The sequence below is a fragment of the Balaenoptera ricei genome, chromosome 13 (genome assembly GCF_028023285.1).
Source record: "Balaenoptera ricei isolate mBalRic1 chromosome 13, mBalRic1.hap2, whole genome shotgun sequence".
NCBI classification, from domain to species: Eukaryota; Metazoa; Chordata; class Mammalia; order Artiodactyla; family Balaenopteridae; genus Balaenoptera; species Balaenoptera ricei.
Genome location: NC_082651.1, coordinates 1,102,221 through 1,531,062, shown reverse-complemented (window position 1 = coordinate 1,531,062; position 428,842 = coordinate 1,102,221). Strand labels below are relative to the sequence as shown.

General features: G+C 47.9%; 8 protein-coding genes, 1 long non-coding RNA gene and 1 pseudogene across 26 annotated transcripts; 7 read left to right on the top strand and 3 right to left on the bottom strand.

Annotated features, from left to right (window-relative positions):
- The first annotated feature begins 10,273 nt into the window (after positions 1–10,273).
- Positions 10,274–22,582, top strand: LOC132377295 (sulfotransferase 1C1-like; annotated as a pseudogene).
- Positions 22,583–25,821: 3,239 nt separating this feature from the next.
- LOC132377294 (actin nucleation-promoting factor WAS-like) lies at positions 25,822–51,288 on the bottom strand. Its single transcript, XM_059943470.1, has 4 exons — positions 51,233–51,288; positions 50,699–51,186; positions 29,978–30,090; positions 25,822–26,133 (listed from the first exon to the last, which is right to left on the bottom strand). Exons 1-4 carry the CDS (start codon positions 51,286–51,288, stop codon positions 26,080–26,082), a joined length of 711 nt encoding a protein of 236 aa, XP_059799453.1. The 3' UTR covers positions 25,822–26,079.
- On the top strand, positions 33,755–42,394 carry LOC132376634 (sulfotransferase 1C4). The gene is made up of 7 exons (XM_059942404.1): positions 33,755–33,917; positions 36,357–36,482; positions 36,975–37,072; positions 37,362–37,488; positions 37,705–37,799; positions 40,455–40,635; positions 41,502–42,394. Exons 1-7 carry the CDS (start codon positions 33,764–33,766, stop codon positions 41,615–41,617), a joined length of 897 nt encoding a protein of 298 aa, XP_059798387.1. The 5' UTR covers positions 33,755–33,763; the 3' UTR covers positions 41,618–42,394.
- GCC2 (GRIP and coiled-coil domain containing 2) lies at positions 51,220–96,607 on the top strand. Of its 3 annotated transcripts, none has more exons than XM_059942347.1 (23): positions 51,220–51,292; positions 51,406–51,462; positions 52,414–52,498; positions 53,625–53,692; positions 57,682–57,786; positions 58,561–61,017; positions 61,758–61,827; positions 64,347–64,447; positions 64,542–64,640; positions 68,258–68,377; positions 68,838–69,002; positions 69,298–69,402; positions 70,058–70,220; positions 73,261–73,361; positions 73,458–73,535; positions 74,267–74,404; positions 75,190–75,311; positions 76,669–76,845; positions 78,572–78,789; positions 80,256–80,450; positions 81,451–81,590; positions 83,098–83,299; positions 96,227–96,607. In XM_059942347.1, exons 1-23 carry the CDS (start codon positions 51,287–51,289, stop codon positions 96,310–96,312), a joined length of 5,058 nt encoding a protein of 1,685 aa, XP_059798330.1. In that variant the 5' UTR covers positions 51,220–51,286; the 3' UTR covers positions 96,313–96,607. The 3 variants fall into 3 exon arrangements, with proteins under 3 accessions (XP_059798330.1, XP_059798331.1, XP_059798333.1); XM_059942348.1 differs by lacking the exon at positions 96,227–96,607 and adding an exon at positions 84,363–85,754; XM_059942350.1 differs by lacking the exons at positions 83,098–83,299; positions 96,227–96,607 and having other exon boundaries at positions 78,572–78,793; positions 81,451–81,572.
- Positions 96,608–100,892: 4,285 nt separating this feature from the next.
- LIMS1 (LIM zinc finger domain containing 1) lies at positions 100,893–207,148 on the top strand. 7 transcript variants are annotated; one of them, XM_059943382.1, is made up of 11 exons: positions 100,893–101,006; positions 189,481–189,640; positions 196,398–196,464; positions 197,107–197,227; positions 197,587–197,736; positions 198,997–199,147; positions 199,584–199,676; positions 200,789–200,837; positions 201,989–202,064; positions 202,253–202,444; positions 204,451–204,537. In XM_059943382.1, exons 1-10 carry the CDS (start codon positions 100,975–100,977, stop codon positions 202,398–202,400), a joined length of 1,047 nt encoding a protein of 348 aa, XP_059799365.1. In that variant the 5' UTR covers positions 100,893–100,974; the 3' UTR covers positions 202,401–202,444; positions 204,451–204,537. The 7 variants fall into 7 exon arrangements, with proteins under 7 accessions (XP_059799365.1, XP_059799366.1, XP_059799362.1 ...); XM_059943383.1 differs by lacking the exon at positions 100,893–101,006 and adding an exon at positions 157,332–157,353; XM_059943379.1 differs by lacking the exon at positions 100,893–101,006 and adding an exon at positions 162,148–162,450.
- Positions 207,149–208,133: 985 nt separating this feature from the next.
- Positions 208,134–221,039, bottom strand: LOC132377223 (uncharacterized). 2 transcript variants are annotated; one of them, XR_009506585.1, is made up of 3 exons: positions 220,949–221,039; positions 218,776–219,009; positions 208,134–208,772 (listed from the first exon to the last, which is right to left on the bottom strand). It is a non-coding gene; the product is annotated as an uncharacterized LOC132377223 (long non-coding RNA). The 2 variants fall into 2 exon arrangements; XR_009506584.1 differs by having other exon boundaries at positions 218,776–219,013; positions 220,949–221,019.
- A 71-nt stretch (positions 221,040–221,110) lies between these two features.
- RGPD4 (RANBP2 like and GRIP domain containing 4) lies at positions 221,111–276,340 on the top strand. 4 transcript variants are annotated; one of them, XM_059943063.1, is made up of 30 exons: positions 221,111–221,280; positions 226,054–226,121; positions 227,428–227,539; positions 228,052–228,204; positions 232,126–232,356; positions 232,690–232,835; positions 234,730–234,922; positions 238,819–238,906; positions 241,037–241,246; positions 242,265–242,446; positions 242,533–242,708; positions 242,867–242,990; positions 243,686–243,847; positions 244,116–244,253; positions 244,330–244,476; positions 245,346–245,525; positions 245,613–245,696; positions 248,357–248,492; positions 251,763–251,857; positions 252,713–257,855; positions 258,577–258,654; positions 260,811–260,981; positions 261,583–261,675; positions 261,975–262,153; positions 269,065–269,269; positions 269,855–269,956; positions 273,246–273,391; positions 274,066–274,339; positions 274,645–274,796; positions 275,166–276,340. In XM_059943063.1, exons 1-30 carry the CDS (start codon positions 221,209–221,211, stop codon positions 275,469–275,471), a joined length of 9,546 nt encoding a protein of 3,181 aa, XP_059799046.1. In that variant the 5' UTR covers positions 221,111–221,208; the 3' UTR covers positions 275,472–276,340. The 4 variants fall into 4 exon arrangements, with proteins under 4 accessions (XP_059799046.1, XP_059799044.1, XP_059799045.1 ...); XM_059943061.1 differs by having other exon boundaries at positions 274,471–274,796; XM_059943062.1 differs by lacking the exon at positions 258,577–258,654 and having other exon boundaries at positions 274,471–274,796.
- A 1,027-nt stretch (positions 276,341–277,367) lies between these two features.
- CCDC138 (coiled-coil domain containing 138) lies at positions 277,368–337,712 on the top strand. 6 transcript variants are annotated; one of them, XM_059942435.1, is made up of 15 exons: positions 277,368–277,524; positions 277,972–278,029; positions 278,515–278,640; positions 280,964–281,086; positions 282,775–282,959; positions 288,175–288,333; positions 291,413–291,532; positions 294,558–294,635; positions 294,748–294,855; positions 297,304–297,468; positions 308,845–308,961; positions 318,402–318,594; positions 325,539–325,715; positions 334,042–334,180; positions 335,831–337,712. In XM_059942435.1, the coding sequence occupies exons 1-15, from the start codon at positions 277,432–277,434 to the stop codon at positions 335,994–335,996; spliced, it is 2,007 nt and encodes a 668-aa protein (XP_059798418.1). In that variant the 5' UTR covers positions 277,368–277,431; the 3' UTR covers positions 335,997–337,712. The 6 variants fall into 6 exon arrangements, with proteins under 6 accessions (XP_059798418.1, XP_059798417.1, XP_059798420.1 ...); XM_059942434.1 differs by having other exon boundaries at positions 277,369–277,524; positions 282,772–282,959; XM_059942436.1 differs by lacking the exon at positions 277,368–277,524 and adding an exon at positions 277,723–277,807 and having other exon boundaries at positions 282,772–282,959.
- A 3,479-nt stretch (positions 337,713–341,191) lies between these two features.
- Positions 341,192–367,438, bottom strand: EDAR (ectodysplasin A receptor). Its single transcript, XM_059942441.1, has 12 exons — positions 367,377–367,438; positions 362,069–362,137; positions 361,447–361,569; positions 360,888–361,069; positions 355,870–355,955; positions 348,511–348,597; positions 347,199–347,324; positions 347,038–347,112; positions 346,847–346,919; positions 345,983–346,127; positions 345,099–345,159; positions 341,192–343,682 (listed from the first exon to the last, which is right to left on the bottom strand). Exons 2-12 carry the CDS (start codon positions 362,117–362,119, stop codon positions 343,360–343,362), a joined length of 1,332 nt encoding a protein of 443 aa, XP_059798424.1. The 5' UTR covers positions 362,120–362,137; positions 367,377–367,438; the 3' UTR covers positions 341,192–343,359.
- Positions 351,588–353,462, top strand: LOC132376619 (adiponectin receptor protein 1-like). Its single transcript, XM_059942356.1, has one exon. The coding sequence runs from the start codon at positions 351,738–351,740 to the stop codon at positions 352,863–352,865; it is 1,128 nt and encodes a 375-aa protein (XP_059798339.1). The 5' UTR covers positions 351,588–351,737; the 3' UTR covers positions 352,866–353,462.
- Positions 367,439–428,842: the final 61,404 nt, after the last annotated feature.

Sequence of the window (428,842 nt, the reverse complement as noted above, 5' to 3'; positions counted from 1 at the left end):
TAGACACATATATAACTTGGTAGGCTTTTAATTTGATCAGTTTAACATATAATAATGTTACAGTTTATTTGGACAATTATAAATATGCTAATCTAATTTCATAATCCAATTCATAATCTAATTTCATAATCTAAAGGCATTGCTTCAAAATATGGAGAATCCAATAAATCTAAGAGATCTGATTCTGTATATTCAAAGCGAGTGTCCTGGGATTGACCTGCCCTCTCACCTCATTGTGGGAAGAACAGAATAGTGGCTACCAGGCTTCAAACCTCGTAGTTTGACCAACTGGGTTCAAACCTCGTAGTCTGACCAACTGGGTTCAAACCCCTGACCAGCTCTCAGCTCTGGAGGGTTACCTAAGCTCTCCAGGACTTCAATTCCTTACCTGTAAAATGGGTAATGATAGTACCTATCTGGGAGGACTGAGGGAAGGATTTTTAAATCTTTGTAATACAAGCAAGCACTTAGAAATAAATAAAAACAAACAGATTTTAGCAAATGTGCAAGGGTACACACAGTGTGTCCACAAGGACATTTTATGACAATAGAATTGCGTGAACACTCAGGCAGTTCAATTAAACTAGCAAAACAAAATAAAAAGGATTGGATTTCCCTGGTGGTCCAGTGGTTAAAACTCTGCGCTCCCAATGCAGGGGGCCAGGGTTCACTCCCTGGTCAGGGAAATAGATCCCACACTCCACAGCTAAAGACAGTGCAGCCAAATAAATAAATATTAAAAAACAAACAAAATCAGAAGGATTTGTTAAGCAATTGTCAATAAATGGAATCCTAAACAAACAAAATAAATATCATTGCATTCTTAACCTTTGACTTTTTTCTATCAGAGTATTATGTACACTCTAGACCAGGGATGGCCACCAGGCTTTATCTTTCAGCCCAGCCGTCCCCATCATTTTTGGCACCAGGGACCGGTTCCGTGGAAGACAATCCTTCTGCGGACCGGCGGGGCGGGGGCGGGGATGGTTTCAGGATGATTCAAGCGCATTACATGTATTGTGCACTTTATTTCTATTGTTATTACACTGTAACATATAATGAAATCATTATACGACTCACCATAATGCTGACAGGAGGTGGAGCTCAGGTGGTAACGCGAGCGATGGGGAGTGGCTGTAAATACAGAAGAATCGCTCGCCTGCGGCTCACCTCCTGCCGTGCGGCCCGGTTCCTAACAGGCCGCAGATCGGTACTGGTCTGCAGCCCGGGGGTGGAGGACCTCTGTTTTAGCCAACTCAGTGGGAAGTGACACTCTGGGAAGAGTTTAAAGGACTCCCAGGACACGTTTGGGCGTGTGGGGAACGCGTTCCCGGTCAGTTATCGAAGTCAGTCCAGGAGCAGGAGAAGCCGCTGCACGGGCCACAGAACCACTGCTCCTTGTCCTTGTAATTCCAAACTGGTTTGCCATGGCCAGGAAATAGGCAGCCACAGGCCGGGTTCCGGGAACTGAAGACCAAGTTCCGGGAAGACAGAGGGGAGGCAACGACCAGGACTCCCACTGGCCACTTCCTTCACCTCCTGCTTCCACCTGAGCCCTGAGGTGCAGCCCCATCCAGACCCACCTTAAGCAGGTCCTATTTCCAGGGAACTAAGGGGCAGGGCCAGAGCAGGAGCTGCTCCTCCTACGGGTACAGGTCTGGGGCTTCAGGACTCGAGAAGCCCCTGGAGGAAGAGCCTGCGGAAAGGAGTCTTCAGGGCCAACACACAGGAGCAGAGGTCAAGGTCGGTGAGCCCCCCAGCGGGGCTCCTTCCCCGGAATCAGCTCAGCCCCCCGGAGGGGAACAGAGCCAGAGGTGAGGAGGGGAAAGCGCCTGCCCTTGTTTCTGCTCACACGGGAAGAACATTGTCCTCCAAGACATGAGGGAGGAAAATTAACTCTTCTGCCCCTCATCCCAAACTTTCCTGGAGACACTGTCCCTGGTGCCAGGGTGGCCTTCCTGAACAAAGGGCACCCCCTTCCTGGGGGGTTCACTTGGGGCTCCTCCCTCCCTGCAGGGGGGCCTGGCCAGCCACCTCCACGGAGTAAGGCCCTCACAAAGCGTGTCCTCCAGGGAACATGGCGGGGCCTCCACGGCGGGGCCCAGACCACCCAGGAAGCCGGGCCCAGGCCCTCTGCCCAGGGTGTCACCCCGAACCGGGGTCCCTGCTTTCACTGGAAGTCGTTTTGGAAAGAGCAGACGGGAAAACTGACAGCAGATCAGAGCCCAGGCAGGCAGCCCGCAGAGCTGGGGTGGCCAAAGGGCTTCTCAGCCCTTCTTTTGGCTGCAGGAAAAGATTCCTTCCCCTCACTTGTCACCCCAAGACGGGCTCAGGTTGCGCAGCTACAGACACAGAAGGTCCAGCAGAGCCATTTGTGGGGGGCGGGCAGGACGACGGGCAGGAGGCGGGTCCCAGGACCCTCGAGCCTCCACCCAGGGAGAGGGACCTCCCGAGGCCTCAGCAGAGGAGGCTGACGTGGTGGTTTCACAACAGTGACAAAATCGGGCTCCCGCCCTGCGAGTCATCAGACCAGCACGGGGGGCGCCAGGTGAACAGGACAGGCCCCTGCAATCAGAAGCTAAAGCTCGTTCATTTCTAGATCTCCAGAGCAAAGTTTGCTCAAGTATCACTGTTTCTCTATGCCACTGAAATTGCTTTTTAGTAAACTGAATGTGTGTAGATTACCTTTTAATTTAAGAAAGAATTTGGTTATTAGGTAAATGTTTTTTCTTTTCTGACTCAGTGTAAATTTAAAAAGTTTGAAACGTATCCAAGGAGGTCTGTTCTGCCAACATACAGGATAAAGAGGTTTACGTAAGCCAAAAATAATAGATTAAGGAACTTCCGGATCCAATGACAAGACCAGATTACTTGAAAACCCTCCCAATACAAGCACCAAGAAATTCTAGATGCAGACAACAAAACAGTCCTTTAAATGTGGAGCCACTTGTGGAGTGGGCACAGGACACTCAAGAGGGCTGAGCCACAGGCCGGAGGGGCTGACCCCGCCCTGGGCAGTGGGTGCAGACGCCCACCTGGGTGTTTTAAGGCCTGTGAAAGTCAGGAGGGGAGATGGGGGCCCTGTCTGAGGGGATCTGGAGTTGGATGAGCTTGGCCTCTTCAAAGTGCCCTGGAGACCGCTTCCCTGGTGGCGCAGTGGTTGAGAATCTGCCTGCCAATGCAGGGGACACGGGTTCAAGCCCTGGTCTGGGAAGATCCCACATGCCGCGGAGCAACTGGGTCCATGAGCCATAACTACTGAGCCTGCGGTGTCTGGAGCCCGTGCTCCGCAACAAGAGAGGCCGCGATAGTGAGAGGCCCGTGCACCGCGATGAAGAGTGGCGCCCGCTTGCCGCAACTAGAGAAAGCCCTCGCACAGAAACGAAGACCCAACACAGCCAAAAATAAATATAAATAAATTAAAAAAAAAAAAAAAAAGTGCCCTGGAGAAAACGGGAGTCCGCGCAGGGAGGGGGTGAGGAAGCTTGGGATTTGGAACCCCAGGCCTGGGATGCAGGCCCAACTACACAACCCACTCGGTCCAGCGACCCCTCAAGGCACTAAGTTAATATGAAATTAAATCTCAGGTTAGTGGTACCCTGGGCCCCTGCCAGGGCATGTCCACAGCTTCTCCAGAGAGAGAAGAGCCCTCAGCAGGCCACACAGGATCTGACACGTGTCCCCACAGAAAACGAACTCGCAATCCAAATGGAAACCTCATTTAGAAAGAACCAACTGAAGGACAGACAGCACGGTAAGACACCCACCCCCGCCAGAACTGCAGGTAAAGGGAACACACAGCCGTCAGTATTGTAAAATACGGACCACGCATTGCCAGAAAGAGAACTCCGTGTTCGGAGAAGTCAACACCCTGCAGAGCATCTCTCAGCCTTGGCTGCGGGGTAGGCGAGGGGGCATCTGGGAAGCAGGGGGCGGGGGCCCCCCAGCACACCAGAAACCACAAGTTACCCATGACGCCGCCACAGCCCACATTCACGTTATCTCGGTAGTCAGGAAAACAAATGAGACTTTTGTTTTTCTCTTATACTTTTCTTTAGAAAATTTTAAAACTAAAACTTTTTAAATGGTTCAAAGAACACCTGTGAACGTTCTCCTGGATTCACCCACTAAGATTTTGCTGTACCTGCTCCCCCCTCCCTCCCTCCCTCTCTCCTCCCTCTTCCCCACACACGTGTATGTGTATGTACATCTACACACACCTCTATGTACCAGTGAACATGGACTAATTTAAAGAAGCATCAGAGTGTAAGTTGCAGTCACTGCGGCCCTTCATCCCTGCACAGTTCAGCCGGTATCTCCTAAGAAAAAGACAGTCATTTTCCCTATAAACACACGGTCTAGTCCAGCCTCCCCAGCTGTCCCCATAATGTCTTCCGGAGCTTTCTTTCCAGCCCAGAATCCTGGTGTGTTTTGCGCTGCATTTGGTTACGTCTCTTTAGCCTCTTGTAATCTGGAACAGTGCCCCCAGACCACACCATGTTGTTCTCCTTTGTCGTATATTTCCATGATATTGAATCTTTTGAAAAATTCAGGCCAGGTGTCTCATAGAACATCCCACACTCTGGTTTTATCCAATGATTTCTTCATGATTAAATTCAGGTTAAACATTGTTACTAGAAAACTGCACCTGTCACGTTGTCGATATCAGACCGTGAACCCACCGGGTGGTCCTGCCATTGGTTGCTAAGCGGCAGCACTTAGTCAAGGTGGTCTCCTGCACATCATTCCATACGAAAGCGCATTTTCCATCTATAATCTGTGGGCTGAGATTGTGAATAGCCTGTTTCTCTCCCCATTTTATCCAGTGCTGGTCAGCATCCACTGGTGATTTTTTTCTAATATTCCTTCCCCATTTATTAGCTGGCATTCTTCATAGAGATCAGCTGAGACTTCTAAAAAACAGTCACAGAGCCTGACAGGAGCCTGCCTTCAAAATGAGCAAAGAACTAGCACATATAAAGGGCTGTTGGTCGTGAGTGCAGGATGAGAAACTACAGAGCAACTTAGGAAAAGGCTAGCTGGAGCAGAACTAGCTGAGTCCCACCTGCAAAGATGTGAAGCTGGGATCGCCAGCGATGTAAAACATGTCCACTAAGATGTGTAAGGATAAAGTCATAAACCACGTTAAATAAGAAACAGACAAAAGATCTATGAGTAAAAATAATGACAACAGTTGAAGCTAAGAACGAGTTAAATAACAGACTCAATACAATTTATAAAATAGAGGCAGGCTGAAAAAAATTACATCGACTGTAGCCAGAGATGCAGAGCAAGGAAAGGCTAAGAGATCTGAGGACAGAAAGAGAAGGTCGAACAGAGCCAGCTGGAGTCCCAAGGAAAGAACAGAGAGAAAGGGAGAAAGAACTGAGCACGTTCCAAATCTATGAAACCCGTGATCCTTGAAATCAAAAAGTACAAGTTCCAAGAAAGATAAATAAAAATGAATGCAAGCTTAGATATCATCCTATAAATCTATAAACAACAAAGAAGAAATATTATTTTTAAAATTGGGGAAGAAACACATTTTACTTACAAATGAGCTATTTAAGAGAGCAAAATTTTCAATAACAAAAAAAGGTCAGAAAACAATGGGATAATTAGGCTGACAATAAAGGTCTAGGAAAATGTATACCTGGCAACACTATCTAATGGCTGTGTGGGTGCATCGATAAGTGAACGGATAAACAAAGTGTGGTATGCCCATACAATGGAAGAGCACTTCATTATAAATAAATAAATAAAAATAGAGTATCGATACATGCACCTACAGGGGTGAATCTCAAAATAATTATGACAAGCTGAGTCATGTGTGTGAAACGTATTCAGGTGGAGGATTATAAACAGGGCAGTAACATGACATTTATGTGAACTGCTCCTTGGGCCTTTCCCAGAATGTCATACAGTTGGAATCATTTAGTTCATAACCTTCTTTCAGATGGGCTTGTTTCCCTTGGTATAATACTCATCAAAGGTTCTCCATGTGTTTTCATGGCTTGACAGCTCATTTCTTTTGAGCACTGAGTAATAGTCCATTGTCTGGAGGGACCACAGTTTCTTCATCGATCCCCTATAAAGGCATCTTGGTTGATTCCAGGTTTGAGCACTTGTGAATGAAGTACCACGGACATCTGTGTGCAGGTTTCTGTTGTGGACGTAAGTTTAGCAACATGTGCTTCTGTGTCACCTGTGTCTCTGGTGAGGTGTATGTTCAGATCTTCTGCACATTTTTGATCATGTTGTTTGTTTTCTATTTGTTGAATTCTAGGAGTTCCCTGTACAGTTTGGATAGCAGCACTTTATCAGATATGCCTTTTGCAAATATTCTCCCCAAGTCTGTGGCTTGTCTTCTCGTTCTCTGACAATCATTATATTTTAATGCAGCATATTCGATACTGTCTATGCCTTCAGTTCACCAGATCTAGCTGGGTATATACTGAAAACTGAGCAAGATAAAAATAAAAATGTTGCCAGAAACACAAAGTAACAAAACATGCTAATGCATACTGTCATCCAAACAATAGCTTCTATTCATAAATATACTGAAGAAAAATTAGGAATCCATTTGGACTCTTAGAAAACGTTATTCATGAGTAAGTCAGGTTTTTCCATGTGAGTGTAGGCATCCCCAAGGCCACTGGAGCACAGAGTTACAGAAAGATAGCAAGCATGGAAACAGAATTACACAATATTGTTTGTTACTTTGTTCCCTGAAATCATCACTGTTTCAGCACTTTAAAATTATGAAAAAACTTCCTAGTTCCTTCCTAGTGGAGATGATTGTTTGTTTTATATTTGGGGGAGCAAGGTGAGGAATCAGCTTTAAATAAAACATCCTTGTTCTTTCTAGGTTATGCAGTTGAAATTGTTAGAAGAAAGAAATGAAAACTTCCAGGCTTCGATATGTCCAAATGTCAAAATCTTGCCTCTCAAGTCTTCGTCCTCACTATTCACTATCTACTTTTATAAGTTGGGAATTTTCCATAATAACAAAGTTAATTTTTTTAAATGGGTGCTTAAATACATTGAAATTTAGCAATGTGGCTTATTCCACTGAGCAGCCATGTGGAAAACATCTAAAAAAGCTACCTTTTATCAAAATTACTTTCAGGTGAATCAAAAATTTGAATATGTAAAATAAAATAATAAAACTATTAGAAGTAAATATAGGAGAATTTATTTCTTTTTGGAGATAAGAACGCTTTTCTGAGCAACACACAAAAGCCAAATTCCAAAAAGATTCATGAACATGACTAATAAAAAAAATCTTTTTTTCTGCACAGGAAAAAAATTACCACACAAAGTCAAAATATCAACTGGGAAAAATATTTCAACACATGACAATGAGCTCATTTTTTTAAATATATAAAGACCTCTTACAAATCAGTTATAAAAGACCATTAAACCAATAGAAAAATTGACAAAGAACTTATTAGAGGCAGTTCATGGAAAAGAAACACAAATGGTTTATGATATATGAAAAGATAGTCAACCTCAATCATAAAGAAATGAAAAATAAAATGTCAACATAATATGATTTTTCATTTATTAGAAGCCAGTTATTAAAATATATGTCATTAAGAAATATTTAAGTGAAAAAAATCAAGATGTAGAACAATCCATATAGTATGCCTCTACCTGTGTAAAAATAACTACGTGTCTATATACATGTATCTATATATACATATATATGCATATATGCTTAAATATGCATAGAACATTCTGGAATAACATTGTACAAACTGGTTACAGTAGTTGCTTCTATGGTGGGAGCCTGGAAGTCTCAAGTGAGGAGTAAACATAACTTTCCATCCTGTGTTCTTTTATGATGTTTAAATTTCTTTCTTTTTTTAAAATAAATTTATTTATTTTATTTATTTATTTTTGGCTGTGTTGGGTCTTCGTTGCTGTGTGCGGGCTTTCTCTAGTTGCGGCGAGCGGGGGCTACTCTTCATTGCGGTGCGCAGGCTTCTCATTGTGGTGGCTTCTCTTGTTGTGGAGCACGGGCTCTAGGCGCATGGGCTTCAGTAGTTGTGGCACTTGGGCTCAGTAGTTGTGGCTCACGGGCTCTAGAGCGCAGGCTCAGTAGCTGTGGCGCACGAGCTTAGTTGCTCTGCGGCATGTGGGATCTTCCCGGACCAGGGCTCGAACCCGTGTCCCCTGCATTGGCAGGCGGATTCTTAACCACTGCGCCACCAGGGAAGCCCAATAACTCATTTAACTTTAAAGACATAAGAAAGTTGTCCAGAACTTTCTCTTTTGCCTCAGGCTGCTCTGGACACCGCTCCAGTGGCCCTTTCTCCTCCCTCCCACCCCTTCCTCAGCTCTGCCCTCAGGGACCTTCACCCCTGGACAGTTTCACTCACTGTTAGTGTGGACGGATCGCCATGTTACAGGTGGAGAGAGGCTCCTAAAAAAGGGGTTGTCACTCTCGTTTTATTAACCCCAGACCGTTCCTTTGAAACAAAAGGGACGCAGAAGCCCAAAGAAGAAGACAGGTGATCTGAACCTGCTGGTGGGACCCAAGTCGGGTGAGAGGAGGGTGGGGCTGGAGGGGGGGTGGTCACGGCGTCAGGTGAGGCTTAATTCAACCGTGTGGAGGCCTGCTGGCACAACGACCGTGGAGAGGCTTCAGTGCAGCAGCCTGGGTCTCACACAAGCCCCCTGCCGGTGTGCAGCCCCGGGTCCACGTCCTGCCCCAATCCTCCAGCTGGGGAGGGAACCCCGACTGGCCTGGCATGTGGTCATTGGTCCCTTGGCAGATAACGTTGTCTCAGTTTCTTGAAGTCTTAAATTTATTATAGAAATGTAATAAAGTAAATCCAAGCACAGCATTCCTGTTTTTAAGTTTAAGAACAACCTTGGCGTATTTAGTAAGTTCGTCTCGCGTGCAAGAAACTTCGGCATGTTGGGTTATCTAACAGATGACCTTCTTGCAGCTAGAAGTCAATATGTTAGGAAGCAATTTATTATTTAGACTTGGGATTTTAGGTTGAAAGTTCAGACAATTTTACTTAGTTTATAAATGTTTAAGGGAATTTAAGAATCGCCATATTAGCTTAACTCACTAGATTTGTGAAACTTATTGAAGTAATTAGGACTTTTTTCTTGTTGTTATTGTTAGAGAACTGAGCAACTTAAAAACTAAAGTAGAACATATTAAATGAAATGCAATTTAAAGCACGCCGGGGAATTTTACTAACTAGGCTGATGCAGTCTTTCAGGTGGAGAACATTTACCCTGTTCTTCTACTCCCTGCACCCGTGAGGTTGGACGACGGGTCCAGCCTGAATTCTGAGTCGGGGCCCCTCCTCTGCAGAAGGAGGGGCAGCCTGGACCTGGAAGCCTGGCCCCCCCAGTGGACAACTGCTCATCTGATTCGACTTCAGGTTTGTGCTTGCTGAGACCCCTGTCCTCGGGGGCCCTTGCCCCGGTGCCCCGCTTGGCCGTCTGCCTCTGTCACTCAGGCTTCGGACAGGCCACCCTGATGAGCCAACCTGGGGGGTGATGCCGAAAGCACAGCTTCTCTGTGCACCGGCGCCAAATTAAGTCTCAGAGACACGGTTTTGGGTGAAGGAGAAAAGGAGAGCTTCATTACTTGGCCAGGCAAAGGGGGGACACAGCGGGCTCCTGCCTCGAAAAACTATGTGTCCCCACACATAGTGATGAGGAGCTTTATGACAGTACTTCCCAAGATGGGGTTGCTGACCAGACTGGGGTGTGTGCAGGGTCTCAGGTGGTCGGTCTCCTAATCCTGATGAGCTTCTCTGGTCCCTTTAATCTCGCCTCAGGTGGTCTCTAGGCTGCCCCTCCCTTCATTAGCAGCTGTTCGAATCTGCCCTTTGGAACTCAGGGAAGGTCATGGAGGCTGGAGTCTTGAAGTCTTGCCTATAAGAAACGGGGGACAAAAAGGCCTCCATGCCAGGGAGCCCCACAGGGCCCCGCTCGGTTTCAGGGGCACCACCGCCTCGCCTACCTCCCAGCTGCGCTTCCCTCCGGGCGTTTACCTCCCCCAGATCATGTTTGTTTCTTCGTCATCTTTACACCCCGAAACGAAGCTATTTAAAATGCTCAGGCTCCCACAGTTTTTACTTCTCTTCTCCTTAAACGTAACAATGAATTCCCAATGCATCTCTCCTAACTTTCTCAGGGAATCTTAAAAAAAAAAAAAAAAAGGAATGACTGTTCAAAGCTTTAGAAATGACACAAGCACCCCTTTCTTTTAAGCACCTGTGAAATAGGTCCACATAGAAAGATGTCCTCTGAGGAAATGAAAGATCTCTCCCTGGAGGAGAAATACCTGCAACCAGAAACCAGAGAAGTGAATGGAATCCTCCTGACCCAGATAATAAGAGACAACTGGGAGAAATCTGGAATTTCCAAGCCAAGCCTAATGACCTGCTCATTGTAACCCATGCAAAGGCAGGTAGTTTGGAGAAAGTGGTGGTGGGGAAGCCAGCTTCAGCAGAGCCGGGATACCTGGAGGGGCCCCCGATTTTAAAATCACAGGTTTTCACCACGGCCAGACCCTAGAACAATGAAAACCAGACTCACTTATGAGTTCCAACCCCCCAGGGGCCAAGAGCCTCCTTTTTATTTTGGTCCCTGATAGAGAAAGAGATGGGCAGACTCCCACGTGATCAAAGGACTGGATCAATTACAAAACTACTTGAAAGCACAGAGTCTGAGAAACAGCGCAGAGGTTCCTTCCGGGAAGCCTTGCCGCTCCCCGCGCTCCTCCCCTGGGCTCTCCCGGAAGCGGAGACAGAGCTGGAACTGAGTGGAAAAGTCCACTCAGCATCGGGTCCAAACCTGCACGAGGACTGTGGGAACGGGGTGGGGGGGAACACGTACCAGAATCCTATGAAATGGAGAGGAGCTTGTGGGGAAGTCAGGGTGGGAAGAGGCAGAGAAGCCAGGCTCGTGCAGGGTGGAGGAGTAGAGACCCCAGAGCCCAGAGGGCTGGATGGAAAGTCGGATGGAAGGTCTGAGGACGCTCCGAGTTACGTGCTCATTACTCCAAGCAGTGGGAGCGAGGGAGGTAACCAGTAACCAGTCTGGGGAAGTCTCTCGGTGGCCACGGGACTTCACAAGAGAAACCCTGGATGTTCAGAACCAGGAAGATTCCAGAAGAGCCCCTTCTCCGCAGTTCCTGATCACGCTGGCGTGTATTCTGTCCTCTCTGGCTCAGGACGCCCTCCTTAGCCTCTCTCTGCTCCCATCACACAGCACTGCCGCCCAGGCTTGGGCAGTAAACCAGGGTAGGGACCTCCTGCTTACTCCTGCCGGAAGCTTTCAGTTCCTCAAGAATCACCTTCTGTCTGGCTTGCACTTCTCCTGCTCAGATCTGAACTTAAATTGGTACTGCACCTCATCAGAAAGTTGTTCTCAGTTCACCTTGGAAATTATGCAGTCAACCCCCAGACCCTCCCAGCACTCTCTCTGCAGCCTCGTTGCCCCCTTCCCCCAGTACCTCTCAAACCCGCCGTGAGCCCTGCTTACGCTTCCCAACATGGGAGGTACGTCGGCCTCATCCTGGCCCCCAAGGTCCTCCTCCCTGGGGTGCTCTGGCTTCTTAATGCAGGTGGACACTCTCGTCCTGCTCTGACCCTTCCCTGCCAAGAGACCACCTCGGCTGAGCCCACCTACCCCTTCCACAGGGAGCTGCCCCTCCTCCTCTGAACTCCCATGGCCCTTTGCACATCCCTTATGGCTCTTACTGGAGACCGTTCACCTTTCAGTTATCTGTGTATTGTCTTACCTATCAGTGAGCACCAGGCTTGGCTAAGAGTCAGAGGCACCAAATGCCTTTGGTGTGAAGAGGAAAATGGACACGTGGTGGGCAGGGAGCACAGTCTAGCTCTTTGCCCACCCATGTGTCTATTTACACCCCTCTTCTGTATCAGTTAGGATTCAGTTTGGCTATATGCGTCAGAAAACTCAAAATAAAAAGTAGTCTGGAGGTTAAAAGTCCAGGTGAAATGAAATGGTGGCTGCACTGATCCTCAGAAACCCTGGGTCCTTCAAACTTTCCGCTCCACCATCTTCAGGCTTAGCTTTTGGTTTTATAGTCCAGTGTGACTGCTGGAGCTCCAGCCATCACATGCACATTCCAAACAGCAGCAAGGAGGTAGGAAGGGAGGAACAAGGTCATGTTCCTTCCCTTCAAAGACAGCTTCCCAAAATGTAATGACATGGCCACCTTTAGCATCAAGAAAGACTGAAAACTGCAACCTGTGAGCCTTGAGCTATATGTCCAGCTAAAAATTGAGGCTCTGTTACCTTGAGAAAGAAGAGAAGAATAGGTATGAACCAGGCAAGAAGCAGTCTCTGTCATATCTTATCTCCTCCAAAACGACTGGAAGCTTGTTGGGGCAGGGACAGCGTCTACTTCATCTTTGTGTTTCCGTACCTTCCTTTGAGTCAATATTCTTTCACTCAAGCTACATTTATTCGGTACAAAACCCTATGTGAGGTATGAGGTATGCGGGACAAAGGAGCAAAAGGACAGCCCCCGCTTCAGTAGAGCTCACGGTCTCACAAGAAGGCAGGTGTGTGTGAAGACCCGGACAGTGAGGACAGGGGACAGGCGCTCAGAGCAGAGGCCCGTCTTCCCTGAGTGTCCCTCAGAGGAGGTGATAAGCGAGCTGATTCCGCTCAACACAAGCAAATGTGAATTTTACTGAATATGTGCATAATCAAGGAAATCGAGTGAAGCTGTACAGTGAGTGGGTGGGACTGAGGAGAACTAACCCTTCCAGGCGCGACCTGGACCCAGGAGATTGTGGGCGTGATCCAGAACGGCAGGGACGTGCAGAAGAGCCAGCGGGCCAGGACCTTCGACCGGCGTCCTTTCATGGGGGGGCCCTCCCCCCGCCGCTCAACTCAGGCACGCGCCCGTGGGGACCCGCGGGCTGTAACCTGTGCTGGACTAGTGTGCAGGTGAAGGAGAGTTATCTCCACGGTCGGCCTTCTAGAAAATACTTCCAAAGGGAGCGGGGAAGGAGTTTGAGGACGGTTCAGGTCAACACACTCCCTTCGGCTGGGAAAAAAGACCCCTCAACCCGTCTCCTAAAATACATGATTGGGTGGCTTCAGACAGCGCATTCCTCCAGAGCAGGCACGAACGTCCAGCGCAGTGGAGGTGGGGTGAGGCCTGCTGGCCTCCAGCGAGCGGGAACTTCATTCCCTGTCACTGTGCTACCATCTCCTGGAGGAATGTCTTCTGCCGTATTTTATCTACAACCGGTCTGCCAGAGAATCAAGCTAAACTATATATGGTACCATTATTATCAACAAAGGACGTGCTTCACACCAGAGATACTAAGAAACAACGGCAGGCAGGTAGGCAGCACCCTTGAAGAGTTTGCAACCAATTAGGAATAAAGGACATGTTTTTACAGAGTAAATAGTAGCAAAGTGTAGCTTTGCAATAGGACACAAACCAGTGGTGAAAAGGCACAGACTTTGGAATCAAACAGCCCAGCTGCAGTTCTGGTTTGGATTCTTATCTGGGTGACCTTGAGCAAGTTATTAAACCTCTCAAAACCTAATCTTGCTTCACTTGTAAACTACTACCTGTTGAAAACCCATGATTGACTGGGCCAATTCTTCTAGCACCACTGGTTGAAAAACTTGTCTTTTCTCCCATCGAATTCCCATGGCCCCTTCACCAAAATCGAATAACCATACACGTATACCCATACTGGGTTTTCTTTTCTGTTCTTTTCCACTGTGTGTCCCTCTTTATGCCAACACCACACTTGTTGACAACGACCGTAGCTTTATGTGGTCTGACCGGTGACAGTGGGCCAGCCCCAGCCCGGGATGTACTTCACAGAGACATGACGTCAGGAGGCAGTTGACGGGCTTCAGCATCACTCGGCACCACTTAAGGTAGAAGAAGCTGAGCTCCGGGTCAGAACCCACGCCCGTGGGGCCGTGGCCGAGGCCCTCCTACCGGGGCCAGCGGCATCTGACACCCAGGCACCCGTGGAGCAGGGGCCCACCTGGCTGGCTCTGTCTCAGCACCGCTCCTGGGACGGGGCAGCCCCGGGGGGTCTGCTAGCAAGCCTGCAACCCGGGCTGTCAACTGGAAGAGCCAAAGGAGAGCGTGTGCGCCGGGCAGGCTGGGGGCCTCCTCTGGGGAGAGCAGTCTGATTCTGACCGAGGCCAAGCGTCCTTGCTCTGGAGCAGGGGGTCATCACCTCTTGTTTAAGGTGGGGCGGACACCTGACCTGAGTCACCAACAGTGACCCCTTGATTCCGGGGATCCTTTGTGACTGACGTCCACCAGGTGGAGGCCTCGTTTCCTCTCCCTGGGGTCCACAGTCCCGCCAGGGGATCCTGGGGCTGTAATTTCAATCTCCTGCAACGTGTTTGGTGCATTTGATTGAATTAATGAGGTTTCATAACCTGAATCGTGAGGCAGAGCCAGGGGCCTCAGCGTTTCGGCTGGTGCTGGGCCATCGTGTGGGCCGAGAAACCTGTGTAATCACGAGGGACCCAAGGGGTCCCCTTGGGTTCTCTGCTGCACGAGGGTCGCTCTGCACAGCCTTCCCTCGCTCGAGGCGCCAGCACACGGAGGACAGCCAGGCGGTCGGAAACCCTGACTGGTGGCGTGACATTCCCCTGGCGAGGATGTCAGAGGGGCGGGGTCTCTGCAAGTGCTAACAGGGAGGCTTGGAGAAGCCTGGCGGTTGGTGTGAGGGCTGGAGAGCTGAGGGCTGGGAATTCCGCAGTACTGGGGCCAGGGGTTAAATTTCTGTCCGTGTGGGACCATCTGTTGTTTAAAATGCTTGAGGAGCGTTTCTTTGAGTGGCCTGTCATTTGGGTCCCCTCTATGAGCCCACCGCCAGGGGCTGGGAGGTTGCGTGGAAACCCCACATGACTCCGTGCTCTGGACCCATGACCGCACACCTTAGAGGTGAAATGAGTACCTTGATCTGACTTTGTGGGGTCTGGTGGGCCAAAAGGGAGGAGCATCGACCTGTTTAAGAAGGAGGTGACGTGACGGGAAGCAGAGTTTCTGCAGGAGATCGTAGAGGTGCCCGTAATGGTGGCTGTGAACCGTGGCACCAGCAGAGGCTGGCAGCGGTCCCATAAATCAATCTGCCATAGGGAAGAGTATCCAGAGTTTTGGGGGGAACAATGGGGGCAGTGATCTGCCATCACCTTGGCTGTGTGCCCCATCAGTGGGCGCTGTCCGCCCCACCCTGCTAGGGGCGTGGCATCGCTGGAGGAAGAGTGGTCCAGGGCTGTCTGGGACCCTGGGAGGGGCTCACGGGGGCCTCGGAACAGGCTTGTGGTTTGGATAGGGAGTCCGCAGTGTCGTCACGATGTGTCTCTGGTGTCTGTTGTCCGAGACATGGCGGCCTCGGAACAGGCTTGTGGTTTGGATAGGAGTCCGCAGCGTCCTCACGACGTGTCCCTGGTGTTTGTTGGCCGAGACATGGGCGGCCTCGGAACAGGCTTGTGGTTTGGATAGGAGTCCGCAGCGTCCTCACGACGTGTCCCTGGTGTTTGTTGGCCGAGACATGGGCGGCCTCGGAACAGGCTTGTGGTTTGGATAGGAGTCCGCAGCGGCCTCACGACGTGTCCCTGGTGTTTGCTGGCGTGTGCCGAGACACGGGCGGCCACAATGGACGTGTCTGAGGTCTCCCGGTGGAGGCCCCCCAGGGAGGCTCTCCCTGAACCATGAAGTTATCCTTTTGCCACTGTCCAGACGACCGCCAACCCATCGGCTACTGCCCAGAGTCAGGAAAAATGCGCGCCCTTGGGGGTCTCATTTGTATGGCCTGTTGTATAGCCAAGGGCACTGCCCCCAATTCTGCCAGTCGGGCCGATCTGCTCGACCAGGGGTGCACCAGCAGGGTGACTCGGCCCAGCTGTCCAGCGGGCGGTCACTGGTGAAGAACACAAGGGGCTCCCCGAACTGCTCGAGGGGTCGGCCCTGGGGGGAGCCACCAGCTGCACCTCGATGTCGGTGGGCAAGGGGCTGAGCTCGGGGAAACCTCATCCCCCTGTAATCCGCAAAGCCCCTGACAACCTTGAGGTGCCGTTTCCGCTTTAACAGTGAGGCCTCGGCGGCCGTGCCGCGCCTCTGCGGGTTGAATCCCTGGCCCCAGCAGGATGGGGGCTTGCGTGCGGAACCGTGTGGGCTATGGACACCTCTGTCTCTAAAAGGGCCCAGCAGGCTGCCAGAGTTTGGCATTGTGGGGAGGCGCTTTTGGTCCAGAACCCACGGTCAGCCGGGTGGGCTGTACTCAGTCCAGAGACCCCTGGACTCAGGCACAGTCAGGCGGCCGGTGCTTCTGAGCCCAGAGGGACGAAGGGCCGGGCCCTCAGCTGGATGCTCCCCAGTGGGAAGAAGCCGATTTGCATGGAACTGCACAAACAGGCTTTAGTGGGATGGACAAGCGTGTTGTGTGTTGTCTCCCAAAGGTGAAGAGACCTAGCGTGTGCTGTGCCACAGTGGCAGGGGGCCCGCTGGCGGGGGTGGAGGGATCTCACGGCCCCCAGCGGACCACACCCAGCCCAGAAACTCCACAGAAGTGCCGTCCTTGAATCTCAGCGGGGAGCGGCCCACCCTCTCTGCTGCAGAGCGTGTATCACCGGGTGTAGGTCTTCCTAAGGGCATCCTCAGAGGCCTCCGGAGCAGAGCGGAGCGGAAGCCCGTCTATATGACGCCAGGGGCGGCAGTGGGCTGGCTGGGTGAGTTCAGATCTCATCTGCACAGGTTGTGTGCGGTGGTGGAGACCTTCAGGTAACCCACGGTGAAGGGAACTGGGTGCCCTCGAGAGTGAGAGCAAATAGGGGCTGCACGGCTTCTGTGATTGGGACCGAGCGTGTAAAACATTAGGTGGCCGGATCTGGGGCATCGTAGCAGGCGCCTGAGCCTCTGGGTGTCATCTGCCTGCTCCATAGTACGGGGACCGGGAGCCTTCAGGGCAGGAACCTCTGCACTTAAGTACTGAGAGTCGACTGTGCATCTCCACTTGGCGGCGGCCAGGTTCAGCGCTGGCGCCATTGGGCTATTGCGGGGTGACACGGTGGCCTAACGACCCGGAGGCAAGCGCGTCTCTAATGACGGGATGAACGGCCGCTGTCCCTGCTTCAGCCAGTGCCGTGGCGCATTTACTGTCCACACTGGAGAAGGCAGCTGGAGGCCCGCGTTTGGCAGCTCCCACGAGAAAGGCCAGGAATTGGGGTTATTTCACCAGGCGTGTCTCTGGGCGAGGGCACCTCCACCTGTAACAGGAAAAGAGGAGGCGCGGGAGCCACCTCCACTGGGGGCTGTTCCAGCTTGGCCGAGTCAGTTACCTCAGTGTGAGCCCCCCAAGGAGCAAAGCTGAGGCACAGTAGGATGTGAAGGGGGTTTATTTAGGGAAAACCCATGAGGAGGGAGGTGGAGCGAGACAAAGGAGGGTGGGGCGCCCCAGGACCACGTTCAGTGTCTGGAAATCGGTCCACCTCATGGACAAGCTTCCGGGAACAGTCATGCCTCTGCCTTCCATTTTTAAGTTTTTTGACTTATTTTGACACTTCCAAATTCAGATCCTATAAATGCAGAGTGCACTGAATGTACTAGTGTTTCTTATTGATGTCGGCTTCATCAGTGAGTCTGGAAATCAATGAAATACAGAATATACACCAAGTATCAACTTAGAGATTTGCAGTGAAAGGTGTAGCCATCCAGCAGAGTCAAATGCTTGTCTCAGCTGGACCGTACATCTCCCCTGTGGGCAGGCTACTTTGGAGACCCAGCTGTAGACCCTTCCACATTCTGGGCTGAGCCTTTTCCAGGGAAACCACATGGTCAAGGCTGTTTAGCCAAGACACTCTCTCCTGGGTGCAGGGCTCAGAAATGCAGTGCAAGTGGCTGCTTTTGAGTTTCTCTGCTCTGGTTTCCATGGCACTCCATCACTTCATCTTGTCCTTCTCCCATCTCCAAACAAGATGCCGTCGAATTGAACAGGTTTCCATATATCAACTGCTATCCCATCCCTGATTTGCTGCCCTGAGATTACACCGAGGTCACTGCAGCTTTGAAAACTTCTTGGTTTATTCCCACAGACCGATACCTTAATTTTGCTGCTCAAGAACCAACATGACTTCCTAATTATAGTGCAGATGCAAGGTCAGAAGACGCATTAACACTTGGTTTGTCATCAGATTAACAGCTTCTTTTTGTGAAACTGGGCCTTCTAAAAAATGTACAAATCTTGCAGGCAGCACCGCCTTTATCTGCTGAGAGCTGTCGATCATCTGAGAGTAGGAGGTGATGTGACAGAGCTTAGTCCGAGCTTTTCCTATTACGATAGAGCAGTGAGCTAAGTAGTGCCCAAAGACATCCACACCCCAGCCACCAAAACCCCTGCAAATGCACCTCACATGGTAGAGTGGGCTTTTCAGGTGTGATTCAGTAGAGGATCTCAAGATGGGAGATTATTTGGGTTCCCTGGGTGGCCCTCAGCATCAACACAAGGGTTCTGATGAGAGGGAGGCATGAAGGTCAAAGGAGGAAGGAGGAGAGGAGACACCTGCCACAGAGACTGGAGTGATTCCAGGGCGGAGTCCGGGCTGAGGAGCACAGGTGGCCTCAGGTTCCAGGAACCACAGGGAAGTACATCCTCCCTCGAGCCACCAGCAAGAGCTGGTCCTGCGACCAGCTGGAATTCGGCCCAGGGAGACCTGGCCTCCAGACCGTAGGAGGGTCAACCTCTTGTCGTGCTAAACCTCTACACTTGTGGTAATTTGCACAGCAGCAATAAGAGGCTCACACAGATGGATCCGCAGACTCAGAAGATGTAAGTGTGTGGCCTTCGCTCTCACCCGGACATCTGACTCCAGACCAGAGGCCTTTTCAACAGGCTCCCCATCCAGCCCGGGCTTCCCCTGTTCCAGCTACTCAGGCTTTGGTTTGCAAAAAAAAAAAAAAAAAGCAACAACCAACATAAGCATTGAGATACATGTTTCCTTAATCATAAGACCTTGCTGCTGTGCATCCTTTTTGGCTTCCTGAGCACGTTCGTAAACACTGGAGAGAAGTCCAGCAGGAGGAAAGGGGCAGAGAGCAGAGTCACGGCCGGGCTGGGCTCATGGGAGGAGCTGTGGGGGAAACGAAGCTGAGGCCGCAGGACCGGAGCTAATTCGCTCAGAGGAAAACACCACCTGGGTGACCGGCCTGGACTCATGCACGGTTCTAACGAGTACGTGCAACACGGGGAACAGGCACCCTGCCGAGGGTGCACACAGCCTGGGGAGCCGGTGGGCGGAAGTGGAGGCGTGCAGCAGGCCAGCAGCCGGACCACGGCTCTGCCACTCCCGGGAGGGGACAGGTCACCGGCAGCTCAAAAGGCAGACTTAGTGCCGTCCTGTGATCTTATCACGGATAACAGTCATCTGTGAGGCTGCGGTTCCTGGTGTGCGGATAAGGCAGAGGGTCCCCGCCCTGCAACCTGGTTACAGCCCCCGCTCAGTGAAAGCCAGGGGACCCCCCTCTCACACCCTGAGAAATGCCCCGTGGCCTCTCTGACCTCCAGGAGCATCAGAGCGAGGGTGGCTGCAGCACTTGTCACGCAAACCAGGACACTCTGAGAGAGAAGGGCAGGTTGTCACTGACTACGCTACGACCACAGCTGTAAACTGGAACCGCGCCGGGCAAACTGGAAGGAACAGTCACAGAAAATGCAAGTCTAGTCACTCAGACGGGATGGTCTAAGATTCTTCTAATCACACAGTAACTTTTCTGTCTTGTTTTCTCAGTGTCTCGATCCCCTTCCTGGCTGACTTCAGATCATCCATGTGGCCAGAAATGCCAAGGACTCTCTGGTGTCCTATTACCATTTCTCAAGAATGACTAGGATGGTGCCGGACCCTGGTCCCTGGGGGGAATATGCTGAGACATTCAAAGGGGAAAGGTGAGTAAGAGGAAATTGTGGCTCACGCCTCCCTGTTCCCTCAGCCGCGGACATCGGAGAGGCAGGGCTTTCGCTGACCAACTGTGTTGCTCAAGGTTCTGGGAGGATGCAGGTGGCACTCAGACAGGGTCACTGGCGAGGGTTTAGCTACGACACTATGTAGAAAGCTGTGGGCAGTGTACCGAACCCGACCGGCAATGGTACGGGACTCTGGGGTGTGGCAGATGGGGAGGGGAGGGTCCCTAGCAGGTGGGTTGGTAGGAGACAGTCAGCTACAGGGAGCCTGCAGGGAAATAAACACCATCGTCACCCTCCTGCCCCCCAGGTGGGACCCTGAGGACGGAGGAGCCCAGGGACACCGACCCCAGGGTCAACCCCGCAGCAGAAGGAGACGGAGGGTGGCTTTGGGGGCCGGCAGAGGACACCACGCACGTCGCTTCCTCCCATTCACCATCACAGTGGGGAAAGGGGCCCAAACATCCGGTCACTGTGATTCTTCAGAATGAATTCAAGGCTTCTTTTCACAATCAGCCTGTTAGGGAACAATATTTATCACAAAACGCTGGTCTGGGTACCATGCAGCGATGCAAGAGGAATACAGACCCTGCACCCCTGCCCTTGGGACAGTCTCTCACGGGGGAGCAAGTTCAAGGGTGGAAACATAAACCAGGGAATCCAGGGTACTTTTTATCATCTCTCTAAATATTAAAAATCCCTGTCTCTGCAAATAAGAATTCTGGTTATCTTTACTAAACGTCCTCTTTCATTTGAGACACCCATGCTCGCTTTATGAGCTTCAGGTTGATACGACGCCCCATCTCTCTCCTTCCCCTCAGTGCTGTGGGGCTCCTGGTACGAGCACGTGAAGGGATGGTGGGACACCAAGGACCGGCACCGCATCCTCTACCTCTTCTACGGGGACATGAGGGAGGTGAGGGGCGTGCGGCCACCGTCACTTCCCAGCAGGTCCTCCAGTGGAACCAACCAGTCAGGCCTGCAGGCGGGCCTGACCACACAAGGGCCCCCTCTCTCCCTGACACCCTTTCCAACTCAGCTTTACCCTCAAACGCTGCAACTACTTCTTAAAAAATCTTGTAACTTTCCTTCCATTCACAATTTCCAGAAGATCCTTCCGCTCAGGAAATATCACATGCCTTTATAACCTGATTGATCCTGGCACTTACGAACCATGTTTCTTCACCCACAAAACATGCGTCAGCTCTGTTTGTGTCTCGGGAAATTATGGTGACGATTTATGAGGTCACACTGTAAAGCGCCCAGCTTCCTCACCCAAGACCCACATCTCACACTGAAGTGCAGTCCACACAGCCGCCAGCAGGACTGGTCCCACGTGGGGACACAGGGCTGCTCTCTGCATTCACTGTTATTCAGGCATCACACAGTCACTCTCGTGACCCAGGAATCAGTGCCCTAGAATTACAAAGCTACCTCCTGGGCCGGCGCTGAGAGGTCCTCTGGAATCTAGTCAGACGCCACAGGTCCTCCTTCGGCACCTCTGTGATCAGAAAGAACCGGGCCACAGGACTCTCGTTTCTGGGTCAGCGTGAGATCCCTCGTTCACCCTCTTACTGACCTTCTGTTAAACTCTCGGCAGACCCTGTGCCGTCTCTACAGTCACTTTCCCTCCTCTGCGCCTCTGTGATCTCCTCCAAGGGATGGAGCCGCGCCTTCCCACGGAAGCCCGTGCCCTCCCTGCATGCCCGCGGGCAGCACGCTTCCTGGGCGGGCGTCGCAGGGCCGTGTTCATGTTTCTCTCCCCCCTTGCACGGTGGTCAGCCTCCTCGGGGCTGGGACGGCCCTCACCTTCATGTCCTGCGGCCCCGGGACCGTCCGGCGTTGTCCACAGCCATCCCTTGAGGAAGACACCTTGACTAAATTTGAGCTGATCCTTTAACTCATCCCTCCCCAAACACAGTCTGTCCAAACAGAATGTCATCCCCTAATGGAAAACTCCCAATTATTTGTTTTGTGTGACTGTTCTACGTACAGGATCCAAAGCCGGAAATTCTGAAGATGCTGAAGTTCCTGGAGAAAGACGTATCAGAGGAAGTTCTGAATAAAATCATCTATGACTCCTCCTTCGATGTAATGAAGCAAAACCCGATGGCCAGCTACAGCACCCTGCCCACCAGCATCATGGACCAACGCGTCTCCGCCTTCATGAGGAGAGGTGCGTGAGGCCCACACTCTCAGAGGCCAGGCGGGACTCTGGCCCATTTCCCGGTTTCTGGGTGACGTTTCGTGCTCCTGTGCCTGTTCTGTGGGTGACGCTGCCGGGAGGAGCAGACTCCCTTCCCCGCCCTGTGCCGGCCCCGAGCGGGCGGGCTCACCCACCATCCCCCACCACGCCGGACTCACTGAGGCTTCGCCTCGTCGCCGGGATGCCGGGGGCCTGGAAGAACTACTTCAGGTGCCTCAGAAGGAGGACTTGGGCAGGACTACGAGAGGAAGACGGCCGGGAGCACGCTGACCTTCCGCACAGCGTCTGAGCACTGGGGAGCCTGGCAGAGCCCCTCACTAGACGTTAGACGCTTGGGCCTCATGACCAGGACACTGAAAACTATGACTCCCTTCCCCCCTCCTGAGCTTCGCACACTGTCTGCAGATCCCATGCCACGTGATACACAAAATGCGATCACACCCTGGGTAGAAAGAAGTTTAAAATTAAATCACACGGTCGTTCACAGAGGCCCAGCCACATGCGATGCTGGAGCAAAATAAGCACACGACTTAACCCCCTAACTAGTGCACAGCGCCTGGCCTCCCAGGGTCAATGCTCGTGAAAAGAGAGAAAAGAGTCAGATCAGACCCTTGACACAAGAGGCACGTAAGACGCAAAGAGATGAGGACGGCGCCCCGGGGAGAATGTGAGAGGCACCAGGTCTTATCCCCCAGCGTCCAGAATGAGGGAGACTCGGGGCCGCGAGGCTCAGATGGTGGAACAGGGGATGGGGTCTGACGGAGACGGGGATGGTCTGAAGTCCAGAGACCAAAGTGCGAGGAGCACGGGGTAAAAGCAAGCCTGAAAGCCAGGGAGATTTCATATTCTGGGTAGACCTCTTCGAGAGAGAGGAAAAAAGCCTCAAATTAGCCCAAGAGAAATGAATTAGAGGAAAACACCCAGCACCATGTGCACATAAAGGACAAGGTGACCGTCGGGTCTCTGGGAGGAATCAATCCCACATTATGCTTCGTAAACAGACGCTCTAAGCAGGATTGTCAGGACGGCCAATTTGTTTAGCTGCATATGTAATGTTCTGATTCTTTGTTGTTGTTAAAACCTGCCTGAGAAAGTGCCCAGCCTCATTCACACAATTCGTGCAAAGGTCAGTGCTTTACTTTAAAAGAAAGTCAGGAAGGTTCCTTCTGTGGGATTGGCGCTTTCCTATGCCACCAGATCGTCTGGTACTGAAAATCACCTCCTCCTCCCAGGATCTATGTACGCCCTGTTTGCAGTCCTTGGTCGTTTACCTTCTAAGGCAAGCGTGCAAATCATTAACCACAGGACAGATAATCCCGTGTGGTGTTTGTGCCGACCACTGAGCTGCACCGAGGAAAGGGAGGGGGCGCTGAGCCTGTGAGATTAAACAGCAAATACATTTCCATCGCTGAACACCCACACCTAATGTCTGCAGTTCACCTCTGGGAGCTCCTAAAAATTCAGACAGCGAGCACATAACAGCTCCCGTCCTGCGCACAGTGTAGCCTGGGCATAGGCAAAGCTTGTCTTTCTTCTTTCATAAATTGTAAAATTCTTCTTGATTTCATTGTAAAAGTAAATTCCACTCATATTCTCAATAAATCTCAGGCACAGAAAATATGGATTTCTATCTTACAAAGCTCTGCTCTGTCCTTTTAAAAAATACTTGCAGTACTGTGAGGAAGAATTAATGGATTAATTCTTTATTTTTTAATTAATTAATTAATTTATTTTTGGCTGCGTTGGTTTTCACTGCTGTGTGCAGGCTTTTCTCTAATTGCGGCGAGCAGAGGCTACTTTTCGTTGTGGTGTGAGGGCTTCTCACTGCAGTGGCTTCTCTTGTTGCAGAGCACAGGCTCTAGGCGTGCAGGCTCAGTAGTTGTGGCTCGCGGGCTCTAGAGCGCAGGCTCAGTCGTTGTGGCGCACGGGCTTAGTTGCTCCGCAGCATGTGGAATCCTCCTGGACCAGGAATAGAACCCGTGTCCCCTGCATTGGCAGGTGGATTCTTAACCACTGCGCCACCAGGGAAGTCCCAGTGGATTAATTCTTAAACCTTTCTAGGCGTCTTCTCTCCCTCTCTCTCTTTTCACTCCGTGGAGTTAGAGCTTTACTGGAGGAATCTGGTGACCAGCTTTCTCCTCCTAAGAGGTTTACTTTTAGTTGGAAAACCCACCATCTCTTCCTCATCATCCTCATCCTCCCTTCTCTCTCCCTCCGTGGGTTGTTGATCTAGGGTCACAGGGGTTGGAAAACCATGGCCCGTGGGCCAAACCCAGTGTCTGGTATGGCTGGAAGATGAGAAGCCTGTTGTATTTTCAAAAGGTTGTTACAGAGACAACAGCACGGATGTGACCCACAGAGCCTGAAACCTCCACCATCTGGTCTCGTACAGAAGGGGGTTGCTGAGCCCTGGTCCAGGAGAAGCCCAGCCAGGTCCATCCTGTGGGCAGAGCCCCCGAGGCCCCATCAACCCAGCAAGGCCTGTGCTCCCCGTTACCCCACTCCTGTTCCGGACGGGGGACAGAAAACTAGCACAACCCCTCCCAGTACCCTCCGCTGTCCAGGTCCCAGGGAGATGGAAGTTGGTGGAACGTTGGGTCACCCCCAGCTTCCAGCCCAGCCAGAAGCTGCCACCAGCCTCAGGCTGCTCTTGGGAGACGTGGGGCCCCATTTGGGGTTGGTTCCCAGAGGCAGACCCTGAGCTGAGGACCACGTGCTCCCAAGAGAGACTCATGGTTCGGGGGGGGGGGGGGGGAAAGGGGGAGCAGGCTGGAGGGGCAGGAAGGGGTGGGGACTTAGCCCAGCTCAGCCCCACCTGATCCTCAGGGGCTCTGGGGAGGGCCCATCCTCGAGGCATCGGTCCTCCCTGGGGGGAGAGGTCAGCTCCCAGGCTCTCGTGCCCTCAGAGCATTGGGCAAAGCCGCCCAGCACCCAGGGCACCCTGCCTCTGAAGGAAGCCGCCCAGGCCCGTCAGAAGGAAGCACAGAGCTGGGACGCAGCAGCCTGGGGGCATCTGGGCAGAGCACCTGCGGGTCCCCGCGTTTCCAGAGCTCCAGTGGGGAATAGCCCCCTTCTGAGTCCCATGTGGAAAGCTCCCTACCAGGAACCCCGAGCTCTGTGTGCCTGAGAGCCTCATCCTGGAGTGGGAAGCTGGGTGGTCGGGAGGGTAGCGGGTGGGATGGGGCAGCAGCCGATGCTCATTGGGTGGATTTGCCAGCCCGGCACGGTGGGCTCTGCCCCGACCCCTGGCCCCTTACCCCACTCCATCCTGCTGCCGGACACGTGGCCTCTCAGGTGGGAGCACCCAGCACCTGCTCCCTGCAGGGCAGAGGGGAGGGGGCCCAGCCGGTGGGGCCCCGGGAGAGCACGTCCCCTACTCAGGGCACGAGTCCTGCTGTGCTCAGGGGAGCAGAGACTCAGGGTCAGGTCTGAACCGAGGGACTGAGACAGGGCAGCCAGAGAAGATGGAGCAGTCGGCCTGGGGAGGGCCCCGTGTGATCAGGCAGAAGCTCGCAGGCTTGGAGGACGGCCGGGGTGGGAGGATGGGAAGGGAGCAAACAGGAGGGTCTGGGGCAACACTTGAACCCCAGGGTACGAGACGGCGAAACTCCCAACAGAGCAGCTTCACTCAAACTAAAGGACGAAATATTGCTTTATTTTCTGAATGTATTAAATAGATCCTAGTTTCTGAAAGAAAGCTGAAAATATGAAAACACTTATACTTTTCCACCTGACATTGAATTTTATGAAACCTTTCACTGCGATAGAGGGACAGATGGGGGAGGGGATGTGTCACTGCTTTCCAGCGTATCGGGTCGCGTGGGTGTATCTTAACGCCTCCACACCACGAGAATTCACAATGAGGTTTGCCTGGCCCGCCAACCCCCAGCAGGATGTTTTGATTTTCAAAGATTTTCCTTAACAAACAGCCTTGGGGCGCTCAGGCTGGTGTGCAGTTACCTCCACGTTGATCTAAAACAGAAAAAAAATACTTCGAAATCGTGAAGCAATCTGAACACAAAGCTTCGCACTGGAAGCCTGTAGATTTACGATGAAAGCCCTTGGATGTCAGCGTTGTTTCTGGAAATTGTTGTAAGTGTCGGCCATCAGCAGGGCTGGGAGTCTCGGGTGCCCAGGATCTGACTCTGCTTCTCCTGCAAACCGTGAGAGGGTACAGCTCTGCTGACTAGTCCAAGGGCGTTTTGCGGGCTTTTTTCCCCCACTGGTGAATTCCACCAAACGTTTATTCTTTTTTAACTTTTTATTTTATATTAGAGTATAGTTGATTAATACATTTCTTATTGAGAGACTGGGCTTCATTATCAGAAGGAGATTGAAGACCACAGGCTGCCAACCTGTCTCAGCTTCTTCCAAGCTGGAGCCTGTGGACCTGGAATTCAACAGGAACATACACTCCCCTCTCTCCAAAACTCCGGATGGCGCCTCTGTGTGATCTGCTCCCACACCCAACCTTCTCCAGGACTGTTGTGTTTGCAGCTTCTGGGGAGGTGTTCTCACATGTGGTACCTCCAGCCCCTCAGTCTTGGAGATGGTAGAGCCGGAGTCCGACCCCTCCTGGTCCCCACCCCATCCTCACACACCATCTACTGCCCCTGATTTCCACCTGCTGTTCATGAAGGCACGACTTTCCTGGGCATTCTTCTCCTTGATTTCCCACAACTCAAATACTCTGATGTTATGAGGTAAAGCTAATACTTAAATAAAATGATGGAAAGCCAATACATGGTATGTTAGATGAAAAGTGGATACAAGAGGGAAGGAAATAGAGATATTTGTGTATAAATACACACTTATAACAAAGCAAGAAGGAAACTGTCATGATGATTACAACCCTTGTCTCTGCAACTGGTCACGGCGGGTTTCTATAACCACCTTCTCCCCCTACCCGTTCCGTCTCCCCTTCGCCCTCAGCAAGCAGCTCGGCTGCCGTGCTTCTGACCTGGTGGTGACTGAGGCCTCCATTCCTGAAGGGTCTGGGCCATCAGCCATCCTGCCTGGGTGGGGTTCTTGTCGGTTCCCGCTGACCTTGAGCACAGGGCGTGGTGACACCGAGACGCCCCACGGGGGTCTCCGTGATCCAGACTCGCTGGTCCTCACCTCCCGTGTGGATGGAGACACAGTCCAAATCCCCCTGGAGGTCAGGACAGGACCTCCCTTCTCTGCCTCTTGATTCTGAGGCGCAAGGAGCCCGGCGTGGCCGGTAAGTCTTAACTTCCAGTTCAATGGAGGCATTTGTGAGTCGTCTGGAGAAACCGTCCCTCCCTTCGGACTAACCCCTCTGGTAGTTCTGGCAGCAGCACTGCACACAGAGAAGGCAGATCGCACCAGTCCGTGTCTCTTCCACTGCGGACAAAACGCTGCCCCTTCCGTGGTGGACATGGTCCAGTGTACTCAGCCTGGTGTCCAGGGACACCGGGAGCAACCAGCCAATCACAGGGTACCCATCAGGCTGACAAAGATGTTAGGACGTGCTGTACACATGGTCACTCAGATCTTTGCTTCCTACAAGTGTTCATTAGACATACACAATGGTGATATTTTGCACATCTCTACTGGTTTATTGACAGTACATGCCATGGTCTAAAGTGCTCTCTTCACTACTGGAAATAGAATCACTAGTGTCTTTACATCTAATCAGATTAGAGAACCAATTCCAGAAACCCCCAAAGCTAATTCAGAAAATTCATCCTCAAGACTCTGTTCCTCTAGAACCACTCTTGGCACCAAAATCTGTATTAGTCAGGTTCTCCAGAGAAATAGAACCTATGTATATACAGAAGAACTGGCTCACTCTGTTACAGAGGCTAACAAGCCCAAAAGCTGCAGAGCTGATGTCCTGGTTTGAAGCTCTCAGGCAGGAGAATTTTTCTTACTTGGGGCGTGTCAGTCTTTTGTTCCAGTCAGGCCTTCAACTGATTGGATGAGGTCCACCCTGATGACAGAGGGCAATCTGCTTCACTCTGATTACCAGCTCAAATGTTAGTCTCACCCAGGAACGCCTCACAGGAACACCTAGAATATCATTTGGCCAAATGTCTGGGCGCCCCACAGCCCAGTTAACATGAAATCAACCATCACAAGCATGCAGGCTTCCACACTGAGGTCATGTGTTCTTACCAGCTCACCTCTAGCTTCCCCACGTAGTCACAAGCTGGGTCCAGGAAAGTCCACCTCTGCTGGTCCTCTAGTTTCTGCTTCAGTGGCACATACCCCTCACCTGGGCTCTTATGGCAACTTGCAGTTCCCTCCCAGCCTCTACTCGGGTTTCCCCAACCCACCCTACAGCCGACTTCATACTAGTCTTAGAAGGCAGCGTCAAGTATGTCATCCTCCTGTGCACACGCTTCAGCGGTCATCTGCTGACCATCAAACTCACCCCTCTCCTTGGCCTCCAAAGTTTATCTCCATTTCTCTTTCCCGCATGCTCTACACCAGTGCTCTCAGGATCCCTACATACTCTTAAAAATTATTGAGGACCCCCCACTAGATCTTGTCTGTGTGGGTTATGTCTATCAATGTTTTCAATATTAGAAACTAAAGCTGAGAAATTTTTAAAACGCAGGAACACACACACTCATTCCATCCTCCCATTGGTCATCAAAATACCGACATCATCACACACAATACAGCTCTGGACCCACCTACACTCCTGAGAGAGGGAGTGTGAAACAGGCAAACACCGTCTTATTACCATGGAAACAGTGTTGATGTTGCAGAACCCCTGAAAGAGGGATCACCAGGGATTCCCAGAGCACTTGGGAAATTGCTGCTCAAGTTAATATCAAACAGGACTGGTCTCCGGGCCCCAAACAGACTCACACCATCCCACCTCCTTGTCTTTATGAATCTGAGTCCTCTCTGCCCTGCCCTCCATCCCATGTCAGAGACTCTGCATTCTTTTCTGAAAGAGGAACTTAAATGTCATCCCTTTTGTGCACTTTTTCATGCTGGCCACCACCACTTGCATGTGCGTGTGTGTGTGTGTGTGTATGTCTGTGTGTCTGTGTCTCTGTGGTGTGGTGCTCCAAGGACAAAGGTGCTTCAAGGACAAAGGACGACCCTGTCTGAAAAAGTTTCAGCCTTTCACCATCTACCGGACTCTTAATCGCCCTCCCTGCCATGTTGCCGTGGTTACGAATTTCCTGAGTCCACCTGGGTGATGGGACCTGTCCCAAATAAGGAAAGGCATCTGCCCTGTCGCACTTTCACGCTGTAGAAGGAAGGTATATGTGCCTCGACCAATCAGTAAATGAAATTCTCATCTCGGACCATTCCTTTGTTTTCTGGCTATAAAAACTGATCAATAGCACATGTTTGGGCTCGACTCTCCCAGACTACTAGGAAGTCAGTCTGGCAGTGACCCTTCCCTCTAATAAATTCTATCTTCTTTACATTCTGCCTTGTGTCTGGAAATTCTTTTCCAACCTGCATTCAGACCACGACATGTGTGTGTCTGTGTGTCTGTCTGTGCATTTCCTTCCTCAGAATCTTCTAAGTATTTAGTTTATTGATAACTCCTTTCTGGTATTTGTGTCCGTCCATGATTGCCGTTCACGTTCACGTATTTACCTTGTTCCTTTGTCTTACACACCTGTTGTTTTCTCCATCCCAACGCTAATCTCCCCTCCTGCTATCCCACCCTGATTTTGCTTCGGGGAACGGCCCCTCCCCAAATGCATACAATTGCACCCTTCTCTGGCCAAAGGGTAAACACATGTCCCAAACTAGGCCAGTCAGATACTCTGCCTGGAATTTTAATTACAGCAGAAACTGACTTTATTCGGTGCTCACTTACCTTGAGAGAAGTGCCCTGAGGAGAGGCTGTCTTCCAGGTATGGCTCCTGGAGCTACTCCACTGCCTGTCCTCGCGCTTCTTCTTTCTTTCAGTTTTGTGACCTGTCCGGTATCCTATTAATAAAGCATTTTTGTGTCTCACTTGTGTCCGTTCTTGTTGCTTGCAACCAAGTAGCTCTAATAAGACACCCCCCGCCTCAGTATGTGTGTATAAACCCACACACGAGAGCAGGGCAAGTACAATCCTCCTCATCCTGTAAACCACCCCCCAACATCACACACACACACACACACACACACACTCACTACACAGAATAACCATACAAAGAATAAGTCGATATTACCTCCTATTCCAAAAGCAACGTTCCTTAAAAGGATTTATTATCATCACAATCAATTTAGTCTTAATGACATCATTCTCTGCGTGGGATGACATTTGAAGGTAACTGGGAACCCAAAACCGGAGGACAGGGCAGGATCTGATTCCTCCAATCATCAGAGTGGGTACTGGCAGTGGGGACCCAGAACTGATCAAAGTCCCAGCCCCAGGCAGCTCCCACCCCAGGGAAGAGATAACACCTACTCCGCAATGGCGTTGAAGCTCTGTCTGCCTGAGAGTCAGCGGGAAAGTCCGGGAAGACTCTCCCGCCTCCTTAAAGTATAATACAAGACAGCGGGTCGTTTGGAAATGAAGATACTGATGACAAACTGAAATCATAATGAGCGACCCCAGATCAGGCAGACAAACATGGAGCCGGGCGGCCTGGTCTCAGACACGTCCCTGCAGCAATGAGAACTTGAACTTTCTGAGACCTGCAACAACCCCAAGGCCACCAGCCTTTCCTAAAACACCTGCAGGCTGCCCACTTTGGTCTCAAGGCCGGTCCCCTGGTAACTGGGCAACAACGTCAGACCCCAACCAAGCCTGCTCAACCAGCTCCCTTAGTTCCAGCCAATCAGATCCTAACTACTGACAAACAGCGCAGGGAAGTAATTGTGGCCTCAGCTGGGTTTGCCTGTATAAGCTTCTCCCACTTCATCGTCCGTCAGAACACAATTCAGGTGCTTCTCAGCTCTGCGTCTCCCGGCTACAGTCCTAACAAACCCCAAATAAACGCCTCTGTGTTTCCATCAGGTCTCTGTTTCTGAAATTTGGGTAAACAACACTAAAAGCACTCAGGAAATGTAGGTCACCTGTGGGCACAAGCACTTCCTGGGCCCACACCCCGCCAGATTTCCAACCAAAGAATACCGTGGTGTACCTATGCCTGGTACTACGGAAGACTGGTTTATAACAAAGAAGAAGGGGGAGGAGGGGAAGGAGGGAAGGGAGGGAGGGAGGGAGGGAGGAAGGAAGGGAGGGAAGGAGGGAGAGAGGGAGGGAGGAAGGGAGGGAGGGAGGGAGGAAAGGAGGGAAGGAGGGAGGAAAGGAGGGAAGGAGGGAAGGAGGGAAGGAGGGAAGAGGAAAGCAAAGAAAAGAAAAACTTATACCCCCACGAGACCAATGTAAGTTGTTCTGGGCCCTTCGATCCACCCATGGAGGGAGTCAGAACCAGGCTCAGCCCAGGCACACAGAGATGGAGACGCACTCTCAGGTCACCTTGGGAACCGTTGCCAGGCATGGACGGTACTTCCCTTCATGCTGAGTCATGGGTGTGCTGTGCTCATGGGGTGCTGTGAAGGTCTGGGTGGGAAGCGGTTTAAGCAAGAAAGGAGACTCCTGCCAGCAGGAACAGCATCTGGGGCAGCTGGGGGCGGGAGAGGCGTCTCAGGGTGGTTCTCTGTCAACTCGCTTCCATGCTGACACTGAGCACCAGGGGTTAGCGCAGACCCCACAGGTCAAGGGCAAAGTCTTTCCCAAGACCCTCCCCAGATGCATCCACGAGTCATGGGGACCATCTGTGCTTCTGACCAACCAGCGCTAAGTGTGGAAGGTCCCCATGACGCCCATAGCGTCCATAATGGTGCTTTCAGGACTCACTGAAAGCGCTACACCTACAATTACAGTTTCATCATAGAGGATTCAGATCATGACAGCCAAATGGAAGAGGTGCTGGGGGCAAGGTCTGGGGCAGAGGGAGCAGAGCTGCCATGCCCTATCCCCTGTCCTCGTAGAGCCCGGGCACGGCACCCCCCTGCCCCGGCCCCTCACTGTGCTCACCGGCCGGGAAGCTGCACAGAGCCTCGGGGTCCGGGATTCGTGGGGTCTCATGTCACTGGTCACACGGCTGACCCCACTCTCCAAGCCCCTCTCCTCTCCCTGGAGGGGGCATGGGACGGAAAGGCCCAACCCTGTGATCACGTGCTTGATCTTCTGCCGTGGCGGCCCCTCCCCTGGAACTGTCTATGGGCCCAGCAGGTGTCACCTCGTTGGCACAAACTCAGGTGTGGTCTAAAGGGACTCAATGGTGAACAACCAAAGGCTCCAATCACTCAGGGACTTCCAAGAGCTTTTGAAACTCGGCATCGGGAACCAGAGACAAAGACCAGACGTGTTCTCGATTATATCACAAGGAGAAACAGGAAAGCTGGGCGGGTCTGGTCTTGTTTTCGAGGTGGTCAGCCGAGAAGGGTTGTGGTGGAAATAGGAGGGAAAAAAACCTCCGCTGGAGCCAGGAATGATTCCAAGGAAAGGCACAAGGAGGATAAATAAGCACCAGGGCTTTTAGGAAAACAAGGGGCTTACAGGGGATGTGGCACGAGCCTGGAGGTGAACTCCAGGAAGGAAGAAGCCAGAGGGTGTGTGTTCTGTAGCTCCCAAGTTTTTGCATCCACTTGGCTTCAAATAAGACAAACATGTTTTATTAGCTGTGGACAGACCCCGACTGATATGGACACTGAACAGCCTACAACAGGAAGAGAACCTTCCCTATTAGAGCCTCGTTTACTTTACTCTTAAAAATAACATCGCTGGGCTTCCCTGGTGGCGCAGTGGTTGAGGGTCTGCCTGCCAGTGCAGGGGACATGGGTTCGAGCCCTGGTCTGGGAAGATCCCACGTGCCGCGGAGCAGCTGGACCCATGAGCCACAACTGCTGAGCCTGCGCATCTGGAGCCTGTGCTCCGCAACAAGAGAGGCCGCGACAGTGAGAGGCCCGCACACCGCGATGAAGAATGGCCCCTGCTCGCCGCAACTAGAGAGCTCTTGTGCAGAAATGAAGACCCAACACAGCCAAAAATAATAAATAAATAAATAAATAAAAATTTTTTTATAAATAAATAAATAAATAAAATAACATTGCTGACCCCTTCGGCCATCTGTGCTGGGAGGTTCAATCTAGGCTGCCATTGTTAGCAGCACAGAAACTTCCCTCCAGCCTTTCGGTGTAGGCATTCTGCGTTGCAACCTGTAATCCCATGGGCAGATTCCCTGCAACTTCTTAATTAGCTTAAAATTCCCAGAAGAAACAATTAATGGAGATCTGTGAATTATTTTGTGAACACAGAGGAGAACTACAAGCGAGGTGGCACTGACTCTTGCTAACGGTACAGAACAGCAGGGCTGAATGCGCACAGGACCCTGGATGGCAGCCAGGAGCCAAGGGCTCGGCGGCTACATCACAGCCCCGCTGGGGCTGTGTAGGCCTTTGCGCTGCGTGCAAAGTCCTAAACAAGAGTCCCAGCTCCCTGGATGGGCTGGCTCCCCCCTCGACTGCCAGCCCAAGGCAGGGCCTGAGGTCTGAGCTCTGCCCTGTCTGTACGATGCCAAGAACGCAGCTCTGAGCTGACTGAGAGTAACACTCTCCTGCAGCAGAAATCTGATATCCAACGCTCTTGGCCTTGAACAAGATGGAGGATGTAAAATTTGACAGCATGGCGCGCCTGGCTGTGGACTACGTGGAGGGGATTCTGCAGCCCACGCCCACCTGTGACACCTGGGATCAGATCTGGAACTTCCAAGCCAGGCCTGATGATCTGCTCATTTCCACCTACCCGAAAGCAGGTAGGCAGGAGGGATGGGGGGAGACGCAGAGGAGGCTTAGGAAGAGAAGCGGGAAGGGTGCGTCAATAATGAGATAAACCAACCTGGATCTGAGTGGAAAGCTGTTTACTGGGCAGAGTGATACCGCCAAGACAAATCACAGGTAGTAACTGAAACCACACAAAAAATATTAAAATGACCTACACATCTTAAGAATTTAATTCTTTCTGTGATGTACCTGTTTTTTTACTTCCCTGAAAGAGAGTGAATCAAACAGCCCAAAACAAAGGGGCCAGACTTGCTGCCTCACTTGTTCCCAGCACAGGCCCTTATAGCAGAGCCAGACAGGGCACCCCTGCCTGATCTAGGGAAGAGGAGGGGCTTGGGCTCTGCAATGCTGAGCTTGTAAGTCTCCCAGCTCAGGGTCCCAGAAATACTCTCTTAATTTCCACCCTCCCTGGTGGTATGTTGTGAACCTAGTTTCTTATTTCAATAGTCAGTTTAACAAAGTCACTGAAGAAACAAGACAAACTTGAGCTCAGCCACTGCATCATAAAAATGCGGGGGCGAGCAGAGAAAAAGAGTTCTCTGCAGTTATTTGTGTACATCTACAGTTAAACCAAAAATACAGTATTCAACTCATACCCCGATTGCATAGACATTTGCTCTTTGCAAAGTCAAGCTCCATGTCAATAACTTCTGCTACATGCTCACACACACGTGCATGCACACACACACACTCACGCACACACGCTCCACCCCCTTTGCCTTCATCTGTAACAGTCTGACAAAAGGCTCTACAGGCAGACGGGGCCTTGGACTCACCCGTCCATCGGTTTCATATCGGCCCTGATTTTCTGATCTTACTCATCATAAGTCTGTCCAGAATTAAAATTTTCTAAATGTGAATTTCTGAAAGTACCCACTGGTGGGGATCACATCTCACTGCCTTAATTTCACCCACAACTCTTAATTTATTACCATAATTTCAGTACAATGCTTAATCGTTCATCTTTCCTCCACCTGCCAAATGTGAGCATTAAGATTCGGTTCATGTAGGGTTTTCATGGGTTAGGGGCGAGCAGGACTGTACAATCCAAACAACACACTCAAAAAGTGAAGCACTTGCCAGCTAAGGTGATATTTAGTCAATCACTCAAAACTCGTACACTAATAAAGGCTATATTGATCAGAGGGAAGAAGAAACAAGCTCAGATGATGGAATGGTTTACACCTAAATTTTTAGCAGAATAATAAATACTCTGTGACTGAGGCGAGACAAACACACTGTAGAACCGCTGACTGCTGGGGGACCATCTGACCCTGAACCTCCAGTCGCACTGGAGCCTGCCCCAGTGTTAGCCCGTGGCTGTCAATTCAGAATAAACACACAAAACGAGTACACTCGAACTTCCTTTGAGTCAATAGCTAAAGAAATATTGGTCCTGGATCCTGTAATGAAAGAGTTGGTGCCAGAAAATATTAGAAACCAACTCATCGAGGATACAAACTGCAGTTGCTCTCTTGTTTTCTAAGCTGTGCCCCCTGGTAGACCTAGAAGTGCTGAATTGGGAGCATGAGAAAGGGTCTCGTAACCAGAGTCGATCAGCCCAGACCCAGGACTCAGAGCTCAGTCTCCCAGCCTCCTCCTGCCACGGACTCAGTCAGGTGTCTGGTCAGTAGTCTTCAGCCAAGGCCGAAGGTCAGGTGGCAGCCCCACGCTGGTCAGGATGGGGCGGCCCGCAGGAGCTGAGCGGAGCTAGGAGACAGAGGCCCTTCTCGGGGGCAGCGGGGGCAGTGAGGGCGCAGCCTCTGGGTCGAGGTTCCAGGCGGCAAAATGAGGAGTGGCCTCTGCACATCTTCTATCAATCAGACCTCTACCTCCTTCCCTCAAATCCCAGAATGTAAATCAGATCTCAGGACATTTAGAATCTCAGCGGCAAAGGAGCCTAGGGGATGCACTTTTTAGCCTTTCAGGTAAAATAAAGGAAAGCGTGAAAATGGAGACTAAGCCCTAATCATTCATTCATTCGGCCAACATATAACAAGAGCCTCCTTCTGCGTAGCAACCACATGCTATGCACTTGGGAAACAGAGTCTGAAGACCACACCGTGATGACTCTCCACATCACAGGCTGGTGAGAAAGACGCTCGTTCTGCCTTTCTAAGGAACTATGCAGCTAACTCAATAGCATAACAATCCTAATTAATGGTTGTACAGAATAAAAAAAGAACTACATATTTATGAATCTAACGTCCACTCCAAATTGGAGTCTTTGTATAAAAATCCATATCATACCATATTATGATAACACAAGATATAAACAAAGAAGGATGGTTTCTGAATTCCATTATAAAGCTGGCTTTAAAGTGCACACAGCTGCTCTAACAAGTGTTTGGTCACATTCTAAGAACTGCAGTAGATAAAGCCTGTGTTTCCTCATCTTCCTGGGGAATAAGGAACAACCTGGACGCAGGAGATCGTGGACTTGATACAAAACGAGGGTGATATTGACAGAAGCCAGCGGGCGCCTACTCACAAGCGATTCCCTTTCATCGAGTGGAAAGTCCCGGGCATGGAATCTGGTGAGTACGGCACAGCTGCACTTGACCCCGGGCCTAGACACCCACCAGGGATTTTTACTATCCAGTAGCCCTCTCAGAATCCTAGGCATTCAAACAACCATCGATGGACTCCGTGACTATCTTTCTCACCGTCTGGCCATCGTTCTAACTCCAGACATTTTCTAATCAAGTTACTGTTTATGCAAAAGTAAGTTAAGTTTTGATTCTCCAATTAGAAATTAACTTCACTCCACAAGGATGAGCCTAGGTAAGATAATTTTATGGTGGAAGGGTTTGAATTTTTTAGGTTCTTCTTTATTTGGTTTATTGTTATGGTTAAAAACTGCTCTAGCCCAAAAAACCCATTCGTGGGCTACAAGTATTCTCTCAGATGAGATCCACAGAGAGTTACAGGCGGCCTGGAACTGTTCCTAACGTAGTAATAACAAAGCAGCAAGATTCTGAAGCAAATAGAGAAAAATAATGGGCAGTCATTGAAAATCAATTTTACAGGCTTGGAACAAGCTAATGCAATGCCCTCACCACGGATCCTGAAGACGCACCTTCCCATGCACTTGCTGCCACCATCCTTCCTGGAGAAAAACTGTAAGGTAAAGAGCCAAAGGAATTCAGAGTTGATCCCTTAGAAGGACCTCAGACTGGTCCTCAGTCAATTTCCTCTTAAAACACTTCGCTTGTTAAAAAAAAAAAAAAAAAAAAAGAGTCCACTTTGTCACATCATCAATATGCAAATTAATATGAATGCTTTCCACCTCCCACAAAAGCCAAATCACAGAAAGGCAGCATCAGAAAAATTCATCTGTATGGAATATACCCACCCTAACATAACTGCTGGTCTAATCCTGGTTTTGCTTCTTCCCTCCCTCCCTCTGCTCCCAGATAATCTACGTAGCAAGAAACCCCAAGGACAGCATGGTGTCTTATTACCACTTCCAAAGGATGAATAAAGGGCTTCCTGCTCCAGGAACCTGGGAAGAGTACTTTGAGAGTTTTCTGGCTGGAAACGGTGAGAGAACTCAGCTTTGTTCCCATCCTTTCTCAAAATCCTCAAATACTCTACAAAGAAGTCATCATTTCCTTAGAACAGCAGGGGCTCTGCCTTCTTCACGGGGAGGGAACCACCAGTGTGACCTTCTCCCTCTCTTCAGGACTCTCCTCCCGGGGGGTGCTTGTCAGCTGGGTTTCTGCGACTCACTGCCCTCTTTCTGATCCCGCCCTGCAGTGTGCTGGGGCTCCTGGTACGAGCACGTGAAGGGATGGTGGGACGCCAAGGACCAGCACCGCATCCTCTACCTCTTCTACGAGGACATGAAGAGGGTAAGAAGCAGGGCCGCCTAACGTGTTCCCCTCTGACCGTAAAACATTTCAGTCATAATGTGCAGACCCCATCAGGAACTCACGGATTGAACACGGAAGACGCTTCATTTCACCGGCTGCAGCTGTCCACACATCAAAGCACACCTGGGACGTCATGAGTTTCTGTATCACACAGTCTCACCTGAGCTTCCTGGAGCTCTGGGCTCTGGGACACCTTTTCCTTACAGGCAGAGGACGGCAAAATGAGGGATGTCTTTTTTTCTCCTTGTATGTAGATTTTTAAATTCCGTTTAGAAGGGGAAAAATATCTAGCATATTTTGGGTTTTTTTATTAGTACTTGAGGAACGTCATAGTTTCAAGAAACAGTTTAAGAGATTATGGTGCAGTGGGAAACACTAATGGGTTAGGGTCAAAATTCCTGAATCCCAGTTCTGGCTTTACTGCCTGCTGGCAATTATTCTTTGTGAAGATGCTTAGCATCTAGGAATTTAGTTTCCTTACATGCAGAAAGGAGATAGTAATATGCACTCCAAGAGCCGTTATAACGACTAAATGAGGTGGTGTCATGAGAGTATATTGTAAATGGTCATCTACCCAGTCCTTTCCGTGACTCCACTGAATACAGGGATCTATACAGAATTACAGCCTCTGTTCTCGAATTTATAACTGAAAGCCTGGTTCTCAAAAGGTACGTCACAGACAGCTGCATGTCCTCTCAGAGCCCATGCCAGGCCTGCTAGGTCAGACGTGCGGTTTTAAAAGATTCCTCGGGGATTCCTGTGCACATTAGTTTAGCTGCATTTCTCTTAGGTTCCACCACTACTGGGCTTTATCCAGTTGTGTCTACAAAATATCTGAAGAGTGAAAAACACAGCATCATTTTTCTGTTTTTCATTGAGATACAACTGACATGTAACATTATATTCGTTTCAGGTGTACAGGATAATGATTTGATATTTGTATGTACTGAGAAATTATCTCCATAATCAGTCAACATCTGTCACCACACATAGTGACAAAAATTTTCTTTCTTGTGGTGAGAACTTTTAAGATCTATTCTCGGTACAGTGTTATTTTACTGTACGGTACAATGTTATCAATTATACAATACAGTGTGATTATAGTCACCATGATGTACACTACATCCTAGGACTTATTTATCTTACAACTGGAATTCTGAACATTTTGACCCCCTTCACCCACTTCACCTCCCACCTCTGGCAACCACTGATCTGTTCTGTATGGTTTTTCTAAACAGGTAAGTTTCTAGGATTCCATTTCTAGGATGCTCAGAACCTGATTCAAGGGCTAGCAGGACAACCCATATACGCATCTGTATAAAATTCTCTCCCTTGTGTTTACTTGGTACAAAAGTGTGGAGACACCACAGAGAGCACCGAAAAACTAAACAACAGGAGAGCATACAAAAGGAGACTCTGGTCACATACACATATATGTACTGCTGCAGTTCAAGAGCTGTCTCATCACAGGATTCCAGATATAGACACTCAACTAAGGAATATTATGGCAGGGGTTATAAGAAAGGGTTTGCTCTTTTATGACTGGATGTGACAAACAGGGGCCATGATATCAGATGCTACTAAGCTAAGATCAGGGAAAGTCCATGTAGGTGACGCTTGCCCACATATCGTCAGAGCAGTGTCAAAGGAGGATGTTTCCCTGGGAACGGTGGATAGATCCCTGGGGTAGATCCTAATGCATTATGAATGCCAGGAAGAGACTTTACCGAAATGGGCAGTCTAAGCCAGCGCCCTCTTACATGTTTCTGCTATCATGCTCTGGACCATCACCTGCCTGTGGTCACTCAGAGCACGCCGTTCTCAGCACTCTTGCTGATTCCTAGTCTGTGTGAGGCCAACTAAATTAAGCACTTTTGACATCCAAGCTTCAAAGCAGGAGCCCATTTTAAAGCAGGAGACACAGTGGCGGGGATAAACGCTCCCACCGGCAACGCACCACTCCTCCCGGACACAGGGGCCTTCCCACACCGCAGCGCCCCTGGGCCGCGTCCCTCTGAGGAGGAAACAGTGGCGACAATGGGGCTGAAACCTTCTCAGAGACACCGAAGCACCCAGACCAGCTGGGCACTGCAGCTGCTGCCACGGGGCCTCTTGGGTGCAAAGAAGTCCCTCCCACCCTCGTGCCCCCCTCACCGGCACCACTGGGAAGGTCTGGGGCCACTTCTGTCCACATGAGAAGCAGGAGACGGGCCGCTGTGGCCGGGTCCCCGACGCTGCCACAACACCTGCTCTCAGCATCAGTCCAGTGGCTGTCCCCACGGGGCGTTTAGCTGGACGGGCTAGAGCAGGACATTTGGGCCTGACTCCGGACACATCCCTCCATGGCACGCGCCCTGTGCGCTGCACGTCACTGTGTGGTGAGTGTCTCACCGACACGCTCAGTTGACGCTTCCATGTTAGAACAAGAAGAGCGTAATGACTCCAATTGATACAGGCACCACATCAAAATGAGTCATTTCTGAAAAGCTGAGCATTTGTGAGACACGATTTTTTAAAATTTTAATTCATGACATGTTACTGATTACTAGCATTCATTCCAACAGTCTTTTAAAACTATTATTTATTGATATAAATTATCTTATATCAAGTCTTTTCTTTTGACTCTGATCATAGAACCCAAAGCATGAAATTCAGAAGCTGGCAGAATTTATTGGAAAGAGCCTAGACGATAAAGTTCTGGATAAAATTGTCCATTACAGTTCATTTGACGTCATGAAGCAGAACCCAATGGCAAACTACACGTCGATTCCAGCTGAATTCATGAACCACTCTATTTCTCCATTCATGAGAAAAGGTTTATATGTTTCCTTTTCACCATAATTTTAAAGGAACTGTCCAATATTTCAGAGTCTTTGGGGAGTTTCTTTTCTATAGATAAGAAAAATAAGATAAAAAATAATTGGTTCTGGGAAAAGAATTATTTAAGAAACCACAGATGAAATGAAATCAATGTTCAGCCACAACTGGAGAGTAAGGTTTGGTGTCTAAGTCCAACCCTTTATCTTCACCTTCCTTCTGGAGTTCTGGCTGATAAGGTGAAAATATACAGAATTAAGTCAGATGGAGCAAAGAATCCACTTTACAGAGGGCTCTAAGCTATCAGAGAGGTCCATTCACTCCAAAATACTCACTGACTGGAGTGGCTACTATGTGCCAGGCACCGTTCTGGGCAACGTTCAGAGCAGTGAACAAAACACACGAAAATTCAGGATAATAGTTGCTAGTAAGTACTATGGAGAAAAAGCAGTCTGGGAAAGGTAACAGGGATTGCACTTGGAGAACTGGAGGGGAATCTTCTTTTTTCTTCCCTCCTTTTTCAAAACCGCACGTTGAGTCCTTCCAGAAGCAGGCCCTGCCTGGTCTGCCTGCAGGATGCCAGCCACAGGCACAAGCACCGAGCGTGCTGTGACGGGCAGGAGGGAAAGACAAGAGAGCTCCTCAGACCTGCTGTTCACGCGGCCGTGTCACCTCCCGACCCACAAGCCAGACAGGCGATTCTGCCCCCTTCCAGGAGGAGACGCTGCCAGGCCAGCCAGAGAAATGTTTGCCCAACTCTGTCCCTCCCTGACGGGGAGTAGAAATTCTCACACAGAAGCGGGAGAACAGAGAAATGCAAATCCCCCCACGGTACTGACACCCACCACCCCTTGTCTGTTTCAGGGGCCGTGGGAGATTGGAAGAATCACTTCACTGTGGCCCAGAACGAGAGATTTGATGAAGATCACGAGAAGAAGATGGCAGACACCACTCTAACTTCCCACTTCCGATTCTCGTAAGGAAGAAAAAGAACCAGAGTCATCGGTGTGAAAGCTGATTACCCCGACCACGTGATACTGGATTCAGGTGGTCAGACTAGTGCTCCTTGTGTTTGCTTTTGTTCACCCTAAAACAAGTGACAGGGCTATCAGAGGTCAGGGCAAGGTGGAGGGTGGGCAGGGTGGCAGCGTGAAAACCATGGCCTCATTGCTAATCAGCATCACATGTCAGTTTTCCACAGATCGTGCGCTTGTTAACATATTAAAAATGCTTCGGTCATCACACAAAAACACGCTAAAATTTACAGATTAAGTTCAAGCCAATTTTTAGATGCAGCACTAAAATGTGTAAACAGTTATTTCTAGCAATTTCTTCGTAGCCAAGTAACCATCAGGTGACTCTGTTTCTAATTCACTCCAGTGCATCCACCCCAGCCTCTCGCCGCAGCCTCTACATTTAACGGGACTCGCCCCCCTCAGCCCAGCCGCGCTGCAAACTGTCCCGGTCTCCCATCTTAACCTCCCTCCCTCCAGCGCCTCTGTAATCCTGTTCTAATCCATCAGCAACACCTGTCGGTTTTACTTCCAGGAAGTCTCATCTCTACAGCCATCCCCCTGGTTCAGAAGCCTCTCCCTCTTGTCTATAAGCTACCTAACTCTTCTCTGTTCATCATACATCTGCCAAGCTTGTTTTCCCACAACAAGACTCATTACATTTCTCTTTAGCTCAGAATCCTTCAATGATTCTGAATGTTCACTGCCTAGAAGATAAATCCCAAGCTTTTTAGCCATCAATTCAAAGTCAGCTACAACCATATGACACGGTTGACTGACCTTGCAAACCACCTTCCAGCTGGATTTCATTCTGCCAACCACCCTCCTTGCCTCAGCGACGAGTCCCCGTGCTGGGCCCGAGCACATCTCACAGGTTCCCAGACGATGAGTTTCACTTTCACCCCACCTCCTCCTGACATTTCCTATCCTTCCTTCCTACCCATCCAAAACATAGACAACAAGTCCAATAACCAGCACAGGTCTCCCATCTTCCTACAGATACTGCAACCTGAAGGGACCAGCTGCTCTTCTGAAGTCCTTTACACTTAGCATAATTCTTCTGTGATTAAGATTAAAGTATATCATGCTCTCTCTTGGATGTCTATATTGTCTCTTTTGTGCATATTTAAACTTTCATTTATTTTTTCTCCAAGATAGAGACATTGCTAGATACTTCATTGCACACCAAATGGCAAACAATATGCTCAAAAATAAGTAACTTAAATACTATATCAGTTAAGGAAATCTAAAAAGCTAACTTTTTATATTCTAAGTAGTCCCTGGAACAGCTATCATCTTTAGCTGTGCTGTGTTAGCTACTAGCTGCGTGTGGCTATTTAAATTATTTAAAATTTGGAAAGATCCATGCACCCCAATGTTCACAGCAGCACATTTACAATAGCCAAGACATGGAAACAACCTAAATGTCCATTGATAGATGAATGGATAAATGAGATGCGGTACATATATACAATGGAATATTACTCAGACATAAAAAATGCAACCTTGTCATTTGTGACAACATGGATGGACCTAGAGGATTTTACACTAAGTGAAATAATCAAAGACAAATACCATATCATTACACTTACATGTGGAATCTAAAAAACAAAACAAACAAAACAGAAACTGACTCACAGGTACAGAATGTAATGTACAGCATAGGGAATATAGTCAATAGCACTGCAATAATTTTATATGGTAACAGATGGTTACTAGACTTATTGTGGTGATCAATCCTTAACGAATATAAATGTCAAATCACTATGTTGAACACTTGAATATTAATATAATATTGTATGTCAACTATACTTCAATTTAAAAAAGTAAAAAGAGGGCTTCCCTGGTGGTACAGTGGTTAAGAATCCGCCTGCCAATGCAGGTGACACGGGTTTGAGCCCTGGTCCGGGAAGATCCCACACGCCACGGAGCAACTAAGCCCGTGTGCCACAACTACTGAGCCTGTGCTCTAGTGCCTGCGAGCCACAACTACTGAGCCCGTGTGCCAGAACTACTGAAGCCCGCGCGCCTAGAACCCATGCTCCGCAGCAAGAGAAGCCACCGCAATGAGAAGCCCCCGCTCACCACAACTAAAGAAAGCCCGTGCGCAGCAACAAAGACCCAACACAGCCAAAAATAAATAATTAATAAATAAATAAATTTATTTTTTAAAAAATAATAAAACTTAAAAAAAAGAAAAAAACATCTGGGTATTTTCAAGTCTACAGCCGTGGGTTTACATAAATAATTTGTCTATATTGCTTTTAAAATAAATAATTACATTGTTAAATGTTTAGACTATTACACTGAAATATTGTCTAAATGAAAATAATAAACTGTTATTCACAAATTTTTTAAAAATTAAAAATAAGTTTAAAAGTCAAATATGTAGAGGCAGAGAGCAGAGTTGTGGCAACCAGGGGCTGGACGAGGGGGAAACTTGGAGATACTGGTCAAAGGGTACAAAGTTGCAGTCATGTAGGATAAGTCTAGAGATTTGGTGCACAGCATGACAACTATAGTTAATATGACTGAATACTGGAGATTGCTAAGAGAGTAGATTTCAGATACTCTCATCACACACACAAAAATTGTAAGTGTATGTGGAGATGTGTTAATTACCTGACTGTAGTAATCACTCTGCTATGTTTATGCATATCAAATCATGTACACCTTAAATATATACAATTACCGTTAGAAAATAAAATAAATTTTTTTTAATTAAAATGAAAATAAAACAGACCCTGTTATATAATATTGCTTTATTTTCTACATAACTCGTGTATCTATTAAATTAATGGTTTCCCTGCTTATGGTGTGTCTCTACCACTAATTCAGCGGGGAGACTTTTTCCGTCTTAATTACAGCTGTACTTCCCCCACCCAGTGCCCAGCAGAACGCTTGGTGCACAGAAGATGCTCTGCTAATGTGTGTGGACCGAATGAACCACTACACAGCAGTAGCCCCCATGTTTTCCTGTTCTAGCCCAACCCAATTAACCACCAGCGGCAGGATGTCCTCCTCGGTCTCTGAGCCGACGGGAAGTGCCAGGCTGACCTCCTTGCCCCCTCTATTGGCCAGTGGAGTTCGGAAACAACCTAGCGCACCACTGCTTTGAACCTGCAGTCTTAGCCCAGAAGAGCCACCCTGCCTAACGACCACGGTGCCTGGAACCTTCTCTTGTGCTTGAGTTACCCATGCTTAGTTTCTTTGCCAGTTATCTGGAAATAGGCAGAAAGGGACCAAACTTTACCTAACAGACCCTTGCCTGGATCATGTGCCTCCTCTGTGTCTGGGTCTTCAGATGATGCTAAAAAACACCACATTCAAAAGTAGCAGGAGCGCTTCGTGAGGCCACTGTCCTTCTGACACGTTAGAGGTGAATCCATCTAAACACAGCAGGCCCCTTATTTTGAACCCTACTCAAATTCAGTCCTATAATAATAGATAATCTGAAATGATCAGACCCAAAACTCAACATGCAGTTGTTAAAGAAATGAGACTATAGGTGTGATTTCTTATAAATTCCTTCAGCTTGACAAAACTCTCTGTGTCTGGTTTTATTTCATGCGAATAGAAACAAGAAGTCCTTAAGGGCTGTAAACAAGGTGCGCTGAGATATCTGCAGAATTCAAGGGATTAAAGATAATTATCTAACGGATAGGACTATACTTCTTCTGAGATCTTAACATGATTTTTTCAGTTTTCATAAAGGGATGTAAGGCTTACCAAGAGTAAAATTTGGTTTTGTTTGTTTTGGCCGCACCGTGTGCATACGATCTTAGTTCCCCGACCAGGGATCGAACCCATGCCCCCTGCATTGGGAGCACAGAGCCTTAACCACTGGACCACCAGGGAAGTCCCACTAAGAGTAAAATTTAGATACCAAGCAAAGGTCATTTGTTTGCGAAAAGTAATTGCATCTGGAGATCCAGCACACAACCAAATCTTTGGGAGAAGGGGTTTGCCCGCTGTTGCCTTGTTGAGTTTACTAAAAGGTGTACCAATTTAAATCAACAGATAGTGGGAGAAGTGGGACGAAGGGAACACGACAAGAATAAGGGTAGTGGACTGAGGCAAATCCTTTTAATTTTACCAGACCTACATTTAATTTTCATAATAAAGACACAGTGGTACTGTGAAAACAGAGAGTTGTTGTTTTTTAACTGCAGGTGCAGAGGGTTGATAGAGGGCATCCACATGAAACCTACATTTACCATGATACCTAATGGTCAAAGACTGAACACCGCTGCTCTTAGATCGGATCATGGCAAGAATGTGCACTCACACCCCTTTCAACATAGCACTGGGGGCCTCAGCCTATGCGGCGGGGAAAGAAATAATACATACAATGCATACTTTTGGAAAGGAAGAAATAAAACTGTCCCTCTTCTTAGATGACATGATTGTCTGTGTGAAAAATCCAGAGGAAAAACGTACAAAAAGCCTCATAAAACAAAAAAGTGAGTTCACAAGATACAAGGTGTTGAGAGGCAGTTCTGCTTGGATTTCTCACATTTCTGAGCATCTTTCAGGCAGCGGCAATTACGGTCTTTGATCTGGACTATCTTTTCAAAGACACTGGGGAGCTGAAACAAATGGTGTCAGCAACGAGGATATAGAGCTTTCCATGGATCGAAAAATCAGAAGTTCACTTGGTTAAGCCCTGAGCAGCCACCTCCCTGCTTAAATAAAGTGTAATTAATATAAAGCCTTGTTTACTGACATGGAGCTGCTCTGGCCCTCTGCTTCCCGGACCCCTCCCCCCACATCTGTCCCCTCTACCCAGATCCTTGAAAAAGAAAGATGATCAGGGTATGGGCAACGGTCTCGCTCCCTCCAAGATGGATATGAGTCTGTACGCATCCACGTGAACATGCTCAGGAACACCAAGAGCAAGGGGCTCAAGTTTCTACGACTCTGTTAGGTAAAGACACCCAAGTCACCAGCCTCCCCGGGCCCTGGTAAGGCAGGAGCGCCCACATTCTCCCGGCGGGGTCTGGACAGGGTTCACCAGGAGAAAGGAAGCCAAAGGGACCCTACGGGAGGGGCGCTTTCGGTTGATTCAATGTCCTACTGTCCCTACGTCTGAATGTTATGTGGGAACTGACACATCATACATCTGTGCTTCTCCATCCCCTGAGTGCCAGAGGGGATCGTCCCCGTAAGAAAGAGCCTCCTGTAAAAAGGGGGAGTGGGAGAAACCCCTTTGCCATTTGCTACCAGTGTGTGTGCGTGTGTGCGTGTGCGTGTGTGCATGTGTGCGTGTGTGTGTGTGTGTGTGTGTGCAGGGGCAGGGGATTTTGTGGCGATGCGTCTTACATCCAGACCACCCCGACCGAGATGACGGCTCTCAGCTGGCAGGTTAGAAGCCCCCATTTCAATGGCCCTGAAGGGGGACTCACCACGCCCTCCTAACAGGCAGCCTCCCCGGTGAAAGTCAGGGGCCTGACAACAAGTAAAGCTTCTGGAACTATGGCTCCAGACTGCCTTCTCTCTGCCCTACCCCCACCATCACCACCGTAGAGGCCAAAAGCCTTACTAGGGGAACTGGGGACGTTCTTCTTGGTCCTTTACGTTGGCTAGCCCATAAACTGGTACCACCTGAGTGTCGTGCAGAACGACAGGCTTCCCCTGAAGGTGTCCGGCAAGCTGTGGCACGCTGGCCACTCTGGTGGCTCTGCACGCCCAGTAAGCAGTTTGAGCCAGGAGTCGCTGTGACTGATGCCCGCTGACAGAGCCTCTGGGGAAGGGAGGAGCCCCACCTGCAAGTGCCCCTGGGGGTTTGCCCTCGGTGCCTCCCGGGATGGTTGCCGGCCGCGTCCCCCCTGAAGAGCAGCCATCAGCGTCTCGGGAGCCCCTGACTGACCCAGGTAGGCCTCGTGAACCTCCAGCCTGATACTCCCATTTTGGGGTGGCTCGACTCACAAAACCTTGCCTGTCGAGTGCAAATGGTGGATTCAAGAGCGGCGGCCTGGCCACGCAGGCATCTGGGCCCTACCTGCGAAAGCAGCAGCTACCTCTCCAGGGAAAGCTTTGCCCCCCGCTGAGCCAGGTGAGCCATTGCACTGGCTCACTGGAGCCCTCAATTCACAGACGCCCCTAAACGCTGAGCCTGCTTTGACTAAGCGAAAGCTCACTGATTTGCACTGGACTGCGGTGCCGGCCCTGCAACACCAAAGGCGGACACGGCCCCTCCACCCAGAGGCCGGAACCCAGGCCCCTCTCAGGGCTCTGGCCAGTGCCTGCCTCGGTGAACCTTGCTCTGTGCTTACTGACCCCTGGGCTTTGCCACTGGCCTAGCTACCGGGGCTGCCATTATGAAAACTAGAGTAGCATTGAAGACGCCCCCCTTGGGGCTGTGAGCCGTGGAAACAAATGATGACTGCTGACTGCACTTTCCGGGGCCGTCATGTGGATGTCCACAGAAAGGGCCCTTCTCTGATGGGACACTCGGGAACTAAACTGCTAGGTGGGCACGCGCTGCCCTGGTTGCTACCATCCTGCTGCCCGGATCCACCATCACATCAGACGTGACAACGCAGCCGCCGTCACAGGAAAGGCACAAAGTGAAGGGCTCCGCCTATGCAGAGGCTGCCACTGGGTTCCGGACTGGTGACTCCTGCCCAGAGCTGCTCTGGCCTCTCCTGGCAGACTGACCTCCGACCCCTCCCAGGCGTTCTATTGGTGGAGCCTCATCACCGACGACACTTTTTCAGGTTTTGGTGCTGCTGTTTCAGTCCAGTCAGCCAGCTGCAGTCACACCGTTGCAGCCCCTGAAACTAGAATTTGTCGTGTGTTTGGTTTTGCGGAGTTTGCAACCTGAACGTAGCATGACTTTTACCAAAAAAGCAGCTCGACGATGGCTGGCCGGGGGGTATTCCATGGCGCTCCCATGCTCCCTGCCTTCCGCAGGCATTTGATATTGTTAAGCACTGAAATGGCCTCTGTAAAAATCAACTCAAAAAGGGTTTGACTGCTTCCCTCACATCCTGGTCTGCACACCTTACCAACGCAGGTGGTCACTAAATGTGGCTATCCCCAGAAAGATGCCCTCTGCCACTTGCTGGGTAATCATCAGGAAGAACAGTTGGCAGTTCCTTAAAAAGTTAAACATGTACTTACCATAGAACCCAGCAATTTCCCCTCCTAGGTCTCTACCCTAGAGAAATAAAAACTTATGTCCACACAAAGCTCTGTACGTGAATGTTTACAGTGGCTCTATTCATAATTACCCCAACACTCGAAACGAACCCAAATGTCCTGCAGTTGGTGAATGGATAAATAATGGCACAACCGTACAGTGAATATCAGTTAGCGATGAAAGGCAACAAATTATTGACAAATGAGACAACCTGAACGAATCTCAAAGGCATTTTGCTGAGGAAAAGAAGCCTGTCTCAAAAGGTTTGTTTCCATTTATATGACATTCATGAATGACAAAGTGATAGTGATGAAGAATAGATGATGGTTGTCAGAGCTTAGGGACGGGAGGCGTGTCGGCCACGATGCAGTAGGATGAGGGTAATGGAACTATTCTGTGGACTGATTATGCCAGTGATTACAAGAGTCTGTACATGTATTAAAATTCAAAGAACTGTATGCCAAAAGGAAAGATAATATTACTGTACGTTAATTGAAAAAATAAAATAAAAGGTGGGGAAGACTTCAAAACTGCCAAATTTCTTATTCCTTTTTTAATTGAGATATAATTGACATATAACATTAGTTTCAGGTGTACAATATAATGATTTGATATTTGTATGTACTGCGAAATGATCATCACAGTAAGTCTAGTAAATATCCATCATTTCTTTCTTGTGATGAGAACTTTTAAGATCGACTCTCTTAGCAACTTTCAAGTATACAGTAAAGTATTATTAACTGTAGTCACCATGCTGCGCACAACATCCCCCGGACTTATTTGCTTCATAAATCAGAGTTTGTACTTCTCGACCCCCTTCACCCATTTTGCCCACTCCCACACCCTGCCTCTGCCACACCAATCTCTTCTCTGTATCTATGAGTTCGGTTGTTTGGGGGCTTTTTTTGGTTTTGTTTTATAAAATGTCAAAAATGTCCAAAATTTGACCAAAATTTTGGTCAAAATTTCGGTCCATTTTATAAAAGACAAAGAAAGGCTGTGGAAATGTTCCAGATTAAAGAAGCCTAAGCAGATGTGACAATTAAATGCAAAACCTGATTCTAGCCTGGATCCCATACTGGAAGGGAAAAAACAAATGCTATAACGTCCTTCATGTTAATAGATACAACAAAATCCCTGTAGTCTCAGTTCTAAGTTGCCTCAAAACCCAGAAGAAAATGACCAGTGATCTTAGGTTCTGTCCTGCTGATTGGTTTCTGTATCAATTAATTCATAGATTCAATTAAGTCTTCATGCAGTGCAATGCATGACTATATATACAAGGCAACGGACTAGATGGAGAGGGGGCAACAGAAAGTCCTCTTTTTCTCCAAAAGGTGCTCAAAGTCTCGAGTTTCACCAACACGACCTGCCAACGCATTTAGTCACTCTTCCTTAACGGTATTCACTGCCATGTAAACATTGAGAACTTTGGTGGCTTTCACGAATTACTCGTGATTTTTCCAAAAAGCTGTCTGAGACTATTTCTCTAGTCCCGAGGAAAGTCACTCATTTTACAACCCCGCCCAGTGTCCAGATTTACGGGCATTTTCCGAAGCCAGCTCACTGCAGGGGGATCCTTTCCCCAAACTGGCAAACTTCATCCCACAACCTGCGTCAGGGCGTGACAAGTGACAGCCAGTGCCAGGCTGGTGGCTCACGGAGCGGAGGGGAGGCACCGGCTGCGGCAGCACGTCTTCGCCCCGGACCATCCTGGCGCCGCCCGTCCCCACCGGGCGGGGGCCCCCAGGCCGCCTCCCTCCCCCGGCCAGCGTCCCCCCACTCGGGCCTGTTTCCTCAGTCCCGCTCAAAGAAAGAGCTACCGGCCACGAAAGGCAGGTGTCAGCACAGGTCCCCAACCCGCCCGTCCACCCGGAGCGGGGCTGGGCGCCGGGACTACTCACCGTCCAGGAGGAGGGCCGGCGTCCAGGCTGCCAGGCGGGACAGCGCTCCCGCTCTGCGGTCACCCACTCGCCTCAGGAGCAGCTGCGCCTCGTCCCCTCGGCCTCCTGCAGCCGCAGGGCACAGCCACGCGCCCGTTCCGAGGCTAAGGGCCTCTGGGGGAACTGAGGGGGGCTGAGGGGACAGCTGAGGGCACAGGAGGACAGGAGATAGGACAGGTGAGGGACAGGAGAGGGAACAGGAGATGGGACAGCTAAGGGGACAGGTGAGGGGACAGGAGACTAGGGCGGCCGCCTGAGCGCGCGCGGTCTCACAACGCCCGACCCTCCCAGGAGGGGCCGGGCCCCCCACTGCCCTGGTGGCGCGCCGGGCCCCGCCCACGGGCCCGCCCCTCCACGCCCCGCCCCATCGCGGGCCGGCCCGGGGGCGAGGCGGAGCGCGCGGGGAGCCACCTCCCGAGGCGGAAGCGGAAGCGCCGCCGGGCCGCGGCCTTGGAGACGCGGGGGCGGGGCCGGCGGAGAAGCGCGACCTTTGACCCGCGGCGGGGCTCCGTGGGAGGCGGCGGGCGGAAGTGCGGGCAGCGGGTGGCCATGGAGGTAACGCGTGATCCCGGGGGCCGAGGGACCACCGCCCCTCCCCGCCTGCCCTCCCCGCCCGCCGGGGTCCGCACAGCCGCATGTGACCGGCTGGCTTTCGTTGTGTTTTGCAGGAGCCTGTTCACGACGGGGTGGCCTCGCCGGCCGCTCCTGGGACCGGGAAATCCAAGGTGAAGAGACGCCGGAGCGGCGGGGTCCTGCCGGGAGGGGAGGGGGCTCCCTGGGGGACAGCTTTCCTCCGGGCTCTCGGCCTGAGCTGTCGCGGTCGCGCGTTTAGTCCCTCCTCTCGGAGCTCCCTGGTGTGAAGCTTGAGTTCGTCTCCTTGCCGCCCCGCTCAGCGCTGCTGAGAGATTCCGCAGTTTCCCAACGTTAGACGAAGCCGTCTGGTTTGTGAGGTCCGAGCGGTGGGCTGGCGTCCCGGGCTCGGCTCTGCTGGCGCCTCCGCTGATGTGAGCACAGGTCACCGCTGGGGCCCTGAAGGGGCGCCCAGGAGTTGGGGACTTGCCGCCGAGGTTTATTGTTTCAAGCTGACTTTGAGACACTCGCCCAAACACTCGGCTGCATTGAAGCTTCACGGTAACCGTGAGATAAATAACGTGGTTATCCCAGCTTTACGCCTAAGAAAACTGAGCCTGCAGGGGTTAAGGAACTTTCCCTGATTTTTAGGTAAAGCCTAAACGCACCCTGATTCATCTTACTGCTGTAATTAGGCTTACGTGTTTTCATGTGGCCAGAGACTCCTTTCAGCCTTGAATAGGACGAAGCAATTTTACAGATCTAAGGAACTTTACGTAGAATTAGTCCCAGTTCCCTAATTTTGCAATTAATCAAGATCTAAAAAGTGTCTTAACCTGTAACAAGGATATCTGTAACGTAAGGGGATACGTGCGATTTTCTCTACGTTTCATAGTAGTTGCCGAGCTAATAGTTATTGAGTGAAACTTGCATTTGCTAATCTTAAAAAAATGTGGTGTTTAAAAAAAAAAAAATGTGGTGTTTGGTTGACATAAAGATCTATTCAATAGGATGTTTTTTATTTTTAGGCAGACTTTATGTTTCTTTTTTGTGGTATAGTAGAAACATGAATTCTCGCAAATTGGTAACATCCCTGCCTCTTCCAGCTGGAAACATTGCCCAAGGAAGATCTTATCAAGTTTGCCAAGAAGCAGATGATGCTAATACAGAAAGCTAAATCAAGATGTACAGGTATTGGCTTGAAAATATTCATGTTGACCGCAATCTTGTTTAATCATGGTTACAACTGTTAGTTTTTTAATAGTACACTGGCTTGTTTTGTTTATCAGTGAATCCAATAATATTAGTGTAGTGGAATCTGTTATTACTTAACATTCTAAAGTTTGCTTCTGATATTTTTTATTATCTCATATCCCTAAACTGCAGTTACCTTTGAATTAATAAAGTCAGGGAGGAGGATTTTAAGAAACAGTTTGTTAAAGTTCAGCACTTTTTTTTTTCCTCATGTGGATCGTATATTCTTCTGAGTAAAGCATTTTTTTCTAGAGTTGCCAGTTGAAATGTTAGAGACATGAAGTTCTGAGCCCAAGGAAGTAAGAAGAGGCCCCAAGTAAAGTAGTAAAAGATTTCTATTCCTGGAATTTTGAAGTATATTTATTTACTGAAGCTGGTTGATTGCCTATTCAGTTTCCCTTTCTTTATATTCCAAAAAGACAAAGATATTAGTATCCTTTTTTAATATGTGTAGGTGAGCTCTTGAATTTTCAGTAACTTAACTGCCCAGCCTAAAAGCCAAGACTTATTTACTACTAGAAAAGGTCAAACTGTGTTTCTGGAGGTTGGATCAGCTTATGATAAGAGAGTAATTTATTTGGAAAGATGTTCTAGGCTCCAGACCTAGACATGAGTTGATGAAATAGATTAACATGTGTGTTTAATATGAGGTTAGTTGTTGCTTTAAGATTATGCAGTAAGAAGTTATTTACAGCTGAAATAATGTCTGGGATTTGCTTCAAAAATATCAGGATGCATAAGACAAGAGGGGAAGGAGGAAGTGAATACAGGTTGGGATGAAACAAGGTTGGTCATGTAGTAATTATTAAACCAAGATGTTGGAGCATAGAGATTAATCACACTATTCTCTCTGGGTTTTTTAATTCGTTTGGAGTTTTCCATAATAAAAAGGAAAATAAAAGGTAATGCTGGGTGAACTTAGTGCTTTCTCAAAATATCTGCTGCTTCTTAAATGTGTTCTAATTTATAGTGATTTTTTTTTAAGAGTGTACTTATCACTTGAGCCAGTAATTATTTTCTTCATTTCTGAACTAGTATCTTTTTTATTTTTTTAATTGTTTAGAATTGGAGAAAGAAATTGAAGAATTGAGATCGAAACCTGTTGCTGGAGAAACTGATGATATTATTAAGGTAATGAAACAGTTGTGCGTATTGCTTTAATTTTCATTTCTTTATTTAGAGGAGATGCCCGATGATTAATCGGATTTCCTTGTGGGCTGTCAGCCTGCTTGAGCGCTATCGGGCTCCCGAACCTTTTGTTCCACTTCCTCTCTGCCCTTGGTTACATGCTTCACCTTTCTGGTTGACTGTAAAAAGAGAGGTGAATGACCTCTGCGTCCCTTTCTGTTCTGAAGTGGTGTTCCTTTCTGTCCTTGTCATCCTTTACACACTCTGTAATTATGGTTATTGCTTCAGTCTCAGGCCTGCTCTTCCCTCTCCCCATCAGAAAACCCCGCCACGCTCAGGACTTTGATGATTCTCTCCATTCCCATGGTTCTTTGTTAAACACTTCATGTCTTACTTGCTAACCATACTTACCTTGATGACCCGTAACTGGGCTCTCTTTCTCTTTTACTTCTACATATTGTCGTCAGATGATAGAATGTTGTTTTTATATTGTTATCCCCTGTTTAAGGCCTTGAGTTGCTCATTCTTACTTATGTGCCCTTAAGGTAATTAAATGCTTTTCCTTCCCCCATTTGGCCTACCTTCTTTAAAGTTTCTTTGCTTCTCAAAGCTCTGCAGAAGTTTTTTTCCTTGCTTTTGCATATTTGTAATTTGAGTCATGGTATCTGTCTATTCTTTGATTATATGTTATCTTAGTCTCCCGACTTGTGAGCCATGCACAACTGAGGGACTCCCAGGAAGCTACTACCAGGAGTCTTTAAATCTCTGTGCATACCTTGCACTACCATTTTGTTCTTCATTGAGCTAAAACAGTGTATGAGTCCTGAATGGTGTGCACAGGTACCATTTGGATTCGTGATGTGCTGATTGGTTTAAGCATTACTGAATTCGTAATGGTTTTGTTTATTTGGTCACTATGTATTTCCTTAATTAGTGATAGCAAAAGCACAACTGCATGTAGTTAAAGAGCACTGACTGTGGAGCCAGACCGCCTGATTCAGATCTTCAGACCCCGCTGTGCCACACACCAGCTGCGTGGCCATGGCTAAGTTTCTTAACTTCTTTCTCTTCCTTCACCTGTAGACTAGGGATAATAATAAGACCTACTTTCATAGAGTTGTATTATGAGTTAGTACCTACAGTACGTAGAGCTGGATCTGTCACATAAGTACTCAATGGTTTTATTATTACCATATATTATTTGGGGGATATTTTCTACACACATGTATACATACATACATACATTCATGCACACCCACACTAAAAAGGAGGTTTTTGTATTTGAAAAGAGCACTCCAGAGATTCTGTTCTAATTTTGGATCAGTTAACTCTTAGCCCTTAAAATACTTTTCATGCTGTTGCATTTCGGAATATTCAAATATCTGTCCCTTATTTCCTCCTTATCAATGTATTCTCCCCTTCTGTCAAAACTACTCCTAAAAATTTAAGAGTAGAAAATTTCTCTCAGTTAGCTAACTTTACCTTTCAGGTTATTAATTTAATATTAAAGCATGTTATCCTGACCACTCAAGTCTCAGAAAGTAAAGGTTGGTAAAATTAAATGAGAATGAAATCTTTGGTTTCCAGTGTTAATGAGAAAATTACATTGGGGAGTGATTCAAGGAGCTGTGCATCAGTTATTCAGTTGCTGTAAGTAAGTTTTCTGTTTTAGGAAAATCATGTACTGCAATGTAATATGTCCTCTGCACCTCTGGAAAAGGGAGAAGACTTTCTTGCTATGTTTTATCTCTTCACTGGGAAAAGTACACTGGAAAAACATGGCTTTGAATATAGAATTTTCTGTCCTTCATAAAAATGTATGGCTTTTTACAAGTTCTAGTTATTAAAATTTCTGATAGTCATCTTCTAGTGCATTGAAATACATCTAAAGTTTTATTGCAAACCTGGCATATTTGACTTTTTAAAAAGAGGAATAAAAACCCATATTTTCCATGTCAAAATTTGAGGTGTATGGTATTACATTGAACTTATATGCTGCTTCCAAATGCAAGAGAAAGGTAAAAATTACATGTCAAGATGCGGAATTTCTAGAATGTATCACTCTTGTTGTTTTCTCTTTGCTGGAATCAAATTTGTATTTCCTAGGAAATAACTGTCCATTTTGTGCCTCTAGTCTTTAAGGATATTTATAGCTGCTTTCAGATAATGCCTTCTGTATATCTCCTAAAATTATTAATGTTTTCAGGCTTCCCCTGATAATATACCAAACAGAAGTTTACATTGCAATACTATATAATGTGAAAAAACTAATTTTAAAACTAAAATTGTTTTAACAAAAGCAATATATGCTCATGATTTAGAAATAGTACTAACAACTAAATAACTTATAATTCTAAATAGCTTATGGAAATTATCTCTCTATTTCTGAATAATATGCTTATACTGCTTTTCCTTGATTTATCCCTTGGTGGGACACTTAGCTATTAACTTCCTGTTATAACAGATGAAAATTTCGCTATCTTTCACAATGACTCCTACTTTCCAACTGGTCAAACACATCAAATAACCGTTTACATTTTTTTCTGGACACCTGCCTCCTAAAGCCTTCTGTCCTGTGCTAATTTGGTCTGGTTGTTCTCCAGGTCTGCTGTGGTTTTCCTGGAGTCGGCCTTTTGCCATGATTCAGGGAATTATACTGCTTTCCTGTGTTGGCCCCCCACCCTGTTTGCTGGGTCACAGGTCATTCACTTTCTTGGATAACCTCATTTTGGTAGAGCATGTCCTTCTCCAGCTTCCTAACAACAGATGCATAGGAGGAAAATTTTTGTCATCTTGTATTTAAAAGTGGCTTTATTCTACTCTCATGTTTGAATAATAGCTATAACTTGGTATAGAACTCTAAATATTTTCTACATCTGCTTTGTTTTTGTATTTTTGAACAACAGAGTTTTTCTTTATTATTTCACAAAAGAAGTTCAGAGGCAGTTCTGGAGTGATAGTTGACTAAGGTTTGTTTAGGATTTTATCTCGGTTTTAATGTTTAAGATTAACTTTATCTAAATTCACGTGAAATGGGTCTGTGATTTTCCTGTCTGTAAAGTCCTTGCATAATGTTATCAAGTTATGCCAATTGTGTAGAATAACTTGAGAATTCTTGCTTTTTGTTTTGTCTGAAAAAATTCATATGTAATTGGGATAATCTGTTCTTTGAAAGCTTGATAGAACTCACCTATAAAACTATCTATTCCTCCTGTTTTCTTTGGTGGACAATTTTAAATCACTAGTTTGATTTTTAAGTAGTAATAGTATTGATGATGCTTTTTAATTTTTTTTCTTGAGTTACATTTTTCTAGGAATTTTTTTCCATACCATTTTACTTTTCAGTATGATTGGCAGATTAATAATCATAATATTCTTCTTAACTGTATAATCTGTAATTTATATATAGATAGGTTCTCCTTTTATTCATAATATTGTTTGTGACTTCTGTCTTCTCTTGATCAGTCTTACAAGAAGTCTATTTTGTTAGCTTTTGTTTTTTCAAAGAACTGACTCTTGGCTCTTCTATTTTCCACTTCATTAACTTCCTTTCCTGCTTCATTTCTGCAAGAGGTAAACTTTCTCTGGGGGAGGGGGGACACTGGTGATTTCTTGCCCATTATTCTGAGCACGCCCCATTGAGATTGTCAGTCAATCCGATTTTTGAACCTGACTCTCCAGTTCCTGAGCATTTAGTTTGCTAATGAGTGTTTGCCAGCTTCTCATGTGTTTCCCAGCACGAGCCCTTAGGTTATAGCTTTCTTCTTCTTTCTAATTCACGTCCTCCACGTCCTCCACTTTCAGTTTTCCAAAGATATATTGAAATTTCTCATACCCTCATGTCTTTTCTCCTTTTTTCTTTGCTCTTATGTATATAGCTTTTTAAATATTCTTACTTTAGCATGGTTTGGAAAAGGTGAGGAGATAATTTTGCATGAAGTCAATCCACCATTTTTAACCTCAGGCAAACAAATCATCCTGTTCCAAAACAGGCATTGACCATACGTCTGGATGCTATTCTTTTGGAAAAAGCAGAGACTGAGCAACAGTGTGTTTCTTTGAAGAAGGAAAATATTAAAATGAAGCAAGAGGTTGAGGTAAAGCAACACTTTAATTTATTTTGCTTTTTATTAACTTATATAGTATAGCTATGCATTTTAGAGCCAAGACCTTAAAAAGCATCTGATCTGATTTTAACTGTAATATTTACAGACAAGGAAACAGATTGATATTTAAAAAGAAAAATAACTGAAATCACTCAACTACATAGAGCTAACATTTACTTGTTCCATTGTTTAATCTTCATTTTAGTTGTAATATCATTCTTTAGTAAAAATGGGAAAAAATACCTATTTTATGAAAAATTACCTATTTAAATAAGTTGATTGTCACACATACTCTAAATGTTATCGAAAGAAAGAAAGAAAGGAAGGAAGGAAGGAAGGAAGAAAAAGAAAGGAAAGAGAGGGAGGGAAGGAAAGGAAAGGAAAGGAAAGGAAAGGAAAAGTTGTCTGTTCAGTTCTAGGATATTCAAGTGTCTTTTGGGTCTGTGCTAATTTTCTCCCAAAAGCTATATTACTCTATTCAGGAGATATTCATTAAAGCCTATGACTTAATACAACTTACATAATTTATTACCATTTAAAGGAAAATTAAATTCAGAGATTTCCTAGCTTTTAGTTATTGCTTTGAGTAACCTATTTAGTACTGCTTAAGGTAGTCAGAGCTTCTAAGCAGAATTCTTGGAATCTCAGTATCGTATTTATGTACATTTCTGCTCATTTCTTATTTTTTGAGCCTATGTCTAATATTTTTCCTGAGGGCAGGGGTTTGTTTTGTCTTAAATAATTCTTGTGTGCTTACTTTTATAGGATTCTGTAACTAAGTTGGAAGATGTGCATAAGGAGTTTGAACAATCAGAAAGAAACTATGCAAAAGAAATGGAAAATTTGAAAAGTGAATTAATGGCAGTACATTCCAAATACAGTAACGATAAAGCTGGTTGGCAAAAGGAACTGGAGGAAGCAGCAAAAAAACAATTAGAGCTTTCAGAACAAATCAAATTTCAGAGTGATTCTGAAGATAATGTTAAAAAACTACAGGAAGAGATTCAGAAAATTAAGCCAGCCTTTGAGGAGCAAATTTTATGTCTGCAAAAGCAGTTAGAAGCTGCCACAAATGAAAAGGAGCAAGAAATTACTCATCTCCAAGGAGTCATTGAGGCTAATTCTCAGCAGTACCAAAAAGAAATTAATAGTTTGCAAGAAGAACTTTTACGGTTGAAATCTACACACCAAGAAGAGGTGAAAGAATTGAAGTGCCAAATTGAAGCATCTGCTAAAGAACACGAAGCAGAAGTAAATCATTTAAACCAGCTAAAGGAGAACTTAGTCAAACAGGGTGAGGCAAGTGAGAAGAACCTTCAGGAGAAATATGAATGTGAATTAGAAAACGCAGACCAGGAAAATCAAATGTGTTCTTTGCCCTTACAGGAAGATACTCGTGTAGAACAAGCAGTAAATGAAAAAGTCAAACACTTAGAAGATACCCTAAAAGAACTGAAGTCTCAACATAGCATCTTAAAAGACGAGTTAACTTACATGAATAATCTTAAATTAAAACTTGAAATTAATGCCCAGCATACAAAGGATGAGTTTTTTCACGAACGGGAAGATTTAGAGTTTAAAATTAATGAATTATTACTAGCTAAAGAAGAGCAGGGGTGTGTAATTGAAAAATTAAAATCTGAGCTAGAAGATTCAAATAAACAATTTTGCTGTACCGTAGAACAACATAACAAAGAAGTACAGAGTCTTAAGGAACAACATCAAAAAGAAATATCAGAACTAAATGAGGCATTTTTGTCAGGTTCAGAAAAAGAAAAATTAACATTGATGTTTGAAATACAGGGTGTTAAGGAACAGTGTGAAAACCTACAAAAAGAAAAGCAAGAAGCAATTTTAAATTATGAGAGTTTACGAGAGATTATGGAAATTTTACAAACAGAGTTGGGGGAATCTGCTGGAAAAATAAGTCAAGAGTTTGAATCAATGAAGCAACAGCAAGCATCTGATGTTAATGAACTTCAGCAGAAGCTCAGAACTGCATTTAATGAAAAAGATGCTCTTCTTGAAACTGTGAATCGTCTCCAGAGAGAAAATGAAAAGTTATTAACACAGCAACAATTTGTACCAGAACTTGAAAATACCATAAAGAACCTTCAAGAAAAGAATGAAGTGTATTTAGTTAGTCTCAGTCAGAGAGATACCATGTTACAAGAATTTGAAGCAAAGATAAGTTCTCTTACTGAGGAAAAAGATGATCTCATAAGTAAAATTAAAAGTTATCATGAAGAGGTGGAGACTGTCTATCACAAATGTGAAAGGGAAGAAAGGTTGATTGTAGGACCCAGGGAGAAAGTGGAGCAGACTACCCAGTACAGCAGTGAGCTAGAACAAAAGGTAAACGATTTAACAGCACGACTAGAAGAAACCTTAGAAGAAAAGGATCAAAAGGACCAAAAACTGGAAAAGCTTATGGCTCAGTTGAAAACTCTCTCTGAAGACCAGGAAGCAGTGTCATCTGAAGTGAAGTCTCTTCATGAGGAAAATAGTAGACTGAGTTCAGAAAAGAACCAGTTGAGCAGGGATTTGGAAGCTCTCCTGTCTCAAAAAGAAGGAGATTTTATGCTGAAGGAGCAGATTTCTGAATTAGAAAAGAAACTTCAGTTAACAGTTGAAGAAAGAGATAATTTAAATAAACTGTTGGAAAATGAGCAAGTTCAGAAGTTATTTCTCAAAACTCAGTTGTGTGGTTTTCTTGAACAAATGGAGTCAAAAGTTTCAGAAAAAAGTGAAGAACAAGATGTTGTAAATGTCCTACAAGCTGTAGGTGAATCCTTAGCTAAAATAAATGAAGAAAAACACAACTTGGTCTTCCAGTATGGTAAAAGGGTAGCAGAGTTAGAAAAAGAGATTAAGTTCCTCCAAGAAGAGAATGTGATTCAATGTGAGGAACTTAGGTCTTTACTAAGAGACCATGAGCTAGAGAAAGCTCTCTTAAGGAAAGAATTAGAAGAAACCGTCTTGGAAAAAGAGGCCCTGCAGTCTGATCTTCTAGAAATGAAGAATGCTAACGAACAAACAAGGCTTGAAAATCAGAATCTCCTAATTCAAGTTGATGAATTATCTCAAAAATTATGTAGCAAAAATGAAAACCATAATGAAGAAGAAAAATATTTTATAAAGGAACTTGAAAACCTAAGGCCATTACTAGAACAAAAAGAATCAGAATTGCAAGATGTGAGAGCAGAGTTGATATCGTTAAAGGTACTATTAATTTGCATTTTACTGATTTTAAAATAAATTCTTAGTTCTAGTCATAGACTCTAGAAAATATATATATTATTGCACTTTGAAGTCAGAAGTAAATTTTTAGCATTTAAGATCAAATGCATATTTCTGAAAGTACATTAAACATTTTCACATCACACTTTATCACAGTGAGCACTTTTTGGTTTTAGATCATTTTAGAATTTTGTTTTTATATAAGATTAGATGATTAGGGGGTTAAATGTTAAAACTGTATAATTAGTTACCAGCAAAGCTACAAGTAAACATGGAAAAATTTGAATTTCATCCTTGTGTGGTATGCATATTAACTTAAAGAGCACTGTTGAGCAAAAATGTAGACTAAAGTGGTATTTAATTTTAACCAAAAATTTAGGGTTTTTTCCCCAAATCATGACAGGATAAACTATAATCATCATTTAATCTTTTCCTTAATGCATTATGTATTTGATATCTGCTGGGTGGTTCGTCTTGGTCTTGGATATTGCTGTTTTTTATAGTAAAAAACATGACCTATACTATGTTTATAGTAAAAAAACATCATGCTACATGCATGATAAGGTCAGAATTACCTGGTCTATCAAGGTAAGAAAAAGACTGTTCACCAAATTGCTTTTTGTATGAATTCTCTTTGATAATGATTTTTTTCATGCTTAACATGACGGCCAGTACATCATGGGGAATGCAGTGATTGTCTTTGTTTTTCCTGTAAAATCTAGGATTCCTTAGAGAAATCACCTTCTGTAGAAAGTGATCAACCTTCAGTAAAAGAGTTTGAAGAAAAAATAGGTAACTATGGTTTTGCATATGTTGTCACAGTTAATTACACAGATTCTTTTTAGTGTTAGAATAGATTGGGAAGTATTGTCACCAATTAATGAGTTGTTAAAAACATGATGAGTAGCTCTCTCTTCCTGATGCCCCCACTCTTGCCCTGCTGCCATCTGCTTGCCTTCCCTTTCAAAGCTCTCATTTTCTATTGTTTAATCCAAAGGAGTGATGTGATTCCATTTATAAATGGTTCCATGATTGGTTTTGGATTTTTCATGCATTTAGCAACCTTATTTGAATGCCCAACTACCTAGGCACTGGTAATAGGAAGGGGGCTAAGATACACACCACACAGACCGTGTCTTCAAAGAACTCACTGCAAGAAGGGGCTGTTACTGCAGTACTTTGGAGTGTGGACAGGGTACGCTGGTGACAGTACAGGAAGACATGATTAACTGCTCGTTTTGAGTTAGGAAAAACATCACAGAATAGGCTGTACTTGTGTGTTGAAGAATGAGAAATTTGACACGAGGAGAAAGGTGCTGCAGCAGGAGGGAACAGCAGGTGCTTGAACGTTAACATCCATGACGTCCAGGAGCCTCCTAGGAAATTCTGGAGAGGCAGGAGTCTGAGCATGAGAGGGCTGGTGTGTGTTGTGCAGAAGAGCTGGGACTTCCCCATACCCATTTATTCCTCAGAGTAATGTTAGGAAGTAGCTCTTTTATTCCCATTTTAAGATGGAGAAACAAACTTAAAAAAGTGTTGTGTGATGTACCCATAATTCCTCAGTTGAATGCCCAGTGGGATTGGCGGGGGAGAGGGGACGGGTGGTTGAAAGAATTTGGAATGACCCACAGTTTTCTGTGATGGGTGACTGGGGAAGGTCGGGTTAGGGGAGAGCATGAGTTCAGTCTTAGGCAAATGAAACTTGATTACCACCCCAACTGGAGATGTCGAGTAGACTACTAACTGTGCAAATCCGGAGTTAATGGGGAGAGGGTTAGACCAGATAAAACTCCATGCTTAACACAGTGGGCATTAAAAGCCACGAGGTTGCGATCCCAAGGAAGTGAGCGTAGGAAAAAAGACGAGGCCCAGAGACAGTTCTCTGTCAAAAGTCAGAAAGATAGAAACAACCAAGGAGAATGAGAAGGAATAGCCGGTGAGGTAGAGCCCAGAGCATACGATGTCTTTGAAGCTAAGACAGATGAAGTACAGGTGGAGGAAGTGCTTGAGGAGGGAAGAAGGGTCACACTACCACTCAGAGCTAACCCAAGCCAAGCAGCATCCAGCTCATTGGCGACTTGATAACACTTGCCACGATGTACCGAAGCCAGAGCCTGGTTGAAGTAGGTTCAAGGGGAAAATGGGGGAAGAGAAACGTGAGGGCATGTATAGACCACGCCTAGAAGGAGTTTTGCTATAAAAGAAAGAAGACATGGGACAGTGTCCAGAGGGGAGATGTGCTCTTTTGCCTTTCTTTGTGTGATGTTTCACCTGTCCTATTATGACCCTCCCCTCCCCTCTTTAGCTGCTTCCACTCTTTGTTCCTGACCTTAATCTCTTGGTGATATTTTTCTTACTGCATGTTTGTAAACTGTTGGGAAGAAATCTGTTGGGGGGGGATTTGCTGCACACGAGGGGAGAATTGCTACACTGATGCCTGAGTAGGTGAGAATGTGCGAGATGACATGCAGAAGTGGCACACGTGGCCTGTGCTACGTGCACAGACAGTGCACCGGTCGCAGCCAGAGGAGGGCAGCATAAGTGAACACGGCTGTGAGCCCTGGATGAAGAAGCAGGGACAGAAATTCAGATCATAGCTGAAGTTAAGCAGAGATACCAAGAAGTAAGATCTGGAACACTGGCGTTTAAGTCGGGGAGATGGCTAGAGAGGTTACGGGAGAGATCCAGATTGGACATGTAAGCAGATTGCAAGTTCAGCTGTAAAAATCAGACCCACCAACCAAGAGGCATGTGCCTATGGATCATAAATGTTTAAGTGCATCTGATATCTCCTCTGCTTGATCCTGATGTGCACGTCACCACCTGAAAGCCTAGCATACCTGCGTCTCCAGGAGATCTTCTACTGTTAAAGGAGTCCTGCCAGCCTCTCCAGTTCCTAGACACTTATGAAATGGCTAAAAACAGTAGGCTGGGACTTCCCTGGCAGTCCAGTGGTTAACACTCCGCACTTCCACTGCAGGTGGCACGGGTTCTGTCCCTGGTCAGGGAGCTAAGATCCCATATGCCATGTGACATGGCCAAAAAAAAAAAAAAAACAGTAGGCTGTTGTGGAAGATTGAAGAAAATGAAAATTGTTTACACTGTTTGCCTCATTTAGAAAATAAGTAAGCTTTTACTTTAAAAACTAGATATTAATATTTTGCTTTTACTTTATTACTTTTAATCTCAGATTGCAGATTTTGTGTTCCAGATTAAAGATCCATTTCTAGGGCTAAAGTAAGTAAATAATGGGAGTATTTTCGCTATTTTCCTTTGAGTCTATAGATAATTGTTTCATTGTATGTTTTTAGCATATCTGGAAGAAGAATGCAAAGACAAAGAGGAGAAAATAGAGAAATTAAAACTAGTTGCTGTGAAGGCAAAGAAAGAACTAGGTTCTAGCAGAAAAGAGGTAAGGTGACTTAAAAAGGCAACGTTTAAGGAACTTACATGTTAGAAAATCAAGTTTGTCTCTACATAAAAAAACTATTGTATATTTAAAATAGGCCCAGACGCTACGGGAAGAACTTGAATCTGTTCGCTCAGAAAGGGATCAGGTGTCTACTTCCATGAGAGATCTCATTCAAGGAGCAGAAAGCTATAAGGTAAAAATAGTTACTTTAATAACAAGTTATATTTGTAACTTCTAAGTTAAGGAATGCACTAGGAATGTAAAACTCTTGTCCATAACATAATCACCTTGTATTTTTTAGTAAATCTTTTTTTCAATTTTTTTTGTGTAATGTATCATCCTAGTATCAGATTTTAAGTGGCTAAGCTTTAAATATGCCTTTAAGCTATTGTTTTTTAAAACTAAATTTCTGTTTTGGGATTTCCAAATAAAATCAGTAACAAAAAAGATGGCTATCGTTACTGTTATTATTTAATAGTCTTCTGGCCAAATGAATAAATGTGAAAGTTAGACATGTCTAACACGAAAGTGAAAACATTTGAAGGCAATATTGCTTGTCTACCTAAATAACATGAGAATCTATTATAAAAAATATAAGAATTAAAAATAAGAGAGTACCATTATATTTCTTTATGCATTCAAATATTTATACAGCCAGGCTAAGTACTGATTACTGGGGAGACGGCGGTCAACCAAGTAGACGGAGTTCCTGTCTGCTTGGGACTTAAATTCCAGTGGCAGACAAAAATCCAAGAAAATACTGTGTGGAAAAGTAAAGGCGGGTAGGGGGAGTAGAGTGGCCAGTAGTCAAGTGGGATTTGATGGAAAGAAGAAAATACCAAAGTAGTCCAAAAAAATGAAATTTCAGGAAGAACTTTAATGAGACTAAGTGAAAAGAGAAAATTGACATCTTGCTCTACCAGACACTAAAATTTATTATAAAACTACATAATGTGATACAGTTCTGATGCAAAAATAAGGCAGATTAATTGAACAGAAGACAGAGACTTCTGGGGACTTCCCTGGCGGTCCAGTGGTTAAGACTTTGCCTTCCAATGCAGGGGGTGTGGGTTCGATCCCTGGCCGGGGAGCTAAGATCCCACATGCCTTGGGGCCAAAAAACCAAAACAGAAGCAATATTGTAACAGATTCAGTAAAGACTTTAAAAATGGTCCACATCAAAAAATCTTAAAAAAAAAAAAAGAAGAAGACAGAGACTTGTGTATAAAAACAAGCATTTACAGGCCCCAGGCACTCTTCTAAGTGCTTTACATGTCTTATCACACCTGATATGTGTGTGATAAGTATGTTATTAACGTTGCTGATTCACCGGTAAGGAATCAGAGGCACGGAGGTCACAGAGCAAGTAACTAGTAGAGCTGGGGTTGGATTCAAGCAGTCTGGTTCCAGATCTGTTCTTTCACCAGCTAAGCTATGCAACTCCAGTAAGATTTGAAAACAGAGAAGCCAATGCAGAAGGAATCAGAAAACTACTTCAGGAAAATTTGGTTAGATTTTTACTTCATGCCACACACCAAAATAAATTCTGCAGTTTTGTCAAAAATGAAAGCGATTTTTTTAAAACCTAGAATAAAATACTTGATCATTCGAGCTCTGGATACAAAATACTTTTCTCAACTTAAAAGCAGTTAAAGAAGTTACAAGGGAAAAGACAAATTGAACTAGATAAAATATAAAATTGACATATGAAAATATGACAGGGGGTTAGTATCCTTAATATGTAAAGATATAAGTCCATTTTTTAAAAAACACTTCTTTGAAATTCATATATGGGGTTGTCTTTTATGAGCCATTAGGAGCTTGCTTCTTTACATTTTCAGAAGCCATATGATTTATTATCTCCTGCAAAGGTAGACCGGGTATAACAATTTATTTGTTTAAAATATGTATTTCAAAGGACTGGGAAAAAAAGAATAGAACATCCAAGAACTGTGGAACAGCTGCACAAAGCATAGCATATGCGTAATGAATGCCATAGGAGAAGAGAAAGAGCAACAGAAATATCTGACACGATAATGACTGAGAATTTACCCAAACTAAGGTCAGACGCCAAGTTACAGATCCAGTAAGCTCAGAGAACACCACACGGGGTACATACCAAAACAGTCATTTTCGAACTACAGAAAATCAAAGGTAAAGTCCTGAAAGAAGCCATAGGGGAAAAAATACCTTATTTATAGAAGAGCAAATATACGAATTACATCCAACTTCTCAGAAACCGTACAAAAAAGAAGCACGTGGAATGAGTTAAAGTGTTGAGAGAAAAAACCCACCGACCTAGAATTCTGTGCCCTGTAAAATTATCCTTCAAAAGTGAAGGAGCAGTAGAGTTTCTCAGATAAAAATTGAGGGACTTTGTTGCTGGTAAACATGCCTTTCAAGAAATGTTAAAAGTTCTTTAGAGAGAAGGAAAATGATAAAGGTCAGACCCAGAAGAGGCAACACAATATTTTTTGTTTTTTGTTTTTGGCCGTGCTGCGCATGTGGCATCTTAGTTCCCCGACCAGGGATCAAACCCAGGCCCCCTGCAGTGGAAACATGGAGTCTTAACCACTGGACCGCTAGGGAAGTCCCCAACACAATATTGAAGAAGAACAGAAGAACAAAGTGGGAGGATTATCCTACCCGACTTCAAGACTTACTATAAAGCTACAGCAGTCAAGACAGTGTGGGGTGATATTGGTAAAAGAATAAAGAAACAGAACAGTGGAGCAGAATAAAGCCTAGAAGCAGACCACAAATATAGTCAACTCATCTTTGACAATGGAGCAAAGATAATCTTCAACAAATGGTGCTGGAACAACTGGACATCCACATGCAAAAAAAATGAATCTGTCCACAGACCTTACACCTTCACAAAAATTAACTCAAAGTGGATCACAGACATAAGTGTAAAACACAAAACTATAAAACTCCTAGAAGATAACATAGGAAAAACATAGGTCATCTACACCCTCGACGACCTTGGGGAAGACTCCAAAGGCACAATCCATGAAGGAACTGATAAGCTGTACTTTCTTTGAAGGCCACTTTCAAGGAAAACTCAGAACCATTTTGTTAGTTATTTTGTACAGGGATTCATTTTTGTGCAGGAGAGCAGTCAGGAACAAGGCAAAAACAGGATTTATAAGAAGCGGGGAGAGGAAACACAAACTACAGGCAATCTGGAAACAGTGACTCTCATATATTTTGGAGGATAGCCCCACAGGCTGGCGTATAGCACAAAGGTCAGTCCCAGGATTCTGTCCTTGAGTAGGGGCCAACTAGGAATATCAAAGAAAAAAATTCAGTTGGTTTTAGAGTCTTTGGAAATTGATGAACGTTTTGCATCAATGGGTGAGACTGTATAAAATGTCTTCTTGTGTTCTTCGATTAGCACCTCTGCCTCACCTCAGGCCAGGCCCGAAACAACTCCCTCAGCAGAATTCTTTTGGTGGAGTTAACGGGATCAGGTTAAACTTTTTCTCCTCCCTCCTTAAATGTTGTATACATTTCAGAAGTTTATTTTTGATGACTAGGATCTATAACTGGGAGATGCTATATTGTATATACATTTTAAATCCTCTTCCCTTTAATAGATTTCCCCACCCATACTAAAAGTCGTCTGGATTATGCTAATTGTATTATATAACGCCATTGGGTATTCTGCCAAATGTTGAACCTAGGTAAATATTTCAGGCTTCCGGAATGAACTCATAAATCTTATATTAAGATGGCTCAGTAATACAGTCTGGCTGGTTGAATGTATGATAATACCCTAAAGTTAAATCCTTTTGTCTTTTGTTGAAGAATCTTGTATTGGAATATGATAAGCAGTCAGAGCAGTTGGATCTGGAGAAAGAACGGGCTAATAATTTTGAGCACCAAGTAGAAGACCTTACAAGACAACTAAGGAATATGGCTTTTCAGGTAACTTTAAACTGAGCAAATGCATACATGGAAATTGTAATAAGTATTTTTCAATTCTAATATTTTTTGCACAAAAAATTAAAATTAATACATAGTCAGAAACTTTATTTTCTTTTTCCCACTGTTGGGAGAAGAATATGACAGAAAACTAGCCACCATCCCGTCTTACTTATTGCTGTAATCTCAGTTCTTCTGGGTTTCTTGTTTTTGTTTTCATTTTTTCATTTTCGCCTTTTCCTCTGTCAGTGCTCCTGGTCTCTTGTAATGTTTGCCAAGTTAATATCAACAGTGACAGTGTTTTAAACTTACTCTTGATTTTACGTTTTCATTCTGTGGAATCGATTTTGAAATCTTCACTTTTTTATGCTATGCCAATATTCTCATTAATGTTGCATTTTATTCTTCCTCTCCTGTGTGTATTTTCTGCTTGTTTACAGTAGTGAATCATTTGTCATTCTAGTGTGAAAAATTAAACTCAGATAATGAAGACCTCCTGGCCCGTATTGGGACACTGCAGTCTAACACCCGGTTATTAGAAGTGCAGATTTTGGAAGTCCACAAAGCCAAGGCCATGGCAGACAAAGAGTTGGAAGCTGAAAAACTTAAGAAAGAGCAGAAAATAAAGGTAAAAACAGTTCTGTGGGATTAATTCATTTATACAGTGATATTTTTATCAAAGTATTTAAGTGAATGAAAGACTTGCTAATGAGTAGCGTTTGTTAATATAGCAAAGTTTATTAAATCCTTAATGTATGCCAACTATGAATTTGAGAATCCAAGTTATAATTTTTGGGTATGTTTTTTTTTAAGTATGGAACTTTCTGTACTTTATATGTCAGATTTATTTTATAGCCCCTTACAAATACTTTTTTTAATGCTGGTTGGCTTAGGGGTGGCGATGTTTTTATTTTTAATTTTAGGAGCATGCCAGTTCTGTAAACGAACTTGAAGAGCTTCAGCTACAACTGCAAAAGGAAAAGAAACAGCTTCAGAAAACCATGCAAGAATTAGAGCTGGTTAGAAAGGTAAAATGAAACACCAGACTCAAAACCGATACCTATATTCACATTCTTAAATTATTCTGTAAACATAGAAAAGAAATATTTGAAAAACAAGGTGATTTGTGGTGCTGAAATACTGCTTTATAGATTATTTGCCTCCAAATACTGAAAATTTAACTTCATTCTGAGTGCCCGTCTCTCCAGAAGAATCTAGGCTCACAAATTATTAGACTTGTTTGCTATTTTATTTTTCGTACGTGATGTTGCATGATAAATGTTGCATGATAAATGAAGATTTAATTAATGTCAAAAGCTGAAGTTTGTATTATGCTTAGAACTTTGGCTAATTTTTCTCTACTTTTTCAAAGATGAGGGCAAAAATAAAGGTACTGTAAGAGATGCTTAAATATGAATATTTATAAATAAGAGCCCCACAAGAGCAGATAGACCGATCGTAGTTAATGAAAACTATAATGAAATACAGTGAAACTGAAAAGTCAAATTATTACAAAAATACTTTATGAAATTACAAACTAGAATGTATCCAACTTGTAGTTTCTGCATTAATGTGTAAACTTCCTCTATAGAACCAGTGTGTTCCTGTGTCATCCTTTTAGAAATTCTGGAACAAACTTAACTCATCTAGTGTAACGTGGATCTTTTATTATAACACGTGCAGGATGCCCAACAAAGCACATTGATGAACATGGAGATCGCTGATTACGAACGTTTGTTGAAAGAACGGAATCAGAAGTTAGCTAATAAGAACAGCAAGATAGAAGATTTGGAACAAGAAATAAAAATCCAAAAACAGAAACAAGAAACCCTGCAGGAAGAAATGAGTGAGTAAAATGGAACCCACTTTAGCTCACGGTCACTGCCCCCAGCAGAAGTCGGGGTCGGTGCCGGGGGGGTGCTAGTTGTTGGTCTCACCAGCCCTTGGAGGCCAGGACATCCACACAGCAGGGACCGTGCCCGAGGACCAGAGAGGGGGCTGTGAAACCACTTCCTGTACCCTTGTGTGCAGTCCAGGTGGGTGCTTAATGCAGTCATTCCCGTAAACGTTTCTCAGGTGGTCCTGGGCCACCTTTTGCTGATTGTCAGCAGAGCGGGATAATGCAGTAGCGGCGAAATCTTTCTTTTTACGGTGATTATATTCCATTTTATCTGTTAAATATTTTCTAATGTAAGCATCTAGAGCTCTAAGTATCCCTTTAGGCACTCCTTCAGCTACAGCTAACAAATTGATATGTTGTATTTTTATTTTAGTTCAGCTGAAAATACTTTTTAATTTCCTTTGAATCTCTTCTTTGGCCCATGGGTTTTTTGTTTTGTTTTGTTTTGTTTTTGGCTGCATTGGGTCTTCGTTGCTGCACACGGGCTTCCTCTGGTTGCAGCGAGCGGGGGCTACTCTTGGTCGCGATGCATGGGCTTCTCGTTGCGGTGGCTTCTCTTGTGGAGCGCGGGCTCTAGGCGCGTGGGCTTCAGTAGTTGTGGCACGCGGGCTCAGTAGTTGTGGCTCGCAGGCTTAGTTGCTCCATGGCACGTGGGATCTTCCCGGACCAGGGCCTGAACCCGTGTCCCCTGCATCGGCAGGTGGATTCTTAACCACTGTGCCCCCAGGGAAGTCCTGGCCCATGGGTTTTTTAATCCCTAAGTAATTAACGGAACTTTCAGATATCTTTCTGTGAACGGTTTCTGTAACTCCTCACTGTGCACCTACCACGTCTTCCAGCTGCGTTCTTGTGCAAACTGGGTAGCAGGGCTCCAGGGCACACACGTTGCAAACATTTGGTTTTGCGAGTTAGTCAACTAGCTGAAAAAGAGTCTTGAACCTGGGAAAAACTAAAAAGAGCTGCTTATTCAAGAAGCCACCCCCTGTCACTGGTGAATACGTACAGGAATGAGAGGTTCAGGCAGCGGGTGCCAGGAGCTCAGGGGGGGAGCTTCTGCAGACAAGCGAGTGGAAGTCAGGGCTCGCGTTGGGCCTTGAGATTTGAAGAGAAGAAGCGGGGTGGGAAAGGGTGGTCCTTTCTGCAGCACAGTTACGAGCAAAAGTGAAAAGAAATAACGTAATTTTGGAAGTCTTAAGTAGTTGGAGGAAAAGGCTTGCCCTGCTAGGGAGAAGTGAAATGTAATTAGGAAGCTCTTCTCTATCCAGTTCAGAAAGGCCCTGAATACCAGAATGTACTCGGGCCCTTTTGAAGGGCAGCGGGGCAGATCAGTGAGCACAGTGTGGAGTCTTGGAAATGCTGCCAGCCTCGGGCAGCACAGGCCCTGGAAGGCTGAGCGGGGGAGCTGTGGACCCCCGGGGAGGAGGGTGAGGACACATCAGGACAGTGCCCATGCAAAACCCTCAGCCAGCTCACTCTGCCTGGGGCATGAGGAGCACACATCTTCTTAATCCCAGGCGCTCCAGCATCGGGCCCCCGTGGACCTTCTCAGCCTAACCCTCGTTATTCCCTCGGTGCAGAGGCCCTTCCTTCTTCCTGAAGCGCGACTCATGCTTTTCCACGACTGTGTCTGCCGCCATGCCCTCACCCTCCTACCCCTGTGCTCACCTTCTGGAATCCTTGCTAATCTTAAATGTTTGCTGTTCCAGGAAGTCTTCCTTGTCCCAAGCAGATATAACCTGGATATAACCTTTAGCCAACGTGGGCCCGCATGGCCTTTTGCATTTGTTTTAATAGTTATATTTTGCTTTACATTATCACACTATCCCAGACGGTATCCCCTAATTTCATTCTGTGTTCTCGGAGCTCATAATTCCTGGAGCACTCAAAGGCTTTGTATGTAATTTGTGCCTTGTACAATCTTTTCAGGACTGGGTAAATAGTTGCCAGGAAATAACTGATGATAACATATCATAAAGGCAAGTTAAGGTATTTTCTTACAGGACACCTGCTCTTGTTTACTGAGTGATACAGTCATTGCATGTGGATTTAACTTCATGCAGTTAGTCATTGCTGGTGGGGTCTTCTAGCAGCGGTCACATGGCCACGTTCGTGGCCTAGACTCAGCATCAGGCACACTTGTTCTGTAAAGGACCAGGTTGTAAATCTCGGGCCCCAAGGTCTCTGTCGGATGTTCTTTATTTGCTTCACAATGGCTGTGGCCAGGTTGGCCTGCTGGTGTGGTTGGTACTGTGGTCTGGACAGTGAATCCACTTATTCCCATTTGATGCTTGTTTCTTCTTTACCTCTGTTAGCATAAAAGTTTTTTGTTTTAATCATGTTTCAGTCTGTTCCTTAATGAACTATCTTTGTCCTACAAAACAATTAGTATCACAAACATAGATCAAGTCTGTGCCTCTAAGGTAATTGGAAACACACAGCACCTCTTTTGAGGTATTTCTTACAAATAAAGTCTTTATGTTTTAGATACACAGTAAGTATATGCCTTTATCTTAGAGATACGCGCTAAAATACATACAGACAAATGGATTTCAAGCGTGGGGGGCCCAGGGGGCACAGGAGTAAGTGAGAGTGTGGGTCTGGGGTTGCAGACGTTTGCTGTAAAGGGCCAGACAACACGCATTTTCAGCTTTGCAGGCCCTGTGGTCTCTTGCTGCGCTAAAGCAGCCGTAAACAGTATGTAAACAAACTGTTCACAGAAACAGGCAGCAACAGTGGCCTGTGAGCCTGACACCTATTCTGGGTGGAATGAGATTGGCCATGTGTTGGTGATCGTTAAAGGAGGTGATGGGTCCAGTGGGGTTTAGTGTGTTATTGTCACTAGTGTCATATATGTTTGAAATGGTCCGTAATAAAAATCTAAGACAAGTTCCTTTCAGAGATAGGCTAATACAAAGAAAAGACTTGTCATTTGTTCACTTAAATTCACTCATAAAACTGTTTCTCCTGAAATGATCTCTCCTACTAGCTTCACTGCAGGCTTCAGTACAACAGTATGAGGAAAAAAACACCAAAATCAAGCAGTTGCTTGTGAAAACCAAAAAAGAACTGGCAGATTCAAAGCAAGCGGTATGCGAATTTCTCAGTTTCATATTTCAGTCCTTATTCATAGAGTATTTATGAATAACTTCACTATTTAATTTAACCGAGTTTCTTGTTCTGCAGGAAACTGATCACTTAATACTCCAAGCGTCTTTAAAGGGCGAGCTGGAGGCAAGCCAGCAGCAAGTAGAAGTGTATAAAGTAAGATTCTTTTTACTCTTTAAGATTTTAAAAAATTTGCATGTGGAAGTAAGGTACCACTTTGGGATTTTTCTAAATATATATGTATATATTACACACATGTGCACGTGCGCGCACACACACACACACATACACTTTTCCCCCTAAATATTCTTCATCAACATTTTGAGGAAGGAGAAGCAGTGAGCCAAGTGTAGCTTATAACTGGGTTTACCATTGAGCATAAGCTTGGTTCTTTTCATGTATTTGAAAACCCGTAATACACTAAGAATATGGCAGCAGAAAATAAACATGGCCCCAAACCTACATCTGAACTTTCTAAATGATAGTACAGTCACAGGAATCTGTTCATAGAAAGGTTTTATATATTCATGTTACATTACATCTATTACGTTTATTTATTGTTTATATTTTTTTATATCCATTATGTTTATATATAATATCTTTAGGTATTTAATTAAACGTTGAACTGTAACATGTGGTCTGGAATTTTTTTCATGATTGATTGATTGATTGATTTTGATTCAAGGAAAACCAAGTTAATTTATTGTGAAAATGCTCTACTCATATTGGCTCCAGTCTTCCAATAATCATAAGTTAAAAATCCTACTATTTAATTACGTCCCTTAAATATAGTCCTCTCTCAAAACCCAAGTTGATGTTTAACGAAAGTCGGTTTAACCAGCAAAGATCTGATTCACCAGAGCCTGACCGAAAGCCTCTGCCCCCAGATTCAGCTGGCGGAAATGACGTCGGAGAAGCACAAAGCTCACCAGCACCTGAAGGCGTCCGCGGACCAGCAGCAGCGCACGCTGGGTGCCTACCAGCAGAGGGTGGCGGCCCTGCAGGAGGAGTGCCGCGCTGCCAGGGTGCGTCCTCCCCAGGGCGCGCGGCTCCCACCCGCTTGGCCCCTCCGACCCCAACCCCAGCCCAGCCCTGACTCTCACTTGCGTAACTTCTTTTTGCTAAAGGGAAGGACATGAGTACATACTCTTCCCATTTTAACCTGGTTTTGCAGTTTCTGTGTGGAAGAAAGGTTTTTTTTTTGTTAGTTTTTTCATTAGGAAGGTTACAGTTCTCTCTGAGGGCTAAGTGATTATAAAATCATATTCTGTTAGAACAGCCACTTTCTTTCTTCAACATACAGAACAGACCCCTGCAGTGGTTTTGTTACAGGTGCAGCTCTGTCTAAGCCACCTTGGCAAAGGGGCCTTGGAAGGTCACAGGTCACTTCAAGAAAGTCCAAGACCTAGAATTTAACTTTTCCCACTCTCTTTTGAAAACTGAAGTTCAAGTAGCTTAATTTCTTTGAATTTTTCTTATATTTATCATAAGTGAAAATTGTTCTAAAGTTCCAAAGGCAAATAGTGCTATTATAAAATTTATGGGCAGTAAATTAATCTACATGGGACGAAAACAGGTGGAAATGTACCTCTTGTCAGACAAAATTATGTCGTTCAAAAGCTTTAAAAAAGTGTAAGGCCAACAGAAGTACACTTTTTAGGGAAAGGTAACTGGGGGCTAAAACGTATCAGCCATTTTGCTTATTTTTAAAGAAAGGTCTTCATCTTAATTCATTAGTCTCCGAGAGAAAATAGGAGGATCACACAACCTAGAAAATGCAGTAAATTTCTCTCTCTCTGAACTGTTACAGGCAGAACAAGCTGCTGTCACCTCTGAATTTGAGAGCTACAAAGTCCGAGTTCACAACGTTCTAAAACAACAGAAAAATAAGTCTCTGTCTCAGACTGAGACCGACGGAGCCAAACAAGAAAGGTAAAGTCTGAGCTACAGGGAACCCCCCCCCCGGGGGTGGGAGATCCTGCCCTGATTGCTTTTGACCGTGGAGGTTTACACGTAGTCACCAATGAGAACAGAGCTGGCTTCACCGCACTGTTCACGCGGAGAGACGCGTGCAGGAGCCGTGGAGCCAGGTGGCGTCCGGCCCCCCGGGTCACACAGTCCAGCCCTGTCCGCCGGTTCCGGTCACAGCGTAAGGACAGATGTCACCGTTAGGTCAGGACCAGTTTTCCCACTTTTGAAAATATAGTAGGAGAATAAAAATGCTTCCTTGATGTACTGATTCACCATTAGTTAGTCTAAGCATAAGTTGATTACAAATATTTTACTTATTTCAAAAAGTTTTAAGTTAACTAAATTTTCATCTAGAATTAAATTTTTCTTCTTAAATTTATGACAATCTCAATTACATACTGTTTCAATAGTATATTATTTAATGCTCCTTAAAAACTAGCATACAGATCACTTTTGTGAGTTATTCAAAAATATACTAGGAATGAGAGATAAGTAGGGCATTCTACAGCATGTATGTTTTGTTTTTGTACGTAGAGACCTGCTGTTCAGAGCAATTTTATATCTGGCTCTTACTGTTCTCAGTAGGACTAAATATCCTGCAGTATTTGTGTGTTTATGCTTGTGTTACTTTTTAAGTATTTAATAAACAAGGGAACTGTAGGCCAAAAAATGCTGAGATATTTTTTTCTTTCGATAGCTCATCTTAAAGCTGAAGTTGAACATTGACACACTTACTATAAAAATACCACCACTTACAAGAGTCGATTTTGATCATTTCAGAATTTTGTGTTAAAATTATTTTAATGTAAATGTTTTAAGTTCCTTCTTCTTTCTTATATATTAGTTTTTTTAAAAAGAAATTAATAGTGTGTTATACCACTTGTGACAGAGTTATAGGTTTTAGCTGTTTTTCTCCAAAGACTTTCTTTCACTGTAACTTGGTGTAACATGCTGTTCCCAGGATGGTGAGCTTAGAACTGCATTTCTTTTTTTTTCAACTAATGACATAGTCCTGTAATATAGAATAGACTATTTTGATGCCATTTAATGGTCTACTCCATTTGAATGTGAAATTTGTAAATTCAGAGACTTTTGTAAGCGTGTAGTGTCTGCGATCTGAAGTCTGATTATAGCGTCTTTTATTTCACATTTAATCCTATTCTCTGAATTCTTGTGATCATTATATTTCCTTTAGAATCATCCATAATTGCAAAGAGTATGACATTGAAAGGATATATGATTAAAGTAAAATTTATTTGAAATCACAAAATCAGTTTTACATCTTTCAAAAAAATTTTTTTAACTATTTCTGTTTCAGAGAACATCTGGAAATGCTGATTGACCAACTAAAGATCGAATTACGAGACGCCCAAAATAACTTGCAGATCACCGTCTCTGAACTGCAGACCTTGCAGTCTGAACACGACGCGCTGCTAGAAAGGCACAGCAGGATGCTGCAGGAGACCGCGTCCAAGGAGACCGGGCTCCGAGAGGAGTAAGGCTGGTGGCGCCAGCAGGCGCGTGGGTGCCGGGCAGCAGAGCATGTGTCTGCTGCAGCTCCCGGCCTGGCGCTCCTGGGGAGGGTGCAGGCTGACGGTTGGAAATAGGTGTTTCCACAGGCTTGGTGACTTGCTGCTTCTACCTTAGAGCTCCCCCTTTTGATTGTTTCTGTACTTCGCTTTTCTAAGAGTAATGTTATCTGCTCACCCAGTGTTCTGGCTCCTGTGGCCTTCATGGCCAGATGCCTCTTTCCAGCCAGGTGTCAGAGGACAAGCACGTTTCTGTCTCTCTAGAGGAAGACATTCCGAAAGCTGCTGGCTGCGCTCCGTGTGCAGCTGCATCCTCGGCCTGTCGCCTCGCCGCACTTGTGTCAGTCAGCGCTCCCAGGAGTCGCTGGGGTGTCGGCAGAATAGACGGATTACTGTGAACGAGAAACTTTGAGCTCCCGGGACACAGCAGTTGGGTTCATGGAGCACCTTCCGTCCAGGGTGTGGGGATGCTCTGCAGAGCTCAGGTGTGCTCGTCTTACGAGTTGGAAGCACTTGGTTTGCTTGGCTTTTGGCCTTTCCACAGTGTGACTTAACCTGTGTTAATCATGTAACTCACAGTTCCAGGAAGACCCACCAGTCTTCTGACTGCCTGGCACCAGGTTTTCCATGAGATTAGCTTACACGGTGATGGTCACTTGCTATTTACGTCAGAAGTTTCCAGCACTTATTCTTTACTCTAGAAGGGTCGTTGCAACTATAGTGCTAACACAACTGAAGTGCAATTATTGCATGCTCCACATGTAGCCCTGTGTTCTGATAAACTATGAAGGAGGCTCCTCATCTGAACACACGCTGTACTTCCCCAGCTCAGGCCCCTTGTCTGAACTGGATGATGACCGGGGTGGTTTTGAGCTCGTGTGTCAGCAGTGAGCAGCAGCTTGAAGAGAGATCTTAGTTCCCTGCCCAGGAATTGAACCTGGGCTGCCTGGGTGAAAACCAGGAACCCTAACCGCTAGTCCCCCAGGGGCTGGAGGCTGGAAGCAGAGGCCTGGCTCTTATGTTCTTTGAAAACAAAAGAGTTTTACAAAAAGACCAAGGCTGTAATACAGGCACAGAGCTTATTAGAAGCCCAGCACACGTGGGGGGAGCACACGGAGAAGCGGTTTATTTACGACAGAAGCAGAGCAGAGCTACACACCCCGAGAAAGGCGTGGGCGTCCTTGCTGATGAGGAGTGCACTAAAGGGGTGATTTACATTGCTCATCTAGGGGCCATCTTCCGGGTCTGTCTTGTCCTCTGGCCAAGCATCTTGCTTCATTTCCCACATCTGATCTGACCCAGGGCCCTGCCCAATATGCGTGTGCATCTTTTAGCCAAGATGGACTTCAGTGTGAGGGTCTCTGGGAGATGGACAGCACGTATTATGGGATAGCGCCCCCTCCCTTTTTGACCCTCCCGAGAAGCTCTTCTGCACGTGCAGTCGGGGAGGTCTCCTTCACCTCAAGAATGGTAGATGCGGTCGTCGTATCTTTTTACCCCAGCAGCTTAGTTTCTCTCTGCTCTGCCATTAACCTTTTCGTTGAAGTGTCAGGGGGACACAAGCTCCAGTTGGCTCAGACCAGGGGCCCGTCTGTGTCCTGCCTCAGTTCCCCAGGTGCACGTGCGGTCCACGTCTCAGGCCAAGGCCATGTCTGGGGTGGAAGCTCTCACACGGTGCGGCCCTCTCCCCAGGCTGTGCGCCGTGCAGTCGGAGAACGCCGCGATGAAGTCTGAGCACGCGCAGACCGTGAGTCAGCTCTCGGCCCAGCACGAGGCCCTGCGTGGCAGCTTCCGAGACCAGGTGCTGCAGCTGCAGGAGGAGCACCGGCGGACGGTGGAGACGCTGCAGCAGCAGCTGACCAGGCTGGAGGCCCAGCTCTTCCAGCTCCGGAGCGAGCCGTCCACAAGAAGTATGTATGTATGCTCGGACACTGCCATCCCTGTCCTGTCCTGTGTGTCTGCGCTTCCCACAGTCCTGAGGAAGTAGGTGACTTACTGGGTGACCACCAGCGTCAGTGCTGCGGTCAGTGAATACTGGATCCGCTTACTGAGAGGAGACTTAGACATTGAACCCTCCTGTGGTACTTACAGCAGCCTCTGCACCCCTCAGGATACCGACCTTCACGTAATTGTGTTTTCCTCCGACTCACGGACACTCTGTCGGTCTCAAGACCTGTGTCCAGATTCCAGTGTCCACTGCATTCGTTTAGTGTTCTTCACTGCTAGTCTTCAAATACGTCTGTCTTTTAATCAGAAATTCCAGAAAGCGCTGAACTTGTAGGATCATTTGGCCAAACACAGCTTCTTCCCTTTCAAGTTTCTAATTAGTGGAGTTTGAGTTTAACCACACACACGACTTCCGTTCTGCTTCCTGGAAGAGATGGGAACCCGTCAGCCAAGTTGAGGCCACACTTCACTATTAACTATCCACTTTATACGTGTTACTGATTCCTTGTCACCAGGGCATTGGCAGCTGTGGTCACTCCTCAGGATCGAAACCTATGGCAGGAGTCATCAGAGGAAAGTAACCAGCCAGGGGGACACTGGAATCAGGAATTGGCAGTACCATAAGCAGTCAGCAAACTTTCAGGGAGGTGCTTCAGCAAAGGCAGCCGAAGGGCTAGTGTTTGAAAAGGGGGGCGGGAGAGGGAACTTCATGGAAAGGAGAATAAAGGAAACTTGAGAAGATCTGGTCAGAATTCTGGTCCCTAACGCAGCTCTGAAATCTTGGACCAAGCCATTTAATTTCTCTGACCTTGCGGTTTCTTGCGATTAATAAAGTAACGTGCTCGGAAGTACCTTATAAATCTCCCAGTTCCAGCCAGTGCTGCTTACCAGCAAGCAGGGGAGCCCGGCCCGGGCACCGTGATGAGGCAGCCTGCCCTGGATTCGGGGCTCTTCTTTGCTGGACGCCGCAAAAGGAGCGGGCAATGGCAGGAACCAGCAGGGTCAGAGGGTGAGGCCAGTGGCCAGCGAGAGCATCCTCGGAGCTGATCTCAGCAACAGGGTGGTGTCCCAGAGTTTGCAGTGCCGTAAACACCCAATCCTCAGAATCTGGTTGAAGGGGTCTTGCCCTTGTTTAGCAGCTGGCCAGGCCTCTGCATTGTGTCATCTAATGGTTTATCTTAACTCTGGTAGCAAGTACCACTTTTGCTGAATTGACTTAAGTGGTTAAAAGTTCAATAACTAAATTGTTAGAGCTGTTTCAGAAGTTCTTTCTTTCTACACCGTTTGCTTGTCTTCTGGTTTTTCAGATTCCCTACCATACCATTTGTCATCCCTAGAATCATTTTAACTTTACTGTGTATCTCTGTTGATGCTGAATCCATAATTTTGGACAATCTCTTACTCTTTAAAAAAAAAAAACATGTAACAGGCCCAGCTTCTTCCCAGCAACCTTTGAGGAGCCTTCGAGAAAGGAGAAGCACAGACCTCCCGCTGCTGGATATGCCGGCCACGACCCGGGAGGAGGGGGAGGGGATGGAGACCACGGACACCGAGTCCGTATCTTCCGCCGGCATCCACGCGCAGTCCTTAGAGCAGCTGCTCCGTTCTCCCGAAGCCAGACTCGGTACGCTTCCTGCTCCATTGTGCCTTTAGTTAATTCTGTTGTCCTATCCAGCTAATATTACTCTGATTTATAAATGCTTTTTTGAGCTCCTCTAATAAAATTTTTTTTTCAGTATTCCACCCTTTTTCAAATGGAAAACTTTCCTGCAGAATGAAACCAAAAAAAAAAAAATTTTTTTTTTTTAAACAAAATAAAAAGTTCCGCCCACAGCTTGAGCCAGAAATAGGTGGTTGGAAGTTCTGTGGTGGTGGTAGAAATAGGATAAATTTCTCTCACCCTTCTAAAAAAACTGACAGTTTCCGTTTGTTCCTCTTGATGAAGTGGTCATGCTAAACTTGCCTTATTAACTGTAGTAAAGTTTTGGACTGTTTTCTTCTTACCTATAATGCACATGAATGTTCCTAGTTCAGATGACTCTGTTCGTCATCTCGGAGGCTCCCGGATCTGGAGTGAGGACCAGTTGTGTCCTCAGCCCTAGACTGTGATTGGTCCCTTGTCCCCCAGCAAGAGTTAGTCCTCATACGCTGTGGCCACAGCTCCACAATCAGACTTGGCTTTGCCATTTTTGCCAAAATTACTTGTTGACTTTGAGCCTCTTCCCTCGTGTATTAGATTTGAGTAATAATACCGCTCCTTCCCTGGTAGAAAATCCTTGTGAGAGACCATGATTTAAGTGATCAGTAACTGCTGGTACTTCCTTCTTTATAAGTAAAGTGACACCAGCTCTCGGGACATTAACAGATGTAGGAGGATGAAACCAGTAAGTTGGTGCCTGCACGCTGGCCCAACAGCTTCCAGAACGAGCTCGTCGAGCCTGTGTCCAGGCAGGTGGCCCGCTCCACAGCAGAGTCCGTCTTACCTCTGTCACGTGCAGCCTTTTAACTGGGCCATGGGGGACGGAGAGCAGAGCAAAGTGTCAGTACTTGGGTATTTTCTTATTTGGAATCTTCGCCTGTGACCCCTCATTTTGGAAATTAATTGTTGGGGCAATTCCTTGCAGAGCCTCCTTCCTGGCATGCTGAATTCACCAAAGAAGAATTGGTTCAAAAGCTCAGTTCCACCACAAAAAGTGCCGACCACTTAAACGGGCTGCTTCGGGAAACAGAAGCCACCAACGCCATCCTTATGGAGCAGATTAAGGTGAGGGCGGGACGCCACCTCCAGGAAGCCCTCCACACATACACACACTCATGCGTCCATCACACCTTGATCCCTTACAACGTTACGTTCCTGAAATGGAGAAATATTCTTGGCTTTTATATCTTTTATGTAAAGACTATTTTAATTCCTACTTTTTCTAAGAAGCCCGAATTGCTTTAGAGATTAGACAGCTGTTCACAAGTCCTTGTTCCACGTTTGCTTGAGTAAAACTTGAACGGATGTGAGTCCCTAAATTCCAGACACGGACCATGGAGCACTTCCAATTAGTGGCAAAGTGGCATGGGAGGTTTTCCTGTTTAAAGTTGACTCTGTAAGCGTGTAGGAATCAGGCAATTGAGGATTACGCAGCTGTTTGCACCCGAACTCTCTAATACAGTCATGTTGTTCGTTGACCTCTTCTCACAAGCCAGGCCCTGCACTTTACATTATGTTATCGTATTTAATCCTCATCATCTGTGGGTGAGAACAAGCGGATCAGGGTGGAGAAAGTTCAAACTTGTGTCTGTCTGAAAAGCGCCTGCTTCTGCCCTGGACCTGCTTCTCCAAATAGATGGTCCTACCTCAGTGTAGGGCCAGAGGCTGTCCTTGTCAAATTATGTTTTTAATGCTGAGTTAATTCGGTTATTTGCAGTAAATTGTATATATCATGACATCCCACCTCTAACTATTTTAGTATGCATTTCTATAAAATATATAAAATAACGTTTTCCCATATTGTCAAAGCTTTATCACAGCTAAAAAATCATTAAGTAGCCCAGAACCTGAGTGAATATTCAGATGTTATGCTTCCACAGACTGACATTGTCCTATGATTTCTTAGACCTTAGTGTCACTTTTTTAAATGACCCTATGTTTGAGGACAGAGTTGGCCAACTTTCATGGACTAACCTGAAATGATAAGATGTAACCATGTATTTTTATTTGTTTCAACCCAGAAATCTTCCTCAAATATTCACCATCCTGCATCTTTTTCACATCGCCCTGTGCCCTCTTTTCTGTTAGTTTCTGATTGATATTCATTGTGAATTGTCTCTCTGTCCTGGACTCCACTTTTGTTTGGTCGCGTGCTATTCATGTTGAGGCGGCTCTGGCTGTGGACACCCTGCCTGCCTGCCGGGCGGGGGCGGGAGTGGGGATGGCGGTGGGTGCGGCCCACAGTCTGTCATCCCGGAGCCCTGAGCCCTGGCCCCCTTCGGCCGAGCGCGGAGGCGGCGCCGACCCGCGTTATCCCCCCGCCCCGGTCCCCGGTCTCGGCCCCGCTTCCCACCGTGCGCGGTGCTCCCTCTGTGGCCGGGCCCCTGGGCCCCGTCGCCCACGGCGCCTGCTTCCCGACTTCCAGGAGCCTCTTGATGCTTCTCATCTGCTCTTTGCTCCCGGCCTGGTCGCTCCTTTGTTGCCATTTTGGGGGCGTTTCGGGGGAGAGAAGAAGACCGCGTGCGTCCAGTCTGCCGTGTTAACCCGTCTGCACTCCTTTCTCTGACACCAGCTTCTGAAGAGTGAGATCCGGCGGCTGGAGAGGAACCAGGCGCGAGAGCAGTCGGCCGCCAACCTGGAGTACCTGAAGAACGTGCTGCTGCAGTTCGTCCTCCTGAAGCCGGGGAGCGAGCGGGCGCGGCTGCTGCCCGTCGTGGGCACGATGCTGCAGCTCAGCCCCGAGGAGAAGGCCAGGCTGGCCGCCGCCGCCCAAGGTGCGCGCGCCTGGGGCGCAGACCAGAGCTTTGAAACTCTGTCCGTTGGACGCGCTCTGCCGTGTGTGTCCCCATGAGTAGGGTTGAAAAGCTGGCTCTAACGTTTCAGGGCAGCCGTGGTGTGTTTGCGTCATTTTCACGCAGCGGGCAACGGGGCAGTGTCCAGTTCGATCTTCCAGTTCTTTGAAATTGGATTTGTGATCCTAGCGTTGAATTCTGCCCGCGAACACAGTTTCCTTTTGTGTCGTACTTTTTATCACGTGGTAGACGTCCTCACCCTACCCACCCCCCGGGAGTCGTTCCCCACGGGGCCGTGGGAGAGAGGTGTCCCAGTGGGGCTGCCGGGGGCCCAGGACCGTGCGTGGAGCGTACATTCCTACCTGCCTCTCGGACCTTCCGCTAGAAAGCTCTCCTTACACCCGAAGTGCATTGCGGAGAATTTCCAGCGGGGCGAATTCGTTGCTGAGAAGGCCGTTGTGGGCCTGTTACTCCTTCGAAGGCAGTGAGGCAGCGTGTCTCCTTTCTCTGGTTGCTCTTAGAGTCTTCTCTCTCCTTCTCTGGGGCAGTTGCACTTTTCTGTGAACAGGGGAAAACTTCCAGCCTCTGTGTGAGGAAGGACAACAGAAAGCGCCACCCTGGTCCCTACACGAGCAGCGTGCAGGGGGCACTGCTGGGCGGGGAAGGTTGGCGCTCTGCCGGCCGTGCACGTGTTCACACGCCTGCTCCCTGCGTGTCAGGTCCCAGCAGGTTCACAGACTGCGTGTGTCTTTCCTACTTGACGTATGACTTGTGATACGTCGGCTTTGCTCCCCCAGGAAGTGAGTCACACAGCATTTTTCTGTGCAGCGTCAGGACCTCAGCCCCTGGCTGACAAGACTGAGCCTTGCTTCTGTACACGTGCGCTCCCAGCCGGCCACGGCCCCCAGGGCTGCGTGCTGTTGCTCGGGATGCGTTCGGGGACTGTCTGAGACAGACAGGAAGTGCTGCAAGCGTAAGGTCAGACAGGTCTGTAGCATGGAAATGCCGTGTGAGAAGATTAACACGTTTGTTTTGCTCCCCACAGGTGAGGAGGAAAATGCTTCCCGTTCCTCCGGCTGGGCGTCCTATCTGCACAGCTGGTCTGGACTTCGATAGACCGAAGGGAAAAGCATTATTTATTAACCAAATAGAATCCACTCGGCAAAAAAGGTTCACGTACATGGCTGTCGTTCTTTTGTCCAGAAGCGTGTGTACGTAAGTCACGTCTCCGTGTGTGTCCATACGTGTGTCTGATAGGTTTAACTCCAGCAGGTGGAGTGTGGGAGGGGCTGCGGCCCAGGGACCCTGCCCCTCCCGCTGCTGCCAGACCCAGGGGCCACGAGGCCACCCCACTCCCTCCTCCGGACCCTCAGGCCACCTGTGTCGGGGCCGCACTGTGAATTCTGGAGTTAAACTAGATTTTGGTCCTGTACCAGCTGGAATTTAGGCTTTTAAAATAATGTTTGAAGACCATTTATCACAAGGTCAGACTTGCAGATAGATTGTTATTAGTGACAAATTATGAGAGAAAATTTGTGAGTTAAAGTGTGAAGGAAAATGCTTTATCAGTAACGCTGACGTCTTTATGACAGGAATGTAAAGTGAATGTGCTGCCGTTCGTTACGAGACTAAGTTAAAATGTGATTCATTTCGTTATTTCCTTTCAAATGAGCTGTTCTTTTTTCTCTGAAGTGTATTACCTCAAAACCTGTTCTGGGATCAGATCAGAAGCCCTGGTCGCCACGTTCCCGTGGGGGGGGCTGGGCCCTGGGGCCCTGCCCAGGCTCCTGCTGTGCTTCAGCTGCTTCCGCGCCAGGAGTCTGGCGGGACCCGGGCCGCGTCCCCAGATGACCATTCACCGGGGCGCCGGCTTGCGGCTGCACAATCTCCCGGCCCCAGCGGACAGGTCGCTGCGTGCTGCATGGGGCCCTGGGAGATCGCACAGCCCCCGAGAGCAGCTCTAGGTGCGGGTCATCTGCCTGGGCGCCTCTGAATATTCCATGGAGCCCATCAAACACGTGTCCTTAAATCATAAACGTGAGAATGCTAGTTGCAGAGTTTCTTTGTGAAAAAGTCGCCTCACAGTATGCTCTGGGAAGCTCTCTCAGCTTCCAGCTCATACTCTGATCTTCAGTCTCAGCTGGTGAACTGACTTTGTACTTTGGTGACTGGGAACTTTGGTTTCCAATTTAATTTAACTGAAATTTGCTGCTGACATGTTGAGTTTGTTCTTTAAACAAAAATCTCAATGTCTGTCTTTCCTCCTGTTTTAGAAGAACAGACCTACTAGTGAATGTATTAATGAAATGCATCTATTTCAGAGCTGACTTTAAAAGTTTAAGTTTAGTTTTTTCCTTTATAAGCTGTGAATATGAGTATGCCAGCAGTATGCGCTATAACTGTCACAGTATTTAAATAAATTTCACTGTCTCTGCAAGTCCAGGCCTCTTTGAAATCTATAACAACTTGTTTTGAAATATAGTCTCTACCTATGGACATAATAACAAAAGTGGCTTTTTGCAAGATAAAAAAATTTATTACTTTGATTACAAAAGGGGTATCCTTCCCTGGTTTCACCAATGAGAGGAAATGTCATGATTAATATTTCTATTAAACATGTTGCATTGTTATGCCTGCTAATCTTCTATTAGCCGAGGTCTCCTGGGCACTTTGAGTTGCTTTATGAAATGAATCTTGGGTTCCTTCTCTGCTGTCTTTACCAGTCGGGACCTCAGACCCTGGGTGCTTGGAGGAACGCAGGTCGCCCTTTGGGTCGGTGGTGCCTGCTGCATCTGACACCCACCTTCCGGCTGAAACTCGGGCCACCTTGGCCTTTCCATGGGCACCTCTCAAGTTCCGGCCTCGGTGGTGTGAGGGTTTCTTGTGCAGCGAGCTCTGCTTATGCTCCAGACAGCGTAAGTGGAGAATGACATTCCTTTAGGCAGAAGCGGAGTACTCACTAGCGGCGCCGGGTCCTTTACCCCACGTTAGCCAATGATGAATCCAAGAGTTCCCACGAAGATACAACAACGTTGCTGTTTGGTAAACAGAGCACACAGAAATGCTCACGTGTGACTAAATAGGAACGTGGTGGTGGCACTTGGTGCAAGACTGTTGTGTTTTGATTTGGTGTCTGAAAATCAGCTGTGGCTTTGGCATAAGCCCAGGAGGACAACCTGCTACAACTTTGAGGTGTCTTTGGGCTGATTTTCACCCGTGAGTGTTAAAAAGCATTTGGTTGTTTACGTATTTGGTTATATAGAGGAGGGAAATGTTTTTCTCCTGCATTCAAAATGTGATTACATGGGAAAAGAATCAAGTTCTGACATTCAAGTTGTTACTGTTTAAAAAAATAGGGCTTCCCTGGTGGCGCAGTGGTTGAGAATCTGCCTGCCAATGCAGGGGACATGGGTTCGAGCCCTGGTCTGGGAAGATCCCACATGCCGCAGAGCAACTAGGCCCGTGAGCCACAACTACTGAGCCTGCGCGTCTGGAGCTTGTGCTCTGCAACAAGAGAGGCCGTGATAGTGAGAGGCCCGCGCACCGCGATGAAGAGTGGCCCCCGCTCGCCGCAACTAGAGAAAGCCCTCGCACAGAAACGAAGACCCAACACAGCCAAAAATAAATAAATAAATATTTGGGGGCTTCCCTGGTGGCGCAGTGGTTGAGAGTCTGCCTGCCGGTGCAGGGGACATGGGTTCGAGCCCTGGTCTGGGAGGATCCCACATGCCGCGGAGCAACTGGGCCTGTGAGCCACGATTGCTGAGCCTGCGCGTCTGGAGCCTGTGCTCCGCAACAAGAGAGGCCGCGACAGTGAAAGGCCCGCGCACTGCGATGAAGAGTGGCCCCCGCTTGCCACAACTAGAGAAAGCCCTCGCACAGAAACGAGACCCAACACAGCCAAAAATGAATAAATAAATAAATAAATAAATAAATTTATTTTAAAAAAAAAAGAAAGGCTCCTGTGAGTCGAATGCTGAATATGGTGAGGAAACGTGATTTCAGGTTCAGTAATGCAGGTGACCACCTGGTTTCCTTGGAGGATGGGCCCACTCCCACCCACCTCTCCAGAGTCTGCCCTCACCCCTCCTCTCTGAGGACGGTCACCGCCCCTTCCTCCCACACACCATACAGATGCAGGGAGGCCCAGCCATAGTCACCTGGACCAGGTGCAGGGCCCTACCTGAGCCAAACCACCTAGATTCTCTCAGGGTGAGGACTTGGGGCCGAGAGTCAAGTCAGCATGTCTGTGCACCCAGAATTGAGACGTGTAGGCGCAGGAGCTCCGGATGCCCAGGAGGAACGGGGAAAGCCCACCAAAGCCCAGCGCCAAGGAGGCTAAGCTGACGCGCAGAGATCACGGAAACCTGGGCCAGGAGTTCTAGGGCCTTCCATTAACAATATGGAATGAGCTCGTGATATTAAAGTTCAAACAGAAGAAAAAAAATTGAACAAAAAGAAGCAGACATTCTAATCTAGGAAGCTCAGAACTTAATAGTCTCTGGTCTCTGAAAATAAAAGAAGTAGAAATTTTCAAAGAAATATTGCAAGAAAGCTTTGTGCAACTAAAAGACAAGTTCAAAATAAAGGGCTGATCAAAGATCCAGCAGAGACAGTCCCGACTTCCGACGGGTCGACTTAAGATTTTTTGACTTTCTGATGGTGCGAAAGCGATACCTATTCAGTAGCAACCGTACTTGGGGTTTTGAATTTGGCCCTTTTCCCCCAGGCTGGCGATACGTGGTCCGGCCCCTGCCGTGCTGCTGCGCAGTGGAGCCGTGGCTCCGAGTCACCCCGCGACCAGAGGGCGAACAGTCGGCACACTGACAACCATTCTGCTTTCACTTTCAGTAGAGAATTCAACAAGTTACATGAGACAGTAAACACTCTGTTATAAAACAGGCTTCGTGTTAGATGATTTTGCCCAACTGCAGGCTATCGCAAGTGTTCTGAGCACGTTTAAGGTGGGCTGGGCTGCGACGCTTGTGGGGTCAGGTGTACTAAACGCGTTTTCCACTTTCAGTGGGTTTAGTGGAACATAACCCCATGGTAAGTGGAGGAAGATCTGTACATGAAAGAAACAGGAATATCGATGTAAATTTTTAGGAGAAAAAGAGGCTCCTAAAAGGTTTCCAAAGAGAAAAAATACAAGTCACATACGCAGGACACAGGAGGGAAAGGGGAGCTGCATCAGACCTCTCGACAGCAGCACTGCACACCTCAAGGCACTGGAGAAATTCCTTCAAAATTCTGAGGAAACATGATTTCCAGCCTGGAATTCTGTAAGCACAAGCTCTCAGTTAAATGGAAAGAGAAAGACATTTTCAGATCCTTAAGAACTGAAAAAAAAAAAAAAAAAAAAAAAATTACTTCCCATGTCCTTTCTAAGGAACCTTTGAGAGAACCTGCTCCAGAGGGAGAAGAGCACGTAAAACAGCAGCCGCCGAGCAGAGACTCGACACAGGAGAGCACTGAGCCGGGTCCCCGGATGGTGGCTGGGCAGCGGCCAAGAGGCTGAGGACGAATAAACAAGGTTCCAGGTGCGGGTTCTCCTCGGAAAAAAAAAAGTGGAACTAATAGATTATTTGATGTAGCTAATGTGTAAACTTTTATTGAAAGATGTTGGAACTAATAAGGACCTATCATATAGCGCAGGGAACTCTTACTCAATACTCTGTAATGGCCTGTATGGGAAAAGAATCTAAAAAAGAGTAGATATATGTGTATGTATAACTGAGTCACTTTGCTGTACAGCAGAAACTAACGCAACATTGTAAATCGACTATACTCCAATTTAAAAAAAAATACAGTTTTACTGAAAAAAAAAGATGTTGGAAATGGAAGCATGAACACTGACAACATATTTGATATTAAGGAAATATTTTTAGCTTTTTTAGTTTTGATAATGTTTATGTTTAAAAAGAATTATTTTAAAAACATGCTGAAGTATTTATTGAAGTCACATTTGATCTAAATTAATATGGGAGGAGGGAAAAGTGGGTGAGAGTGTAAATGAAAGAGGATCAACAATAAATTCATGGTTTTCTCATGGCAAACATGTTCATTTTATGCATTCTTTTCCCACACACCTGAAGCACACAGTTTTCTCTTTTTTACATAATTTGTACATTGTGTTTTTTAAAAATATTGAGATATAATTTACCTACCATAAAACTCACTGTGTAGACTGTACAGCTGAATGGCTTCAGTATAGTCACAGGATTGTGAAACCATCCCCAATTTTCATCATTCCAGAAAGAAACTCCCTACCCGTTGTTAGCCTCTCCCCCAGTAACCCATCCCACCCTTGGCAACCACTAATCTGCCTTCTGTCTGTAGATTTGCTGATTTGTATAATTCCTGTTACATTGCAACTAACTCATTCCTTATTTTCCAATAAAAATAATAATCTCATGAGATTAAATGAAATGGTGCAGTCAGAGGCTGACTCAACACATTATCTGGGACATAGGACACATACAATAAATGTGGGACATAGGACACATACAATAAATGTTAGATGTTTTTATTTTCCACTTTCAATGTATAATTACAAACTAGTTTCAGCACATTCTTGTCACTGTCATTACCAAGAAGATTAACATTAATGTTATCCAGTGAAACCATTGTTTGTGGCTACAAATCTTTTCTGAGGGATGTACTAAATTCTAAATGCAAAAATTAAATATTTTTAAAATTAATATCAATGACATTTAGGTCGTTTCTGTTACTGCTTTCCTAATTAGCAAAAGCAATTTAAAATGTAGTTTATCCAAGATATTGCGATTTCTGCTAGCTGTGTTTCTTTTTTTTTGGTAACTTAGAAGAAAGCAGGTGTTTGGGTTTTGTTTGGCTTTTGATCAACTTTAAATGTTATGCTGTTTCTTAACTTGCTGCTGGCTAATATACAGGGTACGCTTTCCTAGGGGGGGCCCTTGAGAACTGGCCATGCCTTCTTGCTCCTTTTCTTACCCCAGTAGATTACCAGAAGGCCACACTCCCTGGAGAACACTTCTGTTTCGACTTCAGTCTTTACTCTTAGTAACTTCCCCGAGGAAGTGGATCTGTGCGTGAAGCCTGGTCTGCCTGGCTTCAGAGTATCTACATTATCCCGTGATGTATTTCCCAGTTGCTTTGTCTGAGCATAGGTATAAATGTGACTCACTGCACGGGGTGGGATGGGTAGTGGTTCATTAAGTCTAGTGGCGCAAAGATGGAAGAAAACCGAAGACACCACAGACTTTCAGTGAAAGGGATTCTTCTTAAAATTAAGAAAATTTATAAACATGAAAAACAATTAGTAAACAGACCTTGTGCCCATACTGTACCAGGTTCTAAAAAGAGCCACCCTTTGCTAAGAGCACTGCTTGTTATTCAGAATTTATTTCTTTCCATACCTTGTTTGTATACAAAAGCATGATTTTTATTACTTCTCTTATAACCAAAGTAGAGGCTAGAATTCAGACCTGTTCTGAGCAATGTAACAGATAGTTTATATTATTTATTTTAGTGCAGTTTAAGATTATAAGATACAGTTCCCAAAGAGTGAAATACCATTCTTCACAAAGTGTGGGTCTGTAGTGTCTGTAGAACAACGTATCCGTATACCTCTTACACTAAGCATAATTAGGAACTCTCTACATTTTATGGTATAGAGTGATCTCATTGTAAGCTGAAAACTCATGTTAACCACTGGACGTTGTCCAATGTTTAATTCTTATGATTCATTCTGAGTTTCTGACTGAGATCACTCTCTCTGGCCTTGTGCGTTTCTCCTGGGACCCATAAAATATGCAGCTAACTTAATTTCATGACTGCACTATTTCTGCTTCCTTTCCTGGAAAAGGAGGAATCATTCAGATCAGCTTTCAAACTGCCTTATATATGACGACTTTGAAATATTTTAGAATGAACTCCTTTGTTCTAGAACTTCTGTGTCTAATACAGTAGCCACTATTCATATGTGGATATTGAAAGACTGAAATGTAGTTATTCCAGACTGAGATATACTGTAAGTATAAAATACACATGAGATTTTAAAGGCATACGAAAAATAACTTGGTTGAGAAAAGTAGTAAAATAGACACAACTCTGGCAGGATTGACCAAGAGAAGCAGAGAGATGACACAACTTTATTAATAAACAGGGGACACATAATAGATAAAGTAGAATTTTAAAAGATATGAGAATAATATAAATAACAATTGTGAAACTTTAGAGATGAAATAAAACAATTTCTTTAAAATTTAAATTTACTCTGTATTACTCTGTGCGATGATTGTGTAGATTTTAAAAGCTTGAATAACCCTATAACTACAATAGAAATTGAAATGGTGTTTAAAATCTTCTCAAGAAGAAAACACAAAGTCCAAGTGGATTTGCAGGCATGTCCCACCAAATTTTCAAGTAACAATTGACCCAATTTCATACAGATTTATTCAGACAATAAAAAGGAAATATTCTCCAACTTACTCTATAAGGCCAGCATAAACCCTGATACCACAGATAAGATATAATTGGAAAGGAACATTGCAAGCCATTTCATAGTGAATATAGCTACAAAAATTCTAAACAAAATTTGATTAACAAATTGAATCCAACTGTGTATAAAAGAAGATAATACCTCATGACTAAGTTGGGTGGATCCTCAGTATGCAAGGGTGTTTTCATATTAGAAAATACATAAATATGTCTTATTACATTTACAGATGAAAAGAGAAAAGGCATTTGATCAAATTCAACATACACTGATATAAATTCTTAGTGAATTAAAAATAGGAGGAAAGAGTATCAATGAAAAATGAAGAGCAAATGTCATCCTAACTGGACACTGTTAGAATCATTCATTTTAAAATAAGGAAAAATAACGTGGCACTCACTAGGATTACTTCTACTTAACGTGGCACTGACAGCCCTGGATAGTGCAGTAAAATAAGAGAAATTCCAGACATATGATCTGGAAAAGAAGTAAAACATTATTTTCAGCTGATAAGATGGCTTACATTAAAAACAAAATCTACAGATAAATTATTAGAAAACTTAGGAGGGTTTGGCAAGTTGGCTGGTTATAAGATTAATATATGTAAAAGGTCAGTTTTGTTTTTATTGTACTGTTAGCAAACAACTGAGATACAGAGAAGACACCATTGTAAATCAGAGAATACCAAATACCTAGGAATAAATACAACAAAAGATATGGAACACCCCTAGACAGAAAGTCACAAAACTTATTAGAATATATTTTTAAAGACTGAAATAAATGGAGAAATGCATCATATTCATGAGTAGAAAGACTCAATATCATAAAGATGTCAGTTCTTCCCTAATCATAAATTCAGAGCAATTTCAAGCAAAATGTAATAGGATTTTTTTTTTTTTTCTTTCGTCTGCGTGGCACGCGGGATCTTAGTTCCCCAACCAGGGATTGAACCCGTGCCCCCTGCAGTGGGAGCTCAGAGTCTCAACCAGGAATTAGTTAGACTGGACCGCCAGGGAATTTCCTGCAATAGGATTTTTTATGGGACTTGATAAAATGATAGCAAACTGTATGTATTAAGAGGAACAGGCAACAGCCAGGGCACTTCTGAAAAACAAAACCAAGGACATGGGGCTGGCCCCATCAAATATTGCAATCATACGAAACCACAGTAACTAAGGCAGTACATGGATACAGTGTGGGTACAAGACACACTGACCAATGGACTAGAATAGTGAGCCAGGCCAGACCCACATGTACGTGCAACTCTGTTATTTCACACAACACACAAAATCAACTCAGAATGTGGTCCATACACACAATAGAATATTATTCAGCCTTAAAAAGGCAGGAAATTCCAGGGACTTCCCTGGTGGTCCAGTGGTTAAGACTCCACGCTTCCAACGCAGGGGGCACGGGTTTGATCCCCGGTCGGAGAGCTAGGATCCTACATCCATGCAGCACAGCCAAAAAATTTTTTTTTACTTTTAAAAATTAAAAAAAGAATGCAATTTTGACACAGGCTACAACGTGGGTGAACCTTGAGGACATTGTGGTGAGTGCAATAAGCCAGACACACAAGGAAAAATCCTACATGATCCCACTCATATGAGCTCCCTAGGGTCATCAGATTCACAGAGACAGAGAGTAGGGTGGTGGGGGCCAGGGGCGGCGGGGCGGGAGTCGTCGTTTGATGGAGACGGAGTTTCCATGGGGGAAGATGAAAAGAGTTGGGAGACGGACACTGCAGATGCTGCGCAACAGTGAGAATGTACTTGACACGTGTGAACTGTACACTTGAAAATGGCTGAGATGGTAAACCTTCTGTTAAGTGTATTTTATCACAACTAAAATTTAAGAACAACCCTAGATTGATTAAGGATTAAATGTCAACAACAGAACTTTACAACTCTTAGAATATAGAGAGGGATACCTTTTAAAACTTGGGGTACAGAAGCTTTCTTGAAAAAGATGCCTGAGACATTAACTATTAAAGAAAAAACTGATAAATTGTAGTAAGGTTGGGTTTTTTTGTTTGTTTCTCAGAAACACTTTAAAGAAAGTAAAAAGACAATTATAAACTGGGAGAAGATAGTCACAGTAAACATAACTGATAAAAGCACAATATTATGAACAAAAATCTCTTTCAAATAAATAAGAAAAGCGCACACACACACACACACACACGCACACACACAACCAAAACTTAGGCAAAAGATGAGCAGAGTCATCATAAAAGATGAATCACATACTGCCCACAAATACATGAGGAAATAGACAATCTCATTATTGACTGGGGAATTTTTTTTTTTATAAAGGATTTTTTTTTAATTAATTTATTTTTGGCTGTGTTGGCTCTTTGTTGCTGCACACGGGCTTTCTCTAGTTGCGGCGAGCGGGGGCTACTCTTCGTCGTGGTGCACAGGCTTCTCATTGCGGTGGCTTCTCGTTGCAGAGCACGGGCTCTAGGCACACAGGCTTCAGTAGTTGTGGCACACGGGCTCATTAGTTGTGGCTCGCGGGCTCTAGAGCGCAGGCTCAGTAGTTGTGGTGCATGGGCTTGGTAGTTGTGGCTTGTGGGCTCTAGAGCGCAGGCTCAGTAGTTGTGGCGCACGGGCTTAGTTGCTCTGCAGCATGTGGGATCTTCCTGAACTAGGGCTCGAACCCATGTGCCCTGCATTGGCAGGCAGGTTCTTAACCACTGTGCCACCAGGGAAGTGCCTGATTGGGGAACTGAAATACCATTTTACCCCCATTTTATTGGCAAAAGGAAAAAGTGACACCAAGTATCGGGGAGGATGTTTGCCTTCGAGATCAGTAGTTTGGAGCAAACACTTTAAAAAGTGGCTTGGCCTTATCTTCTACTCACTCCAAGATAAATATTTAAGAGAGATTCCAGCATATATACAACAGTAAACAGTCAGAATGTTCGCAGGAGAACACTTCACAATCGTAAAAACCTAGAATAACCCCAGAGCCCAGCAACAGTGGAATTAATTAATTGTGATATATTCACACAGTGGTCAAACAAATTAACTACAGCAACATGGAACAATATCAGTGAATCTTAGCAACATAATATTAACTGATAAAAAATAAGTTCCAATAGATTCTATATAGTGTATTCTCTGTATAAAGTTAAACCAAACTAAAATTTTAGTTGCTTGTTTGCAAATATGTGAGTGTATGTTCAAGAATTCATATAGATTCAATAAAACTATATAAAAAGAAAAGCAAGGAGACGGTAAACAAGGAATTCAGGATGAGAGCTGCCTTGGATGGAGCAAGGGAAGAGGATGGCTCCAGTGGGTAACCAAGTATTTATGTAAATTATTATGAAGGACCTAGCTTTTCTTTAAGTGTTTTCATGGGTTCTTACTACATTATTAAAAATAATCAACTTTGTAACAAAACGATGAACTGAAAGTGAGCCATTAATGGACCAAGGATGAAAGTGTGTCAGGAACTAAGTGTTATGATCAACCAGTTCCATGTCCCTAAAGTTTAAAACTTGAAAAATACAAGCAGTGTAAAGATCACCCCGAGGAAGCCGTTATTAACATTGTGTTTCATTCTTTGCCATGTTTTCCTCCATGAGTGATCACACACACACACACACACCCCCATCGCCTTCCTGACCAGCCTCTCCCCGGCCGTGACACTGTGGGACGTACGTCACCAGGGGACACACGAAGCCAGACTGGCTTCTGCTGGGACTGCACTGACCTCGTGGTGGCGGATGGCCCCGAGGGGGAGGGGGAGGGGCTGGTCCCTGTGTAGCTCAAAGGAGCAGAGTTTCAGGAACCTGTATAAAAGCCGAGCCTTCTTCACCTTTCAGCACCCTGTGCAATGTCCCCTGGCCCCGGGCTGTTTCTTCCACGTGAAATGGGGCGTTTTCAGGAGGCCGTAGGCTCGAGCCTGGGAGTCTTCGTCTAAGCGTCCACCCTGGTAGCAGGGAGGGGGGTAGCAAGCTGGTGTCCACCTGTAGGCGGCGTGGAGGTGGGTCTGCGGAGCTACAGTAGTGCCTGAAATAGAGGCTCGGGTGCAGGTGGTGCTTCAACACAGGGCAGAGCAAGAGACAGAGAGACCCACAGCCAAACAGCCCTCACGTAATGTAACACGTGGACATTTACAAACCACCATACGTATTCTCCAACAACATAAGCAAAAGAAAGGACGTACACCAAAACTGTGAGAATCCTTCCTTATAGTTGGGAGCAATGGGGAGGGAGAGCATGAGTGTGAAGGGAAAAAAAAAGGGAGAGAAATAATGAAAGAAAATTTAAGTTAAATTGATAAACAAGAGAATGGAAAGGATGTGAGAAGGGCCTTGCATTAATTACTAACAATAGTAGAATGATTAACAAGTCTTTCCCCCTAGGGTTGAAACCAATTAGGACTCTATTTTTTCACGTGCCTGTTCTTGCTTGCAGATCGGATCGTTTCATTCCCTTTACTCAGTGGTTCTCAAGGTGTGCTCCCCAGACGGCAGCCACAGCATCTCCAGGGAGCTGGTTAGAAATGCGAGTCTCAGCCCCACCCAGACCCCCTGCATCAGAACCGCAGGCCAGAGGCCCAGCAGGCAGGGTTTAACATGCACGCTGTGTGGTTCTGGTCTACACTCAAGTTTGGGAACCAGCGGTCCGTGGGACGTAGCAACAAGGATCCACTGGAGCCTGCAGAGAGCTGAGGTCAGATTAGAGAAGAAATTGGTGTGAGGACAGTGAGAGGAAACAAGTTATATATATATATATATATTTTTCAATTCTTTTCTATTATAGGTTATTACAAGATACTGAATATAGTTCCCTGTGCTATACGGTAAATCCTTGCTGTTTATCTACTTTATATATGGTAGCATGTATCTGTCAATCCGAGTGGCATTGGCAGTTTTTAAAAACTTCTCAGGTAATTCTAACAGCCAGGGCCGAGATCCATTGATCTATAAATAAATGGAATATACAGTGCAGCTGTTAAAAAGAATGAACTAGAGATATCCGTATTGAAGTAGAAGACTGTCCAGGATATATATTTTTAAAATATTAAGATGCAAAGTAGTATATATAGTGCCATTTAAGAAAACATACACAGTGGCTAAACGTATAGAAAACATCTGGGAAAACAGACACCAACCTGTTTTCAATTACTATCTCTGCAACATCAGATCACAGGTATTACAATATGCTGTCTCTTGATAAGTTACATGTTTATGTAATGTTTGAATTCCTGACTAGTAAACATTGTTGACAATTGTTATGCTTCTATGTAACTGGCATTGTTCTCAGTGCTTCTATTGTGTCTTTTTTTTCCCCTACTGATTCCCCAGTGCCTAGAACAGTGCCTGGCACCAATATTTGTTGAGAGGTGAATCTTATTTAATCCTCTAACAAACTTTTGAAGTAGGCCCTGTTATTATTTCCATTTTGAGGAGGAGGAGTCTGAAGCAGGGAGAAGGTAAACCACTCAGCAGGTGGCTGGGAGGATTTGAACCCGGATGTGCCTGAGCCCACACCCTTCCCTCTCCACCAGGACACATCACGTATGAGCAGAGCTTTTCTGCTACGGAGCCAGAAAAGAGATGAGTATATATCACCTGAGGAAGCAGGAAAAAGCTGTCTAACTAACCCACCATTTCTGGACAGATAAACACTGTTTTCCCTGTCCGCCTATTATATACTTGTCTATTGGAGATTCATGGAGGATGAAAAGAAAAGCCACATTAAATAAGTGTTTATTGTGAATACAACCTCTAAACTATTTCCAATCATATGCCTTTTGTGTGTAAATGTGTATCCACATGTGTATAACACATAAACTTACAAATACCAAATTTCATTTTTAAAAGCTGAGTAATGAGAGTCAAAACAAAAATGAATGAAGCAGTCTTGGAGACATCGTGCTTTCATCCCGAGAGACTCCAGGGAAAGATGGACAATAAGAAATACACTTTAACATTTAAGACCAAGAGACAATATTTTTTTCCGTCTTTGTGACAGGCGTTGGTCAACCACGGAAGCAGCTCGCCCAGATAACCATCCACAGACAGGATAACTATGATGAAATGCACTACTGCTTTAAAACCACCAATTAGAGACCCAGAGGTAGCCAGTTTTTAGCCAAGTGTCCTGAAGTGACAGCAAGATTAATAGATCACAAACTACAGCATGTTGGAAGCAAGCTACCATGAAAAGAAACCTGCTTTATAAAATATAACCACAACAACAATTAAGCAAAGCAATTGATATGAAAATTAATCTCTTACTTTTGGGAACATTTGGAATATATATGCAAAACAACCCCAACTTTTTATTCGAAAAGAAGTGGGAGATGAAATTTGTTGGGAGATGAGATATCAAGACAAGTACAAGTCTCTAAATATTTTTATTTTTTTCTTTAAATATTAATACATATTCTTTTCTGGAAAACAAAGAAATGTAGGAAAACATCACATAGACTGTTCTCCAAACAAATCAGAACTACTGTTGATATTTAAGCGTTTTTAACTAGTTGTAAATCACACACTGTATATAAAAATTTTAACTCATCCCATACAATTAACCACACTGCATATTTTCTCAAATTACTACTGTCTTATAACTTGAATTTTTAATGAATTTATAATACTCCATTAAGGAAATATATTTTGTGTGCATGTTCTCCCCTCTTTCTAATCCCTAGACCCTCTACAGATTCAACTTCTGTTACTAGTTTCTTGCATATCTGATATTTCCAGATATTTCTGAATATACAAGTGGTGAGTGTGTGTGTGTGTGTGTGTGTGTGTGTGTGTGTGCCTGTGGGTCGTGTCTCCCTTTTCTCTTCCCTCAAACGGCAGCATACTAAACAAACTTTTCTCCCTTTCATTATTTCCTTACTTAAAATATATTGCAGAGGTCATTCTTTATTACTACAAATCATCTGCCTTATTTTTTTTAAACTGTGGTAAAATATACATAACATAAAATTGACCTTAAACATTTTTAAGTGTGCAGTTCAGTAGCGTCAAGTATATTCGCATTGTTGTACAACCAACCTCCAGAGCTTTCTCATCTTTTTTTAAAAAATTTATTTATTTGTTTTTGGCCGCGCTGGGTCTTCGTTGCTGCGCGCGGGCTTTCTCTAGTTGAGGCAAGCGAGGGCTACTCTTGGTTGCGACGTGCAGGCTTCTCATTGCAGTGGCTTCTCTTTGTTGCGGAGCACGGGCTCTAGGGGCGCGGGCTTCAGTAGTTGCAGCGTGTGGGCTCAGTAGTTGTGGCTCATGGGCTTAGTTGCTCCACGGGAGGCGGGATCTTCCAGGACCAGGGCTCGAACCCGTGTTCCCTGCATTGGCAGGTGGATCCTTAACCACTGTGCCACCAGGGAAGTCCCAGAGCTTTTTCATCTTGCAAAACTGAAAGTGTACCTGTTAATCAAAACTCCTTACTTCCACCTCCCCCAGCTTCTGGCCCCCACCATCTATTTTCTGTCTCTATGAGTGTGACTCCTCTGGGGACCTCATATAAGTCGAATCACACAGTATTTGTACTTTTTTGTCTGACTTATTTCACTCAGCACAATGTCCTCAAGTTTCATCTGTGTTGTAGAATTTCCTTCCTTTTCCTTCCTTTTTTTAAATTTTATTTTATTTTATTTTATTTATTTATGGATTTGTTGTGTCTTCGTTTCTGTGCGAGGGCTTTCTCTAGTTGCGGCAAGTGGGGGCCACTCTTCATCATGGTGCGCGGGCCTCTCACTATCGCGGCCTCTCTTGTTGCAGAGCACAGGCTGCAGACACGCAGGCTCAGTAATTGTGGCTCACGGGCCTAGCTGCTCTGCGGCATGTGGGATCTTCCCAGACCAGGGCTCGAATCCGTGTCCCCTGCATTGGCAAGCAGATTCTCAACCACTGCACCACCAGGGAAACCCCTCTTCCTTTTTAAGGCTGAATAATATTCATTACATGGATGGACCACATTTTGTTTACCCATTTCTCCATCCATGGACCTGTTTCCACCTTTGGCATTTGTGAATAATGCTGGTGTACAAGTATCTCCTCTAGCCCCCGCTTTCAACTCTTTTGGATGAATACCCAGAAGTGGGATTGCTGGATCATATGGCAACTCCCTTTTTAGTTTTCTGAGGACCCTCCGTACTGTTCTCCACAGTGGCTGCACCAGTGTACATTCCGACCCGCAGTGCACCAGGGCCCCAGTTTCTCAACCAACACAACACCCTGCGCGTGTTTGCATTTCCCTGATGACCAGTGATGTTGAGCATCTTTTCATGTGCTTGTTGGCTATTCTTATTTTTTTAACATCTGTGTAGTATTATGTGTAGAAACCGTGATTTATTTAATTAATGTCCTGGTTAAACAAACTTCCTCAGTTACTTTTAAAAACAAACTGCATGGGCCCTCCCTGTACAAGCGTGTGGCCAGTTCTGTTCCGCTGCCGCACGCCGCCCACCCGCGCTGCAGTCCTCCGTAAGGAGCACCGCCACCCCTCGGGGCTCACCGGGTTCCCCGGAACGCTCCGCGAGAACCGTCCGTAAACGGGGTCTTCAGCGCTGCTGCAGCTCCGGCAGCGGCCCCACAGCGCGCACCGGGTCAGAGCGGAGCTGACTTCACATCAGCACCGACACCGCCCACCCACCCCGCCCGCGGGATTCAGGTGCGGGGACAGCGTAGCAGGACGGAGGGCAACCCGACCCCGCTCCCCGACCGGGCCGGGCCCTCAAGCCCAGGGACAGAGTCCGCCTCCGCTAGGGCGGGGCCTCGGCGCGCGGGGCGGGGCGGCCTGAAGGCGAGGGCAGAGCCAAGGCGGGGCGGGGCCGACATCGGGGCGGGGCCGACATCGGGGCGCGGCCGACATGGGGCGGTCCAGGGGACGAGGCCTATCTGGAGGCGGGGTCGACCTCCGAGCGGACGGTTTCGGGGACTGGGGCTGGAGGCTGGGCAGTTCCGGGAGCGGGGCCGACGCGGGCGGGGCCTAGCTGGAGGCGGGGCCGACATCCGGGCGGGCGGTTCCGGGAGTGGGGGGTGGGGCCTGCTGGGCGGGGCCGAGCCTAGGTGGGCGTGGCCTCCGCCCCCCGCCCCCGCCCCCGTCCCTTCCTGCCAGTCCCCTCAGCGAGGCGGAGCGGCGGCAGCGGCGGCAGCGGCGGGAGCGGCGCGGGTACGCGGTGCGGGTTCGCGTGGCCGCCGGAGATGCTGGGCGTGGCGGCAGGAATGACCAACAGGTAAGGCCGCGGCGGCCGTGAACCCGCAGCCGGAGCTGGAGCCACGTTGGCGGCGCTGCCGGCCCCTCCCCGTGCGCTGGCGGACGGGCCTGCAGAGCCGGCGGCCCGAGTGGACCGCGTCCCGGCCCGGCGCTCCGCCCGCCCGGCGCTCGCAGCCCGGCTCGTGTTGCGAGAGGCGTCCGTGAGGGCCGGGACGTCTCAGGGCTCGAGATTTACCGAATTAGAAACGAAACTGAGACTTTAAAGGACATTGACTCATTCATTAAACGTAAAATAAGTCTGTGATTTCAACATACATAATGCATGCTTTATGAAAATAGCATTTTCCTAAACAAAAAATTAGTGCGACGAGAGCCCTGCTCTTACATTTTGCATATCTCCTAAATGTCTGCATTTTCCTGCCTGCTCTTTCAGTCCATTGCGGTCCGTTTTGGTTGAAGTCTGAAGAAAATCTGCTCCTAACCAGACGTGTGGTTGGAAAAGGGAGCAGTAGTACTTTAATAGCTTTTCACGTAGTTGCGGTATTTTTCGTTATTACTCCAAAACTAGACAAGCTTAATGTTTCTTAAAAATTCGTTTGATGTGGAGTCTGAAGCCTTACCAAGGAGGTTTTCACTCTCCATGACATTGAAATTCACCGTCTGCCCTGCAGTTGGAAGGGGCTTGTGCCCCGTTGTAACATCACCCTCATTTGGAAAATGTTGATTCACTGAGTTAGGCAGCTCTTCCAAATGTTGACACATCTCTTTATACAGTATCACTAAATAACATTTCTTAACATCACCGCTGATCTCCTCAGAAACTCTCTTAAGTTTGAGAAGCTGTCAAGCTCCAGGTGGTGGATACAAGTTTTCAAACACTCTAATTTTCAGTTGAAAGTTTGATTTTTATTATTGATAGGAAACTCTTGTCAATTGTTTTCTTCAAAGTAACAGACTCACTTTGTTTAGTTTCAAGAAATGTCTGCCAAGTGCAAGTCTAAAAACCATAGTTCGTTATTCTTTCTGGTAAAAATGGTAGACCATGAAAAAAAGCATCTAATTCAGCCGGCACTGGATCACACTCGTGCTTTCCCTGCAGACAATCCTGTTACTGTGGTATGCGGCCCAAGTGCTTTGTTCATCACAAGAAACAGAGTACAAGGTCAAAGTTCGAGATTTAATAACAGTAATTTGTATTGCTTCATCAAGGACATTTTCTTGTTTTTAAAAAAATTTATTGAAAATTCAATCAATACAAAATTTAAAATATATGTAAGATATAAAGAATGACAATACAGTGGATACAGTATGAATTAAGAGTATAACCATTTCCTTTTAAGAGCCTTGATCACCTCCTGATCCCATCCCATTCCCATCCTGAACTTTCCCTTCGCAATCCCTTACTTTTTTGTGTGGTATTAAGCACATTCATAATGTTGTGTGGCCATCGCTGGCATCTGTCCATCTCCAGAGCTCTTTTTTCTTGCAAAACTGAAACTCTGTCCATTAAACAACTTCCCATTCCCCTCTCCCTCCAGCCCCTGGTCACCCCTGTTGTATTTTCTGTCTCTGATTTAGACTATTCCAGGTTCCTCATATAAGTAGAATCATCCAGTCTTTGTCTTTTTGTGACTGGCTTATTTCACTCAATATGGTGTCCTCAAGGTTCATCCATGGTGTAGCCTGTGTCAGAATTTCCTATCTTTTTAAGGCTGAATAATATTCCATTGTTTGTTTATACCATTCATTTGTTTATTCGTTCATCCTTCAATGGACATTTGGGTTGTTTCCACCTTTTGGCTACTGTGAATAACGCTGCTATGAACATGGGTGTACGTTTTTTAATAGAAACTTTTATTGAGAGAACTGTAGATTCACATGCAGTTGTAAGAAATAGTATAGAAAGATTCAGTGTATCCTTTACCCAGTTTCCCCCATTGATAACATTTTGCAGAATTGTAGTGCACAGTTTCAGCCACAATACTGATGGTCATACAATCCATTAATCTTATTCAGATTTCCCCAGTTTCACCTGTAGTCGTGTGTGTGGTGTGTAACTTTATCACGAGTGTGGGTGTGTGTACCCCCCGCGGTCCAGCTAGAGGACAGCTAGTGCCCTCGCCCCAAGGGTCCCTCCTGTTCCATTTTCCTCTGTGTTCTCCTCCGCCTGCTCATTAAACCACGCATCCATTCAGCATCTGTAAAATTTTGTTATTTCAGAAATACTGTATGAGTGGAATCACACCGTTCTTAACCTTTGGGGATTGCCTTTTAAACAAGTCAGCTTAATTCCCTGGAGACTCGTCTAGGCTGCTGTGTGTATTGTAGTTTCTCCCTTTACGGCTGAGTAGTCCTCCTCAGGGTGGGTGTATATAGGACAGCTTAACTGTCAAATGAGGGGCAAATGAAGGACATTTGGGCTGTTTCCGGTTTTGGCTATTAATAATAAGGACATATGGACGTTTGTGGACAGGTTTTTGGTGTCACCATAAGCATCCCTTTCTCTGGAATAATTGTCCAGGAGAGCAGTGGCCGGGTGCGTGGTGATAACATGTTTAGCTTTCTCAGGAGCATAGACTTTCCCAGAGTGGCTGGGACAACACCGCTTTCATCGGGGACACTGAGAAGGGAAAGGGGCGTTCTTTCCCTGCAGGTGCCTGGGGGTGAGGCGCTGGGTCCCATCACCGCTGCTGCCCCTGCCTTGATTGGTGCTGGGGGCTGGCATTGGGCCCACGGCTGCCTTTGCACCATCAGTGAAAGGGCCAGCACCACGCGGAGGGCTCGGCATCTTCCGGGAGCTTCTTCGCATTATTATGAAAACAGTTTTCATCCCCAGGCTTCTTGAAAAGGTCTGGGGACCCTCCAGGGTTTCGAGACCACCCTTTGAGAACCACTGTTAACATAATCAGAAATCATGAGGGAAATGCAGATATTTGGAATATTTAAAAAGGAATATCTACAAAGAGTTTTCTTAGAAATGTGTGTCAAATGCTTGTTGTAGTGAGTGCTTTCTAGTTGGAGGGAGTTTTAGTGGGACTTGATGAACCACTAGGGGAAAAGCAACTTTTGCCCTGAAGGATTTTTCCGGGCACGATGCCAGCGTGTTATGAAGAGGGATGGTGTCCTGGCAGTGAGGGTCTTCGTAGGTCTTCAGTGCTCTGTGCCTGTTTGTGCGCTGAGGAAATTGAGCTCTTAGTTTAAGGAAACTAATGAAAACTTGGTAGTAGGAAAGATGCCTCAGTTCTGGTTGCCGTGTGCCCTGAGGGCCTAGGACTGTCAGGACCGCTGTCTTGACTATTCATCGTCCCCCCTTTCCTTTGGGGTGACCCTGAACCACTCCTGGATGCTCTTTCTCCTGCTGGATGTGGGTGCAGTGAGTGGCCTTCCCTTTCCTCCCCGAGGGGACCTTCCTGCCCTCCTCAGGGTCCGGGGGCCTGCAGTGGGGAAGGCAGATCCAGGCCGGTGATGGAAGCACAGAGCTTTACCCCAGGAGCCTCTGTTTTCAGTAATCTTGTGTCTGTTCCTCAGAAGATCAAGTAAATAAACCTCAGCGTAGGTCACGTTCTCAATAGGGCTGCACTTAAATAGAAGGAAAAGCATCTCAAACTGCTGGTCGATTTTACATTTCTCGTTAATTGTGCTTTAAGCTGTGGTTTCCTGCCTACAGAAATGTCGTCTACATTACACGCTGGCCCGTGGCCAAGTTGTCTTCCAAAAACTTTAATTTTAAGATACTTGAGAAGCGAGAGCTGGGGTGCCCATTGCCACGTTCCGTGGACCCTCCAGCAGCTGTGGTTTTACCCCTTGTGCGACGGCCACTCATCTCTCGTTTCATCTCATCAGACGTTTGCACGCAGGAGCTCACAGGAGAGGGGGTCACGTTCCTGCATTCTTTTCACGTCGGAGCATACTTTTTGCCTTGATGCGTCCACAGGGACATTCTGTGTGCGGGTTGGGAGCTGCAGACACAGCCGGCCGTGGCCAGTGCATCCTGTGGGAGGGGAGGGGAGCGGAGGGTGGAGGGTGAGCTTGGGCTGGGACACGTAGGAGCGACGTAGCTCACCTGAGGTCACGTAGGGCCCCGTGCAGCAGTAAGAAAGAATTTAGAAAGATCCAGTGTATCCTTTACCCCGTTTCCCCATTGGTAACGTTTTGCAAAATTGTGATGCGCCATCCAAGCCACAGTATCGACGGTCACGCAGTCCCTCGATCTCACTCGGATTTCCCCGGTTTTACCTGCGGTCCTGACCCTGGGACATCCCCATAGGCTGCAGATGCCCAGGTGAGACCTTGTCTGATGTATCTGAGCCCCATGAACATGGTAATTCTGGAAATGTCTGGATGAAGTATTAGATGTTGCCCCAGAGCTAGTGTATCACAAAGGTCCCGGATGTCAACCTCTTTGAAGTGGATTCCTTTTGTGAAGCGCGTCCTTGGGGACTTGGGGTTCTGAGGCCCTCGTGCTGGTGATGGTGGTTCTTCGTCCCCCGGGGGCCTGGGTCTCCTCTTCACCCCGTGCGCTGTCCCCACAGGGCCAGCCTGAGAGGCCTTCCTGTTGGCGGGCTCCTCTGCTGGTGCATCTGTTAGGGGACAGGTCTGACCATCCGCTTAGACAGACCGTGAGGTATTTCTCACGGGGAGAGTGGTGGTCCTCGTGTCGTGTTTCGTGTGTCTGTTTCGACTCCTGAGGCCGGGCGTGTTGCCGTGCAGCACAGGGCCCGCCTGGGGGGGCGTGTGGGCACAGCTGGTGGTGGCACTGGGCCGTTGGTGGGTCCTTCTCCTTCTCCACGTGGTGGATGCGGCATGTGGTTCTCAGGTGCCAGGTGGGTGTGGCCGCGGAGATTCCCAGGCGGATGAGACATGGTCCCAGCTCATGAGAATCTTTCAGTTTGTTGTCATTCATGTCGGTTCCAGAGTCTCCTGAAACATCACGTCGGTCATGTCCCCCCTCTTTCCAGAATGTTGAGAAGACTTCCGATTGCCTGTCAAATAAGGGCCAAACTCCCGTGCCTGGAGTTCAGGCTGTTTGTCACCTTCCAGCGGGTCACAGGCCCCTTGGTTCTGAAAACATCCGGTGCTCTCCCATTGCAGGGCCTCTGTCAACGTGGCTCTCTTGGGCTGGAAAACCTTCCTCTCCTGTGTCTTGTCTGCAGTCGGGGCAGGATTGCCTCTGGCCCCTGGATACTGAGTTCCTGCAATGTAGACTGAGGTTGTGTGCTGGGGACTCAGGGCTCAGAGCTTGTGTCTTTCCTCCCAAAGCACTTTGGCTTCTTTTCGGGTAGTTATCAACTTCTGTTTTATATTATAGTTACGCATGTAGATATCTAATCTTCTCTGCCAAATTGTAGGCTCTGGAAGTAAAGGAACGTCTTCATCATGTTTGTTAGACGTCCAAGGAAAAACAAACGGGATTTAAATGAGCTTTATTTCTCCTTTTATTCCTTCATTCATTAGTGAATTGAAGAGTCCAGAGCCAGCTCTTCTGAGTGCCTGTGACAGTGCTTGAATAAACTCTCAGAACTTGGCGTAAGACGAGATGGCCTTCACATGTGGCTTAACTTAACTCTGCAGGCAGAGACCCAGCATCCACGGACCACTGGGAAGAAGTTCAAATGATGTCATCCCTGTTTAGATTATTTCATTTCATGGCTAGGCCGCTCTTTTGGAAACTTTCTTAGTAGTAACCGTCTTTTATTAATGACCTGCAATGACACAAGTACTTTAAAGGAGTTAAACATCTGTTTCACAAATCTGACACGGCTGCACTTTGAGGCAGGATTTTTATGCCCATTTTACAGATGAGGAAACAGCACAGGCGGTTGCGAAGTCCCCGCGTCACAGGGTCAGGGTGAGATGAGCCGAGGTCGATGCTGAGCTGTGTCCCCTCCCTGTGCCCCCTCCCCAGGTCTCTTCCCCGTGTCCCCTCCCGTTCAGGCGAGGCTGTGGCTCCCACTTCTCGCTTTCAAGGCGTCCTCTTCGTGTGGTTAATAGTTGCTCCCTGAGCACGGCAGCCGCGAGGGAGCTACATCATCTCACTGCCGGATGGTCCTTCTTTCTGAGCTTGGAGGGTCCCGGATCTCACTCTGGAGGCCCAGCAGAGAACGTATCAGGTGAGATCACGTTCTTCACTTAAATTTGGTGTCTTTGTGTGTGTGTGTTTGTTTTCATTTTGAGCTCCTTGCTGTGCCGCGCACGTAGTGGTGACCTTGACAAATCTGGGGACCGATGTTCCAGTTCAGTGCAGGTCGGTCCTGTGCTGTCGGCCGGGGTGTGTGTAGTTACGATGCAGTGTGGAGCTCGTTGTCTGTCTTGTATGGGGGTTATTTGTGTCCAGGTACCAGAGGAGAAGTTAAAAAAGTCTTTGCGAAATTAAAGGAGGAACTGATCATTTGTCACCAGTTATTATAGCTTTGCTGTCATTTATGTAAGACATGGGCCCCAGGCAGTGTCTCTTGAGCCCCTCAGGAGGTAGGGACGTGACAGCCTTCAACCGGGAGCCGGGTTTACTTGGCATGTCTTGGGGGAGAGTCAGGAACCCGGGAGAGCTGCTCCCGAAACGTGGGCTGCAGACCTCCCTGCATGGGGGTCATGCCAGTGCAGATTGGCCAGCCTCATCCCCTGCTTCTGGGGAAGAATGTCATGAAGTCTGTACTTTTAAACTTTTTTTATTTTTAATTTAAAAAAATTTTTAAATTTTTTGGCTGTGCTGTGCAGCATGTGGGATCTTAGTTCCCGGACCAGGGATCGAACCAGTGCCCCCTGCAGTGGCAGCGAGGAGTCTTAACCACTGGACCGCCAGGGAAGCCCCTAAACTTTTTTTAATGGAGAGTTCAGACATAAACACAAGTAGAATAATGTGTCCCCATGTCCTACCTTAGCTTCAGTCCTCACAGCCTGGCGTGACCTCACCTGTGACCGAGGCCCAGTCCTGTCCCTCTGCTCTGCCCTGTGTCGTATCCTAGAGATTTTGTTTATTTTATTTTATTTTTTGACCTCGCAGCATGTGGGATCTTAGTTCCCCGACCGGGGATCAAACCCGCGCCCCCAGCAGTGGAAGCAAGGATGCTTAACCACTGGACCGCCAGGGAAGTCCCTAGAGATTTTAATAGGTATCCTAAGATGGTAAGGATTCTTCTAGAAAAGATTTTTAAACATAACTACAACATCATTATCCCACCTGAAAAAGATTAGTACTATTTCCTGTATATCATCAACTACCCAGTTAGTGTTCAATTTTCGTTTAATCTCAGACATTCACTTTATAGTTTTTTCTGAATTGGGATCTAAATAAGGTTCATACCTTTTGAGAGCTTGATAAGTCTTTCAGTTTCTTTTAACATATAGGTACCCCTTCCATCTTTTTTTTTCCCCCTTCCTGTTCTTGTGATTCTTTTTGTTGAAGAAACGGGTTCCTTGTCTTGAAGAATTTCCTACAGTCTGGATTTGGCAGGTCACATCCTCTGGGCATAGTTTAACTTCTTTGTTCCCTATAAAGTGTATAAATTGATTGTTGGATCTAAAGAAGCAGTTCTCAAACTTCTTGGTCTCAGGACCACTTTCCACTCTTAAAAATTATTGAGGACCCTGAAGAGCTTCTTGATATTTGCTGTATTTGAAATTTAATCAACCTTTTGTATGTTAACATAAATATTTTGTGATTATTTTCCAAAGAAACAGAATAGTGAAGAGTGGAGTGGCTTTAAAATACTTTAGATGTAGAGAGAAGAGTGGCTTTAAAAATACTTTTTGGGCAGATCTCGTCAATGTCTTAATGGAAGACAGCTGGCTTTCATTCTTTTGTAATACTTCATGTCACGTAGCTTCTGGAAGACTTCACAGTGACCCGTGAGAGGAGAGTGAGCGAGGCAGTTGCCGTCTTAGTGTTGGTGTGAACGTGGCCTCGACCTGCACGTCTCCTTGGAAGCTGCGGCCCAGAAGCCTGAGTGGGCTCCCACACCCGTGACTGCGTGAGGGAAGGCGGTGGGTCCTCCCGTCAGGAGGCGAGGATGTCGGCAGCTGTGGATGATCAGGGCCCTCGATCAGACCTTTTCTCTAAAGGGCCACGTGGTAGATACTGTCACCTCGGCTCAGCTGTGCTGTTGTAGCGTGAAAGCCGCTGTAGACAGCATGTAAGTAAATGGGCACAGCTGCGTTCCAATGACCTTTTAACTACAGACACTGAAATTTGAATTTCATAGAATTTTCACATATCGCCAAGTATTAACCTTTAGATTTTTTCCCAGCATTCAAACTGTTAAGAAGCTGGGGAGTATGGAGCAGATGGACATTTTCCTATTCCTCCCACTAAGCACAATAAACGCTGGACATTATGTATAAAACAAGCGTAAGACTCTGAAATGTGGGGAATTCCCTGGCGGTCCAGTGGTTAAGACTCGGTGCTTTCAATGCCGTGGGCCTGGGTTTGATCCCTGGTCGGGGAACTAAGATCCCACAGGCTGCATGACGCGGCCAAAAAAAAAAGTTCTGAAATGTGGAGAGAAGAAGGCAAGCTGGCAGGGACCACGGGGCCTGATGAACAATGGGGTGATGAGTTGTCTGGTTTTTCTTTTTACCTTCTTATCCCCGTCTTATCCCAGACTCTGGCTGTCTAGAAATGCCAGTAGGTACAGACCAAAAACATGTCACAACGAAGACTGTTCTCTGTGGGACCAGGAAAGACAGTCTAACGAGAAGAAAAATGTTTAGACAGTAAATGCTCGACTTCAACCAAACACCCAGAAAAAACTGTGGCCTCACCCGCACTCACGGCAGAGAAAATAGACTGGGGAACAGAGCAAAGCCTTGGGAACCTGTGGGACCTTGGAATTCTGAAAGCAGAGAAGGAAGAGCATGGGGTGGAAAAGGCCCAGAGGAAATAATGGCTAAAGATTTCCCCAAATTGGCCAGAAATGTAAACCTACAGATTCAGGAGGCTGCACACACCACAAATAGGATAAACCCAAGAAAATTCAGGCCAAGACATATAATTAAGCTTCGAAAAACTAAAGACATTTAAAAAAAAAAAAAAAAAAACCTTGAAAGGGACTTCCCTGGTGGTCCAGTGGCTAAGAGTCTGCGCTCCCAATGCAGGGGGCCTGAGTTCCATCCCTGGTCAGGGAACTAGATCCCACATGCCGCAACTAAGAGTTCGCATGCCACAGCTAAAGATCTCGCGTGCCGCAACTAAGACCCAGTGTAGCCAAATAAATAAAGAGATAGATATTAAAGCAACAACAACAAAAACCAGCCTTGAAAGCAGCCAGAGGAAAATGACACCATTCGTTTATGGGAAGGAATTGGAAAGACAACAGGTTTTCATCAGAGACTATGGAGGTTAGAGGGACGCGGCACAGTGTTTTTGGTGTCGGACCCTCACATCTCCAGAAGGGGGGACTGAAAGGTCTTTATAAGGACCCTGCAGATCTCAGCTTCCTCTAAGCTTCTGTTAGAAACACAGGCTGGCTTCTCCAGATGCAGACCGTCTGGCTGAGAACTGCAGTTGTTTGGATTTGAAATTTTGCATGGAAAGGGTGGGAAGGTATGAAGCACCTCAGTGCCTCTGGAGCAGAGCTCAGGACTGGTCTTGGAGCCTGTGTCTGAGCTTGTCCGGGCTGTGTGTGTGCTAGCCTCGCATCACGGGGGAATGTTGACCATTGGTGATGACTTGGGCCTTAGTAACGACTGTCCTGAACCTCGTCTGTGTGTGCAGAGCTTTGGGGTTTATGAAACCTTTTGTCTCGTCCCCAGTCCCTACCTTTCCAGCCCCATTTGTGATTCATCCGCCCCTTCCTTCCCCCAGTTGCCCGGAAGAAATGTGTTCTGAGAGCTGTTTGAAATTAGGACACACCTTTTTCTTTTGTGTCTTCAGGTTTTTACGTATCCTGTTTCCCAACGTTTTGTGCCTTGTGAGGTGTTCCCAGTCCTCTGGGTTCGTTTCTGGAGTGATCTTTTCCATGCGGCCTTGGCAGTCCAGCCCTGTTGTTCCCCCTCCTCCCTCCCCAGCCCCCCGCCGGCCCCGTGCACCATGACCCCGATGGTATAAGACCTGCCACGTCGCTTGTGAGGGGTGACTCCCCAGAGCTCCACCCTACACCCCACTCCCTTCAGAGGTGGTTTTTCTCCGTTCAGCCTGTGTCCCAGGATCTAGCGACAACGCCTGGCGCCTCTTAGATGCTCAGTAAGTAGGTGAATGACGAATAAGAATAAATACGAACATGCTTGCTTTCGCATGAAGAATCAGAGATTTGGGAATTTGAAAGATGCGCTCAGGGTAGGAAGCTGACCCAGGAAGGAGCTGGAGCTTGAATTCTGGTGACTTGATTCCAGGGATGTTGGTTTTTCCAGCTGGAGCACCGGCCCACTGGCGCTCCTGTGCCCCTGCCAGCTCCACGTTACCGGGATGAAAAGAGCTGTGTGATCAGATGTTACCATGGGAAAGAGCCTGTGCTCAGACCCCAGCTTCGCGCTCACCCACTGGGGGTGGCCCGGCTCGCCTCTGCCTCGGGTGCGGAGCGAAGGGAATAGTGCTGGTCTCAGAGTTAGACCAGTTTCCACGTGTGAGACATCCAGAACGAACGGGGCCCCGCCCATCACGCACCCTCCCTGCTGGTTGTCAGGAAAGAGGGGGGAGTGGAGGTTTCCTGAACACGGGTGAACATGTGAGAACTCCGAGCTCACAGGCCTGGGGGCCACGTTTTGCGGACTTCCCACCTAGATGGTTAACTCCTTAGGGTTCGGCTGATGTTGTGATGCTGCAGTTGAAGGCATTTCCCGTCTTAGCTGCCGCACTTCTGAGAAGAGAAGCTTCCTCTTCCTCCGGGACTACTTGGTAACCCGGCGGAACCAGGTGTCGGATGATGCGCGCTGTCAGGCGACTCGGTCCAGGCCCCTCTCCGTGTCTGCTGCTGCCCCACGCTCAGCCCCTGAGCCTCGTGCTGGACGGGAGCCCTGCACTCGGACAAGCACGTGGTTGTGGTGCCTGTGATCTTTGTGCTCCTGTGCCGCGAGGGCTCGGCTGGGGCCAAGACCCGTGCTCTGAGCCGTGCGCCCTCGGTGGGGATGGGGCTCCTCCAGGAGCTCCTGAGCCCCCGAGCCTGCCCAGGAGGTTGACCCCGGCCAGGCGGTGGCCCTGCGGGCGGGGCTTCTGTGGGAATTGCCGGGCGTCCTGCCGTCTCCACCGGAGGACAGCGGGGGAGGGGCGGGATGCGGTGACGTCAGTCGAGGATGTCTCTCTCGAATCCTTGGAACGTGATGGGGAGATCACCAGCCGCGGCCTCGAGTGCCTGGACGCCCTCAAGGGCAGTCGTGCTGTCAGTCCTGGGCTTACAGAGGCAGATGCAGAAACACAAAAACGACCCCTGCTAATCAGTAATGAGCACATAATTAAAGAAGAGACCTCTGGCGTCTGGCTTATGCCTTCCTTCCAGCTTGGATTTATTCTTCAGAGGTTTGAATATAGGTTAAAATTGAGCCTGACTCCTCAGGCTTGAGCTGAATGCCTCTTTCTGATATTCTAATGGGAAATTTTACAACAAAATAAATATTCGTTCACTACTTTCAAATTTTCTCATCCGGAGAGTGTGTGGTAAAATGGTGTCCAAAACATCACAGTTTAAGGTCATTGCCCACATTAGAACACCCCAATTCCCTTGGGTCCTAACGGATTGCCGTCAGAACTGTTCTTTCTGTGGAGCACAGTGTAGATTTTGTCACCGTGAGACACGTGTCAGGGATTAGAGCGTAGTCTTCATTAGAATCTTGAGGTGGAGTAATTCATCCACCAAACGAGCAGCCTTTGTTTTTGGAGTGTGGGTAGTGATGTTTCTGTAAAAGCCAGGGATCCTTTGTGAACATGGCTGAGACTAGTTTTCTGTTTTCAAAAATGAGTCTAAGGGACTTCCCTGGTGGCACAGTGGTTAGGAGTCTGCCTGCCAATGCAGGGGACACAGGTTCGAGCCCTGGTCCAGGAAGATCATGCCGCGGAGCAACTAAGCCCGTGCGCCACAACTACTGAGTCTGCACTCTAGAGCCTGTGAGCCACAACTACTGACCCCCGTGCCACAACTACTGAAGCCCGCGCGCCTAGAGCCCGTGCTCCACAACAAGAGAAGCCACTGCAATGAAAAGGCCGCCCACCACAACAAAGAGTAGCCCCCGCTCGCCGCAACCAGAGAAAGCCCGCGTGCAGCAACGAAGACCCAACGCAGCCAAAAATAAATAAATTAAAAAAAAAAAATGAGTCTAAGATAGTAAGAGCTTCAGCTCCAACTAGAATCTGGAAAGTTCTGTTAGCACTTAGCCGGTTTCGGGTGATTGAATATATTTACATGATTGAGGATGATGAAAAAAATATGTTTAAAAAATTGTTAAAGATATATGTATAGGACACTAGGTTATCTGTTTTATAAGACAGACCAGAATTACAATGATGTAACTTTGAAGTGGGTGCCAGGCTAATGTCTGAGATAATTTAATGGTGGTTCTGGACTTAATGTATTTTTTTTTTTTTTTTTTTTTTTAATGCTGGCTTACTCGCGTCAGGAAATAAGAGCACTTTTTGTCTCTTGGGCATTTGCCAGATTTGCACAAAGCAGGAGGCATCTGCAGATGTCTGTTTAAGGCAGTTTCTTCATGCTTTTAACAGAATGTGTTAGCATGGGTACTTATGCACAGTTGTATGCAGGCTACGTGATTTTTTGCTTCCCTGGTTAGACCTGGGCTTTCCAGCCTTTGTCAGGTGCTTTCCCCTCTCTAGTGTTACTGGTGATGACAAAGGACATCAGTGAAGTTTAGAAAGCGGTGCTTAATTTTATTATATAGCTGTCTATTGAATTTGATAAAAGACAAAAAAGTTCTAGCGATTCCTCAAAATTTCAGAGGTCTGTTTTTTCCCACAAAGGTCATTTGAGGACCGTGAGACCAGACTTAAAAGAAGCGTTTTCCCAGCTTGAGCCCTTTTGATTTTTAAAATAAAGAAACACCCACATCTCTTTCTGATAATACGTTTGGTCATTTAGATGCTTTCTATGAAGGAAGTTGTGGTGATAGTTTCTGGAACGTGAAGGCTGCAGCAGACAGAGATTAAGTGGGTGATGGGAAAGCCAAGGATACAGGGCTTGGGAACTTTTTAGAAATGAAGCTTTGTTTTGCGCAGTCTGGGTTAATCATGCCTCCCAGGAGGAAGCATTGCTAGAGATTAGCTAAACAAATGGGATGAAAGTCAAAATTTGAGGTTGGATTTGTCAGATAAATTTTGATTAAAGGGCTTAAATTGTAAGAATGCAACATTGTCCCACAAAAAGCTGCTGATGCTTTTTGGAATACCTGTGTATCCCACGCCCAAGTGACAATGCAGAGGACACAGGAGGCACTCAGTAAGTGCTTGTCAAATGAATAAATAATGGTGTCGTATGTTTTATTTGGTATGTATGGGGTTTGGCTTAGTGAGGTAGAGCTCTTTAAATGTTGCCGTATAATAACACGTGAGTAAATGCTAATAAAGATGCCTTCAGTCAGCATTAAAATAGATTTGAAGGCTTATTTCAACTCCATGTAATTTCAGTAATTCTGTGCAGTATTTCAGTATTTCTTCTCTCCGTCGGGATTAGTGCAGGAACAGTTCTCGGACATGGGAAGATGCGGTTCTGCACCAGTGAGGCTTCCAGGTGAATGGGTGAAATCTTCTGGATCAAACATGAACATTTTTTCTTGTGAACTTTTTCAGTTTTCCATATTAATATATAGCTTCAATACCATTAATCAAAATTCCAGGTGGGAGTCTTCTGGTAAAATTGATAGAATTATCCTGACGTTTCTTTCTTTGGAGGAATAAAGGGGCAAGAATAACAGAAAGCTGGTTACTGCAGGGAAGAATGTGGGGGGTGGGACATGAGCCGTGTTGGCTGTTTACACATCATAGCTCATCACACAAGCTCTGTGATAACGAGGTTTTCAGGGGGAAAGAGGCAAATTATTCAATTAATGTCCCACATATGGTGAGATCATTTGTTAGCAGTTAGGGGGGAAAAACCAGTTTATAGCTTTATAGCCTTATATTACATTAGAAGAAATTCCAGATGGATAATATTTAATTGTTACTTATAAAATTCAGCCAGATAAATGCTAAAATAAAATAGAAATGTTTATTAAATTTTTCAGAATGAGAAGTACTTTTTTATTTTTTTTAATTAATTAATTTATTTTTGGCTGCGTTGGGTCTTCATTGCTGCGCGTGGGCTTTTCTCTAATTGAGGAGAGCGGGGTCTGCTCTTCGTTGTGGTGCGTGGGCTTCTCATTGCGGTGGCTTCTCTTGTTGCGGAGCACGGGCTCTAGGTGCGTGGGCTCGGTAGTTGTGGCTCGCGGGCTCTAGAGCGCAGGCTCAGTAGCTGTGGTGCACGGGCTTAGCTGCTCCGCGGCATGTGGGATCTTCCCGGACCGGGGCTCGAACACACGTCTCCTGAATTGGCAGGCGGATTCTTAACCACTGCGCCACCAGGGAAGCCCCAGCAGGTGGATTCTAACCAGGGAAGTCCTAGAATGAGAAGTACTTTTTAAATTCAGAAGTTTTAGGAACAAATTACAGAAGGAAAGACATTTGAATAAGAATAAATTAAATTTCTGAAAATTAAAAACAAAAAACAGACTGGGAAAAACACTTGCAACAAAAGCAACATCGAAAATATTAGTATTATGCGTTGATCAGAATATGAAAACCCTAGTACATGTGTAAGGGAAAGAACATGAACAGAGATACTATAACAAAATAGAAACAAAAGAGGAAATGTAATTAATGTACAAAAGTACAAAAAGTGTTCCAGCGTGATTAGTGATTCTTCAAAGAAATAAAATAGATATTATCAGTTGCCTACAATATTAGCAGATCTTATTAAAAACATACTTATCTTATATCACTGGTATGAGGGTATATTTGTAAAATTTGTTAGGAAAATAATTTGGCAGTATGTATCAAGTCTGAAATGATTTATAACTTGTAATCCAGAATATCCACTTCTGTAAATCAAACCCAAGAAAGTAATTGTAAATGTGAAGAGAATTTGATGTGAAAATATTTTGGCAGCATTATCTATACTACAGTTTGTCCTACAGTTTAATTCAATTCTGACACTATCCACCTAGAGTGTAAAATTAACCATTTTTGAGAGCACCATTCGGTGGTATTAAATACATTCATAATGTGCAACTGTCCCCACCATCCGTCTCCAGAACTTTCATCTTGTAAAACTGAACCTCTGTCCCCACTAAACATCAACTCCCCGTCCCCTCCCCCAGCCCCTGCCCCTGCCCCACCATCTACTTTCTGTCTCAGTGGATATCACACAGGATTTGTCCCTTTGTGTCTGGCTTATTTCACTCGGCACAATGTCCTCAAAGTCCATCCGTGTTGTAGCCTGTGTCAGAATTTCCTTCCTTTTTAAGGCTCAGCAATAATCCATGGTATGTGTAGACCCACCAGTACAAGGATGACTACAAGTGGCTTCCTTGTCTTGTTTCTGATCTTTTGGAGAATGCATTCATCTTTTGACCATTAAGTATATCTCTTTTATTCCTAGTTTTTGAAGGAGTGTTTTTTATCATGAAATGCTGCTGAAATCCTTTTTCTACGCCCATTGAGAGAATCGGGGATTTGGTTTTTGTCCTTTAGGCTGTAAATATGGTATATTACATTGATTGATTTTTGGATATTAAACCAAACTTGCATTCCTAGGGTAAATTCCACTTGATCATGGTGTAAAATCCTTTTTAGATGTTTGCAATGTTTTATTTTTTAGGTTTCCTTAGGTTTTCTTTTTTTTGTTTTTTGGGGGGTTTTTTTTTGAGGATTTTTGAGTCTGTGTTCATAATTGCTGTGTTCTGTAGTTTTCTTATTTTGTGTCTGGTTTTTGGTGTCAAGGTAGCACTGGCCTCATGCAGTGAGTTGGGATGTGATCAACGCCCGTTATGTCCACTGGCCATGAATTCACAGCTCCTGGCGTGTTCTTCTTGTTACGGTTCTTGGGAAGGGTCCGTCTCTGGTCTCAGGGGAAGCCGGGTGTCTTTTTCTGTGGCTTGCTTCTTTCTCTGGTCATTTTCCTTTGCACGTTTGAGGAAGACAGTTCTGTTTCTAGAGTGTGTGAGGTGAGCCCTCGTGGCAGGACTTGTGCCTCGTTTACAGCCGTGTCAGCCGTGCAGTGTGGACCCTTCCAGTTTGGGGCTTTCCTTTGGGAAAGTACCGTTTGTTGATGTCTGAAGTGCCCTCTTTGTTGGCCATAAAACACAGAAGGAATCGCTCCATGTTTGCAAAGGGACGCAGAGTACATGTGCTGATGGACCCCGTCCCCTTGTCAGGTCGTCTCTGAAGCTGAGTGACCCGTCCTGCTGTGCAGGGAAGTGCGTGGTTCTCCGTAGTCAGTCTGTCTGTCCACTGGGCTCTTTCGGTTACAGACAACAGAAAGCAACTCTGGCCAACCTAAGTCAAGAAAGTGGGTTATTGGAAAGGCTGTGAAATTGTAGATAAGAGGAAAACTGATTATTCATGTCTCGGAAAGAACCGGGGTATTAGTCACCCTGTCTTCAGATTGCCTCTCTTGGGATGAGTCCTTTCCGGCTTTCTCACCTGCTGTGTCATTGGGCTCAGGATCCCGGTGTCGGGAGCAGCGGGTCGGCCTGGCCTCAGTGGGCGGGTGTCCACCCGGGGGAGCAGGGCTTCCTCACTCGGTCTCACAGAAGGAGAACCAAGGCGTCAGCACTAGAAACGCGGGGTGGATCAGGGAAAACAAATGTTTTCTGCCTGGCTGTGGTCCATCCTTTTAAACACAAAGGTGATTCAGGTGCTGTTAATCTGAGCACCAGGTGCCCAGTGGGGTCTGCTGACGCAGGTGAGACGTATTCCTTTCAAAGGATTTCCTGTATGTTAAAGAGAGAGACCCAGAGAGACAGGAGAGCAAAGTCTGCAGCCTGGGACCGAGTAGAGGTGCAACAGGATGCCAGAGCAGGCGGGGGGCCCTTCAGCAGCCTGAACCCTGGGAGGGACTAGTTCTTACAGTAAACAGTATTCGAAGGAACAGTTCTCACTAAGAAATGTTTCCAAGCCACAGACTCCAGGGGGTGCTGGGTTGATACGGTGTTGATGTCTTTCGCTCCAGGCGGCCCTGGTGTCTGCGTTAGGGCTGGAGTTTATGGTTGATTTGTCACCGTTGAGTGTTTTGTGCAGCCGAGAGAGTGCTGGGTGGTGAGCTCCCAAGCCCCCCGGCAGCCAGCCTGACAGATACAGGACGAGGCTGTCAGATGCTGGGGGCGGGGGGGTGGGGGGAGGGCAGCAGCCTCAGCATCACCTGTGACCTAACCCCGCCCTGACCCACTGAATGAGATCCTCGGGGGATTCACGGACCTGTAAAAGTTTGAGACGTTGCAGAGTGGGCATTGTTGCTTGCCTGGCAGCATCCATTCCCTGTGTTCTTCTTAATAACAAAATGCAGGGGATTTTTGTTTTTTCAGTGCCCTTTGTAATAATGGTAGTAATGAACCTTCAGATGATGAAATGGTAGTCCTTGTTCCCCCCTGGCAGCCATCCTGCGACCATGAAGGGATCAGCCTTGAGACAAATCTGGCACGAAGTTGTCAGAACAGAGGATGGAAGGAACCTGGATTTGTGAGCTGCTGATCTGCCCTGGGCCTGGGTCTCTCCCAACCCCGATCTCCCAATTAAGTGTGATAAATTTCTCATAGTTTACACCAGTTTGACTTTGGGTGTTTTTTGTTCCTTGCAGCTGAAAGCATCCTAATGTATCCAGACGTGGAAATGGGTGCTGGACACACAAGGTGTTGTATGTGCCGATCCTCTGTAAAATACCTACTTTTTCAGATGGTTACAGGTTTTTCTCTTAGTCTTATGAATAATGCTTTTGCCCCCGGGTGATCATTAAATTGTTCAGTTGAAGGTTGGTGGAGAGAGGGGGAGTAAGAAGAACGAGAAGGCTGTCCTGAGAGGGGGCGAGCGCTGGGCTGCAGAGCCCCCCGGCTGGGGAGCTGATCCGTGCTTTGCCCTGATTTGGTGTTTGGAGCTCAGTTTTTCATTTGTAAAATGAAAAGAATAATAATGAAATGATGGAGGTGAAAACGCTTTGAAAACTGGACTCCTTTTTTTCCCCAGTTTATTTCTCATTTCTAATTGCTTTTGTTTTTTCCTTATGGTGCTAAAACATACATAATGTAAAGTTTACCATTTAACCATTTTTAAGTGTACAGTTCAGAACTGTTAAGTTCATCAGATTTTTTCAGCAGAAACCTTACAGGCCAGAAGGGAGTGGCTTGACGTATTTGAAGTGATGAAAGGAAAGACCTTCCAACCAAGAATTCTTTACTCAGCTTGGTTACCATTTGGATTTGTGGGAGAGATAAAGAGTTTTTCAGACAAGCAAGAGCTGAAGGAGTTCATCAACACTCCGCTGACCTTGTAAGAAATGTTAAAGGGACTTCTTTGAGCTGAGAAGAAAGGGCACCAACAACCTAAGTGTCCATCGACGGATGAATGGATAAAGAAGATGTGGTGTGTATGCAGTGGAATATTACTCAGCCATAAAAAAGAATGAAATAATGTCACTTGCAGCAACAAGGATGGATCTAGAAGGTGTCATGCTAAGTGAAATAAGTCACACAGAAAAACAAATGATCTCACTTATGTGGAATCTAAAAAAAAACAAAGGGCTTCCCTGGTGGTGCAGTGGTTGAGAATCTGCCTGCCAATGCAGGGGACACGGGTTCGAGCCCTGGTCTGGGAAGATCCCACATGCCGTGGAGCGACTGGGCCCGTGAGCCACAATTACTGAGCCTGCGCATCTGCAGCCTGTGCTCCGCAACAGGAGAGCCTGCGATAGTGAGAGGCCCGCGCACCACGATGAAGAGTGGCCCCCACTTGCCACAACTACAGAAAGCCCTCGCACAGAAACGAAGACTCAACACAGCCATAAATAAATAAATAAATAAATAAAAATTATTAAAAAAAAAAAAAGTTAAAAAAACAAAAAAACAAAAAACAAAAAACAAATGATCAAACAAAACAAAACGAAACTCACGGTTACAGAGAACAGATTGGTGGTTGCCAGAAGTGGGGAGGGAGGGTGGGCAAAATGGGTGAAGGGGGTCAAAAGGTACAGACTTGCACTTAGGAAACACGTAAGTCCGGGGGATGTCATGCACAGCATGGTGACTGTAGTTAATAATAGTGTTCTGTGTATTTGAACGCTGCTAAGAGAGTCGATCTTGAAAGTCCTCATCACAAGAAAGAAAATTTTGTAACTTTGTATGGTGATGGATGGTAACTAGATTTATTGTGGAGATCAATTCTCAGTGTAGACAAATGTCAAACCGCTATGTTGTAAACCTGAATCGAAAATAATGTTATATGTCAACTATACTACAACTAAAAAAACCCCCAAACGTGTGCAGCCATCACCACTATTTCCAGAACTTTTTTATCATCCCAAACAAACCCTGTCCCTGTTAAACGCTAACTCCTGTTCCCCTGCCTCTGGCCGCTGGGAGCTCTGTCCTACTTTCTGTCTGTACGAATCTGATGACTCTGGGGAACTCGTGTAAGTGGAGTCCCACAGGATCTGCCTTTTAGTGTCTGGTTTATGTCACTGAGCACGATGTCCTCCAGGCTCATCACGTCGTAGCAGGTGTCAGGATTTCCTTCCTTTTATGGCTGAACTACATTCTGCTGTGTGTATGGATCACATTTTGTTTATCCGTTTACCTGTTTTGGACACATGGGTTGCTTCCACTTTTTGGCTGTTGTGACTAATGCTGCTGTGAACATGGGTGTGCAAATGTCTGTTTGAGTCCCTGCTTTGAATTCTTTTGACTATATACTTAGGAGTGGAATTGCTGGATCATATGGTAATTCCGTGTTTAACTTTTTGAGGAATTGCCAAAGTGTTAAAAACTTGAGTCTTTTAAAAAAGGAGTTGTTGGGACTTCCCTGGTGGCGCAGTGGTTAAGAATCCACCTGCCAATGCAGGGAACAAGGGTTCGAGCCCTGGTCTGGGAAGATCCCACATGCTGCGGAACAACTAAGCCCGTGCACCACAACTAGTGAGCCTGTGCTCTAGAGCCCGCGAGCCACAACTACTGAACCCGTGTGCTGCAGCTACTGAAGCCCATGCGCCTCGAGCCCGTGCTCTGCAACAAGAGAAGCCACAGCAATGAGAAGCCCACGCACTGCAACAAAGACCCAAGGCAGCCAAAAATATAATATAAATAAATAAATAAATTCATTTTTTAAATTGAGTTGTTATTTATATTTAGAAACAGATTACAAGGTGAACCTATGCCTTTCTTCTTGGGACCATATTTTTTTCGTTGATTGCAAGGACTTACAGTTTTAACACGGGACTCATGAACTGACCTTTTTATAACACGCTGGACATACTGTCAGATTCATATATATTACCCTCTTTAATCAAAATTAGAGAATAGGCAGTTTCTGCAAGTTAAAGTTTCAAAGTTTGAAGTGTAAAATGCTTCATGAGATTTTTGATGTCAGGGTACCCAACTTTGTGTGTGTGTTTGAGAAAGAATTGATTTATTTCTTCCAGTAAACACGGCATCTTTATGACGCACGATAAACAAAGGGCTGAATGTCTAATGAAATAAAGACGTAAAATACAAGATCTTACTGCTCTATTAACACTTTCCAGCAAAGAGAGATGACCTTGGACCATTAGATGTTAACACTTTCCAGCAAAGAGAAATGACCTTGGACTGTTAGACACCTAAGACATTGCAGGTTCGGAGCAGGAGGAAGGTCATTGTGGGCATTCTTGCTGCAGCGTCCCTGATGTCTACTGGCAGGTAATCACAGATGTACAAGTGTTTACCCTTCCCTTCCTTGGATTGTAGGCTCCGTTCTAACAGCCCAGCAAAGCTTGCTCATGTTTTTATAATGCTCAATGCCTCTGTTGTTCTGGCTTTTCTCTTTTTTTTTTTTAATGTGACTTAGTCAAATTGGCTTAGTCTGCAGAATGTATTGGAGGCAAACATCCTTTGACATCAGCTGTGAGAAAACTTTTAAGAACACATTGAACGGTCCGTCGGAAAGGAGCACCGCAGCGGCCCCGCCAGGGTGCGTGACGCAGCACTTGGGTCCCGCCCTCGGGGGTGGTTGAGCTCACGTCTCCTCCTAGAAGCTGTTCTGTGTGGATTGACGTCCACACCCGTGCAGACCAGCCTCGGCTCAGAGCCTGCAGGTGACACCTGTCTGGAGGCTGTGCAGGTGGAGACTTGTGATGCTCCGGGCTGTTAAGGATGCCCGTCTGGACAACGTGGGCATTGGTCCTGAGAGTTTCTAAATGTCCTTAGCAGTGTTAAAGTGTCTGAAAATAACCACAGTGTGTTGTCCTCAGGTAGCTTGCTGCATGGCATCGAAGAAGCTTCTTTTGGTTTCTTAGTCTGTAAATATGAGTTGATTTTAATTGGCTGTGCTTGAGTAAGAAAATAAAACTTTCTAATTGTTGTCTTATAATCGACTATTAATAACTTCCCAAACCGTTACTTTTATTTTGCAGCACAGTGTTGGTTTGTATTCCATTAGAAATGACTGTGGAATTATGAAGGGGTGTGGTGACACTCTAGCCTCTGAAGAGGTATCCCAGTCTGCACACTTAAAATAATTTTGTCTTGACCTTTTAAAACAGCCTATTACCCTCCACCCTCAAATACAACCTCTGTGGAGTGGAACTTACTCTGTGGTATGGTTGGTGTGAGATCTGGAGTCCCCTTCAGCACTCTCTTGTGAGCGGTGTGTGCACACGTGTGTGTGTGTTACGATGTTTTCAGTGAGTTGGTCAACATTTAAACAAACAGGCAAACATTTATAACTGGTTTGGCACTAAATCAGCCTTGAGAGCCATTATCTGCAGGTCGTCTCTTCTGCACACCTTTATCCCAGGGCCCGCCCTAGGCGCTGGGGATCCCGCAGTGAGTGATGGAGCCCCTCCCTCCCCTCCCCCAGCGCCGTGGGGTTCCCACCTGGACGGTCCTGGCCTCTTCACTCCCTGCCCCAGCAGGAGGTGGGCGTGCGGGTTCACGGCGGGCCCCAGTGAATAAATGAGGGGGTCTGATGAGATCACAGTCACCGCGCACCTGGCTTGTGGCCCCCGACTCCTGACGGTCCCCTTCCTCCTCCTGGCTCCCCACCTGTCGGCTCAGACAGCAGCCAGAGCGATCTGGGTAAACCCTGAGTAACTTCCTGTCTGGTTCAGAGGCCTCCCGGGTGTCCCCTGGCCGTAGAGCAGCCCTGGTCTTCGCAGATGGCCGACAGCCGCCCCTGCCCCCGCCTGCGTTCCTGTGGCTCCTCCCACTCACTGGCCAGGCCCCGCCCAGAAGCTTTCATCAGCCGCCGCTCTGTCCACAGCTGGCTGCAGGGCCCACTCCGTCGCCCCTGTCAATGGCTGTGACCTCCTGTCCCTGATCCCTGACCTCCTTCCCAGGAGGAGGCGTGGGTGACAGTGCGTCGTCCGTCCGTCCGAGGGCCCGCTGTTGCCGTCAGGAGGGGCCTCTGGGGCTGCGGCCGACCCGCGGGTCTCAGGAAGGCATGGGCAGAGCTTCAGGAGGTGTGTGCAGGGTTGGGGCGTTGAGCTCTCTCCGGCCTGATCTGTCTACGCCCAGGGCTGCTCCGCACTGGACTGACCTCTGAAATGCTTCCAGCTCAGCCTGGGTGTTAACCAGCTCTTTTCCAGCTTAGCTGGGGAGAGAAGTAAGAAAATACATTGATTTAACCATGGGAATTCCCTGGCGGTCCAGTGGTTTGGACTCGGGGCTCACACCGCCCCCAAGTTCAGTCCCGGGTTGGGGAGCTAAGCTCCCAAAAGCCGCATGGTGCAGCCAAAAAAATAAAATAAACTGCATCATGAGGTGGAGTTAAAACTGCCTTGAAAGACAGCTGAGTATGGAAATGAGTGTCTGCGGGGGGCCTGGCCTTGTGTAAAGTTAGGCCTGGGATTAGATGGCCTTTCAACCAATGTTTGGAAACAGAGATTGCAAATGGAAAAGGTATCTTCCTTAATCCTGTCTGATCATTTAACTGACCTTTGGGACACTGTCCTTATGGCCTGTTTCCTGTGTTAGGACCCTCTTGTTTCCACGCTGTCACTTTTCTTCTCTCACTGCCAGCTCCGTCTCCTGTCTGTGAAGGAAAGTGAGTGTTTTAGGGTTTGTCGGGACTCCGTCACTTACTTCGGGGCCGGGACAGGTCAGGCCCCAAAGTAAGTGCTTCACTTTCCTCTTCGGCAAAGTGGGGATTACAGTCCTGCCGACTTTCCTTCCTGTGAGGGTTGGATGTGGATTCCTGGCGAACCTCCCGGAGTGTCCTTGGGGGGGTGAAGGCTGCCTTGATGGTGTGATGCAAGGGTGCAGCCCCGGAGGTGGGATCACCGTCCCGCTGCACACGTCTTCTGTGTCAGCCGTTCTTCTCTAGGCTTCAGATCAGCGTCTTGGGTCATACATTATTTATACCCTCATTTATAGAGATGAGGAGGCTGGCACTCAGCAGCTTGCCCCGGGCCACCCAGTGAGTGGCAGGGCTGACGGGGCTCAAACGTGGGTCTGTAAGGCTCTGACTCGTGCCGTTTCAAATACGTCGTGGGTTTTTTTAAATTGCGATAAAAACATGTAAAATTTACCATCGTAACCATTTTTAAGGGTACAGTTCAGTAGTGTTACGTATATTTACATTGTTGTGAATCAGATCTCCAGTTCCACGTTGTCATCCCGTGGAACTGAAACTGTACCCATTAAACAGCATCTCCCGTTTCCCGCCCCCCCCCCCCCATCCCTGGCAGTCATGCTCCTGCTTTCTCTGTCTATGGATCTCACTACTTGAGCACTCCTTTACCTCACGTAAGCAAAATCATACAGTATTTGTCCTTTGGTGACGGACTTATTTCACTGAGCATAGTGTCCTCAGAATTCATCCATTTTGAAGCATGTGTCAGAGTTTCTTTCCTTTTTAAGGCTGCATAGTGTTCCCTGAAGGGATAGGCGACATTTTATTTACCCATCATCTGTCCATAGATGTTTGTGTTGCTTTCACCTCTTGGCTATTGTGAATAATGCTGCTGTGAACATGGGACGTCAAATATCCCTCTGAGACCCTGCTTTCAGTTCTCCAGGATACACACCCAGAAGTGGGATTGCTGGATCATTTGGTAGTTCTGTTTTTTAATTTTTTGAGGAACTGCCGTACATTTTTCCGTAGCAGTTGCACATTTTACCATCCCACCAACAGCGCACAAGGCTGCTAGCTCTGTACATCCCCACCAACACTTGTTATTTTCTGTTTTGTTTTGTTTTGTAATAGCCATCCTAGTGGCTGCGAAGGGGGTATCTCATTATGGTTCTGATTTGCATTTCCCTGATGCTTAGTGATGTTGAACATCTTTTCATGTGTCTGTTGGCCATTTGTATGTCTTTTTTTGGAGAATTGTCTATTCTAAGTCTTTTGCCTAGTTTTTAGTTGGATTATGTAATTTTTTGTTGTTGTTAAGTTGTAGTTCTTTATATATTCTGAGTAGCCCCTTATCACATACATGATTTGCAAATATATTCTCCCATTCCTTAGGTTGACTTTTTAATGCTGTTGATTGTATCCTTTGATGCACAAAAGTTTTTAAGTTTGATATAGTCAAATTTGTCTATTTTTGCTTTTCTTGCCTGTGCTTTTGGTGTCATATTTGAGAATCCTGTCCAATCCAGCGTCATGCAGCTTTTCCCCTATGTTTTCTTCTAGTAGTTTTATAGTTTTGGGTTTTACTTTTAGGTCTTTAATTCACTTTGAGTTAATATTTGTATATAGTTCAAGGTAAGGGTCTGACTTTCTCCTTTTGTATATGGAGATCCAGTTTTCCCAGCATTATGTGTTGGAGAGATTCTTTTCCCATCGTGCTGTTTTTTTAAGGGTAGGAGAGAGAGAGTGATAAGGTGGGGAGATAGTTATTTGGGGGAAAAATAAAGCTCAAATATTTTTTAGCTCGTTTACTGCTGCATTCATGGAGAAAGGCATGTCTAAATCTTTGCCTGTGTGACATTTTTACAAGAATTATGGAGAAGTTGCTTCCTCAACTTAGAGTTCAACTGTTGTTTATATTTGTGTGGAGAAAAGTAAGTCAAGACATGACAGTAATACTATATTCTCTCTGGCCCTGAAGAGTTCCACTTTCCAGAAACCCAGGGTTTCTGGAAGCCAGAAGTGCTGGCAGGTTGGTGGAGGGGGGCAGGAGACCTTTTTAATGGCAGAGTAATGAGGCCCTGCACTCAGCAGGAGAGAAACAGAGCCCATGCCTCCAACAAGTTGTGTCCCTGTTCTGCACCGGCCTGGCTTGGAGCCTGAGCAGCGGCGTCTCGGGGGGGTGACCGTCCTGGAGGGCCTGGGCACAGACCCTGAGGAAAGGGGACCCACTGAGGTACCCAGCCGTGTGGCCCCGGCGGGGGTCGGGGGCACAGAGCCACTCCTCCCGCAGCTGAAGCGCTGGCCTCAGGCTACGCAGAGACGTGGGCTCCAGGAGAACTGGTCCACAGGGACTCTTGAGCAGCTACCTGGGGGACAGGTGTATCTCTCTCATTTGTGTCATATATATAAATATATATATGTTTTTCTACTAATGTGCTAACATTTCTCAAAGTTGCTAAACATTTCAAATGTCTGATTCTCTTGTTAAAATCTCTGGGCTATAAATAGGCTTATGGAAACCCTATTAGTATTTTTACCCCTGTCGTTTCTGCAGTAAGTGTTAAGCGTATGTGTGTATTATTTATTGTGAGGGATTTAAATGTTAGGCATCCTTCCCTCGGGTTACAATGCGGTACAGAAGACAAGATGTTTATAAGTAATAACAATAATAAGACAAAAGGTGGTCTTTTTAGATAGTCTTCGGAGGTTATCTGCAGGAAGAGAGAGGTCTTTTAAGGCTGGGGTGAAATATTATGTAGTTTATGGGTCTAGGCCCTCGACCACATTGCGTCTTGTGTGGAAGTAGCAGGACTTCTGTGGGTCCCATTGGGGCGGATGGTAACTGAGAAATGTTTTGAGCCACGTTTCATCCCTGTTCCACTATTCTGGATGTTCTCTTGGAGCTGTTTGCAAACAGTGTGGATACCCCCGAAAATAGACACGGACGGATGTAGTCACTCATCCCCACATGATTGACTCCAGGTGGGCAGTACAGTCCCACGGAAACGCTGTGATACCTTCCTCTGGGGTCGCATTCAGGAGGGACCAAAGCAGCCTCGCGTGATGTTCCGTAAACGCTCACCAGCCGGTGGTAAAAGAGAGTGATAACTGTTTTAGACAGTGAACCTCAAACATTTCATCTGCTCTGTCTTGGAAGACTCTCGCTGTTTAGTTTTTGCGCATTTAGCACATAATCCTGTATGATAAGAAGGTACACACAGAGAGGCGTGGGCTCAAGTCCTCATTTGGGGGAGCTGCTCCGGGGGTGGAGGGGCAGGCAGCCCAGAGACAGTCCTGCAAGTGGCCGACGGGGAAGGTCTCCCTCGGAGTCGTGTGTCCTTCGGGAGCTCGGCCAGATCTGATCAACAGCCTGCCTGTAGGTTAAGGATCGCTGACCCTTACATGCTAGAAAAGGTGGGTAAAGGGTGAAGTTCTCCCGGACAGTGTGAATTTAGTGCAGCGGTTGCAAAACTCTGATGAGACACAGACACACGAGCGGTGAGTGTGCTGCAGCCCATGTCTGCGCGCTGGCGGGGCTGCGCGTGGCCCGTCAGAGCTGCTGGGGACGGGGGGCTGGAGGAACCGCAGCCCGTTCATCCTGACCTGACTTCGGATCCATCTTCCGTGCCTTATGTCTCTCCTTCGCCTTGCAGGAATTTCCCTGTACTGGGGTGTAACTGGCGCACGTAAGCCGCGTACTGAGCTTCACACTGTCAGTTTTTCCTCATGACATCATCTCTGCCAACGGGGTGGTTCCGTGCAGCCCATCAGCCGCAAGGCCCCTCGGGTTCCTTTGTCATCCTCTCCCCCTGGGCCTCTGATTCCTTTGCCACTGCAGTCATAGGAGAATCTGAGAAACATTGTCTTAGGGAATTCTCTTATGTTCTGGAACCGGCCTGGACCCCCGAGGCAGCTCCTGGCCGAGCCTACGTCTCCGCCCGCCCCTCGTCCATCCTCTCTTGGCTTAGAACCCGGCCCGATCTGCAGTTCCGCACATGCAGTGCGAGCGAGCTTTGCTGGTTCTCTGCGGCTTCCTGGGCCCCGGCAGGTGGGCGTGACCAGTGCTCCCCAGACTGTAGTGAAGAGTGAGGCTTTTCTTTAAAAAAAAAAAAAAAAATTCTGGTCCATTGTTGACCGATGCTTCTGTGAAAGGCAATAAAAATGGGTTACTAGAAAAATGAAGTGAAAAAAAATCATACGAGTACGAATCTCAATTTTTTTCTTTTTAGATTGGGAAGATGTAAAATTTCTCTGTCAAATTAGTAACTTTTTACCTGTTCTCAACTTCTGCGCTGATCTCATTGTAGGTTGAAAAGAAAATCTCACAGTCACAGCTACACTGAGTAGTACTGTGATAGGCAACTCTGCTTTTCCTGTTTGTTTCACTGGGTAGAGTGATCTTTTGACCATGCTTTCAGAGTTTCCCACTTGGAGTGTTCAGCAGCTGTTGGCCAATTATCTTGACTTGGGAACTGAAAGGAAACTAACAATAGTTGAGTACTTACTGTGTGCCGGTCACTGTGCAAAACATTTTTATTTTTATGATGTTAGCTATGGGATTGTCATGTACAGCCTTTATTATGTTGAGGTATGTTCCCTCTGTACCCACTTTGTTGAGAGTTTTTTTTTCATGAATTGATGCTGAATTTTCTCAAAGGCTTTTCCTGCATCTATTGAGATGGTCATATGATTTTTATTCTTCATTTTGTTAACGTGCTGTATCACACTGATTGATTTCCTGATATTGAACCATTCTTACATCTCTGGAATAAAATTCTGCTTGATCACAGTGTATGATTCTCAGCGGAGGGGTGAATTAATTCACTTGAATTCACATGTTCAGTTAAATATGTCTGAAACCTCAGTCTGGGCCAGATATGTCCCAGTCTCTGGGGATACAGCAGGAAGTAGAGCAGATGAAACTCCCCATACTCAGGGGGCTTATGTCTTTGTTGTGGGGAGAGATCATAACCAAACAAATGAGACGCATTAGATGGTGATAAGTGATGGGTAGAGACGTAAGTTAGAGGAAGGTCTGGGGTGGGAGGTCAGGGAAGGTTTCACCGCCGTGACCTCTGAGCAAAGATACGAAGGGGCAGAGGAGAGACACCCCCCCCCCATGCCCACCATCAAAGCCAGCAGTGATGGTGGGGCTCCTGGAAGTTTTTGGGGAGCTCAGTGAGGTTAAAGACCTTTCTCCCAGGTAGTAGATGGCTGATCTGGGTTTGAACTCAAATTTGGCTTTTTTTTATCATGCTTTAAAGTCTTTATTCAGTCTCCATGCTCCTGGTTTAAAAGATGCCTGAATCCAAATACAGTGGAAATCCATTTGGGAGTGCAGTTTACGTGTGTCAAGGAATTAGGTTGAAAGTCTGCTCTCTTTGTGGACTTTGCTTTTGATTAGGTCTGGATATTTTCTAAGGCTTTGAATATCTTTTTCCTAAGGGTAGAAAATACATGAGTTTTGTGGTTGAATTTCCATTTTTAAGTGGATGAAATTTCTCTAGGGGCCATAGAGAGCTAGATAACATCAGGGAAGGACTTTTCACGGGAGAACAGATGATTAAAGCTCTGGAAACCTTTTGGTGTTGCTCTCGCACGAGCACTTGGCAGTGAAGGGCTGTGTAAGGCGCTCCCTGCTCACCACGACCCGTACTTAGCAGACGCCTCTCCTCTGCGTTGACAGGCGCCCTGGCTGGGGGCTCTTTTCCCTCTGGCCCCGCTCCCACTGCCCAGGACCCCCCTTCCGCACAGACCCTGTACCCGTCGTCCAGGCTGCTGAATCTTGGACTCCCCTCTGCCTGTCACTCAGCCCCAGATTGGGTTCGGGGGGGTTGTCACTCATGACTGTCAGGTGTAACTTTCTCACTTGAACTTGAACGCCACATGAAATTCCCATGGCGGGTATTCCCATACCTGTTTTACAGACGAGGAGTGTGACGTAATTTGTCCGAGGTGATCATCCCTGGATTGCTGCTATGCCGTCTCCCTTTTCAGCTACAGTTTGGACTTGAGCAAGCTTTTGTGGGTTGGTCATGATTTTATTAATGAAATTTATTATATGGCTCCTGTGGAAATTGCAAAATTGTAAACAGAATTGGCTTCAAATTTTTGATGCTTGAGTTGGGGACTACTTGAGTATCATTCAGTTTTTACAGCCTTGCTAATTTTTCTTAAAGACTTTATTTTTTAGTGGAGTTTTAGGGTCACAGCAAAGTTGAGGGGCAGATGCAGAGATTTCCCATACACCCCCTGTCCCCCCGCCCAGCCTCCCCTTGTTATCAACATCCCTCCCAGATGGTGCATTTATTATAATTGATGAACCTACATTGATAGATCATAGTTGCTAGTTTACGTTAGGGTTCACTCTTGGTGTTGTACATTCTGTGGGTTTTGAGAAAGTGTGTAATGACATGTATCCACTGTTATGGTCTCATGCAGAGTGTTTTTATTGCCCCCAAATCCTCTGTGCTTTGCCTCCTCATCCCTCCCCCACCCACCCCCATGCCTCCCTTTTTTTTTTTGATGTTGAAATGTAATAATTCGGGTAAGTGTGCTTCCACGTTTGGCGGGGGATACTCTTATTACTTTGGGAATTTATGTACTAGCTGCTGTCGGTAACTTTTCCTTGTTAACAGGCCCTAACACCCTTGGAGTTATCAGTCATGTGGAGTGACTTCTCACACTACTTTTTTCCTCACTAGTTTGTTTTATCATTTGTAACTTCCCCTCTGTGGTCGGGGGATGGGATTTTTAAACCCGGAGTGGTGTATTTTTTTATACATTTGCAAACATAGGATATGCTTACAAACGGGAACTAACCTTTCTTCAAACAGTGGGCAACAGAAGGCAGCAAGCTTGGCCCCGATGCCTGTGCGGCCAGGCCTGGCTCCCCACTCATGCCCACCCAGCATGGCTGCCTCTCCGTTCCCAGCCTTGTAGCCATCCCGACGCCCTCAGCTCTCCCCTTCTCTCCGCGGAGTTTGTCGGGGCCTTTGTTCCGCTGCGGCCTCATGGTCCTGCCGTCGTGGGGCTGAGGGTCTGGAAAGGACGCTGACCCGTGGGCGGGGCAGTGCAGCTGCGCCCTCTTGTGGTCCTTTTCCTCTTAGGCCCTCTTTCCTCTAAAGGATTGTATGTTTTGATCTGTAATGACTGTCCAGAAGTCAATCTGAGTCACCAGGGTTGTTTAGTCTTTCCTGAGAGTCAGGGGGGCTACTTGGATAATGTGGGATACAACATTCTTGAGTCTGTAGCCAAACCCAGCCCCAAAGAGGTGCCAACAGGACAGGAGAAGTTGCAGGGTAACACTGACAGGACACCTGCCTCAGGGGACAGAGGGACTGAACCGAGGCCAGTGTGACGCTTGTCTGCACTCGGTGGGGGAGGGGCAGGCAGAGCAGGGGACTTGGGGTGGAGGGGAGGCCTGCGACAGAGGGTCCCTCAGATACTCGATCAGCGCTTTTGCCGTTAGGTAGCTTGATGGCCTCAGAAATCCTCTGGGTCAGTAGTTCTCAGTGGGGCTAGAGCTGTTCCCTAAGGAGCCACTGGGAACTTGTGGGCATTTTTTGTTACCTTGATGGTTTGGGGCTCGTAGATGTGGAGTTGGCTAGGGCCAGGGTGGTGCCGGGGATGCTGGATGGGATCGGGGATGCTGGATGGGATCGGGGATGCTGGATGGGATCGGGGATGCTGGATGGGGCCAGGGATGCTGGATGGGGCCGGGGATGCTGGATGGTGCCGGGGATGCTGGATGGGGCCGGGGATGCTGGATGGGGCCGGGGATGCTGGATGGGATCGGGGATGCTGGATGGGATCGGGGATGCTGGATGGTGCCGGGGATGCTGGATGGTGCCGGGGATGCTGGATGGGATCGGGGATGCTGGATGGGATCGGGGATGCTGGATGGGATCGGGGATGCTGGATGGGATCGGGGATGCTGGATGGTGCCGGGGATGCTGGATGGTGCCGGGGATGCTGGATGGGATCGGGGATGCTGGATGGGATCGGGGATGCTGGATGGGATCGGGGATGCTGGATGGGGCCGGGGATGCTGGATGGGATCGGGGATGCTGGATGGGATCGGGGATGCTGGATGGGATCGGGGATGCTGGATGGGGCCGGGGATGCTGGATGGGATCGGGGATGCTGGATGGGATCGGGGATGCTGGATGGGATCGGGGATGCTGGATGGTGCCGGGGATGCTGGATGGTGCGGGGGATGCTGGATGGGATCGGGGATGCTGGATGGGATCGGGGATGCTGGATGGTGCCGGGGATGCTGGATGGTGCCGGGGATGCTGGATGGGCTCGGGGATGCTGGATGGGATCGGGGATGCTGGATGGGGTCGGGGATGCTGGATGGGGCCGGGGATGCTGGATGGTGCCGGGGATGCTGGATGGGCTCGGGGATGCTGGATGGGATCGGGGATGCTGGATGGTGCCGGGGATGCTGGATGGTGCGGGGGATGCTGGATGGGATCGGGGATGCTGGATGGGATCGGGGATGCTGGATGGTGCCGGGGATGCTGGATGGTGCCGGGGATGCTGGATGGGCTCGGGGATGCTGGATGGGATCGGGGATGCTGGATGGGGTCGGGGATGCTGGATGGGGCCGGGGATGCTGGATGGTGCCGGGGATGCTGGATGGGCTCGGGGATGCTGGATGGGATCGGGGATGCTGGATGGGATCGGGGATGCTGGATGGTGCCGGGGATGCTGGATGGTGCCGGGGATGCTGGATGGGATCGGGGATGCTGGATGGGGTCGGGGATGCTGGATGGGGCCGGGGATGCTGGATGGGGCCGGGGATGCTGGATGGTGCCGGGGATGCTGGATGGGATCGGGGATGCTGGATGGTGCCGGGGATGCTGGATGGGATCGGGGATGCTGGATGGGATCGGGGATGCTGGATGGGATCGGGGATGCTGGATGGGGCCGGGGATGCTGGATGGGATCGGGGATGCTGGATGGGATCGGGGATGCTGGATGGGGCCGGGGATGCTGGATGGGGCCGGGGATGCTGGATGGGATCGGGGATGCTGGATGGGATCGGGGATGCTGGATGGGGCCGGGGATGCTGGATGGGATCGGGGATGCTGGATGGGATCGGGGATGCTGGATGGGATCGGGGATGCTGGATGGGGCCGGGGATGCTGGATGGGGCCGGGGATGCTGGATGGTGCCGGGGATGCTGGATGGGGCCGGGGATGCTGGATGGGGCCGGGGATGCTGGATGGGATCGGGGATGCTGGATGGGATCGGGGATGCTGGATGGTGCCGGGGATGCTGGATGGTGCCGGGGATGCTGGATGGGATCGGGGATGCTGGATGGGATCGGGGATGCTGGATGGGATCGGGTATGCTGGATGGGATCGGGGATGCTGGATGGGATCGGGGATGCTGGATGGTGCCGGGGATGCTGGATGGTGCCGGGGATGCTGGATGGGATCGGGGATGCTGGATGGGATCGGGGATGCTGGATGGGATCGGGGATGCTGGATGGGGCCGGGGATGCTGGATGGGATCGGGGATGCTGGATGGGATCGGGGATGCTGGATGGGATCGGGGATGCTGGATGGGGCCGGGGATGCTGGATGAGATCGGGGATGCTGGATGGGATCGGGGATGCTGGATGGGATCGGGGATGCTGGATGGTGCCGGGGATGCTGGATGGTGCGGGGGATGCTGGATGGGATCGGGGATGCTGGATGGGATCGGGGATGCTGGATGGTGCCGGGGATGCTGGATGGGGCCGGGGATGCTGGATGGTGCCGGGGATGCTGGATGGGATCGGGGATGCTGGATGGTGCCGGGGATGCTGGATGGGATCGGGGATGCTGGATGGTGCCGGGGATGCTGGATGGGATCGGGGATGCTGGATGGGGCCGGGGATGCTGGATGGGATCGGGGATGCTGGATGGGATCGGGGATGCTGGATGGTGCCGGGGATGCTGGATGGTGCCGGGGATGCTGGATGGGCTCGGGGATGCTGGATGGGATCGGGGATGCTGGATGGGGTCGGGGATGCTGGATGGGGCCGGGGATGCTGGATGGTGCCGGGGATGCTGGATGGGCTCGGGGATGCTGGATGGGATCGGGGATGCTGGATGGGATCGGGGATGCTGGATGGGATCGGGGATGCTGGATGGGATCGGGGATGCTGGATGGTGCCGGGGATGCTGGATGGTGCCGGGGATGCTGGATGGGATCGGGGATGCTGGATGGGGTCGGGGATGCTGGATGGGGCCGGGGATGCTGGATGGGGCCGGGGATGCTGGATGGTGCCGGGGATGCTGGATGGGATCGGGGATGCTGGATGGTGCCGGGGATGCTGGATGGGATCGGGGATGCTGGATGGGATCGGGGATGCTGGATGGGATCGGGGATGCTGGATGGGATCGGGGATGCTGGATGGGGCCGGGGATGCTGGATGGGATCGGGGATGCTGGATGGGATCGGGGATGCTGGATGGGATCGGGGATGCTGGATGGGGCCGGGGATGCTGGATGGGATCGGGGATGCTGGATGGGGCCGGGGATGCTGGATGGGGCCGGGGATGCTGGATGGGATCGGGGATGCTGGATGGGGCCGGGGATGCTGGATGGGGCCGGGGATGCTGGATGGGATCGGGGATGCTGGATGGGGCCGGGGATGCTGGATGGGATCGGGGATGCTGGATGGGATCGGGGATGCTGGATGGGATCGGAGATGCTGGATGGTGCCGGGGATGCTGGATGGGATCGGGGATGCAGGATAAGGTCAGGGATGCTGGATGTCACAAAGTTTGCATCCACAGGACTGTGGTTCAAGTTAAAACAAAAAGGGGAAAAACGTTTTTATAATTCTCTGAGCAAAGCACATACTTTTATCTTAGATATGATCACAGAGTACTTTTACACAGCTTTAATTAACACTAAGTTTTCTAGGAATGCCCTGAGATTTGTAAATTGAGTGAAGCACAAAGTTTGCTTGGGATTTTACTTTAATCTTTACTCTCATAAGTGGTATTAATTTCTTTTTTATCCTATTTAGAAGCTCAAAGCCTTTAAGACATTGATTACAATCTATTGGAAAGGTTTTTGTTTTGTTTTGTTTTGTTTGTTTGTTTTTAAATGAGAGATGGCTGGTAAAGTCAATCAATATTTTTTCAGTGAAATAGAGCAGAGACCTCAGGGAAAGCTTATATATAGGGATGAATATGACAAATTTGGGGGGTTATAAATGTGATTCATAGTCAGGATTAAGAAGAGTATTTAAAGATGGAGAGATTCAGTAGCACTTGATAGATTGAGTAAAACAAGTTGGGTGAAATTACTCCAGAGTTTTTAAAAGGCAGAGAGGAAGAGACACGCAAGGACATGGAACGTGTTGTACACCAGATCCATGTGCGCTCAGGGGGTGCCCCGTGGAAGGCATTTAACCTGACTGCTTTCTGTCTGTGTGAGGCCTGTGAAGGAAAACAGAAGCTTGGCCGCGGACGGACGGAGAAGACGTCCCGTTCCTGGGCGCCCAGCCTGAGGCAGGGGTGACACGGAGCAGACGCTCCACCTGGTGGACGATGCTGGGCCTCGGCTGGGCCTCCCACTCGCTGGCCACCTGCGGGGGTACCAGGCACCACTGTGCGCCGTGGCCCCTGTCCAGCTGCAGGGTGACAGCCCCGTCCCCGCTCTGAGAGGCGTCCTGTTCTTGAGAACCAGGCTTTCACGTGGCGGCTGTGCTCTGACCTCCGTGGCTGTCTTCTGATGCTTCTCCCTGGGGGCCGGAGGGAGTCTGGAACCTCCGCCTGCACCACCGTCCTCATCCGAGAGGTGCAAACCGCCACCCCTCCTACAGGCTCGGTTTCGTTGAACTTTGCCAAGTGCCCAGTGTGTGCCAGGCACGGGCCCAGGGCCTGGACGGGCGGGAGTCCAGCTCCCCGGAGCGCAGGAAAGGAAGCCGTGCAGCAGAAGCGCGAGGGTCAGGGGTCCTGCGAACCCGGTGCCCCCTCCGTGTGCAGGGATGTCGGTGAGGGCACGTGGGGAGGGTCTTCCACTGGCCGAGAGGCCAGTGTGTGCAGCAGCTCCCCGCACCGTGTGCCTGTGTGTGTCTGTGTGTGTCTGTGTGTGTCTGTGCATGTGCGCGCGTGTGCGTGTGAGCGCACTGTTTGTGCGCGTGTGTGTGCGTGTGTGAGCGCACGTGTGTGTGCGTGTGAGCGCCCTGTGTGTGCGCGCGCGCATGCGGCTTCCGGGCTGCACTGCCTGAGTGGCGGGAGTGTCCAGAGAAGAGGATGGGGACGGGGTGGGCCGGGGGCTGCAGGTGAGCTTCCGCGCTGAGCGGAGCTGGTTGGTTAGGGACCCGCTTCCCGGGGCAGTCCTTGCTGGCCGGGTCTCTGGGGGTTGATCACAGGCACCGGCCGGGCACCCGGGAACCGCAGGCCAGGAGGGCAGCAGGGGGCCTGGGCTGGGCTGGGCTCCAACAACGGTGAGGTGGGAGAGAAGAAATGGGAAAACTGCTCAGGAGCCAGACTGGGCAGAAGGGGCGGTCTGAGGACAGGAAGGCACGGGTGGCCGGGAGCTCACCGGCTGGTGGGTGGAGCGCATGCCTGGCCACAGGAGGCTCGCCCGGAGGGTGCAGGCGCCGGCGCGCGCGGGCAGTTTCCTTTAATCCTCCGGGCTTTGAGTTGCTGGTGAGGATGTCCCGTAGAAGTAGCCCGCAGACAGTTTGGTGCCTGACCGTGAAGCTGGGGGGATCTGGCTGGCGTTGCTGGCACAGAGGAGGTGGTGGAGCCGTGAGGATGGGGGTCACGGGGAGACAGTGGAGCCAGGATGGGGGCTTCTCCCTCCTAAAGGCGGGAGCAGAAGGGATCCTGCAGGAGACAGTGACGGGTGACCCTGATGCGGGCGGGGCCGTCTGGAGGCCGAGGGAATTGAGTTGGGACTTGCTGGAGAGCCTTGTTTATAAAGTCAAACATGAGGGGAAGGATTGAGAACGGCCCTCCTGGTTTTGTCTTTTAAAAGGTGACTGGGACCTTAATAAGAGGTGTTTCCCGACGGCAAAGAGTTGAATGACTGGGCTGCCCTTAGAGAACCATCTGGAAAGGAGGAGGGGCTCCAGGTGGCTGTCTGGACACCCTGCCCACACACCCTGTGGGTGTCCTTCGCGGTGCCCATGATCAGTCAGGAATGGGGCCAAGATGTCAGCGTTCCCCTCTTGGGTGTTAACTGCAGTGGCATAAGGTACATTCTTAGGGAGAATTCCACATCCCGGGGCTGCAGCTCCTGAGACTTCCATTCTGTTCTCCTTCTCCTGAGAGAGATCGTGGCTGCTTCCTAGGGTTTGCGTCTGGGGCAGGAATTGGGGGTGAGGGCCTGTTTCTCCCCACAGACCGCCCTGTACTGCCCGCTTCCTGAAAGGGAGTAAAAATCAAGGCCAGGGGAAGATTCTCCCTTTTTTTTTTTTTTTAAAGATTTATTTATTTAATATTTTATTTTTGGCTGCGTTGGGTCTTCGTTGCTGCGCACGGGCTTTCTCTAGTTGTGGCGAGCGGGGACTACTCTTCGTTGCAGTGCGTGGGTTTCTCATTGCGGTGGCTTCTCTTGTTGCAGAGCATGGGCTCTAGGCGCACGGGCTTCAGTAGTTGTGGCACGCGGGCTTCAGTAGTTGTGGCTCACAGGTTCTAGAGCGCAGGCTCAGTAGTTGTGGTGCACGGGCTTAGTTGCTCTGCAGCATGTGGGATCTTCCCAGACCAGGGCTCAAACCCGTATCCCCTGCATTGGCAGGCGGATTCTTAACCACTGCGCCACCAGGGAAGCCCCCAGAGGAAGATTCTGGCTGGAAGTTTACTGTGCGTGTATCGTGTGAGAAATCCCCACCAGCCCTGAGGGTCAGGGTGAAGCTCAGGGCTGAGCCCCGAATCTCAGAACTTTCTCTGCCCTGGCTTGCCTACTAGGCGTCAGACGCCCTGAGGTCAGATGCCCTGAGAGGGGCCTGCCATGCTAGAGGACAAGCAGAGGCCATGGGTTGTTTTCTTGTTTTCAAAGATTAGCCTCAGGGCCTGTAACCCAGGAATCTGCTCTGTAGTGAAGGAGGCGGTCAAGGACCGGCCTTGTGTTCTCGGTGAATCCAGGTGGGGAAGCCATGTTCTTGCAGAAAGGTTGACCTAGTGGCTCCTGAGTTCTTCCTGCATCTCCAGCAAAGACCCCTTTATTCTTCCGTGGAAACTTGGCGCAAGGCGGCCCTGGTGGTGACTCAGCCAGGACAGAAGGAGCTGTTTCCACCGCTCGGCCTGATGAAATGCGGCCGCCCGGCTCTGGGTTGGGCCATGTCACCGGGAAGATGAATAAAGACCAGCTGCTTGACCTGATGTGCCAGAGAAGGCTTCAGAGATGCTCGGTCAGTTCAGATGTGAAGGTGTCGTCAAGACCCAAAGGGGTTCAGCTCCTTGCATGCTGACCAGTTATTATTTATTTTCCTCAATATTTTCCTGCGTATTACAAGTGCTTTCAGTAAGTTTGCGGATGAACTTCTTGACTTAGTAAAGTATGTAAAACAAGCCAACAGGATGTGAGTTGTGACATTGGGGGTGTTGTCTTGCTTCAGGGCTGCGGGGTTATCTTGTAACACTGTCACATGGCTCAACTGCGTGCAGGAAGAACCCTCGATGTGGCTTCATCAGCTTAAATATAGTTCAGGGCAACAGACACGGAGTTGAGATGAGGAAGTTCTATGCAGTGTAGGAAACAGGAGCTTTAAAGATAACTCGCTGTGATGGGAACCCAGCTTCCGGAGCCCTGATAAATGAATGGAGTAAGGGCAGACGCACAGAGAGGGGTCCCCCATTCCTGAGTCTGGAGGCAGCAGGTAAGGACCTCTTTGCAGAGGTGAGGCCATGCATGTACAGGGGAGAAGATGGGCGGTGGCCTCCAGAGAAGTGGAGGTGACGGCCCAGAGCAGCCAGTCACAGGCTACTGTTGTGTTTCTGGGTTTGTTTCCCTCCTGACCTGTCCTTCTCAGTCATTTGAAAGCAAACCTCAAAGACACTGGTCTAAACTTGCAAGTACAGTAGCAGAAAGGTCTCCTAGTAGCCTTTGGCCACGCTAATGTGTGCTTCTTGCTGCAAAGGGCAATGATGTGGTCGTACTTCCTGTGGGTGTGTATCGTCGAATGTGTGTAAAAGCAACTGTATGCTTTATGGGTTTCACAGCAAGGGCGGGTGAGAAAGGGAGGTTATACTCTATGTTTGCAGAGAAAATATTAACAACCTTGATAACGTTCAGTGCCATAGAGTTTATGGTCCTGCAGAGACTTTTTCTATAAAAGACCTCAGGGATGCTTTTTGGCATTTTATTACATGAAATGTTTTTAACTCAAATTCTGTCTAGGGTCTTAAAACACACCAGCAAACGTGTACTGTTTAACACTGTGGTTAGTGAACTTTGGTCTTAACCATGGTGAGAAAGAAGCAGCCTAACTAGTGGGGGAGCTGCTCTTACTCATTAACTGGTAACTGTTTAAAAACTGGGAGGGCCTTTTAGAGGAAACTTAATGCGCCAGATCTGCACTTGTAAAACGTTTATCAAGAGGAGATTATTCACCCCAAGAAAATCTCAGGCCTTACACATGATTTGCCCTATGAAGTGAATTTCCTTAGAGACTTAAATGTATTTATGAAAACGTTTATTTTACAGCTAATATTCAGGAACATGATAACCTTGAGAGGAATAGTCCTGTGGTATAGGATGGGGTGATTGGGGTGATGGGTAAGGGAGTTTCTTTTATATATATACATGTATTTATGTTATGCATATCTGTATACATATATAATACAAGCATACATAATCATGAAATATGGAACAGTTATAGTGATCAGGAGAAGAGAATTATCTTTTTCAGGGACAAGAAAAAAAAAGTTAAAAAGAGGGCGATCACTGATCACTTCCATTTGGCCTTTCAGTTAATAAAAAGGGTGCATACCTTAGTTTGCAGCCAGAGGCACTGTGCATGGCTTGTAGGATAAAAACACTGTGGATGAACACACACACTTGGTGTAAAAACGCAGCAGAGAACAAACACAATCAGACCGTCATGAGTGTGGTCACGTTGGGGGTGAGAGGGGGAGCTCTAATCCTCGGGGGTGGCGCCGGGTGGTGGGTGATGGGCTGTGGAGAATGAGTGTGTTTCACACTCACAGGCAGTGGGAAGGGGGCTCTTCAGGGGGGCTTGGCGAGACAGCAGGAGGAAGGTTTGCAGGTCAGGTTGGCTTCTCTGTTCAGAACCCTCCATTGCCTCCCTCTCCCAGAGTGACAGCTGGTTCACGAGGGCGTGTTTGCTCTATGCCCTGCCCTGGACCCCCTCTGTCCTGGGCCCCCTCTGCCCTGGGGCAGACTGGGAGGTGGTGGCACATGAAACGTGGTGTCACCAATTCCGTCATCCAGGTGACAGTGACTCGTCTGCTCCATGCTGAGCGCTGCGCCTAGGTCCTGGGGACGCTAAGAAATGGTGCAGCTGGTGGGACCAGGTGTGTGGACATCCTGAAGTGAGGGCTCCGTGATGGGCTGGGAACCCGGGTCTCCTGGGGGTTGGGGGGAGGGGAAGGAGTCTTAAGTTTCACTAACGACTTCCTGATGTCAGCAGCTCTGAGAGAGTTCCCTGAGAAAAGATAGAGCCTTTACGGGAACTTTAGGAAAGTATTTTCAGTTTTGTTTTTTAAAGCAGAGGCCTTGCAACGATTTCGAATTAGGTCTTGCCCCCGAGTCCTTGGCAACATACTGGTGGGCCGACTCGCTGTCAGAGGGAAGGTGACACGGGAGCCGGGTTCCTCTCACTGCCTCTGCCTGGAGGACAGATTATAGCTGCAACCTTAGTGTGTCATTTCCGGGGAGAGTTAATCCATTTACACAGTGGAGGTGTCAGTCGTCTACAGAGTGATGGAGTGGGTGACATGATGGGACATATGGGAAAGTATTGTATGTACCAGATGTTGCTACAAATATCTCATGCTGTCATTGGGGGGAATTGGGCCCTTTAACACTCCTAGTGAGGGACTTCCCTGGTGGCGCAGTGGTTAAGAATCCACCTGCCGATGCAGGGGACACGGGCTCAAGCCCTGGTCTGGGAAGATCCCACACGCTGTGGAGCAACTAAGCCCGTGCGCCACAACTACTGAGCCTGCGCTCTAGAGCCCGCGAGCCACAACGACTGAGCCCACGTGCCACAACTACTGAAGCCCGCGTGCCTAGAGCCCGTGCTCCACAACAAGAACAGCCACCGCAATGAGAAGCCCACGCACCGCAACGAAGAGTAGCCCCTGCTCACCGCTACGAGAGAAAGCCCGCATGCAGCAACGAAGACCCAACGCAGCCAAAAATAAAATAAATGAAATAAATTTATTTTAAAAAAAACCAAAACACTCCTGGTGAGAGTTTGGGATAGGGTATGTAGAACATGAAAAAATCGAAAAATAAATTTACCAAATCTTCTTGGTGAGGTGAGAAGAGGCAAAGATGCCCTTAGCAGTATATTGCTAGGGCTTAAAAACTGTGCTAAGAGGAAGTTTCTTTGCTGCTGGAAAGAAGTTCATCTGCAGCCTGGGAAGGTGTTTGGGCGCCGAGTCCTCTGGGTTCAGCTGTTCGTGCTCTTTCTTGTTACTGATGTGACAGTTCAGGGCTGCTCAGGAGAATCTGCCTTCCTCACTGGTTCATCCACTGAGACTGTTTATCCTTGAAACACTGTGGTGTAGCTGAAAGAATGTGGGTTTTACAGCTACCAGACTTAGGTCAGATCTTACTTCTGCCCCTTGTATGATTTTGAACAAGTTACTTAATATCTGAGTTGCAGATTCCTTATCTGTGGATGGCAATAACCCCTAATCTGTGAGGAGTGAGGAGTCCTTGAGATATTGTATGTAAAAGGATTCTAGGTGACATCTAGGTGGTTGACAAATGTTCCCTCCCCACCCCCATTTTTTTTTATTGTGGTAAAATACCTCTAACATAAAACTCGCCATTTTAACCGTTTTTAAGTATAAAATTTAGTGGCATTAACTATAGTCATGATGTTGTGCAACCATCACCACTGTCCATTTACAGAACTTTGCGTCACCGCAAACAGCTGCTGTGCACCATGAAGCCTCAACTGCCCGTTCCCTGCTGCCCGCCCCGATGGCCTCTTATCCGCTTCCTGTCTCTGTGAACTTGCCTTGTGTGTGTATCTTACATCAGTGGAATCACACAACATATGACCTTGATGTCCGGCTCCTCCCACACACCAGAATGATTTTGAGGTTCATCCCCGTGTGGCACGTGTCTGGGCTTCTTTCCTTTTTTTGGACGGATGTTACTCCATCATATGGATGGACTACATTTTGTTATCCATCATCTGTCGAAGGACACGTGGGTTGTTTCCGCCTACTGGCTGTTGTGAGTAGCGCTGCTGTGAACATGGTTGTACAGGTATCTGGGTCCCTGCTTTCAGTTCTGTGGGGCGGGTACCCAGAGGTGGAATTGCCGAGGCGTATGGTAATTCCTTTTTTTAAAAAATAAATTTATTTATTTCATTTATGTATTTGTGGCTGCGTTGGGTCTTCATTGCTTCACGTGGGCTTTCTCTAGTTGCGGCGAGCGGAGGCTACTCTTGGTTGTGGTGCATGGGCTTCTCACGGCGGTGGCTTCTCTTGTTGTGAAGCATGGGCCTTAGAGTGTTCAGGCTTCAGTAGTTGTGGCACGCGGGCTCAGTCGTTGTGGCTCGCGGGCTTAGTTGCTCTGCGGCCTGTGGGATCTTCCCGGACCAGGGCTCGAACCCGTGTCCCCTGCATTGGCTGGCGGATTCTTAACCCCTGTGCCACCAGGGAAGTCCCAGCATATGGTAACTCTGTGTTTAACTTTTTGAGGGACCACCACACTGTTTCTCCCGCTTTGGTTTTTATTTTACTCTGCACCATTTGAGCGTGTCTCCTTAAAGACCTGGAACTCCTGGACCTCGGGGTTGGAAGGAGCCACGTTCTGTTTAGCACCTGAGAATCTCTCCTGTTCAGAGCCTCCACAGCCCGACCACTGCTGCAGAGTCCTTCTCTTTCTTCCTTTTGCCTTTTCCTTCTTCAGTCTTCTCCTCTCTCTTCCCTTCCCCTTCCTCCCTCTGCTCTGCCCCTCCCCCACCTTCTCTAAAGGGGCGTGGTTGGGGGGGATCCTGCAGGTCCTCCTCCTCCACTCCCCCCGCCCCCACCTGGCATTGCTGTCCTCGTGGGAGGGACCCACGCACAACGAGCTTCCTTAAGCCAGACCTTCAGAAGGGTTGGCGCTCGTAATAAGTGATGGTATTTGCGGAAAGTTGGGTGGAGAATAAGAAAATGGCATCATCGAAGCGGGGAATTCAGTCTTCAGGGCTGCCAGCCCAGCACGGTGCTAGCAACAGCTGCAAGGAAATCATAAAAGTGGCTTTTCCACAAACCAGCCAGAAATAAAGTCCAGACTGCCAAGTCAGGATGTCTTAGTCAGGGTGCTTTTCATTCCTTGTAATCCTGATTGGCCTGGCCAGTAATTGAAAGTCAGTGTTGAGTCTGACTTGACTTATTTCTCAGGCCACTGTAAAGGTCTTCATTTGTGGTGCATCTGATCAGACCCTGTGGTAAATAAAGGATGTATCCATGCGTCTTAGGAGGCTGCAGGCGTGGGCAGGAAATAGCTACAGTTATGGCAGAGCTACACTTAAATGTGGGCAGTAGCAGCGAGTTATTAATAACAGTCCTAAGGAGAACATGAGCCGCCGCTAGAATTTTGGAGTTAATTGTACTGATTTGTGAATTCATGGACCAGCGCAAGGAGGTGGGCGAAGCTGATGGAGGATCGGAGCCGGCAGCGCGGCTGTGGGAGGGGATGGGTTCGCCGGAAAGTTTTGCACGCGCCCTGCCCGGTGAGGCTGAATTCCATGGACGTGGTTGGAGTGGAGAGGAAGGAACAAAGAGACTCGGGATCCAGGCTCTCTGACTAACCCCGGGGTGACTGAGTCAGCCACTGAGCGTGTCCACAGGATTTCTAAGACCTTAAAAGAAAGGGCAGCACCCTTACTGAGAACGCGCTTCCCCACGCTGACTGTGGAAATGCTTTCCCTCAGTTCTAGTCCTCGGCAACCACCGAGGGAGCTTCATGTGCGCGCGTTACGGCCGGAGTCTAGCCTGCCCCAGCTGATGAGGGTAGGGGTCCCAGCCCAGGCCGCCCTCCCAGCCCCACCCCGGGCTGCGCGGTTACAGTGAAAGGAATCAAAGGCTCCTGTTACGCCTGAGTTTTCAGTGCCTCATCCTCAGGATGATTTCTGGGCCACATTTCTTGATTCCGTAAACGGGGCCTGTGACCTTATCTAGAACGGCCTGTCCAATAACGTGTCACGTGAGCCACGGCCACTGTGTAGTTTAAGGTTTCCTAGCAGCCACGTGCAGAAAGGAGCAGGTGAAATTAACTTGAATAATATATTAGGTTTAACTCAAAATGCCAAACTATTATCATGTCCCAACTATATACATCCTGTGGTCACATTAACAATTACTGAGATGCTTTACACTTTTGGGAGCTAAATCTCTGGAATCCCGAGTGTATCTTACACTTAAAGCATGCCTCGATTTGGACTCGCCTCACCTGAGTTGCTCTGTGTGGCTGGTAGCTACCAAGCTGCACAGCGTAGACCTAAGGCGAAGTTACTGAGACTCATCCAAACATAGAGGCTCTGTTTGAAGCCCTTGGGAGGGATTCTGGGTGGGCAGGAAGCAGCTTCGCCTGAGATAGAAAGGTCCCATTTACGGACGGCAGAACGTCACCGCACGACTGAGGGGCCGTTTGTGGAGAGCAGTAAAGTCCTGCGGCCTCAGTCTCCACTGCCAGCAGTGACCACAGGAAAACTGTGACACCTTGACTGCCAGGCGCTGAACCATACTTGGGCGGGATGACTTGTCTTGGCAAATCTACTGGCCATTAAGAATGGAAACCACAGCCTTTAATGTATATATGGACACTGTTGCCAAAGAATCTTTTCCTCCAAATGCCTAATGCCTTACTCAGATGAGGAGATGTAGCGTCTGCCTGCGGAAGCAGCCGTGAGCAGGCGTCCTTATATGGGAATTTGCACAGACCTCAGCCCCACTGGGGGCAAGATCCACCACAGCGCACACTTCTCTTCCAGCGAAGCAGAAATTATTTTTAAATGTTCTTGGAATTTCCCCTTCCTCCTTTTTCTTCCTGTGGTTCTGCCTACTTTGTCCTCTTGGCCCCACTTAACTTCTGTCTTCCAGTCTTTTCCCATCTGTACCCACTTAATCTGGTTGGTTTCTGTTGTTGAGTTGTGTGAGTTTTTTATAGATTCTAGATATGAACTCCTTATCAGATACATGATTTTCAAATATTTTCTCCCATTCTGTAGGTGGCCTTTTCACTCTGTTGATTGTGCCCTTTGATGCACAGAAGTTTGTAATGATGGTGTAGTTCCCATTGTCTGTTTTTACTTTTGTTGCCTGTGCTTTTGGTGTCATATCCAATAAATCATAACCAAAGCTAATGTCATGAAGTTTTTCTCCTATATTTTCTTCTAAGAGTTTTATGTGGGCTATTTGGAGTTAATTTCTGTTTATAGTATGAGATTAAGAGTCCAGCTTCAGTCTTTTGCATGTGGATATACATTTTTCCCAACACCGTTTGTTGAAAAGACTGCACTTTCCCCATTGAGTGGCCTTGGCACCCTTGTTGAAAATCATTTGACCATATTTGTGAGGGTTTATTCCCAGGCCCTCCGTTCTCTTCCATTGGTCTGTGTGTCTGTCCTTATGCCAGCACCGCACTATTTAGATTACTGGAACTTTGTAGTAAGTTTTGAAATCAGGAAGTGTGAGACCTCCAACTTCATCTTTTTCAAAATTGTTTTGGCTTTTTGGGGTTCCTTGAAGTTCCTATGAATTTTAGGATGGATTTTTCTATTCCTGCAAGAGACATCACTTTGTTAGGGTTTAGAGCCTCATTTTTTTTCCCATTCATAAATGAGTTGTTGAGGATACTCTGTGATAAGAAAAAAGAGCAAAAAAAAAAATTTATTATTCAATGTTAGTCTTCAATATATACCTCAAATATAGCTTTAAAAATAATTATTTATTTTGGCAATTCTCTGCAAGATGAGGATTTTCAATACAACTTACTTTCCCTGTTTTCGTAAAATACTTTTTAACGATGTGCAGCCTTTAAGGGATAGTGATTGTACATCGTTAAGCATCCTCTCTAGCCAGGACACCAAAAATAATTTGTTCTAATTAAAGTTAACAGAGCCCAGTGGCCAGAGCAGAGTTCCCTCACTTTAGGTATTTTTGCTTGTTTGGGGGGGGGCAGTTAATCTTACTGAACCTCAATTCCGAAGTCCAGAAAATGATCCTTAAACTCAGCCTTTTTAATCCACCCTACAGGGTCATATTCCAGAATGCGGGTTCACAGTTGAAACTTACTGGAGAGGCTGAGGGGCTGTTTGTTGAGGCAGGAGACCTCCCCCTGCCCCCCATCACTCTGGCTTTGTCAGCCCTTTCTCTCAGCCTGGAGATGTCACAGCGATAGTCTGGCCAAACCAGTTGGAAAGACGTGTGCAGTTTTCTCAGTTGCACAGGTGAGAAGATGAGAGTTTTGTGTTAGATGAGGTGGTCGCATCAGTGGTCGCGCCCCCTGGAGGTGGCGGTGCACACGATGGCAGCGTTGTGCAGACGGGGTGGGGACGTGGCGGACCCTTTAGGAAGCTTAGCTTAGTGTAAAATGATTACATAACATGTGGGTGGGTTCGGTCTCCTGTCCTGTATCCCTGGTAGGGGTGCGCACAACGAGGGCATGGAGAAAAGAGGCCGGAGGTGCTTGGAGCAGTTGGATGGGTCGTTACAGTCTTAGTGGGACTTACTGGTCCAGACCACTCTGAGGCGCTGAGGCTTATAGACCTTCACAGAAAAATGCACAGAAGCACATACACGAAAATTTTCTTATAACGTCAGGGGATTCGTGCTCCCAGCCTCTACCACAACACACGATTGTAATGGCGACTGCGTTTCTGAGGTTTTTTTTAGAAGCCTTGCATTAAATAGGACAGTTAAAATATTGTGAATTCTTGATAACTGAATTATCTGCAAATTCACGAGCACAGAGCAGTCTGGTACTTTCCGGCAGGTGCCTGTGTATGTGTGTGTTTGCCCGTGTGAGAGACAGGGACACACACAGGCTCTGTCTTTCCACTTCTACAACCAGAAGAATTTCTTTGCGCCCATTTCCTTTTTCTTCCTTTTCCATAATGCAAACAGAAATGCTGTTCTTTTAAAGCCTTCTCCTACATGTTCTACACATTAAATTCTAAGCTCTTTCTTAGACGTCCTGTTTAAGGTGATAACAGCCAGTTGCGGCTACCTGCCCCGTGTGAGGCTGTGCACGTCACCTCTGACCCCTGCCTCAGCCCTGCAGGGCACGTATGTTGGAATCAGGACCTGATGTGTACGAGGCTGGCCCGAGACCCTCCAACTAGTCAATCTTCCAGTGTATCACATTCACCGTGAACCAAAATAAACACCTACTTTCGCCAAATTTATTAGTTTACAAGTGGATTTTTTCAACAGGTGGGTCTTAGATGTGATCTGAGGGGCAAAGAAAGCTTTCTGCTAAAAAATACCGCCCACTGTGGGTGGTATTTCCATGTTGCTGGTCAGAAGAATGAAGGTAACTGTCAAGTAAAAATGTTCTGGGGAATTATAGTTTCAATCCTTAACGTTTTAGTTTAAAATAGTTTGCCAGATTTTTTTTTCTTATCACAGCTTTAATAGAATTGAAGGAAACTCATGGCTTCTTATAAGCTGGGAGAAAGGAAAGATTGATTAGTACTGTACTTAGAAGGAGAGATTGAAGATGGAGCGCTGGGCGGTGAGCATCTCGGTGCAGGTCAGTGAGGATAAAACACCCAGTTTGGAATTCTGCGTGGGATGGAGTCCTGATTGTTGGGCACTAGCAATTTGGGGAGAGGAAGGTGTGTCTGCCCCCTGGGCACAGCGGTCCCTGTTCTTCCCCGACTCCGCAGCTGTCATCTTCCTCTCTGGGCAGGTCGTCCCGTGGGGAGTGAGGCCCCGGCCAGGCGGGTGTGCGCGGGTCAGACCCCGTCTTGACGCTGTCATGTGTGCAGGCGTGGTGGAAGCTGGGAGTCTGTTTTCCTCTTGTTGTAATTCCGCCCTCATCCTTGTGAAGGCTGTGATTGTGGTTCTTTGGGGCATTCGCTTTGGGAAAGTGGGGTCGGATATTTTGCTTGAGGAGTTAGCATCTTATAAAGAAAAATCTGTTTTCTCACGGCTCTCCAGTAAATGGTGCTTTGAGTGAGTTTGCCAGATATGGTTCAGTCTGCAGGCTAAATCTAGCCCACAGCCCGTGAGCAAACAATGGTTTTGACGTTTTTAAATTGTTGAAAAAAATGAAAAGAAGATGTGAAAATTACACGAAACTCAAACATCAGTCTTGGGACGCAGCCCAGCATTTGTCTGCTGGACAGGATCAGGTGAAGAGTCATGACAGAGGCCGTGTGGCCCTCGGAGCCTGAAATAGTCTCGCTCTGACCTTTACAGAAACAGTCTGCTGACCCTGCCGCGGAGGAGGTTAGCAATCATGAAGACGCTGTTTAACGTTGTCAGGTTTCAGACATCCCTGCATTCAGATCCTCGCAAGTTAAATCCAGTTCTGTGGAAATGACTAGATAGTGACATACTTTAATTACATCGAAACAAGTCTTCACTTGGTCGCCATCCTCACGAATGGGTTTCTTGTAACCAGCGTGAACTAGCTTCCTTCCTTCCTGTCCTGGAAGAACACTGGAGACTTGTCAGAGCCGCCTGCCCTCTGCTCCTCGGAGCCGACCAAGGACCAGGGGGCTGGGGGCTGGGGTGTCTGTAGAGCTGCGAGACCGACCCGAGTCTCACCAGCACATGGCACTCAGACATGTGCACCTCTACCAGGTAAGAACAGTTCCCCTGGGGGGAGCTTTCTGTTTGTTTTTGTTTGGGGGGGGTGGTGAATTTATATCATTCCTTTTTAATGGAATCCCACTGTTTGTCGATTTCCCCATCTGATGAGTCTGGACGGGATGCTGAGTCCTGCTCCCACTCGAGGCGCTGAGCCCCCCGCCCCGGCCTCGCCAGCCCCGGGTGCAGCTGAGACCCAGGCGTGACTGCCGGCTGTCGGGTTCAGAGGTGCAGGCAGGGATGCCCCCCATCATTCCTAGAGGGCGTGGCTGCAGCGGGGCCGGGCTGGGGGGCCAGACGCCCCCGCGGTGCTGTCTGCGCCTGGGGAAGATCTGTGACTGGCCGGCTGGTGGGCAGGGGGCTCTCTTCGCTGATATGAGCTCAGTGCCTTGTTGATCCCGGAGATTCTGTGAACAACCCAACATCCTTTTTTAAGTACCTCTTCTGCTGAAATTAACCTGAGGTGGTTTATATTGCCTGCATCCTAGAAAACCTGCATGTGTTGAGCTGAAAGTGCCCATTCAAAATGTCAAACATTTTGTATTAAAACTTTTTTTTTCTTTTTGAAACTTTTATTTATTCCTCTTGATATCCTATGTTGTCCACCTTTTCCTCTTTATCCACAATTACCTACTGTGTACCTGCCACCTGCCAGGCGCGTGGTTAAATGTCAGCAGAGGAACGTTTCATGTTGGGCTGTAGTGATGCCTCACTTAGAGGATGTCGTGAGGGGTGGTCCCGACCTCGGTCCCCAGGTTCTCTGTGCCCGTGTCAACTCGGGGACAGCAGTGAGGAGCCCGAGAGCAATTCAGGAAGGAAGGAGGTCAGACTTTGAAATCAGTACAGGACAGAGACCTGTAGTCACCTTGAGGGATGGAGTGACTGAACGTAGAAAGAAACAGGAGGAAAGAGGTGAGGCCTGAGCACCGGGTTCCCCCGCAGCAAACCTGGTAGCTCGTGTGATGCCCCGGGACGCCCACCAGACAAACCTTCTGACGGTGATCTGACTTCTCACCTGGTCTACACCCGGGAGGGGACGGGCTGGTCGTGCAAGCTGAGTGTGTTAGTTGGCCTGGTGGTTACAGCCTGGGTTCCTGGTTTTCACATCCGCTCTGCACGTGTTAATCACAACCGCTGAGACGCATCCGCTTTGGATAAACTGACAAAACGGGGTTGCCAGCCTTCAGAAACTGAAGGTCAAGCTTTTAAGCTTTCGAAAATTCACCAAGGAGAGCCTCTTTATGGGAAGCTGCTCACCTTCCCAGCACCCAGCCAACTGTCCCCATGAATCACGCACCCCTTTGGGGTAAACTCCAGTTACGTGCGTGTATACGTTAGTAAGAAATAGTATCACAATTTTGTGAGACACTTTAAGAAAGATCGATCAACATTCTTGTGTTTCTGCGAAGTTTCCAAACGTCACTCATTCAGCAGGCTTTTCCATGGACCCACTGTGTGCTGGCTCCGAGCATCACAGTGTGGCAGGTGCCGCGGGGAGGATTTGTCTGCAGGAGCCCCTCCGGGAGCTCTGTGAGTCCCCACAGAGTGGAACCGTGTGGGGATCCAGACCTGCTACCGGCCCAGTGGGGCAAGGGTGTCTGGCAGCTCATCACAGGGGAGGGAGACGCAGAGCGTGTGGGCTCTGGGAGGGGGGCCACTGCTGGGAGGGAGAAGTGGCTGGAAATGAGGCCGCAGGTAAGGAGGTGGTGAAGGCTTGTGTCTCCTGCGACACCAGGGTCTCTGGACTTCGCCCCCTGGAAAATAGACATCGTCTTCCGAACTGAAACATAATACGCTCAGATTTGCAGTTAAAAAAAAAAATACAGCTTTGACAGCAGTGAGTAAAAGGAGAAGTATCGATGATGATGTGATAATTGTTTTTCATCGAGCACTCCCCATGTGCTAATTACTCCATTAATCCACGTCCTTTTCACAGTAGGTCCGTGGGGCATGGGTATAACCATCCCCTTAGGAAGAAAAACTCTCCAGTAAACCCCTGCCAGGCTGGGATCTGAGTTCAAGGCTGACGGACCACGCCTGGCCCAGCGCAGAAGGGTGGGCCTGGGGACCGGGGACAGCGGGGTGTGCGGGGTGTGCGTATGAAGGGAGGGGCGACATGACCTTTCGCACAGTGGCTGGGCTGGTGAGAAAGAGGCTGCCGAGGGCGACTGGAGGTTTGGGGCAGCGTAGTGTGAGGGGCAGCTTGACCAGCATGAGGGGTCGGGCGAGCGCCACTGTACGCCCCCCCCCCCGAGGGATGCATGGACCGCAGTTAAGCCAGCTGTCTGCTCCCTCCACCAGATAAGTGCACGTGTGCAAATCATCTCACACGAGGACGTGTTTCTACATGTCTAGTTAAGACCCCCGTGTATAAGCTTTAGGTTTGCTTCTCTCCAACCGTGGTGCTGGTGCTGATCTCAGGCAAAGTTTGCTGTTAAAAGTACTACGTTCTGCACCTCAGCGTCCATACTGTGGACAGGTTTCTTTTTACTGTGTTCTTCCTGCTGCTTTACTTCTGGGTTTGGAGTAGAGGTCTTCATTCACCTACCAGGTAGTTGTGTCTGGAAGCCGGCCCGTCTCACCTGGTTTTGCTGGTCTTATGACTCATTTAACCCTCTTATCTCTGATGCAGCCTACATGCATCCTTTTTTTCTTACAGTTTATGTCCAATAACTTTCTCATTATCTTTGGGCTTCACAGCATAATGTTTCAAAAAAATGTTTCTTTTTCCAGCTTTATTGAGATGTAATTGACATATAACATTGTGTAATTTTAAGGTGTGTAATGTGATGATTTGAGACATGTATATAGTTTTGCAAGATGTTTACCACAATAAGGTTAATTAACCCACCCATTACCTCACATAATTACCATTTTGTTTTGGTGATGAGAACATAAAAACTGTTCTCACGACTTTCAAGTATATGGTATTGTTAATTGTTGTCACCATGCTGGACATCACGCCCCCAAAACGTATTCCTCTCGTAACTGGAACTCTGTGCCCTTTGACCAGCATCTCCCCATTTCTCCCCCACCACTCCCCAGCCCCTGGCACCTCCCTTCTACTCTGTTTCTATGGGTTCAATGCTTTTAGATCACACATGTAAGAGAGATCGTATAGTATTTGTCTCTCTCTGATTTATTGCACTTAGTGTAATGCCCTAAAGACCATCCATGTTGTTGCAAGTGGCAGGATGTCCTTCATTTTTATGGCTGAGTAACACTCCTTTGTGTGTGTGTGTGTGTGTGTGTGTGTGTGTGTGTGTGTGGTTTTCTTTATCTGTTCATCCAGCGATGGACACTTGGGTGGTTTCCATGTCTTGGTCATTGTGAATAATGCTGCGGTGAACAAGGGGACACAGATATTTCTTTGAGATCGTGATTTCATTTCCTTCAGATATATTGACCCGGAAGTGGAATTGCTGGGTCACATGGCAGTTCTATTTTTAGTTTGTTGAGGACCCTCCATACTCTTTTCCATCATGGCTGTACCAATTGACGTTCCCACCAACAGTGCAGGAGGGTTCCCTTTTTTTCCACATCCTTGCCAACATTTGTTATTTCTTGTCTTTTTTAAAAAATATATTTATTTATTTATTTATTTGGTTGCACTGGGTCTTAGTTGCAGCAGGCAGTCTCCTTAGTTGTGGCATGCAAACTCTTAGTTGCAGCATGCATGTGGGATCTAGTTCCCTGACCAGGGATCGAACCCAGGCCCCCTGCATTGGGAACGCGGAGTCTTAACTACTTCGCCACCAGGGAAGTCCCTTCTTGTCTTTTTGATAATAGCATTTCTGATAGGTGTGAGGTGATAGCTCATTGTGGTTTGATTTGCATTTCCCTGATGATTAGTGATGCTGAGCATTTTTTGTGTACCTGTTGGTCATCTGTATGTCTTTGGAAAAATGTCTGTTCAAGGACTTCCCTGGCGGTTCAGTGGTCAAGACTCCACGCTTCCCATGCAGGGGGCATGGGTTTGATCCATGGTCAGGGAACTAAGATCCCACATGCTGCATGGCCAAAAAAAAAGAAAGAAAGAAAGAAAAATGGCTTGTTCAGGTCTGGTGCCCTTTTTTTTTTTTTTTTTTGCTGCGCCCCAGGACTTGTGGGATCTTAGTTCCCCGACCAGTGATTGAACCCAGGTCCACGGAAGTGAAAGCACCGAGTCCTAACCACTGGACTGCCAGGGAATTCCCTCATGCCCATTTTCATTCATTCATTCATTCATTTATTTCTGGCTGCGTTGGGTCTTCGTTGCTGTGTGCCGGCTTTCTCTAGTTGTGGCGGGGGTATAACAACAATTAACAATACTGTTGACAGACACTGGGGAGGCTGTCAGACCAGGAGGGACGGCAGACCAGGAGCTGGGGATGTGGGCCCCCCGTCAGGCTACTCTTCATTGCAGTGCACAGACTTCTCATTGTGGTAGCTTCTCTTGTTGCGGAGCATGGGCTCTAGGCGCACAGGCTTCAGTAGTTGTGACCTGCGGGCTCAGTAGTTGTGGCACGCGGGCTCTAGAGCACAGGTTCAGTAGTTGTGGCGCACGGGCTTAGTTGCTCCGCGGCATGTGGGATCTTCCCGGACCAGGGATGGAACCCATGTCTCCTGCACTGGCAGGCAGATTCCTAACCACTGCGCCACCAGGGAAGCCCTCGTGCCCATTTTTAAATCAGAATCTTTTTTTTTTTTTTTTTGGTGTTGAGCTGTATGCATTCTTTATACATTTTGGATATTAACCCCTTATCTGATATGTGATTTACAAATATCTTCTCCCATTCTGTAGGTTGCCTTTTTATTTTTTTATTGTTTCTTTTTCTGTACAGAAGCTTTTCAGTTTGATGTAGTCCCACCTGTTGATTTTTGCTTTTGTTGCTTGTGCTTTTGGTGTCATATACAAAAAAATCGTTGCCAAGACAGATGTCAAGTTGCTTTTCCTTTATGTTTTCTTCTAGGTGTTTATAATTTCAGGTCTTACATGTAGTCCTTAATCCATTTTGAGTTAATTTTTGTGCATGGTGTAAGATAGGGGTCCAGTTTCATTCTTTTGCACCTAGCGTGATACTTTCTGTCTTCTGTGTTATTAAGCATCATTCAGAAGTGGTAAGAAAGGCTTTTAGTGTTGGTTACGTATCGAGTGGTGGACACTCAGGCTCTCGCAGTGGGTTACATTCCTGTGACGTTGCACCTGAGAATTAACAATGCCCTTTTTTAGACTTTCATTTCCTGAAAATTGTGTGCATGTAATACCCTGAGAAGCCACGTGGTGGCAGAAGTGGTGCTTTGAAACTTGTGGGTTTACAAACCTGCTCTAAGAGAACGTCTGCTCTGCATCTTCATCCTTTTTTTTTTTTTTTTTTTTTTAGATGAAGGTGTAGAATTTAATAGAAAGAGACTCCAAATACCCATCACCTACCTTAAATAAAACATTACAAGTACAGTTGAGCTCTTGGTACACTTCCCGTTGTGATGAGTTTCCCTCCCGCTTTTCCTCTGGGAGGGAACCACTCTCCTGTTGATTCTTATATTACACACTGTGTATTCTTAGCACTCATGGGGTTGTTTATTTTGTTTTAGATTTTAAATAGTGTGTGCTCTTTGTGATACTGTGCAAGCTGTGCTTTTTCACTCTCTCGGTTCTTAGGTAGGTTTATCCACGTGGATTTGTGCAGCTTTAGTGAATTATTTTTTTCTATAGCTGTGTGGTATTCCAGGAAGGGGTCATGACTTGTTACATGCACTTTCCTGTTGAGAGACACTGGGGAGGCTGTCAGACCAAGAGGGATGGCAGACTGGGAGCTGGGGACGTGGGCCCCCATCAGGTCCCCTGTTGCTGTCTAACAACACACTTGGTCTCAAGAACACCCGTTTTCATTAGAATCTTTGCCTCTTTCCCCGAACGCTTGGCCTGAGTCATCACACATACCCTGAAGGGAGACAGCCTCCAAGGAGTCCCGGAATTCAGCGACGTAAAGGCTCAAGTCTGACGCCGTCCACTGGCTTCTGCCCCCGGAGCTATAGGAGGAAGGTCTGTGTCAGTGACCTCGGCCTCCTTCCCAGCCCTCGGCGGCCCGTCCACCGCGTGGACCCAGGTGCAGCTGGGCTCCTGCCTCATTTCTGGGAGAGAAAGTGGGCAGGCGGGGGGACCGTGGTTTAGTCTGTCTCCAGCCTGTGTTTAGTCTGGGGTTGTCCCCAGGGCCTCTGTGCCCACAGTGGGGAGGGGACACCTCCCCTGCCCCCTGGAGTTCTCGTTGCTGAACTAATAGTAAAACTGATGCAAGACAGATGAACAGGAGAAGAAGAAACAAGTTTCAATTCCTGCGCACGGAGGTCTCGCAGAGATGGGACCTAAGATGTGGCCAAAGCAGGTGGCTTTTGTAGACAAACAATAAATTTGTGAGGAATTGACAGGACTAAGAAACGTAGGCTTTGGATGCCCAGTTAGTGAAGGATCTGAGTGGTTTGGCCCTGGGGTTAGTCACCGAAAGAGGTCGCGGGTTTGTTTGTACGGGCTGCCCCGTCTCTGGCCATTAGGATGTCCTCCCTCCTTCACATGGAGACTTACCTCCTGCTTCAGGGAGACAGAGGAGGGGGTCACAGTGTCCCTCTTACATCGGCCGTTTCTTAAGCAGCTTTAATTCAGAATAATCCATGTGCTGTTGAGGGACATTTGGGGGCAGCTCACCCTGGACCCCAACACTGTCCTGCTCCTGTGTGTCCCCGAAGCTTCCTGGGTTGGGCTTGTCCGCGTTCAGACCTGGCTGTGGATCCACAGTCTCCCTCGTTGGCTGTGTTGCCTGTCAGGACCTTGAGCTGCTTGGAGACTCAGTTACCTCAAATGCATAGTGGGGACAATAGTGGTCCACAGCTGGTAGGACGGAGGTGAACGTTAAATTGGAGCGTGTTCCTCAGCTGTGAGCAGTACTTACATCAGCTCCGCATACGGCACGGCATGGGCATTTTTGTGCCCCAGCCCTTTCTTTTGTAAGTACTCTTTGAAAACGGTCTTCTTAGATTCAGTCAGTTTAAAATGCTGGCTTTCCGCGGGCAGGACTAAGGCAGCACGAGTGCAGCCCGGGCTCCGCGTCTGGTCTGCCACCGGTTCCTCTCCCTAAAAGCCTCTCCCGCCCACTCCCCATCCCCCCAACCCGGCCGCCACCCCCGTCTCCACCCTGACAGCTCGGTCTCCCCCCTCCCCAGGCCTGGGAGAGGGGTCTTTGGACCGGAGAGACACCCCTGACTGGCTCTCTCGCCTCACCCCCCCCCCAGCCCCTCCCCGCAGCCTCCGGGCCTTTGCACGAGCTGAGCTGCTCTCTCCCCAAGCCGCCCCTCCCTCCGGCTCTGGGGGATCAGACCCCAGGTTTCCGCCTCGGGAGGCGTTCCCTGCGTCCCTGCCGTCCTCACAGCGGCCTTGTCTCCTGTGACGTGACACATTTTCAGCTGCATATTTATTTGTGGGTTAGATGGTTGGCAGGGTGTCCTCCCAGACAGAAAGCTTTAGGATGAGACTTTACACAGAACCCGGGAATGTTTTGATGCCCTGGTGAAAGGGTTTGGAGGTGGAAGTTGACAGTAGTGACTGCGGCACTGAAACCAGGCTGGGGCCGCGCAGGAGCTGCGGTCACGCTCACGACCCCCTGGAATTCCGGGGAGAAGAGCCATGGCCTCGGAAGCTCAGAACTGCTGCCGGTAACTCTGCCATCCGGGGATTCTTGCTCCGGGACCTTCGCCTGTTGGTTTTGTCACGGGAACGTTTAGTGCAGAAATGTGCTCAGCAGGTCCACTCCTGCTGCGGGGTGGACGGGTGGAATGAGTGGAAACAGTGTGTGTAGCAACTTTATACAGAAGGTGATGGCAAAACACATTTTAAGTCAAATCATGTGAAAATCTGGATTTTCAGCAAAGCTCTCTTTTGTGAACAGATGACCACTAGAATTCCTTCAGAGAATTAAAAATTATCCTATCTACAGAAGTTTAGCTTGATGTGCAGTCTTCTGAAACCGTGTTGACGGTGTCACATGGGCTTGCACTTGCCCGTGGATGGAGGCCGGGGCCCCGCTGACTCTGCCGCGTCTCTCCCCGTGGCCTCGGCGTCTCCGCGGCTCGTGTGTCAGGCGGGTGGTCAGGGTCCCTTCCTGGGTTTTATGTGCAGCTCGGCTCTTGGCTGTGGAGCAGGTAACCAGGAAGCGGGCCGAGGCGGGGGTCAGGCCGGGGGTCGGGGGCACGGCCGGCCGAGCGTGTGAAGCCAGCCTCAGGCCCCATCTGGGTCCGGGGTGGGAGCCTGACCTGCGGGGAGGGGTGAGCGTGCCAGGAGCCTACCAGCCTCGGGCCCTCCCCTGCCGTGGGCCCTTGCTGAAATTTTAATCCGCAGAAAAGACCGTTCAGATCATCGGATTCGACCGCTCTATTTCCGAAGGGAAAGATTGAGGCCTTCGGGAGTGATGTGACTCGTGTGCCTGCCTGCCCGCCGGCCGCAGCCGGGACGTTGCCCGTGTGGACCCACCAGCCGGGTGACCCCGGGCTCCCCCTGCACCCTCGCACCAGCTTGTCCCCCCCTCGGCCCCGTAGAAAGGTTGGGGGGGTGGGAGGGTGACCGGGAGTTTTGTTTTAAATCCTTTTGAAGGGCGCAGGAAAGCTTGCTTGTTGCGGCGTGGCTTTGGGAATGTTCTGTTATTGTCTCGCAGAAGACGGTGGGTGACCCGTGTAGATTCTCTGTGTTTCTGACAGCTGACCTGTCGGGTCTCAGACTTCGGCCGAGGCCCCCCCGCCTGCTCGGTGAGAGGAGGGTCGAGGGGCTGTTCAGAGGGGCTCGCAGACGGGCCAGGGACCGTGTCTTTGGTGATTTTTTCTGACTCTTCTGGACGGTAGATTCTGCTCTCTCACACTCTGCTCTGGTCGACTTGAACTTGAACCTGCTCCTGAGAATCGCCGAGGTCCGAGCCCTCGTGTGACACCCGGGACACGCCTGGGGGCCCGTGTGGAGGGCGTGGGGCTGGAAGTGAGAGTTTTGGAGACGGGAGTGTGGAAGGAGGGAGGTCGGTGCTCTGCTTTATCAGAGAAACTTTACTTCCCCTGTAGGGGATTATTCATAGGATAAAATTTAAACTAAAAAGGATTCATTTCCATTAAGTTCAGAGTGGTTGCAAAACAAAATTCTTCTCTTACCGCGTGTGTACAAGGAAATTAATGGCCTGGAAACGTACAGCTGCTTGACCGTCTGCAGGCCTGGGGCCCCTGGTCCGGAAGGTCTGCTGACGGGCCAGCAGCCAGCTGGGCCCCGAAGCCAGGGTGCAGCCCTCAGTTCTGCCGAGAAGGAGCCGTCAGCGCCGGAACGCTGGGGATGGGTCTTAGGGGCTTGATGCCTAATTAGGTTTCTCTACCCCCCAGAGCCTGAAGGGGGTACTGGGACCAAGTACACCAAGAACTGGGCTGAGTCAGGTGGAGGGTGGTGTTTTAGTTCTTAGCCCCGCTGGAAAGTGTTCACACTGGTGGAAGTGTTGCTCAGCTCTACAAATGTGCAGCATCTGAGTTTCTGCAATCTCACAGCAAAGTACAGCTTTCCAAAACTGTGGAGTGGATGTGCCTTTTAAGAATCTCATTTAGGTAATGTTGAGTGTTAAATGCAAAAACAAAACAAAACAAAACCAGTTTCAAAGCTCTGGAGCATTCATCTGAAACGTACCATCATCATAACTTGGCGAGGCTCTCAAAATCAATTGGTCGAACAACTAACCAGAGAACTTACTGAGCAAACGCACAGTCTACCACGTACCTGGCCTTGTAAGACGCAGCGATGCAGTAGCTACACGGCTGCCCTGGGAGGGCTGTTATCTGGGGGGATGGGGGGATGGAGACCCTGGTGATAGTGAGTGAAGGGTCTCCAAAGCCCTCCTGTGAGAGGGACCCCTGCGCTGAGTCCAGAGGCAGGACTCGGGGCCAGGACGCCCCATCTGTCCTGGGACCACGCTCAGCACGGGGAGGAGCCGTCGGGTCACCGCAGGGTCTTCCAGGACCCGCGAGTGACCGGTTTACATTTGGAAAGAACTCCTGGAAATTTGGAGGATAGAGTAGAGGAGGGTGAGGCCAGAGGCAGAGAGATGACTGGGAGGTGGAGAGAGATGGGGGGGGGGGGGACAATAGGGGCTCTTCTGAACCAGGGTCTGGCCTGTGGTTGAGGTCAGGGTCCCGCCCTGGGGCAGGGGCGTCTGTGCAGGTTGGAAGGTGAGTCCGCCTGCCAGTGCCCTGAGATGGGGGCGTGTTGTGCTCGCATGCATTTCTGAGACTCACTGACCTTCCTCGGATTCCCAGAAGGTCCGTGACCGCCTCCCCCCTCCACTTTGAAAGGTGGAGGACGGGGTCAGAGGTCAGCCTGCAGAGCGAGGCCCGGTGTGATGCTCCCAGGGCCTTCCTGTTTAGTCATTTCAACCAAGAGCACAAACCTATTGCAGAAGAAAGTACCCGCTGAGCTGATGTCGCATTTCACTGGGAGTCGGAGCTCAGGTCCCAGGAGAGCCCGGCGGTCGGGGGGAGCAGTGGGCAGGTTCACAGAGCCGCCACCCCGCGGTGGGAGCGGGCCGGGGTGCCCCCTCGACACGTTCTGTGAACCTTTGTTCGTTGACAGCCGCTGGGCTCTAAGGGTGGCAGCACTGCCCTTCAGAGACCGTTTACGCCGCGAAATGGACATCCCTGTATGGACACCCACGTGGGCCTCCCTCAAATGCTAAGACAGTCGTTTGAAATTCAGAACTCACTTAAAATAGGCCTGATCTACAATCCATGCTCAACTGATAACTTTCTACGGGAGGGTGTGAAAGGAGGGAACCACGGGGACAAGGATGGGGACGTGGGGCCTCTCCTGGCGTCACGTCACCTGCCGCGTCCCAGGGCTGTGCCCTCTGTCCCTCTCTCCCCCTATGCAGATGCACAGAAACCTTTGTTGGGGGGTGTCATCTGGCTGCAGCCTGAGCCATTGTGTGGTAGGGGGTTGTTCCCTCCCAGAAATGGGGGCCCCTCCCTGGCTGCACGTGGCGGGGAGGGACGGGTACCACTGTCTCCCACGGTCTGTGCTGTCAGTGAAATGGCAGTGGTTAAAGACCTTTGCCCAAAGCCCCAGGATTTAATTTTCTGCAGTTGTGACGAGCACGGATCTACTGAAGCTTGTGTGCGTCAGCACAGCCATGTGAAAAGTCCGCAGGCGAGAGTTGTTTCCGTTTGTTTTACATAACTTTTCTTCCCCCTGTTCACATCCTTTCCACTTTAGACTCGTCAAATACAGGGTTCGTCCTACACGGTAGTGTTTCCTGTCTTGTCAACTTTGCTAGTTTCCGAGCCTTTTCCCTTGTCAGCGGGCTGCATTACTCTTTTGCAAGTTCTCTTTAAAAATCAAGCTCTCTTATGTACATTTTCCTATAGAAACAAGTCCTTTTCAACGTTGAGGCTTCTGTGTTTGCAGTGGCTACAATTAGTTTGTATTTTATTCCTCAGGCATCTATTCTGTTTTGATGCCTACAGTTAAAAAAAAAAAAAAAAAAAGATTGCTGCTTGTTTCTCTGCGTTTTTCACCTGTCATGACAAAAATGTAAGAATTAGGCGCTTTAAGGAATCCTAATTTTATGTTTCTATTACTGCATGCTTCAAACTTTTCTGTGTTTTATGTCTCAGTAGGATCCTAGAGCTTTGTACAAAAGGTATATGTAAACCTTCTAAATTTTTCCTATTTATTTTTGAATGTGCAGAGCATTACAAGTCCAGCAGGTATAGAGCAGTGGTTATAGAGAAGCTGTCTTATGCTGCTCTGCCGTCCCCCAGGCACCCGATGATACCAGTTTTCTGTGTATCCTTCCAGAGAGAGGAAGAGATACATTTGGCCCTAGATTTTTTTTGGTAATGTTTTGTCGCTAATTACATCGTGTGGTAACAAAATTACTAACTTTCCCCCTGCATTTTCTTTAAAAACGTATGTTACACTTTGATGGTGACTGTAAAAAGTTGTGTTTCCACTGGGGCGGGCGTGGGCGGGTGGGGACCGGGGCTGCAGCCCTAAAGGAGCCGGGGCCGCAGCCCCGAGTGAAGAGGTGAGATGCAGAGCCCCCTTCCTTGGGGTCCTGAATATTTGAATTTATAATACCGATCCTTCTAGAGAGGGGACTGTATTAACTCTTTAACGCTTGCTGTGAAAAGAACTTTCAGACCCATTTCTCTGCGCTCTCGTCCTGGAGGGGATTCTGGGAGAAAGATGCTGACACGCAGAGAAACTGCCGGCACCGCAAAGCCAAGCTGTTGGCTGAGAGCAGGCCCGCGCTCGCGCCGGCGGGGACTGGTCCTCAGAGGGGCTGAGTCAGACCCGCCTGCTGCCGCGCGGGCGTCCCGCGGGGCCCGGGGACAAGGACGCGTCCCTATGATCTGTCCCCCACGCTGCAGACACCCGCCCGCACCCCACACCCCAGGAACCAGACCCTGCCTCCTGACGCGGTGGCCGCTGGGGTCAAACACGCGGGGACAGCCGTAGGCGGACAGCGTGCGCATCTCCCGCGAGGGGACCCGTCCCGGTGGGCGGCTTCGGGTGTAGAGAATCGCGGGGCGGGGGATGGCAGAAGAAACCACCTCCCTTTCAGTTATGAATATTTGAGTAACACTTAATGGGGGAGAAAAAAGACACTTCCTTCCTTTCCGAAGAGGATTTAGAGCACCGTGGAGAGAGCCGGCCTGCTGCCTTTCAGAACTGTGCTTTTCCGTTGGAAGGAAAACGTCCCAACGAGCTCATGATGACCAGGCACTTCTTGAAACCGACGGCTGCGTGTGAAGTGTCGGTGGATTTCCTGGCACAGAGCACAGGGCAGGACCCTTCTTGAGTCACGACGTCTCTGGAGCGTTTTAGCCCACTTTTGATGCGGAACGATGCCGGAAGGGTCCACGCAGGGGCCGGCGCGATTGCTCAGGGCGGCCGGGCTCTGCCCGGCGGCAGCACGTGAGCACCAGGCCCTCCCAGGTGCCGGCGCGGAGGTGCGGCCGCCCGCGGGAGGGTGTGTACCCGGCAAGCAGGAAGCGCGGCCAACGCCGCCGCCGCCCCAGGCCGCTCCCCGGGCCAGGTGTGCGCGGGGCGGTCCCCAGCCCTGGCGGCCGCCCGCCCTCCGGTGCCGGGCTCCGAGGGTCGCGGTGCGCGAGCATGACGGCTCTACAGCTCAAAGAGCTCTCGCAGTCGGGGCTGTACCGCCGGCGGAGGGACCGGCCGGACAGCCTGCGGCTCCCGGGGCCGCAGGAGCAGGCGCTCAGGTGAGTGGAGCCCGGGGGGGGGGGGGGGGACCCGGCAGCCTGAGCCCCGGCCCGGCCAGGGGGTGCGCGGCGAGGGGCGACGGGCTGAGCCCCTGGCGTCGTTTCCCCAGCCCCGCAGCCTCGCTACACCCCCAGGGCCGAGGCTCGCAGAGGGAGGGTTAGACCTGCCCGCCGCTGGCGGAAGGCACATCGCTTGGGCTTCTCAGGGCGCGTTTCAGAGGGATTTTTCTCTGCGTCTGACGGTGAGGGTCGCGGGTGGTGTCTTGGGTGGGCGGCAGGGTGTTCTTCGGTATTGACATGGATTTCACAAAGGAAGGCAGGGCAACTTTTGAATGTAACCTGGGAGGGAGGGAGACCTTTCTAACTGAAAAGGTTAGGGGTTGTCTGTTTCCATCGTTAATTGGCCTAAAACAACACGGTGTTAGTTTTTCTTACCACTGTTGAATTTTTTTTAGGTTACAGGTTCTGAGCAGCCCCTGCACGTTGAGCTGTTGCTTAAACTGCTGTGTTTGCCGCGAAGGGTGGGGACCCTGAGCTGACAGCAGGCTGCAGGGACCCTCCTCCCGGCTCTCGCGTGCTGGGTGGCACCTCAGTGCCTTTGTGGACACTTGATCCACGCGTTTGAATGTTCCACTCAGGTGGTGAGAGAAATAGATACGTTTTATATATAGAGAGAGTATATAATAGTTATATTCTCTCTATATACATATTTCTCCTATAAATTCGCTTTTAGAGTTTATTTTAAATTCTTTATTTAAACTTAACAGGAAAAAATTGACAAGGAAGCTCTTTAAACTTATATTAAATTTGTCTACAAATTTACTACAGGAACTGTACTTTGGGAGGGAGATGTTTATTTGAAAATTTTTGACTCTGGCTGGTACTGGTACTTACACTCTTAGAATTTATTCCCTGCCACATCGGGTGTCTCTTAGCTACAATTAGTATATTAACTTTGAATTGACTGGATTAAACAGAATTTTAAAGCTTCAGAGTTTGACTTGTAAATTTTAAGTATGAGGTTAGTGAGAATACTGAGCCCCCTCTTGCTTGACCAGATGGGCACGGGTGGACGTGACCCCTGAAATTGCCTCCAATCTGCTCTTGATCCAAGAGTGAAAACTTACCAAAAGTAGTTTTAATTTCAGATTCGGGGTCCTAAGGAATTCACTTTAAAAGAAATAAGATATGTAAAATGACATTCAAGACCAGCCAACTTTCACTTATTTTCAGACAGTGGCAGAAGTACCCATGAATGAGATTACCTGTTATGTCCGAGGGGGTGGTTATCTATATAGTCATAATAGCCTTTGAAACAACTAGGTTGTTTTGTTTTGTCTCGAGTTTAAATTACAGAAGGAAGACTCATTCTTAAGGTGTATTGCTTGTTGCCTTGGGTTGAGGAGCCATTTTCCCACTTTTTCTGCTGTATTGTCCCCTGGTGATTAGAAGGGGCTTAGGCTTCTGCCATGTCTCTGTCCCCGGGTTCAGAGAAGTGACCATTTACTTATTTTAGGACTTCGAGCTCAGCCAGGAAAATAGCCTTTTATCGATTTAGAGAGTCAGGGTTTTTGCCTACTTTTATAGGAAGCCTGTTTTTAGTATGAAATCGGGTTCCTCAGGTAATAGAAGCTGGAGGGGTGACTTTGAGGTTAGACACGCCCAGTTCAGGCCGCTGGGTCAGGCAGATAACCTTGATGGACTCAGGTGGCTCCTCTTTAAAAGGAGGATAAAAATCACTGCTGCTATTGAGTGTCGTTTATTATCTCATCAAACCCTCGCCACCAGCTTGATGGCAGGCATTGTCATCTGGTGAAGGGCACCTCGTGCATTACTCACTCGGCTACTGTTCATCCATCTCCGACTGTGTGCCACGTCGAGGCTGGGCCACATTAGACTCAGGGCTGCCCCAGGGACACTGGCGTCTGGGCCCTGGAGGGTCACCTGCAGGTGTTCCTCCCAGGAGCTGTCGCTGGACTGAGCACCTGTGACATTGGGCACCTCGAAGTAGCACAAACCCACTCCCACTCCGACCCCCTCACTCACACACCATTTTCTCAGCACGTTTATGGATTCTGGCAGAAAAACCATCAGAGACTAACAGGGCTGTGCTCACTGCCAGAAAACATGTTTACGTTTAAATTGAAGACTGTGCTCTGAAACAGAACACAAGTATTTAAAGAGCACATAAGAGTTAATGAAGGACTTCCCTGGTGGCGCAGTGGTTAAGAATCCACCTGCCAATGCAGGGGACACGGGTTCAAGCCCTGGTCTAGGAAGATCCCACATGCCGCGGAGCAACTAAGCCCGTGAGCCACAACTACTGAGCCTGCGCTCTGGAGCCAGTGAGCCACAACTGCTGAAGCCCACACGCTACAAGTACTGAAGCCCGTGCGCCTAGAGCCCGTGCTCCACAACAAGAGAAGCCACCGCAATGAGAAGCCCGCGCACCGCAACCAAGAGTAGCCCCCACTTGCCGCAACTAGAGAAAGCCCGCGCACAGCAACGAGAACCCAACGCAGCCAAAAAAAAAAAAAATTAAAAAAGAGTTGGTGAAACTGCTTCCGGCTTCAAACTCCAAACTGTTTAGAACAGAACGCTGCCTGTATCGATTTTTATTTCAAAGTATCCAGTACAGCCTGAAACGTGCTTTCCTTGCTTTGTACAGCAGACCGTCAGCCTCCACACCTGAGGGCTGAGTCACGGCAGGCGGTTCATCTCGTTTAGACTTTGTCCCAACAGGAAAAAGTTGTGTGACGGGAGCCTCTTAGCTCTAGAACGTGTCCTTAAGTGTGGCTGGAACCTGACATGCCTGAGAGACCCCTAGACGTCACCTTCCTCCGTGGAGGTGGACCTGAGGACTCTGCGTGCAGGTAGCGTTGGTGCCACCTCCTCATTCGGGGACGGGACTTCTGACCTCCTGCTCTGGCCGTGGGTTCATTCAGTGAAGCTCTTGTCCCGCCCCGTGGGCTCGGAAGCTGTTCCTCGTACCTTCCCGGGCATGGACCCTTTTTCCTAAAGTGCCTGATGCCTGAAAATACCATCCAAGATATACCCGTGTGTGTGTGTGTGTGTGTGTGTGTGTATTTACTCCTTAGCTATTTATTCTCCCTCTTAAATTGTGCTGCACCCAAACAGTTTTTTTATTTTTGAGGAAACCTGAATGAAAAACACACCTGTGCGATCCACAGCCCCTCCTCCCCCCACCCCTGTTAAAAATTCTCAGAGTCACCTTGGCTCTGCCTCAGACACATGGGGTCTATAACTAACTGGGGACATCTCAGAATCAATTCTTTGCCAGCCGGCTCAGAAAGGAAGTTTAATGCAGGACCAGGGGCTGGTGAATTATGACCCTTAGGTGGCCCACGAGCTCAGGATGGATTTTATATTTTTCAAATGGTTGAAAAAAAGGAAAAAATTATTTCATGACATAGGAAAATTACATGAAACTCAGTGTCCACAAATAAAGTTTTATTGACATACAGCAGGCATATTAGTACACATGGTCTCTGGTGGGTTCTTGCCATGGTGCCCGAGCTGAGCTGTGGCCACAAAGACGGGTCTGGCCTCCGGCTCTGCAGTCGCCCCCTGGTCTCGAGCTCAGATCAAGGACCCTTGGGTCCTCCCCTCTTGTTCCTTCAGTTGTGCCCCCCTCCTCCCCCCGCCTGCATGAAACAAAGGGGGATCAGATGAGGCGGCTGGCGTTTGGGCCCCTCTGTGAGGTCCACTGGGGAGGACTCGCTTGTGCTCTGCTTTCCTGCACTTTTCCTGGTGGAGCTGGGTTACCAGGACCAGGAAGGGGGTGCAGAGAGAAGTAACCTTTACTTTATGGCGGTTAAGGAAGGCTTTGGATCTCCTGTCCTTCTAGATCTGGGATGGCGTCATTTTCCAGCAGCAGGATGTCTTTGCTTGGTTAAGAGTAGGGAACACGGATCAGGCCCCCATGCTGACTGAGCCCTTGCTGGGGGCCAGGCGCTGTGGTGAGAACTTCCGTGGTTCTGTTCTTAACTCAGTCCCGAAAGGGGGAGAAGGACCCAGGCCGTGAAGGGGCCCAGCTCCCGGCCTTGGTTCAGCGTCCTGTCGGGTGGGAACTGGGCCGTCCCGGTGCCCGGGGTGGGCTGGGGGAGCGTTTCCTTCAAACCTGTCTGCTGTTTGCCGATCATCTGGGGGACCCATCTTTTGACTGAAAAACCAGCGTCTGTATTTTAGTTTTAGAAACATAATCTATTAGAGGGATAAAACTGCAGCTTGGCCATTTTGTCTGTCCTCATTTAACGGTTCAGCAAGAGCACATTTAATCTTCCCAACAGTGAGCTCAACCGATAGCAAGTATTTCTTCTCTTTGGTCCAAGGAGGTGTCAGCTGGCCAGTGTTGGTTTTTGAAAGGTAGTAGCGCCTTCTCGTATGTGTTTAAGGGTGTAATTCTCACACACACACACACACACACGCGCGCGCACACACACACCCGCGCGCGCACACACACACCCGCGCGCGCACTGGAGTGCTATTCAGCCGTGAGAATGAAGGAAATCCAGCCAGTCCGGACAGCAAGGATGGGCTCTGACAGTGCCAAGTGAATGAGGCGGACAGGGAAAGACAGACAGCGTGTTCTCTGTCTTATATGCAGAATCTAAAACCAGAGTGGAAGGGGGTCCAGGGGCAGGGAGTGGAGGCCTGGGGAGGGATGTTTTAAGGCACAGACTTGCAACTAGAGGATGAACAAGCTCTGGAGGGAGGCCTGCCACACGGCACGGTGACGGCAGTCAGCAGGGCTGTGCCACGTGGCGTGACGGAGGTGTCACTGATGCTCCGGGGTGATAATAACAGCAACACTAAGCATGTCAAACCAGCAGCCGTGCACCTCAGACTCGCACGTTACGTGTCCGGTATTATCTCACTGTAAAAAATGTGTAACACACAAGTGTCCCTGTTGGAATAACAGGTTCTACAGGCACCCCTTCCTCACCCTTCTCACCGCCCCCCCTTAATTGAATCCAAGCCACAGGCCCCACCATCCACCCCGGGGCCTGGTAGCCATCCCTGCCCAGGGTCTGCTCCTCCCTGAAGGAATGAAAGCATACTGGCTTCGAGGTGCCTCTTTTATTCCAGGTTAAACCCCTTTGACTCTGAGAGAGTAAGTTAAATTGATGTCCATCCCTCCGATGTCCCACACAGAGGGATGTATCTACCAAAGGATGGACCGTGACCTTCCGGTTTTCCTTCTTCAGTGGTTTTGGGAGGCTTATTTTCTGAAGGGAAATGTTTTCCTCTCAGTCACCTAAAGTATTTCCATACAGTTGAGGGCGTATATGCTGAAATTAAAAATAGTATTAATGCTTAAAGTTAGTGTGTGTTAAAGGGACGGTTGAAGGGTTGAAGGTCCTGTTCTGTGTCTCTGTGCTGCTCAGAGACCCTTGGGAGAGAACCTCGGCCTCAGCAGAGTCAATTTGTAAATTTGCTGTCACTCACATAAAGTTTTCTAAATGATTTACTATGACAATTAAATGCCAAGATTTTAATCATTATAAATTGCTTTTCTGTAGGTTAAAAGAAAAACAAAACTTGATGTATCAGTTATAAATCACTTATAAAAACAAAAAAAATTACAATTGGCTAAAACGTGTGCTTTATAGTACTTTGGAGAGATGCTATTAAAATGAAACAGTGCTATTTATTTTATATGTATTTATATATCTTGGAAACACAGCCACTTAATTGTGTATCTGTGCAACCCAGTGGCCATTCTGTGATTAAAACAGACTTTAGACAAATATTCTCTTACATAAAATCTACTTTTAGAAACAATCATTAAATAAGTTAATTAATATGAATTATGAAATTAATATTATGAATTATGAATTAATATGAAACAGTGGTTGCATTAGCTTCTTAGAGCTGTGGTAACAAGTACCACACCCTGGGAGGCTTCAGACGGCAGAGATGTTTGGTCTCTCAGTTCTGGAGACTCGGGGTCAGAAATCAGCGTGGCAGCTCTCCTCGTGCCTCTGATGTCAGCTGCAGGGCTGTGTGTCCAGCGTGTGGGGCATCACCCTACCCTGGCCTGTCTCACGTGGCTCTGTCTCCATGTGGTGTCCTCCTCTGTATGTGTGTCTCCTCTTGTAAGGGCACCAGTCACATGGGAGTTGGGCCCACCTGCTCCAGTGTGACCTCAGCTTGTGCCTTAATTACATCTGCAGAGACTCCACTTCCAATAAGGTCATGTTCACAGGTACCAGGGTCAGGACTTCAACATGTCTTTTGCAGTAGGAGCCCTAACAGTGGTGTCTGCATGATACACTGCAGCTTTCTTATTTAAAAAAAAATTTTTTTTTAATTTATTTATTTTATTTTTTGGCTGCATTGGGTCTTTGTTGCTGCGCGCAGGCTTTCTCTAGTTGCGGTGAGCGGGGGCTATTCTTCATTGTGGTGCACGGGCTTCTCATTGCGATGGCTTCTCTTGTTGCGGAGCACGGGCTCTAGGCATGTGGGCTTCAGTAGTTGCAGCATGCAGGCTCAGTAGTTGTGGCACATGGGCTCAGTAGTTGTGGCTCACGGGCTCTAGAGTGCAGGCTCAGTAGTTGTGGCACACGGGTTTAGTTGCTCCGCGGCATGTGGGATCTTCCCGGACCAGGGCTCAAACCCGTGTCCCCTGCATTGGCAGGCGGATTCTTAACCACTGCGCCACCAGGCAAGTCCCTCAACACGTCTTTTTAGGGGACAGAATCCCACCCACAGCAGTGGTTTTTTCGAAGGTTAAAGATCATTCCAGTGTGCAGTTTTTTAGAAACAGCTTTATTGAGGTGAAACGAATGGGCCTCAGTAGATGCACAGTTTAATGTGCAGCTTGGTCAGTGTTGACACGTACACAGAGTCAAGGTCACGCGCGTCCTCCTTGTCCTCAAGTCCCTGCCTGCATTTGTAGCCCTCCCACATCCCTAGGCAGCTGGTCGCTCTGGATGCTCTTGCATTTTCTGGAGTTGTGTATAAATAGAACCATTCGGTCACATACCCTTTGTTTTCTTTAGGGTCCTTTAACTCAGCATCGTTATTTTAAGACTCGTCCATGGTGCAGGAGTCAGTATCATTCATTTTACTGCTGAGTCACCTTCCGCTTATGGATTTAGTGCGTTTGTTGGTTGCCGTTGAGTGGTGCCCAGCTCTTGGCCGTTTCAGATGAAGCTGCGTGAACATTCGCATACAAGTCCTGTGCTTTCATTTCTCTTGGGTGGAATGGTGGGGTTGTTTGGTGGGCACACACTTAATATCTGGAGAAACGGCTAAACGGTTTTCCAAAGAGGCTGTACCATTTCGTGTTCCCACCGGCAGCGTTTGAGGGTCCATTTTCTCCACATCCTCAGCCACACTTGGCACGGTTGATGTTTTCCAGTTTTGGCCTTTCGGGGGAGTGTCCTACTATCTCCTTGTGGTTTTATTTGCATTTCCCTCATGACTCACGAAGCTGAGTATCATTTCTTGTGCTTATTTGCAATTCCTGTATCTTCTTTGGCAAATTTACCATTCAGGTTTTTGCCCAACTTTTACTGGGTTATTTCTTATAGTATTTAGTTGAAACAGTGCTTCATATATTCTAGATACAAGCCCTTTGTCAGCTATATATTTTGCAAATGTCTCCTCCCAGTCTTCGGTTTGTCTTCTCATTTTTATAAATGTCTGTTGACAAGCAAAAGTTTTTTTATTTTGATAGTTCATTGATCTTTTTCTTATATAAAGTGTGTGCTTTCTGTGTCCTATTTAGGAAATCTTTCCCAAACCCACAGTGAATAAGATTATTAATAAATATGTTCCATATAAATGTAAGATCATTAATTCTTTCTTTACACCAGCTTGGCCTCTCTCGCCCTTTACTGCTTTTCTGGCTGTGCTGAGTCCTCACAGGGCTGTTGTGCAGTTCACAAGAAAGGAAAAGGGCCCTGGAGACCCGTGGCTGGTAATTCGGGAGTTGAGCCGGGGCTGTTCCTTCCCCGTGTGTCTTACGCTCTTAACTACACACTGAAGCCTCACTTAGGTTTTAGGGTAAGGTTTCTTACCTGGAAGGTCTGAACACGCTTGATCATATCTTAAAAGTTAAAAATTTACCAAGGGTGACCTCCTGTGATGCCCGTTGAAACAAAAATGGAATTTTTCTGCCTCGCAGATAATTCATACATGTTTGCCAGAGAAACTATCTGGGTTAAGAAAGCTAAAACTATTATATTTTTGTGTCATAATGAATATATTACTTAAAATTAAGCATTATAAGAATGTCCAGCCTTTTACCTAAAACATTTGTCCTCCTGCCCTGGCATCAGGATGTGGGGGAACGGACAGCGTAGGAATTGACCAGGCATCGGGGCACAGAGGATGTTTGCTTATGTCTGAGCGTGTCTGCTGCCAACTTTAGTTCTCAGTTCTAACAGACAGACAAAACTGGGACAAAACAGAAATTCTGCAGTGGTTTGGAAAATTTTGTTTCTTTCTTTTTTTGCCGCACCTTGCAGCATGTGGGATCTTAGTTTAGTTCCCCAACCGAGGATGGAACCTGAGCCCTCGGCAGTGAAAGCGCAGAGTGCTAACCACTGGACCTCCAGGAGTGATTAGGGCTCCGCGCTTTCACTGCTGAGGGCCCGGGTTCCATCCCTGGTCAGGGAACTAAAAAAAAAGAAAAGAAAAAAAAATAAGCCTTTCTGGAAAATTTCAATAACATTTCCAGGTGCAAGGAAATACATTCTTTGTTTCATGGTAAAAGCTAATGTCAGTCATCTTGGAAGTATTGGAGATAAACTGATGTTATGGGTATTTTAAACAACGAGGTTTTATAAAAGTATAGCCAATTTAAAAGATCAAAAATTTTCCTGGATATGGAATCATTCTTTGTGTGGCAGTCAACAAATGCCTTTTAAAATGGATTCAACCGGAAATATCAGCTATTCAACACAAATGGCAGTTTTGGCTCTCCTTGATTTAATGTCGTGCTTTATTTAAAGGATATATTGTCAGGTTATGGGTTTTCTGCATTAGGCGTTTGTGGTTCAGTCTGCATTTGCTAAGGTCCTGCCACGTGCCAGGGATGTGAGGCTGGTTGAAACACTCATTATCTGCTAACATAGAAGTTCTTGTGTGTGGACAACAGACAACAGCGAGATACTTAAAGACCCTGCATCGCTGGAGGGAGGCCCATAGCACTGCAGGAGCAAGTGCGTTAATCCTCTATTGTGAGAAACAGATTACCCAGCACTTAGCGGCAGTGGGAGTTGGCAGACTTGCTGTAAAGGGCCAGATAATAAATGTTTCAGGCTTTTGTAGGCCTTCTGTCAGTGTCACAACTGCTAGGCCTGCGGTTGTAGTGTGAACACGGGCCGTGGAACGTATGAGTGAATGTGTTGCTAAACTTAATAAAAGCAGCCGGGGAGCCAGATCTGACCTGTGGGCACGGATTTGCTGACGGCAGGCCTGTAATCACCATCGTTGGTTATCTCCCGGTTGCTGTGGGTCAGGAATCCGGGTTCAGCTCAGGCCAGCGCCTCTGGCTGAGGGTCTCTGAGTCAGGGCTGCCTCTTCTCGAGGCTGGAATGGGCTGGAGTGGCCCCAGAGCGTTTTGTAGCCTAATTCCAGAAATGAGTGCCGACCACCTCTACTGAATTGTCTTCATCAGGAGCCCTTCAGCGAGTCCAGCCCACACCGGGGAGGGAGCCGTTACACACAGGTGCGAATACTGTCAAAGACGAAATACTCATGATGCCTGGTAGAGAACAGGAAGGACCACCAGGATGGATGTAGGGACCCCTGCAGTGGGGCAGAGAGACGGGGCTCAACTCCGAATCCACCAAGGAAAACGGGGGATTCACAGCGAAGGAGCAGGCCGGGGGTCAGCGGATGGAAAGTTACTGAGAGGGAACATCCGGGTGGAGGGATTCTGGCTAAACCGACCTCCCAGGATTCCTGCTGAAGACAGGCCAGGATATCAGACGTCGCCTGGGGGCGGGGTGGAGGCCGAGGAACCGGTCAGGTGCAGAGGGCCATCTGATCCGCAGGTAGGGGATTCTGGCCAGGCTGACAGAGCAGGATTCCTGCGAAACTGGACACAGGAGTCAGGGCCTCGTCAGAAAGCTCCGCAGGGAGTCTTTGGGGGTGCCTGGAGGTGGCCGCCCCAGGGCTGCCGCAGGGGGTCCCGGAGGTGAGGCAGTGGGTGCAGTGCAGGGAGATGAGACCCATGTGCCCACCGGCTGTGCTGTCAAGTCAGCCTGGGCTCGTCTTGGTCCAGAGTCTGTGGCTCTGCCTTTGTCGTCGTCACGGTGCCTTGGCCTCCCGGGCGCATCATTTCCTTCCGTCCTGCTCGTCTCATCCCCGACTTCTAGCTCCATTTATTACTTCACAGCCGGGCGTAGGTGAACACCTGCTGAATGAAAGCGAAGGAGACCCAGGAAAGAAGCGGACGTCTGCAGACAGGACGCCGCAAAGTCGCGGCCGTTCTCCCATGTCCGTGGTTGACCCCTCCTTCGCCCGGTTGGTGCGGGGGTGCTGGGGCTCGCGGCCGCCCCACCCGCGTGCCCTCATGCGCCCAGGAGCCCCTGTCACCATCCCCGCCAGGCGGGCGGGCGTCCCGGCTCTGCTGAAGTGCGAGCCGTCTGAGGGCACAGAGGTGCGGGGGACCAGGTTTTCCATCACGGTGGCTTCTTGCTAATAGACACTCAGTACAGGGTCGCTGAGTTGCAGGAATAAATGAAGGTCCTGGTACCTTGCTGTCGGCTTCGTGGTTCCTCGTGTGCCCCTGACAGCAGCACGGCCCTGCGGGGCCCATCACACGTCCTGATGCAGGGCCACCCCGTCGAGTGGCTTCCCCGCTGTGACAGCAGCCTCGATCCGCGAGGCCGTCCAGACCTCTGGCCCCAACACCCTCTGCCCTGGCCAGTCTGCCAGCCTCCTCGGGCCATTTAGTGCCCTACACACCTCATGGCCACCTTCCCGGGCCAGTTATTCCCTGGACCGATTCCCGATTCACGTAACTCCTAGACTCTGATTGCCGGGCGAACAAGTGATATAAGACAGATTTCTGTCCTTACAGCCTCGCCTTCTTCCTGGTTACCGCTGGGCAGTCTTCTTCTATTGATTTTTCTATCACCCTCGTTATTGTAACTATTTGAAACCTCCCCCATCACTGGTTTTCTTCACCTCACCTGCTTTCCTGAAACCACCGAAGCTCAATGGTGTAAGATTTCTCTCTCTGTCCCCCTCGTATTTGTGCAGATGAACTTCACGTGGGGACACGTTCAGGTTTGCAGGGATGTTACGCAGCCGGTGCGCGGTTCCTCCCTTGCGTCGGTGTAACTGCTTCCCGCATCCCTGGGGGTCACCCCCGCCCCCCGCCCCCGTGGGTCTTGCCCGGCCCCTCAAGGGCCCTCCTCCCCGAGCCTCTTTGACCTTTCCCCCTGCCCTCGGTGATAGACGGTCCCAGAAACGCTGTGACTTTGGTCTCTTCACGCCGAGCCCTCGCAGCCCAGAGTTTGACCCTCCCGTCACTGGCCCACGTCACCTCATCAGTCTTGGTTCTGGTTGGGGGGGCAGTGACAGTAGCAGGCTCTGGCTGGCTGAGGCAGGAAAGAATTTTATTGGAAAGAGTTCAGGTTGCTCACAGAATTGACAGAAATGGGCAGATGGAAGAGCTGGGCTCAGGGGTGGGGGGCGGGAGGCTGGGAGACCCCCCGGCAGGCACCCTGGCCGAGGTCCCGGAGCTGGACCGAAGTGTCCTGGATGGAGCTCGGTGCTGCCGCCTAAGCTGCTTCTGTCCCTAAAGACGCCTCGTCGGCGGTGAGGTGCTGGAGCCAGGGTCTTGGGCCTGCGGGACCAGGAGAGAGCCCCAGGGGCTCAGGGTCCATGGTTCTGGACAGTCTGCTCCTGGACGGGCGGGGTCCGACCTCAGGGCGCAGGATGAAGGGAAGGGTGGTCAGGCTGCAGCAAAGCCTGTGGCCTCCTCCTCAGCTGTGAGGACGTCCGGGGAACGCGGGCGGTCCAGAGAAACCGAGTCAGGCTGAGGAGGAGCTTCCAGAGCTGTGCATGGGCCCAGGTGCATGAGCCCAGGTAGGTGCGTGAGCCCGGATGCAGCCTCGGGGCTCAGGACCGGTGCTCAGGCATCCAAGTCCATGGGGAACATCAGAGGGGGGAGGGAAGGTAGCCTGGCTCGTGCAGGTCTCCGTGAGTAAGCAGTTCACCTCGGCACCATCTACGCCTGCACAGCGAGCGTACAGACTGCCTTCTGGATGAGGAAACGTGGACGTCGCCCCCTGAGCCCTCCTGCCGTTGTCTTCCGGCCTGTGCCCAGGTGGTGACCGCCCAGGTGATGCCCCGTCCCCGCCCCACTCCGTGCTGAAGCTGCTCAGCCATCCGTCTGACTCAGTGCTTTTACCATGACGGCAACGTAAGGTGTGGATTTTGTCCTTGAGAGCTGTTCTTGTTTTTCTGTCCTGTCGCTTTTGCCAGCATCTTACCCTTAGTAATTGATTTGGTGGGTTTTGTTTTTTTTTTTAAAGTTCACCCCAGAAATTTTTATTTTAATTAATTAATTTATTTATTTATTTTTGGCTGTGTTGGGTCTCCGTTTCTGTGTGAGGGCTTTCTCTAGTTGCGGCAAGCGGGGTACACTCTTCATCGCGGTGCGCGGGCCTCTCACTGTCGCAGCCTCTCTCGTTGCGGAGCACAGGCTCCAGACGCGCAGGCTCAGTAGTTGTGGCTCACGGGCCTAGTTGCTCCACGGCATGTGGGATCCTCCCAGACCAGGGCTCAAACCCGTGTCCCCTGCATTGGCAGGCAGATTCTCAACCACTGCGCCACCAGGGAAGCCCCGATTTGGTGGGTTTTTAAAATTTATCCTTTGAATACAGAATTCTCTTCTGAATCTGAAAGGAGAAAACGGTCCCGTGAAATAATCCTGGTCATTTGTCTCCGTGGTTTAGAGCATTCCCATCCGTGGAGCGCTCTTGATAGAACTAAGTCCACGTGTGGTGCAGCCTCACAGACTCATCGCTGGAGGGCCAGCCGCTCTTACTCTTACTCCGTCCACGTGGTTCTCTTCGTTTGTTTGCACTATTCTCAGCATCCGTCTTTTGATGGTCTTTTCTTAGTAGACTTAGTAGACTGAGCTCTTTGAAAACTCGATTATTTTGTTCTTTCTCTTTTCCCAGCTTAGTCATGTGACCTGGGCCAGGCTAGTTCTGATGGCAAATTTGCTTTCCTTTATGCCATGACGAGAGATTGTTCTGGTTTGTGCTTTGCCGTGCTTGGTGTGGACCCAGGATGGGGCAGGTGCACGTGGCCTCCTGCATGGAAACCCTCCCACCCCCCATCAGCTCCATTTACGAGAGAACTGGAGCCCCGCAGTCAGGAAGCCTTAAGGTTGCTTTTATATCATTTAAGTAATTAAATGTGAAAGACGCAGCACAGGCGCTGCCCTGAGCTCTGGAGCTTCCCCTGCACAGACCTTTCCTTCCACACCTTCCTGGGAGGTTTGTGGCTGAGGCAGGAGGGAGGGGGGCAGGACAGACACGGCGCGGGATGGGAGAGGACGGCACGGGAGGGGCAGAGGGACCGCTCCTCGGGGCGTGAGTGGGAGCTGACCTGGACTCCCAGCGATTTCATCACGTGACCCGCCACCCTGCCCAGTTTCACGTGTAGGTGTGGATGTTTCCAGCTGCTGAGTGAGCCCCGTGCCTGTTACTGGATCCGGGCCCTGGGGTCTGAGCATGGCCTCGTGCCTCGATCTGGGTCCAATCAGGAGGGGAAACCCACACAGAGATTAGAAGGAGGAAGGTTCGCTGCAACGATGAAGTTCCTAACTCTAACGGGCTTGGGAAGAGGGGCTGCAGCAGCAATCCCACTGGGCGCAGGGCTGGGGGCCCAGGGCCGGGAAGGAGGGGCAGGATCTGAGCCCGCAGAGGGAGCCGGGAGCCGGCTGGTGGGATGTCCGCCTGGCCCAGCGCCCGGACCGGGTCGGAGCAGAGACCCGAGTGATGCTGTTGAGCCAGCGGGCCTGCCTGAGGTCGGGTCAGGTCGGGCGTGACCACCGCTCCTCCAGACACGCAGACCCCCTCCCCCTGAGAAAAGCCAGGGGACTGGCCGAGAGCTTTCTCCCTCAGCCTGCGGAACGGCCTTCAGAAACCCAGATCACCCGGTGCGGGGAGGGGTGCCGGGTGGACCAGAAGAGGGGGAAACGCGGGACACACGTGGGCCCACGGAGAGACGCCGGCCGGTGCCGGACACCACTGTTCGGGCCCCCCGACGGTCCCGTGGGGGCATCTAAGGCTTGGCAGCTGAAACATCTAAGGCTCCGGCCTTGCTGTGCACACCTCGTGAAATTTGAAGTGAATGAAAGAAAAGAAAGCTTTTTAAAGTTATCAAAAAAACACGGATTTTGCAGTTCCCCCACTTTATCTTGTCCGATATTTTTCAAATGTTGCTTAATGTGCTAAAACATACATGACAACATGTTCTTTATTTAAAAGAAAAGCAGTGAGACATGTAGATTAAAATTTGAAAGGGTTGTTTTCACTTGAATGAAATGTTTCTTTCTGTCCTTTGTCCTGAAATTCTCAGGGGTTTTTTTCCTTGAGGAGGGCCGACCTCACAATTAGCTCCATCACAGTCACAAGATAACTGGGCTGGCTTCCTCCCCCGAAGGCCTGCTGAAGGTCAGCTTTCAGGGAGCCGTCCCGGCTGAGTCAGAACTAAAATAAGGACCTAACGGAGAGCCAGAAAGCAAGTGGCGCCGGTGGCCCCCATGGCCGTGGAAGGGCTCGTGGACAAACTGCAGGGATTTCCTTGTAAACCGGACTTTCTCTGAAGTCCACACTCTTGCTAAAAATGCTGCCCTTTTGTATTTGAAATACGAGACCCTCTCAAGTTTGTCTGTTTTGGTCAGGACACAATAGATCCCGTAAAAAGGATGTTTCAGGGTGAGACGGTGTGTTTGTGGATCACAGTATGAGTGCCAGGGAGAAGTGACCCGAGAGTGGAGGGCTGCTCCAGGGGCGTTTTCCCACGGAGACGGCTAAACACGCAGAGAAAACGGCCCAGCCTGTGAGAGGAATTCTGAGCATGTTCTTCAAGCTGACCGAACCCTGCTTGTTTGAGTGACCGTGGGGACCCAGTGGGAGGGAACCTGGGAGCCCAGTTCCAGATTCCAGCTGTGATGACAGTTCGGGGGGTGGGGGCAGTTTCTTTACTGAGGGGATGAAACCAGGCTGAGGTGGTGAGTGAGACCCTTAGATGGAGTCATCCAGTCCCTGGGGAGGGTGGCAGTCTGCCCACCAGCTGGCCCATCCCGTCCCCTGCGACTGCACACGGGGCTGGTCCAGCTGTTGGGAGAGCTGTTGGGGGAGCGTGACGGGGCCGGTGGCGGAGTGTCTCCGTGCGGCGCCGGTCCCTCTCCAGGGTGGAGCAGGGTTAGACCTTCCCAGATCCCGCGGCTCCCGGGCCCGCAGGTCAGCACAGGCGGAATGTCAGAGGAGCTTCACAGGAGGATCTGAGCGCCTGGCGGGCCTCAGAGGGCCGGAAGCTCTGGGAAAGCTCGGGAGAAAAGGGCCTGGAGTGTCCCTGTCCGCTTGGGTGGTGTCCTCAGTGCTGGGAACATTTGATCGTCACCAGTAAAGGCGATTGTAAACAACCACGTGGCAACAGCCCTCTCGAGTGTGTGTGCATTTTGACAAGAAAAGGGATTGGGTGTTATCAGGCTGTCTCCACACACGGAGGTCTGGGGACGTCCCTCTGGCTTATACACGAGTTAACTCAGATTTTACGCCTGTTTGTGGCCTATCAGGCATACACCGTACACCTGCTTTAATTAGTAAAGAAAAGTGCACACTGACAGAAGTCAAGTCCTTCTTCATATAAAGATACATATAAAGATATAAAGACTTCCCCAGACCTCTGTGTGTGGCAGGAATGTGGTGAGTCTTCTCTGCCTTTTGTACACTTTCTGTAACAAGCTGCACTGTGTGTGGGCCGACGGGGTCGGGGAGTCTAGCTCACCCCACAAAGCTGTGCAGTCGGGCCCTGCTGTCCCGGTGCCCCATGTCCCTGCACGCGGGGCTGCCCGCTGCACACGTCATTCGCCAGTTTTCTGCTATTAAAGATTTTGCCTTTTGCTCCTGTTGATGGAAGTAATCAGTAAACAATCTAGAACAGGAATAGAAAGGAGTTTGGGGCGTTTTTCTGAGCCAAACTGGGAGGACTCTAGCCCGGAAGACAGCCTCTCAGGTAACTCTGAGGAACTGCTCTGGAGAAGCAGGGTTTTCAGCACAATTTTTTTTTTTTTTTTTTTTTAATTTATTTATGGCTGTGTTGGGTCTTTGTTTCTGTGCGAGGGCTTTCTCCAGTTGCGGCAAGCGGGGGCCACTCTTCATCGCGGTGCGCGGGCCTCTCACTGTCGCGGCCTCTCCCGCTGCAGAGCACAGGCTCCAGACGCGCAGGCTCAGCAATTGTGGCTCATGGGCCCAGTTGCTCCGCGGCATGTGGGATCCTCCCAGACCAGGGCTCGAACCCGTGTCCCCTGCATTGGCAGGCGGACTCTCAACCACTGCACCACCAGGGAAGCCGCAGCACAGTTTTATATTTCATCAGAACAAAGAACATTAAACAAGCCAGGGATGCATTCCTTCAAGGTTTAAAAACAACAGACCAGCACGTACGCAGTGAGTCAGCGTGGCCTTGGCACCTGGGGAGGGAGGCTTATCATCCAGGGAGGGCCAGCGCTGGCGTCCCGGGAAGGGGGGCATTTCATCTTTATATTAACAAGGACGTTCTTTACTTCTGGTCACTGCGCACTTTTCTTTAATAATGAAAGCAGACGTACGGCGTATGCTTGATAGGCCACACACGGGCATGAAGTTTGAGTTAACTTGTGTATAAGCCAGAGTGACTTCCCCAGACCTCCGTGTGTGAAGTCGCCTTCCACGCTTCCGCGTCCCCCTGCTGCCCGGGCTGGGCCTGCACAGCAGGTGACAGGTGTGCAGCTCCCTCATTTCCACTGGGTTGGAGGAGGCGTGCAGCCGAGTCTCTTCTCTCTGGCCCCTCGTGGTGGATGATTTCCTTCTCTGCAGCCAGGAGCTGGGAACAGTTTAACGGACAGGGCAGACGTCCTGGTAGCAGCAGTGCCCTGTCTCTCCTGTCTGTTGGAGGGAATGGGGCATTTGTGCAGGACGGGGGTGTGAGAAGGACCTTTCCAGCACCGCTATCTTTACTGCATGTCACGATTGTTTTGTTTTAATAGGAGAGGAAAATCAGAGTAGGTTTTCCATTTGAGTGAAATAGAGAAACAGTGAAAATAGCTGGTTTGCCATCCCCACACTCCGCACGCCCCGGGTTCCTGTGGATAGAGGTTGGAGAAGCTCCTCCCAGGCGCTGGGGTCACATCCACACAGCGACTCTGCCTGTGTGACAGGGGCAGCATTAACAGCACGTTTCCTGTGTCAGGGCCCTCTATTTACAGGCAGTCGGTCAACATGTTCAGCCACGTAGATGAGGACCTACTGTAGAGCACAGGAAACTCTACTCAGTACTTGGTAATGACCTATATGGGAAAAGAATCTAAAAAACAGTGGATCTATGTATATGTATAACTGATTCACTTTGCTGTACCCCTGAAACTAACACAACGTTGTAAATCAGCGATACTCCAATAAAAATTTTTTTAAAAACGTAGAAGAAATATTTGGTAGTGATGCATGTAATTCAGTTGTTGCTATTTGAGGGAATTTGAATTTAAAAGGTACCAGTTATTAAAAAGTTGTGTTTTTGACTTTGCCAACCACGCTCAGGCTTACACTCAGTGTTTGAGCTGGTGGAAATAGCTGCCCTTTCTTGGCCTGTCGCCTCTGAGCAGGTTATTTGTCTTGGGCAGGGTGTTTCCTCAGGGGCGGAATTTGTTCTGGCTGAAATCATGGCGTTAGCTGGGTCGATGGACTTGAAGCCTTCTGTGCAGGACACGGGAGTGGTCAGCTCAACAGCAGACGTGCTGCGTGTGGTTTGGCATCTAACGCGCAGTCAAGCACACTCAGCCAGGGTCCCAGGTCCTGCCTGCTCTGGTCTGAGTGTTTGCGCACCCACTCAATTCATGTACAGAAGTCCTAACCCGCGATGTGGTGTTAAGAGGTGATGAGGTCGGGGGGCGGGGTGAAGGTCTTGTGAACGGACGCACAGAGCCCCTGCCCCTGCGCTGTGTGTGGGCTCCGCGAGGAGGTGCCGGCCAGGACCCAGGGGAACGGGAGAGTCCTCACCGCACACGGCCGCGCTGGTGCCTTGGTCTCGGGCTTCCAGCCACCAGGACCGTGAGACATGAATTTCTGTTGTGTATAAGCCACCTGGTCGGTGGTGTTTGGTTACAGTGGCCCTAAAGGACTGAGCCACTGCCCAGCATACAACAAGCCTCTCCACTCTGGATGGACGTCTGGGGTCCAGGCCTGTCCTGGGGGATCCCCCAGAGATCCAGGTCAGCCTTGGTGAGGAGGAGGCCTGAGCCGGTGATGGAAACTCTTGGGAAGAATCTTTGGGAGCCCAGGACCCAGGAAACCACCTTGCAGGCCCACTGTTCAGAAAAAAACGGCTTTGGGGTGTTTTATACAACAGCTTCGCACCTGCTTCAAGGGCTGCTTTCCTGCGCAGCATGGGCCGCAGTGATTTCAGTCAAGGGGGTTCAGGTAAATGTTTTTCTCATGGTTACAATCACGGTCTAAAAGGGTTGTTTGCATTTCTAAGAGTGACATTATTAAGTGCCAGAAACGGGTTAAAAGTAACAAAATGCCTGGCTATGAAAATTGAGCAATGGTGTTAACTTGGCCTCAGATTACCCCCTGCCCTCTTGGAGAAATTACACGCGTCTTTGAGCTCCACTCCGCATGGCTGGATGGGGACGTGCGGGACCAGCCGACGGTCCTGTGCAACCCTTTGGGCGTGTGGTGCCCTGACCAGTGGATGCCGCGTAGTCACGGGTCTGCCCTCGGCTCCAGGGCCCGGGGAGAGACGCGCTCGTCACCTGCATGAGCGGTGGAGGGAACACGTGCGTCCCCGGGCAGCTCCTGCCACACGTGGACGCGCCTGTGTGCTGAGCGGGCGCCTCTTACGTACCGGTTAGGTCTGTAGAATCGTGAGCGCGTAGCAGAAGTTCCGTGTGGTCAGATGTGACATGTGTGATGTAAGGAAGTTACTCGAGCAGTTACTTTTTAAGAAGCTGAGACCCCAACAGAAAGGCTGCCGAGGCCGGGCGTCCACCCGCCCCCCCGGGACGCCCTTGGGGCCGAGGCGACCATCCGTCCACTCCTCCCCATCAGCCGGCAGCCCTGCAGCCTCGCCTCTTGCTCCTGTGTTGTTTGAGCATGAGGGGCGCGTGGAAGGCACAGGGACCCCTCTGCCCTGAGAGCTTCTCTGCGAGAACCAGCTCCTGGGACGAGGCCGGCAGGGGGAGATGTGTGATGAAGAGCCACGGCTCTTCCGTCTCCTCCCTTCAAACCTCAGCCTGCCCCTCGACCCAGCTCCCAGTTAGGCTACACCTCGGTTATTAAAAAAATGAAAGGAGGAAAGAATGAGATGCAGCAGATATAAGCAGACGGAGCCTCGTCTACCCCTCCGCATCTGCCGTGGTGCCCTTGTGCTGATGGGCAGAGGGCACCTGGGGCTTGGACTCCGGTGGCAGGTCGGTGTCTCTGGGGTGACTGTGCGCCCTCGTCAGCGCGGTTCCAGCTGGAGGGAGAGGAAACCGGGAAAAAGGAGGGTCTCCTCCTGCTCCGCCTCCGCACAGTGTTCCCGAAACAGCAGAGCTTCAAGAGCGGAGGGACTCTGTACGAAGTTTCCAGCACAGTCTGGGAAGAAGGACCTCGTGGAGGGTGTGGAACAGTTAGTAGCTGGTGGGGAGGAGGGTCGGGACGCGTTTCCTGTCCAGGCACAGCCTCTGGCGGCTCCGTCCGTGGAGAGATTGGCGAGCCTGGCTGCATTCAGGGCGCCGGGGAAACAAAACACACAACAGACCGGATTTGCCCTGATCGCAACCTCAGCTCTCGGCCTTGGTGATCAGAATCAAGTCATTCTTCAGTGAGCGCTTTAGTCCGTCAAAGGCACAGTTGAGATTAGTAGGACAAACACAAAGTAAATAGTAAGACACCGTACTGTTCATGCTATACATCTCTGTAGCATTTGAGTTTTTTCCCAAATAACATGTATTACTCTTTTTTCCCTTCTGTCAGTATGATTATCTGGTGGAGTGACATTTCTGACTTCTTTTTTGTACTTATCTGTGTATATGTGAACTTAATACATATACATAATAAAATTGGGACTACACACCTATTAGAACAGCTAAAATAAATAATGATAACACCAAATGCCGGCGAGGATGTGGAGGAGTTGAATCTCTCATGCTTTGCTGGTGGGCATGTACAGTGGTACAACCACTCTAGAAAACAGCTTGGTGGTTTCTTAAAAAACTAAACGTACCCTTCTCATACAACTCAGTAATCTCGCCCTGGAACATTTATCCCAGAGAAATTAAACCTTATATTCACCCAGAAACTTACCCACAGCTGGATTCACAACAGCCCCAAACCGGAAGCTACTGAAGTGTCCTCCAGTGGGTGATGGTTAAACAAGCTGTGGTGTGTGCACACCACAGAATACTACTCAGCAGTGAAAAGAACAGGCAATCCACATATGTGACAACTTGGTGGGTCTCACGGGCATTTGCTGAGTGGAAAAGGCCAGTCTCAGATGGTCACAGGCTGCGTGATTCCCTCTATGCAGCTGTCTTAGTCAGCTCGGCTGCTGTAACAAAAATGCCATAGCTGCATGGCTTAAGGAAGGGTTTGTTTCTCAAGGTTCTGGGGCCTGGGAAACTCAAGATCAAGACTCCAGCGGATGCTGTCTGCTGGGGGCCCACGTCCTGGCTGGTGGGCGGCTGTCTCTGGCTGTCTTCTCGCCTGGGTGTCTCTGACTCCATCCTGGGGGATTAACGCCCCTCCCTCATGACTTCATTCGACCCTGGTGACACCCCACAGGGCCATCTCCAGATCCCGTTGCCTTGGGATTAGGCTGTCAGTATGAATTCTGGGGACACAGACATTCAGTCCACAGCAAAAACATTCTCTAAATTACAGTTATGTGGATGGAAAGCAGACTAGGGTGTTGCTGGAGGGTGGGTGTGACCATCAGAGGGGACGTGAGAGAGGTCTTTGTGGGGATGGAAAAGCTCCAGGTCTGGATGGGGGTGGCGGTTACACGAATCTACAAGGTGTGACAAGGTGACACAGAACTGTACACACATCGCGCTGGCGTCAGAGTCCTGGTTTTGATTGTACATAAGATGTAGTCATTGGGAAGCTGTGTGAAGGGTACAAAGGTCTTCTCTGTACAATCTTTGTAACTTCCTGTGACTATAATTATGTCAAAATAAAAAGTTTAAAATGTGATTGCAGGTCCTTCACATTATCTTTAGTTCCTTGCTGGATGAGAGACTTCATCGCGTCGTGTGTTCGGGAACCATCAGCTTCTCCGCAGTCCTGCTTTCCTGTCTAGTAGAGATGGGACTAGTCGTTATGGAGGGAATGGGATAATTGGCTACGTTTTTAGATGTGCCAACAGCAGCTGATTTTCATGGTTTTCCAGACCAGGTAGATGGATGATTAGCCCCTTTCACTCACCAACAAGTACCTGTCACGCATCTTTGTGTCTGTGTGTGTCAGTGTATCTGTGAGTGTCTGTGTGTCAGTGTGTGTCTGTGTGTCTATGTGTGTCTGTGTGTCAGTGTGTCTGTGTCAGTGTGTGTCTGAGTGTGTGTGTGTCAGTGTGTGTCTGCGTGTCTATGTGTGTCTGTGTGTCTGAGTGTGTGTGTCTCTGTGTGTGTGTGTGTGTGTCTGTGTGTCTCTCCACACCAGCTGTCTCCTTGCCTCTCTATTCCACATGGTCACTGTAAACAAAAGTGTTTTAACCCTGAGGCTGTTTCTTTCCTGTGTGAAGATGGCGAGCCTCTTGCTCCATCCCCTGCAGGCTCTGGGCCGGGGCCAGTCTGACCTGTAACCTGAGATCCTTAGGGTCCAGAGTGGGGAGAGGGTGTCCCCTTTTCGGCCTCTAGCCCCGTTTTGTATGCACCACCCAGCCCTCCTGGATAACCCGTTTTGCTCCCCAGTGACCACGTGTAACCGTTCTCCCCCGGAGAGTTAGCATCTCGTCTCTGGATCAGACCACCTGGCTTTAAATCTCGGCTCCACCACCTACTTCCTGGTCATCCAGCCTCTTCGTGCCCCGGTTTCCCCACCTGTACCTCCTGGGGACACGGCAGTGAGCACCTAGGAACGCTATTTACAGTTCTGGCCGTCATGCTGCGGACGTCTCAGACGCGTTTTGTCTGTTTGCTGATGATTTCATGGCCCTTCTGTCTCTCGTGTGACCTGCTCTCTGTCAGTCAGTGTGCCTTTCACCTGCTCCCTAGGTTTTCTTCTTTTGTTTTTGATTGATTAAAACACTAAATTTTTTTTTTTAAACCCACTAAATATAATTTCAGCATCTTATATAACCATGTAGGTTTACATTTTTTTTTTAATTTTTAAATTATTTTCTTGAAGTTTTAAACTTGAAGTATAGTTGTACAATGTTGTTTAAGTTACAGGTGTACAATCTAGTGAGTCACCATTTTTAAAGGTTATGCTCCATTTATAGTTATTAGAAGATACTGGCTGTATTCCCTGTGCTGTGCAGTATAGGCTTGTAGCTTATTTGCTTTATACGTAGCAGTCTGTGTCTCTTAGCCCCCCGCCCCTGCCTCCCCTCCCCCCTTCCTCTCCCCCCTGGAAACCACTCTTCTGTTCTCTGCATCTGTGAGTCTGCTTCCTTTTTGTTGTGTTCGCTAGTCTGCTGTATTTGTTAGATTCCCACCTGCTCGCCGTGGCCTGGCGGGAGGCACAGGGCTGCCGGGAGGTCGGTTTGCAGAGACCGGGCCCCTTTCACCGCCCCAGGGCCCCGTGTCCTCGTCACTTCGCGGCTGACCCTGGTGCGCTGGAGCCGACAGTGGCGTGGAAGGAGCCCAGCGCGCCTGCAGTGCGTCCTTTATCTTTTATCCGTGACAAAGGCCCAGAAGGACGGGCTGCCTTGGTTACAGGCTCAGCTGGGGCCAAACGGAAGGAGTTGTAACTGGACGCCGGCTCTTCCCCTGCCCAGCCTGGGACTGAGCTGTCACTTCGCCAGAGTCACAGAGCAGGGTTCATGCCTGCAGCCCCCGCACAGCTGTTCCATCCTCCCGAGGGCGGCCGGGCCGCCGCACAGCCGGTCCCGTGTGCGCGGGGAAAGTTCCTGGAGCTTCCAGACCCTCAGCGAATCCACGCCGTCCCGGGCACAACTGCCTTGCCCGGAGCTCTTAATGTGAAGGGGCCGGCGCGACCCTGGAGCCGCTGACGTGTGGGAGCGGGGAGGGGAGTGACCGGGACGCCGCCTGGGTGTCGTGCCTCCGTCCGGGTCCCTCCGGTCCCCCGTTCCGCTCCGCGATGGCGCTCCCGGGCCCGCGCCCCGCTGCCATCCCGGAGGGCGAGGAGGTCCCCCCGGCGGCCTGTAACGGGGAACACCGGGCGCCCTGCGGCCAGGATGAGAGGGCCGTGTCCAGCCTACAGCGCAGGCACAGCGACGTCAGGGTCTACAAGGAGTTTTGTGACTTCTACATCAAATTGTGAGTGCCCCTCCCAGCCCTCTCCCGCGGCTCGAGTCCCCTGCCTTGGGCTTTGACATCTCCCCGCCTTCAGTGGGGCCTCCCGGGGTGGAGGGGGCGTCCAGCGCTGCCTCCAGTGGCTGCCCGTGCAGCCCTGAGGTCTCCCTGTTGGGAGCTGGGAGTGCCTGGGGCCTCCAGGGAATCATTAGCCAGAAGGAGCGTTTAACGGGCCTGATTCTCTGTTTCCACCCATCCGTTCCCTGCGCTTTTGCAACAGATGTTGCTTCTCTTCACAACTCCTGAGGAGCTCTGTTTAAGACTAATTGGGCAATTATAATTACACTGTAACCAAAACACTTGGTAAACTGTCAAGACGCTTTTAGGGTTTACATTTCTGCACTTTAACGCTGGAGGTTTTGTTTCGCACGCTTTGGTAAACGAGGCACTTGAACAAGGGAAAGCTCGAGGACATCAGGTTTTCTGTGTGCAGCTGATGTGTGGAAGCAGGTCGGCCAAAGCAATTCTGACCGGACAGTTGCAAAGGCTTTTCTGTTCCCCGAGGTGTACGTTTCCCGACAGAAGGGAAAAGGAAAAGGAAATCCTTTTCTGAAAAATTAGCCTATTAATTATAACTGACCAAGTGACAGCTCTATCATCCCTGACTTTTAATAAGTAGCTTCTATCATCTGTGTTAACTGTGACAGTCGCTGTGGAAAGAATGTGTCAGTTTCCCGTCCAGGGGATGCTGGCCATTGGGGACACTGTGCCTGCGGGGCCGGGGGTGTATGGGAACTCTCTGTACCTTCCACTCAGTTTTGCTGTAAACCTAAAACTGCTCTAAAAACAGCCCATTAAAAAAAAAATACACGGTGCCAGAGGGTCAGAGACAAGAGAGGAAGGGAAATAATGTAAACAGTTGAGTAGGTGGCTGAGACTATTGGTTGGTTGTTTTCCTGGAAGTTTCCTCTAATGTTCTGTTTCTTTTCTTTTCCTGCTTGTTATTAAAATGAGTACTTCTTCAAAAATACATATTACTTAATCTCTAAAACTACTTTATTTTTCCTGTGTGTGGGGAAAACTTGTTTGTATAATGTGTCTATCTGTTTTCTAACTATTTGAGTATTTGAACTTGAATGTAAACGGTCTATAGTGTAATGAGTATAAATAGGTCAATGATAAACATTTTGATCTTGGGACCCGTTTACATTCTTAAAACAATATTGAGGTCTCCAAATAGCTTTTGTTTTATCAGCATTTACTGTAGTAGAAAATAAAACTGAGAAAAATTTTAAGTATTTATTAGTTCATTTAAAATAACAATAAGCTCATCACACATTAATAATATTAACACATATTAATATTAATTAAGTTTTTATGAAAAATGTTTCCAAAATGAGAAAACTTGGGGGGAAGAGTGGCATTGTATTACATTTTTGCAAATCTCATTAATGTCTGTCTTGATAAAACTGTTTCACCTGCATTCATCCTTCTGCAATATGTTGTTGTTTCACATGATGTTTATAAAGAAAATGTGGCCTCCCACAGAGATGTGGGAAAAGGGAGGACATTTCCACCCCGAGAGGGTCACTGATCTAGGAAATCATGAGTCAGGATGTTCCAGGATTTCTTCTTTTGTAGCTCTCTTGGGGTTCTACTAAAATCATTGAGAATTTGGTGACTCTTTTGAGAAAGTTTTAAAGTAATAATAATGCTTCATATTTGAGTAGCATCTTCTGGTTTCCAAAGTGGTTTTATATACTTTTTCTTATTTCATCCTCAAAATGGTCCTAGGCCCATGGGGGCAGCTGTGGGCTGAGGACACCTCGTCGAGGGACACCTGTGGATGCTGGCCCCCCCCCTTTGGAGAAGGGGGGCAACAAGCCTTTCCAGAGCTTTGATAAAACTACCACCGTTCGTCTGGCTTATGGCAAAGCCAGGTGATGAAGGGAGTTGATGGGTTTTTCTCCCTGATCCACAGTAATTTTGCAGTGACAAAGTAGAAAATTCAATTTGGTATGAGACTCAGGTCAGGTTTGCCACAAGCAGTGAGGCTGCCTCCCTTCCTTCCTTTTCTGGTGGTGTTTGAATTGCGTTTTGCTTGGGGTGGGGTTGTGAACATGGCACTTCTGGTGGAGTGTGAATACCCCAGGGCAGGATACTGCTGGGTGAGAGCTTTGGGGGAAGAGGGCGGGGTTGTCTTCCGCTGGGGTAGGCGGGGGTGAAGCATGCGCCGTGCCAACCTTGCTAAGGAAGCAGCGAGATGTAGGCTGAGATGTAGGCTGTGACGGGACGGGGCAGCCCGTCTGCCTGCGGGAGGGACCCCCACCCACCTGCCGCTTGGGGGGCTGGGAAGGTTCGGAGGACGTCGGCGATGACTTCCCCAGGTGGGCTGACTGGGTGTCTGGGTGGAGAGAAGCTGCCCCGGGGCCGGCCACAGAGCAGAGCGTGTGCTCTGAGCAGGGTCTGGATATCTGAAAATAAACTTGCAAACCACGAAGCTGGCTGGGCCAGTGCCTGCTCTGCCTGGGGACCTTCCCACCTGGAGGCCGTTCCTTTATGTGAGATTCAGAGTAAGCAGCGGTCTGGTCACGGGCTTGATTGGATGCTTTTCCTCCAGGCTGCACAGGGTTGGGTGGGACGTGGGCCTTTACTGGAAACACCCACGTGTGCTGGGGTCCAGGGGGACCCCGGCCCGGACTCACCAGACGGGGTCTTGTAGCGGTTCCTCTCGAGCATTTGACGTGACACCGTCATCTGGTTGTGACTCGTGGGCGGGGGACCTGGATTCTGGGCCTGTGTCTCCCGTGAACTGGACAGCTTTGCAAGGTTGGGCTCGTTCGTCCCTGAACCTGCACTTCACCATCTGTAAAATGATCTTCAGAGTGGAAGATTCTGTGCTTTTAAGATACGTTTTGTAATATTAGTGTTCAACATTTGTCTTCCCAATTGGATTATAGGGCTAAGGCGTTTGGCGGGTTGTAGAGCTACTGAAGCTGCTTTCCGCAGGCCCTCACGGCGGGTGCGAGGGGGCCTGCGTCTGGCCGGGCCTTCAGCGTGTCCTGACCCACGTGGGGGGGACTTAATGAGGCCACTTGTCAGGCTGTCGGCTCAGCCCTTGAGGCGGCTCTCGGTGCCCGCTGCGTCCCTGCCTCCTGGAAGGTGGTGTGGGTGCGCTCGTGGGCATTTGGCAGGAGGTGCAGGAATGTAGGCGAACCAGAGGGTCTGCACCCCGGACGCTGGGTGGGGTTGAGACCTTGGGTCGCAAGCGGGAAACGGGCTTTATGGACAAGATACGATTGCTGTGGCCTCAGACTGAGCTCCCGGGAAGGGCCGCGTCCGTGACCTGTGTCCCTTGTGTGTTGCAGCAACATGGCCAACGCCCTGGCCAACGCCAGCTGTGAGCGCTGCCGGGGCGGCTTCGCGCCCGCCGAGAAGATCGTCAACAGCAACGGCGAGCTGTACCACGAGCAGTGCTTCGTGTGTGCCCAATGCTTCCAGCAGTTCCCCGAGGGCCTCTTCTACGAGGTGGGTGCCGGCGGGCAGCAGCCACAGGCGGTGCGCGAGGGCGGGGGTGGCCCTGGGCGGTGACGCTGGCGGGTCCCGGGGGCTCGCCCGCCCGCCCTGCGGGTGCCCCCCGCCCTGCCCCAGCACAGCCCGCTTCCTCTGGCCCCACGACTCCCAGCACCTGTGTCCTAAAGGGGCTCTTGTTTGGGGGGGAAGGGGGCACCCCCTCCGTATCCAGCTCTTCTCTGTGTCTCCTCTTCTTCCCCAACACTTGTTCTCCCTGATCCTGTGGTGTCACCACGTGGCCCGCGCTCGCGTGTGTTCATTCTGACCAGTCCTGGAACCCCCTTCTCACGTCTACTTTGGGGGGGCTGGTCTAGGGATGACCCCGAGCTGTGAGCGAGGACGACAGTGTGTGTGTGTGTGTGTGTGTGTGTGTGTGTGCGTGCGCGCACGCGCGCGTGTGATCACCTCCTTACGCATTTGCACGTGTCTCTCTATGTGATAATACGTATACGTAGAGTTATGTGATACCCAGAGATGGCCACTGTTTGATTTCTCCTTCTCCTTCTACCAAGCAGATTTTAAACTTTTCTGTTTTACAGGCCATTCCTGAGGAAGGAACGGTGGTTTTTAAAGGTCATTAGTAAGTCAGTTGCTGGCCAGCTCGACAGCATTTTCCCATAGAAACAGTGCCCCTGGGAGGGAAGCACCCGGCCAGCCTGCGGCGCAGCGTGTCGGGACACAACTCAGGGAACACCATGTTATTCACTCAAGCGCATTTTTCCAGCTCCTGCTGTGTCCCAGAAACACACGTTCCCTACGACAGAAACCCGTGCAATTGGAACGAGAATCTCTCTTTCCGTGAAGGGCGATGGCTTTCGGGCTGGGAACGGCAGGGGACAGTTTGGGGGGCTGAGCGGAAGAGGGGACCCAGTGACGCACAGCCGGAGGGTGGGGCTGCCCTGGGTGCCGAGGAGGGTGAGGGGAGCAGGAGGAGAGGGGGTGGGGCGGGGGCTGAGGTCTCACGAGGCTCTCCGGCCCCTAAGCCGGGGCAGGGCGGTCAGACCCAGAGCATATTTACGGGGCCCCAGGGGGCCTGCCCCCGAGCAGACATTGGTCTCCACACCCCGGAAAGCCTTTTCTTCCTTGAGGCCCAGAGAGGCTGAAATGCCCTTGCTGACAGCAGATTAGTGACATAAATGGGATTAGAACCTAGTTTGGTCCTCTAGTATCCAATATGGTGTTCTTTCCCTGACATACTCATTTCAAATCTAAGATCTTTTTATTGAAGTGAGTAATTATGACAAAGGGCTTAGGAGAGAGATTCCAGGGGAGCAAGAGAGAAGAAAGGCAGGCTCTGTTTTCCACACATTTTTCTTATTTCCATGGCCCGCTGTTCCCTCTCTGTCGCCTTCTCTTTCCCATGCTGTGCATCTGCCGGCCACATCGTGCAGCAGGACCGGGTGATGAGCGCGAAGCAGGCGGCACGCGCAGTGCCCGTCGGTTAGCCGGCCCCGGACACGCTCCAAGCAGGGTCCCCGTCCTCGCACTGCTGGCCCTCTGTGCTGGATGGCGCTTTGCTGTGGGGCGTCCCGTGTGTCGTACAGTGTTAGAAACGTCCCTAGTCTCTCCCCTTACATACCCAGTTGTGACAACCGGAAGTACCTACACGCATTGCCGGCTGTCCCCTGGGGAGCACAGCCACCCTCGGCCGAGACCCGCTGCACTAACACCTCTTCCCGTTGGTAATGAACTCCCCTGTGCTGGCAGCAGGTTGGTTCTCAATGGCTCGTTCCCCAGGCCGTGTACGCAGAGCCCTGCACAGAGCAAGACCTCCTCGTGGTCCGTCTCTAAGACTCTGACTGCAGTCAGAGTGGATTCCTGTGCCATAAAATGTACTCAGAAAGTATTTCTAGAAAGAACTCACTTAAGAAAGACCCTAAAGGAAGCATACACCTTCTTGTGTAAATTGGCACAGGGAGATAAGTACAGGCAGACCTCGGATAGTGTGGGTTTGGGTGCAGACCACCCAACAAAGCGAGTATTGCAATAAAGCGAGTCGCACGAATTTTTTGGTTTCCCAAAACATAGAAAAGTTATATTTACACTATATGTAGTCTATTAAGTTACAGTAGCATAATGGCTAAAAAACAACATACACACCTTAATTAAAAATAATGCTGTTGGGGGCTTCCCTGGTGGCGCAGTGGTTGAGAGTCTGCCTGCCAATGCAGGGGACATGGGTTCGGGCCCTGGTCTGGGAGGATCCCACGTGCCATGGAGCGGCTGGGCCCGTGAGCCACAACTACTGAGCCTGTGCGTCTGGAGCCTGTGCTCCGCAGCTGGGAGGGCGTGATAGTGAGAGGCCCACGCAACACAATGAAGAGTGGCCCCCGCTTGCCGCAACTAGAGAAAGCCCTCGCACAGAAACAAAAGACCCAACGCAGCCAAAAATAATTAATTAATTAATTAATTAATTAAAAAAAGAAAAATAATGCTGTTGGAAAAATGGTGCCGACAGGCTCGCGGGAAACAGGGTTGCCACAAACCTTCACTGTGTAGAAAACACGCTATCTGCGAAGTGCAATAAAGTGAGATGTGCTTGTACGCATCCTTGGGCAGCTCATCACTCAGCTATAGCTGTAATGAAAACATCGTCGTCATTTACCAGAAGCCAAGACACACTTTCTATGTAGTAACTAGAACCGCTCCCCACACTGAAATTCAGTTTTCTCTTTTTGAAGATTCTACTTCTACATTTTAATTTTAAATAACTTTTAATTACTAATGATTATGAAAGTTATCCATCTTTTTTTTTTAATATAAATTTATTTATTTATTTTTGGCTGCGTTGGGTCTTCGTTGATGCGCGTGGGCTTTCTCTAGTTGCAGCGAGCTGGGGCTGCTCTTCGTTGCAGTGCGCTGGCTTCTCATTGCGGTGGCTTCTCTTGTTGCGGAGCACGGGCTCCAGGCGCGTGGGCTTCAGTACTTGTGGTACGCGGGCTCTAGGGTGCAGGCTCAGTAGTCGTGGCGCACGGGCTTAGTTGCTCCGCGGCATGTGGGATCTTCCCGGACCAGGGCTTGAACCCGTGTCCCCTGCATTGGCAGGAGGATTCTTAGCCACTGCGCCACCAGGGAAGTCCCCGAAAGTTATCCATCTTTTAACTTTATCCATATCGGAAGACTGTGATCAAGTAAGAATAAAACACTGCGTGTGATTCGTGATCCTTACTTTGGTGTTGCGGTTAAATCTTGAGAGGGAAGCCTGTCTTCATGGGCTGTCAGTTTTGCCCATCATTCTCCAATAACGTGGAGAAGTGTTTGTAAAACGGCCAAGTCACAGGCGGTTGATTAAATGCCATTTCCAGGGGGAAACACCCATTTGGCCCCCAGGCCCTGACACTGTGTGTGGCCATGACACCACTTCCTAAATCTCATTTTGTGACATCAGGGATTTCCTCCAAAAGGATTATCTTAATTTTTCCCCAAAGGAAATGGTTTGTGAAATAAAGGGGAACCAACAGTTCCAGAGTGACGTGATTACAGAAAAGTTACCGACAGGATGGAGCGGGGAAGGCCAGGCAGCCTGCCCGGCTCGGCTCAGGACACCTCACCTTTCTCTCTCCTTAGTGTGAGTTCCCCCAGTATGACCCCCGCCCCCCCATCACAGATGCATAACAGGAAAGACCCATTTGTGGTGAGTGATTTAGTGGGAAGACTTTACAAAGAGGTTACTTCCCTCGTTTCCTCTAATATGGAAGGAATCGTGATTCCTCAGGAAGCTGGACCCTGGGGGCAAGGCTGGTGGGCAGGAAACCTGGGAAGACTTCTCACATCTGCATGTGGCTGGAGGTGAGACCATCAGCACAGTTTCAAATTCTGAGCTTTCTTTAAAGCGGCAGGATTCTTCTTTTCCCCCAAAGAGAATCTTCACGGAACTCCAAACCAAACTTAGAACCATTAAAAGCAGGGCTGTTCTTGGCTAGGGTCCCCTCCCCATCCTGGCGGGTCCCAGGCTTCTTCGGCATTTTGTTAAACACTGCGAATTTGGAGCATTAGTTTTTCTTATTCTACAGGCTTGTTCTATGATAAACCAGTTCTGGGTTGTACCTAGAAAGACAGTATTCATGGAAGTTTGATTCTTCCAACTTGATGCGTTCTGACTTTTCTTCATTTCACACCCTAGAGTTTTGCTTTGGATCAGCCTCCAGCCTTTCTCCTGCGCTCAGAAATCGAGCCATAGTATGTCTGATCATTTCTACATGCTTAGAAAAGAGGCAGCTCGTTCTAGCAAAAGAAGCTCTCCCTTTGCAGAAGTCTTCATTTGGGGGAGCACACCCCGGGCATGCAGGGGGGTTGCCATAGGGATGGCTTCAAGGGCCCATTTCTGGACCCTCAGATTCTGGTCTCAGGGCCTGTTCATCCTAAAATCGATTTGCCTGATGATATTTTTGTATTCACGATAGCGCTTAGTCCTCGCCCTTGACGAAAGGAAGGGATCTGAAATCTTACTCTGACGAATTGCTCTAGGACCCCCATCAGAAGAGATTTTTGGGGGGTCCCTAAACCCACAGGGCTACCCGCCTTTCCCGGCCTTATGTATTCTCTTGCTAAGGATGCAGCCCAGCTGAGGAACCGTATTGGGTGTTCTGTATGCGGATAGATGGCAGGTTTGGGAATGTGGGGAGTCGTCGTGACAACTGTCTTTTAGGACTTTGCCCTAATCTCGTCCCCTAATTTCAAAAGGACTCATCGTTTTAAGACAGAGAGAGGCGTGGAGAGAGGCTGCGGAAGGGCGGGGGCGGTGGGAGCCGAGCAGAGCAGGCGTGACGCTCACCGGGCTCCGAGCGGGTCACGGTCCAGCCGGGCTGCGTCCACGGCAGCGTCCTTAAGCCCCACCGTGTCCTGCCCACCTGAATCACAGCTTTAAAGACTTATTCCAGCCACAACCGGCCCTAAGCTTTTCAGTCTTCTACTAACAAATACAACATATATGCCAACTGCTGGCCTCCTTTTGCTTTGTTTTTTTAAGCAATATGTGTCTTTCTCTGTTCATTAAATGCAGAGTCATTGCTGATCATTTATTTTTCTCCTTACACTTGATTTTAATGGGTCTCAAAAGTCTGTGACAGATCTTTGGTCGAGTTATTTCCATCGAAAATACTGATTTTAAAAACTGATAAATTAAAACTGCCACTCGCGTGCGCAGTGGCACTCTGCTTCCGAAGGCTTTACGACGCCTTGTTACCATTACCCAGCCTTTCACTAGTAAACTTAAGTGGCAAGTTGAGACAGTTTGAGTCTCCTTCCTCCACTGAACAAGACGGGGTGGCAGGTAAAAAGTTGATCATTTCTAACTACAGTTATTTCTGCATTTTTATATTATGTTTCTTTAAAAAATTACTGCTAAAAGCTCAATATCAGATTTCTATGAATGTACACAGTATACACTCAGTAAAGGAACATATCTCACTTATAAATAACTTCTGCTTTGGGCTACACGTTACAATGCATTGTGACAGAATATTGAGTAATAGTGTATTGAGTTAATATCTTCTGTTTGTAACTTTAAAAAATAGACTCATTAAATGTATCAGAGCTCATTCATTTGAGTTTAAAAATGAAGTAAGACTTTTTCTGGCACACGATAAATCTGCTTTGCCCGGAATGCCAGTTAAGCTGTAGGGGATATGGTCAATATATTGAATGAGCTAAATCTGCAGCTAATTTCCATAATTGAGGAGATTGAGTTGACAACTGGAACATCATTAAGCATGGATTTTGATAATTAAACAATATGTGATTTTGACAAATAACTTGTAAGGAGCTCAGAGATTCAAAGGGATGCATTATATATAATTCCCACAACTTATTTACGTGAAAAGGGTACAAGCAACCCCCAAAATAGAAAATAAATCTAGAATTAATGTTGAACCCTGAGTCTCCCAGGAGTCAGTCATCTTTATTCATGGAAGCATGAAATAATGGTGAGGGTAAAGAGTGGCCCTGCTCATCTCATTAGGGTTTGCTTCTCATGTAAATAATTAAATAGTGAATAAAATGTAACATTCGTAACATACCTATGTTTTCATCATTTGTATACCAACAATCATTGTAATGATAACTTAATCCAGAAGAAAAAGAATGTTAACCCTTAGGGCCTTATGGATTTGGAAAGTAAAACAAATTTTAAAGTTTCACAATACATTTTAATTGCAGAGAAATATGGTAGGATGATCAGTTAAAGACCTTAGTGGAAAAAGTGTTGTTGTAGCATAAAACTTTTGGGGGGAAATGAAAGGAAAACAGTTCAAGGAGAGAAATGAAGGATACATTTTCCACCTATAGGAAAAGAATATTTTTTAAAACGGGTTTTGGCCCCATTTAAAAATGTTTACATTTTTAAAAAATATGCTAGCACATTTACTGTTCGTAAGTACGTATTTTCAACGTGGGGGGAGGTTTGTACGTCTGTGCACATTTTCCGGGGGGGTGTCTGTGGCTCTCGACCGATCCCTCCGGGTGGAGCCAGTGTGGAGGAGCTCACCCTTCTCTGGGGGCGGAGGATCAGTTCTGGCCTCAGCGGGTCTTTCCTGTGCCCACACTAGGTGCCGGGAAGGTACCGAAGTGTGTCCGCCTTCACGGATCTCAGGAGGATTACAGATTCTGGGCAGAACTTTAGTCCAGAAACCTCTTTCCTCCAGTCTCCGCAGAAAAATTCCATTCATCCCGGGATTGTTTCCTATTTACGAGCCGGCGGTACTTTCTGTTTCAGTTTGAAGGAAGGAAGTACTGTGAACATGACTTTCAGATGCTCTTTGCTCCGTGCTGTCACCAGTGTGGTAAGTTTCACTGCCGAATGCAGGGTGAAAAGTAAGTTCCCTTCAGAACGACTTCATAGCACGTGCTCATAGGAAGGAAAGCGTGCAGGTGCTTTGTCAGCCCTCTTCCCGTCAGTAATGTTAATGACGCTTCTCAGGGCCTGTAGGGTGAAGGTAACCGCAGGACTCACCGGACTTCTGTTCGATGCCCCGTAGGATTCCTTTCTCCCCTGTCAGTGCAGCCTGGGCGGCCTCAGCGGGGACCTTGAGACGCGCAGGGGTGGCCTGCGTGTCACACGGCAGGAGACACTGGGGACACCGAGTAGCGTGCTGACAAGGTTGAATGAAGGAAGAAATTAAGTATGTGGTACAAGAAAACGTGCGGTGGATTTCTGTTTTCTGTGTCCGTGGCCAGAAAAAACCAAAAAGACCTTCGGGAGAGGGAGAGCCCAGTACCTCCTCTGGAAAAGCAGATTCAGAGATGTGATAGACAGCCTTAAAGTGTGGCGGCTACAGAACCCAAAACAAGGACTCAGATGACGCGGAAGCACTTTTCTAGTAGCGCTTCGTGCGGGCGCCGCACACGTGGGGAAAGGGGCAGGTGTTTTGCCGGCGGCTGAGGGCGGGGACACCGCGCTGCAGCCGCTGCGCTCCTCTCCGCAGGGGAATTCATCATCGGCCGAGTGATCAAAGCCATGAACAACAGCTGGCACCCCGAGTGTTTCCGCTGTGACCTCTGCCAGGGGGTCCTGGCAGACATCGGGTTTGTCAAGAGCGCCGGGAGGTAGGAGCAGGTCACCCCGTCACCTGTCGGGCACGGGTGGGCAGAGTGGCGCTCCGCGGTCGCGCGTGCTCCCTGGGGCCTCGGACACGGAGCTGGGGCGTGGGGCCCGGTGTCTGCGGGAGAGGCTACCGCAGGGAGTTTCTCAGCCATCAGTCTGGTCCTCTGGGAGGGATAAATAACTTCCCGTGTGAAAAGTCGGGGCTCGGTTCTGCTCTTTTAAGCCCAGCGGTGATGTTTAAAGAAATGGTTTCTTTAATTTCTTTTCAGAGATACGGGAATCTTTTTTTTTTTTCATTATTAGGAAGAACCTTAGATTTTAAATTTAAGTTTCTAAAACAGTTTTGGCTCTGTCTGTTTAGACATCTGTGTCGCCCCTGCCATAACCGAGAGAAAGCCCGAGGCCTTGGGAAATACATCTGCCAGAAGTGTCATGCCATCATTGACGAGCAGCCTCTGATATTCAAGAACGACCCCTACCATCCAGACCACTTCAACTGTGCCAACTGCGGGTATTGCAGTGTCTTCCTTTTCGTTGTGCAAAGAGAGGGAGCCAGTGATCACACTGATCTGTAGTCTTTCTGTTACTCTGGCACCCAAATCGGTTTCCTTCAACTTTTAATCTGGAAAACGTTAAACCTGTGGAAGAGTCAAGAGAATAATACATAGAGAACCGCCATACCCTTCATTCAGTTTCACCAGGCAACATGTTGCCACATTTGTGTGTGTGCGTGTACACGTGAATGTATACACATACCTTTAAATAGTCAGCTCATATTAAAATACCCCTAATGATTCCCACAACTGTTTTTCATCACTGTGTTCTTCCAATACAGGATCCCCCCAGAAACAAAAAACTTAAAAAGGTCTTATCTTCATACGTGCATAACAATGTGTGACAATTAGAGTGTTATCTTAAATTACATTTGTTACTTTTGCTGTATTTACACCTAAAGGGAATTTTTTTTTTTTCCTCGAAAGCTCATGATAAATTGTTAGGCTGTGAGCTTCGGAATCTGCCATCTAATATAAGAACTTAATGGAAAAGATACTTTACTGTAGTCAGCATGACCATCCGTGCTAAGTTACGGTAGGGAATGGAGAGCTGGGGTGAAGGCTGACAAACAGCTTCTTTTGGGAGTTCAGTTTCTACCTTATCTCGTCCTCTTGCCTGTCCTCCCTCGGTTCATTTTTCATGAGCGCTTCTAAAGAATCTTTTAAAACCGATGAAATTCATCTTGCTTTGGGGCCATCTCTGTTTATGGACTCAGGAGACTGAAAATAGTACTGAACTTAAGCATTTGGAGGAGGAACGGCCTGAGCATCTTGTTTGTGTATTTTCTATTAACCTAAAACTATTCTTAGCAGCTTGCTAGTGAGTGTCAGTAAGCGGAACTAGTCTCCAGACTCCTCGGTTATTTTGGGAAGATAATGTCGGCGGGTCTGCCCTCACGACTGGGATCCTCCTCCCCAGCCTTTTAAGGGAGACGAGGGGCTCTAAAGTGACAGCAGACAGGGGACGGTAGCTGTGGCCGGTGTGGTGGTGTGTGTCCGGCCTGTCAACACTGCGTGATGTTGATGTTTGGATACGAATCTGAAGCCTGTGCAAGCCTCTTGATCAGACTACTCTGACCACCTCCAAGGGGGAGAAAAGCAGCTACAGGGGTTGTTGCGGGTTCTCTTCGGAAACCTTCTCGGAGGCACATGGGCTGCACCGGTTGCCTGCCTGCCTTGCGGTGGCGCTGCTCAGCTGGTCCCTTTCTCGTGGGCAGGAAGGAGCTGACCGCCGACGCCCGGGAGCTGAAGGGGGAGCTGTACTGCTTGCCGTGCCACGACAAGATGGGGGTCCCCATCTGTGGCGCCTGCCGCCGGCCCATCGAAGGGCGCGTGGTGAACGCCATGGGCAAGCAGTGGCACGTGGAGGTGAGTTCCCTGCGGAGGGGTGGCCGGGGCCCTCGCACGCCCGAGGCTCAGGTGCGCTGGCGAGGCTGGGAGATGCTGAGGGGCACACGTGGACCTCGTGGAAGACTAAGAACATAGACTCTACACGGCTCCGTGACCTCCAAGTGACGAGGCAAGCAGTGCTCTTGGTTCCTAGATCCCTGAGGCAGGAGGTGTCCTGGTCCAGCCCAGAGATGTGTCCCCACGTTCACCTCTGTCCTCACTCTATGCTGTCGAGTCAAGGCCTCCGGACGCCTGGACGAAGGCTGGATGCACCACAGGGTCACCTGTGGCCCAAATGACATAAGCACCCCAGGCTGTCACGGATCTCCTCTGAGCTACTTCAGCTTTGGGGTTTTGCTTCACTGTGTAAATAAAACATGGCAATCCAAGTATGACCTAACGCAATTTCTTTCAGCATTTTGTTTGTGCCAAGTGTGAGAAACCGTTTCTCGGACATCGCCATTACGAGAGGAAGGGCCTGGCGTACTGTGAAACCCACTACAACCAGGTAGGGACGGGGCTGGTGGAATACTACACACACTTGTATGAACTTGAGCTTCGCAATGCTTAAGTACAAGGAGAGCTCTGGGAGAATGTACTTTGGGCTATAGCGATTGCTTTTTTTAAAAATTTATTTATCTATTTATTTATTTTTGGCTGTGTTGGGTCTTCGTTTCTGTGCGAGGGCTTTCTTTAGTTGTGGCGAGCGGGGGCCACTCTTCATCGTGGTGCGCGGGCCTCTCACTGTCGCGGCCTCTCTTGTTGCGGAGCACAGGCTCCAGATGCGCAGGCTCAGTAGTTGTGGCTCACGGGCCCAGTTGCTCCGCGGCATGTGGGATCTTCCCAGACCAGGGCTCGAACCCGTGTCCCCTGCATTGGCAGGCAGATTCTCAACCACTGCGCCACCAGGGAAGCCCACGATTGCTTTTTAACGTTTTATTTGGAAAATCATTTCAGGCTCGCAGAAAGGTTGTAAAATAAAAAATACAAAGAAAATACCTACCTGTTTTACTCAGGTTTACTACCTGCTTCATCATGTGTGTGTCCTGCCCTCTCTATGAAGACGACACTTACGTAAATGCACGTTTCATTATATACAAGTTTATGTACACATATAAACACATGCGTATTTTTTCTGAAGCATTTAATGATGAGTTCCCCATGCTCCTTTACCCCTAAATACTTCAGTGTACATTTCCCAAGAATACGGGAATCTCTTATGTAACCATGGTTATCTGTATTGATTACTTCAGTCTGTCCATTCCAGTTCTGTCACTTGACCCAATCAAGTCCTTCTGGCCTTTTTTCCACTCCAGAACCGAACCCAGTGTAGGGTTTTCATGCTCCTTCAGCTTCCTGAAATCCAGAACATTTCCAGAGCCTTTGTTTGTTTTTGATCATGATGAAGAGTAAATTCTTTTCATTGCAGGAAGTAAAAACTAGTCAGTGAACTTTTACTGATTCTCTCTCTAGTAATGGCAAATTCTGGGTTTAGGTAGCCAGCTATTTGTTTTTAAGTTGTACAAAGAACTGAAATTATTTATATTAAATGTTTGGTGTTCTGATACTTAGTTGTAACACATCTTTACTTTTTTTTTTTTTCTTTTTTTTCATTTTCAGCTATTTGGTGATGTTTGTTTCCACTGCAACCGTGTTATAGAAGGTGATGGTAAGTACCTGCAGGGATTTTAACCTGTAGGGCACCGTTTTGACACAAAAACCCTTGGGTCATGTGAAGATTGAAAAAGGTTGTTTGCAATGTGATGGTTATCCGTTACTTTTCCTCTTTCTTTGCATATTTGCCAAGTATTCTCTAGCAGGGCGATGCTAACTCCTCAGAGGTGGGCTTGTGGCTCGTTTGTGGTGATACTTTAGGCCAGTGCCGTAGGGTCGTTACCATAGCAGCGGCTGACCTAGGGTCGTTACCATAGGAGCGGCTGACCTAGGGTCGTTACCATAGGAGCGGCTGACCCCAAGGCCTCTTCTCCTTCCAGTTCCTCCTTCCGGAAGCTGCAGGGCGTGTTTCTTGGGAGCACTTAGGAAGGGTCCCCTGCACGCTGCCAGTTATCTCTAGGTGTTTCCAGGGCCCGCCCCCTCGCCCCTGATTGATGGGGACGGGAAGGAAGCAGCTGTGTTTGCCAATAGGCGCAGCAAGTTCTGCCAGAAGTTTCCTGGCGAAGTTGCAAACATTCCTGCTTCAGCCTCTGAGCAGAGAGCCTAAGTCGGCAAACGCTTTCTGAAACACTGCCCGTGTGCCCTTCACGAAGGGGTGGGTTCAGGAAAGTGATCTCTAGTGCCTTTGGGAATAAATCTTACCCCCGCCCACGGAAGGCAGCTGCCAGGGGAGGGAAGCTCTTGCCTTAGTGTCGGCTTGGCAGACAGGCTCCTGCAGGCCGGTGAGTTAGCGTCTGGACTTTGTTTTAATTACCTGCTGTGCTAGGAAAGCCGGGGCCGCGCCGTCACAGCTTGGCGGTTGGGGGCGGGGCTGGGGGGTGTCGGCGTGAAGACCTGGTACCTGCCATTCGGATGCCTCACTGGAGAAGAAAACATGAACCACCAACACGGGTTGAAAAGGCAACGGTGATCTTCCCTAAGGGGAAGCCTACAGTCGTGGCAGACGAATGCAGAGCTGGGGTTGTGTGCTCTAACAACGTGATGAGATAAATTAATAAATAACGTCGACCGATCCTGTGAACGTCAGTTAACGGCACGAGATTTTCAGTGCCGTGTGTGGCTCTTCGGTGAGAAAAGCCCTCGAGGAGGGCACCCAGCCCGGGACGGGCGGGTGCGCTGAGTGACGGCCCCCCTCCTGTCCCCTAGTGGTCTCCGCGCTCAACAAGGCCTGGTGCGTGCACTGCTTCGCCTGTTCCACCTGCAGCGCCAAGTTAACGCTCAAGTAAGTCTGCCCTCGGCTCCCGCGAGCGCCGCCACCAACACTTAGGGGGCGTTGTAAAAACATTCGCAGAGTTTAAAAAGAATGATCTGATGCCTTATTTCTTCTCTCTGTTCAGGCCTTCTAAGAGCAAAGGTTCTTCCTTTAATTGTTCCCTGTTTTCTCCTGTTCCTTCTCTGTCCTGCGCAAAGGGATAAGTTTGTTGAAATTGATCTAAAACCAGTCTGCAAACACTGTTATGAGAAAATGCCAGAAGAATTTAAGAGGCGACTTGCCAGACGGGAGAGAGAAGCAAAGGATAAGGACAAGCAGAAAAAGAAAAAGCCAGTCTGTTTGTAAACTTTTCTATCCCTCTGTCATCATTTTCACTGCTTTCTCCTTTGGTTAGTCCTTTAGAATATGTTTTCATTCGTTTTTGTCTCTTGCTTTTTTCGTTACTTTCGGGCATGTATCTGTAGCCAGGAGAGATTGAAATAGAAGCGTTTGTCCCATGTAGAGCTGGTCCTTTTGCCTAATTATTAAAGTTACACACCTTGAGAAGGGTTCACACTTAACACTGGCTTGTACTTCACTTTCGTCCCTGAACCCGTAGACTCTCAGCTCGTTTTTTTAATCACAATATGGTATAGATTTCTTTTTTCTTTTTCCAATGGATTCAAAGGGAAGAATTCTAATCTCCTAATAGATACTGGAAAAGTTTCAAAGTATTCTTGTCTGATAATTGCAGCTTTTAAAATCCTGGTTTTTGGTTTCTTTGCCTAAAATAATATAATTTGATCAATTCCAGTGTTGCATGTTCTAAGTTCTATATTAAACTGAATCCTCTCAGCATGTTTCCTGTCTAAGCAGAGACCCTCTAGGTACATAATAAGATACGGCATCTCTGGTGTGTGTATTTGTGCTTTCATTTGCTGCCCACATGCTACTGATTATGAACTCATTTTCTTGATGTTTTCAAACTCAGTTGTATTCCTGATTTTTATGGGAAATATTTCAATCTTTGAAATTCTCTTGAATTGCTAGCATGATTGTCCCCGTTCCTTCATTGTACCATTGTGTTCTGAGCTCTAAGAGTTTTTTTATTGTTTAAAATTAAAGAGGAATTAAAATTCAGATATAAGATTAAAACATCGTAAGGTTTGTTTAGCAGTATCTCTGGGAGCAGGGATAATTTATTTCTTTCATCAAAAACATGGCGGTTTTAATAGCTTTTATTCTAAGAAGACTTTGGGAGAACTTTTAACTCAATGGTACTATTTAAATCAAATTGCCAGTTGAAATGTAACATCATTTGAATAACTGTCAGCATTAGGCTCTCTGAAAAACAGTAGAAAATAATTCCCATGTGGTGCTTTAAAATAAAAGATTTTTCACTTTAAATGTGTGGTCAGGAATTAACTTTGTCATTAATGTTGTTCTTTAAAATTATATCAGCAGATATAATAATTTGTCACAGCTGACAGTATATCACTGGACCTGTCCCACAAATGCTTCCTAAACATAATTTCACAGAAAATGAGCAAGTTGTAAAGTTCTGCATTTGCTCCATTCACAATTAAGGACCCATGATTTCAACGGTGATAAGCCCTCATAACTGTCAGCTGGAGATGCATCACCCATAGCTAGGAGGCCGTCTCAACACCTGTCCACAATTGTTTTACAAGTGAATTGAGAGTGTGTATTGCCCTGGCTTTTTAAAAAGAGTTGAGTTCTCCGTATATACGCCATTCACAGATGTGACCACAGGCCACAGGTCACAGATGTGACCACCTGGTCCACTTGTGCTCTTGAAGAGTGATTTAAAGCTTTCTGTCAGACAGCCAACCAAAATAACCTATATATTATGTTAGATTTTTTTCAAGATGCTTGTTGTTGTTGTGGGGATGGGAGGCCAGGAAAGATGAAACCTCACAGCTACATGATATAAAATACTAAGTAAGATGATTTTGCCTTCAATAAAGAGAGGATCATTCAAATTACAGAAATACAGTTCTTTGCTTTGAATGACTGTTCTTTAAAAGTGCTCTCATGGTACTTTAAAATGTGATTGACTTTAATTATCTGAATTTTATTTACATTATATTCCCTGTATACTTAGCACAGACTAAAATGTATCAATAATATCCATTCTGTATTACACAGATAGATGGACAAGATCCATTTACAAGGGCAACTTTCTTCAAATGATATTGTGAATTTTTTATGTTTACCATAATGATTAGAATTGAGATTAGAATTAAAGTTTTTTGCTAATACGAATATAGATGTTATATGCATAGTGTCTTCATTTACTTCAGTAAAATTACTGCACATTATTTGTCTGTCTATATACAAATGTTGACTACATTTCCACTAATTTCTTTTTTATTATTATTATTGTTATCTTTAGGAATAAGTTTGTGGAGTTTGACATGAAGCCAGTCTGTAAGAAGTGCTATGAGAAATTTCCATTGGAGCTGAAAAAAAGACTTAAGAAGCTAGCTGAGACCTTAGGAAGGAAATAACTTCATTTTATTTTTTCTCTTCTATGCAAAGATAAGAGATTACAACATTGCTTGACCTGATACACCCTTACTTAAAGCTGCATCGCAAAATAGTTGAGAGTGAAGAGGACCTATTGAGTGGTTTTCTTCATCTCCTTTTTCTCATTAAAAAAAGTTGTGTAATCATATTTAAAACATGGATGAGATCAAAATTTGCCTTTGTTAGTAACCCTTATCAATTTGAAATGTCAACTGTACTTAATAGCAAAAGAAACATGGTTAAATGTTAAATTTTAATTGAGGTCCAAAAAGTTAAATATAACTTTTAAAAATGAAAGTAAGGAGTCAGCTTTTACATGACTCAGATAAAAAATATACACACTATTTAACTTTGTACTCAAAAGCAAATTAATTGCAACTGCAGTTTGGGAGGATATAAGAAAGAAAAACAACCAATCAAGAAAAACAGACCTTACAGAATCTTAGTACATTTATCAAACTAGTGGCTGTAAAATGAATATACACATTACTAAGATAAGAAACAAGTATATTCAGAACTACTTGATTTGGGGATTTTTGTTGTTATGGTTAAGTGCCATAATTCCTATGCTTAGTTTTATATTTTATTCTCCTTGTGAACGTCTTCATACAATAATTACTTAACATAGTAGTTAGTTAGCTGATAGTATTCCTTTCTAAATTTTTGCCAAAAAATTTATACTAGGTATTTGAAAATACAGTATACTTTACAATATTGGGAAAATGAAGTATTTTTTAATGTATTACAGCAATTATGCTTCTAAGGTTAAGGTCAAAGATGTAGTCTTAGAATAGGACATGAAATTAAATGTTATGTAGTTTGGAATGTATCACTTAAAAAAAAAGTGAATGTATATGTATTGCTCATGTTGCCTTTATAACCATGCTAATATCTATGCTTTATACATAAATGAACTTGCCTTGCCTTAGAAAAATACATACATTAATCAGGAATTCTAGCTGTTTCAGACCTTACGAACTAAAAACAAGTGCATTGACTGAGATTTGTAAACTCAAATTCATTTACCACAGCTATGATTATATGTTAAAATTTTTTTCACTTTTTGGGGAAACACATTGAAATTAATTTCTGTAATCTTACTAGAAGAGAATGATGTTGATGTGTGTTTCAAATTTTTCATTACAAATCTCATAATTAGATTTTATTTACTATAAGTAGGAGGTATAAATGACACTTTTAAATTGGAAGAGGAATGTTCAAGTATCAATTTTAGGTCAAAAGTAGTGAATTATTTTACTTTGTAAAAAGTTTTATCCTGAAGTTTCTGGACCAGTCTTTCCTGATAAACTTGTATGCAAAGCAAATTTTCTGAACATTTTTTAAATGTTGCTGCTGCTATGTTATCACGTAAAAGAAAGTTGCCAAGATGGACTTAGGGGAAAATTATTGGTTTTTCCAAAAATTGCTGAAATATTGTTTTACCATTAAAAAAAAATCTCAGGATGCTACCAGTCTGCCATTAAAATATTTGTATGCATGTATTTTTTAAACATTTGTGCATGCACTTTACAGAGTAAACTGTATGTCAGTCTTCAGTTAATTTATAACCAATTGCTTTATTTTTTAGTGTTCTTTTAGAGTTCAAAGAATTATCAGTGATTGAAGATAATCAATATATAGTTTAAGACTGTGCTTAGAAGTCTGAAACTGTCTTTGCATTTGACAGCAAGAATCAAAATCCCTTCAGCGTGCCTTTGTTAGCTAATATATGACCAGCAACAAAAATCTTCAAAGTATTTATTAAATACTGTACTGTGGATACAGGCAGAATAGTGCAGGGTTTTCAGTCTGGGGTCTTGAGGCTAAATTCCTAAATGCTCTCACACCGGAAATTCGGAGCAGAGGCGCCCATTTGCCTGTGTTCCTAATCACTGGGAAGAGGCATGGGCTCAACTGCTGCCAGGTTTACGTCTCTCCTGCAGCCAGAGGCCCCACTGCTCACCCCTATCATAAAATACGAGTTCGTATTTTCTGCAAGTCTGCCCCGTTGAGCCTCCAAGGCTGTGGGGTGTTTTATCCAGACACACACCTCCTCCGCTTTAGGGGACACAGAGCCCTCACTCGTGGGGGGAGGAAGGGCCGAACAGTTGTCAGTGGACGAGAGGACGGAATTGCTTACTTTACGGTGTTTTGCACGGCTTCCTCTGGCCGGAGAGAAACTCAGGCTAGTGAGCAAATCTTGGCTTAAAATCCTACAAGGCAGTTTGAAATAATTCACTGTTTACCACTTCTAGGTGGTCTTTTTCTTATCAAGCCTAAGATAATTGGGAAAACGTTTGGGTACAAGTCAAACGTTCTTTGGATCATGTTCAAAGCCTTATTAACATTGTAACTGATGGTAGATCATTTTGCCTCATTTATTTGCCAAAATAGCAATTTCTAACTTAAGGAAATTTTGAGGTCAGCTTACAGCATTGTTATTGTATTTCATTTTAGATTGTAAGCTCAGTGGCAGGGACACTATGTCAATAATTGTGTTTTTACATAGCAACCCGTGCAGTATACTCTTGGTGCTTAATAAATGTTCATAATTGTTAAAAATACTGTTGTGTTTTGCTTAACTTGAATGGCTTTGAGACATGGAACCATGAGAATATAGGACTAGTGCTTAAGAAAGTTGTTTTGGAAACAACCTAAGCATCCATTGACGGATGAATGAATGAAAAAATGTGGTCTATATAACAATGGAATATTATTCAGCCAGAGATAAGAAGGGAATCTTTCCGTTTATGACAACGGGGATAGGACACTATGCTAAGTGAAATAAGTCAGAGAAAGACAAATACTGTATGATCTCACTTATATGTGGAATCATTAAAAAAAACTCCAATAATCAAAAAGCAAGAGTCATAAAAAAAAACAAGAACAGACTGGTGGTTGTCAGAGGTGGGGTGGGAGGGTGGAGGTGAGCAAAATGGGTGAAGAGGGTCAAGAGATACAAACTTCCAGTTATAAAATAAACAATTCATAGGGACATCATGTACAGCATGGTGACTATAGTTATTAATACTGAGTTGCACGTTTGAAAGTTGCTAAAAGAATAGATCTTAAAAGTTCTCATCATAAGAAAAACATGTTAAAACTGCATGGTGGGGACTTCCCTGGTGGCGCAGTGGTTAAGAATCCGCCTGCCAATGCAGGGGACACAGGTTCGATCCCTGGTCCGGGAAGATCCCACATGCTGCGGAGCAACTAAGCCCGTGCACCACAACTACTGAGCCTGCACTCTAGAGCCCGTGAGCCACAACTACTGAGCCCGCATGCTGCAACTACGGAAGCCCGCGCACCTAGAGTCTGTGCTCCGCAACAAGAGAAGCCACCGCAATGAGAGGCCCGCTCGCCGCAACTAGAGAAAACCTGCACACAGCAACGAAGACCCAATGCAGCCAAAAATAAATTAATTTTTTAAAAATTCCGGGAAAAAAAAACTGCATGGTGATAGATGTTAACTAGACATTGTGATCATTTTGCAATGCATACAAATACGGAATCATTATGTTGTACACCTGAAACTAACTTGATGTTATAGGTCAGTTACACTTCAATTTTAAAAAGAGTTCCACATTTTTTTTTTAAAGCCATTTTAAACTTTTACTTGTATGTAGTTTTTTTCTGGAACACAGTTTAAGTGGTACTATATCTAAAACCATGTAAAAATGTCAAACAGCCTCTGTGCATTCACAGGGCAGCTTCCTTGTAGGTAACACGGTGTTATTTAATCCTGACAATCACCCAGGGCTGTGAAGTCAAGGAGGCCCTCTGAGCTTGCACGGCAAGACGTGGCGTGTCCAGAACCTGAACCCAGGTGGTTCCTGTGCTTCCGAGCTTGTGCACATTTCTGCCCTGTTACTTGGTGGATGTCTGTGTGTGTGAAAAATTCAAGTCTTCTTGAGTATATCACAGAAACATTCATGTATACGAATAAAAGCAAATGGCCTGATTGCTGTATACAAGGCAAATCTTAGAACCAGGTACGCTGGTGGTGGAGTCTTCCCACCATTCACTGTGAATTCTGACCTGCTTCAGTTCTTTATCTTCACACCCTTCAGCTGCCCCGTGCTCTTGGGGCTCCATCGTTCCCGGGCTCCTCCTCTCCTTCCTCAAACGTCCGACCTGAGTCCTGCACGCCTTGTCCTCCCCTGGGTAGGTGCAGGCCTTGGCTTCCTCCTGCCCAAGAAAGAGAGACGGGCGATTACAGCACAGCATGGGAGGAAGCATAAGGTTTTGCAGGATCACACGGGCAGCACCCCGCAGGTGGCGGGGGAAGGTCTCCTGGAGCTGGATCTTGAAAGGAGAATAAATACCCACTAGCCCGGCCTGGGAGCAGGGGCCCTGGCCCTCTTCCAGTTCCCATTTCCTCCATTTTCCCACTGCCCTTAGTGGTATCACCAGCTCTCCAGGCTCCCAGGCTAAGGTCGAGTTGCCGTCTGTTCTCCCCTCCCCCACCCCTCCCATCCCCACAGCTAAGGACTCCAAAGTCCAGCCCTTCAGCTGCAGAAGGTCCCAGAGCCCTTCTTCCTCCCAGCTGGCGCCCTGGCTGGCTCCACGCTGTCCTCACTCTGCTGTGACCTCCAAGCAGCCATCACTCGGCTCCCCTTATTTACCAGCCTCATTAGGCTCACCGAACAAGCAGGTCCCAACCTATTGCTGAGTCTGTTTTCTCCCAATGGCCATGCCCATCACGCAGGACTATCTTTCCCGGACCTTCACCTGCCCTCCTGAGATCCATGTACCCTCCTCACTTTTGAGACTCACATCAAATTCACCCCATTTTTTAAACCTTTCCCGACTTCCTCAAGCAAAACTAGTCACTCTCCTTTGCTCCCCAAATCCTCTGCTCACACCTCTGATTCAGTAGTTGTTTTGAGCACTTGTATGTATTGGTTTGTGTTCCTGCCAAAAGGATGGCTCCCAACGGAAGGACTCGTTTTGTCCTTGTACCCTTGCCACTCACAGGAGGAGCTCGGCGATTGCTGGATACTTGGCAAAGCGCATTCCACCCTGAGCAGTTTCCAGCATTCCACAAAGCTATCAGAACTTCTAGAGCTCAGAAGCAGCAGCGCCCATGGCCCCCAGCTGGCCCTGGGACACATATGTGCTACGACAGACCATGCTGACTCTTCATTTTCATTCATCTCAAGGTATTTTCTAATTTCCCTCGTGATGTCTTGACTCATTGGTTATTTAGAAGTATGCTGTTAATTTGCACATATCTGTAAATTTCTCAAATTCTGCTCTGTAGTTGATTTCTAATTTCATTCCATTGTTGTGGGAAAACATACTTCGTATGTATAATTTCAATTTTTTTGCACTTATTGAGGTTTCTCTTATGCCTTAGCATATGGTCTATGCTGGAGAATGTTCCATGTGCACTTGAGAGGCACGTGTATTCTGCTGTTGTTGGATGGAGTTGTCAATAGATGTCATTTAGGTCTAGTTTGTTTAGGGTATTGTTAAAGTCTTCTCTTTCCTTGGTGATCTCTGTCTAGTGGATCTGTCCTCTATTTTTAAAATATATTTGATGACAAAGAAAAAATTATAACACTGTTCAGTGGCATTTATAGTTCATGTACATGTAATATAAGACATCTGCAACATAAAGGGGGGAAGGTAAAGCTATCTATATGGCCATAAAGTTTCTACATTCTACTTGAAATGGTGAAGTATTCGTTCTGAGTACTCTGTGAATAATTATCTATATTGGAAGCCCTAGAGCCACCATTTAAAAAACAACTATACAAAGAGATATATTCAAAAACAATAGATAAATCAAAACAGAATGAGAATATTATTATACAAAATACTCAAATAACCAAAAAGAAGGCAGAAAAGAGTAAACAGAGGAATTAAAAATGGAATAAACAGAATCCAAATAATAAAATAGGAGACATAGATCTAAACATCAATAATTACATTAAATATAAATGGACTAAACGTAACAATTAAAAGACATTGTCAGAGTGGATAAAACAATACCTAACTATATGTTGAACAAGAAACTAGCTTTAGCTTTTCTTGTCATTTTATAATGACATACGTACATTAAAAGTAAAAGGATGAAAAAGAAATATAGAAACTTTAATCAAAAGAGCTAGAGTGGCCATATTAGTATCAGACAAAGTAGATTTCAGAGCAAAGAAGATCATCGGGGATAAAGAAGGACATCACACAATAATAAAGGGTCAATTCACCAAGAAGACACAACTATCCTAAATGTGTTTGCATCTAACACCAGAGCTTCAAAATTCATGAAGCAAAAACTGACAGAACTAAAGGGAGGGAAAGACAAATCCAAAATTATAGCTGAAGACTTCAATACTCCTCCCTCAGTAATTGACATAATTAGGAGAGAGAAAATCAATAGTGACACAGAACTGAACAGACCATCAACCCAGTGGATCTAATCGACATCTGTGGAACACTCCACCCATCAACAGCAGAATACACATCCTTTTAAAGTGCACATGGTAGATTCACCAAGGTAGACTATATCTTAGGTCATAAAACAAACCTTATCCATTTAAAAATAGTAACTAAAATCGTGTAAAGTTAGTCCTCTGACCTTAATGCAAGTAGACCAGGAGTTGATAAGACAAACATAACAAGAGAATCTCTAAACACTTGGAGGTTAAACAACAGACTTCTAAATAATCGACGGATCAAAGAGAGAAAGTCAAGGGAAATTAGAAAATGTCCATATCCCTCATGAACTTAAATGCAAAATCCTCAAGAAAAATTAGCAAATTGAATTGAGTAGTTTATAAAAGGTTAATACAAACTCATCCATAAAAAGTCATGAAATTCTGAAAAATGCTGTACCATAGATGAAACTTGAAAACATAAGGCTAAGTCAAATAAGCCAGGCACAAAAGGACAAATAATGTATGATTCCCATTATATGAGGTTCCTAGAATAGGCAAATTCATTAGAGACATAGAGTAGAGGGTACCAGGGGATGGGGATGGGGGGATGGGGAGTTACTGTTTAATGGGTACAGCGTTTCTGTTTGGAATGATTAAAAAACTTCAGGAGATGGATAGTGCTGATGGCTGTACAACACTGTGAATGTATTTAATGCCATTGAATTATACACTAAAAAATCGTTAAAATGGTAAATTTAATGTTATGTGTATTTTACCATGATAAAGAAACAAGCCACAGAGCAACTCAGCCTGTGCGCCACAACTACTGAGCCTGTGCTCTAGAGCCCGCAAGCCACAACTACTGAGCCCGTGCGCCACAACTACTGAAGTCCACACGCCTAGAGCCCATGCTCCGCAACAAGAGAAGCCACCGCAATGAGAAGCCCACGCACCGCAACGAAGAGTAGCCCCCGCTCGCAGCAACTAGAGAAAGCCCACGCTCAGCAACGAAGACCCAATGCAGCCAAAATATAAAATAAATAACTTAAAAAAAGAAGCAATATCAAAAAAAAAAAAAAATTATAAAATAGATAACCAACAAGGACCTACTGTATAGCACAGGAAATACTGCTCAATATTCTGTAATAACATAAATGGGAAAAGAATTTGAAAAAGAATAGATACATGTATATGTATAATTGAATCACTTTGCTGTACACCTGAAGCTGGCTCAACATTGTTTAGCAACTACACTCCAATATAAAATAAAAATTTTTAAAAACCCAAAAAACATACAATCTAACTTATGGACTGTGTTGATAGCTAATTTTTATTTAAGAAAGATTTCCTACTTAACTCTACCAAATGAAATGCCAAAAGAAATTTTATAGGCTGTTGGCTATGCTGTATTTTTAAATAATTATACTGTTTCAAAATATGGTATACCAATTGTTAAGACAAATTTTGCATTTTCTATATTTTACTTCTCTCTCAAAATACACCTGTGCTTCCTTTTTAAAAAATAAAATACATTATGAAAAAAAATCATACTTAAGAGTCCTGCCCAGAATGTGAAGCTTAACTGACTGATGCTGCTCATTATAGAAAGAATAAAATGTTTTCTCTCTCTCTACCTTTTTATTTTTTAATTAATTAATTAATTTTTGGCTGTGTTGGGTCTTCGTTGCTGCACGCAGGCTTTCTCTAGTTGCAGTGAGCTGGGGCTACTCTTCGTTGCGGTGCACGGGCTTCTCACTGCGGTGGCTTCTCTTGTTGCGGAGCACGGGCTCTAGGCGGGCAGGCTTCAGTAGCTGGGACACGCGGGCTCAGTAGCTGGGGCACGCAGGCTCTAGAGCACAGGCTCAGTAGTTGTGGCGCATGGGCTTAGTTGCTCCGCAGCATGTGGGATCCTCCCGGACCAGGGACCAAACCTGCATCTCCTGCATTGGCAGGCGGACTCTTAACCACTGCGCCACCAGGGAAGTCCCTCTCTATCTTTAAAAAAAAAAGAAACAAGCAAAACACAACACCACCGTGTGGGGTGTATCCTGGGAATTCAAGGAAGGCCTAACATTCTAAAATCCAATGTAATCATATTAACATCTTAAAAAATTACATGATCGTATCAACTAATACAGAAAAAGCATTTGACATATTTCAATGTCCATTCATGATAAAAACTGTCAGCAAACCAGGAATAAATGGAAATTTCCTTAACTTGATAAAGGCATCTACAAAAAACCTATAGCTAACATTGTACTTATTGGTGAAAGTCTTTCTCCTTAAGATTGGAAACAAGGAAAAATGTCCTCTCTCACCTGTCTCATTCAAAATTGTACTAAAATTCCTAGACCATGATGTAAGGCGAGAGAAAGAAATAAAAGGCATACAGATTGGATAACATGATTGTCTATGTGTAAAATCCCAAGTAACCTACAAAAAAATTTTTTTAAAACTCCTTGAATTAATAGGTGAGTTTTAACAAGGTCACAGGATACAAGGTCAACAGACAAAAACCAACTGTATTTCTCTATATGAGCAATGTACAGTTGTAAGCTAATATCTAAAAAACAACATTTACATCAGCTCTATGAAAAATGAAATAGCTATAACCTAACAAAACATGTCAGGATGTATATACTTAAAACCACAAAACACTGATGAAACTGAAGACCTTGAATAACTGGTCCATGCAGTGGATTGGAAGACATGGTAGAGATGGTGATTCTCTCTGCCCTAATCTACAGATTAAACACGTCTACAATCAAGTTCCTGCAGAATATTTTATAGATACAGAAAATGTGATTGTAGAATGGATGTGGAAAGGCAAAGGAACTAGAATATAACAATTCTGACAAAGAAGTGTAAAGTTGGAAGAATCACAGTACTCGATTTTAAGACATATATAAAGCTGCAGCAATTAAGACAGTGAGGTATCTGTAAAAAGTTAGATGCATAAATCAATGAAACAAAAGGGAGAGCCCAGATACAGATGCTAACATGGTCATTTGATTTCTATAAAGGGGCCATAGCAATTTAATGGAAAAGGATACTGCTATAGCAATTAGACATCCATAAGCAAAAAGGCTCTTGACAAAAACCTTCCACTTAATGAAAAAATTAACTCAAAGTGGGTCATACATCTAAAGTGTAAGACAGAAGAAAGCCTTCATGACCAGGGGTCATAAGTCCTTAGATGTGACAGCAAAAGCATGATTCAGAAAACAAAAGAATTGATAAGCTGCACTTTATCAAAATCAAAAAATGTCTGCCTTGTGGAAGACACTGTTGAGAGAATGAAATAACAAACTATAGACTAGGAGAAAATGTTTCCCAGTTACATGTCTGACAGAGAACTTGCAGTCAGAATACCTAAAGCCCACTCAAAACTCAACAGTGAGACAACTGTTGATGAAAATTCAATTAACAATCAAGGTAAGAAGAAAAAAAAGGAATTTTATTCGAGCCAAACTGAGGATTATAACCTGGGAAGCCGACTCTCAGAAGCTCTGAGAACTGTTCCACCTGTTAGATGTCGAAGGCACAGTCATAAACAGTTTTCAAGACAAAGGATCGTAAATCAAAATGACTTACTGATATTTCGCATAAAGTTCACCAAGGATATATAGCCCAGGTGAGCAAGTCACCATGACCCCGTGCAGAGCTGGGAAAGAGCACGATTCTTTCAAGAAGTCACATTGCTAGCTCAGAAGGAAGGAAAAAGGAAAGCTCTTTACCTTCGAGCAGGCACTCCCATGTTTGAGGAGGTCTGGTTAATGTGTGATGCAGATGCACACTGCTCATTAGGGAGGGAGGGGGAAAGCCCAGGGGACACAGAGAGAGAACTTGATGTTTAAATTTTCCTGTCCTGCCTTGAAATGTAGATTTTATTTCATCACAACAAACAACCTGATTAAAATACGGGCAACAAGTAAAACACAGAGTTTAACAAACAAGATATATGGATGGCATATATGCCTATGAAAAAACGTCCAGCAATATTACCTGTGAGGGGCTAAAACAGAACCATGACAAATTCTGCTACACACTTTTTAGAGTGGCTTTAATTAAAAAATGCTGACGATACCAAGTGACGACAAGGAGGCCGAGCAACCAGATCTTTCATGTACTCCTGATGGGAATGCAAACTTGAGATGGCCACTCTATCAGCTTGGCAGTTTCTTGTAAAGCCATACGGAACACCCACTATAGGATCTAGCAATCCCACTCCTGAGTCTTTTTTTTTTTTTTTTTAATCCACTGGAAGTTTTATTTCTTTAGGATTTTATCCCAACCAGTCGTTTAAAAACCGAGTAACACAGACCTGGGGGGTAGGGATTGGGGACTGCACCTCCCTCCTCCTCACCACGGACAGCAGTGGGAAAGAGGGAGGGGACGGGAGAGGTGGCTACAGCAAGACAGCAGCAGCAATAATGGGGGCAGCTACACCCCAGAGCCAGCTCCCTCCTCTCCTAGGCCCTGGCTAGAGCCCCTATGGCTTGGGGTGGGCGGTGGGTAGAACCCACCCCAGGCCCTCCCCCATCCCTCCTCAGATAGCCTCCTTGGGGGCTCAACCCATTTCTTCCGGCAGGAGACTGAGGCACACAGAGAGGAGGGCGTGGGAGAGGAGGATGCTAGAAAGGCAGGGAGGTGGCAGAATGAGGTGAGAGGCGTGGGCGAGACCCTGGCTTGGAGGCCTGAGTCTTTCTTTAGAGGACTTATAAGCAAAGTTTTCCTTAAAGGACCAGAGAGTAAATATTTTAGGCTTATAGGACATAGGTCTCGGTCACAACCAACTACTCAACCCTGTCACAGCGCAAAACAGCCATAAGACACCACATAAACGAATGGGCATGGTCGTGTTGCAGAAAAATTTTATTTGCAAAAACAGGCAGCCAGGGAATTCCCCTGGTGGTGCAGTGGTTAAGAATCTGCCTGCCAATGCAGGGTACACGGGTTCGAGCCCTGGTCCGGGAAGATCCCACGTGCCGCGGAGCAACTAAGCCCGTGAGCCACAACTACTGAGCCTGTGCTCTAGAGCCCGCGTGTCACAACTACTGAAGCCCGCGCGCCTAGAGCCCGTGCTCCGCAACAAGAGAAGCTACTGCAATGAGAAGCCCGCGCTCCGCAACGAGAGAAAGCCCGCACGCAGCAACGAAGACCCAACGCAGCCAAAAACAAATAGATAAATAAATTTATTTAAAAAAAAAAAACAGGCAGCCAGTCCACACACAGGCCATAGTTTTCAAACCCTTGCCCTAGAGAAATGACAACTTGTGTTCATTGAAGAAAAAACTGGTAAAAAAATGTTTACAGCAGCTCTCTTCATGACCACCAGAAACTGGCAACAACCCAAATGCCCTACAACTGGTCAGTGGATAACCCTGTGGTCCGCTCACCTGTGGAATGTTACTCAGCAATGAAAAAGAATGAACTATTGAGGATGCAAAAAGTTGGATGAATTTCAAAGGCATTATGCTGAGTGAACAAAGCCAGTATGAAAACACACTGTATGAGTCCATCCATAAGACATTCTTGAGAAGACAAAACTATAGTGGGGGGACTGATCAGTGCTGGGAGGGCGTGACTCTACAGCAGTTGTGTGAATCAGTTTGGGGAATGATGGAGTTGTTCTGTATCCCAACTGTGGTAGTGATTACATGAATCTATGCATGCCTTAAAATTCATGAAACTATACACCCCCCAAATGGGCAATTTTTCTATGTGATTATTTACCAAAAATACCGACGTCAGTTTTCCCTATTAAAAAGACAGTAATTATCACTTTGTGCGTTCATTTCTTCACCACCTAATCCCTCCACTGTTTGCAGGCTGCTTTTTGCCTGCACCATTTCTTTCAAAAATCAACTTACAGGAAACAAGTCTAAAGAGTTTTCCTCAGTCATCATTCCTGATCTTTTTGCAGCATTTTACACTGTTGATTATTCTCTCCTTAAAGCTCTGTTTTTTAGCTTCTGGGACGCTGTAGTTTTGGGGTTTTCTGTCAGCCACACTGACTGCTACAGGTAGTATCTATTTTCCAACACAACTTGTTCCTTTTTAAGTTCCACGTCAATAGAATTATGAGAGCTTTGCCATCCAACACACCAGACATACATGGCAATTGAGCACTTGAAATGTAGCTGGTGCTCCTGAGGAACTGGATTTTTAATTTAATTAATTTAAAATTTAAAACTTGCTATTCAGTTATTGAGAACTTCTAAGTATGTTTGGAACAACTTGGGTATATGCATCTATTTTTTCAACCCTAAATTTTATGAAATCTAAACACAGATTCAATTTCCATAGACCAGATTTTGAACGCTTGGTACAAAAAAAAGAATGTAAGATAGTTTATTAACAACTTGCTCATATTAATTGCATGTTGAAATTATAATGTTTTAAATATACTGGGTTGAATAAAAGGTTATTCATATTAATTTCTCCTGTTCCTTCTTACTTTTTAAAGTGTGGCTTCTAGAAAATTTTTAAATCCATGTTGGGTCACATTTTATTTATATCAGACAGCACTGATTTAGGGACTTCAATTTCCAGAGACACATATATACAAACACACATGTGCGTGCATATATATACATCTATATGTATACACATATAGATGTGCACGTACAAATGCATATACATACGTGTGTGTATACACATTTCTTAATTTATGATTTGTGCAAGCTCTGCCTCCATGATCCCAGGCAGGGTTGTGCTATCATGTGATAGTTCTAAATCCTTCCTCAGCTCATGGGTGAAAGATCCATTTCTGCACTTCTAAGGCAGTTTAGGTTGTACAGACATTGAGAGTAGCATGTACAAAAGCCTCTATTTTCACAGATGTGATGAAAGCAAAAGTTTTAAAATGAAAACTTAATTATGTCCAAGAAGAAAAGATAGCATCGGTGGCAACGAGCAGTCCTGTTGGTTCCTCCTGTTTCTGAGGTCCTTTATGAACATTTTAACCTCGTCATGTCTACTAAGTTCAAAACTCATGAGAATATTCACAGTGCTACCTACAAGTAGTTTAGGATTACTGTAGAATCATACAAAATAAGAGCGCTGAGAAAATGATGGGATGAACTGACAGTATGAGTGATTCTGAAGAAAGAAAGAGTCATGTGATTACACGAAAGACAAGGTGTCTGCCAGGGAAGATAATCAGCAACAGAGGACAGGGGGACTTGAGGAGATGAAAAAACTCTTGATTTTGATCAGCATCAATGCTGGATGCCTGTCAGTTCAATTAATTCAGAAGTTGAGGACTCAGATTAATCAGGTAAAACTGTGGCTGATGAAAGACGTCATAAGTCAGATATTTCTATGGATTCAACTCTCATTTGAATTAAATTTGCAATGCATCAACATGAGTGATGCAGCCATTAGAGCGGAATCCATCCCACTGGTAAGGTGGTCCTTGTAGAGAACATTACAGTTAGCTGTGTGATTTGGGGGAAGGATAATTACTTGTGAGAACAAGTTGGGATGGATCTGGTCCATGCTGGGAAAAGATGTGGGCTAGGATGGACATCTTCCTGGAGAAGAATGTCTATTTTTAAAGCCCAGCAGGACAGATTCATCCTCCCATTTGGTGAAAACTGAAGTTTCAAAGCTTAATAAATGTATGTAAGAAAAGCCTCTTGAGTGCCTCAAGGTTTTCTCTTTGGCTTACTCCTTTTCAGTATATTCTAGTAAAACAGATTAAAGGTAGTAATTTTACCAGGTGTGCTTGGCAAAGTTGCTTTCCTGTCCACTCCTTTGGTTTCCTTATCTGTCGACTTGAGCATAATAACAAACAACATTACCTTCACGAAGTTGTTGGAAGCATCAAATGAGTCAATACATGTGAAGCTGTTGGGCTGCACCCCGCAGGCCTACAAGCCCTGTGCTTGCCCAGCTTCAAGACGGAAGAGCCCGGAGTCAGCAACAGAGACATCGATGGTTTAATGGATGGGGGAGCTTACGCGTCTGAAGCAAGATCCTGGAGCAATACCCCACTGTGCCCAGCGGACCGAGGGCAGGACGGGGTGGCATCTTCACTTCCTCGGGGAAAGAGAGATTACCAGTTATAGGGGAACTGAAGTCAGGTGGGCTCATTAGTTACCAGGGAAACCAGTATAGGGGCAGGCCCCTCACCACTCCCTTGATAAGCTATCATTAGCTGGGACCTGGGGCAAGTACTAGGTGGGCCAAAGGTTCGTTTGGTTTTTTCCATAAGATGCCTCTAGCAGCACTTAGTGGTCTTTAACTTCATTTGAAACAATTTTGTTAGACTGTATGTGACAGCTGTCATATCAACGTGCATTTAAAAAAAGACTTATCAAAATTGGTGAATTTTTGTGTAGTCATTTTAATATTGAAGTTGGAAGGGAAAAAAGCAACATTTTCGTTATATTATGCTCTATTATTTCAAGAAAGGTAAAAACACAACCGAATTGCAAAAAAGGATTTGTGCAGTGTATGGAGAAGGTGCTGTGACTGATCAAACGTGTCAAAAGTGGTTTGTGAAGTTTCATGTTGGAGATTTCTCGCTGGACGATGCTCCACGGTCAGGTAGACCAGTTGAAGTTGATGGCGATCAAATTGAAACAATAATTAAGAACAATCATTGTTATACCACGCGGGAGATAGCCGACATACTCAAAATATCCAAATCAAGCATTGAAAATAATTTGCACCAGATTGGTTATGTTCATCACTTTGATGTTTGGGTTCCACATAAGTTAAGCGAAAAAAACCTTGACCATATTTTCACACGTGATTCTCTACTGAAACATAATAAAAACGTTCCATTTTTAAAACAAATTGCGATGGGCGATGAAAAGTGGATACTGTACAACAACGTGGAACGGAAGAGATTGTGGGGCAAGCGAAATGAACCACCACCAACCACACCAAAGGCCAGTTTTCATTCAAAGAAGGCGGTGTTGTGTCTATAGTGGGATTGGAAGCGAGTCCTCTATTATGAGCTTCTTCCGGAAAACCAAACAATTAATTCCAACAAGTACTGCTCCCAACTAAACCAACTGAAAACAGCACTCGACGAAAAGCATCCGGAATTAGTCAACAGAAAACGCATAATCTTCCACCAGGAAAATGCAAGACTGCGTGTTTCTTTGATGACCAGGCAAAAAAAAAAAAAACTGTTACAGCTTGGCTGGGAAGTTCTGATTCATCTGCCATATTCACCAGACATTGCGCCTGGGGATTTCCATTGATTTCGGTCTTTAGAAAATTCTCTTAATGGAAAAAAATTCAGTTCACTGAAAGACTGTAAAAGGCACCTGGAACAGTTCTTTGCTCAAAAAGATTAAAAGTTTTGGGAAGATGGGATTACGAAGTTGCCTGAAAAATGGCAGAAGGTAGTGGAACAAAAGGGTGAATACGTTGTTCAATGTAGTTGTTGGCGAAAACGAAAAATGTGTCTTTTATTTTTATTTAAAAAACGGAAGGCACTTTTCGGCCCACCCAATACTAGGAAGATCAACTACCCAAGGTAGGCTCTTCCCTCCCAAACCAGCCACCCTTATTCACATCCAATACGATTGAAATAAAACAGAGCCAGAATGTTCTGTTTTATTTTCCCTCTTTATAAAGGCAATAATTGCTCATTGTGGAAAATTTGTAAAAATTGAAAAATCAAAAAGGATCGGCTGTAAGAGGCCAGGTTAGTTCCATGTGTTGGATAAAAATGTGTTGTCTATTAAAAAAAAGGATCAAAATTATCCATAACCATAAATCCTAAACTCCCTGTATACACGGATGTGATCTTTTTAACCCTAAAACCTACTGAAAACATTTTATGAAACTTGTTTAGAGATAAGACCTAAAAATTCAAATTCCAAAAACGAGCGCTTTGACACACGACTGGCGCCGAAGAGTGACGTCGGCACCGGGTACACGCCGTCCGCCTCCAGCGCCTGCGGGGCGGGCTATTCACGGACGCAGCTACTCGCGGCCCGCGTCGTCGTTACGCACCTTCTACCGCGTCACACAGCCCGCGAGCTTCTCATTCCCGCGCCGCGCAAGCGCAGTCACCTCCGCACGCCGGCGCCCGCGGGCCTGCGCGGCGCACAGGGCTGACGCGACACGCACGCACGCACGCACACTCGCAGGCGCGTCGGCCTCTCGCCGGCGACGGCGCTGCGTCACGGACCTTTGGGCGCTGCGCTCCCGAGACTGCGACCGCTGCGGCCTAGGCGCTGGCGTCCCGCGCCCGAACCCTGGTTGGCGGCGGGATGAGGCGCAGTAAGGCCGACGTGGAGCGGTATATCGCCTCGGTACAGGGCTCTGCCCCGTCTCCCCGGGAGGTGAGCGGGCCGGGACGCGCGGCCTCCGGGCGGGCTCGCGGGCGGCGGCGCCATGGCTCGCGTTGAGGCGCGGCCGGCGGCGGGGCGGGCGGTGGGCGGTGGGCGGCGGGCGTTGGCGCTTTTTCTTCTTTCTTCTCCTTTTTTTTCTGTTCCACTTCCTCTTCTCTTCGTTCCCGGCGCCCGGGCGGCCAGGGAGGCGGCCCCGCTGCGCCCACGGCTCGGGCTCCGCGCCGAGGCCCGGCCGCCCCGCCGCCCCTTACACCCCGCCGCCCCTCACACCCCGCCGCCCCTCACACCCCGCCGCCCCTCACATCTCCTTTTATCGGCATTTTGTTTTTCAGCGGAGCCCTGGGGGGTTGTGAATTTCCTCCCGGGCCTTGTGTCTGGGGCAGACTTCGTGGCCTGCCGGCGACGCCTCTCGGGGTACTTTCCATCCTTGGGGGCAGATAGCGAGCTGGGTGCACCGTGGATCCGACAGTCGCTGGTCGGATCCCTGGTCGGTGCCCGGGGTCGAATCGCAACTCTGCCCTGCACACGCTGTGGGGTTTGAGGCCAGTGTAGCTTACTTAATTAGTAGGGTGGAGTTAGGGTATTGACAGGAGTTTTAGGCGGGTCTTTGTTAAACATTGAGGGGCAGTGCTCGGCGCGTTTGGTGAGCACTCAGATGTGGCTGTTAAAGGCACGGTCGTTCAAGGTGTTCTGGGCAGGGGCCTATGCGAATAAAGATGCATGAGGAAGTTAAAAGCCGAAAACCGAGTGACAGTCATGAATATAATGGCACCGTAATTGTGTCTTTAGCCACATATTAGGCGTATGTTGTGTCACTGCCTACGACCCTGTGGATAGTGAGACCTGGAGAGATGAAAGATACTTGTCCGGGGGAGACAGGTGGCTCGGCAGGATTTTGGCAGGATCTTGGCAGTGGTTGTGGTTTAGTTTCTTTTAGAACCAGTGGAGTGGCGGACAGCCCATCTCTCCGGAGGAGGGGACCAGGTGCCTACATACAGATTGTAATTCCCAGCTGCTGCCGTAGTCATGAATACACATGTGGTACCAGAACCTCACTGAACGTTCCTGTACCTCTGAAACCAGTATAACTTTTTTTTCTAAAGCAAGTTGAGAGCTTTTATGAAATTCTAAGTGGGGACCCTGGCTCTCAAAAGAGTAAGAACCACTGTCTAGACAGGAGTTAGAATGTTCTTCGAACTAAGGAACTTTTCCGTCAAGTAAATAAGGGGACAAAACTTTAAGGATTGGTTATTATTGTCACTTCTTTTGCATTTATAAAGAGTATTTTAATCAGATGTTTTTTTTCAGACAAGGAGAAATCATTGATTTTAGAACCTGGGGCCTTCAGTGGAATATTGATTAGCAAGTGCATAACTTTGGAACATGTGACAGTAATTCTATAAACTTGGGTGTCAGTGAAATGACAAAACAGGGCGCTGTGGACAGGTTGGGAGGGAGATGGTGGAGTGAGCAGAGACAGCAACTGTGAAGAGTAGGAAGAGATTAGTATCTACTTGGTAGCCAGTTTGGCAGAGACTGGCCATATGTGAACAGACCAGGCTTTCTAGGATGTCCAAGTTCTAGGTGCCATGATGGGTCCATAGTCTCCTGTCTTCCCAGGCTTCCACTGTGCTTTCATTTGTTCACCTCAACTTTTGTTCTGCCATTTTCTACTCCTTTACGTCTGCTTTTGTTCTTGTTGAAAATGTCACTTAATGTTTCTTCAATTTTTTTTTTCCAGATGGCTTCTATTTAGTTTTCCTAGTTTTCTGTCTAGTTGGCTTTTTATTCTGCACCCCTGATTTCCTGCTCTTTAGAGGCAACTTGACAGCTCTTAGGTGTTTGTTCTACCGTTAACATCTGTACTTCATACTTCTGAATAACATACATGTGTACAGTTGACCCTTGAACAAAACAGGTTTGAACAGCACAGGTCCACTTATATGTGGGTTTATTTTCAATAAATATGTGCTAGAGTACTGTGCGATCTATGGTTGGTTGAATCTGAGGGTGTGGAAACTTGGATATGGAGGAGCCGAGGTTCTGGAGGAACCGAGTGTGTATACAGAGGGCCGACTGTAAGTATATGTGGATTTTGAACTGGGCAGAGAGGGTCAGTGCCCCTAACCCTTGCTTTGTTCAAGGGTCAACTGTAGTTTTATTTCTTTATTTCCTGTTCCTCATTTTAGACACTTTCTACTGGCTTTCACCTTTCCTCCAGACCTGTCCACGGATGTATTTACTTTTCCCCTCCTTTTTTCAGTTCTGTTCTTGTAAATTTTAGTTAAATGAATATCTAGTGTTTATATAATTATGGTAAGGGAAATAGTTTTGCATTTAAGTCACCTTTATTGTGTAGTTTTATTTTTCCTAGAGTAAATAATAATTGCTCTATTTTTTTGGTTGGTTTAGTTTTGTATGATGTATTCCTTTTTTTTCTTTTAAATTAATTAATTTATTTTTGGCTGCATTGGGTCTTTGTTGCTGCGTGTGGGCTTTCTCTAGTTGCAGCGAGCGGGGGCTACTCTTTGTTGCGGTGTGGTGGCTTGTCTTGTTGAGGAGTGCGGGCTCTAGGCGTGCGGGCTGCAGTAGTTGTGCCTCGCGGGCTCTAGAGCGCAGGCTCAGTAGTTGTGGCACACGGGCTTAGTTGCTCCGTGGCATGTGGGATCTTCCCGGACCAGGGCTCGAACCTGTGTCCCCTGCGTTGGCAGGCAGATTCATATCCACTGCGCCACCGGGGAAGCCCGGGTGTTGAATTTTGTCACATGCTTTTTTTCTTTTGGTGGCATTTGAGATGATCTTGTGGTTTATTTCTTTTGCTCTTTTAATGTGATGGATATACTTGTGTTATGCTTTTGGCAGGTGTACTGGACCCAGCTCTGCCTCCCCAAGGTGTAGAGGGGAGGGAGGTGAGTGGCACTGAGGGCTTTCCACTCACTCTACTTTTCATATCCGTTTATGTGCCAGACGTGAGTCATGCTTAACATGGTCCTCCTTGTCAGCTGATCCTCTCAAACTCACTGCCCCTTAGCTGTTGTTTGACTAGGTTAGTGAGAATCTTGGTCGTTAATTCGTACTGTCTCTATAATTAGATGATAAGGCATTTGACTACCTTAAGAGACTCATAGTTACTCTGCCATTTATTACCTTCATTGAATTTCTTTACTCTGACATTGGATGTACTGGGCAGAAATCACATCACATCAATACCTACAGTTGCCTCTTTTAATTAAGCAGTGAGACTCCTCAGGGCTGCCCCAGTTGGAGAGGTGCATTCTGGTGTTAGTCACAGGCTAGACCATAGTATGCAAGGGGCAGATGAAGTAAAGTTGTAGAGCTGGGCAGGTGCCATGTCATGCTAGTCTTTGGTGAGAAATATGGGTATTTTCAAAGTGTAATTAAAGCCATAAAGGGATTTAAAATTTTAAAGAAAGGCACAATGTGGTTTGTCTTATGTTTTGGCGAATTAATTTTGGGAGGGAAACAGGAAGGAATTAGTCGTTTTGGTAGTCCCACAGAGAGATCATAGCAGGCTTGTACTTTGGTAGCAGCAGTAGAGATGTAGAGAAATGGATGGATTGAGGTGACACAGAAGGTAGAACTGACAGGTCTTACTATTTTACACACAAGTTTGGAGCTCAGGAGAGCTGAGAGCCAGAGATACACATTTGAGAGTCAGCATAGTCATGGGTGAGATGGATTATGTATCCCAGATGCGATGCTCTGAGAGGGAAGAGGACTTAGGACCTACTCCTGGGGCTCTGCCAGTTGGACAGGCACAGCCTTAGGGTGCCTGTGCTTCGTGAGCTGAATCTGATTGTAGCCTTGTGAAAATGCAGGGCACTGTACATAATTGGTGAAATACGGTAAAATAGCACTCTCTCCTGCTTCTGTGCTTGTCACCCTTCCTGAACTGCAGGCTTCGTGCATGAAGACAAACTTAATTTCCTGCCCATTCCCCAGGTCCCAGAATGGTGCCTGGTGAATAGCAGGCACAGCGAACAAATCTAACACCTGTATTTTTAGGAATAAAATCAGTCAATGAAAACATTGCTTTGTAGGCTGCTTTTTCACTTAGTATGTTGATTTTTGTTTTTCTGTGTCCTTATATAGCTTTCAAAAATAAGATGCTTGATGGCTGTGTACTGTTATCACATGTGTGTAACATCATCTGGTGTGTCCCAGCAGGCTGGACTTTGGAGCTTATAGAAATAAAAGAGCCAGGGTGTGGACTTGGATTATTACCAGAAGAGTTCAATTTTTATTTCTGCCTCTTTAGCTCCTTGAGTGTAGAATAATGATCTGTGGAGCGGTCAGTAACTGGACCAGGGAATCCCCAGTGCCTTAATGGGTCTGAAGTACTTCGGTACTCTCCCCATAAAGGCTTACACGTGGCAGGAGAAGTGAAGTCTCTTGTGTACCTCTCCTTCCCTAGAAAAGTGGGCTTCTGTCTGTTTACTTATCTGTAAAGTGAGAGAGGGGCACCACACGGTTTCTAAGGTTTCTTGCTGATATAAATTCTTAATTTCTGATGTCATCTTGTCTTGATGTTCTTAAATTTATTTTTTTGTTTCATGAAAATTAGAAAACATGCACTCAGGACTTTTAGAACATGTGCATTTCTACAGGCAATTTTTTAAAATCTTTTAAGTGAACAGAAATCAAATATATTAATATTAACCTTGCTAGGACAGATTTTAGCTCTTGTGAAAAATATGCAGAATTCAAAATATGATAAATAAAAGAATTCTTAATTTTTTTTAGAAGTCAATGAAAGGATTCTATTTTGCAAAGCTGTATTACGAAGTTAAAGAATATGATCTTGCTAAAAAGTAAGTACCAAACTGTAAACATGCCTTAATTTTCTAAAACCGGTGCTTTAACCTCATGTTCTTCTTTGAAATGGTTAAGTACACGTTTTTAAGCAGTTCTTCCTAAGTATGTCCTGGAAATAAGGGATTCATCACTCAGATTGGTGATAAGAACTAGTCTGGATTCCATATGCAGGTTGAGTCTAGAATGATACTTTCTGCATGCCTGCTGCTTGTTTACACCTGGGACAAGAAATCGTTTGGCATTAAACTTCCTCTAAAGATTGTCCTGGGTTAGAATAAAAAGAGAACCATGCCTATATTTTAATTTCTTCCTGGTTAGATATCTGCTGCTTTTATCAGCTGGAAAAAAATGACAGTGAATACAAAATTAAACTAATTTCTGAGCAGGAGAATAGCTTGTGTAAAAGACCTTTAATTGACTGGATAGGTGATCCTGTGAGGCTTTGTCTCACCATAGAACCAAGAAGCTTGGTGGTCTGATTTCCTGATTTATAGTGGCTTAAAGTTGGAAATTCTGAGGGAGGCAGGCTATTAAAGGCATTGATGGGAAGATGAAAATTCTGATAAGGAAAGTGTTAGCGCCTTTATTTAACTAGCAGCATTGGAGCTGTTAACCCTGTTCCTTATTAATATGACACCATATTGATCCAGTGTTGATCTTTGGTCTAATATCTCCTGTGATAACATTCACTGGGCCTAGAATATGCTTATTTTTAGTTGTCACTTGAGTTAAGGAATGGAAGTAACTGGCATTTGGTGGTGTAGTGAGTGATTTTTCTTCTGTGCTGTTTTAGCTGGGTACAGTCCCGTTAGATGTTATTTTCTTGTTTAAAAGGTGAATACATTCCCTTAGTTGTTATTTGGAAATTGTTGCTCTTTAGTGTTCTGCATTATGATAGTTCAAAGATATATTGTAATCACTTTCTAATTTCTGTGCAAAACTTAGTGCTATTACCAAAATGTAATAATAGAAAAAAAGTAATTTATGTGTTCATGTCTTAAGAATGGGTAGCACTAGAAAAAAAAATTTGGTAAATGTACCATTTAATGGTAAAATGAGTATGTTGTCAACTTTGTACGTGTGCTTGTGTTTAAGTATTATCTCTTTCTTTCTGTGGATGCTTTTCAGTTATCTGCATATTCTACTTTAAGTAAACAGTGGTAGTCAACAATTAGAATAACAATATGTTAGTTTAGTGGTTGCTTGGCTTAAGATATTCTCTCAGCATATTCTCTCAGTTAAATGCAGTTCTAAATGTGATAATTTAAAGATTGTTTTTATATTATTATTATTTTTAAACAGATATATATCTACATACATTAATGTGCAAGAAAGGGATCCCAAAGCTCACAGATTTCTCGGCCTTCTTTACGAAGTGGAGGAAAACATAGAGAAAGCGGTTGAATGTTATAAGGTAAACTATATAAGATTAAAACATAGCCTTCGCACAGCCAAACACACATAATGCCCAGATTAATTTATGTAATAAATAATTCAAATATATTTTATGGATGTCTTGAAAACAAGCACTGGTATCATCGTACTATTAAGTGAAACAGCTTGAAACAGATTTTAAAGTAGTTAGCCCAAAGAATGCTGTATTTTATCATTAAGAGATTAGCGATTGTAAAAGAAGATTAACACCTATAAATTTCAAGTTTACCATGATCAGAAATGCTGTTCTTATGTGTGTGGTTCCCTCCCTCCCTCCCTCCCTTCCTTTTCTGTTTTGCGTTTACCAAATAAAAAGATAATTTTTTTAATTCATCTTCAGAAAACTTGCAGACACTTTAACAGCCTTGAAATAACATGCTGTCATTTAGAAATAGAGTTTTAATAGAGTCACTTGATAAACTTTTAATTTTTGTGTATGAGTGTATGGACTTTAGGAATCCTACTAATTTCTTAATTCTTTTTTGATATCAGCGTTCAGTGGAATTAAACCCAACACAAAAAGATCTTGTGTTGAAGATTGCAGAATTGCTCTGTAAAAATGATGTTAGTGATGGAAGAACTAAATACTGGGTTGAAAGAGCAGCTAAACTTTTTCCAGGAAGTCCTGCAGTTTATAAACTAAAGGTAAAAAATTAAGCAAAAGAAAGCATATAATAAAAGCAGTTGGGGAGAACTTAAGACACAGCTATTTCTAATATTTGGAGTTTAAATGATTTCAGTAGTAACCTTTAAACCGGTGTGTGTGGGGATGGGGAGTGTGGGAAATGGGTGAAGGGGGTCACAGGGGTACAAACCTTCAGTTACAAGATAAATAAGTTCTGGGGATGTGAAGTACAGCTTGTGACTATAGGCAACAGTACTGCACTGTGCATTTGAAAGTTGCTAAGAGTGGATCTTAAAAGTTTTCATCACAAGAAAAAGTAATTGTAGCTGGGTGAGGTGATGGACGTTAACTTATTGTGGAGGCCATTTCACGGTACGTACGTTATCACAATATGCTGTTTCATTAGGCACGAGTTTGCTTCACACATGGCATCTCATTTACCCTTTGGAATGATTAATATTTTAGGGATTTTACGGTTTGTTAGCTAGATGGTGGAGCTAAGATTAAACTGACTTCTATCTGATATGAAATTTTTGCTTCATTGGGTGAAAATTACCCATAGGGTGACAGTTTAGAGTTATAAAGTTTTTAAAGAACTGTTATCTAAATTTGGAAAGGACTGTGTTATGGGATTGTGAGGTTTTCAAGCAAAAGTTAAAAGACAGTTTCTCTAACATGTTATAGGTAATTTCTAAAAATGATAGAAACTTGTTGCTAATATATTAACTCATTATGCTTGTTATTCTTTACTGAGTGAAATATAGTTTATTAAGTGATTCTTCTGGAGAAAGTCTTTCCAAATATACTAGGCAAACAATTTTAAGTGTATGTTGGGTCGTAACCAATATATTGGGTGGCTTGTAGGATCTTAGTTCCCCGACCAGGGATCGAACCCCGGGCCCCGGCAGTGAGAGTGCTGAGTACTAACCACGGGACCGCCAGGGAAGTCCCAGTGTACATTGTTTTTAACAGGACCCCCTCCATCCCGACTTATACATGTGTCCGATAGAATTTTTAAAACTTTTTTATTTTGAAATAATTATAGATTTTTCTCAGGAAGTTGCAAAGATTGTACAGAGAGGTCCTGAGTTTACTTCATCCAGCTCTCCCCAGTGGTTACCTCTTAATGTAACTATAATACAATATCACACCAGGATTTTGGCGTTGGTGCAGCGTGTGTTCAGTTCTTGTTCATCTCATCACGTGTGTAGATTTGCATAACCAGCACTGCAGTCAAGAGACAGAACTGCCCCATCACCACAGGGCGTCTTTCATGCTTGCCCTTCTGTGGTCACATCCACCTCTCCTTCCCATCGTCCTTAACTTCTGCCAACTGTGAATTTGTTCTGTCTTTATAATTTTGTAATTTAAAAATGTTGTGTAAATAGAATCAGGCATCGGGTGACCTTTTGAGGTTGGCTTTTTTCATTCTGTACAATGCCCTTGAGACCCATTCAGGTTGTGTGTATCAGTCAGTAGTTGGTTCCTTCCTTTTATTGCTGAGTAGTATTTCGTCATATGGGTGTGTTCCACAGTTTAACCATTTACTTTTGAGGGAAATTTCAGTTGTTTCCAATTTTTACCTATTACAAATCTGGTATGAGCAATTGTGCACAGATTTTTAAATCAGAGGTGTTTTAAAAGCCCCTAGAGATAAATACTAGTAACATTAAGTTTTTCTCCCTGTGATAAGCACCTGGATTTTAAATATTAATCTAAAATGTTAGGTTTCAGTGTGTAGATTTCTTTACCTTATTATCTTTGTTTTATGCCTCAAACATAATTTCCTTATTGGCCATGACAATCCATTCCATTGTGACATTACGGACCATGTATAAATGGGAGGGGATTATTCTTCTTGCAGTATAACCAAAAGCTAAATGTTTCTGAAGCATCCTGATTTTCTTTAATGACTCTTTAAAGACAGTGTTGTCTAAAACTAAATCTTATGTCAGATTTTCCCCCCCATCTTTTGGAATAGAAATCCATGAGATTTGTAACTATTTAGCAAAGTAATTCTATTTCTCCTAAAATTTGAGGCTTACTTACAGTAAATAGTTTTTTGGCATTTCTTTAATGAACAAAACTACTCAATATTATTAATGAGAGAGCTTTTTCTCTTGGGTATGGGAGCAGAATTTTTTTTTTTAATATTTATTTATTTACTTATTTGGTTGCACCGGGTCTTAGTTGCGGCTCACGGGCTCCTTAGTTGTGGCTGGCAGGCTCCTTTAGTTGCAGCTCGCCAGCTCCTTAGTTGTGGCATGCGAACTCTTAGTTGCAGCATGCATGTGGGATCTAGTTCCCTGACCAGGGATCAAACCTGGGCCCCCTGCATTGGGAGCGCGGAGTCTTAACTATTGCGCCACCAGGGAAGTCCCGAGAGTAGAATTTTTGAAAAGCATCCGTAATGGTGTTGATCTTTTACTTACTTATTTTTAAACATATAATTGAAGTCTAGGGCTTTTTTGCAGTTATAGACACACCAAGTGTAAGTTACAGAACTTATCCAGGAGGAGAGAGATTGGTGAGGGAGAAAGGGCACTAATGGCGAGCATGGTCTGCGAGGCGGCAGGGTGGGGAGGTGAGTGCAGGAAGGTAGAGTGGAGCTTAGAGGTGATGGCTTCCATTTTCTCCGCGGGGGATGAGTTGTGATCATAAGTTGAAAGTGAGGGTTGGAGGAAAGAGGAGTATGAAGTGAACTCTTCAGGGAATGGAGAAAGTGCATTTATTAGAAGTAAAGTAGGGCTTTATTTTTTCTAGGCATTACCAGTTTGGCAGTTTGAGATTGTGCAAGTAAACCAGTTAGCTTGCTTGTGATTTCCCAAATTCCCGAACGCCCTGCACTCACTTGTTCATCTGTTAGTGTATGGGCGCAGAGAAAGCAGGTGGCGGGGTCTCCAGGAAAGGTGGAGGGAGTTAATTGAAGGCATCTGTAAGTAAGGAGTAATTGTGGATATTGGGACTGTGGCATTTCAGCTTGACATGGAAGGAAAGTGTATGTGTGTATTTCATGGAAAATTAAAACTTGGTGATGTCAGTGTACTGAACGCTTTTCATGTGGTAGAGGCAAAGAGGTGTGGCAGTGAGGGTATGTGAGCCCCAGTGAGGTGGGAAAATGAGAGGGTGTGGCGGTCTGAGCGCTTTGATCAAAATTTTGCCCAGATTTTGCCAAATGGATGGCTGAGGCTGGAGTGTGGAGCAGTGGAGATGAGGTCGTTAAAGAGCAGAATGGCCAGGCTATTATGTGTCTTGTGCACTTCTCAGTTGCCACGGACAGTGGCAGTTGTTAGGGATAAAGGAGGACGGTTCTATTCCAGTTACTGATGAGGGGGGACCTGGAGGAGTAGCCGGATAGCAAGTCCTTTAGAAAACAGAGTTAGGAGCAGGGATGTGGGGGTGGGGCGGGGACATGGTCTGGTGGTGACGCCGGGAGACCCCCACCTCCTCTACTTGTGCGTAGGCTAGCAGAGAAGTGATGGCAGCTGTCTTGGAATGGGACCCCATTCAGAAAGGCCAGAAGGTGAAGACTTTGAGAAGATAGCAGAGCAGTAGGAGCTCCACAGTGGGAGCAGAGGGGGCAGGGATGGGTCAGCCTTAGGGAGATGCAGAGCACATTGAGGGTGAGGACCCTGATGGCAACGGTTCCTGGGAGGCTAGGCTTCTGGTAGTGCCCGGAGTGTGCAGGGACGCGGGCCGGTCGTCCTGGCACACTCTGAGGTGAGCATGGGCAGCCACTGCTGCTGTGTCATCCCAGGTGTTTCTCCCCACGTACATTTCTTGAGGTTTAGCTTCTGGGCTGGAAGTGACTCTGAGGGGCTAATGAGGTATGTAGAGTGGGAATTGAGTAAAGCCAGACGCAGTGGGATGATGCTCCTAGGAGCCATGATGTGTTTGAAGTTGCACAGATGTTTCTCTAATTCACGGTTCTTTAAAAATAGGAGCAGCTTTTAGATTGTAAAGGTGAAGATGGATGGAATAAACTTTTCGACTTGATTCAGTCAGAACTTTATGCAAGACCTGATGATGTCCACATGAACATCCGACTAGTAGAGCTGTATCGCTCGAACAATAGACTGAAGGATGCTGTGGCCCACTGCCACCAGGCAGAGAGAAACACAGCCTTGCGTTCAAGTTTAGAGTGGAATTCCTGTGTTGTACAGACCCTTAAGGTGGGTAAAAACTGTTGGGTCTCACACTTCTTTATGGACAGTTACCATATATCCCTTTGTATTTAAGCGCTGCCTTCCAAGACCTAAATTTCTTTCATTTATGTATAGCAACTGTGAAATGAGATATTTACTAGCATGATTTCAATTTATAATGGGTGGATTGGAGAAATAAATATGAGCAATACGTTTATATATTTTTTGTTTTTATAGGCTGATTTAAAATCGACATGGTTTTACAGCATAGGAATGGGCAAAGGAATTTGTAGGCATAAAGCACTCAGTTTTGTAACACATGATAAAGTTTTGTAACTTGGAGTTCTTTTTGCAAAATAGGAATATCTGGAATCTTCACAGTGTTTGGAGTCTGATAAAAGTAACTGGCGAGCAACCAATCAGGACTTACTTCTAGCCTATGCTAACCTTATGCTTCTCACGCTGTCCACGAGAGATGTGCAAGAGAGCAGGGAATTACTGGAGAGGTATGTTGACCTACGGAAAGAGTACCTCGGTGTCAACTACAGATTTTCTGTTTGTGGTAATTCCGTTCATTGGTCTAAACATCTTAATGGCATTATTTTTTCTGTAATATATCCAGAGGTAATAGTTAACATAATGAACTACTTAGTAGGAATCTTCTTTTGTGGGGATATTGTAATTGGTTTTGTGTGACTTTGATTTCTAGAGAACTGTATTACTGCTTAGGCTTTATTAAGTTATAGTTAAATATTTAGTTTTGACATACTTAATAAAGAGTTGAGCCTGAAAATGAATGTTCTAACTGCTGTTCCATATTTTGTTTCAAAAAAAATGATACAATCTTGATTGAAAATCAGAGAATAAACTTCATTTGTCAGATATTCTAGTATAAGCTGTTAACGTGACTGATGTTTCAGAAAACAGTGTTTTAGCTTAGAAACAAGATAACTAAAATATAATACATGATTTTTCTGTTTTCCACGTTTTAATTTTGAGGACCAGTATCTCCACTTGATTAAAATAAATTCCACTGAACAGAAACATCACTTGGATTTGTGTGTTAGTTTAGAGTAGGGGTTGACTAGAGCTTGTGGGCTTAAACAAGGCTTACAGCCTGATTGTATGAATAAAGTTCTCCTGGACACAGCCATGCTCATTGTTGTGTGTTATCTATGGCTGCTTACACACTGCAGTGGTAGAACTGAGCACTTGTGACAGAGGTGGTGTGCCTGCAAAGCCACATTAGTATGTGGCCCTTTATAGGAAAAGTTTGACGTTCCCTGGTTTACACTCTCCATTTGTCTGAAAAGTAATTCTTTTCACTGAAGTGTAGAGGTAGTTTTCTTGAGGAAGTACTTAGTGTCTTAACATGGGTAGGGTAAGGGAGTATCCAAAAAAAACTAAATTGAACTTTTAGATCATTTTAGAAAATATTTAGGTTTTTTTGTTTTTTTTATTTTGGTGTGGTTATATACTTAAAGACTTGGTTACATGAGGAAATGCAGGAGAAAGAGACAATTTTTTAGTAGTACTAAAAAAAAGTTTTAACTTCATGGATCCCTAGGAGGGGTGTTAAGACCCTCTAGGGCAGCGGTCCCCAACCCTTTTGGCATCAGGGACTGGTTTTGTGGAAGACAGTTTTTTCCAGGGACTGGGGGTGGGGCGGGGGCGGGGACGGGGAGGGTGGGGTTGGGGGGCGGTTCAGGCAGTGATGTGAGCGATAGGGAGCCGCAGATGCAGCTTCGCTCCCCTCCTGCCTTGCGGCCCGGTTCCTAACAGGCTGCAGACCTGTATCGGCACGAGGCCTGGGTTTGGGGACCCCTGCTCTAGGGGTTCCAGGAACTCACCTGCTAGAAGAAATATCTGTTGTTCAGATTTCTTATAATCTACTTTAAAATCATCCTTCACATTTCTATTGTGTTTGCTTTTGATTTTTTTACAAAATGAAGATTCTGAGAACCATTAGGATTCAAAAGCATTAATTAGTACATAGATTACAAATAATAGTGAGAAATATAATTTATTTAACTCTGTAGTTATGTATATAGTAAGAAGAGCAGTTATGGCATTGATAATGCACATATTTTAGTTATTTACTGATAATTTGAAAATGGCATGTTTAATTTGAGAAATTTCAACTTTGGATTAAATAACAAAACCATATGGAGAAGATGTTTTGGAATAAGACATTCTAGAGGTTAAGCTTGAAGTATAAGAAGTGTGTGGAATAACAATAAGCACTAGATGATTTGTAATTCATAAAACAATATGGATTATTGAGAGAATGTGGAAGATGAAGCTTGAAATAAATTGTTTTATTTTATTTTGAATTAAATAATGAAACTGATTATTCACAATGCAGTAGTTTAATGCATGTTTATTACTTTAATATTACAGTTTTGATAGTGCTCTTCAGTCTGTGAAACCTTGTGTGGGTGGAAATGATGAACTCTCAGCTACTTTCTTCGAAGTGAGAGGACATTTCTACATGCATGCTGGTTCTCTGCTTTTGAAGATGGGTCAGCATAGTGACGTGCAGTGGCGAGCGCTCTCTGAGCTGGCTGTGTTGTGCTATCTCATAGCCTTTCAGGTAATCCACTCCCAGTTTTGCATGCAATTGACATTTCAGTGAGACTTTGTTGTATTTCACATGGAGGTGTGTCCTGGTACATAATGAAAGTATGGGTAAATATGTAAAATTAAGATGAAATAGTTCTTTGATGGGTGAAGAATAACAAGATTTATACAGTACTGGTGAGGTTGGTGAAACACGTACATTGATGCATTGCTGGTGGCAGTTGGCATTGCTATGGCTTTTTGGAAGATCAGTCTGAAGAATTTGATCTTTTTACTCTGCCATTTCTGGGAACCTGTAGTATGGAAATAGTCTCAAGTGTGGATAAAACTTCATTCAAAAAGATACGCATAACTTGGACGAAAAACTAAGTAAGTAAATTTTGGGGTATGGTTGCGTAAGCTATGTTAGAAGAATGTGTTTACCACACGCATTTCAACATGTTAATTGGAAACATACATATGTAGTATGTATACAACATTAATAGTATATTTAATGTATAGCAGTATACTTACTCATCTTTGGAAACATGAAACTTCTTTATACATAGAACGTGACATGAAGAAAATACGCCAAAATATTAACCATTATTTTTAGATGATGAGATGCTGGCTCTTATCCCTTCCCTAATTCATTTTTGTAGTTTTAATGTTTTCTTTAGTGAGCTTGTAGTAATTCTGAAGTGAAAAGAGATGAGCAGTCTTCCAAAAAATGAATTAAGCCCAGCTTGTAAAAATTACTGTTAGCTTGGAGAATAATCTTTTGCCTGAGAGAAAGAAAAAGGGGTTCACTACAGATTTACTTTTAGGGAATGTTCCTCCTTCTAGTTCATATTACCTAGATCTTTTAAAAACCTGTTGATATGTGGTCCACAGTGCTACGGTGTGCTCAGTGGAAGCATTTTGGTTCATAAGGAATATGTTTTAGTGAAAATTAGTGAAGTTAATGAAGTTTGCTAATTTATATAAGCACTAAAAGGTACTTATGATTAATATTTTTACAGAATCCTCAAGTAGTTGACAATTTTCTTATTTTTAATGGAAACTAAAATGTATTAAATTTTTAAAAAATGTGTATTTTTAAGTTAACACACAGTCAACCATTCTAAACATTGACCTTTTTAAAATTGCAGCGTAGTTGATGTACAGTATTGAATAAGTTACAGGTATATAATATAGTGAGTCACCATTTTTAAAGGTTATACTCCCTTTATAGTTATTGTGAAATATTGGCTCTATTCCCTGTGTTGTACAGTATATCCTTATAGCTCATTTTATACACAACGGTTTGCACCTCTTAACCCCCCACCAATACCTTGCCCCTCCCTCCTTCCCTCTCCCCACTGGTAACCACTAGTTTGTTCTATATATCTGTGAGTCTTTCTTTTTTCTTGTATTCATTAGTTTATTGTATTAAACTTTGACCTTTTTAAATAGTAAAAACTAAATCTCTCTCTTAATTGATTGCGTGAGGCTAACTTTTTTAATGGTAGGGTTTTCAGACCCTTGCTCAGGGGACTGCTGTAGTTCTAGTGAGTCCAGGTAGTCCCCCGCTTATGATTGTCCGACTTACAGATTTTCAACTTTACAACGGTGTGAAAGTGCTACGCGTCCAGGACAAACTGTACTTTGAATGTTGATCTTTTCCTGGGCTGGCGATACGTGGTACATACTCTCCTGCGATGCTGGGCGGTGGCAGCAGGCTGCACCCCCCATCTGTCACACGACCATGAGGACTTACAGCCATCTGTACCCAGACAACAACAGTCCTGCTTTTCATTTTTAGTACAGTATTCAGTCAATCACACGAGATATTCAGCACTTTATAATAAGTGGGCTTTTTGCATTAGATGAGTTTGCCCGACTGTAGGCTAATGTAAGTGCTCTGAACATGTTGAAGGTAGGTGAGGCTAAGCTGTGATGTTTGGTAGGTCAGGTGTATTAAATGCATTTCAACTTAGGATATTTTCAACTTACGGGTTTATTGGGGCATAACCCCATCGTAAGTTGAGGAAGAGCTGCGTGTCTGTGTTTCAGCTAGGCTTTAAGCAAATTCTCTTTTGAAACCTTTTCTTTGGCCGCACCGTGCAGCTTGCGGGATCTTGGTTCCCTGACCAGGGATTGAACCGGGGCCCTCGGCAGTGAAAGCGCCGAGTCCTAACCACTGGACTGCCAGGGAATTCCCTCTTTTGAAACCTTTTAATTAAGATGAGGAAGTGTTGATTTGAGATGATGTGACTGAGTACATTCATAACTAATTTACTGGTCCCAAATGATAGCGGTTGAGTAGTTCTGGAAAAGGTGCCAGTTTTATGAATTGAGGTCAGTTTGAAAGCAAAAAGAATTATGTCACATTTTGTTTCTTATTTTCTGTGGTCTTCAACATCTATCTATAGATGACTAAGTTTGGCTTCATGCTTAAAAAACTTCTGGGTAAAAGCATAGGTCAAACTAATGTTTCTAAAATTCAAAATCGGAAGTTTTTAGGTTCATAAGTAATATATTTATTTTGAAAAATTATCTTTGGAAAGGTGGTTATATTCACATGGTTTCATATTGTAGTGGCATGTAAGAATATACAGTGAAAACTCTTTCCTGTGTCTGTTCCTTAGTCATTTACTTCTCTTCCCTGGAGGAACTAATGTCATTAGCTTCTTATGAGTTCTTCAAGAAATGTTTTATGCATGCACACTCTTCTTAGAAAATACAGAAAGAAGAAATTCTGTACATTCTATTTATTTTACTTTATTTCCATGAAATATATCTTGGTGATATTTCCATATCAGCCCAGAAAACATAGCATGAGTACAGCACCCTCATTTGTTCTGACGTTTGCATGTTATTTCATTCTGTGGATGTACCATAGATTGGGTTTCTTTAAACCAGTGCCCTAAAACCACGATACCAGGTTTTACTTTTTTGCTATGCTACTTCAAAATAATTCTGCAATGACTAATTTATGCCATTTCACATGTGAAAATTTGCGGGTGGAATAAATTCTTGAGAGAAGAATGGCAGGATCAAAGTGTATCTATGCATATATAAGTTTTAGAGCTATTGCCAAATTTCTAGCCTCACAGAGGTTGTACCAAATTATACTCCCACTACCAATTTAAGAAAGTCATTAGAGGTTTAACAGCAGTTACACCCACCATCCATATAGTTAAATTTTAGGATATCTCCAGTAAGTGTTCATTGTCTGGAACTGAACATTTCAGTGATGGACATTTGCTACTTTTCAAGATAGCCTGTTGCGTTTTTGGATAATTTGGTTCTTGGTGCTTCCTTATATGGAGTAAAAATATTTCTCAAGCTGCTACCCATTGGTGGTGTTTTTTTCTTTTGGTGCTATTAAAAAGTCTAGCCCTTCTTTTACAAGGTAATTTTCCTAATATCTGAAGGCAGCTGTCTTTTTTTCACCATTCTGTTTATTCATAATTGTTCCAGCTCTTCTTCATAGGATATGGCTTGGAGCCCTTTTATTCTCTTGGTTGTCCCAGTTATCCCAGTGGTATCTCAGATATTCTCTGGAAATGTGCTGTCCACAGTGTGGCATTTCCAAGTATGGGTCCACCAGTGCCAGGTCATGGAGAGCTGTCATCTCTTCCACTGCTCTCATTCTGTTTATGCAGGGTAGAAAAGGTCTCTAACCAAGTACTCCCGTTTGCCCAACTGTAACTTGAATGTGCTTTTAGTAGAAAGTAGTTTCTCAGAAGTGCTCTTTGTAGGCATCTTTTATAGATTACCTAAATTCCTTGGTTCCGAGTGTTTTGCAGTTAGATTTCCAGCTATGCTTAACATTGGCTAACTGTTTATTCTTTATCGAAAAAGTACAGTGTAATAGAAAGGAACATCTTACTATTAGAAATGTGAGTATCACTAAATTAAGATTTTTGATTCTAAAATGATCAGGTTCCAAGACCAAAGATTAAATTTATTAAAGGAGAAGCTGGACAAAATCTACTGGAAATGATGGCCTGTGATCGTCTGAGCCAATCAGGTAATAGTAATGTTTAACTGATTTTATTTTAAAAAGAAAAGAAAATTTCTGTTTGAGCACATCTTATGATAGTATCTTCTCTCTGTCCAGGAGATAATTTGTCATAATCATTTGTTTCTCTTTGCCATATTGGATTAGGGAGAGAGATATAGAAAGAATGATAAGAAATTGTATATTCTTTAAAAGGAACAAATATTGTTTGCTCCCAGGTAGAGAAACTCCTTACTGGCCCCCCGCCTCCCCGCCCTTAATCTAGCTGCTAGAGCTTCCATCCAGAATATTTTTTTTCCTTTTTAAAAAAAAATTTTTTTTTTTAATGTTTATTTTTTGCTTTCTCGTTGTGGCGAGCGGGGGCTACTCTTAGTTGTGGTGCATGGGCTTCTCATTGCGGTGGCTTCTCTCGTCGCGGAGCACAGGCTCTAGGTGCGTGGGCCTCAGGAGTTGCAGCACACGGTCTCAATAGTTGTGGCATGCGGGCCCTAGAGCACGCGGGCTTCAGTAGTTGTGGCGTGAGGGCTTAGTAGTTGTGGTGCACAGGCTTAGTTGCTCCGTGGCATGTGGGATCTTCCCAGACCTGGGATCAAACCCTTGTCCCTTGCGTTGGCAGGCAGATTCTCAACCGCTATGCCACCAGGGAAGTCCCTCCATCCAGAATATTTTAAAGCCCTTCCTGAACTAAGAATAAGTTACTCATCAGTTGCTTATAAGACATTACTATGGGGGATATAAAGATGAAAAAGTTATGGATCTCCTTCTTAAGGAACTGACATCATAGTAACAGAGATAGAAGGTATATATTCACATTCTGTTAGGCTCTTGGAATTTTTAGATTTATTCCCAGTTTTGACTATTTGGGATGGATCCTAAAGGTCTGTTACAGACCATCTGGCTTTGCTAAGGCAGAAACTTGCAGGTGTTCACGTAGGCAGTGAACTGAAGACTCCATTGGAAAATGTTTCTATAAGAAGCAGTTTTCTTATAAAGTTGAAAGGACTTTGTTAAGAGTTAAGAAGTTGTCTTAAATCAGAGTAGCTATAAGCTGTTGTCTGTGGGTAGACTGTTGATCAAGGCCCCTCTGTCCCACAGCTTACTTTTTTGTGAGAGACAGACTTTGAGTCCTTGAAGAAGTGACCTTCTGTTTTTTTCTTAGGTGTCCCGTCTACGTTTGCACAGTTTGTAAAATGAACTTGTTTTACTATCTTTGATCTGGGCCTTACTGGGCTTGTCTTTGCAAATTTTCAGAGAGATAATGGTCTGGTGGTAACCAAACCTGACTGACCAGCAGAATTACTCCACGTTTTTTTTTTAAAAACAGCTTGATTGTGTAAAGTTCACATATGATATTATTCATCCATTTTAAGTGTACAGTTTAGTGGTTTTTTAGTATGTTCAGAGTTGTGCAGTCATCACCACAATTTTAGGATATTTTCATCACCTCATAAAGAAACCTCGTACCCGTTAGCAGTCACTCCCCATTTCCCTCCAGACCCCCTCGTCCTAGGCAACCACTAATTTTCTGTCTCTTTATATCTCTCTGTTCTGGACAGTTCATATAAATTGAATCATACAAAGTGTGGTCTTTGGGTGACTGTCTTCTTTCACTTAGCGTAGTGTTTTCAAGGTGCATCCATATTGTAATGTGACCTAGAACTTTATCCAAGGAGTGTTTTTAAAATAGATTCTTCACCCCAAATCTGTGGAATCAGAATCTCTGGGAGTGGGGCCTGGAAATAAAAAAAGAAATTTTTTAAGCTTTTTAAAGGATGATTCTGACCAGCCAGGTTTAGAAGTTAGGTTTATCAGGTCAGAAAATTTTGAGCTTGGTCCTGTTCTCCTCTGGCCACTTGAATCCCACACTTTTCCATCTAAAATGGAAATCCTTTTGGTATTTTTCGCACACATTTTTTTCTTTCCTTTTATTCTAGCATGTAGATATAGATACTGTTACACCTGTAGTCTATTCATTTTTCGCATCAGCACCCTTTTGGATCCAGCTGTGGTTGTTGGGCTGGCGGGCTGGGTCTGAGATAGTCATGTTATTTCCCCTTAGGGTATGTGAATGAAACTATTGAGAGAGATGAATAAAAACAATCTGTATTTTTTAAATGATGGAAATAATTTGTTTTTCAGGGCATATGCTGCTAAACTTAAGTCGTGACAAGCAAGACTTTTTAAAAGAGGTTGTAGAATCCTTTGCCAATGAAAGTGGGCAGTCTGCTTTATATGAAGCTCTGTTTTCTAGTCAGTCACCTAAGGATAGATCTTTCCTTGGTAGCGATGATATTGGAAACCTTGATGTACAAGCACCAGATCCTGAGGATTTGGCTCGATATGATGTTGGTAAGTTGTGTCTTTCTAAGGAAACATTTTGCATTTTAATCCTTTTATACTAGGAGACAAATAATAGCAACAAGGGGAATAAATTGCCCATAATCTCATTACCCAGAAATAATGACTTAATATTTTCCTGTATTCCTTGCAAGTTTTTTGAAGGGTTGGGGTAGTATGAGGGGTTGGGGTAGCCGTAGTGGTGGCATATGTTTTTCTTGTAAATAGTTGTTTATACTGTACACATGATTAGTCTCATGAATTCTTTCTCATCCTGTCTCTCTAAATATCACTTTTAGTGGCAGTATGATCTTTTTAGTGAAGTAGGCATAATTTGTTTGCCACTTTTTATTGTTGGGTATCGAAGATGTTTCCAGTTTTTTCACTTATATTAAAATACTGATGAAAACTTTAAAGTGCCTCCATTTCAATTTTTTCCGTAGAGATTCCTAAAAACAGAATTACTGGGATAAAGTTGATGAACATGTTTAAGTCTCTTGCAAATTGCCATATTACAAGAAAACTTGTACCTCTTTATGCTTTCCGAAGCCCATAACTTTTTTTGTTTTTGGCCATAACTTTTTTAGTATTGAATTTCTTGTAGAGGAAAAGATGTATTTATTATCCTAATGGACTAATGTAGTGGTATCCCATTGTTTTAATATTTCTTTACTGAAAGGAAAGTCTATTGTTTCAAGATTTCTTACTGGGTGGCTATTCTTTATTTTACCTCTGTCAGTAGATTTTGTTTTATTGAGTTCTAGTGAGGCTCTTTTTTCTTCTTAGCTGGACTTCAAAAGAACGTTTTCCATCATAACTGTCTTTATTAAAGTTCCTAGATGGAGTTTGAATACTTTTAATAAGAACATAAGACTTTGCTTATCATAGATTTCCCCTGTGCTCTGATATAGAAAAGCAGTTATAAAATTAAGGTACATTTAATATGAGTCAGTTGTTTATGTTGGCAAAGCTGATGGGACACAAAGATTTCCAAAACCTCAAGCCAATTTTTTTTTTTTTTGTATTTCAGGTGCCATTCGAGCACATAATGGTAGTCTTCAGCACCTCACCTGGCTTGGCTTACAATGGAATTCATTGCCTGCCTTACCTGCAATTCGAAAATGGCTAAAACAGCTTTTTCATCATTTGCCCCAGGAAACCTCAAGACTTGAAACAAATGCACCTGAATCAATATGTATTTTAGATCTTGAAGTAAGCAGAGATTTTAACAACTTAAATATTATGAGTATTGTTTGATTTTTTTTCTACTTAAATTGATTTTTCTTTAAATAAAACAGGTATTTCTACTTGGAGTAATATATACCAGCCACTTACAATTAAAGGAGAAATGTAATTCTCACTACAGCTTTTATCAGCCTCTGTGCTTGCCACTTCCTGTGTGTAAACAGCTTTGCACAGAAAGACAGAAATCTTGGTGGGATGCAGTTTGTAATCTAATCCACAGAAAAGCAATGTAAGTAGTCAAATAAAAATACTCCTTTGACTTATTGCCTAGGGACTTTAATTCTCATGTGAAGTTTTAATTTTTAATTATCATGTGATGATTAACATACGTGTAAGTGTTGAACTCCATGTTTATAAATCAATTTTATTAAATAAAACTTTTTTTAGACCTGGAACCTCAGCAAAATTGCGACTTCTAGTTCAGCATGACATAAACACTCTAAGGGGCCAGGAAAAACATGGCCTTCAGCCTGCTCTACTTGTGCACTGGGCAAAGTGCCTTCAGAAAACGGTGAGTTCACTGAAGTGGAAGCAGTTTTTAAGAACATTACCATCATTTTTTAAAATCACAGACTTTACATTGAAAGCCTTTCAGTTTTAAAAACAGTAGCAACTTATTCATATTATGTCAGGTGAAATGTATTTTCTTAATCTTGCCACAAAGTAGTTAGTCTAGTTAATATATAAGTGCTTAGAACAGTGCCTGGCACAGTAAATGTTACTTAAGTATTAGCCATTGTTATTATTACTTACAATTACCTTACGATAAATATTGTCCAGCCTGAAGATTTTTTTACGTGTTTGGTGGCACAAGGTTCTGTAGGTAAGGGCATTATAGATCTCTTGCTAAGTAGTTGAGGTCTGTTCTGTGGCAGATTAGATTAGTTTAGCCCTTTGACCAAACTGCGGCATCTATAAGAGTGGCAGATTTCGGCTATCTAAAAATAGCAACTTCTGAAAAATAAAGTGGGCTGCCTGATTAGTTAGTGTCATTGAAAGTGTGTAAAAGTTGGTTCTAGAATAATCACTGGTATTAAAGTATACCAGTATTAAAGTGGTTAGTTATTCCAGTATTTGGAAAGGTGAGCATATGACTTTTGAGATTCTATTTTGCCTTGATTTGAAATTTTAACCAGTTGTTCAGACCATCTGTAAATGAATTTTTGGATCTGATCGTTTGTGTCTTCTAACTTTGTATTTTTTTAGGGCAGTGGTCTTAATTCTTTTTATGATCAACGAGAATACATAGGCAGAAGTGTTCATTACTGGAAGAAGGTTTTGCCATTGTTGAAGATACTCAGAAAGAAGAGCAGTATCCCTGAACCTATTGACCCTCTGTTTAAACATTTTCATAGTGCAGACATTCAGGTAATGGAGGATCCCTTTGTGAACTAACTGGAAATGTGGATTTCCAGTTTATAAACAAAGAAATGGAAGTAAAAACTACTTAAATTTGTTGCTTGGCTATTTCATGGAAGTCTTGTTTTCTAAGTCCACTAGCTGTCACAAATACAGTATGGCAGAAAAGAGTACTGAGATGCTAATCTCACTAGATCGTATAAAATCTTTGGGAAATCATTTGGGTTTGATATTCTGGGTAGAGGCGATTTGACTAAAAATTATCCAATATGTTTAGGTATCTGAAATGGGTGAATATGAAGAGGAAGCACACATAACATGTGCTATATTGGATGCAGTTAATGGGAATATAGACGATGCTGTGGCTGCTTTTGAATCTATTAATAATGTCGTTTCTTATTGGAATCTTGCACTGGTAAGTAATGTGGTACTTGAATTAAATGGTTTTTGTTTTAAAACATAATTGTTTCATAAAAGCACTCTGTGTATAGATTTTTCACAGAAAAGCAGAAGACATTGAAAATGATGCACTTTCTTCTGAAGAACAGGAAGAATGCAAAAATTACCTGAGAAAGACCAGAGACTACCTGATAAAGATTTTAGATGACAGTGATTCAGATCTCTCAGTGGTTAAGAAAGTAAGTTGCAGGTTGTTTGTACTTTCTTATTATTTTGATACGTACTTTTGCCTTGGTTTTATATTTTGGTAATTTCAAAAATGCTTAGTGATGCCTTAATGCGCAAAAGGGAGGGTGTTTAAATATTTAATTAGCATTGCTTTGCCTTAGGTTTGGGGGTGGGGTGAGGTGTGTGTGTTTTTTTTAAACTTGGGCATTTAAGTTTATACTCTTAAAAAAATGCTTGTTAGGGAATTAGAAAAGGTTTCCAAGGCACGCATTTATTTTTGTTATCTCGGCAATGAAATCAACAAATATTGCTACCTAAGGACTAGTTCTGCATGGACTTCGCAGTTAAACATGTCACTGAAATCAAAGGTGGTTGCTGACTACTTGAGAGTGTTTCTCTCATCATGACCATCTGATGTGACTACCTTTTCCCAGCTGTCAGCAGTTTGAGGCTGTCGTGATGGTATTAACCTCAACTACATTCAACCTTCCACCTGTTTTGTTGATTAGTTGTGTTGCTGCCCTTGGATTAGGATTTATGTTTGGTGCATTCCAACATCTGTGTTTCTCCTCATATTCAAAATCAGTTGTTAAACGTCAGTAACTTATTTTGTTCACTTGGAAAAGCTTCCCCAGTTAACATTGCTCTGCCATTACTGTGGCTAACAGGAGGGATAGAAACAGCATGGACTTGAGGGTTGGAAGCCTTTGATTACACAGCAGTTTCATGTTTGTTGTTACATAAAGTATAATATGCTTGTTACACAAAAGTGAAAAATGTAAATTAGTAAGAAAAAAAAATCTGTGTTTATTTTAGAGAGAGTTCTTAACTTTGGTAATTTTGCAGGCTAAAACCATTGATTCATGCCTTTTGTTTTTAGTTGCCCGTGCCCCTGGAATCTGTAAAAGAGATGCTTAATTTAGTCATGCAGGAGCTCGATGACTTCAGTGAAGGAGGGCCTCTTTATAGAAATGGTTCTTTGCGAAATGCAGATTCAGAAATAAAACATTCTACACCGTCTCCCACCAAATACTCTCTATCACCAAATAAAAGTTACAAGGTAAGTGGGGAAGAAATGAGTCACTCCACTGTGGAATATGTTTCTGTTCTAAATGTTTTAAGTACTTTTTTGTTGTTATTTTTTCAGTATTCTCCCAAAACACCACCTCCATGGGCAGAAGATCAAAATTCTTTATTGAAAATGATCTGCCAACAAGTAGAGGCCATTAAGGTAAATCACTTGATTTCTCTAAACTGTGCCTCTCATATTCCTAGATTCCTTCCTTGCCCACTTTCTCACTTATTTCTAAAACTGTTCAAAAATGTTCCTTTGCCACGTGACTGTAGAATCATACTGTGTTTTATGTGCTTTCGTCTTGACACTTAGCATATTTTTGAAATTACTTGTGTCTGCGTCCTCCACTAGATATGAATCTTTCAACGGTAGAGACTCCTATATCCAAAACATAGCCTTGTTTCTGGCATAGAGGAGGCTCCCAGGTGATTGAATTGAACTAGTGAAATATACTACTCATACCTTGGTCTGTGAGTTTGTCTCAGACTGACTGTGGTTGTGTATGTTAAATTTATAGCTAGGACTTCACAAGTGGTCTAAACTTCAAAAGGTCTCTTTATCTTTTTAATATTTCATATGAACTTGACTTAATTATGTAAAGAAATAGTTATGTGAACATGATTTTATTTTAACTTTATGGAAGTGACCTTAACTATAACACTCAAAGGAGCTTTACTTCTTTGAGATTGGAAGTACAGGTAAGTTGTTTCACGCTCATTGACAAGAACTAAATCATTCATACTTCTAAAGTTACAGCAAGGAAGTATTGGTATGTGTATGACTATTGCACTGCTGTCAGCAATTTGTGAGACTGAATACTATTTGTATTTTTTGCACTTGTGAATTTGCACAGTTTTTTTGTTTTAATTTTTAAACTTACTTTTGGCTGTGTTGGGTCTTCGTTGCTGCGCGTGGGCTTTCTCTAGTTGTGGCTAGCAGGGGCTACTCTTCGTTGTGGTGCGCGGGCTTCTCATTGCAGTGGCTTCTTTTGTTGCAGAGCACGGGCTCTAGGTGTGTCGGCTTCAGTAGTTGCAGCACTCGGTCTCAGTAGTTGCAGCACGCAGGCCCCGGAACGCACGGGCTTCACTAGTTGCGGCTCATGGGCTCAGCAGTTGCAGCGCGTGGGCTCTAGGGCGCATGGGCTTGAATAATTGTGGCTCAAGGGCTCTAGAGCACAGGCTCAGTAGTTGTGGCACCTGGGCCTAGCTGCTCCACGGCATGTGGGATCTCCCCGGACCAGGGATTGAACTCATGTCCCCCGCATCAGCAGGCGGATTCTTAACCACTGTGCCACCAGGGAAGTCCCAGCACAAAGATTTTGTTTGTTAATTTTCTATAATCCTGGCCTGTTAATGATATTACATACTTACCATGTAGGTTTCTGGCACCCAACATTGTAGTCTTGGCAGCACTAGTAGTGGAGGACTAGTCCGTGTGCGTAGAAAGCTGAGTTCCGGTACTAACTGCCTTTGATGAATGATCTCGGGTCAGGGAGTTCCTTATCTTTCTGTCTGTTTGGCTTCTCATCTGTAAAGTGAGTGAGAATTGTTGAAACCGGTTTTCATCATGTGTTCTAGGTTTTTGAATGTTTAAAATTATGTTTATAGCTTTAATTGCATATTTAAATCTATGGTCCAGATACCAGTCAGTAGTGACCAGTAAAATTTTCCAGTTGATTCCATCAGTTTCTTATTTTTGGATGTAGCATCTGGACTAGGCACAGTAGATGGATGAACAGGGAAAATTTTATTTTGAAAATTCAGGATATTTTTCACCTCAGGAGTTACGGTTTTCAGGAAATTTCTTTGCCTAAAACACTTTTTTTTTTTTTGGCTGCACTGTGTGGCTTGTGGGATCTTAGTTCTCCGACCAGGGATTGAACCCCGGGGCCACGGCAGTGAAGGCACTGAGTCTTAACCACTGGACTGCCAGGGAATTCCCTCTAGAACACTTCTAGAAGAAGAGAGCAGACATTCTGGATTTGTCTCTGACCTCACTTGTTAATTTTACTATTCCTGAAAAGTGCCTGCTTTGTAGGTTCTGGGGTTGGGGAGGGCGTTGTCATTTGGTTGTCTACAAAGTGATGGATCTGATTGCTGACCACTGGCTGTCATTGGAAGGCATTATGTCTGCCGGTTTGGAACTTAGTAAGAGTTAAGAGCTAAGAGCGTAAGTGAATTGTCTGGAATATATCACTGTATACAACGTGTATACGTAATATATACAGTATACTATAGGTAATATATTCCGAGCAAATGTTAGCGGTTTTCCCTTTCCCAGTAGAGCATTGGAGCTTTACCTTGAGAGGTTGGCAGTGTTTGGCACCGCGTATGCGGCTGAGGGGGAAGCTAGTCTGGGAGGGAATGTGGGGTGTAGAGCAGTCCAGGTGGACTGAAGAGCAGAGCAGGTGCAGTGAGGCGCTGGAAGGGCGTTTGGGGCGATGCCGCTGAGCACCGGCAGCGTCAGAGAAAGAAGTCCACTTCGTAGATACTTGTTTTCTTGAGCAGGTAAGTGTCTTGGCTAGAGCTGAACTTTAGAAAGATTAATTTAAGCCAATGAAGAATGGAAAGGGAGATGAGGGCATTTAGGTTAGAGCTGACTCTAGAATGAATGAATTAGGTAATGGTACTAAGGAGTGAAAGAATGGGAGCAAATAACAAGCTTTGACAAATTAAGGATCATGTTTTAAATCAGCACCTGGTACTCAGATCCTACTGGAGTATAGAATCTCTTAAAGGCATCATCAAGTATTAAGTTTGCTCTAGCACTGTATCTGCCGTGATATAATTGCTTAAAATTGTTTTCTCTTGCAACAGAAAGAAATGCAGGAGTTGAAACTAAATAGCAGTAACTCAGGGTCCCCTCATCGTTGGCCTACAGAGAATTATGGACCAGATTCAGTGCCTGATGGATATCAGGGGTCACAGAATTTTCATGGGGCCCCACTAACAGGTGAGTTGGCAACTGGATACTCCCAGGTATTAGTGAAGTCTGTACTTTCTCCTCCTTTGAATAGGTAACTTGTGAAATCACCTTGTCTGTATACATTTATCTATATACATGTCTGTCTATGTCTGCCTATATGTTACTTAAGCTGTATTTGGTATTACCAAGATTTCTATAACTCTAAGCAGAAACAAAACAAGCTTTATCTGATCCTGGTTATATAAAGGCTAAAGGCTTAAAGAACCTTTTAATGCACATCTCAGAGGAGCTGAGACTGAGTTGGAACTATGCCTTATGATTGAAAAAATGTTAACTGACAGCGTTATTCATTAAGAGATGCCTAATTAAGAACTTAAACGTCTTGGGAATTATTTTGATGACATACTGAGAGGTATGACAGTCATGGGAAACCTTTTATTTTGAAATACTGTGGTCATATATAGAAGGAAAGAGTGTGGAGCTAGAGCATACTGGATTTTTAGGTTGTGCTCTCTTAACTCTCTGAGCCAGTTTGTTTGAAACCTGGAACTAATACTTTGCATCACATGATTATTGTGAGCATTTGTGTGTGGGTGGTGTGCGTTAGGCATTTACTTAGAATACGCATTAAACACCTAATGAACCAAAGGGTACGGACTGTGTCTCCTGTGGTTGTCTGTGTGCCAAGGTGCTTGTGTATGTAATTTTATTTGATGACAGTGACCCAGAGTGGTGGGTACCATTATGAATGCACATTTTTTAGATGAGGAAATGGGTTTGGAAGGGTTAGATAACTTACCCATTATTGTACAGATAGTCATTGGTAGAGCCGGGGTTCAAACTCTGGTGCTATAACTTTAAAGCCACTTGTCCCCAGGCAGCCAGAGTGATGGGGAAAATAGATTTCTTTCACATGAGACAGATTCCTGAAATGTTGGTAATTAGATTAATTGGTTTAAATTCAAAAACAGATTCAGAATGGTGTGGCCTAGTTTCATACATTTGTGTGATGGTCCATAGGGCCATACTTAAGGCAGACTCACGGTCCTTTTGTAACAGTGTCCTTCAAGTGCACGCAAAGTAATAGAAAAATCTTTGTGTAGTCAGACTCACTGAATGTCGTATGTAAGTCATAGATAAATATATGAGAAGTCAGGGTTTAAATATTGTTTACCTAAACCCTGTGCACTGCGTAGAGCCTTGACTACAGAAGAAGATAGGCAAGCTGGCTGGCTTTCTCCTGGACTCTCCGAGTGCTGTGTGGAGTCATCATTTGGCACCTGTGGGTCACAAGTTCTGTTTTCTTCTTCTTCGTACAGGCATAACAGGTCTTCTGGTTGTTAAACACATATATAAGCATAACATTCACATTGTCTCATTTTATTCTTGCAGTTACTCTATGAAATGGGTAGAAGCAGCACATCCTCATTTTACAAGTGAGAAAAATGGAGACCCCAAGTGGCTACTTGACAAAGTCACAGGCAGCTTTGTGGCCCTGAGAGGAGAGCTCAGGTCTCCTGATTCCCATTCCTGTGTTCACAGACTGTTTTTCTTAATGAAAGTGCAGATGTGCCAAGATGGTCCTTGTCTTTTTAAAAGAAGATGATTAAAAAACAATAAGCTTATAATAAAGAAATAATCAGAAGTACTGACCAGTGTAAAGAAAACTAAACACTAACCATATCACACTGAGTTCTGCTAACATTTTGGAGCATTTCTTTCTGGTCCTCTTTCTTTGGATATTAGAGAACTTTATCACGTTGTATGGAGACGAGTAGCCTGTTTTTAAATATTTAAGTTCTGAGCAGTTTTCTACTCAACGTTTTTTTTTGACAGTACTGTTAATGAATACAAGGTATCCATCATGTGGAAGCTCTGCAGATTTTATTCCCTTATTTTTAAATTTCCAGTTGTTGCTATTGTAAATAATGCTGTGAACACAGTCCTAGGATTTTAGGGTTTTGTAAAATTTCTTGTGTTGGGAAATTGCTTTCCTGAGAAGCTGTGCCGGTTTTACACTCTTACCACCAGTATCTGGTAGTGCCTATCTCTTTGCACTCTTGCCAACTGTTTGCTATTACCAGTTTATAAAAACCTTGCCTATTTTTAAAAACAAAAATAATACCAGCTTTTAAGTTTTTGTTTTTTTAGTACTAGGCATGCTCAGCACTTTATAATCCTTTATATTTCATGAGTTAATCTGTTCATTGGGTGCTTTTTTTCTATAGGATGTTTTTACTACTTGTTTTCACAAGTCACCAGTTAAGTTTCAGACTTTATGATTCTTGGCTTATATCCATCATCTTGTTCTGTGTTCTTTGCCTGTTTTCTCCCCAGAATATGTCATGGTAGCCATCATCAGGCAGCCCATTAGTTTTCCACGCTCAGGCTTGGGCCTCTGCAGTGGCTCTGTTTCTCTGGTAACTGCAGAGAGGACAGACAGCCTGGCTCGCCTTTACTGGGTCTTTTTCAGGGCTTTCCACAATCAGCTGCCCAGTACCTCTTGGGTCACAATTTCTGCTTCCTCTTCTGTGTAAAGGTATAAATGATCTTTAAGTTGTTTTGTTTTCTGGTAAAACTTTCTTAAAACAGATCAAGCAAATGATTGTTGGTTGTTTTCACCATCAGCATGAGTGTCTTCTAGTTGCTGGTTTCCTGATAACACACACACAAAACAGATGGAGCAGATAGTTTGGACACCAGCATGAGTGTCAGTCATGCTATGCCCTTTTTATTAAGCCAGGGAACACATTTTGTGTTACTTGTGAGATCCTTTGCATGAATTTGTTAGGTGATTTTTGACCTGAACGTTCTCAGCTTGAGTTTAAAAAGTGCAGCCTTGTCATTCTGCACATTTTCAAGGCTCACTTCAAAAATGTGGCCCTGGGACCCTCACGTGCGTTTTGGTTCCTTAAGTCCTTCCTGTGGCTAGTGTACCCCCCGTGTTTCTGGCACGGCACGACTGTGCCTTTGCGTCGTGCCCCTCTTCCTCAGGGAGCGGCCCTGCCGCTCCTCTTGGCTCCTTGTGGGGACTGCTCTTGTTGACCACCCTGCTGCTGCTCTCGCTCCTCCTGTGTCACTCCTAGCAGTTACTCCTAGTTTGTCATTTGATAATCTTTATGATGATGTGTTTTGATGTTTAGAAATTAAAAAAAAAAATATGTAGTTAAATCTCTTTGATTTCTACTGCTTTTGTATTTATAGTTCTTGCCTAGATAGTCCTAACTGCAGCATAGACTTTTTTTAACAGTGTTTTCTTTCTTTTTTTTTCTTTTCTTTTTTTTTTTTTTTTTTTAGTTGCAACTACTGGCCATTCAATGTATTATAGTCAGTCACCAGCATATAATTCCCAGTATCTACTCAGACCAGCAGCTAATGTTACTCCCACAAAGGTAACAAAGGAATAATTTATACATTTATAAGTATCTCCTTTTTAATTGTCCAGGCTTCCTACAGAGAAATTCAAGAAGTAGTAGTTCAGCATTAAAACTTAAATGTCCCACCAGATAACAGATATTTTAAATTTCTCTCCAGATATAGAAGTATGTTTCTCAGTTAGTTAATTTCTGTGTTACAATAAGTGTGAACATGTAGAATATTTTTAAATTGGGGTGGTGGTGGGTCCTTCGTCATTCGGTCGTGACAGAAGCAGGACGGTGCTGTCCTCACTGGAGCGCTGTGTGTAACTTGCAGGCCTGGGGCGCTGTGACCAAGTGTCCACGGAGACCGGCATCCAGCAGAGCCAGGCAAAGACCCTGGCTCTTCAGTTCTTAACTTCTCTATGCATTAGTTGCCTCATATGTAAAATGAGGATAATAATGCCTTAATTCATAGGGTGTTCGAGGATATTGAAATGAGATAATATATGTACAGTGCTTAGAACTGTGCCCAGTTGGCACGTTAACAAATGTTAGTCTTCATTGTCATCATCATCATTGTTAACATCATTGGACACCTTGTTCAGGAGTGAGGAAGGTACTTATTCTATGGATCTGTTGTAGGAGAATTAGGTCTCTAAGGTGCTGTCATTAGTTAAGGCAATTTTCATTATATGCCAAGCAGGACTAGACCTGTAAGTATCTTTGTAGTAATGTAGAAGTGTCTTCTCTTACGGATGCACTGTATGCCCTAGTGATGTATTTACCCTGTACTCAGGCTTGAGGTTTATGAGAATTGGGTGGTATCTAGTTAAGCTGTAGTTTTATAGACAACCTACAAAAATGTGCGCTTTATTTTTTTTTTTCTAGGGACCAGTTTATGGCATGAATAGGCTTCCACCTCAGCAGCCTGTCTACACCTACCCACAGCAGATGCACACACCACCAGTGCAGAGTTCGTCTGCTTGTATGTTCTCTCAAGAGATGTATGGTCCCCCATTGCGTTTTGAGTCTCCTGCAACAGGAATTCTATCACCTAGGGGTGATGATTACTTTAATTACAATGTTCAACAGACAAGCACAAATCCACCTTTGCCAGAACCAGGTTATTTTACAAAACCTCCAGTTGCAGCTCACGCTTCAAGATCTGCAGAATCTAAGGTTATGGAATTTGGAAAACCCAATTTTGTCCAGCCCGTGCCAGGTGAAGGCATGGGGCCATCCTTGGCAGCACCTGTGCGTACATCACAGCCAACTGCTTTTAAATTTAATTCAAATTTCAAATCAAATGATGGCGACTTCACGTTTTCCTCACCACAGGTTGTGGCACAGCCCCCTTCTACGACTTACACTAATAGTGAAAGCCTTTTAGGTCTCCTGACTTCAGACAGACCTTTGCAAGGAGATAGCTACAGTGGACCAAAAGCTGCTCAGACCATTGGACCTCGAAATACATTCAATTTTGGAAGCAAAAATGTGTCTGGAATTTCATTTACTGAAAACATGGGCCCAAATCAGCAAAAGAATTCTGGTTTTCGACGCAGTGATGATATGTTTACTTTCCACGGTCTAGGGAAATCAGTGTTTGGAACGCCTGCCGCAGAGCCGGCCAACAAGAGTCTTGACACTGATGGGGGTAGTGCGCATGGGGATGAGGACGACGACGGCCCTCACTTTGAGCCAGTGGTGCCTCTTCCCGATAAGATTGAAGTGAGAACTGGTGAGGAGGATGAGGAAGAGTCCTTCTGCAATCGTGCCAAGTTGTATCGTTTTGATGCGGGATCAAGAGAATGGAAGGAGCGTGGAATTGGCAACGTAAAGATACTAAGGCACAAAACCTCCGGTAAAATCCGCCTACTGATGAGACGCGAGCAAGTGTTGAAAATCTGTGCAAATCACTACATCAGCCCAGACATGGCCCTGGCGCCCAACGCCGGCTCAGACAGGTCCTTTGTGTGGTACGCTCTGGACTATGCAGACGAGTCGCCCAAACCAGAACAGCTTGCTATTAGATTCAAGACACCTGAGGAGGCAGCACTTTTTAAGTGCAAGTTTGAAGAGGCCCAGAGCATGTTAAAAGCCTCAGGAGCAAACAGAGCCACAACCTCCAGTCAGGCTACGAGAACTGTAAAAGAACCCACAGGTCCTGACAATAAGGATATTGGCAAATCTGCTGCTGGAAGCATGAACTTTGAATTTCAGGTTGCAAAGAAAGAAGGGTCTTGGTGGCATTGTAACAGCTGCTCATTAAAGAACGCCGCAACTGCTGAGAAGTGTGTATCCTGCCAAAATCTAAACCCAAGCAGTAAAGAGCTCCTTGGCTCACCATTAGTTGAAACTGTTTCCACTCCTAAACCTGGCTCAGAAAATACTCCAGATAGATTTGCATTGATGACTCCAAAGAAAGAAGGTCACTGGGATTGTAGTATTTGTTTAATAAGAAATGAACCCACTGTATCTAGATGCATTGCATGTCAGAATACAAGGTCTGCTAACAAAGGTGGATCTTCATTTGTTCAGCAGCCTTCCTTTAAATTTGGCCAGGGAGATCTTCCTAAGTCTGCCAGCAGTGATTTCAGATCTGTTTTTTCAATAAAGGAAGGACAGTGGGATTGCAGCGTTTGCTTGGTACAAAATGAAGGAAGTTCTGCAAAATGTATGGCTTGTCAGAATCCAAGAAAACAGAGTTTTCCTGCTTCTGCTGTCCCAGCACCTGCCTCTTTTAAGTTTGGTGCTTCAGAGACAAGCAAGGCTCCAAAGAGTGGATTTGAAGGAGTTTTCGCCAAGAAGGAAGGACAGTGGGATTGCAGTTTGTGCTTAGTGCGAAATGAGGCAAGTGCGGCCGTGTGTGTGGCTTGTCGGAATCCACCCGCTTCTGCTGCTGCAGCACCTGCGTCTTCAGAGACAAGCAAGGCTCCAAAGAGTGGATTTGAAGGAGTTTTCGCCAAGAAGGAAGGACAGTGGGATTGCAGTTTGTGCTTAGTGCGAAATGAGGCAAGTGCGGCCGTGTGTGTGGCTTGTCGGAATCCACCCGCTTCTGCTGCTGCAGCACCTGCGTCTTCAGAGACAAGCAAGGCTCCAAACAGTGGACTTGAAGGGATGTTCACCAAGAAGGAAGGACAGTGGGATTGCAGCGTTTGTTTGGTACGAAATGAAGGAAGTTCTACAAAATGTGTGGCTTGTCAGAATCCAAGAAAACAGAGTTCACCTGCTTCTGCTGTCCCAGCACCTGCCTCTTTCAAGTTTGGCGCTTCAGAGACAAGCAAGGCTCCAAACAGTGGACTTGAAGGGATGTTCACCAAGAAGGAAGGACAGTGGGATTGCAGCATTTGTTTGGTACGAAATGAAGGAAGTTCTACAAAATGTGTGGCTTGTCAGAATCCAAGAAAACAGAGTTTACCTGCTTCTGCTGTCCCAGCACCTGCCTCTTTCACGTTTGGCGCTTCAGAGACAAGCAAGACTCCAAACAGTGGACTTGAAGGGATGTTCACCAAGAAGGAAGGACAGTGGGATTGCAGCGTTTGCTTTGTGCGAAATGAGAGTTCTTCCTTAAAATGTGTGGCTTGTGATGGTTCTAAACCAGCCCATAAACCTGTTGCAGAAGAACCTTCAGCTTTCACTTTGGGCTCAACAACTAAGGCAAATGACTCTTCTGAAAGTCAGGTGGGAACAGGATTTAAAAGTAACTTTTCAGAAAAAGCTTTTAAGTTTGGCAATGCAGAACAGGGATTTAAATTTGGGCGTGTGGATCAAGAAAATGCACCTTCATTTACATTTCAGAGTTCTTCTAATACAGACTCTAAGTCAACAAAAGAAGGATTTAGTTTTTCTGTCCCTGTGTCTGCTGACGGGTTTAAATTTGGCATTCAGGAGCCGGGAAGTCAGGGGAGGAAGAGTGAAAAGCCCTTTGGAAATGACGCTGGTTGTCAGGCTCAGGATGCTGGTGGTCAGAAAGACGGGAGTGCTGTGGTTCTTGGTCAAACTGGCAGCACTTGTACATTTGCAGATCTTGCAAAATCAAATTCAGGAGAAGGGTTTCAGTTTGGCAAAAAAGACCCCAATTTCAAGGGCTTTTCGGGTGCTGGAGAGAAGTTATTCTCATCACAAAGTAGTAAAATGGCTGATAAAGCAGACCCTTGTGCTGACCTTGAGAAAGATGATGACGCCGATAAGACTGAGGACAGTGACGATATCCATTTTGAACCAGTCGTCCAGATGCCTGAGAAAGTGGAGCTTGTCACAGGAGAAGAAGATGAGAAAGTTCTTTACTCACAGCGGGTAAAATTGTTTAGGTTTGATGCTGAGATAAGTCAGTGGAAAGAAAGGGGTTTGGGGAACTTAAAAATTCTCAAAAATGAAGTTAATGGCAAACTGAGAATGCTGATGCGGAGAGAGCAGGTGCTGAAGGTGTGTGCCAACCACTGGATCACCACCACCATGCACCTGAAGCCCCTCTCTGGGTCGGACAGGGCCTGGATGTGGTTGGCTAGTGATTTTTCTGATGGCGATGCCAAACTAGAGCAGCTGGCAGCAAAATTCAAAACACCCGAGCTGGCTGAAGAATTCAAACAGAAATTTGAGGAATGCCAGCGACTTCTGTTAGATATTCCACTGCAGACTCCCCATAAGCTTGTGGATACTGGCAGAGCTGCCAAGTTAATCCAGAGGGCGGAAGAGATGAAGAGCGGACTAAAAGATTTCAAGACGTTTTTGACGAATGATCAAACAAAAGTCACTGACGAAGAGAGTAAGAGTTCAGGAGCTGGAGCTGCCAGTGCTGCAGACGCGAGCGGCATGCCAAATCCTGAGACCACCGGGCCCACCCTAGAGTGGGACAGCTACGACCTAAGGGAAGATGCTCTGGACGACAGTGTGAGTAGCAGCTCAGTGCACGCCTCCCCGCTGGCCAGCAGCCCCGTGAGGAAAAATCTCTTCCGCTTCGGTGAGTCAACCACCGGGTTTAACTTCAGTTTTAAATCTGCTTTGAGTCCGTCTAAGTCTCCTGCCAAGTTGAATCAGAGTGGGGCCTCAGTGGGCACAGATGAAGACTCTGATGTCACTCAGGAGGAGGAGAGAGATGGACAGCACTTTGAACCCGTCGTACCTTTGCCTGATCTAGTCGAGGTGTCCAGTGGTGAGGAAAATGAACAAGTTGTTTTTAGTCACAGAGCCAAACTCTATAGGTATGATAAAGATGCTGGGCAGTGGAAAGAAAGAGGCATTGGCGACATAAAGATTTTACAGAATTATGATAATAAGCAAGTTCGCATAGTGATGAGAAGGGACCAGGTATTAAAGCTTTGTGCCAACCACAGAATAACTCCAGACATGACTTTGCAAAATATGAAAGGGACAGAAAGAGTGTGGGTGTGGACCGCATGTGATTTTGCAGACGGAGAAAGAAAAGTAGAGCATTTAGCTGTCCGTTTTAAACTACAGGATGTTGCAGACTCGTTTAAGAAAATATTTGATGAAGCAAAAATAGCCCAAGAAAAAGATTTTTTGATAACACCTCATGTTTCTCGTTCGACCACTCCCAGAGAGTCACCCTGCGGCAAAGTCGCCGTAGCTGTGCTAGAGGAAACCACCAGAGAACGGACGGATTCGGCACAGGGTGATGACGCGTCAGGTGCAACCTCAGAAGTTGGCGGGGTGTCTGGCACACCTGAAACGACAACAAAAGCAGTGGTTTCACCTCCAAAGTTTGTATTTGGTTCTGAGTCTGTTAAAAGCATTTTTAGCAGTGAAAAGTCAAAACCATTTGCATTTGGCAACAGTTCAGCTACTGGGTCTTTGTTTGGATTTAGTTTTAATGCACCTTTGAAAAATAACAGTAGTGAGGCCAGTTCAGCAGCCCAGAGTGGATCTGAAAAAAGAGCGGAGCTTGGTGGTCACCAAGAGTCGCAGAGCTCTGATCTCACACCGTCTTCCGACAGCAAAGTCAAAAACTCCTCTCCTGCTTTTCCAAAGGAGCAGTCCTCAACCAGTCACACGTTTAAAACACCAGAAAAGGGTAAGCACTTAGCCTTTAGATTAAGCAGAATTTGTCTTTCTTGCCTTCCTTCCTCCCTCCCTCCCTCCTTTCCTTCCTTCCTTCCTTCCTTTTTCTTTCTTTCTTTCTCTCTCGCCCTCCCTCCCTCCCTCCCTCTCTCCCTCTCTCCCTCTCTCCCTCTCTCCCTCTCTCCCGCCCTCATTTTTTTTTTTTTAACGTTTATCTTGGTGTGGACTCTTTGTAGCAGGCTAATGTTGTAGTAGAAGTCGGCTCATAAACACAGTGCTCTGTGAACAGCCAAAAAATATTTGTGCGGATTTTTTTCCTCCCTAAAGCAGTTTACTGGTGAGTGTTCAAATGTTCAGACAGCAGCAGAGAGCTTGTGTGTAAGTTGTTTAGCTGTCGGTTCCTGGGAGACGCGTGTGTCCGAGCAGAGCACAAGGACTCAGCTCAGCACTGGGTCCAGCTTAGGGCCTTGAGTGTGAATCACGAGCAGGGTCCTTCTTCAGGTTATTACCCTTACGTTCTTGTCACTCAGAGCATGGTACTGAGATGTTCACATTTCATGTAAGGCAGTCTTGCCACCGCTTGTTAAATGAGCAAAGAACGAAGCCCTCGGGATAAATGGGTACCTGAGACGGCCACATTGGTGTCAATGGATGGACTCTGGATTTTATATTTTAAAATTATACTCATTTTGATTCTCCACATGTTCAAAAATGAAATACTCTTTATTTTCTAGGGTTTAATTTTAGCCTTTTTAAATCTAATCCAATGGCATTTTGGAGCAGCACTCCTTCCTCCCAGCCTGAGAACAAAGGTACAGAGCTGGCACTGGCAGTGTGAGAGGACATCCGTTTTCTAGCAGCTGCTCGTCCTCAGCAGAGTAACTGGCTGTGTGCAGCTAAGGGCTTAACACTGCAGCATGCATGTGACAGAATGCCGGCGTGACCCCTTAATGCTGCTCTCGTGTACTTGGATGTCATGTTTTCTCACATGTTGTACAGCATTGTTTTGAGGTAGATCCGTGTGGTCTTTCCCGTTCTCTGTTTTGCACATCAGATGCTGTTTCAACTGTGATTAATGACGACCTGTATGTTACCTAACCTTGATCGTCTGCCAGTGTCCAAACGTGATGGCAGCAGCGTGTGTACCACAGGGAACCGAGTGTTTCTTTTAGCGCTTTCTTTTTGGACATGGAAGATGCTGTGTCTGAAAGTAGGCCCCACGTATAAGAGCTACCATTTTATCCTGGTGTGTTCCCCGTGTAGTACAGACCACTTGTGGGAGAAAGTGTTGGTGCTGTAATGGAGTACTTGGCAGCTGGCTCTGTTAGAGACGGTCAGGAGCAGGTTGTGGAGATGAAAACTCACTGTTACGGTTCAATAATATATCTTGAGCAACACAACTGTGTTAAAAGTTGTCAAACAACTACAGTGATCACATGACAACCTGTGAGTTCTGGGACCCTCAGTTTTAAAGTGCACCAGTCGTACTACTTGCTACAGCAGCTCTTTGCCTTTATTCTTAAGGATGCATTCTTTGAAAAATTATGTGAATAGTGTGGACTTTTTTCTGTAAAGGGTACATACTTGTACACAGACTCTGGGGGCCCTAGGTGAAAAGTCCCTGGTCTGAGAGCAAATGTACCAAAATACTGCTGCAGGACAAAGAGTCCTGTTCTGTTTCAAGTCTGAGAATGTCATGGTTTCAAAGGACTGTAGAGATGAAGACTTGAGGCTGTCTGCTAAACAAGAATCTCTTATCTCACCATGTCTTTTTGTGGTCCTTGGCTAGGAATTAATGCTACGTTTTTGTAACAAAGGAGGGTGAAAGGCAAGTTCAACATTGCAAAAGGGCTGTTGTCTGGGTCAGCATCATCCAATAGAAATAAAATATGACCTGTGTGTGTAATTAAAAAGCTTCTAGTAGTCACATTTAAAACTAAAAAGAGAAATAGATGAAATTAATTTTATTAGTCTATTCAGCTTAACCCATTATGTCCAAAATACCATTTCAACTTCTAATCAGTATAAAAAATTAATAATGAGATGTTTTCCCCCTTGTTTTTGGTGGGGGTTTTTTTTTGTTTGTTTTTTGTTGTTACCAATCTTCAAAACCCAGTGTGTATTTTTACACTTGCAGCACATCTCAGTTTGGACTGGTTGCACCGCAGGTGCTTCATAGCCAAGTGTGGCCAGGCGGCCATATTGGACAGCGCCAGTCGGTACAGAGCATGCTTCATGGTTTGCTTACTCTTACCAGTTCCTTTAGCCAGAAGTCCTTCTTTATAGACCAGAGCATACTGTACGAAGAGTTCCTTTTCTCTCCATCTTTTGCCTTTTTGTTGTTTTTGGTTTTTCAGCTAATAGAAATGGTCTTAGGTTCCTACAGGATTATTTACCCAGAGGATAACAGGTTTAATTTAATTTTATCTATTATCATGCTTGGAAATACAGAAAATTGGATGTAATTCTAATCACCCGCCATCCTTGGCAATTGTTAACTTTCCTTGTAGGGTCTCATCGAGGTTGGCTTTGCTTTAGTTTTGTATTTATACTAATCTTCGCTTATGATTTCTTTAATGTTTCAGCTATCGCAAATGTATGGATATTTTGCTAAACCATTGAGTATTCCAAGTATGGTTGTGGCTGCACTTTTTAAATACCTTTTTAATTTATAGCCGTTAATAGCATTGTTTTCAATGATCAGTAAGTAAAAGCAGGATTTTTTTTTGGTTATTAAGTAGATTCTGTGTCCACTAAGGGTTTTTGATAGAACATTACCTCGGGTTTCTAATTCTAATTCATGGTTATTATGAGCTGTGTCCAAATCAAAGTATGTGTGTTTTTATCAGCATGCTGTTTTAACCTAAAGATTAAGTTCCATGATTTTTATTTTCAGTTAGAATATTGACATTAATTAATTAATTACTTAACATCTTGTCTTCATCAATTTTTTTGACTTGTCTTACAGTGGAAGAGAAGAAAAAGCCTGAAGATCTTCCCTCAGATGACGATGTTCTCATTGTGTATGAGCTGACCCCGACCCCTGAGCAAAAAGCTCTTGCAAGCAAACTTCAGCTTCCTCCCACTTTCTTCTGTTACAAGAACAGGCCAGACTACGTCAGCGAAGAGGAGGAGGACGGTAAGTCTTCTGTTGCTTTAAAGCATTCTGCTCCTGCTCATCATAGTGAATGGGGTGACGGAATTGTTTTCAGCCTGCTTCCTGGAGCCCACCCCTGCCGCCCTGCAGGTCGATACTGATCCTAAATGTATGTGTGAACAGTCAGTGGATGTCATGACTGAAAGAGCTGCATTCATTTATTAGCATTCCCTGGGTGGCTGCCGTGAACAGGGCAGGCATGTTGAGGGGACTGAAAGCAATTCTCATTTCCCTGGGGTCTCAGAGGGGTGGGCGAACTGTGAGGCAGAGACAGGGTCTGATTGGGGAAAGCTCTGTGGGCCCTGTCCAAGTTTTCAAGCAGGGGAGTTACGTGCTCAGAATAATTTCAGCAGGGCAGTTGGGCAGTGGTGTGGAGGACTGGGTTGTGGGAAGGGGAGCTAAAATGCCAGAGCAGCTCAGACGAGGCATTCAGGGTGTAGAATAGGCAAAGTTGGTTGCTACTTGGATGTGGGGAGTAAGGGAAAGTGTGAAGTTGGAGATAATTTTCCTAGATTCCTGGCTGGAAAATCTCCTGAAATTTACTGGAAGTTCTTTTATTTAATAAACCAAATTATATTTTAAGATGAAGATTTTGACACAGCTGTCAAGAAGCTTAATGGAAAACTATATTTGGATGACTCAAAAGAATGTAGACCGTTAGAAGAAAATCTAACAGGTATGTAACATTAAAATTACTAGTTACAATGTTTTTTAAAAATCTTCTGTTTAAAAGGAATCTCGCAATCTGGTCACCTCTGTAATTACCGATTTTGCCTTTTTGGTGATTTAAAATATTTAAAAATAATGTGAAGTGAAAAACATGGTGCTCCTGGTGGTGCTTGTTCTCCATCAGCATCCAGGGTCTTGTTATTTGGGTCTGGAATCTGTCGATGACACTGAGGGCCATGGTGGAGTAGTTGGACTTCATCTACTTTCATCTTAACTTTCTTTTCTTGTGTTGTATGGGATTTTCAGATAATGAGAAAGAATGTATTATTATTTGGGAAAAGAAACCAACAGTTGAAGAAAAGGCAAAAGCAGATACGTTAAAGCTTCCACCTACATTTTTTTGTGGAGTCTGCAGTGACACTGACGAGGACAATGGAAGTGGGGAAGACTTTCAATCGGAGCTTCACAAAGTTCAGGAAGCTCAAGTAAGACCGTCTCTGTGTGTTCCTTCTGGCCCAGTTGCCTCTGTTGACGCGATAAGCTAGAGGGTCCTCACCGCGTGGTAATAATGGGGTGCGTCTGGCAAGTGGTCGGACACCTCAGGCAGCTCTGGCCAGAGGAGGAGGACTCGTGTTCTGCCCGGAGGACCGGAGGCCCCCCTGCGACCGGTGTGTGTGCTGGGCTTGGGGAGTCAGGGCGGCAGCATGGCAGTGCAGAGGTCCCTAAGAAGGTCTACGCCCTGCAAAGAACGGTGTTAAGTAGTTCATTTTCTGTGCAAGTTAATTGATGGTGGAGTGGGCAGAGTGGATAGGAAATAGCAGCATCTGAAACCTAGCTCCCCTGACCTGTATACCTTGCTTGGCCAGTAACTTCGTGATTTGGTTACTTTCTTAGCTCAGGTGTAGCAATTTTAGTAGCTGTCAACACCTTGGTGTCTTAATTTGTATTCCACAGAAACTAGAAGACAAGGTCCTTGTCTTGTAGTTGTTTACAATCTAATTTTGACATATTCAGAAAGGTTCCTTGCCTCTCAAGAAATACTGTTTGTTTTTTTTTTTTAATTAATTAATTTATTTATTTAGTTTTGGTTGTGTTGGGTCTTCGTTTCTGTGCGAGGGCTTTCTCTAGTTGCGGCGAGTGGGGGCCACTCTTCATCGCAGTGCACGGGCCCCTCACCGTCGCAGGCTCTCCTGCTGTGGAGCACAGGCTCCAGACGCGCAGGCTCAGCAGCCGTGGCTCACGGGCCCAGTTGCTCCGCAGCATGTGGGATCTTCCCAGACCAGGGCTCGAACCCGTGTCCCCTGCATTGGCAGGCAGACTCTCAACCACTGTGCCACCAGGGAAGCCCGAAATACTGTTTTTTAAAAATTTTTGGAAAGATGGTTAAAATGAAATAGAGTCCTGGAGTTAGTTATGAATGCAGTGTTTTATTTAAAGGATACGTGGGTAGAGAGAGACATGGCCCAACACATGGCCTGAGTCTGTAGGAGACTTACTACCCTTCACTGTCTGTCTGACTCTGAGGAGTCTAGCTGGCCTGCTTTTTTAGCTATCCACCTAGGATATGCCGCCTGTTCCATAGGCTTCAGCTTATTCATCAGTGCACGTATAGCTAATGGCCATCAGCTGATGCAAAGACATTACTTCCTTGTTTATAACCAAATAGATTTGTGGAAGCCCTATCTGAAGTTTTTCCATCAGCGGCCTTGCTATGCTAAATCTGAAGTATATTTTAAATCCCTCAGCAGTTTCCCTGGACTCGGTGGAAGTACACGATACGCGATTTCTGTTAATCATCTTCTCTAATTGCTGCTGCTGGAGGCTTTATTTATTTATTGAAAAATTTATTTTAAAAAAAAATTTTTTTTGGCTGCATTGGGTCTTCGTTGCTGTGCACGGGCTTTCTCTAGTTGCGGCGAGCGGGGGCTACTCTTCCTTGCGGTGCGCGGGCTTCTCATTGTGGTGGCGTCTCGTTGTGGAGCCTGGGCTCTGGGTGCGCAGGCTCCGTAGTTGTGGTGCACGGGCTTAGTTGCTCCGTGGCATGTGGGATCTTCCCGGACCAGGGCTCGAACCCGTGTCCCCTGCATTGGCAGGTGGATTCTCAACCACTACGCCACCAGGGGATTCCCTGTTGGAGGCTTTAGGATCCAGTTTTTCATTCAGCAGATACAATACAGTCATAATATAAAGTTGGGTTGTGCAGATTGAAACAATGCATTTTAAATTTGGCCTCACTCTTTTGTGTGCAAAACTTAAAAATATTTATTTAAAATTTATGCTTTTCAAAACTTACAACACTGAAAAATAATCTCTGTGCTGATGCACGGACTGAATTGTACATTGTTTATTCTTTTCCCAGCTGTGGTGCACACAGGACTTGGTATCTTTTGTCAGTGTTTTGTGAACTGTGCTGTTTATAGGCGTTGAAATGGCTTATTTGAGTGACTATTGTGTTATCATTGTTATAACTTAAAATCTTTTTGTAAAATATCCTGTAACACTCTCATAATGTTCATTAAATAACGGTCCTAGGGGCTGTTCAGAAATACCTTTGGTACAGAAATTAAACATGATAAGCCACTGTAAGGGTTGAAAAGAAATTGCCAAGATGAATTGTAATTTTGGAGGAGAGCACCCTTTGATACACAGAGACAAAACAGAGAACTAACAACCATTAAAGCTGAGACGTGCTGTGTAATGGGTGTAGATATACATCCTCTTAGGATGCACCCTTCGTGATTTATACTCAGTCTGATTCATCTTGGACTATGCGAGATCTTCAGATAGGCATCCCTTGCATAAAACACCTAAGTGTACTGTATTTGTAAGTGCTTCCTATGAGCTGGCACTGTGCTGAGGATTGGGGATACAGTATTTGATTTGTCTACAAGAGTTGTTCATTCATGGACTCTTAAGTGGCGAATGTATTAGGAGCTGGATTACGCACTCCCCTCCCCCAAGTAATCTACCCTGCGTTTTTGGGGTAACATTAATTGTGATATAATTCACCCATTTTAAAATGTACAGCTCAGTGGTTTTTTGTATATTTACCACAGTCAGTTTTAGAACATTTTCATCATCCCAAAAAGAAGCCCTGTTAACCTCTAGCAGTCACCACCCTTCCCCATTTCCACCCATCTTCTCTAGGCCTGGATAACCACTGATGTACTTTGTCTCTGTAGATTTGCCTATTCTGACATTTCATATAAACATAATAATGTGTGGTCCTTTGTGTCTGTCTTCTTTTACTTAGTAAGTTTTTGAGGTATATCCACATTGTAGCATTTATCTGTATTTCGTTCCTTTTTATGGCCGAATAATATTCCAGTGTATGAACATACCACATTTTGTTTACCCGTTCATCTGTTAATGGTCATTTGGGTTGTTTCTTCTTTTTGGCTATTATGAATAATACTGCTGTGTCAGCCTAAATCATTTGACACGAACAGAATGGACCGTCTTCTCCTTGTGCTTCAGTCATTAAGAAATAATGACTTGGGCTTCCCTGGTGGCGCAGTGGTTGAGAATCTGCCTGCCAATGCAGGGGACACGGGTTCGTGCCCTGGTCTGGGAAGATCCCACATGCCGCGGAGCAACTAGTCCCGTGAGCCACAATTGCTGAGCCTGCGCGTCTGGAGCCTGTGCTCCGCGACAGGAGAGGCCGCGATGGTGAGAGGCCCGCGCACCGCCATGAAGAGTGGCCCCCGCTTGCCACAACTGGAGAAAGCCCTCGCACAGGAACTAAGACCCAACACAGCCATAAATAAGTAAATAAATAAAAATTAAAAAAAAAAAGAAATAACGACTTTTTTCATTTGTATTAATTTTATAGATTTACGTAAGGAAAATTCACTTTTCGCTGTGTGTATGTTTTCTGTGAGTTCTTACACATGCCTGGATTCTTGTAATCCCCACCACAGGCAGGCAGTGTACAGAACTGTTCCAACACCCCAAAGAATTCCTTCCTACTGTCCCTTTCGGTTCAGATCCTCCCCCACCCAGAACCTCTGGTAACTGCTGATCTGTTTTCTGTTTCTACGTTTTTGCCTTTTCCAGACTAGCATGAATGGAATCATACATTATGTAACCTTTGATACTAGCTTTTTTTCACTCACTCATTAAGCTCAAAAGCATAATGCCTTTGAGGTTTGGCCCAGTTACTGTGTGTAGTGATAGTATGTTCCTTTCTGTCACTGGGTGGTATTCCCTTGTGAGGATGTACCACAGTTCATTTATTATTGTTTTTGCAGGGAAAACAGGTTTCTAAATAGATCCAATCAGTTGATACTGTGTTGTACAAGTCCAGTCTATCCTTGCTGATTTTTTTCTGCTCGTTCTATTGATTATTGAGAGGAGTGTTGCCGAGCATGTTTGTTTCTCCTATCAGCTTTTGCTTCACGTACTCTTGTTAGGGAGTGTTCCCTCTGCTTCTCTTTTCTGGAACACATTGTAGGAATTGGTAATATTTCTTTCTTAAACGTTTGATAGAATTTACTATTGAAACCATCTGGGCCTGGTACTTATTTTTAAATTTTTATTTATTTATTTATTTATTTTTGGCTGTGTTGGGTCTTCGTTTCGGTGCGAGGGCTTTCTCTAGTTGTGGCAAGCGGGGGCCACTCTTCATCGCGGTGCGCGGGCCTCTCACCATTGCGGCCTCTCTTGTTGCGGAGCACAGGCTCCAGACATGCAGGCTCAGTAATTGTGGTTCACGGGCCCAGCTGCTCTGCGGCATGTGGGATCTTCCCAGACCAGGGCTCGAACCCGCATCCCCTGCATTAGCAGGCAGATTCTCAACCACTGCGCCACCAGGGAAGCCCCCTGGTACTTATTATCATTATTTTTTTTTTTTGGAAGGATATTAATTGATGGTAACATTTTCTTTAATAAATATAGGCCTATTCATATTATCTATTTCTTATGTCAGTTTTGGTAGGTTGTGTCTTTTGAGGAATTGGTTGGTCCATTTCCTCTACATTATCAAATTTTGGGGCATAACAGGGTTTGTGAAGTGTATGAAGTTCGTTGAAATTTATTACCTGTTTAATGTCCATGGATCAGTGTTGATAGCTCCTGTTTCATTTCTGATATTAGTAATTTATGGCATCTATTTTGTTTCCTTGGTGAGCTTGGCTAGAGGTTTATCAAATTTTATTGACCTTTTCAAAGAATCCGTTTTTTATTTTGTTAATTTTTCTGTTTCCTGTTTTATTGATCTCTGCTCTGCTTTTCATTATTTCTTTAGTTCTTTGTGCTTTCCATTTATACTGCTCTTCTTTCTCTAGTTTTTTAAGGTGAAAGTTTACCGATTTTAGATCTTCTTTTTAACATACGCATTTAGTGGTACAGAGTTCCCCTTCCTTGCTTTTGTTGGCATACCACAAATTTTGGTAAGCTGTAGTTTCATTTCTATTTAGTTCAAAGTATTTTTAATTTGTCCAGAGACTTTGACATGTGTATTAAAAATGTGTTGTTTAATCTCCAGATATTTGGAGATTTTTTTTCAGCTATATTTGTTAGTGATTTCTAGTTTAATTCCATTATGGACTGAGAGTATACTTTGTATGGTTTCTGTTCTCTTGAACTTGCTAAAGTTTGTTTTATGGTCTAGAACGTGGTCTTTCTTCATAAATGTTCCATGCGTGCTTGAGAGGAACGTGTATACTGCTGCAGTTGGATGGAGCATTCTGTAAATTTTTTTATTTCTGTTATTGTATTTTTCAATTGTGAAGTCCCATTTGATTTTCTTTTGTGCTTTATATTTTTTTGCCTGACACCTATCTTTTCATTTGGCTTAAGAGTATTTGTCCTTACTTGGAACATTGTTAGAACAGCTTTTCAGAGTTTTTCTGATCATTCAGCACACGGATCATTTCATGACATTCCCCACCCTTGGCCAAGGAGAGTTGACTTTTCTTGGACCCTTTTCCGTCTGTGCCGTCGGCAGCTGCAGTTTTGGACAGCTCTGGTACCCTGCCTGGGATGTGGGTTAGTGGGTGGGGGCAGGAAAAATTTCCCACAGGGTTCTCACCAAGATTATCCCTCAGGTCTTGAGAGTCTTTTTTTTTTTTCTTCTTTCTCTTTTTCCTAAGTTAAAAACAGAAGTTTACTATAAATACATTTTCTAATGAGATGGCTCTTAGGAGGGGGGAAGTTTGTGGTGTCTTGATTGAAAGTGAATTTGGTAAGGCCAGAATTTCAGATTGTCACTTTGCCTGTCTCTCCAGTAGTCTTTACACCTGGGGACCATCCACCATAGTGAGGGGCTTTCTTTTTTCTGTAAAACTGGGAGATAGTCAGAGAAAATCTCAAATCTCTTGCCACCATCCAGCAGCTCTGGCCAGAAACCCTCTTCCTCCAGGTTCAGTACTTTCTTGTTGTGACACCCGCTGTAGGCAGGTAGGAAGCGGGTCAGCAAAGGGGCTCAGGCACGACCTCGCTTTTCTCCTCCTCGGCTCAGCCCCGTCCATTTCCGGAACCCATGGTTGCTTATGGGGGTTTGGGAGGAGGTTGTGTCCGGGAGGCAGGGACTGGCCTCATTGGCTGGGGGCAGGCACCTGTGGATGATGGGCCACGTGGCCTGGAGGTGCCCCCACGCCCCAGCAGTGTGCATGGGGGCACGTGGCTCAGGCCAGTACCTCCTCGGGTTCCGGCTGTGGTGCGGGGACCCCGACGGGCTGGCCTGTGGAGGCCAAGTTGTCCGTGGTCTCATCACTAGGCCTAGCTGCCACCTGCATCTCAGCCAGTGCTCCTCACCGGTGGGCGATATATATATACATATATATTTTTTTTTTTGGCTGTGTTGGGTCTTTGTTGCTGTGCGCGGGCTTTCTCTAGTTGCAGCGAGCAAGGGCTACTCTTCGTTGTGGTGCGCGGGCTACTGTTCGTTGTGGTGCGCGGGCTTCTCATTGCGGTGGCTTCTCTTGTTGCTCAGCATGGGCTCTAGGCACGCGGGCTTCAGTAGTTGTGGCTCGTGGGCTCAGCAGTTGTGGCTCACGGGCTCCAGAGCACAGGCTCAGTAGTTGTGGTGCACGGGCTTAGTTGCTCCGTGGCATGTGGGATCTTCCCGGACCAGGGCTCAAACCCGTGTCCCCTGCATTGGCAGGCGGATTCTTAACCACTGCGCCACCAGGGAAGTCCCATGTCTTGAGATTTTTAATCCTTCTGCTTTCATCCACTTTTCAGAGGCTTCTTCTAGTTGCTTTATCTGTTTCAGTCCAATTCAGCTGTAGGTGCTGGGAGAGGTAGGATGCAGGGTGGAATGGGAGAGAGAAAAGTGTGCTTACTCCATTTTGTCCAGAACTCCAAGTCCTCAATTTGTTTTAAAATAGGGTATATGATTCTTTTTGTCAATCAGTACTTAATGGCATAGTTATTTGTTACTTCCTCTTTGCAGAAATCCCAGAATGAGGACATAACTAGCACGGCTGACAGTGTGTGTACAGATGGCAGTAAAGTGACTGTACCATTTTTGTGTAAATATGAAGAACCAGAGTTTACTACCAAATCTATTAGTTCACCACCTGTTTCTTCTGAAACTGCCGATAAACCTGTGGATTTATCTACTAGAAAGCAAAATGATGCAGATTCTACAAGTCAAGGTACAATTTGATATATGTTTATAAAAACCTTCTAGGCATGCATTACTACATAAGGTACACCTGTGATTTTGAGAAGATAGACTTTTAAATGCAGATCCAGAAACTCCCTTTCTTAAAACAAAATTTGTGATGTATAAAGGGGCATGAAATATTTCGCTTTTATGAGCTTATTTTTTACAGTTGAGAATACAAAAAATCTTTAGATATTTCCTGAAATCCTGCCTTTGAATGAATGTTTTAGATTATATTAGATTGTGTAAAGCAGAAACTGTATAGCTCTCTATCTGACTTAGTATAGCTCTACATCTCATTTTTAAAAAATGATTTTGGGTATGATTTTGGTATATTGTTCATTGAGAACAGTACCTGAAAACTTAATAACAATGAAGAAGCTCAGAACTTGGATGTCTTTTATAAGTTTTCTTCAGAGAGATAACCAGATTATAAATGTTCCACACCCCATCCCACCCCATCCCTCTCAGTAGTAGAGCAGGTCCTACCCCCATTCTCTTTGGGTCCTGAGTAAAGCTTTGATATTCAACATGTATTAAGTGAAATATTAAATTGCTCTTTTCCTTTTGCCAGTGGAAAGCAAAACAGTTTCATTTGGATTTGGAAGTAGCACAGGGCTGTCATTTGCAGACTTGGCTTCCAGTAATTCTGGGGATTTTGCTTTTGGGTCCAAAGGTAAGATCAGGAGGAGCGGTTTTAATGATTGTATTACAGAAATATGCACACCTGGAGGAGCAAGCCCTTTGTTACTGACCTGGCCATTTGTTTCCCCAGCCCTACCCTCCAGCTGTCTAGTGTTGTAATAAAGGAAGGGCTTCTGTTTTATTGTTATTTCTGCTACTATTAATATAACCATAAGAATTTTCTCTTAATTCATTGTAACTCATGGTGCTAGTCTTCCCCATCCTGAAATGCAGAACCGTCACTCCAGTTTTGGAATAACCTTGGGATTGGCAGATTGTTCTTTTAGTTACACTTTTGATTTACTAATATTTCAAGATTTGTGCATCAGTAATTTTTAAGGAGATTTTGCAGTTTTTTATTTTTGCAGTATCCTTGATTGTACTTTTTAATATAAGGGTTGTGATCATTTATAACTGGTGAGCTTTCCTATCTTTTCCAGTGATTTTTTCTATTTTTGGTCCATTTGGGTATCATTTGTAGAAAATAATCCTTTTCCTTGACTGTTTCAAAAGCTTGAAACAATTAGCATATTTTCTCATTCTTAAGATAGCTTTCATGTATCTGATTATAGCACCACCTAAATTGAACAAGATGCTTGATTTGTCGAATAAATTTTATTGAAGATACATACTTACATGATTAATCTAATTCAGAATAGTGTTCTTCCCTCTCACATATTTTTACTTGTTTCACTAACACTGGGTTTAGCCAATCAGCAAAAACAAAACAAAAAAAACAGTTCCTGTCATTATGGAAACACATATAAAACTTTTAGAAATTACCTTCAGATGCTACGTTATGTTGGAATTCATAGCTTCACTGATGTCAGGTTGCTTTATTTTTAATTTATTAATAAGTAGCCTGAAGTCACAGGGTTATAGGTCAACAGATACAACAGTATAGTGGGTATAATTATCCACAAATAAAAAGCCAAATAAAAATTGATGTGTTAGGTTGCTTGATACTTGGTATACCTTTTTCAAAGTACTCCATCAGTACTGTACAATAAAGTGTGAGGTAGGCAAGACTCAAATGCCATGTGGGAGGCTCGCCCTGAGTATTATTTGCTGATGTTCACTCCTTTTTCCGTGAGATTATTTACCAAGCTCTTTTTTAAACTACATTTCTTGTTTTGTTCTTGGATCTGACAGGAATTTGTGCTTTGTCTTTTCAAAGAAGTAGCTTTTGGTTTTATCAGTTCTTTTGTTTATGTTTTTTATTTATCTTCAGATTTGGTCATTACTTTCCTTTAAATTATCATTAGTTTTCTTGCGTGTTGAATGCCTGCTTTATTTAATTTAGGTTGTGCTAATAAGCACAGAATAGCATTTTGAAACTAAATTCCCCTGGAATCAATTTCATAGCTTTTCATGGGGAATTTTCACACTACTGTAAGTTTTTTTAATATTTTAGAATTTCATCTTGCCTTCTTTGATTAAGAGCTTGTGGGATTTAATTTTTTTTTTTTTTTTTAAGGTAATCAATTTCACCAGAATGGTTTTTTGTTTTTTAAACTTATTTCTGGCATTGTGTGGACCTTTTTGATCTTAAACTTTTTGTTTTGGTTGGTTTTAAGCTACCAGGAGTCTTTTTTTTTTTTAATCCTTTCCTCCTCTTCTGTTATGTTCATTTTATTTTTGTTTCACGTTTTCTTTTGTTCCTTTTTTTTCCTGTCTTCTCCTGAAAGTCCTCTTCACAGGCAGGTCTGTCGGTCACTCCCTGTCTTTTGTGTAATATTTCATATGGAAACTAAGAGAACACAAGGAACACCTGTTTATCTGCTGCTCCCCTTTGTCCGTGATTTGACACATTTTATCGTATTTCCTTGAGATTCGGTAATGTTTTCATTAAACCCGGACACAGAGTAGAATCTTCCTAGGTACTATTATCTAGAACACAGTTGTTGTTAACTTGGTATTATTGACGTGCACATCTTTATACTCTTACTGTGTAAGTTCTTCTGTCCCTTTAGAACAGTGGTTTTCAACTCTTGGCTTCATATTAGAATTTCTTGGGAGCTTTTTAAAGAAAAAAGAAACACCTCATAGTTATGTTGGGCTCTCTGGGTGTGCGGCCCAGGCATTGGTATTTTACAGAAGCTGTTGGTGTTATTTTAATATGCACCCAGTGTTAAGAACCATTGCTTCAGAGGAATTTTGAGACTTTCTGCCATACCTCTCAGGGTATTGGGGTAATTTAAAAATTTTTTCTGCTTGGGAGTTCCTGAGCCAGTTATTTTTGAGCCCTACGCCTGTGTATCATGTAGATCTGTGGTTACTGTTCCCACACAACCTGAGATTGTGCTCTTCTTGTTTCAGAGCATTCTTTTGCTGTATCTTCTTAAGAATTTTTTTTTTCTTGTTTTTTTCTCCTCATTAAACCTGGCTTAGAAGTTACTGCTTTAGACACTCATTTTGTTCTTTCTTCAGGGTGCTGAGTTTTTAACTGATCCGTGACATTTTTGCCTTCTCCTGAGTTTTTGCATCAGATGTAGGATTAGAGAGCAGTGATTTGTCAGCAAGAGATGAAGAGTTGAGAGGTTTCTTTCCTCTAAGATAGTGGGGAATGTATTAGCAGGCTAGGTCCTTAATTTGAGATGTGGGTGAAGAAGCTTTTAGTTTTCACCTTCTCCCTGTGAGGGAGAGGAAAAGTCTTTGTTCCTCTGTGTGGGAGTGGGGAGCCTTTTCACCCCTTAACCAAGTTAAGCCTAGTATTGCTTGAGGACAGTGGGGGTCAGCTTCTCCCAAGGCTGCCAGTGCCACCTGGCCAAGAAGTTTAAGCTCCAGCTCTAGTTACCTTAGGAGGAAGTTGAGGTAGAGAAGTTATAAACATGTGTTTAGTCTGCTTCGGCTAATATGGAAGTAGCAGATTTGGCTTCTTTGAGAAGAGTTTTAGGTTCAAAAGTTATATTTTTCATGTGATAGAATGTTTTATGAAATGAACTACCTTTGGAGCTGAGCTGGGTTTTCAGAGTTTCAAAGTATGTACTTTTAATTAAGAACCTGCTTCATTACTGAAAGTTCTTGTGTAGTTTAGTATCATGAAGACCTAAGGCTTAGACGATCCTAGACCCTATCTGTATATCCAGGCATAAACGTTACTAAAAGTCCTGTGTACTCACCACATGAGTTTAACATGCCAGAAGAGTACAAGTTTAAACATTTTTATTAGAAGTATGTTACATCATTGGAAATTAGATTCATTCATAAAGTAATCTAACTGGGATTAAAAGCTTATTAAAATAGATACCACTGTTTAAGTATCCTAATTTATTCATCAGATAAAAATTTCCAGTGGGCAAACACTGGAGCAGCTGTGTTCGGAGCACAGTCAACCAGTAAAGTTGGCGAAGATGAAGATGGTAGTGATGAAGAGGTAGTTCATAATGAAGATATCCATTTTGAACCAATAGTGTCATTACCAGAGGTAAATATTGAAGAATGAAAACCTTACTAATAACTTCACATTTTAAGTTTAAAACTTGACATGGGCTTGATTTGTAGGGCTGGCCTTATTTGCATTTCTTTCAGAACATTGACCATTTCAAATGGAAGCTCTTTATTAGAAGTTCAGCCTTTAAGTTCAAATAGTCTTTTTAAAAAAATTTATATACAAATGTTATTTGGTAAATTCTATATGAAATCCTTGGGAAGAACTTGATTTTTCATGTTTGTTTTCAGTAACATAATTCTAGGGGCAAAAAAAAATCCCCAACCAACATCTCATCTCATATTTGCCACAGTCCTTTCAATAAAAAGTAAATTGTACTTTTTCTGGACAAGAATGTTGTTTTAGGCAAATTACTCTTATCAGTTTCAACCTCAATCAGCAGATAATATTTAAGAACAAGCATTTTTTTGAAACCTCTCCTGTAAAAGAATGTATTTAGTTTCCAAAATGAGGAAGAATGTTACGTAAGAGGAAAATGTGTAATGACAAATTTTTCCTGCCTCATCCAAATCAGATGTATTTGTAACCCTAGGATGTTAACAGGTTTCAAATTCTGTTCATGCCAGTGTCTTAAGGAATTTGGATCTTGGAATTTGTTATGGAATATTTTATAAGCAGCAGCTTATAGATAATTTCATCTCTTGTCACAGGTAGAAGTAAAATCTGGAGAAGAAGATGAAGAAATTTTATTTAAAGAGAGAGCCAAACTTTACAGGTGGGATCGAGAGGCCAGTCAGTGGAAGGAGCGTGGGGTTGGAGACATGAAGATCCTCTGGCACACGATGAAGAATTACTACCGGGTCCTCATGAGAAGAGACCAGGTGCTCAAAGTGTGTGCAAACCATGTCATCACCAGAACAATGGAACTGAAACCCTTGAATGTTTCCAACAATGCTTTAGTTTGGACTGCCTCAGATTATGCTGGTGAGCTCTACACGCAAATGCTTCTTTCCGGTTTGGGGATTTTTCTAAAATTGATAACAAATACATAAAACAATTTATAATATAACAGTTATTATAACACAAAGGTCACTGTGTTGTTTGTTGTTCAATAGATGGAGAAGCCAAAGTGGAACAGCTTGCAGTGAGATTTAAAACTAAAGAAATGGCTGATTGTTTTAAGAAAAAATTTGAAGAATGTCAACAGAATTTATTGAAACTCCAGGAAGAACAGGTATCACCCAGAGCAAAGGAGACAAATCCTGTGGTGTTTTTTGATGTTTGCGCAGATGATGAGCCTCTGGGACGTATAACCATGGAATTATTTTCAAACATTGTTCCTCAAACTGCTGAGAACTTCAGAGCACTGTGCACTGGAGAGAAGGGCTTTGGTTTCAAGAACTCCATTTTTCACAGAGTGATTCCAGATTTTGTTTGCCAAGTAAGTCTTAACTCTACATCACAATGGGTGTCTAGAAATGTGCAGCACACCAACTTGGGAAACTTGGGTGTTTCTCCGTGCTTATAATTTTCTTTAGACTTCTTTAGCATTTCCACACCCCCAGCTTCTGTCCCCACAAGAACTTTCAGCCTAAAACGGTTCATATTTTTAATGCCTTGAACCTGCTAGAAATCAAGGGTGGGAAAAAGATCGTTTCATTTTTTGTCTTCTTTCACAACTGGGTATTTCTGAGTTTTCAGACTACATTCTCAAAGAAGCTGGGTGTTTAGGACCTACCCTTTAGTGGTTAGTTCTGTATGTATTTTAACATTTTATTTGAGATTCCTGTTAATTGAAATCTTTTTTCAGGGGGGAGATATCACCAAACACGATGGAACAGGAGGACGGTCCATTTATGGAGATAAATTTGAAGATGAAAATTTTGATGTGAAACATACCAGTCCTGGCTTACTATCCATGGCCAATCGAGGCAAGGATACCAATAATTCTCAGTTTTTCATAACACTGAAAAAAGCAGAGCATTTGGACTTTAAGCATGTAGTATTTGGGTTTGTTAAAGATGGCATGGATACTGTGAAAAAGATTGAATCATTTGGTTCTCCTAAAGGGTCTGTTAGTCGAAGAATTATTATCACAGAATGTGGACAGATATAAAATCATTGTTTTTCATAGTAGATTTTACCTGTATAAACAGTTGAATTGAAGCCTAGCTGTTATGACAACATGGTAATTATGTTCAGCTTTTGAAAATGGACATTTCCAATGTATAAATGTAAAATTGCAGCTTATAGCTGTTGTCACTTTTTAATGTGTTATAATTGACCTTGCATGGTGTGAAATAAAAGTTTAAACACTGGTGTATTTCAGGTGTACTTGTGTTTATGTACTCCTGACATATTTGTATTAAAATGGAGTAATACTAATCTTGTTAAAAGCAATAGACCTTCTCAAACTATTGAAGGAATATGATATATGCAATTTAACTTTAGTTTCTTCTCAGATATTAGACTTCCTGCATGGATATACTTACTGTTTGGATAAAGGGACCATGACTTGGATAGTTTTTATTTCAGATTTGGAATATATTTGGTAATTTTCACTATTGGTGTGCTCATTTATGAATAAAGATTCACTTGTGAGTGGGTAGAGCCAGAGGGTAGAGACTTAACCAAAGTGCTCTTCTATCAATTCTTGCACCTCCTGTATAGCTAACAGAGTACCTTCTTTCCTTAAAATGTTATGTAGCTTCCTGTGCTCTTCCCAAGGTATTAAATTAATTTTTACATTTTAAGTAAGTTGAGTATTTAGACTTTTTAAAAAACCTGTCATCTGTTTCTACTACCTCAAACTGCATTTGGTTCTGATAGAACTTGAATTTTTCCTTGCAGTTATTGTGATAAAGTATGAGTATTTTAAAAAGGTCTATACCATGTTCTTTGGTTAAAGATTTGGTTTATACTAGATTGTTGCAGTACCTTTTTCTGGTGAATTTTGTAGCAAAAATAAAGTGACAATTGTTAACAGCCATGACACTTAAAATATTCATTACTTGTGCATCTAGTTGTTTTTTCATTCTGGAACCAAAGTAAGGAGATAATTAAAGATCTGTAAACTCAAACTGCCACCTAATTTCCAGAGCTCCCAAGGAGAGGACTGTTTTCCAGTTGGGTATACACTGAAAACTTACTTGGAAATGGCTAGTGTCAGAAGTTCGACAGAAAAAGAGGGACGTTCTCATCAGCCTACTCGTGTGGCACCACAGAGCACCCCGGGAGAGCACATTTTGCGTATTCCAACCACTGCCGGCGGTGCCTTCCGCCCCCCGGGGTTCTTTCCAGCGGAGCCGCCTCATTTTGGGTAGTGAGGCAGTGGGGCTGTCGCGCCGTTTGGGGTTTGGAAACAGGCTGTCCTGGGACAGCACCTGCTGACCGCCCGTAGTGCGGGGGTCTCGGGGGGTCCGTGTGCCGGGCGCGGTGGACGGCCCTGACCCTCCGAGTGTGGGTGTGTGGATGCGGGTGTGGGTGGGTGTGTGGGTGTGTGGGTGTGTTTGTGTGTGGATGCGGGTTGGGTGGTTGGATGCGGGTCCCCGCGCGCGGCTGCCCGGCGGGGACACGGGTGCCTGTCACGTTTCGGGGCGCCTCCCGAGGGATTCCAGGCTGCGGGAGGCACTCGGAGGCGCCCTAAAGCATCCCAACTGTGGACTCACAAGCTTGGTAACGAATGCTTTGGCCGAAACCGACTTCTCCAGGATTAGTGTCTCACAGCTGCTTCGATGGGTTCGAGCGCTTATGAGACGGACCCGCGCGGACTGCGCCTCGGCGTGACCCTTGGGAAGGAAAGGAAAACAGGAGAGCCCCGCGCGCGCCCTCACGGCCCGCGAGCACGGACCTGCGCCAGCGGCCGGGCCCAGCCACGTCCGCGCCGGAAGAACGCCGGGGGCGGGGCGTGCGCGCGTCGTGACGCACGTCCGAGGCGCCCGCCCAACCGCAGATCAGAGCACTTTTGCCGGGGAGACGTAGGCGGCCGCGGCGCGCCGTGCGTCACGGCGCAAATCCGCTGCGTCCGCCCCGCCCGGCCGCGCGCCGTTACCAGGGAGACGACGGCGGCCGCGGCCATGGAGCTGAGGGTGGTGAAGCCGCCCGGGCAGGACCTGATGGTGGAGCGCCTCAAAAGCCGCTACGGCGTGGGGGGCGGCTGCCCCTCCGAGGTGAGGTCCCGCCCTGCCTGTCGGCCCATGCCAAGTCCGCGGGTCGCCGGATCTGCGGGTCGGAGCGTGGGCGCGAGGCAGGGCCCCTGGCGGCGGCGGCGGCGGCGGCGGCGTGCGTGCGCTTGCGGGGAGGGTGCTCTCGGCGGGCACCGGGAGCGGGAAGGGCCGGGCGCGTCAGCGCGCAGATGCGTGGCAGGCGTTCCCGGCTGTGACTTGCATGCAGGTCGGAACCGCCTCGGTCCCGCCCCAGAGCGGCGAGTCCGAGCCGGTTTCACGCCTAAAGGTGCGGGCGCGCGGCCTGGTGCATCCGCGGTGGCCGCCTCTGTGCGCAGACCCGGCGCGCGTGTCGGGGCAGCAGGGAGGGGACCGGGATGAGGCCGGTTGTGCCGGGCGGGGGCGCCGGGCGGCCCGGCCCGCCCCGGTCACCGCTCCGTCGTTCTCTTTCAGCCCGGGCGCCGGCGGCCGGACGTGGCGGAGCGGCGGCGGCGGCCTCCCCGCACCCCAGGTACGGCGGCGGGCCGGGTGTCCGCGCGGCTGGGGAGGCGCTCGCTCTTTTTTTCACCGCAGCAGATGTAGTTTATTGCGCAGCGTTTAATACTTGAAGTGCATAAAGGGGAGAAATAAAGTGTTGAACGTTTGGGCACTGGCGGGATGTCGTGACGAGGTGGAAGGAGGGCGGATTCTGAACGTTCGGGGAGTTCGCCTACCGCCTGCGGTCCTTAGGTTCCGACCCATAGAATAGGGTTAGAGGCACCTGCTCTGCTTGCTTCCCCGCGTCGTTGCCGGCGTCACGTGCGGGGGGGCGGGGATGAACGTCAGTGCTGTTTGAAGAGCAGACTTGATGCCTGTTTTCTGGAAGTCTGCATTAGGGAGACATACAGACAGGAAATCGCTACGTAGCTTTGTTCTCCTTCGTTTCGGGGTCGAGAATGAGGTCGTTGATATCTGACCTTAGTGAGCAGCCTCTGCCGTCTTCTTTCCTGTTCACAGAGGACTTCGGTTTCTACTCACGTGGAGATGAAGCTGGTCCGTCGCTGAGATGTCACTCTGATGAGAGGAGGCGCGGCCCCGCATCCCCCCGTGGTGCCCTCAAGCGCGGGACCGTCAGTTGGCAAGGTACCCCGAGTCCTGCTCGGGCCTCCCCTGGGCATCTCGGGAAACTAAGGAGGGTCAGGGGCTGCCTGTGTGTTTGCTTTTCTCTGAGAGGAGCCTGCTGAGTGGTTGGAGAAACTGGGTGAGTGTTACGGAGAATTTGATAAAAGCACAAACCTAGCGTCGTGTTTGCTGGCATAATGCAAAGTTACATTGTGTGATAGATGGCTCTTCATCCAGGACCCAAATGAAGACCTTGCTCCCCTCCCCCCTTTTTTTTTAATAGTGATATTCTAATTCTAATTTTAAAGTATTTGTTTATTTATTTATTTATGGCTGTGTTGGGTCTTCGTTTCTGTGCGAGGGCTTTCTCTAGTTGCGGCAAGCAGGGGCCACTCTTCATCGCGGTGCGCGGGCCTCTCACCATCGCGGCCTCTCTTGCTGCGGAGCACAGGCTCCAGACGCGCAGGCTCAGTAGTTGTGGCTCACGGGCCCAGCTGCTCCCCGGCATGTGGAATCTTCCCAGACCAGGGCCCGAACCTGTGTCCCCTGCATTGGCAGGCAGATTCGCAACCACTGCGCCACCAGGGAAGCACCCCCCCTTTTTTTTAATTAACTAAGGAATTAGGGTAAAAACGAGTACAAGTTTGTTAGGCGGCGGTATTAACTTAGTCTGTGTCGTGTGTCTCCTGGTGTGGTGAGCACTGTGTCCCAGGTAGCAGAGAGACGGAAGAAGTCAGCCCAGGGGGTTGGTATCAATGCCTATAGCATACATATGATGTGGTGCTGGGCTGTGAGGGGTCAGCAGTTTTGTAGAAGAGATTTTACTCTGGGTAAAACCACTGTAAAAACAATGGAGGCTGAAGTGAAATAAAGTTCTAAGTTGAATACTATTAGTGCCAAAAATATGTGGCAGAAGGAAGTGCTTAGGTATCAAGAGGGAGCAGACATTTTGAAATAACGTTAAACCATAAAGATGTGTACGTATACAAAATGAAACGGGGTAATTGTGGAGAGAAAAACAGAAAATTGTGCCTAAGGTATCTGTTGTTAATGTGATTGATATTTTGGAGCTTGAATTGCTTCATTCTCTGATTAAACGAATTAATCCATGTAAAGGACTTAGAACAGTGTTCAGTACGTAGAGAAGCACTCAGGTGCACCGCTATTTATCATCATTACTGTTACTGCAGTTTCCTTTGGTGCTCACAAAGTCACTTAGTTGATCTGGAGTCAAGATTTGGACATGGGGTTGATCGAATATAGAGGAAGGAAAGAGAAAATTGCTGGAAGTTAATTATGAATTCATGGAAATTATTTTCATATATTTAACTGATAGTTTTATTTTTAAGGTAAGCGGTCTGGGTGTAATTTCAAGTTACAAGTTGAAGCTTGTGGACTGTGAAAGTTTCTAACATTGGACAGTTTTTCCACAGTCCCTAGTTGTGATCTAGTGTGGAGTCGTAGAGCTGCCCAGCACAGGCCGCAGGTGTCTGTTGAGTTCTTGAGATGGGGCTGGTCTGAATTGAGATGTGCTGTGAGTATAAAATACACAGCTGATTTTAAAGATGGCTAAAAGAATGTAAAAGGTCTTATTTTAAAATACTGATTGTATGTTAAAATAACAGTCTTTTAGATATACTCGGTTAAATATAGTATATTGTTAAAATTTCATGTCTTTTTATGTTTTCAGTATGGCTGTTAGAATTTTGTTTTTTCTTCTTGCGGCACCGAGAGGCTTGCGGGATCTTAGTTCCCCGAAGGGGGATTGAACCCCGGGCGGTCGACAGTGAGAGCACAGAGTCTTAACCACTGGACTGCCAGGGAGTTCCCAGAAATTTTAAGTTATCTTTTGTGACTTGCAGTATATTCCTTTTGAACAGCACTGGTCTGGAAATGTCAACGTTCAGGTGATCTTTTTGGAGAGAACACCTGGGATTCTAGTTCTGCTTCACCTTTTGCTGGTTATGTCACCTGTCAGTTAATTGAACTTTAGGGTTCCGTTTTGTCACCTTAAACACTGGTTCTCTTAGTTACAATTAGACAGAGCAGTGCCTGTCAGAGCTGCCTCACAGCAGTATCCGGGGTCAGAAGGAGGAGTGTGGAGCGTCGGCAGGGTGTGCAGTTTGCAGTTGAGCCTGTTTGAATGTGTAGAAGGAACTTTGTAGTGAGTTTTCAGCATCAGTGACTGGTACTTTATAATTTTTCCTTTTGCTTTTTAAAACATGTTTACTTGTTACATTTTTCTCAGTTGTTACGCTGTTAATATTTGAAAAGCAGTCTCACCTGCTTTAAATGCTGTAGAAATCTTCCAGAATGCTGTGATAGAATTTCTTTTAAAGCCTAGATGATGAACTGGATTCTTTTCAAGATTTAAAACAACGGGAAACAGAAGAAGAGTTCATTGGGAATGATCATAGAGTTAGTACCTCCGAAATAAACAAGCAGTCTTTTAAAGAGATAAACAAAGGTAAGAGAAATACTCATTTTAGAACAGTCATTTAAACAGTACCTCTGTCCAGTAGGGCGCCTAAAGCTTACCCCATAGTAATAACGCTGGTTCTCAGGGGTCTGTATTTCTGTGTCCTGGAGCTTTGTAAGCCATGAGCTGGCTACTGTGCTTGTCATGAAGCTAAAGGAGAAGAAAAAATAAACTTCATGATTTTCCAGTAGAATTTCTACACTCTCAAAGTTTATCAAAAGTGCTTAATAATCAACTGAATATTTTTATAATTTCTTCAGTTCTTTTTCACGTCAGTATTTGTTAGGAAGTGAGTAAAATTATGGTAGTCGGTGCCTCTTCCTTAAACATGTTAGGAGAATAGTCCAGATCACTTGCGGTCTGGCTTCCTTTGGCCCTGAGCAGTGGTTGCTCTCTGTGTACCTGGCTGCCTGTCCTAGCTTTGCCAGGATTTCAGGAACAGAGGCAGCCGGGCTGGTGCCCTCCCCTCTTGGCTGCAGGACCCGGCTGCCCCCGCGAGCCTGTGCATCTCCCAACACACAGGACACTCGCGGCTCCGTCCTCTTCGCCATTCATCTCAGCGTGCGGGGAGCACGAAGAATACTTCTGCCGGCTTGTGTTTCCTGCTGTGCGGTGGGTTTTCCCACGGATGACCATTGAACAAATGCTGAGTGTGTGTAAAGGCTGACAGAACTAAGGAGTCTTCAGGCCGGTGCTGGGTGGACGGGAGCCTGGAGAGGGGGTCTCCCCTTGAAGGGCGTCTGCTGAGTGAGGGAAGGGAGACATTTTCCTTTTTAAACATCCCTCCTTTTTGTCTCGGCTCCGCAGTCTGTCCCGGACGGGGAGTGCTGTGGGAGGGCCCTTCTTAGAGCCGGGGCTGCTGCCCCGGCCGGAGGCCAACGCAAGGGAAAACCACTGTGCTCGGTGTTCGCAGAGCCTGACTTCTGGTAGCTCAGTGCTGGCGAGGAGCGAAGCGGGAGGGCCTCGCTCTCCACTGCCGCCGGGGGGTTGGTTAGCTTTGGGCCCCGGGCAGTGGGCTCTGCACGCGTACCCTGCCAGCCTGCACTGTTGCTGCCAATCGTGTGCTCTAGGGGAGCGCTCCCCGTGGGCGCCGGGGGCCAGGGGCGAGGCCGCCCCGCTCGGGTGTCCGCGCGCGAAAAACACAGCACAGGTGACGCAGTGGAGGGTGGTGCACCTGCCGCCGTCGTTAATGCAGGAACGTGTTATTTAACGGGGGAGGTTATAGAGGTTACGGCATTATATGATTATTTAACTACAGACGCTACATAAAGTTTAAAGACAGGCAAAACAAATAATTTTTTAAACATAAGTAGTAAAAATTAAAAAGAAGGGAAACAATGATGAACACTGTATTTGGGTTAGTGGTTAATTTGGTGTAAGGGAGAGAAGGGAACGTGCTCCGGGGTTTCTGAGGTAACTTTGCATTTCTTGGTCTAGGCAGTTAATCCGTAAGTGCTTTCGCGCACTCATTTTTGAAGTAATCTCAGATTTACGGAGAAGTTGCAAAAAGACCACAAAGAATTACTGTGTGGCTTTCATCCAAACTTTCTAAATGTTAACTGTTTGCTGTATCATTCTTCCTCTCTGCATATAGTCCTTGAAACTTTTTAACAATACTATGAGGATATTTAAAACTATAAATTCAGTTTCTAATTTAAGTTTAATTTTCTTAGCAGTTGCCGGGCCAACTAATTCGGCCTCAGATTCAAGGAACTGGACTGACTGTTGCAGTGACGCCAGTGACTCTCCTTCGAAACGTGTCAGCTCCCCAGCGTCCAGAGCCTCAAACAGGCAGGGTGTGCTTCCGCGTCAGGTCAGCCAGATCTACGATGAGTTACTCCAGATATACCGGAAACTGCAGGTGAGCCCGCAGGCTGAACCGAGGGTCCGGAAACGTTGATGTTGTCAGCGCCGAACGTTGAGGAAACACGAACACAGGTGTTTCGTTTTAATTGTGTTAGTTAAGTGTTTATTTCCATTCCATCCGTACTGAAGAAATAAAAGAGAATTTGCTGGTAAAGTATGCTTTTTGAAGTAAGTGTTCTAGATTCATTGTTTTAAATACCTGTATGTAAAAAGTTCTCCTGTCAGCTCTCACCAGAATTCAGTTCCGAACAGTGGCCTTTATCTTCTTTGTCTCTAAAGGATGCAGTTCATGTCTTTCTCAAGCATCCACTAAGTGGGAGTACAGAAGGAAGCAGAAGTATATGTAATAACAATTTCTGTTTGAAATTCTTCTAGTTGGAAATACGTTATATTTTTATACACATGAAATAAACGTTTTTTAAAAGCCAGTATCAGTATTTTGTCTAAATAATTCTAAATAAAAAATAAGATTATAATTACTGTAGCATTTCAGAAGATTATTTTGGCCTAAAATCGCTGGGGGAAAGCTCAGGGAGAGACTTAATGTGGTAACTTGACAGAGAGGCAGGAGTTCAAGAGGAGAGGAGCAGGGAGGACATTCTTGGTACAAGGAGTTGGAGGTGAGACACTTTGGAAGGAGGGCTTTATCAGGTTGTGAGGTCACCAGCCTGTCGGGAGAGAAGATGCTGACAGCTCAGGCCAAGGAGTGCCAGGGTGAAGCCAGCGTGTTAAGAAGATGCCTTCGACCGTACTTTACAGGGTAAAAAAGAGTAAGGGTTCTAAGGACATAGCTATCGTGTATAGCAAACACAATAAAGATATAAATATTTAATTTAAAAAATGAAGTACAGTGGGTTAATCTTGTTTAATTAATCTGTAGTTTAATCTGATTTAAAAAACTACTTTGTGGTCTTTTATCGTGTTGTCATTAAACATACATTTTTGGTATGTTGTGTGATATCATTCATTCAACAAATATTTGAACACCTCTTAATATGCTTTTTGATGCTAAGTGCTGAGTATATAGAAGTAAATAGAGTATATGGTCCTTGCCATGCATAGCTTATTAGAAGTGATGCATAAGTACCCATGTAGTTACAGTTGTACAAATTTTAGTGAATGATATAGTTATAATATGAACACCTGATTGGAGTGGACTGAGAGACCAGGCAAGGTATTTCTAAGAAAATAACATTGAAGTCAGACGCTGAAGGTTGGGTAGCGTTTAGCCCAGTGAAAGAGGTCCGTTGTAGACAGACGTTCTGGTATGAGAAGCCCCTGAGGCCTGGTAACACTCATTCAAGGGAAATGTAGCAGGGGACTCTGCAGAGTTCCTTAAAGAAATGGATTGGAGGGGACGGGTGTGGAAGTTGATAGCCCAGATAGGGTATTCTACTGCAGTGGTCCCGGTGAGCGATACTGGCCACTCGGACTGGGCTGGCGGCAGAGAAACAGAAGTGAGTAGATTGGAGATTTATTTTGGACTTGGGGTGAAGTGTTGGATATGGTGCAGAGAGAATAAGGTGTTGAGGATGAGTCCCGCGTTTCTGGTTTGTACCACTTGGAGGAAGAATGGATTTAGGGAGAAAGATCGAGATTTTCATCTGGAATGGATCAGGTTCGAGAGTGAAATGGAGACACAGGTCTCACGCGGTCAGTAGGTGAGGCCTGGAGCAGGTGCAGTGTGAAGAGGTAGGAGCAGTGCCCTGGGCTAGGGTGAGGGCCCTGGGGGTGGAGGGGAGCCAGGGGCTCTAAGCATCGTGAAGAGGTGGGATCAGAAGGTCTTGGAGATTGTTTCAATTTGGGAGATGTGCGATAGGCTTGTAGTTCAGGGGGAAATGCAGGTCACTTCTTTGGGTATTGGAAATGGGCTGCTTTTTGCTGAGATAGGGGACAAAACTAGAGAAGGAGAGGATTAATTAATTCCATTTTTTAAAAAATTCTAACTTTTTGTGCAGGAAATAATTTCTTCGTTTTCTTTATTTTACAAGGTAACACTGTATTTTTGTTTTTTTAATTTGTTTTCTTAAATTTTAATGTTGTATTTTTTGGCTGCACCACGTGGCATGCAGGATCCTATTACCCCCGACCAGGGATCGAACCCGTGCCCCCTGCAGTGGAAGCACAGAGTCTTAACCACTGGACCGCCAGGGAATTCCCTGTATTTTAGTTTTTAAAAAAATACGACATGTAGAAAAACATCAGCAGTGTGCCTGTTGCCAGTATTTTAGTATGTTAACATTTTATTAATATTTCTATTTGATATTTTTAAAGAAGTAAAGCGTTTCAGTTACAGATGAAGCATCCGTCTCCCATCCCATTTCCTCTCTTCCCAGGATAAAGACCTCCCCTAAAGCTAGTGTGGATCATTTCTGTTATGTTTTAACTAAACCCTTTATGTATTCGTATGTATGCGTTGTTTTCGAGTGTTTTAAAATTTTATGTAATGACACGTTGTGGATATGTTTTCACAACTTCCCTTGCGTCATTATTATTACATTTTTGAGATTTACATACGTGGAAAATGTAGACCTAGTTTGTTCGTTTTAATTGCCGTTTTGTATTCCAGCCTGTAAGTAAACCACCAGGACTTGATTTCTGTGTAGATGCGCAGCAGGATAGAGTGCGCCCCGCAGGCAGCTCCGTTTGCTCCCCGACGCGTGAGGAAAGGCAGCACGGGCGCCACGTGGTCCTCCGGGGGGGGCGGGTAGTGCCCGTTCGCTTACGTTCCATTAACGTGATTCTCTCTGAGTTCAGACACTAATGATAAAACCATATTTTTAAGCCAACCAGGATAGTAACCTACAGTGCAAACCTAAAGACCTTGAGAGTACACGAGGTAACAAGACTGTGTCCAGGAGTTCAGTTTCAATTCTCCAGAATTCTGTGGTTCTTTGTTAATCAGACAACATAAGCACCATATCAGAATTTCTTGGCTTTCATCATCTGCTAAGGTGAAAAGGTTCCAGCACGTTTCTGCCAGTGGTTGACTGATGATGGGGAATCTTCCAGTGATTGTAGTAGAACCCATCCCTCTGAGGGCCTCATCCATCTGCCTCAGGAACCGCTGGGACTGAGGCCTTGCTGGGTGTTCAGAGGGGAGGCTGGTCCTGTGCAGAAAGCTTCCGCGTCCAGAACTGGTGGTCAGAGGAGAGCCTGACCGTGAGCCATCCCAGGAAAGGGAGGAGGGAGGTGTACCTTCACAGGGCCCGCCGGGCACTGCAGGAAGCAGCAGGTCAGGGTCTGATGAGAGCCCGCTTCTGGGTTCATAGACAGCATCTTCTTGCTATGTCGTCACATGGTGGAAGGGCCTCTTTAATTTTTTTTAAAGTGTGCAATTCATTTATTTTCAGTATACTCAAAGAGTTACACTGGCCATCACCCCAGCCAATTTTAGAATATTTTCATTATCCAGTAATGAAACTCCCTTACCCATTGCATGTCTCTCCTCATGTCTCCCCATACTCGCCTCAGCCTTAGGTAACCACTAATCTACTTTCTGTCTCGATGGATTTGCCTGTTTTGGATTTTTCATATAAATATGTAGTATGTATGTTTCGTATAAGCACGAGGTAGCTGGCTTCTTTCACTTAGCATGGTATTTTCAAGGTTTATCCATGTGGCAGCGTGTATCAGTACTTTGTTCCTTTTTATTGTTGAATAGTATTCCATTATAAGGATGTTCCACATTTTCTTTATCCATTCATCAACTAGTGGACATTCGGGTTGTTTCCACTTTTTTGGCTATTACGACTAACGCGGCTGTGAACACTCGTGTTTAAGGTTTGTGTGGACATGTGCTTTCACCTCTCCTGGGTGTGTACCTGGGTGTGGAGTTGCTGGGTCGTACGGCAGCCGTGTGTGTTTCTCTTTTTGAGGACCCGTCAAACTGTTTCCCAAAACGGCTGCACCATTTTACGCCCCACCAGTGCTGCGCAAGGGTTCCAGTTTCTCGCTGTCTTTGTGATTCTAGCCATCCTAGTGGATGTGAAGTGCTGTCTCGGGGTTTTGATTTGCATTCCCCTGATGGCGAATTGATTTCAATTTTGGACATGAGTATTTTGTGCTACCTGAAAGCACACAGGTGGAGATGTTAATAGGCAGCTTGGACTTGAGTCTGGAGCTTGGGGGAAAGAGCTGAGCACCGCAGTTTGGAAACAGTGAGTTGCGTACGCAGTGCTTTTAGCCCCTGGGTGGATGGAACCAAGCAGAGGAAGTATGGAGAAAGAAAGCAGCCTAATCCCCAATCTTGAGGAGCGCAGTAATTGAAGGGCAGGGGAGGGAGTAGAGCCCGCGGAGGGGAAAGGGGACCCGGAGGAGGTGGTGTCAGGGAGGCGAGGAAGGAGGGGACCAGAGTGTGCGATGCGTGAAACCAGGGCTGCAGCGGGACCTGCGGGTTCAGTGATTGGGCAGCTGGTTCAGTAGGGGACGTGGGTTGAGGCCAGATGAAAGTATCAGTACGTCGAGGAGTGACTGGGGTGTCAAGAGGGCTCAGCAAACGTAGACAACATTTTAAAGAAGTTTGTGAGCCGGGGAGGCCAGTGGGCGGGGTCCAGGGAGATTTCATTTCCGATGCGACGGCAGTGTTGGAAATAGTAGAGCACTGCGTGGCAGCAGTCTCCCCAGGAGGCAGAGGCAGTGGGAGGCCGGCCTCCCTGTGTAAGGTTGCCTCCCCGCGCTGTCTTCTGTGCCCCCGTGAAGGCAGAGACCAGGCTGCCTGCACAGAGGCTGGAGGAGGTGATGGATTCAGGGTGGAGGGTGGAGAAGGTTTGCATAGGCGCCGTGGGGAATGGGGGGAGGTGGGGGAGGATTTCTGGGCCGCACAGGAGCGCCTCTTCAGGTGTGAGGCTTTCTTCTCCAGGGGAGCTCAGCTGGTGGCGTCGGGGCAGGGAAGGTGGCTGGAGGTCAGCCCCAGCGATGGGAAGGGGAGGGGTGGAGGGCATCCCGGCGGGCGCGGGGAGCTCCGCGGTGCTCACCTCGCTCGCACCCCAAATTCTCTCGAGTCCTCACGGTGGAATCTCACTGGTGGATCCTGCAAAGTACAGGGTCACCTGCACGCCGGTCTGGCTGTTGCTGCGTCTGCGCTCACTCGGTTCCCCTGTGTCCGAAACGCCGTTCAATTGAGCTGCCATCTCAGTGAATGAGACTCTCACTTGTACCGCTGGTGCGTGTGCTTCCGAAAAACACTAAACTCTGCCCTTTCCATACAGTGTGAAACTGCAGCACAACAGGAATTTGCTGAAGAGCTTCAAAAGCGAGAACGTTTTCTGGCTGAGAGAGAAGAGCTGCTTTTCAGACATGAAAGTGCCTTGAATAAAATTAAAGGTGTCAGAGAAGAGGTTCTTACAAGGTTCCAGATCTTGAAGGAGGTAAGCGCATGGCACTGACTTTAGCGCGCAGGGCCCTCCTCCTCTGGTTTGGGCTCCCTGCTCGTTCGCATTTGCACGTTTGCTCAGCCTCTCCGCCCTCACATTTTCTCCTGGACCAGTTGAAGGTGGGTTGCAAAAATCAAGACCCAGCACCCTAAGTCCTTCTTCCGTGCTATGGATCGCCTCAGAATGAGGGTGTTCTCCGCACCACTATTGAACAGGAAATGCGTGCTAATTGTGTAATTTAACCTAAAATACATACACAGTCCACGCTCGCTTTCCCAGTGGGTCCCCAAATTGTCTTTTATTGCTTTTTGTTTTGTTCTCTGATCAAGGAACTAGACAAAATGCAGGCAAATCTCATTGGTTTCTCTGGATCTAGAGCAATCCACGTCACCATTTTTGCATTTTGTGAGGCTTTTCTTTGAAGACTTTTGGCCTGTAGTCTTAAAAGAGTGTGTCTTATTCTGTATTTGCCTGATTGTTTCCTAACATTTATATTCAGATTAAATATTTTTATCGAGACTGTCAGGTAGTTGGTATGGTATTGTTCTTTGTTTCATATCAAGAGATGGGTTACTATACGTGTAACTTATATAGAGGAGAATTTACTATTTGTTTTGAAAGCGCGTGCAGTCTCGTGATGGGCGCCGTGATCAAGAAGAAGAGTATCCCGGCCTCCAGAGTTCCCACGTGCTCCTCATAGTTGCCCGTCTCCCCCGCCTCCCCGCACCCCCCAGCAAGCACCCTCCCCCCCTCTCCCACTTTGCTGTCACCCCGCAGGTTTCTGAGGCTGTTCCTCTCTTCAGTCCTTTTCTTGTGCGTCCTTCAGATTTGATCACGGGATCACGGTTTCTTCTTTCATTTCCATGTTGCAATTGAGCTCGTCTAGAGAATTTTTTTATTTCTGGCATTTTAAAGTTCTAAATTTTCCAATTATTTTCAGTTTTTCTTACGAGAATTTCTGTCTTTCCATTTGCATTCATTGGCATTTGGAATTCAGTTAAAAATTCCACTCTAGATCACCTAAGGGTTGGCATTTTTCTTGAAACCTAATCACATTTTTCTGGTTCTTCGTATGTGCAGTGAGTTTGGGATTGTCTTCGGGACCTTTTGGATGTTATTAATTTTGTATAGATTCTGGATCCTTTCATAACACTCTGAAGAATGTTGGTTGTGTGTATTCATTTCTTAAGCAGTGAGCCCAGTGGGTCGAGGCTGAGTGTTTTCTGACCGTGTGGGCTGTGCCCCCGTCGCTCGGTTTCCAAAGCCTGTGCTGTTGCTCTGGAGCCTGTCACGCGGGCACCGCTGGGGGCTCTCAGCCTCTGCTGTGATGCTCTGGGTCTTTAAGGTGCCTACGCGCAGTGGGGCTGTTTTTAAACTGAACTCCTGTCTCTGCCCCTTTGCTCTGCTGCTTTCGCCGGCTCAGGGCTGATCCAGATTTGAGCACGTTCCTTGGCTCGTGGGGTCCCCTCTTCCTGGTTTCGCAGCCCTGAAAAGCAGTTTCTCTCCGATTAGCAGTGTCTGGGGCCTGCCCTGGGGCAAGACTGCAAGGGAAAACGAAACCCAGGAAACTTCAGCCCCTTGATGGTTTCTTCTCCAGGTTTTCCCTCCTTTCTACTAGTCTCTGGTTTTGTTTCCCTTTGACATTCCTTAGGTAGTAGCTTTTTGTGTTTTGTGTACGGTTTTTAGTTTTAATTAGTTGTAATCGGTAAGAGAGCCCTCTGGAAATGGAACCCATGTCATACATTTTTAATCTCTTCTGGAGGTGGAAGATTTGTACAGTGAGAATATTAATTTAATTTTTAAAATACGTATAGTATTTGTGACCATATCCTAAGTTATTTCAGGTGTCATTTAATGTAATAATAAAGTTGCATAAAGCTAGTTTTTTTCACAAGCTTGGATTTTTTTTTTTTCTAAACATCTTTATTGGAGTATAATTGCTTTACAGTGGTGTGTTAGTTTCTGCTATATAACAAAGTGAATCAGTTATACATATACCTATGTTCCCATATCTCTTCCCTCTTGCATCTCCCTCCCTCCCACCCTCCCTCTCCCACCCCTCTAGGTGGTCACAAAGCACCGAGCTGATCTCCCTGTGCTATGCGGTTGCTTCCCACTAGCTATCTATTTTACGTTTGGTAGTGTATATGTGTCCATGCCACTCTCTCACTTCGTTCCAGCTTACCCTTCCCCCATCACAAGCTTGGATTTTTAAACAGGGCAAAGAATGAATGCTTGGATTCTCAGCGCTCTCCATCCCAGTTTTAGCCTTGATTTTTTTCTCTTTGGATTTGTGTGTTTGCTACTTGTAGTAAGTATAAAGCTAACTGCTTTATTTTAATGGAACCTAGATGATTACTTGAAGGAAGGAAATTAACTCAGTTTCTTGATTTCCTGTGGAAACTTGCTTGTTTTAATACATTACGCATAAATTTGAGAGTAAAAGGTGAAAGAAACTATATAAGTATTCACAATTTAAATCTAAAAGCGCTCTCATTTAAATGGAATTAGAGGGGAAATTGATTTTAATCATTTATAAAACTGGTTAAGGAAAGTCGAATAGTTTGGGGCTCAGGAAATTTTAGTATTTAAGTTTTCTGAGATGTACAATTTTAGCTAATTTATGAGAACAAGAAATTAGTTTGTTCTGTCTATGGCATATCTCTTCTACTCCACAAGGGTAATTTAAACCTTAAATTTTAATTCAAAAAGCTATGAATAATTAACTAGTCTCTTGAAAAGGATCAGAAATCCTTCATTGTTTTATCATTCCATGATGTCAAATAGAAATTATTTCAGTGTGTTTCTGTTGTGGATTTTTCTGAGCAGAAGCAGAAAGTAGCCTAATTGCTAATTAATTTGTGTCCTATGTTTTAATAGGTATTTAACATATGTTTTTAATGCTTTGTTATTAGTTTGGTTGATTATACAGTTTTTATAAATCATTTGCAGTATTAGTCGTTATGCTTAAATACACTGATTAAAGTCCGTGTGATTCAAGGAGTTTTAATTTTTAATTAATTTATGTTCAGTGGCATTAGTGACATAGAATCTGTATTTTTTTCCCTCCTAGCAACATGATGCAGAAGTGGAGCACTTAACTGAAGTTCTTAAGGAAAGAAATAAAGAAAGCAGGAGGCTAAGGTCCTCTTTTGATGCATTGAAAGAATTGAATGATAGCTTAAAAAAACAGGTAAGACCTATTGTATCTATATTAGATTATAAGACATTCTTAGAACTATATAGATTAACAAATTGTTAAGTCAAAATCTTAGAACATATTCTGGCTAGAGAAAACCTTGATTATCTTTATTTGTTACCTTTATTATAAAATACTTCCAAATGTAAATAAAGTATTCTTAAGCTCTTGGTTTCTCATCATCTGTTCTGACAACCAGCTGAGATGTTTGACAACTTGAAATTTTTTAAACTATTAATAGCAATGACTAGATTAAAAACAAGCAAAAGAAAACCTGCTAACCTGGGTACTTTAGGCGCTGATTTGTAGCTTTGTGCTGTTCTTGCACCTGCTGTTACACACCATTCTTTATGTTTGGAGTGTCTGTGATGTGTTGATCCTGTGCTGGGGAGCGTGAGCTCATGCCCACCGTGTCACATTGCACTGCCCTTATGTATTCAGTGCTGTGGTTTAGCTCAGTGCTTAATAATACTCAAGTTGCACAAAATTCTTATGAGTTGTATTTTTTTTTTTCCACTTCCCTTTGCCAGTTTTTGCCTGAAAGATGTGAAACTGAAGGGCTCTGTGGAAGAGGGACAGGAGAGTGATCGTGTGTGTTCGTGGGGAGGGAAGCGTAGATGAGCAGAAGCGGGTAAAGCTCGTCACTTCAGTGGTTAAGGCCTTGGGCTGGGGAGCTTCTTGGATTCCCACATGTTGGTGAGCTCGTACTCTGGGATAGAACTGGGCTCCTGGAATCCCTTGGCTAGCTGTGTGTTCTTCACTACTTGTTACAACCTTTCCCCTTGGCAGTGATAACTAGGTCCCCCATTTCTCACTTGATGTGACGCTCTGGCTTCTCTGAATCAGGTCTAACCTCCTGCAATTAGAGTGTCACCTTGACTCACTGTTGTCTGGAAGCCTCCTTATCCTGGAGAGACTGCTTTTTCCCATCACAGTCTCAGGCGAGCACTCTTTTTTGAGAAGGGTTTCTTTAACTGCTAGTATAGGTGCATTGTTGCCCATATGTGTCTCTTAGGTGGATATAATCCTTGATAATCTTGCGTGTGTTTATGAGTGTGTGGTGACGGGAAGTGTGCATTATTATGAGTTTGAACCTATTGATAGGAGTGGAGAAAGGTTGGAAAATTCACAAGAGAGGCATGTGGGACATAATGAAGAAGTTTAACACGGGAGTTCCAAAAGTAGTTAATAAGGCAAAAATATAATATGTGAAGAGGTGATATCCAAAGCTGGTGAAAGATGCCAACCTGTAGATTCTAAGAAATTCTGTTAACCCTAAGTAGGGTAAATACTGAGGAAAACCATATAAGCACGCTATTTTAAGACACAAAGACTTTAGATAAAGATAAAATCAGAGAAAAATAAGACACCTTACCTTCAAAGAAGGAGCAGTAAGACTAATGGCTAACTTTTAAGGAGGAAATATCATGTACTTTATTTACATAAACAGAAAAAGAGAAATGCTCCCTTTCTTGTTGTATGAGGCCAGCATAACCTTGAAACTAAACCTGTCAAGAACATTACAAGAAAAAAAAAATGCAAGCCAGTCTCCCATGAGTACAGATGCAAAAATTTTTAATATCAGCAAATTGAATCCAGAGGTACACAAAAAGTATAATACAGGGGCTTCCCTGGTGGCGCAGTGGTTGAGAATCTGCCTGCCAATGCAGGGGACACGGGTTCGAGCCCTGGTCTGGGAAGATTCCCACATGCCGCGGAGCAACTGGGCCCGTGAACCACAATTACTGAGCCTTCGCGTCTGGAGCCTGTGCTCCGCAACAAGAGAAGCCACAATAGTGAGAGGCCCGCGCACCGCGATGAAGAGTGGCCCCCGCTTGCCACAACTAGAGAAAGCCCTCGCACAGAAACGAAGACCCAACACAGCCATAAATTAATTAATTAATTAAAAAAAAAAAGTATAATACAACTCAGTGGACTTAGTCCAGGAATACAAGGGTCATTTATCATTTGAAAATTAACACATCATCTAATAAAAGGAGAAAAATCATATAATTCCTTGATTTAAAATTCAGCACCAACTCAAAGATAATAACTAGTAATAGAAGAGAACTTAATTCTCATAGAGTATCTACAAAAAAAAAAAAAAAAAACCAACTTCTGAATCACACTTAATGTAAGTTATTGAAATCTTCTCCCTTGAGATCAGAACAAGATAAAGGTGTTCACTGTTAACAGTTTTGTTGAACTTTGTGCTGAAGTCCCAGTCAGTGCAGTGAGGAGAGGAAAGGCAGGGTCGGGAAGGAAGAAATAAGAATTATCCTCCGATGACATGATTATGCACAGATGTAGTAAGTATCCAAGTGAGCATACAGACAAGTTATTAGAATTAAGCAAATTTAGGAGAATCTTTGGGTATAAGTTCAGTATATAAAATACCAAGTGTATTTCTGTATATCAACAATAATCAAGTAGTGAATGTTTATTGAAAGATACTATGGGTAGTAGCATCAAAAAGCAATGGCTATCCAGGAATAAATCTAAAGAAAGATTATACATGTATAGAACATGCATAGTGAAGAGTGCAAAATGTTATTAAAAGCAGCTAAAGAGGATCGAAATAAGTTGAAGGCTATGTTATGTTCAGGGATGAGAAGACTCAATATGGTAAAGATGTCAGTTTTCCTAAATTAACAGATACATTTACTCCAATCCCAGTAATTCATTATGGTGATATTTAATGATTTGTACACTTTTCTGTACATACATTATAGTTCAATAAAAAGTTCTACTAAAAGACGTTTCCTATTAAAATGTACACGTGTAAGATGTTAGGAGACTTGCACATTTTTCATAGAATGAAGTAAACTTTCTTAGAAACTCTTAATGTTTTAGGACCAAATGGTGGTTTTAGCTGTGATCTTTAATCATGGGTGCTACCTCTGTCTGTTGTGTTATGTTGCTTGGTAACACAGACTAGATAAGATAGTACACTGGGAAAACTTTAGTAGGAAATCGGCTTGAGGTTTCTATTGATATATCTAATGTTTTCCTACTTTAGTTAAATGAAGTAAGTGAAGAAAACAGGAAGTTGGAGGTTCAGGCTAAAAGAGTTCAAGCTCGTTTAGATAATTTACAGGTAAGGTACCTGCTCTTTTCTTGAGACACAAGTGAAATTTAAAATGACTGCCTTTGGACTTTCTCACTTTTAATATAATTTTTTTTTAATTCATGGATATGTACTGTCACAGAGGAAGTATGAGTTTATGACAATACAGAGATTGAAAGGAAATCCCCATGCCGCTCACGAAGCAAAAAGTTTAAAACAGGAAAAAGTACCAGTTTCAAAACCTTATAAGGTATGATATGATTTCTCCATTGGAAAGCCAGGACATTTTTCTCTTCCTTATTTTTTTTTCCCTTTAGCAAACATTCTTCTTGGTGTGAAAGGACTCACTGTGATAATTTCTTTGTAGAAAAGTATTGCTATAATATTTCAAATATGCTTTTGTTTGCAGAAACAAAACAAAACATTCAGCTGCTAAGAATATTCGTGTATAAGGCTTTTTGGGGACATGTGTTTTCATTCCTCTTGGAAATATAGCCAAGACTGGAATTTCTGGGTCATAAGGTAGAGGTGTGTTTAACTTTTGGGGCAACTGCCAGTTTTCCAAAGTGGTTGTACCATTCGTACTCCTGCTAGCAATGTGTGTATGACAACTTTGCCAACATTTGGTGTTTGCAGTCTTTTTCATTTTGACCTTTGCAGTGGGTGGGTAGTGATACCTCACTGGGCTTCAGTGGTTTTGATAAATGCTCTAGTTTTTCATAGAGTGAACTGGGGGGATGGCCCTGTTTCAGGAAGGCAACGGGAGCCCCAGCAGCAGAGGCGGGATGGGCACCGTCCGGCCTGTGACGGGCCGGCGCGGTGCGGCAGGGCCGGATCCAGCAGGAGCCGCCGCGCTCCAGTCCTGCGCATGGGTCCACGCACAGCACCTCCTCGACGGAAGGCCGGGGACCTCGTCCATCCGCAGGGCCAGGCCTGGGGGAGCTGCTTGTGCCGAGCTCTCGGGTTCCCCGCTTGGCGGTGCTGCGGGGTGTCAGCAGGGAGGTGCCGCGGCTCTGGGCCGTGCTGCCGAGAGCACAGAGGACCCGGCCTGCGTCCCCTCCGGCACCTGCAGTGGGAGGTCAGCTCGGGGCGGGCTGTCGACGTCGGGCGGGGAGGGAGCCAAGCCCACAGCATCGCTGGCCCGGCCTCCGCGTCTCGTCCAGGAGGAGCACGGCGGCCACAGCAAGGGCGGCAGCACTGGCCGCATGGCCCTCCCGGGGGCTCCAGGCCCAGGGCCCCCTTCTGACCTGCAAGGACCCCTCCTGGGCCCCACGTTGCGCTCCCAGTGGGGCTGCCCCAGCCTGTGGCCGCCCCGCCTGCCCTCGCCTCTACCGGGCCCCGGCTGTGTGCAGAGGGTTTAGTGGTTGGAAAAGGTCGTATTTAACTCACCCCCGCCTTTTTCCTGTCATGGATGCTGGCTGTGAAAAAAAATAATTTTTTTAAAATTAATTAATTTTATTTTTGGCTGCATTGGGTCTTTGTTGCTGCGCGCGGGCTTTCTCTAGTTGCAGCGAGCGGGGGCTGTTCTTCGTTGCGGAGCGCAGGCTTCTCATTGCGGTGGCTTCTCTTGTTGCGGAGCACGGGCTTTCGGCACCCAGGCTTCAGTAGTTGCAGCACTCGGGCTCAGTAACTGTGGCTCACGAGCTCTAGAGCACAGGCTCAGTAGTTGTGGCGCACGGACTTAGTTGCTCCGCGGCATGTGGGATCTTCCCGGACCAGGGCTCGAACCCATGTCCCCTGCATTGGCAGGCAGATTCCCAACCACTGCACCACCAGGGAAGTCCCGTGAAAAAATTTTTTTAATTAAAAAAAAAAATAAATTGGAAAAAGTGGAGATTTATACTCAGGTTAGTCAAGATGATTGCAGTTTTCATCAAAAGTTCCTATGTGAAGAAAATTGAGAAAGTTAAAAGTGACTCTTGGTCAGAATAGTATAACTTTGTTTTCATTCATCTGATTCTGTTTTTGTGGATTGCTGTCTGCTTAATTTTGCCTTTTTATTAATTTGCTTTTGTATTTCTCTGTCTAAAATTAAATCTAGCATAGTTCCTGTTTAAGGAACATGTGTGATAAATGTTGAATTAAACTGACTAAAAGTGATTTGAAGGAACACGGAAATCAGTTTAGTTGAATTTATAATTTTTTTATGGCACTTTGTGCTTATTTTCCTCCCATTTTGGTAGACTCTCAGAGAACAGGATTTCCAGGAAAAATTTTTCATACCCTATTTATAGAATGTTATGGTGTAAAGGAAAACAACTTTTTTGGGAAAAAGAAGATTTGAAGTTTCATGGTGGAAATTGTTTAGCTTTTGAGACCTTTAAATTTGTTAAAATCTATTAGTTATGGTGGTTCATGCTCTTGAGTTAAGGCCAATTTTACTCTTCTCGGTTATCAAACTTGGATAAAGAATTTTAATGAAAATTCTCTCTTTTGGTTATAAGGTGCAGTTCTTTCAATTTCCTTGTTATGGTGGGTTTCTCCCCTTCTGTCAGCCAGCATTTAATATGTTTCTAATATTAATTAGAGATACTTGATTTGGAATTTCTTTCATTTGGAGAAGCTTTGTCATCCAATACATGTTTTAGTGTTTTAGATAAATTATTCCATAATCACTTACCAAATTTAAAACTTGCCTTTGAAGTTTTAGGAGGCTGTGAATTGAAAGAAGTGCTTGATTTAGTTTTTTGGCATATAGGTACCACTTAATGGACAAGTTTATGAACTTCTAACTGTCTTCATGGACTGGATTTCGGATCATCACCTTAGCAAATTGAAACATGAAGAATCTGGAATGGATGGTGAAAAGGCACTACCCACATTTGCTTCTCAGAGAAATGATATTCAGCAGAAGTGTGTGAAGGTTTGTTTTTTAATTTGAAATATATGACTCAGTAGACACGAAGATTGAAAAAGTGGTACATTTTACAAGAGAAAAAATATTGAAAGTATTTTTGATAGAAAGTTGATTATACCAATAGTCAGTTCTAAAAAGATTCATTTCAGACTTAATTCAAATTAATTCATACTTATATTTTTTGTAACATGATGGGAATTTCTTTTTAAAGGCAGACCAGAAATTGAAAACCTACTCCAAAAATGGTAAAATAATTGTGTATTAGAGTTAGGCAGATAATCAGTGATAGGAACAATTCCTGATACACATCATTTTAGGATTCAGATCCCACTAAAATAATTTTATTTTGCCTTTTGTCATGAAGGGTTAAATAGTATTTTCAAGGGACTTCTCATTAACAAAGAGAAATGACCATTTTCTTAAATTACAGACATTAATTTGGATATTGATACTCAGGATTTCCAGTCAGTATAAATTGTCATTAGAGATTGACGGTTGCATTCTACAAGAAATACATTAAAACTCTGAAGAGTGGATATCTAAAGTTGTTTGTTTGGTTTAACAAATTATTAAATACAGGCCAGGATTTCATTTGAGGAAATTATTTCCAGTTTTCATCCTTACCTAAAAAGTTTCTTCTAAATGCTTTTTGTGCTAGGCAGGATAATGGCCCTGGAGATGTTCATAACCTAATCCCTGGAACCTGTCAATGTGTCACATTTACATGGCAAAAGTAAATTAAGGTTACTAATCAGCTGACCCTCAAGTAGAGATTAATCAGGATGATCTGGGTGGGTCCAGTAATCACGTGAGCACTCCAGGCCAGACAAAAGAGGCAGAAGAGTAGGTGAGACACTCAGCGCATCCTCGCTGGCTGTGAAGATGAGGAGGAGGGTCATTAACCAAGGAATGCAAGCTGCTTCTAGAAGCTAGGAGTCACCTTCTGCCGACAGCCAGCAAGGAAACGAGGACCTCCATCCTACAACCACAACCCAAAGGAGCAAAACAGGGATCCTTCCCAGCCTCCAGGGAGGAACTCAGCTCTGCTCACACCTTGATTTTACCTGGTTGAGACTCAGTCAGACTTCTGACCTACAGAATTGTGAGATAATAGATTTGTGTTCTTTAAACCAGTAAGATTGTGGTAATTTGTTATGGCAGGAATGGGAAACAAATACATCTTCGTTTAGAATTTGTCTCTTTTAGCATCTGCATCAACTATTCTGTCTATATCTAACCACATTTTAGAAGTAGCTGCTAATGAGGAAGGCCTCCAGTATTAAAGTTCTGTATAGAAATATCATCTGTTAGAGCTAGAGGCAATAGGGCAGTCCTAGGATATTAAGGCTAACAGTCGATCATTTTAGCAGATGGAATACGGGTCATGTAATATTCTGTTTTTACATCAGGTTAATGGCATAAGAGGAGAATGTTGAGCACATATTTGGCATGGGATTCTTGTCATCATCCTTAAGTGAGGATCGTTATTTATTAACTTATTCTGGATTTACAGTTTTTGTTGAGCCTAGATCTTTAACTAAAATATTTTTAGTATATGGTCCCTGGTATATTAGTAAAGGTAGAATAATGTTAAAACTTATTAATAGCCTTCTTAATAGAATAAGAGAAGGATAAATAGTGCCAAACTAATGAATTACTTAACTGAATATACTTGTGGCCAACAGAGAAGCAACTATTCAGATCTTTTTAGGAGTATGTACAATTTGTGATTTTAAAATAATGAAGCCTTTTTTGTGACAGCATGTATTGAATCACTTTGATGACCCCTATATTTATTTTAAGAATACTAGTATAGCTGTGAAAATACTTCTGCAAAATAATGGCTCTACTAGTTGCCTCTGGGAACGTCTAACACACTTTGTTGTATATTTTATCACAGTCATGACCCATTATCATTTGCAGATCGATTTAATATTTTAAAACACAAAAAGCCATTGGGGACTAAGTATGGTACATTTAAGTAGATGATCAAACTGAGTATGGTATGCCTTAATAAGACTGCTTTTCTTGTGGGACTCAGAAATAGGTAGGTGGAATATTTTCAAAGAAATTGCAAAAGGAGTAATTCAGTACAACCTGGAGTGTAATCCGCAGCTTCAAGTTGTAGTTAAAGCACACACACAAGCCCAGAGAAGACACATCCCTAGAAAAGTTTTGAGAGGTCCCAGAACCACAAGCTGATTGGTGGGCTGGTTGGTGAAGGTCTTCCCCTCCATGAAGCCACTCGTTAAGACTGGGAGGGGTTGTGGTGTTTTCCAGATGCCAAAATTAAAACAAAAAAAAGTCACAAGGCATTCAAGGAAAAAGGGACGTATGGCTCTAGCAAAGGAATGAAACAGAGCTCCAGAAACCGACCATAAGAAAACACAGCTCTCTGAACTTCCAGACAAAAAAAACCTTTAAAACTCTCTTAAAGATGTTCTGTGAGCTAAAAGAGAACACAAATAGACGACTAAGCAAAATTAGGAAAATGAAGTGTGAGCAAACTGAAAATATCAAAAAGTAGAAATTATAAGAAGGAACCAAATGAATTTGGGAGCTGAAGAATATAATAATTTGAACTGAAAAAATTCATTAGAGAGGCTCAACAGCAGACTTGATCAGGCAGAAGAAAGAATCAGCAAAGATGAAGACAGGTTATTTGAAGTCATTAAGTCAGAGGAGCAAAAAAAGAGAGAGAATGGGGAAAACTGAAGAAAACCTGAGGGACTTGCAGAAGCCCAGCAGGTGGACGAAGTGGACCAACATATACACCGTGGGAGACCCAGAAAGAGAAGAGAGAGGAAGGGGCAGAGATTTGTTTTGAAGATTATTTGAATAAAAAATGGCCAAGAACTTCCCAAGTCTGAGGAAATAAATGGACATACAATTTAAGAAGCTTAACAAACTCCAACTAGGATAAACCCCAAAAAACCCACTCTCGGGCACATTATAATTAAACTGTTGAAAGTCAAAGACAGACTCTTGTAATCAGCAAGAGAAAAGTGACTTTTCATATTCAAGTGAGCTTTTGTAAAAATACAGCACGCCTGGGAGATAACTGTGGGTTTGGTTCCAGACCACTGCAATAAAGCGAGTCAGATGAATTTTTTGGTTTCCCAGTGCATATAAAAGTTATGTTTACACTGTACTGTAGTCTATTAAGTGTGCAGTAGTTTTATGTCTAGAAAAAAATTGTACATACCTTTCAAAATGCTTGCAAGTTGTAATCTTTTTGCTTGTGGAGGGTTTGAAATATTGTGAAAATTCCAAAATGTGACACAGAGGAAGTGAACAAATGCTGCTGGGAAAATGGTGCCAATATACGTGCTCAATGCAGGATTGTCACAAACCTTCAATTTGTAAAAACTGCAATATCTGCAAAGTGCAATATAGCAAGGCACAATAAAATGAGATATGGCTCTATCAGTGGATTTCTTAGGAGAAACTTTGCAGGCCTGAAGGCAGTGGGTGGTATATACAAGGTACTGAAAGAAAAAAACCCACCAACCAAGAATACAATTATCTGGCAAAATTGTCCTTCGGAAATGATGGGGAAATTAAGACTTTTCAGATAAACAAAAGTTCAGGGAGTTCATTAGTAATAGACCTGCCCTGTAAGAAATGCTAAGGGGAGTCCTTCCATTTGAAATGAAAGCACACTAAATAGCCACATGAAGCTATATTATAGAGTTTACGGTAAAGGGAAATACATGGACACATATAGTAACCTGTAAGTTTGGTGCATAAATCCACTTTTAATTCTTGCATGGAGTTTAAAAGACAAAAGTATAAAAAAAACCTGTAAATCTATGTTAATGGGTTATGCATCATATAAAGATGTAATTTGTCACATCAATAATATAAGTGGGGTGGAGGAGCTGTAGAAAAGTAGTGTTTTGGTATATAACTGAAGTTTAGTTTATATCACTTTAAAAAATTGTTTTAACTTTACACAAAAGGAAATGAGAAGCAAATGAGAGCATATCACTACAAAAAAATCGGTGAAACATGAAGGAGGGCGGTACAAGAAGAAGGGAACAAAAAGCTGTAAGGCAAACAGAACACGGTTAACAAAATGGCAATAGCAAGTCGTTCCCTACTAGTAATCACTTTAAATGTAAACAGATTAAACTCCCAGGTCAAAAGGCATAAGACTGGCTGAATAGATGGGAAAAACCCAGCTTTGAACTATTTGCTGTCTATAAGAGGCTCTGTGTAGATCTAAGGACACACATAGGCTGAAAGTGAAAAGTGTAGAAAAAGATAATCAATGCAAACAGTAACCACAAGAGAGCCGGGTGGTTCAGACAAAATAGACAAACCTTAAATCAAAAACTTATAAGAGACAAGGACATTTTAGTATGATAAAAGAAACAATTCACCAAGAAAGTATAACAATGATATTTATGCCTAAAACATTAGTGTTCCTGAATATATAAAGCAAACATTGACAGACTTAGAGGGAGAAATAAATAGCAACACATGGGGTTGGTATTAGGAGACTTCAGTACCCCATAATGGATAGAAGAACATCTGACAGAAGATCATAAATGAAGCAGAGGACTTGAATAACATTGTAGACTAGTTAGACCTAACAGACATGTACAGAACATTTCACCCAGCAGTGGCAGAATATACATTTTTCTCAAGGGCACATGGAATATTCTTTGGGATAGACTATACATAAGGCCACAAAACAGCTCTTAGCAAATTTTAAAAGACTGACCTTATATATCTTTTCTGATCCCAGTGGGATGAAACTAGAATTCAGTAGCAGAAGGAAAATGGGAAAATCTACAAATATATGAAAAATAAACAGCATACTCTTGAAGAACCAGGAGGTCAAAGAATAAATTAAAAAGGGAAATTAGAAAATGCCTGAAACATGAAAATAAAAACATGTACCAAAGCTTAAGGGGTGCAGTCAAAGCAATGAATGCTAAGAGGGAAATTTGTATCTACTGCTTACATTAGAAAGAAGAAAGCAACCTAATATCATACCCCAAGAACCAGAAAAAGAATAAACTAAACCCAGCGTTAGCAGGGGGAAGGAAATAATAAAGATTAAAGGTAAATAAAACAGACCATAGAAAAACAATAGAAAAAAATTAATGAAACTAAGAGTTGGTTCTTTGAAGTTTTAAAAAATGTACAAACCTCCAGCTAAATTAAGGAAAAAAAGAGAGAAGACTCAAAGACACAACTAAAATCAGAAATGAAGGAGGTGGGACTTCCCTGGTGGTCCAGGGTTTAGGACTCTGCACTTCCACTGCAGGGGGCCTGGGTTCGATCCCTAGTCAGGGAACTAAGATCCCGAAATCTGCGCAGTGTGGCCAAAAAAAAAAAAAGAGAAAGAAATGAAAGAAGCATTACAACAGATGCCACAGAAATGAAAAGGATTATAAGAGAATATTATGAAAAATTGTATGCCAACAAATTAGATAACCTAGAAGAAAAGAATAAATTCTTAGAAACACACAACCTACCAAGGCTGAATCATGAAGAAATAGAAAATTTCAACAGACTTACAAGTAGTAAGGAGATTGAATCAGTAGTCGAAAAGCTTGCCAACAAACAAAAGCCTGGGACCAAATGGCTTCACTGAAGTATTCTACCAAATGGCTTCACTGGAGTATTCTACCAAACATTTAAAGAAGTTCTCACCCCAGTCGTCCTCAGACTCTTGCAGAAAGTTGAAGAGCACTTCCAAACTCATTCTGTACGGCCATCATTACCCTGATACCACAGCCAGACACAGATACAAGAAAATAGAATTGCAGGCCAGCATTTCTCATGAAGATTCATGTAAAAATCCTCAATGAAGCACTATCAAACCAAATTCAACAGCACATTGAAAAGGTTATACATCATGATCAAGTGGGATTTATTCCTGGAATGCAAGGATGTTTCAACATATGGAAAAAATCATTGTAATTCACCACATTAACAGAATGAAGAACAAAAACCACATGTTCAGCATTTGACAAGATTCAGCACCTTCTCATGATAAAAACACTCAACAAACCAGGAATAGGAGACGTAGAAATACAGGATAAAGAAATGAATATAGGGCTTCCCTGGTGGCGCAGTGGTTGAGAATCTGCCTGCCTATGCGGGGGACGCGGGTTCGAGCCCTGGTCTGGGAAGATCCCACATGCCACAGAGCGACTAGGCCCGTGAGCCACGATTACTGAGCCTGCGCGTCTGGAGCCTGTGCTCCGCAACAAGAGAGGCCGTGATAGTGAGAGGCCCGCGCACCGCGATGAAGAGTGGCCCCCGCTCGCCGCAACTGGAGAAGGCCCTCGCACAGAAACGAAGACCCAACGCAGCCATAAATAAATAAATAAATAAAATTAAAAAAAAAAATTTAAAAAAAAAAGAAATGAATATAGAAGAAATAGAACTAGAAAGAATAGAAGGAGAAGTATTATCATTTTAGTATTCATTCTGGCAGTCCCTGTCTTTTAACTGGTATATTTAGGACATTGACATTAAAGTGATTATTGATACAGTTGGATTAGTATGTACCCTATGTGTTACTGTTTTCTATTCATTGTCCTTGTTACTTGTTTCTCTTTGTTTTCCACTCTTTCTGCCTTTTCTGGTTTTAATTTTGTTCACCATTTTTTTCTCCCCTTTTAGCACGTCAATTATACTTCTTTTTTTTCCTTTTTTTAGCAATTGCTCTTGAGTTTGTGATAGTTGTGTTTACAACTAATCCAAGTCCACTATCAAATAACCCTTGACTGTAACTTCAAGGGTAGTGCAGACATCTTGTAACACCTTGTAACACCCGTATCGGGGGAGTTGGGTCTGGGAGCCCGGGTATGCCAGAATCTGCAGGTGCTCAGGCTCCTTCTATAAAATGGCCCTGTGTATCTTCCAGTTTCGAATCCTTGGATTCAACCAACCACAGATGGAAACTTGAACCCATGGATGTGAAACCCACGAATACAGAGGGCCAACTATATATTCATTGATAAAAGTCCATGTGTTAAGTGGACCTGCACAGGTCAAGGGTCAGCTGTATTCCCAGTTCCTGCACTTTGTTGTCATTCACGTCACTGAGCCATAAGGTATATAATCACTGAACACCTCATTGCCCTTATTATTTTGAACAAACTGTTGTCTGTTAGATCAATTAAGACTAAGAAAAATAAAAGATTTTATTTTACTTTCATTTATTTCTCCTCTAATGCTCTTTATGTAGATCCCAGTTTCTGACCTGTATCGTTTTACTTTGCTCTGAAGAATATGTTTCAACATTCTTTTTTTTTTGATTTTGTGTGTGTGTGTATATTTTTTTTTGGTGGCGCTGTACAGCTTGCAGGATCTTAGTTCCCCAACCAGGGGTTGAACCCGGACCACAGCAGTGGGAGCCTGGAATCCTAACCCGTAGGCCACCAGGAAACTTCTCAACATTCTTGAATGGTGGGTTTAATGGTGAGAAGTTCCCTGAATTATTGTTTGGTGAAAAAGTCTTTATTTCTCCTTTTGAAGGATGACTTTACTGAATACAGAATTCTGTGTTGGTGGTTTTTCTCTCATCACTTCGAATGTCTCACTCCCTTCTCCTCTTCCTCGTGTGGTTTCTGAGGAGTCGTCCAGTGTAATGCTTATTCTTGCACCTCTGTATGGTCCGGTATTTTCCCAAGATTTTTCTTTCTCTTTGATTTTCTGAAATTTGAATGTGATATTCCTAGGTGTAGGGTTTTTTGGCTTGTATCCTGCTTGGTTAAACACTTTCCTTTGTTAGGGAGAATAGAGTGCTCTGGCATGTCTCAAAATGCCTACTTTCCATCCTTTGCTCACCTGGCAGTGCCTTGATAAAAGCAGATATTGAGACCAAAACAGAAGACAGACCTTCACTATAGAGAAAATTCTAACTAATTAAAAAGTGAAGTTTGAGTCAAAACATTTTTTTAAACTTTTATGCTTCAAAGTATACTATCATGAGAGTGAAAGGCAACCCAATGAATGGAAAAAATATTTTTCAAATCAGATCTGATAAGGGACTTCCATCTCGAGTATTTAAACAAAAAGACCTTACAACTTAGTAATTAAAGACAGCCTAATTGAAAATGCTCAGTGCATCTGAATAGACGGTTCTCTAACACTCACCCAAATGGTCGATAAGCACGTCAAACGATGCTCAGCAACGTTAGTAATTTGGGGAATGCAAATCAGAGTCACTTTGTTTTGTCACTTCACACCCACTGGGATGGCTAAAATCAAAAAGCCAGATAATCTTAAGCATTGACCAAGATGTGAAGAAATCGGAACTCTCATGCGCTGCTGGTGAAAACGTAAAAAGGTGTAGTAGGAACTTTGGAAAATGGCCTGGCAGTTCCTGAGAAGATTAAACGTGGATTTACCATACGAGTCAGCAGTTCCACTCTGAGGTGTGTACTCAAGAGAAATGCAGGCGTGTGCGCACATAGATTCATATGTGAATGTTCATGGCAACATGACGCACGATAGCCAACACGTGGAGACAACCCAGATGCCCATCAGCTGACAGATGGCTCAATAAAATGGTGTATGTAGACTGTGGAATATTATTTGGTGGTAAAAGGGGATGATGTATCCTTGCATACTACAACGTGAGTGAATTCTGAAAATACTGTAAGTGAAAGAAGCAAGTCACAAAAGACCACATGTTGTGTGATCCCATTTATAGGAAAATCCTGGAACCGTGTAAATCAGTGTAGAGCAAGTAGCCGAGTGGTTGTGAGGACTGGATGCTGAGGTGCCTGCTAATGGTTAGGGTCTTGGGGGGGAGGGTGATGGGAATGTTCTCAAACGGATTCTCACGATGGTTTCACAACTCGCTGAATGTACTAAAAATCACTGAATTGTACACTTTACATGGGTGACTCGTATGGTGTGTGAATTATATCTCACTAAAACGATTACCAGAAAATTCACCACCACCACCGTGAAAGACAGGAAAGACACCAGGCCGACACGAGGTGCTCTTGGTCTTGGCGTTCCCTAGGCCCTTAGGCCTGGGACACTCCGCTTCCTCCCCACTCCCCTCGCCTCCCCTCCCCAGCTTCATGCTGGTAACCTAGTGAACTTACTGAATATCTCACACTTGTAATTTTCATGCGTGCTTTCCTTGTGTTATGTACCTTGTTTGTGACAGAAGCACTTTATACGTAGTTCTGTGTACCTTATCTTGTATGCCTGTGTGTGGTCCCAGCTGAAAGATTTCTCTCTGCAATGAAACACTTTCCTTCCTTACCAGTTTTAAATACTGTAATTTAAGGGTGGGGGGATTAAGAATGCAACATGTTCCTGTGATTATGACCTTAACAGAGTAGGTGGTTATCAAATTCTGTTCATCCACAAAAGTACCCAATTTCGGGTGTCTGTAAGTTTTGTTTTGCTTGAAATTTCATTCTAGAAAATAACTAAGACTAGGAGGAAATTAATGAAGAGCTTTCAGGAGAAAATAGCGTCAGATTTATGCTTTGAAAGGGTCGTGTCTGCTGTGATGCGGCAGGAGGGTCAAAGAGATGCAAGAGCAGGTCTGGAGGACAGTTAGGAAACGCAGGTGGTTCAGGGAAAGGACAGTGTGGCCGTGAGCTGGAAATGGGCCGTCTAGAGAATGTTTAGGGGGGAAGATTGACGAGACTTGGTGATGGATCCCGTATAAAAGATGGGCTCTCAGGGTTGGCGCCCAGGCTCCTGACTTTGCACCGGGATGAACGTTGGTCGCGTTCACTGCGAGTAGGAAATACTACACGAGATCTGGGTTTGAGCCTCCACTGTTGGTAAGTTAGTTTTAGACGAGTTGAGTTGCAGACACCAGAGCGCGTGTGCGTGTGTGGGTGTGGGTGTAGGTGTGGCTCCGGGGGCTGGGGCTCTGCGGAGAGGCCCAAGCTGAGCGTGTGGATGTGGGAGTTGTGAGTCCGGACTGGCTAGCGCTGAGTCGAGAAACTCCGGTATTTAATGGTCAGGTGAGTGAGGACCAGCCAGCAGGAGAGAATGGTAGTGGCCCGAGAAGCAGAGGAGAGCTGGGTGTTGCAGGAGAAGTTAGTGACACAGAAGACAGGGGGGCTGTTTCCAGAGGAGGGCATAGATCATATATGTCCTTTCAGACTCAGAGGTTTATCTTTATACCTTATTTATCGCATCTGGGGTCCAATTACATATGGTTTTATATCCTAGCTTTTATTATTTTTACTTAATTTTTATCATTAATATTTTTCTGTTCATAATCTTTAGTCTACTGAGTAACTAGCTATCTACTTGACCTAGCCTTTGCTAGGCAATTAAGTTACTTCCATGTTTTAGAAACAATGTAATAATAAATGTCTTTGTGCATGTGCTTTTTTTTTTTTTTAATGATATTCTTGTCTGCTTACATTCTTTTTATTTATGTATGTATGTATGTACGTATGGCTGTGTTGGGTCTTCGTTTCTGTGCGAGGGCTTTCTCTAGTTGTGGCAAGCGGGGGCCACTCTTCATTGCGGTGGGCGGGCCTCTCACTATCGCGGCCTCTCGTTGCCGAGCACAGGCTCCAGACGCGCAGGCTCAATAATTGTGGCTCACGGGCCGAGTTGCTCCGCGGCATGTGGGATCTTCCCAGACCAGGGCTCGAACCCGCGTCCCCTGCATTGGCAGGCAGATTCTCAACCACTGCGCCACCAGGGAAGCCCTGTGCATGTGCTTTTGCAGGGGTTTATTTTAGGTGATTTTCTTAGGCTAGTATAACAGAAGTGGGATTATTTCATCAAAGGTTTAGAATGTATCACTGTGGTCTTAATCTTTCAGCAAAATGACATACTGTTGAAGCAGCGTTCATAAATACCTTTTTAAAAAATTTGCATTATTTTTATAAGTTGACATTAGTTAAGATATTTATGAAAAACAGACATATAAAGAGGAAAGTAAATATCACTCCAGTTACTGAAATCTCACTGTTAATATTTTTTAAAAACATCTTTTTTTATCTCTTTTTCAATATAAATTCATACAGACATATTTTATATAGGTGGAATCTTATTACACTTTTTGTAACCTGCTTTTATAACCTCAGGATATGCCATGGCAATAAATATAGATGCCATTATCATTTTTAATGGTTGTATATGCACCATAAGTTTATTTAACCATTTAAGATTCAGCGTGTGTTTTTATAGGTTAATCTTAAAATCCTAGATGTGCCATTGCTGGGTCAAGGGAATACGTATGTAATGTTTCAAATACATATTTCCTTATTGTATTACATATGGTTTTAAAGTGAAGATTTTTTGTTAGAGAACTCTTTTTTTTCTTTTGGAAAAAGATAATTTTTGGAAAATTGTGATAATTGATTTCAGACATCTAAAAATAGTGTGTGTTTGTATTTTCCATCATTTTATCTCTAGCTTTTGCCTGTGATGACAGAGCAGCTACAGTGGATGCCTTTTGTGAATGCCAAGCTTCACGAGCCTTTTGTAAAGTTTATATATTGGTCTCTAAGGCAGCTCGATGCTGGAACACAGGTAATTGGTGAATGGGAGTCTATCTGCAAGTAAAACCCTGTTGCTCTTGATCTTACTCTTTCACAGCTTTCCCCACGTGTCCTGTTCTGTTTCGGGACTTTTCCTTGCCTCCCTTGTTTTGTTCACCACTTTCTCTTCTTTCAGCTTTTACTATCCTATTTCTCAATGCTGTAGATCGGATTCAGGGTGTAACATTGTTTTTGAGTTTCAGAATTGTGTAATAAGGAGTTTCACTGTGTTAGGTTATTGTTGAAGCCAACTGCCCCCCCCCCGCCTCATTATTTATTTCATAGTTTTTCATATTGTTCTGAAGGTAACAGAAATTGGTTTTTTGTGTTTATGCCAGTAAACACACACTAGCTAAATGGAACAGTGATTATTAGGATAACCTAATCAAAGAGGGAAAATTATTCCAGCATCTTATAAAATGAAGGGTAGGTGTTACCAGCTTATGTAAGGGTTATTTAATCCAAGTATGATGTGTGTATATAACCAGTTGTGCTATGAGTTGTAGTAGGTTTGTAAAATGTTTCTTCCCCAGTTAGTATTGATAAATGCTGTTACAGCTTTCATTTGGTTAAACATGGAGAAAAACAGATTAGCGCTTGGGCAGCTTACTCTTGGTCCTGTGGAGCTCAGGAAGCGCACCGCTAAACTGCTAAGTGCAGGGCTGGTGGGTAAGTAGTGGGGTGGTTGAGGTTTAGGGAAAATGTCTTTCCTGAGGATATCCTAAATATTTTGCCTTCACGGCGCACGCGAGCGAGTACGTGTGCATGTGTGTGTGCGCACACGGGCACGCACATACACACAGTTGACCTTAACCGTGCGTCTCACCAAAGTTGTATAAATCATCTGGTCTGTTAACGTCACTGCTGACTTTGCTGTTCGTGTGATGGTTTCTGAGAAAGGTCGGCCGAATGCTTGCTTTCAGCCGCAGAAGGCTAGACTCACAGAACTGAGCGAAACTTTGTTTTGCCTTCCCTCCAGAAGAGCCTGCTCGTCTTTCTTCAGATACTTTGTGCTCTGTTCCTGCCTTCCGGCCTCCTCTCAGCACCACTCTGTGTGCACTGCCGGCCTGCGCCCACTTCCCAGTGAAACGCAGCCACTCTCCGTTCTTGCCACTCTGCCATTCGTTTGCTCGACGGTTACTGATGGGCTTTTAACATTTTAGTTGTGACAGTTGTCAAATTGCAAGTACTTTTTTTAAAATTAAGCTTTTTATTTTGAGATAGTTGTAGATTCACTTGCAGTCATAAGAAATAATAGAGCGATCACTTGATTCCATTCCCCCAAAGGTTACATACTCCAAAACTAGTTGCAGTACCACAACCATGATACCGACATGGCTATCTATAGTCAAGGTAACGGAACAGTTTCATCACCGTGAAGGTTTCTTATGTTGCTTTTTTAATATATAGACTTTATTTTTTAGAGTGAATGTAGGTTCACAGCGAAATGGAGCACAGAGAGTTCCCGTAAACCCCTGCCCCACACGTGCACAGCCTCCCCACTACCAGCGTCCCACCAGATGGGACCTTTGTCACAGTCGATGGACCTGCACGTGCACGTCCTCGTCACCCACAGTGTGAGCTTCACATCAGGGTCACTCTCGGTGTTGTACGTTCTGTGGGTTTTGACAGGTGTATCAGGGCATGTAACCGTCATTGTGGTATCACACAGAATAATTTGATACAAAAAATCGTTTGCCCTAAAAATCTTCTGTGTTGTGCCTATTCTTGCCCTCCCCGCAACCCCTGACTCCTGGAAACTACCGGTCCATTTACTGTCTGCAGAGTTTTGCCTTTTCCAGAATGTCATAGAGCTGGAATCATACAGTATGTACCTTTTTCACATTGGCTTCTTTCACCTATGGTAAAGAAGCTGGTAACACCTTCTTTCAGTCATATGTATTTAAGGTTCCTCCCTGTCTTTTCATGGTTTGATAACCCTTTTCTTTTTAGCCCTGAATAATATTCCATCGCCTGGATAGACCACAGTTTATCTATCCATCACCTACTGACAGATATGTTGGTTGCTTCCAAGTTTTGGCAATTATGAATAAAGTTGCTATCACATCCACGTGCAGGTTTTTGTGTGGATATAAGTTTTCACCTCCTTTGGGTAAATATCAAGGAGCATGATTATTGGATAGTATGGTAAGAATGTGCTTTTTTTTTTTTTTTTTTTTTTTTTTTTAAGAAACTACAAACTGTCTTCCAAAGTGGCTGTGCTATTCTGCGTTCCCACCGGCAGTGATGAGGGTTCCTGTTGCTCCACATCGCTCCAGCATTCAGTGTTGTTTGTGTTCTGGGTTTGGGCCCTTCTAATAGTGTGTAGCGGTATCTCGCGGTGGTTTTAATTTGCATCTCCCTGATGACGTACGATGTGGAGCGTCTTCTGTTTGCCTGACGTCTGTATGTCTTCTTTGGTGAGGTGTCCAGGTCCTTTGTGCACTTTTTAATTGGGTTGTGTGTTCTCTTCTTGCTGAGTTTTTAGAATTCTTTGTATATTTGGATAACAGTCTTGTATCAGATGTGTCTTTTGCAGGTATTTTCTCCTAGGGTGTACCTCCTAGCCTAGGTGTTTCTCTGTGGCTTGTCTTCACATTCTCTTGACAGTGCCTTTCACAGAGCAAGAGTTTTTAATTTTAATGAAATCCAGCTTATCAATTATTTTTCACAGATCGTGCCCTTTGGTGGTGTATCTAAAAAGTGATCACCGTACCCAAAGTGAATTGACCCGTTCATCACTATGTGATGCCCCTCCTTTCCCTGGTAACGTTCCCTGCTCTGAAGCCTGTTTTGTCTGAAATTAAGATTTCAAAGCTGTTCCAGCTTTCTTGTGATTACTGTCAGCATGGTATATCTTTCTTTATCCATTTATTGAATACTTTTAATTTGTATGTGTCTTTAGATTTAAAGTGGGTTTCTTGTAGACAGTGTATAGGGATCTTCTATTACAGTCTCTTGTAATTGGTGTGTTTTGACTGTTGTTATTTAGAGTGATTATTGATACTGTTTGGTTAATATTTACCTTAGTTGCCAGTTTTCTATTTGTTGACATTGTTCTTTGTTTTGTTCTTCTACTCTTTTCCTTTCTTTTGTGGCTTTAACTGGACATACGATAGTCTACTTTCCATCCTTTCTTAGCATGTCAATTGTACTACTTTTTTTTACTTTTTTTAGTGGTTGAGTACCTTATTAGAACAAAATATTCCTAATTCTTTCCTTCTGTGTTTTATTCCTTTGTATCATTGCTGTCATTCATTACTCCTATACATAAGCACACACACGTGTGTATATATGTTATACGCACATGCACATATAAACACACATGCATACATAATCGAATACATTGCTATTATTTTCAACAAACTGTTATCTGTTAGACCAATTAAGAATAAGAAAAATAAGTGTTTTTATTTTACTTGCACTTCTTCCTTCCCTAATGCTCTTACTTTGTGTACATCCAGGTTTCCCAAGATATATAATTTCCTTCTCTCTAAAGAATTTTTGTTGGTATTTCTTGCAAGACAGGTCTACTGGTAACAAATTCCTTCAGTTTTTGTTGATCTGAGAAAATCTTTATTTCCACTTCATTTCTGGTGGATGATTTTGCGGTATATAGAATTCTGAGTTGGCAGGTTTTTTCCCTCAACACTTTAAATATTTCCTTCTGCTCTCTTTGTACTTATGTGGTTTTTGAAGAGAACCTGGATGTAATTCTTATCTTTGCTCTGCTATAGGTGAGCTGTTTTTTCCTCTGGCTTCTATTAGGATTCTTTTCATTAGCTTTTCTTTTCTTTCTTTTTTTCCAGCTGCGCAACATGTGGGATCTTACTTCCCCCACCAGGGATTGAACCTGTGCCCCCTGCGGTGGAAGTGCAGAGTCTTAACCACTGCACCACCAGGGAAGTCCCTAGCTTTTATTTTCTGTAGTTTATGATACACTTTGGTGTAGTGTTTTGTTTTCTTTTTTCTTTTGGTACTTATCCTACTTGGTGTTCTCTGAGCTTCCTGGTTCTGTGTTTTTGTTTCTGACGTTAATTTGAGGGAGGTTCTCAGTCATTATTGCTTCAAGTATTTCTTCTGTTTCTTTTTCTCTTTCCCTTCTGGTATTCCCATTACCCGTATGTCACACCTTTTGTAGTTGTCCCATAATTTTTGTATATTCTGTTCCATTTTTTCAGTCTTTTTTTTTTTCTCTTTGCTTTTTTTTTTTTTGGCAGGGGTGGCTGCGTTGGGTCTTCGTTGCTGCGTGCGGGCTTTCTCTAATTGCGGCGAGCGGTGTCTACTCTTCGTTGCGGTGTGAGTGCTTCTCATTGCCGTGGCTTCTCTCGTTGCGGAGCACAGGCTCTGGGCGCGTGGGCTTCTGTAGTTGTGGCACACGGGCTCAGTAGTTGTGGCTCGCGGGCTCTAGAGCGCAGGCTTGGTAGTTGTGGCGCACGGGCTTAGTTGCTCCATGGCATGTGGGATCTTCCCGGACCAGGGCTCGAACCTGTGTCCCCTGCATTGGCAGGCGGATTCTTAACCACTGCGCCACCAGGGAAGTCCCTCTCTTTGCTTTTTAGTTTCTGAAGTTTCTGCAGAAGGTATCGTCAAGCTCAGAGGTTGTTTCTGGAGCCGCGTAGATTCCACTAATGAGCCCAGCAAAGCTGTTCTCCATTCTCAGTGGTTTTCATCTCTAGTGTTCCTTTTGGTTCTTTCTCAGAATTTCATCTCTCTGCCTATTTTATCCATCTATTCTTTTATGTTGTCTCCTTTCTCCATTAGAGCTCTTGGCATGTTAATCATAGTTGTTTTAAATTCCCAGTCTGATTATTCCAACATTCCTACCGTATTTGGGTCTGATTCTGTTGCTTGCTCTGGCTTTTCAAACTGTGTTTTGCCTTTTGGTGTGCCTTGTCATTCTTTCTTGCTACCTGGACCTGCCGTACTGTGCACTGGAGCTGCTGCAAACAGGCCTTTAGTGCTGTGGTGGCAGGTGTGTGGAGGGGAGTGCTCTGTGGCTGTGTGATCAAGTCTCAGTCTTCCAGGGCACGCGTGTCCCTGGCCTGTGAACTTCACAGGTGCCTCTCGGGTCTTCTGCCCCTGAGGTGGGGCAGGAGCATAGAGTTCACTGGAGTTGGGTGTCATTTCCCTTCCCCTAGTCTGATTAGACTCCGATAAAACTCCAGTAGGTTAGGCTCTGGTAAAGTAGGTTTTCTTGAGGACAAATCTAACACTGGACAGTGTTACTGTTTTTGCTTCAGCTGTCACACACGACCTCAAGATGAGCAGGGAAGTCTGTCTGCTCACCCGTGTTTGAGCCCACCGTGCTCTTCCTTGCCGATGTTCCGAGCCTCCTTCTTCCGTCTCTCCTGTTTGGAGAACTTCCCTTAGGCAGTCTGGTGACAAGCTGTCTTGCTTTTCTTTTTTATTTTTTTTAATTTAATTTTTATTTTATGTTGGAGTATAGTTGATTAACAGTGTTGTGTTATTTTCACGTCTACAGCATAGTGATTCAGTTCTAGGTATACATGTATCTATTCCTTTTAAAATTCTTTTCCCATTTAGGTTATTACAGAATATTGAGCAGAGTTCCCTATACTATACAGTAGGTCCTTATTGTTTATTTATTTTATATGTAGTAGTAGGTATATGCTAATCCCAAACTCCCAATTTATTGCCCCAACCTTTCCCCTTTGGTAACCATAAGTTTGATTTCTAAGTCAGTGAGTCTGTTTCTGTTTTGTAAATAAGTTCATTTGTATCTTTTTTTTTTTTTTTTTAGATTCCACATATAAGCGATATCATATATTTGTTTTTCTTTGTCTGACTTAACTTAGTGTGATACTCTCCAGGTCCACCCATGTTGCTACAAATGGCATTATTTCATCCCTTTTTATGGCTGAGCAGTATTCCACTGTGTGTGTGTGTGTGTGTATATATATATATATATATATATATATATATATATATATATATACCACATCTTCTTTATCCATTCTTCTGTCAGTGGACATTTAGGTTGTTTCCATGTCTTGGCTATTGTAAATAGTGCTGCAGTGAACACTGGGGCGCATGTGTCTTTTTGAATTGTGGTTTTCTCGGGACATATGCCCAGGAGTGGGATTGCTGGATCATATGGTAAATCTATTTTTAGTTTTTTAAGGAACCTCCATACTGTTCTCCATAGTGACTGTACCAATTTACATTCCCACCAACAGTGTAAGAGGGTTCCTTTTTCTCCACACCCTCTCCAGCATTTATTGTTTGTAGATTTTTTGATGATGGCCATTCTGACCGGTGTGACATGATACTTCATTGTAGTTTTGATTTGCATTTCTCCAATAATTAGTGATGTTGAGCATCTTTTCATGTTCCTTTTGGCCATCTGTCTGTCTTCCTTGGTGAAATGTCTATTTAGATCTTCTGTCCATTTCTTGATTGGGTTGTTTGTTTTTTTGCTATTGAGTTGCTGAGCTGTTTGTATATTTTGGAGGTTAATCTCTTGTCGGTTGCTTCGTTTGCAAATATTTTCTCCCATTCTGAGGGTTGTCTTTTCATCTTGTTTACGGTTTCCTTTGCTGTGCAGAAGCTTTTCCTTCATCTTAGAATGCTCTGATTTTCCCATCATTTATTTCTAAACCATATTTGCACTGGATATCAGATTTGGGGATGACAATTCTTTTCTTGCAGCGTTTGAAAAATGTGCCAATTCCTTTTAGTCAGTTTCTGTGGTTTCTGTTAAGAAGTCTGCTGCCATTTGAATTGCTTTCCCATATATGTTCATTTCTCTGACTCCGCTTTCAGTTTTGTTCTCTTTCTTCAGTTTTCATGAGTTTGGCTGTGCTGTGTCTCATTGGTCTCTGGGTCTGTCCTCTTTGGGGCTTGCTCGGCTCCCTCAGCCTCTGTAGCTGGTTTTCTGCTGAATCTGCCGGGTTTCCAGCCGCCGTCCTTCAGCTGTTCCTTTGGCCCCGCTTGGCTTGCTCCTGCTTTCAGGGTTCTGACTGTCGTCGCTATCACAGCTTTTGTGACAGTCCCTCAGTTTCTTGAGTCTCTGTTTTTTTCCCTCAGTTTTTTTTTCTTCTTTCTGTTCAGATTGGGTAATTTCTGTTACTGTATTTTCCACTTAACTGATTCTTCCCTCTGTTCTCTCTGTTCTGCTGTTCAGGCTGTTCATTGAGTGTTTTGTTTTGGTTGGTGTGTTTTCAGTTATGAAATTTCTATTTGGTTCTTCTTTACGTTTTCTTTGGTACGACTTTCTTTTTCTTTGATGAGATTTTCTGTTTTTTTCTTCATTTGTTTCAAAAATGTCTGTAATTTCTCATTTCGTCACAGCTCCTCTAGCGTGTTTGTCATGTTGGTGTTGGCAAGCATTGGTTTTCCTTTTTCATTCAGTTTGAGGTCCTCCTGGTGTGATTAGTGATTCTCTGTTGGAAACTGGACATTCCAGCCTTGTGTCATGAGACTCCGATGTTAGTAAACATTTTGTCTTGCCTGGCTGGCACTGCTCTGCAGACGAGGGGCCTCCTCAGTCAAAGCCCCGGTTCCCCGTCAGCCTGTGTGGCCATGGGAGGCTGTGGGGGGGGGGGTCTGGGCCCCTCCCTACCTGGGGCGGGGCTGGGGGCGCCTCACTGCTCCCGCGTGGCCTCCGCTGACGCTGCCTTTCCGCCTGGCGGGGGTGGGAGTCCCCACCTTCCTGACGACCTTGCTGGCTTTGGGGGGCTGGGCCACAGGCTGTTCTGTGGTGTTTGGCTGGAGCGCAGTTTTGTCTGCACATTTTTTGTCTCGCAGGTCTTCCCTTTCCCCCCCTGTGGCCAGAGATCAGCGCTTGGCGTTAGGGTGGGCATACTCTGTCCTTTGGTGGCCGCTTTTTCGGCTCCAGATCTGGGAAGTCTGAAGCCGTATTGGGTGTTTGGGGCCCCAGCCAGCCTGCTTTCTTCTGTCCGCCTTCTAGTCATCTGGTGGTTGTTTTCTGTACAGTGTCCAGGGGGTTTAGTTGTCCTCAGAGCAGGAAGACTAGGGGGAGGTAATACCTACTCAGTCTTGTGGCCAGAAATCTTATTTTCTATTTTAAAAAATTTGTTAACCTGGGGGGGTCAAAGTTGTTTTTGACATGTTTTTTGCCTTATAGTAGAGAAGGCAACCTGTCCTACAAAATATGGTTGAAGTCCTGGGACGAGCGACCCCCGGAGGCGGGTCCTGGGCCACACTGAGCACAGATGCATGAGACCTCACGTTGTTCTTCAGCAAAGACTTTGGTTTCTCTTCTGTTTCCACTTAGAGGGAAGTAGTATCAACACACGTTTAAGAAAACAAAAAGCTTATTTTTAAACATAAGCAAAATTCCCTTAATCCTGTCTTTCTAATGCATTATTCTGAGTAGGATTTTGAAATATTTTCTTCTATTACCTTTTTACACTGAGGCTTTCAGGCACAAATGTATTATCTCTTCCTAATGATATCAAAAGCTTACTGATAATATATGTGAATTAGATGTCACTGCTTGTGCAACTCACCACCAAATCATTTGACCTCTGACACTCATAAAATCTCAGTATATCTGTCTCTGATTTTATGTGCAGAAATTCTAGGGCTGAGACTTTTTATCCACATTGCAAGATCAGTGCTGATTTGGGAACAGATGGGTCAGAAATCCCCAGAGGATGGGGGAAGCTGTTACAAAAGTCAGTGATATGGGTTTGGAGAATGGATTTATAACAAAGGGAATTTTAAGTTATTTCTCAGTGTGGCTTCAGTACTCCCATCTGCAGCAGTTTGAATGCTTTTCCTGTGTTGGCTTCTTACCGTATTTGTGGAAAACCGTCAGAGCCTGTGTTGTTTTAGAGGTAGTTAATATGCCATCATTTCTGTTTTGCTCATTTTCTTGTTTGAGTTGATTCGCCCTGAGAATTGTCCATGGTTCTAACCCAGCATTTTATTCTTCTGAAATTGATAAAATGTGTCGCAATCATGGTGACATTTACAGTCTGACTGGGCTGTAAAGCAGTGAGGCGCTAGATGATCGCGTGTGAGCCGGCACTGTGGGATGCTGGGCTCTTCACCAGCAGTGGTGAAAGTGGGCAGCACAGACCCCACGGGCCTCCCCCTGTGCCTTTGGCTGCTCTGTGCCAGAGATCTCTCACGATCTGCTCTAAAATGTTTTGAAATGGAATCTTGTCATAGTGCTTCTCCTAATTTAATTCTTTGGAAATTACTGTTTCTAATTTCTTAGTTGTACCCATTTCTTTTAGAGAAATATGTAGTATAAATAATTTTTTAAAGTTGATTATAAAATTACTGCTTTCCAGTTTTGCATATTTTCATCTCCATTTAATCTCTTTTTAGTTAGCAAAAGATTGGCTTATTTTTAGTTCATATATTGGATTGTAGTATTTAAAATACATATTTTCTGAACATGAGTAAGTGTACTAAGATAGTACATATTTTTAACAGCATTCGACTATGACGTCAACATTGAGGAGATTGGGTGAAGACATATTCAAAGGAGTAGTGACTAAGGGCCTTCAGGATAATTCTTTCGAGCATTCTGTGGAGAGTAAACCAAAGACAGCTGCTTTCTTTAAGAGCTCCAGTTTACCACTGAGATTTTTATCAACTTTAATTGTTCTCAAAACAGTCACACAAGGTAAGCTTTCAGATGTGCTTGTGGTATAATTTCTTGTCAATAACCAGAAGAGACTCCTCTGTAGTGGAGCAGTTCTTACATAGTTAAATATATTTTACATTTTCAGAATGAGCTTTTAAGTTGTTTTATACCGATGACCCATTGTTAAAAACTACTTTAATTGCTGAATTTGAGAAAAATGAGTGGTGGGTTGGCTTTGTTGCCCCTCCCAGAGGCCCTTGTTGATGCTCTTAGATCACATGCCCATAGCAACCTTTGCTGCCACCGCCCTTGCGTTTCCCACATGGTATTGAGATTGCTATTAATAGTTTACTGATTCCCACTAGAGCAGCGCTTGGCAGACTAGAGCCCATGGGACAAATGTGGCCCACCACCTGTTTTGTCAATAAAGTTTTATTTGAACACAGTTATATTCATTTGTTTCCTGTTGTCTCTGTTTTTGCCGTATAACAACAGAGCTGAGTAGTTGGCAACAGAGACAGCCTGCCCTCCAGAGCCTATAAAGTTATTATGTGGCCTTTCACAGAAAAAGTTTCTCAGCCCCCACACTCGTGTGTAAGTTTACCGCCTTGTTGCCCACCGCACACCCTGCACACAGCCTGGTGCTTGATGTATACGAGGGAACGAGGAAATGAATGCATTAAAAATGTTTCCTTCAGGGACTTCCCTGGTGGTCCAGTGGTTAAGGCCCCGTGCTTCCACTGCAAGGGGGCGCGGGTTCGATCCCCGGTCGGGGAACTAAGGTCCTGCATGCTGCACGGCCAAAAAAAAAAAAACGTTTCCATCAAAGTTGGCCGTTTTTAGTACAGTTTTGAAATACAGCTCTAAGTAGTTATCTTTTTTGGATTATTAAATATGAGAACTTGTGTTAAGGTGAGTGATACCAATGTAGTCAAACAATAAATAGACCACCTTTCTATCGTCCCTGTTAAATTATATAACTCAGTCTGGGTGGTTGTTTTTTTAAGTGCACAGTGACTACTTTCTCTGAAGTGTATTCTCCTGATTGTAAGGAATTTAAGGGAAGAACCAAACTGTGCGTCTGTGTTAGTTATCTTCTTCCTTACGGTTCTGGTTCCCAGAGTTCTAACAGATCGGGTGGTGACTGTCTGAAAGGTTGCTTGTGAGAAGGGGTATTAGCCCAAGCCAGAGTTCACCACGTGTCAACATACATGATAGTGTCATTTGATACAAGGTGATACTCATTACTGATGAAACGAATGGAAAGGAGAAATAAGCAGGAAGGGACTCGGTGCCTCCTGTCCCCCTTCTGTGCAGCACAGTATTGGACGTGCTGACCACCTGCGGTGACCTTAAACAAACGGGGATGAACATTGGAAAGGAATAGAGAAAACTGGTAACTCATGGGTACTCTGTGTAAGTCAGACAGAGAAACTGGCTGAGAGATCAGTGTGCTGTGGTCTGAATGTGTCTCGCCCTCAACGTTCACATGAGGAGACCCTAATCCCCAGGGAGGTGGTGTCAGGAGATGGGCCTTTGGGAGGCGCTCAGGTCGTGAGGGTGGTGCCCTGATGAACAGGACCCCACAGAGCTCCCTCGGGCCTCCACCACGCGAGGACACAGCAAGAAGACCGTGAAGTGGGAGGAGGGCCCTCGCCAGACACCAAACCGGCCAGCACCTCGACTTCAGACCCCCAGAGCCGCGAGCAGGACTCTTCTGTCCTTTCCCAGCCGTCCAGTCTCTGGCATTTTGTTGCAGCAGCCCGAGTGGACTAAGGCCTAAGCTGGGTTTCAGAAAATGGGCTCCAGAGGAAATTCACAAAAATCTGTTGATTTTGACTACTAATAGTGACCAGAGCGTAACTACCGCGACCGTCAGTAACAAGCAGCTGTAATGTGTGAAAAAAAGAGATCTTGTTCATGTAAGCAAAACAAAATAATGTAAAAAATGTGGATATTAATCTAACATGGTGTCTGTAAAACCTCATCTGTTGTGAAATATAACAGGACATAAGTAAAGATTTGGTAAATAATGGGTGAATGAACAGGTTGATAAAGATTATCGCCAAAGTTAAAGGGCAGAAGTAAAGGACTTTTATTCTTCTTACCCGGGAAGACCAAGAGTATTAAGATCTATAAGACACCCCAGGTGGCTGCATCTAATGATACCAATTAAAATTCCAATATGGTTTGTGTAAGTTGAGAGAGTAGTAGAAAAGTTTATTTGAAAAAATATTTGCAGTGAGCGTGATAATTTAAAGGAAACAAGTGAAATAGCAGCACTGGGGCAGAGGCTTGCCTTAGCAGATTTTAAAACAATTGTGATGTGTAATAAAAAATGAGTAATATTGATATAAAACATGATAATAGGAAAAGAGTCCAGAATTGACACACAACTGGCACTTCATGTGGACTTACTGAATTAATGAATTTGATTGCTTCCTGGTCCAAGTCAGTTTTTTTTTTTTTTTTTTTTAAATCTGGAATCTATATTAATAATTTGTTTTGCTGCCATTCTTTTTTTTTTTAATTTTTATTTATATTTATTTTTGGCTGTGTTGGGTCTTCGTTTCTGTGCGAGGGCTTTCTCTAGTTGCGGCCAAGTGGGGGCCACTCTTCATCGCGGTGCGCGGGCCTCTCGCTATCGTGGCCTCTCTTGTTGCGGAGCACAAGCTCCAGACGCACAGGCTCAGTAGTTGTGGCTCACGGGCCTCGTTGCTCCGCGGCATGTGGGAATCTTCCCAGACCAGGGCTCGAACCCGTGTCCCCTGCATTGGCAGGCAGATTCTCAACCGCTGCGCCACCAGGGAAGCCCCCAAGTCAGTTTTTTAAGAACATAGAATAATAAGCCAGTCCCTGTGGAGCTGGTCCCCTGGTTCCCTGTTAGCCTTCATTTGTCAGGTGCCCCAGAGAGGTCCTGAGGGCTAGAAGGGGACTGTTGGGTCTCAGCCAGAAAGCCGAGGAAGAGCCAGGAGAGCAGGAGGGCATGTAGGAAGCGTCGTTAGGGGCGGTGGTGCAAGTGTGGGGAAAGGGGATTGAGGCACGCTGTCTTGCCGCGCACTGCAGCAAGTTCCGGGAGAAGTAAAGAAGTAAACGTAAGAAAAGCTCTTAAATTAAACAGTAGACTTGGTGAGAGGACATTTCCTACTTATAAAGTAGAAGTGTCTGTTACAAGATCGGTAAATTTAGTAGAAACAGTGGAGCATAGATGTGATGGATAATACACATAATATTAAATGCTTAATAACCCAAACATATGTGGGTCTGTAAGGTGATTTCCTGTTCCATTGACTGGACAGCGCAGGTAGATTGTTCCTGAGAATCGACGGAGGTAGTGATCCTTGGTGTGGATTTGACACTGTCATGTCAAGCCCTTTGTATGTTGTCTGAATATGGTTATCCCCATTTGAGTGGTTATTAGGTCACAGAGCCTAGACCTTTGTGCCAGGGCCACACAGCAGTGTTTGACAGCGTGGTTCAGCTCAGCTCCGTCCATTTCTAAAGCCCACCTCGTGACCCTCCAGTGTGACTACCCGAGACCATCAAAGAGGTAATAATAGCAAATGCCTCCACAGCGCCTGCTGTCCTGGGCTAAGCGCTGCGTACTGGCTGCTCTGAGCCTTCCAGCAGGGTGGCGAGGGGTCAGCGTTCTCTCACCTGCGTCCTGCAGGTGACACGTGGAGGCTAAGCCTGCGCCCTCCGTCACTGCTGTGTGGCTCTCCGACCCGTCACACAAAGCTAAGTGATCGGGGGATGTGCCACCGGAGGGGACATGTACAGCTTTGATTGCACTGTAATTCATGATCACTTTTGAAGTGCATTCTGGTTTCAGGAGCCACCAAGATGTATCATCACCTTTAATAAGACTTATTGTAAGGAAACAGTTCAAAAGGGAAGGAAGTCCCAGGTTGCTGGTGTGCTGTCTGGGATGGTGGAGAAAGTGGGTGGGTTCTCGCGCTGTTGCCGGTCTTTTTCTAGCCACACACGGTGGTTTCAGGGTTACTCCCCACGGGAATCTGAGGGGGGACGTGGGGTTGTCATTTTTACAGAAGAACAAACTGTAAGGGAGCCAGATCTTTCTCGAGGACAGAGAAATGTCCTGCGTCATCAACAGTGATAATGCATAGGTGTGGGAATCAGCGTGAAACATTTTAATACAACTCTCCGTGCATGCACACTCACTTGATCCGTGTAAGGATACGAGGATTAGAAGAAGTGGTAAGAATCTTACCTGCTGGGATTACCTGTCTTGGGGACAGCCTCTCCTGTCTGACTTAACGTGTGCGTCAGGGCTTGTTCTGTGGTCCTGCCCTACCCACCTCGGCCCTCGACCTGCGCGGGTTTGTGTGCTTGTGATTATGCCCTCACGCCTCCGGCTTAGAGGGGTGCCGCATTGACTGCCGTGCCCTGGGGCAGGAAGGCTTGGCCTGGGGAGGCGGCAGCGTGACCGGCAGGTGAGAGCCCAGCTCTGCAGCCGCAGGCTCGGCCCCGTCCGTGGTGTGCAGCATCGGCCCCTCCCTTTTCTGTGTTTCCACCGCGACGTTGTGTTCTCAAGATTGATGAGAAGGTTTAGCAGAGCCTGGCGTCCAGCAGGCCCCTAAGCAGTACGCTAGCCACTCTCGCCGTGGCCGTCATTACTGTCTGCTGTTATTAAACCGCTCAGGGTTGGTTTCACCTGAGACAGAATCGATCTGTTGCATGCCGTTGGGTTTCTGTCGCTGCTCATATGGACCATGTAAACCCTTGGTTCTTTGGGCTCAGCTCCGCTGGGAGGCTGGGCGGGGCTGGGCTGGGCTGGGCTCCTGCCCCACGTGGCCCCTTGCCTGCGCCTGTCTACACCGCACCAGGGGCTGCCTGGCTGGAGCGAGGGAGCCCCAGGCCGTCTCTGCCGCCTCTGCGGTCCCAGTCCCAGGTGGGCCCGGCCGCAGAGGCGGAGTCACTGCCGAGACTCGATGCGATCCTCTCGAGCCGGCCGTCGCCCACCGGTGGCCTCTGATCAGGACTAAAAGGTGGTCTCGTTGAACGTCGGGACGTTTCTTAGACACTCCATAGTACGGCATGTGTATAGAAAGAAACCAGGTTTGGCACAGGTGGTAACTAAACTTTTTTAGAATACTCTTAGAGGTTAAATTGGGTTTTAGGAAATCTTCACTATTAGGGAAATTAAAGTAAGGAGGTAACTTTTAATTTCCCCCGAAAGATTAGACCACTTTAAAAAAATAACCAAATACCATCTTTCTACTCCCTCCAAATTAATAAAGGACTACTACTTTTTAAGTTTGCAAATCTGCTGTATCGTGCAGCCGTCGGCCTGTTTAATCTGAGGCAATGCCAAATGAGAAGGCAGAGGACTTAGTGTCAGATGCAGCGGGGCGGCACCGATAGAGGTGCTTGTCCCCGGGAGGGGCCGTCTGCGCTCTCCTGCCTCAGCAAGGCAGCTCCGGAGAGCAGCTGCGGCTTTGCCGACCTAGATACACGGTCGCTTTGCAGTGCTCTGTGAAGCTCAGAAGTTAAGTGCACCTAGTGTGCCTTGGGCTAGATGCTACTAGAAGTAAAGATGAAGGGTGTTATAAATTGACGCAGAGGCACAGATCTTAAGTTCTAAAAATTCTTTCACATGTGTTTTAATTTCACACAGGTTATTCCCAGCTTCTCATTCTTTTTTTAAATAAATAAATTTATTTATTTATTTATTTTTGGCTGTGTTGGGTCTTCGTTGCTGCACGCGGGCTTTCTCTAGCTGCGGTGAGCGGGGACCACTTTTCGTTGTGGTGCGCGGGCTTCTCATTGCGGTGGCTTCTCTTGTTGCGGAGCACGGGCTCTAGGCGCACAGGCTTCAGTAGTTGTGGCACGCGGGCTCAGTAGTTGTGGCACACGGGCTTAGCTGCTCCGCGGCATGTGAGATCATCCCGGATCAGGGCTTGAACCCGTGTCCCCTGCATTGGCAGGCGGATTCCTAACCACTGCGCCACCAGGGAAGTCCCCCAGCAGCTTCTCATTCTTAGTAATTAGGGTTCTAATTATTTCTTTAGTTTACATAGCATGGACACCAAAGAAGAGACAAAACCTGAGGCCAGAGGACAGGAATTTTAGTGGTGATCCTATCATATTTTCAGTGTGTTTCAGAACACTTCTGAGCCTTCTTTAAACAGAACTTTCAGCAGAAAAATTAACTCACTAGTGCGTGAACAGCATGAACAGTTTCTATTGCTCTGAATAGTGTGTTGAAAGACTTTTAGAAAACTGGAATGTTCTTGCACACTTGAAAGCGCGGTGTGAATTGTTGTAGCCGTCGAAGCATCTTAACTCACCTGCGTTGATCCCGGCCACATCAGTGCTTCCCGGTCACCCGTGGAACATCTTGGAGAACGTTCCAGGGCCCCTGACCGCAGGTGCCGTCCCTGCGTCGGCCGTGGTCGGACCTCCAGCCATTCGTCACGGTGGAGGCATCACAAGAGACCCCGGGCAGGTCAGTCTCCTGAGGCTCTTTGAGGGGCTCCTGTTTGGTCTGGATCAGAAGGCAGAAACCCTCGTTTAAAACCCATTGAGCACGTTTGTATAAACTTACATTTTGAAACAGGTGACCGCGTGGCAGCAGTAGCGAGAAAACGTCATCTCAGGAGCCTTGTCAAGATCGCGGTACTAATGCTGTTGAGATTTGTGGAAGCATGTGGCAGTGACAGTCAGATGTGGGAACTAACATTACTTGTGGTATTTACTGTTACACATCCATTGTTTTCTTTCTTGATGTAAAAAAGGAATGGTGTTTATTGTGACTGCGGCGTTACAGTAGGGAAATTCTGAACGACACTTGCCCTGTCATAACGGAATGCCTCTCCCCGTTTGCCTTCAGCCTGTCGCCTCTGGTCGTGCAGTTTTTCCTTTCCTCTTGGATCCGTGGAGTGGCGGTGTTCCCTTCCTGCCGTCCGCCTCTGTTACCAGCTGGACACTGACGCAGCGCTGCTTGGCGCCCTGTCTTTCAGCCGACCTCCTGGCGCAGGCGTTTGACTCCCTGTGTCTGGACTTGAAGGCGGATGAAGGGAAGAACCTGTTCTTGGAGTGCCAGGCTGTCCCGGTGGTGCTGAGCCACCTGAAGGTCTCCAGCAAAGGGCTCCTGTCCAGCGCCATCGACAGCCTGCTGCAGATGACAGTGGAGTCCAGTGAGTGTCACATCCGTCCTGAAAGTGTGGCTCTGCGGGTCAGGCCCTGGGGCCTCTTACACGCTACATGCTGTGCGGTAGAGTCTTTAGTCCCACCCCAGCCCTCCGTCCACATCTCCACTAACTCGGCACAGTTTCCAGGGGCCCCCGGCTGTGCGGATTCGCTCTGCAGCGTCACCCCTGTCCTCGAGCCTCTCTCTGCGCTCTGTGTCCCGTGTCGTCCCTGAGGCTGTGGGGGAGCGGGGCCCTCAGACACGCCCCCACCTGCAGGGGGTGGGGACCCGGTTCCCTCCGGTGGTAGTGCTGGTGTAACGCGCTCTTCCGACTTGCGGGTGTTGGCTCCTCACGCAGCCCGGATACGGACGAGGGTGCCGAGCCCGGGCGCTCTGATTCGCTTTGGCTGCCTTGTTGTTTGGACCCCAGGTAAGCTCCCGACTTGTACGAAGCAGCCATTTAGCTTCGGCCATTCTTTTTCACGTGGAGCTGCTCCTCTTCCCTGTGTTGCATTTCTGATGATGCCTTTCAGGAAGCGGAGACCGCAGACGGGAAGCCCGAGCTCCGCCTGGGAGTGAGCGCACGAGGGCGGGTGCCCGGTGGCCGGCCTCGGGCAGAGGGTTTGTAGGCAAGACACAGAAGCAAAGCGGAGCACCTGTGTATTTGTCTCTAATGTAATGTTTGCCTCATTTGGCTGTTAGGATCGTTGTTCTTGAGTTCGGTTTCTCAGATTCTGGTTGGGTTCTGCTCTGTCTGGTGGGCTGTGACCTGGGGGGACTGGAGCCACCTAGTCTGGTGGCCGCCTTGTTTACTGACTGTTCTGACAGTATTTGGGGAAAGTGTGCTGGGTTCCCGGCGCTGGGTGGGAAGCTCAAGAAGACTGGTCCTTGGTGCGGAGGTGGAGAAGTGGTAGGAGCTCCGCCCGTCCTGGGCTCCTGCTGCCGCAGGGTCCCTTCTCCGCCCACCCCCGCTGCTCCCCAAGCGTGAGGGGTGCCCTTCGCTGTGCAGGCAGAGTTCTTTGGAAGCTGCTGTGACGCATTTCCGTGAGTGTAAATTGAGGTCTGCGTTGATTTACCTGAACATACGTATTGTGAGCACACTGTCACTTTTAGATTGAGGGCTTCTGATCATCTGTTTGGGGCGTGAATGTAAATCATACAATAACTGAGCAATGTGCTTTTAGAAAACTACTCTGCGGTTTCTTTTTTTCCTTCCTGTCAATGGTGAAAGCTGTTACTTCTCTGGGTTTAGCTGTGTAAGAACATGAGTCTTACTTTATTTTAAAGAACACCTTCCTGTTCTTGTCAGACGTAGTTTAAATAGAACATTTAAGTTTGTGTTTGTATTGTTAGTTTATTCTCTTGTGTGCCCCAGAATCCACCTTGTCCAAGGTGACACACCTGAATGGCAGTGATGTATTTGAGTACATGTTGCACACCTTGTTTTTTTAAGTATAATTTACTTTTATTATAAAAGTAATAGAAATTCGGAAACTGGCAAAAAGCCAGGAAGTCTTAGTATCCAAAAATATGTACATTTGCAAGCACACCCTTCTCTATTGTGCTTTTTGCAAGCACTCTTTTTTTTTTTTTTTTTTTTTTTAAACATACTGAAGGTTTGTGGCAACCCTGCCTTGAGCAGGCCTGTTGGCACCATTTTTCCCCCAGCATTTGCTCACTTCCTGTCTCTGTGTCACATTTTGGTAATTCTCACAGTGTTTCAAACTTTTTCATTATTATTATATTTGTTACGGTGATCTGTGATGAGTGGTCTTTGATGTTACTCTTGTAATGGTTTGGGGGGGCCATGAACTGCACCCTTAGAAGATGGTGAACTTACTAATGTGTGTGTTCTGACTGCTCTGCCGGCCGCTGTTCCCTGCCACACAACAGTACTGAAGTTAGGCCAATTGATACCCTACAATGGCCTCTAAGTGTTCAAGTGAAAGGAAGACTCAAACGTCTCTCACTTTAAATCAAAAGCTAGAAATGATGAAGCTTAGTGAGGAAGGCATGTCGAAAGCCAAGATAGGCCTCAAGGCAGGTTTCTTGCAACAAACACTTAGCCGAGCTGTGAGTGCAAAGGAAAAGTTCTCGAAGGAAATTAAAAGTGCTCCTCCAGCGAACACACAGATGATAAGAAAGCAAAATAGCCTTCTTGCTGATTGCAGAAAGTCTCGGTGTCTGGATAGAAGATCAAACCAGCCACCACATTCCCTTAAGGCAAAGCCTAATCCAGAGCAAGGCCCTGACTCTCTTCAATTCTGTGAAGGCTGAGAGAGGTGAGGAAGCTGCAGGAGAAAAGTCTGAAGCCAGCCGAGGTTGGTTCATGAGGTTTCAGGAAAGAAGCCGCCTCCATAACATAAAAGTACGCGAGGAAGCAGCAAGTGCCGATGGAGAAGCTGCAGCAGGTTATCCAGAAAATCCAGCAAAGAGAATTCATGAAGGTGCTATGAAACAATATGGCTGAAAGCTTACCAATTTGAGGAAAGACATGGTTTTACAAATCTAAGTAGCTAACCAAATTCCAAAGCTCAGTGAAGTTCAGGATAAACCCAAAGAGACCCACACGGAGACACATGATATTAAACTGTCAAAAGTCAAAGACAGAGAATCTTGAAGGCAGCAAGAGAAAGTGTGGTCTGCACACAATGGAATATTATTCAGCCTTAAAAAGGAAGGAAATTCTGGCACCTGCTACACCTTGGATGAGCCTTGAGGACATTATGCTCAGTGCAATAAGCCAGATACAGAAGGATAAATCCTGTATGATTCCACTCATGTGAGAGCCCTAGAATCATCAGATGTATAGAGACAGGAAGTAGGATGGTGAGGGCAGAGGCTGGAGGGGTGGCTAGTGTTTCACGGGGACAGAGTCAGCTGGGGAAGATGAACAGCTCGGGGGCGGGGATCGGGGGGATGTTTGCCCAATGGCGTGAATGCACTTCACACTAACAAAGACTACACTTTTATAAATGGTTAAAATGGTAAATTTTATGTTACGCATGTTTAACCACAATTTGAAAATTAAATATAAATGAACTTTTAGTACTCAAAAAAAAAAAAAATTCAAGCAAGGAAGAACTGTAGAGAGCATTAAGTGTTTTTTTTCCAAAAAAATCCCCAGAAACCTTGTCATTTGGAAATACCATCATCAGCGTTTGGTGGATGTGATTGCAGACACCGTCCTGTGCGTGTGTCCTTGGAGGAGGGGGGCGGGTGGGTGGGTGGCAGGTGGAGACCCTGTAACACAGGGGACTCGTTACACACATTATTTAATGACACGTGCTTAATCTAACAGGAAAAATGAAGCGGAGTTGAGTCAAAAATGATCACAAGTTCCTTCTGTTAAGAAATAAGGTGAAAGACATCGGGTCTCTCTATTTTACCTTTTTTATTGTAAAATACATACAACACGAAATCTCCCATTTTAACCATTTTTAAGTGTGCCCTGTTGGTTGCACCGCTCAGTTTAGGCAGTGCTGACACCCAGCCGTGGAGGGAGGGGCACTGGCACCACCACCCTCTCCTTCCCCCACCTCCACTTCCCGGCCCTTTAGTTTGTATCTTTCCTGTGACCGCAGAATCTGCACATTTGCTTCATGCTAGTTTCTTCTTCGCTTTATGTTAGTTTCACATTTAATCACATTCAGGGCTCAGGATTAGTCCTTTGACTGCAGCCTCTGCATTTCTGTTCTTAATTCTCAATGATCTCTTTTTTTTTAATTAATTAATTAATTTTATTTATTTATTTTTGGCTGCGTTGGGTCTTCGTTGCTGCCTGTGGGCTTTCTCTAGTTGTGGTGAGCGGGGGCTACTCTTTGTTGCGGTGCGCGGGCTTCTCACTGCGGTGGCTTCTCTTGTTGCGGAGCACAGGCTCTAGGCACGTGGGCTTCAGTAGTTGTAGCTCGCGGGCTCAGTAGTTGTGGCTCGTGGGCTCTAGAGCGCAGGCTCAGTAGTTGTGGCACACAGGCTTAGTTGCTCCGCGGCATGTGGGATCTTCCCGGACCAGGACTTGAACCCGTGTCCCCTGCACTAGCAGGCGGATTCTTAGCCACTGCACCACCAGGGAAGCCCCTGAACAATCTCTTAATCTTGCTCCCTCGCCTGTGTGCACCCCCAGTTTAGGAGGTGCTGTGGAGGCTGCTTCGTGTGTTGGAAGTGCTGCCGGGCGCCTACACTCAAGGAGGTCCCGTCTGAGTGCTCATGCTGGGTCACACGCGGTGCTTCGCAGCTGTCTCGAGAGGCCAGTGGGCAGCCCGGCCTTCCCAGCAGTGGTGCCCTGCTGCTCTCCTGGGTGGTTGATGGCTGCTTCCTCCCTCAAGCCCAGGGTGTAGCCCTTGGATGTTGTCTCGGTTGCTGTTGTGCTCATTCGATCTGCAGGTTCAGTTCTGTGTCCACTTAGCATTTCACATATAACATAATATGTAATATTTTTCTTTTATTAACTTTATATCGTTAGGAACACTAGTTGTCCTCATGGATCTTTTTTGATGGTTTTCCACATCTTGGCTTCTTTCTGGTCCTTTCATTTTGGTTTTCACTCTCTGTGATGATCGGATTGTTATGATGGTAATCTAATTTTCAGCTCTGTCCTTTCGGTTTCTTGATGTTTTAATTTATTACTTCTTTAATGGTGGTGTTTTGATTCTCTCTCTCTTAAATCCTGTTGTTTATCATCTTTTCTTTCTTATTTTATTGACTAGCCTTGTTCTTATTAGGTTAACTGAGACCTCAGAACTCTTGTGGAAAACTGTTCTGTTCTTTGTGTTTTCTTTTAGGTTTGTCTCTGCCTTGTGTGTGCTATATCCCTTTCTGATTGATTGATTGATTGGTTGCTTGATTGCTGTAACATGCTCACAAGTTGACATGCTGTCTCTCTCTTTTTTTAAATCTATTTTATACATATTAGTGTATATATTGTCAATCCCAGTCTCCCAGTTCATCCCCCCCCTGCCCCCTGCTTGGTGTCCATACGTTTGTTCTCTACATCTGTGTCTCTGTTTCTGCCTTGCAAACCGGTTCATCTGTCTCTGATGACTGGTTCCCTGTCCTCGTGGACGGGGCGGGCCTTCTACGCTCTGCCTACCATTCGTCCCCGTCCAGGTTTTCTCTCCCTTCCGTGCCACAGTTTGAAAGCCCTTTTCCCTAATGTATCCATTCTTTCCTGTAGCCGGTGGCTCTGGTGGTGACATGCTCTTTGCCAGATTCTCAGGGCTGTGTTCTCACTTCTCAGATTCTGCTAAAATATCTCGTTTGGGTTCATTTAATCTAGTTAGTGGGAGGCGTGGGTGTCCTGTTCCCATAGAGAAATTCTCTTGGCTTCAGCTGGTTCCCAGTACAGTTCGCTCTGGGACTTTGTTTTCAGTTGATTCCCTGTCGGAAGAGTGAAGAGGCGGCAGGGGCTCCCCTGCGGGTTTGCGGGCGGGGGGGGGGGGGGGGGGTTGGTGAGGATTCCCGAGGTTGCGTCCCCTCCCCCGTGTCTTGCGGAAGAGGGGCGTCGAGGTGGGCTCAGGCCCTGCTCTGGAACTTCGTGCTTCTGTCCTGGGCCGCCTGCTGCCAGTTTTAAGGTCGTGACGAGGACTTCTCCCCTTCCTGTGTCTGTGTGTGGGTCTGGTTTTGTAAATGAGGTTTTTTGTTTTTTGTTTCGTTTGTTTTACGATTTTTGATCCATATGACTAGGTGTTGGGGAGAGAAATTCTCTCAAGCACTTTTATCTTCCCATTTTAATCAGTGAAGACATCAGTGAAGTTTAGAAGAGGAATCACCTGGCCTTTTGGGCCTTCGGTTCTTCTTTTCCTCTCTCGTTCTGGCCACGTGTATTCAAGTTGAAATTCTTCTAAGCTTAAAAAATATATATTAAGTTAAACACTGTAGTACTGAAAAAAATGTTAAGACTACAATGTTTCACCCTTATAGGTAAACCTAACCTAAGGCATATATGAATCTTAGAATTTCCTTTCTCTTATTTAATGTCTGTCTCACAGGTCAGAAGAGAGATTGGAAATCAAGCCAGTGAACCTCTTTTGCTTTTAAAAGACCTTTATAAGCTTTACTTTTAAAATATGCGGGTATATTAAACTCTTTGGATGGTCTTGGCCTTTTTCCATTACAGAGGTCATACAAGGAAGTTCACTTTTATTTGGAAGTGCTTACTTGTAAATGTCTGTGTTTTATTCATGCCAGGACCTGATTTACACATAAAGTAAAGCAAAATAAAGGGAGATGCACTCTCTTACACTTTTGCAATTTACAAACAACTATCATAACTTTCTTAGGTGTTTTGGGGGCTTTTAAATGGAAAGCATTGATACTGTGGCTTGTAGCAGTGTTGAGAACCCCCAGAGGTGGCTCCGGCCGTGACTGGGGACTGGTCCCTCTCCCCGGACCTCACTCGTCAGCCGTGCAGTGGTCAGCCTTCCGGTTGAGAGTGACTTGCACCACGGGTCTCAGGATGTGAACCGAGGAAGGTGTACCATTGCTTAACGAAGCTGCTTGAACTCTCGGTGTATTTTTAATCTATTTGCAGATTATGTGCACCATACTTGTAACCTAAAGTTCATTCTTCAGAAGGAGTCTGTGTGTCTGAGACCGAAGCACATGTAGACACTTGGTGGACTCCTGTGGGGAGGTGTGCATTTCCCCTCCTGCTTCTCACCTCGGGGTCCCGTGCAAAGGGCACACCGACCTTGTCTCCATGCACCAGCTTTCACTTTCTGTTACCAAAACATTCCTCCGACTGTTATTTTGGGTTTTGCCAATTTCACTACTTAATAGTTTATTTTACTCAGTACACCATCAAAATGCTGACATAGAGTCTTTCCGGCTGTGCTTATGTGCTCAAAAAGAATGATGAGTGCAAATTTCTCTTATTCTTATGTCCTTTAGTCACTGATTTGTGCTTGAAATAAAGTTCTGTCTCCATTGTGGGAGCCCCTGAGTTTTACAGGGGAATTTAACTATTTTAAAGGCCACAGTTTAATGTTATTGTATGATTTTTGTTTCTGTCCAAGCTTCCCTAATTACAAATATAAGTGATTTACACCTTGGAAAGCATTTTTACACATTGTTTTGTTCAGTGGAGCTTTCAGTTTTCACGGTTACAGACTTTACAGGGACTCTTTTTCATACACCTTTGTATACGTCTCTGTCAGAGTCAAAGGATATACACACTTAAGTCTTTTCATACGAATTTGGCAAATTCCAGTTATTTCATTACATCAGTACTGAGTTGAATATTTTTACTGCTTTTGTTCTGTTGTGAGTTGCTTGCTTGTACCCTTTGCTCATTTCTAAAAATATTAGGTCCATCTTTTTCTTAATGAATTTATAAGAGCTCTTTTTATAGTAAAATATCAATTCTTCTGGCAAATATATTACGAGGAGATTTCTTTTTTTTTTTTTTTTTTTTTTTAAACATCAGGTGCTCCTTTTTTTTTTTTTTTTTTTTTATTTTTAATACAGTTTTATAGCTACTTTATTTATTTATTTATTTATTCTTCGCTGTGTTGGGTCTTCGGTTCGTGCGAGGGCTTTCTCTAGTTACGGCAAGTGGGGGCCACTCTTCATCGCGGTGCGGGGACCGCTCCTCATCGCGGTGCGCGGGCCTTTCACCATCGCGGCCCCTCCCGTTGCGGGGCACAGGCTCCAGACGCGCAGGCTCAGCAGTTGTGGCTCACGGGCCCAGCCGCTCCGCGGCATGTGGGATCTTCCCAGACCAGGGCTCGAACCCGTGTCCCCTGCATTAGCAGGCAGACTCTCAACCACTGCGCCACCAGGGAAGCCCTACGAGGAGATTTCTGCCCCCCACTTCCGCCCCACCAAGTTTGGCATTTCCCTTTTGTTTTGCTTTTTAGAGCATTTGCCTTTTAATTTGTTCTAATTTCTTTTACATAGACATTTAAGTTTTTTACTTTATAAAATTTTTCAATCTTTTCTTTTATGAATCTTTCCCACTTTTGCTTTTATGCTTTAAAAAGTTTTTTTCCTATTCAGCGATTATGTAAGTTGTCATTAGCACGTAAATGCAATTCTTAAATTTAGGGTTTTTAAAAAATTACTACCCCAACAGGATTTCTTACCGCTAAGTATTTAAACAGCGTCCTCTTACAGACTTTCTTCTAGATTCTGCTTAATGGAAGTTTGACACCAGGGGAAATGGTCTTACCTTCGGTTTGCATCGGTTCAGCAAGAGCCAGTAGTATTTTAATTCTTCAGATGATGGCACTTTTCCCCATAGTTTAAGAGGGGAAAGAATGAAAACCCAATTCAGTGTTGGTAAGCCCCGCCCCCAGGTGCGCTGGCCCCTCACCGCGGACCTGCCTGTCTTGCAGGGTTCCTGCAGCCCTTCCTGGAGGTGTGCAGCTGCTCCCTCTTCTTCCGGACCTGCTCGGTGCTGCTCCGGGGCCCGAAGCTTGATCTCCACATCCTAGAGAAGCTCAGCATCATCCTACAGAAACTGTCCAAAATCAAGTAAGAATTTCATATTTTTAACATTTTTTATTAGAACATATCTTACTGTGATCATTTAGATGTTTCCGAATCCTGTAGTGGCTCAACTGTGATGACTAAATCAAAGTTTCCAATAAATGTGTAGAATATTAACACTGATCCAAGACCACGCGCTTAGTGACAGAGTGAACCCTCGAACAGCTTCCTGCACACTGGTTTCTGTGACGCAACAGGTGACAATAAGGGAGAGAATAAAAAAATATATTTTGTAGATCCTTATTATTGACTGCAGTGAGTTTAGGGAAGAGAATGAATCAGGCAGAAAAGATTTTAAATGATGCTGGTAACAAACTCTCATGGGCATGCTACTGCCACTAGTTTGGTTTTATTGCAAGAATTGAGGGCTTTCTTTTCATATTTCTTCTTTCCCCAATGCACACACTGGTATAACCAGTTTTTAAATTATAAAAAAAGGACATAGACTTTAAGCTGTGTTTTCCTGGAATCTTGTATACGCTCGTGTTTCTCTTGAGGCACCTCTGAGCACCTTCTGTCCATTGCGTTTTTATGACAGTGCAGTGTTGGGCCGGTTCAGCTCCTCTGCCCACCCCGCCCCCGTCCCCCCCCTTGTGACCTCCATGGCAGTGAAACGGGCTATTTCGCCAGGCCTCAGCATGCAGGGATCGTGAATACAACGCATCCTGAAATTACTTGTGGTTGTGTGACCGCAGGTCTGTCTGTTCTGTTTGGTGTCGCACACCGTACCACACTGTAGGGAATTATTAATTGTCAAATTGTAACCTCATACGCAACTCACCAAATTATTAGTTTAGCTCTGGTATCAGCTAAACTTGTCAGTTCATTGTTTTCCTTTTCCTGCAGGCTGACTGGCTGTGATTGTCTTGATTTGTAATCAGTAAGTTCTCGAGGAGGCCTGTTGCCGTTTACCCTCTGTGGTGGCGCAAGGGTGCAGTGGCGTCACTTAGGTTTAATTCCTTCTCAGCTCTTCATCCCTGGGCTTTGCTGAAGTAGTGCCCAGTGCAGCTGTGTCCTTGGGCCAGAGTGCTTTACGGCTGGCGATGTGTTTGGTAGTTTGTGTTCATTTCAGACGTAGATAAAGAACTAGAACGAAGCTTGGATGAGGAGTTGGGAGTAGTTGACGCCCAAGCAAGTCTTAGCGTAAATCTGTAAACCCTTCTGTATCGGGTGGTGGTCACGTGGGTTACTGGAGAGGCAAACAGATAGATGTACACAGGAAATAGGAAATATGCTACCAGGTGTCATTCTCACTGATCGAAAGTGACGTTACTGACTGGTTACTATACAGAGGATGGTTGCAAAGGTATTTTGGAGCCAAGTCAAGAGGCCAAGTAATATTCTGCTACAGTAGGAAGCCCAGCCTACTTAAAATAAGGTGGTCAAGTATTTCACTCTTTCCGGCTGTGAGGGAAAAGTCCGCTCTAGTAGTGAATAGGGTGCAGGTTTCAGGATGATAAAGCATTCTCTTTTCTCCTTGAATACTTTTCCACTTTAGGCCTATTTCATACAAGCTGTTTTGTCTGTCTTGGCATGTTAACCCTTTAGTTACCCATTTGCCCACATTTACACATAACGTATCTCTCACTGTCCCTAAGTGCGCGTAATTCAATTAATGTGCTCATTCTCTTACAGGAGTAATAAGAAGCTCTTTGAACTCTTTACAGTTCATCTGATGCTTCAAGAAATACAAAGGACGACACATCCAGAGCACGCATTTCTCTGTATTAACCTGAATTCAACTCTGTTCAATTTGGGTTTAACAAAGTGCAGCTCCCTGGCCGCCAGCGCAAACCCCTAGGCTGGCTCATTATTTGCAGGTATTACCACCCATGTGTTGCTACTCGTAAGATTGTAAAAATCACCAAAGCAACTACCAAGGAAAGTTACGAGTAGCATCGTTTATCATGAAAAATGGAAAATTGTTTTAACCTTTAAAATGAAACCTGTAGAAGCTGTGGAATGTGGAGTTTTTCCATTCAGCTAAGGTGGTACTAATGTACACGATGGAATTTTCAGGGTTAATGACCCTGGGGTTACGTTTTGTAGAAATGTTGTAGGAAAATTCTTTGGAATAAATTGGCATGCATGTGGGAACAAGGTTAGAGCATGTCATCGTTCTGTTTTCTTAATATGTTAAAAGTCCCCCTTCTAGAAGCATATGTGCACACACTTTAGCCGCCATAGTTCCCGCACCCAGAGAGCTCTCTTGCCATCAGAGGTGAGTGACGTAGCCAGAGGTCTGGGTAGAGCTCGGGGCGTAGGACAGAAAACTGATACACAGAAGAAATCATCCTGCAGACTCACAGAGATTATCCTCTATCAGCATTTAATCTCATTTTCAGAATCTGGAAGAAAGTCTCAGGAAATTTGGGCCTCTTCAAAAGAAGGTAAGAAACTGTGCTGTTTGTGAAGTAGAAACAGAAATCCGTAAAGAAAGAGCTGGCTAATGTGATGGGTGAGGCTTACAGGCACTTAAAAATGCAGAAGCGACAGTGAACGTGAGAAACAAACCCATCATCAGTGCTTCAGGAGGTGGAGCCAGTGCTGGGCAGCAGGGGAGGTGCCGGGAGAGGGCGGCGGGCGCACAGCGTCGGGGCTGGCGCTTCTTTCCGAAGGGGCCACAGGGCACAGGCCGAGCAGGAGCTGAGCTGAGAGCCGGAGTCGAATGGGGACTGAAGGCCTGTGAGCACACGCCAGGGATGATGGGCCGCCACCTGCAGGAGAAGAAAAGCAAGCCAGCTCCTGCGATGCCAGAGGTCGATCGGGAGGACTTAACACCTAGTGAGCATGCCTGTCGTCGGTGTTTTCAGGTTTGCAGGTGTTCAGAAGTTATCCGCTTACGTACTATTCCTGAGGAAAGAAACTGCACAGATTATTCTAACCAACTTAAAATTGAGTTTATTAACTCAACCTCGTACCAAAAGACTGTAGTGGGCTCTGAAACCACTGAAACGTAAATAGGTTTAAAGATTTGTTGTAATTTGTGTATAAAATGGAATGAAATGTTAAATTCCTCAAAAGGGTAAATAATGGGGAAAGCAGTAGTTGAGAGTATTTGGATGAGACTCTATTAATCGATGTCAAAATCAGAATTAACGTGGGCCCTGGGATCTAGGTGGAGAGGGGGAGCTAGTTAGGAGCAGTTTTCTACACTTTCACCATTCCATTTCACTACTGACTTTGACAGAAAAATGAAGGATAAAGAATGCTTTTGGAAAATGTCAGAGTAACCACTATTAAAAGCAGAAGAGATTGCTTTTAACTGAAAACTAAAATACGTATACAGACATGGCAAAACATAGAAAGCCAGGAACATGTGAAGAATAAAAATACATATTTAGGATAAGTAAGGGAGGTTTTTAAAATTATGAATAAATTCTGTATTGCCCTGTGTTGATAAATTTGCAAATCTGGATGGAATGGACTGTTTTCTAGAAAAAGACAAACTATCAGAATTGCCTCAACAAGTCTGCAATAGAAAATCATTAAAGTCTTATAAAAGCGTGAAAATTAATTTTTAAAATGACATTAATTCCAGATGTTTTGCAGGTGAATTGTTTTAACATTTCAAAGAGGAAATATTTAAAGCTATTTAAACTGGCCCAGAATGTAGGAAAAAACATTCATTTTATACAGATAGCATGAACCCAGTACCAAAAATTGTCAAAGAAAGAAAGAATAAAAGGTTCAAAAGTTTCAAAGAAATATGAACAAATCAACACCAACCGTATGTTACAGGAACATTAATCCACGACCAACTAGGGTAGCATGCGTTCTAGAAATACCAGGTTGGCTTTCTGGTAATAAAAAAATATATAGTTTCCTGTATTTGCTGAGCAAAGGTAGAAAGCCATACACTCTATAATTCAACTTAGATTCCTGATAAAACTCACTACAGTATGTTTAAAGGGCCATGAAATCAGCAAAGTTACTGTGAAACACTGGACACATGCCTGTTAAAAGTCCTGTGACACATGGTGGATGTTTAAGGAAGCGTAACATTGGGGAAGGAGGTGCAGGTGAGGTGCCCACCTGGGGAGCTTACGGAACCTTAGCAGGATGTCCGGTTACAAGATAAACGTACAATTGCAGAGCTTTTAAATACTCCAGCAATCACTAATTAGAAATTACTGTTTCACTTCAGTGTTAGTAGTGAAGTTAATAGTTTACATAATAAACTTTTATAAAACAGGAATCAAACGTTAACAAGGAAGGTTCAGAACCTAATGAGCAACTGTCCAAGCTTGGCTGCCAGACATGGGGGAGGATTTGATGGGGACGGACTCCGTGTTCCGGGTGGGAGGCCACATCTCCCCGAGTTGCTCTACATTTCAACTAAAACTAATCCCAATCAGAATTCCAAAAGAATTCTTTTTAGAACTTGGGAAAATCATCGTAACTCATCTGGAAAAATTAACAGGCAGGATTAGAGAAAGAAGTTTTTGGTACTTGTCAACACTGAGCTGAGTTCTTACTTGTGCTGTTGTTTAATCCTCGTCAGAGCCTTGCACTGGGTCTTGTCATTGTCGCCCTCACACAGGTTGGAAGAGACAGGGGCTGGGGAGACCTGCCGTGAGGGGGAAGGGGAAGGCGAGCGCTCGCGGTGCTGGGTTTCACCCGGCTCTGGGTGGGGCTCACGACCTCTCCTCCAGCCCCCATGCCTGCTGGAGTGAGAAGCAGTCACAGGTAGAGAGCCTGATTCCAGCGGGTGGCGGACTCCATCCCCCAGGTTTGGTGCAGCTAAGAATGTCGGGGACACGGCCCCCCGCCCCGTGCCCCGAGCTGGTGGCAAAGCAGAGGATCCCTGGGAGCCAGAACTGAGGGCGACGCAGAAGAATCAGGTGGGTAATGGAGGCCTGGGGCCCAGGGCCCCTGAGCCAGGAAGGCAGAGACGAGGGGCCATCAGTGGGGTGGGTTGAACCGTGATCCCTGCAGAGTTGGGACTCCTGAAGGCAACACGTGTGATGAAATTGGGGAAACCCTGGTCTGCGGAGGGTGAGTGGGGGGTGCCTGCCTGAGCAGTGGAGATGCTGAAGTACGGTATGAGTCCTGTCGCCTAGGTTTAAAGAAACGAGGTGATTACAGATACAATGAAGAAACAAGGGACTAACAACATTGACTGCAAAGTTTTGAAAAATAACTTCTAGAAGTGAAAATATAACCAATGAAATTAGACACTCAACGGATAAGATTAAAAGGAAAATTGGTCATAGCGATTATGCAGAATGCCCATAGGGAAACAAGAAAAACCTAAAAGACTCTCTTACATAAAGGATAAAGCATAAAAAGAGCTAACATACGTATAAACGAGCTCCAGAAAGAAGAACTGCAGCAGAGAGATCTGAAAAAGTAATGGCTAAGGATAAATTACTGAGAAGGATGGAAGATATGAATCTCCAGTTCAAGAAGCCAAATGAATTAGAAGCGAGAGAGGTACAAAGAAATCGCTACCTAGAAACATTGTATAGGAAGAAATGAAAGAACACGGAAGACCAGCAGATGCTTACACGTGGCCGGAGAGAGAAGACAGGTTGATTCAAAGGGCCTGCCGTCAGCCTGGGGGCTCTCATCAACACCCTTCCCAAGACGGGGGCAAGAGGAGGACATTTCAGAGAAACCAAATATTCACTACCAATAAATTCCGCTGAAACCTCTAAAGGGTGTACTTTAGGAAAAAGCAGGATGGTTTCAGAAGGTTGAAGAGGCAAGATGAAATAGCGAAGAAAGTGGTAAATACGTGAGTAAAACTAAACTCCGTGAACAGCCATATTTAATATGGCTAAAAAGAACTAAAACCTGTGAGGGTGCAGGTCTAAGGGGTCTCCAGGTACAGGGAGCACAGTCTGGGATGCAGAAAGAAAACAGAACTATTCCCATTTTTAATGCTTTGCTGCTGTTTGAAGGTGTTTTTGTACACGTGTGCAATTTAAAAGTTTACATATTAAGCACACAGGTGCACGTAGTGGACGTATGTTCCAGCCGCTGGTCTCATTCTCCGTGACTCCACAGCTGACCCTTTTAGTCCCATTTTCCAGCAATTAGCAGTCATTTGTCTCACACAGTGACTGTCAATCTTGGATGCACATTACAGTCGCCTGGGTGGGCTTTAAAGTGTCCTGCCCCACCCCCGACGTCTGAGTTCACCATCCTGGGGTGTCCTGGAGGGTGTGGAAGTGCCTCAGGTTCTTCTAAGTGTGACATCGTCCCCACCAGGGCTCTGGGCGAGGGGCTCATCCAGGTGTGAAGCTGGTGTGTGTGGAAGCTCCGCCCAGGTTCTTGGTCGTAGATTCGGCAGGTGGGCTGGGAAGTGCTGGCCCAGGTGGTGTGACCCTGAGCAGCGGCATTTCTGAGTCGCAGGTTTTGCTTCTGGAAGCTGGGCTGCCCTGTTGTTTCAGGACACGGAGGGAGGGGTGTGTCAGGCACCATGCCCGTGTGTGGCACGCTCACAAAAGGTTTTGTTTGAATGAGGAGACGAGTCAGGACGATCCTGCACAGGACTATTGTGAAGATTACGGGCAGGAGAGCCCTGGGTGGCAGAAAACAAGGCCACGCAGGTGGCTGTCCCTGGCACCTGTGATTGCCGTGCTCAGGTGCCCTGCGACCGCAGGACACCAGGGTGCCGGCCAGGACAGGGCTGGCCGCCTTCCCGTGGCGGCACCGAGGTGCGGGTTGTGTCTCGTGCCAGCGGAGGTTTTCAGGGTTGGGAGTTCTCCAGAAGCTGTGTTTCTCTATCTGGTCTTTACCTGTTCTAACTGCTGACCCGCCGTGGACCTTCCGCTATGTCGTCGCCAAGTCCCCGAGCCCCTTTCCTCCTCGTGTGGTCCCCCGGCCGTCTGGTGTCCACGGGCCCCTTCACTGTTCCCCTCCTTGGGCCTCTTCTTCCCGTCCTGCCTCCCCGACACTCCCCCGCCGCCCGGGCTTCTGCTCCAGCCCCTCTGCTCCCACTGACAGGGAGGTGGCCCTTGCCAAGGAGGGTGCGTGCCCCTGGAGGGGACAGGGCCGGCTGGGACCCCCGCCCGGCCTCTCACACAGGCGCCAGCCAGGAGCAGAGGGACCAGACCCGACTCCACCCCCGAGAGGGCTCCCTGGAGCAGTCAGGACTCTCCTTTGTATTGGTTTGTTTACTGAACTTGTAAAATAAGCGACATGTACAGAGTTAGACGCAAATACTGATGACTAAGACTTCACTGGCCAAGGGCCACTGCTCCGGCCTGGGTGTGCTCTAAGTGTTTTTATTCCAGCAGAAGTGGCGGCCATCTCCGTACAGACTGGCAGTGGAGCCCCAGCCTTGCTCAGTGATCATTCTTGGGGTCTCATTGATCTGAATCCCACCACGTAGGCTAAAGCTCACCAGAGTAACCTGTTCTTGGATTTGTTTCCAGAGAAGCAAATGACAAGGGATCGTGTCGCTCTGAGAGGATGAACGCCCTAGAAATGGCAGGTTGAGCCAACGAAACAGGCCCAGTGCCGCTGGACCTCTGGCCCAGCGAGAACCGAGAACCGAGTGAACCGAGGCCGCCCCTGCTCCTCCCCTGACGTTTGCAGCCTCGCCGAGGGGGGGGGGGCCTCATCACCATCATCACAGAGCAGGGAAGGGGGCACCAAGGGTCCACGGAGGAATGAGAAGGATACTTAGGTTGTGCTGTGGAGAACGCAGCCTGCAGGATACATCAAGTAGGTTCTGAAGAACAGCAGCAGACAGACGCAGCACATGACGATACTAAACATTCAGGGCCTAACTGTGATCCTGTCACAGTGTGTTCCACGTTCACTGGTGGGAACTCGCTGGTTGCTTTAAGCATACGACTGACTTCCTCCCCAAAAGCATTTGCTCAGTCATGTGACTTGTAATTTTATAAACATAAACCCGAGACTGGTTTTAATTTAGGAACAACCAGGATCAGACCTGTCCCTGGGGGCTGAGCAGTGAACTCAAAATTAACCCCCTGGTGTGGTCTCTGCCCGGTTCCCGGCGACAGCAGGTGTAGTGAGAGAATCTGCCAAGAAGGCCTGTCTACTAACTTGCTCTCCCAGCGTCTGCCAAACACTGTAGTTACTGGGAGAACACTTGTTCTGAGAGTTGGTATCCGCATTTCACTCGGTGATTCACGCTGTGCTCACACCCATGGAAGGCCTGGCATCTCCTCCAGCCCCACCTCATTGTTGCTCACTTGAACTTCATTTTCCCAGATGCAGAATCACAGACTAACCTCTTATTTGCAGAACAGAAACTGAGGCTTGGGAGGGGAAGACAATGGCCCACGTTGGCACGAGCAGACCAGGTCCCCGGACCCCGAGCCTAGGTGCTCCGTGGCTGCAGGCCCACGTTCCGTGACGGGCTCAGAAGGCGTCACGAGGAAACCTGGGGTTACGCAGCTGGCCTCTCAGGAAGTCGTGATTTCCTTTTCCAAGCAGAGCCGACCACGTGTTTCTGTTTGAAGCCAGTGGCCTGTGTCCCTGAGCACTGCGGCCGCAGAGGGTGCCATCCGAGTGCGGATGAGAGCGGGAAGCGGTGCAGGGACCCCTGGCCCCCAGGCTGGACTCGCGCAGCGGCGAGGTCGGCTGTGGCAGCCCTTGACCGGACGCCCCGCGGACCAGCGCGTGGGGCAGGTGGCAGAGGCTTCCGTGTGACTGGAAGGGCCGCAGGGAGACAGTGACCCCAGGGCCACATGGGTGATTCAGACCCACGCTGAGCCTGGAGCAGGAGGGCGTGGCACAGGGCCTGCCTCTTGCAGCTTTCCCAGCCTTGGAGCTGTGTTCCTCGTGGGGACACCCGCCCACCTGCTTCATCTCCCAGAGGAAGCGCTCCCCCCTCGGGTTGTGTGCCGTCTTCCAGGCGAACGTCTGTCTCTCCCGGGCTGTGAACTCCCCGCAGCCAGGGACCAGAGGCTTCACGTTTGTCCTCCCGGCACTGCTGGTGCACACGGGTGGCGCCGACCGTGTCCGTGGAGGAGGGAGTGGCGGGCAGGCCGCACGGATGCGCAGACTCGCTGGGGCTGGCGAGGCTGGCGAGGCTGGCGAGGCCGGCGGGCCGGCGTGTCCACGTGGATTTCTGTCTTTGGTTAGACCGGGAGACGGGCCTGTTTCCTCCTGTTCCTCAGACCAGCAAGGCGTCCCTGGTGCGCAGGAGACCGCCCAGCCACGGGGTCCGCGGGCCCCGCTCAGGACACGGGGGGCGGCAGGGCGGCGGGCGGCGGGATGCCCGCCCACTCCAGGATGTCTGCGCACAGGGACTCCACGGCGTCCAGCCGCTCGATCTGCACCAGCTTGGTGAGCAGCTCCGGGATGCTGTAGCCGGCCGTGCTGATGCGGTCAAAGAGCTGCAGGCCGTCCGTCATGCCCCCGATCTCGTCCCGCTTGAGCCCGAAGCTCTCGGCCAGGTGGCGCCACGTCTTCACCACGGCCTTCTCCGAGTTGTACGTGGCGCTGAGCATCCGGCTGGTCTTCTCCAGGCAGTCGAACGGCAGCTCCGTGGGGCTGAGGCCTGTGTGACAAAGGGCCACGGTCAGAGATCGGCAGAAGCGCGACACCTTCGAAAAGGCTTTCTAGACTCTCTTTTTTAAAACTAAAATAAAACACAAATGCAGAAAACCACACAGAATATATGCTGAAGGTGAACAACTCCCGGGACACTGCCAGCCACACGCGAAGCCCCTCCATTCCCCTGATCCAAGCAGCCCTGTCGGACGCCCTCTAGGACGCGGTGAGCCATCACCAATGCCTTTGATACGGGCCACCCTTAGTCAGGTGCCCCTGCCGGTATCAGGTCCCTTTATGGGGACCACGGTCACCTTCATGAAAGGTGCTCCAAGGACAGCCTGGCGTGGGTGTCATCTGAGCCAAGTCACTGCCAAGTCAGTGGCCTAGCGTTCCTCAGACCCCGCTGTACGTTAGACTCGGCCAGGGGCACTTAAAAAAGAACGTGTTTCCACTTCTGGAAGATGCAGTAGACATGCTCTTCCCTCTTCCTCCTGGTAGCACAGCCGAAGACCCGGGACACACCCACAAGCACAGACAAAATGCCCATCAGAAGTCTGCTCTCTCAGCAAGAAGAAAATACTCGGACGGTAACTGCCTTCTTACAGCCAGACACCCAGAACAGCCCTGGTCCCACTCCCTCCGAGGCCAGCAAAGCTGAGCGGGAGCCTGGGCGTCCACCCCCAGGAGGCCGTAGCACCAGGTGTGTCGGGAGGGCCAGGTGGGGACATGGGCTTCCTCCTCGTCAGCTGGTAACAAGCCTCCCCGCCCCCATGGTGTTGGTGGAGGCCACTCGGAGGAGCAGGTGCCCACCTGCAACCCCATGGGTGTCAGCGAACGCCGAGTGGGAACCCGCACATCCACGACCACCTGGTGGTGACAAGAGGTGCCCCTCCCCCGCACAGGTGTGTCAGAGGAAGCCAGCTGCACAGAAGCTTCAAGTAAGACCCTGAGTCTCAGAACATCATATAAAACTTCAGGTTTCCATAGAAACTCAACTCATCACGACCAAGAACCAGGAAGATCTCAAATGAGTGAAAAAAGACAATCAGTAAATGCCGACACTGAGACAACGAGAGATGTTGGGATAGCTGACAAAGATTTTAGAGAAGCCGCGATAAAAGTGCTTCAACAAGTAATTACAAACATATTGACACTTGAAACAGATAAGAAAAAATAGAAAGGTTAACAAAAGAAAGTATAAAAAACCAAACGGAAATGTTAGAACTGAAAAATGTAATAATCAAGATTAAAAGCTCAGTAGATATAGCAGAGTAAAGAGGAAAGAATTAGTGAACTGAATAGCAGAACAGAAATTACCTACCTGAACGAGAGAGAGAAACTTAAAGTCACAAGAGCCAAACCCAGCCAGACGGCTGGAGAGGGTCCCCGGGAAGTAAGTGCCCCCTGGCCCTCCGCTTACCTTCCACGACGCCACACACGTTGGCATACACGTCCAGTATTTTCTTCCTTCGACTCTGAACCTACGAAGCAAGGCGAGTGCTACGTTTCAGAAAGCGGGAAGACGCAGCAAAGGACCTAATGCCCCACCTCAGTGCTGCCGGGCAGCCGCCCCCCCGCTTCCCGTCAGAAACGCTGAACCGCGTCCCGGCAGGAACAGCTGTCAGATTCGCAGAAGGACGCCTCTCCCCCGGGTCACCCGGCTACGGCGCCCTCATTGCTCACAGGGCCTTCCTGGGCTCCACTGGACGTTCAGACTCAAAGACGACCAGAGGCCACGTCTGGCCTCGGTCTGTGTGGCAGGACGGACCCGGGGGCCCCAGCCTGCGGGCGGGTTCCTGCAGGCGCGGAGCCATGTGGCGCTCTCCTCTCCAGAGCGGGCGGCTCGGGGTGCACACGTGGCCCTCAGAGCCACCATCTCTTGGGATGACCCCACAGGCCCCCTCCAGGGGTCGCTGAGCTGGGCAGCCAGGGCGCATCCTTGTCGGGAGTGACCCCGAGGCTGCACCTCGGCCCCCGCGGCGCCCGGCCGTTCTCCGGGCGGCAGCCGCACGTGTGCGCGTGCGCACGTGTGCGCGTGCGTGCGTCTTGTCTGCGTGGGTATATTCCAGTATGTTTACAAAGGATGTTGCTGTCCTGTGCTTTCCAAGCCATTTAAACTTTCTCCTCTTGGTTTGTTATTTCTCCCTTTCTTCTGCAAAGCTGCATAATAAGGGAACTAACTTTTCTGTCCTTAATGCCTCCTTTTGAACCTGTCTCCTGGCGGGGCTCGTGGGAGGAACCCCGGACTCAGCAGCGCCCGTTCAGCGGAGGGCGGCGTGTCTGGGGGCCGGGCGGGGGCCTCACCCCGGCCGCCTTGGTGGCGGTGGCCGCCTTCTCCCTGGCCAGGTGCACCAGCGACAGCAGGCACAGCTCCGGGGGGCCCTGCCCGTCGTCGCTGTCCAGGCTCCGGTTCAGCAGCTGCTCCTTCTCCGACGAGGCGTCGTTCTCACTACGGAGACAGGGTTAGGGTTAAGGTCGCCCGGGCTGGCTGGCCTCACCCGCTGCCCCAGCAGTGGGGCCTGTGGGCGCCGACAGCTGTCCACGCTTTACCGAGCGGCTCTGGGCACGGGACTCGAGACGGAGAGACGCGGCTCTGGGCACGGGACTCGAGACGGAGAGACACGGCTCTGGGGCCTCCCCACCTCCCGGCCGTCCACACCCGAGTCTCCACCGAGCAGACGAGTCTCCACCGAGCAGACGGGGTCCCGGGCCGGCGCCGCACCCCGCAGACGCCTGGAGTTACTGGAAACAAAGCTGAACACAGCCTGCGCCCGGGGACCCCCTCCGACGGGGGCGGGGCGGGGGCCTTCGGGACCCCCCCACGGGGGGCAGGGGTGGCTCACGTCACCCCCCTGCCCCCACCCAGCCCGCGGCCCTAGCCACGCTCTCAAAATCACTCCACGCGGACGAAGAACAACATTCTTCCGTATAGGCACCCTGCTCGCCTCCTGTGGTTTGGCTGAAGATCGATTTAAAAACACAGAGCCCTGTGTCCTGGCAAGTGGGTCACAGAAGCGAAGCCCCGCCGCAGCGCCACCTGGAGGTGCAGGACCCGGAGGCCGGCGCGGACAGCAGGCGGGGGCGGCGCGTGCGGCCTGGCGCCCCTTCCCGCTCGCACCCCCGAGGGCCCGCCTGCGCCCGCGCTGGGGGCTGCCGCGCCCGACTCACCTCTTGGCTGACTTCGCCGGAGCTGCCGTCAGCTTCTCGAATTCGTCCTGCTCGGAGAACATCACCACGCTGTCTGTGGGGACGGGAGAGGGTCGGGGAGGCGTCAGCGTCCGGCCTCCCCGGAGGGGCCGCGCGCGCCCGGCCCTCAGCCCACGCCCTCCCGGACGCCCGGCCCAGGGGCTGCCCCCAACCTGGGGCCTCTTTCTTCTCCTCCTCCTCGCTCACGGGGGCTTCTGGGCTCTTCACGGGGGCGCTGGGGCAGCAGGCTGCGGGGGACAGAGGGCGTGGGCGGCCGGCTCGCGTCGGGGTGGGGAGCGATGGGGGGGCGGGCGCAGGGGCGCGGGGGCGGCACCTGGGGCGGGAGGCCTGGCCTTCAGGATGTAGAACATGATGATGAGGACGAGGGCGACGGCCATGGTGAAGATGGTGGACATAGCGATGACCAGGGCCGTGGCCAGGTGTCCTTGGCCCGAGAGCTCTCCTGCGGTCGGGAGAGAAGGCCGTGACTCGGGGCTCGGGCGCCCCTGCCGCTGACCTTCCCGGGGACCCTCGGGATCCAAAAGGCTGGCTTCGTCTGAGAACCGAGCCCTAAAAGTCCACTCCGGCCCCCTTGCCGGCCAGCGGCGGCAGATACCCAGGTTGCTCCCTGGTGTTTGCTCTCGGTTCTACTTCTTTGGGGACGCGGCAGGTGGGTGTGGAGAGAAGGGGGCCCACGTGCTAAACTGTCCTGAAAACAGTTCAACCCAAGCTTTTTCCCAGCAAGAGCCAGGGTGGAAGCGTCGCCTCCGAGGGCCGAGCCTTGATACCCGGTGTGGCTCCAGCCTCTCCTGCAGCCTCGGGCTCCGTGTTGGGCGCCCAGGGCCCAGGCAGAGGTGTGCCCGGGCTGGCACGCACCTCCTCTGCACGTCTCCCCAAAAAGGGGAGACCCGTCCTAATTCTCTGAGGGAACCAAGCAGGATCCGGGTACCCAGGCCCCCGGACCCTGGAGGGAGGCCGGCCCCTCTTTGTTAAAAGGCACTAGAGCCGGTAGCCAGGCGCTGCCCCTCCGGGTGGGGTGCATCTGGGTGGTCCTCGTGTTCTCCTTTCCTCTGTGCTGGTGCCACCTCCGTCCTGGAGGAAGTGAGGTCCAGAACTTCAGCTAAGTTCCTGCCTTGGTGCTCTGTGTGAACGCAGGGGTCAGGCTGGTGGGCCGCGCGCCCTGGGATTCTGAGACCTGGGCCCTGAACGTGCTTCCCAACCGGGCAGCACGGGAACAGTGCCCAGTCTTGCTCCGAGAGACACCAAGGCCAGGGCCCTGCAGCCCCCCAGCCCTGAGGGCTTGGGGGTGAAGCACAGTTACTGGAAACAAGTATTGAGGTGCCAGGTGGGCAGGTTCATTTGAAAGCCAGCAAGGCTCCCCGAGTCAGGCCCAAAGCCCGGGGGCTGGCCTCCCCTCCGGCTCCCTGCCGCGCACGCCCGGCTCACCAGCGTGGTCCACGGGGCCCCGGCACCCGTGGAGGGCCCGGCTCCCCTCCTTGCGGAGAAAGTCGCTAACTTCCAGCAGCCGGGGCCCGAGCGCGGCTGTCACGTGAGGGGAGTGATCCCAGGTGGGGAAGGTCCCGTCCTGACGACCCTCCTGCCCCCCCCCTCGGCCCCCCCTGGGGCCGGCACCCTCGCCGCCTTACCTTTGTGGGCGAGCTGGGACGGGGACAGGGTGCTACTGCCGGGCGTGCGCAGGACGCTGGCAGAGACTCCCGAGACGGCTCCCACACCTGTGGGGGCGGCAGTGACCATGGGTCCCTCGAAAGGACCCGGACGCCCCAGCCTTGGAGACGGAGCACAGGCCACGGGCTGAGCGCCCCCGGCCCCAGGGATCCAGAATTCTCGTGGGGAAGGGGCTGGGCTGGGGGGCCCCTTCACCTCTTAGAGCTCATGACAACCCTACAGAGTGCCCTGACCTCGCCGGCGTTGTTGCTCCTTACGTGGGCCACACGGGTTCACAGCTGCTCAATCCGAGGGAGTCAGACTCGGTCTCCACGAGCACCCGTGGGGAAGAGGGAAGCAGGTGTGTGCCCGCGTGTGTTTGGGGGGAAACACCTGAGGGATTCTTTCCATTGCATCGAACAGGGACGTACTTGTAATACTTTTTCTAGTTATAAAACGAATACATGCTCGTGATTAAACATCTGGAAAATATCGGAACCCAAGAAAGAAGGGAAAGGATCACCCATAGCCTCATGGTCTAAAGTTGACATTTTGATGTATTTTCCTCTAGAATTTTCCTCTGATACGTTTTAAAAATAGTTGTGACCAAACGGTTTAAGAACCGAGATGAGGTTTCCTTCCCTCAAAACTGTGATTCACAAACTTGGTTCCTTTGTAAACGGTGTCGCAGTCTGATTCTGGGGTCGGTTGAGTCAGCAGGGATTTGTCCTGTTAAATCGCCCGGATGGTAGACCTTCCTTAGGTCAGACTTGAGCTTTGTGATTCGTAAAGAGGATCATGTTTTAATAAGTTTCCTCCTGGGCTTCCCTGGAAGCGCAGTGGTTGAAAGTCTGCCTGCCAATGCAGGGGACACGGGTTCGGGCCCTGGTCTGGGAGGATCCCACATGCCGCGGAGCAACTAAGCCCGTGAGCCACAACTACTGAGCCTGCGCGTCTGGAGCCTGTGCTCCGCAACAAGAGAGGCCGCGATGGTGAGAGGCCCGCGCACCGCGATGAAGAGCGGCCCCCGCTTGCCGCAACTAGAGAAAGCCCTCGCACAGAAACGAAGACCCAACACAGCCAAAAAAAAATTAATTAATTAAAAAAAAAAAAAAAAAGTTTCCTGCTGTCTGGCTTCTGTCTCTCCGGGTCTGGGGTCATTCGCGCCTCGGGTTTGCCTGAGTGAGGACAGGTGCGCGGGGCCCCCATGTCCACAGCTGGCCGTCCTGGCCCTGCAGGACCTGGGCAGCTCTGGAGGCGGGCGGGTGGAGAGGGTGGAGGCTGGGAGGGACGGGCAGTGGGGGACTGGCCCCGAGTGACCACACTTCTGTTTGTTAGAAACTGAACTGTGCCTGGAGACCCCCGCGGTGGGGGAGGGGAGAGGACACGCGGTCCCCGCAGCCCGGCCGGGCCTCTGTCCCCCTGGGCGGCCTCCCTCGTCCGTAGAACACCGCCGGCTGCTCAGATGTCCCAGGACCAGAGGCACCTCCGCTGGAGATTTCGGTTTCTGCAGCCCAGGGACTTCACCCCTTTGAGCTCCCAGCCTTTGCCCTTTGCCCTCTGCACACGGCTGGGCAGCCCCTTCCCCACGCCAGGCTCGCGCCCAAGGTCCCCACCACTGCCAACTACTGGCCCTCGGGTGAGTCCTAGCTCTCCCGCTGAGAGGGTGGGGCCGAGGGGTGCGGGTGGCCGCGGTGGGTCTTCGCATCCTCTCCCGGGTGGGCTCCTGAGTGCGTCCAGGGCCTAGAGGGACGTCCCTTGGCCTTTCCCCCACCCACCAATGTCCGACACATCTCGTGACTGAAGCAAGATTTAAACGGCATTGACTTCACCATCTCTCCTGCGGCGGGGGGCAGCTTCAAGCACCACCCGATTTCCTTTCAAAAGCAAATAGGTTGCTGGGAACCAGGCCATCTAAGGGGCTTGAGGCAGCTGAAGCCGCGTCTCAGGAAGACAAATCCCCGTGGGCTCTGCGTGTGGGTGTTTGTCGTCTCTGTCTGTTCCTGTCCCTCTCCGCTGGGCTTGCCCGTGCCGCTGGTGACAGGCTTGGGGACACAGGCGCGCCCAGGCCTGTGGTCTAGAGAGAGACGGCCAGAGCTGCCGACGGCTGGACCTAGGAAATGCCTCTGCCCCCCCGACGGGAGGGGCTGGCACACAGTGACCACATCCCCTGCCCCGCAGGTGCCCCGCCCCCGCCGGGTGGCAGCTGGGCCTCTGCGCTGATTCACGACACCCCCAGGGGCCTCCAGCTGGTGTTGCCTGCACAGCCCTAGGCTCCTCACTGATCTTCAGTGGATCAGACAGACTGTTCCGGGCACATCGAGGGGTGGGCATGTCTGTGGGCGGGCGCCCTCGGGACAGCACCACCGGGACCCTGCACAGCCAAGTCTCCGAGTTCCCGCCCCAGGCTCCGCTCTGGTCCCACGATGACCGACTCGGCACCAGCACCAGTATTTGGCGTCGAGAGGTTTCTGTCCATCCAGCGCGTGCCTCCCGGGTTGGCTCCTGAGATAAGAATGTTCCTCGGGGTTGGGTGGTCGGCGCTCCGTCCCTCCATCCACAAGGGAGCGAAGAGGAGGCGTTCTGTAACCGGGCTGAGGCGAGGCAGGAGACCCCAGAGGAGAGCAGGTGTGTCTGCGTCTGGGTCCGGGTCTGCTCGGCCCTCCGCTGAGTGGGGGTCGTCCTCTGGGGACTCTGAGCCCCAAGCGCGGGGCTTAATGAGGCCGCACCTCCATGCCGGGGTTGGGGGGCGCGGGCGACCGGAGTTTCTGGGGCCCTCGGTCTGTTAATCCACAAGCTGTGAATACACCAGTTTGTATCAGCGTCCGGCTGGGATCCTCCACGTAGGGCACAGTTTGGATTTTTAGGGACGGTTGATGGATTCGTACGGCTTCACGGGGTGGCCCCGGTGCAGACGCTGGGGCAGCGGCGGAGCATCAGGGTCTGGCTGCTCTCGGGGGACGCAGCTTGGAGCCCACGGGGGCTGCGACAGGAGCAGGCGACGGGTGTGCGCCCTCCCGGCTGAGAAGCTCTGCCTTAAGAAACAGCTGGGGTCTCTAACGCCGCGGGATGTAGCGCGGGGTCAGTGGCCCCGAGCAGAGCCCGCCGCCCGCCTGTCTTCCATCACAGGGAACTCTCTGCCCCCTGGGGCCGAGAGACCCCACCCTTTCCCCAAGCTGAAGCCGCAGAGCATTGAGGTACCAGCCAGATGTCTTCTCACAAAGGACCTGTGGTGGCCCAGGGCAATGGGGCTCCTGCCGGGAACAGGGAGGCTGACACAGTGGAGCTGGCTGAGCTGGGCCCCCTGCTAGAGGAGCAGGGCAAGCGGGGCGTCGCCAGCCCGACCAAAGCCGAAGAAGAGCAGGCATGCCCAGTGCCTCAGGAAGAGGAGGAGGAGGTGCGGGTGCTGACACTGCCCCTGCAAGCCCACCATGCCATGGAGAAGATGGAGGAGTTTGTGTATAAGGTCTGGGAGGGGCGCTGGAGGGTCATCCCATACGACGTGCTCCCCGACTGGCTGAAGGACAACGACTACCTGCTGCACGGCCACAGGCCGCCCATGCCCTCCTTCCGGGCCTGCTTCAGGAGCATCTTCCGCATCCACACGGAGACCGGCAACATCTGGACCCACCTGCTTGGTTTTGTGCTGTTTCTCTTTCTGGGAATCCTGACCATGCTCAGACCAAACATGTACTTCATGGCCCCCCTTCAGGAGAAGGTGGTGTTCGGGATGTTCTTCCTGGGCGCGGTGCTCTGCCTCAGCTTCTCCTGGCTCTTCCACACCGTCTACTGTAACTCAGAGAAGGTCTCTCGGACCTTTTCCAAACTGGATTATTCAGGGATTGCCCTGCTGATTATGGGGAGCTTTGTTCCCTGGCTCTATTACTCCTTCTACTGCTCCCCACAGCCACGGCTCATCTACCTCTCCATCGTCTGTGTCCTGGGCATCTCTGCCATCATTGTGGCACAGTGGGACCGGTTTGCCACTCCTAAGCACCGGCAGACAAGAGCAGGGGTGTTCCTGGGGCTTGGCTTGAGCGGCGTCGTGCCCACCATGCACTTCACAATCGCGGAGGGCTTTGTCAAGGCCACCACGGTGGGCCAGATGGGCTGGTTCTTCCTCATGGCTGTGATGTACATCACCGGAGCCGGCCTTTATGCCGCGCGGATTCCTGAGCGCTTCTTCCCTGGAAAATTCGACATATGGTTCCAGTCTCATCAGATCTTCCACGTCCTGGTGGTGGCAGCCGCCTTCGTCCACTTCTACGGGGTCTCCAACCTTCAGGAGTTCCGATACGGCCTGGAAGGAGGCTGTACTGACGACTCCCTCCTCTGAGCCGCCCCCCAAGGGCACAGCAGGAACTTCCCAAGTGCTTTTAAAATAACTTCTTTGCTGAAGTGAGAGGAAGAGTCTGAGTTGTCTTGTTTCTAGAAGAAACCTCTTAGAGAATTCAGTACCAACCGAGCTTCAGCCCACTTCACACTCACTGGGCAATAAACTCTCCAGTCCCTCGCTGAGAGCAGTGGGGATGGGCAGACGTGGCCGCGCCCCCCTCGGTAAGGCAACTACTGTTCCCTCACAGAGACGGGGCTTTGAAGCTCATGTTGAGATTTTACCCCTCCTCCAACCATTCTGGGGAAAAATGATGGACTGGGACTTTTCAGAAATTCTGTTTCTGGAAGAAACTGTCCCTCCCTCACCCCCGTCTTGACTTTGTAACCTGGCTTATAACAGGCCATCCGTTTTTGTAGCACACTTTTGAAAAACAGTTATAACCTCGTCCATCTTTCTAGGGCCTGGACCTGCTCACACAGCAGGAAGAGCAAAGCCACCAACTTTTACACAGCCGGCTAATCATGGAAGTGTGTCCAGGCTTCAAATAACTTGAGTTTTAATGTTTTCTTGGCAGAGTAATGTAAAATTAAAGTGGGGAAAGATACTTAATATTTAATACTAAGCTTTAAAAAGAAACCTGCTATCATTGCTATGTATCTTGATGCAAAGACTATGATGATAATAAAAGAGTACAGAAGAAAAAAAAAAAAAAAAAAAAAAGAAACAGCTGGAATCCCGCCGCTGGGGCCAAGGCTTCACCTTCGAGCGGCACCACTGCTGAGCAGAGAGCTGGCCCTGGACCGGGCGCCTCGGGCACCTTTGTCCCCACAATGCTGGACGGGGGTCGGGGTGTCCGCCTGACGGACGAGGAAACTGGGCACAAAGTCAAGGACCTTCCCAGGAGTGGAAGCTCACCGCGAGGCCCCGCCCTGCACTGCTCCGCCGTGCAGAGCGGCACGCGGGGAGGGGGCACACCCAGGGCTCGGCCTGCAGGACGGCTTCCCGCGGCCTGGCCTGGCTGGGCTGCTCCAGCACTGAGACGTGGGTCTGTGTCCCATGCCGCCCTGGGGTCCGTGCCATGCTCTCTTTGATGTGGTCTGCAGGATCCACTGTCCAGCAACCAAGGGTGTCAAGGGGCTGGCTTCACGGGGGGCCAGCCCAGGCGATCACATCCAACCGAAGGCTGGAAGCAAAGGGGCTCTGGGCCCCCGACCGGTGGGACCCAGGCATCCAGCCGGCGACCCCGGGGACCTGACCAACTCCTGGCTTTCCCGGGACGGGGCTGCTGGCAGCCCTGTGAGTTGGTCACAATCAGCCTTTCTGGCCCTGTCTGCTGGCCCCTGAGCAGGAGCCCCAGATAAAAGGTCAGCGCAGAGGAAGGTGCCGACCCCAGAGGTGGAGCCCACTCTGGAGACCCCCTACCCAGCAGGCTCCACTCCCCACGTAAGCCCACAAAGCCTCTCCTGGCTGCATCTCCCCATTTCCCAGAGGGACAAATAGAGGTCAGGTGACTTTCAAGGTCGCACAGAAGGACTCCAGGTCCCCTGACTCTCAGCTTCCCTTCCTTGCTGGCCTCCTTCAGGGCTGGATCCTGCAAACCCACTGGGGGCCCGGCTGGGGGCTGCTCTTGAGATAAGCAGTTAATTACGGGCTGGGGGCCGGAGGTTACGCGCTCATTGTCGAAGTCTGCTGGATTCGGGGACTCTGCTGTCTTTCCCCATGTGATGGGCCGCGTGTTGGAGGAGAGGAGGGGCTGCTTCCCGGGCTGAGAGCTCTCCGGCTTCGGGGTGGCTAGTGGGGTCCCTCCCGGACGAGGACACAGGCCCTGTGAGCTTTCAGATGAAGGCCCATGGGGAAGAGCTGCATGAATCCCAGGTTACACAGCAAAGAGCTTTTTCTCAGTAGGTGGGGGAGTGTCTGCCGTCTTCCGAGATAGGACTTCATCCCAAAGCCCCCTGGGATTGAACTGTTTAGATTCCCCAGCAGAAGCCACAGAAGTGGCAGCCCAGGCCTCTGGACCTCCTCTAATTTGTGAATTAATTAGCATCTGGCTGGGTGGGAAAGCTCAGCTTTAAAGACATGCAAACTGTCCTTGCCAGGTCCATCTACTTAAGGACTTTGGAAGGGAGGGAACGCCCTCCCACCGCCCAAGGCACCTCCTCCAGCAGATCCCAAGGGCAGGAGCGGTGCCAGTCTCTCCTCTTGCCCTCCGCCCCTTCCTCCTGGTGCCTTCAGGAGGCAGGCCCTTGTTCTAGTCTCCCTGACAAGATATTGTGAGAAAGCGGGGTGGGCAAGGCCTTATGGAGAAGCAGGAGGGCAGGGCCCCAGTGCAGACCCTCAAGCTCTCTGGAATGGGAGCAGTGGGGCCGCAGCCCAGGACCGGACTCCCATTTCCCTCCCAGCCGTCCCGTCGTCCATCCGTCCACCTGTCCCACCTCGTTCGTGTCTCCCGACCACAGACCTGAGAGGCCACACACCGCCTTCTCCGAAGCAGAGATTCCTGGCCCTTCCTCGTAAATGGACGCCCAAGAACGTCAAACCAAAGTTAGAGCAGGAAAGAAGCAGCCCGAGGTGAGATTCTAAACTTGAGAGACTCACGGTTACTGCACGTGCTTTGTGATCACTCCTCATATTCCCTTGGCCTCGTCTGGTTTATAAAACACACGTGAGAACTCACAATTGCTGAGCCCTTTGCAGCACTCAACAAAACACCTTGGCATTGTGGGTATTTGCAAAGATCGCGTTTGCAAAGATCGCGAGAGATGGATGGTCCACGTTACGGATGAGAAAACTGAGGCTCACAGAGGTGCCGTGACTGGTGCTGACCTGCGTCTGACTCGTGGTTCTGCCACTGCAACCCTGCCCCGCCCCACGGACCTGCAGCCTGCCGGCCAGCGCGCACATCATCTCTGTGCCCTCACGGTCACGAGCCAGGGTGGGACGCTCCCGCGTAATGCGAGGTATCGGGCTGAGCCAGGACCGCTGCCAGAGCGCAGACACTCACATTCCTTGGTGTTGGGGGGCGCCAGCAGGCAGGAGTAGCAGACCATGCCGTAGATGTTCCGAGGCCTGTTCTCCAACATGTAGTAGCTGCGGGGGGTGGGGGGGTGGGAGGGGCGGAGAGAAGACAAAGCAGACAGGTGAGCAGGCGTGAGCACGGCGCGCGCTGACCGCTCGGCATGCCCGCCACCAAAGCCGGACACGGGGGAGGGCGGGCAGGCCCCTCGGAGGAGGAGCGCCCCTGCAGCACGGGCACAGCCTGCAGCCTGGCGGCGTTACGGGCAGGGGTGTCCAGGAGCCCCTGGGACTCTGGGACCTCCTGGACCACACGGACGCTTGCTGACCGAGACCGAGCGGGGCTGGCCGGAGGGCGTGGCAGCAGCAGAGACCGTGGCCACGTCTAGAGCGGTCAGGGCAGACGGCCTGAAGCGCAGCCAGGTCGCGACCCACAGTCCCCCGCTTTCTCCTCAGATAAGGACGCCTGGTGAGCCCACGCTGCGGCCGCACCCACTTAAAGAAAACGTCAAGGCCTTCAGGTGCGGCTGCCCGCAGGCCTTCACGCCCAGCGATGCCCCACCGATGTCGGCGTGCCAGCCGGGACCCTGCAGCCCGCGGGGCCCTCCACGAGGGCCGAGTTCCCTGCAGGCCGCACCCCGGGCCCGCCCAGGCCCCCTCACCTCACCCCCCCCACCGCAGGCTTCAGCCCCTCTCTGGGCCCGTTTCCCGTAAACACACGCGGAGCCATTCGCCACATGGTGAGAAGTCACTGAACAAGTGAGCTGCTGCCAATGTCTTCCCTAGTTCAGTTCAAGCGATGAAAACTCCTCCCCACCACTGGACCTGCCTGCGGTTGTTTTTCAATCTCTTTTTTATTAGCCGTGCCCACCCCGGCCCGTGACGGCAGCGGTGAGGCCGGAGGGGTCTGGACTCCAGCCCCCGAGAGCTGGACGGTTACCAGCACCGTGATGATCGTAACCGCCTGCCCTTCCTTAGGGCCCTTCATCCCCAGGTCCCCGCGCATCCTGTAAACGTGAATTAACCGATCGCAACACCCCCGCCAGAGAAGCCGCATCAGGCAGGCTCACAGTTAAGCTCTCAGACGCACGTCTGCCGTCTCCAGGGCCACCTGCCGGCGCGTCTGCTCCGGGCCGGCCGGGCCAGGGCCCCGGGGTGACCCCTCCCCTCCAGCCCAGCCGTCCTGGTCCCCGGTGCCCTGTGCTGGGTGCTGCGGGGGAGGCGCGGGCAGGGATGGGTGGGGCCGGGGCTCCGGCACAGAAGCTGATGGGGCCCCAGGGTGTCTCATGGGCCTTCCTCCCCTCCGGGCCCGGCCACTGGCCCTGGGCATGGGCTCTGCCTAGGTGAGACCCTCCCCCACCCTGGCCCTCCTCCGTCTTCCTGGCACACAGGTCCCTCCCGGGGAGGCTCTCTGAGCTCTGCCCCTGCCTGACGAGGCTCCTGGGCCAAGCGGTGTGATGAGCTGAAGGCCCAGTGAGAAACAGGTTCTCAGGGTTTCTGGCATGTTCCTCCAGGAGCTGTCAGGGGCCTCCTCCTAACTGGGCCTGCATTCAACCCCTCGCTGGTCTCTAGCACCTGCTGCGCACAGAAATTTTCAGAAACGTTAGGTTTTTCTCCTTGGGGTCACTCAGCCTGTCCTGGGCGGGACGGGGGTGAGGATGCGGCTCAGCTGCTTCACTTCCCTCCACCCGAAGCTGGCTGTTCCCTTCGGGCCCCGTGGCCCTTTGCCTTTATGCAAAGGTCAGATTGCCTACACTTTGGTCTACACTGTGACTTTCCCCTAGTTCTTTTTTCTTTTTGCTCCTGTTCTTCAAGGGTTGATTAAGGTGAGGGGCCCAAGACAAGACTCAGTTCATACGGGGCCTCTGGAATCTTCCTCCAAGTCGATGGGGTGTAGCTTCTCCCCAAGGACTTCCTTCGCTCGGGGCTCCTAGGCTAGCTGACGCTCCCTTGCCCTCCCCCCGTGCTGGCCAGCAGAAGCCACCACGAACTTCACCCCGTCCTCCCTCTGTCCTAGGAGGCCCGGCAGGGAGTGGCCGCGGCCAGCGGGAGCTTGTCGTGGGGAGGCAGTGAAATCCAGCCTCTCTGCGTGCTTTGTTCCCCGGCCTCTGCACAGCCTTTCTCACAGGAAAGCCCGTGGACGGCTCCTTGTGCAGCCGGGGCCCGGCCGCCCACTGACACACAGCGCCTGCCAAACCACAGGCAGGGACACGGCCACACAGATCCCAGGATGCACTCGCAGGGCTGAGCTGGGTCGGAGAGGCCCAGGTGAGCCTCACCCACCCGCTTCCTGCCCTACGACGTGGAATCATCCCATCCAGACCACAAATGTGCAGGTGACTCCCAGGTCGGACCTGAGCTCCACACCTGCCTCCATCCACGTGTTAGGTGTCCTGGTCTGGACACTACGACAGCCTCGAATTCCACACACCCCTCCTCCATCTCCCCTCCACCTCCTGCACCCACGTCCCAGCAAGAGGCGTCACCACCCTCACGGCTGGCTGGGCAGGCATCCCACACGACCCGGTCTGCAGTTCCGTCACCAGAATCTTCCAGCCGCTCTAAAGGCTTCCTCTGCCTCTGCTCCCCCCGCTCCCACGACTCCCCTGCCCTGGTCCCGGCTCTGTCTCTTCCCCAAGCGGCCCGGTTCCTTGTTCTGGACGCGGCCCGACAGCGCCCTACGCGGCCGCGAAGTCTGTACGGGACCTGCAGCGGCACCAAGTGAAGACTTGCCTCATCAGCACCGTCTTCCCTCCATCCCTGCCCCCTGCCCATCCCCACAGCCTTGCCTGCACCTTCCGCTTGGCCACAGGGACCACAGCCCCACGGCCCCTTGTACTTTGTCTTGAGCATCTGCCTCAGACAGCCCTGTCCTCTTCCTGGCCCCCGTCCCCAGCCACCAAGGAGGGTCCTTCCTGGACCCCTAGACGACTGGGCATGCCTGCCCCACTGGGCTGCAGTCACCGATTTTCCACTGCAAAGAGAGGAAAGAAGTTCTCCTCTTTGTCTCACTACTACCCACCTGGCGGGCTCTCAAGTCAGAGGTTTACGAAAGTAAGTGCGAGAGCTGCTACGCTAGGTTGTGACTGTCAGATCCGATTCTCACACCCGGAAGCTCTCAAAGTAAGCTGAGGTTTTGCAAAGAGCATTATTTTCTTCCCAAGGTGAGCAAGGCTAGGTGTGCAAGCTTTTCCTCGGCACAGCTGTAGTTAATCCTCGAAACTGCATTTCTCTCGTGAATTATGTGTCTGCACCGATAAAAACCAGTCAAGGCAATGACCTAGGAAGTGTATGTTATGAGGGACTGATTCCAGCCACCTAAAGTCAAGGTCCTACTGAAGTTCTCTTGTTCAGGCAGTGTCTGCACAAAGTCCTCAGCAATGCTTGTGTCACTGGTGGGAAAACCTCGGTTCTGCTTCTTCCAATATGTTCGTTTTGGTGGGCACACGGCAACACAATAACCTCCACAACTAAATTAAAGGCTGGCAGCTACAGAACTTTTATTCTTATCAAACTTTCTAAAAGAACAGCCTAATATCCTCCCTGGGTGTAGCTACCTGTTTTTTTGCATACTGAGAAATAATGTTCCCCTGCTTTCTTTACCTGTTTGACAAATATGTTTGGATCGTACTCTGTGTCAGGGATGGGGATGTGGACTTATCAGGCAGATACATGGCCATGCAGGTCTGCAGCTCAGGAGGCGGGTCTGAACCGAAGGCCGAAAGCTGCAGAGACTCGGGGTGGGGATGGTCACCAGCAGGGGGATGGCAGAGGAAATGGATGCTTCCCAGCATAAATTTGAACTAAGATTAATTTCTGCAAGCTTAAAATATCTCCCTCATCTTAAAGAGTCTTTCACTTTCAATCTGTCTCTAACTCGGAGGATCTTTGTGCACTTCCCTTTTTTTATAGACTAACGTCCACTGCTCTTGTTTGCATGTAGTCTTCTTATTTTCTATCTCCTCTTAATTCAATACAGTGATTCCAGGTGGGAGGGGCAAGCAGATAACAAGCGACAAGCCGGCTGCGAAATATGCTGCATTGTTCACACTACTGCTGCTATGACCACCGCCATCATCACCTCCATCATCACCATGACCACTGCCATCAACACCATGTCCATCAACATCACCTGCATCACCACCATGACCACTGCCATCACCTCCATCATCACTTCTATCACCTTCGTCATTACCATGACCACCGCCATCATCACTGTGTCCATCAACTCCACCTCCATCATCACCACCTCCATCATCACCTGCATCACCACCATGACCACCACCATGACCTCCATCACTTCTATCACCTCCTTCATCACCTGCATCACCACCACCTGCATCATCACCTCCGTCACCACCAGCTCCACCGCCTCCATCACCTCTACCATTGTCACCACCACCAGTGGCCTTCACCACTGCTCTCAGTCTCTATCTGCAGCCCTTGTGAGCACAGGTTGGGTGGCCACCAGAGGGAGGTAGTCACTGGGTGTCAGGGCTGTACTTTCCTTCTCCCAAGGGGAACTTGCTACTGTCTTGTCTGTAAGAAGGAAAACTCTTTCTGTCTTTTAGGCTAATTGTACTTCCACTTTGCTTTTTTGGGAAGACTTTTGACACATAACAGAATTGTGGTGGAATTACAGGCACCATATGTCTCAAATATTTCTATTAGTAGCTTTTTACACTAAGTTTTTCCTAGAATACTAAAAATACCAAAAATAATACATTGGTATGGAATCTTGGTTTTCTTTCCTCCAGAGCATTCCACATGTGTTGTCTCATTGAAAGTATCCAACAGATCTCCTTGATTTGAGTACTCAGAGGTGCTATGATGACGATGTCCACTTAGGGACACACACGTGGAGCCTGGGTGGGCAGCCCATCCCGGGGAAGGTGGAGGGAGGGACCCCGACCCTGGACATGTGCGCCCCGCTGATCCGCAGGCCTGGCTGCCTGCCGTGGGGCCCGGGGCGGCAGAGGAGGTGGGGCGGGGCGGCCCTGAGCTCACCCGGGCAGGCAGGGCCCACACTCGGCGTCGTGCTCCGTGTCCCCCGGCGTCAGCACCGTGGCCCGGAAGAAGCCCTCGCAGTCCTTGTGGCGCCGGCAGATCTGGTAGCCGCCCTTGGAGAACTTCTCCGCGGGGCAGGGGACGCAGCCGTAGTCCTCGTCTCTGGTGCCGTAGCCGCAGGACTGGCCAGGGACGGGGACACAGGTGAGTCAGCGGCCGCGCCCGCCACGACCCGATGGCGGTCCCTCTAAGCCCTCCTGCCCCGCGGCGCCCGGCCCCACGCTGCCGCTCCCGCGGGTCCCGGATAAACTCAACCGGCCAAGCCGGTGGAGCTGCAGGCCCGGGCGCCCGACTCTCGGGGCTGCGCGAGGACCCCAAATACCGCAGCCGCGTTGGGGCTCCCGGAGCTGAGACCATCGGCGTGCAGCTCGTCTGGAGGAGGAGAGGCCGCGTCCAGGCCGCCAGCCACGCGGGGCAGGACGCCGCGGCCTCCGGCCACACCCCCCCACCCAGGCCTGCGCTCCTTACACTCCCCGGCGGGCGCGGCGCGGGGTCTTACCAGGTAGGGCTCCTCCCCCGGGCCGCACGGGGGACACTCGTGGCACAGACCCGCGGTCTGGTTGTAGAACTCGTTCTCGCCGCAGGTGGGGTCCTCCGCTCCGGCCCAGCATGCCAGGGACGCCTGCCTCGAGTAAGGGGCTCCTTTGGCCTCCACGCGCCCTGGTAGACGCCCCCCCGACTCGGGTTCTACGTCCGGAAGTTGTGGCGGAAGGATCTGGCGGGGCCCTGCGGCCCCCGGCGCTGATTGGACGCCTTCGGTAATGACCAGGCAGCCCCCGCCCTGCTGTCGGAGGCTCCATCCCAAACGCTCCACCCCAGGAGCTCCCCCCACTCCCCTCCCCACGGGGCCCCTACTCCTGGGGAGCCCGGGGGCTTGGCTTCCCCAGCTCCGTGGCTGCAGGAGCGCAGGGCACGCAGCCGGCGAGGGGAACTCCGAGCAGCGGCCACCTCGGGCCCGGGCCCAGTCCGCGCTTTGCTGGCGCCTTGGAGAGCGCAGTGCAGGGGGTGTGTGATCGCCCGTGTCGCTGCCACACAAACAGGCCGAGAAGGACACGGCTGGTGAAGGGCACGGCCGGGTGGGAGCTCCCACTGGAACCTCCCCAGGTGCCCTGGCCACTTACCACCAGGATGGGCAGCCAGGCCATCCGTGTGCCGCCTCCCCTGTGGGCCATTCTCTCCCGAGGGGTCACCTGAAAGACACACTTCATCCATGCGGGGGCTGCTCCGGGACCCCGGCCCGCCCAGCCCCACCTTCACTGTCCCCGGGTCTGAGGGCCTCCCGGCAGGCGCAGCAGAAATGAATACACCCTAAAAGAAAAGGCAGGTTTTAAGCTGAGCCCCAGGCCCCTTGGACGGCCTCCACCCATGGCCCCCGTAGCATCGTGCCCTCCCGGGGAAAGAGCTCCAGAGAGGAAGGGCCAGAGCCCACTGAGGGCCGGTGCAAAAGCCCAGGGTGACGGCTACTGTCCTCCTGCTCGGAGGGTCTGAAGAAGCAGGTCCTGATCCTCCAGCCGCGGGGGAGCCCTGAGAGAGAGGTCAGAACCCAGACCCCCCATCGCCCCCGCTTCCTGCCGCCCCTGCCCGATGTGAGCTTCCTCCCTGGCACCCGTTGGAGCCATTCAGAGCACACTTGGGTCCAACCCTGTAGTTTTACTGTTGAGCCAGCTGAGGCCCAGAGAGGTCAGGGGCTGGCCCAAGGCCACACAGCTGCCACATGGACAGGGCGACCGCAGCCCGCTTCACCAACCAAACCAATGCCCTGCCGTTATTGTCACTTCTCCTTTTTCAGGATCAGAGGCCTGTGTTTCCGACGCACAGCGATTTTACCTGGGAGCCTGGTGCACGGAGCGATGGTGGGCTCACCTGGGCTCCTCGTTCCCCAGCAGCCACATTCGGGCCACTGCTGTCTCGCCTGGACACGGGGTTTGAATTCGTGACAAAAGAACACACCCCGTTCTGACGCTGGCCTGTGGGAGGAGCTTCCAGAATCAACCACCGACTCAAGACTCCGGTCAGCTCCTCTAGGGAAGCCCCCAAGGTCACCCCCACCCCTAGTCCCCTGGGCGACCACCGTTGGTCACGGAAACCCACGCAGAGATGGAGCAGGTGCCTCGAGCCATAGCCCTGACGCGGGGACCCACTCCTGCTCCGAGGACCTCGTGTCTACAGATCAGGTTCCTCACGGCCCCGGGAGAAAAGCTGCCACGAGCTCACTGTTCGAGAAAGTTGGGGATCGGGGAAGGGCGGGGGCAGCCGGCGCTGCGAGACGGGCCTTCTTCTCTAAACCGCCAGGACTCTGCTCAGTGAGACTTCTGGGGAACACGCACTTTCGAAGAGAAGCACCCCACACACACACACGTGGCCGGCGGCCGGCGCGGGGCCTGTCCTGGGAACTCTGAGTCCACCCGCCTCTCACCCTGGCGGGCCGTCCGAGCGGCCCCGTCGGCCTCCTGATCCCATGCTCCCCACGCGAAGGGGGTCGGTGAGGTCCAGGCGGGGCCGTGGGTGTCGGTGCTTGTTCATCACTCTCACAAACGCCATCCCGTGGGCCACCGGCCCAGCGGGTGCAGGGCAGGCTCGGCTCCCCAGAGGCGGCTCCGGCTGGTTTGTAAAGCTCCCCACACACAGGTGGAAGCAGTTCTGCAGCAACAGCCTCTGGCTTTTCAACAACGACTTCTTGGCAGGGAGGGAGGAGGGAGGGGTGACCGCGGACTGAGGGAGGTTATGGGGAGCGACCGCTTTCCACGAATTAGGGGCGGCCCTGTGAGCTGTGTGACCAGGAGGAGAGGCAGGACGGTTTGGGGAGGATGCCCCGCCGACCCCAGGGAGAGACACGGGGACGCGGGCAGGGCCCTGGGCTGAGATCTTTCCGGATCACTCCCCTGTTGGCCTCTCACCCCAGTAACATCAGGTGGCTCTGGGGAGGGTCTGGTTTTCCGAAATCTATTGAAGAGACACAAAAAGTGCCTTCCCCACGTCCCCACACACAGTCCTGCCCTCAGAACTACGTTTACGGTTGAAAACACCAAGTGGACGAGGCTAGATTGAAGCACCAGCCACCTGGTGGTGAACTCCTGGATGTTTTCCTTCCAGCAAAGAGCAAGCTGGGGCAAGCGAGGGGACTGGGTCTGCTCCCGCCAGGTGGGGAGGGAAGGTGCAAACAAAGGCCAGAACTTAGGAACCTGCCCCTGGGTCAGCCGGCCTGGGTCGGGACGGTGGGTTTCCCTTGCCGGCAGCCCTGGGGCCCTTCCAAGGACAAGGCCGAAGGTTTCTAACTTAACTGACTTCTAAATATAGCTGCACCTGGGAGGGCTTCCCTGTAAACCTGAGAAGGGCCGGGCCGCAGCTCAGGGCCGTCCAGGCTCCTGGATGAGCAAACCCTCAGACTGACGCAGAAAGCGAAGCAGAGCCTGTGGCTTTGGTTGCATTTCCATCATCAACCCCAACTGCCCAAGAAGGAAGGGGGTCAGGAAGGGAGGCGAGGGCAGTGCCCGGTCAGGAGTGCAGCCCCGAGGTCTGAGCCGTCACAGAGGGTGGCCCTGCTCCAGCGGCGCCTGGGAGCTGGTGGAGCCGAGTGGCTCCCCGTCGTGACCCCCGGTTGTTTTCACTTTGGGGGTCCCCAACCCTGTGCAGGGCAGCGCCCTGCCCCCCACCTGTTACCGACTCTGAGCCCGGTAACCATGGCAGTGGTGGGGAAACGGTCGGGGGCACGGAAACACCTCCTCCCGTCAGCCGGTGGACTCGGCCGTGGGGATGGTCCGGTTCAGGGTCAGCAAACTGCCCCGTGAACCCAGCCGCCACGCTGTCCGGCTCCAAGAGGCCACAGAAGGTCAAACGCATCAGGCTTGAACCCTTGGTTGGGGCCTTCCCAGGAGAAGTTGACAAAGCATCTGGTGATTTGAGTTGAAAGTTTAAAATGAGAATCCCCTATTTTCATTTGTTAGTTTCAATTGAAATAATACTCAGAAAATAGATATTCTTGCACACATAGAATAAATATAATGCACGCAACATGCATTAATCTTTGACCACTTCTGAGTTTTCTTTTGAAGGGTCACTGCTAACACAGATAAGCATGCCGAGCTATTTTGAATCTTATCTGGGGCATTTGTTCTTCTGCAGCAGAATCCAGGAAGGCAGGAAAGAGCGAGGAAACTGGTGTCTTGGACATTTCTGTTCACATCTTCTATGTCACTCAGCCTTTCCTGTTTGCTTTTATTTTCCTACATATAGACCAGTGACGATGGCAATTTTTTCTGAGGTGCTGTGCACAGCCGTGGCCTCAGAAGATTCCCTAAACACCAGCAGTATTATTATTGTCTGTCAGCCCCCGTTTGGGCTTCTCAGAAGCTACTTCATATTCAGCAGGAGCTTGTGCATTTGCTCAGCGATAGAAGTGGGGCTGGACCCCGAGGAGGGGGCTTGTGAAAATAGTGTGGCCAAGATTTATTCATCCAGAAAGTTCAGAGGGAGGGCAGTTATCCTTGTCCAAACCTCCTGCCATAAGATCTGTGCTCACAGATTCATTTCTACTTCATTTAATGCTTCACAGCTGAAAGGACCTTGTAGAAGTGATGGGCCTGGTGAAACTTCAAAAAAAAGTCCCTATTTTATTGCCTTATCAAAATCGAGGGAAAGCATTTCCAGGGTGAAATCAGGAAGGTTGTTTTAACTAAAATACATCGCTTTAAATTACAAAAGGGAAGTTTTTCTAGGACTCTTATATAAACATAAACACGAAATTTTGTTGAAACATAATAGCAGCTGCTCTCCAGCACTTAAATATGCAGGCCATCCATCCACACCATATCCATCCATCTGCCCATCCGTGATCCAACCATCTGTCCATCCGTCCATCCATCCATCCATCCATGCAATATTTATTGAACACCTACTCCAGACCAGGCTGAACCACAAATTGACACAATCCCTGCCAGGTGATGTCCCCCAGTTTGGTGGGACCGTGAGGTAAACACTGAGAAGGGGAACGAGCAGTGGGTGCCATGGGAGCACGTGGGGTGTCATGTGTGGGGAGGTCAGGAAGGCTGCCCCCGGCCCAGAGAAGGGAGCACGGCCGGGAGTCAGCCAGGAATCGCCCTGGAAAGGCAGAGGGCTCGGAGGAGGGCCTGCAGGCTGGGACCCGGGAGGGCACACTCGCTCCAGGTCACTGCTCTGTCCTCTTGTCTCAGCAGCAGACAGTGAGTCATGGCCTACACCGCGTTCCATCAAGTCAAGCATCGCTCTCGTTTTCTGCCCAGGGACCGCTGTGCACGTCTACCCCAGCTCATCAATCTCCTTTCTTTGCTCAGAGATGTTGGGAAGCCAACCCTCCCAGCCCACCCTGCCACCCCCAGTCCAGCTCTTCCTGTACCTGGACCCCTGGAGGATGGAGCTGGCAGGGCCGTGAGGCTTGGAGCCCGGGTGGAGCTTGGCCACAACGGTTCTGCTCAACAGCACGACCAAAACAAGGACGTGACAGGCGATTCCGTAAGACACACCCTGGAATCCCAACCACCTCAGGCAAATAAGAGACACTCACTTGACGGTGAAGATACCCTTCAAGTAAAGGAAGTTGAAGGAAATACTCCATTGGCAGTGGGATCCATAGGTTCTAAATCGGTACCAAGCAGCGATGAAGCAAGAAGGACCTGGAAACCGCTGCTATTATTATTTGCCCCTGAGAGGCCCTCAGCTGGCTCCCGCTCCGGGATGTGACCGCGGGTAATTAGACGGCTCCCGCATGGGTGGCAGAGGCCGTGGGGGCCTCCAGGTGGTGGCCTGAAAGGGAGGGGGAGGCGAGAGGGGGGGCTGAGACAGCCGCCTGCCCCCAAGTCTGCTCCTGCCCTGGAGCCCCCCTTTGAGGCCTGGCGCCCCGAGAGGGGAGAGGGGCTCTCGGTGCGAGGACGGGCGGAGCTGTGCCCTTGGGCTCTCGGCCGCCCCCGGCCTCCCAAGGCTGGAGGGGACGGGTCGGGGCCACCATTCACCACGTGGCGGCCCTGCGTGCAGACGGGCTAGAAACTCTCAGAGTCTCGAATGCCCTCAGAACCGACGGCTTGTCGCTCTGGTTCACGGCACAGACACTTGTGTTCTTATTGCTGAGACTGTACTTTAAAACGCAACCAGCTTCATTGGGGTGCAGTTAACGCACAATAAAGCACACTCATTTCCATCATGCAGGTGGTGGGACGGACGGTCTGCACCAGGTGGCCACCCCCAACCAGACCGGCGCCTGCCGCCTACAGGAAGCCTTCCTGTGCCCCTTCGCCACCCTGCCCCGCGGACGTGCTGGTCACCACGGACACGTCTGCCGGTTGCAGCTCCACGAGGAAACCCGCAGCGCCTCCCCGCACCAGCCGTGAGCACGCGGAAGGGAAGACGATGACAGCGCCTGCCGGAGCGCCGTCCAGGCGCTGCCTCCCCAGAGCTCACCTGGGACAGACCGTGCGCGTGCTGAGAGCGGCAGCCCGCTCGCCCGCGCGAAGCATCCTCCATCCTGACACGTCCTGCGCTCACGCAGACTCGGCGCCGAGGAGGCGCTCCCAGCGCGGCCCGGGCCCTCGCCCGGCCTGGGGATGACCGTGTGGCCGGCAGGCAAGCGGGCCAGACCGTGGGATCCCAGCTGGCGAGGGGGCTGCGGGGAGGTCTCTCCCCTCACAGGTTCCGTTGGTGGGGAAGCCGCAGCCCCTGCCTGCCCTCCGCTGGCGGAAACCACGGGGGCCAAGAGGAACCTCAGCGGGTTTCCTCAGGCGCCCGAGTGTCTGTCGGGAGCGGAGCCCTCAGGCGTTGCCGCGGGCAGACACCCGTCTCTCGACTTTGTGGAGGGCGAGTGGGGGGCGACGCAGCCCCGGCCAGGCCTCGCGCATGCACACGCTTGTTACTCCCGCGAGACTAGGAGGTGGGCGCTCACTGGGCCCCTGCTGATTGGCTGAGCCCGTGGAGGCTCAGAGAGGTTGCGCAGCTTGCCTGAGGCCCCAGCGTACGAGGTGGCAGAGCCGGGGTCCCGGCCCAGACCTGCTCCTGTTTCTGCCAAGCGTCCTGGGGGCACAGGAGGGGCTGGGTGGGGCTGGAGCAGGGAGGGTCGGAGGGCCACGTCGGCTCAACGTGGACTCGGTCTCATCTACCTTCTGCGGCCCCGCGATAGCTGGACTCTTCACGGGAGCCGGGGCTGGCACAGCTGCTGACCCCCAGCCTCCCTTGGCGGCTCTGTTGCTGTGAGGCCCCTGTCCCCCCCCCCGCCCCCCCCCCCCCCAGCCCTTTGAAGAGTCTGGGAGCTGGTTGGTTCCAGTGCATCCTGTTCTCTCCTCTCCCCTTTGGACGGGGCGTCAGCTCCCCAGATGCCTGGAACCCAGGCACACGGGGCAGTGAGGATGCTCCCCAAGACCCCCCTGAGGACGGAGGGGCGAGAGGACCCCCAGCAGCGGAGGGGCAGGGGCTTGTGTGTCTGTTTGCTCCCAGCATCCCGTCTCAGTCCCGCTGACGTGGCCAGGCTGGAGGGAGGAGGTGGGTGGTACCGGGGGTAAGTAACCACCAGGTGCCCCGACTTGGGGTCCCAGCAGGAAGCCAGAGTCTTGTAAATTCGGATCCTTCCTGTCAAGCTCAGGGGCTTGTTCTACTGCTTTGAGAGGAGTTGTTTTTCGTGTTCTCTTCACGTTTGTTCAGGGACGGGCTAGTGAGGAGGTGACCCAGGGAAGGCCCCTGGGGGTCAGCCAGGAGTGCCCTGAGGCCGCAGGGACGGAGGGAGGTCACAGCCTCACGGACCACAGGCTGGTCCAAGCCCCCTGTTCCCGCCCGGCTCGTTCCCCATGGGGTTAAACTATACGTTGGTGTGAGACAGAGTCGTTTACAAGCTCACCACGTTCGTGTCCCATCCTGTCCTTTCTCTAAGGCGAGGAGCCGGGGTCACTGCCGGCGTCCTGAGGGTCCTTTTAGAGACACTGGAGGGGGTGGCATCGCTGAGCTGAGACAGGCAGCCACTCGTCTGGATGTGAAGATCTGCCACGCGCACCCCAATTCTGAGCGGAACTGGCCGTGCGGCTTCCTTGGCTGATGGTGCAGGAGCCCGAGTCCACGCTGGGCTGCCTGTCTGTCTCTCTGCCTGGTGCTGGTGTCTGATCACCGCCCAGCACTTCCTTCCTTGGAGGCTGCACAGTCTGCGCTCCCAGCACGTCCAGGGCGAGCGGGACGGGATGGACGCTGTGTCCACCGCAGCTGCACACGGAGCAGCCCGGCCGACACCTGCGGCCTGGTCTGAGCCTCATCCCCTTTCCTCTAAGTTGGGGGCACAGGGGGGTCCCTGCCTGCCCGCTCCTCAGGACGTTGCACGAGATGGATTTATGTGGGAGGGTTTTGCACGTGGGGCTCAGTGTGGACTGAGGTTACTCGGGGGCACACGGGCAGTAACTGTCCAGCCACATGGAGCAAACGCACCTCTGCTCTGAAGGAGCGTATTTTCTTTGCGAAAAGTTTGAACAGTCTAACTGTGACCACGAGAATCATGGCCACGGGGCTCACACTGCTGCCTTTTTTTTTTTTTTCTTTTTTTTTTCTTGGCCGTGCCACACGGCATGCAGGATTTTAGTTCCCCAACCAGGGATCGAACCCGCGCCCCCTGCAGTGGAAGCACAGAGTCCTAACCACTGGACCGCCAGGGAAGTCCCCACACTGCTGTCTTTAACCTGAAGTGGCTGTTATTCCTGCTGTGGGTGAGGTGGCGGCTCTTTCAAAGCAAACTCTCCCTGTGGGGGAAGGACTGGGGCCCTCAGTGAAGAGGTGCTGTACCCACTGCAGGTGCCAGGCCAGACGCTGCACAGGAAGGGAGGTCCTGCTGGTCCCCCGCGCACACGCGGAAACGGTGGCTCCCAGCACCAGCCCCTGTTGGAAAGTGATCTGCAAACACTTCCTCCCATTCAGTAGGCTGCCTTCTCATTTTGTTGGTGGTTCCCTTCGCTGTGCTGAAGATTTTCAGTTTGATATTGTCCCACTTGTTTATTTCTGCTGTAGTTGCCGTTGCCTTTGCATCAGGCTCAGAAAAATAATCACCAATTACAATGTCAAGGTGCTCACGATCCATGTTTTCCTCTAGGAGTTTTATGGTTTCAGGCCTTACATTCAAGTCTTCAGTCCATTTTGAGTTAGTTTTTTGTGTGTGGTAAGACAGTGGTCCAGTTTCATTCTTTTTCATGTGTCTGTCCAGTTTTCCCAGCACCATCTATTGAAGAGACTGTCCTTTCCTCACTGTATATTCTTGCCTCCTTTATCGTAAATTAATTGGCCATATGATTGTCCTTTGGTATCCACGAGGATTGGTTCCAGGATCCCCTGAAGGTACCAAAATCCACAGAGGCTGAAGTCCCTTATATACAATGACATAATATTTGCATAGAACCTATGTATATCCTCCTGTATACTTTAAATCATCTCTAGAATACTTATAATACCTAATACAACATAAAAGCTATGTAAATAGTTGCCAGCACAAGGAAAATTCAAGTTGTGGTTTTGGAACTTGCTGGAATTTGGGGGAGGGGGCATGGTCGTGGTGGATATTTTTGATCTGTGGTTGGTTAAATCTCATATGCAGAACCTGTGTATTTGGAGGGCCGACTATATGTGTGGGATTATTTCTGGGCTCTCTGGTCTATCAATCTATGTGTCTGTTTTCATGCCAGTACCACACTGTTTTGATGACTGTAGCTCTGCAGTATAGTCTGAGGTCAGGAAGTGTGATGCCTCCAGCTTTGTTCTTCTTTCTTAAGATCGCTTTCACTGTTCAGAATCTTTCGTGGTCCCATACACATTTTAAGATTTTTTGTTCTATTTCTGTGAAAAATGCCATTGGAATTTTGATAGGGATTGCACTGAATCCACAGATTGCTTTGGGTAGTATGAACATTTTTACAATATTAATTCTTCCAATCCATGAGCACAGTATATCATTCTACTTCTTTGTGTCATCTTCAATTTCTTTCAATGTCGTACAGTTTTCTGTTTACAGGTCTCTCACTTTCTTGGTTAAGTTTATTCCTAGGTATTTTATTCTTTTTGATACACTTGTAAATAGTATTGTTTTCTTAATTTCTCTTTCTGGTAGTTCACTCTTCGTGTGTAAAAATAAAAGAGATTTTTGTCTATTGATATATTTTTAAAATTTATTTTTAATTTATTTATTTTTGGCTGCATTGGGTCTTTGTTGCTGCACGCAGGCTTTCTCTAGTTGCGGCAAGCGGTGTCTACTCTTCGTTGCAGTGCGCGGGCTTCTCATTGAGGTGGCTTCTCTTGTTGGAGAGCACAGGCTCTAGGCGCCCAGGCTACAGTAGTTGCGGCACACGGGCTCAGTAGTTGTGGCTCGTAGGCTCTAGAGCGCAGGCTCAGCAGTTGTGGCGCACGGGCCTAGCTGCTCCGTGGCATGTGGGATCTTCCCAGACCAGGGCTCAAACCCGGGTCGCCTGCATTGGCAGGCAGACTCCCAACCACTGAGCCACCAGGGAAGCCCTCTATTGATCTTCTATGCTGCAACTTTACTGAATTCATTTATTAGTTCTAACAGTTTTGACTTGGGGTCTTAGGGTTTTCTATATATAAAATTATGTCATCCACAGATAGCGACAGTTTTACTTAGTTTCCAGTTTGGATTCCTTTTATCTTCTCTGTTTGCCGTGGCTGGGACTCCCAATACTACGCTGAACAAAAGTGGTGAGGGCTTCCCTGGTGGCGCAGCGGTTGAGAGTCTGCCTGCCAATGCAGGGGACACGGGTTCGAGCCCTGGTCTGGGAAGATCCCACATGCCATGGAGCGACTGGGCCCGTGAGCCACAATTACTGAGCCTGCGCGTCTGGAGCCTGTGCTCCACAGCAAGAGAGGCCGCGATAGTGAGAGGCCTGCGCACCGCGATGAAGAGAGGCCCCCGCTTGCCGCAACTAGAGAAAGCCCTCGCACAGAAATGAAGACCCAATACAGCAAAAATAAATAAATTAATTAATTAATAAAAAAAAAAAAAAAGTGGTGAGAGTGGGCAGCCTTGACTTGTTCCTGATCTTACGGGAAAAGTTTTCTGTTTTTTTGCCATTGAGTTGATGTTAGCTGCCAGCCCTGGCGCTAATGTAAATGCACTTAAGGTCACTGAACTGTACACTTAAAAAGGGTTAAAGTGGTAAATATTTTTATGTGCTTTTTATCACAATAAAAAGTGCCATCGATTCCATAGGAACATAGGCTAATTTAACTTTTTTGGTAAGTAGTCATTCTATTCCTTAAACCTGAGTTGACTTGCACCCAAGGCTGGGAGGAATAAGATGTGAATATGTATGTATTGAAGATATCAAGGGAGGGTTGTCATATGTCCAGGGTCTCAGACCACAACTGCCGTCACAGCCTGAGGGAGGGGCCCCGCCATGGGTGCCACGGGGCCCAGGCCGCATGGTGGAAACAATGCAAGAAAGGCCGACAGAAACTCATCACTGGAGGTGTGCTGAGGACTTCACACATGCACGCACACACACACGTGCACACATACAGGTACACACGTACACACAAGTGCATGCACACACACACACACGTGCACACACACTTGCACCGGCACGCTCACACATTCACACGTATATGCACGCACTTCGAACATCAACTTAATGTTAGTAATGACTGTTTCTGGGTGGCAAAAGTAGAATTTTTTTTGTTGCTTTCTTCTTCATACTTTTATATTGCTTGATATATTTTTTTTCTACGGACATAGGCTATCTTGAAAAAATAATTATTCTAAAGCATACTCTAAAGCAATGGCATTGGTATTCACACACACATGAAATATTTGATGATTTTGCTTTTCAGTTAATGGGAGAACAGGGCTACCGTGAGGCCAGTCTTCCCAGCCTACGAAGTGTCGTGTTGGTAGAGGCCTGTGTCTCATCTGTCAGAACGTCGCCTGGTGCATCCAGTTGCCCCCGTGATCACCATCCTCCTGCCGTTGCTCCTCAGGATCAGCCTCAGAACCGGTGCATGACTTGTGATTTACTTGACCATGAAAACTTTTTTTCCTAACAATTGTGATGAGATCCCTACTCTTGCCCATAAACAAGAATCATTTGAGGTTGGAGGACTGGTTCGGGGCTGTGTGAAATAATCTTGCCAACTGAGGAGCCCACATAAGTGACATCCACTCCCGCCAGCCCTGAAGGCCACATGGGAAACAGATGTTCTCATTTCTTCCCGAACTCCGGAGTGACTCAGCTGAAACAGTGCCGGACACAGCCTGTGATTTCTCACAGGCTAGGTCTTCATGCTGCCTTAGAGGCAGATGGGGCTGGAAATGACCTCAGGGTAACACGCCCCTTCCACATTAAAGGCCTGTGAGCTGACTGAGGCCAGTGCCCTCACGTCCTGAGGTTTCTGAAGACTCTGGTGTGTCTGGGAGCAGCTGGAACTCCTGCCTCTGGAACTGTGGGTGCAGCGAGCGGGACAAATGCATCGTCGATGCTAACGGTCACGGGCTCCGCAGTGGCCACGGTGCCCTGGCGACTTCCAACCACAGGACGGTGCCTCCTGGCTGGGGAGCTGCTGCCACAGGTGCAGCAGAGCTGACAACAGCCTCTAAGACTGAGTTTCTTGACAAGGGCTGAAGCCGGTCACCAGCAGGTGGGCAGCCAGGGCTGGTCAGTCAGGGGGTGCGAGGGACCTTCATTCTTTCACGTTCCAACGTAAGGTGCCTGCAGGTGGGACAGGGAGACCTCACCTCCCCCGGGCTCTGGCTCCCTGCCTGACGCCTGCCGGATGCTCTCCCCTTAGCTCTGCCTGCGCTTCCCCTCGGCTCCGAGTTCCTCCGTCACCTGCTTTTCTTCTTCCCCAAGAGACTCCCTGAACTGGAGATCTGCGTGCAAGATGCTTACCGGGAGGTGGGCTTGAGAAGCGGGGCTGTGACGCAGTCTCAGCAGAGACCTCAGACGGGCTGCCGTGGGCCCACAGCGTTGCCCCCCTGGACGGGAGCAAGGGCACCAGGATGGGCTGTGGCTCGGGCGAGGCGGCTTTCTCCACCCAAGGGCAGTGGCCAGGCTGGGGGACTCAGCTGCGAGCCACCCGCCATCCATCCTCCCAGCATCTGGGAGGCACACCCCAGGCTCTACGACACCTCCGTTTCTTGTGCTTCTTCCGCAGGCTGATAACTACCTATCCTGGGGGTTCCCAGCATCCTGAGAGGATTCTGTGCAGCCTGGGGCTCTTGTCTTGGGGGCGCCCTCTTTCCCTTCCTCCTGGTTATGCTGGTTCAGTCCCCCAACGGGAGCTGGGGTCGAATTGTCTCAGCATCTGTCCCACGTGCACATCCAGACTAGTGGGCCCCAATTCCAGTGGCCACACCACAGGGCTGGTCCCAGAGAACCTCTAAACTTGGCAGATGATCGCAAAGAGCTGAGCTTCCTGTTATTCCTCTTTTCTGGGCAACACTGTGTCCGAGGTCAGACAAGAATTCAACCAGAGGCTTCTGTGATGATCGTTCCAACAGGTAGTGAACTTCAGGGAAATTGAAAGGAATTCGATATAAAGCAATCTTGATGGAAGGGGGTTAGTCTTATCAGAATTTACATGCATGTCTGAGGCCTTTGTGTCACATCCTTTGTATAACCCTATAGAGATGGAGGTAATGTGCTGTAGAGGAAAGAGCGCTGGACCAGGGTGGGGCCTTGGGTAAGAACCCCACTAAGAGGCTTGTTTCTTCAACTGGGAAATGAGGGTCTCAGGCTAGACGATTTCTGTGTCCTTCCACCTCTACTAGCCCATGGTTACATGCACGCTACACAGCGAAAGCTCTTGGCAACACTACTAATACTGGACGTCCTAAGTCTTGTCTGTGAATTCCAACATCTGGGTTGTCTCCGGGTCCTGCTTTTTCCTGGATTATTGGGTCACATTTTCCGTCTTCTTCATATGTCTGGGAATGTTTTATTGCATGCTGCACACTGTAATGATGTGCTGTAGAGAATCTACTTTATAAAATCTTTCACTTATGGCAGCCCGGGTAGCACAGGAAGCATTTCTATGCAATAAATTCTTGTCCTGGACCATTTGCTCTTCAGAACAAGGACCCTGTTCCAGATCCAGTAGGAGGATGGGGGTGCCCTCGGCAGATGGTTCTGATGAGACCTGCGATATATGCGCTGCAATTTCCCCATCTTAATGTTTTATCATTTGAATGGTTCATTAATTAACAGAATTTCCCAGATGTTCTGAAGCCGACTTGCCCTCTTCCAGGTTTGGAGACCCTGCTACCTTTGGGTCAGTGCGGCCCCTGCTGCATCCATGCGGCCACCAGCCCTGAAACTATGCTTGGAAAAACACTCCGCACCCACTCCTCTTGGAAAAATGGTGAAACGCATGCCTCCCCTTCCATCGTACTCAACGCCTCTTCTGCGCAGACCTGCATCTCATCTGGTGTTTTACCAGCCTCATAATTCTCTACCTGCTTACCTGTACCCTGTCCCTCAGTGACTTTAGTTAGCCAAGGGTCACTGGGAAGATAATTACATATTTAATCTCTCGTTTCCTAACAATAGTCGTCAAACGAGGGCTCTAAATCAAACCCCCACCATGGGCTCGATGACTCTAGCAGGGTCCGTGGCCGCCACCTTCCTCACCACCTTCTGCTTTAAGTGCCCAGACTCCGAGCCTCGGATCCACAGCCCCACACCTGGATGCGCTTCAGCTGAGTGAGGAAAGACGCTCTTGCCTCCAGCTGCATTTAAAGCATAATTGACGGGGCATAAAAAACCGTTTGACGCCCAAGCCGCCTCTCTCACCAGGCCCACCAGGGAACCTGTGGAGGGAAGACACCTCAGGACCCTCGCTTTCTGATGGATCCGAGTTATTCCGAAGGGAAGGATGCTGGCTTTCCTTGTGCTCCTCTAATGGGTGCAGCTGTGGCTCGGCGGCATCTGCACTGAGCTAAGTATTGTGTCTTTGTAACATTTTTGATCTTCATTAATTATAGCTCAGGAAAGCTGACAAAGGCAACCTGTCTCTTTAATGTAAACAAGATTAATTGCACGGTTCCTGCAGAAAATGAACTACCAGCAGTTTAACAAAAAATGTTTGTCTTTAAGCAGGCTTTGGATAAAAAAATAAAAAAAAATTAAAACTGTTACAGGAAGCACTGAAGCTGCCACATTAGCATGCCCGCGAGCCTCGCCCTCATTATCAGCCTAAACGCACGCCCGCCCCCACTTTCATCCTCCTCCAGGCCGGGGCTGAGGACAAGAAGGAGGGAGAAGGCCCCTGCACACAGCAGCGCCTCCGAAGTCTGGAATGCAGCCTGGCTGTTTGAAGACCAGGTTTACACCCAACACCTCCCCTCATGCTCGTCGTCCAGACTCGCCTGCTCTCGCATCAGCCACAGGCCGACGGGCTGGGTGCTTCATCTTATAACGATCGCATAATCCAAGATAAACACCCGGGATCGCTATCACTTTCATTAATAACCGTGAAATATCCCTTCCTTCAGCAGGTACAAAACCCAAACAGGCGAATGCACTCCATGGACCGAGGCTTGTGGCGGCAGGGGGCCGAGGGCAGAGGGGCAGCTGGCGGGCATCTCACAGCCACTCTGTGGCTCCAGGACCGCGGCTGGGCGGTGGCGGAGCTGAGCCGGGCACTTGCCTCTCCGCCCGTCACCCTCCAGTTAAGGGGCTCCTGGAGTCCACCCCGGGCCTGCGGGCTGCCCTCTGCTGGACCCCCCACCCCCGGGGTAAAGTTCCAGAGCAAGGCTTTGGACCGGGATGCTGTGAGCTTAAGGCGCGTCAGAAAGACCGGCAGGGGGAGGGGGTCCCGCAGGCTCCTGGACAAGAGAAGGCAGTGGGTTTGGGGCAGGACGAAGGCGCAGGTCGTGAGCATCTGGGAGCTGCAGGGCTAATGAAATAGAGCCTTCCCCGCTGGCACGTCCCCAGGAAGCGGCCTCCGTGGCTGGAGAGCAGACACGGAGCTCAGGGACCAGGGAGGGAAGCAGTGGAGTTGGCGCCCAGCCCCGTGGCTGCCAGGGGTTCCCGGCTGAGAACGTGCTGGAATCAGGCCTGGCGGAGTGTGTGCTGGTCGGGGGTGACGGGGGTGGAGCAGCAGCTGCCGTGAGGCCAGAGAGGGCCTCTGGGGGCCGAGTCTGCTCCGGGGTCAGGGCACCCACGGGGCTGGCGGGAGCAGAGGCGGCCGGGGCTGCGCCCTGGGGTGGGCGCCGTGCTCTCCCAGAGAGGAAGGGGCTGGGGAGGAGAGGGACTTTCCGAGTTTGGTGACGCAGGGGCTACAGCAGGGGCTACAGCAGGGGCTACAGCAGCGGCCTCTGGAGGCAAGTCTGGAAAGTGGACACCAGACCGCCCGTGGCAGAGGGGAAAGAGTCCAGGGAGGAGGTGCGGAGGAGGGGTCCGGCCCGGACAAGAGGAGCCGTATGAGGGGTCACCCTGTGGCCCGTGAGGGGGCCTCCCGATTGTCACAACCTGACGCTGCGTCCCTCCGCACCTCACTTTTCTGGGATGAAACGACTCAAGTTGTAAGCTTTCAAGGGACCCTGGTTCCAAGGAAGTCGCCGGGCCGAGGGGCCCCTGCGAACGTGGCCCTGGAAGCGGAGGGAGTGGCCGGGCCACCGGGCTGTCTTGATGCCCGGGCCAGGCTCTCCCCCACCATGTCCTGCGTGGTCACGCAGAGCCTGGCACAGACGGTGCAGGGAAACGGGGACGACGCACCCTCTGAGATGCGGGCTTTCCCGCAGGCCTTCACCCCGGGGCTCGGGCCTCTCGTAAAACACCGGCACGCGCGCGTCTAAGTGAAATAAGAGACTTACCCACGGTCGGCACCTGCGGCCTGCACTTCTCTCTGCCACGTGGAACCGCACACACTGCATGCCGGTCCTGGGCAGGGTGCGAGTCGTGACCCACGAGTGAACTGATTCCACGAGGCGCTCAGGGAGGGGCTGGCAGCTGAGGACACACTGCCCCAGGGGGGATGGGCACGGAACTCCCACCAGCAACCGGGGAGGAAGGCAGCTCCGGGGAGGGGCTCCTGACCACACCGAGCAGGCCGGGCTCCGAGGGGCAGTCCTGGCTCAGCCCCGCCCACACGCGCACCACGTCTCCCGGCGGCGGTTTCTCCGGCGGTAACCGACAGCCCTGTGTTCGACGGTCGCCACGTTCTAACTCTGGTTTTCGGACCTGATGTGACACTTACTGAACAAAGCAGGCGATCGGAACCTCAGAATGTTTAATGAGGGTGGGTTGAGGTCATAGGCGCTGGGGATGGTAGTCAAACGTTATCCTCCCAAACGGTGCAGAACAGAAGTTCTCAAGACAAGACCATCAAGGACAGATATTTTCCGGAGCTTTTGGGGGGGTGGGGCCTGAGGTGCCAGATGGGGGACTCACTTCCGCCTCCACTGGCCCCTCAGGAAAGGTGGATGGGGACTTCATCACCCGGCCTCGGTCTCCGACATTTGTTCCGTTTTTTTCATAATTTTCTGACTATAAAAACTTCGTAGAAAGTTTTCAAATATGTAGAAGTATGAAGAAGAAACTTAAAAGTCACTTAGAGTCCTACTCTTCGAAACATTATTGAGATTTTGATATATTTCCTTCCATTTTATATACATATAGAATTGAGAGTCATGTTGTATACAGCGCGTTGTATCCTTTTTGCCTAATAATTTAACCAGCATCTCCGTCTGTCACGACATGGTCAGCAGGAGCACGGCTGAGGACGTGGATCCCACCTCACAGGTCCAGGAGCAGGTAACCCAACCCCTGGCTGGACATTCGTGTTTATCCCAGTGTCTTCCACTATTGTCATCAATGTGACGACAACGTATACAAATCACACAGTGTGAGGGACTCTGATTCTTCCTTAGAAAACACTCCTGGCGGCAGGACTGTTGGGTCCGAGACCAAGAGATGCAGGGGGGTGGGGGGTGGGGCGTGGGGCGAAGTCTGCAGAGCAGCGACCACTGCCAGGCCCAGTACGCCCCGACTCGACTTTGGAGACACAGAGTGAAGAGGATGCAAATGCAAAGGCCCCACCCAGCCCTTCCCTCCTCACCTGGTGGGGGGGGGAAGGAGCCACCCGGCCCGCTCAGAGTGCAAGCTTACACCCAGGCCGCCCTCACCTGGAATCTCTGCAAGGAGCAGGGGGACCCAGAGGGGGACGAGCCAAGGTCTTGGGGGACAAACATCAGATGTGCACGTCCAAGGTGGAAATGCCTTTCTGATTACAGCGATTCTGAGAAGTACAGACGCACCAAGTGACTGTTACTGGCAGAGGGGTTATAATTGTTCCTTTCCTGAAGCCCTGTGGTCAGAATGAACTCGGTTCTCATGCAGGGGCCCTGGGCCGCTCAGGCTTAGGTGGGTGGTGGGTTGCAGGGAGGTTCACGGCAAGGGTGGCTCTTAACCGCTCTGGCCTGAGCGTGAGGCCACTGCCTTGCGCGAGGGGTCCTTGTGCTGCCAAAGGACACAGGCAGGAGCCCCGTGTCGTGTGTCCGGGCCGTCGCTTACGTTTCCAAGTTGCTGTTTGTAAGAAGGACCCCTGCTGTGTTCCGGGAAACTGGGGGCGGGGTGGGGGGAATGCGGCCAGAAGCTGGGTCCTTCCTCCCACCCTCGGCTCTCCCCGCGTCCTGCAGTTTGGTAAACCCCTGGAGAGATGGTCTCCCTGTGCAGACTCTGTCCGTAAAGCGCAGAGGGGAAATCCACGGAGACACCAGGTGGGAACGTGAACTTGCCAGGGGCCGCGTGGGCTGCGTTCAGACCACCCCTGCCTCTCCTCCGGGCTTCCTGAGGCCACCAGCGCCCTGCCCGCCGCGAGCCACTAACTCCCCAATCCTAACCCAAGTTACTGCCCGTGAAAATCTTATGAAACAGGTGGGTTCATTGTGTGCATCTTACTGATAAACTGGGGATTAAAGAGGTCAGGTCACTGTCTACATTCACACAACCAGGAAGGGATGAAGGAAGTCAAACCAGGGCTTCCCACCCAAGGCCGACACCCGGCCCAAGGCCACCACCCTGCCCCGCGCCCCCGGCCGGCATGATGTCTCACACCACACACACACACACACACACACACACACACACACACGTCGAGGCCACGTGCCACCACCTCATCCAAGAGACGGAGCAGAAACACTGAATTCAAATTCCAAGACCCTCGGTCTGTAACGGTTATGATGAAGACCTACCAACACCCCTGGCATTGATCTAGGATAAGGAAGGCGCCTCACGGGGACGCCGAGGGGAGGGGCTGCCATGTCCTAGCTCCTGCAGTGATTTCGTCAGCAACAAACCATCAAAGGGAACCAAATGCTGTGGCTCTGCTGGCAGCAAGGTCGCCGGTCACTCACAGGCCCACATCCAGCCCAGAAGGGGCTCCAGGCCCCTCGCAGCCCTGACTCAGATCGCTGGGGCCCACACACAGAGACGCTTCAGAGTTTGGGAAATGCCATCAAGTAGTTTTACGCTGAGTCCTTGTTTGAAATTTGGGCAAATGTAAAGTGCAAAAAGACCTTCACGAAGTCCAGGTTTAGTCAAGGGGACGTTTGTAGGAGCTGTGAGAAAAAATTCAATGTGCTTTTAAAGGTCATTCACAATCTGCTCCTCGGGTGCCCAGGGCAGACATTCTTAACTTTAAAAAGACTTGCATTGTAGGAACTACAAGGGGGAAACATTCAAAAAAATTAACCCTTTCGTTCTGAGGTAACTGTAGATTCACATGCAGTTGTGAGAAATAATGGAGAGACCCATGTCCCCTTGACCCCAATGGTCTCATCTCACAACTTTATAGTCGGGTGTCTCCCAGAGTTGTGGTACAGAACAGCTATGAGAGGACTTTCTAGAGACTCTTTATAACACTCCGTCAACCGCAAGAGTGAGTTGCCATTTCAGCAGAAGAATGAACCTGGGCTCTTCGGGTGTTCTGACCAGTGCAGGGCAATTCCCAGGCCGAGGGTCTCACGGGGGTGCCTAGCCCCGACCTGCCACCTGCAAACGGGGGGCCCTTCATTCTGTCAGTTCTACCTGAAAAGACGTGGACAGAAGGCGGAAGCAAGGACGCCCGCGCTCTCTGGACTATCTGTGGGCCGGGCTCCAGCAGAGTCCAGCCCCGGCTCCCGCCCCGGCCGGTCCTACACTCACCTCCCCACTGCTTTCTGAGCCCGGCCTCATCCAGGACGACGGCCACTGTCCACACAGCCGCTAAGCCCTTGAGTACGGCTGGTGTGACTAGGGAACTGTGTCTTGAATGTTAACTAGTTTTAATCACTTTAAATATACAGTCCTTTGTGGCTAGTGGAGACCCCACCGGGCAGGACAGAGAAGGCCCTTCAATCTCTCACCTCTCAGATGTTCTAAGTATCTAGGCTTGTCTAGGTGGCCATCTACCTCCCTGTGGGATGGGCAGTGAGGCTCAGTCCCGAGGAAACTGAGGCTCCGAGTGGTCCAGGACTTTTCTGCGGGCCTTCAGTGAGTCTGTGCCCCAGCTGGATGCACGCCCAGGTCATGTGACCTCCATGCCCAGGTCACATGACCAACCCACCAACATTTCTCTCATCCTTCCCCTAAATGGAGTGTGAAACCCAAAATATGGGAAATAAAAGTTCATATTCTAAACAGCAAGGCAGACACTTTTGGGAAAAAAACCCCACAGTAACCAGTGATGGAAACAAGGATCGTTTTTTGACAACTAAGAGACCCCTATTTAAAGAACCAAGTTTCTATGAGCAAAAGGAACAGCAAATAGCAAACCAATTCTAGGAAGCCAAGAGCATTGAAGTAAATTCAGACGAGAGCTCACAAAACGCTGGCTTCGACGCCATTTGTTAGGTGAACCCACTGCCCATGCAGGAGTGTCCCCGCCCTGGTGGGGGGAGGCTTCTCCCGGGAGACCCAGTCCTTCTCCATCAAAGCCCCCAAAGTGCAGTCAACTCTACACACCACGCAGCCTCGCAAAAACACGCTTAGAGTAGGGGTACGTCATTCATCCTAATTAAATCCTACGAAGTTCAGCTTAGACTTGAAAATGTATTTTTTAACAATCTGAGGCTTTTTGTCCTCAGTTACGCAACTTGCTTGTTTTACACTAACTTCCTAAAACCTTGCTCTTTATTTCATATTCCCCCAGAGAGTTAAAATTTGTGTCTGGAGGTGTGGTTTTCCCTGAGTCCCCAAGGTCATGGTTCCGTCCTTCAGTGACCACAAACGTCCCAGAGAGACTGCAAACAAGGACGACCCTGGGGGGCTTCAGCCCTGCGGACCGTCTCCCCGACCTCCGCAGGCCTCAGAGGGACTTGGGTTTCCCTCCTACCTTGGGCTGTCTGTGCTCCCTTTCATCCTCCGCTCAGGCACTGCTGCAGAGGGCAGTCTCTGCCCTTCCCGGGCTTTCGGCTCCCGGTTCTGGCTGGCACATGAAGAGAGGCCGGCCTGGGGTTTTATCACATCACAGCTGAAATTCAATATTGGGCCTTTCATGTCTCACAGCCCACCTCCCTGGCCCCTCCCCACACTGGCCCTCCCCCAGCCCGTGTCTTCTGTACCCGCTCACCACCCACCCCCAGGCAAAGGTATATTTCCTGAAAACTGGAAAAACCAGGTACTACCAGCCTCAGATCAGTGCTAATGAAATTAGGCTATAAAATTCAGGCCCAGGTCCCTTATCTGTGAGAGACACCTCCCCATTTGCACCTGGGACCCAACATGCACAATAAATGTATCATCACCCAAGCCCTGGATGGACGGCGGTCGGGCCATTAGCACGCCTAGGGGTTCTGATCGGGCTGACTTTGAAGAATCCTCTCCTCCTGGTCTGTTCTGCACCCACTTCCATCTCGTATTAAATTTCAAGAACTCAAAGATGTTTCCACGTCGCATTCTATTAGCTGCTCAAGTGCTGTCTCTGTTATCTCTGTTGTCAACATGTTTTGTTGGCTGAGCTGTACAACAAGCTTCCAGACGTCAGGACGAGCAGGGCATTGGAGGCCTGTCCCTGCTGGGCCCCTGGGGTGACACCCTGTGGGGCGCAGGGAGTCCACTGCCTGGCGTCTCACCAGGTCCCCGCGGGGCCAGAGCCTTGACCTCGGGACAGTGGAGTTCAGCTCTGCCGTCTCTGGTTCAGTCCCACAGAGGGACCCCGTCTCTCCAGGACGCCTGGCCACAGCGCTTTGTCCTAAGGCCTCAGCTCGGCGGGCTCTGCCTCTGGGCAGGTGCTGGGTGGTCCATCCTCCCCCCGAGCTGCGTGTGGGGTTGCAAGCAGGAGCCCAGGCCCCTGGAAAGGGGCCCCGATCCCACGCAGGACAGCAGCTCCCCAACGGGATCGGGCCACAGAGGGACGCCAAGCAGAACCCCTTCACTGGGGCTGAGCGGACACCAGCCAATCCTGTACATCTGCGATCAAGTCAGTTGCGGCTTCATATTTCACAGAGAAAACCAGGAAAAAAAAATTAAGAATATCAAAGGTAGAATTTCCTTTTGCTCGGCGCTTAGTGCTGCCCGAGGCTGCGATGAATGTGCTGGGGACAAGGGCTCGAGGGTCTGCAGGATGGGAGGGCAGGAGGGGGTGCCTGCTCCTCTCTGGTCTTCCCAGTTAGCGTTTACAGGTTTCTTGCTTGTCTTTTCATCCTTTTTTATTATCCAAGAGGCTTCTAACCGTCCTGTGTGCAACAAGTGACTTCCTGATCTTTCTGCCAAACAAGGTGGTTATAAAAGTTGAAAAGGATTAGGTGCTGAGGCTGCAGGTGAAAGTGTCTGCAGAAGAAGTTGTGAGTTTGATCCTTTAATTGCCTCAATTTTACTTCAGACCAATTTCTTTCCCTCTTTCCCTCAAAGCTTCCGAGGACACAATCACTGGGTAAAACTAGACTGTGGATTTCTCTTTCTCTTTTCCTTCCACGCTGCGAGGCTTGCAGGATCTTAGTTCCCCGACCAGGGACTGAACCCGGGCCACAGCAGTGAAAGCGCTGAGTCCTAACCACTGGACCACCAGGCGATTCCCTGTGTATCTCTGTTTGTTTGAGGGTTTCATATGCGGATTTTTTAGAAGGAAAGTAAGAGCCCTCGGGATAAAATTCTCCCCAAGGAACAATGTGAGCAGAGCGGCAACTTCCCAGAGACAAAGGACGGAAACCCTGTGGATGAGCGAGAAGGAGACCCCTCAGGGTCCCCGCCCCAGCCCAGTGCACGGCACGTGCAGGACATCTGGACACAGAGCAGGGCTGTGCTCGCGCCCACGTGGGGATGGACGCAGGGGGCGGTGTGAGGATGCGGGCCTGAGCCCAGCGCGCGGGGCCGTCCCAGGTCCGGGTGGAGAGGCCCCCGCCTGGCCCTGGGCATTGTGCCAAGCGCCCCCCGGGGACCGTCTCACCTGGTTCTCGGGGACCAGCGTAGGGGCGGAGCTGCAGTCGGTCTCAGTCACACGTGGGGAGCCAGGTCGTAGCAACTAAACTGCGGTGGGTCAGGGACTTGACCCCATCTGGGTTCCTCAGGTGTGGGTGACCCTGCAGCGTGATGTTCTGGGTGATTATCTAAATACTCGCTTTTTAAAGAGCACTGAACCTGAGATGCAGGAGAGCCTGAAGTGCCCGAACAGTTCCTACGCCAGCCGTGGGCGAGTGGGGTTGGCCTCCCCCTCGGCCGGTGTTTGGGCCACACCACCTCCAGGTGGGCCTCTGGGCCAGCGGCTTCCTACGGGTTAGGGCCTGAGCCTGTGCTCTGCTCGGTGCGTGTCCGCAGACCAGCACCCCAGCATCCCCTGTCAGCAGGGCGGAGCTCCCTCACCCCTGACCCTGGCTTCACCGCTGAACCAGAATCTGCTGTTTGATTAGGTCTCCAGGTGACTCAGATACACACAGACACCTGGGGCCGGTGGATTCTCACCCAGGGCTCCAAGCTCTGCTCGGGGGCATGTCCCCGACAGTAAAAAGACTAATATGGGGCTTCCCTGGTGGCGCAGTGGTTGAGAATCCGCCTGCCAATGCAGGGGACACGGGTTCGAGACCTGCTCTGGGAAGATCCCACATGCCGCGGAGCAACTAGGCCCATGAGCCACAATTACTGAGCCTGCGCGTCTGGAGCCTGTGCTCCGCAACAAGAGAGGCCGCGATAGTGAGAGGCCCGCGCACCGTGATGAAGAGTGGCCCCCACTTGCCACAGCTAGAGAAAGCCCTCGCACAGAAATGAAGACCCAACACAGCCATAAATTAAAAAGAAAAAAATTTAATTAATTAATAAAATAAAAAAAAAAATTGGGCTGGCCAAAATGTGCCTTTGGTTTTTTAAAAAAAAAAAAGACTAATATGTATGTGAAGTCCCGCTATGCTATTACGTACATTACACACATTCACACACTTGGAGAGGAAAAAGCAGGAGGTCAAAGATGAAAAAGCAGTATTTATTTCCTAATGGTGCAAAAATCGTTTCGGTTGTTTAAACTTTGAAAACCGGGGTTGTAGCATCTCGTGTTTGCGGTGGGGAGGTTTCTTCTCCTCGGCCATGGCCTGGAGGATCAGTGAGGGGACAGGGCCCCACGGAGCCCCTGTGCTTGCTGGGGGTTGAAGCAGAAGGGCCAGGAAGACCCCTCCCATCCCCGCCTGAGCCTTGCTGCCCACAGGCGGGATTCTGGGAGTAGGCATCTCGGCAGCCCTGTGGGCGCTGGTCTAGCCTCCACCTCCTGGTCCAAGGCCAGCTTGTCCTCTGGCTACTGTGCGCACCCTCGTCACCCGGGGCTGAAGCTTGACCGGGATTCAGAAAACTACCCAACCTGGGAAATGAGGGCCCTGGAAGGACAGCACGGCCCCCCGGGGGCCCGAGGGGAGGGGGCCCAGGCTTTGCTGCACCAAAGGGAAGCCCAGGCATCTGAAGGGCGGATTTTGGCCTCGTAGAAAAGATAACCCCAAAGATGATAAATTCATGGCTCTGCAGGACCTCAGCTGTTTTACTATCCTAACATCCTTGAAAAACCGCCTCTAAGTATCCAGTTCCTCAGATGCTCCTGGAAGCAGCTTTGCTGCCTTGCAGGTCCTCATCCATGAGCTGAAGAAATCACTGCTTACGCTCAGTTTACAGGAGCCGTGGTTTCAGCCCCCGACAGCTGGACCCCACGTGCCCAGTGAAGGGCAGCATCTGCTTCATCCCGGTGACCAGGCACCACCTCGGAGAAATGAGCCCGTGGGACTCAGCCCCCTCCCTTGGCGTTGCTGGGTCAAAGACAACGTCAGTGTGAAGTTTCCCCTCCTCTGCTTTGCGCCTCTCTCTGCTGCAGTCCCAACCCCACCCCACCTTTTTAGATACACAGATTCTGTTTCTCCAAAGACCTCATTTGAAATGACCCATTTCCCCCCATCCTATTTTTGCTGTATTTATTTGTACGGCTCACGGGTGTGATGGCTGAAGAGGCGGCCGCCCAGCCCTCCTGGCTGGTGTGCGCACCAGCCTTGCAGCCACTGCCCCTCCCAGCCCGCCGGGCCCGGGAGCAGCCCAGCCAAAGAGGATGTGGGCTTGGTTCAGAAACAGGGCGTCTGGCCCACAGGCCGAGTGTTGCCAAACCAGAGTCTGAACGAGGTGGGTGGATTTTCCCAGCTCTGCCCTCGTAGCTATGGCTGTGGCGGCACCAGAGTGAGAACTTGGCTGAATTGAAAACAAACAAATAGCGCCGCCCGGCTGACTTGCTAATGATCAGCAGGGGTTGGCCCAGAACGGAGTCGCAGAGACCCAGAGGGCGGCCTCGGGCATGGTGGGCTCCTGCATCTCCGTGCCTCTTCCTGCATCTGTGCTCTACCCTCCCCACCTGGCTATTCTCCCCTTGGCCTTCTTGAATTTTCTTCTAGAACTTTCTGCAGAGACGTGCCCAGAACACGGCAACCTGCACCCCAAATCTAAAGTATTTCCTACGAGGGTGTTTCACCAGGTGTTTATAATGCACCTCCCTGCTTTTAGTGCAAATAGGCCGCTAGATGCCGGATGATCCTCCAGGCTGGCCGGGGCTCAGCCTCCAGGGTTTTCGAGGCCTGAGCCCCAGCAGTGAGTAGGCGCTGGCCGGTCCAGCCTGCAACCAGTGGCTCCTGGACCCACCTGCCCAGGGAGGAAAGTGAGGGTGCGTTTCTGGAGGGCCTGTTGGGAGTCCCGGCCGCACACGTAAGTATCGCTGTTCACAGCCCCGCACCGACCCCCAACACTGGGAACTGTCCTCCTTGGAGCCACAAGCTTGACTGCCCTTAATGTTCGTGGTAAGACAGCGGCCGTCCGACTGTCCTGCAGGGAAGGACCCCGGGTCCTCCATCCCACCCAATCTGCTCCCACAGAGGCCAGCGGCTCCAGAGCTTTAGGTGACGCCAGGGGGCAGGCGTGCAAAGCGACAGGACATCCACCCGCTTCCTGAGCTGCAAGGTGACAAGCAATGACTGGGGGCCAGCAGGTAGTAAGGAGGGGTTACAGCGACACGCATGGCACACACAACACTCGCCACGCGTGTGTCATGCGGCGCCCACGCCGGCAGCTGTTACCCCCGTTTACAGAGGAGGAAACCGAGGGACTGAGAGCGAGGAGCAGGGCCGGACGCAGGAGGTCTGGTTCCAGGTCTGTTCCGACTTCCAGGCCCTCCCGCTGGACACGGCCCAGGACCCGATGCTGGAAGATGGCTCAGGAGCAGAGGACGGAACTGAGTCTAAACGAGGGGTTTTTTACTAAAACAAACTTCTTACCGTAGAACAGTTCTAGATCTCTGGGAAAGTTGCAAATACAGTGCAGAGCTGGGATGTGCCTCACAGCTAGATTCCCTTTTGTTAAGATCTTACATTAGTAGGAAACGTTTTCTCAACCGCTGAGCCTATACGGGTGCATCGTGGTTATTACTAACGTCCATACTTGATCAGATTTCCTTGGCTTTTCCCTAATGTCCCCTTTCTGTCCCAGGACCCCACCCAGGATGCATGCACATCTCACTACACCAAGCGGTCCCTGCTCCGCCCCGGGATGAGCCATTTCTCCGAGAGTTCCTGGTCCTTTATCCGAGGATGGCGTCAGGATCTGGACCTGGACCTGGACCTGGACCTGGTCAGGGAGGGGCTGCCCAAGGGGCCGGCGTGCCCGTCACTGCCCCGGGGACGGAGCTCGCGCTGCGGGGGCAGCTGTGCCTCGACGGGAAGTGGACGCCATCGCTCGCGGGGCTGCCCTGGCGTTTGCCAGGTGGACGAGCCAAGGTGGAGAGACACGGCCTGGACTCTGGCCCAGAGCTCTGCCCGGAGCCTCCCTGAGAGGTCCGGTGGCCTTTCACCTCTGGCTCTTGAAGAACTTGCCCTTTCTGATCATTCTTTCAATAGGAAAATGAGTCTAGGTGTTATTATGGGCTCGGTGCTTTCTCCACTTTGAGACACACACTACCTTTTCATGGGAAGACCACCTCGTTAACATGAGGCGTCCGAGCCGAGAGCAGCGGGGCCTTCGGTGTTTGTGAAAGGCCAGGAGGGCTTTCCTGGGCCGAGCGAGCTCCCGCCGAGAGGCAGACTATCTTCTCTTGCTCAGTCTCTCACACAAACTCATCACTTTCTTAGCCCTTATTACATGCAAGACAGCAAGACATCACACTGTCGATGAACCCAGGAGTGAATTCTTATACCGACAGGGTTTATGGCTTCTTTGGACCCACAGTCTCAGGAGCCTGTTTTTAACAGACAAGCTCCAACAAGCGTCGTCTTGTAGCTTGGGCTGCGGTGCTCAGTCCCCTCTCCCGGGGACGGGCATCTCTCTCTTCGTAGGGTCTGCCCGGGCAGGAGGACGGCTGTGTGGGTCCTGACCTCACCTCCAGGGGAAGCCTGCTGGGCTCTGTCTGCTCTGAGAAGAGCCAAGTATCTTCTAAAAACAGCTTACTGGTCTTTGAAGTACAAACGGATCCAGGCAGAGTTTAGGAGGAGTGTTTTAAGGGCTCACGTGACACTCAGGCCCAAAACGCCCCTTAAATCTCTGTGGTTCTTAATAATCACCTTCTTACCAGGTGGCCAGGTCTCTCCTAAGTCTAATTAAATACAACGAGCTCATTTAAAAAATCACAAAAAGATTAAACTTGGCAGGTTCTGGTGTCTTTGCACATCTGCATGTTTGTGATATTTTCTTAAAGATTCAGAGTTTCACAGTATGTTTGTGACGAGCAGGCCTGCAAGGGACCCTCATGTTTAGGAAACACGCAGACCCTCCTGCTAGAGGCTGAAGCTGACAGCTTTAGAGAAGGTGCATTTTTGGTTTGTTTTTAACAGTGATTTTTATAAATCATTAATTTTGACCATTAAAATATTAAACTAACTTGTTGGAATCAGAGACACAGTGAAGCTCAGCCACAGGAAATGGGTTTTGAAGAAGTAGGTACTCCAAGCAGACAGTCCCGATGCTGGCGCGTTTCAGTGTGGAGTTGGTCTTGAAGTAAAGCCAGAAAAAAGTCAGAAAAAGCCATTTGAAAGCAGGGGGGCATCGGTGAATTTGTTAGCACAGCTGCAAACTTGGTTAAATTAAACCCAACAGGAGAATAATCCACACACAGAGCTAAAGGAAGCAGATCATGTAAACGCAAATGAACACAATTTGAAAGCTTTCCAAGAGGAAACCATTAACCCTCAGGAGTTCTTGCAGGGGCAGGGGTGTGTAAGGAGCAGACATTACATCTCCAGGGGGGCTCAGGTGTCTGCTACTTCCCACAGCCAAGAAGTGCCAACTCCAAAATGCTCAGTGATGAAGAAAACGAGATTCACCTGAAACTCCTAGGTGCTGAGCCATCCAGGGTATACGAAGGCTGCTGTCCCCACCCCCAAAGCATTTCTTCATCCTCCTCCCTGAGTATCAAACTCATGCCCAGGACAGACCTCTCTGGCTGTTGGTTAAGGTGCCATCCAGCTTGGGGTGCTGAGAGCCAGACTTGCCGCTTGAGTTTGGCAAACCTCTGCCCTCTTTGCTAGGGCCACAGGAGGCTGCCCTGGGCCCTCATTCCCCCCACCTCCCCAGACTGGTCCCAGCCTCATCCCAAGCTGTTTGTTTTTGCATTTCACACACATGCACCCTACCTATGGCACCCCAGGAGCAGAGACTGTAAGACACCCCTCCCACCAGAATTCTGAGGCCAGGGTTGCACAGTTCAGACAAGCTGTTTGTCCAAAACGCCGTGAGTGAGGAGAGGAGCAAGGGGAGGGACGGAGGGAGAGAGCCTGGGCGGGGAGATGTCAGCGGCGGGGAGATGATGTCAGTCAGCGGCAGGGCTGCGGGGAGGGAGAGCCCTGCTGCCTCCCACCGGGGTGAGATTAATTACGAGTCGAGAGCGGACAACCAGAGGACCCGAGGGTCTCGGGCAGTGACAGTCAGCGCGAGGATTGTTTGGGGAGAAGTGCAACTCTTGCCCTGAGAACGGCTGGTCCCTGAGTGGCGTTTCCTCACTCTGACCCCATTTCCCGACGGCGGACAGGTGGCGGGCGTGGGCACGGGGCTGCGGTGACCCTCCTCCCTGGTCCGGTGTCCAGTGCGTGTGCCCCGGGCGCCTGCGACATGGGGCCCGGTGCTGGGGGGTCCGAGGGGCGGGCCTGGGGGGCCACCCGCTGCCCCTTGTCCTCTGCCTGAAGCCCAGCCGGTCTGTCTCCTGGTTGTTCTTTAACTTCAGCTCGTTCCGTCCCCTCCCCGACGTGCTTCACTGATTCCAGACAGACCTGGGGGCTCAGGAGAGTCACGTCTGCAACCTCCCCGGGAGGTCCTGAGGACCCAGGAGGAAGCCCCCTCTCTGGCGGTGGCAGGGTGCCCACCCCGGTCCCTGCTGCGATCCGCATCTCCACACAGACTCACTGATCGCCTGCCCAGTCTGGGCTCACACACAGACGGGCACATTTACACGACATGGTGTGAGCAAGGCCTTACACAGGAGTCTTGGGGTCGGAGCTGCTGTTTATACAGAGTGCGGCCAGGGAGGGTTTCTGTGACAAGGAGACCTGAGGGGTGGAGGCGGCACAGACGTCCTGGGTGAGAGCCCAGGGCAGGAGGAAGAGCGGATGCAGCGCCTGCGGCTTGTGTGTGTTGGGCGGGGGAGGAGGGGCAGCGGAGGCGGCATGGCTGGAGTGTGGTCAGGGTGCCACTGGGTGGACGGGGGTTAACCTGCCAGGCGCCGTGTTCCATGGGGCTCGCAGACCCGGCCCTGTCACTGCAGGGTCCCATTGGCTTTCTGGAGCCGGGACAGATTGACAGGCTCTTCCGGGGAAAGACAGACATCTCAGATGGACATGGGTAAATGAAACCAAAGTTATGATTGAGAAGCAGAGGTCCGGCTGCTGTAGTAACTTCAGCCCGTGAGGGCAGGCCGAGTACGGACAGGGCTAAGGGAGCCCCCGCCCCATTCTCGGTCCTTTGCTGACCTCGTCGCACTGGAATCCGCTCAGTAATCCCAGGAGTTAGCACTGCTGTCCTTTCTCAGGGAACTGGGAGTCGTTACAGTGACGACCGTCCAGGGTACCAGCCCCAGCACGCGGAGCAGGACGTGGGCTCCCGTCCAGCGGACACACAGGCTGTGCTCCCACCCACCTCCCTCTCCGCCCCGCCAGCATCACTTCCCAAGCCCTGCTGCCTCCCACGGCCGTGCCCACTCTGCTCCAACCCCAGCGGGGCACGTCCAGCCCAACCCCCGAGGAGAGGCAAGGCTTCTGGAGTTGAGGAGATCTGGCTGGTCTTGGGCCTCCTGCTGTCCCGGCGCTGCCGCTGGGAACAGGGAGGCTGCCTGGCTCTGGAAAGAGAAGGTTCTGTCTTCTGCTCAAGCTCCCCGTGTCCTCCCACCCCAAACCACACGTGCTCGGGCTCTGGGGACCGGCCGGCAGGAGCGGCTGCCAAGGGACCTGGAACTCAGCGTCGCTGGGGCTTTAGAAATCCCTCCAAATCTCCCCGCCCCTGAAATGGTTATGATATAAAGTTAAACTTCGATCTAATCTGCAGCAGCCACCGCCCCCCCCATCCCAGACCTGACCTCTGGAGGAGCCCAGGGAGGACACCAGGGTCAAGTGGCCCGTGTGGGAGTGCGGCCACTTAGCAGGACAAGCTCCTGGGCCTCACTGACCCCTGAGCCTCCACTGCGTGTCTGCGAGGAGTGGTGGTGACCCATTTCACGGATTGTTAAGCAGAGTAAACGAAAGGAAAACATTGGAAGGCAATCAGTGTCCACAAAGGCTGGTTTATGTAAACATTTATTGGGCACCTACTGTGTGCCAGGCACCTGCTACAGACCAGAGGGAGCCCCCCGTCCTCAGAGAGGGCACAGACAAAGTGCAGGGTGGTGGGCACTGCTGTCCCGTCCCCAGAGGACTCTGTCCCCTTGTTTGTGTGACTGTGAGGCTGTCTGTCCTGCTTCTTCCTTTCCATTCTGTGGGCCATGAGAGCAGAGATCAGGCCTTCTATTTCTTTTAGATCCTCTTACAAAACCTTGAGCAAGATTCAGAGCATAAAGTAAGCCTCCAGAGAAGCCCTGAGGAGTGTTCTTCAGGTAAACAGGAAGGACAGCCCCAGATGCACCGACCAGGCCACCGTTGAGAACCAGAAGACAGGCAGAAGGATGCTTGGCCTGACAGAGGCCTGCATCTCCAGAGGCCCCACTTTTATTTAATTGGTGCCACAGGAGGCAAACAGGCGTTTCCTTAGGGAACAAGGACACACATTTGTGGTTGTCTCGATTCTGTTGATTCTGTAAACATAAGGAGAGGCCAACAGTCTACTGTTCTGACTTTTGCAATCTTCACAGAATAAATATTTGCCTTCAAAACAACAACTGGGAAAGCCACCAGGGTAATGTTCTCAAGCACTGTCGCCCCACGCCCCAGCCAGTCGAAGAAGTCAGGGGCGAGAGCTGCGTGTGGTCTCTTTGGATGATGATTTTCATGTGGAAAGCTCAGGCTGGAAACCAACAGGCAGCAATTTGGGGGAAAGTTTGGTTTCTTAGTGTTGAGAGTTGACTCAAAACTGAGTGTCCCCAGTCACTGGGACATCCCTGCCTTGGTTTCCTCTGGCCGTAAAACGGGGAGCAAAATAACTTAAATGAGAGCTAACAGGGCACCAAGGCATTTGCTCGGACCTCAGGGGTCGTGGGGACAGGGCTGGCCCTGCTGGAGGGCACCGGGTAGATCAGATGCCTGCTGTGTGTTCACACAGGTCTCTCTCTCCAAATCCCTCTAAGAACGAGCTAAACTTTAAAAGAGGTTCTGCTGAACTTAAGTGACACTTATTGGACATTTTATCTCCCATAAAGGAACCCATCTGAGAAAACCGCACTGTGCAAATGTGCCGTTTCCACATGCCGCCCTGCACCCGGCAGCCGCTGCCCACTCTGGGCTGCACTTCTTGGAGAGGCTGGGTTTCTGCAGAGGATGCAGCATCTAAGTAGCCCCGAAGTGTACATTCTGATTGATTTTCTTCATTACGGGCAGGAAGTTTTATGAACAGCCACTTTGAGTCATTATTAAGAACTGAATCTTAAAGAAAATGGACTTTGAGAGTCCTGAAGTGCATTTAAGAAAACGTGTCTCCATAGTTTTAAAACTTAGGGTTTTTCTGGGCCAGATGTGTTGTTCGTTAGGCAAGAGCACAGGCCTCAATCAAACCATTAAACCGTAAAACCCTATCTACGGTTGGCAGCTCTGACTTGCCAGCCGGGTGCTAAACCGATCCCTAGCTCAGTTCCCTAACAGCTCACCTGGAAGGAGAGGTTTCTGAATTGAACCATCAGGGCAGTGTTCTGTCCATCCAACTCCATCTCTCTGCCAGTGCTGGGAAGCACGTCTCCATCTCTCCAGGTGAGACCTGGGGAGTGGAGCTGACAAGGGCCTCTGGGCTGACTGCGGGAGTATCTAGCAGGGCTGCAAAGGGGTGGAGGGCCATGTTTGACTCTACAAGAACCTTAAGTGTTTCCTTTCCAGTTTGAGCCTTTTAAAAATGTAAGCTACCAGTGCTAATAAACGAGCAGTTTACATGAAAAAAAAGAAAAATGGAAGCATGTTTCAAGTTGGAGTCTTTGAAAGTTTTCTCAGAAAGGGTCCCTCTGTCATTGTTCATTGCAAAGAGAGCAGATGTCGAGTTGAAAACCCAACTGCCCCTGCTGCCCGACTCCCACCCTCCAGCCCCAGCGGCCATCCTGCAGCGCTCTCAGAAAGAAGCTCCTACAGACTGACTCAAGGTGGGGTGGGGGTGGGGGGGCGGGTGGATTTCAAAATATACCACCTGGTCTTGCTGTGGGCACTGACGGTCCCAGAATGACACGGGCAGCCCTGAGTCACTGTTTTGTTTGCCTTCCCACTGTCCTCGCTGAAACCCAGACTCCTCACCATGGCCTCCAGCTCTGCTCACTCCATCCCTGGTCTCCTCTGTCACCTCCTCCTGTTCACCCCGCCTTCCTTCTGCTGTAGCCACACTGCCCTCCAGCTGGGGTGGGGCGTCTCGGGTCCACCCCACCCGGGCTTTCCTTGGCCACCCCTCAGATTCCACTTCTCAGGACGCCGCTCACTCTCACCCAGGCACTTCTCCGCGCGCCCACTTATATCTTCCTGGCTCTGGGTTTACGGGAGTGTCATTCATGTCTCTGGACTGTGGCTCCTCTGTCCTCACTAGAGGGCGAGTGTCCCAAAGTAGGGGCATTTCCCCACCGCCTGCGGGGCCCAGGGCAGTGCCTACCATGCAGCAGATGCTCAGAAAAGACTTGGATGAATGAGTGAACATTAAACATACATTAAACCCACCATGAAATCCTACCTTCTTCTCTCTCCCGGGCACAAAGTTTAAGAAATATGGAACTGGAAATATGGCAACATGGACATTTTAGTAGAAAAGATTTAGCCCGATAGCTGTCAAACGGTGGCCTCTCGGTTTGCATTTGTAATCTGGATTCGCGTGTCTGTCTTCACATCCTGAGAAAGTGCTTTATGCCAGGATTAAGGTGCTGTTGGCAGAATTCTCTCCCTATTATTTTCGGGAGACTAATATCTTATTTCAGTGTTTGGGCTCACCTTTTAGTTGCTGTATCCAGCCTCTGAAAGGTGTCGACCCTGAGGGATCTGGAAACACCGCAGCTGAGCTGGGCTTCCGAGTATGGGGCCCTCACGGCCACGGTGAAGGCAGCCGGGCGGGGGCTGCTGAGTCCGTGGGGAGAGGGACTCGCCAGCAGGGCCCCTCCCTGCCAAGTGAGGGGCCCGGCCTGACTCACCGCCCGAGAGCGTCTGGAGGACCAAGCTGGCCAGGGGGCATGGCCGCCTTCTCACTGCAAGTGCGTCTCCCCGGGGAAGGCTGGTCTCCACCGCCCCACTGGACACACCCAGCGACCCATCTGCCGGAGACGGAGGAAGGCCTCCTGGTAGTTAGTTCTGCGAGAACCATGTGCCAGAGCTCTGGGCATTTCCGCGGGTCCTGGTGTGTGCCTGTCCCACCTTGGCTGACCTGAGCGCCAGGCTTGGAGTACCGCATCTCTGCACCCAGAGGGCTGGCTCCAATGGGATCTGCTGCCTATTGGCCGTTCCTGGGCCCCTTGACCCCATGATGTGATTAGAATGGCTGGCGACCTTTCTCTGACATGATGGATCCCACCTACCACCCAGATGTATGTGCACCGAGCGCCCTCCGTGCTCGAGGGGGGCACCAAAGCCGCCTTGGAGGGTGGGACCCCTCGAGCGCTGTTGGGTGAGGCCCACCCTGCTCCCGAGACCCTGGCCACACTTCTCCTGAGCTCCGACCACGTGGGGCACCCACCCCGGACAACGCCTGGTGCCCTTGGGACAGACAGTGGAGAGAAACGCAGTGCAGTCTCACTCTCTGTGCTGACAGAGGCCAGGCCTGACCCCCAAGGCCCCGTGAAAATCTCTCTTCATTGCTCGAGTGCATCAGACTGAACCGCCTGAAATCACCCACAGTCACCCATTTGCTCTGTAGACGAACAGCAGTGCTGCCTTTCCACCCCGCTTTCCTCTGCCACCAAACCTTTGTCGGGGAGACTCCCAGAGACACGTGTGGCATCTAGGCTGACACGACCCCGGACCTGAGGTCTACCTGTCGCACCTGGGGGCGGGGTGGTCCTGGCACTTTCTCTGCTCATCCCCACAGAGGCAGCAACTGAGCGTCTGGTATCAGCTCCCCTTCCTGCCCTCGAGGGACACAGCCAGAGTCTGGTCGCCCGGTGCTCTGCCCTCGTCAGCCACGGCTGCTGTCGCATCGCCGCCTGTGCTGTGGCCACAGACAAGTCCCTTCCCCTTTCTAGGGCCCGACCCCCTTATTTGAAAAGCAGGGAAGACAAGCATGAACATGTAAAGTGCCATAGAAACGAAGGGCAGAGGCTAAGGGCCCAGGTGTCAGCTCATCGTCGCTTGCTTTATTCCGGGGGAAGTAATCTGAGATTGAATACAGGTCCCACCTGGGCATGTGAGCTCACTGTGGGCAGCAACCTCGGCCATGGCGGGGAGGCCCTCAGAGGGTGGAGGCCCGGCCTTCGTTTCCTAGTGGATCTAATGTGCTAAGTGAGCTTAATGCAAGTTAATTAACGATGCTCTTGGTGGGCGGAATTACCTAGGCAGAGCCGAGAACAGCGTCAAAGCAACGAGCAGGCAGGTGTCCGCGGGGATAACTGAGGAAACCAGGGCCAGGGGGAGAGCTGCAGGGAGGTGTGCAGGCAGAACCCTGGGAGGGGCCAGGAGGGAGACGGTGGGGTGAACATTTCATCACCGGGCTGGCTTCCAAAGGGCCATCCTGTTTACAGCTTCTGTGTTTGAATTTCAGGTTTACCGGAGTCTTTGAAGTTGGGTTCCTGGGCATTTGCTTGAGAATGAACTTCATTTTTTGGAAGCCACAAAAGTCACAAAGAAGACTCGGGTGGCCTGGCTTTCATCTGTGGTCCTTTGGGACCTCAGCAACTTTGATGGGAGGATGCGCCCCAGTTAAAAGAGTCAGTGGGCTTTGCACCCCGTGACGTGGGGAACAGGCCAGGTCTGAGCATGGTGGGGCTGCACGAGGCACGGGACACAGTGACACCCAAGGAGGAGGGCGAGCCCCCACGTCTGAGCTCCACAAATACGAACATGCCGCAACATGAAAACCCTGTTTACTTTCAGAAACTGGATAGTAGCCAGAGGGTGAAAATCAAACATTTCAGGGAAATTTTATTGACTCTTTCCCCCCAAAGACATGTGCTTCCAGGATTACTCTCCAAATGTGCTGTCAGAGAATTCTCCCTTGTCATAGCCTGGCTCACTTGGCGGGGTTGTGGGGGGGTGGTTAGGCACAGAGACACCCCAGCTGACCAAGCCCAGGCAGGGCCCCCATCCTCTCCTCCAGTGACAAGGGACACGGGGTAGCCGTCGGGACTAATGCTCATTCCCCAGCTTTGCTGAGTTGCTCTCTTTATGGTGGACCCTGTTGAGATGTAACTTGGAAGGTTTTAAGGCTTAGAAATCTCAGCGCATTAAATTGGGTGGGAAATATTTCTGTTATTTGAGTTGATCCCTTTTCTCCTTTAGCTCATGATGGATTTTTACCTCTTAAATATTTTGAATTAGCTGCAGTTTCACTCTCGGTTAGAGAATGTCTCACTATGCGACTTCAGACTTCAGAACCTCAGGGCAGGAGAGGCCGGGCTTCCTCAGGCCCTCCCCACCCCGTTTGTCAGCCGTCACCTCCTATCCCAAGTCTCTCCAACTCCATCAAGCTCCCCTGATGGACGGACGGGGCTTCCTCTCTGCTGATGTATCAACTCACTCCACTCCTTATGGCTTTAACGTCCCTCTTGGACCCTCACCGCTGTCCCCGCTCCCCTAACACCTCCAGCCTCCACGGAGCAGGTGCATTTACGGCGGGGAGATGGGGAATCAGCCGCTCTGGTGCCGGAACCCGCGCCGCCCCTGATCTGTCAGGGCATCGAGTGGAAACTCTTGGCTGAAGTGAGAGCTGAAGCCACCAGACGTGCATCCTCACCCGCTCACTCTCTGTCCCCCGCACCCCAAAAACACGGCGGCCATAACCTCGGCCTCAGTCTTGAAGGGAAGGTGGCTCAGGGGACCCGGGGTGGGACCCCAGCCACTGCTTGCCTCCCCAGGAAGCAAACTTTCAGGCTCCTGGAGACCCTGGCGTCTCAGTAGCCGAGATCCCAAGCCCGCTGGGCACACAGAGTATGGCTCCTTCGCCAGATGCACAGCCCAGAGCAAAATGGGGTTTCTGCTGTTTTCCTGAAAACAAAGAACAATCTCAGGTCTTAGAACCAGTAGCGCAGACGTACAGTAACCGGGAAAGCTTGTTCAAACGCAACCTAAAAATGACACGCATTTCAAAAATGCACCCGGGCTGTCTCCTGGCAGTGACATCTCTGTCTCATCCACAGCCCAAGAGCTCAGGAAACCAAGAGGGAAGGACAAGGCTTACCTGGACCCCACTGGGGGATCCGTTTCCAATCCCAGCAGAAGATGGTCCGGGAAGAAAGCCAGGCTCCGTCCTGTCGGGGCCACCGGGTTCCCCGGTGGCCGCCGGCCGCGTCCCGGGAGCAGGTGTGGAGTGGCTGGTGGCCGACAGAGCTGCCGGGGCTCTGCCCTGCGTGCTGTCAGCCCACTCCTCTCTGCTCCCGGGCTCCTGGGCCTCCTGCCTGACTGTTCCCGCACCTCCTGGAGCCTTCCGCACGCAGACTCACCTGCACCATCTAGAGGCGTCTCCCTGCACTGGACGCAGGGCCCGGGAAGGGGGCGGCGGGCGGAGGGGCCTCCCCACCGCCCCTCGCGCCTGGCTCTGACTTCCTGCCCAAAGACACCCGTGGAATCTGTAAAATCATTGACTCCCTTCTTTGGAGGGCGGGGGGGGCGGGTCTTGCTTCTCTCAGGACAACCGGAGCCTTTGGGCACGGGAACACCAGAAAGCTAAATTAGCATTAAAACCACATTCATCAAAGTGTGTGCACCCAAGGGCCCCCACCGGGATGGCCGTTCACTGCTCCTGCCCGGTCCTGCCCTCCTCTCCCCACAGCTGCTGCAGGCAGAGTCACCAGGACTGCACTCCTGTCCCCCGCCCCCCCATACACCCCCATGCAACTGCAGATCATCATACACACGCCGAATCGCTCCAAATAACACACACCCCATATAACTCCAGATAATCATACACACCCCATGAAACTCCAGACAAATATACACCCCATGGAACGAGGGATGAGGAAGACATTTGAAACAAACATTTTGAAAAGACCTGCCTTTCAGGGTTGGTCAATGCTTTCCAAAGTTCTGTGATCCTTAAGAAGGAGGCAGTGTCTCCTGCCCTCCCACCCCCAGCCCACTCGCACATGGGGGTGACCCCCTCCCGGCTCGCCTTCCAGCCCCTCCTTTTCCCTCTGGTCTCCTCAGCCCAGATACATGCATCTTACTTCATACGTGAGAAAGGAAACAGCTTAGAGGGAAACAGAAATGTGTGGACTGGGTGAGGGTCCTGAGTGCAGCATCTACTCCTTTCTGAGGATGAACAGATCCCAGTTCGTCCGACTTATTTGCCAAGATAACGATTATCCAGACAGACAAGGTTTAAATGAGAATTTTACCCTGAATGTTGAAATTTGCTCCTTTTACACATCCCATGCTGAGCCCAAACTGAAGGTTTGTGATAAATTACAATTACTAAAATTTTTAATGTAGGAACTTAGGGAAACGAACGGTAACTACATATTCTGGGCTAATCTAGAATTTCTATTGCGTATAATTTTGACTTTTTGCCATGCTCGTTTTGTTACGTGTGTTTGAGGATGAAGATTATCTTCGGTGTAACTTTTTTTTTCTACTGGAAATTAAATGGTGACTTAAAATTTACCAAAAAGAGATGACACTGATACTGCAAGAGAGGTAAAAAGGAGAAATATTAAAATGGGCACAGAATATGGATGCTGCAGTAGAAGCCAAAGAGGTTTTTTCCTCTCTTTGAAAAATCTAAAACATTATGCCACCATGTCCAATGAAAATGAAGGTACAAAGTAATTTCATTGATTAAGAGAAGGAAAGAAACAAGTGAGATTATTGCTTATCTTCATCGTTTAAGGCTTTGGAGATCCGAAGATATGTGATTTCTGTTTTTCTGACTTTCCTGAAAGACTGAGGCAGCAACAGCAAAAGGTTAAAAATAGCATTAAAAAAAGAAAAAAAGAACGTAAATCAAGATTGCAGAGCACGGTTGGGGGAATGGGTCTCGGGGTCTGTGCAGAACGGAGATGTGCTGGACACTCGCACCTGAGCCCCGACCTGCCTGTCCCCCCCGCCCACCCGACCGTCGAGCGTTCACAGATGCCCGGCGGGGACCCAGCGGAGGGGCTGAGGGCAACCCCACCTCTGCACGTGATCGTAGAGATTCGGTGGGACTCCCGTGCCCGTAGGAAACATGCCCAGGTTGGGAGGGACGCTCTCCCAGCAGACTGGATACTTTCCAGTGAGTGCAACTGCCCACATCCTGGTCATCGGTGCTCAGCCTCTGTGTCCTAACACCAGGCTCCTGCTGGGTGAGCAGGGAGAGACTCTGCACACACACTCATTCCATCAAAACGGCATCTCCTGTGTTGATGTGTTCACGTGTCACGTGCTCATTCAGCGAATGCCTACGGAGAACCCCCAGGAAGCGGGCACGACGAGAGGTGCTGGGTACCACCAGGAGGAATTGGCCTGGAGGTGTCTACACTCGGGAGAGGCAGGGCCATCGAGGCACCAAGGAACCGAAATATACTTTCTGGAGGTGATAAGCAGGCTGGGGTGGAGGACACCTGGGCTGTGTGGGCGGGATTGTTATCGTTTGCTGGTGACAGTTTCCTGCTGTCTAATTACTGTCTGAAAAGGTGGCATCGGACCAAACACGCCAAACCAGGAAGCTCCTTTCCTGGAGCTGACCCCCGACGTTACCTGCCTTTATCTGTTGTAACGACTCGCCAGCAAGTGTCCTTCTGGTTACCGACAAACAGTTTATCCCCAAGTTCCTTCCAGTAGATGATGCTGCATAAATTAGAGTTACTACTCAAATTATGAGTATTGGATAAAGTGTTTTTATGCCCACGTGGGTGCTCAGTGATAAGTTATTCAGAGTAAAATGACCAAAGCTACGTCTGTGGTGTGGAATTGGCAGCTCGGAGACTGTGCAGAAATGGAGCGGACCGGACAGCTGGCTTCTCAGGCCCGTCCTGGCCCAGCCCCTCCCCGTTCCCTGGAGCTGCTAGTGGTCAGGGTGCCAGACCTGTCCTCCTGAGAGCCCGGCCGCCCGTGCTTGTCATGGCTCCGTGGACAGAAAAGGCAGGAAAACAAATATTCATGACTTAAGCGCTCACCATGTCTTCCTAAAAGTGCAGATCCTGACGAGGGCCCCGGCTTACAAACAGATGCCTGAAATATCAGAGTGGAGTGAGGTGATACGCAGGGGACAGGCAGGCCGCCGAGATGGGGAAGAGAGCCCAGGAGGTGGCCTCTGGCCGATACAGGGGGTTGGATGGTTCTGAGAGGGAAGGACAGAGTCTTGCAGGGCAAGGCAGAGAGGTGTTCGGGTGGAGCAGGGCTGTGCCGCAGCCCCACGGGGAGAGGACCCCGGCGTGCCTGGGACATGGGGAGAAGCGGGGAGCCGACCCGAGAGGGCTGAGCCGGGCTCGGAGGGAGCGGGCACCGTGCGCCAGGGGAGGGGTTGGATTTTATACCGAGTTTATCCTGATTAAAGACGATGGGCTTATTTCAGGAGAGGAGCAGCCTCTGTCCTGGCAGGGTGAGAAGCAGAGAGACCGAGTCCGGGAGGCACCTGCCAGCTGGAGGCGGGAGGGGAGATGCTAAGTGAGCAGCCAGCCTGCCTGCGGTGTGACCCCACCTCCCACCCCCTCCCCACCCCAGCGCAGAACGAGAGGGGCTGCTCCAGGTCAAAGGCAGAGTGAACGAGGTGGGCTTCACCTGCTTTTATCCCCAGCAATGAGGTTCTGCGTTTATTTGACTGAACTTGGCCATGCCAACACGTGCTGCTAATAAAGAAATAAACGTCTGGCTTCTCTTTACTCCCTGTTTGCCCAGGATTTGTACCCTGGACACTGCTTCTTACAAAGGAACCCTCTCCAGGGAGGGGGACGCAGACCTGGGTGGAGATGAGGCTCCGATTAGGGCTGGGAGGGGGCAAAGGTGAGCGTCCGTCCGTGCTCTTAGCTCCCTGTGTTCCCCTTCTCATGATGTCACGCCCTCTCCCCATGATGTCAGCGGTAAATTGAAATGTAATTGAAATTGATCCTCCTGTGAATGACCTTGGGAGCTTAAATAGCACAAATGTTCAAAATGCTAAATGTTTTTCATGACCTGTAATATTGTCATTCAGCTCTGTAGCACAGATCAGTGTGCTTTTTTAATAAAGGAAACCACAGGAGTCTTATAAAACCTATTTGCACTGCATCAGAAAAATTAACAGAGGAGGGAAACACTGAACTTGGAAATGTGGAATATTGATGTCTTCGTTTAAAAATCAACAAATTCATTCTTCCATTAGACAGATTCATATTTCTACCATTATTCATGGCTTTGGGGAAATGGGGTTAGTGGTCCAAGAAATAATCACTCTGTAATCAGTGGAAACTCTCAGCATATGGGGAATATGAGCCCATAGTATAAACATGTAAAATTGTCAGTTCATTGTGTCATATTTAACAAAGTTTATTAATGGGATTTTATTTATGAGAACATTTTCTTTTCTTCGGCCACGCGCCATGCAGGATCTTAGTTCCCTGACCAGGGATCGAACCCGTGCCCCCTGCAGTGGAAGCACGAGGAGTCTTAACCGCCGGACTGCCAGGGAAGTCCCTATGAGAACGTTTTGAAGTTTACCTGAAAGCAGAAGAATCATCAGTTTACGAGGCTTACGTGTTCTTGGGGGCGTTTAATTCTACAGCCCTCCCTCTTCACCTGTCAGGGATATGCCCTCATACTCCTCAGAAACTGTGGGCAGCAAACCCCGAATGGGTTAATTTTGATGGGGATCCCACCTGGCTGGCCAAGCTGCGCCCAGGCTCTGTCTCAGCTCTCCTCCAGGTGAGGCGCCCTCGCAGCTCCGTGTGGTCCCACCTTCAGTTTGACCTCCTGGACGCTTTTCTAATCTATTCCCTCGATCCCACTGACCTCCCTACTCCAGGTGACCTTCCTGTTCCAAGTGACTTCCCTGCTCGCTCAAGCTTGGAAAGCTCTGTCATGGTCCAACCTTAGGGCATCCTCTTTGGGACAGAGTTGGAGGCCAGGGGGTGGCTTCCGCCCGGGGGATGATGCAGGGGGCCGAGCGGAGAGGGTGGGATGGAGGGTGTCTCCCGGCCCTTCTCTCTCCGCTCTCCTGGGGTTAATCCACACCCGGTTCCACCTCTCACCTCCTTGGAGAGCATCTCTCACCTCTGATTTCTGTCCTCACTTCTTCCTTGAGCTCCTTTGTTCCCCCCAGTTATTTCCATCTGCAGAGCCTACCACAGCTTTGGATCTGAAACATCTAAAACCAGACTCAGCAACTTGAGTAAGTGTAAGCCTTACTGGTGGTGGAAAGACAGCCCCCACTAGTAACTGACATTTCCCTGGGGTGGGAATGGGGAGAAATGTGCTGTCTTAGGAAACGGAGATAAGCTCTCTTATCTACTGCAAAAGGTTAGAAGCCCCGCAGGCTCAGAAAATCAGGAGACTAAGAGAGAAACGCCCACCGGTGGGCAGCCTGGGTGACCAAGGGCGGGGTTGGGGGCAGGGGCTCCTCTCTCCTTCCCCCTCCCTCCTTTCCTTCTCCCCGCCCCCCTCCAGCCAGCATCACAGGGTGCGCCGCTCCCACTGCATGGGGCTGACTGCTGTTTCTTTGTTTAAACACTGATTTTATAAAGAGCCCACTTCTGTGAAATGGTGAATCATGCAGGGGATGGGTAACAGGAGAATATTTCACAGGCCTGGCCCCATACAGAAGTGCCAAGAGTTGAGAATTAGTATTTCCCACACTCTCCACTCCCTCGGAGACCCTTCCTCAGGGCCCTTCCCACGTGGGGTCCTGTGTCCCCGTCCTCTGTGTGCTCGTGCGTGTCCTGCTGAAGAGGAAGCCCGTGAGGAAGGATGCATCCTGGCGTCCCACACGGAGCGTCACGCGTGTGTGAGCTCACATCTGTGGAGTGAATGAATGAACGAGTGAGCGAATAAGGTGGGCGTGAGGAAGTCACACAGATGAAGGAGACCACAGTCTAATCAACCTCCAGATTGCACCTGCCAAACGCTGACCTGCCAAAACAAATGCAATATTTTAACAGAAGTACCGTGGCCCTTCGCTGTAATGCTTGCCGAGCACTGGGCGCTGGGGGGGCCCTGGGGGCTCAGTGCTCCCACCCACGTCTGACTGTGTTGCCAGTGAATGGCTGAGCAGCTGCTGGGAAGCGAACAAGAGAAAAACTCCACGTACAATGACCTCTCTTATATCTGATACTATTTACATTTTATACACTTAGGTAAAAAGACAGGCTGGTAAAATTCAGTGGGGGATTTTTGTTATATGAGAGCTTAAAAATAATTACACTTATTTTTTCCTGTAAGAACAGTCTGGGCATGTCGAAAGTGATTTGGGCAACAGAGACTAACCTAAAACGTTCATAATCTCACCACCGAAGATCACCAGTTAACGTCTGGATGTTAATTATTTCGACCTTGTTCTCAGCGTTTTTTGGTTCCATAATTGCAATCACGCTGTAAGTGCAACTTCGTGTCCTGTCCTCTTTATCTGCATTTTGAGTATTTCACTTTACCTAATCCTCTGGAAACATAATTTTAACGGCTACTTAATGTTCTATCACTGGATAGAACATTTAACAATTCTTCTAAGTTTGGACATTGGCAATGGATACTTCCACTCAAAAATTTTAATGTGTGCATTTACATGGTTACAGAGAAGAGTGGCTCCTATGAAGGTAGCAATCCCCTGCCCTCTTCCTTTAGATCCTTTGAGGCAAACACTTTCTTTTCTGATTATTTTGGAATTCACCTGCATATCTTCCAACGAGTCACTTACATCACTCCGTCTTGGACTTCCAGTTTTGGGCGCTAGCGCCGGCGTCCTCCTGGGAAGCCGCACGTTTATTTACCACCTCCACGGGCTCTCCGACACACCTCATCCCGCAACACACGTGCTTCCCTTCCCTGAGGCCTCCCCAGAGCAGCTGCTCCTAACTTGGGCGAGATTACCTTCAGCATCTACATCACGTTATGCTGTGCGCGTACACTCTGTTCACTGCTGAGGCACGTGGCAGGCTACGCGTCCTTCTCCCTCCCTGCGCGTCTTTTTGTTTCCCTGGGATTCAGAGAAGCCAGAGGAGGAGACCAAGCAGCAGCCCTGCTGCCCCAGGGGTGACGACGTGTGGGCTGCGGCAGCTCCTGGCGCCCGGCACGCACCTTCTCAGCTCCGAGAACACACCTGCTACTCCACGTTCACCCTCCAAACCCCACACAAAACGTCCCTCTGGCCAAGGTTACTCTGGAACCACTCAGGATGCAGCTCCAGCTGCTGGGGTGAAAAGAGCTGCTGTGTCCGCCCGAAGCCCATTGGGCCAGTTTGCCTGATTCCGGCCAGGGGCCCACCAGGGACGGCACAGACTGGTTCTCAGAATTCCTGTACCTCTAATTCCATTCATGTCTGGTCCCTTCCTTGGGGGAGCAACTCAGTATGGACACCCAGGTCCTTCTCCACTTGAAACCAGCGAGGGATTAACCTCTGCAGAGATGAATCTTCTGAGTCATACAGCTCATAGGTGAAAAGTGAGCCCAAATTCACAGCAGATTTTTATAAAAATACATTTTTATCATCAGCACAAAAAGCAATTTTTTCCTTGTGATTTACTTTGTATTTTAGGATTTTTTTTTTTCATCCAACAGCTGTCACTGTGATAGCCTGATTCGTTTTAAACTTTACAACTGATTTCTCTCAAAAATCAAGGGGTTTAGAGTTTTGTTTGCTTCCTTTTAGAGAACTTTAATGGACTCTTGATACAGGGGTAATTGTAACAGCTTGAGGCTGTCCGCATCATTCTCAGTGTAGTGATTTGCTTCTCTGAAGGAAGTGCTTTTCTTATGAGTAAATGGATAGTTCACTTTAGAGGCACACCTGCCCACCTTGAGAAGTTCATGAGAGGGCTCAGTGCACTAGGGTTACAGACGATTTAATAATATACAAACACGTCATTTGAAAACTGGAGGAATGTGTGCCCTCGAGCAGCCCTGTGACACACACAGGTGTCTATTCAAACCTGTTTGTATTGCAAAGTGCAGGCTAATCTCTTTCCAATCATTCTTAATGGCTCTGCCTACTCCCATCCTGACTTGTTACTAGATAAAGTCTGAAGTTCAGAAGTAAGTCTCAGTTATTTTTTTTCCCCACTTTTGAACAACAGGGAAATATTCCAGTTGAGTTTACTAGACAATTTGACAGGCCAGCTAGTGTTTTGAAGACAAAATTTGATGTGCATTGTTTACTGATCAGTAAGCCCTTCAGCTCTACATTTATTTTTTTATTAAGCCAATGGCATCAACCAGATTCTCTCCTGCCAGACAGGAAACGTCTGCTATCCATGAGAACACAGCCTTTCTTTTCCATGTGGCTGCCCAAGTAGCCACTGCTTTAGGAAAAGGTAGGCTGAGAGATGCAAGGATCCGGAAGGGAACAATGTAAGACCCTGAGCTGTGTCGAAGACCTCTTGGCAATGCCCCGGCAAGGAGCGTGGGTTAAGGCGAACCTCTGTGCCACTTGGCAAATCACACAACTGCTCCTGGCCTTGGCTTCTATCTGAGGGCAGGGAGATGGTGCCAGTCAGGGTGTGTGATCACAACAGGACAAGCTGAGCTCCTGCGCGCCTGCGGCTGTGTCCACGGCGTGTCTGCTCCTGTGTCCATGGCATGCCTGCTCCTGTGTCCACGGTGTGTGTCCAGGGTGGGAGCTGGTGCCGGGGCAGGACTGGGTTTCAAATGCACTAGGTCAGCTGGAGAAAACATCTGGGGAGACATGTTTGTCCAGGGCCTATGCTCACACCTTGAAATAAGTAAAGTGTCTGGGAACATTCCGGCTCTTCAAGTTATTCAAGTGGGTCTTTGTAGTTAATGTAACGCCGAGACCATCGAAGTCAGCACAGACATCGTCTGTATCCCCACCGACAGGGCTCTGGGGTGCACCTGGGGCGACAGCACCCAGGAACCGTCCGGTGACCCTGCCCCAGCCACCCTGACACGACGACCCCGCCACGGCCATCCCGCCAGCTCCAGCCTCCAGGGGGCAGGGCCCCAGTCCGAGGGGAGGTCTGCAGGTACCGGCTGCCCTGGGGAAACAACACGAAGGTCAGGAAGTGAGCTTCCGGCCAAATACTAAATACCTTAGTAAGCCGCAGGCCCTCCCCGACGCTGCTTCCCTGAGCGGCCTCTTGTTTGCCTGTCTGCTAGGAGTGGACCATTCAGAGCGGACGTGTGCGTGGCCCCTCTGCCTGGCAGTGCCCCGGACGGGCCTCACAAAGGCGCTTGTCCTTCACCGACGGCTCAGGCTTCTGCAGCGTGAGAACTGAGAGAGTCACGCTGTTTGATGGAAAAACTCACATAATCCGTGCAGATGCTTCTGTGCTTTTCTGAACAGAAACATCACGGGACTCGCCTTCTGGGGGTGACACAGGAGCAGCGTCGTGAACACTGACTGCTGGTGACCCTAAGCCAGTGGCAGGGCCCCAGGGACTTACGGGCTCGTGGAACTGCTGTCCCTGCAGCGAGCGACCCCAAACCTCAAAAAAGTCTAGAAAACAGGACAACTGGGCGGTTTTAAAATATCGCCCTTCTCCTAATGACAACAGTAATGCATGTTCATTGCAGAAAACTGTTATGTACAATATGACAGAAGGAAAAATAAAACACTGAAATGAGATGTAAAATGGCGCTTTGCTGCCGACCATTCCTGTCACATTCGGCTGACGCCTGCGGCTGCGCCTGTTAGAAATCCCTCTCGGCGTCTACCCCGGGTTCCTCATCGTCACTTCGAGGTGACGTGCCTTGCGACTGCTCTTTCTATTTCTGGTTAAAACGGCACTGGGGTTTCAAGAAGATGAGATCAGTGTCATCGTGAATGTACGAAAGCATTTCTCTATGGCTGTATTCAATAGAAATATGAAATTGGGGCAATTTATAAACTGCGTCTTACACATAATATTGCCGGTGTGTCTATAAGAAGCTGGTGAAATTGGAAGTAGTCCTTAATCTCTTTGAATCTTTTCAGAATGACTCTCAGAACCTTCAAGGTAGATTCTAAAATAGAAGGTGCTGAGGTGTCTCAGTCTGTTCGGGCCGCCATGACAAGAATGCCATAGACTGCGGGGCTTAAACCATGAAATTTATTTCTCACAGCTCTGGAGGCTGGACGTCTGAGGTCAGGGGGCTGCAGATTCAGGACCCTCCTCTTGGTGTGCAGACGTGCACCTTCCTGTGTGCCCTCACACGGCAGAGAGAGAGGAAGCAAGCCCTTCTCATCAGGGTGCCAGCGCCATCGGGAGGGCTCCACCCCCGTGAGCTCATCAGCCCCCCAGGCCCCAACACCCCTGCACTGGGGATCAGGGTTTCGGCAGAGGAATCTGGGGACGCAGAGTTCAGCCCACAGCATCCCTGTAACGTACTTTGGCAACGTGAGGCCGCTCCTGGCCTGCAAGTTATGAACGTGGACCCTCCCACATGCGTGGAAAGAGCAGTTTCCAAAGGAAAACGGCCCTTCCGGTCCACGGGGACGGGGGTCTGTCCTGTGGATCTCACTTACGGGACCAGAAGCTGAGGGAGGGCGACCTGCAGGGACAGGAAGCAGGCCCGCCGAATCCCCCGACCCCCCCAGACCCCCGGGGAGAGTGTTCCGGGCGCCCTTCTCTGTGCGTCTCGCCTGTGCTCACTGGAGCTGTGGCCAAGGAGGCCCGCACAGCGTGTCCGCCACCATCCCTGATGGCCTGGGCTGAGGGTTACGCTGAGGCTGTGACCGCCAGTGGGAGGTGGGATGCCCGGGGGGTGACCCCACAGCCACCGGGGAGGTCTGGTGGTTTGCTCCCAGGCTGGAGGCCCCTATGAATGTGACACTAGCCATCTCGGGTCAGGGATCCCGGTGCCGACTCTATACCTGGTCACCCCGGTTCCTTCCTTCACGCCCTCGGGGAGCCTCCATCCAGTGTCCACTTGAACCTGTGCCACGGTCTCAGATTTACTGCCCGACGTGCTTCTCCAAAGAGAATGGGCCCACCTCTAACTGCCCCTTGTTACCTTGCAACGCCCAGCCTGTGAGAACAAAGTTTCCAACCGGCCTGGATTCAAGGGCTCCTGAAGGTGACCTCGGCCTAAACCCCCAGCCTCGCGGTCAGGGCACCAGGCTGTGTCCTCTGCTCACCCTGTGTTTTAGCGCTTTCCCTAGAAAGCTCCACCCCCTCTCGGACCAAATCGTGGTATGCTACTTAAAATCCCTTAAATTTCTCTTTTAAGTGGATTTCACATAAATGAAGCAGGACTTTTAATATCCTCGTGAGGGTTAGTTTAAAGTTAAGAGTTGCCATAGCCCGTCCACCGTGTGATGGACATCACAGCATGTAACAGTGCCTGGTGCAGGCAGGGGAGCAGGAAATGATAGCTGAATGAATGAGTGAGTGAATGAATGAATGGAGAAACAGGTCCACCTGCCGACGGGGAGGGCCCTGGGGGGGGGAACCACTGACGCGGTGTGGATGGTCCTGGAATCAGCAGCCTCTGTGCCTTTTGTCTCCCGGGTCACCGTGAGGGCCCAGAGCTGACACGGGGAAGGCCTTTGCAAAGACGCTCACGCCCAGGGCCCCCTGTGGTCACTCGGTCGCCATGGGTCCAGTCCTCCCCGCCACACCTGGCCTCTCCCCGGCCGGCCTGGCCCGACTGCCACTCAGCGAACACGGAGGTGGGTGCACAGCCCCAGGTCGCCCTGGGTTTCTGCTCTTTCCCACCGGAGACTCAGCCCCACTGGCGGCCCCCGACGCCCTGGGGGTCACACCCATCTTGGCCCCCAGTCAGCAGATTAGGTGCGCGTTTTCTTCAGCAAACAAGCTTTTACTTTTCTAGATTTCTTTCACCTGAGAGCTGTGCCCACCCCCATTTCCTCGCCACCCCTCTCCTCACATCCATTCACTCTCTGACCTTCTGCCAAAAACTCTCTTTCTCCAGGCGCGGCCGCCCGCCAGTGCCCGGACTGCAGTGTGTCGGGCACGGTGAGGCCTCCGTGTTCAAACCCCCAGGGTCACGCAAACAGTGCGTGGACTGTCTCCTTCCTGTCTCTGGGGCTTTGTTGCAGGCTCCTCAGGGCTTCCTCTGGTGTAATTACCACCGCTCCCTTCTGAGGCCTGCCCACCTCCCACCCTTGTGTTAAACATGCCACAGATCTTCCGAGATTTCTTTCACTTCTAAAGTTACGACCTGTCGGCCTTCACATCAACCTCCTGGATTCTGTTTCAAGGTATTTTCCAGAGCGAGCTTCTGCACAGCGATTGTTCTGCTTCCCCCATCCGAGGAAGGTGTAACAGGGCGAAGGAAAGGGTCAGAGCTCAGGCCCCCCACCCAGTCCTCTGCCCGCGGCTCAGTCTTGTGAAACTTACCTGCGGTGACGTGTACACCGAGTGCACTTGCCTTTCCCCATCGCTTCCCACTAACGAGGCCCCTTCCCTCCAGCTGAGACCAGAGGCCTCCGGGCGGCCACACTCAGGCGCCTCTGTCACCGCTCACTCAGGCAAGTGCTTCACATGAAACTTAGATTGTGATCACCAAGCCCTTGATTAAAATGAACATTGATTGGGACTCACAGGTCAGGATGGAAAATCAATTCCCCCGGTTGCAGGGGGCCACAGCCAAGCTTGCTGATTCCGTGGGCTTGAAGGGGAACCCCCCGTGGGGAGCCAACAGTTGCCCCACACGTGACCAGGAGGTAATTTTTCCTGGTAATGATTCCTTTTGAATCAGGAACTACTCATAATAGCTGCCCTAAATTCTTTGGTCCACATACTAAATAAATATTACTGAGTAAAGGAATTCACTTTATTATATAATTCGGCCAACACTTGTGAAGCACTTCTGCTTGGCCAGGCCCCGTGATAGGAAGACAGCCCCTACATCCAGCTATGTCCGATGTTCAACTGCATGGGCTCCTGGGCGAGGGGGTAGGTGGGGACTTCAGTCCAGTCCATGCACAGCTGGCCACCCTCATGAGTGGGGTTTTCTCCACCCAGACGAGGCACCTTTGTGCAACATGTGTGAGGACTAACCGTAGCCCTAGCTAGGAACTGCCACTGCAGAGGTAAATAAGGTGAAGTTTGTCCCCGGAATCTGCAGGAGGCCTGGAAACACGTTGCCTACCCAGAGGCAGGTAGAGTAACAGGCTTCCTGAATTAACGAATAGCCAAGAATGACTTCTAATTAGTCATTTGAATGCCACTTTCATTTTCCGAATTACTTTATGAAATCTATTTACTTAAGAGGTTATTTCTTGAAATTTTATTTACATTGTTCATGTGCCTAACTTTTATTTTTTTAAGAATAGTTAATACAAGAGTAAACTTCACTACAGTTTACCTTTGAATTGCAGCAAAATCCCATGTTTGCATAAGAGCACGTTAGTAGAAACAATGATTTCCTGACATGAACGGATTTCATAAGCACCCATGGCACAGTTATCCAAATGTCACCTGGCCAGGTGTTGGAAGACAGACATTAGAAGATGAAATGAATGAGCCCTTGATCCAGGTGGAAGGCTCAGGGTGGAGACTGAGCCACACACTGAAGTAGTTGGGTTTCGTCCCATGGTTACCGCTTCCCTGGGTTTACGCTGGGGCTATTTTAGAGTAATTGGAAGGATGGGGGCAGCCCGGAGCTGGGCTCCCGCTGCCAGGAGGCCACGTGGCCCTGGGGTCCCGTGGTGGTGTGGCCCAACCAGGGTTGGGGGCAGGCTGGGGTGGAGGTGGGGCAGGCTTCAGGGGCAGAATCTCCACACAGCTTGTTGCCTGATGAGCAGGAAGGTGATGAAGAGGAGGAATCAGAAGAGGCCCTTCCTTCAGCCTCGCTCCAGTAAGGAAACTTGCGATGGTGCTTAAAGGAACTTTATAGAATAGAAAAACAGAATTATTTCATTCCCAAATAAGTTATTAAGGGGAGAGAAACCATGGGGTTATCTCTCATTATAGTTTAATTAGAACAGAATTTTAAAAATAAAATTAATAAGATGAATTGCCAATTTGAAGTGAAAAAACAGTATTCATGGAATTGTCTTTATCTGACTCATTCTGTTAAAATAAAATTTTACAGCATCACCAAACTATAAGGTGGTGGAACCTAAACAAATGAGGGTTAGATTGTTCAGTTCTTTTCCCTCTGAAGTCCTGCTTTGAAGTGTCTGTGTGGGGTGAAGTCGGGGGGAGGGGGGAGCTCGGGGGCTGGAGGAAAGAAGGGGATTTGACTCCTGTCTGTTCAGCTCACGTTTGGGCATTCTGAGTGCAATTAAGGCACAGTCTGTGTCTGGGAAGCAAGCCTGTAATGTTTTGATGGGAAGCACCCCGGAGTATTTCTGTCACATGAAAGGGTGGTTTCTTTTGTGCAAACCAGTAAGTCTACCGAAGTCTTCATCTGAGCAGGACCCAGTGTGTTAGGAATGAGTGAACAGAGGGCTGCTCCCTCTGAGTTTTATCCCAAATGTCCGGCTCTGTGAGCCGTGAGGGCAGGAGCAGGAAGACCCCCTGCGGGAACCTCTGATGTGCGTGGGGGTCTCGAGCAGGGATGCCTGAGAGGCGGGGGGCCGGGAGCGGGTGGTGATAAACAGCCTGAAAGTGTGAGAGGTTAACGGGGTGGAGATGGCGGGGCAGGCCCCAGGGGCAGGGGGCAGGGGGCCGGTGATATTCAAAGTCCGCAGTTAAAACAGAAAGGGTACCAGCACTGCGCTTCATGTCCAACAGGAACGGTGTTTCGAAAGCATGGAATCAATTACTTTTCATTGTTCCCCTTCACCGTGAGGGCTGAGCCAGGAGGACGGCCACCCCCAGGAGGAAGGGCCTTCACGTCCAAGTCTGGGGGCTGAACAGAGAGTTGTCCCACCAGCAGAGGTGACTGGACTTGGGCCAGGATGTGGCACGTGGATGTGAGGGCCGAGGTCCGGGTGGGTAGGACGTCCCTCTCGACAACGGGGCAGAAGCAGGTGGACTCTGGGGGGGAACGCCCTCCCTGACGCGTGACCCCTGATGGGGTCAGGCTGGCTGCCTGAAAACAGCACGTGCCGGTGTGTTTGTGTTTACTTTTAACTTCCAGTTTTCTTGGCCTGGAAACCCTGAAGCTCTGACCAGTTACTTCCGAGGAGGTTGCGTTAACCTGAAAGACACTGTTTTCGACCCAAAACGAGTCTGTTGTTTGGAATTGGAAATCTAAGTATCTTCCTCCCACCAAACCTCCCCACGTCAGTGGGACTGGGGGTCCAGACAAGAGGAGCCCAGTTACAGGAAATCAAAGTCTAAGCGTCTTCAGGCCTCAGTCTGTGCACAGTCATTTATACAAAATATCCAAACTGGTTTTTGGTTTTGGTGGTGAGATCATGGGTGACTTTTGTGTGTTTGTGTTTACTTTTTTTTAAAATTTGTGTTTGAATTAGGTGAAAATTTTATGAGCATGTATAGCTTTTTATTTTCCAAAACAAGACAAAACAAAGCAAAGCAAACTCCTAGGCTATTTCCACTTGAACAAATGGGAGAGAGATAGCATCACCGCTTCACCCGTCCTGTCCTGGTCCTCCCTGTGGGAGGGGCTCTGGCTGTGCTCCAGACCCGTCTTGACCAGAGGCTTCTATGAGCGGGGGTGTGGGGGCAGCAGCCAGAGTCTGCAAGGTTGAAGGGGGAGGGGAGCCGGAGGCACGGCAGCCTCTCCCACCTCCCCGTCCGCCCTCTGCACCTGCCGGGCACCTGCCTGGACCGAGCCGGGCACTGGAGCAGCTGGGCACCACCCGGTGCCCCTCCTCCGGCTATCCCTGGTTCCCCCGCCGGCCACCCTCTGTGACCCCAAACCCCTCCACGACTTTCGTCGGAGCCAGAGGGGCCTTTTCCCACTGTCTTCGGGGCTCCTGACTACCCGAGAGGAAAAGGAAACTCTCACTTTGAGCACCTGATGCCCTGCTCTGCCCCCCATCCCCGAGGGGGCCCTGCCACGGTCTCTGGTCTCTCTCCGGACAGCTCGGTGTTCCAGTTACAGCAACCAATGAACAAATAGCTCCTCGGCCCAGCTGGACCCTGGCCCTGGGTGGTGGGAGGGTGATGGCCCCTCTCTTGTCGTTGTTTCTGAGGACACGCTACCGTCCCAAACAGCTGTTTCTATCTACTGAAGTGCAACAGGATTTTATAGGTCTCCGAGTATATCTGCATAAGCTGAAGAAAAAGTAATTTGATAAACACTTAGAAATTCTGTGTAATCCAATTTTTCTAAGCATTCAGGCCATTAATTTTGTCCGTAAATATAATAGCTGCAGCAGAATATTTTTGCTCTCTCTTGCTAGGCATGATTAATTTATTAACTTTTCAGGGTTTAATCATATCTTCGGCGTTAAAAATTAGGCTCAGACTCTCTCCCCAAAGAGGTAACATAACATGGTGGGGAGATTAAATTTAACCACCTTGGGCAATTATCCGATGCAGTCCTGGAGCATCAGCTCAGAGCAGCTGTGAACTCTCAGAGTCAGGTCTTCCTCTGCGTTAACTTGCGGTGAAGTTGCAGCTGAGGCCCTGCCACGCCGCCCACTGACCCTCCGGCCCCGGGACCACATGTCCTGCCCTCAGGACCAGGGAACTGCAGGGGCATTCATGGGCAGCCTCCAGGGTCTGCTCTTTTGAGACTGTTCATATTCCTTTTCCATTTTTCTCTTAATTTTTGTAAAAAGCGAACCGATCTTTTGGGGAGTAGGAACCTCTACAGGCTGCTGTTCTCCAGTCTCTGGGTGTCTCTGAGGCCCCTGACAGCCGCGTCCTGCAAGTGCCCACACCTTAGCTTTTCCTGTGGGTTCACCTCTGGGTGGATGGAGAGTAGGAGAGAGGTCCACCTCACACACAATATAGTCCTGTGTCTGGACCATGAAAACAGTGAAGAGAGTTAACGAACCTGAGCAGTTCCTATGTTTTAGAAGAGATCTCATTACCAGGTAGTGTCATGTTCCTCATTTTTGGACCATCCACCGTTTCCCCTCTGTCTCCTTTTAAAAGAACCGTTTTGTTTACAGTGTGAAATGCGCCCTTTGTGAATAAGATGGAGAAGAAAGAAAACCGTTTTTCCTGAAGGACCCAGAAGGCAAGAATTTCAAACAAAGGTGTTTTGAAGTAAAGGTATCCTAGGAGACTGTGGGTTCATTATGGGCTGTTTGGAACCAGGGAGCTGGGGCAGTGCAGGGAGGCCAAGGGCAGAGTCCAGCCGTCCTCGGCAGCCTGTCTTCCTCTCCTCGCCGCCCCCTTCCCCCCGAGGTCTGCCAAGCATGCCTCTGGGAGGGGCGCTTAGGTGTATTTTTAGGGTGTGCTTTCCTCAGAGCAGCCAATTGTCCGACCCTCTCAGTCGGGTTCACAGAACAGCAAGCTTTTCTCTGCTTGTCCTGCTTGGAGCCACTCTCCTGGCCCCCTGGAGAAAACCCGAGGGACGCTCGGGCCAGGCTTCTTCTAGGGGCATTTCTCTTAGAATCTGAGAACAGAGATGCAACCGAGCCCCTCTTCCTTTGATTTAAGAAGCTCTATGTGATCCGATTAAGTTGGTTTTCATGTTTATTTCCGTCAATGCCATGGGACTGTCATTATGCAGGCACTCAAGGGGGCCCTCGATTCTGAGAAAGTGCCTCTCTTCTCTGCCGAGCTTTTATGGAACACGGAGATTTATGGAGCTTTTACATAAAATCTATGGATGATGCTAGCGCAAAAATGTTGCCAGGAAATCCTCATCAGAACTTCAGCTTTTCCCTCTTTGGAGCTATTCTTCATTTGCTCAGAATAAACAACAAAATTAGGAGGGTGTGTGTGTGTGTGTGTGTGTGTGTGTGTGTGTGTGTGTAAGTGTGCGCTATAGGCCTGGGTGTCTGTGCAGCCACTGGCCCCCGTGGCTCTCTGGCTCTTGAAAACGGCTGGTCTAAGTTGAGATGTGCTGTAGGCATAGATCGCCCGCTGGATTTCAAAGACTAAGCACGAAAAAATTGTAAAATATCTCAATTGTTTACAATTGATTACATGTTGCAATAGTAATATTGATATTTTGGATACATTGGGTTAAATAAAACACAGTATTAAAATTAATTTACCTGTTTCTTTCTACCATACATCTGTGGCTCACATTCTATTTCCCTTGGACAGCACTGGTGTGGGTAGTACACCCATGGCCTAAAAGCCAGGATTTTGAGTGGCTGTGTATCTGACATTCCCTCTGCAGGCAACTAATGCTTGACTGCAGTGATCATTTTGGGTTCAATGAGTCTTTTGGACTCAATATGTCTTTTTTACATATTACATATTACATGTTAGCTAGATGTTCTTAACTGTTTTTTAAGAGACAACAAAGTGTTAACTATAAAGAATGTGGAAGGAGACTCTATACGTTTGCTGCATACTTAGGACCTGCACAGACGTAGGATGACCACAAAGGCCCCCCGCCCCCTGAAGGCCACGTGGCCGCAGCAGGGAAGGGCCCCCTGCGCTCTCCCCGCCCTGGGTTTCTGCTGTGTGTCTGTGTGCCCTGCGCCTTCCGTCTGGGACCCTGGCTTCCCCCTCGCCACGTCCGGACGCTGGCTGCAGAGGGAGACTCCGTCTGTGTCGCTTGGTGGGCGTCTTACACAGAAGGGTCTGCAGCCGCCTCAGTTCCCCAGTTCTGCAGTTCCCCAGCTCAGTCTGCCCCACCCCGCTCTCTGAGCCCAGGGGACTTCTCCACGCCGGTGGAGGTGGACCCCCTCCGCTCCCAACCCGGAAGACGTAGAGGAAGCCGCTCTCCTCCCCATTTGCATCTCTCATCCTCCCTGAGCTGCTGTGGCACAAGGAGCCTCGGGCCCCATCCTGGCCGGTTCCCCCCAGAAAGACCAGGCTCTGCCGTGCTTTTCTGCTTCGCTGTTAAATCTCTCCCTCCTCCATCGAGGTCACAAACAGTTGATCGAAACGTTTATCCCTAACCCAGTTCTCTCCCTAGAGGGGGATTTCTCCACTTCCTTACGCCGACCCACTCCAGTCTCCACAGTGCGCAGGAAAGTATGCGGAATGTTTGTTTTAGAATATTTTCTGAATATTTCTTGGCTCAAATCAATATTTGGTATATGACCCTTAGAAATAATAACCCAAGAGGGAGAGGGGTAAGTTATAGGAAAGAATGTGCTTTTCAAATACAAGAAAAAAAGCAGGTGGCTGGGTCACCAGGGTCCATCGGCTCTCATTACGATTGCTCAAGAAGACTTCATGTTTGTGACATTTTAAATTCTTTTTCTTTGGGGTGGGGGGGGGGCGAGGGTAACTGAAATTTCTGGATTGCTTCTGGACAGCTCAAGAGACAAATGGAGACAAACTCCAGGGAGAAGCGGACAGGGCTGACTCGTGATTACTCCCCACATTGGAGGGTGCAAGGCGTGTGTCCTCGGGTCAGGACCCCACTGCTGGTTGTGGGGTCCTGACCATCTTTTAAAGAGGTTTGCGGTGCTCGTCAAACAATGAGTGCTTAACGAATGGTGATTGACTGTGTGAATAATTGAAGGAAAGGCGATGTGTTTATTCACTCGTGTTGGTTCAGCTGTGAAATTTAATCACTAACAGTAATCACAATATTGAACCAGAATCACTAACATTGGTTTTCTGATGCTCCAGGAATCCTCCAGTTTCCTAAGAAATGTCAGAAAGTCCTTCAAACTTAAGTTTAATTCCTTTTCATAAAAATAAGCCCAGATGACGTAATTTATGGAGAGAGGGGTTATGTTAGTGCTTTAAGCATGGGCTCAACATATTAAACTATTTTTACTTTGGGGAAGTCACAATTTTTCTTTTTTGGAGTAAGATTTGACTGAACATAGTCTGATTTTCTGAAGCAGCAAATGAACCAGTTCTTAGTTCTGAATGTTCTCTGGGGCAAAAATGGTAAAACACAAAAATTCCCCAAATTTATTGGAACAGCATCTCAACGTGCTCACCCAGCTGCCTCGGGGTTTGTGCCCAAGAGCAGCAGAGCTGGGCTGAGTCCCTCTCCCAGGTGTGACCTCTGGCTATGCTAACAGGACGGGGAGGTGGGGGTCTGGCTGCCACCTGGCCCAGGAGACTGGCTGTCTGGAGAGCCGCCCCTGGCTCGCCCTCTGCTGCCCCCGGTGGCCCTGGGGCTCCTGGTCCGGCCAAGATCGCTCTCGCCCGAGAAGCAGAGGGTGACACGTCTCACTTCACGCCCATCCCAAGTCCCAGTCCCTCGGGAGCTGCTGTCTGTTCAGAGCCGCTCCAAGCTTCCAACGAGCTGGTGGAAACGCCGGGGCAGAGCCCGTCTGCAGGAGGCCAGGTCGGAGAGCCGGCCCTCCGAGGAGGCCGTGAGGACCGGCCCCGGCCATGCTGGGGGGCGGGTTCCTGCTCTTCTCTGTCGTGGTCACGCTGAGCGCGGCCGGGCTCGCTGACGGGCCGACGCACGAAGAGGACACAGCAGCCGTCCCGGGTCTCAGCTCTGGGGAAGGGCTGGGCTGCCAGGCAGGTAGGCCTTACAGACCTGCCCTGGCCTCGGCCTTGGTCAGTCCTCAGCTCAGAAGCCCCATCGTCAATCTGCACCTCGCCCGCCGCCCTCTGCCCGCTGCGCTCCTTTCCCGCCCCCTCAACGGGCCAGGAGGTGCCTGTCCCACTGTCCAGACCCTCCCCTCCCTCATGCAGAGGACCCTCCCGGCCCCGGAATGCATCGTCTTCTCTTCTTGCTTTGTTTTCTCCACCTGACAGTTTAGCTACGTGTTCCTCTCCCGTCATGACCACGAGGATTTATCAGTTCCGGTTACTGCTGGGGCTCTGTGTTCAGCCTGGTGCGCGACACATAATAGACGCTAAATCCCTTCAATCACGATGACATAAATACTAAATAAGTGTTGATGGGAGAATCCACTTGGAAAGCACGGGCGTATTGGTCAGGGCTGTTTTTGGCTCTTGGATTGCACAAACCCGCCGTTCTACTTCAGGTCCGCCCTCAGACGGGCGTCTGGGAGTCTCTGCCCGTGAGGTGGGCCAGGCACACCACTTTTCCTCTGGGTTCCGGGTCCCACCCAGCAGGGGTCTCAGCACCCCTGCCTGGCAGACCCCTTTATTCTTGTGCCCGGGGTCAAGCGTGCGGGCGGCCCCGAGGGGGCTCCTCGGCCACCAAGTCTGGCGTCCTGCCTGGACCGCCAGGGCAGGTCCCTCTCCCCTCAGCACCAAACCTCCTGGAGGTCCTGGCCTCTTTTTCTGCCTCTGCTCTTAATTGAGCTGATCTGTTACCGAACTTCAAAGGGCAGGGAAGTCCCTCCCTCCCGGGGGACCGGGGCAGACTCCCTGGTCCCTGCCTCATACCTTTGTTTCCTTGATTGAAGTATAATTTGCATAAAGTAAAACACACAGATCTGAAGAGTTCAGCTGAATGAGTTTGGACAAATACATACACCTGTGTAGCCTCCACTCCAGTCAAGACCCCCTCCCTCTCCCAGAACCCCCCGGCCCTTGCAGGCCCCCCACCCCCCCCGTTTCTATCACCAGGGCCCAGTTTTACTTATTCTGCAATGTAACACTCGTGGGGTACACTGTAGGTGTTTTGAGTTTCAATAGTTCTTTTTATCACAAAGTAGTGTTCTGCTGTACGGACGTACCTCAATTTGTCTATAAATAACCTCTGAGTTATTTCCAGCTTTTTGCTAATTATGAACAGAGCTGCTATGAACTTTCTTTATTAGGATTTGAGAGGACAGAGGTCTTCATTTCAACTGGACAAATGGGAGAAGAATGGCTGCTTCATAGATCAGGTGCATGATTGATTGAATAAGACAGTGCTGGGCTGTTTTCCCAGGTGCTGCGTCATTATTTCCCTTTTTCCCTGGGAATGTGTAACACTCCCTGTGTCCGTCTTCCTTCCTAACATCAGCCATGGCAGTGAGCGTGAAGCCTTGTCTCCTGATGGTTTTAATTTGCGTTTCCATGATGACGGGTGAGACTGAGCATGTTTTCATGTGCTTATTTTCTTTTGTGAAGTGTCTGCTCGAGTCTTTTGCCCATTTTTAAGAACTGGGTTGCTTACTGTATATTATTTTATTTTTCAGAGGATGAGCTTCATGCTTTATTGAGGTGTAACTGATGTATAACGCTGGGTTAGTTTCGGGTGCACACACGATGATTCATTATTTGTGAACTCGGGAAGGATCACCAATGTCCAGTTACTATCTATCCATTTGCTCTCTTTCTCGTTCCTGAGGTGAGGCCAGTTCTCTGGCAGTTCTGTGTGTTGCTGATACTTTCCTCCGTTTTATGACTTTTCCTAACCGTCCCCCTGTCTTTTTCTGCAGCCTTGGCTCGGAATTCCCAGGTGATTTCCCTGATTCCAGCCACGCAGGACGGAAATCACTCAGGTGGGAGACTCTGTCCTCTCCAACGGGGATCCTGAGAGGTGCCACGTGGGCCGGGGTGTGAGTGCGTGTGAGCGTGTGCATGACTGTGTGAGTGTGTACTCGTACACACACGAACGTGCGCAAGGTGAGGCCGGGCCCCCCTTGCAGCAGCATTGCTGGGGTCCCAGGGATGCTGGTGAGTCATGTGCGAAGGGACGCTGCGTGCCTGGTGCAGCCCGGGAGCCTGCTTCACCTCCCGTGCCACTGCTGGTCGTGTTCTCACCTCTGTCAGGTTGGCGTTTGTCCTGGGTGGGAGTCCACACGCAGCCTCGGCCCCCTGGACTCGGCGGGGAGGCACCGGCCTTGGGTGTGGGCTGAAACTCTTCGGCTTGGACACCTGTCAAATGATCTTTCAAACACAGGTGCACATCGTCATGGCTGACAAATGCAAAGTAATTTTTTAAATCCCTTAATTCACAGTGACTTCGGAAATCATGAATGTTCTGCTAAGGATACAAGTCCTGTTATGTGTGTGTGGGGATACAACGGGGGGCACTGAAAAGTGGTTAATCCATATTCTCAACTTGTGGGCGACCAACGCCCCTGCACCGCACCCCACAGGTTGAAGTTCCGGGAACTTGGCGCGCCTCCCTCTGGTTGATTCAAATGAGGCGGGGAGGGGAGACGGGAGCGGTCACATCCCAGGGGCCTTGCCCACTGCCCCGAGCCGGCCCATCCCTCGTCAGGGCCCCAGGAGCCCAGCCCACAGTCACCCCACAGGAGGAAGGACCGGCAGGGGCCTGACGCTGGGCCTGCTCCCCCCGCCCCAGAGGACGGAGCAAAGCCCCTCACGCAGGCCCTTTGGGCAAAGAGGTGATACGGGAAGATGGGTCCCAGTCCTTCCTCCGCGGCCCTGAGCCCCACTCCTCGTCGGTAACAGCACCAAAGACGTGTCAGGACCCTTAAACCAGACCCGCTGGAGGCGGCCGCCCTGCCAGGGCCTCGGGCAGCTCTCGTCGGCACCCAGAGTGGGGCGCCGTCTTGACGCACAGCTGGTGAGTCTTCCTGAGTGCTCGCGCCCAGGTAATGGCCCCCCGGTCAACACGGAGCACCCCGACCGCTGCCCCTCAGCCCGGCTCAGCTGGCGGCTCCGGCCCACGTACGGAGGGCCCACCGCGGCTGGAGGAGGGAGGCCCTGGCCCTGGGCAGCCCCCCGCCCTTAGAGGCACGGCCCTCTCGGGTGACCAGCTCAGCCGAGCGGCTCCGCGGCCCGCAGCCACGTCTCGACGGGGCTGGGGGGCTGCGGGCGAGTGCTGGCAGCCTCTCGTGCTCGTGGGCCTCAGGGCGACCACCTGTGCAGGCAGAGCCCCCCAGCGCACGCCCACGCTGCTCCGTCCACCTGTTGGGTGTGCAGCGCCCCCCACGCCGACCCAAGAGGGCCTGCCGCGCCCCGGGGCTGCCACAGACCCCCTCGCCGTGCCTGTGGGACCTGTAGGTTTTCCAGCTGCACTTGTACATCCCCGGGGGCCAGGGGTGGAGGGCGGGGGGAGAGCGAGCCCCCCACTTGCCGGCTTTGACCCTGCCTCCAATCACAGGCTGGGCCTCCTTTCCCTGCCCAGGCGCCCTTGTGACGCCAGAACGCGGGACCGCACAGCTTCCCCTCCAGGAGCACCTGCCGCCTGCCCCTCCTCGTGTGCAGGGTGAGCTCCCTGGCCATCTTGCCCAGCAAGGAGGCGGAGACCTGGCTGGGGAACAAAGGGCTCGAATGTTCCTGCCGGCACCTGAGTACACACACTGGGCACGTTTGCCCCACACATGCACTACAAACCTCTGGTTTGCTGTCTTAAATGAAGATGATTTTCTTTCTTGACTTATGACAAATCACATCTAATTAGTGGCTTGACTTAGGCAGGCTGGCTGAAAGGGGTAACTGCAAGTAACTGAGAAACCAGAAAATTGTTAGTGTCTTTAACAAATGGAATTTTTTTGTCTCACCAAATACTAAGCTAAGGCTTTGTTTCAGGGATTCAGTGATAACCGTTAACGGCGATTCTTTTGGTCTCATACTCGTGCCTGTTGCTGCATGGCTACAGAACAGCTGCCCCAGCTCCAGCTGTCACATCCATTCAAGGTGGTTGTGTTGGTTTCTGGCTGTGCCCCTCTGGGCTCCTTAAGAGAAGAGAAACGTGTTCTAAGTGCCAAGCACTGTGCTTACAAGCATTATCTCATTTAATCCTATGGTAATTCTATAAGGTAGGTGTCACTGTTATTCCCATTTTAGACATGAAGAAACAGAAGCTGAAAGAGAATAAGGGCTGGTAAGTGGCAGAGTGTGGACAGGGGCCCAGTCCTCTCGATGCAGCCTTTTCCTTCAGCACATGGTAGAGCTAAGTTTGCTCCAATGGAAACACAGAGCAAGTGTTTCAGAAGCTCTTTAAAGAGTGGAAGCCCCTTCTGGCTGGAGCAAGGAGCGGGGAGCTGGTGAGCGAGGGTCGGGCATGACCGGGGCCCCCGGGGGAGGGAGGATGGGTGTTCTACCTGCACCTCCTCCTTCTTCTTCTGCCCAGGGCAGTGACTGAGCGGCCCTCGAGGCTCCAGCCGGAAGGCATCTCCCCGCCCCGGTGATCTCTCGCTGCTGGGGAAGAGCCCCCCAATTAACCTCACAGCCCAGAGTCCATCCCACCGCAGCCTGGAGGCGGGAGCTCTTTACACCACAGGCGGAAGGAGGGACGGCCGAGGCTGGCGAGTCAGCACTGGCTCAGTTTTCTAAACGTGGAAAGAGAAATCTTGGAAGCTATGATCTCTGGAGTGAGTCAGTTTTCAGCAAAATTCTGGAGTAGACTTTTAAACAGATTTAAGCCGAGACAAAATAAACCAATTTTCTTTCCTGAGCACAGCCGTCTGGGGTGTAAGACGTCCATGGGGGTGCGTTTGATGGATGAATGTTCCCACGGAACCAGGGGTACTCCCATGGAAGCTCCGTACTGTCCAGTTCTTTGTAACACTTTTTAATCAATAATTTGAGGGAAGACGTAGACAGGGTGCCTTAGAAATGACAGAGAACGCAAATCTAGGAGGGATAGTTTATGAGCTGGTTACAAAGTAAAATTTCAAAACACTTGAAAGACAGGTGTCTGGGGGCTTAAATAAATAAAATGGAACCTGATAGGATTCATGTAACACCTATAACTTAGATCAAAGACGGAGCTGAGATGTGTGGGCTCGGGGGTCCTGGTCCATCGCGAGGCCGAATGCAGAGGGCGGAGTTGACCACAGACCACGGGAGCAAAGGCTGATGTCCTTTGATGCCCTGGTGTCCGACACGACACTGTCGCAAAGTTGGGCGGCGTCCTGGTCGGAGCCTGTCCTCTGTCCCGAGAGCTCTGGGAAGTGTCTGGTCCCCCGGCTCCTGGTCCGACGGGCTCCTCACACACCAAGTCACCCTTTCTGGATTGAACATTCACTTGCTTGCTGCAGACCTTTGACTATTTTCCAGAGTTCCAACAAGGTTGATCCTGAGTTTTTGCTCATTTTTTTCCATGCTGCTGGAGGGATGGTGTGAGCCCGCATCCCTCCCCGGCCAGCCCACAGTGCTGTGTCACTGCAGCCCCAAGTGTCGGGGACCGGCTGGACGTGAGTGAGCTGGTAAAGGTCACACTGGTGGTCCTTGACCTGGAAAGGGGAGGCCTGGTGGGGATGTGGTGGCTGTCTAAAAAGCGTGGTGGTCTGACACCGAGTGGCTCCAAAGAGAAGCACAAGGAACCGCTGGGAAGTGGCAGAGACCCGGGACCTTGTGCAGAAGGGAAGGGTCTACTCGCCCTCTGGGGAGGTGTCTGAGCAGCTGCCTGACGTCTGTCGGAAAGGTTGCCCAGGGCTCCTGCACGCAGAGCAAAGGTGAGGCAGCCAAGGGTCCCCATCCTGAGACGCCATCATTCTCGTCCTCCAGTCTAGGCTTCTGTCATCACTGCCTCGGATCCTTCTTTATAAAGGCCCCTCCTCTGCACCCAGCGTGGAGGCGGCTGAGTCGCTAAAACTAAATCTGATCACGTCTCTTTCCTGCTGAAAAAATGCACTTGGTTCCTCCTGCCCACAGATCCATCCCAGCTCCTCAGGGAGGAGGCCCGGGTCTGCGTGTCCTACCCCTGTCCCCCTCCGCACCACCCGTGATGCCATGGTGGGAGCCTGGGCTGGGGGCTGTGGCCAGGACCCCAAGATGCACAAGGAGGTGACTTTGGGGCTGAGCCTTAAAGGAAGGAGGGTCAGCAGGTGACAAGGGGAGCCCGGTTCTTCCGTCTGGAACCCAGTGTCGACCTCAGGACCTTGGCCACATCTGGGGACGCTGGGTCATTCTAACTGGGAGTGGGTGACGCTGGCACCTGGCAGGTGGGGGCAGAAGTGCGCAGGAGGGGCCCCCGGGTCACCTGCAGAGACAGGTGCGCTCGTGGAGCACAGAAGCACCACGAGGGCAGGTTGCTCCCCTCTGTGGTCACTGTTGTGTCTCCAGAGCCCAGAACAGGATTCCATACAAGAGGCGCCCCGTGAATGTTGAATGAGCAGAGTCTTGTACATACTCAGCACTTGGTAAATATTTGGTATTATTATTTTTTAAAGTTAATTAATTAATTTATTTATTTTTGGCTGTGTTGGGTCTTCGTTTCTGTGCGAGGGCTTCCTCTAGTTGCGGCAAGCGGGGGCCACTCTTCATCGCGGTGCGCGGGCCTCTCACCATCACGGCCTCTCCTGTCGCGGAGCACAGGCTCCAGACGCGCAGGCTCAGTAATTGTGGCTCACGGGCCCAGTTGCTCCGCGGCATGTGGGATCTTCCCAGACCAGGGCTCGAACCCGTGTCCCCTGCATTGGCAGGCAGATTCTCAACCACTGCGTCACCCGGGAAGCCCTATATTTGGTATTATTATTCTTTCTGACAGATTTGTGTAGTTTCTGAGCCTAAGGCTTTCCGAATGACCGCTGCCCGTCTCCTGGGCAGTGCGGCCAAGTGGGCAGGTGGTGGACCTGGAGCCCAGGAGCCCATCTGGGCCCAGCTCAGCCATAGGAGCTGTGTGTCTCTGGGCAAGTCCCTTCACCTCTCTGGGATTTCATTTCCTCGTCCACTGGGTGGAATAAAATTTGTTTTTCTTTTTATCTGTCATACTGATGGAATGAGCAGGTACGATCATGTGTCAAAGTGCTTTCAGCATCGAATACCTTTAAATTATTGCCTTTACATGGTGCCTTCTGCAAAATAGAAAAGCTTGCTGATGTTACCACGGCCGACACTGCCCAGTGGTGGGGGCCCCTTACTGCAACTCAGAGGGTTTCCTTTCTGCCCACAAGCCACCCCACAGCCCCCCACACACAGGTGCTTGAGAGGTGGAGCTGGCGGCCCTTAAGACACATCATACAGTTCACGTATCTCACTCATCAGCTTTTGCGTTTAAATGTCAGGCAATACACTCAAGATAGTACTAATAAATTTTCTGTCTTGAGTGATTTTTCTCAGACAGACACCAAGGGAAAACAATCAAAGAAAAACCCAATAAAACAGATTATAAAAATACAGGGTGGGGATTGTGAGTCCAGGACCTGGACCTCCAGCTGTTCTTAAGGCTGCCTGGAGCGGAGGACCCTGGGCATTTGATTTGGACGTGCGTCTTTTGGAGAGATCGCATTTCTTCTGAACGAAACATCAAAGGACGCGGCTGAGGTGCCAGCACACAATGATCTGCCAACGCGTGCCCAGGAGAGTGGCTCCCCCCTCGCCATGCTCGTGACAGCGGCCCGAGGGCTGTGATGGGACCTGCAACATCAAAGCGAGGGCAACATGCTTGTGCCAGAGCCGGGGTCACAGCCTCACCCTCTGCTCAGTGGGGATTAAACCTGAAAGAACCTTGGAAACTTGGTGAATGTAAATAGTATCCACCTGGCAACACTGTTCACACCTTTACTTCAGCTTCTGGGGGTGCTGTTCTTTCCTTGAGTCATCGTTTCATTCATTCATCCAACAATTATTTATTAGATCCTTACAGCTGCCGGGCACTGTTCTAAGTCCCCAGAATCTTGTGGAAAACCAGACAAGGGACTGATAAACGAGTGAGTAAACAGTGTAACTTCAGAATGTCATAGTGTTAATATTGTTAAATGTCCCTACTGCCTAAAGCAGTCTACAGATTCAATGCAATCCCTACCAAAATTCCAATGGCGTATTTCACAGAAATAGAACAAGCAACCCTAAAATTTGTATGGAACCACAAAAGACCCCACATAGCCAAAGCAATCTTGAGAAAGAAAAACAAATCTGGAGGCATCACACGCCATGATTTCAAACTGTACTACAAAGCTATTGTAATCAAAAGAGTATGGTATTGCAATAAAAACAGACACATAGATTAATGGAACAGAATAGAGAGCCTGGAAATAAACCCATACACATATGGTCATGTAATCTATGACAAAGGAGGCAAGAATATACAATGGGGAAAGGACAGCCTCATCAATAAATGGTGTTGGAAAACTAGATAGCTACATGCAAAGGAATGAAACTGGACCACTATCATACACCATACACAAAATTAACTCAAAACTGATTGAAGATTTGAACATAAGACATGAAACCATAAGACACCTAGAAGAAAACACAGGCAGTAAGCTCCTTGACATCAGTCTCGGTGATGATTTTTTGGATTTGACATCAAACGACCAGGTAACAAAAACAAAAATACACATCCACCTAAAAAGCTTCTGCACAGCAAAGGAAACTACCAACAGAATGAAAAGGCAACCTACCTAATTGGAGAAAAAATATATATAAATGGGCAGAGGATCTGGACAGGCATTTTTCCAAAGAAGACAGGCAGCCAACAGGCACTTGAAACGATGTTCAACATCACAGGGCCTAATCATCAGGGAAGTGCGAATCCAAACCACAATGACGTATCACCTCACACCTGTCAGGATAGCTGTCATCAAAAAGACAAGAAATAACAAGTGTTGGTGAGGATGTGGAGAAAAGGGAATCCTCATGCACTGTTGGTGGGAATGTAAATTAGTTCAGCCGTGAAGGAAAGCAGTATGCAAGCTCCTCAAAAAATTAAAAATAGAACTACTGTATGATCCAGCATTTCCACTTCTGGGTATTTATCTGAAGAAAACAAAAAAATACTAACTCAAAAAGATATTTGTACCCCCATATTCATTGCAGCACTATTTACAATAGCCAAGATGTGGAAGCAACCTAAGTGTCCATCAAGGGATGAATGGATAAAGAAACTGTGGTAGATATACATAAAACGGATTGTTATTCAGCCATGAAAAGAAGGAAGTCTTGCCATTTGTGACAACTTGGATGGCCCTAGAGGATGTTATGCTAAGAGAAATAAGTCAGGGCCCTGGTGCAGTAGATAGTTCAGCCTCACAATGAAAGCACTGGCACACTCATGATTTTGAGCGATGTTGAGGTTTACCTTTTTTGTGCTGATCTTATGCTCTGGGCTGTCTTAGAACCAGCGCAAACTGATTGCAAAGCAGACCTCTGTGGACCTTCTGGGGGCAGGTTCCTGGTACAGCTCCCGGGAAGGCACTTTGCTCCCCAGGTAAGCTCCAACGGTAGCTTCTTCTGTTGCCTCTCAAAGATCCTCCTTCTCTCCCTTCTGAGGAAAAACCTACAGCAAAAGGATCACAAAGAGAAAATGAACCAGCCAGGTGCCAGCATGTCTTTATTTCTTGGGAGTTCTACCTTTAGGTTGATGTCAACCAAACTCATACATTAAAAACATCCAGCAAGTCTCTACTTTGGTGAGAAGGGGAAATTTGGAGACTGAAGAACTAAAAGATTTTCAAATGAGAAGGGCACCTGCAAGGACAAGGGCTGCTCATTGCGTTTGCTGAAAGCTGTGTGAATCTTTCAGGAAAATAAGAAGCGTGTGTTCCCGCTGTGGGCAAGGATGCCGTCAGTCCGAAAAGCCAGATGGAGCAGATTTCCGCGTCCCTCAAATTCCTGACGTTTCTACAAGTTGGCCAGAGACCAAGCTGAGGCTGGCCATGACACTGCCGTCCCTGGAGGATCCTAAAAGGCATGTGGCCTCTCATCTCTGCCTCCTGCACAAGGGGGAGAGGCAGTGGGGTGACCCAGATTTTGTCAGAATCTTGCCAGGGAAGCTTAAGATTAGAATGAGCTGCAGGCTGTAGAACTGTGAAACAAACCCAAGAGGGCTTTCCTAAGACCCGAGGACAGCAGAAGGGCCCATGGCTTGTCCTCAGAAGAAGGGCTCTGCTCTTATTTTGCTTGGTTTCTCCATCCAGGAGCGAGGTCTCCAAATGACGAAGGAGGAAGGGACCCGGATA

Excerpts from the sequence above, each read along its gene's own strand:
- LOC132376634 (XM_059942404.1), top strand. The coding sequence starts at position 33,764 with ATGGAGGATGTAAAATTTGACAGCATGGCGCGCCTGGCTGTGGACTAC. Across the intron at positions 33,918-36,356 it reads TTCCACCTACCCGAAAGCAG|GAACAACCTGGACGCAGGAG; the intron begins GTAGGCAGGAGG and ends CTGGGGAATAAG. Across the intron at positions 37,489-37,704 it reads GAGTTTTCTGGCTGGAAACG|TGTGCTGGGGCTCCTGGTAC; the intron begins GTGAGAGAACTC and ends CCCGCCCTGCAG.
- GCC2 (XM_059942347.1), top strand. Across the intron at positions 53,693-57,681 it reads AAACTGATGATATTATTAAG|GCATTGACCATACGTCTGGA; the intron begins GTAATGAAACAG and ends GTTCCAAAACAG. Across the intron at positions 75,312-76,668 it reads GACGGAGCCAAACAAGAAAG|AGAACATCTGGAAATGCTGA; the intron begins GTAAAGTCTGAG and ends TTTCTGTTTCAG.
- LOC132377294 (XM_059943470.1), bottom strand. The coding sequence starts at position 51,288 with ATGGCCACCCGCTGCCCGCACTTCCGCCCGCCGCCTCCCACGGAGCCC. Across the intron at positions 51,187-51,232 it reads CCCACGGAGCCCCGCCGCGG|GCCGCGGCCCGGCGGCGCTT; the intron begins GTCAAAGGTCGC and ends CGCGTCTCCAAG. Across the intron at positions 30,091-50,698 it reads GCCGGCCCTCCTCCTGGACG|GATACCGGACAGGTCACAAA; the intron begins GTGAGTAGTCCC and ends CTTTATTAATAG.
- LIMS1 (XM_059943376.1), top strand. The coding sequence starts at position 185,958 with ATGGCGCTCCCGGGCCCGCGCCCCGCTGCCATCCCGGAGGGCGAGGAG. Across the intron at positions 197,228-197,586 it reads TTTGTCAAGAGCGCCGGGAG|ACATCTGTGTCGCCCCTGCC; the intron begins GTAGGAGCAGGT and ends CTGTCTGTTTAG. Across the intron at positions 197,737-198,996 it reads TTCAACTGTGCCAACTGCGG|GAAGGAGCTGACCGCCGACG; the intron begins GTATTGCAGTGT and ends TCTCGTGGGCAG.
- RGPD4 (XM_059943061.1), top strand. The coding sequence starts at position 221,209 with ATGAGGCGCAGTAAGGCCGACGTGGAGCGGTATATCGCCTCGGTACAG. Across the intron at positions 244,254-244,329 it reads CTTATTGGAATCTTGCACTG|ATTTTTCACAGAAAAGCAGA; the intron begins GTAAGTAATGTG and ends CTCTGTGTATAG. Across the intron at positions 262,154-269,064 it reads ACAAAGTTCAGGAAGCTCAA|AAATCCCAGAATGAGGACAT; the intron begins GTAAGACCGTCT and ends TCCTCTTTGCAG.
- CCDC138 (XM_059942434.1), top strand. The coding sequence starts at position 277,432 with ATGGAGCTGAGGGTGGTGAAGCCGCCCGGGCAGGACCTGATGGTGGAG. Across the intron at positions 281,087-282,771 it reads TTTTAAAGAGATAAACAAAG|CAGTTGCCGGGCCAACTAAT; the intron begins GTAAGAGAAATA and ends TAATTTTCTTAG. Across the intron at positions 282,960-288,174 it reads AGATATACCGGAAACTGCAG|TGTGAAACTGCAGCACAACA; the intron begins GTGAGCCCGCAG and ends CTTTCCATACAG.
- LOC132376619 (XM_059942356.1), top strand. The coding sequence starts at position 351,738 with ATGTCTTCTCACAAAGGACCTGTGGTGGCCCAGGGCAATGGGGCTCCT.
- EDAR (XM_059942441.1), bottom strand. The coding sequence starts at position 362,119 with ATGGCCCACAGGGGAGGCGGCACACGGATGGCCTGGCTGCCCATCCTG. Across the intron at positions 347,113-347,198 it reads GGCCAGGCCTCCCGCCCCAG|CCTGCTGCCCCAGCGCCCCC; the intron begins GTGCCGCCCCCG and ends TGTCCCCCGCAG. Across the intron at positions 343,683-345,098 it reads CGTGTGTGGCGTCGTGGAAG|GCCTCAGCCCCACGGAGCTG; the intron begins GTAAGCGGAGGG and ends TTTGTCACACAG.